Source organism: Citrus sinensis, chromosome 5 (genome assembly GCF_022201045.2).
Source record: "Citrus sinensis cultivar Valencia sweet orange chromosome 5, DVS_A1.0, whole genome shotgun sequence".
Lineage (NCBI taxonomy): Eukaryota > Viridiplantae > Streptophyta > Magnoliopsida > Sapindales > Rutaceae > Citrus > Citrus sinensis.
In genome coordinates this window covers 23,512,861-24,048,820 of record NC_068560.1, presented here as the reverse complement: position 1 = coordinate 24,048,820, position 535,960 = coordinate 23,512,861, and the positions used below count along the sequence as shown (strand labels likewise).

General features: G+C 34.2%; 26 protein-coding genes, 6 long non-coding RNA genes and 7 pseudogenes across 64 annotated transcripts; 31 read left to right on the top strand and 8 right to left on the bottom strand.

The window, feature by feature from the left end:
- The first annotated feature begins 41,124 nt into the window (after nt 1-41,124).
- On the top strand, nt 41,125-42,143 carry LOC127902357 (uncharacterized). The gene is made up of 2 exons (XM_052441264.1): nt 41,125-41,279; nt 41,696-42,143. Exons 1-2 carry the CDS (start codon nt 41,125-41,127, stop codon nt 42,141-42,143), a joined length of 603 nt encoding a protein of 200 aa, XP_052297224.1.
- A 4,452-nt stretch (nt 42,144-46,595) lies between these two features.
- On the top strand, nt 46,596-47,894 carry LOC127902356 (probable disease resistance protein At1g61190). Its single transcript, XM_052441263.1, has one exon. The coding sequence runs from the start codon at nt 46,596-46,598 to the stop codon at nt 47,892-47,894; it is 1,299 nt and encodes a 432-aa protein (XP_052297223.1).
- Nucleotides 47,895-48,330: 436 nt separating this feature from the next.
- Nucleotides 48,331-49,242, top strand: LOC127902355 (uncharacterized). Its single transcript, XM_052441262.1, has one exon. It carries the CDS (start codon nt 48,331-48,333, stop codon nt 49,237-49,239), a length of 909 nt encoding a protein of 302 aa, XP_052297222.1. The 3' UTR covers nt 49,240-49,242.
- A 4,257-nt stretch (nt 49,243-53,499) lies between these two features.
- LOC127902354 (uncharacterized) lies at nt 53,500-55,780 on the top strand. The gene is made up of 4 exons (XM_052441261.1): nt 53,500-54,564; nt 54,680-54,823; nt 55,184-55,624; nt 55,745-55,780. Exons 1-4 carry the CDS (start codon nt 53,500-53,502, stop codon nt 55,778-55,780), a joined length of 1,686 nt encoding a protein of 561 aa, XP_052297221.1.
- A 412-nt stretch (nt 55,781-56,192) lies between these two features.
- LOC127902353 (importin subunit alpha-1a-like) lies at nt 56,193-97,915 on the top strand. The gene is made up of 2 exons (XM_052441260.1): nt 56,193-58,274; nt 97,783-97,915. The coding sequence occupies exon 1, from the start codon at nt 56,193-56,195 to the stop codon at nt 58,263-58,265; it is 2,073 nt and encodes a 690-aa protein (XP_052297220.1). The 3' UTR covers nt 58,266-58,274; nt 97,783-97,915.
- LOC127902352 (disease resistance protein At4g27190-like) lies at nt 84,761-87,145 on the top strand. Its single transcript, XM_052441259.1, has one exon. It carries the CDS (start codon nt 84,761-84,763, stop codon nt 87,143-87,145), a length of 2,385 nt encoding a protein of 794 aa, XP_052297219.1.
- Nucleotides 90,942-91,805, bottom strand: LOC127902351 (uncharacterized). Its single transcript, XM_052441258.1, has one exon. It carries the CDS (start codon nt 91,803-91,805, stop codon nt 90,942-90,944), a length of 864 nt encoding a protein of 287 aa, XP_052297218.1.
- LOC127902350 (uncharacterized) lies at nt 95,594-96,318 on the top strand. The gene is made up of 2 exons (XM_052441257.1): nt 95,594-96,214; nt 96,301-96,318. The coding sequence occupies exons 1-2, from the start codon at nt 95,594-95,596 to the stop codon at nt 96,316-96,318; spliced, it is 639 nt and encodes a 212-aa protein (XP_052297217.1).
- On the top strand, nt 96,199-97,915 carry LOC127902029 (importin subunit alpha-1a-like; annotated as a pseudogene).
- Nucleotides 97,916-111,788: 13,873 nt separating this feature from the next.
- Nucleotides 111,789-115,300, top strand: LOC127902627 (disease resistance protein At4g27190-like). Its single transcript, XM_052442287.1, has one exon. It carries the CDS (start codon nt 112,583-112,585, stop codon nt 114,977-114,979), a length of 2,397 nt encoding a protein of 798 aa, XP_052298247.1. The 5' UTR covers nt 111,789-112,582; the 3' UTR covers nt 114,980-115,300.
- A 1,170-nt stretch (nt 115,301-116,470) lies between these two features.
- LOC127902126 (importin subunit alpha-1a-like) lies at nt 116,471-119,499 on the top strand (annotated as a pseudogene).
- Nucleotides 119,500-126,486: 6,987 nt separating this feature from the next.
- On the top strand, nt 126,487-130,836 carry LOC102577969 (ZDS). Its single transcript, NM_001288864.1, is given in 14 exon segments — nt 126,487-126,739; nt 127,233-127,357; nt 127,698-127,832; nt 128,098-128,170; nt 128,324-128,397; nt 128,565-128,669; nt 128,763-129,007; nt 129,120-129,207; nt 129,395-129,437; nt 129,543-129,699; nt 129,848-129,976; nt 130,099-130,171; nt 130,353-130,517; nt 130,596-130,836. Coding segments are annotated over 14 exon segments (1,713 nt in total). The 5' UTR covers nt 126,487-126,609; the 3' UTR covers nt 130,767-130,836.
- A 3,163-nt stretch (nt 130,837-133,999) lies between these two features.
- On the top strand, nt 134,000-135,736 carry LOC127902665 (protein tesmin/TSO1-like CXC 4). Its single transcript, XM_052442397.1, has 3 exons — nt 134,000-134,176; nt 134,810-134,973; nt 135,091-135,736. Exons 1-3 carry the CDS (start codon nt 134,123-134,125, stop codon nt 135,692-135,694), a joined length of 822 nt encoding a protein of 273 aa, XP_052298357.1. The 5' UTR covers nt 134,000-134,122; the 3' UTR covers nt 135,695-135,736.
- A 5,082-nt stretch (nt 135,737-140,818) lies between these two features.
- Nucleotides 140,819-311,222, top strand: LOC102625791 (importin subunit alpha-1a-like). 8 transcript variants are annotated; one of them, XM_052442387.1, is made up of 11 exons: nt 140,819-141,235; nt 143,537-145,261; nt 185,349-185,800; nt 244,005-244,362; nt 245,090-245,179; nt 246,153-246,587; nt 246,894-247,430; nt 280,083-280,131; nt 309,258-309,448; nt 309,564-310,920; nt 311,013-311,222. In XM_052442387.1, the coding sequence occupies exons 1-10, from the start codon at nt 141,194-141,196 to the stop codon at nt 310,863-310,865; spliced, it is 5,181 nt and encodes a 1,726-aa protein (XP_052298347.1). In that variant the 5' UTR covers nt 140,819-141,193; the 3' UTR covers nt 310,866-310,920; nt 311,013-311,222. The 8 variants fall into 8 exon arrangements, with proteins under 8 accessions (XP_052298347.1, XP_052298346.1, XP_052298344.1 ...); XM_052442386.1 differs by lacking the exons at nt 280,083-280,131; nt 309,258-309,448 and having other exon boundaries at nt 140,840-141,235; nt 246,894-248,879; nt 310,674-310,888; XM_052442384.1 differs by lacking the exons at nt 280,083-280,131; nt 309,258-309,448 and having other exon boundaries at nt 140,841-141,235; nt 246,894-248,879; nt 310,674-310,920.
- LOC102628096 (uncharacterized) lies at nt 154,850-157,586 on the top strand. The gene is made up of 2 exons (XR_008055095.1): nt 154,850-155,688; nt 156,413-157,586. It is a non-coding gene; the product is annotated as an uncharacterized LOC102628096 (long non-coding RNA).
- LOC102628595 (uncharacterized) lies at nt 157,678-160,084 on the bottom strand. Its single transcript, XR_008055097.1, has 5 exons — nt 159,236-160,084; nt 158,711-158,759; nt 158,308-158,389; nt 158,088-158,185; nt 157,678-157,990 (listed from the first exon to the last, which is right to left on the bottom strand). It is a non-coding gene; the product is annotated as an uncharacterized LOC102628595 (long non-coding RNA).
- On the top strand, nt 160,349-165,440 carry LOC102613928 (zeta-carotene desaturase, chloroplastic/chromoplastic-like; annotated as a pseudogene).
- On the top strand, nt 185,807-249,387 carry LOC127902663 (importin subunit alpha-2-like). Of its 4 annotated transcripts, none has more exons than XM_052442395.1 (6): nt 185,807-186,080; nt 186,737-186,826; nt 187,991-188,384; nt 189,261-190,028; nt 190,144-191,500; nt 191,608-191,824. In XM_052442395.1, exons 3-5 carry the CDS (start codon nt 188,181-188,183, stop codon nt 191,443-191,445), a joined length of 2,274 nt encoding a protein of 757 aa, XP_052298355.1. In that variant the 5' UTR covers nt 185,807-186,080; nt 186,737-186,826; nt 187,991-188,180; the 3' UTR covers nt 191,446-191,500; nt 191,608-191,824. The 4 variants fall into 4 exon arrangements, with proteins under 4 accessions (XP_052298355.1, XP_052298353.1, XP_052298354.1 ...); XM_052442393.1 differs by having other exon boundaries at nt 187,991-188,423; XM_052442394.1 differs by lacking the exon at nt 191,608-191,824 and adding an exon at nt 249,220-249,387 and having other exon boundaries at nt 185,865-186,080; nt 187,991-188,423.
- LOC127902668 (zeta-carotene desaturase, chloroplastic/chromoplastic-like) lies at nt 192,805-197,420 on the top strand (annotated as a pseudogene).
- On the top strand, nt 220,952-223,130 carry LOC127902666 (sodium/hydrogen exchanger 6-like). Of its 3 annotated transcripts, XR_008055094.1 has the most exons (4): nt 220,952-221,383; nt 221,492-221,543; nt 221,843-222,572; nt 222,681-223,130. XR_008055094.1 is itself a non-coding variant. In XM_052442405.1 (3 exons), exons 1-3 carry the CDS (start codon nt 221,194-221,196, stop codon nt 222,784-222,786), a joined length of 348 nt encoding a protein of 115 aa, XP_052298365.1. In that variant the 5' UTR covers nt 220,954-221,193; the 3' UTR covers nt 222,787-223,130. The 3 variants fall into 3 exon arrangements, 2 of the variants coding, with proteins under 2 accessions (XP_052298365.1, XP_052298364.1); XM_052442405.1 differs by lacking the exon at nt 221,843-222,572 and having other exon boundaries at nt 220,954-221,383; XM_052442404.1 differs by lacking the exon at nt 221,492-221,543 and having other exon boundaries at nt 220,958-221,383; nt 222,473-222,572.
- Nucleotides 223,415-225,087, bottom strand: LOC102607480 (uncharacterized). The gene is made up of 3 exons (XM_052442406.1): nt 224,825-225,087; nt 224,335-224,465; nt 223,415-223,675 (listed from the first exon to the last, which is right to left on the bottom strand). The coding sequence occupies exons 1-3, from the start codon at nt 224,886-224,888 to the stop codon at nt 223,514-223,516; spliced, it is 357 nt and encodes a 118-aa protein (XP_052298366.1). The 5' UTR covers nt 224,889-225,087; the 3' UTR covers nt 223,415-223,513.
- Nucleotides 249,605-254,305, top strand: LOC127902667 (zeta-carotene desaturase, chloroplastic/chromoplastic-like; annotated as a pseudogene).
- On the bottom strand, nt 253,384-376,359 carry LOC127902670 (uncharacterized). 2 transcript variants are annotated; one of them, XR_008055098.1, is made up of 3 exons: nt 376,210-376,359; nt 337,216-337,463; nt 253,384-253,447 (listed from the first exon to the last, which is right to left on the bottom strand). It is a non-coding gene; the product is annotated as an uncharacterized LOC127902670 (long non-coding RNA). The 2 variants fall into 2 exon arrangements; XR_008055099.1 differs by lacking the exon at nt 376,210-376,359 and adding an exon at nt 366,880-366,937.
- On the top strand, nt 288,516-290,200 carry LOC127902669 (uncharacterized). The gene is made up of 2 exons (XR_008055096.1): nt 288,516-289,580; nt 289,687-290,200. It is a non-coding gene; the product is annotated as an uncharacterized LOC127902669 (long non-coding RNA).
- LOC127902664 (zeta-carotene desaturase, chloroplastic/chromoplastic-like) lies at nt 312,578-337,758 on the top strand (annotated as a pseudogene).
- Nucleotides 327,454-335,972, top strand: LOC102616177 (uncharacterized). 6 transcript variants are annotated; one of them, XM_052442398.1, is made up of 10 exons: nt 327,454-327,504; nt 329,700-329,781; nt 332,120-332,343; nt 332,974-333,137; nt 333,241-333,388; nt 334,142-334,286; nt 334,793-334,876; nt 335,316-335,445; nt 335,552-335,717; nt 335,810-335,852. In XM_052442398.1, the coding sequence occupies exons 3-9, from the start codon at nt 332,290-332,292 to the stop codon at nt 335,595-335,597; spliced, it is 771 nt and encodes a 256-aa protein (XP_052298358.1). In that variant the 5' UTR covers nt 327,454-327,504; nt 329,700-329,781; nt 332,120-332,289; the 3' UTR covers nt 335,598-335,717; nt 335,810-335,852. The 6 variants fall into 6 exon arrangements, with proteins under 6 accessions (XP_052298358.1, XP_052298359.1, XP_052298360.1 ...); XM_052442399.1 differs by lacking the exon at nt 335,810-335,852 and adding an exon at nt 335,942-335,972 and having other exon boundaries at nt 327,459-327,504; XM_052442400.1 differs by having other exon boundaries at nt 327,470-327,504; nt 335,613-335,717; nt 335,810-335,885.
- Nucleotides 346,239-359,688, top strand: LOC102628023 (uncharacterized). Its single transcript, XM_052442380.1, is given in 11 exon segments — nt 346,239-346,660; nt 348,330-350,791; nt 351,540-351,629; nt 352,731-353,165; nt 354,813-354,902; nt 355,892-356,326; nt 356,397-356,831; nt 357,143-357,913; nt 358,026-359,312; nt 359,314-359,385; nt 359,479-359,688. Coding segments are annotated over 9 exon segments (6,021 nt in total). The 5' UTR covers nt 346,239-346,660; nt 348,330-348,367; the 3' UTR covers nt 359,368-359,385; nt 359,479-359,688.
- LOC102626466 (zeta-carotene desaturase, chloroplastic/chromoplastic-like) lies at nt 362,624-376,790 on the top strand (annotated as a pseudogene).
- LOC127902671 (uncharacterized) lies at nt 373,953-374,335 on the bottom strand. Its single transcript, XR_008055100.1, has 2 exons — nt 374,110-374,335; nt 373,953-374,077 (listed from the first exon to the last, which is right to left on the bottom strand). It is a non-coding gene; the product is annotated as an uncharacterized LOC127902671 (long non-coding RNA).
- Nucleotides 376,791-391,002: 14,212 nt separating the features above from the next.
- LOC102616468 (probable disease resistance protein At4g27220) lies at nt 391,003-397,040 on the top strand. 6 transcript variants are annotated; one of them, XR_008055093.1, is made up of 6 exons: nt 391,003-393,684; nt 394,418-394,507; nt 395,129-395,563; nt 395,741-396,517; nt 396,613-396,713; nt 396,823-397,040. XR_008055093.1 is itself a non-coding variant. In XM_052442390.1 (6 exons), coding segments are annotated over exons 1-6 (3,786 nt in total). In that variant the 5' UTR covers nt 391,004-391,299; the 3' UTR covers nt 396,824-397,040. The 6 variants fall into 6 exon arrangements, 4 of the variants coding, with proteins under 4 accessions (XP_052298352.1, XP_052298350.1, XP_052298349.1 ...); XR_008055092.1 differs by having other exon boundaries at nt 396,613-396,732; XM_052442390.1 differs by having other exon boundaries at nt 391,004-393,684; nt 396,616-396,713.
- Nucleotides 397,041-401,389: 4,349 nt separating this feature from the next.
- LOC102616757 (protein tesmin/TSO1-like CXC 2) lies at nt 401,390-405,799 on the top strand. The gene is made up of 10 exons (XM_006471865.4): nt 401,390-401,643; nt 402,274-402,437; nt 402,541-403,315; nt 403,424-403,875; nt 403,961-404,035; nt 404,219-404,399; nt 404,630-404,725; nt 404,795-404,861; nt 405,025-405,196; nt 405,286-405,799. The coding sequence occupies exons 1-10, from the start codon at nt 401,590-401,592 to the stop codon at nt 405,590-405,592; spliced, it is 2,343 nt and encodes a 780-aa protein (XP_006471928.2). The 5' UTR covers nt 401,390-401,589; the 3' UTR covers nt 405,593-405,799.
- Nucleotides 405,800-405,897: 98 nt separating this feature from the next.
- LOC102615581 (uncharacterized) lies at nt 405,898-409,543 on the bottom strand. Its single transcript, XM_006471860.4, has 9 exons — nt 409,137-409,543; nt 408,433-408,497; nt 408,262-408,310; nt 407,719-407,813; nt 407,544-407,629; nt 407,390-407,449; nt 407,224-407,305; nt 406,669-406,782; nt 405,898-406,371 (listed from the first exon to the last, which is right to left on the bottom strand). Exons 1-9 carry the CDS (start codon nt 409,321-409,323, stop codon nt 406,204-406,206), a joined length of 906 nt encoding a protein of 301 aa, XP_006471923.2. The 5' UTR covers nt 409,324-409,543; the 3' UTR covers nt 405,898-406,203.
- A 9,271-nt stretch (nt 409,544-418,814) lies between these two features.
- LOC102614609 (multisubstrate pseudouridine synthase 7) lies at nt 418,815-427,699 on the top strand. 5 transcript variants are annotated; one of them, XM_052441502.1, is made up of 21 exons: nt 418,815-419,080; nt 419,515-419,593; nt 419,771-419,977; nt 420,389-420,606; nt 420,816-420,888; nt 421,118-421,174; nt 421,448-421,542; nt 421,635-421,697; nt 421,800-421,887; nt 422,566-422,669; nt 422,815-422,917; nt 423,204-423,277; nt 423,422-423,486; nt 423,626-423,804; nt 424,365-424,432; nt 424,531-424,591; nt 425,315-425,352; nt 426,112-426,180; nt 426,307-426,658; nt 427,094-427,239; nt 427,481-427,699. In XM_052441502.1, exons 1-20 carry the CDS (start codon nt 418,881-418,883, stop codon nt 427,118-427,120), a joined length of 2,220 nt encoding a protein of 739 aa, XP_052297462.1. In that variant the 5' UTR covers nt 418,815-418,880; the 3' UTR covers nt 427,121-427,239; nt 427,481-427,699. The 5 variants fall into 5 exon arrangements, with proteins under 5 accessions (XP_052297462.1, XP_052297463.1, XP_052297464.1 ...); XM_052441503.1 differs by having other exon boundaries at nt 427,424-427,699; XM_052441504.1 differs by having other exon boundaries at nt 427,094-427,367.
- Nucleotides 427,700-427,734: 35 nt separating this feature from the next.
- LOC102615111 (protein IQ-DOMAIN 19-like) lies at nt 427,735-430,089 on the bottom strand. 3 transcript variants are annotated; one of them, XM_052441507.1, is made up of 4 exons: nt 429,289-430,089; nt 428,831-429,070; nt 428,158-428,760; nt 427,735-428,048 (listed from the first exon to the last, which is right to left on the bottom strand). In XM_052441507.1, exons 1-4 carry the CDS (start codon nt 429,691-429,693, stop codon nt 427,953-427,955), a joined length of 1,344 nt encoding a protein of 447 aa, XP_052297467.1. In that variant the 5' UTR covers nt 429,694-430,089; the 3' UTR covers nt 427,735-427,952. The 3 variants fall into 3 exon arrangements, with proteins under 3 accessions (XP_052297467.1, XP_006471921.3, XP_006471922.3); XM_006471859.4 differs by having other exon boundaries at nt 427,739-428,069; XM_006471858.4 differs by having other exon boundaries at nt 427,736-428,760.
- A 136-nt stretch (nt 430,090-430,225) lies between these two features.
- Nucleotides 430,226-436,289, bottom strand: LOC102613929 (serine/threonine-protein kinase Nek1-like). Of its 2 annotated transcripts, none has more exons than XM_006471854.4 (15): nt 435,954-436,289; nt 434,942-435,048; nt 434,761-434,827; nt 434,316-434,381; nt 433,819-433,865; nt 433,670-433,715; nt 433,410-433,490; nt 433,273-433,315; nt 433,145-433,194; nt 432,972-433,053; nt 432,803-432,852; nt 432,471-432,544; nt 432,150-432,201; nt 431,412-431,852; nt 430,226-431,251 (listed from the first exon to the last, which is right to left on the bottom strand). In XM_006471854.4, the coding sequence occupies exons 2-15, from the start codon at nt 435,025-435,027 to the stop codon at nt 430,571-430,573; spliced, it is 1,866 nt and encodes a 621-aa protein (XP_006471917.2). In that variant the 5' UTR covers nt 435,028-435,048; nt 435,954-436,289; the 3' UTR covers nt 430,226-430,570. The 2 variants fall into 2 exon arrangements, with proteins under 2 accessions (XP_006471917.2, XP_006471918.2); XM_006471855.4 differs by having other exon boundaries at nt 435,988-436,289.
- Nucleotides 436,290-454,255: 17,966 nt separating this feature from the next.
- Nucleotides 454,256-458,175, top strand: LOC127902777 (uncharacterized). 2 transcript variants are annotated; one of them, XR_008055370.1, is made up of 5 exons: nt 454,258-454,495; nt 455,545-456,275; nt 457,242-457,662; nt 457,756-457,873; nt 457,973-458,175. It is a non-coding gene; the product is annotated as an uncharacterized LOC127902777 (long non-coding RNA). The 2 variants fall into 2 exon arrangements; XR_008055369.1 differs by having other exon boundaries at nt 454,256-454,495; nt 455,545-457,662.
- Nucleotides 458,176-473,115: 14,940 nt separating this feature from the next.
- On the top strand, nt 473,116-478,897 carry LOC107177332 (uncharacterized). 2 transcript variants are annotated; one of them, XM_052442131.1, is made up of 2 exons: nt 473,116-475,952; nt 476,280-478,897. In XM_052442131.1, the coding sequence occupies exon 1, from the start codon at nt 473,720-473,722 to the stop codon at nt 474,893-474,895; it is 1,176 nt and encodes a 391-aa protein (XP_052298091.1). In that variant the 5' UTR covers nt 473,116-473,719; the 3' UTR covers nt 474,896-475,952; nt 476,280-478,897. The 2 variants fall into 2 exon arrangements, with proteins under 2 accessions (XP_052298091.1, XP_052298092.1); XM_052442132.1 differs by having other exon boundaries at nt 473,116-477,064; nt 477,270-478,897.
- On the top strand, nt 477,559-478,837 carry LOC127902349 (uncharacterized). The gene is made up of 4 exons (XM_052441256.1): nt 477,559-477,727; nt 477,827-477,960; nt 478,073-478,198; nt 478,244-478,837. The coding sequence occupies exons 1-4, from the start codon at nt 477,559-477,561 to the stop codon at nt 478,835-478,837; spliced, it is 1,023 nt and encodes a 340-aa protein (XP_052297216.1).
- Nucleotides 478,898-490,659: 11,762 nt separating the features above from the next.
- LOC102618487 (receptor-like protein kinase 7) lies at nt 490,660-492,324 on the top strand. The gene has a single exon (XM_006492235.4). The coding sequence runs from the start codon at nt 490,740-490,742 to the stop codon at nt 492,153-492,155; it is 1,416 nt and encodes a 471-aa protein (XP_006492298.2). The 5' UTR covers nt 490,660-490,739; the 3' UTR covers nt 492,156-492,324.
- Nucleotides 492,325-535,960: the final 43,636 nt, after the last annotated feature.

Below are 535,960 nucleotides of genomic sequence, written 5' to 3'. Positions count from 1 at the left end.
ACCACTGTTGGGTTTCAATTGATCATACACACAAATGGAAACCCCAAGACCAAAAACTTGCACTCAAGAATGAGCATAGGTTGTATAAACTCTAATTCAATAATAGAAAGCAATCAAATAGATCAGTGAAGAACAATCACAACATAAGAGTTTTGTTGGTTCACTCACGATGTGACCTACTTTCCATCCAAGAATCAAACTAACTCCATTTCTGATTATCCAATTCAAGGTTAGAAGATGTATATCACTCTATAAAGTACAAAACTTGAGAAGAAATTAAACCAACCACAATTTCTCTCACAAGTTAAGTTGGCCCCCATAAAACAGAATCCAGCTCTTTCTCGCGCCCTCTTTGTATAACGAAATTAACTGACGTTTGACTTGCTCCGTATAAGTGATGCTAACACGTGAGGACCCAAATGACGAATTCCAAGTGCTAAAGAGCCTATCAGCCTATGCATTCATTTTTATAATTAATTTGGTTCAAAATGAAAAATTCGTGTTTGTAATCGTAACCACTTTGTCGTTGTTAAGACTACATGTTGATATTTGCCATTATATTGTAAGTTTATATAATTAACAAAATGTTCTGCAATATTTTGATGGACAATCTTCAGTCAATTGAAAATTAGTCTCTATATCAAATATCTTTAGGAAGAACTTACTAACAATATATTTCACTCAATTTGAATTAATAATTCGAATCATTCCAACTTTGAACAGTCTTCATCTAAGTTTCAAACATTTGATTCTATCTGAATTCCTTTTTGTCAAAACTAAATGAAAAAAAAAGAAAAAAAATTTAATGAGACTAAAATTAACCTGCGGCGTGGTTCATTCATTTTATGTCTTTTGGCGTTTCACATTCAATATTTGTGAATGTCTATCAACTTAAAGAAGCAAAGTGTCTTTGAAATTACAGGATGTATAAATAAAGCAAAGGGTTTTGTTGATTGAGAGTGACTGCAAAGAATTAATGACTGATATTAAATGATTTTCAAAATGGAGGAAAGGCTGGAGAAAATTAATTGTTTGCCAATGTTTTAATTAATAATGACATTCGACAATTACAACAAAGTCAATGAAGGAATAAACTATCCACACTTAATAAGCTTTGTTAAAGTGAAGATACATGACGTACAATTCTTCTTTAACCTTTTTACTGTGGCAGGCAATGAACATCATTCAAGGATGAGAACAAAAGTTAAAAGCGACCCATTTTTTTTTTAAGTGCTCTGCTGAAAAGCCAAAGTTCCTTGGCTAAATTTAGATGTGAAGCAAAGAATAATTAACTAAAAGATAAAAGAATGGAATAAATTGTGTGACTGAAGTTGGTCCAGTCCTCGATGTCTTTTGTCATCTCCACATAATTGCCCAAAGATTATAAATGTTGAAATACAGAACAGAATATTTGTGATGTGAGTTGGTGCCTAAAATCCTGAATACTTGAGTGGTTAAAAAGTAAAATTAAATATTAAAATCTACAGAGGAGAATAATAGTGTTTGGGGGATATGTTTCGACAAGACTAGCCATGATGAGCAGGTATCTGGTAGCAGAATTCCGCAAACAAGTATATTCTGCAGAAGTCAGGTAGTAGGAGAACACGAGCAGGAATATTTTGCTCGTTCACAAATGTACCCTCCACGGGGCCACAGTGGGAGTCGGCCTCCTACTAGGAGGATAAAGCCATTCCTGCTAGAGGTTGAGGTGGGGAGACCCAGTCAATGACGGTTGGCGAGACGTACACTCCTACCCGAGAATCAAGGCACGAAGCCCATCTAGCCAGGACTACGATAATGGAGAATCCACTTCCGAGAGTTGGGGAGGTGATGGACGTGGATTGTGGGAAGGTCCGGATTCAAGGGAAGCCTATAAAAAAGTAACCAACGAAGGTAAAAGGGTTAGACTTTTTAAGATTACAACTGAAAAAAAAGAGCTTTCCATTAAGAAATCGTAAAAGAGTCATACGATTTGTGGCCGTTTTTCCTAGAAAGGCAAAGCCTACATTTCTGACTTGAACGTTGGAGAGTTTACGCCGGGAAAACACTCGGCATGCTTTGATCTATCTCTGTGTACGTAGGAGTTTGCGGAGAAGAAGTCTTACGAGGAGAGGTCTTGGTCGTGGACGAGCAGAAAACTAGAATCTCGCATCAATATTTTGGCACCGTCTGTGGGGAGCTGAGCAAAAAGCTTCTGTTATTAGAGAGAAGAAGAGGAAAAGAAGTGAGGGAACAATGGATGTAGGAGGAGGCAGTGCACAAGGAGGTGACCCGAGGCTTAACGAGTCCATGACGTTTAGAGAGATAGCCAACGAAGCACGGGAAAAAACAATGTATAAGCAGATGGAACAGATGGAGAAACAGATGAAGACCCTGACAACCATCCTACACAAGCTGAAAAGTGAACGAAGGGGAGATCAAGAGGAGGGGGTGAGAAGTGGCGGAGTGACACCAGGGCACAACAATATGATGAGAGATCAGACTACTAGAAGATTTAGTGGTGAGGGGGGTAACTCATTTCTACGGGGTGAAAGCCATAGAGGAGAAGATCAATCCCCGGGAAGACAGATCTTTGATAACGATGACAGGGTGGCAAATGCAGAGGAAAGAGAACTCCGGCAATACCTGCATGATGTTGAACAGGAGCGAGATCAGGTTACAGCATGTAACCCTAGTCGTGTCGTACAGCTGGAAGAAGAAGTGCGCAGATTAGCGCAGGTAATAGATGACATGCAAGGACGAAGTAGAGCACCAGGTTGGAGGATAATGCTGGACGGAGAATCCTCGGTCTCGACAGAAATCATGAGGGCAGTCATTCCGAGGGATTTTTGCCTCCCAGACCTTAGATACTCGGGGCGAACCGATCCGTTGGTGCACATACAGTGCTTTAACGATATAATTGGGGTGCAAGGATTATCCTAAGCTCAAAGATGCAGGGTGTTCCTGCTGTCCCTAAAGGGAAGAGCACGTGAGTGGTACCTGAAGCTTCCTCGAAGGAGTGTTAAATCCTTCGAGCAGATGTGCCAGGAATTTGTAGAGCAATTTTGTGAGGCAAAGGCACCTAAAGATGATATGATGAAGCTGACGAGCATGAAGTATAGAGAGGAGGAAACCTTTCGAGAATTCATCAAAAGGTTCCATCGTGCTGTCCTAGATTTGGGAGCTTTCAACCATCCTCAAGCATTAAGAGGATTGAAAGAAGGGGTGAAGATAGGACGGCTGTGGTACAATTTAAGGAATCCTGCTATTCAAACATATTTAGCTGCTTACGAGTAGGCCAAGAGGGATATAGAGATTAAAGAGGAAAAGGCAACACATATTAAGACAGATCAGCTGGAAGGGTTGAGGAGGAAAGAGAAGAGAGCTCTACCAGGAAGTGGGCCGATTAAGAGGAAGGACCATCATGCCTCAGGCAATGGTGTAGGAGGCCGAGTCACCTCTTACCAGCCTCATCAGAGGCCACCCCAATATTAGCGCAGCAGGGCGCAACCTCCTCGTTCACCAGCCAGAGATTCATGGAGAAGGCATGATCCGACATATGGTCATCCTCATCCACACCCACACGATGGTAAAGGAAGCAGACCAAAAGCACCGCTACCCTCTCCAGTTCAGAACGGCGGCAACAGAGAAAGGGCAGTACACATGATCGACCAGAGCCAAGACTATGGGCAGTATACTTCCTTGAAGATGCCCCTAGACGAGGTGTATGAGGCCATAAAGGAATGGGGATTACTATACCTCCTTACTCTAATAACAAAGCTACCCAGCAGGAGAAATAGGGGACGTTATTGCAAGTTCCATGGCACCACGGCCATACCACAACTGAATGCAGAGATCTCAAGACTCAGGTTGAAGATTTGGTAAGAAATTGATACATGGACGAGTTTGTGGATAGGACCTTCTCAATGGTGGCCTCGCTATGTGAAGGGAAGCAGAATGATAGGAACAGGAGCAACGAGCAGCCTATGGTAAGAGTAATTGCTGGGGGCCCAATATTGGTCGAAGATTCTAATAGATTGAGAAAGAACTACGCTAGGTATTCCATGACTAGCAAGGAAGTATTCTTCAACACCCCAGCAGCCAAGTGAGCGAGAATCAGGCAAATTCTGATCATGTGGACAGATGAGGATGAAGAAGGGATCTTCTATCCACATGAGGATGCCTTAGTCATCAAGGCTACCGCTGCTAGTAAGAAGTTTGACCGGATTCTGATAGATACGGGAAGCTCGGTCGATGTTTTGTTCAAGTCAACTTTGGAGGAGATGGGAATACCAGACCTGAGGTTAGAGCATACTAATACCTCTTTGAAGGGATTTGGAGGAGGAAAGTTGGTTTCTCTAGGCATGGTCGAACTGCCCATCACAATTGGCAGCTCCCCGACAGAAAAGACTTTTATCCTGGATTTTGTGGTTATCGATGAAGAGGGTCCTTACCAGATGATTCTAGCCTGTCCATTTTTTAGGATTAGCAAAGCAGTAATTTTCAACCATTATCTAGCTCTCAAGTACCGGGTGAATAGAGTGGTCGGTGTGGTACGAGGAGACCAGAGAATTGCCCAAAGCTGTTACTCCACAGCAGCAAGGGAAGTAATACAGATTAGTCACTTGATACTCGAATGGGAGCCAAGAATAGTAGACAGAGCCTGTGGAGGAGCTGGAAATAGTAAGCTTGGAACGAGATGATTCAGGAAAAACAATATGAATCGGGTCGAGGCTTAAAAAAGAGCAGAAGTGGAAGCTGGTGCATTACCTGCGACACATGAAGACATGCCGGGAATCGACCCTGAGGTCGTTTGCCATAAGTTGGCAATAAGGAAGGGTGCTCTGACGGTAAGGCAAAAAAGAAGGTGCTTCAACCAAGAGAGATATGAGGCTATAAATGGCAAGGTGGAGAAGCTGTTGAAGGCAGGGTTCATTCGGGAAGTTAACTACCCCGAGTGGATATCGAATGTAGTGCTAATAAAGAAGGCTAACAGTAAATGGAGGATGTGTGTAGATTTCACAGACCTCAATAAGGCATGCTCGAAAAATAGCTTTCCCCTACCTAAGATCGACCAGCTGGTTGACTCAACAGCCAGGCATGGCCTGCTTAGCTTCATGGATGCATTTTCGGGATATAACCAAATCCCGATGTTCGAGTAGGATGAGGAGAGCACAACATTTATCACTAACCAGGGTTTGTTCTGTTACAGGGTAATGTCATTCGGTCTTAAAAATGCGGGTGCCACATACCAAATGTTGGTGAACAAAATCTTTAAGTCGCTGATTGGGAGAACAATGGAGGTGTATGTGGACGACATGATAATTAAATTAAGAAACCCAAAGGAACATGTCGAGCACCTCGAAGAGACGTTTGGACTCTTGAGGAAGTACAAGATGAAGCTCAACCCGAAGAAGTGTGCCGTTGGGGTCGAGTCGGGCAAATTCCTCGAGTTCATGGTGAGTCATCGGGGAATCGAGGCGAATCCCGAGAAGATCCAGGCAATTGTGCAGATGAGATTTCCTCGTAACCTGAAGGAGATACAGAGCCTTACGGGGAGGTTGGCGGCGTTGAGTCGGTTCATATCCAAGGCAACAGATAAGTGCCAAGCATTTTTTCAAGTAATAAGGAAGAGAAAGAAAACAGAATGGACCCTTGAATATGAAGAAGCCTTCCAAAATTTGAAGTAATATTTACAGCAAGCACGTTTGTTGTCTATACCGCGGGAAAGGGACGTGTCGTTCCTATATATGGCGGTATCAGATAATGCCACGAGTTCTGTTCTAGTGAGGGAGGAAGAAGGGGTTCAATATTTGATATATTACACAAGCAAGGCCCTACTCGATGCCGAGACTATATATCCACCGTTACAGAAATGTGCACTTGCTCTTGTGGTTGCTGCTCAGAAGCTGATGCTGTACTTTCAAGCATTCCCCGTGTCGGTAATAACAAACCAACCGTTACGACAGACTCTCTACAAACCGGATGCTTCTGGTCGGCTAGTGAAGTGGGCTATACAGTTGAGCGAGTTCGACATAATTTATAAACCCCGAGCAGCAATAAAGGCCCAGGCAATGGCCGATTTCGTGGCAGAATTCGCAGAGCCTGAAGTAGGTTTCGATCAGCTGGATGCTGCTACAGCCAACAACGAAGATCGAGTATGGCAGGTGTCGGTGGATGGATCCTCAAGGGAGTAGGGGTCTGGAGTATAGATTGTTTTGAAAGGCTTAGAAAGGGAGGAGATCTCTTATGCTGTAAGGTTGAAATTCACAGCCACAAATAACCAGGCAGAATACGAAGCTCTAATAGCGGACTTGGAATTGGCTAAGGCAGTGAAAGCGGATAGGGTGAAAATCTGAACTGATTCCCAACTAGTTGTAAATCATGACAGTGAAAGGTTTCAGCCTAGAGATGGGAAAATAGAACAGTACTTGAAGAAAGTCAAGCAGATGATTAGCAAGTTTGAAGCAGTTAAGGTGATACAAATCCCAAGGGAGGAGAATAGTCGGGCAGATATTCTAGCCAGGATGGGAGCGGTAGCAGATCTGAAAATGCCTAAGTCAGTCCCTTTAGAGGTGAAGTCCAGCCCTATCATCGAGCAGAAGTTGGAGGTGATGCGGATTGAACAGGTATGCTCGTGGATGGACCCGATAATCTCGTACATCAGAGATGGGGTATTACCACTAGATAAGCTACGAGCTCGAAAGATCAGAGCCCAAGCATCGAGGTACACAATGATTGATGGGGTGTTATATCGGCAAGGATATACTTTACCGTTCATTCGGTGCTTGTATGAGGATGACGCAGATTATGTACTAAGAGAAGTACATGAAGGAGTTTGTGGAAACCATTCTGGCGCGAGATCCCTCACCCACAAGGCTCTAAGGCAGGGATATTTCTGGCCAACGATGCACCAAGATGCGCAGGAGAAAACCAGGAGCTGCGTGAGTTGCTAGAGTTTTGCAAATTTCTCTACCCAACCACTCGAGAAGCTCGCTTCTATGGCCTCGCCATGGCCATTTGCTCAATGGGGAATTGATTTAATTAGACTGCTACTAAAGGGATGAGAGGTAGCAACACATACAATAGTAGCGATAGACTACTTCACGAAATAGATAGAGGTAGAAGCCCTCAGCAGGATCATAGAGAAAAAGACGACCGACTTCATATGGAGAAACCTGGTCTGTCGGTACGAGATCCCTTGTGCCTTGATAACAAACAATGGCAGGCAGTTTGACAACCATAACTTTAGGAATTTCTGCTAAAACCTTGGGATAGAGCTGAAGTATTGCTCGCCTGCTCATCCACAGTCTAACGAGCAAGTAGAAGCAGCTAACAAGATAATAAAGAGGCTTCTGAAAACTAGGCTTGGAGCAAAGAATGGTGCATGGGTTGATGAGCTACCAGGAGTATTATGGGCATACAGGACAACCCACAAAACAGCAACCGGTGAAACTCTGTTCGCTTTGGCCTTCGGACATGAAGTTGTTGTACTTGTGGAGATAGGGGTGACCACGCACTAGACAAATCACTTCGATAAGCAGGAAAATAGCGACCAGATATGCTTCAATCTGGATTTACTGTCCGAGAAGAGAGAGCAAGCATCAAAGCGATCAGCCGTTAACCAGCAGAGAGTTGCTCGATATTACAACTAGAAAATGTGTATACGACAGTTCAAGGTCGACGATTGGGTGCTAAGGAGGGTGAACCAGAACATGAAAGACTCAATATAAAGAGTACTTGAACCAAACTAGGAGGGGCCATATAGGGTCAAGCAGGTAGCTGGACCCGGAGCCTACAAGCTTATTCGCGCGGATGGCCATGAGGTGAAACGCCCTTGGAACACAACGCGCCTCAAGAAATATTTCCAGTAAGACCTAATCATGCTTTAATGTTATTTCTATTTGTTCTCGTTGTTATGCATTTTATGATTAAATCAATCTCATGTAAGTTGAGTTCAGCAATTAATAAAATGTTGAGGAATTTCAGTCACTTGTAATGGTGTAAAAATCTCTAAGGCATGCAAAGGCTAAGTCTCAAAGCCTGTTTTATGGCGAGACTACAAGCCAAGCGTGCCAGGATCTGCTCGACCAAGCGAAGGCAAGAAAACTCTCAAATGTTGTAAAAATCTCTAAGGCATGCAAATGCTAAGTCTCAAAGCCTGTTTTATGGTGAGACTAGAAGTCAAGCGTGCTAGGATCTGCTCGACCAAGTGAAGGCGAGCAGACTCTCAAACGTTGTAAAAATTTCTAAGGCATGCAAAGGCTAAGTATCAAAGCCTGTTTTATGGCGAGACCAGAGGCTAAACGTGCCAAGATCTGCTCGATCAACCGAAGGCGAGCAGACTCTCAAACGTTGTAAAAATTTCTAAGGCATGCAAAGGCTAAGTCTCAAAGCATGTTTTATGGTGAGACCAGAAGCCAAGTGTGCCAGGATCTGCTTGACCAAGCGAAGGCGAGTAGACTCTCAAATGTTGTAAAAATTTCTAAGGCATGCAAATGCTAAATCTTAAAGCCTATTTATGGCGAGACCAGAAGCCAAGCATGCCAGGACCGGCTCGACCAAGCGAAGACGAGCAGACTTTCAAATGTAAGGCAGCGGGAAGCTGAACTTTTCGGCACTTACTCGACCACAATATAAACGAACAAAAAATAAAATAATTTGCCAAGAGCTCGAGGCAAAGAAAGTAAATAAGAACATACAATGTTCTTAAAAAGCAACTACAACACAAGATACATTCAAGAGGATGGCAGGTCAGTAAGCTGGGCAGTCTCTGTTGGCTGGTCCACCTCAGGTGCAGGGGGGTCTCACCAATTGCACCCGGGGGGTACTTGCCTCAGCAACATCAGCAGGGACTGCACGAGGATGAGAGTTTCCCTCTTCAATTGCATTTGGCTCCAACTCTTCGACATCCTCTTTTGCTGCCTCCCCGTCCATATATTGAGCAACACCAGCAGTAAGCTCATCCATCTTCAGATCAGGATGTTGCTTCCCTAAGACAGCCATAATGCAGCGATAAGAATGTCGAAGCCCTTGGTCATATTGGTTATCAGCTACCTTCTCTAGGTTTTCAACCTGAACCTGGTGGGAATCTTTAAGAGATTCGAGCTGAGCCTTGTAAGTAGCCTTTTGTCTCTGCAGGTCCTCCTTGACCCTAGTCAGCTCCTCCTCGAGAGTGATTGCCTTTGCCTGCGCAAGAGACTCCTACTCTATCAACTTCAGATTCTTAAGGTTGAGATCTCCAGCTTTCTTCTCAGCGGCATCAGCTTTGTTTTTGGCCGACTGAACCTCTTCTTTCATCTTTCGGTCATAGCGGCCGACCATCACCTTAGAGTAAATGGCCATGTAGCGGACGTGAAAAAGTACTATACTGCATGGCCCCCACCAGCTCGCCCAGAGTGCTGCCGTCAAAGTCTTCTAAGTCCTTTTTGCTAACGAGCCTAGAAAACTCACTAATATATGGGACCAGATGCTTAGGTCGATTGTCGGGCAAACGAAGTTTCGACCCTGCTGGTGGAGGAGGAGAATTGGGATCAATGGATGTCCCATTGCTTTCGCCGGCTTTGGTAGGAGGAGGTGGTAGAGTCCTCAAGGGGGGACTTGCTCCGCGATGTTCACCCGTTTCGCAGAGGGAGTGTCCTTATTCTGGTCGTGCTTAGTAGTATGAGCTCGAAGACGCTTCCGAGTCAAAGCCCCGATCACAACATCCTCCATCTTAAGATCAGTGTGCACCAGACGAGACTCGAAGAAGTTGTAAGTAGTTAGTAACTCTCGGCCCGAGCAGGAATTGGCTAACACAGCCTTGACCTCCTTAAGCGGTTCAGGCTTGAGCCGGTAGTGCATACCCCAATAACCTGCAGTACGAGCAGATATTGGGTTAGAGATAAATCAACAAAATGAGAACAACTAGGAATACAAGACATCTAAAGCGAGCAGGCAACCTGGGACCATGAAACGGGGTGGGATGTGATAGTTCTTCGCGTCTATCTGTGCAACTTGACCCCAAGGACCCTCAGCAAAAAAGAATTTTTCTTCCAATTCCCACAACTACCAGTTGGAAGATCAGTTATGGATTTCCTAGTCTTGGTACTTGACATGAAGTAATACTAGCCGGCATCTTTGGGGCTGCTCTTTAGCTGCTACAAGTGCTTTACCTCATCAATGGTAGGCTCGCTCTGGCAGCATCTATCCCACAAAATGAACAGACCAGAAAGTACCCTATACCCGTTGGAGTTAAGTTGACCAGGAGCTAAGTTCAACCCATTAAGTATTCAGGCAAAGTAGGATTGTAGGGGGCACCTCATCCCGAGCTTAAAGCTTTCCAGAAATAGAGTAACGTACCCCCGAGGAGGTCGGCTGGGAGTGTCTTTTTTTCCTGAGATTCTAAGGAGTATATCATCAGGAATGTCATACCTAGCCCGAAGGTCATCGAGTTCGTCTACTGTGGTTGTGCACGTGATGAAATCAATAGCATAATGCTCCGATAGAGCCCTACCCCCTATTTTGCTCTTCCTATCTAGTCGCGATGTTCCTGGTGAAGACATTTCACCAGAATCTTCTCCCTGGTCCACACTCAAGGTGTCTTCCGAACTAGAAGATCCCCCGTCGCCGCTATTGCCGGTTAAGGACGTTATTTGGGGAGACATCCTCCTGGCACTAGTCCCAACACTAAATCTAATGGGTTCTAAAGGGATCCCGGGGTCAAAGGCAGAATCAACGAGCAAACTAGGCAAGAAGTCTAACTCGTCGTCATCAATCTCAACTACCGTCTCTTTGCCTTTTGACATTTTCTAAACTATGACCAGAGCAATATCACCAAATACTACCCAAGCAAAACAAAGAGAAAAGAAATTTTCTAAAACTATCCAAGATCGAAGAAATAGAAATAGTACCTGCAATTGTGGCCCAGCCGAATAGAGACAAGGACGGTAGTTTTTACGCCGAGGGAGAGGAATGACTCAGTTGCCGGAGAGGTAGAAGAGGGATAAAAGACAAGTTTCCAATTTGGAGTTTTGGGTTCCCAAATAAGGAACAAACTCTTGGGCTGTCAGTATTTAACAGCACGAATTCCAAGGATTTCATAGCCATCGGTTTGAAATTCAAATAGAAGGTTAGATTTTTGCCACATTACCTCGCCCGTAATTAAATGAGACACGACTCCTCAAAGCCTCTTCCTATCCTGCGCGAGCCAGAATTGTTAAATTTCTATTGTCGGTCCACTACGTTACCCAACACCAGAAACTGGGGGACCAGTGTTTGGAGGATATGTTTCGACAAGACCAGCCATGATGAGCAGGTATCTGGTAGCAGGATTCCGCAAATAGGTATATTCTGCAGAAGTCAGGTAGCAGGTGAACACGAGCAGGAATATTCTACTCGTTCACGAATGTACCCTCCACAGGGCCACAGTGGGAGCCGGCCTCCTTCTAGGAGGATAAAGCCATTCCTGCTAGAGGTTGATGTGGGGAGACCCGGTCAATGACGGTTGGCGAGACGTGCACTCTTGCCCGAGAATCAAGCCACGAAACCCATCTAGCCAGGACTACGATAATGGAGCATTCACTTTCGAGAGTTAGGGAGGTGATGGACGTGGATTGTGGGAAGGCCCGGATTTAAGGGAAGCCTATAAAAAGGTAACCAACGAAGGTAAAAGGGTTAGACTTTTTGAGATTACAACTGAGAAAAAAGAGCTTTCCATTAAGAAATCGTAAAAGAGCCATAAGATGAGTGGCCGTTTTTCCCAGAAAGGCAAAGTCTACGTTTTTGACTTGAGCGTCGGAGGATTTACCGGGAAAACACCCGGCGTACTCTGACCTGTCTCTGTGTACGCAGGAGTTTGCGGAGAAGAAGTCTTACGAGAAGAGATCCTAGTTTTGGACAAGTTAGTTGAGGAGAGATCCTGGTCATGGACGAGCAGAAAACCAGAATCTCGCATCAACAAATAGTTTGCTAAAAGTTCAAGGAGAGAAATTCCTTTCCGCTCATTGAAGAAAATCCAGGAAAAATAATGCTGATTCAACCATGTATAATTTAATGTTAATTAAAGTTAAAGCCATCATATTCGTAAATATGCTTCGATTAAAGCTGTTGTGTTGAATGTACATATAATAATCATTGGTAAGGTTTCCGAAATGTGAATCTTTAAATGTTCAATTTCTTCACTCTGAGGAAAAGTTAAACGTGGAAGACGAAGCAATGGTATAACAGTGTTTAATTTCTTGCGAGCATTTCACCAAATACTTGGTACGCATAATCAAAGTTTATTTAACCTGTCTATGGCACGAATTGCTAATTTTCTGCACAATTAATCAAATCCACGACAAAGTACAAAAATAAGTGATTGCATTTGTTTTGTTATATATGTGTTTTGAAAATGGAGATGATCGCTATGCCAATAAAAAAAAAAACAGTAATGATATACTTACTACAATTAATATGGCAGTTAGTAGTTAGTACACCATTACTACTGGGTATAAAAAAAAAAAATTTACTACAAAACAAAAGAAAATTACACGATCAGACAAACTATTTCTGGTCTCTTGTGGATTTTGTACTAATTATTATACTAATTATCAATATTCATAAGAAAATAATGTACAACAATGAAGGGACCATGCAGAGGTAAAAAAAGTTATTTTATTATTTTAATAAAAGTAAAACATTTAGCTAAGATTTATTTTGGTATTTGGAAGGATGTACAAAGGCAAAGAGAATATGATAAAGTGCAAAAAACAAACCACACCCTCCATGACAATATAATGAATTGAACTATTTCTTTTAAATCTAGTTAAAAAATTAGCTTAATTGTAAATAAAGTGAAAAGAATTAGGATGATTGTCAATATTAAAATTTAAAATTTAATCTTGACCATTCATTTGACTAGAAGAGATTGAGAGAGAAAATAAAACTAAGAGAAGATCTTTACCCCATGAACAAACATGGTCAGAATACGAACTTAATTGACCATTGACTTGGTCAGAATACGTGGTGCACGTAATGCAAACACGTGAGGACCCAAATGAGGAATTCCAAAAGCAAACGCAGCTTTTTTTTTTTTTTTTTCTGGTCTTGAATATTGATTCATCAACAACAAATATCATGCCGACTTGGGGGAAAAATACAATGATTAACAATATCAAATTCAAGTGACAATCAATAAAAACTGAAGCCAATATATACACAAAACTAAAACAATGAAATTGTTACAGTTTGACAAAATAAAAAATTATACAAATTAAACAAACTGAAAAAAAAGAAGAAGAAATTGTACATTTCAATCAATATCTCTTAATTAATAGTTAGTCAATTAACGAATATGTACCTTTTGTTTTAAGACTTCTTTTGTATGGCTTATTGAGGTCACACTCCCAAGTCCAATGTCCTTTAGGCTTTTATCAACGCAGTTCAACGTTACTTTGTCCAATTTGGGTTTTTGTTCAATTCTCCTCCACAGAATGACAGAAATCTTCACACTGGGCCAGGGGCAACAATCCATAACTAATCTTTCCAAAGATGGGAATTTGAAGGCATAATTGCCATAGCAGAAGCTTGTCAGACTTTTTAAGTCTAAAACACACTTACATTCATTCAGATTAAAATAGGAGTTATACATCTGAAGGCTAAAAGCACAGAAACAGAACAACTAATAACACAGAAACAGAACCTCAGATACAAGAAGTGGAACACTGAACAATTGACTAGTTAGGAAGCAAACTGACATTGAGAGATTAGACACAAGTGAAGTGACTACAACAATCTAGGGTAGAAAAAAGTTTAAAAAGAAAAAGAAAATTACAAGAATCAGTACAGAACAGAACAAAACAGAGACAACAGCAGGACGATTAGATAGGGAGCAGAGCAATTCTAAATAACAAGCTGGAGATCAAAGGATGCCAAGTGCTGTTGAGATTAAAAGATTGAAAGTTCAAAAGAGTTTATGGCAAAAACTGCAAAACAAACAGCGCAATAGCGAGCACAATAAACAGGAGCGAATTGTAATTGAGGCCAAAGGATGTAAACAAGGGAAGGGCTTTGTTGATTGTAATGAATGAATAATATACTAAACGACGATGGTTTTTGCCAAAAGTTTTAAGAATGACATTCCACAAATTCAAGAAGTCAATAAAGCAACGAAAGTTGAAAGTGACCCATTTTGTTTTTCGATGTGTTGTGCTATAATTGCATATCTCTAGGAGCTGGAGCTGCTGAAAGCTTCTGATCGCAGAAGCTGAAAATATATATTTCAATTTTTGAATCAATCGTGTTAGACTTTGAAAACGAGAAAACATATCTGGAAGTTGATTATCCCAAATCTTTTCAACATTAATTTTGTACAGCTCCGTCTTGGGCAAGAGAAGCAGAAAATAAAGTGGATAAATTGCTTCTCATGAAAGTGCTCTACACAATGTTGCTTTGGGAGTACCAAGTACCTGCTCTGTTTGGCATTTCACATTCAGTATTTGTAAATGTGCAAAGACAATCTATTGAGTCTGAGATTTTATTTTTTAAAAAAACCAAATCTATTAATATTAGTCAACGTCGCTAGAACTCATAACCTCTTATCTCAACTTTAGAACCATAAACTTAAATATCTCTAAGTCTATAACATGATTGATCTACTTCAAGCCCGAAGTTTTTTTTTTAAAATTTTTTTTGGAAAAAATAGATATTTTTTAATAGTTAATAAAGGAATTTTTTTTTTCAGTAACGTTTTAGATTGGACCTCAGTCATAAATTGGTTCATTCAAAATAAAAAAGACTAATATACTTAGAAAATAAAAATAAAAATAATTCTTTTGCAAGTAACATCATATATGAGAAATTATCCAGTTCAAGATTTTGGACTCTCTTAAAAGTCCAAAAAAGTTGTTACAACATATGGTGTATGAGTGTGGCGTAACAGTTTTCTCAAACTTTAAGAAAGTTCAAAATCTTGAACTAGATGAGCACTCCATCATGCATGCTCCAATAAATTCCTATCAACAAATCTTTTTATTTCGAGTATGTATCAGAAGGATTGTATTTAATCAAAAACAAAATAATATAACATCTAATAATTTTTTTTTTAGTTCATACTTATAATAATAATGTTGGCATTTAATAGGTGAAAGAAATATATTAGTTTTTAAGTGTTAATTTTTAACTCTTATATTCTAAATCGTAATTTATAAAAAAAATCGCTGGAAAAAAAATATATATATGTGTAATGGGTATCATTCATGTACGTTGAATTTCCAGAGGAAAGAAGCTAATAATGTTCGAATGCTACTTCAATGAATTTCACTACTAAAGTATTAAATTATCTTCATGAAAAAATTGCATGATTACAATGATTATAAGCTGATTTAATGGCTAGTTTCATCGTTATAACAACCGAAACACTCCAGCATTCCAATGCATTTTAACTCAAGGCACGCACACACAAGCATGATTATTGATTCGCACATGCATCTTTGATTAATTAACTAAAATATGGTACTTGAAAAGTCTTTGGGGGTGCCTACAAATTGAAATTTGGTAACATAATGAATGCTAAGAAAAGAATCTGGCTACCGTATATCCTGCAACGACATGGATAAAGGACTGTTCCACCCTTCAACCTGAAATAAACAAGTGAAAGACCTTACCATTGGTTATCACATTACGGCCCTGTGCATCTTCCTCCTCATTCCCTGCATGCGGTAAACTAAGCTGAGGACCAACTATACGGCCACACAAGTATGTCTCGAGAATCTTTACTGACTTCTCATGGATCTCGTTGTTGTCATGACTGTAGATTTTCTATCTTTTCTAATCCCTCAGCCTCTTCAACCAACTGGGCATACTGATTAACATCTCCAATGTCTATGTCCGTATCCTTTTCCGCTTCCCCAACCTTCAAAATGTTCTCTAATCCTTCTAGGCAGACAGTGACGATCTTTGGATTAGCGCATAGAAGGAGATCACACAATGTTTTTATGCACCCCTCTCTCACGAGGTACTTGATTTGCTCTGACAAAATAAGGAGTAATGACCGACCTTGGCTTGAAATTTTCGAGAAAACGTTTCCGAAGTAGGAGTCGTGGAAAATGAATCAACATAAAGTCCGAGTTATCGCCATGATCATCCTTACACTTCTTGGCCACGTGTTTTCCCTTGGACTTGTCACCACCTGCCATTGTTGGAAGAAAAAGAGCTTAAAAATGCAATTTCGGATTTAACAAAATTTGAGTGAAATGGATTAGTTTGAGGCAAGAAAATCAAACCTAGAGATGAATGAAACTAATTTATGATGTAGATTGAATTAAAAAAGGGCTAAAGGAAGCTTGAAAATGAAGAGAGAGAAACGGGTAGAGTTGATGCAATGTTGTTTGGAGAGTGAAAATTGAAGGAGTAATGGATGAACAATGAGTTGGATATTGATTTTAACAAGAAAATGAGTGAAAGATGAAGAGATTTGAGAAAGAAAATGAAGAATACTATTCACGCGTGAATGAGATGAGAATGAAATGATGAAGAACAAGTGAAGAAATCATGATGGATAAGTGTTTAATGAAGATGAAATGCATGGGTATTAGTTTGAATGGTTGATTTTGGGCATGAAAATGGATGAAAAAGGAAGAAATTGGAAGTGAAAATGGATGGGTTGTTCACGGTTTTGAATGAAAGAGAACAAGTGTAGAAAACTAACAAAGGAAGAAGAAGAAGCAAAAAGAAAAAAAAAAAAAATGAATCCAACCTGTGACCAAGCGGCTAGCCGCTTGCTCTCGGGTTTGGGCAGTGCCCAAGCGGCTAGCCGCTTGGGGCAGGCGGTTAGCCACCTCATGGCTGCCCCTCTGCACAAATTTTGCTCTCCGGCTATTTTTGATCGATTCCAAGACCATTTTGTGATCCCGAAACATCTCATGAGCCAATTTAATGCATGATTCATGATTTTAAACATCCAAAAAATGATTAATTCAAACTAATAATCCATCCAACAAACATATATTCATGAAGCACATAAGCATTCAAAAATTAATAAATCAAACATCTCATATATCTAACATGCTCAAACACTTCATAAACATTAACAATCATCAAGCAAACAATTTTAATAGATTCAATAACATAAATAGAGATGTTAATGCGAAAATTTCATCATCCCAAGTTCATGCCGAATTTTTAAAAATTGTTCCTCGTAAAGGGGTTTTGTAAAAATATTGGCAAGTTGTTTTTCCGTAGAGATAGATTCTAATGCAATATCACCCTTTTGTACATGATCTCTTAAGAAATAATGCCTAATCTCTATATGCTTGGTTCTAAAATACTGAATGAGATTCTTTGAAAGATTTATGGCGCTAGTATTATCACACTTAATAGGAATTTGTTTCAAGATTAATACCATAGTCTCTAAGTGTTTGTTTCATCCAAAGTGCTTGTGAACAACAATTACCTGCGGCAATATACTCCGCCTCAGTAGTTGAGAGTGCCACCGAATTTTGTTTCTTACTAAACCATGAAACAAGTGAATGACCAAGAAAATGGCAAGTTCCACTAGTACTTTTCCTATCGACCTTGTGATCGGCAAAATCGGCATCTGAATAACAAGTTAAATATATATGAGTTCTTCTAGGATACCAAAGGCCAATATCTATGGTTCCACTCAAATAATGAAAAATTCTTTTAACAACAAGCAAATGAGATTCCTTGGGACATGATTGAAATCTTGCACACAAACATACACTAAACATGATATCGGGTCTACTTGAGGTTAAGTAAAGTAAGGATTTGATCATACCTCAATACTTTTTAATATCAACCTCTTTACCTTTTTTATCTTTATCAAGTTTGATTGTTGTACTCATTGGAGTATTCTTGGTATTTGATTCATCAATACCAAATCTCTTGAGCAAGTCTTTGACGTACTTAGCTTGGTTGATGAAGATCCCCTCATTGTTTTGTTTGATTTGAAGTCCAAGAAAATACTTCAATTCTCCCATCATGCTCATCTCAAATTCCTTACTCATACAAGAGGAAAATTCTTTGCACAAAGATTCATTAGTAGAACCAAAAATAATATCATCAACATAAATTTGAACAACAAGTATATCTTGATTTTTATTTTTAATAAAAATGGTAGTATCCGCTTTTCCCACCAAAAAACCGTTATCCAACAAGAAATTTTTAAGCCTATTATATTATGCTCTAGGTCCTTGTTTTAATCCATACAATGCTTTTGATAACTTATAAACAAGATTTGGAAATTCTTCATTTTGGAAACCATGGGGTTGTTTCACATAAACTTCCTCCATAATATAACCATTTAGGAAAGCACTCTTGACATCCATTTGAAATAAAATAAAATCTTTATAACATGCAAATGCTAACAACATCCTAATGGATTCTAATCTAGCTACAGGTGCAAAGGTTTCATCGAAATCGGTTCCTTCTTCTTGGTTGTATCCTTGAGCCACTAATCTAGATTTATTTCTTATAACTACACCAGATTCATCCATTTTATTTTTAAATACCCATTTAATACCTATAATGGATTGATGTTCCAGTTTAGGAACCAATTCCCATACTTTATTTCTCTCAAATTGATTTAACTCTTCTTGCATTGCCATAATCTAAGACTCATCATTTTCTACATTCGCAAAAGATTTTGGTTCAATTTGAGAAATAAATGCAGCATGCTCACATGTGTTTCTAAGTGATGATCTAGTTGTAATACCTTTTGAAGGATCACCTAAAATTAAATCCTTAAGATGAGAGGAAACATACCTCCACTCCTTGGTTAGTGTTTGAGAAATACCTTTTTGTTGCTCCAGCTCCATATTTGTTTATTCTTCTTGTCTATCCTCTTAATTTTCTTGTGGTGCATTCTCTTGATTATCTTTTGATGATTCTTCTTGTAACTCTCCATCTGCATCATCATTAACAACTCCTTTCTCCACAGAGGAGGGGTTAGATTCATCAAACGTAACATGTATGGATTCTTCTACAACTAAAGTTCTTTTATCATAAACTCTATAAGCTTTGCTTGAGTTTGAATACCCGAGAAAGATGCCAACATCAGATTTTGGATCAAATTTACCAAGATTATCTTTTGTGTTTAAAATAAAACATTTGCATCCAAAAATTTTGAAATAACTAATGTTGGGCTTTATATCTTTCCAAAGCTCATAAGGAGTTTTATTGAGATGAGGTCTAATCAACACTCGATTTAAAACATAACAAGCGGTGTTGACGGCTTCGGCTCAAAAATATTTTGGCAATGCATTTTCATTTAACATGGTCCTAGATATTTCTTGAATAGACCTATTCTTTCTCTCAACAATTCAATTTTGTTGTAGAGTCCTAGGTGATGAAAATTGATGCTCAATGCCAAAATCATTACAAAAATTTTCAAATGCATGATTTTCAAACTCTCCACCATGATCACTTCTAATACAAGTAATAGAATAGCCCTTTTCATTTCGAACCTTTTTACAGAAAATTCTAAATGCATCAATGGCATCATCCTTATTAGCTAAGAATAATACCCATGTGTATCTAGAATAATCATCTACAATTACAAATGTATAAAATTTGCCACTTAAACTAGCATATCTAGAGGGTTCAAACAAATCTATGTGAAGTAATTGAAGAGGTTTTGAAGTAGAGATATGATTCTTGTTTTTGAAAGAGGTTTTGATTTGTTTTTCAAATTGACATGCTTCACAAATTCTATCCTTTTGAAAACCAATTTTTGGAAGACCTTTAACTAAATCATTTTTCGAAATTTTTGAAATTAAATCCATGCTTGCATGTCCTAGTCTTCTATGCCATAACCATTCATCATCATGCAATGCCGAAAAATATTTATCATGAGTAGATGCACACTCTATATTAATCGTGTAAACATTGCCACATTTATTTCCCATAAACAAAATTTTCTCATCACATGCATTTTCAATAACACATCTTGATTATCAAAGGCAACTTTATAACCTTTATCACATAATTGACTAATGCTAATCAAATTATGTTTCAAATTTTCAACCAAACACACATTTTCAATTAGAGTTGAAGAAATTTTACCAACATTTCTAATTCCGAGAATTTTTCTTTTTGAGTTATCTCCAAAGGATACATCTCCAACATTTTCGATTTTGGTGAAACTTGAGAACCGTGCATAGTTTCCGGCCATATGTCTAGAACATCCACTATCCAAGTACCATTTATTTTTCTTTTTCTTCAAGCCCTGCAAAGAAAATCTTATGTCTTAGGTACCCAAACCTTTTTGGGTCCTTGAGCATTAGCAATGGTTCTTTTTGGAACCCAAATACATTTGACACCATAATATGCATTCCTTTTCACGGGACATCTATATTTCATGTGACCATTTTGATTACAATAATGACAAACATTCTTATGATCACTTATGGAGGTAGCTTTAAAAAAATAATTCTTGTAATACTTTTGCTTCAAGTTAGGCTTATATCCAAGTCCTCCTTTATCAAAAACACATTTTTTAGAATTAAGCATGTTATCCAACATCTTTTGCCCATTTGTAAATTTTAGAACAACATTACTAAGTTCAATATTCTTTTTCTTGAGCATTTCATTTTCCTTTTTCGAATCATTTACATGTGGCTCTAAATGCTCATGTAAAGTGCTAGATTTTTCATTTGATAATGCAACTCTATTATGCAAGGTTTTATTCTCTAATTCTAATTCTTTAATCTTCTCATTCAATGACTCATTGCATTTTTGCATGGCATCCTTTTCATTTGTCAATTCTAGCAATTTCTTTTTACTAATTTTCATTAACTCATCATGCATTTCTTTAAAGGCATCATACAATTCATCATAGGTTGGATCACTTACCTCATTGAGATCATCATCATCTCCTAGTGCCATAAGTGCTAGGTTTGATACTTCTTGCGACTCATCTTCATCACTTGAATTTTCATCGCTATCATCCCAAGTAGCAACCATAGCTTTCTTCTTGAGTTTGTTGAGAAGCGGGCATTCCGTTCTTATATGGGCGGGCTTCTTGCATTCATAGCATATGATTACCTCTTTCTTCTCCTTTTGGTTTTCGAAGTTTCTAAATTTTCTTCGATCACCGGTTTTCTTGAAAACATTTCTGAACCTCCTTGCTAGCATAGCCAACTCCTCATCATTCGGCTCACTTTCCCCATCACTCTCATATTTTGTGGCTTTGAGAGCAATACTTTTCTTCTTTTCCTCATTTCCTTTTTCAGCTGCTAAATCTTCCTCATAAGAAATAAGAGAACCAATTAAATCATCAATAGATAAGATATTCAAATCTTTAGCTTCCTCAATGGTAGTCCTTTTTTGTCCCTATTCCTTAAGTAATGACCGAATGATTTTCTTAACTTTCTCGCTATTTGAAAAGGCCTTTCCTAGGGCTCCTAGAGTGTTAACTATGTTCGTAAATCTAGTATACATAGAATACACACTCTCATTTTGTTCCATTTGGAAAAATTCATATTGCCAAGTGTACCTACTGATTTTAGACTCTTTCACTTGATTCGTGCCTTTATAAACAACTTCAAGTTTGTGTCAAATTTCATTAGAACTTTCACAACTAGACACTCTATGAAATTCTTTCTTATCGAGTGTACAAAACAAGGCATTCATGGCCTTGGAATTTAGAGAAGCTTTTCTCTTTGCCAATTCATTCCATTCCCATGAAGGTTTTGGAATGTCTTCCCCGACTTCATTTTTAGTCAAAGGCATAAATGGACCATCACATACAACTTCCCAAATTTCATAATCTAGTGCTTGTAAATAAATTCTCATCCTAGTTTTCCAATATGGGTAGTCATTTCCGTCAAAAAACGGGGGCCTAGTTGTGGATTGTCCTTCCCTAAAGGTTGAATCATTTTGGGTTGCCATGAATCTTTTACTCTAGACGGTTAAGTCTTAACAAGAGAACCAAACTCTGATACCAAATGAAATACAAGTAACGCAACCCAAGAGGGGGGGTGAATTGGGTTTTTAAAAATTATGCAATACAATTCGCACAACAAACCAATATAACGCCTTAATGAAATAGAGAACAATAAATTCAAACAAGCGTAAAAATAAAAGAGCAAGGGAAGAGAAAAACAAACACGCGGATTTTTACGTGGTTCGGCAATCCCCGCCTACGCCCATACCTCCAAGCCAACCAAGCTCAAGGATTTCACTATCCAAGCCTCCCAAGGCTTTAAGTTTGTACAATTGACTTCCAAGGTCTCAATGAACCTTTACAATCAAGAGATTATCTCCCCAATCTCTTCACCCCAAGTGTTTCTTATACTTACACACTCACAATTTGATAAGAAATGAAAATTACAACAAAAACTCTCTTTAAGAGTGGATATACAAATAATAGCACAACAATGATTCAATCTATGATTATTTACGTTTTTAAAGCTCAATATATATTGTATGATTTTATATTTGCTTGCATTAGCTCTTAAAATAAAGTTGGAATTGAGTTTTTATAGTTAAAGCCCAAAAACTAATCGTTATAGGCAAATTCCCACGCCCAAGCGTTAGCCGCTTATTCAATTGGCTAGCCGCTCAAGACCAGCCATATTAACATTATTTATGAAGTTTGCTACAGTAACACTTTTCTTTGAAATTATATTTTGACCCAAAACTTTCTATAATTATATTATGGCCCAAAACGTCATAAAACTTTGCAAATAGGTCCAATTTCTGAATTAACTAAAAATAATTTTCTTTCCCAAACTTTCTGAAATTGTGAAATGGTCCCAAAGATATTACCATTTCGCAAAAAGATCCTTTTCAACATAATACTCATATTTTTTCAAAGTTCTCAAATCCTTTCACTTTAGTCCAAAATATTCATAAATTATAATATGGCCCAAAACATTTCAAATGTTTATAAAAACGTCCAACCCCGAAATTTAATAATAATACTTATTAAAATCAAAGATTTCAAAATTTAGCATTTAAGTCCAAATTACTCAAATCCACGAAATACTTTACTTTATAAAAATAAAACCTTTTAGTTTATGAAAAATATTTAATTAAATTAATTTCTTGAACTTCTCAAATGCTAAATCATGCATCAATTAAATCATACCGGCTTTACAAGAATTTATCGCACTAATATGTTCGTTGAGCTCTAAACTATATTCTTGATGTCGCCGTTGTCCGTTGAGTGTCTTCAATCTTGATTTCATATGATTCACTTGCATAAATATTATCCTTAAAAAACTAGTAAAAATATGAAATATAATATTTATTATTTTTACTTAAGACACATGTTTGTTATCATCAAAATTACATTATGTGTAGCCATCTAGGCTAACACAGGGTGGTGCGAACAACTAGCCGAGGAGCATATAAGCTGGCCTACCCAGATAGACGAGGTGAAAAGATCATGGAACGCCGAGCACTTAAAGGAATATTGTTGTGCAAATTTTAATGTACTCGCAAGCGCACGAATCTATTGTAGTATAGACTAATGGTGACGAGTGTCGATCCCATGAGGAGGTGGATTTTAATTATGTGTAGAATTAATTTTGTGAATGAGTGGTTGGATTTATGATGGAAATGATTTAGAATATGCTAAAACTTAAATTAAAATGGCGAGAATAAATTCTAAAATTAGAATTGCAATGGCGAGAATAAATTGAAGCGAAATCTATTGAATTGACGTACTTGGGTATATGGATCCGTATCAACATGCATCATGGGCTAAATAATCCGTATTAATGCCAATTAAATTACGAGGGGGGAATCCACACCTCATGAACCACGCTCTAATCAATATGGTGCTAAGGACTTATCGTGCCAAATAATAATAACCTTGTACTAGGGGGCCGGTGAAATCAGGGCGGTACTAGACAAGACTATTATTATTTGTCGACGAGAAGTCAAAACATCCACAAAAACTATAGGGGAAAATAAAATAAATTTACCAAATAAAGCCCATGACATATGTTGAGACTTCACCTTCAACCCAAGCTTGAAAGAAAATTAGCCACTCATAATTGAACTAGGGGCAAAATGGAAATTTATTAAAATACAAGATAGAGAGAGAATTACAGAAAACAGAGTCCAAAAATGGATTCAGAGGTGTCAAATTAGGGGGGAGAGGTCCCCTTTTTATAGATACATCGAGTAAATCATAGCCATCGGATTAAAAACAGTTTGGACGCTCAGGATTGCGCCACGTCATCAGTCCACAGTACGCGTCAATAGTACGCGTGAACAGTAACAAGGTTTGACCACTTGTTTGAACAGTAACGCGGTTTGAACAGTACACGGTTTGGTTGAAAATAATCCCATGTGTTGCATGTACCGTACGCGCATTTCTTGGTCCACTAATATGCTGCCACGTCACCATAAACAGTGCATAAGAATTTTAGTCCAACAGGATCATGACACCTCATCAGTCAATGCCACGTCATCGATCAATGCCACGTCATCGATCCGTCTATAGTACCGTATATGTGAATAGTACCGTATATGTGAACAGTACCATTTTTCCTTTTGTGCTCCTCTTAAGATTTTCGACCTCCTGAGTTCAAAAATGATGTCCGTTTTGCCGTTTGATCTCTCCTTTATTGTGAAATGACTATAATACCCCTAAAATACACAAAATACTTAATTAAAAACCAAACACATATAATTAAATTATACGAAGCTTAAATACATAAAAGTAAAGGTTGTTAGTAAGACTTGAAATGTAAAATGATGATTTTCTCTTTTATAAATATACATTTTCTAATACTCAACACACCCCCCAACCAGCTTATTGCTAGTCCCTAGCAAATAAAGCGAAAACAAAATTCAAATTTAAAATGATGATTTTTTTTAACACTCGTGTTTATTCAATCAGACTAATGATAACAATCAAATAAAAGTATAAGCATTATCTCCAGTCTAAAGAAACATCACACCTACATCAACCATCTACATGAATCAGCCCAGTAGACTTTGTTATAGCTACTTTCAAGAATGACATGTCAAACCCCAATTTCTCACTGGAAATAGTGACACTCTCACAAAGAAATTAAACCCAATAAAAATAGTCACTCCAATGAATGGTACTTGAGAGAAAAAATAATAAAGAAGTGATATCACATGCTCTCACCAAGATGAAAGAAATATGTCATCAGCTTAGAAATAATACGATCTCAAGTCAAACAAAAATGCTAGTCAACCCACTTTATTCATCTTTTTTTTTAAGCATCACTACATCTTTTTAGCCCACATCACTAGCTTTTACTTCAGACTATAGTTCCCTAAAATTAAGAAGGACTTTTATTATGATGTAACGTAGACTAGGGACATGGCTAACAAAGAAAGGAAATAAGGAAAACAAAGTGTATGTTTGAGAAAAACTACAGAGAATTTTTTTTTTTTGAAGTTGCAAGGTGGATTTCACCTATTATTATTATTATTTTTTGAAACAACAATTTTTGTTTTGTTGTTTTTTCTTTTTTTTCTTTTATTTAGCATAACTTCACTGAACAAAAATACTTATTTATATTTTTCTCAAACATAAATAGGTGATGGAACTTATAAGATATTGGGTAATACTCCAAATCGGAGTGGGTCAAGATGATAAGTTGACAAAGAAAAGGTTTTTTTTTTTTAAAGGCTCAAAAGGGTTAACTATGGATATTTAATAAAAGGAATGGTTAGAAAGGCTCAAACGGGTCAAAGATGGCCTTTCCATCGTCTTTCAGGGCTCTAAATAATCATCCATATCTACTAGTTAGATGGGCCTCCAAATGTAGCAACACAAAATTTTTTTTTGGTTTTTTTTAAATTTATTTTTAAGGGTTAACTCAAAAGAAAACTAGAGATCGTGTATAAAATAATAAACTGCTAAGCTGTATAGAGAATGGGCAAAATGGTTACTCTCCAAGAAAATGATAGGCTCAACAACTCACTTGGCACTTATTTATGACATGTTCATTCCTTCAAGCAACTCATATTTATCTCCGACATCAACATGTAAAGTAGCAAACATAGTGTAACATCACTTAAGACTAAAGATAATACGAATACTAAAATTTGAAATTCATCATGTCATCCAATGTTAAAACAAATCACACAATTTTTTTTTTAAACAAGATTCTACCCCCCAACCTATTCTAAACATAAAAGGAAAATATGCATGCAGAAATGTGAAAATGATGCAAAAAGACTAATTAGAAAAGTTACACTTAAAATAATGGAAAAACAAAATGATTTTTTTTTTAACTTAGAAGATGCGTTTCTAGAGGCACTATACTCTATATTCAGCCATCTTTGACTCAAAAATTTGGAAAATATATATTTATAGAGGAGAAAATAAAAAGAAAAAGAAAAATGAACATCAAAACTTAATAAAGAAAAAGAATTTTTTTTTTATTTTTTTGGTTTTTTTTTCAAATAATGAAGATGCGTTTCTAGAGTAACTACACTCCATATTCAGCCATCTTCAACACAAAAAGTTAGCAACAGTTAGTTTCTACAACAAAAAATTCGTAAAAACTTAACCAAGATTCCACATTTGTCGACTATTCCCTCCCCCCAACCAGAACGAAACATTGTCCTCAGTGTTTGAAAGGAAAGAAGTAGAGTTTAGAAGACATCACCTGGGTGGTGCAACACAGAAGAAAATATTTACAGGCGGAGAGTTAAATCTAATTTGTACTTCTTATTGCTACTACTGTTACCATAATTACTTGGGCGCTCCAACACAAAGGTCCATAGGTTCGGCTCCAGTTTATAAGCTTGTAACAGATCAAGTAGCTCATTAGCAGTGTAAGCACAAATAAAAGTTTTTTCGCATTGGAAGGAATGAAGTAGTTTTTTATTGCATGGTTAAGAAATGCGATAAAGCCATCATAAAAGTTATTGACATTTAACAAACCGATGGGTTTCTGGTGGATGTGCAGATGGGCCCAAGATGCTAGTGTGATAAGTGCCTCTAGTGTTGCAAGATCTCTTGGAAGGAAAATGAAAGCATCAGCATGATTAAGCATTTCAGTTATTCGTTCTTGCATACCTGAGACGACTAACTCTTCTCCAGTCGATGAGTCAGTCAAACTGCCCAAAGATTTTAGGACTCTTGGGATGATGCCTAACACTTGACTTCCTCTGATAAAAGCTGATTCTGAGACCATTTTTGATAACCCTCGGTTACCTCCTCCATACACCAAGTGTAATTTTTTCGCTGCTATACTTCGACCACGATCTATGGCTGCCTCCACGAACTCTTTATGTTTGCCATAGTTAAATCAAGAAAGCACACAAATGTTCTTGAATTGTCTATTGGGAGTAGCTGCCATTGTGATATTTCGCAAAAACAATTTGTGAGTGCTTGACAAAAAAAAATTACATTTAAGAGTCTTGTTGACAGTGGGTCACAACTGTGTATGAGGTAGCATGTCAGTGTCAAATAACGTGTAAAGCAGATGGCTCGTGAGTAAAAAAAAAATAGTAAAAGAGAAAAAGCAAACAGTAATTAAATTATTAAAGACAATAATGCAAACAATAAAATAACATTGAAATGAAATAAAATAACAATAAAGTAAAAGGATATTTACAGGTAGTTGCGACTGTGGCTCATATCTTCCTCTGGTTTTACGTCCAGAAATGGCTTGAACGCCCTCTATGGGTCGAGGATAGGCTTCCCATCCAGTTTTCTTATAAACTGGCAAATAGGGTCGTTTATAGTCAGATTCCCGAGACTATATCGTGCATGCTCTTTCTAGAATAATGGCCATAACTGGAGAATCACTCCTTGCACATATCCACTGGGATGCGTTTCAAGAGACAAAAGGATATCATCCAATGACTCCTTATTCAAGCCATCCCTAATGAATTAAATCTTATCTTCCCTGTTATCAGACATCATTCCTAAAGAACATGGGTTTCTATCGCAACTCATTCTGGCACACTTATGACAAGCAACAGAAATTCTTCGAGCTCATTGTTTTCTTGCATAATTTCCTTTACCACAACCAGGCATGTATGCAATAAATTTTGGAGGTAACTCACCTGCCAATCGTACTTTAGCTTCAATTAACCAACGGATGTCAGCAGGTATGTTATTCCTCATGAGTAATCGCATGCGTTCAGACCGAGCTTTATAGATCGTAAGGAGGGCATTCTGAGGAAGTGAAGGAAATCGCTTGTGAAGCTTCGCTAGAGTCTCGTTTCTATCCATACATTTGCCTCAGAATGTCAGTTATTATGGGAAACTGAAGTAACCGACTTGATTGTCACGGAGTACCGTTATCCGCCATTTCACCGGGGTAACAAACTAAAGCACACAAACAGAAAAACAAATCAAAACACACAAAGAAAATTAAAATTGTCCTCTTATTGAATTTACCTCAAGCTCCAACTGGATGTCAAAAACACTTCTCTCAATGTCTCTGAGTTGGCTTTCTAAACCCTCAACATAGGCTACTAACTCTGGTGGTTGTAGAGCCCAAATACGATGTGTTTTACAAAATTAAATCTGCCTTTTGAGATGAGTTTTGACACGTTGAAGTGGTTTAAGAATGTTCAGGAGGAACGGTCTAAGTATGAGACTCATGATTAACAATGATAAGAGAAAACTTAATAGTTAAACAAACACACTTATGCAAAAATAATTTCAATTAGCAAAAGAATAATATAAAGAAAGAAAAAAATCAAATCACCGAAAAGAAAAAAAATCAATTCAAATATGGTGGGTCACTCAAATTTATTTCGGTGTCTTCTCCATGTGGTTGGTACTCTAAATATGGCTTTAATCTTTGACCATTAACTTTAAACGTGACACCGTTCTTTGGGTCCTTAATTTCAATTGCCCCATGTGGAAAAACAGTATGAACAATAAAGGGACCAGACCAACAAAAGCGTAACTTACCTGGGATTAGGTGTAAACGAGAATTGAACAAAAGTACTTTCTGACCTGGAGTGAAAGATTTTCTCATAATGTGCTTGTCGTTGAAGACTTTCATTCGTTGCTTGTAAATCTTGGCATTTTCATAGGCATCATTGCGAATTTCTTCAAGTTCTGCCAGTTGTAATCTTCTTTCTGAACTGGCTTGTTGCATGTCAAAGTTGAATATCTTGATGGCCCAATATGCACGATGCTCGAGTTCCACAGGTAAGTGGCAAGCTTTTCCATACACTAGCCTGTAGGGTGACATCCCAATCGGGGTCTTGAAAGCCGTTCTATATGCCCATAATGCATCATCAAGTCTTAATGACCAATCTTTTCTGTCCGGCCTCACCGTTTTTTCTAATATGTGCTTTATTTCTTGATTGGAGATCTCAACTTGGCCACTGGTTTGTGGATGATATGGGGTCGCCACTTTGTGAGTGATGGAATACTTTATCAAAAGAGCTTTAAATGCTTTGTTACAAAAGTGGGCACCACCATCACTGATTATCACTCGAGGGAATCCAAAGCGCGAAACAATGTTGCTTTTCAAAAATCCTATCCCCACCTTGTGATCATTGGTTCTGCATGGAATTACTTCTACCCATTTCGATACATAGTCAACAGCAACTAATATGTATTGATAGCCAAAAGAAGGGGGAAAGGGTCTCATGAAGCCGATACCCCATACGTCAAAAATCTCAACCATTAAAATTGAATTTAGTGGCATCATGTTTCTTCGTGTAATGCTCCATATTCGTTGACACCTATCACATGAAGAACAGAAAGTGTAAGCATCTCGAAATATAGTTGGCCAATAAAAACCACATGGTAAAACTTTAGTCGCTGTTTTCTTAACACTGAAATGGCCTCCACAAGCTTGTTCATGGCAGAATGAAAGGATATTCTTAATTTCATTTTCTGGGACACATCGTCTAACAATTTGGTCTACACAATACTTAATTTCATTTTCTGGGACATATTCTTAATTTCATTTTCCGCAAGTTTCCCCACCTTGGCACGAACAGCCGATCTCCCTTGGTGCGGAGGATGCCTTCCTTTTGCCAAAAGCGCCTTGTCTTTCCCTCGAGCACCTTTTCCAGCAAATCCTTTGCTAGCGGATCTTGTTGGAGACCTTCCTTGATGCGTGAGACAAGGTCAGACTTCGGTTGGCTCATGCTAAGAGTTGCCAATTCGGCCTTGCAGCTTAGAGCGTCCGTAACGACATTGGCTTTCCCCGGTTTGTACTCGAGCCGATAGTCAAATTCCGTAAGGAAATCTTGCCACCGTGCTTGCTTCGGACTCAATTTCTTCTGAGTTTGAAAGTAGCTTGTCGCCACGTTATCCGTCATAATCGTGAAGTGCGAGCCAAGCAAGTAATGTCGCCACACCCGCAAGCAATGTATGATTGCGGTCATCTCCTTTTCTTGCACCGTGTAGCGGCGTTCTGTATCATTTAGCTTTCGACTCTCGAACGCTATAGGGTGGCCTTCTTGCATAAGGACTCCTCCTATGGCAAAATTCGAGGCATCCGTTTGAACTTCGAAGGGCTCTGTGTAGTCCGGAAGAGCGAGGACAGGTTCCTCCGAAATTGCTTTCTTCAACTCCTCGAATGCTCGTTGGCACTCTTCGGACCAATGCCACGTTCTATTTTTCTTGAGCATATCCATCAAGGGTGCCGCCTTGGCCGAATAGCCCTTGATGAAGCGGCGGTAGTAATTCACTAACCCAAGGAATGAGTGAAGCTCAGGTACTTTCGAGGGAGGCTCCCAATCGAGGATGGCCTTTACTTTGGCGTTCTCCATCATAATCTTCCCGCCCGCAATCTTATGGCCAAGGAACTCCACTTATTGTTGTGCAAACGAGCACTTCTCTAACTTGAGGAAGAGCTCGTTGTCTCGAAGTACTTGGAGGACTTGTTGCAAGTGTTGGGCATGATCCTCGAGTGTGGTGCTCTACACCACGATGTCGTCCAAGTATACGACCACGAAGCGGTCGAGGAATGGTTGGAGCACCTTGTTCATGAGTGTGCAAAATGTGGCGGGTGCATTAGTAAGGCCAAAAGGCATCACAAGGAATTCGAAAGACCCGTACCTTGTTGTGCACGCTGTCTTCGATTCATCTCCCTTGGCGATGCGCACTTGGTGAGCGAAAGTCAAGTTTGGTGAAGTACCGCGCTTTGCCAAGCTGGTCGAATAAGTCGGCAATCAATGGAATCAGATACTTGTTCTTGATGGTGATCTTGTTGAGCGCTCTATAGTTGATGCACATCCGTAGCGATCCATCCTTTTTCTTTTGGAAGAGCACGGGTGCACCGAATGGGGCCTTTGAGGGGCGGATGTAGCCTGCGTCCAGCAAGTCTTTGAGTTGTCTCCGCAACTCTTCTAATTCGGGTGGCGCCATGCGGTAGGGCGCTAAGGCTGGTGGCTTTGCGCCTTGTTCCAGCTCGATAGCATGATCTACCTCTCATCGAGGTGGGAGCTTCTTCGGAAGTTCTGGAGGCATCACGTCCTTGTACTCATCGAGGACTGCTTGAATTCGCGGAGGGACTTGGCTTGGCGACGTTCCGCTATTTCCTTCGTTTAGTTCCCGAATGGAGACCAAGAAACTTGGGTCCTTTCTGAAAGCCCTCTTGAATTGCATGGCGGAGAGTGTCTTCTCCTCGGACTTGCCTCGTTCCATGGGAACCATGCATGCCTTACTCCCATCGAGGATGCTTAGGGAGTTTATAGCGGGCAGCGGGAAGGCATGGACTTGGTCGAATAATTCCATGCCGAGGACCATCTTGAAGTCATCCATGGGCACGATGGAGAAGTCAAGCTTTCCGCTCCACGTACCGAGTGTTAATTGCACGCCTTGTGCAATTCCCGCAATTGGCTTAGCGGGTGAGTTTACTGCCTTCATTGTGCCTCCTTCCTTAGTAGCCTTGAGGCCTATGCGCTTGGCCTCGTCTACGGACACAAAGTTGTGTGTTGCTCCCGTGTCTAGCAGCGCGCGTACGGACTGACCGTTTACCTTTGCGCTTACATACATGAGCCCTTTCTTGACGAGTGAGGGCTGTTGGCGATTGAGTACGCCGAGGCGTTGGAGAGAACCCATGCTGAGTTGGGATTCCTCCGTGGACATTGTGGGGTTGGTCTTGAGTTGGGCAGCAAGAGCGTTAAGCGACCTCTTCTCCGGACAGTCGCGTACCCAATGAGGACCATTCCATATGAAGCATGGGCTTCGCGGCTTTGGCGCCTCCTTCTTGCCCTCCAATTTTCCTTGCCCACTCTTGTTGCTAGGCGGCTTTTTCTGCCCCCAATCTTTGCGGTTGTTGCTCTTGTCCTTGTGACTCTCTCCCCCACCTTTGCCTTGGTAGATCTTTTTATCCTTGGATTGGGTAGAGTATTCGGTGAGTGACTCCGCAACGGCGATAGCATCGTCAAGTGTTTGAACACCACGCCTATCAAGCTCGGTCTTGGCCCAATCCTTGAGGCCATCTTGGAAGTAGAAGAGTGAATACTTATCGGACATGTCGCTTATCTCCAATATAAGGGTAGTGAACTCGTTGATGTAGTCCTGAATACTACTTGATTGCTTGAGGCGACGTAAGCGTGCTCGCGCTTCCTTCTCCGCATTGCTTGGGGCGAACTGCTTTCGGAGTTCTTGCTTGAAGTCGGTCCAAGTGTCGATGGCGCAAATGCCCTTGCCCATCTCGCCATGCTTGCGACGCCACCATAGTTGTGCAGCACCTCTTAGATAGGTAGGTGCAGTGCCCACTTTCGATGCCTCATCTTGTACACCCATGGCATCGAAGTATTGATCCAGCCCGAATAGGAAGTTGTCCACGATTGTGGCGTTGCATGTGCCATCGTAGGTGTCGGGCTTTGGCACATCAATGCGGCGCGCATCACTCGAGTTTCCGGAAGCTGGACTTGAGGAGAGTGTGCGCTTGTGCCATGCCCAATCCGAGCGGACTTCATCCACTTCCGCACGGACAGCGCGTAGTTCGTCCTGAACAAAACTACGAAGTTTTAGTAACTCATCATGGAAAGAACGAAACTCACCTCGAAGAGTATTCGCTTGCTCTTGGATGAGAGCTTTGGTTGCCACCGTGAATTCGGTGTATTCTCCCTCGAGTCTGTCCACTCGTTCCTCCAATCCCTCGAGGCTTTCTTGAGCGCCGGACAATGCGACTTCGAGAGTACCCATACAAGGCTCCAACGCATCTACGGATGGGACCTTGGACTTGCCACGAGTCTTGCCTTGGGCGCGTTCTCCCTCCCGGCCGCGGCTTGGTTCCGGTGGAACATCCACACCAATAACACCCTCTTGTGCTACGTTCGAAGGGTTGGCCATTGCTTCGTGAGCTAACTTGCGTGCGTGCCAACCTTAGCTCTGATACCACTTGTCACGGGATGAGTATCTTGCGCAGCTAACCCGTGCGGCACTTAGACAACTTTGCCAAATGTTGCTAAGTAAGCCTAGAGCTTCTCGAACTAGATAAGAAATCAATTGAGCCGAAGAAGAAACTTGTATTGCACAAAGAGAGATTACAATGCTTGTTGTTGATTTTGTTGGATACAAATGCCTAATGCCATCCCATATTTATAGAGGAGGCTTGCCAAGCTCTAGAGATTCTAGAGAATTCTACCATTTCCTAGCTATTTACATGTGCTGGAATTCTATGGAGAATTCTGGAGTATTTACATGTTCAAATGTGCTAGAGTTGCCTAGAACTTTCCGGAATTGGGTCAAGCTAGCACTCTTGGCCTTGTATTGGCTCTTTAGCCCGAAATTGTGGGCAATTGGGCTAGCGAATTGGGCAGTCCGCAACATTATTCTCCATATTCTTAATAAGATTTCTAATCATTCTATTTAGGGTTTATATTGGCACGATTCTAGATTGTTATAGATCATAATGCATGATTTAGGATGTATTTAGGCTTTGTTTAGGGTGTTAATCAATCCTTGATGTATTAAGCACACATGATAATTCTGGACAGCATGAGTATCTTGAATTTAAACCTATATTTTTTGAATGAGTTTCCTTATGAAATTTATATTTCTAGAAACTAGACAGGTAGGGATTCTTGAATAAATTTTATTTCATTAAATTCGACTTCGGTTTCAATTTTATATGTATTTTCGAAATAGAAACCACTGCACTAGAAAACTGCGATTCCAGCATTGCGATCGGATTCACAAGATTATTTGTGCCACCAAATGAACTCGGAAAATTCTGAAATTTTATATGTAGGTTAATATATGTGTCTAGGATTAATTAATTTTGATAGCAAAATTAGTTTTATGTAAATGTTTTCAAACCTAAATTCTTTTTAACAAAGTATTTTATAAATGTTTTTAATATGTAAATGATTTTATGACATGAAAACCTTTTATGATTTTATGACATGAGAACCTTTTATGATTTTATCTTTAAAATATTATGCAAGCCTAAATTATTAATATGGACTTTTATGAATCTAATACGAATATTTTGTACCTATGTTTGATTTCAATTATTGATGATTGTATGAGATTCCTAATGTTTTTGCTCATTGTCCATAGTTATTCTGATCGTAATATACAATATATCTGTCTGGACCAGTACTGGGTTTCTGTTCTGAGTGTGCACACGATATTCTAATTCTGTTTCTGGCCGGATCACCGGGACTATAGGTGACACTATGTGACATGAGCTAACCTTTTGTTTTCTGTATACATATTATCTGATTTGCTTCGTAAGTAAATATGCTTTTGGATATTCTGAATTATTAAGAATTTATGTTATGCTATCGTGATATATCGTTTTATGAAATTTATGGATTATGATATATGTTTTAAACAAAAAAAGGCTTGCAATATTTTTAGTATCTACAGACCTAGTGTATTAGGAATGGTTTTACTTACCGAGTTGATGGCTCACCTCTCGTCATTACTTTTTGCAGATTAAGTTTCTTTTGAGAGGTGCGCTTAGCTTTGGAGTTAGTAATTTTTCGTTTCCGTTTGCCACTTGAATAAGAAGAGGAATAGACTCATGTTTCTATTCAGTTTATTTCCGTTATGAACTTGTAATTTAGAGTTTGAGACTTTTGTTATTGATATGTTTCGGGAGAGATTACGTAGTATTAGACGTATGAATTTGTGGATTTATTTGAATAAGAATTTGAGGTATTTCAGTTTGGAATTTATGAGTAAAGATTACGATTTGTAAGTAACCTCCTTCTTCACATGCTCCGCACATGTTAGATTTGGGGTGTTATAGAAATACTCTATCCATCATCACTAGATCATCAATAATTATAATTAAAAAGCTATCACCTTTCCATCTATTATTTTTATGTATTCATTGTTTTTCTTCAATTCTAAATTTCGCCAGAAAAATTTTGCTTTACAGCATAGCACTTCAAAATAAAATGGGTCAACTTCAAATTTTGTTCCTTTCTTGATTTGTTGAATTTGGGAATGTCATTCTTAAAACTTTTGGCAAAAATCATCATCGTTTAGTATCATTTATTTATTGCCATCAACAACATCCTTTCCCTGTTTGCATCCTTTGATCTCAATTACACTTTGCTCCTGTTTATTGTGCTCTCTGCCTATTGTCTTGTTTGTTATTATGTTTTTGCCATAAACTCTTTTAAACTTTCAATCTTTTAATCTCAACAACACTTGGCATCCTTTAATCTCCAGTCTTGTTATTTAGAATTGCTTTGCTCCCTATCTAATTGTCCTGTTGTTGTCTCTGTTTTGTTTTGTTCTGTATCAGCTCTTGTAAACTTTTTCCTTTTTCTACTCTGCCCCAGATTGTTATATTCACTTCACTTCTGTTAAATCTCTCAGTCTCAGTTTGCTTCCTGAAAGAAAACAGAAATTCTACTGATCTATGTTGTTTGGTTACTAAGAAAATTTGCTCTGTTTTACTGAGAAAACTTTAGAGCATTTCTGGATTTTATTCTCTTCTTTTATTAAATCACAAATGAGTACAAAGCACACCTTTTATACATTGTTAACAGAAACGAAAACTAATCAGAATAAACTTTCAGTAAGCCTTAACTAAATTTGCTGAGCTGGCACTGCTTACTTAACTAACTTCAGCTCAGCAAATTCTCCCACGTGCTAACCTTGAGCTGACTGCTTGTACACGTTATAAGCTTCCTTAACAGCCCCCCTTAAACTCAAGGGACATGGCTCCACATTGAGTTTGTTTCGAAAGTAATTAAAATGAATGAATGTGAGAGGTTTTGTTAAGACATCAGCTATTTGTTCTTCACTTGGAATAAAGTGAATTTCCAGCTCTCTTGCTAAAACCTTATCTTTGACAAAATGCATATCCAGTTCAATGTGTTTTGTGCGTGAATGGTAGACTGGATTTTTTGCTAACTTTGTTGCACTCATGTTGTCACACCAGATGATAGGAACTGAGATACATCTTATATTCAGCTCACTGAACAAAGATTGAATCCATGCTATTTCTGAACTTGCAGAAGCCAAAGCTCTATATTCACTTTCGGCACTAGATCTTGTCACCACAGACTACTTCTTGGATGACCATGACACCAGATTATTTCCAAAATAGATACAGTAGACACCTATAGATTTTCTGTCATCAATATCGCATGCCCAATCTGCATCTGTAAAACCTATGATTTCCATTTTCCCACCAGCTGAAAACTTTAGACCATAATCCATGGTTTCCTTTAAGTACCTTAGAACTCGTTTACAGGCCATTATGTGCTGCAATGTTGGAGCTGTCACATATTGACTGAGTTTGTGCACAGCAAAGGCTATTTCTGGTCTAGTTAACACCAAGTATTGCAAGCCTCCAACCAAACTTTTGTAACTAGTTGCATCCTCAACATACTGACCTAAATAACCTTTAACCTCCTTTTGAAGTTTCAGTCCAGTCACTATAGGAGTATCACATCCTTTACAATCCAACATATCAGCCTTAGACAGAAGATCATGAATATATTTTCTCTGAGATAGGTACATACAATCATCAGCATAAGAGACTTTTATCCCAAGAAAGTATGATAGTATTCCTAGATCCTTTAGAGCAAATGTCTTACTGAATTCTAAGATAAATTTCTCTAATTCTCCACTGTCAGGTCCTGTAATAAGTATATCATCCACATATATAAGCACAAGTATTATTGAGCCTTGAATCTCCTTGAAAAAGAGAGAAGTATCAGCTCTGGAATTTTGAAAACCCCACTTACTTATCAGACAATTTTTCAGCTTGTCATACCAAGCTCTAGGAGCTTGTTTTAAGCCATACAAAGCCTTCTTCAACTTGCATACAAAGCTGGATTTTTTATTATCAATGAAACCTGTTGGCTGATGCATATAAACATCTTCTGTCAACTCTCCATTTAAGAAGGCATTATTGACATCCACTTGCCTTATTTTCCACTTATTCATCACAGCCAAACTGAAAATAAGTCTTACTATGCAAGCCTTTACCACAGGACTAAAAGTCTCAAAGTAGTCAATACCCTCAGTTTGTTGGAAACCCTTTGCAACTAACCTGGCTTTGTATTTAGCTACACTTCCATCTGTGTTTTGTTTGATTCTGAACACCCATTTACTGTCAACAACCTTATATGCCTCTGAAAATGGTACCAGTGACCATGTTTCATTCCTAAGCAAGGCTTCATATTCATCTCTCATTGCCTGATGCCAATTCTGATCACTTAGAGCTTCTTGAACAGTACTAGGTTCTTTGTTGGTTAAGGTCGTTATGTAGAATTTTGGCTTGAAGATTCCAGATTTCGATCTGGTTACCATTGAATGTGATGATTGTGAAGGAAGGTTTCTGGTTTGAGTTTGATTTAAGTGCTGGGAAGTAGATAGTTGTGGTTCATTTTGTGGTTGTAATTCAGTTTGTTGTTGTGTTGGTGACAATGGTTTGGTTGATGAGAAATGTTCTGATATTATGGTTTGAGAATGCTCTTGTTGATGCAGATTATTTGTGTGTGCAGAAACAGAAGGTACCTGTTCATTGCTTTCTGAACTTGCTAATTGAAGATCTTCCAAGCTGCTGTTAGTTAAGGATAATGTGGAGAGATGATAAATTTATTGCTGGGAAAAGGTTGACACTGATAATTCAGAATTTGAATTGTTCTCAGATAAATGAAAGACTGTGTTGGTTGAGTAAGGGAATGTATTTTCATCAAAGATAACATACCTTAGGATATGAATTTTTCCTGAGCTTGTTAAACACTTGTAACCCTTGTAAGAAGGATTATAGCCAATGAAGATGCATTTTGTGGTGTGAAAATCAAATTTGTGTTTATTAAAATCTCTCATATATGGATAACATAGGCAACCAAAACACTCAAGAAATGAATAATCTGGTTTGTGCTTAAAAAGCTTTTCATAAGGAGATAAAAGCTTAAGAACAGGTGTTGGTAACCTATTGATACGATATGCTGCTGTGTGAACAGCTTCCCACCAAAACTGAAAAGGAAGATTGGCTTGAGCTAAGAGTGTTAAAGCTAATTCAATTATGTGCCTATGTTTTCTCTCAACAAGACCATTCTGGTGATGAGTATAGGGACATGAATGTCTAAATTTGATCTCATTTTGATTGAGAAAATCACTGAATACTCTAAACTCTCCCCCTAGATCAGATTGTAATTCCTTAATCTTGGTATTAAACTGATTTTCAACTTGTGCCTTAAACAGTTTGAAAACTTCAAATGCTTGTGATTTAAGCTTAAGTGGATAGATCCAGGTGTATCTAGTGTAATCATCCACAAAACAAATGTAATATTTGTATCCATTTCTAGACACAGTGGGTGAAGGTCCCCACAAATCAGTATGAATAAGTTCTAATGCTCCTTTTGTTTTGGTTTCAGTTGCTGGAAAATTTTGCCTGTGAACTTTGCCTAACTGACATGCCTCACACAAAGAATTTGTACAAGATATAATATCTTTTTGAGAGATTTTTAATTGCTTGCAAGACTTAGCTAAATGCATCAGAATCATTGAACTTGGATGACCAAATTTTCTATGTAAGAATGTCATTACATCAGGTTTGGTTTTGCATTTATTGGAAACAGAATGATAACAGGCTTTAGAAAGACTGTCAAAGCTTTGAAAGCTAGACAACATTGAGACAGGTTTATTTAGTTGAGTATAACAAAGATGAGATGTTGAATATGAAGAAGAGGGTTTTGAACTCAGTAGCAGCTTGTATAGACCTTTTTCAGCAAGTCCCTGTAGCAGAACTTGTCCCTTCATGTCCTTCACAAAACAAACATTCCCACAAAATTCAACAGTTATAGGGTTATCAGATGTCAGTTTAGAAATGCTTAGTAGGTTTTTGGTAATTGATGGAACAAGTAATATATCCTTAAGTGCTATTTTGGAATGTGCAGATAAGGAATTTGATGCTCTTTGTGACAGAAATGCAAAACCAACATGAGTGATAGACAAACCTTCACCATTACCAATTATGAGCTGATCAATACCTTTAAATTCCTCATTGATCTGCAAGTTCTCCATGTTGTTGGTCAAATGGTGAGTTGCCCCACTATCCAAGTACCATCCATCATCAGCAACTCCTTCAAAATTAGCCATAAATGCTGCTCCAGGAGCACAAGCATCAAAACCAGAATAATAGCTACTACCAGACATAGGATTATAAGCTGAAGACATATAGTTGAAGTTCTCATAATCTTCAAAGTTTGGATTTGGAACAGAACCATCAAAATTTGACAGATATGCTGCTCTGGGTGCTTTTCCTTTTCCAAAACTCCTTGGCATTGGCACATAATCTTCAACAAATCTATGCCAACAGATATCAGCAGTATGACCAGATTTGAAACAAATCTGACACACTTAGTCCCCTAGATTGTGAACAGATGGTGATCCATTCTTAACAACAGATGGTGAACTCTTTGGTGCTAAAGAATTATTACCATTAAAAGGATTACCAACAGGATATCCTCTACCAAAGCCACCTCTAAAACCTCCATTAAACATTCTTGGAGAAAGATTCACATTTCCTTTACCAGAGAAAGCATTCCTGCCACCATAATAACCTCCTCTCCTAAAATTTCCTCTAGGCTGTGCATAGTAAACCTTAGGATGAAATGCATTAGTATATGCATAGTTAGCATTGAACATACTCTTATCATCCTAATCTTGTTCCAACCTAGTTTCATGAGTAAGCAATAAAGCATAAGCATCATCAAATTTCATACGTGAACCAGTTATGAAAGTAGCAATATCACCATATCCTGATCCTAATCCATTGAGTATGGTTAGCATTAGATCCTTTTCTGTTATCGAGCTACCAGCACTAGCAAGCTTATCAGCTATTCCTTTCATCTTAACACAATAATCTTCAATACTAAGAGATTCCTTTTTAAGAGTGTTTAGTTCATATCTGAGCTGAAGAACTCAAGCTTTAGATTGAACTCCAAACTTCCTTTCTAACGTTTTCCATACACCAAATGAACTTTCACAGTTAATAACAAGACTAAGGATACCTTCACTTAATGTTGACAGCAGCCAACCAAGAAGAATTTGATCATGTGATCTCCAGATCTGATACTCAGGATTCTCAATTTGTTGTGTAGATCCATCAACTCCAGCTAACAAAATATTTTCTTCAGGTGCTGACTTGATTTCAGTTATGAAGTCTTCTAGTCGATTGCCTCTAATCGAAGCCAGAACTTGTGAACGCCAGAGCAGGTAGTTTGATCGATCTAGTTTAATTGGATTCGTGAAAGAGAAGTTGATTTGAGTGTATTGATTTGTATTATTGATTGCTGGATTTCTCATCATTGTTTACTGGTTACTGTTTGGCTCTGATACCATGAAAGAAAACAGAAATTCTACTGATCTATGTTGTTTGGTTACTAAGAAAATTTGCTCTGTTTTACTGAGAAAACTTCAGAGCATTTCTGGATTTTATTCTCTTCTTTTATTAAATCACAAATGAGTACAAAGCACACCTTTTATACATTGTTAACAGAAACGAAAACTAATCAGAATAAACTTTCAGTAAGCCTTAACTAAATTTGCTGAGCTGGCACTGCTTACTTAACTAACTTCAGCTCAGCAAATTCTCCCACGTGCTAACCTTGAGCTGACTGCTTGTACACGTTATGAGCCTTAACACTTCCTAGCTAATCAATTGTTCAGTGCTTCAGTTCTTTCCTCTGTTCTGTTTCCAAATTTTTGAAAAGGGAAAAAAAAAGTGATCGAAAAGATTAAAGATTGTGGAAATAATAGTTTTTGCTGTTATAGAAGTTGCAAAATGCTTGGCTCTTTCCATGGAACGCCAATTTAGTTATGTAAGAAACTACACAGGCAACTTTGACAATCTCAAGACTCAAATTGAGAAGCTGGAAGTTGAGAGCGTGAGTATGCAGCATGCGGTTGAACAGAACATTCAGAATGGGCTTGCAACTGCTAACAGGGTGTTAACGTATGTGAGTACAAATGATCATAGCACTGTTAGCTGTATAAACAACAGAGCAGGTGATTCAAGCTCAGTAGCTGACGTGTCAAGGTCGTTATACATGCTGGCCTCGTTTGTAACAAACTTGGTTTTAGCTGTAAAACATATTCCAGTAGCTTCATCAGATTCCTTTAAGATATTATATAACTATATCTTGTAATCATTTTCAAGTAACGTTGATTGAATATAAAGTTACTGATTCTAGTATCTTCTCTGTTATTTTCTACCTCTTTCTATCATTTTCTTATTTGCCAAACACATCAACAATATTTTAAACACAAGGCCATTATTGAGGTAAAGAAATTTGAAGGCGATGAAGCTACAGCAAATAGCTGTTGTTTTAAGGGTCTGTGTCCTAATTTGAAAACCCGTCATTGACTTAGCAAGGAAGCGGTGAGGCAACTGGATGCTATAGTCAAGCTCCATGAAGCGGGGAGATTTGAAACAATTTCCTACGCTATCATTCCGGAGGATACTTTTCTTATGTCTAACAAAGATTACGAGTCCTTTGAATCAAGACCATCCACTCTGAATAATATACTTGGTGCATTAAAAAATCCTGACGTCAACATGCTTGGGATTTATGGAATGGGCGGTATCGGAAAGATGACGCTGGCAAAAGGAAAGACGACGCTGGAAAAAGAAGTTGCTAGAAAGGCCAAGAGTGACAAGCTCTTGATGAAACAAAAACAAGCTTTTATGCCCTTAATCGTGCATTTCCAAATTAAACACATATTTTCGGATTTTCGAAAACTTACCGTGATCTCCCATGAATCCGACCTTAGAAGCTTGTTATGGAGTCTCACGAGAGTTGCTAGTTGCTTGATCTAGCTTCTGAATTCAGTTTCCCTTCCTTTAGCTCTAGGATGGCTTGCTTCAAAATTTACTGTACACACAAAACATACACACGGGAGAGAAGAGGAAAAGGGAGAGAAAAGAGAGAGGTGCACTGCACTCATGCCACTGATTTTTCAACAGTTAACTTCCAATGGGCTGAAGTTACTTAAATACAGCGGTTGAGCGCAGGGACCCCTCATGTGTTAGTACAATATTGCCCATCCCATTATAGGCTAAAATAACACAATTAAAAGATATACTTGTCCATAATATACTACTGTGTAGGGTATGTCAAAATTAGACTCATTAACACAATATTTGATCACTTAATAAATGAGTCTATCAAAATTGCTCAATAACATTTGACATTAGTCACGTATTAATTCGGTAAAATATAAAAATAATTAGAATGATTTATGCCAGTCCACATAATGTGAGAAATTAATCTAACAACTCTTTGATCAGATTGTTTTTACCGAGGTTTCCCAGGGCCCAGACATGTTTTAGTACTGCTACTCAAGTTGTTGTAGCGATAAATAAGCTCTAGTTTTCTTAGAGTAGAAACTAGCTGTGGTTTTTGCTATCATTGTGCTGTTAAAACTATGGTTGATGAATTTCGATATTGACTATTAAATAGAACCAATTTGGTTATTCAATGTTGGATGTTGAATATTGAATGGAGCCTATTGGCAATTGTCAAAGGGAGTTTATTGGATTTTGATACCAACATTTGTTTTATAATTATTGTTCAAAACTGTTAGTTATTAGATTTTGATTCTAGCCTATTGACAATTATAATAATGGCTATTTTATTATTTTTTAAAATACTTTTAAACTATTGACGCCAATCTAGCATCGGTAAAAATTAATATTCTTGAATCAAAACATAAATGATACTAGAGTATCAAAATTTGCTTTATACTATAGAATCACTATCCACATGATTGTATAGAGTTGCAATTATTTTGATACAATGGAATTAGCATTTTTGTGATACTAAGGTAATGCAGAATTGCTGACACAAAAAAATTGTCAGTAAATTTGTAACACCGTGATCAGTGACACTAAACTTGGTGTTAGTAAAATAAGTTGCTGATACCAAAATAGTATTATAGAAAGCCATTTTTTTACTAGTGAGCACACCCAAGTTACACAAACTGCAACTGAGCGTTTGGCTTGATGAACATTGGATTTGGAAGCACGACCTTAATACAACCATACAACAGATACATAGGTGCATGTTCGTTAATTAACTAATCAATTAAGAGATATTGATTAGAATATGTGCAATTTCTATTTTGAATCTTGTACTGCCGCCTGACTTTATACTTTTTCAAAATTCTCTTTTAACATGATTAGTTTACATCGGTACGTAATTACCAAATCTTTGTTGCTGGTAAAAATCAGGAAAAAGATGGCACTGAGAAGAGTACGATAATGAAGTGAAAAACGAGGAGGAAGATGCACAAGGCAGTGATAACCAACGGTAGGTTATGTTGAAATTTTGGGCTAATTCAATCTGATCAGTGCATCTATTAACCAATCATCTTTGCTTATAGACATATTTGAAGAAGAGTTATCTCCTTTTTCTTAAGCATCAAGTACTGCTTATTATGATAGAAGCTACTTTCTGCAAGAAAATTGCTCAAAATTGCATTTCCTTATTGTTTCTGCTTTCACCTTCACTGCTGTTTTCTTTCTTTTTTCCATGCAGCAACTGGAATGAGGCCCTTTTCTTTGTGTAATTTTTGAGAATTTTCATTGGAATGTGGAGCTTGTTTCTGTGTAATTCGTTCTATCAAGGATCAAATGGCATTGGTGAGAGGGTATTCCCTTTCTTTGTTGCTTGCCTGCCCTGCTTTAGGCATTTATTCTTAATATTGTTGTTGTTATTATTATTTCGAATGGTTGTTGTTATTATTATTTCGAATGATATATGATAGGTGGATTATGATAAGTGAGAATTTATTATTTTATTTCATTTATGATATACGCATGATAGGTAGATAATCAGCCCATTAAATTAAAATGATTAAACAATAAGATTTCTCTTAACACCCTCTTTAATGACATAATAACCTTAATGAAGCTTGTTCATCATTAAACCCCATTTCAACTTTCCTTTTTTAAATTGCTTTAACTTTCTCGTCATTACATTCAAGCATAATAATAATAGAAAAAAAAGATTTTGTTAGCAAATAATAATGAAAAACACTTGAAAATGCTTACTTTTTTTTTTAATATCATCTTGTACGATAATTTTCTCCTCAATTTGAAACTAAGGATAATAGTTGTTAAGTTAGTGTTCATAATATGTCGATGTAAAATATTTTCAATAAAAAAAATACACATATAATAAGTAGGTGTAGAGAATTTTTAGCAAGAGAAATTTTTTTTCTTTAATATATGGATTTTTTTCTAAAAAAACAATTGTGGGTTTAATTAGATTTTTTTGTCCTTTCATGGAAATTAAATGAAGGTTAAAATCATAATTAGTTAAAGGAGTAATATGAAGATTTTGGAGAAGTGCCAATTGTTCAACTCAAAATATTATGATGAAGGTGTGGCTATTTCCACCCTATCATATACTCTTTTACTCTGCACACCCTTCCAAGTGCTAAAATAACCCTTAGCTAAACACCTTACTTTTATTAAAAAGAGGGAAAAAAACAAAAACATTTTTACCTCTGTATAGTCCCTTCATTGTTGTTCGTTATTTTCTTATGAATAATGATATCTGTATAATGATTAGTACAAAATCGGAAAGCGACAAAAAAAGTTGTCTTATAGGTTAATTTTCTTCTATCGTGTAGTGAAATTTTTTTTATCATGTAATGATAGTGTACTAATTGTACTACTAATTGTAATAAATATATCATTACTGTTTTCTTATTGGGATAGCGATAATCTCTAGTTTCGTAACAGATATATGACAAAACAAATGCAATAACATATATTTTGTACTTTGACTGTGTCATTAGTTTGATTAATTGTGCAGAAAATTAGCAGTTAATGCCACAGAAGGTTCGAATGCCTTCGAATTAGATTTGTCTTGAACCTTAAAAAGGAAAAAAATACATGAACTTCTTTTGACTAATTATTATTTCTACAAACAATAATTTGCTTCTCTATAAGTGAATGTTCGTCAATTTTTTTGGCAATTGACCACTTATGCATACCACGTTTCTGGTGAAATGCTAGCAAGAAATTAAACCCTGTTATAGCATTGCTTCATCTTCGCTGTTAACTTTTTCTTAGAAGGAAGGAATGAACAATTAAAAGATTCGCGTTTCTGGAACTTTACCAAAGATTGCTATATGTATATCCAACACAACAACTTTAATCAAAGCATATTTAGAAAAATGAATATGATCATCGCTTTTACTTTAATTAACATTAAATTATACATGTTGGAATCAGCATTATTATCCATGGATTTACTTCAATGAGCGGAAAGGAATATCACTCCTTGAACTTTCAGTAAACCATTATTCTCGTTTGTCGATTTTAATATTTATTTTCGCTTTTAACTACTCAAATTTTCAGGATTTTAGGTACCAGCTGACATCAGAAACATTCTGTTTTGTATTTTAACATTTATACTTGGTCTACCATCACTTGCGTAACAAATAATCATAATTAAAGCTATCACCTTCTCATCCTTTATCTTTAGTTCTTCATTCTTTTTCATCGATTCTAAATTAAATTAGCCAAGGAACTTTGGTTTTGCAGCGTAGCATGCAGTTCAAAAATAAAATGGGTCACTTTCAAATTTTGTTCCTTTCTTGACTTGTTGAATTTGTGGAGCGTCGCTCTTTAAAAATTTTGGCAAACCATTATCGCTCAATATCAGTCATTCATTCATTGCAATCAACAAAATCCTTTCTTTATTTATACTCTTTGATCTCAAATACATTTTGCTCCTGTTTATTGTGCTCACTTTTGTTGTTTTGTTTGTTATTCAGCTTTTTGCCATCAACTCTTTTGAACTTTTAATCTCATTATTCTTCAACCACTCCACTATTGAAATCATTTTTTAATATCTGTCATTCTTTGTAATTGCATTCATTCCCAACATCAAACAAACCCTCTCCTTATTATTTCCATCTTTTAATCACAGACACAATTTGCTTCTGTTTATTGTGTTCATTGTTGTTTTCTTATTCCGCTTTTGCCATCAACTCTTTTGAATTTTCAATCTTCTGATCTCAACAATTCTTGGCCCCTGTTTGTTGTAATCTACAATCCTGTTATTTGATTTTGCTCTGTTCCGTGTTCTCTCTCTATATACCTGTCCTGCTTCTGTCTCTGTTTCTTTCTATATCTACTCACTGCTTCATCATTTTACAGTCACTTGTGTGCAGTCACTCAGTTTGCTTCCTATCGAGTCAATTGATTTTTCAAAATTCTGAAAAAAAAAAAGAGAAAAGAAAAAGTTTCAATAAAATGGCAGAAATCATTGTTACTATTGTTGTAGAAGTTATAAAGTGCTTGGCTCCTCCAGCATATCGCCAAATTAGTTATTTGCGTGAGAGTAAGTACGCTAGCAACTTACAGATTCTCAGGACTGAAGTTGAGAATCTGAAGTCTGAGAGGGTGAGTACACAGCATAAGGTTGATGAGGCTGAAAGAAAAGGGGAAGAGATTGAAGAGAACGTTAAGAATTGGCTTGCAAGGTCCAACAATGTCATCGAAGAGGCAGATAAATTTACAAACGATGAAGCCACTGCGAACAAGCATTGTTTCAAGGGGTTGTGTTCTAATTTGAAGACCCGCCGTCGACTTATCAAGGAAGCAGTGAGGCTGAGAGACGCTATTGTCGAGGTCCGGGAAGCTGGAAGATTTGATAGTATTTCCTACAGCACCATTCCGGAGGATACCTTGCTTATGTCTAACAAAGACTACAAGGCCTTTGAATCAAGAACGTCCATTCTCAATAAAATAATAGATGCATTAAAAAATCCTGATGTCAACATGCTTGGGATTTATGGAATGGGCAAAATCGGAAAGACGACGCTAGCTAAAGAAGTTGCTACGAGAGCAGAGAATGACAAGCTCTTCGATCAGGTGGTTTTTTCGGAGGTGTCTGAGAGTCAAGACATAAGAAAGATTCAAGGAGAAATCGCAGATAAACTAGGTCTAAAGTTTGCTGAGGAGAGTGAATTGGGTAGGGCAAGAAGACTTTATGATCGACTGAAGAAAGAGAAGAGGATCCTTGTAATCTTAGATAACATTTGGGAAAATCTTGATTTGAAGGCGGTGGGAATTCCTCACGGAAATTATCACAAGGGATGTAAAGTGTTGTTGACGGCAAGAAGCATAGATTCATTGTCAAAGAAGATGGATTCTCAACAGAATTTCCTAATTGGTGCCTTAGGAGAAGAAGAAGCTTGGAGTCTGTTCAAGAAGATGGCAGGCGATTATGTTGAAGGTAGTGAATTGAAATGGGTAGCAAGGGATGTGGCGAAGGAATGTGCAGGTTTGCCTGTTTCCATTGTGACAGTAGCAAGGGCATTAAGGGACAATAATAGTTTATTTTATTGGAGAGATGCATTGGAACAGCTAAGAAGGCCTTCGTCAACGAATTTTATGAATATACAACCAGCTGCATATAAAGCCATAAAGTTGAGTTACGACAAATTGGCAGGGGAGGAGCTCAAGAACACCTTTTTGCTAATAGGATATACAGCAATATGTTGCGGACCGCCCAATTCACTAGCCCAATTGCCCACAATTTCGGGCTAGAGAGCCAACACAAGGCCAAGAGTGCTAGCTTGGCCCAATTCCGGAAGGTTCTAGGAAAATCTAGCACATGTGAATATGTAAATATTCTAGAATGCTTTATACAATTCCAGCACATGTAAATAGCTAGGAAATTGTAGAATACTCTAGAGTTTGGCAAAGTTTGGCAAAGTTAGGCCAAGTTTGGCAAGCCTCCCCTATAAATATGGGATGGCATTAGGCATTTGTATCCAACAAGAATTGTAATCTTTCTTTGTGCAATACAAGTTCTTTCTTTGGCTCAATTGCTCTCTTCTCTTGTTCGAGAAGCTCTAGGCTTACTTAGCAACATTCGGCAAAGTTGTCTAAGTGCCGCACGGGTTAGCTGTGCAAAACACTCATCCCGTGACAAGTGGTATCAGAGCTAAGGTTTGCACGCACGCAAGTAGCTCACGAAGCAATGGCCAACCCTTCGAACGTAGCACAAGAGGGTGTTGTTGGTGTGGATGTTCCACCGGAACCAAGCCGCGGCCGAGAGGGAGAACGCGCCCAAGGCAAGAATCGTGGCAAGTCCAAGGCCCCATCCGTGGATGCGTTGGAGCCTCGTGTAGGCACTCTCGAAATAGCCTTGTCCGCCACTCAAGATAACCTTGAGGGATTAGAGAGAAGAGTGGACAATCTCAAGGGAGAATACGCCGAGTTCACGGTGGCCACAAAAGCTCTCATGCATGAGCAAGCGAACATTCTCCGAGATGAGTTTCATTCTTTCCATGATGAGTTGCTAAAACTTCGTAGTTTTGTTCAAGACGAACTACGTGCTGTCCGTGCGGAAGTGGATGAAGTCCGCTCGGATTGGGCATGGCACAAGCGCACACTCTCCGCAAGTCCAGCTTCCGCAAACTCGAGTGATGCGCGCCGCATTGATGTGCCAAAGCCCGACACCTACGATGGCACACGCAACGCCACAATCGTGGACAACTTTCTGTTCGGGCTGGATCAATACTTTGATGCCATGGGTGTACGAGATGAGGCATCGAAGGTGGGCACTGCACCCACTTATCTTAGAGGCGCTGCACAATTATGGTGGCGTCGCAAGTATGGCGAGATGGGCAAGGGAATTTACGCCATCGACACTTGGGCCGACTTCAAGCAAGAACTTCGAAAGCAGTTCACCCCAAGCAATGCGGAGAAGGAAGCGCGAGCGCGCTTACGTCGCCTCAAGCAATCGGGTAGCATTCGGGACTACATCAATGAGTTCACTACCCTTATGTTGGAGATAAGCGACATGTCCGACAAGGATTCACTCTTCTACTTCCAAGATGGCCTCAAGGATTGGGCCAAAACCGCGCTTGATAGGCGTGGTGTTTAAACACTTGACGACGCCATCGCCGTAGCGGAATCGCTCACCGAATACTCTGCCCAATCCAAAGACAAGAAGTCTAGCCAAGGCAAAGGTGGGGGAGAGAGTCGCAAGGACAAGGGCAACAACCGCAAAGATTGGGGGCAGAAAAAGCCGCCTTGCAACAAGAGTTGGCAAGGAAAATCAGAGGGCAAGAAGGAGGCGCCAAAGCCGCGAAGCCCATGCTTCATATGCAATGGTCCGCATTGGGTACGCGACTGTCCGGAGAAGCGGTCTCTTAATGTTCTTGCTACCCAACTCAAGAGCAACCCCACAATGTCCACAGAGGAACCCCAACTCAGCATGGGTTCTCTCCAACGCCTCGGCGCTCTCAACCGCCAACAGCCCGCACTAGTCAAGAAATGGCTCATGTATGTTAGCGCAAAGGTAAACGGCCAGTCCGTCCGCGCGCTGCTAGACACGGGAGCGACACACAACTTTGTGTCCGTAGACGAGGCCAAGTGCTTAGGCCTCAAGGCCACCAAGGAAGGAGGCACAACGAAGGCAGTAAACTCACCCGCTAAGCCAATTGCGGGAATTGCACAAGGCGTGCACTTAACACTCGGTACGTGGAGCGGAAAGCTTGACTTCTCCATCGTGCCCATGGACGACTTCAAGATGGTCCTTGGCATGGAATTCTTCGACCAAGTCCATGCCTTCCCGCTGCCCGCTACAAACTCCCTAAGCATCCTCGACGGGAGCAAAGCATGCATGGTACCTACGGAGCGAGGCAAGTCCGAGGAGAAGACACTCTCCGCCATGCAATTCAAGAGGGCTTTCAAGAAGGACCCAAGCTTCTTGGTCTCCATTCGGGAACTAAATGAGGAAGGAGATAGCGGAACGTCGCCAAGCCAAGTCCCTCCGCGAATTCAAGCCGTCCTCGATGAGTACAAAGACGTGATGCCTCCAGAACTTCCGAAGAAGCTCCCACCTCGACAAGAGGTAGATCATGGGATCGAGCTGGAACAAGGCGCGAAGCCACCAGCCTTGGCGCCCTACCGAATGGCGCCACCCGAATTAGAGGAGTTGCGGAGACAACTCACAGACTTGCTGGACGCAGGCTACATTCGCCCCTCGAAGGCCCCATTCGGTGCATCGGTCCTCTTCCAAAAGAAAAAGGATGGATCGCTGCGGATGTGCATCGACTATAGAGCGCTCAACAAGATCACCATCAAGAACAAGTATCTGATTCCCTTGATTGCGGACTTGTTCGACCAGCTTGGCAAAGCACGGTACTTCACCAAACTTGACTTGCGCTCCGGGTACTATCAAGTGCGCATCGCCAAGGGAGATGAACCGAAGACAGCGTGCACAACAAGGTACGGGTCTTTCGAATTCCTTGTGATGCCTTTTGGCCTTACTAATGCACCCGCCACATTTTGCACACTCATGAACAAGGTACTCCAACCATTCCTCGACCGCTTTGTGGTCGTGTACTTGGATGACATAGTGGTGTATAGCACCACGCTCGAGGATCATGCCCGACATTTGCGACAAGTCCTCCAAGTACTTCGAGACAACGAGCTCTTCCTCAAACTAGAGAAGTGTTCGTTTGCCCAACAAGAGGTGGAGTTCCTTGGCCACAAGATTGCGGGCGGGAAGATCATGATGGAGAATGACAAAGTAAAGGCCATCCTCGAATGGAAACCTCCCTCGAAAGTGTCCGAGCTTCGCTCATTCCTTGGGCTAGTGAATTACTACCGACGCTTCATCCAGGGCTATTCAGCCAAGGTGGCACCCTTGACGGAAATAGAACGTGGCATTGGTCCGAAGAATGCCAACGCGCATTCGAGGAGTTGAAGAAGGCAATTTCGAAAGAACCAGTCCTTGCCCTTCCGGACCACACAAAGCCCTTCGAAGTGCAAACGGATGCCTCAGATTTCGCCATAGGTGGAGTCCTTATGCAAGAAAGCCACCCAATAGCGTTCGAGAGTCGAAAGCTAAATGACACGGAACGCCGCTACACGGTGCAAGAAAAGGAGATGACAGCCATCATACATTGCTTGCGGGTGTGGCGACATTACTTGCTAGGTTCTTACTTCACGATAATGACGGACAATGTGGCGACAAGCTACTTCCAAACTCAGAAGAAGTTGAGTCCGAAGCAAGCACGGTGGCAAGATTTCCTAGCAGAATTCGACTATCGGCTCGAGTACAAACCGGGTAAAGCCAATGTTGTTGCGGACGCTCTAAGCCGCAAGGCCGAATTGGCAACACTTAGCATGAGCCAACCGAAGTCCGACCTTGTCTCACGCATCAAGGAAGGCCTCCAACAAGATCCGCTAGCAAAGGATTTGCTGGAGAAGGTGCTCGAGGGAAAGACAAGGCGGTTTTGGCAAGAAGAAGGCATCCTCCTCACCAAGGGAGATCGGTTGTTCGTGCCAAGGTGGGGAAACTTACGGAAGGAAGTTATCAAGGAGTGCCACGGCTCCAAGTGGGCTGGTCACCCAGGAATTGAGCGCACCACCGCACTAGTACAAGCCTCGTATTTTTTGCCGCACATGAGGGACGACATCGAGGCATATGTGCGAACTTGCCTTGTGTGCCAACAAGACAAAGTAGATCATCAACTCCCAGCGGGGTTATTGGAGCCGCTGCCGTTAGCAACAAGGCCATGGGAAAGTGTCTCCATGGACTTCATCACATCGATGCCCAAGTCTGAAGGTTGCGAAAGCATCATGGTCGTTGTAGACCGATACAGCAAGTATGCTACATTCATTGCCGCACCTGTCGATTGCAAAGCGGACGAGGCAGCCCGCCTATTCGTCAAGCACATTGTGAAGCTTTGGGGAGTTCCGAAGAGCATTGTGAACGACCGAGACCCTCGGTTCACTGGGCGGTTTTGGACGGAGCTCTTTAAGATGTTGGGGACTGATCTCAAGTTCTCGGACAAGCTTCCACCCACAAACGGATGGGCAGACCGAGCGCATCAATGGCCTCCTCGAGATGTACCTGAGGCATTATGTGAGCGCTCACCAGCGGGATTGGGCGAAGCTACTCGACATCGCCCAATTTTCTTATAATTTACAGCGAAGTGAGGCTACGGGCAAGAGTCTGTTCAAGATCATCATGGGATTCCAGCCCATGACCCCCAATGCCATAGCCTCGAATTACGGAGGGAAAAGCCCCGCGGCACACAAGCTCGCCCGCGAATGGCATGAGGAAGCGGACATCACGCGAGCCTACCTTGACAAAGCCGCGAGGAAAATGAAGAAGTGGGCGGATACAAGGAGACGGCATGTTGAGTACAAGGAAGGTGATCAAGTCATGATCAAGCTCCTACCCCAACAATTCAAGACTTTGCGGAAAGTTCACAAGGAGTTAGTGAGACGCTACGAGGGACCCTTCCGAGTTGTTCAACGTGTGGGCAACGTCTCATATCAACTCCAACTTCCGCCAAGACTCAAGATCCATCCGGTCTTCCATGTGAGCCTTCTCAAGCCATATCACGAAGACATGGGAGAACCAAGTCGCGGAGAATCAAAGCGCGCGCCAACTACCGTTGTCACCGCATTCGACAAAGATGTGGACTACATCATTGCGGACCGCACGGTTTCGAGGAGGGGCGTGCCAGCACATAGCGAGTACTTGGTGAAATGGAAGAACCTCCCCGAGAGCGAAGCCACTTGGGAACGTGAAGATAATTTGTGGCAATTCGCTGAACACATCCAGAGGTTCAAGCACGAAAGCGCGACGAGGACGCCGCGAGCTTAAGTGGGGGAGGATGTTGCGGACCGCCCAATTCACTAGCCCAATTGCCCACAATTTCGGGCTAGAGAGCCAACACAAGGCCAAGAGTGCTAGCTTGGCCCAATTCCGGAAGGTTCTAGGAAAATCTAGCACATGTGAACATGTAAATATTCTAGAATGCTTTATACAATTCCAGCACATGTAAATAGCTAGGAAATTGTAGAATACTCTAGAGTTTGGAAAAGTTTGGCAAAGTTAGGCCAAGTTTGGCAAGCCACCCCCATAAATATGGGATGGCATTAGGCATTTGTATCCAACAAGAATTGTAATCTTTCTTTGTGTAATACAAGATCTTGCTTTGGCTCAATTGCTCTCTTCTCTTGTTCGAGAAGCTCTAGGCTTACTTAGCAACATTCGGCAAAGTTGTCTAAGTGCCGCACGGGTTAGCTGCGCAAAACACTCATCCCGTGACAAATAGCATCCATTGATGATTTGTTAATGTGTAGTATGGGATTGGGTTTATTTCAAGGTGTGAGTAAGATGGAAGTAGCACGAGCTCGAGTACACGCATTGGTGCACAAACTCAAAGCTTCTTGTATGCTGCTTAACCATATAAGCCAGAAGAAAGAGTTGTTTTCTATGCATGATGTTGTTCGCGATGTTGCCATATTAATTGCATCTACCGAACAAAATGTTTTTTCGGCGACAAATGAGCAAGTTGAAGGTTACCGGGAATGGTCCGACGAAAGTGCAATAAAGCTTTACACTTCAATCGTCTTACATGATATCAGGACTAATTTGCTTCCTGAAGTAGTGGAATCTCCTCAACTCAAACTTCTTTTTATATGCGCTGATCAGGAATCTTCGTCATTAACAATTCCAAACAAATTTTTCGAGAGGATGATGCAGGTCAGAGTTATAAACTTGACTAACATAAATCTAATGTCACTGCCCTCATCACTTGGTCTTCTGTCAAACCTTCGAACATTGAGTTTGGATAATTGCAAACTGCTTGATATAACTGTTGTACGAGACTTGAAGAAACTAGAGATTCTTTGCCTACGAGGTTCTAATATTAAGATGTTGCCTATAGAAGTAAGTGAATTGGCTCGGCTAAGGTTGCTTGGTTTGCGAGATTGTAGGGAACTAGAAGTTATTCCAGCAAATGTTTTATCAAATTTATCCCATTTAGAAGAACTGTATATAGGTTATAATAGCTTTGGTAAATGGGAGGTGGAGATGGAAGGGGTCAAGAATGCTAGCCTTCACGAGTTGAAGCATTTGACCTCTTTAGAGTTACATATCAAAGATGTCAACACTCTCCCAAGAGGCTTGTTCTTCCCGAAGCTCCAAAGGTACAAAATACATATCGGGGGTTATTATTACGCTGGCGTTTGGCGTAGAGAACTCAAAATCTGTCCGGATTCCAAGATTCGCTTGAAGGATGGACTGATCGTGCAACTACAGGGGATTGAAGACCTGGGATTATCTAAATTGCCAGAGCAAGATGTCGATTATTTTGTTAATGAATTAGCCAAAGTCGGTCCTTCACAACTCAAGCATCTCCATATCTGGAACCACCCCCCAAATCCGGCAGAGTCAAAGGTATGGTCGGTTCTTTTCACTTGGGATCTTGTATGTGTGCGTATATGAAAATAGTTGGTATTATCATTCCTAATGCTAAACTTATTGTACTAAGATTTAAAGATCTTGTATCTAGGCATTAAGATTGTGCTTACAATTAAGATTGTACCTAAAATCGAGACACCTTCAATGTCAACAGAGACGGGAGGAATCAACAGATGTTATGCAGTCACACGAAATCATTTTGGAGGACAATGTCAATGCACTTTTCGTTGAGAAGGTTGGTTATTCTAAATTTTTGTCTGAAGTGTTGTGCAGTGTAAAAAATACATTCTCAGAGAAAAGAAAAGATACTCGACACTATAAGTGAATTAATAATAATAATAAACATCATGTTACGAAATACTAAATATGTTTTGATTACTAAATTAAAAAAAAACCAATAAATTGATTCACATTATGACTTGTCATTTTCTTTAATAAATGTCTTTGGAACACATGTGTCAATTCCGTAAGGAATAATTTGGAAACATGATTAATAGTTGTTTGTATGAAAGACTGAAAAGAACTATAGCAAGAGAAAGAGTAATTTTATTGATTTGTCTATCAACAAAATTGCAAGTTAATTTTTTTGGAGCAGGTTGCGTTACCGAAGTTGGAGAACTTGGAGTTGGATTCAATAAATGTTGAGAGGATTTGGCAAAGCCATGTTGCTGTCATGTCTTGTGGTAGTCAGAATTTAACGCACTTGACCCTATACAACTGTATGAATTTAAGATGTCTATTTTCATCTTCTACAGTTAGTAATAACACCTTTGTTCGACTCCAACGCATTGAGATAGAAAACTGCCGTGTCCTGGAAGAATTAATAGTTGTGGAGAACCAGGAAGAAAGGAAGAATAGTATTGTAATATTTCCTCAGTTACAATATCTAAAGATGGATGATCTTGAAAAGCTCAGAAATTTCTGCACAGGAGATGTAGATATTCTCGAATTTCCATCCTTCAAGGAATTAATTATAATTCGATGTCCTGAATTCTTGATGAGATATAAAAGAACTACTAATATCTTGACAGAAAAGGTAAGTACATAAATTTCATAATCGATATTTCAATTTTTATGTATGTTCCTTCAAAATTTATATTGAAGAGCTTAGAGTTATACTGTCATTGCCTTCATCACTTCGTTTTGTTACAAAAAGTCAAGCTGTCAGCAGCGTAACTCTCTTACAGATTAGTATATAACATTCATTCATAATTATTCTGCATATTATGTGCATTATTATTATTATTTTACAAAAGGTAAAATTTATTGGATAAATATATTGCGTAGGCTAGTGATAGCTTATAATTCTCTTCTATTTTTTAAAATTTCCTCATACGTTCACAGTATTTAATTTTGTGAAATGGTTAGAATGAACATCAACTGATCCATCTTGTTCCTCTTTTTTTTTTTTTTTGTGGTTCTGATCGATTACTCAGGTATTCCCTAATTTGGAAGAATTGATAGTAGATGCAAAGCATATAATAACAAATACATGTTTATTTTCGGAAGACTTGCTTTGCAAACTTAAATGCCTTCATGTGGTGTCTGATGATGAGTCAACTACTATGTTATCACTTGATGATTTTCTCCAGAGATTTCACACCATGAAAGTCGTCCAAATAGGAGGACATCCTAAGAGGTTCTCAAAAGAAAAGGCTGAAAATGGGATGAAAGTATTCATAAGAGATGCAAACAAGTATTGTGATCTGAAGCACATTTTGAAACAAGAGTCCTCCATTACGAACAACTTGGTTATTCTACGCGTGTCATCGTGTCAGCATTTGATCAATCTAGTGCCATCCTGGACAACCTTTCAGAATCTTACAACTCTAGGGGTATCAGGTTGCGGAAGACTGAGAAACGTGTTAACATCCTCAATAGCAAAGACTCTAGTGCGACTCAGAGAAATGACGATACAATCATGCGTTATGATAACAGAAATAATAGTGGCAGATGATAATGTTGCAGCAAAGGATGAGGTCGTTGCTTTCAGCAAATTGAAGGAGTTGAAGCTTTTATACTTAGAAAGTCTGACAAGCTTCTGCTCTAGCAATTGTGCCTTGAAATTCCCATCTTTAGAAATATTACTCGTGCATGAGTGCCCCAACATGAAGATTTTCTCTGAAGGAGAATTAAGCACACCCAAGTTACACAAAGTGCAGCTGTGGTATGAAGCATGTTGGTTTTGGAAGGGCGACCTTAATAAAACCATACAGCAGGTACATACTAATCAACAATCAGCTTTTTCCCTCTCTTGCTTTTTCTCACTCCAAACCCCTAACTTAATTTCTTCCTCCTGCTCCTGCCCCCAATCTCAAACTAAGTTGGGAAGCTTTCCCGCGTTGGTTGCTGGGGTTTGGTCAGATGACAATAGCTTGCAGCTGGAAGCAACTACTCTGTCCCGAAAACTGCTTTCATTTGACAGGAATCCACCAATTGAGAAAGTCATACAATCTGGCGTTGTCCCGCGCTTTGTTGAGTTTCTTATGAGGGAAGACTATCCCCAACTTCAGTATGAGGCTGCTTGGGTTCTTATAAACATTGCTTCTGGAACTTCGGAGAACACTAATGTGGTGATTGACCACGGCGCTGTTCCAATATTTGTGAAGCTACTTTCTTCTCCAAGTGATGATGTCCGCGAGCAGGCTGTTTGGGCATTGGGAAATGTTGCTGGTGACTCACCTAGATGCCGTGATCTTGTGCTTAGTCAAGGCGCTTTGATTCCATTGCTGGCAGAGTTAAATGAGCATGCTAAGCTTTCAATGCTAAGAAATGCCACACGGACATTGTCCAATTTCTGCAGGGGCAAGCCAGAGCCACCTTTTGATCAGGTGAGGCCAGCTCTTCCGGCGCTTGCGCAGCTTGTTCATTCAAACGATGAAGATGTCTTGACTGATGCCTGCTGGTCACTCTCCTATCTTGCTGATGGTACGAATGACAAAATTCAAGCTGTGATCGAGGCAGGTGTCTGTCCACGACTTGTTGAGCTCCTTGGCCATCCATCACCCTCGGTGCTCAGTCCTGCCCTGCGGACTGTTGGAAATATTGTGACGGGAGATGATTTCCAGACTCAATGTATAATTAACCATGGTGCAGTGCCATACCTTTTGGACATGTTGGTCCACAATCATGAAGAGATCATCAAGAAGGAAATCAGCTGGATTATTTCAAATATTACAGCTGGAAACAGGGAACAGATTCAGGCAGTAATTGATGCTGGCTTAATTCGTCCCATTGTCAATCTGCTTCAAAATGCTGAATTTGATACAAAGAAGGAGGCCGCTTGGGCAATTTCAAATGCCACCTCGGGTGGTACTCAGGAGCAAATCAAGCACCTTGTGAGAGAGGGGTGTGTAAAACCATTGTGTGATCTCCTTCTATGCTCGGATCCAGAGATCGTCACTGTTTGCCTAATAGGATTAGAGAACATTTTGAAGGTCGGGGAAGCTGAAAGGAATATGGGTACCACCATTGGAGATGTTAATCAATATGCCCAGTTCGTTGAGGAGGCTGGGGGATTAGAAAAGATAGAAAATCTACAAAGTCATGACAACAACGAGATCCATGAGAAGTCAGTAAAGATTTTCAAGACATACTGGTGTGGCCGTGTGGTTGGCCTCAGCTTGGTTTACCGTATGCAGGGAATGAGGAGGAAGATGCACTGGGCAGTAATGTGATAACCAATGGTAAGGTCTATTAATTATCATTATTATTATTATTACTTCGAGTCAGCTTTCAGATTTTAAAACAACGCTCATGATCTTGTTTCTTTCATTTGATGATTTCAGGTTGAAGGGTGGAACAGTCCTTTATCCATGACGTTGCAGGATATACGGTAGACAGATTCTTTTCTTAGCATTCATTATGTTACCAAATTTCAATTTGTAGGCACCCCAAAGACTTTTCAAGTACCATATTTTAGTTAATAATTAATTAAAGATGCATGTGTGAATCAGGAATCATGCTTGTGCGTGCGTGCCTTGAGTTAAAATGCATTGGAATGCTCGAGTGTTTTGGTTGTTATAATGATGAAACTAGCCATTAAATGCGAACATTATTATTTAACATTTTAGTAGTGATGCAATTTTAAATGCTCGAGTGAGTTGAGTTAATCATTCTAATCATGCAATTTTTTCATGAAGATAATTTAATATTTTAGTAGTGAAATTCATTGGAGTAGCATTCGAACATTATTAGCTTCATTCCTCTGGAAATTCAACGTACATGAATGATACCCATTAATTACACATATATATTTTTGAAAAAAGATTAATTTTTTCCAGCGATTTTTTTATAAATTATGATTTAGAATATAAGAGTTAAAAATTAACAATTAAAAACTAATATATTTCTTTCACCTATAAATGCGAACATTATTATTATAAGTATGAACTAAAAATTATTAGATGTTATATTATTTTGCATTTGATTAAATACAATCCTTATGATACAGACTCAAAATAAAAAGATTTGTTGATAGGAATTTATTGGAGCATGCATGATGGAGTGCTCATCTAGTTCCAAATTCTGAACTTTCTTAAAGTTTGAGAAAACCACACTCATACACCATATGTTGCAACAATTTTTTTGGACTTTTAAGAGTGTCCAAGATCTTTAACTGGATAATTTCTCATATATGATGTTACTTGCAAAAGAATTATTTTTATTTTTATTTTCTAGGTACATTAGTCTTTTTTATTTTAAATGAACCAATTTATGACTAAGGTCCAATTGAAACGACCCGCCCCGCACTCCCCCATGGCGAGTCTATCTAAACTCGTAAAATCAAAAGTATTCAATAAAAATTTCGGCAGAATCTCCTTTAAAAACAAAACATATCCAATCCTGCACGTTACAAAAATAACACTCCCAAAATAATTCAATATCCAACCATCCTCCATAGCCAACTTCTCACATCAACATATCAAATATCACCCAAATCATCCGAATATTAAAACACAACGATTATCCTTAATAACATAAAATAATAATTAAACCCAACTCGCAAAAATTCTAAATATAATAAATAAAATCCACGACTCCTAGCACCATCACGTGACCACAATATCAAACTAACGTTCGCTACTGGGTTGACTGATATACCTGTAAATCTCCTGTGGGGGGAAAAATATATAAAAATAAAAGAGGGGTGAGTATAAAACTCAATGAGCTCAGTGAGTGGATAGTAAGTGCTGACAATTAAATAAATTATTTAAAATCATTTAATCTTTCTCAAATCAATTTCTCAAATCTTTTCTTAAATCAATTTCAATTCCGTAAATCAATTCTCAAATCAATTTCTCAAAATATCATAAACTCATTTAATTCAAATCAAATACTGAATACTAAAAACTGTCATCAAACAAGTACCCAGGGGATAATCTGATCATATCCGGGCTTCAACGGCCAGGCAATGACGCACTATCTGGGTAACGTCACGCCCCGAAGCCACAACAGATAGATGGGGACGATCTCATCTCATATCTCATATCTCATATATCTGTACTGTTCATGCATAAGCCCCCAAAAGGCAAAAGTATCCAAACACACGGCCTAAAGCCTCTATGTGTGCTCAGACGGCCCCAAAGGCCTCTATCTCATCTTATATGTATCTCTTTTCTGTATCTCTTTTCTCATCTCATATTATCTGTTTCTCTGTATTTGGGGGGAAGGATACTGTCTAATGATTTCAAAAACAACATCTACATAAACATATAATCTCATCTGAAATCTCTTTTTCTTTCTATTCAACATATCTCAAATCTGCTCAATTCTAATACCATACTTTTACTCAAAAACGATAATAAAATCATTACTCAAACTCATTCTCCATAATAATAATACTCATAAATAAAAATCAACTTTCTGAAAAATCATTAAATCGAAGCATTAAATACTTATATATCAAAACATACTGCACTGTATTATAAAATCAGCATATACTCTTAAAATAGATTTTGTATATTCCACTCACAGTGATGATATCTAAACTCGGTATCAACGACGTCCACAAGTTGATTCTCGTTCGCGGATGCGGATCCTCCTAAATCACGGAAATTCCATAATCATTCTCCGTAAATTATAAAATATAACCAATTTAATAAATCTCGAAACGAATATCTATTCACGATAAACTATTCCCACATGAGTAAAATTACCAAAATGCCCCTACAGGCCATAATTACCAACATACCCCCAACAACAATATGTTACCGACTTATCCTCAAACATCATTATTTACCAAATTATCCTCATAATTGTCAATTACCAAATTGTCCTCAATTCAGATTACATAAATTAACCACATTGTCTGAAATTACGAAATTACCCTCGGGTCCTAAAATTACCAAAATGTCCTTAACGAGTTAAATTACCGAATTACCCTCGAAATCACAAATTACATCACTGCCCACACTCAAAATTACCAAAATGTCCATTATTTACATAAAATTACACAATCACCCCCAAAAGTCCATGAAGTCCGGTCAACGTTGACCGGACTTCAGTCAACGGCGACGGGGAGCTTAGGTCTGCTAGTTCCGGCCTCGGTGAGTCCAACAGTGGTGGCCGTGAGTTGCCACACGCGCTGCCGGCGGCGGATCGAAGCTCCAAAGTTCTGCACGTTTCCGGTGGTCGTTCGGCGAGTTCCCGGCGTCCCCGGTGGTCGTGGCTGGTCGGGAAATGTTGCTGGGGATGGGAGGAACCAGTTCCAAGTGGTGGCGTTTCAAAAATCCGGCAGAATCAACGGCGGCAAAAACGGGTCTTGGCCGCAACTTTCCGAGCTCGATCGCCGGCGTTCTGGCCAGTTTCCGGCGACGACAACAGCGGGGATGCGACGGTCATCTTCCAAGCTTCGAATCGATACCAAGCACGGCCGGTAAGGTGGCCGGAGTTGGGAGATCCGTCCAGGTCAAACTCGCGGGTTCGGGTCGGTCAAACGGGTCAAACGGGTCAACTCTCTCTTTCTCTCTCTCTCTCTCTCTCTCAAAGTGAAGCAAACCCGTTTCCAATTTATAAAATCCCGCTCTTTTTTTTTTTTTGGGCTTAATACAAATTAAGCAAATTTCGGACCCGTTACGACAATAAATACAACCGTCGGCGCGTGTAATCGAGCTCAATTTATCCCGATTAATATGTCGTGACGAAATTAAAAATTAATAGAGAAGAAGAAAAATAAAATCGGCACTTTATTAAGAAATTTCAAGTGCGTATATTAGACCAATCTAAAAGGTTACTGAAAAAATTAAAAATTTATTCCTTTATTAACTATTAAAAAATATCTATTTTTTTTCAAAAAAGTTTTAAAAAAAACTTTGGGCTTGAAATAGATCAATCATGTTATAGGCTTAGATATCTAAGTTTTTGGTTCTAAAGTCGATGTAAGAGTGACAAGGAGCTACGCAAGTCCAAGCGAGCACCCAAACCCAACAACAAATATGAAGAATATGCATGGGCACATGCAAGCAACCATGCAAGTCATGCATGAGGTGGGCATCACGTGGAAGTATGTCCTGACTCCTTCAAGGACTCTTCAAGGATGCAACGGGAAGGCTTTACTATGTCAAGCCAATTATTGATGGAGAATTTATATTTAAACATGTTTCCTTTAAAATTGTTATTTGCTTCGAATTTATAACTAAGTAGTTTATTTGATATTAACTACTTTATTTCATTAACTTTGTTCCACTTGGCTTCATTCCACTTGGAAGGAGAAGCTAACCTATGGTGGCAGTGGCTTAAGAAATCTTATCAAGAGGAAGGATGAGACGTGACTTGGGAAATCTTCATAGAGGAGCTATGGGCGAGGTTTGGGCCAACAAATTGCAAGGACTTCGACGAGACGCTATCCAGGGTCAAGCAAACCGGCACTCTTCGAGATTACCAGAAAGAATTTAAGAGGCTTGGCAACCGGGTTCAAGGGTGGACTCAAAACGCTCTTGTCGGCACATTCATAGGAGGACTGAAACCCGAGATATCTGAGGAAATCCGGCTGTTCAAACCGAGAACTCTTAAAGAAGCAATCAGTTTGGCAAGAATGAGAGATGAACAATTACAGCGACAGAAGAGGCTGATGAGATCACCGATTTTCAGCCATTCACCTCTACCACAAATCTTCAACAACCGCGCTTTACCAGCAGTACCAATTAAAAAGCTTTCTTGGGATGAGATGCAAAGGCGAAGGGCCCAAGGCTTGTGCTTCAATTGTAATGATAAATTCACTGTAGGTCATTGATAACTCTATGAAATAAGAGTTATCATGGAACTTTTAGACTTAAATCAATAATACTTCGAGAGTAAATAATGTGTTTCTATTGCATTTTTGTTATATTTTACATAAATAATCATTTTAGTCAGTCTTAATAAGGTTTGCTCGATTTAAAGTAATTTGTGCTCAAATTGTGTGCATAATTGTAGGTTTCCAGAAGCTTATAATTCATGGAAGTAATGTTATGCAATAGGCTTGCAAAAATAAGGAAGAACTTAGCTACAAAAGAATTGAAACAAATCTAGAACAGTGCAGTTGCTATAGCCGTTGCTGTAGCAACATTGTTGTAACAATCCTGGAACAACGACAGAAAAAATTTTGTACGGGATAACTGCATAATTGCGATTTGCAGTTTTCTAATCTGACTTATGCGCGACCTAGGCTTTCGTTTACCCTAATTTTCAATTATAAAAGAAGCACATATCATAAAGAATGGAGGAGTCGTCACCCAAGGAAAAAGACACAAAGAAACAAAAGAAAAACAAGATTCAAGAGAGAGATTGAAGGCTACACAAGAGGAAAAATTGCAGAGATCAATTGGCAGCTCAATCCTTCTTATCCTTCTCTTGTTTTCATGTTTTCTATTTATTCCTGGGGATGTGTTTCATGGCTGAAACTTTGTTCTTTATTTTTCTTTTGCAAACCATGAACTAAATTTATTTGTGGTTGACTGATAAACAATCTTGATGGTTTATTGACTGAATATATGTGTTGCTGCATGTTTGCTGTATGTTTGCTGTATGTTTGCTGTAGCAATTTGTTTTGATAGTATTTATTTTTATTCATTATTTCGGTTGATCACTCATTTAATGATACAAGTTAGGAGAGAGCTGTAAAAGGGTCTATCTTAGTGGAACATATCAGAGCAATACTTGGTTTTAGATTTGGTTTCTTGGATTGAGTTTAACTTATCCCAAAAGGGCCATGCTTAATCTAAAATTAGTGATGAACTAGTCATATGGATTCACCTTGTAGGGTAAATAAAACCTAAGCGTGTAATGTTATATTTTATGTTGGCATAACAATTGATCACTGTTATGTTACATATAGATATAAGATATCCAACATGCAACGGCTAAGGATGCATAAAGATTCTGTCCAATACTGTAGCAGATACTGCAGCAACAGAGCCAACTATTAGAAAATAGTCAAGACCATTAGGAGAGTTTATTCACTCAATTACTTTATATTCATATTGACTTTATCTTTGAGATTGACGTGATAATTTACTTTGTTGCGTTTGATTTATTACGTTTTTATTTTAATTAATATATTAGTTTCATTAATTGTTTTATTTTATTTTAGCACAAATTTTGCACTGTTAAGATTGGTGTAGCAAATCTGATAACATCAATCTCTGTGGAGACAATCTTGGATACTCATCACTTTATTACTTGTTGTGTACACTTGCACATTGACACGAATAGCATTAGTATTTATACCCAACAGTCATAAGTGCACAAAAGCACAGTTGTTAATCCTTGAAGCCGAAGATGAAGAGAACATACCTGAAGAATCTACAGCAACGACAGAGCTTGAGAGTGAAACAGGGGAACACGTGAAACCTAAAATCACATTCTATGCCTTGATGGGTTGGGCTGCTCCACAGACCATGAGGGTAAGGGCCAAGATCGATTTGCACAAAATTGTTGTGCTGATAGACAACGGCTCAACACACAATTTCATCAATGCACGTTTGGCCAGTGTGCTTTAGCTTCCCATACAACCAACACCAGCTTTTTCAGTAAGAGTGGCCAACAGAGAAAAAGTAATATGCGAAGGAAAACATGAGAAGGTATACGTCTTGATCCAAGATGTTCCATTTGAACTTACATTATATTCATTGCCAATTACGGGCCTAGACATGGTGCTCGGCATTCAATGGTTGGAAAACTTAGGGTCGATAGTTTGCAATTGGAAGGCATTGACAATGGATTTTGATTGAAATAATAAAAAACGATGGTTACAAGGCTTGGGACCTCAAATGATTCAAGCCTCCTCCCTGACTGAAGTGACGAAAGAAATAAGGCAAAGGCAATCAGTGTTTGCGATATGTCTTCAAATCAATATAGAAGACTCATATGCCACGGCACCGACTAGCATAGAAGGATTATTGGAGGAATATTCTTAGTTGTTTCATAAACCTAAACACCTGCTACCAGCAAGGGAAATTGATCGCCGAATTACACTCAAAGAAGGAGCTGAGCCGATTAATGTAAGACCTTACCGTTATGCTTACTTTCAAAAAGTAGAGATTGAAAAACAAGTGCACGAGATGTTGACTTCAGCGCTCATTCGGTCAAGCGCTAGCCCCTTCTCATCACCGGTTCTTTTAGTCGAGAAAAAAGATGGCAACTAGAGGTTTTGCACCGATTACCGATCGCTTAATGAAGTGACAGTTAAGGACCGATTTCCAATCCCAACTGTAGAAGACATGCTTGATGAACTACATGGCGTAACATACTTCACCAAGCTTGACCTTAGAGCTGGTTACCACCAGGTACGGGTGCACCCATAAGATATACATAAGATGGCCTTTCGCACACACAACGGCCATTATGAATACATGGTAATGCCGCTTGGCCTATACAACGCCCCTTCTACTTTTCCAGCTATTATGAATGCTATTTTTCGGTCTCAACTTCGAAAATTTATATTAGTCTTCTTTGACGATATCCTGATTTATAGCACGACATGGGACTGTCATCTTAACCATGTTCGACAAGCATTAGAAATCCTTAAAACAGCAGCGATTTTTTGTCAAAGCCAACAAATGTAATTTCGGCCAACAAGAACTTGAATACTTGGGGCCTATAGTGACTTGTCACGGCGTGAAAGTAATTGAATGAAAGATTTCAGCAATGGTATCTTGGCCACAGCCGCAGAATGTCTCAGAGTTGAGGGGATTTCTAAGCCTAACCGGATACTACCATAAATTTGTACGTGGATATGGGTTGTTGGCTTAGCCTCTAAAAAATCTACTGAAGAAAGGCCAATTCTGTTGGAGTAAAGAGGCAGAAACAGCGTTAAAAGCACTCAAGCTCGCCATGACGCAAACTCATATTCTTGCTATGCCCAATTTTAATAATGTGTTCATAACTGAAACTGATGCATCAGGTGGCGGCATTGGAACCGTGCTTCAACAAAATGGCAGACCTATAGCATTCATGAGCCGAGCATTAGGATTGGCAAAGAAGGCTTGGTCGACTTATGCAAAAGAGATGTTAGCAGTGGTAGAAGCCGTGAGAACGTGGAAGCCTTATCTATTGGGGCAACGGTTTATGATACAGATGGATCAGCGAAGTCTTAAGTATCTCCTGGAACAAAAGATAGCCACACACGATCAGCAACAATGGATGGTCAAGCTAATGGGATATGATTATGAGATACAGTATAGACCTGGCAAAGAGAACGCGGCCGCCGATGCACTCTCAAGACAAACGAACAGCCCCACACTCACGTATCACTATGGGGAGAAATAAAAAAAGTTGTGCTAGAAGATGAGTATTTGAAACAAGTCACACAACTGTTAAGCAAGCTGACCAAGATTACCAAAAGGAAAGTCATCAACAGTCAAGTCAACAAAGGGTTTATCACTCCACACAGCTTGCTCACGTCAAAGCTATTTGTCAAGGAATATCTCCAGCACGATTTTTACACTTGAATGCCAATATCATGTCGGAATATTTCATTCCTATTTTATAAAGATATTGTGCAATAGTTTAGGAAGTTACTTATTTTTCCTTTAATATTATTAAGCCTTTCAACGGCTACTTTGTCTTTATTTTGTATAAATAACTCTGTAAATTTCATTAAAATTACAGAACAAGAATTATACTCTTCATAGAATTTCTTTCATGGTATCAGAGCCAGCCATGAGTACTAGCAATATAACCTCTTCATCCTTTATCAAAGAGCCAAGTCTAAATATTCAGTCTTTTCATCAATGCTCAAGTCTTGTGTCCATTAAACTAGACAACACGAACTTCTTGTTGTGGCGCTCACAGGTTCTCCCTTTGGTCAGAAGCCTTGGCATTCTGCACCATATTACAGATGCTGAGAGACCCGCAAAAGAAATATTATTGTCTGATGGGGAAAAGGCTGGCAACGAAGATTTCACCATGTGGATCAACAATGATGGGCTGTTAACATCTTGGTTGTTAAGCCTGATGACAGAAGAAGTGATGAGTGGAATCGTTGGAGTAGAAAATGCTCAACAAATTTGGTCATCTTTGGAGGATCAATTACTTCCGATGACTAAGGAAAAAGAGGTACATCTCATGGACAGATTGGCAACATTAAAAAAGGGATCTCTATCAGTTGAAGAGTATGTGCGCAAATACAAGCATATTTGTGATTGTTTGGCTGCAATAAATAAACCAGTGAATGACTTAGATAAAGTCTTTGGTCTTGCAAGAGGTCTTGGCTACAGGTATCAAGACTTCAAACTTGCTCAACTTTCAAAACCACCTTATCCCTCATTTAAGCAGTTTGTCATGGCCCTCGAAAATCATGAACAAACTCTTATTAATTTTGAAGAAGAAAAGAAGAATACAATCAATCTGGCTCAAGCCTTTTTTAGCCAACGAGGCAAGGGAAAAGGTCGTGGAAATGGAGGTTTCTTTAACTCAAAAGGTCGTGGTTTTACAGCAGCAGGAGGACAAAATTTGGCTGATTCAAGTGGTCAAAAAATCAACTACAATGGTGGAAAAAGTTGGAATAATAATGCAAGTCAGTCATGGCAAAAATCAAACAATAATCCAAGTCAACAAGGGCAACAATCATGGCAAGGAAATTCGGGACAACAGTGGCAGCAACCTCGGCAAAATAATTCTGGACAGCCTTGGCAGAAAATTCAGAATCAATCCAAACAACAAGCTGAGGAAGTCAATGAAGAAACTGTCATATGTCAAATTTGTCATTTACCGAAACATACAGCCATTGAATGTCGACGTAGGTATGACTACTCACATCTTACTGAGGAAATTCCACAAGCCTTAGCTGCAATGAACCTGGATGCAAATGATGCCAAATTATATGCTGACTCAGGAGCAACTACCCATATGGTCAATGATCCAGGTAAATTTTCTGAACTTAAACCTTATGAAGGGAATGATGCCATTGTTGTTGGAAATGGCGATTGTCTTAATATTTCACATATAGGAAACACCTCCATAGACACTGGCATTAGTAAACTATATTTAAAAAATGTGCTTGTGGTTCCAGGCTTGAAAAAGAATTTACTTTCGGTAGGGCAGCTCACACATGATAATTCATGCATTATTGAGTTTTCATCTAACAAGTTTGTTGTTAAGGATTATCAGGGAAACATCTTGGCAAAGGGAACTAAGACAAAAGGGCTTTATGCTTTAGATGAAGGACATCATGCAGCCCTATACTTATCTGAAGGCAGGAAAGCACCTTACAACATATGGCATCAAAGAATGGGACACCCCCAAATCAAGTCCATTAAGTTTTTGAATAAAAACAAACTTATTGATGTTTCAAATTGGATTACGAAAGATTATGTATGTTCCAGTTGTCAAATGGGAAAGAACTGCAAACTTCCTTTTAATTTTTCCAATAAAATTTCCAGCGTTCCTTTGCATAAAATTCATTGCGACTTGTGGGGTCCTGCTCCTATTTCTTCTGTTCAAAATTTTAGATATTATGCTGTCTTTGTTGATGACTGCACACGTTATACATGGCTATACCCTTTGAAAAATAAATCAGATTTATTTGATGTTTTTATCAAGTTTCAGAAACAGGTTGAAAATCGATTCGACAAGAGGATAAAAATATTTCAAAGTGATGGAGGAGGTGAATTCATATCAAATGAATTTCAAAGTCATCTCAGTCAATGTGGAATACAGCATCAATTGTCATGTCCTGTAACTCCTGAACAAAACGGTGTTGCCGAAAGGAAACACCGACATATTGTAGAAACAGGTTTGACAATGCTCTTTCATGCAAATATGCCATTACAATATTGGGTTGATGCTTTTTCTACTGCTGTTTATGTTATTAATAAGCTACCTTCGTCCACTTTAAATATGAAGACTCCCTTTTACAAACTTTTTGGTATAAATTTTGATTACAGAGGGCTTAGAAGTTTTGGGTGCCGATGTTTTCCATATCTACGTATTTATAGGAAAAATAAATTCTCACCAAAAACATACCCTTGTGTGTTTATTGGATACAGCCCTTCACATAAGGGGTATCGATGTTTGTATCCACCAACAAACAAGGTGTATATCTCACGTCATGTAATTTTTGATGAGAATTTGTTTCCCTTTAAAACTAATAGTCTGCCAAGTTTACCTATACAGGTCAGCCAAGAAATTGTTACATTTCCTGATGTTGAGAGTTGGACTAAAAAGGAGAAAGCAACAAACAAGCCATATCATACACATCGTTGCCATGATATACTTAGTTTAGATGAAAATAGCTCCCCATTTCAGCAAGCCCAGCATGAGTTTCACGTAAACCAACAACAAGTTGCTCATGCAAATCCAAACTCTATAGGTCTTCAAAACACAATGAACTCAAACATGCATGACTTGGACACAAGCCAACAAGTCCCACGTGAAATTCATGATATAGTCATCCACACCGATTCAGCCTCTACAGATAATCAAGCCAGCTTAAGCCCTAGCTCAGCATCATTTGAAGAATTTGATATCACTTCAACTGAGCAAGATTCAGAGAACAATATAGGAACTGGCAGCACTCATTTGGAGTTAGAAACTAATACTCCTCAGTCAACTAAAGGCATTGATATATTTGTAGATCTTCGTATTCCAAAAGAGCCGGAAACAAGCAACACTCATCAAATGATAACTAGACACAAGTTGCGTCATCACCCTGAGTTGGTTGATAAAATGGCTCTTACTACAACAATAGAGCCAAAACACTTCAAAACCGCCATTCGACAACCTCATTGGCGCACAGCTATGTTAGAAGAGCTTGATGCTCTCCATCAGAATAATACATGGAGTTTGGTACCAAGGCCAGTGAATACAAACATAGTGGGATCAAAATGGGTGTATCGAACTAAGTTTAAGGAAGATGGGTCCATAGACAAATACAAGGCGCGTCTTGTAACACAAGGATACACACAAATTCCAGGTTTGGATTTCGAAGAAACCTTTAGTCCTGTGATTAAACCTACCACAATTCGGTTAATTTTTTCTCTTGCTGTAACATTAAATTGGACCATGAGACAACTTGATGTTAAAAATGCTTTTTTACATGGTTTTTTAAAAGAAACTATTTTTATGGAACAACCTCCTGGTTTCTCTAATTCTTTATATCCTGATTATGTGTGTAAGCTTAACAAGTCCTTGTATGGTCTTAAACAAGCACCCCGTGCTTGGTTTGATAGGCTTTCTCATTATTTACTTCAATTGGGTTTCATATGCAGTAAAGCCGACTCTTCCTTATTTATATTTCATAATAATGACTCATTAATCCTAATGCTAATTTATGTTGATGATATAGTGGTGACAGGCAACAATACTTTTCTAATTGACCAACTTATTCATCAACTAAGCATTGAGTTTGCTTTAAAGGATTTGGGACAGCTCCATTTCTTCTTAGGACTTGAGATTCGGTATTTCTCTGGAGGTATTTATGTTTCTCAAACCAAATACACCAAAGACTTACTGACCAAAGCAAAGATGCTAGAAAGCACTAGTTTGTCAACTCCTATGGCCATCAAAGAACAAGCCAACCCCATTGATCACAAGCCCGTCAATGCAACCGAATATAGACGATTAGTTGGAGGGCTCCAATATCTCACTCTAACAAGGCCGGACATCGTTCACGCAGTCAATAAGGTATGTCAACATTTTCAAACACCCACTGAGGCTAATTTACGTGCTGTTAAACGTATTCTCAGGTACTTAAAAGGGAGCTTGGATTATGGGATCAGATTTCTCCAACAAAGCTCTCTTAATATTACTGCCTTTTGTGATGCTGATTGGGGAGGCTGTCCAGACACTCGGAGAAGTACCACGGGATATTGTGTCTATATGGGTGCAAATTGCATCTCATGGTCTTCAAAACGAAAGCCAACTGTCTCTAGATCCAGTGCTGAAGCTGAGTACCGAGCCCTTGCTTCTACAGCAGCAGAACTCACATGGATCACATACCTGTACCGAGAAATTGGCATTCCTCTTGCTCAACCTCCACAACTTTTAAGTGATAATTTAAGTGCCTTGCATATGACTATTAACCCAGTCTTTCATGCTCGCTCGAAGCATATTGAATTAGATTATCACTTCATTAGAGAAAAGGTTGCTGATGGTGCCTTGGTTACGAGGTTTGTCCCTTCTTCGTTACAAATTGCAGACGTTTTTACTAAGGCTTTGTCAAAAGCCATGTTCCGCGATTTCAGATACAAGCTTGGCGTTCATCAAATGTCACTTGCCAGCTTGAGGGGGGATGTTAAGCAAGCTGACCAAGATTACCAAAAGGAAAGTCATCAACAGTCAAGTCAACAAAGGGTTTATCACTCCACACAGCTTGCTCACGTCAAAGCTATTTGTCAAGGAATATCTCCAGCACGATTTTTACACTTGAATGCCAATATCATGTAGGAATATTTCATTCCTATTTTATAAAGATATTGTGCAATAGTTTAGGAAGTTACTTATTTTTCCTTTAATATTATTAAGCCTTTCAACGGCTACTTTGTCTTTATTTTGTATAAATAACTCTGTAAATTTCATTAAAATTACAGAACAAGAATTATACTCTTCATAGAATTTCTTTCAACAACAAGCTGAAAATCAACCCAACGGCCCTTATACAACAAAGAATTGGTTAATATTTTTTAAAGGCAGAGTTGTTATTCCATGGAAATTGCGTGAGTCACTATTATATGAGGCCCACAACACCAAAATAGGGGGACACTCGGGCGTTCTCCAAACTTACAAACGTTTAGCGTAGCAATTTTACTGGCCTTCGATGTTTCAATCCGTGCAGGATTATATCAGCAAGTGTGCACTTGTCAAAAGACTAAAAGTGAAACACTGCAACCGGCGAGACTTCTTCAGCCACTACCCATCCCTTGCCAAGTATGGGAGGATATTTCACTTGATTTTATCGAAGGGTTGCCAAACTCTCAGGGCCGTGATACAATATTCGTAGTAGTTGACAGACTTAGCAAGTATGCTCACTTCATGTCGCTTTCTCACCCGTTTACTGCAAAATCAGATGCTGAGAGATTCATTGAAGGCATTGTCAAGTTACACGGCATGCCAAAAACAATTTTAAGTGATCGGGACCCCATATTTATTAGCAAATTTTGGCATGAATTTTTCACTTTGTCCGGCACACAATTAAAAATGAGCTTAGCTTATCATCCACAAACGGATGGCCAAACGGAAGTTGTCAATCGATGTTTGGAACAGTATTTACGTAGCTTTATTCATCAATGGCCGCACAAATGGAATCTGTATTCACCATGGGCTGAATTTTGGTACAATACCATCTTTCATGTTTCAACTGGAATGACTCCCTTCCAAGCCTTGTATGGCCGACCACCACATACTATTCCGATATATACACTCGGGTCCTCACCGGTTCATGAAGTTGATCAAGCATTAAGAACACATGATGAGTTATTGGTGCAATTGAAGACAAATCTTGTTGTAGCAGCCAATAAGATGAAACAAATAGCAGATAAGAAAATAAGGGAGGTCGAGTTTTAAGAGGGTGATACGGTGTATTTAAAGCTGCATCCATATAGGCAATCCTCCATCTTTAAGCGTGCACACTAGAAGCTAGCCAGCCGATTCTTTGGGCCGTATTAAGTCATCCAGAAAATTAGCCTTGTCGCCTACAAACTTCAGCTACTAGAAGGGGCTTAGATTCATCCCATTTTCCATGTATCTTTGCTCAAAAAAGCTGTGGGTGACTTGCCCAAGAGTAGCACCGACTTGCCTCCAATTGATGATGAAGGTATGATAGAGTTAGAACCTGATTCGGTTGTAGAAACTCGTTGGCTGAAACGTGGGGGTTCCATCATCTAACAAAGTTTAATATGTTGGAAGAAGCTTCCACTGGAGGAAGCTACCTGGGAATATACAGCAATGATCCATCAACGGTTTCCTACGCTAACCCTTGGGACAAGGGTTCTCTTCGGGGGGGATGATGATAAGGAGCTACACAAGTCCAAGCGAGCACTCAAACCCAACAACAAATATGAAGAATATGCATGGGCACATGCAAGCAACCATGCAAGCCATGCATGAGGTGGGCATCACATGGAAGTATGTCCTGACTCCTTCAAGGACTCTTCAATGATGCAACGGGAAGGCTTTACTACGTCAAGCCAATTATTGATGGAGAATTTATATTTAAACATGTTTCCTTTAAGATTGTTATTTGCTTCGAATTTATAGCTAAGTAGTTTATTTGATATTAACTACTTTATTTCATTAACTTTGTTCTATAAATAAACTCTAATATTTCAATAAAAAGGGGATAAGACTTTTATTCAATGCTATTAGCAATTGTGGTAGTTCTCACCCTAAGAAAAACAAATTATTTACTTCTTGTTTTTCCGCTAATTCTGACTGGAACCTATCAAAGAGGTTTTGAGTTCTAACGACATTGATTAATATTATTACATTTGGTTTTAAAAAAAAAAATCTCAAACTCAATAGATTTTCTTTGCACATTTACAAATACTGAATGTGAAATGCCAAATAGAGCAGGTACTTGGTACTCCCAAAGCAACATTGTGTAGAGCACTTTCATGAGAAGCAATTTATCCACTTCATTTTCTGCTTCTCTTGCCCAACATGGAGCTGTACAAAATTAATGTTGAAAAGATTTGGGATAATCAACTTCCAGATATGTTTTCTCGTTTTCAAAGTCTAACACGATTGATTCAAAAATTGAAATATATATTGTCGGCTTCTGATACTTTCAGTAGCTCCAGCACCTAGACATATGCAATTATAGCACAACACATCAAAAAATAAAATGGTTCACTTTCAACTTTTGTTCCTTTCTTGACTTGTTGAATTTGTGGAATGTCATTCTTAAAACTTTTGGCAAAAATAATATCATTCATTCATTGCAATCAACAAAGCCCTTCCCTTGTTTACATCATTTGATCTCAATTACAATTCACTCCTGTTTATTGTGCTCGTTGTTGTGTTGTTGTTTCCCAGTTTTTGCCATAAATTCTTTTGAACTATCAATCTCGTAATCTCAATCGCACTTGGCATCCTTTGATTGTTGTAGTCACTTCACCTGTGTTTTAATCTCTCAGTGTCTGTTTGCTCCCTAACCAATCAATTGTTCAGTGCTCCACTTCTTGTCTCTGAGGTCCTGTTTCTGTGTTATTAGTTGTTCTGTTTCTGTGCTTTTAAGACTTTAATCTAAATGAATGTACGTGTGTTTTAGACTTTAATCTAAATGAATTTTTCAGTGCTCCACTTCTTATGATATAATGAATGGAAAAGATATAGATTATGGTGTGTTTTTTTTTCCCAAAGTTGGAATGATATTTGTTGTTGATGAATCAATATTCAAAACCAGAACCAAAACGTTGCGTTTCAGAGGGTCCAACTTTTGGAATTCCTCATTTGGGTCCTCACGTGTTTGCATTACGTGCATCACGTATTCTGACCAAGTCAAAGGTCAATTAAGTTCGCTAAAAAGGGGCGGGAAAGAGCAGTTTTGCAGCTTCCCTGACTTCACCCAAAGTATCCGTTTGATACATCTTGTGTTTATTCATGTGACAAAGATCTTCTCTTAATTTTTTTTTTAATACAACCACCACATTTATTTTTTGGTTTGAGAGATGGTCCTGAGTAGCCTCCAACTATAGGAGGCACATTTAGAGACGGGCATGGGTTGGTTTGGGTTGGATTTTAAGTCAATCCAAACCAAACCATAAAAATTTGGATCCAACCCAAACCAACCCAAATATTTTTAACCAAACCATTTGGGTTTGGTTTGAATTTTATTATCAAAATAATTTTATTTTAATAAAATTTAATTATATTAAAATTATAATAATTATTAATTTTTATTAATTATTAAATTGATATTAAAATATAAAAAAATATAGTGGATAAAATTTATAAATTTTACAATAACTTAATCCTTAAATTAAAGAATACTAGAAAATCAAAATAAAGTTTAATCACAAAAATTATTATTTCTCAATAAATAAGAACGTACACTTTAATAATAAACTTTCACACACATGACATTAACAATCTAATAATAAATTTTTCCACTTGTTATTTATTTAATTATGCAATATTTATTTTCATTTATCGTTGTGGTAGTTTTACGTTATGTTGTCTACTTATATGCTTAATTTTATTTACATTCTAATATTATATAGTGTGTATGCTTTATGTTCTAATTTCATTATATGGTAAGCAAAGTTTTGTGCAAGGCCTAATATGAGCATTACATTCAATTATTGACAAAAAATTAGCCGCCATCTAGCATATCGGACCCAGTCCAAGCCGAGTTATTATTGATCACTAGTAGAGTCTCTTACTCTTTCTATGATGATCCTTCCATGTGGGAGGAATTAATTTTGTAAATAAGAAAAAAAATTTATGTTATTTACAACAATATTTATTTAATTTAAATTTATTTTTACATGTTATTTTCATTTTCTAACTGTTGACAATTGATCACGCTGTAAAAAATTTAATGGTGGCCTTTCACTTATTTGTGTTCATTTATTTTATTTTCATTTATTTCATTTGAAAAATTTGAGTGTTAGGGTTTTGTTCATGACTCATGGGTACACCATACTCAACCCATAATGAAATGGTTTTCTATATAAAACCCACATCTAACCCATTTTCATGATTTACCCAACTCAAACCATTTAATTTGGTTTGGGTTTGGGTAAACCCATGGGTTGTGGGTTTGTGCCCATCCCTAGGCACATTTAAGCCCGTACTACAACCCAGATTAATTCTCGCTCACACCGGGTCAGCCCATAAGGAGTAAAGTGCTGGTCAAAATGGTAACTCCATACAAGAGCGGGGTTTGAACCCCTAACCTCTCTTAAGGGGTGAGAGTGCCGAATTATTCACACCAATCAACTTTGGTTACAACCACCACATTTTTTTAATAATTAAAAACCACCAAAAGATGGTGGGTTAGGCAGGACCCTACCTATCATATAAATCAATTAGAAGTAATTACATAAGGAAGATAATATTAAATTTTAAATTTTAATATTGACAATCAATCTAACTCTTTTCACTTTATTTACAATTAAGCTAATTTTTTAAAAATAGTTCAACTCATTATATTATCATGAAGGGTGTGAGTTTTTGCACTCTATCATTTCTCTTTTGCTGTGTACATCCTTCCAAATACCACAATAAATCTTAACTAAATGCTTTACTTTTATTTAAAAAAAAAAACATTTTTACCTCTGTATAGTCTCTTCATCGTTGTACATTGTTTCCTTATGAATATTGATAATTAGTGTAATAATTGGTACAAAATCTATAAGTGACCAAAAACAGTTTGTCTTATCGTGTAATTTTCTTTTCTTTTGTAGTAATTTTTTTTATCCAGTAGTAACTAGTAATGGTGTACTAACTTCTAACTGCAATATTAATTGTAGTAATTATATCATTACTGTTTTCTTATTGGCATAGTGATTATCTCTATTTTCGTAACAGATAGTATATAGCAAAATAAATGCAATAACATATTTTGTGCTTTGTCGTTAATTTGATTAATTGTGCATAAAATTAGCAATTGGTGCCGCAAAAGGTTCGAATGCCTTCGAATTTGTTGAACGTATAAGTAAAAACTGATTTCATCTTTGAAGAATTGTCTTGATACTTAAAAGAAAAAAAAGTACATGAACTTTCTTTGGCTAATTATGATTTTCACAACATTAATTTGCTTCTGTAGAAGTGAATGTCCATCAATTATTTTGGCAAGTATGATTGACCATTTATGCATACCAAGTATTTGGTGAAATGCTCGCAAGAAATTAAATACTGTTATACCATTGCTTCGTCTTCCACGTTTACTTTTCCTCAAGAGTGAAGAAATGGAACATTTTAAGATTCACATTTCGGAAACTTAACCAATGATTATTATATGTATATTCAGCACAACAGCTTTAATCCAAGCATATTTACGAATATGATGGCTTTAACTTTAATTTTTCCTGGACTTTCTTTAACGAGCAGAAAGGAATGATACTCCTTGAACCTTTAGCAAACCATTATTCTCCTTTGTCTATTTTAATATTTAATTTCGCTTTTAACTACTCAAATACTGAGAGTTTTTGGTACCAACTGACGTCACAAATATTCTGTTCCGTATTTTAACCATTATACTTGGCCTGTCATCACCAAGCTAACAAATAATCATAATTAAAGCTATCACCTTCTCATCTTTATCTTCATTTATTCATTCTTTTATTCAATTCTAAATTAAATTAGCCAAGGAACCTTGGCTTTATAGCATAGCATGCATTTAAAAGAGACGTGTTTCTAAGAATTTATTGGTGTATATATGATGGAGTACTCATCTGATCTAGGATTCTAAATTTTTTTAAAGTTTGGGAAAATTGTTACGCCACATAATAATATTATTTGACATAATGTCTTTTTTGGTCTTTAAGAAAGTCCAAGATCATGGACTGATTTCTAATATATGATGTTACTTACAGATCACACTACAAAATAATAGACAATAGATGACTGTAAATAACTGTAATAAAAAAGAGTGTATGACAGATAATTTATCCAGTCATCTATATCACTATTATTAATTTATGATAGAATATCTTCCGTCATAACTTCATGACAGTTTTTCACAATCATATATCTATCACTCAATCTTTTTAATGAGAAAATAAAATTATGTAAATTTTTGGAATTTTTTTTGAATTTTTGGCTGAACATTGATATTATTTCAATATTAAAATTACTTAAAGGCATTCGTCATTGTTGCTGTTGCTGCTATTAGAATTCTCAAATTCTACAAATTTGTTTCTAAAATAAATATTAAATATGATACAAAAAAATTAAAAAAATCCAATTAATTAAACATGGATATCCATTTAACTATAAAATCCATATCATTGAAGTATTCAAACTACAACAATCCAAAATTTCACAAACCTGCAATTGTTGGCCTCAAGAATACTAGTCCCATAACTCTGCATCTTATTCTCGTTCAAGAAAAGAATTAGAGCAATAACCAGTGTAACTATGAACAAACATGCCTACCTTAATAATAGTTTCACTACTAGAATTATGGTCATCTGTGACCAATAAATTCGTCGCGGAAAATATCAAATTCGTCACAAAAAATAATTTGCAACCAAAAAATTATGGTCGCAAGTTGGTCACATTAGGTCTGTCGAGGAAAAGTATCCGCGACCACTTCATAAGTTGGTCACAGAAAATAACTTTTCGCGATGAAAAAAATGGTCGCAAAATATAATTTCACTTTGCCTCCGTTACTTTTTTGCAACCAATTATTTCGTCAGGGATTTAGAATTTTTTGCGACCATACTCAAACTGGTTGCAAAAAATTTAAATATAATATTATGTTTTAATTATAATTTTATAAAATTATAATTTATTTAATTTTTATTTAATAATTAAGACAATTATAACCAACTTCATGAAAGTAGAAAAATTAAATTAAAAGTTATTATTGATAAAAAAAATACACAAAAATTTTTGCAAATCAAATTACGTTATTTAGAACAATTACATAATTGTAACACTTGGAACAATTACATAATGATCTTCAAATAACATTGTAATATTTGGAACAACTATATTTATTCATAAATTTCTTGATTTTCTTCACCTCCTTGCATCTTGATTTTCTTCACCTCTTTGTATATGATCTTCAATATTTAATTTCTACAAAAAAAAAGCACAAAGGTTAGTTAACTTCTACACATGATAATTAAATAAAATTATGTAACCAAAAAAAAAGTTTGTAAGGAAAATAAGCTAGGAAGATAGAGTGAGAATAAGGGAATGAGAATTATAAGAGTGAGAGAACTTAGAGATAAAAATGAAAGAGAGAAGAATAATACAAATATATATAACATGCTTGTCTTTTGCGACCACGTTTAAATTTGGTCGCAAAAACTTGTTCAAATTGAGTTTAATTGTATAAGGCGGTTCAATTTCCGCCAAAATATTTCATTTTTAGCGACCAAATAATGATTTGTCGCAAAAAGTATTATTTTTATCTTTTTATGATTTGGTTGGCGGTAGATTACCCGCCAAAATCTTTCGACTTTTTGCGACAACTTAAAAGGGGTCGCAAAAAGTAGATATTTTGAGACGAAAATTTAGTTTTGTCACAAAAAGGAAGTCGTACATTATTTTTATCACTTTCTTTTTTGCGACGAAACCTTTAAGTGGTCGCTGAAAGTATAGAATTTGTGACGACAATGTTTTTGGTCGCAAATAAATTAAAAGTAAATATAATTGGCAAATTCTTTTGCGACGAAAATTGTGTTTGGTCGCAAAAAGTGAGTTTTTGCGATCAACTTAATTTTGGTTACAGAAAAACAAGACATTTAGCGACGAGATTGCCTGTGGTCGTAAAAAGTGACATTCTGTGACAAAAATTATATCGTCACAGAAAATATGGTCGTGAAAGAATATAATTCTTGTAGTGTTTACAGTCTAATAATTGCACATAGCTATTTTTTTTTATAAACTGAACTATCCAAATGAAAATATCTATCGTACCTCCAAAGAAAAAGAGAACATAGAAGCTAAAAGAAAGCAGAGTCGACAATTCTATTGCTTAAGAAAAGGAGAAAAAAGTTCATCACATGCTACTATAATGCCAATATATGTTATCATTGATTCACATTTTCATAAAAACCCTGTCTCCACTATATTTTAAATTAGCAATTTTACCACAAGCAATCACATACAAATTAGAAAACCATTTTCACAAATTAGTATTTGTAGTAGCAATCAAATTATGTCAGTTGCAATAGGGGTATCCATCTCAAAACTAGTTCTAAAATAGAAGAAAGCAAAGCATTAGAAAGATTATAACTTAATGAAACCCATGAAAACATCAAGAAAATATAAGAAAACATGAAATAAAAATTCACAGGGTTCAAGCAAAAGACATATATCTAGCCATTTATTTAAATACCTAATTATAAATTTCTAAAGTAATCTAATTCAGCTGCCCTGAACAAAATCATTAATGGCACTACCTTCTGTAAAGTGAAACACTTCATAATTGGAGGACCAAATGTGTAGCAAGAGCATTTACCTCACTTTGATAGAACATCATAAAAAACCACACGACACCAAATTCTAAATTCTAAACAATATTTACTAATAATCCGCTCAACATTTCAGTTTCAGAATTATGGAGCTGCCCAGAGGAAAACTAGCACCAACAAAACTCAAACATACACAAAACAATCTAGTTCTTTGCAGTTCAAGCAAATAAAAAAAAAAACTGTGAAAGATATAAGATTCACAATCTTTGTGGATTTAATTCTTTATTCCAACTAGACCAAGACCATTCACATCAAACAAGTTTTCTAAAATAAAAGTTAAAGCAATAAAGAAAATCATTAACTAGCGAACTTGAGGATTAAGAATCCTTGCTAGGAGAAACGAGCTACAGAAGTAGCTTTTAGGGATTTTGATTTCCAAGTGCATGAGTGTTAACCCTTAGAGAAGAAAAAGAAAAGTAGTGTTAGGTACCAAAAACGGAAGCGTCTTGCTAGTGTATGCTTCTTCTTTTTTCAATTATTAAAATGCATCTTTTTTTTTTAAATGAAATAATACATCAAATTTGGGTCAAACATGTCAAGATCATTATTCTATCTCAATTTCTTGATAAATCAAATTTCCATCACAATTCTATCATAAATATGTGATAAACGATAATTTTATTATAAAACCATCATAAATTCGTGATAGAAATTTTTTTTATTACAAAACCATCATTGATGTATGATAGATTGAAATTTCTGTTATGAATCCGTCATAGTATTATGATTTAAGTTATTTTGCCTAGAATCCGTTACAAACTATATGTCATCTATTGTTCATTTTCTTATAGTGGCATTATTTTTACAATTCAATTTAAGCCAAACATATAGATGTACAAAATATGTGAGAAAACACCATTGCGATCTAAAGTTATGTATAACTGGAGCTTTTCACAACCGTCAAAAATCTTGATAAAAACATATATAACGTTTACAATTTTAACTTGAATGAAAAATTAAAATTTTCTGGATCTATGTTTCTGTCCTAATTAAAGTAATCTTGACGGCAAGTAAGAGGTGGAGGTACTGATCCTAGCCCCTGTGAATTTATTAGAAAGAAAAAAAAAGTAGAGGAATATATGGAGGGCAGTTTTGGAATTGTTGTTGTGCTATTAAATTTATAATAATTTTTTAATATTTTTTATGGGGTACTTCAAATATATATATAATCAAAGATTCTAATTATATTAAAGTCAAGAATAAACTAAAAAATGAAAAAAAAAAAACATAGACTCCAATACACTATATTTTGTCATGTAATGTATTGAAATCAATGGTTTTTTTTTTAATTTTATTCTTGACTTTAATAAAGTTAGGGATCCCAATTGGATAAACCCACTCTACACACACACACACGAACACATACACACCCCCCTATACCCACACCCACACGCAAACACGTGTAAGAGTACGCCTTTCTATACTTATCAAAATTCCTCATGAAATCCCTTTTTTATTGAAATTACCTAAATAACCAAAGACAAATTATTTTTTATTTATTTTGAGTTAAAAGTCAATTAAACACTTAAATAAAATATTCTTTTAACAAAATATACATTTCATAATTTATATTTAAATTTAAAATTTTAATTTGAATTTTTAAAAAATTCAAATTGTTTTGAATTTTTAAAAAATTCAAATTGTTTTGAATTATGGAGATATAAGTAAAATAATAAAAAGAAATTAAAGAATTTTAGGATTTATATGTACTTTATAATTAAAACTTCAAAGAGAATTTTTTAAGGATGACATTTTGTCGGAATATGGTTAATCTTTTCATAGAGATTTATACTTTATAAATTGAAACTAAGATATTTTAAGAAATAAAATTCAAAAGAGGTGTTGTAAGGATTTTAATAAGGGTGCCAAAAGCTAAACTCTATATATCTATCAACAGCATACGAAATTATGCATGGATCGTCCAGTCCAGCGGTTGGTGGGAGAGATGGACCTAGGCTTGAAATTTTCAAACCCGGACCGGGCTGAGTCTGGGTCCAGTTATCAATCTTACATTTTTGTTTTCTAAACATATTAATTTTTTATTTTTAAATGAACCATTTTATGATTTTCAAGGCCCAATCTAGAACGTTACTAAAAAGTTTAAAAATGTATTCCTTTATTAACTGATATTTTTTTTTCCAAAAAAAAAACTTTGGGCTCGAAGTAGATCAATCATTTTATAAACTTAGATATCTAAGTGTGTCAATCTAAAGTTGATATAATTTAAAGTTGACATAAGTGGTTCTAAGTTCCAATTACGTCCAATAATATTAATAGATTTGGTGAAAAAAAAAAATTAAGAATCTCATACTCAATAGATTGTTTTTTGCATATTTACAAATATCGAATGTGAAATGCCAAAAGACATGAATGATCACCACAGTTTTTGGTCTCACTTACATTTCTTTTTCTTTTTCATTTATATTTGAAAAAAGGGAATTTAGATTGACTCAATATGAGCGGCATTTACTCGACGTAGTTGTGAGAAGATGTTCATAGTTTTTTGACCAATGCCGTTGTTACTTGAGACTACATATTGATATTTGCCGTTATATTGTGAGTTCCTGGCTTTAACTATGTAAATTAGTAGATTTTGATGTTATCAACTCAAACTAATTACACTTATACTCGTGAAGATCTTGAAGGACTTTGGGATAGTTGGGTAATGTTGTATCTTTTAAAATAATTATTATTAGTTACACTGTAGAAATAATCAATTATGAAAAAAATCAGTTAAATGTTTGGTAAAATTTATTTTAAAGGTATTGTGAGTTTTAAAAAATAATCATATGTGTTCGGTAAATATTGCTCTTAAACTACTATGAGAATATAAATGACTGGATTGTATATAATGTTGAATAAAATTTATTTACACGTTTATAAAAATGTGTATAATTTTTTTAGTGTGTGTATATATAATAATTGATAGTTAAAATCAATATTTTATATTATTAATTTTATTTTTATTTTTATCTCAATATAATTATTAATAATAATTATCTCTTTAAAGTTAATTATTGTATTTCCTATATGAGGATATATATAGAATTATATTGAGTATAAAATTTATTCTCAAAATCAGATGTTGAAAAACTACTCCTTACGTTTTCAAAATCTACTATAAAATAGGGTGATTTTCCTAAAAATAATTTCAGGAAAATAATTTCTAAAAAAATTTATCAAATATTAAAATTAACTTTTATCTTTTCAAATCACTTTTAAACTTCCTAAAAAATATCCCAGACCGCCCTTGTATGTTTATACTTTGGAATGCATACTAGTGGCTAGCATTAAAAATTAAAGTTGGTGGCGTCTTCTTGTGACAGAGTGAATGTAATTAGATAATCTAACATGTGGTAAAATGTGAGGCTGATCCGAGCAACGACAAAGCGGTAAAAAAGTGAGGCTGATTCAGAGCAATGACAGAAGCGGTAAAAAGAGGTGGAATGTTTTAGTAAAGTTTATTGACGTAGCATTCAACATAAATGCCATTATGCACTAGAACTTCAACGTATATGCTACCGAACATCATCACTACTCCCAAATTAATTGCCTTCAATAAAAATGCCATGTCCTCCCCTGCGTATAAGTATTCTAGTTTTGTATGAAACTTTGACTTTGAAATACTCGTAGAAATTGGCCCACTACACAAACACGGTTATAGCATATTCCAAGTGAACTTTTCCTCAGAGTGAAGAAACGGACATTTAAAAGATTTGCATTTCTGAAATTTATCTTTAATTAACATTAAATTCTACATGATGGAATCAGCATTCATGGAGTTTCTTCAATGATCGGAAATGAATGTCATTCCTTGAAGTTTTAGCAAACCATTATTCTCTCTTTGTAGCTTTTCATATTTAGGAAATGAAATAAATACATAAGTTGATAAACTTATTACGTACTTGGTGAAAATGCTCAAACACTGTTATAGCAATATAGCTTCATCTCCCATGTTAACGTTTCCTCAGAGCGAAGAGATGGACATTTAAAGGAGTCACATTTCAGAAACTTTACCAACAATTATTATATGTATATTCACACAACAACTTTAATCAAAGCATATTTACGACTATTAACTTCAATTAATTTAAATTATACATGGTTGAATCAGCATTATTCCTAATTTTCTTTAATTAGAGGGAAGGAATGTACCTCAAACTTTTAGCAAGCCATAATGCTCCCTTGTAGATTTTAATATTTTATTACATGAATTAAATAACTAAATCGATAAACTTGCTGAAGTTGTTTGCTAATATGCCTTATCTTTTCTTAAGTTATGTGCTTTTGTTTGTTCCAGAGTTTTTGCCATAAACTCGTTTGAATTTTCAATCTTATGATCTCAACGACACTTGGCATTCTTTGATCCCCAGTCTTGTTATTTAGGCGCTGCTCCTTATAGTTGTTCTGTTCCGTATCCACTCATGTTTTTTTTTTTTTCCATTTTTACTCTGCCCCATATCACTTGCGCTTAACCTCTCAGTGTCAGTTTGATTCCGAACTAATCAATTGTTCTGTGCTTCAGTTCTTGTCTCTGTTCTGTTTCCCAATTTCTTTTTTTCTTAAAAAAAAAAAAAAAAGAGTGAGCCAAAAGGATTAAAATGGTGGAAATCATAGTTTCTGTTGTTATAGAAGTTGCAAAGTGCTTGGCTCCTTCCATAGAACGCCAATTTAGTTATGTGCGCGACTACACTAGAAACTTTAAGAATCTCAATAATCAAGTTGAGAAGCTGGAGGGTGAGATCGTGAGTATGGAGAACGCGGTTAATGATGCAGAAAGAAAAGGTGAAGAGATTGAACAGAACGTTCAGAATTGGCTTGCAAGAGCAAACAAGGCCACTGTTGAGGGAAAGAAATTTGTAGGTGTTGAAGCTACAGCAAATAAGCATAGTTTCAAGGGTTGTTGTCCTAATTTCAAGATGCGCCGTAGACTTAGCAAGGAAGCAGTGAGGCAGCTGGACGCTATAGTCAAGCTTCGGGAAGATGGGAGATTTGAAAGAATTTCCCACAGTATCATTCCTGAGGATACATTGCTTATGTCTAACAAAGGCTACGAGGACTTTGAATCAAGAATGTCCACTCTGAATGATATTCTTGGTGCATTAAGAAATCCCGATATCAGCATGCTCGGGATTTGTGGAATGGGCGGCATTGGAAAGACGATGCTGGCGAAAGAAGTTGCAAGAAAAGCCAAAAATGACAAGCTCTTTGATCTTGTGGTTTTTTCCGAGGTGTCCCAGAGCCCAGACATAAGAAAGATTCAAGGAGAAATCGCAGATAAATTAGGTCTAACATTTCGTGAGGAGAGCGAATCGGGAAGGGCAAGACGTCTTTTTAGCCGACTGAAGAAAGAGAAGAGGATCCTTGTCATCTTAGATAATATTTGGGAATATCTCGATTTGCAGGTGGTGGGAATTCCCCACGGAGATGGTGACAAGGGATGTAAAGTACTGTTGACGGCAAGAAGTCTAGAGGTGTTGTCAAGGAAGATGGATTCTCAACAAAATTTCGTAGTTCGTGCTTTAGCCGAAGAAGAAGCTTGGAGTCTATTCAAGATGATGGCAGGCGATTATGTTGAAGGTAGTGAATTGAAATGCGTTACAAGGGATGTGGCGAAGGAATGTGCAGGTTTTCCTGTTTCCATTGTGACTGTAGCAAGGGCATTAAGGGACGCGAGTATATTTGAATCGAAGGATGCGTTGAGACAACTAAGAAGGCCATCCTCAACGAACTTCAAAGATATACAGCCAGCAGCATATAAAGCTATAGTGTTGAGCTACAACAAATTAGAAGGGGAGGAGGTCAAGAACCTCTTTTTGCTAATAGGATATGCTTATGTGGAATCCATTGATGAATTGTTAAGATACGGTGTGGGATTGGGTTTATATCAAGGTATCAGTAAGATGGAAGAAGCACGAGATCGAATTAGTACGTTGGTCTACAAACTCAAAGCTTCTTGTATGTTGCTAGACGAAGGCCTTTCTATGCATGATGTTGTTCGTGATGTTGCAATATCAATTGCATCTGCAGAAAAAAATGTGTTTACGGCGACAGGTGAGCTGTTTGACGGTTGCAAGGAATGGTCAGACGAAAGTGCAGTAAAACTTTACACTTCAATCGTCTTACGTGACATCAAGACTAATGTGCTTCCTAATGGAGTACAACAGGAATATCCTCAGCTAAAACTTTTTTCTGTACGTGCTGATCATCAGGAATCGTCATCATTAACAATTCCAAACAACTTTTTCGAGAGGATGATACAGGTCAGAGTTGTAAACTTGACTTACATGAATCTACTGCCACTGCCTTCATCACTTGGTCTCCTCTCAAAGCTTCGAACACTGAGTTTGTGTAACTGCAACTTGCTGGGTTTAAGTGTTGTAGGAGACTTGAAGAAACTAGAAATCCTTTGCTTAAGAGGTTGTGGTTTTAGCCATTTGCCAGTAGAAGTAGGTCAATTGACTTGGCTAAAGTTGCTTGATTTGAGAGGTTGTGACGAACTAGAAGTTATGCCACCAAATATTTTGTCAAATTTATCCCATTTGGAAGAACTGTATATAGGTACTAGCTTTTATAAATGGGAGGTGGAAGTAGGTGGGGTCAAGAATGCTAGCCTTCTGGAGTTGAAGCATTTGCATAATTTGACCTCTTTGGATTTACACATCAAAGATGTCAACAGTCTCCCAAGAGGCTTGTTCTTCGAGAAGCTGGAAAGGTACAGAATACCTATCGGATATTTCTGGAATCGGAAGTACGACATTTACAGTAGAAATTTCAGAATCGAGCTGAATACCAAGGTTTGCTTGAAGGATGTGCTGATCGTGCAGCTACAGGGAATTGAACACCTTGGATTAGAGGGACTGCAAGAGCAAGATGTCCAGAATTTTGTTAATGAATTAGTCAAACTGCTGGGTTCTTCACAACTCAAGCATCTCTATATCTGCGGTTCCCACCTCGCCCTCAATCCGGAAGAATCAGAGGTATGATCAATATGAAAATTTACAAATACAAATAACACATTACAATAAAACAAAAAAATAATACTATTTTTTATTTTCGGTGATCAAAATTGGTTAAAATCAAAAGTCTAGTTTGCTCACTTTTTAGTGTCCTCCAACGACAAAAAATCTTATTGATGTCAGATTTGGATGACATAAATTAAACCTCTAATAAAGAAGCTCGAATTAAAGCTTTTTTGTCATTATTTACTCGCTTAATTAATCTAACCTTCAAGTTTTAAATATTTTTCCGAGCATTAAATCGTATACAAATATCATAAGACCTGCATATTTATAAAAGTTATAAATTAATGTCCATCATTTTTAACTCCACTAATCAAGATTAATCCTTAGCCTTTAATTACTAGCAAACTATTCTCTTATCAAAACTATCTGAAATTGTTAGGTAGAAAATACAGGCATGTACTACCCTGAATCGTAATGTTTATTCTCATCGATCTAATTTTAAGAAAATACAGGCATGTAAGAAGGTTATTTTTTTTTTTTTGAAAAGAAAGTAAACCTTTCATTAATCACAACACCTTGATAATATCATACAATTCAGCTGGAATATTTCCTAGCCACATACATGGAGAGATTTCCCCAAAGCTATCTTAGCTAGGTAATGGGCACAAGCATTACAATATCTTGGAATATGATTGACAATCACTTTCTAGAAGGTCTTTATCTGGTTTTGGATTGCCAGAATTGTCCAAAAAATTTCTGATCTGCTGCCCTTGGTGTTGTTCACTAGCTGGACCACCTCTAAACAATCAGACTCAATAATCAGAGAGGATACAGCCGCATTTCTTGCCAGCTGAAGGCCCCAAAGCACCGCCTCTGCTTCAGCCAAGCTCGCTGACCCCATTAGGAGGTGCTGATTTACCCCAGCCGCAACTATCTTCCCATTAGAGTCTCTAATTACAGCTCCCACTCCTGCACTCCGATTCTCTGAATTAAGAGCAGCATCCACATTAACTTTAAATAAATTATGGGGAGGGGGGAGCCACTCCTGCTGCTTCTCTTTTATGGAGACAGAGATGTGAGCTTGCTGGGGCTTCCTGACTCTCTGAAAATCTGTCAAAACTGACTCCGCTTTAGCAGCTGATACAATAGGATTAATCTCCCTGCCATCAAAGATACATTTGTTCCTAGCATACCAGGCAGACCAGCACAGAGCTACCATTAGTTCCAGATCTGATTTCCTCAACTCCTTTGCCATATGTTGCAAAGTGCTGAAAATGTCCTGAGAATTAGCTTCTAATCTGGGGTCTGAAAAGGGGGATTGGAGCCAAATTTTTCTCGCTGCCTTACACTCCAAGAGGGCATGGCTGATAGTCTCAACACTTAGCTTGCATCGCTTGCAAGTTGGCTCCTCCACTACCTTCCTTTTCCACAGATTTTCCGCCGATGGAAGCAGATTATTAGAGGCCCTCCACATGAAAATTTTTAGCTTCTCAGGCAGCTCCAGTGTCCAAAGGGCACTCCAGTACTTGTGGGAAGCCTCTGTGCAGCTGGTGGAATCTGGAAATTTTGATCTCAATGCTAGCTGATACCCATTTTTAACAGAGTAGTTCCCTCTTTTGTCGTAATGCCAAAGCACTTCATCTTCAGCTTTTTCAGCTAGAAGGGGAATCTTGATGATTTCTGCTGTGTCTACATCCAAGAAGTGCTGTCGAAGCTTTATTTCATCCCATTGATTATTAGCCTTGATTAAATCTGCAACAACTGAGCTTACGGGCAATAATGGAGGGAAGATAAGTCTGAAGGTCTCTGGTCTTGGCAGCCAGTTATCCGAGAGAATTGCTATCTTCTTGCCATTACCTATCCGCCATCTCATACCCTTCTTAATCACCTGTCTACCCCACATGATGCTTCTCCAAATATATGAGGCATTGGCACCTGCCTTTGCACATAAAAAGCTGGAATTCCTGAAATATCTTGCTTCAAGGACTCTGGAGACCAGCGAATTTGGGTACTGCAGTAACCTCCAAGCTTGCTTAGCTACCAGCGCTTGATTGAAACAGGAAAAGTCTCGAAATCCCAGCCCCCCTCTAATCTTTGCTTGGCTGAGCTTCTCCCATTTCCGCCAATGGATTCCGCGCTTGTCCCCTTTCGAGCCCCACCAGAACTTCGCTATAGCTCGCTGAATATCATCACAAAAGCCTCGTGGGAGCTTGAAGACACTCATTGCATACGCCGGAATTGCTTGGGCTACCGCTTTGATCAGAACTTCCTTCCCCCCACTAGACAAAAATTTTTGCTGCCAACCTGCAATCTTGTTCAACACTTTCAGCTTGATATCATTAAAGAACCCCATCTTCTTTCTCCCAATCATTGATGGTAGACCGAGGTATTTTTCGTGCTTTGAGACTACATTTAGATTAAAGATACCCCTGTTAGCAGCCCGTTGATGCTCTGGGATTTTTCCGCTGAAGAACAAGGAAGATTTCTGGAAATTAAAGATCTGCCCTGATGCTGCAGCATATTTATCGAAGATTCCTTTTAGATGCCTGCATTCAGCCACTGATGCTCGCGAGAAAACCAAGCTATCGTCCGCAAACAGCAAGTGAGTAATTGAAACTTCCCTCGCAAATTTGAGCCCTCGAATTAGCTGGTTCTGCTCTGCCACAACCAGCAAATTGGAGAGAGCCTCTGCACAAAGGATAAAAAGGTATGGGGATAGCAGGCAGCCCTGTCGCAAGCCTCTTTCTGGTTGGATAATTCCTTTTGGCACACCATTAATTAGCACCGAGAATGAAGTGGAAGTAACACATCTCATAATCAAAGCTACCCAATGACTAGGAAACCCCATCTTTAGCATAGTTTGTTCCAAAAAAGGCCACTCAACTCTATCATAAGCCTTACTAATGTCCAATTTTAAAGCCACAAGTCCATTCTTTCTCACTTTGCTATGCCTAATTTTATGAAGGCATTCATAACCAATAATAACATTGTCGGTAATGAGCCTATTGGGGATGAATGCACTTTGCATATGGGAGATGATGTGGGAAAGGATTGGCTTCATTCTATTTGCTATGGCCTTAGCTACAACTCTATAAATAACATTACAAAGGCTGATAGGTCTATAATCACTCACTTTCCTAGGATTTGCAATTTTTGGAATCAAAGCTATAAAGGTATGATTGAGGGTAGATGGGTTACCTTGCTCATTGAGGACATTAAGGCATGTTGAGATAACTCCGTTACGGACAGATTTCCAATGCTTCTGGAAGAAGGCAGCTGGAAGACCATCAGGCCCAGGGGCCTTTGTGGGACACATGTTGGCAAGAGCTTCCTCAACATCTTCAGCAGTGAACGGCAACTCCAGCTGAACATTCATCTCCGGAGTTACTTTTTCGGTCATGTCTTGAAGGGTTGCTTGGATTTGGCTTGGAGTCGGGCTGGAAGTAGTGAATAACTCTTGGAAATGGCTATAAATCTCCTCCTCTATTTCATCCCTATCTTTCAACCAAATGCCCTGTTCATTCTCAATCCCCCACACCTTGTTCTTCCTTTTGCGGGCAGATGCTTTGGCGTGAAAATACTTCGTATTCTTATCCCCTTCTCTCAGCCAGTCGGCCCTCGAATGTTGCTTCCAGTAAATCTCCTCATCAACTAGCATAGCGTTAAGCTGACTTTCCAATCTCTGAATTTCCTGGCCATCATCCCGCTTTGAATTCCCACTCATAGCCTCCTGGAGGCTCTGCATCAGCTTTTCTTACTTTCTTTGCCTACCATTAAATTCGGTTTTGCTCCAAATTTTTAACTGGGCCAAGGAAGATTAGGCTACTCGCTGAAATTGCTGAACAGGGGCTTCCCAAGCTCTAGCCCCGTACCGACTCCACTTTTCCTGGACTATACTCCTACAGCCTTCGTGGGAGCTCCACATATCCTCATAATAATCTCGGGGGAGTGATTTGCCCGCATGTCTCGAAATTTTGCTTCGCTCATGGAAATCCAGAAGGATTGGGCAGTGGTCCGAAGACCAGTTCACTAGATTTGTGCTTACGGATTCTTGAAAATTTATCTCCCAATCTTTACTACACAGAAAACGGTCCAATCTCTCCTCAATAAAATGATTTCCGTATCTTTTGTTAGACCATGTATATGGATATCCCTTACACCCCATATCTTGCAGATTGCAACTTTGCACAGCTTCCCTAAACTCTGCGACCCTATTCAGGTTTCTCTCATTGCCCCCGATTTTCTCATGCATATGCATTATCTCGTTGAAATCACCAAAACAGCACCAAGGGTAGGAAAAAAGACTGGCTAACCTTTTCATGAGAGTCCAAGTATTATGCTTCTGGCTGAGCTCAGGATGGCCGTAGATCCCGGTGCATCTCCACCTCAATCCACTTTCACTACTCACTATTGCATCTATGTGGTGTGAGCTATACGAGGTAATGCTAACATTAACTTCGGCCCTCCAAATCAAAGCTAGACCTCCCCCCATGCCCTTTCTATCTACAACAAAACAATTCTCGAAGTTAAAATCTCTACAAACCGATTCAACCTGCCTAGCCAGCATCTTAGTTTCACAGCAGAAGAAAATTTGAGGCCGGTGCAGGTGGAGAATTTTTTTGAGGGCTAGGCGCGTTCGAGGCTTCCCCAGACCTCGAACGTTCCAACTTAAGAGTTTCATGGTTGTCGGCGGGCCTGAAATTCAGCACCCGCCGATACTTCTTCTTCCATTGCTGCCACAAAGTCCCCTTCATCGGATATCTCTTCTGTTATCTGTAGCTTCCGGGCTGTTCTGTTTGAGCTAATGAAGTTGCTGTAGTCTGAGTTAACAACTAAGCTTGTGTGGTTTCCCACGTGTGATTGTTTTGGTGGACTGAGAACTCTCTTTTTTTTGGGTTGTGGGCTGAGCTGATGGTCATCACTGCTAAGTCTTTTTGCTCCTATTAACCCGTGATTCTTCGCTCCTTTAGCTATGGGAACTCTTGCCTTAAGTTTCCATTTTCTCACTTTGGGCTTCGCTTTGGTCTTGCTTGGCCCACTATCCATTTCTTCCACATCAGATCTGGCACTCACGTCTATTTGCTTCCGTTTATCTTTTGGTATTTCCCATCCTATTTTATCCATAGGATTTTCGTTCTCCTTCAAAATCTTTTCTCCCGCCTTTGTACTTTCATAGCTATAGTGGCTATCATTACTTGCCCCCCTATTCTGTACTTCTTCGGTGTCACAGCCCATACTCTGACTCCCCACTTGCTGATTTTTCGGCTCTGAAGATGTCAACATTAAATGCTTTTTGTCAGTGATCAGCAGGTTTCTTGTATCCTCTGGTTCTGCTCCATCTCTTGCATCTCGAACCGAATTATTCGATTTTGACCCATCTTGATCAATCGAGTTGGTTGGGCGTGGACTGGTTGGTGCTCGCACATGTTCGTTGAGATTGGAATGCTCTTGACTGCTTTTCTCCCTACTGCGTTTTTGCTTTATACTGGCAGCTTGTGTAACAGCTCGCATCCAACCACCATAAGGCAAGTCCTCCTTTTGTTGTCCTTTGTAACGCAAACATTCCCTATACTGGTGACCGATATGCGCACAACAAAAGCAAAAATCTGGAAGTTTTTCATACAAAATTGGCATTGGAGTTTTGCCATCCGCTTGTTGTAGAAATACAATCTTTTTTAGAGGTTGTGAAATATCAATGGATATCCGGGCTCTAGCAAACTGCCCAAAACATTCCCCAGCGTCGTCTGTCTCCACTTCTTTGACAGTACCAATTTTTCCTCCCAACTTTTGGATGGCCTCCTTGTTCATACACATAATTGGTATGTTATGAATCTGAACCCAAAATGTGGCATGTGTAAAAGATTGATTTTTGATGTCTCCAATCCCTGTTGGTTCGGTCAGAACTATCAATGCTCTGTCGAAATGCCACGGCCCTCCCATGAGCACCCTTTTCTCTTCTTCTTCGGATGAGAACTTGAACAGGAAAATATTATCCCCCATACTTTCTATTTTAACCCCTTTGACAGTTCTCCAAGCCATTTGCATTGCAGCTTTCAAACCCTCCTTGTTTGTACTTCGTGAGGTTAGCACTTTGCCTACCAAACAATTTGCAGCTATCTCCTCTCCCTTTATCTTCATCCGCCCCATGAATGTTACTATGTCAGTCTCCTCTTCTTTTGAAACACTCGCCTGACACTTGCGTAATAATTCCTCAGCATCCATTTGTTGCTGTGATTCTATGAAGAAATCTACTCACCAAATTTCTAACCACCGAAATTAAATGCGTTGCCGAAATAATATTGTAGAGAACACCCAACTAGTGGGTGATTGTGAAAGCCATAGGGGCTTCAGTCGTCTTTCATTCCTATACTTTTTCAGAGAAAAAGCACTGTGGAAGAGAGAGTGTAAGAAGGTTATTGAAACTTCCTAAATATTGCAAATTTTAGTTATTATGAAAATCATTCTGTTAATTTATACGTTAGACTAAAACCAGAAATTTCTAGAGTATCAAAGTTAACTTTGAAAAGTCGTCAGGTTTCATATTTATATAATCAATTTAGGAGAAATCTTTAATGTTTGCAATTTAATTAATATTTTAATCTTTTAGCTTCGGTGTCACACCACCGTAAAAACTAACATAATAGCTTCTTATTGTATGAGCATTATGCTTCGTAATATTATTCTTCTTCCCTTTACTTTCAATAAAATTCGCAATATTCATATAAAAAATATGAAATTAATCATCCTATATTTTCAGCACTCTTATAATGATCATATTTAGAGAATATTCACTATTTACTTAATTTTTCATATTTTGTTCAAATTAACTCAATTAATTTTTTTTAAAAAAGAATTCTTGATTATCAAATCTAACATTTCAGATTTGGATCTAATGCTAAACTAAATTGTAATAATATTTGAATATCTCATGTCAATATGCATTTCGATCATTCATAATTAAGTTTATACGCTAAACTCAAGATGGCTTCAATGTCAATAGAGACAGGAGAAGTCGTCATATGATATTCGGTCAAACGAAATCATTTTGGAGGACAATATCAGTATTGCTAATACACTTTTTATTGAGAAGGTCGGTTATTATTAACCCAATAGCTTATTAATTCTCTATGATTTTTGTATTTTTGTTCTTTGTTATTCTTGTTTGTTAGAAATATGCACGAGTAATTAATAATTATATAATATTCTAAATTTTTCATGCCACAAGTGTTGTAGCATGTAGCAAATACATTCTCAGAGGAAAGAAAAGGTACTGTAGACACGAATTGAATTAGTGATAATAATAATAAAGCATCTACTAGGAAATACTTAGTATGTTGTAATTACTAAATAAAAAAATAATTTGACAAATAATTATTGATTCACATCTATAGCTTGTTATTTTCTTTAATACGTGTCCTTAGAATATATGTAAATTAGCAACGAATAATTTGAAAACTTGATTAGAACTTGTTTGTATGAAAGACTCAAGAGAACTATAACATGAGAAAGAGATTAATAAGTTTATTGATTTGTCCATCTGCAGAAATGATTATTACTTGTAGTTAACAAGAAGTTATTATTTTGATCGAGTAGGTTGCGTTACCAAAGTTGGAGAAATTGGAGTTGCGTTCAATAAATGTTGAGAGGATTTGGCAAAACCAAGTTTCAGCCCTATCTTGTAGTGTTCAGAATTTAATACACTTGACCCTATGCAAGTGTAGGAATTTAAGATGTCTATTTTCATCTTCTATAGTTAGCAATAACATCTTTGTTCGACTCCAGCACCTTGAGATATGGGGATGCCCTGCCTTGGAAGAGATAATAATCGTGGACCAAGAAAAACGGAATAATAATATTGTAATGTTTCCTCAATTACAATATTTAAAGATGTATGATCTTAAAAAGCTCACAAGCTTCTGCACAGGAGATATACAAATTATTAAATTTCCATCCTTGAGAAAGCTATGGATATCTAGATGTCCTGAATTCATGGTGAGCCATAAAAGAACTACTAGTGGCTTGGCTGAAAAGGTACGTGCAAGAATTTTATAATCAATTTTTCAATTCTTATAGAGCTTAAAGTTATATTTCCATTGCCTTCACGACTTGGATAATTTTTTACGAACAAAAAGTCATTATTTTCTAAAAGGTTAAATTTTTTTTGATAAATATTCTGTATTAGCTAGTGGTAATTAAGTTCAAATTCATTCTCTTCTATTTTATTAAATTTCTTTAAAATAAATACATCAACTAATCCATGCATCTTGCACTTTTTTTTTTGTGGGTTATAATTGATCACCCAGTTATTCCCCAATTTGGAAGAATTGAGAGCTGATGCGAAGCACATAGCAACAAATAATAGTCTGTTTCCAGAAGGTGCTTTGCAAACTTAAATGTCTTGAAGCTGAGTTTGGTGATGAGTCGACTACTATTTTCTCACTCGATGATTTCCTTCGGAGATTTCACACCATGAAAGTTCTCTCTATAGGAGGAGGAGGTTATGCTTGGGAGGCAAAAGAAAAGGTTGAAAATGGGATGGCGGTAATCATAAGAGAAGTAAACAAGTGTTATGATTTGCAGCACTTCTTGAAACAAGAGTCCTCCATTGCGGTCAAATTGGAACAGCTGAAGATATCCGAGTGCAGCCATTTGATTAACCTTGTGCCATCTTCGTCATCCTTTCAAAATTTAACAACTTTGGTGGTATCATATTGCAAAGGATTGAAAAATGTATTAACATCCTCAACAACAAAGACTCTGGTGAGGCTCAGAGAAATGAAAATAAGTGGATGCAATATGATAACAGAAATAGTGGCAGACGATGATGATGCAGCAAAAGATGAGATTATTGTTTTCAACGAAATGAAGAAGTTGACACTTTCTTATTTAAAAAGTCTGACAAGTTTCTGCTCTGGCAGTTGTGCCTTCAGATTCCCATCTTTGGAAATATTAGTGGTGGATGATTGTCACAATATGAAGATTTTCTCAAGAGGAGAATTAAGCACACCCGTGTTACTCAGAGTGCAGCTGAAGACGTGGGATAAAGAACAGTCGGCATGGAAGGACGACCTTAATACAACCATACAACAGGTAAATCTTAAAAAGGAAAGCTTCCTCAAGAAGCCACGAGAAGGTCTCCAATCCCAACTATTTCTTCCTTCTGCTCCTGTCTCCAGTCTCAATCTTCAAACTAAGTTGGAAATTTTTCCCGCGATGGTTGCTGCGGTATGGTCAGATGACAACGGCTTGCAGCTGGAGGCAATTGATCAGTTTAGAAAACTGCTTTCGGCTGAGACGAGTCCACAAATTGAGGAAGTCATACAATCTGGTATTGTCCCGCGCTTTGTTGAGTTTCTTATGAGGGAAGACTACCCACGACTTCAGTATAAGGCTGCTCGGGCTCTTTCCAACGTTGCTTCTGGAAATTCGGAGAACACTAAGGTGGTGATTGACCACGGTGCTGTTCCAATATTAGTGAAGCTACTTGCTTCTTCAAGTGATGATGTCCGTGAGCAGGCTGTTTGGGCATTGGCAAATGTTGCTGGTGACTCGCCTGCATGCCGTGATCTTGTGCTTAGTGAAGAAGCTTTGATTCCATTGCTAGCACAAGTAAATGAGTATCCTAAGCTTTCAATGATGAGAATCACCGCATGGACATTGTCCAATTTCTGCAGGGGCAAGCCAGAGCCACCATTTAAATAGGTGAGCCCAGCTCTTCCGGCGCTTGCACAGCTTGTTCATTCAAATGATAAAGAGGTCATGACTGATGCCTGCTGGGCACTCTCTTATCTCTCTGATGGTACTAATGAGAAAATTCAAGCTGTGATTGAGGCAGGTGTCTGTCCACGACTTGTTGAGCTCCTTGGTCATTCATCATCCTCAGTGATCACTCCTGCCCTGAAAACTGTTGGAAATATTGTGACGGGGGATGATATTCCAGACTCAGTACATACTTAACTGTGGTGCACTGCCATACCTTTTGGACCTGTTGGTCCATAATCATGAAGAGAGCATCAAGAAGGTAGTCAGCTGGATTATTTCAAATATCACGGCTGGAAACAGGGAACAGATTCAGGCGGTAATTGATGCTGGCTTAATTGGTCCCATTGTCAATCTGCTAGAAAATGCTGAATTTGATACAAAGAAGGAGGCCGCTTGGGTAATTTCAAATGCCACCTCAGGTGTTACTCATGAGCAAATCAAGTGCCTCGTGACAGAGGGATGTGTAAAACCATTGTGTGATCTCCTTCAATGTGCTGATCCAAAGATCGTCACTGTTTGCTTAAGAGGATTAGAGAACATTTTGAAGGTCGGGGAAGCTGAAAAGAATATGGACACAGCCATTGGAGATGTTAATCAATATGCCCAATTGGTTGAAGAGGCTGAGGGATTAGAAAAGATAGAAAATCTACAAAGTCATGACAACGACGAGATCCATGAGAAGTCAGTAACGATTCTCGAGACGTACTGGCGTGGCCGTGTGGTTGGTCCTCAGCTCGGTTTACTGTATGTAGGGGATGAGGAGGAAGATGCACTGGGCAGTAATGTGATAACCAATGGTAAGGTCTATTAATTGTTATTATTGTTATTACTTCTAGTCGGCTTTCAGATTTTAAAACAACGCTCATGATCTTGTTTCTTTCACTTGATGATTTCAGGTTGAATGGTGGAACAGTCCTTTATCCATGTCGTTGCAGGATACGCGGTAGCCAGATTCATTTCTTAGCATTAATAGTGTTACCAAATTTCAATTTGTAGGCAGTCCCAAAGACTTTTCAAGTACCATATTTTAGTTAATTAATTAAAGATGCATGTGTGAATCAGTAATCATGCTTGTGCGTGTGTGCCTTGAGTTAAAATGCATTGGAATGCTCGAGCATTTCGGTTGTTAATTTTATTTTTATTTTCTAAGTGCATTAGTCTTTTTTTATTTTAAATGAACCAATTTATGACTAAGGTCCAATCTAAAAGGTTACTGAAAAAATTAAAAATTTATTCCTTTATTAACTATTAAAAAAATATTTTTTCCCAAAAAAAAAAAACTTCGGGCTTGAAGTAGATCAATCATGTTATAGACTTAGATATCCAAGTTTATGGTTCCAAAGTTGATATAAGAGGTTATGAGTTCTAACGACGTTGATTAATATTAAAAGATTTGGTTTAAAAAAAAAAAATCTCATACTCAGTAGATTGTATTTGCACATTTACAAATACTGAATGTGAAATGCCAAACAGAGAAGGTACTTGGTACTCCCAAAGCAACATTGTGTAGAGCACTTTCATGAGAAGCAATTTATCCACTTTATTTTCTGCTTCTCTTGCCCAACACAAAATTAATGTTGAAAAGATTTGGGATAATCAACTTCCAGATATGTTTTCTCGTTTTCAAAGTCTAACACGATTGATTCAAAAATTGAAATATATATTTTCAGCTTCTGCGATCAGAAGCTTTGAGCAGCTCCAGCACCTGGAGATATGCAATAGCACAACACATGAAACATATACTTTCAACTTTCGTTCCTTTCTTGACTTGTTGAATTTGTGGAATGTCATTCTTAAAACTTTTGGCAAAAACCATCATCGTTTAGTATCATTCACTCATTGCAATCAACAAAGTCCTTCCCTTGTTTACAACCTTTGATCTCAATTACAATTTGTTTGGTAACGGAAAAAAGAGGAAAAAAAAGAGAGTGGGGGCATTACTTTTACCTCATCCTTAACTTCCGAAAGTGGGAGAGAACAAGGGGGAAAGAGGGGAGTGGGGAGTTACCTAGGGGGGATTATTTATTTATTTTTTCTCTCTCCTGCAGGGGGGTTTTTTCTCGCTTCCTCTCATGGAAATTCCTTTCTTTTACACTCTATTTCATTTTTCTGCAAATGACTCAAAAAGCTTTTGGTTTTTAAGGCAATGTTTATTAAGCCATATGAGTGGTGGCACAAGTTTTTTGGCAAAGGCCCAAAAACTGACTTGAGCGTCGGAGGGTTCACGCCGAAAAAACTTCCGGCGCCTCTGACTGTTTTCTATGATTTCAGGTATTCACAGGTTAATCGCCAGTGGTTGCAGGACATCTAGACGATTGACCAATCGATTCTCTACCAAATAAATCTAATGCTGGTGTAGAAGTCTGATATTAAGTCACTAATAGACTAGATCAGATTTGGGCATCAACATTTGGCGCCGTCTGTGCGGAATCGGTACAAAAAGCCAACTTCTTGTCTCTACCAATTTTTCATCTGGCCAAGCCAAAGGCAGAATATTATCATGCACAAATTGATAAGCTGGCCCAAACACGGAAGCCAATCAAGGCTGGATGGAATGCTTACCTGTAAAGGTTTGGCTTATTTATCGCTTTAAGTATATTGTCATTAAAATTCAATTTCCAATTGCTATGATGATTGATTTATCAAATGAGAGACGCTTGGAAATTCTTTAATAACATGCATGTTTCAATACCGTGCATGATATATTTGCTGAAATTGAATATTATCCCTTGGAATTCGTTGATAATGTTCCTTTACAAAATTAGCTTGTTAGAATCGGCTTCATTCATAATTCAAGATTACATGCTATTCTACTTGCAAATGAATTAATTTAATATTTTCCAACAACATGCTTGACATAATGTTAACAGTTCAGATTTATTATGGCTAATTATTCAGCTTCGTTATGGCTAATCAGATGTGTAATGCTGCTACTATCATTATTTTGCTGATGTATTTATATTTCTTGATTGATTGTTCTCTTTTCATCGAACTCAAGATATAAAGTCTGCCCAAAAGAGCAATCGATTTGCGGTATTATCAATGTTCAATTTCTTAAAATAAAGATTACACATATAGTTAAATTCATTTGGTGGTAAGCATAAAAAATCCATGGATCTTTGGTTTCTTCAAGATATTTCCTGTTGGTACACCCCATCAATCAATCATGCAGCTAGTTTTCATGTGAAGAATATGCAGGGAAAGTATTTAGACAATTCTGGTATGAAACTCGGTTCATTACAAGTTGAGGCAGAATTGTTAAAATTTAAATCAAGAGCTATTCGTTAAATCGCCTCAAGGGATATGAAAGTTCAAAAAATAATTCTAAGAAGGGAGCAAAGCAGAGTCAAGCTCGGGATTTGTTTGATGAAGTACCAATAAAATAATGCAGAGCACAATCTCAGGTGCACTTGTTCTAAAACCTCAGTTTTATATTTATCCTTTAAATCCACTACATGACTTCAAAAATCCGATGGATGGGGTTTTGACTCATTAGGTCGTTAATAGAAAATAGTTAAGATTACATATTATAGAATATATAGCATAGTCATATATTAGCACACAACATGCTTGACCGAAGGATTGATGGAACTTGGGTTAGCATGAGATCGTATTTCCTTGATACAGTGATATGACTTTGCTTAAACTTTTATGTTACCATTTATTTATTGATTACATATTTTATATAATATGATTTATTTTATATATAAATTTCAATATCTATAGTGTTAGTAAATGGTGCTCTACACCTTTAGCAAAGGTCTTTAATAATATTGCCAACCAAATATTATAGATGGTAATAAAACACCAAGAATGTTTATCCATCAAAGGCCCAAACATATATAAATAGCTAAAGCACAAGTTGTAAATGCTGAGCCATTTTCTAGACAATTTATAAGTTACAGGTCAGAAATTAAATTTTTGATAATTTATTACAGCTGATCAATTTGCAGAGCAAATCCATATTTAAGGATTTAAAGCAAAAACCTCAAATAAGAGCACATTGAAGGCACACATTTGTAGGAATCAGAACAAGTCAGAAGTTATATTTTGATTTACAAGCAGTTTTTTCTATGAAAATTTAATTATTTCTCTAAAACCTGTTATGTGAGATGAGGATACCTTATATTTATTAAATTGATTGTGCTCATATTAGGGCCAACGGTATAACTTAGTTAACGTGATTTCTTGGAAGTTACTCAATATGAGAATAATTTAAGAAATGAGAGCTAGGCTAGCGTTGAGAAGCCAATCAAAGTTTACTAATAAGGCATGCAAAAGCTCCAAAGTCTCAAAGCCTGTTTTATGGCGAGACAGGAAGCCAAGCATGCCAAGATTTGCTTGACCAAGCAAAGGCAAGCAGACCACAAAAGTTCCAAAAATTTTCTAAGGCACGCAAAGGCTCCAAAGTCTCAAAGCCTGTTTTATGGCGAGATAGGAAGCCAAGCATGCCAGGATCTACTCGACCAAGCGATGGCGAGTAGACCATAAAAGTTCCAAAAATCTTCTAAGGCACAAAAAGGCTCCAAAGTCTCAAAGCCTATTTTATGGCGAGATAGGAAGCCAAGCATGTCAGGATCTGCTCGACCAAGCGAAGGCGAGCAAACCACAAAAGTTCCAAAAATCTTCTAAGGCACGAAAATGCTCCAAAGTCTCAAAGCCTATTTTATGACGAGACAGGAAGCCAAGCATGCCAGGATCTGTTCAACCAAGCGAAGGCGAGAAGACCACAAAAGTTCCAAAAATCTTCTAAGGCACGAAAATGCTGAAAAGTCTCAAAGCCTGTTTTATTTCTTGGTCCATACATTACTTTGTTAGCTATAAACCTATGTGTGCTTGATCCCGACAATAATGATTTGCATCCTGCTTGCAAAAAGGAATTTTTGGATATGTCTGTGTTTGAAAGAACAGGTGTGGTCGAATTCAAGGAGGGGAGATTTCAGTTTACTGAACCAGGACCCACTCAACTTCCGAAGAAGCTTTATGCTAGGAGTGGTGCTGCCTCTGATGACGAGTTTGACGACGACAGTGCTGCCCCGCCAACTATTCCTTCTACATCCGCACCACCTTTGAGCAGTCAGTTAGAGAAAATAGAGCACAAGTTGAACAAGATGGAGCAGAATTTGGCCGCATACTTCGAGAGTGTGGGATTTACCCCACCATTTCCACCAAGCCCATAGACGTTATGTGGATCAAAGCTCACAATTCAGGGAAGTTTCTTTTTGCCTTTAATCTTTTATCCTTACGCTTTAATTTTTATGTGAGCTTTGATTATCTTACATTGGGGACAATGTAAGTTCTTGGTGTGGGGGAGGGATTTTTTGCATTATTGATGTCTGGAATTATTATTTTCAACTCTACTCATCTATTTTCACTCTACTCATCCTTAAATGATTTTGGAGTTAGTATGCTTCATATATTATTAATTTTCTTTTCCTTTCTCTCTCACTACTCTTTTCCCATCTATCTCAAATTATTTACATCTATTTTTATTCTATCATACTCTTTCATTACTCACTTTTCATCTTTCTCACTTCTTATCATTTTTACCTTTCCTTTTATATATCATTCATACATTCTTCTCATTCTACACCACTATTGATGGTTGATTCATTTGAAGAGTGTACATGATTTGATGGCAAATTTACCAACTTTGTGAGGATTTGAGCCTATGAGCAACCACTTTGCTCTAATTATTTTTGTTATGTGAATATCAATCCTAGTTTGTTTATTCTAGAACTTGCTTTATTATGCATGTTGAAGCCACATTACGGGATTTTATGCATTAAAATGATAAGGGCAACCCATATTCCATTTTTCTATTCTCGCATTTTTTTTTCTCTACCCGAAGACCTTTATTTGCTACCTTTGTTTGAACCTTAACCATTACCCATCTAATTCTCTCCGTTGACTTAACCATTTTTCTTCTTTTTGAGCCTCAATTTAAGGAGATTTTTGGACTCATTGTGTGGATATATTTTGTTGCTTTTTCTACTTTGTATTAAAGTTTCTCAATTAGATCAACAAGTATTATGCTTGAATTACATTATGCAAGGTTCGTTTCTTTTGTTTGATTCAAAAAACAAAAAAAAAGAAAAAAAAAAGAAAAAAAAGAAAAAAAAAAGTTTACATTCGTGGTGACTTGAGTAGAAATAAGCATTTTGATATCATAAGTTCATTCAATGAGTTCATTATTCTCATTTTGATCTCTTTTTCTTTCATAAACCTTTCTTTTTCGTTTAACCCATTTAACCTCATTACAACCCTTTTAAGACCCTTAGATTTTTGCATTTTATTCATGTTTTGTGGATTGAGATGTGATATATGAGCAAGCTTATGGTAATAGCATTCTTTGATTTGATTTGAGTGGATAAATGACACCCTAAACACTTTGAGTGCATGGAGTGAAGTTATTGAGAGGGCTATTACATCTTGTTGCACTTGAATTTTGAATGGATCTTCTTGGTGGTTGAATGTTCTTATTCTATCTTATAAAATTCTATGCTCTAAAATCCTTGTCTCTCGAACGTTGAACGACTTAATTTCTTGAGGTATGCTTGCTTAAAATTGTTTTTGGATGAGTTGAGATGAGAATTTAGTGGAGATTTGAGATTAGTCTTGAGTTATATGCTTGAGGACAAGCATCATCTTGGTGTGGGGGAATTTGTTAGAGTGCAATTTATGCACTAGTTTTGCATTGTTTACTTCCTTTAATATCGATGTTTTGCACTTAATTATAGTGATTTACTTGTGATTTACTTTTGTAGGTGCAATTCTATTGATTGGCGATAAAATTAAGGTACAAGATGATGTTTAAGGATTATTGTTCCCTTGGAGAAATTATGAGCGGCAGAAGAACTTTGTTGATAAGGCATGGGCGCATGCTGTCAACTGCGGACCTGCAGTTTTTAGTTTAACGTGTTTTGTATTTTTGGCTATTTTTGTAATTACGAATTTAATATTTACGATATTAGTATTTTATTTTAAATAGAACTCTAAAAGAGAAGAGAGAGAAGGTATTTAAGGAGGAATCTATTGTGAAAAGAGGGGGGATTTGGATTGGAGAAAAAGAAAGAAACCCTAGATCTAATTTTTCTCTTCTCTCTATGAGGAACTAAATCCATTTTTCTGGTTGAAGGTTAATGAAGCTTTGATTCATCACTACTGTGAGATCTTTCTTGTGCTTTAATTGTTTTATTGCTTTTTGGGTATTTGTTTATTCTCTGAATTATTTTCACAATTATGTTTGTTAATTAGGTAATTGGCCACTATTTAATTATCAACTTAATCTATTGTCAATTAAAGGATTCATCGTATGAAGAATTTAATGTTGGTGACAAGTAACATAGCAGAGAGTTGTGTTATGAGAATAAACAATCTAATTTAAATGAATCATCATATGTGTTGATTAGGATTTGGGTCTCTCTGGTTTTTCAGGCTGTCAATTGATTAAATCCTATGATCGTATCTAGGGTTGTCTATTGATTAGGGAAATAACCAACGGTCGTACCTTGGTTATCGACTAGTTAATGAGAGATTGGCTATTAGAGGGTCTCAGTAGCTATAACCGGTCTATTCATGAGTAATAATAATCTATATTTGAATCAATGATCAGTAGTCGAATCAAGCTGAGTTAATTCCTTCAACCAGAGCTTTCTCCAATTTGACTTACAACTTTAATTTGCATTCTTGTTATTTTTAATTTGATTTTTCTTATTGTCAACAATTCCCCCATTTTATGTTTTAAGTTTTAAAAGGATTTAAATAATTACCGATCTCTGTGGACACGACCCTGCTCAATCACTATACACAATTTATTTAGAGTAGGATTTTATTTTTGTTGGCTTCGACACCCATCAAAAATGCTGAAAAGTCTCAAAGCCTGTTTTATGGCGAGACAGGAAGACAAGCATGCTAGGATCTGTTCAACCAAGCGAAGGCAAGCTGACCACAAAAGTTCCAAAAATCTTCTAAGGCACGAAAATTCTGAAAAGTCTCAAAGCCTGTTTTATGGCGAGACAGGAAGCCAAGCATGCCAGGATCTGTTCAACCAAGCGAAGGCGAGCAGACCACAAAAGTTCCAAAAATCTTCTAAGGTACGAAAATGCTGAAAAGTCTCAAAGCCTGTTTTATGGCGAGACAGGAAGCCAAGCATGCCAGGATCTGCTCGACCAAGCGAAGGCGAGCAGATCACAAAAAGTTCCAAAAATTTCTAAGGCACGCAAATGCTCCAAAGTCTCAAAACATGTTTTATGGCGAGACAAGAAGCCAAACATGTCAAGATCTGCTCGACCATGTGAAGGCAAGTAGATAATGAGAATTCCAAAAAGTTTCTAAGGCAAGCAAAAGCTCCAAAGTCTCAAAGCCTCCTCGATGGCGAGACAGGAAGCCAAGCTCGCCAGAATCTGCTCGACCATGTGAAGGCGAGCAGACAATGAGAATTTCAAAAAATATTTTTAAGGCAATTAAAGGCTCCACAAGTCTCAAAGCCTCCTCGATGCTGAGACATGAAGCCAAGCTTACCAGAATCTGCTCGACCATGTGAAGGCGAGCAGAGATCAAAAATCCCAAGAAAGTTTCCAAGGCACGCAAAAGGCTTCAAAGTCTCAAATCCTGCTCGATGGCAAGACAAGAAGTCAAGCTTGCCAGAATTTGCTCGACCATGTAAAGGCGAGCAGAAAAAAAAAGGTACTACAAGTAAAAGGCTTACAGTCTCCAAACCTCCTCGCAGTGAGACGAAGTCAAAGTTTGCCTGCTCTTGCCCGACTAAGATTACGCGAGTAAGAGTTATATGAGCAAAAAATGTTCTAAAGCAGATAAATGACTAAATCTTAAAACCTACTTCAGGTGAGATAAATATCTGAACTTATGAAACCTGCTTTACATGATTATGTGAGTAGGAAAATGGTATATTTAAAGGCATGTAAAAGTTTGAAACTTGAAACTTTTTTGTTAATAGCAAGGTTAATTTTAGCAATCCCGAGCCGATTTATGGCAACCGCCTCGAGGTCACTTTAAAATTTATATAGTTTCCAGTCTTGATTCGTTAAAACTCTCAACACTAGAAACTGGGGGATTGGTGTTTGGTAATAGAAAAAAGAGGAAAAAAAAAAGTGGGGGCATTACTTTTACCTCATCCTTAACTTCCGAAAGTGGGAGAGAACAAGGGGGAAAGAGGGGAGTGGGGAGTTACCTAGGGGGGATTATTTATTTATTTTTTCTCTCTCCTGCAGGGGGTTTTTTCTCACTTCCTCTCATGGAAATTCCTTTCTTTTACACTCTATTTCATTTTTCTGCAAATGACTCAAAAAGCTTTTGGTTTTTAAGGCAATGTTTATTAAGCCATATGAGTGGTGGCACAAGTTTTTTTGGCAAAGGCCCAGAAACTGACTTGAGCGTCGGAGGGTTCACGCTGGAAAAACTTCCGGCGCCTCTGATTGTCTTCTATGATTTCAGGTATTCGCAGGTTAATCGCCAGTGGTTGCAGGACATCTAGACGATTGACCAATTGATTCTCTACCAAATAAATCTAATGCTGGTGTAGAAGTCTGATATTAAGTCACTAATAGACTAGATCAGATTTGGGCATCAACACAATTCGTTCCTGTTTATTGTGCTCACTATTGCGCTGTTTGTTTCGCAGTTTTTGCCATAAACTCTTTTGAACTTTCAATCTTTTAATCTCAACAGCACTTGGCATCCTTTGATCTCCAGCTTGTTATTTAGAATTGCTCTGCTCCCTATCTAATCGTCCTGCTATTGTCTCTGTTTTGTTCTATTCTGTTCTTATTCTTGTAATTTTCTTTTTCTTTTTTAACTTTTTTCCACCCTAGATTGTTGTAGTCACTTCACTTGTGTTTAATCTCTCAATGTCAGTTTGCTTCCTAACTAGTCAATTGTTCACTGTTCCACTTCTCATATCTGAGGTTCTGTTTCTGTGTTATTAGTTGCTCTGTTTCTGTGCTTTTAGCCTTCAGATGTATAACTCCTATTTTAATCTGAATGAATGTACGTGTGTTTTAGACTTGAAAATTCTGACAAGCTTCTGTTATGGCAATTATGCCTTCAAATTCCCATCTTTGGAAAGATTAGTGATGGATGGTTGCTCCAGTGTGAAGATTTCTGTGGAGGAGAATTGAACAAAAACCCAAATTGAACAAAGTAACGTTGAACTGCGTTGATAAAAGAAGTCTTAAAACAAAAGGTACATATTAGTTAATTTACTAACTACTAATTAAGAGATATTGATTGAAATGTACAATTTCTTCTTCTTCTTTTTTCAGTTTGTTTAATTTGAATAATTTTTTTATTTTTTCAAACTGTAATAATTTCATTGTTTTATTTTTGTGTATTTATTGGCTTCAGTTTTTATTGATTGTCTCTTGAATTTGATATTGTTAATCATTGTATTCTTATGATATAATGAATGGAAAAGATATAGTTTATAGTGTTTTTTTATTTTTCCCCCCAAGTCGGCATGATATTTGTTGTTGATGAATCAATTTTCAAGACCAGAAAAAAAAAAAAAACGCTGCGTTTACTTTTGGAATTCCTCATTTGGGTCCTCACGTGTTTGCATCACGTGCACCACGTATTCTGACCAAGTCAAAGGTCAATTAAATTTGTTACTAAGGGAAGGGAAGAAGCAGTTTTGCAGATTCCCTGACTTTACCAAAAGTATCCGTTTGATACATCTTGTGTTTATTCATGGGGGTAAAGATCTTCTCTTAGATTTCTTTTCTCTCTCAATCTCTTCTAGTCAAATGAGTGGTCAAGATTAAATTTTAAATTTTAATATTGACATTGACAATCATCCTAACTCTTTTCACTTTATTTACAATTAAGCTAATTTTTTAACTAAATTTTAAAAAATAGTTCAATTATATGGCTAATGTTAAATTATATGAATGTACCTTACAATCATCTTACATAAATAGTGAATGAACCCACACCACTCAGTATTCATGTGGAGAGTGTGACTCTTTTCATTATAACTCTTTTCACCTTTTCATATTCTCTTTTGCTTTGTACATCCTTCCAAATACCAAAATAAATCTTAGCTAAATGTTTTACTTTTATTAAAATAATAAAATAACTTTTTTTACCTCTGCCATGTCCCTTCATTGTTGTACATTATTTTCTTATGAATATTGATAATTATTATAATAATTAGTACAAAATCTATAAGAGACCAAAAATAGTTTGTCTTATCGTGTAATTTTCTTTTTTATTTTTGTAGTAAATAATTTTTTTTTACCCAGTAGTAAAGGTGTACTAGCTAGCAACTGCAATATTAATTGTAGTATGTATATCATTACTGTTTTTTTATTATATTAATTCGTGCCACAGAAGGTTCGAATGCCTTCGAATTTGTTGAACGCATCAATAAAAACTGATTTCATCTTTGAAGAATTGTCTTGAATCTTAAAAGAAAAAAAAAATACATGAACTTTCTTTGGCTAATTATGATTTTTACAAGAAAACTAATTAATTTGCTTCTTTAGAAGTGAATGTTCATCAATTTTTTTGGCAAGTATGATTGACCATTTATGCATGTTAAGGAACATACTCTGGAATATATTCTTTAGATGCTTCAGTTCGTTAAGTTTGTTAGATAACTAAACTGGTGATCTGGCAGTCTGGGCAGCAAGTTTGTTATGAATTTGTTATTCAGTTAACAGTTTGTTAGCACGGTTGCTTGTAATTAACTTTAGCTCAAGCATATGATTTTGATGTTTGTAGAATGTTCCAGAGACTGATATAAAAGGACTTGTAATTGGACTTAATATGTAATGAAAACGATCATGATCATCTGATCTGAAAATTTTCTTTACTCTTTCTCAGTAACCAAACGTTACAAACAGGTTAAATAAACTTTGATTATGCGTACCAAGTATTTGGTGAAATGCTCGCTAGAATTTAAACACTGTTATACCATTGCTTCGTCTTCCACGTTTTAACTTTTCCTCAAAGTGAAGAAATGGAACATTTAAAGATTCACATTTCGGAAACCTAACCAATGATTATTATGTGTACATTCAACACAACAGCTTTAATCGAAACATATTGACTAATATGATGGCTTTAACTTTAATTAACATTAAATTATACATGGTTGAATCAGCATTATTGTTCCTGGATTTTCTTCAATGAGCAGAAAGGAATTTCTCTCCTTGAACTTTTAGCAAACTATTATTCTCCTCTGTAGATTTTAGTATTTAATTTTGCTTTTTAACCACTCAAGTATTCAGGATTTTAGGTACCAACTCACATCACAAATATTCCGTTCTGCATTTCAACATTTATAATCTTTGGGCAATTCTGTGGAGATGACATAAGACATCGAGGACTGGACCAACTTCAGTCAGCAATTTATCCATTCTTTTATCTTTTATTTAATTATTCTTTGCTTCACATCTAAATTTAGCCAAGGGACTTTGGCTTTTCAGCAGAGCACTTAAAAAAATAAAATGGGTCGCTTTTAACTTTTGTTCTCATCCTTGAATGATGTTCATTGCCCGCCACAGTAAAAAGGTTAAAGAAGATGACAATTGTACGTCATGTATCTTCACTTTAACAAAGCTTATTGAGTGTGGATATTTTATTCCTTCATTGACTTTGTTGTAATTGTCGAATGTCATTCGTAATTAAAACATTGGCAAACAATTAATTTTCTCCTGCCTCTCCTCCATTTTGTAAATCATTGAATATCAGTCATTAATTCTTTGCAGTCACTCTCAATCACCAAAACCCTTTGCTTTATTTATACATCCTGTAATCTCAAAGACACTTTGCTTCTTTAAGTTGATATACATTCACAAATATTGAACGTGAAACGCCAAAAGACGTAAAATGAATGACCCACGCCGCAGGTTAATTTTAGTCTCATTTACATTTTTTTTCTTTTTTTCTTTTTCATTTACTTTTGACAAAAAGGAATTCAGATAGAATCAAATGTTTGAAACTTAGATGAAGACTGTTCAAAGTTGGGATGATTCGAATTATTAATTCAAATTGAGTGAAATATATTGTTAGTAAGTTCTTACTAAAGATATTTGATATAGAGACTAATTTTCAATTGACTGAAGATTGTCCATCAAAATATTTTTCATTTGCAGAACATTTTGTTAATTATATAAACTTACAATATTATAATGGAAAATATCAACATGTAGTCTTAACAACGGCAAAGTGGTTAGGATTACAAACACGAATTTTTCATCTTGAACCAAATTAATTATACAAATGAATACATAGGCTGATAGGCTCTTTAGCACTTGGAATTCGTCATTTGGGTCCTCACGTGTTAGCATCACTTATACTGAGCAAGTCAAACGGCAGTTAATTTCGTTATACAAAGAGGGCGCGAGAAAGAGCTGGATTCTGTTTTATGGGGGCCAACTCAACTTGTTAGAGAAATTGTGGTTGGTTTAATTTTTTCTCAAGTTTTGTTCTTTATAGAGTGATATACATCTTCTAACCTTGAATTGGATAATCAGAAATGGAGTTAGTTTAATTCTTGGATGGCAAGTAGGTCACATCGTGAGCGAACCAACAAAACTCTTATGTTGTGATTGTCCTTCACTGATCTGTTTGATTGCTTTCTACTGTTGAATTAGAGTTTATACAACTTGTGCTCATTCTTGAGTGGAAGTTTTTGGTCTTGGGGTTTCCATTCGTGTGTATGATCAATTGAAACCCAACAGTGGTATTTATGTTAGAGCGGTGTATATCATCAAAATTTTTCAAAAACAATATAATATATATATATATATATATATTTCACTCTTATTCATTCGTGAGCACGAAGACTCAATTTATACAAGTATTTAGAATATGGAAAAGGAAATGATACAATTAGCATAATTTGAGAATAATGATTGATTATCAAAGATTGAGTCAATCAATCTTTCTTAATAACTAATTAAGATAGGGACAATTAATCATTTGATTAATTGTTTTGATTTTATCAATATTGCTTGATTCTTATCATATCAAGCATTGGATGAAATGCCCAAAAGACATGAAAGACCATCCTCTTCTACTACCGATTTATATCCTATTATTTTACTGAAGTACTATAACTTTAAAGTTGCAGTTACTGTAACTATAAAATAAAAGTTAATAGTATATGGTAAAATATAATTTCTAAGTAATAATTTTAACAAAAATAATAAATATGTTATACGTTTCTCTGATGAGAAGTGATTGATCAAATCAACTTAACTTCTAAACTACAAAACTAGTGTTTGACAGACAAGTCCATAGTCTTATTCCTATATAGACCTTTTTTTATTTTTTTGATTTGGTTAAAATCAAACATAAATGGTTCATTGATCAGCAATTCATGCAGCTGTGTTGATCAGTTGACCAAACTGAGTTTCCACGTCCTCCCCCGCGTATAAATATTACAGATATATACAAAGCTTTTTGACTAAGAAATGCTTGCAAGAAATCGACCCACAATACAAACACGGTTTTAGCATATTAGCCTGCTTCATCTTCCACGCTTACTTTTCCTCAGAGGGAAGCAATGGACATTTCAAGATTCGCGTTTGGACAAGACAACTTCACCGATGCGTGTTGTATGTATATTCAGCACAACAGCTTTAATCGAAGCATATTTACGAATATGATGGCTTTAACTTTAATTAACATTAAATTATACATGTCTGAATCAGCATTATTGTTCCTGGATTTTCTTCAATGAGCGGAAAGGAATTTCTCTCCTTGAACTTTTAGCAAACTATTATTCTCCTCTGTAGATTTTAATATTTAATTTTGTTTTTAACTACTCAGGTATTCAGGATTTTTGGTACCAACTGACATCACAAATACTCTGTTCTGTCTTTCAACATTTATACTTGGTCTATCATTACTAGCATAACAAATGATCGTAATTAAAGCTATCACCTTCTCATCGCTTATCTTTATTTACTCATTCTTTCTCTTCAATTCCAAATTAAATTAGCCACAGCATGCACTTCAAAAATAAAATGGGTCACTTTCAAATTTTGTTCCTTTCTTGACTTGTTGAATTTGTGGAGTGTCATTCTTAAAACTTTTCGCAAACCATTGTCGCTCAATACCAGTCATTCGTCTATTGCAATAAAAAAAATCCGTTCCTTATTTATGCCCTTTTGATCTCAAATATATTTTGCTCCTGATTATTGTGCTCACTGTCTGTTGTCTTGTTTGTTATTCAGCTTTCTGCCGTCAACTCCTTTGAATTTTTAATCTCATCCGTAATCTCTGTTGCCTGCCACCGTAAAAAGTAGAAGAAGACCACAACCATTATCCAACAAACCCTTTCCTTATTACACCCATTTTTAAATCAGAGACACACATTGCTTCTGTTTATTATGTTCATTGTTGTTTTGTTGTTCCGCTGTTTCCATCAACTCTTTTGAATCTTCAATCTTCTGATCTCAACAACACTTGTCCTCTGTTTGTTGTAATCTTTAACCTTGTTATTTGATTTTGCTCTGTTCTGCGTTCTCCATCTATACACTTGTCCTGCTGCTCTCTCTGTTTTATTCGGTACCTGCTCTTTCTGTTCTGTGTTCTCCATCTATACTCTGCCCCATTATTTCATAGTCACTCGTGTGCGATCACTCAGTTTGCTTCCTATCGAGTCAATTGTTTTTCCAAAGTTCTATACAGAGAGCGAGAGAGAAAGGAAAAGGCTTCAACAGAATGGCAGAAATCATTCTCGATATTGTTGCAGAAGTTGTAAAGTGCTTGGCTCCTCCTGCATATCGCCAAATTGGCAATTTTCGTGACAGTGAGTACACTAGCATCTTACAGAATCTCAAGACTGAAGTTGAGAATCTGAAGTCTGAGAGGGTGAATACAGAGCGTAAGGTTGATGAGGCTGAAAGAAAAGGGGAAGAGATTGAAGAGAACGTTGAGAATTGGCTTGCAAGGGCCAACAATGTCATTGAAGATGCAGATGAATTTACAAACGATGAAGCCACTGCAAATAAGCATTGTTTCAAGGGGTTGTGTCCTAATTTGAAGACCCGCTGTCAACTTAGCAAGGAAGCAGTGAGGCTGATGGAGGCTATTGTCAAAGTCCGGGAAGCTGGAAGATTTGATAATATTTCTTACAGTATCATTCCGGAGGATAACTTGCTTATGCCTAACAAAGACTACGAGGCCTTTGAATCAAGAATGTCCATTCTGAATGAAATAACTGATGCACTAAAAAATGGGGATGTTAACACGCTCGGGATTTATGGAATCGGCGGCATCGGAAAGACGACGCTAGCTAAAGAAGTTGCTAGGAGAGCAGAGAATGACAAGCTCTTCGATCAGGTGGTTTTTTCTGAGGTGTCTGAGAGTCAAGACATAAGAAAGATCCAAAGAGAAATCGCTGATAAATTAGGTCTCAAATTTGATGAGGAGAGTGAATCGGGTCGGGCAAGAAGGCTTCATGATCGACTGAAGAAAGAGAAGAGGATCCTTGTAATATTGGATAATATTTGGGGAAATCTTGATTTGAAGGCGGCGGGAATTCCTCATGGAGATGATCACAGGGGATGTAAAGTGCTGTTGACGGCAAGAACTCTAGATACATTGTCAAGGAAGATGGATTCTCAAAAAAATTTCTCAGTTAGCTTTTTAAAAGAAGAAGAAGCTTGGAGTCTATTCAAGAAGATGGCAGGTGATTATGTTGAAGGTAATGAATTGAAAGAGGTAGCAAGGGATGTGGCAAAGGAATGTGCAGGTTTGCCTGTTGCCATTGTGACTGTAGCAACGGCACTAAGGGACAATAATAGCTTATTTGATTGGAAGGATGCATTGGAACAGCTAAGAAGGCCTTCCTCAACGAATCTTATGAACGTACAGCCAACTGCATATAAAGCCATAAAGTTGAGTTACGACAAATTGGCTGGGGAGGAGCTCAAGAACATCTTTTTGCTAATAGGATATACAGCAATAGCATCCATTGATGATTTGTTAATGTATGGTATGGGAATGGGTTTATTTCAAGGTGTGAATAAGATGCAAGTAGCACGAGCTCGAGCACACGCATTGGTGCACAAACTCAAAGCTTGTTGCATGTTGCTCGACCATATAAGCCAGAAGAAAGGGTTGTTTTCCATGCATGACGTCGTTCGCGATGTTGCCATTTCAATTGCATCTACTGAACAAAATGTTTTTTCGGCGACAGAAGAGCAGGTTAGTGGTTGCAGGGAATGGTCGGACGAAAGTGCAATAAAGCTATACACTTCAATAGTCTTACATGATGTCAAGACTAATTTGCTTCCTGAAGCAGTGGAATGTCCTCAACTCGAACTTCTTTATATACGTGCTGATAAGGAATCTTCATCATTAACAATTCCAAACAAATTTTTCGAGAGGATGATACAGGTCAGAGTTATAAACTTGAGTTACATGAATCTACTGTCACTGCCTTCATCACTTGGTCTCCTGTCAAACCTTCAAACCCTGAGTTTGTATAATTGCAAATTGCTTGATATAACTGTTATTAGAGACTTGAAGAAACTAGAGGTTCTTTGCCTACGAGGTTCTGATATTAAGAGGTTGCCTGTAGAAGTAGGTGAATTGACTTTGCTAAGGTTGCTTGATCTGAGAGATTGTAGGGAACTAGAAATTATCCCACCAAACGTTTTATCAAAGTTATCCCATTTAGAAGAACTATATATGGGTCCTAGAAGCTTTGACAAATGGGAGGTGGAGGTGGAAGGGGTCAAGAATGCTAGCCTACATGAGTTGAAGCATTTGATCTCTTTAGAATTACAAATCCAAGATGTCAACACTCTTCCGAGAGGCTTGTTCTTGGAGAAGCTGGAAAGGTACAAAATACTTATTGGAGGTGTTTGGGGATGGGAGTACGCCGACATCTGGTGTAGAGAATTCAAAATCGATCTGGATTCCAAGATTCGGTTGAAGGATGGGCTGATCCTGAAACTGCAGGGAATTGAAGATCTTTGGTTATCTGATTTGGAAGAGCGAGATGTCAATTATTTCGTTAATGAATTAGACAAAGTGGGTCCTTCACAACTCAAGCATCTCTATATCAGGGGTTCCCACCTCACCCTCAATCCGGCAGAGTCAAAGGTATGATCATTCCTAATTTAAATAATTGATATGAGAGGATTCTTTTGGTGTGTGTGTGTGTGTGTAGATATTTGTGTGAGTGTGTGTGTCTGTGTGTCTGTGTTTGTGTCCGTCTGTCTGTCTGTACGTACGTACGTTAGGCTAAAGCTAGAAATTTCTAGTGCATCACAGTATTTACTAGTAATTAACTTTGAAAAGTCTTCAAATATTACATCATCCTCATTTTCAAAGTAAACAATTTTGCAAAAATCTTTAATGTTCGCAATTTAATTAATATTTTAATTTTTTAGCTTCACAATCATACCATTTTAATCTTTTAGCTTCAGAATCTACCTCCCTAAAAATAAAATTATAGCCCTTGTACTGCATGAGCTTCATGCTTTATAATATCCTTCTTCTCTTTTCTCTCAATAAAAAGATATCTATATCTAAAATTAATATTAAAAAATGTGAAATTAATGGTCTTATATATTCTCAGCACTCTTACAATGTCATATTAAAGAGCATGGCCAAGTAGTTTTCAAATAGTTGTGTTTACGTAACCACCTTAGTCTGAATCTTAAGGAGAGTAATAGAGTAATTAAAAATAAATAAATTTAGGCTTTACCCATTCCCTTACCTTGAAAAAATTATTAAGAGAATATTTATTATTTATCTAATTTAAATCCATAGTTAGAGGTTTAATTTTTCATATTTAATTTTTATTTTAAAATTAACTCTATTAAATTTTTATTAAAAATCTGAATTATGGAATCCAAAACATCAAATTTGAATCTAATGCTAAACTAATTGGACTAAGTTTTAAAGATCTTCTGTCTATCGTTTAAGATTGTGCTCACAATTAAGTTTATGCCTAAAATTGAGACACCTTCAATGTCAACAGAGAGAAGAAGAATCAGCAAATGATATGCGGTCCCATGAAATCATCTTGGAGGACAATGTCAAAAGTTCTAATATACTTTTCATTGAGAAGGTCAGTTATTAATAACCCAATGGATTTAATAATTCTCTATAAACTTTTTTTGTTTGGTATATTCCTGTTTGTCAGCAAATATGACAAGAGTGATTAATAATTATATTTCACAATTATTCAGAAGTTTTCTTCAAAGTGTTGTAGGGTGTAACAAATACATTCTCAAAGAAAAGAAAAGGTACTTGACGCAACAAGTGAATTAATAATAATAACAACAACAACATCATCATGTTACGAAATACTAAAGATGTTGTAATTAAATAAAAAAACTTTGGCCAATAAATTCATTCATACTATGACTTATCATTTTCTTTAATATATATGTCTTTAGAATACATATATCGATTTAGTGTGGAATAATTTGGAAAACTTGATTAACAGTTGTTTGTACGAAAGACTGAAAAGAACTTTGACAAGAGAAAGAGTAATTTTATTGATTTGTCTATCAACAGAAATGATTGTTACTTGTAATTAACAAGTTAATTTTTTTGATCGAGTAGGTTACATTATCAAATTTGGAGAACTTGGAGTTGCATTCAATAAACGTTGAAAGGATTTGGCAAAACCAAGTTGCAGGCATGTCTTGTGGTATTCAGAATTTAATGCACTTGACCCTATACAACTGTGTAATTTTAAGATGTCTATTTTCACCTTCTATAGTTAGCAGCTTTGTTCGACTCCAGCGCATTGAGATAGAAAAATGTCGCGTCTTGGAAGAGTTAATAGTCATGGACAACCAAGAAGAAAGGAAGAACAATACTGTAATATTTCCTCAGTTACAATATCTGAAGATGTATGATCTTGAAAAGCTCACAAGCTTCTGCACAGGAGATTTAGATATTCTTGAATTTCCATCCTTGAAAGAATTACGGATATCTAGATGTCCTGAATTCATGGTGAGATGTACTAATATCTTGACAAAAAAGGTGAAAATTTATAATCAATTTTTCAATTCTTATGCACGTACGGTGAAAATTTATGTTATATAGCTGAAGAGTTAAATTGCCCATTGTCTTCATCACATGGTTTCTTCCTAAAAGTCAATTTCTCAGCAACGTAACTCTCAGATTAGTATACAACATTCATTCATGATTTTAATGATTCTGCATGTTAGGTGTATTATTATTATTAATTTGTAAAAGGTAAAATTTATTGAATAAATATATTGCATAAGCTAGTTGCAACCTATAATTCCCTTCTATTTTGTTAAATTTCCTTCAAAGTGTATTGTATTAATTTTCTGAACTGATCCATCTTCTTCTATTTTTTTTCCTCGGTACGGATTGATTGCCCAGGTTTTCTCCAATTTAGAAGAATTGATAGTTGATGCAAAGCATATAGTAACAAACAAAAGTGTATTTTCAGAAGACTTACTTTGCAAACTTAAATGTCTTGATGTGGAGTTTGTTGATGAGTCAACTACTATTTTATCACTTGATGATTTCCTCCAAAGACTTCACACCATGAGAGTCCTCCAAATAGAAGGATCTGACGCTTGGTTGTCAAAAGAAGAGGTTGAAAATGGGATGGAGGTAATCATAAGAGAAGCAAACAAGTGTTGTGATCTGAAGCACATTTGGAAACAAGAGTCATCCATTTTGAACAACTTGCTTATTCTACGTGTAAAGTCGTGTCACCATTTGATCAATCTAGTGCCATCCTCGACTTCCTTTCAGAATCTTGCAACTTTGGAGATATCGTATTGCAATGGATTGAAAAACCTATTAACATCCTCAATAGCTAAGACTCTGGTGAGACTCAGAGAAATGACAATAGAATCATGCGTTACGATAGCAGAAATTGTACTGGCAGAAGATGTCGCAAAAGATGAGGTTGTTGCTTTCAGTGAATTGAGGGAGTTGAAGCTTTTAAAAATGCAAAATCTGACAAGCTTCAGCACTGGCAATTGTGCCTTCAAATTCCCATCTTTGAAAAGATTACTGTTGGACGATTGCCCCAGTATGAAGATTTTCTCTGGAGGAGAATTGAGCACACCCATGTTACACAAAGTGCACCTGAGCATTTCGGATGGAGAACATTGGATTTGGGTGCACGACCTTAATACAAGTATAAAATACCTATATCTCAAGAAGATAGGTGAATTTCTTCAATCCCAGCAGTTTCCAATTTCTACTCCTGCCGCAACTCTCAATCTCCATACTGAGTCAGAAATTTTGCCCGCGATGGTTGCTGGGGTTTGGTCAGATGACAAGAAGTTGCAGCTGGAAGCAACTACTCTGTTCCGAAAACTGCTTTCATTTGGCAGGAATTCACCAATTGAGAAAGTCATACAATCTGGCGTTGTCCCGCGCTTTGTTGAGTTTCTTATGAGGGAAGACTATCCGCAACTGCAGTTTGAGGCTGCTTGGGCTCTTACAAACATTGCTTCTGGAACTTCGGAGAATACTAAGGTAGTGATCGACCACGGTGCTGTTCCAATATTTGTGAAGCTACTTGCTTCTCCAAGTGATGATGTCCGCGAGCAGGCTGTTTGGGCATTGGGAAATGTTGCTGGTGACTCGCCTAGATGCCGTGATCTTGTGCTTAGTCAAGGGGCTTTGATTCCATTGCTGGCAGAGTTAAATGAGCATGCTAAGCTTTCAATGCTAAGAACTGCCACATGGACATTGTCTAATTTCTGCAGGGGCAAGCCACAGCCACCATTTAATCAAATAAGACCAGCTCTTCCGGTGCTTGCACAGCTTATTCGTTCAAACGATGAAGAGGTCTTGACTGATGCCTGCTGGGCACTCTCGTATCTTGCTGATGGTACGAATGACAAAATTCAAGCTGTGATCGAGGCAGGTGTCTGTCCACAACTTGTTACGCTCCTTGGTCATCCATCACCCTCAGTGCTCACTCCTGCCCTGCGGACGGTTGGAAATATTGCGACGGGGGACGATTTCCAGACTCAGGGTATAATTAACTGTGGTGCACTGCCATACTTTTTGGACATGTTGGTCAATAATCAAAAAGAGAGCATCAAGAAGGAAGTATGCTGGGTTATTTCAAATATCACAGCTGGAAACAGGGAACAGATTCAGGCGGTAATTAATGCTGGCTTAATTGGTCCCCTTGTCAATCTGCTTCAAAACGCTGAATTTGATATAAAGAAGGAGGCTGCTCGGGTAATTTCGAATGCTAGCTCGGGTGGTACTCATGAGCAAATCAAGTACCTTGTGGGAACGGGGTGTATAAAACCATTGTGTGATCTCCTCCTATGCCCTGATCCAGGGATCGTCACTGTTTGCCTAAAAGGATTAGAGAACATTTTGAAGGTTGGGGAAGCTGAAAAGAATATGGGTACTGCCATTGGAAATGTTAATCAACATGCCCAGTTGGTAGAGAAGGCTGAGGGATTAGAAAAGATAGAAAATCTACAAAGTCATGACGGCAACGAGATCCATGAGAAGTCAGTAAAGATTCTTGAGACATACTGGCGTGGTCGTGTGGTTGGAAGAAGACGATGATACAGCTGCCGGTTTCCCGTATGCAGGGAATGAGGATCAAGGATGAGGAGGGAGATTCACAAGACAATGATGCGATGACTAATGGTAAGGTCTATTAATTATTATCATTATTATTATGACTTCGAACCGGCTTTCAGATTGTAAAACAACACTCATGATCTTGTTTCTTTCACTTGATAATTTCAGGTTGAATGGTGGAACAGTCCCCTATCCATGTCGTTGCAGGATATACGGTGGCCAGATTCATTTCTTAGCATTAATTGTGTTACCAAATTTCAATTTGTAGGCACCCCAAAGACTTTTCAAGTACCATTTTTAAGTTGAGATGCATGTGTGGTGTGAATCAATAATCATGCTTGTGTCTGGGTGCCTTGTATTATATATATTGGATTGTTAGAGTGTTTCGGTTGTTATAATGAGGAAACTAGCCATCAAATGAGCTTATAATCATTCTAATCATGCAATCTTTTTTCACAAAGATAATTTAGTATTTTAATAGTAAAATTCATTGAAGTAGTATTCGAACATTATTAGCGTCATTGCACTAGAAATTCAACGTACATGAATGATAACCATTACATTTTTAAAAAAATAAATTAATTTCTTTCCAGCGATTTTTTATATAAAATATGAATTAGAATATAACAAATAAAAATTGATTTTAAAAACTAATATATTTTTTTCATCTATTAATTTAGAACATTATTATAAGCATGAACTAAAAACTAAAAAAAATTATTAGATGTTATATTATTTTGCATTAATTATATACAATCCTTACTATATACACTCGAAATAAAAAGGATGTGGTGATAAGAATTTATTGGAGTATATATGATTGAGTGCTTCTTTGATCCAAGATTCTAGACTTTCTTAAATTTTGTGTAAATTGTTACTCCACATTCTCACACCATATGGCGTAACTGCTCTTTGGGCTCTAAAAAAGTCTTAAGTTCTTGGATTGGATAATTTTGTGAAACTTGTTACTCCACACACGCACACGCACACACACACACAGGAGCGCATGCGCACACACGCGTACGTCCACCTCTTATCTGAGGGTAAGAGGTGGAGGTACAAATCCTAGCCCTCACGAATTTATTAGAAAGAAAAGAATGATTAAAGGAACGGAGGGCAGTTTTTGGAATTATTTTTGTGCCATTCCATTTTTTATAACTTTTTAATATTTTTCGTGAGGTATATTTAAGATAGGGTTTTGATAAGGAAATCTGAGGGGGCCTCCAAAAATATATATATAATCATTCTCAGATACAGATGCGTTCATTTTTTTTATTGTGGATACGCTCTAAGCCGTGGTTTTAATAGACTTATCTTTTAATGAATTATAAAGCCACGTGGTTTAATAACATTAAAAACTAATTCTCTTAAAATACATGACTTAACATGAAAAAAAATAAAAACTTCCGCACTAAAAAAGAACTATATATATATGTGTGTTTGTGTGAAATTATCTAAATAACCAAAGACCAATTAATTCATTATTTATTGAGAGTGAGATTTCAATTAAACGCTTAAATAAAATATTCTTTTAACAAAAATTTTACACCTACCGCCCCGTTTCATTTAATTTTTAAGATTAAATGAACTAATTTATGACAAAATCTTCAAGCCCCAATAATCTAAAAGGCTACTAAAAATTTTAAAAATTTATTCCTTTGTTAAATATTAAAATATATTTATTTAAAAAAAAACTTTGGGCTTGAAGTAGATCGGTCATGTTCTAGATTAAAAGATATTTCATATCGCTTCATCTTCCATTAAAACTCTTCTTCTGAGGGAAGAAATACACTTAAAGATTTGCATTTCTTAAATTTTACCTTCAATTAACATTAAATTCTCCATGATTTATAATTATGAACCGATACGCATTGTCGCACATCTTACAGTGTGCGACGGCATATGTGTCATGATTTTATTTGTAAGGTTGTAATCTGGGCCACGCAGCCCCACCATTACCAATGACATAATGACATGCGTCTCATTGCGCACCACAAGATACGTGATGGCGTGCATCAAAGCATCCCTCTACGAATTAACTAAGTGTCTTTTAACTAAAATGGATTTTTTCAATCATTTAATCATATAAACTAATGGTACAATTATATTTTTATATGGTCAAAGCGTCAAGATTAAATTAATAAAAAACTAACGAGCGAGGATGGACTAATGATTTTCCAAATATTGAGTGGAGTAGCAGCAAATACCAATTTATTTGGCGTGTGGTAAGTAATAATGTATATTAATACAAATTTAAAAATGAGTTATTTAATAGTCAAACTATGCTAATGCACTTCAGTTAAAAATTTTTAAACAATTTAGACTTATGAGTCAAAATATTGAAACATTACCATTTTTAATTCGGATGCAAACAGCAAGGACTGTCAATAACCTAGTAAGTTCATCAAAGCCATTGAATTACTTTTATGTTAAATCTAATGATTACTATTAATTAATAAGAATACGACAACATATGGGGTATGGTGCTAGAGGGGCACCATAGTTGAACCCATTTATTTAATTCATATTGACAAGAAGTTTAATTTTTCATATTTAACTTTTAATTCTAAATTAACTCTGTTATACTTTTGTTAAAAAATCTCAGTTATGGAATCTAAAATATTGAATTTGATTCTAGTGCTAAACTGAATTAAGATTAAGATTGTACTCACAATTTTGAAGACCTTGTGTCACTTTGAATTAAGATTGTACTCACAATTAAGTTTATACTCTAAAATCAAGAAGCCTTTAATGTCAATAGAGACCAGGAAAATCAGCAAATGATATGCAGTCGAACAAAGTCATTTTGGAGGACAACATTGATATTTCCGATACACTTTTCATTGACAAGGTTGGCTATTAATAACCCAATATTGGTCTTTTTAATTTTTTTTTTGTTAGCAAATATGGCAAGAGTAATTGATAATTATATTCCAAAATTAATCTAAGTTTTCCATGCTAAGTGTTGTAGGGCATAACAAATACGTTCTTAAAGAAAAGAAAAAGTAGTCTTCACTCTTCACACACTAAGGTGTCGTTTGTTTTTTAACTTAATGATTTAAAGTGACTTAACTTAATTAATTAAGTTAATTAGATGTATTTATTTTTATAACTTAATGAGACTTTTTAGATAATTTTGACTTAATAAAATAAGCTAATTTTTTTGGCTTTTTACTTAATGGAGAAATCTGAATTAAGTCAATTACTCGCTAATGTCAAAAATATCTTTGTTTTATAATTTATTTTTCATGTCTATCCCAAAACTCACCTATGGATATTTACCCCACATAAAAATATCCATGTTTTTTTCTTTCTTATATTATATATGATAAAATTTGAAATTTATGGTATTTTATATATTAAAATTCTAAAATAATTATGTATTCACTTAAATTTTAACAGCTTTGTTCGACTCCTACGCATTAAGATAGAATACTCCAACGCTTTGTTCGAAACCAAGTTAATAGTTACAAACATCCAAGAAGAAAGGAAGAATATATTGTAATGTTTCCTCAGTTACAATATCTGAAGATGTATGATCTTGAAAAGTTCACAAACTTTCTCATAGGGGATGTAGATATTCTTGAATTTCCATCCTTCAAAGAATTATGGATATATCGACGTCCTGAATTTATAGTGAATATAAAAAAATAACTAATATCTTGATAGAAAAGGTACCTACAAGAATTTTATAATTAATTTTTCAATTCTTATGTATGTGACTGCTTAGAGTTATTTTGCCATTGCCTTCATCACTTGGTTGCTTACTAAAAGTCAAATTGTCAGCAACAAACTCTCTTACATAATGTTCATTCGCGATTATTCTGCATGTTAGGTGTTTCATTATTATTATTTTGCAAAAGATTAAGATTTATCGAATCAAATGTATTTTCCAAGCTAGCGGTAACTTATAATTTTCTATTTAATTTTCAAACTTTCTGCATGTTAGGTGTATTGTTATTATTTTCTAAAAAGTAAATTTTATTGGATACATATATTGTATCAGCTAGTAGTAGCTTGTAATTCATAAATTTTCTCCAAAAAGCACAGTACTAATTTTGTGAAATTATTACAAAGGACATCAACTGATCATTTTACAAATTTTTTTTTTAATTGATCACCCAGATATTCCCCAATTTGGAACAATTGATAGTAGATGGGAAGCATATAGTAACTAATAAATGTCTATTTTCAGAAGACTTGCTTTGCAGACTTTAAGTGTCTTGATGTGGAGTTTGTTGATGAGTCGACCACTATTTTATCACTTGATGATAACTAAACTATTACTAACCCGTTTGGGAGTGTGGTGAGGTAGCTGGGCTGTCAAAGCCCAGCTACTAAAGTGTTTGGTAACACTTGTAGTTGGGCTTTGATAGTTTAGTAAATTTTTTTTCAACTTATACTCTACAGCTGTAGCTTTTACTCAACAGCAGCTGCAGCTTAAAAGCTACAACATCTCACTTCCAAACACACCCTACAACAGTGAAAAGCAATCGGAGTATTTTTCTTACAAACGAAATAATTTTTACTAGTTATTCATGAAAACAAATAGTTTCATTATATTTGGTGATAAATTATAATGAGTGGCGTTGCTCGTCTTAGATAGAGGATACTATCAGAAATTATTAAGATTAATTATACATGTGCCTTAACATAGTGTCTGAGTATTTAATGCTTAATTTGGGTACATATGAAAATTTATGTAAACATAAATGACACCGTATGTAAATATAAATAAATAAAAAAGATTGTTCAAACATACAAAATTACAAATATCCGAGAAAAAGAGAACCACACGTATAATGTTTCAAACATGAACAAAATCTTAAGTTCTTTATAATCATGTATGTTCATTTTGGCATAGAGAAAAAACTTTTGTTTTTTTTTTTATTTATTCTTTTCGTATGTATATAAAGATCTTTATTATGAATTATGAACCATGGATCTCATTCAATGGTTATGTTTGAAATTTTTACTAGGATTCACCAATTTAAAAATGAATATGTACATATATCATTTAAATCAAAACAAAGGAGAAAATAAATTATGAGAAAAACTTATCACATGTTTTCGCTTGTAGCTTCTAATAATATTAGTTTAAGGTTGGCACATTGTTTCATTATTTTTAAAAGGGTTCATTTTTCACGTTTCGGGAAATCTTTACAGAGTTTCTCCTAGCAAAGGAAGTACCTTAATATTCTTGCTCATAAAGTTTATTTCACGAGTAAATTAGTTGGTTGAAAAGACCCCATGGCCATGAGACCCAGGCAGGCACGTGTTCTTTTTATTATTTTTGAGTTTTATTTCAGCCAATCATTTTATGCCATATAATTAAGTTTATGTAAAATATTTTCTTCAAAAAAAAATTGTGGATCTCTCATCTCTTTTGTGCCCCTGAGCTTCTCTGATAGTCCAATGTTGCATGAATGAGCAAGAACATTAATTTGATAGCCAAGTACTCGACTTACTTTTAACTTCTTTCGCTTAATCCATTTTTATCCCTTTTGTTGGCTAATTACCAAAAATTTCATTTCTTTACAAACCCATTATTATGATTCACTTCTAAATTAAGATTGGCTTGTTAAAAAAAAAAGAGAAATATTATAGCATAGATAGTTGGACCTATCAAGTATAAATTGAAAAACTGTGCTAAACATTTAGGAACATTCAAAGAGGAAAATTTTAGATTCTCTATTGTAGACTTGAACCCTAATCTTTGGCCATCCAGCCAATGCCTCCAGTGACACAAGAAAAGAGAGATTAAAATTCGTATAACTGCGTGGCAGGCTACCTTTTTTCCCCCACACAGTTTGGTACTCATATATGTCAGTTGGAGAAGATTTTTATATTTGTTCTTCAAGTGGATACATCATATTTAGGGGGTGACCATTCGGATCAACATCCGTTTATTCGTTTCAATTCAAATTAAATGAGTTTGAGTTTGAAAAAATTGATTCATTGAGTGAATTTGATTCAATTAATTAAATAAACGAATCGAACTCGGGTTTGAGTTCACTGATTTATTTGTATTTTAGAGGATGTTCATTTTATAAGTTTTTATTTTATTTTTGCTTGATTTTTGTTTATCAATTATAATTTTTGTAAATGAATTATAAATGGATCCATATTCGATTGATTGATTATTAATTCTGTATAAATGAATTAAATAAATTATAAACGAATCCAAACTAGATACGATTCGATTCGTTTAGTTTTGTACAATAAATGAATTAAACATATATTTGTTTAATAAATAAATTGAATCCAAATCATAGAATTACGATTTATTTAATAACCATATCGAATTTAAAACCATTAAATTTTGATTAAATTCATTTACGATTGGATTCTTTTATTTGCTTTGCCACTTCTAATTCATATTATGGGTCTAAATATCAAAACTGTGACATTCTAAAGTCGACCTAGGAGGTTCCCAGTTTCAAACGGATTTTTTTCAACATAAAAACAAAAAAACAAAAAATCATGCACAAAAGTCAAAAATCTCTTTACACATTTTCTATTTTTCTTTGATATAATTTAGCCAAAAAAAGGGTAAAAACGGCATAAAATTACAAAAGCCTCATATGAGCCGAAACCAGAAATGGTCGGCCCAAAAAATATGTGATAACGCACCATCGTGGACTTTCCTCAACCCCGTCCAAAGATAAGGGTATCTTTTAAATAAATGCATAACTAATAAATTAATTAATCACCCAATTAAAATCAAATTAAATTAAACATTACTGCTTATGGTTATCATTCCCTCTCGTGGAAAATTTTAGTTGCTTTGTTTAGTCACTGACACTCCATCCATTATCGTCAGTGACAAAGTCACCAACATTTTGTGCTCTCCACAAGCGCAAATGTTGTGTGATAACAAAAAGGAAAAAAATAAATAAATAAATAAAACAAAGAAGTACTTTGCCATTTGCCAACCTCTCTAAAACAGTTCAGTTCCCTGACAAAACTCTCTTCCTTAGCATCTTGTTAGATTCTGATACTCAAAGATACCCTTTTGTATTATTTTAGTTTCTTAATTAAATTTTGTTGATGTCGACGAATCTTTGTTGATATCAAAGAAAAATACTTTGTTATCGAAACAAAAGAGAGCAGAGCTGGGCTGAGCTGAATTGAGTTCCGATTGAATTTCTTGATTTCAGCTCGGGATTTTCAATATGGGTTCTTCAGTTCTGTTTCCTGCAACTTCAGTCACTGGTGTTAGTTGGTCTCGGGTTCAAGAGAAGTGTCGAAGATTCTGTGTACGGGCTTCTTTGGACGCTAATGTTTCTGATATGAGTGTTAATGGTAAATTTATCTTCTTTTTTGTTTTATTTGATTTGATTTGTTTGTTTACCAAGTATTGATCTTTTGGCTTTTCTGGTTTCTGGTGGGATTCTTATGTGTTTATTGCTGGGAGCTCTTTTTGGTTCGTAGTGTTTGCTGATTATAAATTTTTGAGGGAATTCATGGAGAATTTAGCAGTGTACTTGGAACAATTTTGGATTGAATTTTTGGGAGAATTGCTCATGGATTGTAGTTATATATCAAGATAACGTTTGAAAATCTGGCTTTGGAGTGTTATTGAGTGGCTTGCGTGCCCTCTAGTGGAAATTTATTAAAGGAACTGAAGAACAGACCGAGTATTATGTATTCTTGAAATTTATTGGGAATTGAAATGCTTATGCAATTTCTGCTTTGTTTTTCTCTTGGAAGACATTTCATGTTTAGAAATTTAGTACTTTCAAACACATATATTTTTCCATCATCGCTGTGGATAATTGGATGGTATACCTGGCAGCACCCAAGGGTTTGTTTCCACCAGAACCAGAACATTATAGAGGACCAAAGCTGAAAGTGGCTATTATTGGAGCTGGGCTTGCGGGCATGTCAACGGCAGTGGAATTGTTGGATCAAGGCCACGAGGTTTTGCTCATTTAGATTTCAATCTTCTGAATGTTTTCATTGGCCTCTGACGTACTTTCTTTTTCCCTAAAATGTCTCACTTTTACCATTCATCCTCTTGCCTAAACTCAAAATCTCAAGTAAATGTGTTTTTAACCTCAATTTTTTCAAAGTAAATAGCAGAAGCTTTTATCAGCAGTTCAGAAAAAATATCATCAGTCATCATTTTTCTTAAGAGCAGGCATTATTTCAATTTACAAAGTTTATTTCATTTTGAATTTGTATGTGTTTTTCTGATTTTGTTGATGGTAAAAGAAATTAAAAGAATTTTTCTCTTTTTTCCTCTTTTCCTTTCTTCCAGGTGGATATATATGAGTCAAGGTCTTTTATTGGTGGTAAAGTGGGTTCATTTGTCGATAAACGTGGAAACCATATTGAAATGGGCCTGCACGTTTTCTTTGGATGCTACAATAATCTGTTCCGATTGATGAAAAAGGTAAAGCTTGCTTAATTGTGGATATGTGTGTTTGAATGATTATAAAAGCACACAAGCCTGCAAAAGAATTATGATTTGCAATTCTTGAAACAACAACTATCATTCCTCATGACCATATCATTTATAGTGATGATAACTGATTATTGCTTAGGGTTGTAAGAAAATCTGAAAATGTTGTTCAAATAACATGATGGATCAGAATCATAGATCCTCTTTAAATGGAAACTGTGTTTATGATCTGATAGTGTTTCATGGATGTCTACAGGTCGGTGCGGACAAAAATTTACTTGTGAAGGATCATACTCATACATTTGTAAATCAGGGTGGTGAAATTGGTGGTATAGTTAATTTCTTGATCACTTAAAACTACTGATAGTTATGCTTGGTGGTTAGTTATGCTTGATGGTTTGACATCACCTTCTATTGGTTCATGGATTGTCTAATCCAATAATAACTTTGATTTGGTTCATGATTTTGATTTTCAACTCCAGAACTTGATTTCCGGTTCCCAATTGGAGCTCCGTTACATGGGATTCGCGCATTTTTGTCGACAAATCAGCTTAAGGTAGTGCATATGGATTTAAGTTCCATTTTGATTTTGTTGATGTTATCTTTTGCACTGTGATTGCATAGCAGTATGATGAGGGAGTACTCCTTTTTTCATGTTGAAGCTTCTTGCCTCTTTTGGATTCTCTTTTGATGTACTTTGCCTCGTATATTGCTCAAGTGCAGACTTATGATAAAGCAAGAAATGCTCTTGCTCTTGCTCTGAGTCCTGTTGTAAAGGCACTTGTTGATCCTGATGGAGCCTTGAAGGACATACGAGATTTGGATAGTGTAAGAATGACATCATATTTTCTTGTTTGTTTGAATTTCAATCCCTGTTCCTACAAATTGTTATTTTACCTAAAACTTCATTTCTTCTTACAGATAAGCTTCTCTGATTGGTTTTTGTCCAAGGGTGGTACACAGACGAGTATTCAAAGAATGTGGGATCCTGTTGCCTATGCCCTTGGGTTTATTGATTGTGATAACATCAGTGCTCGTTGTATGCTTACTATATTTGCACTGTTTGCGACTAAGACTGAGGCTTCCCTATTGCGGATGCTCAAGGGTTCTCCAGATGTTTATTTGAGTGGGCCCATAAGAAAATATATCACAGATAAAGGGGGCAGGTACGTTTGTATTTACAGGTTCACACCACTGTAGTGATTTGTTAAATCTTGTTTGTTTTCTCCTATGATGAACTGATTTCCCCAACCTTGGGATCTGTTTTTGTGAGAACAGGTTCCATCTTAGGTGGGGATGCAGAGAGATACTTTATGATAAAGCTGCTAATGCGGAAACATATGTCAAAGGACTTGCCATGTCTAAGGTAAATTGTTTCACATATGGCTCTAATTATTTTCTACACATCTATTAATATTCCCTCTGATGGAGGCATGGAGCTAATGCAATGACCTGACATTTGTAAATTTGTTGTTTATATCATCTGTTAGAAGCAGCTTCTTTGAGTTTATTCTTTAATGCTTACTGTCTCACAAGTTGTCATTCTATTTCAGGCCACTGACAAGAAGGTTGTGCAAGCTGATGCATATGTTGCAGGTTTATGGTTAAATCTTCCTTATTTATTTCTACTTCTACCGTTTTTTTCTCCTGAATCATTTAGTTGAATGATTTTTCTTTATTCAACTTCTTATCTAATGGCAGCATGTGATGTCCCTGGAATTAAAAGATTGCTTCCCTCATCATGGAGGGAAATGAAATTTTTCAACAATATTTATGCGCTAGTTGGAGTTCCTGTTGTCACAGTGCAGCTTAGATACAATGGTTGGGTTACTGAGTTGCAAGACCTAGAACGGTCAAGGTGATGCTCTAATCTTTTGTGAGGTTACAGGAATTCAAACACAAGATGCTCTTTAAAGGCCTAAGAAATCAGCTTTCACTTCACTTCCCTTTACTAATGCATTGAAGAAATCCCCATCTTTTAACAGATCCTTGTTTTGAACATGTAGGCAATTGAGGCGAGCTCTGGGGTTAGATAACCTTTTGTATACTCCAGATGCAGATTTCTCTTGCTTTGCAGATCTAGCACTCACTTCACCAGAAGACTACTACAGAGAAGGGCAAGGTTCATTACTCCAGTAAGAAAAATTTCTTATCCTCGTCGTTATTATTTTCATTTTGTGCATGGAATCTGGTTGACTTCCTTTTGCCAAGTGTCTATGTATTCTGTGTTGCTTACTATAACCATATTATCTTTCAGATGTGTTTTGACGCCTGGCGATCCTTACATGCCCTTACCAAATGATGAAATCATAAGGAGAGTGGCAAAGCAGGTTGGTAGCGTTCAGTGACACCTTCAATTCATATAATACATATTAGGTTACGCTTTTTTGCTTTTCTTATCCTAGATGTTTATCTCACGTTTTTTAGTGACCTGAATACCACAAAAGGTCATGCAACTTTCTGGATAACATAAATCAGTACATATTATCCATTCACGGTTCTTTTTATTAGGTTTTAGCTCTATTTCCATCATCCCAAGGTTTAGAAGTTATTTGGTCGTCTGTTGTCAAAATCGGGCAATCTTTGTACCGTGAGGGACCTGGTAAAGACCCCTTCAGACCTGATCAAAAGACACCTGTGAAGAACTTCTTCCTTGCTGGCTCATATACAAAACAGGTAACTGTATATAATTGTTTCATCCCAAATATTGGGAAAAAAAAGAGATATGTCTCCTAAATGGTTTCACTCTCACAGGATTACATAGATAGTATGGAAGGAGCAACTTTGTCTGGTAGACAAGCCTCAGCCTACATATGCAATGCCGGGGAAGAATTAGTAGCACTGAGGAAGCAGCTTGCTGCCTTTGAATCTCAAGAACAAATGGAAGCTCCAACTACTACTAACGATGAACTAAGTCTTGTGTGATCACAATCTGTTTGAGGCGCAGCGGCAGGAGTAAGGTTTTTCCACATCTAAACGCCCTTCACTTTTTCAGGATTACATTGATAGTATGGGATGAGCAATTTGCTGCCTTAATTTGAATCTCAAGAACAAATGGAAAATCCAGCTTTTACTGATGAGATGATGCAGCTGGAGTAAGGGTTTCCAATACCTATGTAATTTCAATGAGATAGCCAATTTTCATAAAATTCATTATTAAGTTAATGGACATGAGGCCTAACCTACTATGTATGACTGTTTCTCTTACGAGACAGCAATTTGTGCCGTTGTTTCCATTTCATGATGTATACATCTGTTCCATGAGAAAGTGGGAAAGAGAAAAGCATGAGCAAAGCCCCAGGAGTTTAAGCTACAAATAGGCAATGCTATCTTCCACAAGCTTCACAGCTTTACAATGACTGTTCCCTTTGTCTATCCGTGTATTTTTCCCAAATTCATGTAAAACAAAATGAAACCCAATACCCTAATTCCCATTCCTTACGTAAATGAGTGGAGCTTTTGACGCCCCTAAAAAATCCTTATAAACACTCTTTTTGAATTCTATTGAATTCTATTCCTTAAGATACCCCCAGTTTAATTTATAAAATACTAATTCGTAAATTAAAATTTAATAATTTTCTCACTAAATCTTATCTTGAAAAGAGTATTTCTTTCAAGTTTTTATTTATAAATACATACAAATCTTAAGAATTTAAATTATTTTCTTCTTATTACATAATTTTAGTTTCCATAATTCTTAATTCTTAAAAGTTTCTCAAAACATATTTTCGATTAAAATTTAAAATACAAATATAAATTATGAAACAAGATGGGCGTAAAAAAAATTGTTAAGAGAGAATAGCTTATTTAAATGCTTAATTGAATTTTCATTGAAATAAAATATAAATTAATTTATCTTCAATTATTTAAATAATTTTAATTAAAAAAGATTTTTTAAGGAATTTACATAGAGATAGCAGTTTTAGGTCTTGTTTGGAATTGAGGTGATGTACCTTAAAAACTACAATTGTTGTAGAAAAACTTATAATTATAAAATAAAAATTAATAATAAATAGTAAATATAAATTTTAAATAATAATTTTGATAAAATTATTAAAGATATAATAATTTTTTTATTATACAAGTAAAAAATCATATCAACATACCTTTTAAGTTACAACAGTTAGTGATTACTAGATACTTTAGTATTATGACTTTTAAGTTACAACTGTCCAATTTTAATCCCAAATGCACCCTTAGAAATTGGGGCTAGTATCATTACTGTAAGGACAATCTCAGAAATATAAGGGGTAACAAACACATTTCACCCTTACCAAAAAGGGTTACAAGTTACTAAGAATATATATGATAAATATTCATATGAAATGGGAAGTAATAAAAAATAATGTATAACATATCAAATTGAGTTACTAAGAATATATATGATAAATATCCATCTTATTTTTTAATTAAATTATTTGTTAAATTAAAATTAAATAAAAATATATATAAGTTAAATGAAAAAAGATAATAGGATTAATTAAAAAATATATAAGTAAAATTAAATTAAGAAATATATAAGAATTCGGATTATTTTATATGGATTTGTGGTGTTTTTATGATTTTATTTGTGGATTTGTGGTCGTGCTAAACTTAGATTTATGTTATTTTTATTTTGATTTATATTGTGATATTTTTATTTATGACTTAATGATGTTGTATGTTGTTTTAGGTATTGAATTGTTGATTATTAAATTATGATTGGATTTTACTTGATATTATTAGGTAAGTTATTGAATTTTAAATTATATTTTAAATAATTAAATTTTAATTTATACAGATCTAGGTATCTAGGATATCTGCTTGCAATCCCTGCAGATATTACCCACATCTAGATTCGCAAAAAAAATGTGTGGATTCGGATGCGGATCCGAATATAGAAATATCAATTTAGATCCGAATCTGGACTTTGCCATCCCTATTCAACATACATCCCGCCAATAATAATACAATTAAAAAATATGCAATAGCTAAAGATGTTTCATAGGAGTTAAATAATTCAGGATCACATTTATTTTTATTTTTCCCGAAATAGCAACTACAGAACCTAGAAAAACAGCAAACAACAGTTGAAAACCTAAAAAAGACAACAAAACAGCAACTATAAACTCAAAAAAATAGCTAAACAACAGTAAAATTGTAGCAATAGAATTATATGCCTAGTAATAGCAATTCACTACTAATTTAGTCCATTGAATTGCAACTGACCGCGAAAACAACAATTATAGAACCTCGAGAAACAGCAAAGAAAAGGAAAATTTTGAAATTAAGATGCACACCTTGTTGCCAATCACTTTTTTCCATTTTTTGCCTTTGTTTTTCAATAATTTGCTAGAAATTGGTGTCAAAATATAAAGAATTGAGAGGAAAAGAATTTGACAAGAGTCACACGTGAGTTTTGATGTTTATTTAGGTAAAAATTAATTAAAACAAAATTTTAGTTATTTAATTTCATTAATGACACATGTCAATAGATCCTTAAAAGTTTAGGAGGACTATGAGAGAAAATACATAGGAGAGAATTTGAATCCAGTAATAATTATTTATAAAAATGCTTTGTTGCATTAAAGGTTAAGATGAAATAATTTTTTTAATTAATTGGAACAATATTTTACTCTTTACACTTTTAAAATAACTTTGTATAATCCCAACACTGCATAAATATATGCATTAATTTTTTAAAATTATGTCTATATCTTTTATCATTGTCCGTACATTATATTTTACATAATTCATTAATTAATTATCGTATATTTTACTTTACATCACTTGTACTAAGGATAAGTAAGTCAAAATAATAATTTTTACAATTATACTTTTATTAAGCTATAACTTTTTTATAGAAGTGAAATTAATTTGGTTCTAACATTATGATTATAGAAAAATTTTACTGTATTATTTGATCAGAAGAGTATGGCATAACGGCGAGTAAATAACCATAAAATTATATGATATTCCAATGTTAAGTAAAAAATTAACAATATATTTTTATTTTTATCGCCATTGGGTAATCATTAGAATTTTGTACCACTTTTCTATCGCCATCGCGTGACACGCGTCATGTAGATAATACAAGTAGTAATAGAACCGCTTGTCAAGCTGGGGCCCGCACGTGTTTGACCAAACCAAGAAAAAACAAAAGCAAATTTCTGCCATTTTCCCGCCTTCCCGCCTCTCAATCAATCAAATGCTTTCGCTTTGCAAGTGTGTGTGAGTTTCAGTTTCAGAGAGAAGAAGCTTTGTGGCGGAGCGACTGAAAATGGACAAAGTAGATTACAGAAATGGACACTCCAGACAAGAAACAGATCACTGTCGCTTCTGTTTCCAAGTTTGAGGTTAATATTCCCATTTTAATTTTTTAATTTTTTTTTATTCAGTGTGTTAATTTAGTTTGAAGAGAACGACTGAGCTTATGGGGTTGTCGTTTGGATTTGAGCATTTTTTTCCTGATTTTTAATCTGGGCATTTGTTATTTTTTATTTTTGTTGCTTTTTTTCAAATTGGGTTCTGAGGTACTAGTGCTTTGTGTGACAAATGGCTTTCGTAAATTGCTCCAATTCTGTCTAGCGTCAGTTTTTGTCGTGTTGATTTGGTAGAATATTTTGGAATATAATGAATTCAGTTCATGGATTTGTTCCCCTGTACATATGTCGTGTACTGCAAACAAAGGCCATAATAATATGATTTGTTTATAGCATGCTATGCATAGTTAATATCTTCAGAAAGATAACAATTTGTTGGACTTGAAAATTTGACAAGTGTATGAAAATTCAATCTCTGATGCATGTGGTGATTTGAGATGGGTTATTTTGCTTTTCTTTCATGTGCTTGGTTACTGGTCTTATTTTCTCTTAGTGATTTGTTGAGCTCTGCTGTTTGTACTTCAGATTTCTTGTCGTGACCATTTGCCACTGACCAGGTTTTTAAGACTCTATGTTAGATTAAAAATGATGGTTGTCAACATGCAGGATTCACCAGTCTTTAATTATATCAGCAGTCTTTCACCCATTGAACAAATCAAGTCCATACGCAATGATCGCTCATTCAACTCAGTGAATTTTACTTCGCCTTCTTCTTTATTTGCTTCACCCAAGATCGGTTACCTTCGGGAGTCTAGATTTTCGCTTAGCAGGTAAAACTAATTACCCATTCTTGCTTTACTGTACTCAGTTGAAAAATGAAAAGTGCATCGTTGTTTAATAACAATTTGTGTCCTCTACCGCATGTTGTCTTTATCATTATTCATTAGTAATCAATCCCCAGATATATTGAAGCCTGAGCTCCCTTTACATGGAAAAGAAAACAAGAAAAGCAAAGGGAATTCAGGAGCTGTTCAACTGTTTGATGATTGCACTGGAAAACTGGATTGTGTTACTCCAGGGAGTTCAGCGAGAGAGTTTATCTCTAAACTGCTTGATGAAGCATTAGAATTAGCTATTGAGTTACCAATAACAGTTAAATGTGATGGTGGTACCCCAGTTAGAAACGAGGTGTCTCGTGATGTGAAAGAGAAAAGCAGAGAGCCAGAAACGGACAGAGCGTCGTCATCATTCGTTCAATGTAATGAGGACAATCCGGGAGCAGCAGACTATTTTGAGAACAAAACAAATTTGCGTAAAATCTGTCGAATTGAGCAAAGTGAAGAAGTAGCTGGATGCGACTGGGTGTCATTGGTTTCTGATGCTGTTCTAAACTCAAATTTGTCCATTGTTGAGAATAACTCTGAAGATCAGGATGAGAAAACAGTAGATACTGGAGCAATATCTTTTATCTCAACTGTCCTACAGCTCCCACAAGACGAGATAACGCCAAGTGAGCATGATAAAAATTTGGGCATTTTGAAAATTAAATGAGGGTAGTTTAGTCAGTCAAAAGAACAAAATTCTGATTCTGAACCCTTTTTTTTTTAATTAGAACCCCAGTTTGATTCCAATTTCCTTTCCGAATTTGCAAGTAATCACCGAATGATTCGATTTCTGAGAATCTTGACAAAGGTTATAAAAGGCCATTTAAAAATTTCAAATGCCCATGAGAAGTCACAACTTACCGAATCAAACATGGGCTTGCTAGGTCCATTTCCAAGCTAAAAGTTCCCACCCATCACAATCATCGGCCCAATCAACTACATGCACACCCTCCCCTTTGGAAGCAGACAGGGGGATTCAGTCCAAAATATCGGCCTTAAAATTCAAACCTTTTGATTGAAACAAAACATGGATTATAGGGGTTCATCAATTTTCTCAGTATCTCCTTCATGTAACGAACCTTTTTTCATGCATTAGCTTCTATCAACTTCAATGGCTGCTTGCTTCCAGCAATGATTGAACGACTTGGTTGGCTAACTTTATCATTAACATTATCTTGTATAGTTTTTAAGGAGAGATTTCATGACCACTTGAGCTTCTTTAAATATCTCAATTATTGACTTATTTCTTTCTTTCTTGCCAGCTTTAAAATGCTATCTTGTATTGCATTACAAACAAATCCATTAATCAACCCAAAATATTTGCTCATTTTGCCAGAATCTCTAACTTTCATATATCGACCATTGGTCCACAAGCATTGGTGGCTTGTGAATTGAATATTCTGTGTTTTTTAATCAAAACTGTCTTTTTCTTTTTTTTCCCTTCCCCTTGTGAATTAGCAAAGAAAACAAAATGGTCCTTTTTCCCCTCCCCTTGTCCTACAGCCAATACCGTTCATTTATACTTTTTCTTTTTTCTTTTTCATTAACTTTGGATTTTGTAATTAGATGCACATGTGGGTGTCCCATCTTTTGGCGTTTTGGCCTCGGATACTTTGCCGAGTGAGTCTAGATATTTTGATGTAAGCAATTGCTACCTAGTACCTACCATTTCAAATGATGCAAGCTCATGGTAGTGTATTTTAAAATAAGGATAATATTATAAGAATTACGATTATGATGTCAAGAGAATTATTAGTTATTATTAAAACAGTAATGACACATTTTCTAATCAATAATCGGAATAAACTGGAATCAGAATAGACTTGTGATTATTATTATTCAAAATAATTATCTAATAATAATAATAATAATTTTAACAATAATAATATTAATGATTATTATTGTTGTTAAAATTATAGTTATTATTTTCATTATTATTATTATTATTTATTGTTGTTGTTGTTCAAATTATTATCATCATTATCATATCATTATTATTATTATCATTATCATTATTATTATCATTAATTTTATTATCATGTATCATCATAATCATCATCATCAACAACAACAACTACAAAAATAAGAATAATAACTGTAATAATATTTTAATTGAGAACAAAAGTGAAATTATGAAATTTTGGTAAGGTACAATTGAGAGTTTAAATAATGAGAACTTGATTCCCAACACTCCTCATGAAAAGTTCTTATTTTTTAATTTAAAAAATATATAGGCTCCATATATTTTATTTTTATTCTCATTTTCATTTTAGTAAATAAACAGTATCAATTATTCTTATTCTGAATTTTGATTTTTTAATATGAGGAGCAATATATTAATTTTAATGAAGAAAAACTAACAATTCTTTATAGTTTTGGTGGGTTATATAATTCAATTTTTTTTAAAAAAAAATTGTGAGAGAAGATGCCGTTAATTAAAACTCTGTTGCCGACTCTAAAGGAGCGGACTCTGTTGCTCTTCGTTACTTGTAACAAGTTTCCAAGCTGATACGATGATAGCCATGCTTGTGAGTTTGATGTGGAGGAGCACTAACCGATTTGACCGGTATCCTATAATGTCCACGTGTGAAGCTATTGAATGTCTGATCACTTTCCTTTGAATCCAACGGTTACTTCGGATAAGAACAAAAAAGAACGTCTAATATGGTGCAACTTTTGTACCGCAAACGTAGCCGTCTTCGGTTGTCATAATGAATTATAGGTATCTTGGAAAGCAAGTTGAAGGGTCTTACAAGTTTGAAAATGCCGACAGCACTTGCAAGTTCAAGCCGCGTAAGTCTATCAAGGAACAGAATTTTGTTTCATTATTTGCAGTTTTCTTTTTCTTTTTTAAAAAAAAAAAGGGTTTGCAGATTTGACGAAGATCACAAGTTTGAAAATTTGATGATCTATAAGTTCGAATGTTCACACTCAATAATAATGTGTCTTTATAGTTGACTGGGACGACAAAGGCTCAAGAGTGTGGAATCCACCTCTTAACGAAAGTAATTTTCAAAGATCTTTCAATAGAATCATTTTGAAAATACACCCTTACCTTTTCCTTATTTTCGTCTTGATCTAGAACTTAACATCACTACTAATTCACATCTGTTTTGTTGTAATCTCCACCATTTAATCAAACTATACATATATAGTTAAAAAATATTTAGTTAAGTTTAAAGATATAATATTTTGAAAAAATAATGTTCGTAGATAAAAAAATTATTGTCATCCCTATTGATCGAGCCTATATTAGTTAGTAAGGATACTCCTTTGATGCAAACTTACTCTGAGATAGATTGGTTTAATCTGTGAGGGAAGAGGGACATTATAGTATATATAGCTTAAGGGTCTACTGTGCTGGTTAAAAAGTTTAAGCCAATTCTTTAGCATTTAGTAGAGAAGAAGTATGAGTCTTCACTATAAAGGAGAAATATGGAAACATAATATAATATAAGGTTTCGTAATTTTGTAGTAATAAAGTATAGGATATAATATTTGTTATACTAAGTTATTATTTCCCAATAATTAAAAAAAAAAAGAAAGAAAGAAAAAAGGTGATTGCTGTGAAATTAACAATCACTTGAGCCCTTCGCGCTCAATATTCGGAGAAGTCTATGTTAGAGCTTTTGTAAGTAACAGTAGCCAATGGGGAACTTCCACGGGTGCTAGAGGAGGTCCCAATGCAAGGTGATGGAAATGGGAAAGTTCGAAGCTGTTACTTGCAGCTTCTGCACCTTAGCCATGCCCTCAATATTCTATATTTTTAGTTGACTGAGATGACAAAGACTCGAGTTTGTGGTCCACCGCATATTGAAATACCTTCTAAAATGTCTTGAAATTAATTATTTTTTCTCCTTATATTTTAAAATAAGAGAATTTTTACTTTTTTCTATTAAAATTATTATATATTACTTACTACCTTACAATTTTCATTATATCTAAAATTCCTCCTAATAACAAAAATTTAAAGAAAAAGTTGAGCATATAAAATATGTATTTATTATAAGAAAAAATTTAAAAATAACAACAAATATAAGAAAAATATTTTTATTTTCAATTTTTTATTCACACCAAAACATAATTTTTTTAATTTTTAGTGCTTCAATTTTAATTTTAATTTTCATTGATATGATTTAATTAATTTATAATAAATATGAATAAAAATATACTTACAAACAAGGATGATACTATAAAATTATGCTGCCAAGAAAGTTATTAGTTGTTATAAAAATAATCAAGAGTTAATGATATATATTAATTTTGAGTAGATGGGAGACTGACATTCTCTATTTATCTCTTTAAAAATTTATTATAAGTTTCTTGAAGTTACAATATTTAACAATATAATACATTTTTTGGAGGGCAAATCAATCTGTTGTGTGGAAAGAAAAAGGAAAAATTGAAAAATTAATGAACTATAGCACTAATTTTGAAATAAAAACTTTGATAATTCAATTTTTTAAAAATATATGAGAGAAAAGAAGTTGTTAATTTCATCAAACAAGTTGCTCACTATTAGGTAGCACTGTTGTAATTATTCGTTATAGTTGTCATAGAAAGCTTGAAGGGTCACAAGTTTGAAAATGCGGATAGGATTTTGTTTGATTATGTGCATTCCCAGAGAACAACGGGATGGGAATGCAGATTCAAATGGGAATCTAGATGAAGTTAAATTAATGTTAATCTTTTATTGTTTTTCAAATGAGAATGCAGATTCAATAAGGATCACGAGTTTGAAAATTTGGTGATCAATTGTGTCCTTTCACGCTCAAAATTAATTTGTCTTTATAGCTGACTGACTGAGACGACGAAGACTCAAGTGTGGGATCCAGCTCTTAACGAAAGTAATCTTCAAAGATCTATCAACAGATTCATTTTGAAAGTATAACCTTACCCTTTTTTTATTTCGTCTTTTGATCTCGAAGACACTTCGCTCTTTCGAATTTTCTTTAGATCAAGAAACCCTTTGTTAACTTCAATCTTCTGAACTCAGCAACTCTACTAATCCACATCTGTTCATTTGTTGTAATCTCCACTATTTAAAATAGGTCAAACAACCTATACATATATGGTTAAAAAATGCTAAGTCAAGTCTTAAAATATTTTGAAAAATAGTGTTTGTGGATACAAAATTTATTTCCATACCTACAGCCGATAATATACTTCGCATGATGAATTCGATCGAGCCTATATTAGTTAGTAATGATGCTCCTTTGATATCAAATGATGTGAAGTAATGGTACTCACTCACTCTGAATTCAAATTGGTTTAATTATCATTAATTTTATTATCTTGTATCATCATCATCATCAACATCAACAACAACTATAAAAATAAGAATAATAACTATAATAATATTTTAATTGAGAACAAAAGTAAAATTATGAAATTTCGGTGAGGTACAATTAAGAGTTTAAATAATGAGAACTTGATTCCTAACACTCCTCGTGGAAAATAAAGTTCTTATTTTTTAATTTCAAAAATATGTAGGCTTCATATATTTTATTTTCATTTTAGTAAATAAATAGTATCAATCATTCTTATTCTGAATTTTGATTTTTCAAGAGGAGTAATATATTAATTTTAATGAAGAAAAACTAACAATTCTTTATAGTTTTGGTGGGTTATATAATTCAATTTTTTAAAAAAATGTGAGAGAAGATGCCGTTAATTTCACGAAACAAGTTGCTCACTAGTCGCTATAGGGAGACTATTGTCATTATTAATTATAGCTATCTTGGAAAGCAAGTTGTAAGGGTATTACAAGTTTGAAAATGCCGACTGGACTTGCAAGTTGAAGCCGCGTAACTCTATCAACTGTTGAAGGAACATAACTTTGTTTCATTATTTGTACTTTTTTAAATTTTATTAAAAGGGAACGCAGATTCAATAAGGATGACAAGTTTGAAAATTTGGTGATCAATAAGTCTGTTCACACTCAATAATGATTTGTTTTTATAGTTGACTGGAACGACAAAGGCTCAAGAGTGTGGGATTCAGCTCTTAACGGAAGTAATCTACGTGGGCGTTTGGATTGAGTTAAATTTTTTTTTTTAAGTTTTAGCTTTTAATATATATATATAAACTCACACACACCCCGTTACCTCCCTGCTCCCTCTTCTCCCTTCTCACACCCTCGGTCGACGGTCTCACTCAGCCCCACATGGTCACGCTTTGCCGACGTTGTAGCTTCCCACCGATCAAGGTTTGACACTTAGTTTATACTTATATTTGGATTTTGGAGTGGGTTTATTGCTGAGTTGCTCTTGGGTGTTGTTATTAATTAAATTGGATATTTTTAATTAATTAATTAACAATTGTTCAATTATTTGGAGTGTGTTTGTTGTTGTTGACTGAAAATTAAACAATTAGAGGCTGTTCGTGATAAATTGGAGAGGATTTGTTGCTGTTGACTGATAATTGAACAATTGGAGATTGTTATAATTATATTGGAGTGGGTTTGTTGCTATTGACTGATAATTGAATAATTGGAGACTGATATTAATTAAATTGGGGAGGATTTTTGCTGTTATTATAAATTAAATTGGAGATTGTTAATTAATTAATTTGTGTTTTTTTTTTAAATTTAGAATATGGCAATATGCTGAATTGCTAATTCATAGTTGTTATTATTATTGTTGTTGTTGTTGTTATTATTGTTATTGTTATTGTTGAAATATTGTTAATGATGGTTTGTAGTTGATATTTGTTATTAAGGATGTTTGGAATTAAGATTTTTGGATTTTAAGTGGTTGTTGGTAGAATTTTTGGATTAAATTGTTTCAATCCATTTTAAACCGAACTAACCTGATTTGCCCACCCCTACTTCAAAGATCTACTAATAGAATTACTTTGAAAATACACCCTTACCCTTTCCTTATTTTTCGTCTTCCAATTTTGAGGACGCTTCACTCTTTTGAAATTTCCCTAGATCAAGAAACCCTTAATTTTCTTAACTTCAATCTTCTGAACTCAACATCACTACTAATTCGCATCCGTTTGTTTGTAATCTCCACTATTTAAAAGAGATCAAACAACCTATATCTACATAGTTAAAAAATATTTAGTTAGTCTTAAGATAAAATATTTTGAAAAATAGTGTTTGTAGATTAAAAAAATTATTATCATGCCTATTGATCGAGCCTATCTTAGTTAGTAATGATGCTCCTTTGATCACAAATGATGCAAAGTCATGGTATCAACTCACTCTGAGATCAGATTGGTTTAATCTGTGAGAGAAGAGGGACATTATAGTATATATAGCTTAAGGGTCTACTGTGCTGGTTAAAAAATTTAAGCCAATACTTTAGCATTTATTAGAGAAGAAGTACGAGTCTTCACTATAAAGGAGAAATATGGAAACATAATATAATATAAGGTTTCGTAATTTTGTAGCAATAAAGTATAGGATATAATATTTGTTATACTAAGGTATTATTTCCCAATAACTTAAAGATTATTTTAATTTAAAGTTTTGACTTAAAATTTTCACACAAATTTATAATCATTGATCTTCAAATTCAATACAAGAGAATGCGGATGAGTTGGCAACTTGAAAAATAAAAGAATAATAATTCTAATTTAAAAGATGATAAGACAAGTAATGGTAAAAGCTTTGTTTTTTTTTTTAATTTAACTTCAAAATATACCATATCTACTTTGTTTACCATCACAAGTAATCGCATACATTAACAAATAATCACAATTTATTTTTGAATTAGTGATATGTATATATGTATATTCAAAGGTCATTAGTAATTAAAAAAATAAATAAATATTTATATAAGATATTTATTGAAAATTAATTACATTCATTTTATGATGAAATAGTCTAAATATCTACCTTAAAACATTTCTTTTTGAGGAGGATATATAAATCTCCTTAAGAAACTGCAGCCCAGCACTCGCTTTGCTCTTGAATTTTATTCTCCAAGGATATATATCCACCGTTGGATTTCTATATGCTTATCCAACGGACACCGGTTACTGGCCTTAAAGTTGTAAGGCATAAGCTAAGATGATTAGTTCCAAAAGACATGACCCACAAATAAAAAGTAAAAGAAGGCCACAAACAATAATTAAGCGAAAGTTCAATTATTCCTTCGCTATTGACGTCAATTTTTAATATCAGTCTTTCCTTGCATTCATTCATTTTCAATCAACAACCGCTTTCCTTACTTCCATCTGTCGATCACAAACACACTTTGCTTCTGTTTATTGCGTTCATTGTTGTCTTGTTATTCAGCTTCTGCCATCAACTCTTTTGAATTTTCCACCTTCTGATCTCAACAATACTTGGCCTCTGTTTGTTGTAATCTTAAGTCTTGTTATTTGGTTTTGCTCTGTTCTCTATCTAGTTGTGTCCAGCTGTGCCGCTGTCTCTGTTTTATTCTCCATCCACTCTTTGTATTTTTTTCTTTTTTATTTTGTTCCATCTTGTCGTGGTCACTTGTGGTCAATCACTCAGTGTGCTTCCTAAATAGTCAATTGTTTTTCAAAAATTCAGAATAAAAGAGACAGAGAGACAAAGGACAAAGGATTGAAGATGGCTGAAATCATTCTTCCTATTGTTGTAGAAGTTGTGAAGTGCTTGGCTCATCCCGCATGTCGCGAAATTAGCTATTTGCGTGAGAGTAAGTACACGACCAACTTACAGAATCTCAAAGCAGAAGTTGACAATCTGAAGTCTGAGAGGGATAGTACAGAGCACCAGGTTGAGGAGGCTAAAAGAAAAGGAGAAGGGATTGAAGAGAACGTTGCGAATTGGCTTGCAACGGCCAACAGTATCATTGAAAAGGCGAACAATGTCATTGAAGAGGCAAATAAATTTACAGCAGATGAAGCCGCTGCAAATAAGCGTTGTTTCAAGGGGTTGTGTCCTAATTTGAGGACCCGCCGTCGACTTAGCAAGGAAGCAGAGAGGCAGAAGGAGGCTGTTGTCAAAGTCCGAGAAGATCGAAAATTTGTTAGAATTTCCTCCCGTACTGCTCCAGAGGATATTCGGCTTATCCCTAACAAAGACTACGAGCCCTTTGAATCAAGAATGTCGACTTTGGGGAGTATACTCAGTGCACTAGAAGATCGCGATGTCAACATGCTTGGGATTTATGGAATGGGCGGAATCGGAAAGACGACGCTGGCCGAAGAAGTTGCTAGGAAAGTCAAGAGTGACAAACTCTTTGATCAGGTGGTTTTTGTTGAGGTGTCTCATAAGCAAGACATACGAAAGATTCAAGGAGTAATCGCAGATAAATTAGGCCTGGAGTTGCATGAGGAAAGCGATGAAGGAAGGGTAGGCAGGTTATGTGAAGGTATAAAAAAAGTGAAGAAGATCCTGATAGTTTTAGACAACATTTGGGAAAATCTTAATTTGGGGAATGTCGGAATTCCTCTTGGAGATGGTTGTAAAGTATTGTTGACGACCAGAAATCTAAATGTATTGTCTGTGATGATGGATTGTCGAACAAATTTCGCAGTTGGCGTTTTAGAAAAAGAAGAAGCTTGGAGTCTATTCAAGAAGATGGCAGGTGATTATGTTGAAGGTAGTGAATTGGAAGAGGTGGCAAGGAATGTGGCAGAGGAATGTGCAGGTCTACCAGTTTCCATTGTGACGGTTGCAAGGGCATTAAGGAACAAGAGAATAAGTGAATGGAAGCATGCAAGGGAACAGCTAAAAAGGCCTTTATCGAATTTTAATGATGTACAGCAAGCCGCATTTAAAGCTATCGAGTTGTGCTACAATAATCTAGGGAGGGATGATCTCAAGAATATCTTTTTGCTAATAGGATATACCGCCATAGCATCTATTGATGACTTGTTAATGTGTGGTATGGGATTGGGTTTATTTCAAGGTGTGAATAAGATTGAAGTAGCACGAAATGGAGTACATACATTGGTGCGCACACTCAAAGATTCTTGTATGTTGCTAGATCATGAAAGCAAGAATGAAGAGCTCTTTTCCATGGCTGCTGTTGTTCGCAATGTTGCCATATCAATTGCACACAAAGAGCAAATTGCGTTGATAGCGACAAATGAGCATGATGATGGTTTCAGGGAGTGGTCAGACGAAAGTGCAGTAAAGCGTTACGCTTCGATCGTCTTACATGATATCAAGACTAATATGCTTCCTGAGGTAGTGGAATGTCCTCAACTCAAACTTCTTTTTATACGTGCTGATCGTGGTGGATCATCATTAACAATGCCAAACAACTTTTTCGAGAGGATGATCGAGGTCAGAGTTTTAAACTTGACTTCCATGACTCTACAGTCACTGCCTTCATCCCTTGGTCTCCTGTCAAACCTTCGAACACTGAGTTTGTGTCGCTGCTTCTTGCTTGATATAAGTTTTGTAGGATACTTGAAGAAACTAGAAATCCTTTGCTTAAGAGGTTCCATGATTGAGAAGTTGCCGGTAGAAGTAGGTGAATTGACTTGGCTAAAGTTGCTTGATTTGAGAGATTGTTGGGAACTAAAAGTTATTCCACCAAATATACTGAAAAAATTATCCCATTTAGAAGAACTATATATAAGTCGTGGAAAATTTGATAAATGGGAGGTGGAGGTGGAAGGGGCTGAGCATGCAAGCCTTGAGGAGTTGAAGCATTTGCCCAACTTGACCTCTTTGGAATTAGACATCCATGACGTCAGCACTCTGCCCAGAGGCCTGTTCTTGGAGAAGCTGGAAAGGTACAGCATACGCATTGGAGATCATGAGAATCGGAAGAGCAACGGCATTTGGTGTCGTGAATTCAGTCTCGAGGTAAATAACAAGATTTGCTTGAAGGATTCGCTGATCGTGCAACTGCAGAGAATTGAAGACCTTGAGTTATCTGGATTGCAAGAGCAAGATGTCGATTATTTTCGTAATGAATTATTCAACGTGGGCTCTTCCTATCTCAAGCGTCTCGAGATGAGGGGTTCAAGCCTCGCCCTCAATCTGGCAGAGTCAAAGGTATGATCATTCCTAATTTAAATAATTGGTGTGAGAGGGTTCTTTTCACCTGGGATTCTAATATCGTTTTGTCAATTTATACATTAGACTAAAGCTAAAAATTTCTAGTGCATCACAGTAATTAATTTTGAAAAGTCTTCAAATATTATATTATTCTCATTTTCAAAGCAACCAATTTTGAAAAAAAAAATCTTTAATGTTTGCAATTTAATTAATATTTTAATCTTTTAGCTTCAGAATCTTACCATTTTAATTATATAAAAAAAACCATAATAGCCCTTTTATTGCATGAGCTTCATGCTTTGTAATATCCTTCTTCTCTTTTCTCTCAAAAAAAAAAAAGTGAAGTTAACTGTCTTAAATATTTTCAGCCCTCCTACAACCACCCAAGTTTGAATCATGGGAGAGTAAGGGACTAAAAAAATGAATTTGGGCTTTGTACGCTCTTTTATCTTTAAAAAAAAATTCATTATTTATCAAAATTAAATCCATAATTGTAAGTTTAATTTTTCATATTTAATTTTTATTTAAAAAATCTTAATCATGGAATCCAAAATATCAAATTTGGATTTAGTGCTAAGTTTATTGTATTAATTTTTAAAGATCTTGTATCTATGCATTACGATTGTTCTCACAATTAAGCTTACACTCTAAAATCAAGACACCTGCAATGTCAACAGAGACAAGAGGAATCAGCTAATGGTTTGCAGTCACATGAAATCATTTTGGAGGATAATGTCCAAATTTCTAATACGCTTTTCCCTGAGAAGGTCAGTTATTAATAAGTCAATCGTCTTATTAATTCTCTATAATTTTTTTCTTTGTTATATTCTTGTTTGGTAGCAAATATGGCAAAGAGTGATTAATAATTATATTTCACAATTATTCTAAATTTTTCATCCGAAGGATAGTAGGGTGTAACAAATACATTCTTAGAGAAAGAAAAGGTACTCTGACACGATAACTGCATTAATAATAATTATTATTGTTTACTTAATGTTACGAAATACTAAATATGTTGTAATTATGAAATATATATTTATATATATACACACCCATAAATTGATTGAAATATGACTAGTCATTTTCTTTAATATACATCATTAGAATACGTTTGTCAATTTGGTAAGGAATAATTTGGAAAACTTGATTAACGGTTGTTTGCATGAGAAACCGAAAAGAACTATAACGGAAGAAATAGTAATTTTATTGATTTGTCCATCAACAGAAATGATTGTTGCTTGTAATTAACAAGGTAAATTTTTGTTCGAGCAGGTTCGGTTACCAGAGTTAGAGAAGTTGATGTTGTATTCAATAAATGTTGAGAGGATTTGGTTGAGCCAAGTTACAGTCATGTCTTGTGGTATTCAGAATTTAATGCACTTGACCCTGCGAAGCTGTATGAACTTAAGATATCTATTTTCATCTTCTATAGTTAGTAGCTTTGTTCGACTCCAAAGGATTGAGATAGTCGAATGTCCTGTCTTGAAAGAGTTAATAGTCATGGACAACCAAGAAGAAAGGAAGAATAATAATGTAATGTTTCCTCAGTTGCAATATCTGAAGATGTTTAATCTTGAAAATTTCACAAGCTTCTGCACCAGCAATCTAGGTATTCTTGAATTTCCATCCTTGAAAGAATTATGGATATCTGGATGTCCTAAATTCATGGAGAGATACAATAGAACTACTAATATCTTGACAGAAAGGGTACGTACAAGAATTTTATAATCAAATTTTCAATTCTTATGTATGTACCGTGAAAGTTTATATCATAGAGCTTAGAGTTATATTGCCTTTGCCTTCATCGCTTGATTTCTGATGGAGTCGTCTTCTGTTACGAACAACTTGGTTATTCTATGTGTACAGGGGTGTGACCATTTGGTCGATTTAGTGCCATCGTCGACATCCTTTCAGAATCTTACAAATCTGGTGGTATCGTGTTGCAAAGGATTGAAAATCGTATTAACATTCTCAATTGCAAAGACTCTGGTGCGACTTGAATATATGGAGATAGAATCATGCGATAGGATAACAGAAATAGTACTGGTGGATGATGTTGCAGCTAAAGATGAGGTTATTACTTTCAGAGAATTGAAGGAGTTGAAGCTTTTAAACTTAGAAAGTCTGACAAGCTTCTGCTCTGGCAATTGTGCTTTCAAGTTCCCATCTTTGGAAAGATTAGTGCTGGATGATTGCCCCAGTATGAAGATTTTCTCTGAAGGAAACTCAAGTACACCCAAATTACACGAAGTGCAGTGGCCGGGTGAAGCACGTTGGGCTTGGAAGGATGACCTAAACACAACCATACAAAAGGTATATATTCCTCAACAATCAGCTCTTTACTCTCACTCCAAATCCCTAACTTAATTTCCTCCTCCTTCTGCTCCTGCTCCTAAAACAAGTAGGTGATTTTTCCCGCGATGGTTGCTGGGGTTTGGTCAGATGACGGGGGCTTGGAAGAGGACGGTGATACAGAGAAGGAAGATGAACACAAGGCAGTGACAACTAGTAGTAACTATTAACAAAGGTCTATTATTATTATTATTTGGAATCGGCTTTCAGACCGTAAAACAACACTCATCTTGTTTCTTTCATTTATGATTGCAGGTTTAATGGTGGAGGATTGATGCATGCTTGTGTGCGCCTCTCGTGTTAAGTGTATTGTGGATTGCTGCTGTGTTTCGACACAGTTTTGATGAAACTCCTCATCAAATGATCTTTAATCATTCTAATCATGCCTTTTTTTTTTTTATAATGAAGATCGTTGAGTATTTAGTATATAGTAATAAAATTCATTGAAGCATTACATTCAATATAATATCATTGTCTGATACTAGAAATTCAATGTCCATGATAACTATACTACTACAACAGCTTTACAATATTTGGTGAAAAATTATGATGAGTGACGTTGCTGGTCTTAGATAAAGGATTGTATTTGTATAAGAAATTATTAAGATTAATTACACATGAGTCTTAACAAAGTGTCTGTGTATTTAATACTTAATTTGGGTACATATGAAAATTTATGTAAACATAAATGATACCGTATATAAATAGAAAACAAAAAAAGTTGTTCAAACATACAAGTATAAAGTTTTTGAAAGCATTGGTTACAGAAAAAAAAAAAAAATATATATATATATATATATAACAAATTTATATTATATTGATGTACGTAATGTAAGACAAGTCAAATTTTGAAAATCTTAATTTACTTATAACGTTTTCTAATTTGGTATGTACATAAAGATTTTTATTATAAAACCAACAGTTAATTTACAATTGTTGATCCATGGATCTCATTCAATTATTACATATAAATTTTTTATTACGATTCACCAATTTTAAAATGAATATGTACGTATCAAATATTATCAGACGAACCACATGGTGCGCCCAACATATGTAAGTTTTTGTTTTGTTACGAACTTTAAAATTTTACGCTTTTTAACTATCTCTCGCGTAAATTAAAACAAAAAAGAATAAATTCCAAGAAAAATTTATCACATGTTTTCTTAAAGCTTTCACGTATAGGTTCTAGTAATATTAGGTTTAAGCCTTTAAGGATGGCACATTATTTCATTATCACAGGCATTTTGTGACACTCTTAATTTTCACATTTCGGTGCAAAGTTTGACCAAATTCTTTTATGATTGAAATTTGTTTATTCCTTTTATTACTCCTAATGATATTATGGACTCAGATATCTAAAACTGTCACATTCTAGAGTCCACATGGGAGGTTCTGAGTTTCAACAGATTTTTTAACAGTAACTATGAAAGTAAAAAAAAAGGAAAAGTCATACTCAAAAAGTGTCTACACATTTTCTTTGGTGTAAATTAGCACAAAATATGAAAATACTCAGAAAAAAAAAACGGCACAAAAATACAAAAGCCTTATTTAAGCCGAAGCTAGCAACGTTCGGCCTAAAAAAAATGTGAACACACCATCGTGGCCTTTTTCTCAGCCTTTTCCAAAGATAAGGGTATCTATTAAATAAGTACATACAATTACTTGATAATAAATTAATTAAGAACCCAATTAAAATATTATGTATCATTCCCTCCTTTTAAAATTTAGTTGGTTGGTTTGGTCGTTCCATCCATTATCGTTAATGACATTTTGTGCTCACTAACATTTTGTGCTATTCACAAGCACTAACGTTTGTGTAATAACCGAAAAAAGAAAGGAGATGATAAAATTTCAATTCAATCCAATCCAATCTACGAATTAGTGAAATACAATTCAAATTCAATTTATATGTATGCGGATCGGATGCAGATTTAACTCAATTAATATCTAATCCATCATTAGTGAATTCATTTGCGAATTAAATCTTTTTAATTTTGTCCAATCTACGAAGTAATTAAATAAAAAAAATCTAATATATAAATAATTTATTAAATTAAAAAATCTAATGTAAAAATAATCTTACTATCAATTAAATTCAAAATTGAGCAAGATTTAAAAAAATTAATTGTTTAAATAAAGTTAGAATAATATATTCAACAATTTAAAATATAACACACCAAAAAGAAAAATTCATTTATTTAGATCAATACATGAAAATTAACTAAAATTATGAATTTAAATATTGAAACTTGAGAGTTTAGATGTAACATGAAGAAATTAAGAAACTTGAAGAACTTGAAAAAAAAAGTAAGGAATTATGTTTAATTACTTCAAGTGGTGAAGTGAAACAGTGATGGCTTGTGCGTGTGATGGGATAAATATTTGGTGTGATATGTCAAAATGTTTTGTTTAGCTCAGGGTTTTTGTTTTGCTTTAGAATTTTTAATGTTTCGGAAGGTATATTTGCTTATTTAAATATCTAATTATTTTTTATTTTATATTGTTATCGAATAAGATATAATATTGTGTTAATTTAGCTATACTTTAATTTAAATAAATATTTTTTATTTTTTACGGATTCAAGGATTTTTACGAATTTATAGAAATAAATCTATATCCCATCCATCGAGTGCGAATTTTTAAATTTTCAGTCCAATTTGATCTACCAATACACGGATCGAATTTTTATAAATCAGACGAATTGAGCGGATCTGATTGAATTTTGAATACCCCTTGTTTGGGATAAATAGAATGTTGAAAATGAAGCGCTACGTGTCGATACAAAGGTTATGTAACTATTAGTTATTCTTTGGGGGTATCCGACCTGCACCATTAGCTCAGTACCCAAGATACCCGACCTACACTATAAACTCGATATCCCAGATACTCAACCCACACCATTAGCTCGGTACCCAAGATACTCGTGCTACACTATAAACTCGACACTCAAGATACACAGCCTACACAATAAACTTGGTACCCAACATTCACTATAAGCTCGATTACCTGATCTACACTATAAACTTGTTACTCGAGATACCTAAGTTACACCATAAATTCAGTACTCGGGATACTCGGTGGAGCCAACCTAATCTACAAAACTTGGTACCCGAGGTACCTGACCTACCCCACAAAACTTAGTACCTGGGGAACACCGAGTAAGGGCAAAAAGGTCAGGAAAAAGGTTCGTAAAAATGTCAAGGGATAGATGGGCTCCGAATCTCAAAAAAAGATAAGTTGAATACGTGTAAAAAAATAAAGAATCGGTGAGGAAATCTCGTGCTACAAAAGAGGAGACAGCCGCCTGTCACGCCAGCGAATCAACCAAAAGTTTGATATTATGACAGTTGGGACCACCAAATTTTCCTACCATGCCTGCAAAATTACAACAGAATTGCAGAGGTATGTGGGACCACTCCACTATGCCTAACACGTGAATATGCCTCAAACTTGCTCTCCACCCATATTTTTGAAACGCCTAAGCCGCCATATGTATGAAAATAATAATATTCCTGACATGACAACAGTGAATGCCATTAAAATAGCGCCAGGTGGCACGACGACCGGAGTACACCATATAAATACTTAGGTTTAATTTTTATCAAGTAAGTGAACACACACAACACAAAAAACTAAGGTTTTTTCAACCTCAAAACCTTCATTACTAAGAGCTTGCAAGCTCTATAATCTGAGATAACCCAACTCTAACTTGAGTATAGGATTGTGGTCGTCGGCCACCCCCGGCTCCACCTCTGACCTCTTTTTTTATTGTTTCGCAGGTTTAAAATGATTTTTGCCAGCCCTCCGCACCTGAAGTCAAACTCCCTCCATATTGACCGCCATCTCAATTCTCCTTAACTCCACAAAAAGCCTAAATAGCTCACATCCACCGAATAAGTGAGGCACCCCGCTCCTCAACAAAAAACCAATCAGCACCGATATTCAGCACACAGTAAGCACCACAGTAAGCCCCGAACGGTGTGTTTTGTGTGCAATATAAAAAGCCACTGTTTGAACAAACAAACACATTACATGCGCATCTCACGCACGTATCACTCTCACTCTCATTCACACCAAACTCATTCCTCATTCAAGCTAGAAATCTGAACAACTAATTCTCCCAAGGCATTTTCTGTTTTACTTGTGGACTGTTCCTCACGATGTGAAATCCGTCGGCTCTCTCACGGTATATCATCCTCTTAGCTGTGTGAGAAATTGAGTTGCATCTTGGTGATTGACTTCACTCATCGTCGATTGTGACCCCAAAATCTAACATGTACGGAGCACGTGAAGAAGAAGATTACTCACAAATCATAATCTTTGCTCATAAGTTCAAACTGAAATACCTCCAATTCTTATTCAAATAAATCCATAAATTCAAACGTCTAATACTAAATAATCTCTCCCGAGGACATAAAAAAAAATAACAAAAGTCTCAAACTCCAAATTACACGTTCATAATAGAAATAACTAAATAGAAACACGAGTCTATTCCTCCTCTTATTCAATGGCAAACAGAAACTGGAAATTACTAATTCCAAAGCTAAGCGTACCTCTCAAAAGAAACTTAATTTGCAAAAAGTAATGACGAGGGGTGAGCCGTCAACTCGGTAAGTAAAACCATTCCTAACACACTAGGCCTATCGATACAAAAAATATTGCAAGCCTTCTTTTAATTAAAACATATATCATAATCCATAATTTTCATAAAAACGATATATCACGATAACATAAGATAAATTCTTAATAATTCAGAATATTCAAAAGCATATTTACTTGCGAAGCAAATCATGTAATACGTATACAAAAAACACAAGGTTAGCTCATGTCACATAGTGTCACCTATAGTCCCGGTGACCCGGTCAGAAACAGAATCAGAATGTCTTGTACACACTCAGAACATAAACCCAGTACTGGTCCAGACAGATATATCATATATTACGATCAGAATCAGAATCAGAATCAGAATAACTATGGACAATGAACCAAAACATTAAGAATCTCATACAATCATCAATAATTGAAATCAAACATAGGTACAAAACATTCGTATCAGTTCATAAAAGTTCATATTAATAATTTAGGCTTGCATAACACTTTATAAATAAAATCATAAAAGTAGGCATGTAACAAAATAACTTACATATTCAAAAGCATTTATAAAATACTTTGTTAAAGAGAATTTATCTTTAAAACATTTACATAAAACTAATTTTGTTATCAAAATCAATTAATCCTTTAAGTAGTATAAAAAAACATTTACACTTATAATAATAATATCAAAATACTTATACATATCTAGTATACTAGGAATGAAGTTACTTACCTCGACAAATGAATTTGAATAAACACACCTCTAAGCTTCTAAGAGCCTCAATCACCTTCAATACCTTAAACAAATACAAGATATGACAATTAATAACTTATTCTAAGAATCTGATTTTCTAGTTCATACCCGTACATGTCTGATTCTCAGAATTTTAACTCTTAATCTAAAACTCAGAATGATATAATATCCTATGAAACTATTCTGGACATCTATGAGTACCTCATGTAAAATTTACAAGAGGATCCGATATCAAAATCATTGTAAAAATTATTTACTTCTCAGCAAACTCGAAACTGTTTTCACATAATCTAAACCAAACAGAACGGGTTCCGTAATTTTTATAAATAAAATACTAATCAGAAATTATAAAATTAAAACTGGGAATCCTAGACACATATATTAACCTACATATAAACTTTCAGAATTTTCCGAGTTCATTTGATGGTACAAATAGTCTTGTGGATCCGATCGCAATGTTGGAATCGCAGTTTTCCAGTGCAGTGGTTTCTATTTCGAAAATACATATAAAATTCAAAACGAAGTCGAATTCAATGAAATAAAATTTAATCAAGAGGCCCTACATGTCTAGTTTCCAGAAATATAAATTTTATAAGAAAATTCGTTCAGAAAATATAGCTTTAAATTTGAGATACTCATGCTGTCCAGAATTATCCTGTGCTTAATACGTTAAGGATTGATTAACTAAACTCATAATAAATCAAAACCCTAAACAAAGCCTAAATATATTCTAAACCATGCATTATGATCTACAACCATTAGAATCGTGCCAATATAAACCCTAGCTAGATAGAGTGATTAGAAATCTGTTGAGAACATGAAGAATAACTTACCCGTCGCTTGATTCTCTCCTAAACAAAGGTTTGAATCATAGGATTTGGGTAAGAGCGTAAAGAGCAGCAGGGAAGAAGAATAAACATTGTGAATTTAGGGTTATGGGAGAGAAAAAATATGAATTGGGAGTCTTAAGAAACCCTATTTAATTAGGAAAAATAATCATTTTCTTAAAATTATCTCATAAATAACCTCTCAATAAGTGTTACGGGCCACACATAATTCTCGATGAAAGCCCAATTTCCATAATTTAATATAGGGTCCGCCTACGTTACAACTGTGGTATTATACCACAGTTTTTGTCTTTATTGAACGAAGCCGTTGGATGCTTTCTCATTCAATCTAACGATGAAATTAATTATTACATAATTGATCAAGCTACTTGCAACCGTTGTGGCCAGTTGCAGTTCTTGTGCTGATCGAATAACTTAAACCCTCAATTCAATTCTCCTAATTCGCAAACCCAGTCTCTGTTTATCGTTTTGATTGCTGCCAAATCTGCTGCTGCAAATACCTCCATCCTTTGAGAATTCATTTGCAACTGATTATGTTGTTATCGATGCCCTTTTTTATTTTCTTGTTTTTCATCTGAGTCATTCATTTTTTTCTCGATTTCTTGTTGGGTTTTGCCTTCTCCGCGGCTTTATTGTTCTCTCTCAATCTCGCTCTTTCTCGCCTGCCTTTTATCCGTTTGTTCTTCGTCTGTTCTTCCTCAATTAAGCTTGCTAATTCTTCCAAAATCTTGAGGCTGCCACTGCCTGTGTTTTGGTCAATTAGGTCAAGGCCCAAGCTAGAAAAGAGGGGAAATTCGGGTTGCTGGGTGCAAGTTTACAGCAAGAGTGACGTTTATAAAGATAGGTATCAAAAAGGGAAATATTCTGGGAGTTATTATCTAAGTGGCAGATATGAGGGTGGTTGGAGTTGATGGCAAATATGGTGGGTATGGAGACGAGACTTGGGCCAGAGGGAGCTGATATAGGGGCTAATATAGGCAAGATCTTAGGCATGGATTTGGGGTTTATAAGTTTTATACCACAGATGTTTATGCAGGCGAGTGGTCTAATGGGCAAAGTCATGGATGTGGAGTTCATACTTGTGAGGATGTGAGTCGATATGTTGGCGAATTTAAGTGGGGGGTCAAGCACGGCCTTGGCCATTGCCATTTAAGGTAATGTTTTTCCCCTTATGGATTTAGTTTTATTAATTAATTGGGGTGTCTCATGTTAATATTTATAAAGTTTTTGTGATTGGATTACGCTATATGTTATCAGAGTTGGGGACCGATGAACTTTGAATTTGCATTGGTTTCCATGGTTATTGATCTACTTTTCTGGTTTTTACTTCGATTTTGAGGACATTGTTAATTGCATTGAATTGAATTAACGAAGTGGTGCTTGCATGGATGAGGAAAGATGAGGCATTTATCTATTAGAATATGGTCAATAAGGATTATAGTGTGAGCCATGTAGTTTTGATTTATGAAGTCTGCTCTTTGTATCATTTGATTTCATCACCATGAGTTTACTAGTGATATTGATAATGTGATTGTGTTTCACTGGTTTCAAATTAGTGTTCTTACATTAGTACTAGATTGTTACCCCTTAGTGGATTCGCTGACATCTATTGGATGATAATGCAAGTGAGCTTAGGTTTGATGGTAATTTTATTAATCAGTGGACAAAGGTTATAGTGATCTTGAAGATGTCATTTATAAGGATAATTTGTGTTCATTTTGTTGGTTTGGATACATTGCTGAATTTTATTAGATAGTGAGTTTAATGGTAGATTGTAGTTGGTAGATTGTAGTAATTGTTTGTTCTGGTTTATTTTTTTTAATGCACAGGCATATGAATCTTTTTCTTCCCATATTGATATCCAAGTTTCTTACTTAGAAATGGGGACACATATGCTAGAGAATATTTTGCGGACAAGATGCATGGATTCAGCGTCTATTCTTTTGCCAAATGGGCATTGGTATGGAGGAGTCTGGCATGAGGGTATAAGACAAGGGCTTGGAATGTACACATTCAAAAATGGGAAAACCAATCTGGGCAAAATGGAATTATTGACATTCCAAGTACACAGAATACGACTCATCCTGTATCACCTATTGCAGTTTACCACTCCAAAGTACTCAATGCAGTGCATGTATTTAAACCTTTTTAACCAAACTTTTATTCAATTACCACTCTACAGCTGCTAATGCCTAAAATTTATTACAACTTTATTGTCTCACTGTAGATGTTTTAATGTTCCTTTTGTAATATACTTAACAAGTCTTTACTTTCAGCATTTTATTGATGTTAGAAAGATTAATGAAATTTAAGATAACAGTCGGAAGTTATTTTTAATTTTTCGTTGTCTGTGAGAAAACCACACTGAGCTACACAAACTTGTTAATGTCATAATAACTTTCTTCAAGTTAATTGTTGTTCGAGTGGGGATTTTTTTTCTTATTGTTGTTATCTTGTAATCAGGAAGCACGACAAGCAGCTGAAAATTCTTATGATGTGGCTAGGATAGATGAGAAAGTTAACAGCAAAATGCATCTAGAGTTGCTGTATTTAAGGCTGTACAAAAGCAAATGCATCACAGCAACAGCAAAGATCGCATCCCTCTTGCCATTGTATGATATATACCTATATGCATCTCATATAGTAATACAATTGACTAGAGTCTATACAGCTTTTAGACGATGATGATTAATGAGTCATCGTCCTCTCGTCATCACCTTTCTTTGTCGAAGGGGCCTCAAATTTTTGAAGTCCCTACATTAATGATGCTTCTTAGAGTAAGATGGTGAAAGAGCACTATATTATGCCTGTCTTTTTAAATGTTTATATGCATTCCTAGACTAATGGGGAATGGAAGGAGAGAACATAGGTGACGACAATAGCTTGTGTGTTTAGTTAATATTTGCCTTTTTCCATCTTCTTAAGAGTTTTGTAAAGCTAAATGTAATGCAAGAGTTTGGAGCGCTGGTAAAAGACCTTCGAGCCCAACCTTTGTTGTACGTGAACTCAATAGTTCTTTCAATGAAATAAATCAATGCCTTAATAGATTAAATCCAAAAGGATAATCAACTTATGCCTTTAAAGGAATTGATTTCATTTCACTAAAATACACAAACAAAATATCTGGTTTCAATTGGAGCTAGTTTCTTATAAATGATTACTAATGGTGGAGATCAATTTTTATTGTGGCCCATTTAAATAATTATAGCCATGATTTTTTACACCAAAATTTTGAAGCAATAGACCATGCGGCTAATACCATAAAACTAAAAGTCCATTAAAATCTATTTAAAACCAAATATCCAAGTATAGAAATCCATTTAGACAATCCTGCCCCAGGAATTACTCCCATCACGAATAAATGAAAAAAAAAAGATAGATTGGCAACAAAATTAACTCTCAATCTGCTCCTTCACCCTCCAAATGATATTTTTCACGGTCACAGCACTAGAAATCCTGAAAAGGAACATAGGACAGAATCTAGAATCATTTAAATTGAATTATAAAAGTAAATATGACAGCCAATGAGAATGTTACTTCAAAGTGTAAGCACCTCCAGCTTTCAACTTTGCCAGAGTCTTTGCAACCCCAGATTCCCACAACCTTCCTCTTCGCAGCGTACTTCTACAGCAAGGAATATGTAAACATTTACTACATCCACAAGCAAAAGCGAACAGTCATTGAACCATGAGCATAAAAAGGAATGAAAAATGATAAAGAGCAGGAAAGAGGGGAATGTATGACCTTCCCATAGAATTCACAGAAGTACTTACTGTGTTGACTGACCTCCACCTTCTTAAGACTGGCACCATAATGAGTACTTGGAAAAGAATAATACTTATAATTCCAAGATCCCTAAGCCACACATGCAAAAAGAAACTAAAGCATCAAAGTAGGGATAACAGAAGCTAGAGAAAGACCACCACAAGGCTTTTCATAATATGCTTCCTATTATAAATCTCTATTTATATAATGCCAGTAGCAAACTTTCTTGAATAAACATGTCAATAACCCACAATTCATGCTCAAAGCTTAATGAGATATAATACTTCTACCTGCTATTGATATAAAAATATCCCAAGGGAAAAAAAAATCTAAGCCTATATTACCATAACATCTATACTTGAGGACACTAAACAAACCGGAAAAATGAATAAAAATAGCCTTAATACATACCATACTTTCCAACAATTCCTGCCTTCTTGGTCCTCTTGGTCTGTAAAACCTGACAGTATGAAACCATGATCAAATACATGGGTTGGAAAATTTTTAAAACAACAAAACAAGACCAAAACCAAAATCTTCAGTATTGGAAAGAGAAAAATAGTGATAAAAAAAAATTGGAAGAATCTAAAGCCTTTGACAATAAAAAATCTAATAGAGAAATATAACAAACCGGGAGTTGTTACATAAAAAAAAAAGAAGCATTGCAGCTGGAGAATATGAGATAAGTATTAACCAAACACATCTAAATTCTAAAAGCTCCAACAACGAATTCAAAATCTTACTGTTTTCTTATTTTCAAGTTCAAATACATTGCAAATCCAGTAACAATAATTAAACAATGAAATTAAACAATGCTTCCTGGAAAGCATTCTCCCCTTCTCTAATTCTTCCATAAAAAACATAACAAAAAATCCTAACTTCATTACCACAATTAAATCTTTCATTCAAAATTTACAATTTCTTATCAGTAGTTACCTGCTGCATCCGATCGAATGGCTAATCAATGGATCAAACAGACTTTTTTCCACCCTTTTCCCATATAATTACATTTGCCTAATTCCTAAAGTTTCGGCTCCACCCAATGTCGGTCATTGTTGGCTGCCACAACGACATAATCGTCTTCAATTCCTCTGCCGCAATTTCAAAATTACTTCAGCCTCATACGACTGCACTTCAATTAGCAATTAATTTCATGATCTGATTTTACTGTGTCAAACAGATTTCAAGAATTAATGGGTTTTCACAATGAATTCGACCATGTCCTCTCAACACTGATTCAATCACCTAATTTTTAACAATTTTGAGTTATTTAATTTTTTATTATATTTATCTACAGTCTCGGTTGGCAACCGACTACTTTACTTATATTCAGAACTCATCTGAACCGTTAGATGAAAGCGCTCCAAATCCTACGGCCATTACGCATATGGACAAAAAGTGTGGTACGTTACAACTGTTGTAAAGTAGCGGACCCTTTAATATATATGAAAATTTATGGGGTTACAATCAATTTCTGCAGGCATGTATGCTATAGATTAGGAGTTATACTTTTTTTTTTAATTTCATTGAAAATGAAAAAAAAAAAAGAACGCAGCCCCTAGGAGCCTAAACCATTTCATCCTCTCCAATGACGCAATTTCTGGCAATTTAGGGGTGTTTCCCTTCCTATCGAGGACCAAAAAAGCTTTTGCAGGAAGGTTGGCCAGAGATTTTTTGTAAAAAACTTGTCTAGTCGATCTCTATAAACAAAAAGGCATGGGCTTTCACTTTAGTTTCAATTTGCATATGCTGTAGACCATAAGCACCTTTCTATCAACTCAAGGTAGGAAATGGCAGCAGCCCATTTCACTTTAGTTTCAATTTGCAACCCATTATTTTAATTTAAATTAAGTTAAATAAATTACTTAATGAAACGGTGAGAGACCCACGGCTGCCTGAGAAAGTTTGAGAATAGAGACGACAGAGAAGAGAGATAGCAGACCCACGGTGAGAGACCCATAACCAGAGATAAACGCCGAGCACCACTGCTTGAGAAAGTTTGATAATGGAGATCAAAGAGAGACACGGTAAGAGAAACATTGAGATTTCTATGAGAGCAAATGAAGAAAAGGTGTGTGTCGCGTGAGATCTATTGCGCGTGTGTTGTGGTGGTTATTTGTGTGTCACGTGAGTTGGCTCGTTTTATACTATACCCAAAACGCACCTTTTGGTGCTTATTGCGGTGCTTAACGTGGGAAAAGTCTTATTTTCCAAAACCAATTTAATGTTCTTAGTTTGGTATTATAGTTTTTTATTCATTGACCAAAAATCAGCCGCAAGCACCCCTACTTTGCAAACTTTTCCAAAACAGTTCAGTTCCCTGACAAAACTCTCTTCCTTAGCATCTTGTTAGATTCTTAAACTCAAAGATACCCTCTTTTACTGTTTTAGTTTCGTACTTAATTTTTGTATATATTGACAAATCTTTGCTGATATAAAATAAAAATACTTTGTTACCGTAACAAAAGAGAGCGGAGCTGGGTCGGGCTGAATTGAGTTCCAATTGAATTTCTTGATTTCAGCTCAGGATTTTCAATATGGTTTCTTCACTTCTGTTTCCTGCAACTCCAGTTACTAGTGTTTGTTGGTCTCGGTTCAAGTGAAGGTTCCAAGATTCTGTGTACGGGCTTCTTTGGACACTAACGTTTCTGATATGAGTGTTAATGATAAATTTCTCTTCTTTTTGTTTTATTTGATTTGTTTTTTTACCAAGTATTGATCTTTTGGCTTTTCTGGTTTCTGGGTATTTTGATTTATGTTGCTTGGTGGGATTTTTATGTGTTTATTGCTGGGAGCTCTTTTTGTTCTGTAGTGTTTTCTAGTTATGAGTTTTTGAGGCTATTGATGGAGAATTTGGCATTTTACTTGAATAATTTTTAATTGAATTTGTGGCAGAATGGTTCATGGATTGTACTTATAGATCAAGATAACGTTTAAAATCTGACTTTGGAGTGTTATTGAGTGGCTTGCGTGCTCTCTAGCGGAAATTTTCTTAAAGGAACTCAAGAACAGACCAAGTATTTTGTATTCTTGAAATTTATTGGGAAATGAAATGCTTATGCAATTGTGCTTTGTATTTTTTTCGGGAGACATGTTTAGTACTTTCAAACATGTATGTTTTTCCAATATCGCTGTGGATAATTGAATGGTATACTTGGCAGCTCCCAAGTGTTTGTTTCCACCAGAACCGGAACATTATACAGGACCAAGGCTGAAAGTGGCTATTATTGGAGCTGGGCTTGCAGGCATGTCAACAGCAGTGGAATTGTTGGATCAAGGCCATGAGGCTTTGCTCATTTAGATTTCAATCTTTTGAATGTTTCATTGGCCTCTCAAGTATTTTCTTTTCCCCTAAAATGTCTCACTTTTACCATTCATCCTCTTGCCTAAACTCAAAATTTGAAGTTACTCAATTTTTTCGAAGTAAATAGCAGAAGCTTTTATCATCAGTTCAGAAAAATCAATACCAGTTATCATTTTCTTTAGAGCAGGCATTATTTCAATTCACAGAGTTTATTTCATTTTGAATTAGTATGTGTTTTACTGATTTTGTTGATGGTGAAAGAAATTAGAAGATTTTTTCTTTTTTCCCTTTTTCTTCCAGGTGGATATAGATGAATCAAGGTCTTTCATTGGTGGTAAAGTGGGTTCATTTATCGATAAACATGGAAACCATACTGAAATCGGCCTGCACATTTTCTTTGGATGCTACAATAATCTGTTCCGATTGATGAAAAAGGTAAAGCTTGCTTAGTTGTGGATGTGTGTTTGAATGATTATAAAAGCAGACTAGCCAATTCGAGATTCTTGAAACAAGAACTATAATTCCTCTTGACCATGCCATCTATAGTGATGATAACTGGTTATAGTTTACTCGTTGTAAGAAAATATGAATATGTTCTTCAAATATAATGATGGATCAGAATCATAGCTCCTCTTTAAATTGACCCTGTGTTAATAATCTGATAGTTTTTCATGGATGTCTACAGGTCAGTGCGGACAAAAATTTACTCATGAAGGATCATACTCGTACATTTGTGAATAAGGGTGGTGAAATTGGTGGTATGGTTATTTCTTGATCACTTAAGACTACTGATAGTTATGTTTGGTGGTTGGACACTGCCAATTATGGATTGTCTAGTCCAATAATATCTCTGATACAGTTTATGATTTTGATTTTTAACTCCAGAACTTGATTTCCGGTTTCCAGTCGGAGCTCCCTTACATGGGATTCATGCATTTTTTTCTACAAATTAGCTTAAGGTGGTGCATATGGATTTATGTTCCATTTTGATTATGTCGATGTAATCTTTTGCACTCTGATTAGTTAGCAGTATGATAAGACAATATTTCTTCTTTCATGTTGAAACTTCTTGCCTCTTTTGGATTCTCTTTTGATGTACTTTGCCTCATGTATTGCTCAAGTGCAGACTTATGATAAAGCAAGAAATGCTCGTGCTCTTGCTCTGAGTCCTGTTGTAAAGGCACTCGTTGATCCTGATGGAGCCTTGAAGGACATACGAGATTTGGATAGTGTAAGAATGACATCTTATATTCTAGTTTGTTTTAATATCAATCCTTGGTCCTACAAATTGTTATCTTACCTAAAACTTCATTTCTTCTTACAGATAAGCTTGTCTGATTGGTTTTTGTCCAAAGGTGGTACACAGACGAGTATTCTGAGAATGTGGGGTCCTGTTGCTTATGCCCTTGGGTTCATTGATCGTAATAACATCAGTGCTCGTTGTATGCTCACTATATTCGCACAGTTTGCAACTAAGACTGAGGCTTCCCTATTGCGGATGCTCAAGGGTTCTCCAGACGTTTATTTGAGTGGGCCCATAAGAAGATTTATCACAGATAAAGGGGGCAGGTAAATTTGTATTTAGAGGTTCACATCATTGCGGTGATTTGTTACTCTTGTTTGTTTTCTCCTACTGATTTTCCTAACCTTGGGGTCTGTTTTTGCTAGAACAGGTTCCATCTTAGGTGGGGATGCAGAGAGATACTTTATGATAAATCTGCTAATGGAGAAACATATGTCAAAGGACTTGCCATGTCTAAGGTAAATTGTTTCTCACATGGCTCTAATTAGGCGGCAAAAGCTAGTTTAGTTATTTATTTTTTTACTCGTCTATTGATATTCTCTCTGATGGAGGTAATGCAATGACCAGACATTTGTAAATCAGTTGTTTATATCATCTGTGAGAAGCAGGTACTTTGCGTTTATTATTTAATGCTTATGGTCTTAGAAGTTCTGGTTCTATTTCAGGCCACTGACAAGAAGGTTCTGCAAGCGGGGGCATAAGTTGCTGGTTTGTGGTTAAATCTTCCTTATTTATTCCTAATTCTGCTTTTTTGTTCTCCTGAATCATTTAGGTGAATGTTTTACCTTTATTCAACTTCCTACAACTTCCTATTTAATGGCAGCATGTGATGTCCCTGGATTTAAACGATTACTTCCATCATTGTGGAGGGAAATGAAATTTTTCAACAATATTTATGAGCTAGTTGGATTGCCTGTTGTGACAGTGCAGCTTAGATACAATGGTTGGGTTACTGAGTTGCAAGACCTAGAACGGTCAAGGTGATGCTCTAATCTTTCGTGAGGTTACAGGAATTCAAACACAAGATGCTCTTTAAAGGCCTAAGAAATCAGCTTTCACTTCACTTCACTTCCCTTTATTAATGCATTGAAGAGATTTCCATTTTTTAACAGGTCCTTGTTTTGAACATGTAGGCAATTGAGGCAAGCTCTGGGGTTAGATAATCTTTTGTATACTCCAGATGCTGATTTCCCTTGCTTTGCAGATCTGGCACTCACTTCACCAGAAGACTACTACAGAGAAGGGCAAGGTTCACTGCTCCAGTAAGAAAAATTTCTTATTTTCGCCATTATTAGTTTCATTTTGTGCCATCGAATCTGATTGACTTCCTTTTGCCAAGTGTCTTTGTATTCTGTGGTGCTTACTATAACCGTATTATCTTTCAGATGTGTTTTAACACCTGGCGATCCTTACATGCCCTTACCAAATGATGAAATCATAAGGAGAGTGGCAAAGGAGGTTGGTAGTGTTCAGTGACACCTTCAATTCATATAATACATATTAGGTTACGCTTTTTCGTTTTTCTTATCCTAGATGTTTATCTTACAATTTTTAGTGACTTTGAGCCCCACAAAAAGCCATGCAACTTTATGGATGATATACATATGTTTATATTATCCATTCACGGTTCCTTTTATCAGGTTTTGGCTCTATTTCCATCGTCCCAGGGTTTAGAAGTTATTTGGTCATCTGTTGTCAAAATCGGGCAGTCTTTGCACCGTGAGGGACCTGGTAAAGACCCCTTCAGACCTGATCAAAAGACACCAGTGAAGAACTTGTTCCTTGCTGGCTCATATACAAAACAGGTAACTGTTTATAATTGTTTCATTCCAAATATGTCACCATCAATAGAAAAAAAGAGATATTTGTCCTAAATTGTTTCACTCTCACAGGATTACATAGATAGCATGGAAGGAGCAACTTTGTCTGGTAGAAAAACCTCAGCATACATATGCAATGCCGGGGAGGAATTAGTAGCACTGAGGAAGCAGCTTGCTGCCTTTGAATCTCAAGAACAAATGGAAGCTCCGACTACTGATGATGAACTAAGTGTTGTCTGATCACAATCTGTTTGAGGCGTGGCAGCAGGAGTAAGGTTTTTCCACATCTAAACGCCCTTCACTTTTACACAATATTACATGGATAGTATGGGATGAGCAATTTGCTGCCTTAATTTGAATCTCAAGAACAAAGGGAAAATCCAGCTTTGACTGATGAACTTAGTAAATGATTGGGATGGTGGGGCTGGAGTAATGTTTTCCAATACCCATGTAATTCCAATGAGATAATCAGTTTTCATAAAATTCATTATTAAGTTAATGGACAGGAGTCCTAACCAACTATGTATGACTATTTCATTATATGTACATCTGCTGCATGAGAAAGTGGGAAAGCGAAAAGACATGAACAATACCTTAGGAGTTTAAGCTACAAATGGGTGTCTCCCACAAGCTTCACAGCTTTGTAATGACTTTTCCCTTTGTCTCTGTATTTTTCCTAATTCATTCAAAACAAAAAGAAACTCAATACCCTAACTCCCATGGCTTATGTAAATGAGTATAGCTTTTAACACCCCTAAATATCCTTATGACACTCTTTTTTAATTATATTCCTTAAAATACCCCCAGTTTAATCTATAAAATATTAATTCATAAATGAATAATTAATCATTATCTCATTAAATCTTTTCTTCGAAAGAGTATTCCTTTCAAGTTTTTATTTATAAATACATCCAAATTTTAAGATTTTAAACTATTTTCTTCTTATTACATATTTTTTATCTCCATGATTCTTAATTCTTAAAAGTTTCTGAAAAAGTATTTTCAATTAAAATTTAAAATATAAATATAAATTACGAAAAGGGATGGGTGTGAAAAGAACTGTTAAAGGAATAGCTTATTTCATTCAAATAAAAAAAAAGAATTAATTTATCTTCAATTGTTTAAATAATTTGAATTAAAAAAGAATTTTATAATGAATTTACACACAGAGATAGCAGTTTTATAATGACAAAAAAAGTGTTGTAACATGCATGGAAGGACTTCTCGTACTGGAATTGATTCATTAAGCTTTATGATTATTAATAGAGTAAGTTTTACAGCCAATAAGTAAGTGCAATGAGTTGATCAAATTTAATGGTTCAAAACAATTGAATCAAGCTCAAACTACTGGCCCTAACAAGGATCTCAACTATTTGAGCATGCAGCCACGAACAATTCCTTACCTTCAAAGAGGATATATGAATTTTAAACAATTATAAAAAAAAATTTAAAAAATTAGTTTCAAATGTAGACATAATTACACTCAAAACATATACATTGGAGAAGTTAGAAATGAAGGAAAATTTAATGAATATATGTATGGTGCATTTGGTACATTGCACTTAATTAAACTAAATTATATTGGATTGAATATGTTGTATTAAGATACTTTAAATTTTAATACAATACTATGTTTGTTGTCATATCAACAACTTCTTATATTTTTATAATATTATGTACGTTAAATTAATGTTATAGTTTGTTATACTCTCAAGTATGTTAAATTATCTGATTTATTAATTAAAAAAAAAAAAATCGCCACCAGCAGCAGCTATCGGTGAAGTTTGGAGTGTTTTGAGAATTTTTGTCGAGAAAATATGGAAGAAAAAAAAAAGTTGGAAAATAGAAGCATTTCTAAATGTGCTTTTGGATAAGCTGATTAGTGCATGCTTTTGTATAAGCTAACTAGTGCATGTCATTACTAATGAACAGTAATGAAATTGATTACTCGGCTTTCACTCTTGTTTATGTGCTTCGGCTATTGTTATATTAAAAATATGTGATTTGTTTACACGCGGGTTTTGGAGAAGCATCTCCAGAGATTAAGGCAGCCAAATATCCCAATTTAACGGCATAATTTATTTTCTTTGTTTTACTTTTATCGATCATCCTTTATTCCTTTTATTCAAATAATTCATTCTCAAGATTTGGCTTATACTGTGAATATAATCTATATAATTAAATAATTGTAACATTACCTAAGAACCCGCCTAAAATTATGTAGATTAACCAACATATTACTCCAGTTTTGTTAAATATAAGTACAAATATTGCTAATATCTTAGATATATTCAATGTTTAATCTTATTGAAAAATCCAACTGGAGTGGTGAACCGAAGAAAAAGGCTAAATGTGTGTCTCTGCCCTTTGGAGGGGCATACTACTTGTGAGAATACTTTTTATATACTAAAAGGAGAATTTATTGCCACGTATCCATAATTACTATACACAAAAATATTAATAAAATTGGAGAAATGTGTATGGGCCATAGCTGGCCCATCAAGGTAAAGCTAGCTAGTAAATTTTTAAGTAAAAAATTTTAGTCTCAATTTAGACTAGGTTAAGAATAAATTCATTATATTAATTTATTTATAGTTCTTGTCTTCAAGGAACTTCCTTCTATAGAGTAAATAATAGATCGGATCCTCTTTTAATCCTCTTAAACTTTGAAAAATTTATTAATATGTGTTATTAATAAAATTAAATAGTTAATATTTTATTTTAATTAATGTTTACTTAAAAAAAACATCTAAACTCACATGTGACTCTTGTCGATTTTTTTTAGGCAAATTCTTTCCCTTGGGACACACATCCCACCTATAATAGTACAGCAGCTAAAGAATTTAATTGTTTCATAGTGGTTAAAGAATTCAAGATCACATTTATTTTTATTTTTCCCAAAACAGCAACTATAAAACCTAGAAAAACAACAAACAGCAGTTGCAAATTCAAAAAGACAATAGAACAGCAACTATAAACTCATAAAAATAGCTAAATAGCAGTAAAATTGTAGCAATAGAATTATATGCCCAGTAATAGCAGTTTATAAGTAGCAACACTAATTTAGTTAATTGAATTGCAACTTAAAGTGAAAACAACAATTATAGAACCCACAAAAACATCAAAGAAATGAAAATTTTGAAATTAAGGTGCAAACTTTGTTGTCAATCACTTTTCTCCAATTTGTGCTCATTTTTTTAAATAATTTGCTGGAAATCGGTGTCAAAATATAAATAATTAAGAGGAAAAGAATTTGTAAGAAAAAATTAACAAGAGTCACACATGAGTTTTGATGTCTATTTAGGTAAAAATTAATTAAAACAAAATCTTAGCCATTTAATTTCATTAATGACACATGTCAATAGATCCTTAAGGTTATGTTTGGGAGGTAGGATTAAGTATAGGATTGGACTTATTATTGGGATAAAATATTAATACCATGTTTGGCATGCTCACTTGTATTGGATTAATGAACTAAATTCAAATTTTAATCCTAAATTCATGGGATTGCTAATCCTAATTTTTATGTGGGTTTAGTTAGAACTAGATAATGTGAAAAAAAATATTTGTGTATTTATAATTTCTTCCATAATTTATTACACCATTTTATTTATAACTTAAAATTTATTTATTTATTGTTTTTAATTAAGCAATTTATTTTTTATTCATGATTTACTTAAATTTTATTAATTTATTTATTATTTGTTGACATGTATCATTAATGAAATTGAATGGCTAAGATTTTATTTTAATTAATTTTTTCTTATACAGACACCCAAACTCATGTGTGACTCTTGTCCAAATTATTTTCCCTCAAATTCTTTCCCTTTCAACACTAGGGATGGCAAAAATATCTTGATCTACAAATATCTGGAAAATCCCGATCTGCATATTAAAAAAAGTGGATCCAGATCCTAAGATTTAGGATTCGTGCGAATCCGAATCCTCATTATTTTTTAATTAAATTATTTATTAAATTAAAATTAAATGAAAAAATATATAAGTTAAATAAAAAAGATATTAGAATTAATTAAAAATATAGAAGTTAAATTACATTTAGAAATATATCAGAATTCGCATTTTCTTGTATAGATTTGTTGTGTTTTTATAATTTTATTCGTGGATTTGTTGTGATGCCAGACTTATATTTATGTTATTCTTGATATTTGATTTATATTGTGGTATTTTTATTTATGACTTAATGATATTGTATGTTATTCTAGGTATTGAATTGTTGATTGTTGAATTATGATTGGATTTTACTTGATATTATTAGGTAAATTATTAAATTATTAAATTTTAATTTATACGAATATTATCCACATTCGAATCCATGAAAAAAATGTGGATCCAGATATAGAAATATTAATAAGGATCTATCTAGATTTTACCATCCCTATTCAACACACATCCTGCCAGTAATAAAACAATAAAAAATGCAACGGTTAAAGAATTTAATTGTTTAATAGGAGTTGAAGAATTCAAGATCACATTTATTTTTATTTTTTCCCAAAACAGCCTAGAAAAACAACAAACGACAGTTGCAAACCCCAATAAGACAACAAAACAACAACTATAAACTCAGAATAGTTCATTGAATTGTAATTGAGAGTGAAAACAACAAATATAGAACCTACAAAAACAGCAAAGAAAGGAAATTTTTGAAATTAAGATGCACACCTTGTTGTCAATCACTTTTCTCCAATTTTTACCAAAATATAAAGAGTTGAGAGGAAAAGAATTTGACAAGAGACACGTGAGTATTGATGCCTATTTAGATAAAAATTAATTAACACAAATCTTATTTATTTAATTTCATCAATGACACATTAGATCCTTAAAAGTTTAGGAGGATTAGGAAATAAAATGACTAACGAATGATCTGGATCCAGTAATAATTGTTTAGAACAATGCTTTGTTGCATTAAAGGTTAAGATGAAATAATTTTTTTTTAAAATTAATTGGAACAATACTTTACTCTTTACACTTTTATAACTTTGTATAATCTCGCATACATATATGTCTTAATTTTTTGCAATTATATCTATCTCTTTTATCATTTTTTGTACATTGTATTTGACATAATTCATTAATTAATTATCTTACATTTTACTTTATATCACTTGCACTAACGATAAGTAAGTCAAAATAATAATTTTTACAATTATACCTTTATTAAGCTATCACTTTTTTTGTAGAAATAAAATTAAATTGGTTCTAACATTATGATTATAGAAAAAATTTAATGTATTAATTGATTAGAAGAATTTGGCATAATGACGAGAAAATAACCATAAAATTATATGATATTTCCATGTTAAGTAAAAAGTTAACAATATAATTTTATTTTTGTTGTTAATTTAGGGATAACAAAATTACCTACAAACCACCCAAACCCACCCGCCCAAACTCGTTCGCTACGGGTAATTTTGCGGATTGTGGACGAGTTTGATATTTCAAACTTAAATCTACTGCGGGTTGCGGGTGAGTTTGGTATTGAGAAAAAATCCGCTTGATACCAGTGCGGGTATCCACCAATCTGCATTCTTTATTTTAAGTATTTATATTGTTTTATTTTAATCACAAAAATTACATTAAAAAAATTTGATCATAATATATTTAAGTTAAAGTTTCTAATTCTTAAGCCTAACTTATCTCATTGCAACCAATATACAACAAGTTTTAAAAAAGTAGAAATTTTATAATTTTTATTACTAATATTTTATTTTACTTTAATTGATTTTGTTTGTTTTGCCTTAACAATAATTGTATAAAATCAACTTGTTGATATTATTGATAATACTTGTATATTGATTAAAAAATAAAGTAAGGTATTGATATTAGTGATGATGATTTGCCTATAATAGAAATATTTTGTATTAAATTAATATATTTTGTGTCTTTTTTTAATGTTAAAAATTTAATTTCTTATTTACATTAATAAAATTGGAATTGAATATTGTTTGCTGATTTTTTAGGCTATTATTATATATTTATAGTTTGAATTAATTGTTTAGGGAATGAAATATGGTGACTAGGATAAAGGTGTTTGCTCATACATTATCGTGCTCCCCTCAAAGTAAAAGTGAGCAAATAGTTGAGCAGATCATCTCGACCAGGATATTATTGGTCACCTTGACCAGAATAATATGTGGTGGCCTTGAGCGCATCACTTCGACCAGGATATTATTGGTCACGTCGACCAGAATAATATGTGGTGACCTCGAGCAGATAACCTCGACCAGGATGTTATTGGTCATCTCGACCAGAATAATATGTGGTGACCTCAAGCAGATCGCCTCGACCAGGATATTATTGGTCACCTCGACCAGAATAATATGTGGTGACCTCGAGCACATCACCTCGACCAGGATGTTATTGGTCACCTCGACCAGGATGTTATTGGTCACCTCGACCAGGATGTTATTGGTCACCTCGACCAGAATAATATGTGGTGACCTCGAGCAGATCACCTCGACCAGGATGTTATTGTCACCTCGACCAGGAAGTTACCAGAAAGCACGATTCAGTCAAAACATTTTCTCCGAAATATTAGGGACCATATTCTTAGTGGATGAAAACCGCTATAGTTTTCTATAAAAACCCTAGAAAAGGAAAGGAAAAGGGGGTTGTCTCTCTCTCTCTCTCTCTCTCTCTCTCTCTCTCGAAGCAACTGAACTCATTAGACATTTTTCTCTCTCTACCACTGAGGAATTTCTCTTTCGCCTGTGATTTCTTTGAGATTGGTTATTTTGAATTCTTTTCCTTTAAATTTACTTAAAAGCTTTTTGTTTAAAGCAATCATAATTAAGCCATATGAATTGTGGTATGAGTTTTTCAAAGTAAGACCCGAATCGCTGACTTGAGCGTCGGAGGGTTCTCGCCGGAAAAACTTCCGGCACCTCCTGACTGTTGGTTGTGTTCACAGGCTCACAGGTTATCTGCTCATGGATCGTCTACTCATGAGTTATCTGCTAATGGATAGTAGGCTCACGGGTTCTCTGCTCGTGGATTATCTGCTCATGGATCGTCTGCTCATGGATCGTCTACTCATGAGTTATCTGCTAATGGATAGTCTGCTCACGGGTTCTCTGCTCGTGGATCGTCTGTTCATGGATCGTCTGCTTATGGGTTGTTTGCTCACAAAACATCTGCTCATTGGTACTAACTAATCAGCAGTTTCCTACCAAACAAATTTAATGATGATGCAGGGATCTGAGATCTGACCAACTCATCCGGATTTCGGCATCAACATTTGGCGCCGTCTGTGGGGACCGGTACGAGAAGCCAATTTTTTGTCTCTACCAATTTTCATCTAGTCGAAGCAAATCAGAATGTTACAGTGCATAAATGGATGAGCTTGCTGAAACAAGAAAGCAAAAACCTTAAATGAGAGCATATTGAAGGCACACGTTTGTAGAAATCAGAACAGGTCAGAAGTTAAATTTTTAGTTACAAGTAATTTTTTCATAAAAATTTGATTATTTCTCTAAATCCTGCTACGTGAGATGAGGATGCCTTATATTCATTAAATTGATTGTACTCATATTAGGGCTGACGGTATAACTTAGTTAACTTGATTTCTCGAAAGTTACTCAATATGAGAATGATTTAAGAAATGAGAGCTAGGCTAACGTTGAGAAGCCAAGCGTGCCAGGATCTACTCGACCAAGCGAAGGCGAGCAGACTCCCAAGCATTGAAAAGTTTCTAAGGCATGCAAAGGCTCACCAAAGTCTCAAAGCCTATTTTATGGCGAGACCAGAAGCCAAGCGTGCCAGGATCTGCTCGACCAAGCGAAGGCGAGCAGACTCCCAAGCATTGAAAAGTTTCTAAGGCATGCAAAGGCTCACCAAAGTCTCAAAGCCTGTTTTATGGCGAGACCAGAAGCCAAGCGTGCCAGGATCTGCTCGACCACGCGAAGGCGAGCAGAATCCCAAGCATTGAAGAATTTACTAAGGCATGCAAAGGCTCACAAAGTCTCAAAGCCTGTTTATGGCGAGACCAGAAGACAAGCGTGCCAGGATCTGCTCGACCACGCGAAGGCGAGCAGAATCCCAAGCATTGAAGAATTTACTAAGGCATGCAAAGGCTCACAAAGTCTCAAAGCCTGTTTATGGCGAGACCGGAAGCCAAGCGTGCCAGGAACTGCTCGACCACACGAAGGCAAGCAGAATCCCAAGTATTGAAGAATTTACTAAGGCATGCAAAGGCTCACAAAGTCTCAAAGCCTGTTTTATGGCGAGACCAGAAGCCAAATGTGCCAGGGTCTGCTCGACCACGCGAAGGCGAGCAGAATCCCAAGCATTGAAGAATTTACTAAGGCATGCAAAGGCTCACAAAGTCTCAAAGCCTGTTTATGGCGAGACCGGAAGCCAAGCGTGCCAGGAACTGCTCGACCACGCGACGGCGAGCAGAATCCCAAGTATTGAAGAATTTACTAAGGCATGCAAAGGCTCACCAAGTCTCAAAGCCTGTTTTATGGCGAGACCAGAAGCCAAGCGTGCCAGGATCTGCTCAACCAAGCGAAGACGTGCAGACTACAAAAGTTCCAAAAATTCTTAAGGCATGCAAAGGCTCACCAAGTCTCAAAGCCTGTTTTATAGCGAGACCAGAAGCCAAGCGTGCCAGGATCTGCTCGACCAAGCGAAGGCGAGCAGACCCTCAAGTGTTATAAAAATTCTTAAGGCGTGCAAAGGTTCCAAAGTCTCAAAGCCTATTTTATGGCGAGACAGGAAGCCAAGCATGTCAGGATCTGCTCAACCAAGCGAAGCGAGCAAACCACCAAAGTTTCCAGTCTTGATTCGTTTCACTCTCAACACTAGAAACTGGAGGACTGGTGTTTAGGGAATGAAATATGGTGACTAGGATAAAGGTGTTTGCTCATACATTATCGTGCTCCCCTCAAAGTAAAAGTGAGCAAATAGTTGAGCAGATCATCTCGACCAGGATATTATTGGTCACCTTGACCAGAATAATATGTGGTGGCCTTGAGCGCATCACTTCGACCAGGATATTATTGGTCACGTCGACCAGAATAATATGTGGTGACCTCGAGCAGATAACCTCGACCAGGATGTTATTGGTCATCTCGACCAGAATAATATGTGGTGACCTCAAGCAGATCGCCTCGACCAGGATATTATTGGTCACTTCGACCAGAATAATATGTGTGACCTCGAGCACATCACCTCGACCAGGATGTTATTGGTCACCTCGACCAGAATAATATGTGGTGACCTCGAGCAGATCACCTCGACCAGGATGTTATTGTCACCTCGACCAGGAAGTTACCAGAAAGCACGATTCAGTCAAAACATTTTCTCCGAAATATTAGGGACCATATTCTTAGTGGATGAAAACCGCTATAGTTTTCTATAAAAACCCTAGAAAAGGAAAGGAAAAGGGGGTTGTCTCTCTCTCTCTCTCTCTCTCTCTCTCTCTCTCGAAGCAACTGAACTCATTAGACATTTTTCTCTCTCTACCACTGAGGAATTTCTCTTTCGCCTGTGATTTCTTTGAGATTGGTTATTTTGAATTCTTTTCCTTTAAATTTACTTAAAAGCTTTTTGTTTAAAGCAATCATAATTAAGCCATATGAATTGTGGTATGAGTTTTTCAAAGTAAGACCCGAATCGCTGACTTGAGCGTCGGAGGGTTCTCGCCGGAAAAACTTCCGGCACCTCCTGACTGTTGGTTGTGTTCACAGGCTCACAGGTTATCTGCTCATGGATCGTCTACTCATGAGTTATCTGCTAATGGATAGTAGGCTCACGGGTTCTCTGCTCGTGGATTATCTGCTCATGGATCGTCTGCTCATGGATCGTCTACTCATGAGTTATCTGCTAATGGATAGTCTGCTCACGGGTTCTCTGCTCGTGGATCGTCTGTTCATGGATCGTCTGCTTATGGGTTGTTTGCTCACAAAACATCTGCTCATTGGTACTAACTAATCAGCAGTTTCCTACCAAACAAATTTAATGATGATGCAGGGATCTGAGATCTGACCAACTCATCCGGATTTCGGCATCAACATTTGGCGCCGTCTGTGGGGACCGGTACGAGAAGCCAATTTTTTGTCTCTACCAATTTTCATCTAGTCGAAGCAAATCAGAATGTTACAGTGCATAAATGGATGAGCTTGCTGAAACAAGAAAGCAAAAACCTTAAATGAGAGCATATTGAAGGCACACGTTTGTAGAAATCAGAACAGGTCAGAAGTTAAATTTTTAGTTACAAGTAATTTTTTCATAAAAATTTGATTATTTCTCTAAATCCTGCTACGTGAGATGAGGATGCCTTATATTCATTAAATTGATTGTACTCATATTAGGGCTGACGGTATAACTTAGTTAACTTGATTTCTCGAAAGTTACTCAATATGAGAATGATTTAAGAAATGAGAGCTAGGCTAACGTTGAGAAGCCAAGCGTGCCAGGATCTACTCGACCAAGCGAAGGCGAGCAGACTCCCAAGCATTGAAAAGTTTCTAAGGCATGCAAAGGCTCACCAAAGTCTCAAAGCCTATTTTATGGCGAGACCAGAAGCCAAGCGTGCCAGGATCTGCTCGACCAAGCGAAGGCGAGCAGACTCCCAAGCATTGAAAAGTTTCTAAGGCATGCAAAGGCTCACCAAAGTCTCAAAGCCTGTTTTATGGCGAGACCAGAAGCCAAGCGTGCCAGGATCTGCTCGACCACGCGAAGGCGAGCAGAATCCCAAGCATTGAAGAATTTACTAAGGCATGCAAAGGCTCACAAAGTCTCAAAGCCTGTTTATGGCGAGACCAGAAGACAAGCGTGCCAGGATCTGCTCGACCACGCGAAGGCGAGCAGAATCCCAAGCATTGAAGAATTTACTAAGGCATGCAAAGGCTCACAAAGTCTCAAAGCCTGTTTATGGCGAGACCGGAAGCCAAGCGTGCCAGGAACTGCTCGACCACACGAAGGCAAGCAGAATCCCAAGTATTGAAGAATTTACTAAGGCATGCAAAGGCTCACAAAGTCTCAAAGCCTGTTTTATGGCGAGACCAGAAGCCAAATGTGCCAGGGTCTGCTCGACCACGCGAAGGCGAGCAGAATCCCAAGCATTGAAGAATTTACTAAGGCATGCAAAGGCTCACAAAGTCTCAAAGCCTGTTTATGGCGAGACCGGAAGCCAAGCGTGCCAGGAACTGCTCGACCACGCGACGGCGAGCAGAATCCCAAGTATTGAAGAATTTACTAAGGCATGCAAAGGCTCACCAAGTCTCAAAGCCTGTTTTATGGCGAGACCAGAAGCCAAGCGTGCCAGGATCTGCTCAACCAAGCGAAGACGTGCAGACTACAAAAGTTCCAAAAATTCTTAAGGCATGCAAAGGCTCACCAAGTCTCAAAGCCTGTTTTATAGCGAGACCAGAAGCCAAGCGTGCCAGGATCTGCTCGACCAAGCGAAGGCGAGCAGACCCTCAAGTGTTATAAAAATTCTTAAGGCGTGCAAAGGTTCCAAAGTCTCAAAGCCTATTTTATGGCGAGACAGGAAGCCAAGCATGTCAGGATCTGCTCAACCAAGCGAAGCGAGCAAACCACCAAAGTTTCCAGTCTTGATTCGTTTCACTCTCAACACTAGAAACTGGAGGACTGGTGTTTAGGGAATGAAATATGGTGACTAGGATAAAGGTGCTTGCTCATACATTATCGTGCTCCCCTCAAAGTAAAAGTGAGCAAATAGTTGAGCAGATCATCTCGACCAGGATATTATTGGTCACCTTGACCAGAATAATATGTGGTGGCCTTGAGCGCATCACTTCGACCAGGATATTATTGGTCACGTCGACCAGAATAATATGTGGTGACCTCGAGCAGATAACCTCGACCAGGATGTTATTGGTCATCTCGACCAGAATAATATGTGGTGACCTCAAGCAGATCGCCTCGACCAGGATATTATTGGTCACTTCGACCAGAATAATATGTGTGACCTCGAGCACATCACCTCGACCAGGATGTTATTGGTCACCTCGACCAGAATAATATGTGGTGACCTCGAGCAGATCACCTCGACCAGGATGTTATTGTCACCTCGACCAGGAAGTTACCAGAAAGCACGATTCAGTCAAAACATTTTCTCCGAAATATTAGGGATCATATTCTTAGTGGATGAAAACCGCTATAGTTTTCTATAAAAACCCTAGAAAAGGAAAGGAAAAGGGGGCTGTCTCTCTCTCTCTCTCGAAGCAACTGAACTCATTAGACATTTTTCTCTCTCTACCACTGAGGAATTTCTCTTTCGCCTGTGATTTCTTTGAGATTGGTTATTTTGAATTCTTTTCCTTTAAATTTACTTAAAAGCTTTTTGTTTAAAGCAATCATAATTAAGCCATATGAATTGTGGTATGAGTTTTTCAAAGTAAGACCCGAATCGCTGACTTGAGCGTCGGAGGGTTCTCGCCGGAAAAACTTCCGGCACCTCCTGACTGTTGGTTGTGTTCACAGGCTCACAGGTTATCTGCTCATGGATCGTCTACTCATGAGTTATCTGCTAATGGATAGTAGGCTCACGGGTTCTCTGCTCGTGGATTATCTGCTCATGGATCGTCTGCTCATGGATCGTCTACTCATGAGTTATCTGTTAATTTTTTGTACATAATTAAAAGTATTTTTTTATATTTTTTATTTTAAATAAGAAAATTTGTAAAAAATTGCTGCTGGTTATGGGTGTGTTTGGTAATTTTTAAAACTTATAGTAGACAGATTTTTCAAAAAAATAAAAACCTACAGGCAAGTTTAATAATTTAAATTTCTTATGAGGGCAGATTAGGCAATAACAAACCGGCGGGGGGTGCATTTACTTTTATATTTTGCATATTCCTTTTGGAATATGATGATTAAAGGCCCATTGATTTCTTTTCTTTTGCATTTACTTTTGATAAAAGGAAATTCACATTGAATTAGATGTTTGAAAGTGAGGTGAATAATTAGGAAAAAAAAAGAAAGAAAAAAGACAATTGCTGTAAAATTAATAGTCAGTTGAGCATTTCACACTCAATATTTTGTCATTTTTAGTTGATTGAGACGATAAAGACTTGAGGGTGTGGTCCACCGCGTATTGAAATATCTTTTAAAATGTCTTGAAATTAATTATTTTTTTTATATTTTAAAATAAGAGATTTTTTTCTCTATTAAAGTTATTATATATATTACTTACTACCTTACAATTTTCATTACATCTAAAAATTCTCCTAGTAATAAAAATTTAAAGAAAAAGTGAATAAATGAGTCATTTACTTAATAATTCATCTTGAGAATATAAAATATACATTTATTATGAGAAAAACATTTAAAAATAAGAAAAATATTTTTATTTTCAATTTTTATTCACACCAATTTTTTTTATTTTTAGTATTTTATTTTTTATTGATATGATTTAATTAATTTATAATAAATATGAATAAAAATGTACTTACAAACAAGAATAAAGTTATTAGTTATTATACAAATAATAAGGAGTTAGTGGTATATTTATTAATTTTGAGTAGATGCGAGACCGACATTCTCTAATTATCTATTATAAGTTTCTTGAAGTTACAATATTAAACAATCTAATACATTTTTTTTGGAAGGCAAATCAATCTATTGTGTTAAAAGAAAAAAGAAAAAAGTGAAAAATTAATGAATTCTAACAGTAATTTTGAAATAAAAACTTTGATAGTTAACAAAATATTTATGGACCTAAATCATTGATCTTTAAATTTAATAATAGATAACGCGGATGAGTTGGCAACTTAAAAATAAAAGAATAATAACTTTAATTTTAAAGATGATAAGGCAAGCAATAGTTAAGGCTCTGCATCTGCTTTTCACTTCACAATATCTCTACAAAAGAAATGCCAAAATATATGAATGACCCACGCTACAGATGTTTGTCTCGTTTAATTTTTTTTCTTTATATTTTCTTTTGAAAAAAGCGAATTCAGATTGAACCGCATGTTTGAAACTTAAATGAATACTGTTCATTTACACTTTTTCTTTTTCTCTTCCTTCTCCGTTAACTTTTAAGAATTTTCCTACATTACTAATTTTTTAATATAAAAATAAGTAATAGAATAATAAAATTTAATGGGTCAATCAAAGAATTTTACCTAATTATAAATTATATTAAATTTAAGTTATGGACACCCACCCTAACTTTAGATTTTGTAAATAAAAGCACATGTGGGTGTCCTAACTTTCGGCGCTTGGGCCTTGGATACTTTGCTGGATGAGTTGGATAATTTTTCAAAACAATTAAAAAAAAAGAAAAGAAAATCCAATTGCCGTGAAATTAGCGATCAGTTGAGCCCTTCACGGTAGCGATGGCAATGGGGAGGGGAAAGGAGGGGAGGAGAGGGACCAATTTTTCCGTATTCATCCTCGATATTTTACGTATGTTTCTATTCATGTCCTCTCCCTGTCTCCGTCATAATTATTTGAGAGAATTTTCATTCTCTCCCCGAATAATAACAAGGAATCTCCGAGTGTTTTCGATTGTCGAATAATTAATACATTTTTTTTATTTTGAGTTAATCTTATTAAAATAAAAAATTTAAATAAAAGTAAAATTTAAAATATATCTTATATTAATATCCATTACAAAAGTCACATACATTAAATTAGTAAGTAACGCAGCATACAAGGGATATAAACTTCTTTTACAAATTACTGTGAACAAATTAATAGTCTAATACAAAATTGTTACAAATAAAATCAAATTTAGATTCAAAATTATTTTTTTTCAATGGTGGCGTTGACATTTTATAAATGTGAACTATTCCCTTTACAACAATAGTTAAGTCGGAGCAAATCAAGAGCAACTATTAGATTAGATATTAAAATTGTGATTCACTGTGGGCAATTATAACATCTAAAAATAAATAAAAAATAGATTTAAGTTTAAAAAATTAAATGAATATTAAAATTAAAACAAAATTTTTGGGCTAATAGAATCTACCCGGTCTTTTTAATGTCCAAAATAAAAATTTAGGACTTTAATTTGTTAATTAGGCCTAAAAGTTTAATAATATAAATATTTTTATATTTGTTATTTTTACCAATATTTATAATTTTATAATTCAAATTTTATTATTTATTTATTAGTAATTTTAAAAAGTTAAAATTAAAATGGGGATTTCATCTCATCCCCGTTCCCTCTTCCCTCCTTGAATAAGAAATTGGGTAAAAAAATTTCTCCGTCCCTTCCTCAAAAAAGAATTGGGTATGAAATTATCTCCACACCCTCTCCGAATAGGGAAAATTCCCGAGAGTACCCGTTTTCGTGGGAATTTTTGTCATCCCTACTTCACGGTCAATATCCAAAAATCTTCTTAATAACAAAAATAAAAAAATGAGTTAATGAATTATTTACTTGATAATTTATTTGAGAATATAAAAAAATATTTATTATAATAAAAATATTAAAAATATATAAGAAAAATATCTTATTATTAATTTTTTATTCACATCGAAACAAATATTTTCTCATTTTTATTGCTTAAATTTTTTATTTAATTTTCATTGATATAATTTAATTAATTTATAATAAATACGAATAAAAATGTATTTTAAAATAAGGATAATACTATAAGAATTATGATTATGATGTGAGGAGAATCATTAGTTATTATTAAAGTAGTAACAATGCATTTTTTAATCGGTAATTGGAATTGGCTGGAATCAGAATCAGCTGAAATTGAAATAGATTAAAATAAAAATGAAAAATAGAAATCAAAATAAATTATTTACTTTAGCTGTAATAATCAAAATCAAAATGACTTGTATTGTTATTAATATGTTTACTTTGTCTTGAAATAAGAAATGAATTGTTAGAAGTTATTAAAATGACTTTAATTGATTATTGTCGTTGTTTGTTATAATAATTGTGATTATTATTATTCAAAATAATTATTTAATAATAATAATAATAATAATATAATAGGATAGTAATAATAATAAGCAGAAAAACAACAACAATAATATTAATGATTATTATTGTTGCTGTTAAAATTATAGTTTTTATTTTCATTATTATTATTATTATTAATTTTATTATCATGTATTATCATCATCATCAACAACTACTACAAAAATAAGAATAATAACCATAATAATAATATAATAATATTTTAATTAAGGACAAAAATAAACTTATAAAATTTTCGTGAGGTAAAATTGGAAGTTTAAGAAATGAGAACTTGATTTCCAACACTGTCCATAAGAAATTAAATTCTTATTTTTTAATTCTAAAAATATATAGGTTTCATATATTTTATTTTTATTAAATAAAAACCATCAATCATTCTCATTATAAATTTAAATTTCTTAATACAAAGAGTAATTTATTAATTTTAATAAGGGAAGACTAACAACCTCTTTATAATTTTGGTGGGTTATATAATACAACTTTTTTTAAAAAATGTGAGAGATGGGAGTAATGTTGTCACGATTAATTATAGCCATCTTGGAAAGCAAGTTGAAGGGTCTTACAAGTCGGAAGGTGCCATTATTTGCACTCTGTGTGTGTTTGGTGCATGTGATTATGGTGTATTATAATACTGTTCACATTAAAATAATAATAAATTCATATTTAGAACAAACTTACAAGGGATTGGGGTGGGAGGCTAATGCGTCAACTGACGCATTAGCTAATCCCGAGTTCCCAACTGTGAGTCGGGAAAAGCTAATGCATCAGTTGACGCATTAGCTTTGTTTTTTTTTTTTCTTTTGCTTTTAACTTTTGCTTTTTGCTTTATTATTATTATAATACTAAAATAATAAATAAATATAGTTTTTAATTTAATATAATATTTTTATTTTATTTGTTTTTACATTATAATTATTAATATAAATTAATAAATAAATAATTTATCATTCAATAATAGTATTTTTTTATTTTTACATTATAATTTATTAATAAATTTATAACTTATTATAATTAATAAAAATATTTAAATATAAATAAATTTAAATAATATTAATTTAAAATTAATAATAATATAAATAATAACATAAAATATTAATACAATTTAAATATATTAATATAATATAATATTTAATTTAAATTAATTAAAAAATAATACAGTACAGTTTAGCACCAAATATTATAAAACATTATTATAATATAGTATTAATACAATACAACATAATACAATACACCAACATTAAAATAATATAATACAACATAATACAATACGCACCCTTTTTTCATTACTTGCTTTTAAGGAACATAATTTTGTTTCATTATTTGCACTTTTTTCCTTTTTTCCTTTTTCAAAGGGCAATGCAGATTCAATGAGGATCACAACTTTGAAAATTTGGTGATCAATTAGTCTGTTCACACTCAATAATAATTTGTCTTTACACTATTGTAGGGTACTTGTGGGACCCAGCTCTTGACGGACGTAATCTTTAAAGATCCCTCAATAATTTACTGTGAAAATACACCCTTACCCTTTCCTTAATTTCTCTAGATCAAGAAACCCTTAATTTTCTTAACTTCAATCTTCTGAACTCAGCATCACTACTAATTCGCATCTGCTTTGTTGTAATCTCCACTATTTAAAAGAGATCAAACAAACTATACAACATATATGGTTAAAAAATATTTAGTTAATTCTTAAGACATAATATATTGAAAAATAGCGTTTGTAGATAAAAAAAAAATTATTATCATGCCTATTGATCGAGCCTATATTAGTTAGTAATGATACTCCTTTGATAACGAATGATGCCAAGCCATGGTATCAACTCACTCGGAGATCAGATTGGTTTAATCTGTGAGGGAAGAGGGACATTTTAGTATACATAGCTTAAGGGTCTACTGTGCTGATTAAGAAGTTTAAGCCAATACTTTAGTATTTACTAGAGAAGAAGTATGAGTCTTCAGTCTTCACTATAAAGAAGAAATATGGAAACATAATAAAATATAGGGTTTCGCAATTTTGTAACAATAAAGTATAGGATATAATATTTGTTATACTAAGTTATTATTTCCCAACAACTTAAAGATTATTTTAATTTAAAACTTTGACTTAAAATTTTCACACAAATTTATAATCATTGATCTTCAAATTCAATAAAAGAAAATGAGTTGGCAACTTAAAAAATAAAAGAATAATTTAAGAGATGATAAGGCAAATAATGGTAAAAGTTCTGTTTTTTTCTTTTTTTTAACTTCGAAATATACCATATCTATCTTGTTTACCATCACAAGTAATCGTATACATTAACAAATAATCGCAATTTATTTTTTGAATTAGTGATGTGTATCGTATATTCAAAGGTCATCAGTAATTTAAAAAATAAATAAATATTTACATCAAATATTTATTGAAATTAATTACATTTATTTTATGATTTCTATTTGTTAATCCAACGGACAAGGGTTACCGGCCTTAAAGCTATAAGGCATGGGCTAAGATGATTAGTTCCAAAAGACATGACCCACAAATAAACAGTAAAAGAAGCCACAAACAATAATTCAGCGAAAGTTCAATTATTCCTTCGCTATTGACATCAATTTTCAATATCAGTCTTTCCTTGCATTCATTCATTTTCAATCAACAACCGCTTTCGTTACTTCCGTCTGTCGATCACAAACACACTTTGCTTCTGTTTATTGCGTTCATTGTTGTTCTGTTATTCAGCATCTGCCATCAACTCTTTTGAATTTTCCATCTTCTGATCTCAACAATACTTGGCCTCTGTTTGTTGTAATCTTAAGTCTTGTTATTTGGTTTTCCTCTGTTCTCTTTCTAGTTGTGTCCAGCTGTGCCGCTGTCTCTGTTTTATTCTCCATCCACTCTTTGTATTTTTTTGCCTTTTTATTTTGTTCCATCTTGTTGTGGTCACTTGTGTTCAATCACTCAGTGTGCTTCCTAAATAGTCAATTGTTTTTCAAAAATTCAGAAAAAGAGAGTTAGAGAGACAAAGGACAAAGGATTGAAGATGGCTGAAATCATTCTTACTATTGTTGTAGAAGTTGTAAAGTGCTTGGCTCCTCCCGCATATCGCCGAATTTGCTATTTGCGCAAGAGTAAGTACACAAGTAACTTGCAGAATCTCAAGACTGTAGTTGACAATCTGAAGTCTGAGAAGGAGTCATTGTTGAGGCAGGTTGATGAGGCTGAACGAAACGGGGAAGAAATTGAAAAGAACGTTAGGAGTTGGCTTGAAGGGGCCAACAAAGTCATTGAAGAGGCAGATAAATTTACAAAAGACGAAGCCACTGCAAATAAGCGTTGTTTCAAGGGGTTATGTCCTAATTTGAAGACCCGCCGTCGACTTAGCAAGGAAGCAGTGAGGCTGAAAGACGCTATTGTCGAGGTCCGAGAAGCTCGAAGATTTGATAGAATTTCCTACAGCACCATTCCGGAGGATACCTTGCTTATGTCCAACAAAGACTACGAGGCCTTTGAATCAAGAGCGTCCATTCTGAATGAAATAATTGATGCATTAAAAAATCCTGATGTCATCAGCCTTGTGATTTATGGAATGGGCGGAATCGGAAAGACGACTCTAGCTAAAGAAGTTGCTAGGAAAGTCAAGGGTGACGAGCTTTTCGATCAGGTGGTTTTTTCTGAGGTGTCTGAGAGTCGAGACGTAAGAAAGATTCAAGGAGAAATCGCGGATAAACTAGGTCTAAAATTTGATAAGGAGAGTGAATCGGGTAGAGCAAGGGAACTCTATGATCGACTGAAGAAAGAGAAGAGGATTCTTGTAATCTTAGATAATATTTGGGAAATTCTTGATTTGTTGGCTGTCGGAATTCCTCACGGAGATGAGCATAAGGGTTGTAAGGTGCTGTTCACGGCAAGGAGTGAAGAAGTATTGTCTGGAGAGATGGATTGTCGAACAAATTTCTCAATTGGTGTTTTAAACAAAGAAGAAGCTTGGAATCTATTCAAGAAGATGGCAGGTGATTATGTTGAAGGTAGTGAATTGGAAGAGGTGGCAAGGAATGTGGCAGAGAAATGTGCAGGTCTACCAGTTTCCATTGTGACGGTTGCAAGGGCATTAAGGAACAAGGGCATACGTGAATTAAAGGATGCATTGGAACAGCTAAGAAGGCCTTCTTCATCGCATTTTAAGCATGTACAGCCAGCCGCATTTAAAGCTATCGAGTTGAGCTACAATAAACTAGGATGGGATGATCTCAAGAACATCTTTTTGCTAATAGGATATACAGCCATAGCATCTATTGACGAACTGTTAATGTGTGGTATGGGATTGGGTTTATTTAAAGGTGTGAATAAGATTGAAGTAGCACGAAATCGAGTACATACATTGGTGCGCAAACTCAAAGCTTCTTGTATGTTGCTTGACCATATAAGCCAGAAGGAAGAGTTGTTTTCTATGCATGATGTAGTTCGCGATGTCGCCGTATCAATTGCATCTACTGAACGAAATGTGTTTACTGCTACAAATGAGCAGGTTGATGGTTGCAGGGAATGGTCAGACGGAAGTGCAATAAAGCATTGCACTTCAATCGTCTTACATGATATCAAGCCTAATTTGCTTCCTGAAGTACTGGAATGTCCTCAACTCGAACTTCTTTTTCTAAGTGCTTTTTCACCATTAACAATTCCAAACAACTTTTTCGAGAGGATGATACAGGTCAGAGTTGTCAACTTGACTGGCATGTTTCTACGGTCACCGCCTTCATCACTTGGTCTCCTGTCAAACCTTCGAACACTGAGTTTGTGTCGCTGCAGCTTGCCTGATATAAGTGTTGTAGGAGGCTTGAACAAACTAGAAATCCTTTGCTTAGGACGTTCTGATATTGAGAAGTTGCCGGTAGAAGTAGGTGAATTGACTTGGCTAAAGTTGCTTGATTTGAGAAATTGTAGGGAACTAAAACTTATTCCACCAAATATACTGTCAAAATTATCCCATTTAGAAGAACTATATATAGGTGAAAGCTTTGATAAATGGGAGTTGGAGGTGGAAGGGGTTAAGAATGCAAGCCTTGAGGAGTTGAAGCATTTGCCCAACTTGACCTCTTTGGAATTACACGTCTATGACGTCAGCACTCTGCCCAGAGGCCTGCTCTTGGAGAAGCTGGAAAGGTACAGCATACGTATTGGAGGTCATGCGTTTTGGGGGGGCTACGACATTTCGTGTCGTGAATTCAAAGTCGAGCTAAATAACAAGATTTGCTTGAAGGATTCGCTGATCGTGCAACTGCAGAGAATTGAACACCTTGAGTTATGTGGATTGCAAGAGCAAGATGTCGATTATTTTCGTAATGAATTAGTCAAAGTGGGCTCTTCCCATCTCAAGCGTCTCTATATGGCGGGTCTCGGGATGTGGAGTTCAGACCTCTCCCTCAGTTCGCCAGAGTCACAGGTATGATCATTCCTAATTTAAATAATTGGTGTGAGAGGGTTCTTTTCACCTGGGATTCTAATATCGTTTTGTCAATTTATACATTAGACTAAAGCTAGAAATTTCTAGTGCATCTATCACAGTAATTAATTTTGAAAAGTCTTCAAATATTATATTATTCTTATTTTCAAAGCAACCATTTGAAAAAAAAAACCATAATTGCCCTTATATTGCACGAGCTTCATGCTTTGTAATATCCTTCTCTTTTCTCTCCACAAAAAAAAAAAGAAAAAAAAACGTGAAGTTAACTGTCTTATATATTTTCAGTCCTCCTACAACCACCCAAGTTTGAATTATGGGAGTGTAAGGGACTAAAAAAATGAATTTGGGCTTTGTACGCTCTTTTACCTTTTAAAAAAAATATTAAGAGAACATTCATTATTTATCAAAATTAAATCCATAATTACAAGTTTAATTTTTCATATTTAATTTTTATTTTTAAATTAACTCAATTAAATTTTTATTTAAAAAATCTTAATCATGAAATCCGAAATATCAAATTTGGATTTAGTGCTAAGTTTATTATACTAATTTTTAAACATCTTGTATCTATGCATTAAGATTGTGTTCACAATTAAGTTTACACTCTAAAATCAAGACACCTGCAATGTCAACAGAGACAAGAGGAATCAGCTAATGATTTGCCGTCACATGAAATCATTTTGGAGGACAATGTCCAAATTTCTAATACGCTTTTACCTGAGAAGGTCAGTTATTAATAAGTCAATCGTCTTATTAATTCTCTATAATTTTTGTTTTTTTTCTTTGTTATATTCCTGTTTGGTAGCAATTATGTCAAAGATTGATTAATAATTATATTTCACAATTATTCTAAATTTTTCATCCATGGTATAGTAGGGTGTAACAAATTCATTCTTAGAGAAAGAAAAGGTTCTTGACACAATAAGTGAATTAATAATTATTATTATTATAAACATCATGTTATGGAATACTAAATATGTTGTAATCACTGAATATATATATACATATATATATAGACTAATAAGTTGATTGAAATTATGGTTAGTCATTTTCTTTAATATACGTCATTAGAATACATATAAATTATATTAGCCGCCGTCTAAATCTATACTAAATATGTTGTTCACTTTATAATATAAATTTTTTAAAAGATCTCAGTGAGGGATGCTCTAAGATAATGTGTCCACTCCTGCATGAGCGGAAATCACGTTGATTCTCTAGCATATGAGGAAATCATGATGATCTGCCAAACGTGATATTTGCTGATTGATTGTTGATGAGACTCTTCTCGCCTAATTTCTTAGAATTAGATGTGAACCCGCAGCAATTAATGATAATTACTATTTGCAAGGGGGAATTATGTGATTTCCTTTGAAAATATTCTAAATCTATCTATATCTATATATATATATAAAGTTGGGACTTGAGGAGGTGATGTGACATCACCATTTCTCATCTTTATATATTCTTTATTATCTAATAAATAGAGAAATTTTCTTTTAGATTTGGCTTTTCATCTTCTCATAATTAATTTGATTGTTATTATACAATAACAATCATGTAAAGATTTTAATGAGACATATTCTTTGAAATGAACATCCAAGGGGGAGTGTTATGAATTTATTAAAATAAATCTAGATATTCATAACATATATCTCTTAGTCTCCCCACTATCTCACAAGGAATTATGATCTATAATTTTTCATTAATTTCATTGAGTGATTATGTAACTATAAAAGGAGAGTTCATCTTTTTGTTTTGTACACACACAATTGGAATGAATAAAATCACTATATAATATAACCAGAGAAAGAGTAATTTTATTGATTTGTCCATCAACAGAAATCATTGTTGCTTGTAATTAACGAGTTAATTTTTTGATCGAGCAGGTTCGGTTACCAGAGTTAGAGAAGTTGACGTTGGATTCAATAAATGTTGAGAGGATTTGGCTGAACCAAGTTACAGTCAAGTCTTGTGGTATTCAGAATTTAACACGCTTGATCCTGTACAGCTGTATGAATTTAATGTCTATTTTCATCTTCTACAGTTAGTAGCTTTGTTCGACTCCAGCACATTGAGATGGAAGAATGTCCTGTCTTGGAAGAGTTAATAGTCGTGGACAACCAAGAAGAAAGGAAGCATAATATTGTAATGTTTCCTCAGTTGCAATATCTGAAGATGTCTGATCTTAAAAAGTTCAAAAGCTTCTGCACTGGAGATCTTGATATTCTTGAATTTCCATCCTTAAAAAAATTACGGATATCTGGATGTCCTGAATTCATGGTGAGATATGAAAAAACTACTAATATCTTGACAGAAAGGGTACGTACAAGAATTTTATAATCAATTTTTCAATTCTTATGTATGTATTGTGAAAGTTTATAGGGAAAATATTCACCGTCCATCCATTTTTTACACATTTTTTAAAAATACACAATTCTTTTATTTTTTGGCTAGAATCCACCTAAAGTTACATTTTATTTCACTTTTCTACTTCCGTTTAAAATCCGTTAATAAAACTAACGGAAACTTAAAAAAATGACCATTTTACCCCCAAAATAAAAATTATAATTTCACCTTAAAAATTACAAAAAATAATCAGATTAAATCTAATTATTTTTCTCATTGGTCAATAAAGAAATTAATTCCACAACCATCAAATGCAGGTTTTTTTTGGCATTTTTAGAGTGAAATTGTAATTTTCATTTTGGGGATAAAATGGTCATTTTTTTAAGTTTCCGTTAGTTTTGTTAACGGATTTTAAACGGAAGTGGAAAAATGAAACAAAATGTAACTTTAGGTGGATTCCAATAAAAAAATGAAAGAATTATGTATTTTTTAAAAAAGTATAAAAAATAAGTGGACGGTGGATATTTTCCCAAGTTTATATCATAAAGCTTAAGATTTATATTGCCTTTGCCTTTATCGCTTGGTTTCTTACTAAAAGTCAAATTGTCAGCAACGTAACTCTCTTACAGATTAGTGTATAGTATTCATTCATAATCATTCTAGATGTTAGGCGTATTATTATTACTATTTTTTAAAAGGTTAAGATTTATTGAATAAAATATATGGTATAAATTAGTGGTAACTTATAATTCTCATCAACTGATTCATCTTGTATTTTTTTTTTTTTTTTGGTTCTGATCGATCTCCCAGGTATTCCCTAATTTGGAACAGTTGAAAGTTGATGCAAATAAATATCTATTTTTTGAAGACTTGCTTTGCAAACTAAAATATCTTTTTGTGAAGTTGGTTGATGAGCCGACTATTTTATCACTTGATGACTTCCTCCAGAGATTTCACACCATGAAAGTCCTCCAAATAGAAGGATATGATTTTGGTGCTTGGTTGCCGAAAAAGAAGGTTGAAAATGGGATGGGGGTTATCGTGAGAGAAGGATATGATTGTTATCATCTGGAGCACATTTTGAAAGAGGAGTCCTCTGTTACGAACAACTTGGTTTTTCTACGTGTACATTGGTGTGACAATTTGGTCAATCTAGTGCCATCGTCGACATCCTTTCAGAATCTTACAAATCTGGTAGTATCATGTTGCGAAAGATTGAAAATCGTATTAACATCCTCAATTGCAAAGACTCTGGTGCGACTTACATATATGAAGATAGAATCATGCGATAGGATAACAGAAATAGTACTGGTGGATGATGTTGTAGCACAAGATGAGGTTATTACTTTCAGAGAATTGAAGGAGTTGACGCTTTTATACTTAAAAAGTCTGACAAGCTTCTGCTCTGGCAATTGTGCTTTCAATTTCCTATCTTTGGAAAGATTAATGTTGGATGATTGCCCCGATATGAAGATTTTCTCTGAAGGAAAATCAAGTACACCCAAATTACACAAAGTGCAGTGGCTGGGTGGAGCATGTTGGGATTGGAAGGACGACCTTAACACAACCATACAAAAGGTATATATTTCTCAACAATTAGCTTTTTCCCTCTCTTGTTTTTTCTCCACTTTCACTCTCACTCCAAATCCCTAACTTAATTTCCTCCTCTTGCTCCTGCTCCTAAAATAAGTAGGCGAGTTTACCCGGGATGGTTGCTGGGGTTTGGTCAGATGACAGCGGCCTACAGCTGGAAGCAACTACTCAGTTCAGCAAACTGCTTTCGATTGCGAGGAGTCCACAAATTGATAAAGTCATACAATCTGGCGTTGTCCAGCGCTTTGTTGAGTTTCTTATGAGGGAAGACTATCCGCAACTTCAGTATGAGGCTGCTTGGGCTCTTTCAAACATTGCTTCTGGAAATTCAGAGAACATTAAGGTGGTGATTGACCACGGTGCCGTTCCAATATTTGTGAAGCTGCTTGCTTCCCCAAGTGATGATGTCCGCGAGCAGGCTGTTTGGGCATTGGGAAATGTTGCTGGTGACTCATCTGGATGCCGTGATCTTGTGCTTAGTGAAGGAGCTTTGATTCCATTGTTGGCAGAGTTAAATAATCATGCTAAGCTTTCAATGCTGAGAATTGCCGCAAGGACATTGTCTAATTTATGCAAGGGCAAGCCAGAACCACCATTTGATCAGGTAAGGCCAGCTCTTCCGGCGCTTGCACAGCTTATTCGTTCAAATAATGAAGAGGTCTTGACTGATGCCTGCTGGGCACTCTCCTGTCTTTCTGATGGTACGAATGACAATGTTCAAGCTGTGATCGAGGCAGGTGTCTGTCCACGACTTGTTGAGCTCCTTGGTCACTCATCATCCTCAGTGCTCACTCCTGCCCTGCGGACTATTGGAAATATTGTGACGGGGGATGATTTCCAGGCTCAGTATATAATTAACTGTGGTGCACTGCCATACCTTTTGGGCCTGTTGATCCATAATCATGGAAAACGCATTAAGAAGGATGCATGCAGGACTATTTCAAATATCGCATGTGGAAACAGGGAACAGATTCAGGCGGTAATTGATTCCGGCTTAATTGGTCCCACTGTCAATCTACTTCAAAATGCTGAATTTGATACAAAGAAGGACGCCGCTTGGGCAATTTCGAATGCCACCAAGTTTGGCACTCATGAGCAAATCAAGTACCTCGTGAAAGAGGGGTGTATAAAACCATTGTGTGATCTGCTTCTATGCGCTGATCCAATGATCGTCACTGTTTGCTTAGAAGGATTAGAGAACATTTTGAAGGTCGGGTTAGCTGAAATGAATACGGGTACCGCCGTTGGAGATTTTAATCAATATGCCCAGTTGGTTGAGGAGGCTGAGGGATTAGAAAAGATTGAAAATCTACGAAGTCATGATGACAACGGGATCTCTGAGAAGGCAGTAGAGATTCTCGAGACATACTGGTCTAGCCGTGTGATTGGAAGAGGACGATGATACAAAGGAGGAAGATGCAAAAGGCAGAGACAACTAGTAGTAATTATTAACAAAGGTCAATTTCTATTACTATTACTATTATTATTATTATTATTTGGAATCGGCTTTCAGACCGTAAAACAACACTCATCTTATTTCTTTTTCTTTTTTTTATGATTTCAGGTTTAATGGTGGAAGATTCATGCATGCTTGTGTGCCCCTCTCGTGTTAAGTGTATTGTGGATTGCTGCTGTGTTTCGACACAGTTAATGATGAAACTCCTCATCAAATGATCTTTAATAATTCTAATCATGCATATTTTTTTTTAATGGAGATCGTTGAGTATTTTAGTATATAGTAATAAAATTCATTGAAGCATTGCATTCAATATAATATCATTGTCTGATACTAGAAATTAATGTGTCTTACCAAAGTGTGTTTATTTAATGCTTAATTTGGGTACATATGAAAATTTATATAAACATAAATGATATCGTATATAAATAGAAAGCGAAAAAAGTTGTTCAAACATATAAGTATAAAGTTTTTGAAAGCATTGGTTACAGAATAATATATATATAATTTATATTATATTGATGTACGTAATATAATACTAGTCAAATTTTGAAAATCTTAATTTACTTATAATCTTTTCTAATTTGGTATGCACAAAACGATTTTTATTATAAAACCAACCTTTAATTTGCAATTGTGAACCATGGATCTCATTCAATTATTATATATAAATTTTTTACTACGATTCGTCACATGTTTTCTGAAAACTTATCAAAACAATCTTTACAACTATCTCTCGCGTAAATCAAAACAAAGGAGAAAACAAATTCCGAGAAAAACTTATCACATGTTTTCTGAAAACTTTCACTTATAGTTTCTAATAATATTAGTTTAAGGATGGCACATTGTTTCATTATCACAGGCATTTTGTGCCGTTGTTAAAAGTGTTCACTTTCACATTTCGGAAAATTTGGCGGAGTTTGTGCTAGCAAATAAATGTACTCATAAAGTTTAATTTTGCGTGTAAATTAGTTGGTTGAAAATATTGCATGACCCAGGCGTGTATTATTTTTATAATTTTTTAATTTTATTAAGGCCAATCATTTTATACCATATAATTAAGTTTATATAAAATATTTTCTTCAAAAGAATTGTGAATCTATCATCATAAAACTTGAGAAAGTATAGTCAATAGTCCAATGTCACGTGAATGTCCTCAGAAAACTTGAGAAAGTATCGTCCTATCCTTACTCAACCTTGAGTAAATTACTTTGATTGTCAAGTACTCGATTTACTCTATATTAACTTCTTTCGCATAATCCATCTTTTTTTATTTTGTCAGTTAATTACCGGAAATTTCATTTCTTTACAAGTGCGTTATTGTGCATGATTTACTTTTAAATTAAAAGAAGAGAAATATTATAGCATATATAGTAGGGGATCTATCAAGAATAACTTGAAAATCTGTGGTAAATACTTATGAACATTTACAAAGGAAAATTTCGATTCTCTATTGTAGACTTGAACTCAGGTGTTTGGCCATCCAGCCAATGCCTTGGGTGACATAAGAAAAGAGAGCTTAAAATTCATATTGCCGCATGGTAAACCACTTTTTGGTTTTTTCCCCACACATTTTCGTACCCATATTGAAGATTTTTATATGTGTATTTTAAGTGGATCCATCATATTTAGATGTGGCACTTTGGGTTTGGATTCTTTTATTTCAATATGGGCTCTTCACTTCTGTTTCCTGCAACTTCAGTTACTGGTGTTTGTTGGTCTCGGGTTCAAGTGAAGGTTCCAAGATTCTGTGTACGGGCTTCTTTGGATACAAACGTTTCTGATATGAGTGTTAATGGTAAATTTCTCTTCTTTTTGTTTTATTTGATTTGTTTGTTTACCAAGTGTTGATCTTTTGGCTTTCCTGGTTTCTGTGTATTTTGATTTATGTTGCTTGGTGGGATTTTTATGTGTTTATTGCTGGGAGCTCTTTTTGTTCTGTAATGTTTGCTAGTTATGAATTTTTTAGGCTATTGATGGAGAATTTGGCATTTTACTTGAATAATTTTTAATTGAATTTGTGGCAGAATGGTTCATGGATTGTCCTTATAGGTCAAGATAACGTTTAAAATCTGACTTTGGAGTGTTATTGAGTGGCTTGCGTGCTCTCTAGTGGAAATTTTCTTAAAGGAACTCAAGAACAGACCAAGTATTTTGTATTCTTGAAATTTATTGGGAAATGAAATGCTTATGCAATTGTGCTTTGTATTTTTTTCGGGAGACATTTGATGTTTAGTACTTTCAAACATGTATGTTTTTCCAATATCCCTGTGGATAATTGAATGGTATACTTGGCAGCTCCCAAGTGTTTGTTTCCACCAGAACCGGAACATTATAGAGGACCAAAGCTGAAAGTGGCTATTATTGGAGCTGGGCTTGCAGGCATGTCAACAGCAGGGGAATTGTTGGATCAAGGCCATGAGGTTTTGCTCATTTAGATTTCAATCTTTCAACGTTTCATTGGCCTCTCAAGTATTTTCTTTTCCCCTAAAATGTCTCACTTTTACCATTCATCCTCTTGCCTAAACTGAAAATTTGAAGTTACTCAATTTTTTCAAAGTAAATAGCAGAAGCTTTTATCAGCAGTTCGGAAAAATGAATAGCAGTTATCATTTTCTTTAGAGCAGGCATTATTTCAATTCACAAAGTTTATTTCATTTTGAATTAGTATGTGTTTTACTGATTTTGTTGATGGTGAAAGAAATTAGAAGATTCCCCCCCCCCCCCCCCCCCCCGCCCTTCCAGGTGGATATATATGAGTCAAGGTCTTTCATTGGTGGTAAAGTGGGTTCATTTATTGATAAACATGGAAACCATATTGAAATGGGCCTGCACATTTTCTTTGGATGCTACAATAATCTGTTCCGATTGATGAAAAAGGTAAAGCTTGCTTTGTTGTGGATAAGTGTGTTTGAATGATTATAAAAGCACACTAGCCATGCAAAGGAATTATGATTTGAGATTCTTGAAACAAGAACTATAATTTCTCTTGACCATGCCATCTATAGTGATGATAACTGGTTATAGTTTACTCGTTGTAGGAAAATATGAAAATGTTCTTCAAATATCATGATGGATCAGAATCATAGCTCCTCTTTAAATTGACCCTGTGTTTATAATCTGATAGTTTTTCATGGATGTCTACAGGTCAGTGCGGATACAAAAAAATTTACTCATGAAGGATCATACTCATACATTTGTGAATAAGGGTGGTGAAATTGGTGGTATGGTTATTTCTTGATCACTTAAGACTACTGATAGTTATGTTTGGTGGTTGGACACTCTGAAATTGGTTTGTGGATTGTCTAGTCCAATAATAACTCTGATTAAGTTCATGATTTTGATTTTTAACTCCAGAACATGATTTCCGGTTTCCAGTCGGAGCTCCCTTACATGGGATTCGCGCATTTTTGTCTACAAATTAGCTTAAGGTAGTGCATATGGATTTATGTTCCATTTTGATTATGTTGATGTAATCTTTTGCACTCTGATTAGTTAGCAGTATGATAAGACAGTATTTCTTCTTTCATGTTGAAGCTTCTTGCCTCTTTTGGATTCTTTTTTGATGTACTTTGCCTCATGTATTGCTCAAGTGCAGACTTACGATAAAGCAAGAAATGCTCTTGCTCTTGCTCTGAGTCCTGTTGTAAGGGCACTCGTTGATCCTGATGGAGCCTTGAAGGACGTAGGAGATTTGGATAGTGTAAGAATGACATCTTATTTTCTAGTTTGTTTTAATATCAATCCTTGTTCCTACAAATTGTTATCTTACCTAAAACTTCATTTCTTCTTACAGATAAGCTTCTCTGATTGGTTTTTGTCCAAAGGTGGGACACGGACGAGTATTCAGAGAATGTGGGATCCTGTTGCTTATGCCCTATTGCGGATGCTCAAGGGTTCTCCAGACGTTTATTTGAGTGCCCCTATGAAAACATATCACAGATAAAGGGGCAGGTAAATTTCTATTTACAGGTTCACATCATTGCAGTGATTTGTTAATCTTGTTTGTTTTCTCCTACTGATTTTCCTAACCTTGGGGCCTGTTTTTGCTAGAACAGGTTCCATCTTAGGTGGGGATGCAGAGAGATACTTTATGATAAATCTGCTAATGGAGAAACATATGTCAAAGGACTTGCCATGTCTAAGGTAATTGTTTCTCACATGGTTCTAATTAGGCGGCAAAAGCTAGTTTAGTTATTTATTTTTTTACTCGTCTATTGATATTCCCTCTGATGGAGGTAATGCAATGACCAGACATTTGTAAATCAGTTGTTTATATCATCTGTTAGAAGCAGCTACTTTGCGTTTATTATTTAATGCTTATGGTCTTAGAGGTTCTGGTTCTGTTTCAGGCCACTGACAAGAAGGTTGTGCAAGCTGAAGCATATGTTACAGGTTTGTGGTTAAATCCTCCTTATTTATTCCTACTTGAGCTTTTTTGTTCTCCTGAATCATTTAGGTGAATGTTTTACCTTTATTCAACTTCCTATTTAATGGCAGCATGTGATGTCCCTGGAATTAAACGATTACTTCCATCATCGTGGAGGGAAATGAAGTTTTTCAACAATATTTATGAGCTAGTTGGAGTGCCTGTTGTGACAGTGCAGCTTAGATACAATGGTTGGGTTACTGAGTTGCAAGACCTAGAACGGTCAAGGTGATGCTCTAATCTTTTGTGAGGTTACAGGAATTCAATCAAAAGAAGCTCTTTAAAGGCCTAAGAAATCAGCTTTCACTTCACTTCCCTTTGCTAATGCATTGAACAAATTTCCATTTTTTAACGGATCCTTGTTTTGAACATGTAGGCAATTGAGGCAAGCTCTGGGATTAGATGATCTTTTGTATACTCCACATGCTGATTTCTCTTGCTTTGCAGATCTGGCACTCACTTCACCAGAAGACTACTACAGAGAAGTTTCGCCATTATTAGTTTCATTTTGTGTCATGGAATCTGGTTGACTTCCTTTTGCCAAGTGTCTTTGTATTCTGTGTTGCTTACTATAACTGAATTATCTTTCAGATGCGTTTTAACACCTGGCGATACTTACATGCCCTTACCAAATGATGAAATCATTAGGAGAGTGGCAAAGCAGGTTGGTAGTGTTCAGTGACACCTTCAATTCATATAATACATATTAGGTTACGCTCTTTCGTTTTTCTTATCCTAGATGTATATCTCACATTTTTTAGTGACTTTGAGCCCTGCAAAAGGTCATGCAACTTTCTGGATGATATACATCTGTTCATATTATCCATTCACGGTTCCTTTTATCAGGTTTTAGCTCTATTTCCATTGTCCCAAGGTTTAGAAGTTATTTGGTCATTTGTTGTCAAAATCGGGCAGTTTTTGTACCATGAGGGACCTGGTAAAGACCCCTTCAGACCTGATCAAAAGACACAAGTGAAGAACTTGTTCCTTGCTGGCTCATATACAAAACAGGTCACTGTTTATAATTGTTTCATTCCAAATATGTCACGATCAATAGAAAAAAAGAGATATGTATCCTAAATGGTTTCACTCTCACAGGATTACATAGATATCATGGAAGGAGCAAGTTTGTCTGGTAGACAAGCCTCAGCGTACATATGCAATGCCAGGGAAGAATTAGTAGCACTGAGGAAGCAGCTTGCTGCCTTTGAATCTCAAGAACAAATGGAAGTTCCAACTACTACTAATGATGACCTAAGTCTTGTCTGATCACAATCTGTTTGAGGCGTTGCGGCAGGAGTAAGGTTTTTCCACATCTAAACGCCCTTCACTTTTACAAGATTACATGGATAGTATGGGATGAGCAATCTGCTGCCTTAATTTGAATCTCAAGAACAAAAAAGATTAAAAAAATCTTTATTAATTATTTTGAGAGATTATTTTAATCAATTAATTTGATTATCCATACTTGACCTTTTGACCTCTACACAAACGTTTGTTCATTTATCATTTCTCATTTTGCTATGAAAAAATTTATAATTTGAAAAATAAAATTCTATTTCAAATAAAAAATGTCTAAATTCAAGTTTTAGATCATGATAATTTTAAATAAAAAAATTAGAAAATTCTAATTCTTTTGAATCACTGTTCTCCATTTTAATTAATTTTAATTATTTACGTTTAAAATAACCTTATAAATTTATTTTCATCTTTCTCTTTACTTTTAAAAGAATTTCCTTAATTTGTTATAACTTAAACAATAATACCATATAAGGATGCAACCAATTGCTATGCTTCTCAAAAAATTTATTTTTAAAAAAGTTAAGGCAAACGTAAGTTATAACTTACAAAATATTTTAAATTAATAAAATTGATGCTAATTTATTTGTATTAAAACATCATTTTTTTTCTATCATTTCAACTTGATTAGATTTCTTTTTCTTGAACTTAATTTTGTTTATACTTACTTTTGATGTTTCGATATGTTACACCAAAGTATACTTTTTTATCTTAAAAATAAATTATATTAAGTCAAGTTTTCAATTACAGAATCAGTTCTTCAATTTTTCTGACTTGACTAAAATCATTTTTAAAATTTTTTTACAGCTTAATTTGGTACTAAGAAAATATAACACTTTAACAACAACATTTATTGGTATAAATTTGGCATGTCTTGATTGGAATGGCAGGTATTCTTGATTTGTTGCCATTCCTTTACAAATAAAATAATAAATGCCCTATTAATTGTTTGCGATGCACTAAAAATTTAAGTATACTAAAATTTTTATTCATTTAAATAGATGTAATAAGACAATTAGAATTTTTCACAAGCTTGTGACCAAATAACTTCATAAAATTAAATCAATTTACAGCACAACTTTCACAAACTAGACTCCAGCTGCTTCTCATTTTAGATTTCAAGTGTCTACACATAAAAAAGAAAAAAAAATGACATTAGAAAACACAATGCAACCATAAAATAAATAACAATATTTAGGATTTCAAATGCTTGATCCAAATTCTTAGCTAGGATCAAATAAATTTGATTTTCAATAGAAAAATTCAGACTTTTAATCTAAAATAAACACAAAAATATATTTTCATTAACATATATTTTTTTAAGGGATTTATTAACAGCAATATTCAAAATATAAAAATTACTCTCTACTTGCATAATTATTCGATGCAACTTTTATGTCTACTTTCATTTAACGACCAAGTGATCTTTGGAATAAAGAGAAAGATAACAATACATCAACAATTAGCAAGATCAAATGGTCTTTTATTCTTAAATTTGTTGGCATTTATTTGCAAATAAAATTATAATGTCCTATTAATTTATCCGATGTACTTAAAAATTAATGAAATAAAAATTCCCAATACATAAATGACAGCATCTATCACTAAAGCAATTTGTGACAATAGTGAACTGACGTGAGGGCCACTAAAACGTTAGAATTGCAGAAGGAAACGAGCCTAAAACCACTTCTGATAAGAATTCTTTTTACAAGTTTGCGAGAAAATAGCTCTTTACGAATTTTAACATCAATAGAACTAATACAAAATTAAATCAATTTATAGCTTCCAAAAGCTAAACTTCAGATGCGACTAATTTGAGATTTAGATTTCATGGATCTCTGCATACAAGGGAAAAAAAACAAATGATATTAGAAAAAAAGGCCCCAAAAAAATATATATATTCAAATTTCAAATGCATGATTTAAATTCTTAGGCAGGATTAGATATATATTTTTTTCAATAGAAAATTTGAAACTTAAGTATAAAATAAACACAAAACTACATTCTAATTATAACATATTTTTTTGATGAATTTTTTAACATCAATATTTAGAATATAAAAAATATTCTCAACTGCCGTACTCATTCTTTATAACTTTTATGTCTACTTTCATTTAACGACAAACTAATCTCAGCGATAAAGATAGAAGAGAATACATCGAAATAAATAAGAATAAAATTTCAGTACAAATTCATGATTGCATGAATAATATACATCATGAAATAGCATCCTAATGAAAAGATCAAAAAACGCAAAAGAAACTAAGCACCTAAAAATAACTGGCAAAAATTTATCAGCAAATAGATTTATTCTTATAAGTAAAATACAGTCTAAATCTAAACCTTGTTTATTTTGGATGTATTTTACTATTTGTTTACTCGTTTATAATAGTTTCCACAACTTTTATAATTTATTTTGGACATAATTTATTACATCCAAACACATTGTTCAGCTAACCAGAGCACTAATAAATCACTAGATTACTAATTACCATTGCATTTGAAAGAGTAGGAATATCTCTATTAATTTTATAGACTAATTTTAAATTTATCAATTAGGTAACAATGTAACTGCAAGTTTCCATATGCACATAGCCCACTCGCGTCTAACCAAATCTATCTCTCCTTGGGTGTAACTCTCTTTGTTCCATAAAATTATAAAGTGAGGAATATATTAATTAGGAAGTTTCAAAATATAAAATAACTATTTCATAATAAATGACACTACATTTTCCAAAACAGAGACAACCAAAAAGCATTTAGCTACATCATTCGTATGACATCCAATACCTATCTATCATACACTCGAAAATGAAAAAACTGAGGCCTAAAGTTTAGATTACTACCTCTTAATAAAAAAAAATAACAGCGTGCTTGGATACTACCTTGCAAAAATTGTACCTGCATATTACCAAAGAAGAAAAAAAGATGACGTATAGACATAAGAAAAAAGAACTAAAGAAGATTCAAAACAGCACCTGAAACTTTTCAGGTGCACTTTTAACAGCAAAATTACAGTAAAACAACATCTAAAATTTTCAAGTGTAGTTTCAATTACAAAAACAGTAGTATAACAGCCCTTGAAAAGTTCAAGGTGTTGTTTTTGCCATATAACAACAGCTAAACAGCACTAGAAAACTTTCAGGTACTGTTTTTCTTTATAAACAGTAGTAAAATGTCACCTACAAACTTTCGGGTGCCGTTTTTCTACATAAACAGTAGCTAAACTGCAGCTGAAAGTTTCCAGGTGCTGTTTTCCTGCATAAACCACAGTAAAACAGCACCCAAAAACTTCCAGGTCAAGTTTTTACTGCATAACAGTAGTTAAACAGCACTTGGAAGTCAAACAACAATTAAGCAACACTAATACTTTCAGGAGCTTTGTTTCTACATAAACAGTAGCAAAAACAATACCCGGAAGTTCCAAATGCTATTTTTACTATATAACAGCTGCTAAGCAGCGCCTGAAAACTTTGAGGTGCTGTGTTTCTGCAAAAAAAGCAGTAAAAACAGCACCTGCATAACAGAAATCAACCCATTGATAAAATTTTTTGCTCCACTTAATTCAGCATAAAAAACTTATATAATTGAATCAATCTTATGCGAACTTCATCAAACATCATATGTGCATGAACACATTATTCCAATTCCAAACATAATCCAACTCTAAATCCATGAGATCAAATCCAAAACACACGACCTCTAATCAATCACACAATTACAATCACAAAAACATATTTTTTCTTAAAATTAATCATATAATAAAAATATTTTATTGATTTAGTGAAAAAAATAAACAGAACATGCTTACCGTAGAGAGCTGCAAGCCTGCTATGCTGACATAAAGCCAGAAGGAAACAAAGACGGTCATTGTGCTTTTCATTTGTCTGCTCTGCAAACTAGCCCCGTTACAAAAGTGCCAAAAAGAGAAGAAAAGAAAGTTTAATTACAATAGAATTGTAATGAAACGTGTTTATAATAATAGAAGTGTCAAGTTTTACAGCATTTGTAGGCCATAACAGCTTTAATAGTTAAAAATAAAAAGTAAGTAGTTCTTAAAACTGATTTTGTTTTATATTTTTTAATATAAACTTTAACTTATAAATATGATTTACTTAAATTGAAAAAATTTAATATGCATAAATAGATTTTGCCAAAAAATTTAATATGCAAAACAAATTTCTTAAAGCATATATATAGACTACAGATTATATACACATTTTAATAATAAATGTCTAATATTGATAACAAGCATCTCAGTTGAGTTCATTTTAATCAATTTAAATATTGGCTAACAAAGTAATAATGGTTACTAACAACATAAAAAAATAAGCTTTATTATAAATCATTAATTTTGATACTACTAAATTCAATCGATAAAAAATTAGCATTACATTTATGGTGCGTTTACTTCATGAAATGGAAATTGGGTGGAATGGGAATAAGTTGGGAATGAAAATGGGTCGAGAATGAGAATAGACTAGAATATGAATGAGAAATGAGAATGAGATTCTAATATTTACTTATCTAAAATAAATGAGAATGTAAATGTGCTGGAATGTCACTGATCTGTTTATTTAGCAAAATAAATGGGAATAAGAAATGAGAATGAGAATCAATTTACCAAAATACCCATAATATTAAATAATGTAATTTTCATTAACTAAATACAGTATAACCTCTATAAATTAATAATGTCGGGACCATAGAAATTTATTAATTTAGAGAGATATTAATTAATCTATAGATTAATAAATTATTAATTTATAAAGTGTGTTCACAGTACAAAGAACTAACATTTAATTAATTGAAAATTCATTGTATTTTACAAATATAATCAATAGAATTTAAATAAATTCATCAAATAAATAATGTATGCTTGATTAAATAAATTCATGAATTTTACTAAATGCATTCAATGAACTAAACTAAATGTTAGTTATTAAATTGTATAAATTGAATTAAAACTAATCTAATGTACCTACCTACTTGATTAACTAAATTCATGTATTTACATAAATTTATCTAAATGTATTCAATGAACTAAACTAAATGTTAGTTATTAAATTGTATTAATTGAATTTGAACTAATTCATCTAATGTACCTATCTACTTGATTAACTAAATTCATGTATTTACAAAAATTTATCTAAGTGTATTCAATGAACTAAAATAAATGTAATTTCATTAAATTGTATCAATTGAATTTGACTACTTATCTACGTAATTAAAGAGTATTCATATATTTACATAATTTAGCTAAGTCATATATCCAATGAACTAAATTAGAAATTAAATGTATTCAATGAATTAAGTTAAAATTATTGTCTATATAAACAAACACAAAGTATTCTTTTATTTCATAGTAACTTGTTAACTTGTTAAAAATTAAAGATGAGATTCAACTAGATTTAAACTTCAAGAAAAAACAAGTTACAATAGACTCATATTTTAATAAATTGACATAGTCAGTTACATTTGTAATTTCACAGTATTTATAATTTCTACAATTATTAATTTATGATATAAATGTGACCATAGAGTTATAGAGGAGTTCTCAGAAAAATTATCTGATTAATTTATCAAAATTATTAATTTAGCTTCAGGGCCTAAGTCGGGACTACAAAAAATTATTATATTATAGAGATTATTAATTTATCGAGTATTAATTTATAGAGGTTATACTGTATTTGTATAAATATTATTATAAAAATGATATTAATTAAAAAAATAAAATTAATAATAATAAATATTAATAATGATAATATTAATAAAAATAATAATAACAATAATTAATAATAAAGTTAATAAAATTTAATAATAATAATAATAATGACATTTAAAATAATAAAATTAATTGTGCTTTGAACGAGAATAATTTGGAAAATATGAAAAATTAGAGAGATAGAAAATTGTGTGGGATCCACATATTTTATTTCTATTCTCAAATTACATTTTACTAAATAAATATGGATTTAATTCACATTCTTTCATTCTCATTTAAGAAATACTCAAGTAAACACACCATTAATGTATAGACATGTCTATTATAAGTATTTAAGAAAATATTATCATTTGAAAATAGTGAATCAATATAACCATCAAAATAATGCAGTATAAAAGAATAAATTAATTTCACATAGGTTTGTATGAATTAATTTGCATAAGAAATTAATTTGCATAAATTAATTTTGATACTACTAAATTCAATCGATAAAAAATTAGCATTACATTTATGGTGCGTTTACTTCATGAAATGGAAATTGGGTGGAATGGGAATAAGTTGGGAATGAAAATGGGTCGAGAATGAGAATAGACTAGAATATGAATGAGAAATGAGAATGAGATTCTAATATTTACTTATCTAAAATAAATGAGAATGTAAATGTGCTGGAATGTCACTGATCTGTTTATTTAGCAAAATAAATGGGAATAAGAAATGAGAATGAGAATCAATTTACCAAAATACCCATAATATTAAATAATGTAATTTTCATTAACTAAATACAGTATAACCTCTATAAATTAATAATGTCGGGACCATAGAAATTTATTAATTTAGAGAGATATTAATTAATCTATAGATTAATAAATTATTAATTTATAAAGTGTGTTCACAGTACAAAGAACTAACATTTAATTAATTGAAAATTCATTGTATTTTACAAATATAATCAATAGAATTTAAATAAATTCATCAAATAAATAATGTATGCTTGATTAAATAAATTCATGAATTTTACTAAATGCATTCAATGAACTAAACTAAATGTTAGTTATTAAATTGTATAAATTGAATTAAAACTAATCTAATGTACCTACCTACTTGATTAACTAAATTCATGTATTTACATAAATTTATCTAAATGTATTCAATGAACTAAACTAAATGTTAGTTATTAAATTGTATTAATTGAATTTGAACTAATTCATCTAATGTACCTATCTACTTGATTAACTAAATTCATGTATTTACAAAAATTTATCTAAGTGTATTCAATGAACTAAAATAAATGTAATTTCATTAAATTGTATCAATTGAATTTGACTACTTATCTACGTAATTAAAGAGTATTCATATATTTACATAATTTAGCTAAGTCATATATCCAATGAACTAAATTAGAAATTAAATGTATTCAATGAATTAAGTTAAAATTATTGTCTATATAAACAAACACAAAGTATTCTTTTATTTCATAGTAACTTGTTAACTTGTTAAAAATTAAAGATGAGATTCAACTAGATTTAAACTTCAAGAAAAAACAAGTTACAATAGACTCATATTTTAATAAATTGACATAGTCAGTTACATTTGTAATTTCACAGTATTTATAATTTCTACAATTATTAATTTATGATATAAATGTGACCATAGAGTTATAGAGGAGTTCTCAGAAAAATTATCTGATTAATTTATCAAAATTATTAATTTAGCTTCAGGGCCTAAGTCGGGACTACAAAAAATTATTATATTATAGAGATTATTAATTTATCGAGTATTAATTTATAGAGGTTATACTGTATTTGTATAAATATTATTATAAAAATGATATTAATTAAAAAAATAAAATTAATAATAATAAATATTAATAATGATAATATTAATAAAAATAATAATAACAATAATTAATAATAAAGTTAATAAAATTTAATAATAATAATAATAATGACATTTAAAATAATAAAATTAATTGTGCTTTGAACGAGAATAATTTGGAAAATATGAAAAATTAGAGAGATAGAAAATTGTGTGGGATCCACATATTTTATTTCTATTCTCAAATTACATTTTACTAAATAAATATGGATTTAATTCACATTCTTTCATTCTCATTTAAGAAATACTCAAGTAAACACACCATTAATGTATAGACATGTCTATTATAAGTATTTAAGAAAATATTATCATTTGAAAATAGTGAATCAATATAACCATCAAAATAATGCAGTATAAAAGAATAAATTAATTTCACATAGGTTTGTATGAATTAATTTGCATAAGAAATTAATTTGCATAAATTAATTTTGATACTACTAAATTCAATCGATAAAAAATTAGCATTACATTTATGGTGCGTTTACTTCATGAAATGGAAATTGGGTGGAATGGGAATAAGTTGGGAATGAAAATGGGTCGAGAATGAGAATAGACTAGAATATGAATGAGAAATGAGAATGAGATTCTAATATTTACTTATCTAAAATAAATGAGAATGTAAATGTGCTGGAATGTCACTGATCTGTTTATTTAGCAAAATAAATGGGAATAAGAAATGAGAATGAGAATCAATTTACCAAAATACCCATAATATTAAATAATGTAATTTTCATTAACTAAATACAGTATAACCTCTATAAATTAATAATGTCGGGACCATAGAAATTTATTAATTTAGAGAGATATTAATTAATCTATAGATTAATAAATTATTAATTTATAAAGTGTGTTCACAGTACAAAGAACTAACATTTAATTAATTGAAAATTCATTGTATTTTACAAATATAATCAATAGAATTTAAATAAATTCATCAAATAAATAATGTATGCTTGATTAAATAAATTCATGAATTTTACTAAATGCATTCAATGAACTAAACTAAATGTTAGTTATTAAATTGTATAAATTGAATTAAAACTAATCTAATGTACCTACCTACTTGATTAACTAAATTCATGTATTTACATAAATTTATCTAAATGTATTCAATGAACTAAACTAAATGTTAGTTATTAAATTGTATTAATTGAATTTGAACTAATTCATCTAATGTACCTATCTACTTGATTAACTAAATTCATGTATTTACAAAAATTTATCTAAGTGTATTCAATGAACTAAAATAAATGTAATTTCATTAAATTGTATCAATTGAATTTGACTACTTATCTACGTAATTAAAGAGTATTCATATATTTACATAATTTAGCTAAGTCATATATCCAATGAACTAAATTAGAAATTAAATGTATTCAATGAATTAAGTTAAAATTATTGTCTATATAAACAAACACAAAGTATTCTTTTATTTCATAGTAACTTGTTAACTTGTTAAAAATTAAAGATGAGATTCAACTAGATTTAAACTTCAAGAAAAAACAAGTTACAATAGACTCATATTTTAATAAATTGACATAGTCAGTTACATTTGTAATTTCACAGTATTTATAATTTCTACAATTATTAATTTATGATATAAATGTGACCATAGAGTTATAGAGGAGTTCTCAGAAAAATTATCTGATTAATTTATCAAAATTATTAATTTAGCTTCAGGGCCTAAGTCGGGACTACAAAAAATTATTATATTATAGAGATTATTAATTTATCGAGTATTAATTTATAGAGGTTATACTGTATTTGTATAAATATTATTATAAAAATGATATTAATTAAAAAAATAAAATTAATAATAATAAATATTAATAATGATAATATTAATAAAAATAATAATAACAATAATTAATAATAAAGTTAATAAAATTTAATAATAATAATAATAATGACATTTAAAATAATAAAATTAATTGTGCTTTGAACGAGAATAATTTGGAAAATATGAAAAATTAGAGAGATAGAAAATTGTGTGGGATCCACATATTTTATTTCTATTCTCAAATTACATTTTACTAAATAAATATGGATTTAATTCACATTCTTTCATTCTCATTTAAGAAATACTCAAGTAAACACACCATTAATGTATAGACATGTCTATTATAAGTATTTAAGAAAATATTATCATTTGAAAATAGTGAATCAATATAACCATCAAAATAATGCAGTATAAAAGAATAAATTAATTTCACATAGGTTTGTATGAATTAATTTGCATAAGAGATTGAGATACATTAAATCTGCCTATATATATCATATAATAATATTGGCCACTAGCAATAAATTAATAATAAAAAACAATAATATTTGATTGATAATTATAATGTTTGGTATAATTAACAAGATAATTAATTAAAAAAAACAAGATACTTGTTTGATAATTATCCAAAAGTTAGACAAAAATTATTCTCATGTTAGTGGGTAGAGGTTTGAATCACTTTATATGTATTATCGGATTGATTTCTTTCAATTATTTGAAAATAAATCTGATTAATTAGTGATCTAAATATTTAGATTGCATTGACCTATAGAAAATTAATAAAATATTATGATAAATTTTTATGCAAAAAATTACTAAATTTATAAATGTATTAAAATATTTAATAATTTACAATTATATTTATTTATTTATATTTCAATAATATTTGCAGTAGTAATGTCACATATTTTGAGGAAAAAAATATAAGTTTCATTTTTTAAATATATTTTCATGTAAAGTTGAGGGAGTATTTGGTAGTTTTATAATTTAAATTGATAACCTTGTTATATGCTTAAAATAACGGTAGCTGAATGATATTTACCTTTAATTTTTTCACACTAATCGATTACAATAAGAGATAACCGGTGGCCGGTTATAAAATTAATTAAAAAAATAATAAAAATTGACTGTACCAGATACAGCGATGTATTGCAGGCCGACCCTCTCTTATGAGACAGCAATTTTTGCTGTTGTTTTCATCTCATCATATGTACATCTGCTGCATGAGAAATTGGGATACAGACAAGACATGAACAAAACCCCAGGAGTCTAAGCTACAAATGGGCAGGGAATCTCCGACAAGCTCCACAGCATTATAATGACTGTTCCCTTTGTCTGTCCGTGAATTTTTCCCAATCCATGCAAAACAAAAGGAAACCCAATGCCCTTTGTTCCCATTCCTTTTGAATTCTATTTCTTAAAATACCTCTGTTTAATTTATAAAATACTGATCCATAAATGAAAATTAATCTTTTTCTGATTAAATCTCACCCTGAAAAGAGTATTTCTTTCAAGTTTTTGTTCATAATACATGCAAATTTTAAATTTTAAATTATTTTGTTCTTATTACATAATTTTTATCCCCATAATTCTTAATTCTTAAAATTTTTCAAAAAAATATTTTCCATTAAAATTTAAATTATAAATATAAATTATGAAACTGGATGGGTGTAAAAAAAAATTAAAAGGATAGATTATTTAAGTGTTTAATTGATTTTTTTTATTTGAATGAAATAAAAAATTAATTTATCTTCAATTATTTAAGTAATTTCAATTAAAAAAGAATTTTATAAGGAATTTACACATAGAGATAGCAGTTTTTGACATTGGGGCCGGCATCCTTATTGTAAGGACAATCTCAGAAATAGAAGGGGTAACAAACACATTTCACCCTTAGCAAAAAGGGTTACAAGTTGCTAAGAATATATGTGATAAATATTAATCTAAAATGGGAAGTAATGAAAAAGTAATGTATAACATCCCAAATTGGGGTTTTTTTTTTTTTTCCTGGGGATCAATGACATAGTTAATGAAATAATATTATTCAAGTGTTTATCAGCTAATTAAATTATCAAACGTAGATTACAAAACATACAAAAAATGGTCTAACATTATGAATCATCTAATAATTAAAACATTTATTACATGTAACCCGACATGTGAGTTTGCGATTCTTTGATGGTTTATTGTTCTTGATTCATTAATCACTGTGTGGTGTGCGATCTTGGGGAATCTAGATCAGCTTAGATCTGGTCTTAGGTTCAACAGATTAATACTAATGACATTGGCACGGTAGAGTAAGCTATTGCCATAGCATCTCCCGGGGATGACGGTATGAATGGTCTTGGGCTAATCCAATTGCATCATTCACATAAAACAATAGTGATGTGCTATTATTAAAATATCTTACCATGCTAAGTTACATAATAATAGAACTTATATCAATTTAAGAGCTGTTCCGAAATTACTTGTAGTTTAAAAACTAATTATTTTTGTGTTTATGTAAGTTACATTACTATGTAATTTAGTCACACCCTAGTTTCATAGATTACATATTAATTACCTCTTGTTCAACTAAATTTACGTTACTTTTTCGTTAAATAGAATTTACAAACTCAGTCAACTTTCATTATTGATAATAGCGTTTCCGTTATATGAATGAGTACATTACGGAACATTTGCAACCTATAATGACAAAAAAGTGTTGTAACATGCGTTGAAGGACTTGTCGTATTGGAATTGATACATTAAGCTTCATGGTTATTAATAGAGTTCATTGAACTGCAGCTGAGAGTGAAAACAACAATTGTAGAACCCACAAAAATAGCAAAGAAAGGAAAATTTTGAAATTAAGATGCAAATCTTGTTGTCAATCACTTTCTCCATTTTACGCTTCTTTTTTTTAATAATTTGCTGGAAATTAATGTCAAAATATGAATAGTTGAGAGGAAAAGAATTTGCAGGAAAAAATTGATAAGAATCACACGTGAGTTTTAATGTCTATTTATGTAAATGTTAATTAAAACAAAGTCTTAGTTATTTAATTTCATTAATGACACATGCCAATAAATCATTAAAAGTTTAAGACGACTAGAAGAAAAAATGCCTAGAACATTATTTGAATCCAATAATAATTATTTGGAACAATGCTTTGTTGCTAAGAAAAAAAAAAAAAGCTATGTTGCATTAAAGATTAAGATAAAATATTTTTTTTAAAAATTAATCAGAATAGTACTTTACTCTTTACACTTTTAAGATAATTTTGTATAATCCCAACACTACATAAATATATGTATTAGTTTCTTAAAATTATGTCTATCTTTTTTATCATTGTCAGCATATTGTATTTGACATAGTTCATTAATTAATTATCATATATTTGTACTTTATATCACTTGCACTAAAGATAACTGAGTCAAAATAATAATTTTTATAATTTTACCTTTATTAAGCTATAGCCTCTTTACAGAAACAAAGTTAATTTGGCTCTAATATTATGATTATAGAAAAGTTTTACTGTATTATTTGATCAAAAGAATGTGGCATAAGGGCGAGAAAATAACCATAAAATTGGAAAAATTATATGATATTTCAATCATTCAATGTTAAGAGAAAAATTAACAATATATATATACCAGAAGGAAATAGGATCGAAGGATGGATGTGTTTCCAAAATAAATTCAAAATTAATTGCTTTTAATAAAAGAAATTGATACGCGGTTGTTTCTTTTTAATAACTAATTTTACCAAATTGAAATTAAGAATGCTTTATAATGGAATTGAATGCTTTTGCTTTGGAACGTGGTTGGCCAATTTTAATTATTTGAAGTACGTGGCTCGTTTACTCTCAGTACAGACCAGACTAACGCCCATTCGGGTTCGCCTCTGGAATTTACGTCGCGAGATTCCCGCCGATATACTCAAATAATTTATTTACCAAAAAATTATTAGTTTCTTTAAACGCGGTTGTCCAGTTTTATAGTCTTTACCGAATAAAGATTAATTTCTTTTAAACGTGGTTAGTTTATTTTAGGTGCATTACCAAATCTTGTTTAGATTCTTTATGGCTGAGATACAAACACAGTACCAAATCCGGATCCCGGAAGTGGTGCTCTGAAGAAGGAGGGAGAAGAGAATTACAACAGAGGGGAGAGATCCGGTCTCTATGCCTCTGAGGAACGTAGAATTTGTATGGGAGATCTGATACAGATCAGTCTCCAATGCATGCGTTAAAGGAAACGTGCATACGGAAAATTAAATTGCTTTAAATTTAAATTACTGAAATTAAATTGCGGAAAATTTAAAATACATAAATTTAAACGTGCATGCTTTGAATTATAAATTGCTTTGAAAATAAATAAATTACAATGCTTTGAAATTTAAACAACTGAATCGAACACTTACATTGATTGTGTTCTTTTGTAAGAAAGGGAAATAATGGGAAAATTAATCTCAAGACAGGAAAGATTTTCCTTTGTCTTTCGATTCCAGATTTCCTATTCCCGGAGAGAGAGAGAGAGAGTGATCTAGAGAGAAGGAGGAGAAGAAGTGAGAGAGAAGAGAATGAAGAATCTGAGGAGTCTTTAGTCTTCCTTCAGATTATATACAAAAATCTTGGCACTGTAGACTGTAGCGAAGCTGTAGCATACAGTAATCTTTGGAAAACAGCACTGTAGACTGTTGCTTTGTACGTAGACTGCTGCTTTGTACATAGACTGTTGCTCTATACAAAATAAAAATACAAAATACAATACGGGTGAAGAGACATGTGCGCTCTCACTTGTGTCCAGTGGACCACCCGGAAGAAATAAGATTAAGGTTTTTTTTTTTTTTTTTTTTAAGTACAAAATTTGTACATATATTGAAAATTGTAAATTGACTTTAATACATCATCAATGCTTTACAGGAGAGAAAATGCCGAAGCAGTCATCTTCATTTTCATCACCAAGGGAGATAAATGGCTCTTCATCTGCCGAGGTGCTTGAGGAGGAACTTGCAACCGACGTCTCTGAACGTGTGGCGAGAAGCTGTTGCATGACTTTGAAATATTCTTCTTCAGTTTTGGCGCTGGCCAAAAGAGATTGGGCTTTGGATTTTTGTGTAAGGAAGGTCTGTTGGGCTCTGGATTGTTGAATAGTGGGTAGAAGAAATCCTTTGGCAGAAAGCCAGTTTCGAATATGGGTGTCAGTCAATTTTGATTGTTCATCAAACTTTGACCACCATTTAACTCTGAAAGATCTTTGGATAATGAGTTGTTTTTCTTGGGTATGAAATTTGAAATTCCACATCCATACCCATGGTAGGAAAAAATTTGTACAGAAACAGAGAAATGGAGAAAATCGTTTCTCTGAGTCAGTTGGGGTATAATGGGCTTTGAATAGGTTTAAACAATGGGTGGCATTTGGAGTGAGGATTTGAGGAGTTGGGCCGAAATAATTCCACCATTGTTGGAACCAATTTGGAAGGCTTTGGACAGTTATTTTTGAATTAAAGAAAAATAACCATGAATGAGACTTCTTTGGGTTTTGTAAGAAAAATGTATTAAACCAGGCCTGCTGGTAGTCCCAATAGGAATAAGCCAAACAGTGTGGTAAACGCATTTAAAAATTTTGAGGGAAATTTCTAAATTTATGGAGTTGATCACCCCACTGATTTGGGCTCAAAACTTTTAAAATTGTGGCCGTAGAATAGGCCGGCTCAGAATGTGTTTCACTGAGAAAGAAGTGTTTAAATTTTACAGACTCAGTGGCTTCTAAAATACTTTGATAATAAGGCTGGGGTTTTGTTAAATCCCATGGTTTGAAAAACCAGCCTTTGGGGAAAAAATTTGAAATTGCTTGGAAAGGATCAGTATGGTAAAATCCATCTTCCATAGTTAAAACATTTTGGAAGTGGGGTTTATCAAACCAATCGGAAGTTTTCTTTGAAGGTGTTGGCTGGGAAAGAACAATATGAGAAGATGAACTCTCGCCAGAAACGGCAACAGTATGGCTTTGGGAAGAGGGTTTTGTAATTTCTTTAGAAATTGGTTTTTCTTCCTCAGGGATCTGAGAAAGGGCTTTAGTTTGTGAAATGCCTTGTAAGGCAAGCATGAGCTCAGGGGACTTTGTAATGGATTCCATCCACTCTTTGACTTGTTGTTCAGAGGAGGTGGATTTGTATTGGATGCCTTGTTCTTCAACCATTTCAATCCAGGATTTGATGGGTATAGCCGAAGATAATAGTTTTTCTTTGGAGGGGGTAGACTGGGTTTCTTTGGAGGCTTTTTGAGAGTCAGAGTCTTTGGCAATGCCTTTACCTTTGTCTCTTCTTTTCGGCGGCATTATCTGTTTTGAAGAAATTCCCGAGTTAGAAAATCAGGAACAGAATTTGTATCACCTTTAATATATTCAATATCAAAATCAAAAACACTTAAAATAGCTTGCCATCGTGCAAAAATTTGTTTCGATGCAATGTTTTGAACATCTTTTTCTAAAACATGTTTTGGAGCTTTGCAATCAATTCTAAGTAAAAATTTTTGATTTAATAAATCACTTTGGAATTTCGAGATGCATAAAACAATGGAAAGAATTTCTTTTTTAATAGTAGAATAATTCTTTTGGCATTCATTCCAATGTGCAGATGCGTACTGAATAATTTGTTCTCTATCATTTTCCTTTTGCTTTAAAATACCTCCATATCCTAAATCAGATGCATCAGTCTCAACTATCTTAGGTAATGCAGGATTTGCAAGATATAGACATGGAATACTTTTTACAGAATTCTTTATTAATCGAACAGTCTTAGTATGCTCATCAGACCATGCAGCAGGTTTCTTTTTCAATCTATCATGCAAAGGTTTGGATAACCTACTGATGTTAGGGCAAAAATCAAGAACATAATTTAAACTACCAAGAAATCTTTGTAATTGGGTTTTATCAAGAATTTTATCAGGAAATTTATCCGCAAAAGCGAGTGACCGTTCTATGGGAGTAATGGTTCCTTTGGAAATATGGTGACCTAGGAACCTGATTTTTGTTTGAAATAAAGACACTTTGGAACTAGAAATTGCCAATCCAGCCTTTCTGGTGGCAAAATAAAAAGTCTTTAAATGTTTGAAATGTTGATCAATCGAATTTGAAAATATCAACACGTCATCAATATAAACTATACAAAAATCAGAATAAGGGTTATAAATATCATTCATTATTCTTTGAAATTCAGAAGGGGCATTCTTTAAACCAAAGGGCATGACAGTCCACTCATATTGTCCAAATGGAACAGTAAAAGCAGTTTTATAACGGTCTTTTGGATGAATTTGAATTTGCCAAAATCCTGATTTCATGTCGAATTTTGAAAATATGAAAGCAGAATGCAATTTTTGAAGCAAATCCTTTTTATTAGGTATTGGGTACCTAATCCATTTTAAAGCTTTATTCAAAGGTTTATAATTTATAACAAGTCTCGGTGTGCCTCTCTCAATTTCAGAATTTTTATTAACATAAAAAGCAGCACACGACCAGGGTGACCTAGATTTTACAATAAGACCTTTTTTCATTAAATCATTTATTTCATCTTTACAATGTTTTTCTAAGTCCATATTCATCTGAATAGGTCTAGCTTTAGTGGGTATCTGTTTTTCATCAAAAGAATTTTCATAGGGCAAATCTACCATATGTTGTTTCCTATTCCAAAAAGCAGAAGGTAGATCAGCACATATTTCTTTTTCAATCAGGGCTTTTAAATCGGAAATCTTTCTTTTGATAAAATCACTTTGTAAATGGTCTTCAATTCTTTGCAGATTTAAATCTTTTTGTAAAAACATTAAATCATTTTGTTTTGATTTAATCAGATTATTAATTTGGTTCTGATGAATAGAACAGGCTTTAACAATATTCAAATTTCTTGTTTTTGGCTTTTCAATAAATGGAAAAATGATTTTATTCTTTTTTATTTTAAAAGATATACTGTCATAATTAACAGTATACGGGGTTATAATGTTTATAAAAGGAGTTCCTAATATTACAGCATGATGAATATCATTTGTAAGAATAAAAGAAGTTTTAAATTCAAAACCATTGTTAAAAATAGAAGCTTCAACTTTGGAATCAACTTTTAACTTTGAATTATTTGCGGCAGAAAGTCTTTCTTTTGTCTTTACATGAAATCTTTTTGGAACAATGTCTTGTCTGATGCAATTTAAATCTGCACCAGTGTCAAAAAGTGCAATAGCATCAATTGCAAAATCATCCGAAAAGATTAAAGTAGCTTTAATTAAATATTTTCGGGTAGTAACTTGCTTTAAAACAAAAAGGAAATCATTTGGAACAGACTCAATATTACCAACATTTTGTTCAATATTCTCATCCTCATGAGTTGACTCATTTTCTGAATCATCCTGTAAATGCTTTTGTAAAAGAAGTTGGATGGTTGCAGAATCACTCTTTTGTTTTTCTTTTAAATACTTGATTTCGGATTTAATATCTTTAAGGTAAAATATCCACCGTCCACCTGTTTTTTACACCTTTTTCAAAAATACACAATTCCTTCATTTTTTGGCTGAAATCCACCTAAAGTTACATTTTTTTTCACTTTTCCACTTCCGTTTGGAATCCGTTAAGAAAACTAACGGAAATTTAAAAACATGACTATTTTACCCCCAAAACGAAAATTACAATTTCACCTTAAAAATTATAAAAAATAATCAGATTAAATCTAATAAGTTTCCCCCATCGGTCAATAAAGAAATTAATTTCACAACCATCAAATGCAAGTTTTTTTTAAAAATATGTTGGTAATTAGAATACTAAATTATAACAGTAGTATTAAAAATAGTCCAATCTCACAAACCATCAATTGAATTTAAGATAAGTAAAGTTTTATTATTTATTGAGTTATAATCTCTAGTAGTTAAGATTTTTTTGTACTTCATTAACGTACCAATAATGATATTCATTATTAAATCTTATTATTTTTGGTATTTTTAGGGTGAAATTATAATTTTCGTTTTGGGGGTAAAATGGTCATTTTTTTAAGTTTCCGTTAGTTTTCTTAACGGATTCCAAACGGAAGTGGAAAAGTGAAAAAAAATATAATTTTAGGTGGATTCCAGCCAAAAAATGAAGGAATTGTGTATTTTTAAAAAAGGTGTAAAAAATAGGTGGACGGTAGATATTTTCCCTATCTTTAATCTCTTTTTGGAGGTCTTGGATATTAGGAATTGATTTTTTGGTTTTCTTTTTATCTAAAATCTCAGTAAGATCATAAGAATTCTTTTTTACAATGGGGACTTTGGAAGTCTCGGCTTTGTTGAAATCCATGGTTTTCAAAAGTTTTTCAAGATATTCCTTTTGAAGATTTGGATCCGAAATATGTTTTACCAATTCAAGAAAAGTTTCTTGATCTTTAGTTAAAACATTGATTTTCTTTAAATAAGACTCGGATTCAGAATCACTACTGTTAGATACAGAGGTATCCGAATCAATTAACTTATCGACCTGAAAGGGGTCACTTTCTCCCGACATGGAAGACTCAGAGTCAGAGGACTCTATCAAAAGAGGGGCTATTTTAGAAATGATATCATCATCAAGGCCAAGTTCATGGAGTTTTTTGTTCATTCTGCAATATTTTGCAGTATGGCCTTTCATACCACATCGATGACAAATAGCTTCTTTGTAATTGAAAGGAGCTTTTGGTGTGGCTTTAAATTCTTTCTTTTTAGGGAACTTGGGCTTCTTATAAGGCCTCGAGGGTTTCTTATAAAAAGATTCCCTTCGTTCAAGAAAGGGTTTCCTATGGCTTTTAGACTTGTAATGTTTTTTGTAAGGTCTCGTAGAGCACTTACCATTACAATCTTTAGAGGTAGAAGCTTTAAAGGGGTCATAGTTGAATTGTTTACAGAAACTACCAAGCTCACGTTTAGACTGTCTAAGCTCTTGTTTTAGTCGTTTCTGTAATTTCAAATCTTGACAAATCTTTAAACCTTCCTTATTGACAAAACTGACAAGTTCACCATAGGTAAGCTCATCATAAGGAATACGGTTGTCATGAAGGGCTTTGATGGAATTCCTAACTTTTTCACCTAAAAGGGTAGGTAAACCTGCTAAGAATTTCTCTTTCCAAGTAGTATGATTTGCATCATCTCTAAGAAAGAGGCGGGTAAAGAAAGTGGTTTTGTAAATTTGAAAATCACTAAGTTTCCTACATCTTAAATTATGTAGTAACTCAGCATTTTTGTCTCTGAGGTGTGAAGGGTCACCTATGAAATGAAGAGAAATTGTAAGAATTAAAGTAGAAACAACATCCTGAATAGGATTATTAAATTGATCAAGAATAGGGGCTCTATTTTCATCAATTTGGATGGCATTTAAAATATCCATCTGTTGCTGCCTGGTGAGAAGATGATCCCACTAACTTTTTAGTTGACCAGTAAATCCTGCAATGAGAATCTCTGCTATAGCCATGTCAGAGGTTCCCGATTGAGTTTTATAGGCATTGGCTGCCATGGTCATTTGTTGTAAGACGCCTAGAATGTTATATTCCGACATACCATCAATGTTCCATTCATAGACAGAGGATGCATTATATCGAGATTGATTTAATGCACTAGGCCTATTATCTATGGTCAAATCAGGAGGAGATTTGACGGTGGGAATGGCTAATTCCCAATGGATTTTGTTGGCTTTAGGAATAGATTCATCTTTAAAGGCTTCTAAGTCAGAAGAGGCTATAGAAGTTTGGTCACCATGTTCTAATACTCCAATCCTGCTGGATTGAGGAGTATCAGGAGCTATTTGAACTTTACTAGATGAGGACGAATCAGCTTCTATCCTATCTAATTGTTCTCTAATGGCTTTGGCAAAATCTGATTTTGACTCTTGGACAAGCTTTTGGCTAGTTTTCGAAACCTGAAAAGGTTTGAAAATAGGTTCCTTAAGCTTTTTGTCAGAATCTGATTTTGATGGAACAGTAGAAGTGGAAGAAATAGAAATGGTTGACTTTTGAAATTGGTTTTCTATCCTAGTCAACTGTTTTCCAATAGTATTTAAGTTAGTATTACAGAAATTATTCTGTTGGATAATACTACTTAAATTTGCATCGGACTCATTTGGTTTTGGAATTTTGTAAGGGGAAGCTCTAATCTCAACAAGAGGTTCACCATGATTTATGGTTATACTCCTAAGAGGTGGGTGTTCAGACTCGATGGATCTATTACCATCAGTAAGATTCCACTCAGGGATTTTCTTCCTAATAGTAATAGGATTTGACTCTTTGAAGGGATAAGAAATGTTGTTCTCAGAAGAATATATTTCGAACCAATCAAAAAACAATATATGAACTTTATGAAGATTCACAAAATCATAATAGATTTGTTGGATTTCTTTTCTTTGATTTAAAAAATGTTTAAAAAACCAAATTCTTTTTTCTTTATTTAAATCAGAATAGAAATCATTATGAAGTAAATTTTTATCTAATTCGAATTCTTTTGAAATGACATTAATGACATTTTCTGTGACTGCAGAAAATGTTGGAGAAGTTGGAGGAGAAGGTTCCTTCTCGTCCTGACTTTGTACATGTTGACTACTAGTATAGATTGGATGTGGGACATCTGTGGCATAGTCAACAGATCTAATCGATGTACTAGGAATATCGGAGGTGGAAAACCTCGGTTGACTCTTAACAGATTGATAAGGAAGATTTATGACAGAAGGGATTTTTGTAAATTTCCTTTCTAATGGAGGAATGCTTGAGCTCGACTCTTTATCAGAAAATCTGGATGAGTTAGACCTTCTGAAAGAAAGTTTGACTTTGCCATCGGAATACTGAGTCACATTTTGTAACTCTGTATTTGGCTCAAGTTGTCTTGGAATTGCCGGTGGGGCAGCTCCTTCAAGGATCCATTCTTCTGGAAGATTTACATCTTTCCATTGGATTGGTTTTGGAATGACAATGTTTGCTTTGGACAAGTCAGTCTGCAAGAGAAGAGTTTCATCTCTTTTTGACTGGAATTTATGTTGCGTACTAAACGCAGAAACCATAGCCTTATAAGAAATTTTAAAAATCAAGGCTACTGGTATAGACCCTTTAATCATTTTGTAATTATGGGTCTTGATTTGTAAAATCATACTTTTTAAAATATTTTTGTCCTTTAGAGAAATTGTTATGTTTGGATAACAATCAAAAGAAATTGGACCTTTACAAAGACTAGACTCTATGCTACTTAGAAGTGAATCGTCAAAAGAGGTGAATCGCCCATCTCTTAAGACTACTAAGATAGAAGTATCTAGACCTTCTTTCGTTAATGGCTTTATACCTACTTGAATTAGACCAATGTGAATATACTTAAAATTCTTTTCTTTTAATTTCTTTAAAGATTTTTATGAAAACAAATGAATTGTTTCAAAAGGCTCAGAAAGAGTTATATCACGCTCTTCAGTTTTAATAATATAATCATTTTTTAAAAGATCAAGCATTTTTGTTTTGTAAATATTTTCTTTGGAAATTTTTGGAAGTTCCCAACAATCAATTGCTTTATCAAAGTTCTCAATAATGAATTCTTCTGAACTCACAACATGCTTTGAATCACTAGTCTTCCCGGAAGAAGAGCTAGAAAAGGACGATGTTCTACAGAGTAGAGGGTCCATGGATAAAACCTTATGGTTTATCTTTGGTTTGGTCAAAATGGCTACAGGTATGGTTTTACAGCCCTATGCGGCAAACACAGCCTAAAGCGGGACTTACTACCAGTAAAAATTCACCACAAAACAAAACGTCAAAATAAAACACAAGACTTTAAAACACGAAAACTCTAAACAATAAAACACTTTTCCTCCCCTTGGCTCTGATACCAGAAGGAAATATAACTGGTATGATTTTACAAAAAGTATTTCCTTCTGGTATGATTTTACAAAAACTGAAGATGACTGCTTCGGCATTTTCTCTCCTGTAAAGCATTGATGATGTATTAAAGTCAATTTACAATTTTTAATATATGTACAAATTTTGTACTTAAAAAAAAAAAAAACCTTAATCTTATTTCTTCCAGGTGGTCCACTGGACACAAGTGAGAGCGCACATGTCTCTTCACCCGTATTGTATTTTGTATTTTTATTTTGTATAGAGCAACAGTCTACGTACAAAGCAGCAGTCTACGTACAAAGCAACAGTCTACAGTGCTGTTTTCCAAAGATTACTGTATGCTACAGCTTCGCTACAGTCTACAGTGCCAAGATTTTTGTATATAATCTGAAGGAAGACTAAAGACTCCTCAGATTCTTCATTCTCTTCTCTCTCACTTCTTCTCCTCCTTCTCTCTAGATCACTCTCTCTCTCTCTCTCCGGGAATAGGAAATCTGGAATCGAAAGACAAAGGAAAATCTTTCCTGTCTTGAGATTAATTTTCCCATTATTTCCCTTTCTTACAAAAGAACACAATCAATGTAAGTGTTCGATTCAGTTGTTTAAATTTCAAAGCATTGTAATTTATTTATTTTCAAAGCAATTTATAATTCAAAGCATGCACGTTTAAATTTATGTATTTTAAATTTTCCGCAATTTAATTTCAGTAATTTAAATTTAAAGCAATTTAATTTTCCGTATGCACGTTTCCTTTAACGCATACATTGGAGACTGATCTGTATCAGATCTCCCATACAAATTCTACGTTCCTCAGAGGTATAGAGACCGGATCTCTCCCCTCTGTTGTAATTCTCTTCTCCCTCCTTCTTCAGAGCACCACTTCCGGGATCCGGATTTGGTACTGTGTTTGTATCTCAGCCATAAAGAATCTAAACAAGATTTGGTAATGCACCTAAAATAAACTAACCACGTTTAAAAGAAATTAATCTTTATTCGGTAAAGACTATAAAACTGGACAACCGCGTTTAAAGAAACTAATAATTTTTTGGTAAATAAATTATTTGAGTATATCGGCGGGAATCTCGCGACGTAAATTCCAGAGGCGAACCCGAATGGGCGTTAGTCTGGTCTGTACTGAGAGTAAACGAGCCACGTACTTCAAATAATTAAAATTGGCCAACCACGTTCCAAAGCAAAAGCATTCAATTCCATTATAAAGCATTCTTAATTTCAATTTGGTAAAATTAGTTATTAAAAAGAAACAACCGCGTATCAATTTCTTTTATTAAAAGCAATTAATTTTGAATTTATTTTGGAAACACATCCATCCTTCGATCCTATTTCCTTCTATATATATATATATATATATAGGATCCCTCTAAGTTACGTTTATTGTAACATACAATCAATGAAAAGACTGATTGGTCAATAAACGCTTGCCAAGTGGATACATAAGTGATAAAATTAAACTGGTTTAAGTGGTTGAAACCGGTCACCAAAAATAGGCAACTTGAGATACTCCCTTCTACAGCCGGTCTTGACTGGCGTAACGGCGTCGTTTTCACCTTCAAATTACCCATCGCTTCCAACTTAATCATCGTCAAAATTCAATCCTCCACCACCGATTTCGTTACGGCTCACAAGACAAGAAACGTGACTGACATTGAATTTTAGGGCTCATTGTGAAGGAGAAAAGAACAACAATTGACATTGAATTTTAGGCCTCGAAAGTTGGGACATTGGGGTATAATGACGGGAGAGGCATTGCAGATATCTCCGGCGAACGATCCTCATGGAAGTCCCGCAAAGGAGCAGCAAGCCGCTGGTGTTGGCATACTCCTCCAGATCATGATGCTTGTACTCTCTTTCATCCTCGGCCACGTCCTTCGTCGTCACAAATTCTATTATCTTCCGGAAGCCAGCGCTTCTCTTCTCATAGGTATTATTTTAATTACTTTTATTCCCTTTCTTTTCTTTTTTTCTTTTTCTCGCTAATTTTATAGTAATTGCTGGCTGAATAATTATCCTTGCATCGTATATTTTTCAGGTTTAATTGTTAGTGCACTGACTAATATCTCTAATACTGAAACAAATATTAGGTATTCATTTTCTTTTAATGAATTAATGTCACTGGATTTTTCATTTTTGCTTTTATGATGTGATCTTAAAACTCTAGTTGCTCAGTTGCAACTTGTCTCCTCATGATTTTGTTTTCCTGGCAGAAACCTTTTTTTTCTAACTTTGGAGCCATTGTGACATTTGCTATTTTTGGAACCTTTTTAGCTTCAATGGTCACAGGTATACTAGTGTAAGTGTTTCTTTACATAGAAATGACCGGATTTTGTATTGTACATTGAAATCCTGGCTTCTGATGTTTTCTTTCCTGCTTTTTGTATAGTTACCTTGGTGGAGTGATGTTCGTCATGTACAGACTTCCATTTGTTGAGTGCTTGATGTTTGGTGCTCTTATTTCAGCAACAGATCCTATAACTGTTTTGTCTATATTTCAGGGGACGTGTGCGCTTTTATTTTGTCTATTGACTGGTTAAGCCAAAATAATTGATCCAGCAAATTATAGCATATACTTATCTTGAAGTCAAATTAAATTCTATATTTTTTTAGAGAGAAAATGTGGATAATATTGAAGAATTGTGAGATAGAATTCATCTTCTAGCTTTGCTGTGGGCTTTAGTTTCTAAGGAGTTTCAAGATTCATCTTTTTGCTTTGTTCATTTAAGTTGGGAGAGTGTTTTGAGATAGGTGTCTAGGCTGGTCTAGTATTGTAGAGGGGTGATTGGTATATTTTGTTTAGCACTGAAAAGTTTTCATTATTTTGTTTTCTCAGTGGATAGATGGTCTACTTCTTGTAATGATTCTTCATCATCAATTTAATTTGTATTTTTTTACCCCCCACCACAAAAAAGGGTATGTGCCATCTTTTTTATACCTGTGTGTTAAAGCATTATAATCTCTACTTGAAGTCGAAAGTTATCCATGCGTTTAAAAGCTTTACTGTGATCTAATGCAGGTGAATGCAGCTGGAGATTTGTGTGCTATATGTCAGGAGAAGATGCATGCTTCAATTCTGCTTGTAAACACATTTTCTGCAAAGACTATGTCTCAGAGTGGTGGGTTTATTATTGCTTGCTCTTTTCATTTTCCTCAATGTCGTGGATTTTTTTTCCCCTCCTATTTTGCTTCTGTTCTGGAGGACTTTAACCTTTATTCCTTTTCAGGTTTGAGAGGGAAAGGGCGTGCCCATTGTGCAGAGCTTTGGTCAAGGCAGCAGATCTCATATCATTTGGTGATGGATCAACTAGTTTGTTTTTCCAGATATTCTGATTGCACTACTGTAGAAACCTGGAGTTTTTTGCTTTGAAGATCTAGATATTTAATTGAAGCTGCCTCTCCAGATTGCCGTCTACACTAGTAAATTTGAGTGTATCCTACTCAACCATGTTAATGAGTTGCCGAGGAAATTAAAGCAAAATGATGGATATAATCAAATTGGCTTTCCGTTAGTATATGTTGTATTGTCAAATTTCTTCAATGATGGCAGAGATGTTGAATGTATGTAATGAGGCCATTAAGTTACAGGAATTTTTTCCCCCTAAGACTAACAATATATGTCGATGTTAATTTTTCATAAATGAAAAGCACCTAAATAGAAAGCATCTTTTTTCCCGTGTTCTTCGCAAGTCATATTCTCCTATTTCGTTGATTACAAATATTGATGGCTCAATTGGCTTTTCTTTTCAAGAATATATAAGGTAACCAGAATTTTGTGCCATGTTACGGAGGATGGTCTCATACAAAATTGTGCAACAATCACTTACGTGTCTGAGCAAACAATTTTGTGCATGATATTTAGTAATTAGTGCACAACTTGAGGGTCTGCAGGTCTGGTTGAGTCTTAAAAACTTCGTAAGGTTTCAATCGTGTGAATGATTTAACTTATGCAATGTGATGCTGAAGAGAACATCGATGGATATTTCTGTCATTGTTATATACAAATATCAACTACGAAAATTGAGTCACAACAATAGTACAAGATTCATCGATTCGATTATCAACTACAAAAATTGAGTTCTGCCATGCATCTAATTTTTGAATCTCGTGCTTTTACTGATTCCTGGGTTGCTGCCAGTGCTTCTCCACCATAGGGGCCGGTGGAATTCTTGATATCCCGAAATAGCCCTTTACGAAGCACAACTGCCTTCCCATGCTTCAACTGCACATTCCAATTAGAGAAGAAACTGAGATACGAATTCAGATTCACGCATCAAGTAAATAATTGAACAAAGAATTTCCATCACAATACTCTTTTAACAGCAATTTATGATTTGGTTTCCCTAAAAAATCCTTTATAAACACCACCAAAACCTCCCTGTCCTAATTTCTGATCATCATTGAAATCATTGTCGCTAGAGCTAATTCCTTATACAGAAACCTCTTCGGTCCTGCTCCTCTTTCAAATTCATCATCAATGTACTCGCTAAATCCTTGATTGTCTTCTTCATCACCCTCTTTTCTCTTCCTCCCAATGCCAGCAAGCCAAATGATCAAAACCACCCCACCAACCAAAAACCCTCCGCCAAGACTCAATCCCACAACCAGAGCTGTTATGTTTTTCCTTCATCTTTTTGGATTAGAGACATGATTAGTAGTCTCATCATCCATTTCTAAACTTGAATTAAACTCCCACGAGTAAATGCTAAATATCACAAAATCTACTCTAGTCTCCATTGAGAAACCAAAAGTGACAAACTCAGGTAAGTGTTGCCTTAAATCAACCTGATAACCAAGGCCTTGCATTACTACTGAATTATTTCTAAAGCCAGTGAAAGCAACACTCGGATTATGAGTACTAGAATTATAACTAATCCATGCCTCGTTTCTTCTCCCACTTTTAACATCACTCCGTAAAAGATACATTTTTCTTTGATTGCACAGAGTTGATATCGACACCAACAATTTTGATATAGTAGGATCCCAGCTGTTGACATAGACATCAGATTCAACTGCAACAAATGGGATCGATGAGTTCAGTGGCTCGTTGTCTTTTGTATCAATAATAATTAAGAAGGCAGTCCCAGCAAATTAAATATAAAATAAAAGGAAAAAAATTGAACAATTTTCGAAAAGAAAAATTCCATGTATAACTACTCAAATGCAAACTTTAAGAACGTAGCTAAGTGAACTTCCATTGACCGACTATCTTCAAGCTAATAATATTTTAAAACTACTTATTAATCAATCTGACAACAAGTAATTGAAAGCGTTAAAGAGCTATTACTTTACTTGTATGAAATAATTTATCGACCAAACAAAATTAATTAAAAAATTAAAAAAATAAAAAGAAACGAGAAGGAGAACTAACAACGTGATCCATGTGGGCGTGGGAGATAAAGAGGAAATTTTGAGAGATAGCTCGAGAATGGCATTGTCCAATATCGAACGATAAATCGAGAGAGGGGAAAATTATGCAAGTCTCGTGGCCTGCTATCGACAATTCTCCCACTTTCCACCCTTGTAATTGCATCCCCCTCTCACTCTTCTCTTCTTTGGATTTCCTGTCCTTCTGTAATTCAATGGCAGCAGAGCAATCAATCACCTGGATTTACAAAAAAATCATTCAAACCGTTTCATCCGGTAGCCCTTCTTTTCAATTAACCAATTCAGCCGGTTTACCATGCGGGGTCAGTATCTCTTTATCCGTTCGATCAAAGTGCAATATATCTGACGGTTTAAAATTAGCTGATTGTATGTTACGTTAACTGTAACTTAGGGATTGCCATATATATATATATATATATTTTATCGTCGTTGTGTGACACGCGTCATGTAAATTATACAAATAGTAATAATACCGCTTGTCAAGCTGGGGCCCGCAGAGGTATGACCAAACCAAGATAAAACAAATGCAAATTTCTCTCATTTTCCCGCCTTCGCGTCTCTCAATCAATAAAAAATGCTTTCGTTTTGCAAGTGTGTGAGCTGCAGCTTCAGAGGGAAGAAGCTCTGTGGCAGAGCGACTGAAAACGGACAAAGTAGATTTTAGAAATGGACACTCCAGACAAGAAACAGATCGCTGTCGCTTCTGTTTCCAAAGTTTGAGGTCAATCTCCCTATTTAATTTTTTTTAATTCAGTTCGAAGAGAACGACACCGCTTATGGGGTTGTAATTTGGATTTGAGCATTTTTTTTTTCCTGATTTTTCATCTGGGCATTTGTTATTTTTCATTTTTGGTGCTTTTTTGCAAATTGGGTTATGAGGTACTAGTGCTTTGCGTGACAAATAGCTTTGATAAATTGCTCCAATTCTGTTTAGCGTTCGCGTTTTGTGGTGTTGATTTAATAGAATATTTTGGAATATGATGATTTTAGCTCAGGGATTTGTTCCTCTGTCCATATGTTGTGTACAGAAAACAAAGGCCCTAGTAATATGAATTGTTTATAGCATGCTATGCATAGATAATAGATAATATTAGCCTCTTTAGAAAGATAACAAATTGTTGGACTTGAAAATTTGACATGTGTATGAAAATACAATCTCTGACAATTCACAGGTGGCACTTGTTAAATCATGTTTAAACCCATGTCACAAACCCCTTAAATTGTGCATGTGGTGATTTTGAGATGGGTTATTTTGCTTTTCTTTTATCTGCTTGGTTATTAGTCTTATTTTCTCTTAGTGATTTGTTGAGCTCTGCTGTTTCTACTTCAGATTTCTTGTCGTGATCATTTGCCACTAACAAGAAAATAAACCTTACTTTGTACACTCTTTAAAAATTTAAAAATATCCTTACTTAAATTTTTTAAGTTATTTAACTTTATTTGTTTAAAAAACTAATAAAATTACTCAACACTCGATTTTTAAGAGATTTAACATATACTAATAATATAATTAAAAATTAAGTTAAAAAATAATTTAACATAATTTTAGTTACTAATTTTTTTATTTAATTTATTTTTAATATTGAATTTTACACCCAAAATAACTTGCAATGAGAACATAACAATAGAAAATGTTCCAATAAATACTACAAAGAGAGAGAGAGAGAGAGAAAGAGAAGAAGAAGAATGGCCAAACCCCCCCCCCCCAAAAAAAATCTTGTGCAATACTTTTGTTTTTTTTTTTAAAGTATTACACATATTTTGTATTTAATTTTTTCTCAAAGTTAATTTCCTTATTATTCATCTACATATTAATTAAGAAGTTGGAAATAAAAATTTTTATATTTAAGTTATGAGAATAATAAATTGAATTAGGATTGGGCTATATAAGTGTTCAAAGTAATTATATAATGTTGACTTATAATATATTGTCCATTAACTTATATGACAAGTAATTTTATAATATATATTCTTATTAAAATTGGAGTGTGTAAAATAATTTTTAAAGCACAAATAGTGCCCAATTAAAGTTTCTTTCTATTTTAAAGACTTGCAGATTGGTCCCCATTTTCCCCAATTGATAACTAGATTTGAACGGCAAAATACTACAACGAGATGGGAAGATGACACGAATAGTCTAATGGCTCAATAAAGACGGTTTAAATGGCGGTTTAATGGACACAGATTTTTTTTATGCTGTATGAGGTTGACGACATTGATGGACTGATTGGGGTTGGTTTATACACTTTCTTCTGGGTTAAGAGTATTGCTCGGTGAGAGTGTAGAAATTGATGCCTTTGATAATTTTTTTGTAGTTTTCGTGAAGGAAATGTTGGAATCCATGGCCTCCATACAAAACAAACCGTTTTGCTTTTTTTTTTTTTTTTTGTCTGTTACATAATTTTTTCATTGATTTTCCAATTAAAACAAGACAATTACAACGCATTTTCTTAAACAAATTAAAAAAAACTTAAATTTTGGTCAAAATAATTCAAAATAAAATTTAAATTTTTTTCACAAATTCATTTTATTCTTATTTAATTAATTAAATAACTTATTTTATTGGAAACTTTTCGTTCTAAATTTGTGACAGCGATCGTACCAGTCATATTATAAAGCCTTTAACATTATTGAGCAACAGATAATATCAGACTAATCAGAGAACTCGTAACATAGAGTACACAACTTGGAACATAAACACACAAACAAAAGATCTTATGAATTCGACCGGAATAACCGGTCACTTTAACAGTCTTTATTGCAAGCATGTCAGAATTTAATTGGCTATATGTCATGTCACAAGGAATCATGCATACACTAGGTGCATAGTAGGAAGACCCGATAGTTAAATATGATGGTGGTACCCCAGTTAGAAACGAGGTGTCTCGTGATGTGAGAGCAAAGCAGAGAGTCAGAAACGGACAGAGTGTCGTCATCTTTCGTTTAATGTAACGAGGACAATCCGGGAGAAAATTTACTTTTGGTAAAAAGAAATTCATGTTGAACTAGATGTTTGAAAATGAGGTGAATACCGTTCATTTATACTTTTTCTTTTTTTCTTTTCATTAACTTTAGACTTTGTAATTAGATGCATGGGTGTCCCTAAAGGTGGCCAATGGGCCAGACGGCATTAGGCACGGCATGGGCACGACACGTGTCTGTACAGCACGGCACGGCACGAGCACGTCTCGATAGATCACGCGGCACGGCACGACACGCACGTGGGTCGTGTCGGGCTTAGATTTTAGGCACGCGGGCCTTAAAAGCACGGCACGATTAAAGATAGGCCAAAGCACGGCACGCGAAAAAGCAGCACGTTTTATTTTTTTATGAAAGTAAACTTAAAATTTTATGATTATATAAATAACTTGAAATTGAATCTTTTAATATCTTTTATTGGCTCAAGTTTTTTAAATTTATTTAATTCTTAGTTTCAAAAAAATTATAATTGATTTATATTTATAATTTATTAAATAAATAATTGATATCATGATTTTAATAAATAAAATTATAAATATAATGATTTTATAAATATGTATTAATATTATTATAAACTATGATATATGACTCTACGTAATTCCAAGTTAACAATTAAGTTAACCCTTACAAAAATTATTATTATTGTTATTGTTAAGTGCTAAAAAAGAATTCTAATACCATAAAGTCAAACTTAGCAACTAATATTACATTCTCTTATTATTATTAATTTATTATTATTGAATATGGACTTGAGTTTTGAATTTTTTATTCTATTAAATTAAAATAAACGCATATGAATCCAAAAAAAATACGTAAGCTTGAAAAAAATAAGACAATAACTTGGCATACGTTCTTAAAAAAAGAAAAAAAAACGCTTAGTGGGCTATTTTTTCTAGGCACGGCACGGCACGACCCATGGCACGGCACGACCCATGGCACGGCACGTGTGAGCACGGCACGAGTGGGCACGAGCACGAGCACGTGTGGGCACGGCACGGCACGGTACGGCACGAAATAAATAGTGAGCACGGCACGGCACGAGCATGAGCACGCATGGGCTTCTTTTAATGGGCCTGGGCCGGCACGGCACAGCCCGTTGGCCATCTCTAGGTGTCCCACGTTTTGACATTTTGGCCTCGGATACTTTGCCGAGTGAGTCTAGATATTTTAATGTAAGCAATTGCTACCTACTATTTCAAAATAATTAGGAAAAACAAAGAAAGAATAAAAAAAGGCAATTGCTGTGAAATTAACAATCAGTTGAACCTTCACGCTCAATATTCTGTCATTTTAGTTAACTGAGACGACAAAGATTCGAGGGTGTGATCCACAGCATATTGAAATATCTTCTAAAATTTTTTAAAATTAATTATTTTTCTCCTTATATTTTAAAATAAGAGATTTTTTATTTTTCTCTATTAAAATTATTAGATATTACTTACTACCTTACAATTTTCATTATATCTAAAAATCCTCCTAGTAACAAAAATTTAAAGAAAAAAAATGAGTAAATGAGTCATTTACTCAAAATTCATCTTAAGAATATAAAATGTACATTTATTATATGAAAAACATTTAAAAATAACAAAAAATATCAGAAAAATATTTTTATTTTCAATCTTTTATTTACTCCAAAACTTATTGTGTTATTTTAATTATTATTGACATGATTTAATTAATTTATAATAAATAAGAATAAAAAATATACTTACAAATAAAGATAATACTATAAAATTATACTATTAAAAAAATTATTAGTTATTATAAAAAATAATAAGAAGTTAGTGGTATATTTATTAATTTTGAGTAGATACGAGACTGACATTCTCTATTTATTTCTTTAAAAATTTATTATAAGTTTCTTGATGTTACAATATTAAACGATCTAATACATTTTTTTTTAGGACAAATCAATTCTGTTGTGTGAATAGAAAAAGGAAAATTTAAAAATTAATGAATTATAACAGTAATTTTGAAATAAAAACTTTGATAGTTAACAAAATATTTATTAACATAAATCATTGATCTTTAAATTCAATAATAGAGAACACGGATGAGTTGGCTACCATCCTTAAAAATAAAAGAATAATAACTCCAATTTTAAAAAATGATAAGGCAAACAACAGTAAAGGCTCTGCTTTTCACTTCAAAATATCTACACTATGTACCTCTACAAAAGAAATGGCAAAAGATATGAATGACCCACGCCACATATTTTTGTCTCGTTTAATTTTTTTTCTTTATATTTTCTTTTGTATTTACTTTTGAAAAAAGCGAATTCAGATTGAGCCACGTGTTTGAAACTTAGGTGAATACAGTTCATTTACACTTTTTTTTTTCTTTTCCTTCTCCGTTAACTTTTAAGAATACTAAGTAGTGAATACAGTTCATAAGAAATTAAGTTCTTATTTTTTTATTTTAAAAATATATAGACTTCATAAAATTTTTTTTCATTTTAATAAATGAACATCATCAATCATTTTTATTTTAAATTTTAATTTTTTAATATAAAGAGTAATTTATTAATTTTAATAAGAAAATACTTTTATACTTTTGGTGGGTTATATACTCCAATTTTTTTTAAAAAAATGTGGGAGTAATGTTGTCAATTGTCATGATTAATAAGATAAAAATTCTAAACTGACTTTCACGTGAACGAGCAAAAGGCAAAAGTGTTCACGTGGGGGAGAGAAAAGAGAAACGCGTAAAAAATGTGAAAAGAGAAAGTCTTCACGTGGAGGGGGCCCGAGAGAAACTGTATGCGCGTAAAAAATGTGAAAAGAGAAAGTCTTCACGTGCAAAGGGGAACGCAGATTCAATCAGGATCACGAGTTTGAAAATTTGGTGATCAATGTTAGATAAAACAAACGGTGAGGTAACAAATTAAACAGTAGCTAAGCAACGAAAAATAGCTACTGAAATTTGAAATGAAATAATAGAAAGTAAAACATAAGAGAGATGAAAACCGAAACAGAATAAATAAAATGGAACCGAGGCCTACACAGAGTAGAATCTTTAAAACTAATTTATCACCGACATTTGCGTACGTGCAGGTGCACACGAGTTCAATCAAATTCGTCTTGAATTTGTACCACTTGCGCACGTATGTGTGGAGAAAATTTCTATCCTTATAATTCTTATTTATGCATGATTAAATGTTTATATATAAATATTAATTTTTAGACTTTTTTTTCTCATGTGAAATAAACCTCATTTCTTTTTAAATTTTTAACTTTAAAAATAAATTTTAATAGATAATTTTTCATTTATCTAAACACTATTTTGAAAAAATAAAATTATACTATTAAAATATCAACAGAGTAAAATTCGAACCTTACAATATTTTCCAGTTAAATAAGACTTACTCAACATGTACGCTCAAAATAATGCTATTTTTTTAACAATCAATAAGCCGGACTATTCAAACTACTTGGGCTTAGCCCAAGTGGCCAGAGTCACTCCCTCACAAATGTGAGGGAAGTGGTTCGAGCCTCCGCAGATGCATTGCAGGGGTTTAATTTAAATTTTCTTCCTTGGAGCCCCAGAGCTTGAGTGAAGGCAGTCTTTCTCCCAAGATGGGAGTTGACGTCCCTCGAATATTTGAGAGGGTTAAAATCTGAGCGGTGCCATATCAAAATTGATGTAAACATGTCTCAGTATATATATATATGATTGTAAAATGTTATCATGAGCAATAGTTCCATTAAAAAAAAATAAGCCGGACTGTTCACACTCAATAATAATTTGTGTTGTTAGTTGATTGAGACGAAAAAGGCTTAAGAGTGTGAGACCCAGCTCTTGACGGGAGTAATTTTCGAAGATCTCTTAATAATTCACTTTGAAAATACATCCTTACCCTTTCCTTAATTTTCTCAACTACAAACTTCTGAGCATTATAGCATATATGGCTTACGTCTACTGTAATTTTTCCGATAACATAATAATTTGTCTTATACAAAAAAGTTTTTCTATATGAGAGAAGGCTACGGATTGGTTTAGTCTGTGAGACATTATAAAATATATAACTTAAAGGTCTACTGTACTAGTTAAAAAGTTGAAGTATGAGTCTTCACTATAAAGGAGAAATATGAAAACATAATATAATATATGGTTTCGTAATTTTGTAGCAATAAAGTATAGAATATAATATTTGTTACAACTAAGTTATTATTTTCTAATAATTTAAAGATTATTTTAATTTAAAACTTTGACTTAAAATTTTCACACAAATTTATCATCATCGATCTTCAAATTCAATAAAAGAGCATGCGGATGAGTTGGCAACTTGAAAAATAAAAAGAATAATAACTCTAATTTAAAAGATGATAAGATAAGAAATAGTAAAAACTCTGTTTTATTTTTCTTTTTTAACTTGAAAATATACCATTTATACTTTGTTTACCATCACAAGTAATTGCATACATTAACAAATAATCACATATCTTTGAATAAAAATGAATCGTTACAAGTTATTAAAATTACCTTAGTTGATTATTGTCGTTTGTTATAATAATTGTGATTATTATTATTCAAAATAATTATTTAATAATAATAATATAATAGGATGATAATATTAATAATAATAAGAAGAAGAAGAAGAAGAAGAAGAATAAGAACAACAACAATAATATTAATGATTATTACTGCTATTGTTAAAATTATAGTTATTATTTTTATTATATTAATTTTATTATCATGTATTATCATCATCAACAACAACAACTATTACAAAAATAAGAATAATAACCATAATAATAACATAATCATATTTTAATTAAGGACAAAAGTAAGTTTATGGAATTTTTGTGAGGTAAATTTGGGAATTTAAGGAATGAAATTAGGTTCTTATTTTTTAATTTAAAAAATATGAACTTCATATATTTTATTTATATTTTAATAAATAAACATCAGATCATTTTCATTTTGAATTTTAATTTTTTAATATAAAGAGTAATTTATTAATTTTAATAAGAAAAGACTCTTTATAGTTTTGGTGGGTTATATAATACAATTTTTTAAAAAAATAGGGAGAAGATGCTGTTAACTTTTGCTCACTGAGAGTAATGTTGTCACGATTAATATAGCTATCTTGGAAAGCGAGTTAAAGGGTGACAAGGGTCTTGTCACAGGGAATGAGATCCGGGTTCAGGAGAGGATCTCATTCCCTCGTTACAAGTCTGAAAATGCCGACACCACTTGCTGTTAAGGAACAAAATTTTGTTCCATTATTTGCACTTTTTTTGTTTCACAGGGAATGAGATCCGGGTTCAGGAAAGGATCTCATTCCCTTTTACAAGTCTGAAAATGCCGACACCACTTGCTGCTAAGGAACATAATTTTGTTTCATTATTTGCACTTTTTTTGTTTCACAGGGAATGAGACCCGGGTTCAGGAGAGGATCTCATTCCCTTTTTACAAGTCTGAAAACGCCGACACCACTTGCTGTTAAGGAACAGATTTTTGTTTCATTATTTGCACTTTTTTTTCTTTTTCAAAGGGGAATCACATTTAATGAGGATCACAAGTTTGGAAATTTAGTGATCAATATGTCTGTTCACACTCAATAAGAATATGTCTTTATAGTGGAGAATAATGCTAAGTTACATATATATATATATATATATATATATATATATATATATATATAAAATTTATAATTTTTTTATATGAACTATTTATGTGAGAAGGTTATAAATTGTATGTGAGATAGTTATAAGTTGTATGGATTCACACTACTTATATGCTTAAGGATCCTATAATTGAATGATTGGGACGACAAAGGCTCAAAAAGTGTGTCATCCAACTCTTAACGGAAGTAAATCTTCAAAGATCTCTCAATAAATTCACTTTTCACTTCACTCTTTTGAAATTTCTGAAATTTCAAGAAACCCTTAGTTTTCTTTACTTCAATCTTCTGAACTCAACATCACTACTAATTCGAATTTGCTTTGTTGTGATCTCCACTATTTAAAAGAGATCAAACAAACTATACATATATGATTAAAAAATATTTAGTTAAGTCTAAAGATATAATATTTTAAAAAATAGTGTTTGTAGACAGAAAATTTATTGTCATACCTATTGATCGAGCCTATATTAGTTAGTAATGATGCTCCTTTGATGACAAATAATGCAAACTCACTCTGAGATCAGATTGGTTTAATCCGTGAGGGAAGAGGGACATTATAACATATATAGCTTAAGGGTCTACTGTGCTGGTTAAAAAGTTTAACCCAATACTTTAGCATTTACTAGAGAAGAAGTATGGGTTTTCACTATAAAGGAGAAATATGGAAACATAATATAATATAAGGTTTCGTAATTTTGTAGCAATAAAGTACAAGATATAATATTTGTTATATTAAGTTATTATTTCTCAATAACTTAAAGATTATTTTAATTTAAAACTTTGATTTAAAATTTTCACACAAATTTATAATCATTGATCGTCAAATTCAATAAAAGAGAATGAGGATGAGTTGCAACTTGAAAAATAAAATAATAATAAGTCTAATTTAAAAGATGATAAGGCAGGAAATGGTAAAACTTTTGTTTTTTTTTCTTTTTTAACTTGAAAATATACCATATCTACCTCGTTTACCATCACAAGTAATCCTATATATTAATAAATAATTACAATTTATTTTTTGAATTAGTGATATGTATGTATGTTCAAAGGTCATCAGTAATAACCCACCCCAATTTTAAAAAATCATTACTACAAGTACACATTATTTTTTTAAAATTCAAATTAAGAAGAAATTTAAAAATTTAACCAATTAAATCCATATTCATTAATTATTTTTTTATGAGACTATGTTTTTTTATTATATTTGATCAATAAGGTTGTTTTAACATAAATTAATATAATTATTCTAACCTTATAAGGTAAAAGTAACAAAAATATCTAAAAGTTTACTTTAACTTAATAATTTTTTTTATTTTAATGATGTATAAGTAATGCTTTTTTAGTATGATTATTAATATTTCACTAAACTAACAAGATGTAATTAGGACATTTGGAGTATTGAAAATTATTAAATTTTATATAAAGCATATTAGATTATAAAACATAAAACTAAATGCCTAAACAATTAGTTACAATAATATATATTTCTTAGGGTAATTTTGTTATTTTATATTATAAGGGTAAATTAGTTAAATTAAACTTATCTTAAAGCAACCTTAAATTATTAAAGATTGTTGAAAGACAAAGAAAGAAAGAAAATTATAAGAATGATTTAATTAATTAATTATTCAAACTTATTATTAATTTGTAATTCTATAAAATAATGTGAACTTATTGTAATTATTTTATGAAGGTGGGTGGATTTATAAAAATAGTGGGAGTTATAAGGGAGCTAAAGGTTGCTAATGGGAGATAGTGGGGAAACTAAGAGATATATATTATGAAAATATATATTTATTTTAATAAATTCATAACACTCTCACTTGGATGTTCATTACAAATAATACTCTCTCTTGAATGTTCATTACAAATAATATGCCTCATTAAAATTTTTACATAATTGTTATTATGTAATAACAATCAAATTAATTATGAAAAAACGAAAAGTCAAGTTTAAAAGAAAAATTCTATATTTATTAGATAATAGAAAATATAAAAAAAATGGTGATGATACATCACTTTCTCAAGTACCAACTTTATATAAATATATAGATTAAGAAAAAAAAGAAAGAAAAAAAAGGTAATTGGTGTGAAATTAACAATCAGTTGAGTCCTTTGTGACTCAATATTTTGTCATTTTAGTTGACTGAGACGATGAAGACTCAACTCAAGGATGTAGTCCACCGCATATTGAAATATCTTTTTAAATGTCTTGAAATTAATTATTTTTCTTTATTAAAATTATTATATTATTACTTACTACCTTACAATTTTCATTATATCTAAAAATCCTCCTACTAACAAAAATTTAAAGAAAAAGTGAGTAAATGAGACATTTACTCAAAATTCATCTTAAGAATATAAAATATACATTTATTATAAGAAAAAATTTAAAAATAACAAAAAATAAAAGAAAAATATTTTTATTTTCAATCTTTTATTCACTCCAAAACATATTGTGTTATTTTAATTTTTATTGATATGATTTAATTAATTTATAATAAATATGAATAAAAAATATACTTACAAATAAGAATAATATTATAAAATTATACTGGTAAGAAAGTTATTAGTTATTATAAAAATAATAATAAGTTAGTGGTATATTTATTAATTTTGAGTAGATGCTGGCATTCTCTATTTATCTCTTTAAAAATTTATTATAAGTTTCTTGATGTTACAATATTAAACAATCTAATACATTTTTTTGGAGGGCAAATCAATCTGTTGTGTGAATAGAAAAAGGAAAAATTGAAAATTTAATGAATTATAGGAGTAATTTTGAAATAAAAACTTTGATAGTTAACAAAATATTTATTAACATAAATCCTTGATCTTTAAATTCAATAATAGAGAACACGGATGAGTTGGCTACCATCCGTTGGCCACTTAAAAATAAAAGAATAATAACTCTAATCTTAAAAGATGATAAGGGAAGCAACAGCAAAGGTTCTGCTTTTCACTTCAAAATATCGACCCTATGCTTTGTACCTCTATAAAAAAAAAAGGAAAAAGATATGAATGACCCACGCCACTAATTTTTGTCTCGTTTAATTTTTTTTCTTTATATTTTCTTTTGTATTTACTTTTAAAAAAAGCGAATTCAGATTGAACCACATGTTTGAAACTTAAATGAATACAGTTCATTTACACTTTTTCTTTTTCTTTTCCTTCTCCATTAACTTTTAAGAATTTTTCTACATTACTAATTTTTTAATATAAAAATAAATAATAAAATAATAAAAGTTAATGGGTCAATCAAAGAATTTTAGCTAATTATAAATTCTATTAAATTTAAGTTATGGACACCCACCCTAACTTTAGATTTTGTAAATAAAAGCACATGTGGGTGTCCTATCTTTCGGCGCTTTGGTCTCAGGTACTTTGCAGAATGAGTCTGGATATTTTTTCAAAACAATTCAAAAAAAGAAAAAGAAAAGGCAATTGCTGCAAAATTAGCGATCAGTTGAGCCCTTCACGGTCGATGCCTAAAAATCTTCTTAATAACAAAAATTTAAAGGAAAAAAAATGAGTTAATGAATTGTTTACTTGATAATTTATTTTGAGAATATAAAATAAATATTTATTATAATAAAAATATTTAAAATATATAAGAAAAATATTTTATTATTAATTTTTTATTCAAATCGAAACATATGTTTTCTCATTTTTATTTAATTTTCATTGGTATAATTTAATTAATTTATAATAAATATGAATAAAAAAGTATTTTAAAATAAGGATAATACTATAAGAATTATGATTATGATGTGAGAATAATAATTAGTTATTATTAAAGTAGTAACAATGCATTTTCTAATCGATAATTGAAATTGGCTGGAATCAGAATTAACTGGAATCAGAATAAACTAAAATTAAAATGAAAAATAAGAATAAAAATAAATTATTTACTTTAACTGTACCAATCAAAATCGAAATAACATTTATTGTTATTAATATGTTTACTTTATCTTGCAATAAAAAATGAATTGTTACAAGTTATGAAAATGATCTTAGTTCATTATTGTCGTTGTTTGTTATAATAATTATGATTGTTATTATTCAAAATAATTATTTAATAATAATAATATAATAGGATAGTAATAATAATAATAATAACAGCAACAATGATAATATTAATGATTATTATTGTAGCTGTTAAAATTATAATTATTATTTTCATTATTATTATTAATTTTATTATCAAGTATTATCATCAACAACAACTACTACTACAAAAATAAGAATAATGACCATAATAATAACATAATAATATTTTAATTAAGGATAAAAGTGAACTTATAAAATTTTTGTGAGGTAAAATTGGGAGTTTAAGGAATAAGAACTTAATTTCCAACACTCTCCATAAAAAATTAAGTTTTTATTCTTTAATTCTAAAAATATATAAACTTTATAAATTTTATTTTTATTTTAATAAATAAATATTATCAATCATTCTCATTTTAAATTTTAATTTCTCAATATAAAGAATAATTTATTAATTTTAATAAGAAAAGACTCTTTATACTTTTGGTGGGTTATATAATATAATTTTTTTTAAAAAATGTGGGAGAAGATGCTGTTAATTTTTGCTCGGTGGGAGTAATGTTGTCAATTGTCATGATTAATTATAGCATGTGATCATTTTTTATAAGGATCAGCCTGCAGTACCACAGTGGCACCATGCCACTTCCTTTTGTCTTTTGTGGCAAATTATCATATAACCCCTTTCACTCTTTTTTATTTAAACTTTACTTTGTAAATATTAAACTAATTTCAACTGCATCCATGTGAACATTACCGAAATACCCATGCCGACCAACGGTGACCGGATTTCAACTGACGGCGACGGGAAACTCGAGTTAGACACTTTTGGCCGAGCTGAGTCCAACGGTGGTGGTGGTGACCTCTCACGTGTGGTGATGGCGCCGGATCGAGCTCCCAAAGCCGTGAATCCTTTAATGATCGATCAACGGCAAATCGGCTCCCCCCGGTGGCTGTGATTGGTCGGAAAATACAGAGGGAATCGTGGGGAGCAAAACTCAAGTGATAGCATCACCGGAAACCGGAGAAATCGCGGCGAATTGAAGCGGCGGTTCCGCGGCTTTTCACGGCTTCAATCGGGAGTTTTCCGAACGCTTTTCGGCGACAAGATTGGCATGGAGATGACCGGCATCGCACGATCTTTCGATCGGTACCAACCTTGGCCGGTGAAGTGGCCGGAAATGGAAATAGCATCCGGGTCGGGTTGTGGGTTCGGCATGGGTATTTCGGTTCACAGAGGGGGTATTGTGATATAAGTGCAATATATAATAAGAATTTGTAAATAATAAATAGTATAAGGTGCTAATTAAAATGTTTATGTGGATGTAATAGATATTAACTTAATATTTATGAATTAAAGTTTAAATAAAAATGAATAAAAGGGGGTTATATGAAAATTTACAATATTGGAGCCATAAAAGACAAAGGATGTGGCACGGTACCACTGTGGTACCGTAGCCTGATCCTTTTTATAATTATTTTTTGAGAATTGTTGGCAATTTTGTTCCTCACTCGCTCGCTACTACAGTGATGAACTACTGCTAAGAAATGCCGTTTCTCTCCTGCTTGTTATAAAAAACATTAGCTTTGTGAAATAAGATAAAAATTCTAAACTGACTTTCACGTGAACGAGCAAAAGGCCAAAGTCTTCACGTGGGGGGAGAGAAAAGAGAAACGCGTAAAAAATGTGAAAAGAGACAGTCTTCACGTGGAGTGGGGCCGAGAGAAACTGTATGCCGTTTCTCTCGGCATTCTCGCTGAGTAGAAGCATTTTCCATCTTGGAAAGCAAGTTGAAGGGTCTTACATGTCTGAAAATGCCGACAATTTTATTTCATTATTTGCACTTTTTTTTTTTTAAACTTTTGCAAAGGGGAGCGCAGATTCAATGAGGATCACAAGTTAGAAAATTTGGTGATCAATAAGTCGGAGTGTTCACACTCAATCATAATTTGTCTTGTTAGTTGACTGAGACTAGATCTGGTAAAACGGGTCATCGGATCATGTTCGTGTCGTGTCAAATTTAGATCGACCTAAACCTGACCCATTTAATAATCGTGTCAAAATATTGATATTCAAACCCGACACGGAAAAATAATCGGATTACCCAAGTTACATCAAATATTTACACAATATCATACATACATATGTATATACATACATACATACATACATAATTTATCGATATTATAAAATATACATATCTACTAATATATTATACATTTACACTATTGAGGTTTTAATTATATATATATATATATATAATATTATATATCAATATTATAAAATATACATGTCTATCAATTTTTACACATTTACATTATTGAAGCTCTAAATGTATTTAAAATTTTATAAATAAAATATTGTGTTTATATTCACCCTTTTAAAGAATAAAAAAAAAAGAAAAACGTCTCTAATATTTGAGTTTTAATGATAAGAATATGTAAATTATTTTTAAATAGAAAATATAATCGGGTCATTGATCGGATAAATGGGTCAAGAATTTTAACCCTAACCCGACACGGAAAAAAATCGTGTTGACCCGGACCCGACCCATTTAATAATCGTGTTAAATTTGACGACCCATACCCATTTATTTATGTCGTGTTCGTGTCGAATAATCGGGTCGTATCAAATTTTACCAGTTCTAACTGAGACGAAAAAGGCTCAAGAATATGGGACCCAACTCTTGACGGAAGTAATCTTCAAAGATCTCTTAATAATTCACTTTGAAAATACATCCTTACCCTTTATTTAATTTTCTTAACTTCAATCTTCTGAACATTATAACATATATAGCTTACGTCTACTGTAATTTTTCCAATAACATAATAATTTGTCTTATACAAAAAAGTTTTTCTATATGAGAGAAGGCTACGGATTGGTTTAGTCTGTGAGCGAAGGGGGACATTATAACATATATAACTTAAGGGTTTATTACACTGGTTAAAAACTTAAGGTAATACTTTAGCATTTACTGGACAAAAAGTATGAGTTTTTACTATAAAAGAGAAATATAGAAACATAGCTGTAACATACGCACCCAATGCATGCACCACACCTGTCCTGCACACGGAGAAAAAAGCATGCAATTGTTTTTGTTTGGTAGCTAGCTAACCAATCAGGAGCTGGCTAAGTGGAATCTGTATGTTACAGAATCTGTAACTTAGCCAGCTCCTAGAAACATAATATAATATAAGGTTTTGTAATCTTGTAGCAATAAAATATAGGATATAATATTTGTTATAGCAAGTTATTATTTTCCAATAACTTAATGATTATTTTAATTTAAAATTTTGGCTTAAAATTTTTACATAAATTTATAATTCTTCAAATTTAATAAAAGAGAATGCGGATGAGTTGGCAACTTGAAAAAAATAAAATAATAATAACTCTAATTTAAAATATGATAAGGCAGGCAATGGTAAAAGTTCTGTTTTTTTTTTTTTTCAACTTTAAAAATTTACCATCACAGGTAATCGTATACATTAACAAATAATCATAATTTAGTTTTTGAATTAGTGATATGTATGGTATATTGAAAGGTTATCAGTAATTCAAAAAATAAATAAATATTTATATCAAATATTTGTTGAAATTAATTACATTTTTTTTATGATGAAATAGTCTAAATATCTACCTAAAAATATTTATTTTTGAGGAGGATATATAAATCTCCTTAAGAAACTGCAGCTCGGCACTCCCTTTGCTCTTGAATTTTATTCTCCAAGTATATATATCCACCGTTGGATTTCTATATGCTAATCCAACGGACACCGGTTACCGGCCTTAAAGCTATAAGGCATAACCTAAAGATGAATATATCCAAAAGACATGACCCACAAATAAAAAGTAAAAGAAGCCACAAACAATAATTCAGCGAAAGTTCAATTATTCCTTCGCTATTGACATCGATTTTCAATATCAGTCTTTCCTTGCATTCATTCATTTTCAATCAACAACCGCTTTCCTTACTTCCGTCTGTCGATCACAAACACACTTTGCTTCTGTTTATTGCGTTCATTGTTGTCTTGTTATTCAGCTTCTGCCATCAACTCTTTCGAATTTTCCGTCTTCTGATCTCAACAATAATACTTGGCCTCTGTTTGCTGTAATCTTAAGTCTTGTTATTTGGTTTTGCTCTGTTCTCTATCTAGTTGTGTCCAGCTGTGCCGCTGTCTCTGTTTTATTCTCCATCCACCCTTTGTATTTTTTTCTTTTCTATTTTGTTCCATCTTGTTGTGGTCACTTGTGTTCAATCACTCAGTGTGCTTCCTAAATAGTCAATTGTTTTTCAAAAATTCAGAATAAGAGAGATAGAGAGACAAAGGACAAAGGATTGAAGATGGCTGAATTCATTCTTACTATTGTTGTAGAAGTTGTGAAGTGCTTGGCTCCTCCCGCATATCGCCAAATTAGCTATTTGCGTGAGAGTAAGTACACGACCAACTTACAGAATCTCAAGACTGAAGTTGTGAAACTAAAGTGTGAGAGGGCTAGTATAGCGCACCAGGTTGATGAGGATAAAAGAAAAGGGAAAGAGATTGAAGAGAACGTTACGAATTGGCTCGCAGCGGCAGATAATGTCATTGAAGAGGCAGATAAATTTACAGAAGATGAAGCCGCTGCAAATAAGATTTGTTTCAAGGGGTTGTGTCCTAATTTGAAGACCCGCCGTCGACTTAGCAAGGAAGCAGAGAGGCAGAAGGAGGCTATTGTCAAAGTCCGAGGAGATCGAAGATTTGATAGAATTTCCTACCGTACTGCTCCAAAGGATATTCGGCTTATCCCTAACAAAGACTACGAGGCCTTTGTATCAAGAACGCCCATTCTGAATGAAATAATGGATGCATTAAAAAATCCCAATGTCAACATGCTTGGGATTTATGGAATGGGCGGAATCGGAAAGACGAAGCTGGCGGAAGAAGTTGCTAGGAAAGTCAAGAGTGAACTCTTTTATCAGGTGGTTCTTGTTGAGGTATCCCGTAATCAAAACATACGAAAGATTCAAGGAGATGAGGTATCCCATAATAAAAACATACGAGAGATTCAAGGAGAAATCGCAGATAAATTAGGCCTGAAGTTTCATGAGGAAAGTGAATCAGGAAGGGCAAACAGCTTATTTAAACGTATAGAAGCAGAGAAGAAGATCCTGATAATTTTAGACAACATTTGGGAAAATCTTGATTTGCGGGTTGTCGGAATTCCTCATGGAGATGGTCATAAAGGTTGTAAAGTATTGCTGACGGCCAGAAGTCTAGATGTATTGTCTAGGAAGATGGATTCTCGACCAAATTTCTCAATTGGTGTTTTAAAAGATGAAGAAGCTTGGAATCTATTCAAGAAGATGGCAGGTGATTATATTGAAGGTAGTGAATTCCAATCGGTAGCAAGGGGTGTGGCAGAGGGATGTGCAGGTCTACCACTTTCCATTGTGACGGTTGCAAGGGCATTAAGGAACAAGAGCATACAGGAATGGAAGGATGCATTGGAAAAACTAGGAAGGCCTTCTTCATCGAATTTTAAGCATGTACAGCCAGATGCATATGAAGCCATAAAGTTGAGCTACGACAAATTGGTAGGGGAGGAGCTGAAGCACATCTTTTTGCTAATAGGATATACAGACATAGCATCTATTGATGACTTGTTAATGTGTGGTATGGGATTGGGTTTATTTCAAGGTGTGAATAAGATTGAAGTAGCACGAAATCGAGTACATACATTGGTGCGCACACTCAAAGCTTCTTGTATGTTGCTTGACCATATAAGCCAGAAGAAAGAGTTGTTTTCTATGCATGATGTAGTTCGCGATGTCGCCATATCAATTGCATCTACTGAACGAAATGTGTTTACTGCTACAAATGAGCAGGTTGATGGTTGCAGGGAATGGTCAGACGGAAGTGCAATAAAGCATTGCACTTCAATCGTCTTACATGATATCAAGACTAATTTGCTTCCTAAAGTACTGGAATGTCCTCAGCTCGAACTTCTTTTTCTAAGTAGTGATGATCCTTGGGAATCTTCACCAGTAACAATTCCAGACAACTTTTTCAAGAGCATGATCGAGGTCAGAGTTGTAAACTTGACTGACATGATACTGCCTTCATCACTTGGTCTCCTGTCAAACCTTCGCACACTGAGTTTGTGTTACTGCAGCTTGCCTGATCTAAGTGTTGTAGGAGACTTGAAGAAACTAGAAATCCTTTGCCTAAGAGGTTCTACAATTAAGAAGTTGCCGGTAGAAGTAGGTGAATTGACTTGGCTAAAGTTGCTTGATTTGAGAGATTGTGAGGAACTAGAAGTTATTCCACCAAATGTTTTATCAAAATTATCCCATTTAGAAGAACTATATATAGGTCAAAGCTTTGCTGATTGGGAGGTGGAGGTGGAAGAAGGGGTTAAGAATGCAAGCCTTGAGGAGTTGAAGCATTTGCCCCACTTGACCTCTTTGGAATTACACGTCTATGACGTCAGCACTCTGCCCAGAGGCCTGCTCTTGGAGAAGCTGGAAAGGTACAGCATACGCATTGGAGATGATGAGGATGAGGATGAGGATGAGGATGAGGATGAGGATGAGGATGAGGATGAGGATGAGGATGAGGATGAGGATTGGGATTGGGATTGGGATTGGGATCGTGAATTCAGACTCGAGCTATATGACAAGATTCGCTTGAAGGATTCGCTGATCGTGCAACTGCAGAGAATTGAAGACCTTGAATTACGTGGATTGCAAGAGCAAGATGTCGATTATTTTCGTAATGAATTAGTCAAAGTGGGCTCTTCCGATCTCAAGCGTTTCCGTATGAGGGGTTCACGCCTCGCCCTCAGTCCGGCAGAGTCAGAGGAGGCCCTCAGTTCGCCAGAGTCAGAGGTATGATCATTCCTAATTTAAATAATTGGTATGAGAGGGTTCTTTTCACCTGGGATTCTAATATCGTTTTGTCAATTTATACATTAGACTAAAGCTAGAAATTTCTAGTGCATCTATCACAGTAATTAATTTTGAAAAGTCTTCAAATATTATATTATTCTCATTTTCAAAGCAACCAATTTTGGAAAAAAAATCTTTAATGTTTGCAATTTAATTAATATTTTAATCTTTTAGCTTCAGAATCTTACCATTTTAATTTAAAGAAAAAACCATAATTGCCCTTATATTGCACGAGCTTCATGCTTTGTAATATCCTTCTTCTCTTTTCTCTCAACAAAAAAAAAAAAAAAAATGAAGTTAACTGTCTTATATATTTTCAGTCCTACAGCCACCCAAGTTTGAATCATGGGAGAGTAAGGGACTAAAAAAATGAATTTGGGCTTTGTACGCTCTTTTACCTTTTAAAAAAAAATATTAAGAGAACATTCATTATTTATCAAAATTAAATCCGTAATTGCAAGTTTATTTTTCATATTTAATTTTTATTTTTAAATTAACTCAATTAAATTTTTATTTAAAAAATCTTAATCATGGAATCCGAAATATCAAATTTGGATTTAGTGCTAAGTTTATTATACTAATTTTTAAACATCTTGTATCTATGCATTAAGATTGTGTTCACAATTAAGTTTACACTCTTAAATCAAGACACCTGCAATGTCAACAGAGACAAGAGGAATCAGCTAATGATTTGCAGTCACATGAAATCATTTTGGAGGACAATGTCCAAATTTCTAATACGCTTTTCCCTGAGAAGGTCAGTTATTAATAAGTCAATCGTCTTATTAATTCTCTATAATTTTTGTTTTTTTTCTTTGTTATATTCCTGTTTGGTAACAAATATGGCAAAGAGTGATTAATAATTATATTTCACAATTATTCTAAATTTTTCATCCGAAGTATAGTAGGTTGTAACAAATACATTCGTAGAGAAAGAAAAGGTACTCTGACACAATAAGTGAATTAATAATAATTATTATTATAAACATCATGATATGGAATACTAAATATGTTGTAATCACTGAATGTATATATATATATATAGACTAATAAGTTGATTGAAATTATGGTTAGTCATTTTCTTTAATATACTTCATTAGAATACATATAAATTATATTAGCTGCCGTCTAAATCTATACTAAATATGTTGTTCACTTTATAATATAAATTTTTTAAAAGATCTCAGTGAGGGATGCTCTAAGATATGTGTCCACTCCTGCATGAGCGGAAATCACGTTGATTCTCTAGCATCTGAGGAAATCATGATGATCTGCCAAACGTGATATCTGCTGATTGATTGTTGATGAGACTATTCTCGCCTAATTTCTTAGAATTATATGTCAACCCGCGGCAATTAATGATAATTACTATTTGCAAGGGGGAGTTATGCGATTTCCTTTGAAAATATTCCAAATTTTTATAGAATCGAGGTGCCAGTAGTTAAATCCCCGAGCACTGCTCCCGCTGGATAGTAGGTCCTATTGCGAATCAACCAAAATTTAATATTACAAAATTCGTTACAATCAAAGAATATTTGCAATATGAATTATATTAGCCGCCGTCTAAATCTATACATTTAGTAAGGAATAATTTGGAAAACTTGATTAACGGTTGTTTGTATGAAAAACTGAAAAGAACTATAACCAGAGAAAGAGTAATTTTATTGATTTGTCCATCAACAGAAATCATTGTTGCTTGTAATTAACGAGTTAATTTTTTGATCGTGCAGGTTCAGTTACCAGAGTTAGAGGCGTTGATGTTGAATTCAATAAATGTTGAGAGGATTTGGCTGAACCAAGTTACAGTCAAGTCTTGTGGTATTCAGAATTTAACACACTTGATCCTGTACAGCTGTATGAATTTAAGATGTCTATTTTCATCTTCTACAGTTAGTAGCTTTGTTCGACTCCAACACATTAAGATAGTTGGATGTCCTGTCTTGGAAGAGTTAATAGTCGTGGACAACCAAGAAGAAAGGAAGAAAAATATTGTAATGTTTCCTCAGTTGCAATATCTGAAGATGTCTGATCTTGAAAAGTTCACAAGCTTCTGCACTGGAGATCTTGATATTCTTGAATTTCCATCCTTGAAAGAATTAATGATATCTCAATGTCCTGAATTCATGGTGAGATTCGAAAGAACTACTAGTATCTTCACGGAAAGGGTACGTACAAGAATTTTGTAATCAATTTTTCAATTCTTATGTAAGTACTTTGAAAGTTTATATCATAGAGTTTAGAGTTATATTGCCTTTGCCTTCATTGCTTGGTTTCTTACTAAAAGTCAAATTGTCAGCAACGTAACTCTCTTACAGATTAGTGTATAGTATTCATTCATAATTATTCTAGATGTTAGGCGTATTATTATTACTATTTTTTTTAAAGGTTAAGATTTATTGAATAAAATATATGGTATAATTAGTGGTAACTTATAATTCTCACCAACTGATTCATCTTGAATAAAATCCCAGGTGTTCCCTAATTTGGAAGAGTTGAATATTGATGCAGAGCACTTAGTAACAAATAAATATCTATTTTCTGAAGGCTTGCTTTGCAAACTAAAATATTTTTTTGTGACGTTGGGTGATGAGCGGACTATTTTATCACTTGGTGACTTCCTCCAGAGACTTCACACAATGAAAGTCCTCAAAATACAAGGATATAGTAGCTGGATGTGGAAAGAGAAGGTTGAAAATGGGATGGAGGTAAAAATAAGCGAAGCATATAATTGTTATCGTCTGGAGAACATTTTGATAGAGGAGTCCTCTGTTATGAACAACTTGGTTATTCTGTGTGTACATTGTTGTGACCATTTGATCAATCTAGTGCCATCGTCGACATCCTTTCAGAATCTTACAAATCTGGTGGTATCGCATTGCAAAAGATTGAAAATTGTATTAACATCCTCAATTGCAAAGACTCTGGTGCGACTTAGATATATGGAGATAGAATCATGCGATAAGATAACAGAAATAGTACTGGTGGATGATGTTGTAGCACAAGATGAGGTTATTACTTTCAGAGAATTGAAGGAGTTGAATCTTTTACAAATGCAAAATCTGATAAGCTTCTGCTCTGGCAATTGTGCCTTCACATTCCCGTCTTTAGAAATACTAGTGGTGAATTATTGCCCCAATATGAAGATTTTCTCTGGAGGAGAATTAAGCACACCCAATTTACACAAAGTGCAACTGAGCCGGTGGGATGGTGAAGAACATTGGATTTGGGTGCACGACCTTAATACAACCATAAAATACCTATATCTCAAGAAGCTAGGTGAATTTCTTCAATCCCAACGGTCTCGAATTTCTACTCCTGTGCTAAGTCTAAATCTCCAATCTAAGTTGGAAATTTTGCCCGCAATGGTTGATGGGGTTTGGTCAGATGACAACAGCTTGCAGCTGGAAGCAACTACTCTGTTCATAAACTTGCTTTCATTTGACAGGAGTCCACCAATTGACGAAGTCATACAATCTGGCGTTGTCCCGCGCTTTGTTGAGTTCCTTATGAGGCAAGACTATCCGCAACTTCAGTTTAAGGCTGCTTGGGCTCTTACAAACATTGCTTCTGGAACTTCGGAGAATACTAAGGTAGTGATTGACCACGGTGCTGTTCCAATATTTGTGAAGCTACTTGCTTCTCCAAGTGTCGATGTCCGTAAGCAGACTGTTTGGGCATTGGGAAATGTTGCTGGTGACTCACCTAGATGCCGTGATCTTGTGCTTAGCCAAGGGGCTTTAATTCCTTTGCTGGCAGAGTTAAATGAGAATGCTAACCTTTCAATGCTAAGAACTGCCACATGGACATTGTTTAATTTTTGCAGGGGCAAACCACAACCACCATTTAATCAGGTGAGGCCAGCTCTTCCGGTGCTTGCACAGCTTATTCGTTCAAACGATGAAGAGGTCTTGACTGATGCCTGCTGGGCACTCTCTTATCTTTCTGATGGTACGAATGACAAAGTTCAAGCTGTAATCGAGGCAGGTGTCTATCCACGACTTGTCGAGCTCCTTGGTCATTCATCATCCTCAGTGCTCACTCCTGCCCTGCGGACCATCAGAAATATTGTGAAGGGAGATGATTTCCAAACTCAGTGTATAATTAACTGTGGTGCACTGCCGTACTTTTTGGACATGTTGGTCCATAACCATGAAGAGAGCATCAAGAAGGAAGTCAGCTGGATTATTTCAAATATCACATGTGGAAACAGGGAACAGATTCAGGCGGTAATTGATTCCGGCTTAATTGGTCCCATTGTCAATCTACTTCAAAATACTGAATTTGATACAAAGAAGGAGGCCGCTTGGGCAATTTCAAATGCCACCAAGTTTGGCACTCATGAGCAAATCAAGCACCTTGTGAGAGAGGGGTGTGTAAAACCATTGTGTGATCTGCTTCTATGCGCTGATCCAAAGATCGTCACTGTTTGCTTAGAAGGATTAGAGAACATTTTGAAGGTCGGGGTAGCTGAAATGAATACGGGTACTGCCGTTGGAGATTTTAATCAATATGCCCAGTTGGTTGAGGAGGCTGAGGGATTAGAAAAGATTGAAAATCTACAAAGTCATGACGACAACGGGATCTCTGAGAAGGCAGTAGAGATTCTCGAGACATACTGGTCCAGCCGTGTGATTGGAAGAGGACGATGATACAAAGGAGGAAGATGCAAAAGGCAGAGACAACTAGTAGTAATTATTAACAAAGGTTTATTACTATTACTATTATTATTATTATTTGGAATCGGCTTTCAGACCGTAAAACAACACTCATCTTGTTTCTTTTATTTTATGATTTCAGGTTTAATGGTGGAAGATTCATGCATGCTTGTGTGCCCCTCTCGTGTTAAGTGTATTGTGGATTGCTGCTGTGTTTCGACACAGTTAATGATGAAACTCCTCATCAAATGATCTTTAATCATTCTAATCATGCTTTTTTTTTTTAATGGAGATCGTTCAGTATTTAGTATATAGTAATAAAATTCATTGAAGTATTACATTCAATATAATATCATTGTCTGATACTAGAAATTAATGTGTCTTACCAAAGTGTGTTTATTTAATGCTTAATTTGGGTACATATGAAAATTTATGTAAACATAAATGAGATCGTATATAAATAGAAAGCGAAAAAAGTTGTTCAAACATACAAGTACAAAGTTTTTGAAAGCATTGGTTACAGAGTAAAATATGTATATAAGAAATTTATATTATATTGATGTACGTAATATAATACTAGTCAAATTTTGAAAATCTTAATTTACTTATAATCTTTTCTAATTTGGTATGCACAAAAAGATTTTTATTATAAAACCAACCTTTAATTTGCAATTGTACCCATATTGAAGATTTTTATTTTCACTTTTTGGTACCACTTTTTGGTTTTTTCCCCACACATTTTCGTACCCATATTGAAGATTTTTATATGTGTATTTTAAGTGGATCCATCATATTTAGATGTGGGACTTTGGGTTTGGATTCTTTTATTTCAATATGGGTTCTTCACTTTTGTTGGTCTCGGGTTCAACTGAAGGTTCCAAGATTCTGTGTACGGGCTTCTTTGGATACTAACGTTTCTGATATGAGTGTTAATGGTAAATTTCTCTTCTTTTTGTTTTATTTGATTTGTTTGTTTACCAAGTATTGATCTTTTGGCTTTTCTGGTTTCTGTGTATTTTGATTTATGTTGCTTGGTGGGATTTTTATGTGATTATTGCTGGGAGCTCTTTTTGTTCTGTAGTGTTTGCTAGTTATGAATTTTTGAGGCTATTGATGGAGAATTTGGCATTTTACTTGAATAATTTTTAATTGAATTTCTGGCAGAATGGTTCATGGATTGTACTTATAGATCAAGATAACGTTTAAAATCTGACTTTGGAGTGTTATTGAGTGGCTTGCGTACTCTCTAGTGGAAATTTTCTTAAAGGAACTCAAGAACAGACCAAGTATTTTGTATTCTTGAAATTTATTGGGAAATGAAATGCTTATGCAATTGTGCTTTGTATTTTTTTCGGGAGACAGTTGATGCTTAGTACTTTCAAACATGTATGTTTTTCCAATATCGCTGTGGATAATTGAATGGTATACTTGGCAGATCCCAAGTGTTTGTTTCCACCAGAACCGGAACATTATGGAGGACCAAAGCTGAAAGTGGCTATTATCGGAGCTGGGCTTGCAGGCATGTCAACAGCAGTGGAATTGTTGGATCAAGGCCATGAGGTTTTGCTCATTTAGATTTCAATCTTTCAATGTTTCATTGGCCTCTCAAGTATTTTCTTTTCCCCTAAAATGTCTCACTTTTACCAATCATCCTCTTGCCTAAACTGAAAATTTGAAGTAACTCAATTTTTTCGAAGTAAATAGCAGAAGCTTTTATCAGCAGTTCAGAAAAATGAATAGCAGTTATCATTTTCTTTAGAGCAGGCATTATTTCAATTCACAAAGTTTATTTCATTTTGAATTAGTTTGTGTTTTACTGATTTTATTGATGGTGAAAGCAATTAGAAGATTTTTTCTTCCCCCTCCCCCCCGATCTGCCAGGTGGATATATATGAGTCAAGGTCTTTCATTGGTGGTAAAGTGGGTTCTTTTATTGATAAACATGGAAACCATATTGAAATGGGCCTGCACATTTTCTTTGGATGCTACAATAATCTGTTCCGATTGATGAAAAAGGTAAAGCTTGCTTAGTTGTGGATTTGTGTGTTTGAATGATTATAAAAAGCACACTAGCCATGCAAAGGAATTATGATTTGAGATTCTTGAAACAAGAACTATAATTCCTCTTGACCATGCCATCTATAGTGATGATAACTGGTTATAGTTTACTCGTTGTAGGAAAATATGAAAATGTTCTTCAAATATCATGATGGATCAGAATCATAGCTCCTCTTTAAATTGACCCTGTGTTTATAATCTGGTAGTTTTTCATGGATGTCTACAGGTCAGTGCGGACACAAAAAAATTTACTCATGAAGGATCATACTCATACATTTGTGAATAAGGGTGGTGAAATTGGTGGTATGGTTATTTCTTGATCACATAAGACTACTGATAGTTATGTTTGGTGGTTGGACACTCTGGAATTGGTTTATGGATTGTCTAGTCCAATAATAACTCTGATTAAGTTCATGATTTTGATTTTTAACTCCAGAACATGATTTCCGGTTTCCAGTCGGAGCTCCCTTACATGGGATTCGCGCATTTTTGTCTACAAATTAGCTTAAGGTAGTGCATATGGATTTATGTTCCATTTTGATTATGTTGATGTAATCTTTTGCACTCTGATTAGTTAGCGGTATTATAAGACAGTATTTCTTCTTTCATGTTGAAGCTTCTTGCCTCTTTTGGATTCTTTTTTGATGTACTTTGCCTCATGTATTGCTCAAGTGCAGACTTATGATAAAGCAAGAAATGCTCTTGCTCTTGCTCTGAGTCCTGTTGTAAGGGCACTCATTGATCCTGATGGAGCCTTGAAGGACGTAGGAGATTTGGATAGTGTAAGAAGGACATCTTATTTTCTAGTTTGTTTTAATATCAATCCTTGTTCCTACAAATTGTTATCTTACCTAAAACTTCATTTCTTCTTACAGATAAGCTTCTCTGATTGGTTTTTGTCCAAAGGTGGTACACGGACGAGTATTCAGAGAATGTGGGATCCTGTTGCTTATGCCCTTGGGTTTATTGACTGTGATAACATCAGTGCTCATTGTATGCTCGCTATATTCGCTCTGTTTGCAACTAAGACCGAGGCATCCCTATTGCGGATGCTCAAGGGTTCTCCAGACGTTTATTTGAGTGGGCCCATAAGAAAATATATCACAGATAAATGGGGCAGGTAAATTTGTATTTACAGGTTCACATCATTGCAGTGATTTGTTAATCTTGTTTGTTTTCTCCTACTGATTTTCCTAACCTTAGTGTCTGTTTTTGCTAGAACAGGTTCCATCTTAGGTGGGGATGCAGAGAGATACTTTATGATAAATCTGCTAATGGAGAAAAATATGTCAAAGGACTTGCCATGTCTAAGGTAAATTGTTTCTCACATGGCTCTAATTAGGCGGCAAAAGCTGGTTTAATTATTTATTTTTTTACTCGTCTATTGATATTCCCTCTGATGGAGGTAATGCAATGACCAGACATTTGTAAATCAGTTGTTTATATCATCTGTTAGAAGCAGCTACTTTGCGTTTATTATTTAATGCTTATGGTCTTAGAAGTTCTGGTTCTATTTCAGGCCACTGACAAGAAGGTTGTGCAAGCTGAAGCATATGTTACAGGTTTGTGGTTAAAGCCTCCTTATTTATTCCTACTTGTGCTTTTTTGTTCTCCTGAGTCATTTAGGTGAATGTTTTACCTTTATTCAACTTCCTATTTAATGGCAGCATGTGATGTCCCTGGAATTAAACGATTACTTCCATCATCGTGGAGGGAAATGAAATTTTTCAACAATATTTATGAGCTAGTTGGGGTGCCTGTTGTGACAGTGCAGCTTAGATACAATGGTTGGGTTACTGAGTTGCAAGACCTAGAACGGTCAAGGTGATTCTCTAATCTTTCGTGAGGTTTCAGGAATTCAATCAAAAGAAGCTCTTTAAAGGCCTAAGAAATCAGCTTTCACTTCACTTCCCTTTGCTAATGCATTGAACAAATTTCCATTTTTTAACGGATCCTTGTTTTGAACATGTAGGCAATTGAGGCAAGCTCTGGGGTTTCTCTTGCGTACTCCAGATGCTGGTTTCTCTTGCTTTGCAGATCTGGCACTCACTTCACCAGAAGACTACTACGGAGAAGGGCAAGGTTCACTGCTCCAGTAAGAAAAATTTCTTATTTTCGCCATTATTAGTTTCATTTTGTGTCATGGAATCTGATTTACTTCCTTTTGCCAAGTGTCTTTGTATTCTGTGCTGCTTACTATAACCGTATTATCTTTCAGATGCGTTTTGACACCTGGGAATCCTTACATGCCCTTACCAAATGATGAAATCATAAGGAGAGTGGCAAGGCAGGTTGGTAGTGTTCAGTGACACCTTCAATTCATATAATACATATTAGGTTATGCTTTTTCGTTTTTCTTATCCTAGATGTTTATCTCACATTTTTTAGTGACTTTGAGCCCCACAAAAAGTCATGCAACTTTCTGGATGATGTGCATCTGTTCATATTATCCATTCATGGTTCCTTTTATCAGGTTTTAGCTCTATTTCCATTGCCCCAAGGTTTAGAAGTTATTTGGTCATCTTTTGTCAAAATCGCGCAGTCTTTGTACCGTGGGGGACCTGGTAAAGTCCCCTTGAGAACTGATCAAAAGACACCAGTTAAGAACTTGTTCCTCGCTGGCTCATATACAAAACAGGTAACTGTTTATAATTGTTTCATTCTAAATATGTCACGGAAAAAAAAGAGATATGTGTCCTAAATGGTTTCACTCTCTCAGGATTACATAGATAGCATGGAAGGACCAACTTTGTCTGATAGACAAGCCTCAGCGTACATATGCAATGCCGGGGAAGAATTAGTAGCACTGAGGAAGCAGCTTGCTGCCTTTGAATCTCAAGAACAAATGGAAGCTCCGACTACTACTAATGATGAACTAAGTCTTGTCTGATCGCAATCTGTTTGGGGCGTTGCGGCAGGAGTAAGGTTTTTCCACATCTAAACGCCCTTCACTTTTACAAGATTACATGGATCGTATGGGATGAGCAATTTGCTGCCTTAATTTGAATCTCAAGAACAAATGGAAAATCCAGCTTTTACTGATGAACTAAGTAAATGGTTGTGATGGTGGGGCTCGAGTAATGTTTTCCAATATCCATGTAATTCCAATGAGATAATCAATTTTCATAAAATTCATTATTAAGTTAATGGACAGGAGGCCTAACCAACTATCTATGACTATTTCCCTTATGAGACAGCAATTTTTGCTGTTGTTTTCATCTCATCATATGTGCATCTGCTGCATGAGAAATTGGGATACAGAAAAGACATGAACAAGACCCCAGAAGTCTAAGCTACAAATGGGCAGGGTATTTCCGACAAGCTTCACAGCATTATAGTGACTTACCTTTGTCTGTCCGTGTATTTTTCCCAATTCATACAAAACAAAAAGAAACCCAATGCTAGGGATGGCAACGTGGGGAGGGGAGGGAAGGGAAGGGGCCCAATCTCCCCGTACCTATCCCCGATATTGTTCCCATCTCTTTCCTGTTCCCGTCAGAATTACTTGAGAGAATTCTCATCTCCTCTCCGAATAATAACAGGGGATACCCAAGGTCCCCGGTTCCCGAATAATTAATAAATTTTTTGTTTTCGATTTTGAGTTAATCATATTAAAATAAAAAATTTAAATAAAAGTAAAGTTTGAAATATATCTTATATTAATATTCATTACAAAAGTTACATACATTAAATTAGTAAATAACGCAGCATGTAAGGGATACAAACTTCTTTTACAAACTATCGTGAATAAATTAATAGTCTAATACAAAATTGTTACAAATAAAATCGAATTTAGATTTAAAATTAATTTTTTCAATGGTGGCCTGGGCACTTTATGAATGTAGACTATTCTCTTTACAGCACAATAGTTAAGTCGTAGCAAATCAAGAGTAAATATTAGATTAAATTAGATTATATTATATTAGATTAAATTAGATATTAAAATTGTGATTTGCTGTGGGCAATTATAACATTTAAAAATAAATAAAAAATAGATTTAAGTTTAAAACATTTAATGAATATTAAAATAAAAACAAAATTTTTGGGCTAATAGAATTTACCCGGTTTTTTTAATGTCCTGAATAAAAATTTAGGACTTTAATTAGCTAATTAGGCATAAAAGTTTAATAATATAAATATTTTGATATTTTTTATTTCTACCAATATTTATAATTTTATAATTCAAATTTTATTATTTATTTACTAGTAATTTTAAAAAATAAAAATTAAATTAAAAATTAAAATGAGGAAATGGGTAGGGGATGGGGATTCCACCTCATCCCCGTCCCCTCCCTAAATAAGGAATTAGGTAAAAAAACTTACATGTCCCTTCCCTGAATAAAAAATTGGGTATGAAATTATCCTCATACCTTCCCCGAATGGAGAAAATCCCCAAGGGTACCCGTCCCCGTGGGGATTTTTGCCATCCCTGCCCAATGCCCTAGTTCCCATGCCTTTTGAGTTCCATTTCTTAAAATACCTCAGTTTAATTTGTAAAATACTGTTCGATAAATTAAAATTAATCTTTTTCTGATTAAAGCTCACCCTAAAAAGAGTATTTCTTTCAAGTTTTTGTTTATTATAGATGCAAATCTTAGAATCTTAAATTATTTTGTTCTTATTACATAATTTTGATCCCATATTCTTAATTCTTAAAAGTTTTTGAAAAAAAAAATATTTTCAATTAAAATTTAAATTAAAAATATGAATTATGAAACTGGATGGGTGTTAAATAATTATTGTTAAAAGGATAGCTTATTTAAGTGTTTAATTGATTTTTTATTATTTTGATTTGAATGAAATAAAAGTTAATTTATCTTCAATTATTTAAGTAATTTTTATTTAAAAAAAATTATAAGGAATTTACACATAGAGAGAGCAGTTTTAGGAATTGGGGCCAGTATCGTTATTGTAAGGACCATCTCATAAATAGAAGGGATAAGAAACATTTCTCCCTTAGCAAAAACGGTTACAGGTTACTAAGAATATATATAATAAATATTCATCTGAAATGGGAAGTAATGAAAAGTAATGTATAACATCTCAAATCGAGTTTTTTTATTTTTTATCAATGACATAGTTAATGAAATAATATTATTCAAATGTTTATCTGTTAATTCAATTATCAAACATAGACCACACTGGAACGCTGAACAAACATGGTACACTACAAAATACCAATTTTTATATAATTCTATAATATTATTAACGATACAAGTTAAGGGAAATATATAAAAAGAATATATATTGTGAAATCACATTAATGTACATACATATATATGTATGTATGTATATTTCAAATGGTAACTCCAAAACATACATATATATGTCTGTATGTATGAATCATCTAATAATTAAAATATTTATTACATGCTACACGACATGTAAGTTTGTGATTCTCTGATTAGTTTATTGTTCTTGATTCACTAATCATTGTGTGGTGTATGATCTTGGGGAATCTAGATCGGCTTAGATCTGGTCTTAGGTTCAATAGATTAATACTAATGGCACTGGCATGGTAGATTAAGCTGTTGTCATAGCATCTCCAGTGATGACTGTATTGGCTATTCCAATTGCATCTTTCACATGAAACAATAGTGATGTGCTGTAATTAAAATGTCGGACCTTGTTAAGTTACATAATAATAAAACTTCTATCAATTTAAGAGTGGTTCCAAGTGAGCTACCTGAAGTTTAAAAACTAAATATTCTTATGTTCATGTAACGTAAGCTACGTTACCATGTAACTTAGCCACACCCTAATTTCATAGATTACATAGTGATTACCTCTTGTTCAACGAAATTTATTTTACTTTTTCTTTAAAAATAATTTACAAACTTAGTCAACTTTCATTATTGATAATAGCGTTTCCGTTTTATGAATGAGTACATTACGGAATATTTGCAACCTATAATGACAAAAAAAGTGTTGTAACATACATAGAAGGACTTCTCGTATTGGAATTGATACAATACATTAAGTTTCATGGTTATTAATAGAGTTAGTTTTATAACCAATAAGTAAGTGCAATGAGTTGATCAAATTTAATGGTTTTCTTCAAAACAATTGAATCAAGCTCATATTACTAACCCTAACAAGGATCTCAACTATTTGAGCATGGAGCCACAAACAATTCCTAATCTTCAAAGAGGCTATATGAATTTTAAACAATTATCAAAAAAAAAATTGATAAAATTAGTTTCAAATGTAGACATAATTGCACTCAAAACATATACATTGGAGAAGTTAGAAGTGAAGGGAAATTTAAAGAATATATGTATGGTGCGTTTGGTACATTGCATTGAATTAAACCGAATTATATTGGATTGAATATATTGTATTAAGATACTTTAAATTTTAATACAATACTATGTTTGTTGTCATATCGACAACTTTTTACATTTTTATAATATTATGTTATACTCTCAATTATGTTAAATTATCCGATTTATTAATTAAAAAAAAAAGAAATCGCCACCAGCAGCAGCCATCAGTCAAGTTTAGAGTGTTTGTGAATTTTTGTCGAGAAAATATGGAGGAAAATAAAAGATAGAAAATAGAACCATTGGTGCATGCTTTTGTATATGCTAACTAGCGCGTGTCATTACTAACGAACTATTGGGAAAATATGCTCTTTAAAAGCATATGTGTTTATTTAATTGTAATAAACATTTTTTCTAATTAATAAAATTAATGAGGTATTTTATTCAAATATCTTAATTGCATTAATATTTGTACTAAAGTCCATTTAATCATATTATATATAGTTATGTGATCACCATGTGGATTCACAGAAGACATAAATACAAGTTATCTTATGATTAAATAAATTTAGTTCGCAGTTGATAAATAAAGTTGGGCACTTTATTTAGGTATAGACTGTAATAAATTCATTGAATGATTTGTCTTAATCATGTATAAATTTATTGATGTAGTACGACTATATTGAACAGGATCACATATGAGATTTAATTAACTTTGTAATAACTGTCAGACTTATTAAATCTCATAGGCGTTGATTTTACTGTAATCTTAATCTTGAGTTAATTATGATTTCATGATTGTAATTGTTATTTCATTTGAGTTACCAATGGGCACGACACATCCTTGTGATCAAGATTACCCGGTATGTTGGTGGGAGCAATTATGAGTATTGGAGTTATGGATTAACAATATAGAATTTGTACAACACATCTCTTGATAGGTTTTCGGTACTTGATCATAGAATTCTCTGGCTAGAGTGTGTCAACATATTTAGTATGTTGAAAATGATCATTAGAGAAAACCAGTAAGGATCAAGGAATAAGATGTTATTAAATTGATTGGACAGTTGAGATATCAATTTAATTAACGATGTGGTACAAAGAATTGTGCAGTAAAGAAATCAATGTGGCTTGGGACGAATTATTATTCGAGCATACAATTATGGAAGTCAGTTCCAATCTTTTAGTGGAGTAGATTTGGAATTAAATAATTGTGCTAGTTTAATTACAAGCCTAATTTTTGTAGCCACTATTGTATGTTCCCAAATGATCCCCGGGTTAGCTCATTTAATTGACTGCACCACTACTGGACTAATAAGTAAGATAACTAGCTATTTGGGTCAAAAGCCTAAATATATCATTTAGTGGGAGGCTCCATTTAATTAGCTTTTGTGTAAGGGGCCTTATGTTATTTTACAAGGTGGGTCCCTTATTGAAAAAGAAAATAACGTGGGTTTTGTTTTTTGATTATTTGGAGCCTAGGGTTTTCACTAAAGGGTGATATAAAAGGCTTATTTTCTCTAAAGAAAATAGAGCAGCCACTTTATACAGATCGGAGAATAAGATTTTTCTCTCTATTGTTGAGAGAAAAATTTTCTCGTGCTAGTTGCTTTGGTAGTGATAAAGGCGACCACACGTCAAGTGCAGATTGAACCTGAGTCATAACCTGGAAGATCATTGGTGACAGTTCGTGATCTAACAAGTGTGGTGGTGACGGATCGTGATCTAACAGGAGTGGTGGTGACGGATCGTGATTTAGGAGCCTAAATCACTTCAGCGGAAAAAGCCAACTCGAATTTTGAAGGTACGATTTCTAGAATACAAATTCCTATATATTATATGAGAACGATCCTTAAAAGGTTTTATAAAATTTTAAAAACCTGATTTTTCCCCAACACGAACAACAATGAAATTGATTACTAGACTTTCACTCTTGTTTATGTGCTTCAGCTATCGTTATATTAAAAATATGTGATTTGTTTACACGCGGGTTTTGGAGAAGCATCTCTAGAGATTAAGGCAGCCAAATATCCCAATTTAACGGCATAATTTATTTTCTTTGTTTTACTTTTATCGATCATCCTTTATTCCTTTTATTCAAGTAATTAATTCTTAAGATTTGGCTTATACTATGAAAATAATCTATGTAATTAAATAATTGTAACATTACCTAAGAACCCGCCTAAAATTATGTAGATTAATCAAATATATTACTCTAGTTTTGTTAAATATAAGTACAAATATTGCTAATATTTTTGATATATTAAATATAAGTACAAATATTGCTAATATTTTTGATATATTCAATGTTTAATCTCATTGAAGAGTCCAACTCGAGTGGTGAACCCAAGAAAGAGGCTAAAAGTCGGTGAGCTGTGCCCGTTCAGAGGAGAAATTCTAGAATACATCTGTTGTATCATGTCATTCATACAACAAGCAAATAATGTCATGACTTGTGTGCATTTATTTTGTAAACTATCATGTAAGTGGTGGTTATATTAAACTCAATTACACATGTCATGCATGCATTAATTGATTGTATACAATAGATGTATTCTAGAATTTTTCCTTTCAGAAAGGCACACTACTTGTAAGTATACTTTTGATATACTAAAAAGAAAAGTTGTTATCACTTATCCCTACTCGCTATGCATAAAAATATTAATAAATTTGGAGAAATGTGTATGTGCCATAGCTGACCCATCAAGGTAAACTTAGCTAGTAAATTTTTAAGTAAAAAATTTTATTCTCAATTTAGACTAGGTTAAGAATAAATTGATTATAATAATTTATCTATAGTTCTTGTCTTCAAGGAACTTCCTTCTATAGAGTAAATAATAGAAAAAACAGAAAATGGCTAATACTTTCTAATCCTCTTAAACTTAGAAAAATTTATTGACATGTGTTATTAATAAAATTAAATGGCTAATATTTTATTTTAATTAATTTTTACTTAAAAAGACATATAAACTCACATGTGACTCTTGTCAATTTTTTTTTTCGGGCAAATTCTTTCCCTTTCGACACACATCCCGCCTAAAATAGTACAACAGAAAATGCAGCAGCTAAATAATTTAATTGTTTCATAGTAGTTAAAGAATTCAAGATCACATTTATTTTTATTTTTCCCAAAACAACAACTATAGAACCTAGAAAAAAACAACAAACAACAGTTGCAAACCCAAAAATTTAGTTCATTGAATTTTTAAGGTTTGAATGACAAAACGACAAGGAAAACCTAGAAAAAAACAACAAACAACAGTTGCAAACCCAAAAATTTATAAACTCAGAAAAATAGCTAAATAGCAGTAAAATTATAGCAATATAATTATATGCCCAGTAATAGCAGTTTATAAGTAGCAACACTAATTTAGTTCATTGAATTACAACTTAGAGTGAAAACAACAATTATAGAACCCACAAAAAACATCAAAGAAAGGAAAATTTTGAAATTAAGATGCAAATCTTGTTGTCAATCACTTTTCTCCAATTTGTTTTTTAAATAATTTGCTGGAAATCGGTGTCAAAATATAAAGAATTAAGAGGAAAAGAATTTGTAAGAAAAAATTGAACAAGAATCACACATGAGTTTTGATGTCTATGTAGGTAAAAATTAATTAAAACAAAAGCTTAGCCATTTAATTTCATTAATGACACATGTCAATAGATCCTTAAGGTTATGTTTGGGAGGTAGGATTAAGTATAGGATTGGACTTATTATTTGGGATAAAATATTAATATCATGTTTGGCATGCTCACTTGAATTGGATTAATGGACTAAATTCAAATTTTAATCCTAAATTCATGGGATTGCTAATCCTAATTTTTATGTGGGTTTAGTTAGAACTAGATAATGTGAAAAAAAATATTTGTGTATTTATAATATCTTCCATAATTTATTACACCATTTTATTTATAACTTAAACATTATTTATTTATTATTTTTAATTAAGTAATTTCTTTTTATTCATGATTTACTTAAATTTTATTAATTAATTTATTATTTGAATAGTTTTATTTATTTTATTCAATGAAATGATATCTCTCATTTGAAATAGAGTAATAATATAGCTATTTGTACAAATTTATTTTGTACAAACTGATGTGGAATAATAAAATGAGTAATGATACAACCACAAACTCTTGTACAAACTTATTTTGTACAAACTGACGTGGCATTAATTCATTGGTTGAATGAAAATATAAATTAATAAAAACAAATCATGTGGGCCAAGTGATATTTAATTCAACCAATCTTATCATGCCACATCAGTTTGTACAAAATAAGTTTGTACAAGAGTTTGTGGCTGTATCATTACTCTAATAAAATTGGTTGAATTAAATATCTCTTGGCCCACATGATTTATTTTTATTATTTTGTATTTTTATTCAACCAATGAATTAATGTCAAATCAGTTTGTACAAGAGTTTGTAACTGTATCATCACTTTTTGAAATAACCTATAATTTAAATAATTTATATTTCTTTATTATAATTATAACTACCCAATAACTAATTTATATATATATATATATAACTTATTAGTGCTATTTTTAATTAATTATAATATTTCTTGTTAAATATCTATAAATAGTTTATATTTAAATTCAAATATTAATGTAAATACTATTAAATTTTATGTAAATTTAATTTAACATAATCTAATCCAATATCATACCAAACATAAGTCAGCACTATATATAATCCAATCCAATCTAATCCATTCTAATTTAGTAAAATCCTAATAGTTAGTCCAATCCAATCCTACTTGCCAAACATACCCTAAAAGTTTAGGAGGATTAGTAGAGAAAATGCCTAGGACAGGATCTAGATCCAATAATAATTATTTGGAACAATGCTTTGTTGCCAGGAAAAAAAAATTACTATGTTGCATTAAAGGTTAATAATAAAATATTTTTTAAAATTAATTAGAACAATACTTTACTCTTTACGCTTTTAAGATAACTTTGTATAATCCCAACACTACAAAAACATATGTATTAATTTTATGAAATTATGTCTATCTTTTTTATCATAGTCCATATATTGTATTTGACATAATTTATTAATTAATTATCATATATTTACTCTTTATATCACTTGCACTAAATATAATTAAGTCAAAATAATATTTTTTACAATTTTACCATTATTAAGGGGTAATTTTTAAAAACCTCCCTTGAGGTTTGAGGCTGTTGCAAGTAGATGGTGAAAATTATTTTATTTGTAAAAGACCCCCTACCGTCAGTTAAAATTTCTATTGACTAACTATTGACTTTAAAAAGACAATATTACCCCCAATAATAATTTATAGACCGACACAACTAAAGTACAAGGGCTGAAACTTATGATGCGTAAACCACTGACTTTATTTTTTTGACATTTTTGCCCTTTACAATTCCAAATATTTACAATTTGATAAGTAATTAAAACAATTATTTTCACCATAATCAAGTTATTGATATTTCCTTAAAATCTTAAAAAAAATAAAATTACAAATCTTAAAATAATTTTTTAAAAGTTTGTAATAAAATTACAAATCTTAATTATTTGATATAAAAATGTAATTTTTTTAAGTTTGTAATAAAATTACAAATCTTAATTATTTGATATAAAAATGTAATTGTTTTTAAGATTTATAATTTTATTTTTTAAGATTTTAAGGAAATATCAATAACTTGATCATGGTGAAAATAATTGTTTTAATTACTTATGAAATTATAAATATTTGGAATTATAAAGGGCGAAAATTTCAAAAAAAAAAAGTCTGTGGTTTACGCATCATAAGTTTAGCCTTTGCACTTTAGTTGTGTCGGTCTATAAACTATTATTGGGGTAATATTGTCTTTTCAAAGTCAACAATTAGTCAATGAAAATTTTAACTGACGGTAGGGGGTCTTTTACAAATAAAATAATTTTCACCATCTACTTGCAACAGCCTCAAACTTCATAGAAGTTTTTAAAAATTACCCCATTATTAAGCTATAACCTCTTTATAGAAATAAAGTTAATTGGGTTCTAATATCATGATTATAGAAAAGTTTTAACGTATTATTTTATCAAAAGAATGCGGCGAAACGGCGAGAAAATGACCATAAAATTATATGATATTCCAATGTTAAGTGAAAAATTAACGATATATTTTTATTTTGTCGTCATTTCGTGACCATTGGAGTTTTGCACCACTTTTTCTATCGTCATTGCATGACACGCGTCCTTCAAATAATGCAAATAGTAATAATAACGCTTGTCAACCTGGGGGGCCCGCACATGTAGGACCAAACGAAGAAAAAACAAAAGCAAATTTCTCTCGTTTTCCCGCCTTCCCGCCTCTTAATCAATCAAATGCTTTCGTTTTGCAAGTGTGTGGTGAGTTTCAGCTTCAGAGTGAAGAGGCTTTGTGGCGGAGCGACTGAAAACGGACAAAGTAGATTATAGAAATGGACACTCCAGACAAGAAACAGATCACTGTCGCTTCTGTTTCCAAGTTTGAGGTCAATCTCCCCATTTTAATTTTTTTAATTTTTTTTAATTCAGTTTGAAGAGAACGACCCAGCTTATGGGGTTGTAGTTTGGATTTTTTGCCTGATTTTTCATCTGGGCATTTGTTATTTTTCATTTTTGTTGCTTTTTTGCAAATTGGGTTCTGAGGTGCTAGTGCTTTGTGTGACAAATAGCTTTCGTAAATTGCTCCAATTGTGTTTAGCGTTGGGGTTTTGTAGTGTTGATTGGGTAGAATATTTTGGAATATGATGATTTCAGCTCATGGATTTGTTCCTCTGTACATATGCTGTGTACGGCAAACAAAGGCCCTAATAATATGATTCGTTTATAGCATGCTATGCATAGTTAATATCTTCAGAAAGATAACAATTTGTTGGATTTGAAAATTTGACATGTGTATGAAAATTCAATCTCTAAGAATTCACTGGTGGCACTTGTTAAGTCATGTTTAAACCCATGTAACAACCCCCTTAAATTGTGCATGTGGTGATTTGAGATGGGTTATTTTGCTTTTCTTTCATCTGCTTGGTTATTGGTCTTATTTTCTCTTAGTGATTTGTTGAGCTCTGCTGTTTCTACTTCAGATTTCTTGTCATGATCATTTGCCACTGACTAGGTTTTTAAGACTCTATGCTGATTAAAAATGATGCTTGTCAACATGCAGGATTCTCCTGTCTTTAATTATATCAGCAGTCTTTCACCCATTGAACAAATCAAGTCCATACGCAATGATCGCTCATTCAACTCAGTGAATTTTACTTCGCCTTCTTCTTTATTTGCTTCACCCAAGATCGGTTACCTTCGGGAGTCTAGATTTTCGCTTAGCAGGTAAAACTAATTACCCATTCTTGCTTTACTGTACTCAATTGAAAAATGAAAAGTGCATCGTTGTTTAATAACAATTTGTGTCCTCTACCGTATGTTGTCTTTATCATTAGTAATCAATCCCCAGATATATTGAAGCCTGAGCTCCTTTACCATGGAAAAGAAAACAAGAAAAGCATAGGGAATTCAGAAGCTGTTCAACTGTTTGATGATTGCACTGGAAAACTGGATTGTGTTACTCCAGGGAATTCAGCGAGAGAGGTTCTCTAAATTGCTTGATGAAACATTGGAATTAGCTATTGAGTTACCAATAACAGTTAAATATGATGGTGGCACCTCAGTTAGAAACGAGGTGTCTCGTGATGTGAAAGAGAAAAGCAGAGAGCCAGGAATGGACTGAGCGTCGTCATCATTCGTTCAATGTAATGAGGACAATCCGGGAGCAGCAGACTATTTTGAGAACAAAATAAATTTGCGTAAAATATGTCGAATTGAGCAAAGTGAGGAAGTAGCTGGATGCGACTGGGTGTCATTGGTTTCTGATGCTGTTCTAAACTCAAAATTGTCCATTGTTGAGAATAACTCTGAAGATCAGGATGAGAAAACAGTAGATTCTGGAGCAATATCTTTTATCTCAACTGTCCTACAGCTCCCACAAGATAACGCCAAGGATTTGGTAAACATGGTAACTGGCAGTTGGAGTTGTTCTTGCAAACAAAGTATAATGACAGAACCACTAACTCAACCAGAAGAAATTGGGGACCTAAAGCGTACAGATCAAACTCCCGACATTCTTTCTAGCACTCTACTAGATAAGCTAATTGTAAGAGATTCAAAGGCCCATTGAGTGTAAGGGCTCTTCTACTCAGGCAAAGGCCCATTGATTTCTTTTCTTTTGAATTTACTTTGGGAAAAAGGAAATTCATATTGAATTAGATGTTTGAAAGTGAGGTGAATACTATTCATTTATACTTTTTCTTTTTCTTTTTCATTAACTTTTGACTTTGTAGTTAGATGCACATGTGAGTGTCCCATCTTTTGGCGTTTTGGCCTCAGATACTTTGCGGGAAATTTATAAAAATAATCTCAAAACTTTTGTAATTTTCACAATTGGTACTCCAAAGTTTTTCTTATTATAATTAGCCAAACACAAGGTTTCTTTCCTTAATTACCCTTGTCTATCAAACCAAACACAACTTTTCTTCTCTCTCTTTATCAAACCAAACACAACCTTGCACTCTTGAATCATCAACGGAAAACGACGACGGTGAACTGTAAAAGTGAACTTTGATCAAATACAGTCAAATCCATCTAGATTCAACACCAATTTGACACGATTATAACAAAGTGAAATAAAGTCAACTCGATTTCTTACGACAAAAGAGTTTTAGTGCGATTGTATGTTGGTGCAATAGGCGCTTGTCGCACCAACTTCACGTTAAAAAAAATTGTAACTTGGTGCGACAGGCAAGTTTGGGCAACATGCTGCATGTCGCCCAAACCTGTTGCACCAACTTCACGTTAAAAAAAAAAATTGTAACTTAGTGCGATAGTTGGTGCGCCAGGCAGCCTGTCGCCCAAACTCCGGCTGCCTGTCGCACCAAATGTGCATGACAGGCGGGCGCTTGTTGCGCAAATGAGGTGCGATAGGCATGTCTGTCGCCCGGATCATGTGTGACAGGCGTGATGCCTCCCGGCACCAAGCCCACGCCAACTTCAATCTTCACCCATGCACCACACCAACAACTTCAACCATGTCATCAACATTACAAATACTTCAATCTTCACTCACCATCACCAACACAACAAGAAAACCACAACATAAAAGAAGAATAGAAAATATAACATACTTCAAAATCTAGGGTTTTTGAACTAATCTTTAATTTCAGATCTTGACCGAAATTTTGGTGATGGTGGTTGTCGAGGATGGGCTCCGGGAAGCCACCGACGATTAGTGACCATCTTGTGAGAGAAATCATTGGTTAGAGAGAGAGAGGGAGAGAGGAAGCTTAGTGAGAATGGGAGGGGTATTTTCGACACTTGAGAGGTTTTTTGGCTAATGTTGATAGGAAAAAGTTTGGAGGGTCAAATGTAAAAATTATAAAACGTTTTGGGCTATTTTTATAAATTTCTCCTTCTTTGCCGAGTGAGTCTAGATATTTTGATGTAAGTAATTGCTACCTACCATTTCGAAATAATTAGGGAAAAAAAAAGAAAGAAAAAAAAATGGTAATTGCTGTGAAATTAACAATCAGTTGAGTCCTCACGCTCAATATTCTGTCCTTTTAGTCGACCGAGACGACAAAAACTCGAGGGTGTGGTCCACCTCATATTGAAATATCTTCGACAATGTCTTGAAATTAATTATTTTTCTCCTTATATTTTAAAATAAGAGATTTTTTTCTCTATTAAAATTATTATATACTACTTACTACCTTACCATTTTCATCATATCTAAAAATCCTCCTAGTAACAAAAATTTGACGGAAAAGTGAGTAAATGAGTTATTTACTTAATAATTTATCTTGAGAATATAAAATATATATTTATTATAAGAAACAAATTTAAAAATAACAAAAAATATAAGAAAAATATTTTTATTTTCAATTTTTTATTCACACCAAAACATTTTTTTTAGTACTTCAATTTTTATTTCAATTTTCATTGATATGATTTAATTAATTTATAATAAATATGAATAAACATATACTTACAAATAAGGATAATACTATAAAATTATTTTATCAAGAAAGTTATTAGTTATTATAAAAATAATAAGGAGTTAGTGATATATATTAATTTTGAGTAGATGGGAGACTGACATTCTTTATTTATCTCTTTAAAAATTTATTATAAGTTTCTTGAAGTTACAATATTAAACAATCTAATACATTTTTTGGAGGGCGAATCAATCTGTTGTGTGGAAAGAAAAAGGAAAATTTGAAAAATTAATGAACTATAGCACTAATTTTGAAATAAAGACTTTGATAATTCAATTTTTTAAAAATACATGAGAGAAAAGAAGCTGTTAATTTCATCAAACAAGTTGCGCACTATTAGGTAGCACTGTTGTAATTATTCATTATAGCTGTCATAGAGGACTTAACTATGATCCAACTGTGGTACCATACCACAACTGCACCTATCTATTAGATCCAGCTACCTAACCATTGGATCTCTCATCATAGCTGCATTCAATGGTTAGGTGTAGTTATGGTATGATACCACAGTTGCACCATAGCTGGATGCTGTCATAGAAAGCTTGAAGGGTCACGAGTTTGAAAATGCGGGCAGGATTTTGTTTGATTATGTGCATTCCCAGAGAACAAGGGAATGGGAATGCAGATTCAATAAGGATCACAAGTTTAAAAATTTGGTGATCAATTATGTCCTTTCACACTCAAAATTAAGTTGTCTTTATAGCTGACTGACTGAGACGACGAAAACTCAATTGTGAGATCCAACTGTTAATGAAAATAATCTTCAAAGATCTCTCAACAAATTCATTTTGAAAGTATAATATTACCATTTTCTTATTTCGTCTTTTGATCTCGAAGACACTTCGGGTGTGTTTGGTAATGTTTTTCACTTAATGTTTTTCGTTTTTCAAGAATAAAAATTAAGAAAATTTGTTTGGTTGACAGTTTTATGTCAGTAAATTAAAAACAAAGAAAACGGAAAGTTTTCGTTCTCTAACATTTATAAAGAAAAGTTGGAGAACGCCAATTTGACGTTTTCCAAACTTTAAGAGAACACTAGGCAAAAACAGGTAGAAATAAGGGATGTGTGTCAGGATTTGTCTTCTTTGGGACCCACATACAAATTTCATTTAATTTTTTTTTTCTTTACTAAAATCCCATCTGTCTCTTAGTCTCTTTGTAAGCTCCCTAAAAATGTTTCCATGGATAAAAATAATTTACATAATATATGTTTGACTTTTAATTATTAAATTATAAAAATAATAGAGTTATAATTATAAATTTATTTTAGTTGATCAAAAGTAAAGACTAAATTAATGTAATTAAAAATTAATTTGGAAGCAATGTGACATGATTTATTTGTGTCAAGTATGATGATATTTTTCCCTCTTTAATGTTTTAACCGGTGGTTATTGTTATAGACATGCAAATAATTAGTTATATGTGGATGCAAAAATAATCTATATTGACATTTTTATAGTATTTTTTGGATTGTAAATTCGAATTGCCCATAAATAAAATAATTCAGAAAAAAAAAGTTGTAGTTAGGTTCATTTCCATTTTATTTTATTAAATTAATAATAATAATAATAGACCAATTAAAAAATATTATTATTGAATAAGCAATAGTTGAAAAATGTGTTTTATAAAATATTATACCAAACAAATTTTTATTGATTTTCTTATTTTTAGACAAACAACCAAATGCATTTTTACTATTTTTCATTTTCATATTGAAAATAAACTACCAAACGTATTTTCAATTTAAAAAATCTGACATCAAAAACATCATTTTCCTTCTCTAAAACAAACATAAAAAACACCAATTAAAAAACAATACCAAACGCACCCTTCGCTCTTTCGAATTTTCTCTAGATCAAGAAACCCTTTGTTAACTTCAATCTTCTGAACTCAACAACTCTACTAATCTGCATCTTTTCATTTGTTGTAATCTCCACTATTTAAAATAGGTCAAACAACCTATACATATATGGTTAAAAAATGCCAAGTTAAATCTTAAGATATTTTGAAAAATATCTTTGTGGATATAAAATTTATTGCCATACCTACAATCGATAATATAAACAATCGATAATATACTTCGTATGATCAATTCAATCGAGCCTATATTAGTTAGTACTGATGCTCGTTTGAAATCAAATGATGCAAACTCATGGTACTAACTCTCACTCTGAATTCAGATTGGCTTAATTTGTAAGGGAAAAGGGATATTATTTATAGCATATATAGTTTAAGGGTTTACTGCGCTGGTTAAAAAATTTAAGCCAGTACTTTAGCATTTACTAGAGAAGAATTAATATTTGTCATGCTAAGGTTATTATTGTACAATAACTTAATGGATAAGATTATTTTGATTTATAGTTTTGACTTAAAATCTTCAGATATATTTATAATCATTTATCTTTAGATTCAATAATAGATAACGCGGATGAGTTGGCTACTTAAAAATAAAAGGATAATAACTCTAATTTAAAAGACGATAAGGCAAGCAAAAGTAAAGGCTCTGCTTTTCACTTCAAAATATCTGCCCTTTATACCTCTGTAAAAGAAATGCCAAAAGACCCAGGCCACATATTTTAGTCTCGTTTAATTTCTTTTTTCTTTTTATTTTCTTTTGTATTTACTTTTGAAAAAAGAGAATTCAGATTGAATCACATGTTTGAAACTAGATGAATACCCTGCATTTACACTTTTTTCTTTTTCTTTTCCGTTTTCAATAACTTTTAAGAATTTTCCTACATTACTAATTTTTTAATATAAAAATAAGTAATAGAATAATAAAATTTAATGGATCAATGAATGAATTTTACCTAATTATAAATTATATTAAATGTGAGTTATGGACACCCTAACTTTAGATTTTGTAATTAGAAGCGCATGTGGGTGTCCCATCTTTTGGCGCTTTGGCCTCGGATACTTTACTGAATGAGTCTGGATATTTTTCAAAACAATTGAGGAAAAAAAAGGCAATTGTTGCGAAATTAGCGATCAATTGAGCCCTTCACACTCAATATCCAAAAATCTTCTTAAAAACAAAAATTTTAAAGAAAAAAATGAGTAAATGAATCATTTGCTTGACAATTTATCTTGAGAATATGAAATATATATTTATTATAAGAAAAATATATTATTATTAATTTTTATTTAAACCGAAACATATATTTTCTCTTTTTTAGTACTTAAATTTTTATTTTAATTTTCATTAATATAATTAAATTAATTTATAATAAATATGAATAAAAGTGTATTTTAAAATAAGGATAATACTATAAGAATTACGATTATGATGTCAAGAGAATTATTAGTTATTATTAAAACAGTAATGGTGCATTTTCTAATCGATAATCGGAATGGGCTGGAAACGGAATAAACTGGAATCGGAATAGACTTGTGATTATTATTATTCAAAATAATTATCTAATAATAATAATTTTAACAATAATAATATAAATGATTATTATTGTTGTTGTTAAAATTATAGTTATTATTTTCATTATTATTATTATTATTATTTATTATTGTTGTTGTTTTTCAAATTATTATCATCATTATCATATCATTATTATTATTATCATTATCATTATTATTATCATTAATTTTATTATCTTGTATCATCATAATCATCATCATTATCATCATCATCAACAACAACGGTGAGATTTCGGTGAGATACAATTGACAGTTTAAATAACGAGAACTTGATTCCCAACACTCCACATGGAAAATAAAGTTCTTGTTTTTTAATTTAAAAAATATGTAGGCTCCATATATTTCATTTTCATTCTCATTTTTATTTTAATAAATAAACAGTATCAATCATTCTTATTTTGAATTTTGATTTTTTAATATGAGGAGTAATATATTAATTTTAATGAAGAAAAACTAACAATTCTTTATAGTTTTGGTGGGTTATATAATTCAATTTTTTAAAAAATGTGAGAGAAGATGCCGTTAATTTCACGAAACAAGTTGCTCACTAGTCGCTATAAGGGAGACTGTTGTCATTATTAATTATATCTATCTTGGAAAGCAAGTTGAAGGGTCTTACAAGTTTGAAAATGCCGACAAAACCTGCAAGTCCAAGCCGCGTAACTCTATCAACTGCTAAAGGAACATAATTTTGTTTCATTATTAGCAGTTTTCCCTCTTTTTTTTTTTTTTTTTTTTCAAAAGGGATTGTAGATTCAACGAAGATCACAAGTTTGAAAATTTGGTGATCTATAACTATAAGTCGGAATGTTCACACTCAAAGGCTCAAGAGTGTGGAATCCACCTCTTAACGAAAGTAATTTTCAAAGATCTTTCAATAGAATCACTTTGAAAATACACCCTTACCTTTTCCTTATTTTCGTCTTGATCTAGAACTTAACATCACTACTAATTCACATCTGTTTTGTTGTAATCTCAACTATTTAATCGAACTATACATATATAGTTAAAAAATATTTAGTTAAGTCTAAAGATATAATATTTTGAAAAAATAATGTTCGTAGATTAAAAAAATTATTGTCATCCCTATTGATAGAGCCTATATTAATTAGTAAGGATACTACTTTGATGCAAATTTACTCTGAGATAGATTGGTTTAATCTGTGAGGGAAGAGGGACATTATAGTATATATAGCTTAAGGGTCTACTGTGTTGGTTAAAAAGTTTAAGCCAATGCTTTAGCATTTACTAGAGAAGAAGTATGAGTCTTCACTATAAAGGAGAAATATGGAAACATAATATAATATAAGGTTTCGTAATTTTGTAGCAATAAAGTATAGGATATAATATTCGTTATACTAAGTTATTATTTCCCAATAACTTAAAGATTATTTTAATTTAAAGTTTGACTTAAAATTTTCACACAAATTTATAATCATTGATCTTCAAATTCAATAAAAGAGAATGCGGATGAGTTGGCAACTTGAAAAATAGAAGAATAACAACTTTAATTTAAAAGATGATAAGGCAAGTAATGGTAAAAGCTCTGTTTTTTCTTTTGTTTTTTTTTTTCTACTTCAAAATATACCATATCTACCTTGTTTACCATCACAAGTAATCATATCCATTAACAAATAATCACAATTTATTTTTTGAATTAGTGATATGTATCGTATATTCAAAGGTCATCAGTAATTCAATAAATAAATAAATATTGATATCAAATATTTATGAAAATTAATTACATTTATTTTATGATGAAATAGTCTAAATATCTACCTTAAAATATTTATTTTTGAGGAGAATATATATATCTCCTTAAGAAACTGCAGCCCAGCACTCCCTTTGCTCTTGAATTTTATTCTCCAAGTATATATATCCACCGTTGGATTTCTATATGCTAATCCAACGGACACCGGTTTGCCGGCCATAAAGCTATAAGGCATAACCTAAGATGATTGGTTCCAAAAGACATGACCCACAAATAAAAAGTAAAAGAAGGCCACAAACAATAATTCAGCGAAAGTTCAATTATTCCTTCGCTATTGACATCAATTTTCAACATCAGTCTTTCTTTGCATTCATTCATTTTCAATCAACAACCGCTTTCCTTACTTCCGTCTGTCGATCACAAACACACTTTACTTCTGTTTATTGCGTTCATTGTTGTTCTGTTATTCAGCATCTGCCATCAACTCTTTTGAATTTTCCATCTTCTGATCTCAACAATACTTGGCCTCTGTTTGTTGAAATCTTAAGTCTTGTTATTTGGTTTTCCTCTGTTCTCTATCTAGTTGTGTCTAGCTGTGCCGCTGTCTCTGTCTTATTCTCCATCCACTCTTTGAATTTTTTTTCCTTTTTATTTTGTTCCATCTTGTTGTGGTCACTTGTTGAATTGTTTTTCCAAAATTCAGAAAAAGAGAGATAGAGAGACAAGGACAAAGGACTGAAGATGGCTGAAATCATTCTTACTATTGTTTTAGAAGTTGTAAAGTGCTTGGCTCCTCCCGCATATCGCCAAATTAGCTATTTGCGTGAGAGTAAGTACACGACCAACTTACAGAATCTCAACACTGAAGTTGTGAAACTAAAGTCTGAGAGGGTTACTCTAGAGCACCGGGTTGATGAGGCTAAAAGAAAAGGAGAAGAGATTGAAGAGAACGTTGAGAATTGGCTTGCAACGGCCGACAGTGTCATTGAAGAGGCAGATAAATTTACAGAAGATGAAGCCACTTCAAATAAGCGTTGTTTCAAGGGGTTATGTCCTAATTTGAAGACCCGCCCTCGACTTAGCAAGGAAGCAGAGAGGCAGAAGGAGGCTGTTGTCAAAGTCCTGGACGCTAGACCAGTTAATAGTATTTCCTACAGCATCATTCCGGAGGATACCTTGCTTATGCCTAACAAAGACTTCGAGGCCTTTGAATCAAGAACGTCCATTCTGAATGAAATAATTGATGCATTAAAAAATCCCAATGCCAACATGCTTTTGATTTATGGAATGGGCGGAATCGGAAAGACGACACTAGCTAAAGAAGTTGCTAGAAAAGCAGAGTGTGACAAGCTTTTCGATCAGGTGGTTTTTTCCGAGGTGTCTGAGAGTCGAGACGTAAGAAAGATTCAAGGAGAAATCGCAGATAAACTAGGTCTAAAATTTGATGAGGAGAGTGAATCGGGTAGGGCAAGAAGACTTTATGATCGACTGAAGAAAGAGAAGAGGATCCTTGTAATCTTGGATAATATTTGGGGAAATCTTGATTTGTTGGATGTCGGAATTCCTCACGGAGATGATCACATGGGATGTAAAGTGCTGTTCACGGCAAGGAGTGAAGAAGTATTGTCTGGAGAGATGGAGTCTCGAAAAAATTTCCCAGTTGGATTTTTAAAAGAAGATGAAGCTTGGAGTCTATTCACGAAGATGGCAGGTGATTATGTTGAAGGTAATGAATTGAAAGAGGTAGCAAGGGATGTGGCAAAGGAATGTGCAGGTCTACCAGTTTCCATTGTGACGGTTGCAAGGGCATTAAGGAGCAAGAGCATACGTGAATGGAAGGATGCATTGGAACAGCTAAGAAGGCCTTCATCGAATTTTAAGGATGTACAGCCAGCCGCATTTAAAGCTATCGAGTTGAGCTACAATAAACTAGGAAGGGATGATCTCAAGAACATCTTTTTGCTAATAGGATATACAGCCATAGCATATATTGATGACTTGTTAATGTGTGGTATGGGATTGGGTTTATTTCAAGGTGTGAGTAAGATTGAAGAAGCACGAAATCGAGTACATACATTGGTGCGCACACTCAAAGCTTCTTGTATGTTGCTTGACCATGAAAGCCAGAATGAAGAGTTGTTTTCTATGCATGATGTAGTTCGCGATGTCGCCATATCAATTGCATCTACTGAACGAAATGTGTTTACTGCTACAAATGAGCAGGTTGATGGTTGCAGGGAATGGTTAGACGGAAGTGCAATAAAGCATTGCACTTCAATCGTCTTACATGATATCGAGACTAATTTGTTTCCTGAAGTACTGGAATGTCCTCAACTCGAACTTCTTTTTATAAGTAGTGATGATTTGTGGGAAATAATTCCAAACAACTTTTTCGAGAGGATGATACAGGTCAGAGTTGTCAACTTGACTGACATGAATCTACGGTCACTGCCTTCATCACTTGGTCTCCAGTCAAACCTTCGAACACTGAGTTTGTGTTGGTGCAGCTTGGTTGATATAAGTGTTGTAGGAGCCTTGAAGAAACTAGAAATCCTTTGCTTAAGAGGTTCTACAATTAAGAAGTTGCCGGTAGAAGTAGGTGAATTGACTTGGCTAAAGCTGCTTGATTTGAGGGATTGTTGGTGTATAATAGTTATTCCACCAAATATACTGTCAAAATTATCCCATTTAGAAGAACTATATATAGATAAACGCTTTGATAAATGGGAGGTGGAGGTAGAAGGGGTTAAGAATGCAAGCCTTGAGGAGTTGAAGCATTTGCCCAACTTGACCTCTTTGGAATTACACGTCTATGACGTCAGCACTCTGCCCAGAGGCCTGCTCTTGGAGAAGCTGGAAAGGTACAGCATACACATTGGAGATGATAACTATTGGGAGAGCACCAGCATTTGGTGTCGTCAATTCAGTCTCGCGCTAAATAACAAGATTTGCTTCAGCATTTGGTGTCGTCAATTCAGTCTCGCGCTAAATAACAAGATTTGCTTGAAGGATTCGCTGATCGTGCAACTGCAGAGAATTGAAGACCTTGTGTTATGTGAATTGCAAGAGCAAGATGTCGATTATTTTCGTAATGAATTAGTCAAAGTGGGCTCTTGCCATCTCAAGCGTCTCCGTCTGGAGGGTTCTTACCTCTCCCTCAGTTCGCCAGAGTCAGAGGTATGATCATTCCTAATTTAAATAATTGGTGTGAGAGGGTTCTTTTCACCTGGGATTCTAATATCGTTTTGTCAATTTATACATTAGACTAAAGCTAGAAATTTATAGTGCATCTATCACAGTAATTAATTTTGAAAAGTCTTCAAATATTATATTATTCTCATTTTCAAAGCAACCATTTGAAAAAAAAAATCTTTAATGTTTGCAATTTAATTAATATTTTAATCTTTTAGCTTCAGAATCTTACCATTTTAATTATATAAAAAAAAATAATAGCCCTTTTATTGCATGAGCTTCATGCTTTGTAATATCCTGCTTCTCTTTTCTCTCAACAAAAAAAAAAAGAAAAAAAAAAGTGAAGTTAACTGTCGTATATATTTTCAGTCCTCTTACAACCACCCAAGTTTGAATCATGGGAGAGTAAGGGACTAAAAAAATGAATTTGGCCTTTGTACGCTCTTTTACCTTTGAAAAAAAATATAAAGAGAACATTCATTATTTATCAAAATTAAATCCATAATTGCAAGTTTATTTTTCATATTTAATTTTTATTTTTAAATTAACTCTATTAAATTTTTATTTAAAAAATCTTAATCATGGAATCCGAAATACCAAATTTGGATTTAGTGCTAAGTTTATTATACTAATTTTTAAAGATATTGTATCTATGCATTAAGATTGTGTTCACAATTAAGTTTACACTCTAAAATCAAGACACCTGCAATGTCAACAGAGACAAGAGGAATCAGCTAATGATTTGCAGTCACATGAAATCATTTTGGAGGACAATGTCCAAATTTCTAATACGCTTTTCCCTGAGAAGGTCAGTTATTAATAAGTCAATCGTCTTATTAATTCTCTATAATTTTTGTTTTTTTTTCTTTGTTATATTCCTGTTTGGTAGCAATTGTGTCAAAGATTGATTAATAATTATATTTCACAATTATTCTAAATTTTTTATCCGTAGTATAGTAGGGTGTAACAAATTCATTCTTAGAGAAAGAAAAGGTTCTTGACACAATAAGTGAATTAATAATAATTATTATTATAAACATCATGTTATGGAATACTAAATATGTTGTAATCACTGAATATTATATATATATATATATATATATATATATATATATATAGACTAATAAGTTGATTGAAATTATGGTTAGTCATTTTCTTTAATATACGTCATTAGAATACATATAAATTATATTAGCCGCCGTCTAAATCTATACTAAATATGTTGTTCACTTTATAATATAATTATTTTAAAACATCTCAGTGAGGGATGCTCTAAGATAATGTGTCCACTCCTGCATGAGCGGAAATCACGTTGATTCTCTAGCATCTGAGGAAATCATGATGATCTGCCAAATGTGATATCTGCTGATTGATTGTTGATGAGACTCTTCTCGCCTAATTTCTTAGAATTATATGTCAACCCGCGGCAATTAATGATAATTACTATTTGCAAGGGGGAATTATTTGATTTCCTTTGAAAATATTCCAAATTTTTATATAATCGAGGTGCCAGTAGTTAAATCCCCCGAGAACTGCTCGCGCTGGATAGTAGGTCCTATTGCGAATCAACCAAAATTTAATATTACAAAATTCGTTACAATCAAAGAATATTTGCAATATGAATTATATTAGCCGCCGTCTAAATCTATACATTTAGTAAGGAATAATTTGGAAAACTTGATTAACGGTTGTTTGTATGGAAAACTGAAAAGAACTATAACCAGAGAAAGAGTAATTTTATTGATTTGTCCATCAACAGAAATCATTGTTGCTTGTAATTAACGAGTTAATTTTTTGGTCGAGCAGGTTCGGTTACCAGAGTTAGAGAAGTTGGAGTTGGAGTTAATAAATGTTGAGAGGATTTGGCAAAACCAAGTTACAGTAATGTCTTGTGGTATTCAGAATTTAACGCACTTGACCCTGGACGGGTGTTGGAATTTAAGATGTCTATTTTCATCTTCTACAGTTAGTAGCTTTGTTCGACTCCAACACATTAAGATAGTCGACTGTCCTGTCTTGAAAGAGTTAATGGTCGTGGACAACCAAGAAGAAAGGAACAAAAATATTGTAATGTTTCCTCAGTTGCAATATCTGAAGATGTCTGATCTTTTCAAGTTCACAAGCTTCTGCACTGGAGATCTTGATATTCTTGAATTTCCATCCTTAAAAAAATTACGGATATCTGGATGTCCTGAATTCATGGCGAGATACGAAAGAACTACTAATATCTTGATGGAAAGGGTACGTACAAGAATTTTATAATCAATTTTTCAATTCTTATGTATGTACTGTGATTCTGTGAAAGTTTATATCATAAAGCTTAAGAGTTATATTGCCTTTGCCTTTATCGCTTGGTTTCTTACTAAAAGTCAAATTGTCAGCAACGTAACTCTCTTACAGATTAGTGTATAGTATTCATTCATAATTATTCTAGATGTTAGGCGTATTATTATTACTATTTTTTTAAAGGTTAAGATTTATTGAATAAAATATATGGTATAAATTAGTGGTAACTTATAATTCTCATCAACTGATTCATCTTGTATTTTTTTTTTTTTGTTCTGATCGATCTCTGTTAGAGTGCAATTTATGCACTAGTTTTGCATTATTTACTTCCCTTAATATCGATGTTTTGCATTTAATAATAGTGATTTACCTGTGATTTACTTTTGTAGGTGCAATTCTATTGATTGGTGATAAAATTGAGCTACAAGATGATGTTTAGGGATGATTGTTCCCTTGGAGAAATTATGAGCGGCAGAAGAACTTTGTTGATAAGGCGTGGGCGCGTGCTGTCAATTGCGGACCTGCAGTTTTTAGTTTAACGTGTTTTATATTTTTGGCTATTTTTGTAATTACGAATTTAATATTTTAGATATTAGTATTTTATTTTAAATAGAACTCTAAAAGAGAAGAGAGAGAGAGTATTTAAGGGAGGAATCAATTGTGAAAAAGGGGGGATTTTGGATTGGAGAAAAAGAAACCCTAGATCTAATTTTTCTCTTCTCTCTATGAGGAACTAAACCCATTTTTCTGGTTGAAGGTTAATGAAGCTTTGATTCATCACTACTGTGAGATCTTTCTTGTGCTTTAATTGTTTTATTACTTTTTGGGTATTTGTTTATTCTCTGAATTATTTTCATGATTATGTTTGTTAATTAGGTAATTGGCCACTATTTAATTATCAACTTAATCTATTGTCAATTAAAGGATTCATCGTATGAAGAATTTAATGTTTGTGACAAATAACATAGCAGAGAGTTGTGTTGTGAGAATAAACAATCTAATTTAAATGAATCATCATATGTGTTGATTAGGATTTGGGTCTCTCTGGTTTTTCAGGCTGTCAATTGATTAAATTCTATGATCGTATCTAGGGTTGTCTATTGATTAGGGAAATAACCAACGGTCGTACCTTGGTTATCGACTAGTTAAGGAGAGATTGGCTATTAGAGGGTCTCAGTAGCTATAACCGGTCTATTCATGAGTAATAATAATCTATATTTGAATCAATGATCAGTAGTCGAATCAAGCTGAGTTAATTCCTTCAACCAGAGCTTTCTCCAATTTGAATTACAACTTTAATTTGCATTCTTGTTATTTTAATTTGATTTTTATTATTGTCAACAATTCCCCTATTTTACGTTTTACGTTTCAAAAGGATTTAATTAATTACCGATCTCTGTGGACACGACCCTGCTCAATCACTATACACAATTTATTTAGAGTAGGAATTTACTTTTGTTGGCTTCGACACCCATCAATCTCCCAGGTATTCCCTAATTTGGAAGAGTTGAAAGTTGATGCAAAGTACATAGGAACAAATAAATATCTATTTTCTGAAGACTTGCTTTGCAAACTAAAATATCTTTACGTGGAGTTGGTTGATGAGCGGACAATTTTATCACTTGGTGACTTCCTCCAGAGACTTCACACAATGAAAGTCCTCCAAATAAGAGGACATGGTGCTTGGTTGCCGAAAGAGCAGGTTGAAAATGGGATGATGGTAGAAATGAGAGAAGCAAAATATCAACTGGAGCACATTTTGATAGAGGAGTCCTCTGTTACGAGCAACTTGGTTATTCTGCATGTAAAGGGGTGTGACCGTTTGGTCAATCTAGTGCCATCGTCGACGTCCTTTCAGAATCTTACAAATCTGGTGGTATCGTGTTGCAAAGGATTGAAAATCGTATTAACATCCTCAATTGCAAAGACTCTGGTGCGACTTAGATATATGGAGATAGAATCATGCGATAAGATAACAGAAATAGTACTGGTGGATGATGTTGTAGCAAAAGATGAGGTTATTACTTTCAGAGAATTGAAGGAGTTGAAGCTTTTACACTTAAAAAGTTTGACAAGCTTCTGCTCTGGCAATTGTGCTTTCAAGTTCCCATCTTTGGAAAGATTAGTGGTGGATGATTGCCCCGATATGAAGATTTTCTCTGAAGGAAATTTAAGTACACCCAAATTACACGAAGTGCAGCGGGGGAGTGAAGCACGTTTTGCTTGCAAGGGCGACCTTAACACAACCATACAAAAGATATATATATTTCTCAACAATCAGCTTTTTCCCTCTCACTCCAAATCCCTAACTTAATTTCCTCCTCCTGCTCCTGCTCCTGCTCCTAAAACAAGTAGGTGATTTTTCCCGCGATGGTTGCTGGGGTTTGGTCAGATGACAGCGGCTTGGAAGGACGATGATACAGAGAAGGAAGATGGACAAGGCAGTGACCACTAGTAGTAACTATTAACAAAGGTCTATTATTATTATTATTTCGAATCGGCTTTCAGACCGTAAAACAACACTCACCTTGTTTCTTTCATTTTATGATTTCAGGTTTAATGGTGGAAGATTCATGCATGCTTGTGTGCGCCTCTCGTGTTGAGTGTATTGTGGATTGCTGTTGTGTTTCGACACAGTCAATGATGAAACTCGTCATTAAATGAACTTTAATCATTCTAATCATGCAATTTTTTTTTTTAATGAAGATCGTTGAGTATTTTAGTATATAGTAATAAAATTCATTGAAGCATTACATTCAATATAATATCATTGTCTGATACTAGAAATGTGTCTTACCAAAGTGTGTGTATTTAATGTTTAATTTGGGTACATATGAAAATTTATGTAAACATAAATGAGATCGTATATAAATAGAAAGCGATAAAAGTTGTTCAAACATACAAGTAAAAAGTTTTTGAAAGCATTGGTTACAGAGTAAAATATATATATATATAACAAATTTATATTATATTGATGTACGTAATATAATACTAGTCAAATTTTGAAAATCTTAATTTACTTATAATCTTTTCTAACTTGGTATGCAAAAAAGGATTTTTATTATAAAACCAACCTTTAATTTGCAATTGTGAACCATGGATCTCATTCAATTATTATATATAAATTTTTTATTACGATTCGTCAATTATTCTAATTTGGTATGCACATGGTGCGCCCAACCCATGTAAGTTTTTGTTTTGTTACGGATTTTAAAATTTTACACTTTACAACTATCTCTCACATAAATCAAAACAAAGGAGAAAACAAATTCCGAGAAAAATTTATCATATGTTTTCTGAAAACTTTCACTTATAGTTTCTAATAATATTAGTTTAAGGATGGCACATTGTTTCATTATCACATGCATTTTGTGCCGTTGTTAAAAGTGTTCACTTTCACATTTCGGAAAATTTGGCAGAGTTTCTGCTAGCAAATAAATGTACTCATAAAGTTCAATTTTGCGTGTAAATTAGTTGGTTGAAAATATTGCATGACCCAGGCGTGTATTATTTTTATTATTTTTTTAATTTTATTAAGGCCAATCATTTTATACCATATAATTAAGTTTATATAAAATATTTTCTTCAAAAGAATTGTGAATCTATCATCATCACTTACATCCTTGGACTTCTCTCTAACTATAATCAATAGTCCAATGTCACATGAATGTCCTCAGAAAACTTGAGAAAGTATCGTACTATCCTTACTCAACCTCGAGTAAATTACTTTGATTGTCAAGTACTCGACTTCCTCTATATTAACATCTTTTGCATAATCCATCTTTTTTTATTGTCAGTTAATTACCGGAAATTTCATTTCTTTACAAGTGCGTTATTATGCATGATTTACTTTTAAATTAAAAGGAGAGAAATATTATAGCGTATGTGGTAGGGGATCTATCAAGAATAACTTAAAAATCTGTGGTAAATACTTATGAACATTTACAAAGGAAAATTTCGATTCTCTATTGTAGACTTGAACTCTGCTGTTTGGCCATCCAGCCAATGCCTTGGGTGACACAAGAAAAGAGAGCTTAAAATTCATATTGCCGCATGGTAAACCACTTTTTGGTTTTTTCCCCAAACATTTTCGTACCCATATTGAAGATTTTTATATGTGTATTTTAAGTGGATCCATCATATTTAGATGTGGGACTTTGGGTTTGGATTCTTTTATTTCAATATGGGTTCTTCACTTCTGTTTCCTGCAACTTTAGTTACTGGTGTTTGTTGGTCTCGGGTTCAACTGAAGGTTCCAAGATTCTGTGTACGGGCTTCTTTGGATACTAACGTTTCTGATATGAGTGTTAATGGTAAATTTCTCTTCTTTTTGTTTTATTTGATTTGATTTGTTTGTTTACCAAGTATTGATCTTTTGGGTTTTCTGGTTTCTGGTGGGATTTTTATGTGTTTATTGCAGGGAGCTCTTTTTGTTCTGTAGTGTTTGCTAGTTATGAATTTTTGAGGCTATTGATGGAGAATTTGGCATTTTACTTGAATAATTTTTAATTGAATTTGTGGCAGAATGGTTCATGGATTGTACTTATAGATCAAGATAACGTTTAAAATCTGACTTTGGAGTGTTATTGAGTGGCTTGCGTGCTCTCTAGTGGAAATTTTCTTAAAGGAACTCAAGAACAGACCAAGTATTTTGTATTCTTGAAATTTATTGGGAAATGAAATGCTTATGCAATTGTGCTTTGTATTTTTTTCGGGAGACATTTGATGTTTAGTACTTTCAAACACGTATGTTTTTCCAATATCGCTGTGGATAATTGAATGGTATACTTGGCAGCTCCCAAGTGTTTGTTTCCACCAGAACCGGAACATTATAGAGGACCAAAGCTGAAAGTGGCTATTATTGGAGCTGGGCTTGCAGGCATGTCAACAGTAGTGGAATTGTTGGATCAAGGCCATGAGGTTTTGCTCATTTAGATTTCAATCTTTTGAATGTTTCATTGGCCTCTCGAGTATTTTCTTTTCCCCTAAAATGTCTCACTTTTACCATTCATCCTCTTGCCTAAACTCAAAATTTGAAGTAACTCAATTTTTTCGAAGTAAATAGCAGAAGCTTTTATCAGCAGTTCAGAAAAATGAATAGCAGTTATCATTTTCTTTAGAGCAGGCATTATTTCAATTCACAAAGTTTATTTTATTTTGAATTAGTATGTGTTTCACTGATTTTGTTGATGGTGAAAGAAATTAGAAGATTTCTTCTCCCCCCCCCCCCCTCTTTCCAGGTGGATATATATGAGTCAAGGCCTTTCATTGGTAGTAAAGTGGGTTCATTTATTGTGGAAACCATATTGAAATGGGTTCATTCTCAAGATTTGCCTTATACCGTGAAAATAATCTATGTTAATTGTAACATTACATAAGAACCCGCCCAAAATTATGTGGATTAATCAATATATTACTCTAGTTTTGTTAAATATAAGTACAAATATTGTTAATATTTTAGATATATTCAATGTTTAATCTTATTGAAGATTTCAACTGGAGTGGTAAACCGAAGAAAGAGGCTAAAAGTCTGTCTGTGCCCTTTGGAGGGGCACACTACTTGTGAGAATACTTTTTATATGTTAAAAGGATAATTTATTGCCACATATCCCTAATTGCTATGCACAAAAATATTAATAAATTTGGAGAAATGTGTTTGGGCCATAGCTGGCCCATCAAGGTAAAGCTAGCTAGGAAATTTTTAAATAAAAAATTTTAGTCTCAATTTAGACTAGGTTAAGAATAAATTCATTATATTAATTTATTTATAGTTCTTGTCTTCAAGGAACTTCCTTCGATAGAGTAAATAATAGATCGGATCCTCTTCTAATCCTCTCAGACTTTGAAAAATTTATTGACATGTGTTATTAATGGTTAATATTTAACTTTAATTAATTTTTACTTAAAAAAGACATCTAAACTCACATGTGACTCTTGTCAAATTTTTTTTTTTTGGGCAAATTCTTTCCCTTTCGACACACATCTCGCCTATAATAATACAGCAGAAAATGCAGCAGCTAAATAATTTAATTGTTTCATAGTAGTTAAAGAATTCAAGATCACATTTATTTTTATTTTTCCCAAAACATCAACTATAGAACCTAAAAAAACAACAAACAGCAGTTGCAAACCCAAAAAGAGAATAGAACAAAAACAATAAACTCAAAAAAATAGCTAAATAGCAGTAAAATTGTAGCAATAGAATTATATGCCCAGTAACAGCAGTTTATAAAGTAGCAACACTAATTTAGTTCATTGAATTGCAACTTAGAGTGAAAACAACAATTATAGAACCCACAAAAACATCAAAGAAAGGAAAATTTTGAAATTAAGATGCAAACCTTGCTGTCAATCACTTTTTTTCCAATTTGTGTTCCTTTTTTTTAATAATTTGCTGGAAATCAGTGTCATAATATAAAGAATTAAGAGGAAAAAAATTTGTAAGAAAAAATTTAACAAGAGTCACACATGAGTTTTGATGTCTATTTAGGTAAAAATTAATTAAAACAAAATCTTAGCCATTTAATTTCATTAATGATACATGTCAATAGATCCTTAAGGTTATATTTGGGTGGTAGGATTAAAGTAGCGATTGTTTTTTTGTCTGAAATCTGAATAGACCTAAATTAGTCTAAATTCTGAATAGATCTGAATATCTGAATCTGAATAATATGTTTGTTTTTTCATCTGAATCTCAGAAATTAAGTATTAAGTTGTTTTTTTTTTCAACTTAAAAAACTGAAAATATGTACTTGTACATTTGTATCCTTATTAAATTTGAATGTCAAAAAAATAATATATTCAATACCACAATATTTTAACATTTATAAGTAAAACTATATTCAAGTGAATACATAATTATTTTGGAAGTTTAATATATAAAATACATAATTATTTTGGAATTTTATCGTATATAATATAAGAAAGAAAAATCATGGATATTTTTATGTAGGATAAATGTCTATGGGTGAGTTTTGGGATAGATATGAAAAATAAATTATAAAATAAGGATATTTTTGACATTAGCAGTAATTAACTTAATTAAGATTTCTCCATTAAGTAAAAAGCCAAAAAATTGCCTTATTTTATTAAGTCAAAATTATCAAAAAAGTCTCATTAAATTATAAAAACAAACACTTCTAATTAAGTTAATCAATTAAGTTAAGTCACTTTAAGTCATTAAGTTAAAAAACAAACGCCACCTAAGTGTAGGATTGGACTTATTATTGGGATAAAATATTAATACCATATTTGGCATGCTCACTTGGATTGGATTAATGGACTAAATTCAAATTTTAATCCTAAATTCATGGGATTGCTAATCCTAATTTTTATGTGTGTTTAGTTAGAACTAGATAATGTGAAAAAAAATATTTTTGTATTTATAGTATCTTCCATAATTTATTACACCATTTTATTTATAAATTAACAATTATTTAATTATTTACTGTTTTTAATTAATTAATTTCTTTTTTATTCATGATTTACTTAAAATTTATTAATTAATTTATTATTTGTTGACATGTATCATTAATGAAATTAAATGGCTAAGATTTTATTTTAATTAATTTTTTCTTGTACAGACATCCAAACTCATGTGTGACTCTTGTCCAAATTATTTTCCTGCAAATTCTTTCCCTTTCAACACTAGGGATGGCAAAAATATCCTGATCTGCAAATATCCGGAAAATCTGGATCCGCATATTAAAAAAAGTGGATCCAAATCCTAAGATTTACGATTCATGCGAATCCGAATCCTCATTATTTTTTAATTAAATTATTTATTAAATTAAAATTAAATGAAAAAATATATAAGTTAAATAAAATATATATTAGGATTAATTAAAAATATAAATATTTCTAATTTCAAATTTTCTTGATTCCCATCTAGATAAGAAGTTTCATAAACAGGGCTATTTTTATCGCATGTCTCTTTAAAGCGCAAGTGGAATTCATACTTTTTTTTTCCTTTCCATTCACTCGGATCTCTTCCGTTTCCTCGATTTTTTCCAAAAAATATATTAGGATTAATTAAAAATATAGAAGTTAAATTAAATTTAGAAATATATCAGAATTCGCATTTTCTTGTATAGATTTATCGTGTTTTTATAATTTTATTCGTGGATTTATTGTGGTGCTAGACTTATATTTATGTTATTCTTAATGTTTGATTTATATTGTGGTATTTTTATTTATGACTTAATGATGTTGTATGTTATTCTAGGTATTGAATTATTGATTGTTGAATTATGATTGGATTTTACTTGATATTATTAGGTAAATTATTAAATTATTAAATTTTAATTTATGCGGATATTATCCACATTCGAATCCGCGAAAAAATTGTGGATCCAGATATAGAAATATCAATTCGGATCTATCTAGATTTTACTATCCCTATTCAACACACATCCCGCCAGTAATAAAACGGTAAAAAATGCAACGGTTAAAGAATTTAATTGTTTAATAAGAGTTGAAGAATTCAAGATCACATTTATTTTTATTTTTTCCCAAAACAGCCTAGAAAAGCAACAAACGATAGTTGCAAACCCCAAAAAGACAACAAAACAGCAACTATAAACTCAGAATAGTTCATTGAATTGCAATTGAGAGTGAAAACAACAAATATAGAACCTAGAAAAACAGCAAAGAAAGGAAATTTTTGAAATTAAGATGCACACCTTGTTGTCAATCACTTTTCTCTAATTTTTACCAAAATATAAAGAGTTGAGAGGAAAAGAATTTGACAAGAGACACGTGAGTATTGATGCCTATTTAGATAAAAATTAATTAACACAAATCTTATTTATTTAATTTCATCAATGACACATGTCATTAGATCCTTAAAAGTTTAGGAGGATTAGGAGAGAAAATGACTAAGGAAGGATCTAGATCCAGTAATAATTGTTTAGAACAATGCTTTGTTGCATTAAAGGTTAAGATTAAATAATTTTTTTTAAATTAATTGGAACAATACTTTACTCCTTACACTTTTATAACTTTGTATAATCTCGCATAAATATATGTCTTAATTTTTTGCAATTATATCTATCTCTTTTATCATTGTTTGTACATTGTATTTGACATAATTCATTAATTAATTATCATACATTTTACTTTATATCACTTGCACTAAGAACAAGTAAGTCAAAATAATAATTTTTACAATTATACCTTTATTAAGCGATCACTTTTTTTTGTAGAAATAAAATTAAATTGGTTCTAACATTATGATTATACAAAAAATTTAATGTATTAATTGATTAGAAGAATCTGGCATAATGGCAAGAAAATAACCATAAAATTATATGATATTTCAATGTTAAGTAAAAAATTAACAATATATTTTTATTTTTGTTGTTAATTTAGGGATGATAAAATTACCCACAAACCCGCCCAAACCCACCGGCAAAAACTCGTTCGGTACGGGTAATTTTGCAGGTTGTGGGCGAGTTTGGTATTTCAAACTTAAATCAACTGCGGGTTGCCGGTAGGTTTGGTATTGAGAAAAAATCCACTGGATACCAGCGCGAGTATCCACCAATCTGCATTCCTTATTTTAATTATTTATATTGTTTTATTTTAATCACAAAAATTACATTAAAAAAATTTGATCATAATATATTTAAGTTAAAGTTTATAATTCCTAAGCCTAGCTTATCCCACTGCAACCAATATACAACAAGTTTTTAATAAGTAGAAATTTTATAATTTTTATTACTAATATTTTATTTTACTTTAATTGATTTTGTTTGTTTCGCCTTAACAATAATTATATAAAATCAACTTGTTGATATTATTGATAATACTTGTATATTGATTAAAAAATAAAATAAGGTATTGATATTAGTGATGATGATTTGCCTATAATAGAAATATTTTGTGTTAGATTAATATATTTTTTGTCTTTTTTAATGTTAAAATTTTAATTTCTTATTTACATTAATAAAATTAGAATTGAATATTGTTTACAGATTTTTTAGGCTATTATTATATATTTATAGTTTGAATTAATAATTTAAGTTTTTGTGCATAATTAAAAGTATTTTTTTTTATATTTATGGTTTTAAATGAGAAAATTCATAAAAAATCACTACTGATTATGGGTGTGTTTGGTAATTTTTAAAACTTACAGTAGATAGATTTTTCTAAAGAAATAAAAACCTACAGGTTGCAGGCAAGTTTAATAATTTAAATTTCTTATGAGGGCAGATTAGGCAATCACAAACCGGCAGGGGGGGTACCCATTCCCATCTCCCTAATTGTCATTCGGTGATCATTAGAGCATCGTATCACTTCCGTCAGAGTTTTGTATCACTTTTCAATCGCCATCGCATGACACGCGTCATGTAAATAATACAAGTAGTAATAGAACCGCTTGTCAAGCTGGGGTCCGCACGTGTTTGACCAAACCAAGAAAAAACAAAAAACAAAAACAAATACCGTTCATTTTGCATATTCCTTTTGGAATACGATGATTAGGATCTCTCTAAGCTACATAACTTATAATCTTCTCATATAAATAGTAAATAGACCTACACCATTCATTATTTATATGAGAAATTTATAAGTTACATGCATGTAATTTAGCATTAACCTGATAATTAAAGGCTCATTGAATTTTTTTCTTTTGCATTTACTTTTGGTAAAAAGAAATTTACATTAAATTAGATGTTTGAAAATGAGGTGAATACCGTTCATTTATACTTTTTCTTTTTCTTTTTCTTTCGGCGGTTTGGCCTCGGATACTTTGCCGAGTGCGTTTGGATGTTTTGATGTAAGCAATTGCTACCTGTCATTTCAAAATAATTAGGAAAAATAAAAAAAGAAAGAAAAAGGCAATTGTTGTGAAATTAACAGTCAGTTGAGTGTAAGGGTGGGCAAAAAAAGCTGATTAATTAAAAATCGAACCGAACCGATCGGTTCGATTCGATTTTTATGTGGTTTTTTTACTTCTAAAAAATCGAAATAGTAATATAAAAAAATAGTAAAACTAATCGGTTCGATTTTCGGTTTAAAAAAAAAACCGAAAACCGAATCGAAATCTCAAATAAACCGATTGTTTTGATTTTTGAAAGCTAAAGCTAAAAGCCAAAATCTAAATCTAAACTTCTGAGTTCTGAGTTCTGTCTTCTTCGATTCCCCCGCTGGCCGGTCGCTGGCTCGCTGCTCGTCGTGACTTCTTCGGTTCCCGCTGGCCGCTACTCGTCGTGACCTTCAGCCAAAAGCAAAAATCGAACTCGTGAGTCGTGACCTTCAGGCTTCAGCCACAGGCTCGAGTCGTGACCTTCAGCCACACTTCTGTCTTCTTCTGTCCCCTCTGCTCGTCGCCGCCGCTGCAAGCTCGTCACCACCGCTGCAAGCTCGTCACCGCCGCTGCAAGCTGGAACTGGAACTGAACTCAAAATAATCGTCCAAACCAAAACGATCTAGTTATTCGCGACCGTTAGATTTGCTTCTTTACGGTCAGATTCAAATCCGTTAGTGAAGTGAATCCAACTGCAGCCACTCTACGGTGAGTCTCTTTTCTGGGTCTCAGTTATCGGGTTTGTGAATTTCTGCCTTTCTGGTAATTTCTGTGCCATTTTATGCTGAACTGTTCTGTGAATTTCTGGTATTAGTTGATGTCGCGAACAACCAATCGAGTCGTGCAGCCATGAGATGAGAAGAGGAATCATTTTGGAGCATTATTGGAAGAGATTTTGTGAATATTGTGTTGCTGTTGTTGAGCTTGACTGCTTGAGTGTCAATCAATGCATCTTTCTTTCTTGCACAAATTGAGGTATGTTTTGGTAAAGGGATCTTGCACAAATTGAGGCATCCTTCTTTCTGTCGAACCTTAGTTGAGGTCCTGCTTGGAAGTTTTGGCTGCACCAGTCATCTAAAGCACTTGCTAAAAATTTATGCAGCTTAGTTCGTAAAAGAATTGGTCATTGGTGTCTTGTTTGGTTAACTAAAATTAGTAGATTGTTCGAATTTAGCCTGGAAACTTCTGGTATTATTTTGCATATGCTGACTTGATAATTTTAGTGGTCTTATTTGGTGTAAACCGTGTAATTGCAACATTGACATGCCAACAAAGCACTATTGGCGTGCAAGTTTTGAGTAGGGCTAGAGGCCTTTCATTTTTCTGAACCGAGAATATATTAAGAAAGATAAAAGGTTTAATAGTTGTTCACCCATTTGCAAATATGTTTTAAAAACAATAAAAAAGAATTAACAATTTAAAAAAGGATTTAAATTTAAAAAAACCCAAAATAGGCCTAATAGGCCCATAATCGAAATAATCGAATCGAATTATCTCAATTAATCGAGCATTTGATTATTTTGGTAATTTGATTAATCGCGATTATGATTTTAAAATAATCGTAATCGAACGATTATGAAAAATTTAGTAAAAAATCAAATCGAACCGAACCGCGCCCACCCCTAGTTGAGCATTTCACACTCAATATTCTGTCATTTTTAGTTGATTGAGACGATAAAGAGTTGAGGGTGTGGTCCACCCGTATTGAAATATCTTCTAAAATGTCTGGAAATTAATTATTTTTCTCTTTATATTTTAAAATAAGAGATTTTTTTTAATTTTTCCTATTAAAGTTATTATATATATTACTTACTACCTTATAATTTTCATTACAATATTAAACAATCTAATACATTTTTTTTAGAGGGCAAATCAATCTATTGTGTGAAAAGAAAAAGGAAAAATTAAAAAATTAATGAATTCTAGCAGTAATTTTGAAATAAAAACTTTGATAGTTAACAAAATATTTATTGACCTAAATCATTGATCTTTAAATTCAATAATAGAGAACGCGGATGAGTTGGCAACTTAAAAATAAAAGAATAATAACTTTAATTTTAAAGATGATAAGGCAAGCAATAGTAAAGGCAATGCTTTTTCACTTCACAATATCTCTACAAAAGAAATGGCAAAAGATATAAATGACCCACGCCACAGATGTTTGTCTCATTTAATTTTTTTTCTTTATATTTTCTTTTGTATTTACCTTTGAAAAAAACGAATTCAGATTGAACCGCATGTTTGAAACTTATATGAATACTGTTCATTTATAATTCAAATTTTATAATTTATTTACTAGTAATTTTAAAAAATTAAAATTAAAATAGGGATTCCACCTCATCCCCGTTCTCTCCTTGAATAAAAAATTGGATAAAAAAATTTCTTCGTCCCTTCTCCGAAAAAGAAATTGGGTATAAAATTATCTCCATACCCTCCCTGAATGGGGAAAATTCCCGGGTACCCGTTTCCGTGGAAATTTTTGTCATCCCTACTTCACGGTCAATATCCAAAAATCTTCTTAATAAAAAAAATAAAAAAATGAGTTAATGAATTATTTACTTGATAATTTATTTGAGAATATAAAAAAATATATTTATTATAATAAAAATATTAAAAATATATAAGAAAAATATCTTATTATTAATTTTTTATTCACATCGAAACAAATATTTTCTCATTTTTATTACTTAAATTTTTTATTTAATTTTCATTGATATAATTTAATTAATTTATAATAAATACGTATAAAAATGTATTTTAAAATAAGGATAATACTATAAGAATTATGATTATGATGTGAGGAGAATCATTAGTTATTATTAAAGTAGTAACAATGCATTTTCTAATCAGTAATTGGAATTTGCTGGAATCAGAATCAACTGAAATTGAAATAGACTAAAAATGAAAAATAAATGACTTGTATTGTTATTAACATGTTTACTTTGTCTTGAAATAAGAAATGAATTGTTAGAAGTTATTAAAATGACCTTAGTTGATTATTGTCGTTGTTTGTTATAATAATTGTGATTATTATTATTCAAAATAATTATTTAATAATAATAATAATAATAATAATAATAATAATAATATAATAGGATAGTAATAATAATAAGCAGAAGAACAACAACAATAATATTAATGATTATTATTGTTGTTGTTAAAATTATAGTTTTTATTTTAATTATTATTATTAATAATTTTATTATCATGTATTATCATCATCATCAACAACTACTACAAAAATAAGAATAATAACCATAATAATAATAATATAATAATATTTTAATTAAGGATAAAAATAAACTTATAAAATTTTCGTGAAGTAAAATTGGAAGTTTAAGAAATGAGAACTTGATTTCCAACACTGTCCATAAGAAATTAAATTCTTATTTTTTAATTCCAAAAATATATAGGTTTCATATATTTTTTATTTTTATTATTAAATAAACACCATCAATCATTCTCATTATAAATTTAAATTTCTTAATACAAAGAGTAATTTATTAATTTTAATAAGGGAAGACTAACAACCTCTTTATAGTTTTGGTGGGTTATATAATACAACTTTTTTTAAAAATGTGAGAGATGGGAGTAACGTTGTCACGATTAATTATAGCCGTCTTGGAAAGCAAGTTGAAGGGTCTTACAAGTCGGAAGGTGCCATTATTTGCACTTTTTTCATTACTTGCTGTTAAGGAACAGAATTTTGTTATATTATTTGCACTTTTTTCCTTTTTTCCTTTTTCAAAGGGCAATGGAGATTCAATGAGGATCACAAGTTTGAAAATTTGGTGATCAATTAGTCTGTTTACACTCAATAATAATTTGTCTTGACACTACTGTAGGGCACTTGTGGGACCCAGCTCTTGACGGAAGTAATCTTCAAAGATCCCTCAATAATTTACTTTGAAAATACACCCTTACCCTTTCCTTAATTTCTCTAGATCAAGAAACCCTTAATTTTCTTAACTTCAATCTTCTGAACTCAACATCACTACTAATTCGCATATACTTTGTTATAATCTCCACTATTTAAAAGAGATCAAACAAACTATACATATATGGTTAAAAAATATTTAGTTAATTCTTAAAACATAATATTTTGAAAAATAGTGTTTGTAGATAAAAAAAAAAATTATTATCATGCCTATTGATCGAGCCTATATTAGTTAGTAATGATGCTCCTTTGATAACGAATGATGCTAAGCCATGGTATCAACTCACTCGGAGATCAGATTGATTTAATCTGTGAGGGAAGAAGGACATTTTAGTATACATAGCTTAAGGGTCTACTGTGTTGATTATGAAGTTTAAGCCAATACTTTAGCATTTGCTAGAGAAAAAGTATGAGTCTTCACTACAAAGAAGAAATATACAAACATAATAAAATATAAGGTTTCGCAATTTTGTAACAATAAAGTATAGGATATAATATTTGTTAAAATAAGTTATTATTTCTCAACAACTTAAAGATTATTTTAATTTAAAACTTTGACTTAAAATTTTCACACAAATTTATAATCATTGATCTTCAAATTCAATAAAAGAAAATGCGGATGAGTTGGCAACTTGAAAAATAAAAGAATAATAACTCTAATTTAAAAGATGATAAGGCAAGCAATGGTAAAAGCTCTGTTTTTTCTTTTGTTTTTTTTTTCTACTTCAAAATATACCATATCTACCTTGTTTACCATCACAAGTAATCATATACATTAACAAATAATCACAATTTATTTTTTGAATTAGTAATATGTATTGTGTATTCAAAGGTCATCAGTAATTAAAAAAAAATATATATTGATATCAAATATTTATGAAAATTAATTACACTTATTTTATGATGAAATAGTCTAAATACCTACCTTAAAATATTTATTTTTGAGGATGATATATAAATCTCCTTAAGAAACTGCAGCCCAGCACTCCGTTTGCTCTTGAATTTTATTCTCCAATTATATATATCCACCGTTGGATTTCTATATGCTAACACTTGAACCTTTGCTCTTGAATTTTATTCTCCCAAGTATATATATCCACAAATAAAAAGTAAAAGAAGGCCACAAACAATAATTTAGCGAAAGTTCAATTATTCCTGCGCTATTGACATCAATTTTCAACATCAGTCTTTCTTTGCATTCATTCATTTTCAATCAACAACCGCTTTCCTTACTTCCGTCTGTCGATCACAAACACACTTTGCTTCTGTTTATATCGCTCATTGTTGTCTTGTTATTCAGCTTCTGCCATCAACTATTTTGAATTTTCCATCTTCTGATCTCAACAATAATACTTGGCCTCTGTTTGTTGTAATCTGAAGTCTTATTCTTTGGTTTTGCTCTGTTCTCTATCTGGTTGTGTCCAGCTGTGCCGCTGTCTCTGTTTTATTCTCCATCCACTCTTTCTATTTTTTTCTTTTTTATTTTGTTCCATCTTGTTGTGGTCACTTGTGTTCAATCACTCAGTGTGCTTCCTAAATAGTCAATTGTTTTTCAAAAATTCAGAAAAAGAGAGATAGAGAGACAAGGACAAAGGACTGAAGATGGCTGAAATCATTCTTACTATTGTTGTAGAAGTTGTGAAGTGCTTGGCTCCTCCAGCATATCGCGAAATTAGCTATTTGCGTGAGAGTAAGTACACGACCAACTTACAGAATCTCAAGGCAGAAGTTGACAATCTGAAGTCTGAGAGGGATTCATTGTTGAGGCAGGTTGATGAGGCTGAACGAAACGGGGAAGAAATTGAAGAGAACGTTAGGAGTTGGCTTGAAGCGGCCAACAAAGTCATTGAAGAGGCAGATAAATTTACAGAAGATGAAGCCGCTGCAAATAAGCGTTGTTTCAAGGAGTTATGTCCTAATTTGAAGACCCACCGTCGACTTAGCAAGGAAGCAGAGAGGCAGAAGGAGGCTGTTGTCAAAGTCCTGGACGCTAGAAGATTTGATCGAATTTCCTACCGTACTGCTCCAGAGGATATTCGGCTTATCCCTAACAAAGACTACGAGGCCTTTGAATCAAGAGCGTCCATTCTGAATGAAATAATGGATGCATTAAAAAATCCCAATGTCAACATGCTTTTGATTTATGGAATGGGCGGAATCGGAAAGACGACGCTAGCTAAAAAAGTTGCTAGAAAAGCAGAGAGTGACAAGCTTTTCGATCAGGTGGTTCTTTCTGAGGTGTCTGAGAGTAGAGACGTAAGAAAGATTCAAGGAGAAATCGCGGATAAACTAGGTCTCAAATTTGATGTGGAGAGTGAATCGGGTAGAGCAAGAATACTCTATGATCGACTGAAGAAAGAGGAGAGGATTCTTGTAATCTTAGATAATATTTGGGAAAATCTTGATTTGTTGGATGTCGGAATTCCTCACGGAGATGATCATAAGGGTTGTAAGGTGCTGTTCACGGCAAGGAGTGAAGAAGTATTGTCTGGAGAGATGGAGTCTCGAAAAAATTTCCCAGTTGGATTTTTAAAAGAAGAAGAAGCATGGAGTCTATTTAAGAAGATGGCAGGTGATTATGTTGAAGGTAGTGAATTGGAAGAGGTGGCAAGGAATGTGGTAGAGGAATGTGCAGGTCTACCAGTTTCCATTGTGACGGTTGCAAGGGCATTAAGGAACAAGGGCATACGTGAATGGAAGGACGCATTGGAACAGCTAAGAAGGCCTTCTTCATCGAATTTTAAGGATGTACAGCCAGCCGCATTTAAAGCTATCGAGTTGAGCTACAATAAACTAGGAAGGGATGATCTCAAGAACATCTTTTTGCTAATAGGATATACAGCCATAGCATCTATTGATGACTTGTTAATGTGTGTTATGGGATTGGGTTTATTTCAAGGTGTGAATAAGATTGAAGTAGCACGAAATCGAGTACATACATTGGTGCGCACACTCAAAGCTTCTTGTATGTTGCTTGACCATATAAGCCAGAAGAAAGAGTTGTTTTCTATGCATGATGTAGTTCGCGATGTCGCCGTATCAATTGCATCTACTGAACGAAATGTGTTTACTGCTACAAATGAGCAGGTTGATGGTTGCAGGGAATGGTCAGACGGAAGTGCAATAAAGCATTGCACTTCAATCGTCTTACATGATATCAAGCCTAATTTGCTTCCTGAAGTACTGGAATGTCCTCAACTCGAACTTCTTTTTCTAAGTGCTTTTTCAGCATTAACAATTCCAAACAACTTTTTCGAGAGGATGATACAGGTCAGAGTTGTCAACTTGACTGGCATGTTTCTACGGTCACCGCCTTCATCACTTGGTCTCCTGTCAAACCTTCGAGCACTGAGTTTGTGTCGCTGCAGCTTGCTTGATATAAGTGTTGTGGGAGACTTGAAGAAACTAGAAGTCCTTTGCTTAAGAGGTTCTGATATTGAGAAGTTACCGGTAGAAGTAGGTGAATTGAGTTGGCTAAAGTTGCTTGATTTGAGAGGTTGTAGGGAACTAAAACTTATTCCACCAAATATACTGTCAAAATTATCCCGTTTAGAAGAACTATATATAGGTCAACGCTTTGCTGCTTGGGAGGTGGAGGTGGAGCTGGAAGAAGGGGTTAAGAATGCAAGCCTTGAGGAGTTGAAGCATTTGCCCAACTTGACCTCTTTGGAATTACACGTCTATGACGTCAGCATTCTGCCCAGAGGCCTGCTCTTGGAGAAGCTGGAAAGGTACAGCATACGCATTGGAGATGATGGCTATTGGGAGAGCACCGGCATTTGGTGTCGTGAATTGGTGCGACAATTGGTGCGCCAGGCAGCCTGTCGCCCAAACTCCGGCTGCCTGTCGCACCAAGTGTGCACGACATGCAGGCGCTTGTTGCGCAAATGAGGTGCGACATGCGTGTCTGTCGCTCGGATCATGTGTGACAGGCGTGATGCCTCCCGACACCAAGCCCACGCCAACTTCAATCTTCACCCATGCACCACACCAACAACTTCAACCATGTCATCAGCATTACAAACACTTCAATCTTCACTCACCATCACCAAAACAACAACAAAACCATAATATAAAAGAAGAATAGAAAATATAACATGCTTCAAAATCTAGGGGTTTTGAACTAATCTTTAATTTCAGATCTTGACCGAAATTTTGGTGATGTCGGTTGTCGAGGATGGGCTCCGGGAAGCCACCGGCGATGAATGACCACCTTGTGAGAGAAATCGTTGGTTAGAGAGAGAGAGAGAGAGGAAGCTTAGTGAGAATGGGAGAGGTATTTTCGACACTTGAGAGGTTTTTTGGCTAATGTTGATAGGAAAAAGTTTGGAGGGTCAAATTTATAAATTATAAAAGGTTTTGGGCTATTTTTATAAATTTCCCCTTCTTTGCCGAGTGAGTCTAGATATTTTGATGTGAGTAATTGCTACCTACTGTTTTGAAATAATTAGCGAAAAAAAAGGTAATTGCTGTGAAATTAACAATCAGTTGAGTCCTCACGCTCAGTATTCTGTCCTTTTAGTCGACCGAGACGACAAAGACTCGAGGGTGTGGTCCACCTCATATTGAAATATCTTCGACAATGTCTTGAAATTAATTATTTTTCTCCTTATATTTTAAAATAAGAGATTTGTTTTTTTTCTCTATTAAAATTATTATATACTACTTACTACCTTACCATTTTCATCATATCTAAAAATCCTCCTAGTAACAAAAGTTTGAAGGAAAAGTGAGTAAATGAGTTATTTACTTAATAAAGTGAGTAAATGAGTTATTTACTTAATAATTTATCTTGAGAATATAAAATATATATTTATTATAAGAAACAAATTTTAAAAATAACAAAAAATATAAGAAAAATATTTTTATTTTCAATTTTTTATTCACACCAAAACTTTTTTTTTAGTACTTCAATTTTTTTTCAATTTTCATTGATATGATTTAATTAATTTATAATAAATATGAATAAACATATACTTACAAATAAGGATAATACTATAAAATTATTATGTCAAGAAAGTTATTAGTTATTATAAAAATAATAAAGAGTTAGTGATACATATTAATTTTGAGTAGGGGTACTAACATTCTTTATTTAGAAATATATTAATTTTGAGTTGATGGGGGACTAACATTCTTTATCTATCTCTTTAAAAATTTATTATAATTTTCTTGAAGTTAGAATATTAAACAATCTAATACATTTTTTGGAGGGCGAATCAATCTGTTGTGTGGAAAGAAAAAGGAAAATTCGAAAAATTAATGAACTATAGCACTAATTTTGAAATAAAAACTTTGATAATTCAATTTTTAAAAAATACATGAGAGAAAAGAAAGCTGTTAATTTCATCAAACCTGTTAATTTCATCAAACAAGTTGCACACTATTAGGTAGCACTGTTGTAATTATTCATTATAGCTGTCATAGAGGACTTAACTATGATGCAACTGTGGTACCATACCACAACTGCACCTAGTCATTAGATCCAACTACCTAACTATTGGATCTCTCATCATAGCTACATTCAATGGTTAGGTGCAGTTATGGTATGATACCACAGTTGCACCATAGCTAGACGCTGTCATAGAAAGCTTGAAGGGTCACGAGTTTGAAAATGCGGGCAGAATTTTGTTTGATTATGTGCATTTCCAGAGAACAAGGGAATGTGGATGCAGATTCAAATGGAAAATCTAGATGAAGTTAAATTAATGTTAATCTTTTTTTTATTTTTCAAATGGGAATGCAGATTCAATAAGGATCACAAGTTTGAAAATTTGATGATCAATTGTGTTCTTTCACACTCAAAATTAAGTTGTCTTTATAGCTGACTGACTGAGACGACGAAGACTCAATTGTGGGATCCAACTGTTAATGAAAATAATCTTCAAATATCTCTCAACAGATTCATTTTGAAAGTATAATCTTACCCTTTTCTTATTTCGTCTTTTGATCTCGAAGACACTTCGGGTGTGTTTGGTAATGTTTTTCACTTAATATTTTTCGTTTTTCAAGAATAAAAATTAAGAAAAATTGTTTGGTTGACAGTTTTATGTCAGTAAATTTTTTTTTGAATACTGATTAGACATCAGATTACTGTATTACACAGATATTTACAACAACTGTAATTATAACAGATATATTACATTGATATTTACAATCAGATATACATGATTGAGACTTATATTATTACATTGAATTCTGTGAAGTACATACCCAGACAAATAACTCCTCACAAAATCAAATATACACAATTGAGACTTACATTATTACATTAAATTTTGTAAGACAAATAACTCCTCACAAAGAAAAAATGTTCATATTTTACTTGTATTTTATAAAAAAAAATTTTAAATATTAAAAATATTTAACCTCTATAATACTTTTATGAGAGTTTGAACCGCTACCCTCACACGGACAGCAGCCCACCACTTCGACCAAGGCCGAAGTGGCTTATGTCAGTAAATTAAAAACAAAGAAAACGGAAAGTTTTCGTTCTCTGACATTTATAAAGAAAAGTTGGAGAACGCCAATTTGACGTTTTCCAAACTTTAAGAGAACACTAGACAAAAACAGGTTGAAATAAGGGAGGTGTGTCAGGATTTGTCTTCTTTGGGACCCACATACAAATTTCATTTAATTTTTTTCTTTCTTTACTAAAATCCCATCTCTCTTTGTAAGCTCCCTAAAAATGTTTCCATGGATAAAAATAATTTATATAATATATGTCTGGCTTTTAACAATTAAATTATATAAATTATATAAAGTGATAACTATAAATTTATTTTATTTGATTAAAAGTAAAGATTAAATTAATATAATTAAAAATTAATTTGGAAGCAGTGTGCCATGATTTATTTGTGTCAAGTATGATGATTTTTTTTCTTCTTTAGTGTTTTAACTGGTGGTTATTGTTATAGACATGCAAATAATTAGTTATATGTGGATGCAAAATATTGACATTTTTATAGTATTTTTTGGATTGTAATTTCGAATTGTCCACAAATAAACTAATTCAGAAAGAAAAAAAAAGTTGTAGTTTAGTTCATTTGCATTTTATTTTATTAAATTAATAATAATAATAATAATAGACCAATTTAAAAAATACTATTATTGAATAAGCAATAGTTAAAAAATGTGTTTTATAAAATATTATACCAAATAAATTTTTATTGATTTTCTTATTTTCTGTTAAACAACCAAACGTATTTTTACTATTTTTCATTTCATATTGAAAATAAACTACCAAACGTATTTTTAATTTAAAAAATCTGACATCAAAAACATCATTTTCCTTCTCTAAAACAAACATAAAAAACACCAATTAAAAAACAATACAAAACGCATCCTTCGCTCTTTCGAATTTTCTCTAGATCAAGGAACCCTTTGTTAACTTCAATCTTCTGAACTCAACAAGTCTACCAATCCGCATCTGTTCATCTGTTGTAATCTCCACTATTTAAAATAGGTCAAACAACCGATACATATATGGTTAAAAAATGCCAAGTTAAATCTTAAGATATTTTGAAAAATATCTTTGTGGATATAAAATTTATTGCCAATACCTACAATCGATAATATACTTCGTATGATCAATTCAATCGAGCCTATATTAGTTAGTACTGATGCTCGTTTGAAATCAAATGATGCAAACTCATGGTACTAACTCTCACTCTGAATTCAGATTGGCTTAATTTGTAAGGGAAAAGGGATATTATTTATAGCATATATAGTTTAAGGGTTTACTGCGCTGGTTAAAAAATTTAAGCCAGTACTTTAGCATTTACTAGAGAAGAATTAATATTTGTCATGCTAAGGTTATTATTGTACAATAACTTAATGGATAAGATTATTTTGATTTATAGTTTTGACTTAAAATCTTCAGATATATTTATAATCATTTATCTTTAGATTCAATAATAGATAACGCGGATGAGTTGGCTACTTAAAAATAAAAGGATAATAACTCTAATTTAAAAGACGATAAGGCAAGCAAAAGTAAAGGCTCTGCTTTTCACTTCAAAATATCTGCCCTTTATACCTCTGTAAAAGAAATGCCAAAAGACCCAGGCCACATATTTTAGTCTCGTTTAATTTCTTTTTTCTTTTTATTTTCTTTTGTATTTACTTTTGAAAAAAGAGAATTCAGATTGAACCACATGTTTGAAACTAGATGAATACCGTGCATTCACGCTTTTTTCTTTTTCTTTTCCTTTTCCTTTTTCATTAACTTTTAAGAATTTTCCTACATTACTAATTTTTTAATATAAAAATAAGTAATAGAATAATAAAATTTAATGGATCAATGAATGAATTTTACCTAATTATAAATTATATTAAATGTGAGTTATGGACACCCTAACTTTAGATTTTGTAATTAGAAGCGCATGTGGGTGTCCCATCTTTTGGCGCTTTGGCCTCGGATACTTTACTGAATGAGTCTGGATATTTTTCAAAACAATTGAGGGAAAAAAAAGAGGCAATTGTTGCGAAATTAGCGATCAATTGAGCCCTTCACACTCAATATCCAAAAATCTTCTGAAAAAAAAAAATTTAAAGAAAAAAATGAGTAAATGAATCATTTGCTTGATAATTTATCTTAAGAATATGAAATATATATTTATTATAAGAAAAATATATTATTATTAATTTTTTATTCAAACCGAAACATATATTTTCTCTTTTTTAGTACTTAAATTTTTATTTTATTTTCATTAATCTAATTAAATTAATTTATAATAAATATGAATAAAAGTATATTTTAAAATAAGGATAATACTATAAGAATTACGATTATGATGTCAAGAGAATTATTAGTTATTATTAAAACAGTAATGGTGCATTTTCTAATTGATAATCGGAATGGGTTGGAAACGGAATAAACTGGAATCGGAATAGACTTGTGATTATTATTATTCAAAATAATTATCTAATAATAATAATTTTAACAATAATAATATAAATGATTATTATTGTTGTTGTTTTTCAAATTATTATCATCATTATCATATCATTATTATTATTATTATTATCATTATCATTATTATTATCATTAATTTTATTATCTTGTATCATCATAATCATCATCATCAACAACAACAACTACAAAAATAAGAATAATAACTATAATAATATTTTAATTGAGGAAAAAATTAAAATTATGAAATTTCGGTGAGATATAATTGAGAGTTTAAATAACGAGAACTTGATTCCCAACACTCCCTATGGAAAATAAAGTTCTTGTTTTTTAATTTAAAAAATATGCAGGCTTCATATATTTCATTTTTATTTTAATAAATAAACAGTATCAATCATTTTTATTTTGAATTTTGATTTTTTAATATGAGGAGCAATATATTAATTTTAATGAAGAAAAACTAACAATTCTTTATAGTTTTGGTGGGTTATATAATTCAATTTTTTAAAAAATGTGAGAGAAGATGCCGTTAATTTCACGAAACAAGTTGCTCACTAGTCGCTGTAAGGGAGACTGTTGTCATTATTAATTATAGCTATCTTGGAAAGCAAGTTGAAGGGTCTTACAAGTTTGAAAATGCCGACAACACTTGCAAGTCCAAGCCGCGTAACTCTATCAACTGTTAAAGGAGCATAATTTTGTTTCATTATTTGCAGTTTTCCTTTTTTTTTTTTTTTTTTTCAAAAAGGATTGCAGATTCAACGAAGATCACAAGTTTGAAAATTTGGTGATCTATAAGTCGGAATGTTCACACTCAATAATAATGTGTCTTTATAGTTGATTGGGACGACAAAGGCTCAAGAGTGTGAAATCCAGCTCTTAACGAAAGCAATATTCAAAGATCTTTCAATAGAATCACTTTGAAAATACACTCTTACCTTTTCCTTATTTTCGTCTTGATCTAGAAGACGCTTCACTCTTTTGAAATTTCTCTAGATCAAGAAACCCTTAATTTTTTTAACTTCAATCTTCTGAACTCAACATCACTACTAATTCGCATCTGTTTTGTTGTAATCTCCACTATTTAATTGAACTATACATATATGGTTAAAAAATATTTAGTTAAGTTTAAAGATATAATATTTTGAAAAAATAATGTTCGTAGATAAAAAAAATTATTGTCATCCCTATTGATCGAGCCTATATTAGTTAGTAAGGATACTACTTTGATGCAAACTTACTTTGAGATAGATTGGTTTAATCTGTGAGGGAAGAGGGACATTATAGTATATATAGCTTAAGGGTCTACTGTGCTCGTTAAAAAGTTTAAGCCAATACTTTAGCATTTACTAGAGAAGAAGTATGAGTCTTCACTATAAAGGAGAAATATGGAAACATAATATAATATAAGGTTTCGTAATTTTGTAGCAATAGAGTATAGGATATAATATTTGTTATACTAAGGTTTCCTTACTTCCGTATAGGACAAATATGGAAACATAATATAATATAAGGTTTCATAAAAAAAATAATGTTCGCTATTGACATCAATTTTCAACATCAGTCTTTCTTTGCATTCATTCATTTTCAATCAACAACCGCTTTCCTTACTTCCGTCTGTCGATCACTAACACACTTTGCTTCTGTTTATTGCGTTCATTATTGTTCTGTTATTCAGCATCTGCCATCAACTCTTTTGAATTTTCCATCTTCTGATCTCAACAATACTTGGCCTCTGTTTGTTGTAATCTTAAGTCTTGTTATTTGGTTTTGCTCTGTTCTCTATCTAGTTGTGTCCAGCTGTGCCGCTGTCTCTGTTATATTCTCCATCCACTCTTTGTATTTTTTTCCTTTTTATTTTGTTCCATCTTGTTGTAGTCACTTGTGTTCAATCACTCAGTGTGCTTCCTAAATAGTCAATTGTTTTTCAAAAATTCAGAAAAAGAGAGATCGAGAGACAGGGACAAAGGACTGAAGATGGCTGATTTCATTCTTACTATTGTTGTAGAAGTTGTGAAGTGCTTGGCTCCTCCCGCATATCGCCAAATTAGCTATTTGCGTGAGAGTAAGTACACGAGCAACTTACAGAATCTCAAGACTGAAGTTGAGAAACTAAAGTCTGAGAGGGTGCGTACAGAGCACCAGGTTGATGAGGCTGAACGAAACGGGGAAGAAATTGAAGAGAACGTTAGGAGTTGGCTTGAAGGGGCCAACAAAGTCATTGAAGAGGCAGATAAATTTACAGAAGATGAAGCCGCTGCAACTAAACGTTGTTTCAAGGGGTTGTGTCCTAATTTGAAGACCCGCCGTCGACTTAGCAAGGAAGCAGAGAGGAAGAAGGAGGCTGTTGTCAAAGTCCGAGAAGATCGAAGATTTGATAGAATTTCCTACCGTACTGCTCCAGAGGATATTCGGCTTATCCCTAGCAAAGACTATGAGCCCTTTGAATCAAGAATGTCCACTTTGATGAGTATACTCAGTGCACTAGAAGATCGCGATGTCAACATGCTTGGGATCTATGGAATGGGCGGAATCGGAAAGACGACGCTGGCCGAAGAAGTTGCTAGGAAAGTCAAGAGTGACAAACTCTTTGATCAGGTGGTTTTTGTTGAGGTGTCTCAGAATCAAGACATACGAAAGATTCAAGGAGTAATTGCAGATAAATTAGGCCTGAAGTTGCATGAGGAAAGTGATGAAGGAAGGGCAGGCAGGTTATGTGAAGGTATAAAAAAAGTGAAGAAGATCCTGATAGTTTTAGACAACATTTGGGAGAATCTTAATTTGGGGAATGTCCGAATTCCTCTTGGAGATGGTTGTAAAGTATTGTTGACGGCCAGAAGTCTAAATGTATTGTCTGAGAAGATGGATTGTCGAACAAATTTCCCAGTTGGTGTTTTAAACGAAGAAGAAGCTTGGAGTCTATTCAAGAAGATGGCAGGTGATTATGTTGAAGGTAGTGAATTGGAAGAGGTGGCAAGGAATGTGGCAGAGGAATGTGCAGGTCTACCAGTTTCCATTGTGACGGTTGCAAGGGCATTAAGGAGCAACAGCATACGTGAATGGAAGGATGCATTGGAACAGCTAAGAAGGCCTTCTTCATCGAATTTTAAGGATGTACAGCCAGCCGCATTTAAAGCTATCGAGTTGAGCTACAATAAACTAGGAAGGGATGATCTCAAGAACATCTTTTTGCTAATAGGATATACAGCCATATCATCTATTGATGACTTGTTAATGTGTGGTATGGGATTGGGTTTATTTCAAGGTGTGAATAAGATTGAAGTAGCACGAAATCGAGTACATACATTGGTGCGCACACTCAAAGCTTCTTGTATGTTGCTTGACCATATAAGCCAGGAGAAAGAGTTGTTTTCTATGCATGATGTAGTTCGCGATGTCGCCGTATCAATTGCATCTACTGAACGAAATGTGTTTACTGCTACAAATGAGCAGGTTGATGGTTGCAGGGAATGGTCAGACGGAAGTGCAATAAAGCATTGCACTTCAATCGTCTTACATGATATCAAGCCTAATTTGCTTCCTGAAGTACTGGAATGTCCTCAACTCGAACTTCTTTTTCTAAGTAATGATCCTTGGGAATCTTCACGAGTAACAATTCCAGACAACTTTTTCAAGAGCATGATCGAGGTCAGAGTTGTAAACTTGACTGACATGGTACTGCCTTCATCACTTGGTCTCCTGTCAAACCTTCGAACACTGAGTTTGTGTCGCTGCAGCTTGCCTGATATAAGTTTTGTAGTAGACTTGAAGAAGAATCTAGAAATCCTTTGCTTAAGAGGCTCCGATATTAAGCAGATGCCAACAGAAGTAGGTGAATTGACTTGGCTAAAGTTGCTTGATTTGAGAGATTGTGAGGAACTAGAAGTTATTCCACCAAATATACTGTCAAAATTATCCCGTTTAGAAGAACTATATATAGGTGAAAGCTTTGATAAATGGGAGGTGGAGGTGGAAGAAGGGGTTAAGAATGCAAGCCTTGAGGAGTTGAAGCATTTGCCCAACTTGACCTCTTTGAAATTACACGTCTATGACGTCAGCACTCTGCCCAGAGGCCTGCTCTTGGAGAAGCTGGAAAGGTACATCATACGCATTGGAGATGTTGGCTATTGGGAGAGCACCGGCATTTGGTATCGTGAATTCAGTCTCCAGCTAAATAACAACATTTGCTTGAAGGATTCGCTGATCGTGCAACTGCAGAGAATTGAAGACCTTGAATTACGTGGATTGCAAGAGCAAGATGTCGATTATTTTCGTAATGTGGGCTCTTCCCATCTCAAGCGTCTCGAGATGTGGGGTTCAGACCTCACCCTCAGTCCGGCAGAGTCAGAGGTATGATCATTCCTAATTTAAGAAAATGGTATGAGAGGGTTCTTTTCACCTGGAATTCTAATATCGTTTTGTCAATTTATACATTAGACTAAAGCTAGAAATTTCTAGTGCATCTATCACAGTAATTAATTTTGAAAAGTCTTCAAATATTATATTATTCTCATTTTCAAAGCAACCATTTGAAAAAAAAAATCTTTAATGGTTGCAATTTAATTAATATTTTAATCTTTTAGCTTCAAAATCTTACCATTTTAATTTAAAGAAAAAACCATAATTGTCCTTATATTGCACGAGCTTCATGCTTTGTAATATCCTTCTTCTCTTTTCTCTCAACAAAAAAAAAAAAAGAAAAAAAAAGTGAAGTTAACGGTCTTATATATTTTCAGTCCTCCCACAACCACCCAAGTTTGAATCATGGGAGAGTAAGGGACTAAAAAAATGAATTTGGGCTTTGCACGCTCTTTTACCTTTTAAAAAAAATATTAAGAGAACATTCATTATTTATCAAAATTAAATCCATAATTGCAAGTCTAATTTTTCATATTTAATTTTTATTTTTAAATTAACCCTATTAAATTTTCATTTAAAAAAAATCTTAATCATGGAATCCAAAATATCAAATTTAGATTTAGTGCTAAGTTTATTGTACTAATTTTTAAAGATCTTGTATCTATGCATTAAGGTTGTGCTCACAATTAAGCTTACACTCTAAAATCAATACACCTGCAATGTTAGCAGAGACAGGAGGAATCAACAAATGATTTGCGGTCACATGAAATCATTTTGGAGGACAATGTCCAAATTTCTAATACACTTTTCGCTGAGAAGGTTAGTTATTGATAAGTCAATGGTCTTATTAATTCTCTATAATTTTTGTTTTTTTTTTCTTTGTTGCATTCTTGTTTGGTAGCAAATATGGCAAAGAGTGATTAATAATCACATTTCACAATGATTCTAAATTTTTCATCCGTAGTATAGTAGGGTGTAACAAATTCATTCTTAGAGAAAGAAAAGGTTCTTGACACAATAAGTGAATTAATAATAATTATTATTATAAACATCATGTTATGGAATACTAAATATGTTGTAATCACTGAATATTTTATATATATATATATATATATATATATATATATAGACTAATAAGTTGATTGAAATTATGGTTAGTCATTTTCTTTAATATACGTCATTAGAATACATATAAATTATACTAGCCGCCGTCTAAATCTATACTAAATATGTTGTTCACTTTATAATATAAATTTTTTAAAAGATCTCAGTGAGGGATGCTCTAAGATAATGTGTCCACTCCTGCATGAGCGGAAATCACGTTGATTCTCTAGCATCTGAGGAAATCATGATGATCTGCCAAACGTGATATCTGCTGATTGATTGTTGATGAGACTCTTCTCGCCTAATTTCTTAGAATTATATGTGAACCCGCGGCAATTAATGATAATTACTATTTGCAAGGGGGAATTATTTGATTTCCTTTGAAAATATTCCAAATTTTTATATAATCGAGGTGCCAGTAGTTAAATCCCCGAGAACTGCTCGCGCTGGATGGTAGGTCCTATTGCGAATCAAACAAAATTTAATATTACAAAATTCGTTACAATCAAAGAATATTTGCAATATGAATTATATTAGCCGCCCTCTAAATCTATACATTTAGTAAGGAATAATTTGGAAAACTTGATTAACGGTTGTTTGTATGAAAAACTGAAAAGAACTATAAACAGAGAAAGAGTAATTTTATTGATTTGTCCATCAACAGAAATCATTGTTGCTTGTAATTAACGAGTTGATTTTTTGATCGAGCAGGTTCGATTACCAGAGTTAGAGAAGTTGACGTTGGGTTCAATAAATGTTGAGAGGATTTGGCTGAACCAAGTTACAGTCAAGTCTTGTGGTATTCAGAATTTAACGCACTTGACCCTGTTCGGCTGTATGAATTTAAGATGTCTATTTTCATCTTCTACCGTTAGTAGCTTTGTTCGACTCCAACGCATTGATATAAGTGTATGTCCTGTCCTGGAAGAGTTAATAGTCGTGGACAACCAAGAAGAAATGAAGAATAATATTGTAACGTTTCCCCAGTTGCAATATCTGAAGATGTATGATCTTAAAAAGTTCACAAGCTTCTGCACTGGAGATCTTGATATTCTTGAATTTCCATCCTTGAAAGAATTAAGGATATTCCATTGTCCTGAATTCATGATGAGATACAAAAGAACTACTAGTATCTTCACGGAAAGGGTACGTACAAGAATTTTATAATCAATTTTTCAATTCTTATGTATGTACTGTGAGAGTTTATATCATAGAGTTTAGAGTTATATTGCCTTTGCCTTCATCGCTTGGTTTCTTACTAAAACTCAAATTGTCAGCAACGTAACTCTCTTACAGATTAGTGCATAGTATTCATTCATAATTATTCTAGATGTTAGGCGTACTATTATTACTAATTTTTTTAACGCTTAAGATTTATTGAATAAAATATATTTTATAAATTAGTGGTAACTTATAATTCTCATCAACTGATTCATCTTGTATTTATTTTTTTTCTTTTTTGGGTTCTGATCGATCTCCCAGGTATTCCCTATGTTGGAAGAGTTGAAAGTTGATGCAAAGTACATAGGAACAAATAAATATCTATTTTCTGAAGACTTGCTTTGCAAACTAAAATATCTTTACATGGAGTTGGTTGATGAGCGGACTATTTTATCACTTGGTGACTTCCTCCAGAGACTTCACACAATGAAAGTCCTGCAAATAGGAGGAGGATCTTATACTTGGTTGCCGAAAGAGAAGGTTGAAAATGGGATGGGGGTTAACGTGAGAGAAGCAAATGATTGTTATCATCTGGAGCACATTTTGATACAGGAGTCCTCTGTTACGAACAACTTGGTTATTCTACATGTAAAGTGGTGTGACCATTTGGTCGATCTAGTGCCACCGTCGACATCCTTTCAGAATCTTACAAATCTGGTGGTATCGTGTTGTAAACGATTGAAAATCGTATTAACATCCTCAATTGCAAAGACTCTGGTGCGACTTAGATATATGGAGATACAATCATGCGATAGGATAACAGAAATAGTACTGGTGGATGATGTTGTAGCAAAAGATGAGGTTATTACTTTCAGAGAATTGAAGAAGTTGAAGCTTTTAGGCTTACAAGGACTAACAAGCTTCTGCTCTGGCAATTGTGCTTTCAAGTTCCCATCTTTGGAAAGATTAGTGGTGGATGATTGCCCCGATATGAAGATTTTCTCTGAAGGAAAATTAAGTACACCCAAATTACACAAAGTGCAGGGGCGGGGTAAAGCATGTTGGGCTTGGAAGGACGACCTTAACACAACCATACGAAAGGTATATATTTCTCAACAATCAGCTTTTTCCCTCTCTTGCTTTTTCTCCACTTTCACTCTCACTCCAAATCCCTAACTTAATTTCCTCCTCTTGCTCCTGCTCCTAAAATAAGTAGGCGAGTTTACCCGGGATGGTTGCTGGGGTTTGGTCAGATGACAGCGGCCTACAGCTGGAAGCAACTACTCAGTTCAGCAAACTGCTTTCGATTGCGAGGAGTCCACAAATTGATAAAGTCATACAATCTGGCGTTGTCCAGCGCTTTGTTGAGTTTCTTATGAGGGAAGACTATCCGCAACTTCAGTATGAGGCTGCTTGGGCTCTTTCAAACATTGCTTCTGGAACTTCAGAGAACATTAAGGTGGTGATTGACCACGGTGCCGTTCCAATATTTGTGAAGCTGCTTGCTTCCCCAAGTGATGATGTCCGCGAGCAGGCTGTTTGGGCATTGGGAAATGTTGCTGGTGACTCATCTGGATGCCGTGATCTTGTGCTTAGTGAAGGAGCTTTGATTCCATTGCTGGCAGAGCTAAATGAGCATGCCAAGCTTTCAATGCTGAGAATTGCCGCAAGGACATTGTATAATTTATGCAAGGGCAAGCCAGGACCACCATTTGATCAGGTAAGGGCAGCTCTTCCGGCACTTGCACAGCTTATTCATTTAGATGATGAAGAGGTGTTGAGTGACGCCTGTTGGACACTCTCCTATCTTTCTGATGGTACGAATGACAAAATTCAAGCTGTGATCGAGGCAGGTGTCTGTCCACGACTTGTTGAGCTCCTTGGCCATCCATCATCCTCAGTGCTTGCCCCTGCCCTGCGGACTGTTGGAAATATTGTGATGGGAGATGATTTCCAGACTCAGTATATAATTAACTGTGATCCACTGCCATACTTTTTGGGCCTGTTGATCCATGATCATGAAGAGAGCCTTAAGAAGGATGCATGCCGGACTATTTCAAATATTACAGCTGGAAACGGGGAGCAGATTCAGGCGGTAATTGATTCCGGCTTAATTGGTCCCATTGTCAATCTACTTCAAAATGCTGAATTTGATGCAAAGAAGGAGGCCGCTTGGGCAATTTCAAATGCCACCAAGTTTGGCACTCATGAGCAAATCAAGCACCTTGTGAGAAAGGGGTGTGTAAAACCATTGTGTGATCTGCTTCTATGCGCTGATCCAAAGATCGTCACTGTTTGCTTAGAAGGATTAGAGGACATTTTGAAGGTCGGGGTAGCTGAAATGAATACGGGTACCGCCGTTGGAGATTTTAATCAATATGCCCAGTTGGTTGAGGAGGCTGAGGGATTAGAAAAGATTGAAAATCTACGAAGTCATGACGACAACGGGATCTCTGAGAAGGCAGTAGAGATTCTCGAGACATACTGGTCTAGCCGTGTGATTGGAAGAGGACGATAATACAAAGGAGGAAGATGCAAAAGGCAGAGACAACTAGTAGTAATTATTAACAAAGGTCTATTACTATTACTATTATTATTATTATTTGGAATCGGCTTTCAGACCGTAAAACAACACTCATCTTGTTTCTTTTATTTGTGATTTCAGGTTTAATGGTGGAAGATTCATGCATGCTTGTGTGCCCCTCTCGTGTTAAGTGTATTGTGGATTGCTGCTGTGTTTCGACACAGTTAATGATGAAACTCCTCATCAAATGATCTTTAATCATTCTAATCATGCATTTTTTTTTTTAATGGAGATCGTTGAGTATTTTAGTATATAGTAATAAAATTCATTGAAGCATTACATTCAATATAATATCATTGTCTGATACTATAAATTAATGTGTCTTACCATTGTGTGTATTTAATGCTTAATTTGGGTACATATGAAAATTTATGTAAACATAAATGATATCGTATATAAATAGAAAGCGAAAAAAGTTGTTCAAACATACAAGTACAAAGTTTTTGAAAGCATTGGTTACAGAGTAAAATATATATATAAGAAATTTATATTATATTGATGTACGTAATATAATACTAGTTAAATTTTGAAAATCTTAATTTACTTATAATCTTTTCTAATTTGGTATGCACAAAAAGATTTTTATTATAAAACCAACCTTTAATTTGCAATTGTGAACCATGGATCTCATTCAATTATTATATATAATTTTTTTACTACGATTCGTCACATGTTTTCTGAAAACTTATCAAAACAATCTTTACAACTATCTCTCGCGTAAATCAAAACAAAGGAGAAAACAAATTCCGAGAAAAACTTATCACATGTTTTCTGAAAACTTTCACTTATAGTTTCTAATAATATTAGTTTAAGGATGGCACATTGTTTCATTATCACAGGCATTTTGTGCCGTTGTTAAAAGTGTTCACTTTCACATTTCGGAAAATTTGGCAGAGTTTCTTCTAGCAAATAAATGTACTCATAAAGTTTAATTTTGCGTGTAAATTAGTTGGTTGAAATTATTGCATGACCCAGGCGTGTATTATTTTTATTATTTTTTTAATTTTATTAAGGCCAATCATTTTATACCATATAATTAAGTTTATATAAAATATTTTTCTTCAAAAGAATTCTGAATCTATCATCATCACTTACATCCTTGGACTTCTCTCAAACTATAGTCAATAGTCCAATGTCACGTGAATGTCCTCAGAAAACGTGAGAAAGTATCGTACTATCCTTACTCAACCTCGAGTAAATTACTTTCATTGTCAAGTGCTCGACTTACTCCATATTAACTTCTTTCGCATAATCCATCTTTTTTTGTTTTGTCAGTTAATTACCGGAAATTTCATTTCTTTACAAGTCCGTTATTATGCATGATTTACTTTTAAATTAAAAGAAGAGAAATATTATAGCATATATAGTAGGGGATCTATCAAGAATAACTTGAAAATCTGTGGTAAATACTTGTGAACATTTACAAAGGAAAATTTTGATTCTCTATTGTAGACTTGAACTCAGGTGTTTGGCCATCCAGCCAATGCCTTGGGTGACATAAGAAAAGAGAGCTTAAAATTCATATTGCCGCATGGTAAACCACTTTTTGGTTTTTTCCCCACACATTTTCGTACCCATATTGAAGATTTTTATATGTGTATTTTAAGTGGATCCATCATTTTTAGATGAGGCACTTTGGGTTTGGATTCTTTTATTTCAACATGGGTTCTTCACTTTTGTTTCCTGCAACTTCAGTTACTGGTGTTTGTTGGTCTCGGGTTCAACTGAAGGTTCCAAGATTCTGTGTACGGGCTTCTTTGGATACTAACGTTTCTGATATGAGTGTCAATGGTAAATTTCTCTTCTTTTCGTTTTATTTGATTTGTTTGTTTACCAAGTATTGATCTTTTGGCTTTTCTGGTTTCTGGGTATTTTGATTTATGTTGCTTGGTGGGATTTTTATGTGTTTATTGCTTGGAGCTCTTTTTGTTCTGTAGTGTTTGCTAGTTATGAATTTTTGAGGCTATTGATGGAGAATTTGCCATTTTACTTGAATAATTTTTAATTGAATTTGTGGCAGAATGGTTCATGGATTGTACTTATAGATCAAGATAACGTTTAAAATCTGACTTTGGAGTGTTATTGAGTGGCTTGCGTGCTCTCTAGTGGAAATTTTCTTAAAGGAACTCAAGAACAGACCAAGTATTTTGTATTCTTGAAATTTATTGGGAAATGAAATGCTTATTGTGCTTTGTATTTTTTTCGGGAGACATTTGATGTTTAGTATTTTCAAACATGTATGTTTTTTCAATATCGCTGTGGATAATTGAATGGTATACGTGGCAGCTCCCAAGTGTTTGTTTCCACCAGAACCGGAACATTATAGAGGACCAAAGCTGAAAGTGGCTATTATTGGAGCTGGGATGTCAACAGCAGTGGAATTGTTGGATCAAGGCCATGAGGTTTTGCTCATTTAGATTTCAATCTTTCAATGTTTCATTGGCCTCTCAAGTATTTTCTTTTCCCCTAAAATGTCTCACTTTTACCATTCATCTTCTTGCCTAAACTCAAAATTTGAAGTTACTCAATTTTTTTGAAGTAAATAGCAGAAGCTTTTATCAGCAGTTCAGAAAAATGAATAGCAGTTATCATTTTCTTTAGAGCAGGCATTATTTCAATTCACAAAGTTTATTTCATTTTGAATTAGTATGTGTTTTACTGATTTTGTTGATGGTGAAAGAAATTAGATGATTTTTTCTTCCCCTCCCCCCCCTTCTTCCAGGTGGATATATATGAGTCAAGGTCTTTCATTGGTGGTAAATGAAATATAAGTGTGCAACCCATGAGGGGGGGTGAATTGGAATTTTAAAATTTATCCTAACAAATCCACACAACAAGCAATCTAATGTCTTAACAATAATTGAAAACAATAAGTTCAATTATAGCACAATAATTAAAGAGTAAGGGAGAAGAGAAACAAACACACGAATTTTTACGTGGTTCGGCAATCCCCGCCTACGTCCACGCCTCCAAGCGATTCAAGCTCGATGATTTCACTATCCAAGCCTTTCCAAGGCTTCAACGATTACAATTGACTTCGAGGTGTCAATGAACCTTTACAACAAGAGATTATATCTCCAATCTCTTCACTCAAGTGTCTCACACACTCAAACTCTTACAAATGAATTGAAGAAATGAAAGTTACAATGAAACTCACTCAATGAGTAGATATTCAAAGATGAAGAACAATGAATGATTCAATGATTTGTGTTTTGCAAGTTGAAGGCTCAAGACATCACGTGTGCTTTTTGTTTTTGCTTGTTGGAGAGCTTCAAAATGAGTTGGATTTGAGTTCTTATAGTTTGAGCTCAAAAACTAGCCGTTACTCACATTCCAGGCGTATCCGGTTTGCCGTTTATGGAATCCGGTAAGCCGGATTTATGTTACCGTTAAGGCAAAATTTTGAATTTTGCCTAACCGGCTTGCCGGATTCGGAATCCGGTAAGCAGTTTTCGTTCTGGACGCTTGCTGCCCGTATCCGGATTTCCGGTTTTCAGAATCCAGATAGCCGCTTGCTACAGTAACCTGTAGTATGGCCCAAAACGTTATAAAACTTTGCAAATAAGTCCAATTTCAGAATTTCTAAATAATTCTTCGTTAATCCCAAACTTTCTGAAATTATGATTTCGCCCAAACTTGTGAAATTATAGAATGACCCAAAAATATTTAAATAGTTTCAAATAGGTCCAAATCTGAAATTTAAAACACTATCAAAGATTTTGAAATTACTTTCATTTTAGTCCAAAATGCTTTAATTCCATAACATCATTTTCTTATTATAAAAGCACAATTCATAAATCTTTACTTAATAAATACATGTGGTTTGTTATCATCAAAATCAATATTTATAGCCATATAGGCTAACAATCTCCCCCTTTTTTATGATGACAAAGCACATTCAAAACTTTAATCTTGTTATGAAAAAGCTCCCCCTTACTCAATGCAAGTTAAAAAATGATTTGAAAATTGCTTAACAAAAACTCCCCCTGCATACATGCTCCCCCTAGATACATGCATATTTTCATAACACATATTAAATCATTCTCCCCCTTCATCATCAAAAAGAATAAAAAGGCTCCCCCTATCAATCATCAAAATTGCAACATAAGCACATTAGTAAAAAAAATATCCATAAGCATAAGAAAATCCATATAATCCATAATAATCACTCAAAAACAAATCCATAACATCCAACATAAATAGTCACAACAAATCCATATCATCCAAAACAAATACATAAACCGAAAAGCACAATAACCATCCATAGAGTCGAAAATAAAAGAACACACAATGCAGTAAATGAAATGTAGGTGTGTCCAAGTACAAGCATAAGATACTACTCAGGTGGTGAGGATGGAGGTGATGGAGGTGGAAATGGATATGGAATGTCGAAGTGCTCGAAGAGGAGGCGCTGTCCATGAATAAGCTGCTGCTGCTGCTGCTGAAACTCAGTCTGCCGCACAGAGAGTGTCCGCACTTCATCCATAATCTGCTGAAGAGTGACCTCTTCAGAGGTAGGAGGCCGTGGAGGTGATGAAACGGATGCATATGCACTAGGAGCCGAAGCAACCGTAGAAGAAACTCGGCGTCTACGCTGCCCTCGAAAAGAGAGTGAGAATACTGGAAGCTGATCAGCTGGAATCACAGCATTAAGTGGCCGATCATCACTTGGGGCTAGAAAAGTAAACTTGTTATCGCTGTATTTGACCCAAGTGCCATCCTTCCACTCAAAGCCTAACCCAACAATAACCTCATCCCCAATACCCTTGGACGGCCTACAAGAAGGTTCTAGAATAGGCACTTCAAAGAATTTAAGAATTCGGGTAATGAAGTGACCATAAGGAAGAGAGCGGGTAATCAAAGCAGGAATGCTCAACATGGTGCGAACGATGGAATAGCCCAACTCAACCGGGCGACCTATAAGAATACAGTCAATCATGGCGACATCCATGTGAGAAACCTCATCCAAATGTCCTGATCTAGGAAGTACAATGGACTGGATGATACGAAGCAAAAAACGAGTTTGAAGACAAAGACACTGAGTACGGAAATGAATGGTACAGTCTTCAACAGAAAGATCACTACGCCGACAAATATTACGAACGGCATCAACATGAACATAGTCATCAATATCAGGAGGTTTCCTAAGAGAAAAAATGTCCAAGCCATCATCGGAAGATCTTAGGATGTTGTTCAAGTCCGAATCATCAAATTCAATCAAAACTCCTCCAACTGTGGTGATTACTCGATTCTCTTTCTCCGCGGAACAATCCATATTCGAGTAAAATACTTTCACCAAGTCGGGATACATATTCTCCTCAATCAACAATGCATCAATCCAACCAACATCTCCCAACAATTGAAATAAAGTTCTATGACTAATCTGGAGAGTATGCAAAACATCCAGTAAAACAAAGAAAGTGTTGAGTACCTCACGAGTCCGAAAGTTTTGTTGAAACCGTTTGATCAAGTGTTGCTTGTTCTGAAAATGAATGGACTCAAAAGTGGATTGATTTGAGGTGCCCCTTGCTTCCCGTGGCCGAGTGGTTTGTTGAACCGGTTCTTTGCCTTTTCTTCGAACCGGCCGAGAACTTGACATTGTGATTTGATTGATTTGGGGTTGAAAAGGATAAAGAGAATGAAGATGATGAAGATGGAAAGTGATTTGGAGAAACAACTTGGATAAAAAATGGCTTGAGAGTGAGAAATCTAGAGAGAGAAGAATTCGGATAAACCCTAGGTTGAAATTGGGATCTAATGTTTTGGATGTTGAAAATGGAGTTTAAAGATAGTTTTGAGTAAATGAAGTGATGGGGAATGATTCTCTTGACTCAATTTGATGTGAAAATGGAAGAAAAAAGATGGATTTTGGAGTGAAATCAAGAGAGGAGAAAACGGCTTCTAGTGAGAGAACAAGAAACGGTGTGCCGAATGAGGAGAAGATGATGAATAGCACAAATACTCACGAATCCGGCTTGCTGGATTTCCTAACCGGCAAGCCGGTTATTGGACAGAAACCAAGCAAACGAAACCGGTCTGCAGGATTTGAAATCCGGTTGGCCGGATTAGAACCCGAGAGCATCATGAGGAAAATTCGGCTTGCCGGTTTCTTTAACCGGTTGGCCGGTTTTGAGAGCTTCCAAAAATAATCGGTTTTCCGGATGTCTTGAACCGGAAATCTGGTTTTGTTCCAGCAAAGCATGCATGCGAATTCGGTTTTTCGGTTTTTGATAACCGGTAGACCGATTATGAGGCAGTAAGTATCCTTCCAAATTCGGTTTTCCGGATTGAAAATCCGGTTGTCCAGAATTTGTCCCGAGAGAGATCAATAAGGAGAAATGTTTTCCCGGAAGAATGAAAAGGGAATATTTGCTAGCTCTTATACTTGTTCTACACATACCATTTTATTTCCGGCCTTAAAAATTGATTAATTTTAAATCATTTTGAGATTTAAAATTTTCAATAAGCCATTTAATGCATGAAACACAAAATCATAAAATCATAAATTTACAAGCATATCATGCTATCTAATCCATGAAGCATAAATCCATATGATAACAAGCATATCAAGTCAAGTAGAAAAACATGAATTAAGATTCAACATTCATCATTCCAAGCTCATGTCTTATTTTTATAAAATGCTCTTTGCTAAGAGGTTTTGTAAAGATATCCGCAAGTTGATTTTCAGTGGAAACAAATTTAATTACGACATCTCATTTTTGAACATGATCTCCAAGGAAATTATGTCTAATTTCTATATGTTTAGTCCTAGAATGTTGAATGGGATTCTTGGAAAGATTAATAGCACTAGTATTGTCACATAAAATAGGTATTTGATCAAGCTTAATACCATAGTCTCTAAGGGTTTGTTTCATCCAAAGAATTTGTGCACAACAACTACCTGCGGCAATATATTCTGCCTCGGTGGTTGAAAGCGCAACCGAGTTTTGTTTCTTACTAAACCAAGAGACAAGAGAATGGCCTAGGAAGTGACATGTTCCACTAGTACTTTTTCTATCAACCTTATACCCAGCAAAATCGACATCCGAATAACAAGTTAAATCAATATGAGTTCCTCTAGGATACCAAAGGCCAAGATAAATAGTGCCAATTAAATATCGAAAAATGCGTTTGACAGCAAGCATGTGAGACTCTTTAGGACAAGATTGAAATCTAGCACACAAGCAAACACTAAACATAATATCAGGCCTACTAGCAGTTAAGTAGAGTAAGGATCCGATCATACCTCGATATGTCTTGATATCAACTTCCTTACCTTTCTCATATTTGTCCAGCTTGATGGTAGTACTCATAGGAGTGCTTTTTGCCGTTCTATTATCATAACCAAATCTTTTGAGTAGATCTTTCACGTACTTGGCTTGATTTATGAAAATTCCTTCATCGTTTTGTTTGATTTGAAGTCCAAGGAAGTACTTCAACTCTCCCATCATACTCATCTCAAATTCTTTGCTCATACACGATGAAAATTATTTACACAACAACTCATTAGTAGAACCAAGAATAATATCATCAACATAAATTTGAACAATAAGTATATCTTGGTTCTTATGCTTAACAAATAGAGTTGTGTCCGCTTTTCCCATCGAAAAATCATTATCCAACAAGAAGTTTTTAAGCCTATCATACCAAGCTCTAGGTGCTTGTTTTAAACCATACAAAGCATTGGATAACTTATACACATGATCTGGAAATTTTTCATTTTCAAAACCAGGAGGTTGTTTCACATAAACTTCCTCCATAATGTATCCATTTAAGAAAGAACTCTTGACATCCATTTGATACAAAATAAAATCCTTATGACATGCATATGCTAACAACATCCTAATGGATTCTAGCCTTGCTACAGGTGCAAATGTCTCATCAAAATCAATTCCTTCTTCTTGGTTGTAACCTTGAGCCACTAATCTAGCTTTATTTCTTACAACCACCCCAGATTCATCCATTTTGTTTCTAAATACCCATTTAGTACCTATAATGGATTGATGTTCCGGATTAGGAACTAACTCCCACACATTATTTCTCTCAAATTGATTCAACTCCTCTTGCATTGCCATAATCCAAGATTCATCATTTTCCGCATCCGCAAAGGATTTTGGTTCAATTTGAGAAATAAATGCAGCATGCTCACATGTGTTCCTAAGAGATGATCTAGTGATAACACCTCGTGAGGGATCTCCTAAAATTACATCCTTAGGGTGAGAAGATACATACCTCCACTCCTTGGGGAGTGTTTGTGAAGTACCTTCATTTTGCTCTGCATTTGTTTCCTCATGATGTTCTTCTTGAATTCCATATGGCGCGTCTTCTTGGTTGTCATTCGATGCTTCTTTTTGTTGTTCTTCTTCTGCATTATCATCAACAACAACTTTCTCCGTAGAGGAGGGGTTAGACTCATCAAATGTAACATGCATAGATTCTTCCACAACTAAAGTTCTTTTGTTATAAACTCTATAAGCTTTGCTTGAATTTGAATAACCAAGAAAGATACCAACATCAGATTTTGGATCAAATTTACCAAGATTATCTTTTGTGTTCAAAACAAAACATTTGCATCCAAAAACTTTAAAATAACTAATGTTGGGTTTTCTATCTTTCCAAAGCTCATATGGAGTTTTATTAAGATTAGGTCTAATCAACACCCGATTTAAAACATAACAAGCGGTGTTGACGGCTTCGGCCCAAAAATACTTAGGCAAAGAGTTTTCATTCAACATGGTCCTAGCCATTTCTTGAATAGACCTATTCTTTCTCTCTACTACTCCATTTTGTTGTGGAGTCCTAGGTGATGAAAATTGATGTTCAATGCCAAAGTCATTACAAAAATTTTCAAATGCATGATTTTCAAATTCTCCACCATGATCACTTCTAATACAAGTAATAGAATAACCTTTTTCATTTTGAACCTTTTTATAGAAAATTCAAAATGCATCAATGCCATCATCCTTATTCGCTAAGAACAATACCCATGTGTATCTAGAATAATCATCCACAATTACATAGGGATGGCAATGGGGAGGGGAGGGGAGGGGACCAATCTCCCCATACCCATCCCCGATGTTTTGCATATGTCCCCGTCCCCTCCCCGTCCCCGTCAAAATTGCTTGAGAGAATCCCCATCCCCTCCCCGAATAATAACAGGGGATCCCCGAGGGTCCCCGGTCCCCGAATAATTAATAGTCTAATACATTTTTTATTTTCGATTTTAAATTAATCATATTAAAATAAACTCATACCGCTATTGTAAGCTCGTAACCAACTTTGACAGCACATTAAGGCCTCCAATGTGCTTGGATGAAGTTTGTTATGGTATGAGCTCACAACTCTACCACTAGTGTTAAAAGCTGATTCAGAAGCAACTGTTGTAATTGGAATTGCCAAAATATCTCTAGCAATTCGAGCTAATGTAGGATACCTATTAGCATTTGTCTTCCACCAACTCAAAATATTAAAATCTTCCATCCGAGATATAACTTTCTCATCCAAATATGAATCTAATTCATCTGCAACAACTGCACAATCTCCATTGTTTACATAATCATTAAAACCTGTCATCCATTTGGTTGCTTTCTTATAAGAATCCCCTGTAGATCTAGTAGAAGAACTACTACCAGTATAATCAAAGCAATAAACAGTTGGTGAAAACTTCAATTAATACTCTTCAACTAATTCCCGGCAAAGGGTGACCACTTTCCCAACATACAACTATTTTGATATTTATTATTTTTAACAATATTTATAATTTTGTTATTTATTTATTAGTAATTTTAAAAATAAAAATAAAATTAAAAATTAAAATGGGGAAATGGGTAGGGGATGGGGATTCCACCTCATCCCCGTCCCCTCCCCGAATAAAAAGTTGGGTAAAAAATTTTCCCCGTCCCCTCCCCGAAAAAAAAATTGGGTATAAAATTATCCCCGTACCCTCCCCGAATGGGGAAAATCCCCGAGGGTACCCATCCCCGTGGGGATTTTTGCCATCCCTAAATTACAAATGCATAATATTTGCCACTTAAACTAGCATATCTAGAAGGTCCAAACAAATCTATATGAAGTAATTGAAGTGGTTTTGAAGTAGAGACATGATTTTTGCTTTTGAAGGAAGTTTTGATTTGTTTTCCAAATTGGCATGCTTCACAAATACCATCTTTTTGAAAATTAATTTTTGGAAGACCTTTTACTAAATCATTTTTCACGATTTTTGAAATCAAATCCATGCTTGCATGACCTAATCTTCTATGCCACAACCAACCATCATCATGCAATGCGGAGAAACATTTCTCATTTGTTGATGCACAATCTATATTAATGGTATAGACATTAACACATCTATTTCCTACAAACAAGACTTTCCCATCACATGCATTCTCAATGACACACTTTGATTCATCAAAGATAACTCTATATCCTTTATCACATAATTGACTAATACTAAGCAAATTGTGTTTCAAGTTTTCAACCAAACACACATTCTCAATGAGGGTAGAGGATACATTACCGACATTTCCAATTCCAATGATTTTTCCTTTTGAATTATCCCCAAACGAAACATCTCCACCATTTTCGATCTTGGTAAAACTTGAAAACCAAGAATAATTCCCTGTCATGTGTCTTGAACAACCGCTGTCCAAGTACCACTTATTCTTCTTCTTCTTTGAGCCCTGTAAAAAAAATCTCAAGTTTTAGGTACCCAAACCTTTTTGGGTCCTTGAGAGTTAGCAATGGTTCCTTTCGGAACCCAAACACATTTCATACCATAATATGCATTTCTCTTCACTGCACATCTATTTTTCATATGGCCATCTTGATTGCAATAATGACATACAATTTTATTGTTAATAGATGTATTCTTCACAAAATAACTCTTGTAAAATTTTTATTTCAAATTCGGTTTATAACCTATGCCACTTTTGTCAAATACACATTTTTGTGAGTTTAGCAAATTGTCCAACATCTTTTGCCCATTTGTGAATTTTAGCACAATTTCATTTAGTTCATTGCTCTTCTTTCTAAGCATTTCATTTTCATTTTTCAAGTCATTCATGTGTGACTCTAAGTGCTCATGTGAAGTGCTAGAATTCTCAAATAATGCAATACTATCATGCAATGTTTTATTTTCTAATTCTAGGCATGTGATCTTTGCACTAAATGAATCATTTTCATTCTTAAGTTCTATCTTCTTTTTAAGACATATATTCTTTTTACCAATCTTCATTAGCTCATCATGCAAATCCTTAAAAGCATCATGCAATTCATCATATGTAGGAAGAACACTTACCTCATCAAGTTCATCACATGATTCTTCCTCAACGGCCATGAGAGCTAAGTTTGTCATTTCTCGTTGCTCATCATCATCACTTGTTTCCTCATCGCTATCATCCTATGTGGCCACTATAGCTTTCTTCTTGAGTTTGTTGAGAAGAGGACATTCCGGTCGTATGTGTTCAGGCTGCTTCTTGCATTCATAACAAGTGATTGGCTCATTCTTCTCCTTCTTATTCTTGTAGCCTCTAAACTTTCTCTGCTCATTATTCTTCTTGTAAAATTTTCTGAATCTTCTAGCCAACATAGCCAACTCCACATCATCCATTTCACTTTCCTCATCACTCTCACGTTTTGAAGCCTTGAGAGCAATGTTTTTCTTCTTTTCCTCATGCCCTTTTTCAGCTGCCAAATCTTCTTCATATGAAATAAGAGAGCCAATTAAATCATCAATAGGTAATACATTTAAATCCTTGGCTTCCTCAATGGCAGTCCTTTTTTGTCTCCATTCCTTAGGTAGAGACCTAATGATTTTCTTGACTTTTTCGCTATTTGAAAAAGTCTTTCCTAGGGCTCCTAGAGTGTTCACTATGTCCGTGAATCTAGTATACATAGAGTACACATTTTCATTTTGTTCCATTTGGAACAATTCATATTGTCGAGTGTACCTACTTATTTTAGATTCTTTCACTTGGTTCGTGCCTTCATAGACAACCTCAAGTTTGTGCCAAATTTCATTAGCACTTTCGCAACTAGACACTCTATGAAACAAGGCATTCATGGCCTTGGAATTTAGAGAAGCTTTTCTCTTTTCGAATTCATTCCAATCCCGTGAAGGTTTTGGAATATCTTCTCCTACTTCATTTTTAGTCAAAGGCATCAATGGACCATCATTAACGATTTCCCAAATCTCATAATCTAAGGCTTGCAAGTAAATTCTCATCCTAGTTTTTCAATATGGGTAATCGTTTCCATCAAAGTAAGGTGGTCTAGTGGTGGACTGCCCTTGCCTAAATGTGGAATCATTTTGAGTTGCCATTGATCTTTAACTCTAGATGGTTAAATCTAAATAAGAGCACCTCGCTCGGATACCAAATGAAATATAAGTGTGCAACCCAAGAGGGGGGTGAATTGGAATTTTAAAATTTATCTTAACAAATCCACACAACAAGCAATCTAATGTCTTAACAATAATTGAAAACAATAAGTTCAATTATAGCACAATAATTAAAGAGTAAGGGAGAAGAGAAACAAACACACGAATTTTTACGTGGTTCGGCAATCCCCGCCTACGTCCACGCCTCCAAGCGATTCAAGCTCGAGGATTTCACTATCCAAGCCTTTCCAAGGTTTCAACGATTACAATTGACTTCGAGGTGTCAATGAACCTTTACAACAAGAGATTATATCTTCAATCTCTTCACTCAAGTGTCTCACACACTCAAACTCTTACAAATGAATTGAAGAAATGAAAGTTACAATGAAACTCACTCAATGAGTAGATATTCAAAGATGAAGAACAATGAATGATTCAATGATTTGTGTTTTGCAAGTTGAAGGCTTAAGATATCACGTGTGCTTTTTGTTTTTGCTTGTTGGAGAGCTTCAAAATGAGTTGGATTTGAGTTCTTATAGTTTGAGTTCAAAAACTAGCCGTTACTCACATTCCAGGCGTATCCGGTTTGCCGTTTATGGAATCCGGTAAGCCGGATTTATGCTACCGTTAAGGCAAAATTTTGAATTTTGCCTAACCGGCTTGTCGGATTCGGAATCCGGTAAGCAGTTTTCGTTCTGGACGCTTGCTGCCAGTATCCGGATTTCCGATTTTCAGAATCCGGATAGCCGCTTGCTACAGTAACCTACTACAGTGAAATTTTTCCCAAATTTTTAGTTTGACCCCAAAACTTTATAAAACTATAGTATGGCCCAAAACGTTATGAAACTTTGCAAATAAGTCCAATTTCAGAATTTCTAAATAATTCTTCGTTAATCCCAAACTTTCTGAAATTATGATTTCGCCCAAACTTGTGAAATTATAGAATGACCTAAAAATATTTAAATAGTTTCAAATAGGTCCAAATCCGAAATTTAAAACACTATCAAAGATTTTGAAATTACTTTCATTTTAGTCCAAAATGCTTTAATTCCATAACATCATTTTCTTATTATAAAAGCACAATTCATAAATCTTTACTTAATAAATACATGTGGTTTGTTATCATCAAAATCAATATTTATAGCCATATAGGCTAACAGTAAAGTGGGTTCATTTATTGATAAACATGGAAACCATATTGAAATGGGCCTACACATTTTCTTTGGATGCTACAATAATCTGTTCCGATTGATGAAAAAGGTAAAGCTTGCTTAGGTGTGGATATGTGTGTTTGAATGATTATAAAAGCACACTAGCCATGCAAAGGAATTATGATTTGAGATTCTTGAAACAAGAACTATAATTTCTCTTGACCATGCCATCTATAGTGATGATAACTGGTTATAGTTTACTCGTTGTAGGAAAATATGAAAATGTTCTTCAAATATCACGATGGATCAGAATCATAGCTCCTCTTTAAATTGACCCTGTGTTTATAATCTGATAGTTTTTCATGGATGTCTACAGGTCAGTGCGGACAAAAATTTACTCATGAAGGATCATACTCGTACATTTGTGAATAAGGGTGGTGAAATTGGTGGTATGGTTATTTCTTGATCACTTAAGACTACTGATAGTTATGTTTGGTGGTTGGACACTCTGAAATTGGTTTATGGATTGTCTGGTCCAATAATATCTCTGATTTAGTTCATGATTTTGATTTTTAACTCCAGAACTTGATTTCCGGTTTCCGGTCGGAGCTCCCGTACATGGGATTCATGCATTTTTGTCTACAAATTAGCTTAAGGTAGTGCATATGGATTTATGTTCCATTTTGATTATGTTGATGTAATCTTTTGCAATCTGATTAGTTAGCAGTATGATGAGACAATATTTCTTCTTTCATGTTGAAACTTCTTGCTTCTTTTGGATTCTCTTTTGATGTACTTTGCCTCATGTATTGCTCAAGTGCAGACTTATGATAAAGCAAGAAATGCTCTTGCTCTTGCTCTGAGTCCTGTTGTAAAGGCACTCGTTGATAGTGTAAGAATGACATCTTATTTTCTAGTTTGTTTTAATATCAATCCTTGTTCCTACACATTGTTATCTTACCTAAAACTTCATTTCTTCTTACAGATAAGCTTCTCTGATTGGTTTTTGTCCAAAGGTGGGACACGGACGAGTATTCAGAGAATGTGGGATCCTGTTGCTTATGCCCTTGGGTTTATTGACTGTGATAACATCAGTGCTTGTTGTATGCTCACTATATTCTCACTGTTTGCGACTAAGATTGAGGCTTCCCTATTGCGGATGCTCAAGGGTTCTCCAGACGTTTATTTGAGTGGGCCCATACGAAAACATATCACAGATAAAGGGGGCAGGTAAATTTCTATTTACAGGTTCACATCATTGCAGTGATTTGTTAATCTTGTTTGTTTTCTCCTACTGATTTTCCTAACCTTGGGGTCTGTTTTTGCTAGAACAGGTTCCATCTTAGGTGGGGATGCAGAGAGATACTTTATGATAAATCTGCTAATGGAGAAACATATGTCAAAGGACTTGCCATGTCTAAGGTAATTGTTTCTCACATGGTTCTAATTAGGCGGCAAAAGCTAGTTTAGTTATTTATTTTTTTACTCGTCTATTGATATTCCCTCTGATGGAGGTAATGCAATGACCAGACATTTGTAAATCAGTTGTTTATATCATCTGTTAGAAGCAGCTACTTTGCGTTTATTATTTAATGCTTATGGTCTTAGAAGTTCTGGTTCTATTTCAGGCCACTGACAAGAAGGTTGTGCAAGCTGAAGCATATGTTACAGGTTTGTGGTTAAAGCCTCCTTATTTATTCCTACTTGTGCTTTTTTGTTCTCCTGAGTCATTTAGGTGAATGTTTTACCTTTATTCAACTTCCTATTTAATGGCAGCATGTGATGTCCCTGGAATTAAACGATTACTTCCATCATCGTGGAGGGAAATGAAATTTTTCAACAATATTTATGAGCTAGTTGGGGTGCCTGTTGTGACAGTGCAGCTTAGATACAATGGTTGGGTTACTGAGTTGCAAGACCTAGAACGGTCAAGGTGATTCTCTAATCTTTCGTGAGGTTTCAGGAATTCAATCAAAAGAAGCTCTTTAAAGGCATAAGAAATCAGCTTTCATTTCACTTCCCTTTGCTAATGCATTGAACAAATTTCCATTTTTTAACGGATCCTTGTTTTGAACATGTAGGCAATTGAGGCAAGCTCTGGGGTTAGATGATCTTTTGTATACTCCACATGCTGATTTCTCTTGCTTTGCAGATCTGGCACTCACTTCACCAGAAGACTACTACAGAGAAGGGCAATGTTCACTGCTCCAGTAAGAAAAATTTCTTATTTTTGCCATTATTAGTTTCATTTTGTGTCATGGAATCTGATTGACTTCCTTTTGCCAAGTGTCTTTGTATTCTGTGTTGCTTACTATAACCGTATTATCTTTCAGATGCGTTTTAACGCCTGGCGATCCTTACATGCCCTTACCAAATGATGAAATCATTAGGAGAGTGGCAAAGCAGGTTGGTAGTGTTCAGTGACGCCTTCAATTCATATAATACATATTAGGTTACGCTTTTTCGTTTTTCTTATCCTAGATGTATATCTCACATTTTTTAGTGACTTTGAGCCCTGCAAAAGGTCATGCAACTTTCTGGATGATATACATCTGTTCATATTATCCATTCACGGTTCCTTTTATCAGGTTTTAGCTCTATTTCCATCGTCCCAAGGTTTAGAAGTTATTTGGTCATCTGTTGTCAAAATCGGGCAGTCTTTGTACCATGAGGGACCTGGTAAAGACCCCTTCAGACCTGATCAAAAGACACAAGTGAAGAACTTGTTCCTTGCTGGCTCATATACAAAACAGGTCACTGTTTATAATTGTTTCATTCCAAATATGTCACGATCAATAGAAAAAAAGAGATATGTGTCCTAAATGGTTTCACTCTCACAGGATTACATAGATATCATGGAAGGAGCAAGTTTGTCTGGTAGACAAGCCTCAGCGTACATATGCAATGCCAGGGAAGAATTAGTAGCACTGAGGAAGCAGCTTGCTGCCTTGGAATCTCAAGAACAAATGGAAGTTCCAACTACTACTAATGATGACCTAAGTCTTGTCTGATCACAATCTGTTTGAGGCGTTGCGGCAGGAGTAAGGTTTTTCCACATCTAAACGCCCTTCACTTTTACAAGATTACATGGATAGTATGGGATGAGCAATCTGCTGCCTTAATTTGAATCTCAAGAACAAATGGAAAATCCAGCTTTTACTGATGAACTTAGTAAATTGTTGGGATGGTGGGGCTGGAGTAATGCTTTCCAATATCCATGTAATTCCAATGAGATAATCAATTTTCATAAAATCCATTATTAAGTTAACGGACAAGAGGCCTAACCAACTATGTATGGCTATTTCATGATATGTACATCTGCTGCATGAGAAAGTGGGAAAGAGAAAGACAGAAACAATACCCTAGGAGTTTAAGCTACAAATGGGTATCTCCCACACGCTTCACAGCTTTGTAATGACTGTTCCCTTTGTCTGTCTCTGTATTTTTCCCAATTCATACAAAACAAAAAGAAACCCAATACCCTAACTCCCATGGCTTATGTATATGAGTATGGCTTCTAACACCCCTAAATATCCTTATGACACTCTTTTTTAATTATATTCCTTAAAATACCCCCATTTTAATTTATAAAATATTAATTCATAAATTAAAAATTAATCATTTTCTGATTAAATCTTTTCTCGAAAAGATTTTTTTTTCATGTTTTTATTTATAAAAACATACAAATCTTAAGATTTTAAACTATTTTCTTCTTATTAAATAATTTTTATCTCCATGATTCTTAATTCTTAAAAGTTTCTCAAAAAGTATTTTCAATTAAATTTTAAAATATAAATATAAATATAAATTACGAAACAGGATGGGTGTGAAAAGAATTGTTAAAGGAATAGCTTATTTAAGTGTTTAATTGAATTTTCATTCAAATAAAAAAATAAATTAATTTATCTTCAATTGTTTAAATATTTTCAATTAAAAGAAAATTTATAAGGAATTTACTCATAGAAATAGTAGTTTTAGAAATTGGGGCCAGCATCATTATTGTAAGGACAATCTCAGAAATCAAAGGGGTAAGAAATATTTTACTCTTACCAGAAAGGGTTACAAGCTACTAAGACTGTATATGATGAATATGTTTGAAATGGGAAGTAATGAAAAGTAATGTATAACATCTCAAATTGAGTGTTTTTTTTTTTTTTATCAATGACATAGTTAATGAAATAATATTATTCAAATGTTTATCTGCTAATTCAATTATCAAACATAGGCCATACTGGAACGCTGAACAAACATGGTACACTGCAAAATGAGTAATGATATAGCCACAAACTCTTGTACAAACTGATGTGGCATGATAAGATTGGTTGAATTAAATATCACTTGGCCCACATGATTTGTTTTTACTATTTTATATTTTCATTCAACCAATGAATTAATGCCACGTTAGTTTGTACAAAATAAGTTTGTATAAGAGTTTGTGGCTGTATCATTACTCCTGCAAAATATCAATTTTTATATAATTCTATAATATTATTAATGATACAAGTTAAGGGAAATATATAAAAAGAATATATATTGTGAAATCACATTAATGTACATACATATATATGTATGTATGTATGTATGTATGTATATTTCAAATGGTAACTCCAAAACATACATAAAATGGTTTAAAAGTATGAATCATCTAATAATTAAAAACATTTATTACATGTGACACGACATGTAAGCTTGTGATTTTTCGATTAGTTTATTATTCTTGATTCATCAATCACTGTGTGGCGTATGATCTTGGGGAATCTAGATCAATTTAGATCTGGTCTTAAGTTCAACATATTAATACTAACGACACTGGCATTGTAGATGAAGCTGTTGTTATAACTAGTGCATGTCATTACTAGTGAACAGTAATGAAATTGATTACTCGGCTTTCACTCTTGTTTATGTGCTTGGGCTATTGTTATGTTAAAAATATGTGTTTTGTTTACACAGCGGGTTTTGGAGAAGCATCTCTAGAGATTAAGGCAGCCAAATATCCCAATTTAACGGCATAATTTATTTTCTTTGTTTTACTTTTATCGATCATCCTTTATTCCTTTTATTCAAGTTATTAATTCTTAAGATTTGGCTTATACTGTGAAAATAATCTATGATAATTGTAACATTACCTAAGAACCCGCCTAAAATTATGTAGATTAATCAATATATTACTCTAGTTTTGTTAAATATAAGCACAAATATTGCTAATATTTTAGATATATTCAATCTTTAATCTCATTGAAGAGTCTAACTGGAGTCGTCAACCGAAGAAAGAGACTAAAAGTCAGTGAGCTATGCCCTTTCGGAGGGGAACACTACACTACTTGTGAGTATACTTTTTATATACTAAAAGGAGAATTTGTTGTCACGTAACCCTAATCGCTATGCACAAAAATATTAATAAATTTGAAGAAATATGTATGGGCGATAGTCAGCCCATCAAGGTAAAGTTAGCTAGTCAATTTTTAAGTAAAAAATTGTAGTCTCAATTTGGAGTAGATTAAGAATCAATTCATTATATTAAGTTATTTACAAGTTTTGTCTTCGAGGATCTTGCTTCTATAGATTAAATAATATTAAGTTATTAAGAATAAATTGATTATATTAAGTTATTAAGAATAAATTGATTATATTAAGTTATTTAATGGGCCAAAGTTTTGTTTTAATTAAATTTTACTTAAAAATACATCTAAACTCACATGTGACTCTTTGTCATTTTTTTTTTTGGGTAGATTCTTTCCCTTTCACATACGTCCCGGCCATAATAGAACAACAAATTTTTTTTTTTAATTGTTTCATAGAAAAACAGCAAACATCAGTTGCAAACCCCAAAGAGACAATAGAACAACAACTAAAAACTCAGAAAAATAGCTAAACAGCAGTAAAATTGTAGCAATAAAATTATATGTCCGGTAATAGCAGTTTATAAGTAGCAATACTAATTTAGTTCATTGAATTGTAAGTGAGAGTGAAAACAACAATTATAGAACCCAAAAAAAAAAAAAAAACAACAACAAAGAAAGGAAAATTTTGAAATTAAGATGCAAATCTTGTTGTCAATCACTTTTCTCCAATTTGTGCTCCTTTTCTTTTTTTTTTAATAATTTGCTAGAAATCGGTGTCAAAATATAAAGAATTAAGAGGAAAAGAAATTGTAAGACAAAAATTAACAAGAGTAGTCACACATGAGTTTTGATGTCTATTTAGGTAAAAATTAATTAAAACAAAATCTTAGCCATTTAATTTCATTAATGACACATGTCAATAGATTCTTAAGGTTATGTTTGGGAGGTAGGATTTAGTGTAGGATTGGACTTATTATTGGGATAAAATATTAATACCATGTTTGGCATGCTCACTTGGATTGGATTAATGGACTAAATTCAAATTTTAATCCTAAATTCATGGGATTGCTAATCCTAATTTTTATGTGGGTTTAGTTGGGACTAGATAATGTGAAAAAAATATTTGTGTATTTATAATATCTTCCATAATTTATTACACAATTTTATTTATAACTTTAAAAATTATTTATTTATTTATTGTTTTTAATTAAATAATTTCTTTTTTATTCATGATTTACTTAAATTTTATTTATTAATTTATTATTTGAATAGTTTTATTTATTTTATTTAATGAAATGATATCTCTCATTACTCTTTGAAATAACCTATAATTTAAATAGTTTATATTTCTTTATTATAATTATGACTACCCAATAACTAAATGAATATATATATATATATTTATATATACACCTTATTAGTGCTATTTTTAATTAATTGTAATATTTATTGTTAAATATCTATAAATAGTTGATATTTAAATCCAATATTAATGTAAATACTATTTAATTTCATGTAAATTTAATTTAACATAATCTAATACAATACCATACCAAACATAAGTCGGCACTATATATAATCCAATCCAATCTAATTCATTCTAATTTAGTACAATCTTAATAGTTAGTCTAATCCAATCTTACGTGCCAAATATACCCTAAAAGTTTAGGAAGATTAATAGAGAAAATGTCCAGGACAGGATCTGAATCCAATAATAATTATTTGGAACAATGCCTTGTTGCCAAGGAAAAAAAAATTGCTATGTTGCATTAAAGGTTAATAATAAAATATTTTTTTAAATTAATTAGAACAATACTTTACTCTTTACGCTTTTAAGATAACTTTGTATAATCCCAACACTACAAAAACATATGTATTAGTTTTCTAAAATTATGTCTATCTTTTTTATCATTATCCATATATTATATTTGACATAATTTATTAATTAATTATCATATATTTACTTTTTCTATCACTTGTATTAAAAATTATTATGTCAAAATAATATTTTTTATAATTTTACTTTTATTAAGCTATAACCTCTTTATAGAAATAAAGTTATTTGGGTTCTAATATCATGATTATAGAAAAGTTTAACCGTATTATTTTATCAAAAGAATGTGGCGTAGCGGCGAGAAAATGACCATAAAATTATATGATATTCCAATGTTAAGTGAAAAATTAACGATATGTTTTTATTTTATCGTCATTTCGTGACCATTGGAGTTTTGCACCACTTTTTCCATCATCGTTGCATGACACGCGTCCTTCAAATAATGCAAGTAGTAGTAATAACGCTCGTCAACCTGGGGCCTGCAGATGTATGACCAAACGAAGAAAAAACAAAAGCAAATTTCTCTCGTTTTCCCGCCTTCCCGCCTCTCAATCAATCAAATGCTTTCGTTTTGCAAGTGTGTGGCGAGTTTCAGCTTCAGAGTGAAGAGGCTTTGTGGCGGAGCGACTGAAAACGGACAAAGTAGATTATAGAAATGGACACTTCAGACAAGAAACAGATCACTGTCGCTTCCGTTTTCAAGTTTGAGGTCAATCTCAGCTTCTGGGGTTGTAGTTTGGATTTGAGCATTTTTCCTGATTTTTCATCTGGGCACTTGTTATTTTTCATTTTTGTTGCTTTTTTGCAAATTGGGTTCTGAGGTACTAGTGCTTTGTGTGACAAATAGCTTTCGTAAATTGCTCCAATTCTGTTTAGCGTTAGGGTTTTGTAGTGTTGATTGGGTAGAATATTTTGGAATATGATGATTTCAGCTCATGGATTTGTTCCTCTGTACATATGTTGTGTACAGCAAAGAAAGGCCCTAATAATATGATTTGTTTATAGCATGCTATGCATCGTTAATATCTTCAGAAAGATAACAATTTGTTGGATTTGAAAATTTGACATGTGTATGAAAATTCAATCTCTGAGAATTCACTGGTGGCACTTGTTAAGTCATGTTTAAACCCATGTCACAACCCCCTTAAATTGTGCATGTGGTGATTTGAGATGGGTTATTTTGCTTTTCTTTCATCTGCTTGGTTATTGGTCTTATTTTCTCTTAGTGATTTGTTGAGCTCTGTTGTTTCTACTTCAGATTTCTTGTCGTGATCATTTGCCACTGACTAGGTTTTTAAGACTCTATGTTATATTAAAAATGATGCTTGTCAACATGCAGGATTCTCCAGTCTTTAATTATATCAGCAGTCTTTCACTCATTGAACAAATCAAGTCCATACGCAATGATCGCTCATTCAACTCAGTGAATTTTACTTCGCCTTCTTCTTTATTTGCTTCACCAAAGATCGGTTACCGTCGGGAGTCTAGATTTTCACGTTGCAGGTAAAACTAATTACCCATTCTTGCTTTACTGTACTCAGTTGAAAAGTGCGTCATTCTTTAATAACAATTTGTGTCCTCTACCGTACGTTGTCTTTATAATTAGTACTCAATTCCCAGATATATTGAAGCCTGAGCTCCCTTTACATGGAAAAGAAAACAAGAAAAGCAAAGGGAATTCAGAAGCTGTTCAACTGTCTGATGATTGCACTGGAAAACTGGATTGCGTTACTCCGGGGAGTTCAGCGAGAGAGGTTATCTCTAAACTGCTTGATGAAACATTAGAATTAGCTATTGAGTTACCAATAACAGTTAAGGCCACAACTACGATGCACCTGCTCTATCCATAGACCGTGTGGAATTAAATGTATGCAAAAAAACAATAACCACAGAATTTTAATAAATGTACAATCAACGGTGGACATTGAATACGAAAATTGAGGGGAACCGGGAGAGGCAAGAGGTGGTGGCCCAGTTGATGTTGCAGTGAATTGTGGAGAAACGTAAAAATATGTGACAACACAACATCGTCGTCTTTCCTCAAACCTTGTACAAAGATAAGGATATCTTTTAAATAAATAAATACAATTGCTTGATAATAAATTAATTAATCACCCCATTAAGATATTACTTATCATTCCCTCTCTTTAAAATTTAGTTGGTTGCTTTGGACAATCCATCCATTATCGTTAGTGACAAAGCCACCAGCATTTTGTGCTCTTCACGTGGACTAATGTTGTGCATTAATGAAAAGGGCAAAACAAGAAAAAAACAAAAATGCACTTGGCCAACCTCTCCGAAACAGTTCCCTGACAAAACTCTCTTCCTTAGCATCTTGTTAGATTCTTAAACTCATAGATACCGCATTATTTTAGTTTCTTAGTTAAATTTTGTTGATGTTGACAAATCTTTGTTGATATGAAAGAAAAACACTTTGTTCTTGAAGCAAAAGAGAGCTCCGCTCGGTTGAGCTGAATTGAGTTCCAATTGAATTTCTTTGATTTCAGCTCAGGATTTGCAATATGGGTTCTTCAGTTCTGTTTCCTGCAACTTCAGTTACTGGCGTTACATGGTCTCGGGTTCAAGTGAAGGATCCAAGATTCCGTGTACGGGCTTCTTTGGACACTAATGTTTCTGATATGAGCGTTAATGGTAAATTTCTCTTCTTTTTGTTTTATTTGATTGGCTTGTTTGCCAAGCATTGATCTTTTGGCTTTTCTGGTTTCTGGGTATTTTGTTTTATGTTGCTTGGTGGATTTTTATGCGTTTATTGCTGGAAGTTCTTTTTGGTTTGTAGTGTTTGCCAATTATGAATTTTTGAGGGAATTGATGGAGAAGTGGCGGTGCACTCGAACAATTTTGGATTGAATTTGTGGCAGAATTGTTTATGGATTGGAGTTAAAGATAAAGATAACTTTTAAAATCTGGCTTTGGAGTGTTATTGAGTGGCTTCCGTAGCCTCTAGTGGAAATTTTATTAAAGGAATTGAGGAACAGACCGAGTATTTTGTATTCTTAAAATTTATTGGGAATTGAAATGCTTGCACAATTCTGCTTTGTGTCTCTCTTTGGATACATTTCATGTTTAGGAATTTAGTACCTTTAAACACATATATATTTCCAGTATCGCTGTGGATAATTGGATGGTATACTTGGCAGCTCCCAAGGGTTTGTTTCTACCAGAACCCGAACATTATAGAGGACCAAAGCTGAAAGTGGCTATTATTGGAGCTGGGCTTGCAGGCATGTCAACAGCAGTGGATTTGTTGGATCAAGGCCACGGGGTTTTGCTTATTTAGATTTCAATCTTCTGAATGCTTTCATTGGCCTCTGAAGTACATTTTTCCCTAAAATGTTTCACTTTTGCCATTCATCCTCTTGCCTAAACTCAAAATTTCAAGTAAATTGGCTTCTAACCTCTTTTTTTTCAAAGTAAATAGCAGAAGCTTTTATCAGCATTTCAGAAAAAATATCAGCAGTCATAATTTTTCTTAGGAATTGGCATTATTTCAATTCACAAACTTTATGTCATTTTGAATTAGTATGTGTTTTACTGATTTTGTTGATGGTGAAAGAATTTAGAAGAATTTTTATTCCTTTTTTTTTACCTTCTATTGGTTTATGGATTGTCTAATTCAATAATAACTCTGATTTGGTTCATGATTTTGATTTTCAACTCCAGAACTTGATTTCGGGTTTCTGATTGGAGCTCCGTTACATGGGATTCACGCATTTTTGGACCCGTTTGGGGCAGCTGCGCTGCAACTGCACAGCTGCCCCGAACAGGTCTTTTGTCTACAAATCAGCTTAAGGTAGTGCATATGGATTTATGCTAGATTTTGATTTTGTTGATGTTATCTTTTGCACTGTGATTGCAAAGCAGTTTGATGAGGCAGTACTCCTTTTTTCATGTTGAAGCTTCTTGCCTCTTTTGGATTCTCTTTTGATGTACTTTGCCTCGTAAATTGCTCAAGTGCAGACTTATGATAAAGCAAGAAATGCTCTTGCTCTTGCTCTGAGTGCTGTTGTAAAGGCACTTGTTGATCCTGATGGAGCCTTGAAGGACATATGAGATTTGGATAGTGTAAGAATGACATCATATTTTCTTGTTTGTTGAATTTCAATCCCTGTTCCTACAGATTGTTATTTTACCTAAAACTTCATTTCTTCTTACAGATAAGCTTCTCTGATTGGTTTTTGTCCAAGGGTTCCAAAGAATGTGGGATCCTGTTGTGTATGCCCTTGGGTTTATTGATTGTGATAACATCAGTGCTCGTTGTATGCTTACTATATTTGCACTGTTTGCAGCTAAGACCGAGGCTTCCCTATTGCTGATGCTCAAGGGTTCTCCGGATGTTTATTTGAGTGGGCCCATAAGAAAATATATCACAGATAAAGGGGGCAGGTACGTTTGTATTTACGGGTTCACACCATTGTAGTGATTTGTTAATCTTCTTTGTTTTCTCCTATGATGAACTGATTTTCCCAACCTTGGGATCTGTTCTTGTGAGAACAGGTTCCATCTTAGGTGGGGATGCAGAGAGATACTTTATGATAAATCTGCTAACAGGGAAAAAATTGTCAAAGCACTTGCTACGTCTAAGGTAAATTGTTTCACATGTGGCTCTAATTATTTTTTTATGCATCTATTAATATTCCCTCTGATGGAGGCATAGAGCTAATGCAATGATCTGACATTTGTAAATTTATTGTTTATATCATCTGTTAGAAGCAGCTTCTTTGAGTTTATTCTTTAATGCTTACTGTCTTTCAATTTCTCATTCTATTTCAGGCCACTGACAAGAAGGTTGTGCAATTGCAGGTTCATGGTTAAATCTTCGTTATTTATTTCTACTTCTACAATTTTTTTTTTAACTCCTGAATCATTTAGTTGAACGATTTTTCTTTATTCAACTTCTTATTTAATGGCCGCATGTGATGTCCCTGGAATTAAAAGATTGCTTCCATCATCGTGGATGGAAATGAAATTTTTCAACAATATTTATGAGCTAGTTGGAGTTCCTGTTGTCACAGTGCAGCTTAGATACAATGGTTGGGTTACTGAGTTGCAAGACCTAGAACGGTCAAGGTGATGCTCTAATCTTTTGTGAGGTTACCGGAATTCAAACACATGATGCTCTGTGAAGGCCTAAGAAATCAGCTTTCACTTCACTTCCCTTTACTAATGCATTGAAGAAAATTCCATTTTTTAACAGATCCTTGTTTTGAACATGTAGACAATTGAGGCAAGCTGTGGGGTTAGATAACCTTTCATATACTCCAGATGCAGATTTATCTTGCTTTGCAGATCTAGCACTCACTTCACCAGAAGACTACTACAGAGAAGGGCAAGGTTCATTGCTCCAGTAAGAAAAATTTCTTATCCTCGTCATTATTAGTTATTTTTTGTGCATGGAATCGGATTGACTTCCTTTTGCTAAGTGTCTTTGTATTCCGTGTTGCTTACTATAGCCATATTATATTTCAGATGCGTTTTGACGCCTGGAGATCCTTATATGCCCTTACCAAATGATGAAATCATAAGGAGAGTGGCAAAGCAGGTTGGTAGCGTTCAGTGACACCTTCAATTCATATAATACGTATTAGGTTATGCTTTTTTGCTTTTCTTATCCTAGATGTTTATCTCACATTTTTTAGTGACCTGAGTACCACAAAAGGTCATGCAACTTTCTGGATAATATACATGAGTCCACACTATCCATTCACGGTTCCTTTTATTAGGTTTTAGCTCTATTTCCATCATCCCAAGGTTTAGAAGTTATTTGGTCATCTTTCGTCAAAATCGGGCAATCTTTGTGCGGTGAGGGACCTGGAAAAGACCCCTTCAGACGCGATCAAAAGACACCAGCGAAGAACTTCTTCCTCGCCGGCTCATATACAAAACAGGTAACTGTATATAATTGTTTCATTCTAAATATTGGAAAGAAAGAGATATGTCTTCTAAATGGTTTCACTCTCACTGGATTACATAGATAGTATGGAAGGAGCAACTTTGTCTGGTAGACAAGCCTCAGGCTACACATGCAATGCCGGGGAAGAATTAGTAGCACTGAGGAAGCAGCTTGCTGCCTTTAAATCTCTAGAACAAATGGAAGCTCCAACTACTACTAATGATGAACTAAGTCTTGTCTGATCACAATCTGTTTGAGGTGTTGCGGCAGGAGTAAGGTTTTTCCACATCTAAACGCCCTTCACTTTTACAGGATTACATAGATAATATAGAATGAGCAACTTGTTGCCTTAATTTGAATCTCAAGAACAAATGGAAAATCCAGCTTTTACTGATGAACTAAGTAAATGGTTGGGATGGTGGGGCTGGAGTAATGTTTTCCAATATCTATGTAATTCCAATGAGATAATCAATTTTCATAAAATTCATTATTAAGTTAATGGACTGGAGGCCTAACCAACTATGTATGACTATTTCTCTTATGAGACAGCAATTTTTGCTGTTGTTTTCATCTCATCATATGTACATCTGCTGCATGAGAAAGTGGGAAAGAGAAAAGACATGAACAAAACCCCAGGAGTATAAGCTACAAATGGGCAGGGTATCTCCGAGAAGCTTCACAGCATTATAATGACTGTTCCCTTTGTCTGTCCTTGTATTTTCCCAAATCATACAAAACAAAAAGAAACCCAATGCCCTTGTTCCCATGCCTCTTGAATTCTATTTCTTAAAATACCTCTGTTTAATTTATAAAATACTGATCCATAAATGAAAATTAATCTTTTTCTGATTAAATCTCACCCTGAAAAGAGTATTTCTTTCAAGTTTTTGTTCATAATACATGCAAATTTTAAATTTTAAATTATTTTGTTCTTATTACATAATTTTTATCCCCATAATTCTTAATTCTTAAAATTTTTCAAAAAAATATTTTCCATTAAAATTTAAATTATAAATATAAATTATGAAACTGGATGGGTGTAAAAAAAAATTAAAAGGATAGATTATTTAAGTGTTTAATTGATTTTTTTTATTTGAATGAAATAAAAAATTAATTTATCTTCAATTATTTAAGTAATTTCAATTAAAAAAGAATTTTATAAGGAATTTACACATAGAGATAGCAGTTTTTGACATTGGGGCCGGCATCCTTATTGTAAGGACAATCTCAGAAATAGAAGGGGTAACAAACACATTTCACCCTTAGCAAAAAGGGTTACAAGTTGCTAAGAATATATGTGATAAATATTAATCTAAAATGGGAAGTAATGAAAAAGTAATGTATAACATCCCAAATTGGGGTTTTTTTTTTTTTTTCCTGGGGATCAATGACATAGTTAATGAAATAATATTATTCAAGTGTTTATCAGCTAATTAAATTATCAAACGTAGATTACAAAACATACAAAAAATGGTCTAACATTATGAATCATCTAATAATTAAAACATTTATTACATGTAACCCGACATGTGAGTTTGCGATTCTTTGATGGTTTATTGTTCTTGATTCATTAATCACTGTGTGGTGTGCGATCTTGGGGAATCTAGATCAGCTTAGATCTGGTCTTAGGTTCAACAGATTAATACTAATGACATTGGCACGGTAGAGTAAGCTATTGCCATAGCATCTCCCGGGGATGACGGTATGAATGGTCTTGGGCTAATCCAATTGCATCATTCACATAAAACAATAGTGATGTGCTATTATTAAAATATCTTACCATGCTAAGTTACATAATAATAGAACTTATATCAATTTAAGAGCTGTTCCGAAATTACTTGTAGTTTAAAAACTAATTATTTTTGTGTTTATGTAAGTTACATTACTATGTAATTTAGTCACACCCTAGTTTCATAGATTACATATTAATTACCTCTTGTTCAACTAAATTTACGTTACTTTTTCGTTAAATAGAATTTACAAACTCAGTCAACTTTCATTATTGATAATAGCGTTTCCGTTATATGAATGAGTACATTACGGAACATTTGCAACCTATAATGACAAAAAAGTGTTGTAACATGCGTTGAAGGACTTGTCGTATTGGAATTGATACATTAAGCTTCATGGTTATTAATAGAGTTCATTGAACTGCAGCTGAGAGTGAAAACAACAATTGTAGAACCCACAAAAATAGCAAAGAAAGGAAAATTTTGAAATTAAGATGCAAATCTTGTTGTCAATCACTTTCTCCATTTTACGCTTCTTTTTTTTAATAATTTGCTGGAAATTAATGTCAAAATATGAATAGTTGAGAGGAAAAGAATTTGCAGGAAAAAATTGATAAGAATCACACGTGAGTTTTAATGTCTATTTATGTAAATGTTAATTAAAACAAAGTCTTAGTTATTTAATTTCATTAATGACACATGCCAATAAATCATTAAAAGTTTAAGACGACTAGAAGAAAAAATGCCTAGAACATTATTTGAATCCAATAATAATTATTTGGAACAATGCTTTGTTGCTAAGAAAAAAAAAAAAAAGCTATGTTGCATTAAAGATTAAGATAAAATATTTTTTTAAAAAATTAATCAGAATAGTACTTTACTCTTTACACTTTTAAGATAATTTTGTATAATCCCAACACTACATAAATATATGTATTAGATTCTTGAAATTATGTCTATCGTTTTTATCATTGTCAGCATATTGTATTTGACATAGTTCATTAATTAATTATCATATATTTGTACTTTATATCAATTGCACTAAAGATAACTGAATCAAAATAATAATTTTTATAATTTTACCTTTATTGAGCTATAGGCTCTTTACAGAAATAAAGTTAATTTGGCTCTAATATTATGATTATAGAAAAGTTTTACTGTATTATTTGATCAAAAGAATGTGGCATAAGGACGAGAAAATAACCATAAAATTGGAAAAATTATATGATATTTCAATCATTCAATGTTAAGTGAAAAATTAACAATATATTTTTTTTTATCGTCATTGCGTGACACGCGTCATGTAAATTATACAAATAGTAATAATACCGCTTGTCGAGCTGGGGCCCGCACAGGTGTGACCAAACCAAGAGAAAACAAATGCAAATTTCTCTCATTTTCCCGCCTTCCCGCCTCTCAATCAATAAAAAATGCTTTCGTTTTGCAAGTGTGTGTGAGCTGCAGCTTCAGAGGGAAGAAGCTCTGTGGCAGAGCGACTGAAAACGGACAAAGTAGATTATAGAAATGGACACTCTAGACAAGAAACAGATCGCTATCGCTTCTGTTTCCAAAGTTTGAGGTCAATCTCCCCATTTTAATTTTTTTAATTTTTTTTAATTCAGTTCGAAGATAACGACTCAGCTTATGGGGTTGTAATTTGGATTTGAGCATTTTTTTTTCCTGATTTTTCATCTGGGCATTTGTTATTTTTCATTTTTGGTGCTTTTTTGCAAATTGGGCTCTGAGGTACTAGTGCTTTGCGTGACAAATAGCTTTGGTAAATTGCTCCAATTCTGTTTAGCGTTCGCGTTTTGTGGTGTTGATTTAATAGAATATTTTGGAATATGATGATTTCAGCTCATGGATTTGTTCCTCTGTACATATGTTGTGTACAGCAAACAAAGGCCCTAATAATATGATTTGTTTATAGCATGCTATGCATAGTTAATACCTTCAGAAAGATAACAATTCGTTGGACTTGAAAATTTGACATGTGTATGAAAATTCAATCTCTGAGAATTCACTGGTGGCACTTGTTAAATCATGTTTAAAACCAAGTCACAACCCCCTTAAATTGTGCATGTGGTGATTTGAGATGGATTATTTTGCTTTTCTTCTATCTGCTTGGTTCTTGGTCTTATTTTCTCTTAGTGATTTGTTGAGCTCTGCTGTTTCTACTTCAGATTTCTTGTCGTGATCATTTGCCACTGACAAGAAAATAAACTTTACTTTGTACATTGTTTAAAAATTCAAAAATATCCTTACTTAAATTTTTTAAGTTATTTAACTTTATTTGTTTAAAAAACTAATAAAATTATTCAACACTCGATTTTTAAGAGATTTAACATATACTAATAATATAATTAAAAATTAAGTTAAAAAATAATTTAACATAATTTTAGTTACTAATTTTTTTATTTAATTTATTTTCAATATTGAATTTTACACCCAAAATAACTTGCAATGAGAACATAACAATAGAAAATGTTCCATAAATACTACAAAAAAAAAGAGAGAGAGAAGGAGAAGAAGAATGGCAAGGCCCCCCCCCCCCCCAAAAAAAAAATTATCTTGTGCAATACTTTTGTTTATTTTTTTTAAAGTATTACACATATTTTGTATTTAATTTTTTCTCAAAGTTAATTTCCTTATTATTCATCTACATATTAATTAAGAAGTTGGAAATAAAAATTTTTATATTTAAGTTATGAGAATAATAAATTGAATTAGAATTGGGCTATATAAGTGTTCAAAGTAATTATATAATGTTGACTTATAATATATTGTCCAGTAACTTATATGATAAGTAATTTTGTAATATATATTCTTATTAAAATTAGAGTGTGAAACATAACTTTTAAAGCACCTGCTGGGTCCACTACGGTGAACATAGTGCGCAATTAAAGTTTCTTTCTATTTTAAAGACTTGCAGATTGGTCCCCATTTTCCCCAATTGATAACTAGATTTGAATGGCAAAATACTACAACGAGATGGGAAGATGACACGAATAGTCTAATGGCTCAATAAAGACGGTTTAAATGGCGGTTTAATGGACACAGATTTTTTTTATGCTGTATGAGGTTGACGCCATTGATGGACTGATAACTGATTGGGGTTGGTTTATACACTTTCTTCTGGGTTAAGAGTATTACTCGGTGAGAGTGTAGAAATTGATGCCTTTGATAATTTTTTTGTAGTTTTCGTGAAGGAAATATTGGAATCTATGGCCCCCATCCAAAACAAAGCGTTTTGCTTTTTTTTTTTTTTTTTTTACATAATTTTTTCATTGATTTTCCAATTAAAACAAGACAATTACAACGCATTTTCTTAAACAAATTAAAAAAACTTAAATTTTGGTCAAAATAATTCAAAATTAAATTTAAAATTTTTTCACAAATTTATTTTATTCTTATTTAATTAATTAAATAACTTATTTTATTAGGAACTTTTCGTTCTAAATTTGTGCCACAAAAGTTTACCACTTGAGACAGCGATCGTACCAGTTACATAGATTATAAAACCTGTAACATTATTGAGCACTAACCGACTCTAGAGGAGCGGACCCTGTTGCTCTTCGTCACTTGTAACAAGTTTCCAAGCTGATACGATGATAGCCATGCTTGTGAGTTTGATGTGGAGGAGCACTAACCGATTTGACCGGTATCCTATAATGTCCACGTGTGAAGCTATTGAATGTCTGATCACTTTCCTTTGAATCCAACGGTTCCTTCGGATAAGAACAAAAAAGAACGTCTAATATATGGTGCAACTTTTGTACCGCAAACGTAGCCGTCTTCGGTTGTCATTATTAATTATAGCTATCTTGGAAAGCAAGTTGAAGGGTCTTACAAGTTTGAAAATGCCGACAGCACTTGCAAGTTGAAGCCGCGTAACTCTATCAAGGAACAGAATTTTGTTTCATTATTTGCAGTTTTCCTTTCTTTTTTTCTTTTTTTTCAAAAGGGATTGCAGATTCAACGAAGATCACAAGTTTGAAAATTTGGTTATCTATAACTCGGAATGTTCACACTCAATAATAATGTATCTTTATAGTTGACTGAGACGACAAAGGCTCAAAAGTGTGGAATCCAGCTCTTAACGAAAGTAATCTTTAAAGATCTTTCAATAGAATCACTTTGAAAATACACCCTTACCCTTTTCTTTTTTTCGTCATGATCTAAAAGACGCTTCACTCTTTTGAAATTTCCCTAGATCAAGAAACCCTTTATTTTTTTAACTTCAATCTTCTGAAATCAACATCACGACTAATTCGCATATGTTTTGTTGTAATCTCCATTATTTAATCAAACTATACATATATGGTTAAAAAATATTTAGTTACGTCTAAAGATATAATATTTTGAAAAAATAATGTTCGTAGATAAAAAAATTATTGTCATCCCTATTGATCGAGCCTATATTAGTTAGTAATAATACTCCTTTGATGCAAACTTACTCTGAGATAGATTGGTTTAATCTGTGAGGGAAGAGGGACATTATAGTATATATAGCTTAAGGGTCTACTGTGCTGGTTAAAAAGTTTAAGCCAATGCTTTAGCGTTTACTAGAGAAGAAGTATGAGTCTTCACTATAAAGGAGAAATATGGAAACATAATATAATATAAGGTTTCATAATTTTTTAGCAATAAAGTATAGGATATAATATTTGTTATACTAAGTTATTATTTCCCAATAATTAGAAAAAAAAAAAAAAAAGGCAATTGCTGTGAAATTAACAATCACTTGAGCCCTTCGCGGTCAATATTCGGAGAAGTCTATGTTACAGCTTCTGTAAGTAACAGTAGCCAATGGGGAACTTCCACGGCTGCTAGAGGAGAGAGAAAGAAGTCCCAAACTCCCAATGCAAGGTGATGGAAATGGGAAAGTTCGAAGCTGTTACTTGTAGCTTCTGCACCTTAGCCATGCCCTCAATATTCTGTCCTTTTAGTTTGACTGAGATGACAAAGACTCGAGTTTGTGGTCCACCGCATATTGAAATATCTTTTAAAATGTCTTGAAATTAATTATTTTTCTCCTTGTATTTTAAAATAAGAGATTTTTTACTTTTCTCTATTAAAATTATTATATATTACTTACTACTTTACAATTTTCATTATATCTAAAAATCCTCCTAATAACAAAAATTTAAAGAAAAAGTTGAGCACATAAAATATACATTTATTATAAGAAAAATTTAAAAATAACAAAAAATATAAGAAAAATATTTTTATTTTTTATTTTTTATTCACACCAAAACATATTTTTTTAATTTTTAGTACTTCAATTTTTATTTCAATTTTCATTGATATGATTTAATTAATTTATAATAAATATGAATAAAAATATACTTACAAACAAGGATGATACTGTAAAATTATGCTGCCAAGAAAGTTATTAGTTATTATAAAAATAATCAAGAGTTAATGATATATATTAATTTTGAGTAGATGGGAGACTGACATTCTCTATTTATCTCTTTAAAAATTTATTATAAGTTTCTTGAAGTTACAATATAAACAATATAATACATTTTTTGGAGGGCAAATTAATCTGTTGTGTGGAAAGAAAAAGGAAAATTTGAAAAATTAATGAACTATAGCACTAATTTTGAAATAAAAACTTTGATAATTTAATTTTTTTTAAAATACATGAGAGAAAAGAAGCTGTTAATTTCATCAAACAAGTTCTCACTATTAGGTAGCATTGTTGTAATTATTCATTATAGTTGTCATAGAAAGCTTGAAGGGTCACGAGTTTGAAAATGCGGATAGGATTTTGTTTGATTATGTGCATTCCGAGAGAACAAGGGAGTGGGAATGCAGATTCAAATGGGAATTTAGATGAAGTTAAATTAATGTTAATCTTTTATTGTTTTTCAAATGGGAATGTAGATTCAATAAGGATCACGAGTTTGAAAATTTGGTGATCAATTGTGTCCTTTCACACTCAAAATTAATTTGTCTTTATAGTTGACTGACTGAGACGACGAAGACTCAAGTGTGGGATCCAGCTCTTAACGGAAGAAATCTTTAAAGTCCTCTCAACAGATTCATTTTGAAAGTATAACCTTACCCTTTCCTTATTTCGTCTTTTGATCTCGAAGACACTTCGCTCTTTCGAATTTTCTCTAGATCAAGAAACCCTTTGTTAACTTCAATCTTCTGAACTCAACAACTCTACTAATCCACATCTGTTCATTTGTTGTAATCTCCACTATTTAAAATAGGTCAAACAACCTATACATATATGGTTAAAAAATGCTAAGTCAAGTCTTAAAATATTTTGAAAAATAGTGTTTGTGGATACAAAATTTATTTCCATACCTACAGCCGATAATATACTTCGCATGATGAATTCGATCGAGCCTATATTAGTTAGTAATGATGCTCCTTTGATATCAAATGATGTGAAGTAATGGTACTCACTCACTCTGAATTCAAATTGGTTTAATTATCATTAATTTTATTATCTTGTATCATCATCATCATCAACATCAACAACAACTATAAAAATAAGAATAATAACTATAATAATATTTTAATTGAGAACAAAAGTAAAATTATGAAATTTCGGTGAGGTACAATTAAGAGTTTAAATAATGAGAACTTGATTCCTAACACTCCTCGTGGAAAATAAAGTTCTTATTTTTTAATTTCAAAAATATGTAGGCTTCATATATTTTATTTTCATTTTAGTAAATAAACAGTATCAATCATTCTTATTCTGAATTTTGATTTTTCAAGAGGAGTAATATATTAATTTTAATGAAGAAAAACTAACAATTCTTTATAGTTTTGGTGGGTTATATAATTCAATTTTTTAAAAAAATGTGAGAGAAGATGCCGTTAATTTCACGAAACAAGTTGCTCACTAGTCGCTATAGGGAGACTATTGTCATTATTAATTATAGCTATCTTGGAAAGCAAGTTGTAAGGGTATTACAAGTTTGAAAATGCCGACTGGACTTGCAAGTTGAAGCCGCGTAACTCTATCAACTGTTGAAGGAACATAACTTTGTTTCATTATTTGTACTTTTTTAAATTTTGTTAAAAGGGAACGCAGATTCAATAAGGATGACAAGTTTGAAAATTTGGTGATCAATAAATCTGTTCACACTCAATAATGATTTGTTTTTATAGTTGACTGGAACGACAAAGGCTCAAGAGTGTGGGATTCAGCTCTTAACGGAAGTAATCTAGGTGGGCGTTTGGATTGAGTTAATTTTTTTTTTTTTAAGTTTTAGCTTTTAATATATATATATAAACTCACACACACCACGTTACCTCCCTGCTCCCTCTTCTCCCTTCACACACCCTCGGTCGACGGTCTCACTCAGCCCCACATGGTCACGCTTTGCCGACGTTGTAGCTTCCCACCGATCAAGGTTTGACACTTAGTTTATACTGATATTTGGATTTTGGAGTGGGTTTATTGCTGACTTGCTCTTGGGTGTTGTTATTAATTAAATTGGATATTTTTAATTAATTAATTAACAATTGTTCAATTATTTGGAGTGAGTTTGTTGTTGTTGACTGAAAATTAAACAATTAGAGGCTGTTCGTGACAAATTGGAGAGGATTTGTTGCTGTTGACTGATAATTGAACAATTGGAGATTGTTATAATTATATTAGAGTGGGTTTGTTGCTATTGACTGATAATTGAATAATTGGAGACTGATATTAATTAAATTGGGGAGGATTTTTGCTGTTATTATAAATTAAATTGGAGATTGTTAATTAATTAATTTGTGTTTTTTTTTTAAATTTAGAATATGGCAATATGCTGAATTGCTAATTCATAGTTGTTATTATTATTGTTGTTGTTGTTGTTATTATTGTTATTGTTATTGTTGAAATATTGTTAATGATGGTTTGTAGTTGATATTTGTTATTAAGGATGTTTGGAATTAAGATTTTTGGATTTTAAGTGGTTGTTGGTAGAATTTTTGGATTAAATTGTTTCAATCCGTTTTAAACCGAACTAACCTGATTTGCCCACCCCTACTTCAAAGATCTACTAATAGAATTACTTTGAAAATACACCCTTACCCTTTCCTTATTTTTCGTCTTCCGATTTTGAGGACGCTTCACTCTTTTGAAATTTCCCTAGATCAAGAAACCCTTAATTTTCTTAACTTCAATCTTCTGAACTCAACATCACTACTAATTCGCATCCGTTTGTTTGTAATCTCCACTATTTAAAAGAGATCAAACAACCTATATCTACATAGTTAAAAAATATTTAGTTAGTCTTAAGATAAAATATTTTGAAAAATAGTGTTTGTAGATAAAAAAAATTGTTATCATGCCTATTGATCGAGCCTATATTAGTTAGTAATGATGCTCCTTTGATCACGAATGATGCAAAGTCATGGTATCAACTCACTCTGAGATCAGATTGGTTTAATCTGTGAGAGAAGAGGGACATTATAGTATATATAGCTTAAGGGTCTACTGTGCTGGTTAAAAAATTTAAGCCAATACTTTAGCATTTATTAGAGAAGAAGTACGAGTCTTCACTATAAAGGAGAAATATGGAAACATAATATAATATAAGGTTTCGTAATTTTGTAGCAATAAAGTATAGGATATAATATTTGTTATACTAAGGTATTATTTCCCAATAACTTAAAGATTATTTTAATTTAAAGTTTTGACTTAAAATTTTCACACAAATTTATAATCATTGATCTTCAAATTCAATAAAAGAGAATGCGGATGAGTTGGCAACTTGAAAAATAGAAGAATAATAACTTTAATTTAAAAGATGATAAGGCAAGTAATGGTAAAAGCTCTATTTTTTCTTTTGAATTTTCCATCTTCTGATCTCAACAATAATACTTGGCCTCTGTTTGTTGTAATCTTAAGTCTTGTTATTTGGTTTTCCTCTGTTCTCTATCTAGTTGTGTCCAGCTGTGCCGCTGTCTCTGTTTTATTCTCCATCCACTCTTTCTATTTTTTTCCTTTTTATTTTGTTCCGTCTTGTTGTGGTCACTTGTGTTCAATCACTCAGTGTGCTTCCTAACTGGATCAATTGTTTTTCACAAATTCAGAAAAAGAGAGATAGAGAGACAAGGACAAAGGATTGAAGATGGCTGAAATCATTCTTACTATTGTTGTAGAAGTTGTGAAGTGCTTGGCTCCTCCCGCATATCGCCAAATTAGCTATTTGCGTGAGAGTAAGTACACGAGCATCTTAGACAATCTCAAGACTGAAGTTGACAATCTGAAGTCTGAGAAGGTTAGTATAGAGCACCGGGTTACTGAGGCTAAAACAAAAGGGGAAGCGATTGAAGAGAACGTTGAGAATTGGCTCGAAGGGGCAAATGATGTCATTGTTAAGGCAGATAAATTTACAGACGATGAAGCCATTGAAAATAAGCGTTGTTTCAAGGGGTTAATACCTAATTTGAAGACCCGCCGTCGACTTAGCAAGGAAGCAGAGAGGCAGAAGGAGGCTGTTGTCAAAGTCCTGGACGCTAGAAGATTTGATAGAATTTCCTACCGTACTGCTCCAGAGGATATTCGGCTTATCCCTAACAAAGACTACGAGCCCTTTGAATCAAGAATGTCCACTTTGAGGAGTATACTCAGTGCACTAGAAGATCGCGATGTCAACATGCTTGGGATTTATGGAATGGGCGGAATCGGAAAGACGACGCTGGCCGAAGAAGTTGCTAGGAAAGTCAAGAGTGACAAACTCTTTGATCAGGTGGTTTTTGTTGAGGTGTCTCAGAATCAAGACATACGAAAGATTCAAGGAGTAATCGCAGATAAATTAGGCCTGAAGTTGCATGAGGAAAGTGATGAAGGAAGGGCAGGCAGGTTATGTGAAGGTATAAAAGCAGAGAAGAAGATCCTGATAGTTTTAGACAACATTTGGGAAAATCTTGATTTGCGGGTTGTCGGAATTCCTCACGGAGATGGTTGTAAAGTATTGTTGACGGCCAGAAGTCTAAATGTATTGTCTGAGAAGATGGATTGTCGAACAAATTTCCCAGTTGGTGTTTTAAACGAAGAAGAAGCTTGGAGTCTATTCAAGAAGATGGCAGGTGATTATGTTGAAGGTAGTGAATTGGAAGAGGCGGCAAGGAATGTGGCAGAGGAATGTGCAGGTCTACCAGTTTCCATTGTGACGGTTGCAAGGGCATTAAGGAACAAGGGCATACGTGAATGGAAGGATGCATTGGAACAGCTAAGAAGGCCTTCTTCATCGAATTTTAAGCATGTACAGCCAGATGCATATAAAGCCATAAAGTTGAGTTACGACAAATTGGTAGGGGAGGAGCTGAAGAACATCTTTTTGCTAATAGGATATACAGCCATAGCATCTATTGACGAACTGTTAATGTGTGGTATGGGATTGAGTTTATTTCAAGGTGTGAATAAGATGGAAGCAGCACGAAATCGAGTACATACATTGGTGCGCACACTCAAAGCTTCTTGTATGTTGCTTGACCATATAAGCCAGAAGAAAGAGTTGTTTTCTATGCATGATGTAGTTCGCGATGTCGCCATATCAATTGCATCTACTGAACGAAATGTGTTTACTGCTACAAATGAGCAGGTTGATGGTTGCAGGGAATGGTCAGACGGAAGTGCAATAAAGCATTGCACTTCAATCGTCATACATGATATCAAGCCTAATTTGCTTCCTAAAGTACTGGAATGTCCTCAGCTCGAACTTCTTTTTATAAGTGATGATCCTCCTTGGGAATATTCACGAGTAACAATTCCAGACAACTTTTTCAAGAGCATGATCGAGGTCAGAGTTGTAAACTTGACTTACATACGGTCACTGCCTCCATCACTTGGTCTCCTGTCAAACCTTCGAACACTGAGTTTGTGTCGCTGCAGTTTGCCTGATATAAGTGTTGTAGGAGACTTGAAGAAACTAGAAATCCTTTGCTTAAGAGGTTCTTATATTAAGAAGTTGCCGGTAGAAGTAGGTGAATTGACTTGGCTAAAGTTGCTTGATTTGAGAGATTGTTTTGCACTAAAAGTTATTCCACCAAATATACTGTCAAAATTATCCCATTTAGAAGAACTATATATAGGTGGTAGAAGTTTTGATAAATGGGAGGTGGAGGTGGAAGGGGTTAAGAATGCAAGCCTTGAGGAGTTGAAGCATTTACCCAACTTGACCTCTTTGGAATTACACGTCTATGACGTCGGCACTCTGCCCAGAGGCCTGCTCTTGGAGAAGCTGGAAAGGTACAGCATACATATCATCCGCATTGGAGATGATGAGGATGAGGATGAGGATGAGGGTTGGGAATATTGGGAGAGCACTGGCATTTGGTGTCGTGAATTCAGACTCGAGCTAAATGACAAGATTCGGTTGAGGGATTCGCTGATCGTGCAACTGCAGAGAATTGAAGACCTTGAATTACGTAGATTGCAAGAGCAAGATGTCGATTATTTTCGTAACGAGTTAGTCAAAGTAGGCTCTTCCCATCTCAAGCGTCTCCGTATGAGGGGTTCACGCCTCGCCCTCAGTCCGGCAGAGTCAGAGGTATGATCATTCCTAATTTAAATAATTGGTATGAGAGGGTTCTTTTCACCTGGGATTCTAATATCGTTTTGTCAATTTATACATTAGACTAAAGCTAGAAATTTCTAGTGCATCACAGTAATTAATTTTGAAAAAGTCTTCAAATATTATATTATTCTCATTTTCAAAGCAACCAATTTTGGAAAAAAAAATCTTTAATGTTTGCAATTTAATTAATATTTTAATCTTTTAGCTTCAGAATCTTACCATTTTAATTTAAAGAAAAAACCATAATTGCCCTTATATTGCACGAGCTTCATGCTTTGTAATATCCTTCTTCTCTTTTCTCTCAACAAAAAAAGAAAAAAAAGAAAAAGAAAAAAAAAGTGAAGTTAACTGTCTTATATATTTTCAGTCCTCCTACAACCACCCAAGTTTGAATCATGGGAGAGTAAGGGACTAAAAAAATGAATTTGGGTTTTTTACGCTCTTTTACCTTTTAAAAAAAAATATAAAGAGAACATTCATTATTTATCAAAATTAAATCCATAATTGCAAGTTTATTTTTCATATTTAATTTTTATTTTTAAATTAACTCTATTAAATTTTTATTTAAAAAATCTTAATCATGGAATCCGAAATATCAAATTTGGATTTAGTGCTAAGTTTATTATACTAATTTTTAAACATCTTGTATCTATGCATTAATTAAGATTGTGTTCACAATTAAGTTTACACTCTTAAATCAAGACACCTGCAATGTCAACAGAGACAAGAGGAATCAGCTAATGATTTGCAGTCACATGAAATCATTTTGGAGGACAATGTCCAAATTTCTAATACGCTTTTCCCTGAGAAGGTCAGTTATTAATTAGTCAATCGTCTTATTAATTCTCTATAATTTTTGTTTTTTTTCTTTGTTATATTCCTGTTTGGTAACAAATATGGCAAAGAGTGATTAATAATTATATTTCACAATTATTCTAAATTTTTCATCCGAAGTATAGTAGGGTGTAACAAATACATTCTTAGAGAAAGAAAAGGTACTCTGACACAATAAGTGAATTAATAATTATTATTATTATAAACATCATGTTATCGAATACTAAATATGTTGTAATCACTTAATATTATATATATATATATATATATAGGAGCCGGCTAAGTTACGTTAAACGTAACTTAGCCGGAGCCATACATACATATATATATATATATATATATATATATATATATATGTATGTATGTATGTATGTATGTATGTATGTATGTAGACTAATAAGTTGAATGAAATTATGGTTAGTCATTTTCTTTAATATACGTCATTAGAATACATATAATTTATATTAGCCGCCGTCTAAATCTATACTAAATATGTTGTTCACTTTATAATATAAGTTTTTTAAAAGATCTCAGTGAGGGATGCTCTAAGATAATGTGTCCACTCCTGCATGAGCGGAAATTCCGCTGATTCTCTAGCATCTGAGGAAATCATGATGATCTGCCAAACGTGATATCTGCTGATTGATTGTTGATGAGACTCTTCTCGCCTAATTTCTTAGAATTATATGTGAACCCGCGGCAATTAATGATAATTACTATTTGCAAGGGGGAATTATGTGATTTCCTTTGAAAATATTCCAAATTTTTATATAATCGAGGTGCCAGTAGTTAAATCCCCGAGAACTGCTCGCGCTGGACAGTAGGTCCTATTGTTAATCAACCAAAATTTAATATTACAAAATTCGTTACAATCAAAACATATTTGCAATATGAATTATATTAGCCGCCGTCTAAATCTATACATTTAGTAAGGAATAATTTGGAAAACTTGATTAACGGTTGTTTGTATGAAAAACTGAAAAGAACTATAACCAGAGAAAGAGTAATTTTATTGATTTGTCCATCAACAGAAATCATTGTTGCTTGTAATTAGCAAGTTAATTTTTTGATCGTGCAGGTTGCATTACCAGAGTTAGAGAAGTTGGAGTTGGTGTCAATAAATGTTGAGAGGATTTGGCCGAGCCAAGTTACAGTCATGTCTTGTGGTAATCAGAATTTAACACGCTTGATCCTGCACGGATGTATGAATTTAAGATGTCTATTTTCATCTTCTACTGTTAGTAGCTTTGTTCGACTCCAAAGCATTGAGATAAGTAAATGTCCTGTCCTGGAAGAGTTAATAGTCGTGGACAACCAAGAAGAAAGGAAGAAAAATATTGTAATGTTTCCTCAGTTGCAATATCTGGAGATGTCTGATCTTGAAAAGATCACAAGCTTCTGCACTGGAGATCTTGATATTCTTGAATTTCCATCCTTGAAAGAATTACGGATATATGCATGTCCTGAATTCATGGCGAGATACAAAAGAACTACTAATATCTTGACGGAAAGGGTACGTACAAGAATTTTATAATCATTTTTTCAATTCTTATGTATGTACTGTGAAAGTTTAAATCATAAAGCTTAAGAGTTATATTGCTATTAAATTTTATTATTTTAATTATTATTATTTATGATTATTATTGTCATTATTATTATTATTAAAATTTATTACTTTTATTATTTTAATTGTTATTATACTGTAATTAATTCATTATTATTAATATTTATCTTGTTATGATTAAAATTAATGTTATTATTAAAATATATTAACTTTTTTACTTTCATTATTATTAATTAATGTTGTTATTATTTTTATTAATAATAATATTATTAAAACTTATTAATAATTTTTATTATTATCATTATTAATATTATTATTTCAGTTAATTTTGTTGTTGTTGTTATTATTATTGTTGTTAAATTTTATTAATTTTTTGTTTTAATTAACATTATTTTCATAATTATTATTTTTAGTTTTATTATTATTATTGTTTTAATTATAATATATACAAATAATATTAGGGACACAATTATCAAAGGGCATTTTAATAACTTATAATAGTTTATTCCAATTATAAAAAAAAAGTAAACACATCAATGGGAATGTTGTTCATTCCGATTCCTTATTATGATTCTAGCTCATTTCGATTCTTATTTAATAAACGCACCATTAGAATGTGTTTAGAACACAGTATTGTATATTGTTATAATATTGTTCACATTAATTTATTACTTACCTATGTTTGGAAGTTTTAAAAGTTAGATTGTGGTAAATTATATAATTCACTACAATGTGTTAAAATTTTTCTTAATTGAAATATTAAAAATATATTTTTATTATATTTTTATTTTTACTATAATAATTAAAATATTAAAAATAAATTATATTATAATATTATTTTATTATATCATATTATATTTATATATTAATAATTAATATAAAATAATAATTAAATATAATTTTTAATAAATTTACATAATGAGAGTAGATCTAGAAAAGATAGTAATAATTAAAAAAATATGAAATATTTATTAATTTGTGGAATAAATAAACGTATTTATCTTTTTGAAGTTAGGATGCAAACATAAACTTTATTTTATATTTAACAAGTTGTGACTCTTATAAACTAGTATTGAATCATGCATTGTAATTACATAATATCAATAATAAAAGTCCTCTTAAATTTCCTACTTCTTATTCATATCATTTAACAACTAAGCCAATAAATAAAAAAATAATAATTATATTTTTTCCTGACATTTCAGAAAACAAGAGGGATTACAATGAAAATAACCTAAATAAATACACTCTGCCGTTAGATTTGCTTTTACCATTCTTGTCTTGGATCCAATGGCTAAATTACAAAATGACAAAAGAAGTGGTATGTTGCAACTGTTGCAACATAGGCGGAACCTCATTATTTATCAAAATTAAATCCATAATTGCAAGTTTATTTTTCACATTTAATTTTTATTTTTAAATTAACTCTATTAAATTTTTATTTAAAAAATCTTAATCATGGAATCCAAAATATCAAATTTGGATTTAGTGCTAAGTTGATTGTACTCATTTTTAAAGATTTTATATCTATGCATTAAGATTGTGCTCACAATTAAGTTTACGCTCTAAAATCAAGACATCTGCAATGTAAAACAGAGACAACAGGAATCAGCTAATGATTTGCAGTCACATGAAATCATTTTGGAGGACAATGTCCAAATTTCTAATACGCTTTTCACTGGGAAGGTCAGTTATTAATAAGTCAATGGTCTCATTCATTCTCTATAATTTTTGTTTCTTTTCTTTGTTATATTCTTCTTTGGTCGCAAATATGGCAAAGAGTGATTAATAATTATATTTCACAATGATTCTAAATTTTTCATCCGTACTATAGTAGGGTGTAACAAATTCATTCTTAGATAAAGAAAAGGTTCTTGACACAATAAGGGAATTAATAATAATTATTATTATAAACATCATGTTATGAAATACTAAATATGTTGTAATCACTGAATATTATATATATATATATATATATATATATATAGACTAATAAGTTGATTGAAATTATGGTTAGTCATTTTCTTTAATATACATCATTAGAATACATATAATTTATATTAGCCGCCGTCTAAATCTATACTAAATATGTTGTTCACTTTATAATATAAATTTTTTAAAAGATCTCAGTGAGGGATGCTCTAAGATAATGTGTCCACTCCTGCATGAGCGGAAATCCCGTTGATTCTCTAGCATCTGAGGAAATCATGATGATCTCCCAAACGTGATATCTGCTGATTGATTGTTGATGAGACTCTTCTCGCCTAATTTCTTAGAATTATATGTGAACCCGCGGCAATTAATGATAATTACTATTTGCAAGGGGGAATTATTTGATTTCCTTTGAAACTATTCCAAATTTTTATATAATCGAGGTGCCAGTAGTTAAATCCCCGAGAACTGCACGCGCTGGATAGTAGGTCCTATTGCGAATCAACCAAAATTTAATATTACAAAATTCGTTACAATCAAAACATATTTGCAATATGAATTATATTAGCCGCCGTCTAAATCTATACATTTAGTAAGGAATAATTTGGAAAACTTGATTAACGGTTGTTTGTATGAAAAACTGAAAAGAACTATAACCAGAGAAAAGAGTAATTTTATTGATTTGTCCATCAACAGAAATCATTGTTGCTTGTAATTAACAAGTTAATTTTTTGATCGTGCAGGTTGCATTACCAGAGTTAGAGAAGTTGGAGTTGGTGTCAATAAATGTTGAGAGGATTTGGCCGAGCCAAGTTACAGTCATGTCTTGTGGTAATCAGAATTTAACACGCTTGATCCTGCACGGATGTATGAATTTAAGATGTCTATTTTCATCTTCTACTGTTAGTAGCTTTGTTCGACTCCAAAGCATTGAGATAAGTAAATGTCCTGTCCTGGAAGAGTTAATAGTCGTGGACAACCAAGAAGAAAGGAAGAAAAATATTGTAATATTTCCTCAGTTGCAATATCTGGGGATGTCTGATCTTGAAAAGTTCACAAGCTTCTGCACTGGAGATCTTGATATTCTTGAATTTCCATCCTTGAAAGAATTATGGATATATGCATGTCCTGAATTCATGGCGAGATACAAAAGAACTACTAGTATCTTCACGGAAAGGGTACGTACAAGAATTTTATAATCAATGATCGTTTACTTGCAATTAACAAGTTAATTTTTTGTTCGAGCAGGTTCGGTTACCAGAGTTAGAGAAGTTGATGTTGTATTCAATAAATGTTGGGAGGATTTGGCTGAGCCCAGTTACAGTCATGTCTTGTGGTATTCAGAATTTAACGCGCTTGACCCTGCACGGATGTATGAATTTAAGATGTATATTTTCATCTTCTACAGTTAGTAGCTTTGTTCGACTCCAACACATTATGATAGTCAAATGTCCTGTCCTGGAAGAGTTAATAGTCGTGGACAACCAAGAAGAAAGGAAGAAAAATATTGTAATGTTTCCTCAGTTGCAATATCTGAAGATGTCTGATCTTGAAAAGATCACAAGCTTCTGCACTGGAGATCTTGATATTCTTGAATTTCCATCCTTGAAAGAATTATGGATATCTGCATGTCCTGAATTCATGGCGAGATACAAAAGAACTACTAGTATCTTCACGGAAAGGGTACGTACAAGAATTTTATAATCAATTTTTCAATTCTTATTCTGTGAGAGTTTATATCATAGAGTTTAGAGTTATATTGCCTTTGCCTTTATCGCTTGGTTTCTTACTAAAAGTCAAATTGTCAGCAACGTAACTCTCTTACAGATTAGTGTATAGTATTCATTCATAATTATTCTAGATTAGTGTATAGTATTCATTCATAATTATTCTAATTTATAAAATATATTTTATAAATTAGTGGTAACTTATAATTCTCATCAATTGATTCATCTTGTATTTTTTTTTTTTTTGGGCTCTGATCAATCTCCCAGGTATTCCCTAATTTGGAAGAGTTGAAAGTTGATGCAAAGCACGTAGTAACAAATAAATATCTATTTTCTGAAGACTTGCTTTGCAAACTAAAATATATTTTTGTGGAGTTGGATGATGAGCGGACTATTTTATGGCTTGGTGACTTCCTCCAGAGACTTCACACAATGAAACTCCTCCAAATAGGAGGACTTGATGCTTGGTTGCCGGAAGAGAAAGTTGAAAATGGGATGAGGGTAGAAATAATAGAAGCAAAATATCAACTGGAGCACATTTTGATAGAGGAGTCCTCTGTTACGAACAACTTGGTTATTCTACGTGTAGAGGGGTGTGACCGTTTGGTCAATCTAGTGCCATCGTCGACATCCTTTCAGAATCTTACAAATCTGGTGGTATCGCGTTGCAACAACTTGAAAATCGTAATAACATCCTCAGTTGCAAAGACTCTGGTGAGACTTAGATATATGGAGATAGCATCATGCGATAAGATAAAAGAAATAGTACTGGGGGATGATGTTGTAGCACAAGATGAGGTTATTACTTTCAGAGAATTGAAGGAGTTGAAGCTTTTACTCTTAGAAAGTCTGACAAGCTTCTGCTCTGGCAATTGTGCTTTCAATTTCCCATCTTTGGAAAGATTAGTGGTGGATGATTGCCCCGATATGAAGATTTTCTCTGAAGGAAAATTAAGTACACCCAAATTACACAAAGTGGAGCGGCGGGGTGAAGCATGTTGGGATTGGAAGGACGACCTTAACACAACCATACGAAAGGTATATATTTCTCAACAATCAACTTTTTCCCTCTCTTGCTTTTTCTCCACCTTCACTCTCACTCCAAATCCCTAACTTAATTTCCTCCTCCTGCTCCTGCTCCTAAAACAAGTACGCGAGTTTTCACAGGATGGTTGCTGGGGTTTGGTCAGATGACAGCGGCTTGCAGCTGGAAGCAACTACTTGGTTCCGAAATCTACTTTCGATTGAGAGGAGTCCACAAATTGATGAAGTCATACAATCTGGCGTTGTCCCGCGCTTTGTTGAGTTTCTTATGAGGATAGACTATCCGCAACTTCATTTTCAGGCTGCTTGGGCTCTTACAAACATTGCTTCTGGAACTTCAGAGAACACTAAGGTGGTGATTGACGACGGTGCTGTTCCAATATTTGTGAAACTACTTGCTTCTCCAAGTGAGGATGTCCGCGAGCAGGCTGTTTGGGCAATGGGAAATATTGCTGGTGACTCACTTGGTTGCCGTAATCTTGTGCTTCGCGAAGAAGCTTTGATTCCAGTGCTGGAGCAATTAAAGGACCACACTAAGCTTTCAATGCTGAGAACTGCCACATGGACATTGTCTAATTTATGCAGGGGCATGCCACAGCCACCATTTGATCAGGTAAGGCCAGCTCTCCCGGCGCTTGCACAGCTTATTCGTTCAAACGATGAAGAGGTCTTGACATATGCCTGTTGGACACTCGCGTATCTTGCTGATGGTACGAATGACAAAATTCAAGCTGTGATCGAGGCAGGTGTCTGTCCACGACTTGTTGAGCTCCTTGGTCACTCATCATCCTCAGTGCTTGCCCCTGCCCTGGGGACTGTTGGAAATATTGTGACGGGAGATGATTTCCAGACTCAGTATATAATTAACTGTGGTGCACTGCCATACTTTTTGGACATTTTAGTCCATAATCATGAAGAGATCATCAAGAAGAAGATTAGCTGGATTATTTCAAATATTACAGCTGGAAACAGGGAGCAGATTCAGGCGGTAATTGATTCCGGCTTAATTGGTCCCATTGTCAATCTACTTCAAAATGCTGAATTTGATACAAAGAAGGAGGCTGCTTGGGCAATTTCGAATGCCAGCTCGCGTGGCACTCATGATCAAATCAAGTACCTCGTGAGAACGGGGTGTATAAAACCATTGTGTGATCTCCTTCAATGTGCTGATCCAAAGATCGTCACTGTTTGCTTAGAAGGATTAGAGAACATTTTGAAGGTCGGGGTAGCTGAAATGAATACGGGTACCGCCGTTGGAGATTTTAATCAATATGCCCAGTTGGTTGAGGAGGCTGAGGGATTAGAAAAGATTGAAAATCTACGAAGTCGTGACGTCAACGGGATCTCTGAGAAGGCAGTAAAGATTCTCGAGACATACTGGTCTAGCCGTGTGATTGGAAGAGGACGATGATACAAAGGAGGAAGATGCAAAAGGCAGAGACAACTAGTAGTAATTATTAACAAAGGTTTATTACTATTACTATTATTATTATTAATTGGAATCGGCTTTCAGACCGTAAAACAACACTCATCTTGTTTCTTTTATTTTATGATTTCAGGTTTAATGGTGGAAGATTCATGCATGCTTGTGTGCCCCTCTCGTGTTAAGTGTATTGTGGATTGCTGCTGTGTTTCGACACAGTTAATGACGAAACTCCTCATCAAATGATCTTTAATCATTCTAATCATGCCTTTTTTTTTTTAATGGAGATCGTTGAGTATTTTAGTATATAGTAATAAAATTCATTGAAGCATTACATTCAATATAATATCATTGTCTGATACTAGAAATGTGTCTTACCAAAGTGTGTGTATTTAATGCTTAATTTGGGTACATATGAAAATTTATGTAAACATAAATGATATCGTATATAAATAGAAAACGAAAAAAGTTGTTCAAACATATAAGTATAAAGTTTTTGAAAGCATTGGTTACAGAATAAAATATATATATAACAAATTTATATTATATTGATGTACGTAATATAATACTAGTCAAATTTTGAAAATCTTAATTTACTTATAATCTTTTCTAATTTGGTATGCACAAAAAGATTTTTATTATAAAACCAACCTTTAATTTGCAATTGTGAACCATGGATCTCATTCAATTATTATATATAAATTTTTTATTACGATTCGTCAATTATTCTAATTTGGTATGCACATGGTGCGCCCCGCCCAACCCCTGTAAGTTTTTGTTTTGTTACGTATTTTAAAATTTTACGCTTTACACCAATGGGCCTTTGGTCCAGTGGGAGAGCCCTTGCACTTAGAATAATGAGTGCAAGCGTTCGAGCCTCCATAAAAGCATTTATGGGGCTTATTTACAATCCTTCCTCAATTATCACATAATTGAGTGAAGCCAGTCTATTCCTCACGAAATGTGAGTAGAATGGACAGCCCTCGAATATTTGAGAGGGTTTGAAGAATTTGGGCAGCGCTTCAGAGGAGTACATGCCACGATGAAGGTCCCAATTGTAGAATCTGTGAATCTGTGTGTAAATATTAATTGTAATACCTACAGTCCTGTATAAACAGTATTCAAAAAAAAAAAAAATTTTACGCTTTACAACTATCTCTCGCGTAAATCAAAACAAAGGAGAAAACAAATTCCGAGAAAAACTTATCACGTGCGTGTTTTCTGAAAACTTTCACTTATAGTTTCTAATAATATTAGTTTAAGGATGGCACATTTTTTTTTTTTTGATTATATGAGACTATTGCTCAGATTACAACTCATATACATGAGACTATGACTGATATTTACAAATCAGAATATTTGAGAGGGTTTGAAAAATTTGGGCAGCGCTTCAGAGGAGTACATGCCACGATGAAGGTCCCAATTGTAGAATCTGTGAATCTGTGTGTAAATATTAATTGTAATACCTACAGTCCTGTATAAACAGTATTCAAAAAAAAAAAAAATTTTACGCTTTACAACTATCTCTCGCGTAAATCAAAACAAAGGAGAAAACAAATTCCGAGAAAAACTTATCACGTGCGTGTTTTCTGAAAACTTTCACTTATAGTTTCTAATAATATTAGTTTAAGGATGGCACATTTTTTTTTTTTTGATTATATGAGACTATTGCTCAGATTACAACTCATATACATGAGACTATGACTGATATTTACAAATCAGACTATTACTGGGACCAACTGACATCAATGCTAATGGAGCTCTGCCCAGATTTTAACCCTCACAAATATTCGAGGGATGTCTACTCCTCACTCATGGGTAAGGGAGAAGACTACCTTCACTCAAATTAATTGAGGAAGGAAATACCCCCACAATACTTTTGTGGGGGTTCGAACTGCTGTCCTCCAAGTTGGAGGGCAGCAGCCCTGGCCACTCGGGCTACTGCCCGAGTGGTTGTTTAAGGATGGCACATTGTTTCATTATCACAGGCATTTTGTGCCGTTGTTAATAGTTTCTAATAATATTATATATATTTATAATAATTTGTTAATTATATATATATATAATTAAAAAATTATAAATGTGACATTACATAGTTACATAAACACTATAACATATCTTAGCCATTACCCAATAATAATATAAAATGAAAAATAATTAAATAATCAAATATACAAATATAACTTGTAGACATTGTAAAACAAAATAAAAGCAAAGTCACACACATTAGCAAAAGCAAAGTAACATAACGCCAAATCACCAACAATTTGCAAAGTCACCCAAAAGCAAAGTAACATGACGCCAAGTCACAAATAATTTGCAAACAAAAAACCCTAAGCTTCCCCGCCGTCACACACACTAGCAACATTCAATACTGGTTGGATACACTCTCGACACGAATTTGAAGGACATCGGCTGCGTGATTACAGCGAGAGCAAGTCATCTTCTTTCCCAAGTCCACCGAGCCACTTCAAATTCACTGGTTCCAGCTGAACAATTTTACTATCACAACCTTCAAGATTGCCACTCGTACGACTTCTCCTAGTTCCCATCGTGGACGGCTCCGTAATCACCACTTTTCGACAGGCGCAACAACCCTGGTAAAGGATTAGACTGTGTTTGGTTTCGAAGCTTCGCCATTTCAATTAAAAAGCGAAAAAAGTTGTTCAAATATACAAGTACAAAGTTTTTAAAAGCATTGGTTACAGAGTAAAATATATATATAACAAATTTATATTATATTGATGTATGTAATATAATATTAGTCAAATTTTGAAAATCTTAATTTACTTATAATCTTTTCTAATTTGGTATGCACAAAACGATTTTTATTATAAAACCAACATTTAATTTGCAATTGTGAACCATGGATCTCAATCAATTATTATATATAAATTTTTTACTACGATTCGTCACATGTTTTCTGAAAACTTATCAAAACAATCTTTACAACTATCTCTCGCGTAAATCAAAACAAAGGAGAAAACAAATTTCGAGAAAAACTTATCACATGTTTTCTGAAAACTTTCACTTATAGTTTCTAATAAATTAGTTTAAGGATGGCACATTGTTTCATTATCACAGGCATTTTGTGCACATTGTTTCATGAAAATATTGCATGACCCAGGCGTGTATTATTTTTATTATTTTTTAATTTTATTAAGGCCAATCATTTTATACCATATAATTAAGTTTATATAAAATATTTTCTTCAAAAGAATTGTGAATCTATCATCATCACTTACATCCTTGGACTTCTCTCTAACTATAGTCATTAGTCCAATGTTACTCAAGTACTCGACTTACTCTATATTAACTTCTTTCGCTTAATCCATCTTTTTTTATTTTGTCAGTTAATTACCGGAAATTTCATTTCTTTACAAGTCCGTTATTATGCATGATTTACTTTTAAATTAAAAGAAGAGAAATATTATAGCATATATAGTAGGGGATCTATCAAGAATAACTTGAAAATCTGTGGTAAATACTTATGACCATTTACAAAGGAAAATTTCAATTCTCTATTGTAGACTTGAACTCAGGTGTTTGGCCATCCAGCCAATGCCTTGGGTGACACAAGAAAAGAGAGTTTAAAATTCATATTGCCGCATGGTAAACCACTTTTTATTGTTTTCCCCACACATTTTCGTACTCATATTGAAGATTTTTATATGTGTATTTTAAGTGGATCCATCATATTTAGATGTGGCACTTTGGATTTGGATTCTTTTATTTCAATATGGGTTCTTCACTTCTGTTTCCTGCAACTTCAGTTACTGGTGTTTGTTGGTCTCGGGTTCAGGTGAAGGTTCCAAGATTCTGTGTACGGGCTTCTTTGGACACTAACGTTTCTGATATGAGTGTTAATGGTAAATTTCTCTTCTTTTTGTTTGATTTGATTTGATTTGTTTGTTTACCAAGTATTGATCTTTTGGGTTTTCTGGTTTCTGGTGGGATTTTGATTTATGTTGCTTGGTGGGATTTTTATGTGTTTATTGCTGGGAGCTCTTTTTGTTCTGTAGTGTTTGCTAGTTATGAATTTTTGAGGCTATTGATGGAGAATTTGGGATTTTACTTGAATAATTTTTAATTGAATTTGTGGCAGAATGGTTCATGGATTGTACTTATAGATCAAGATAACGTTTAAAATCTGACTTTGGAGTGTTATTGAGTGGCTTGCGTGCTCTCTAGTGGAAACTTTCTTAAAGGAATTCAAGAACAGACCAAGTATTTTGTATTGAAATTTATTGGGAAATGAAATGCTTATGCAATTGTGCTTTGTATTTTTTTCGGGAGACATTTGATGTTTAGTACTTTCAAACATGTATGTTTTTCCAATATCGCTGTGGATAATTGAATGGTATACTTGGCAGCTCCCAAGTGTTTGTTTCCACCAGAACCGGAACATTATAGAGGACCAAAGCTGAAAGTGGCTATTATTGGAGCTGGGCTTGCAGGCATGTCAACAGCAGGGGAATTGTTAGATCAAGGCCATGAGGTTTTGCTCATTTAGATTTCAATCTTTTGAATGTTTCATTGGCCTCTCAAGTATTTTCTTTTCCCCTAAAATGTCTCACTTTTACCATTCATCCTCTTGCCTAAACTCAAAATTTGAAGTTACTCAATTTTTTCGAAGTAAATAGCAGAAGCTTTTATCAGCAGTTCAGAAAAATGAATAGCAGTTATCATTTTCTTTAGAGCAGGCATTATTTCAATTCACAAAGTTTATTTTATTTTGAATTAGTATGTGTTTCACTGATTTTGTTGATGGTGAAAGAAATTAGAAGATTTTTTCTTTTTTCCCTTTTTCTTCCAGGTGGATATAGATGAATCAAGGTCTTTCATTGGTGTAAAGTGGGTTCATTTATCGATAAACATGGAAACCATACTGAAATCGGCCTGCACATTTTCTTTGGATGCTACAATAATATGTTCCGATTGATGAAATAGGTAAAGCTTGCTTAGTTGTGGATATGTGTGTTTGAATGATTATAAAAGCAGACTAGCCAATTCGAGATTCTTGAAACAAGAACTATAATTCCTCTTGACCATGCCATCTATAGTGATGATAACTGGTTATAGTTTACTCGTTGTAAGGAAATATGAATATGTTCTTCAAATATAATGATGGATCAGAATCATAGCTCCTCTTTAAATTGACCCTGTGTTTATAATCTGATAGTTTTTCATGGATGTCTACGGGTCGATGCGAACAAAAATTCACTCATGAAGGATCATACTCATACATTTGTGAATAAGCGTGGTGAAATTGGTGGTATGGTTATTTCTTGATCACTTAAGACTACTGATAGTTATGTTTGGTGGTTGGACACTCTGAAATTGGTTTATGGATTGTCTAGTCCAATAATATCTCTGATACAGTTTGTGATTTTGATTTTTAACTCCAGAACTTGATTTCCGGTTTCCAGTCGGAGCTCCCTTACATGGGATTCGCACATTTTTGTCTACAAATTAGCTTAAGGTGGTGCATATGGATTTATGTTCCATTTTGATTATGTCGATGTAATCTTTTGCACTCTGATTAGTTAGCAGTATGATAAGACAGTATTTCTTCTTTCATGTTGAAGCTTCTTGCCTCTTTTGGATTCTTTTTTGATGTACTTTGCCTCATGTATTGCTCAAGTGCAGACTTATGATAAAGCAAGAAATGCTCTTGCTCTTGCTCTAGTCCTGTTGTAAAGGCACTCGTTGATCCTGATGGAGCCTTGAAGGACATACGAGATTTGGATAGTGTAAGAATGACATCTTATTTTCTAGTTTGTTTTAATATCAATCCTTGCTCCTACAAATTGTTATCTTACCTAAAACTTCATTTCTTCTTACAGATAAGCTTCTCTGATTGGTTTTTGTCCAAAGGTGGGACACGGACGAGTATTCAGAGAATGTGGGATCCTGTTGCTTATGCCCTTGGGTTTATTGACTGTGATAACATCAGTGCTTGGTGTATGCTCACTATATTCACACTGTTTGCAACTAAGACTGAGGCTTCCCTATTGCGGATGCTCAAGGGTTCTCCAGACGTTTATTTGAGTGGGCCCATACGAAAACATATCACAGATAAAGGGGGCAGGTAAATTTCTATTTACAGGTTCACATCATTGCAGTGATTTGTTAATCTTGTTTGTTTTCTCCTACTGATTTTCCTAACCTTGGGGTCTGTTTTTGCTAGAACAGGTTCCATCTTAGGTGGGGATGCAGAGAGATACTTTATGATAAATCTGCTAATGGAGAAACATATGTCAAAGGACTTGCCATGTCTAAGGTAATTGTTTCTCACATGGTTCTAATTAGGCGGCAAAAGCTAGTTTAGTTATTTATTTTTTTACTCGTCTATTGATATTCCCTCTGATGGAGGTAATGCAATGACCAGACATTTGTAAATCAGTTGTTTATATCATCTGTTAGAAGCAGCTACTTTGTGTTTATTATTTAATGCTTATGGTCTTAGAAGTTCTGGTTCTATTTCAGGCCACTGACAAGAAGGTTGTGCAAGCTGAAGCATATGTTACAGGTTTGTGGTTAAATCCTCCTTATTTATTCCTACTTGTGCTTTTTTGTTCTCCTGAATCATTTAGGTGAATGTTTTACCTTTATTCAACTTCCTATTTAATGGCAGCATGTGATGTCCCTGGAATTAAACGATTACTTCCATCATCGTGGAGGGAAATGAAATTTTTCAACAATATTTATGAGCTAGTTGGAGTGCCTGCTGTGACAGTGCAGCTTAGATACAATGGTTGGGTTACTGAGTTGCAAGACCTAGAACGGTCAAGGTGATGCTCTAATCTTTCGTGAGGTTACAGGAATTCAATCAAAAGAAGCTCTTTAAAGGCCTAAGAAATCAGCTTTCACTTCACTTCCCTTTGCTAATGCATCGAACAAATTTCCATTTTTTAACGGATCCTTGTTTTGAACATGTAGGCAATTGAGGCAAGCTCTGGGGTTAGATGATCTTTTGTATACTCCACATGCTGATTTCTCTTGCTTTGCAGATCTGGCACTCACTTCACCAGAAGACTACTACAGAGAAGGGCAAGGTTCACTGCTCCAGTAAGAAAAATTTCTTATTTTCGCCATTATTAGTTTCATTTTGTGTCATGGAATCTGATTGACTTCCTTTTGCCAAGTGTCTTTGTATTCTGTGTTGCTTACTATAACTGTATTATCTTTCAGATGCGTTTTAACGCCTGGCGATCCTTACATGCCCTTACCAAATGATGAAATCATTAGGAGAGTGGCAAAGCAGGTTGGTAGTGTTCAGTGACACCTTCAATTCATATAATACATATTAGGTTACGCTTTTTCATTTTTCTTATCCTAGATGTATGTCTCACATTTTTTAGTGACTTTGAGCCCTGCAAAAGGTCATGCAACTTTCTGGATGATATACATCTGTTCATATTATCCATTCACGGTTCCTTTTATCAGGTTTTAGCTCTATTTCCATCGTCCCAAGGTTTAGAAGTTATTTGGTCATCTGTTGTCAAAATCGGGCAGTCTTTGTACCATGAGGGACCTGGTAAAGACCCCTTCAGACCTGATCAAAAGACACCAGTGAAGAACTTGTTCCTTGCTGGCTCATATACAAAACAGGTCACTGTTTATAATTGTTTCATTCCAAATATGTCACGATCAATAGAAAAAAAGAGATATGTGTCCTAAATGGTTTCACTCTCACAGGATTACATAGATATCATGGAAGGAGCAAGTTTGTCTGGTAGACAAGCCTCAGCGTACATATGCAATGCCAGGGAAGAATTAGTAGCACTGAGGAAGCAGCTTGCTGCCTTTGAATCTCAAGAACAAATGGAAGTTCCAACTACTACTAATGATGACCTAAGTCTTGTCTGATCACAATCTGTTTGAGGCGTTGCGGCAGGAGTAAGGTTTTTCCACATCTAAACGCCCTTCACTTTTACAAGATTACATGGATAGTATGGGATGAGCAATCTGCTGCCTTAATTTGAATCTCAAGAACAAATGGAAAATCCAGCTTTTACTGATGAACTTAGTAAATTGTTGGGATGGTGGGGCTGGAGTAATGCTTTCCAATATCCATGTAATTCCAATGAGATAATCAATTTTCATAAAATTCATTATTAAGTTAATGGACTGGAGGCCTAACCAACTATGTATGGCTATTTCATGATATGTACATCTGCTGCATGAGAAAGTGAGAAAGAGAAAGACAGAAACAATACCCTAGGAGTTTAAGCTACAAATGGGTATCTCCCACACGCTTCACAGCTTTGTAATGACTGTTCCCTTTGTCTGTCTCTGTATTTTTCCCAATTCATACAAAACAAAAAGAAACCCAATACCCTAACTCCCATGGCTTATGTAAATGAGTATGGCTTCTAACACCCCTAAATATCCTTATGACACTCTTTTTTAATTATATTCCTTAAAATACCCCTAGTTTAATTTATAAAATATTAATTCATAAATTAAAAATTAATCATTTTCTGATTAAATCTTTTCTCGGAAAGAGTATTTTTTCAAGTTTTTATTTATAAAACATACAAATCTTAAGATTTTAAACTATTTTCTTCATATTAAATAATTTTTTTCTCCATGATTCTTAATTCTTAAAAGTTTCTCAAAAAGTATTTTCAATTAAATTTTAAAATATAAATATAAATATAAATTACGAAACATGATGGGTGTGAAAAGAATTGTTAAAGGAATAGCTTATTTAAGTGTTTAATTGAATTTTCATTCGAATAAAAAAATAAATTAATTTATCTTCAATTGTTTAAATATTTTCAATTAAAAGAAAATTTATAAGGAATTTACTCATAGAGATAGTAGTTTTAGAAATTGGGGCCAGCATCATTATTGTGAGGACAATCTCAGAAATCAAAGGGGTAAGAAATATTTTGCCCTTACCAGAAAGGGTTACAAGCTACTAAGACTATATATGATAAATATGTTTGAAATGGGAAGTAATGAAAAGTAATGAAATAATGAAATTGAAAATACTAGTGAACAGTAATGAAATTGATTCCTCGGCTTTCACTCTTGTTTATGTGCTTGGGCTATTGTTATGTTAAAAATATGTGTTTTGTTTACACAGCGGGTTTTGGAGAAGCATCTCTAGAGATTAAGGCAGCCAAATATCCCAACTTAACGGCATAATTTATTTTCTTTGTTTTACTTTTATCGATCATCCTTTACTCCTTTTATTCAAGTAATTAATTCTTAAGATTTGGCTTATAAGTACTGTGAAAATAATCTATGTAATTGTAACATTACCTAAGAACCCGCCTAAAATTATGTAGATTAATCAATATATTACTCTAGTTTTGTTAAATATAAGCACAAATATTGCTAATATTTTTGATATATTCAATCTTTAATCTCATTGAAGAGTCTAACTGGAGTCGTCAACCGAAGAAAGAGACTAAAAGTCAGTGAGCTATGCCCTTTCGGAGGGGAACACTACACTACTTGTGAGTATACTTTTTATATACTAAAAGGAGAATTTGTTGTCACGTAACCCTAATCGCTATGCACAAAAATATTAATAAATTTGAAGAAATATGTATGGGCGATAGTCAGCCCATCAAGGTAAAGTTAGCTAGTCAATTTTTAAGTAAAAAATTGTAGTCTCAATTTGGAGTAGATTAAGAATCAATTCATTATATTAAGTTATTTACAAGTTTTGTCTTCGAGGATCTTGCTTCTATAGATTAAATAATATTAAGTTATTAAGAATAAATTGATTATATTAAGTTATTAAGAATAAATTGATTATATTAAGTTATTTAATGGGCCAAAGTTTTGTTTTAATTAAATTTTACTTAAAAATACATCTAAACTCACATGTGACTCTTTGTCATTTTTTTTTGGGTAGATTCTTTCCCTTTCACATACGTCCCGGCCATAATAGAACAACAAAAAATGTTGCAGCCCCAAAGAGACAATAGAACAACAACTAAAAACTCAGAAAAATAGCTAAACAGCAGTAAAATTGTAGCAATAAAATTTTATGCCCGGTAATAGCAGTTTATAAGTAGCAATACTAATTTAGTTCATTGAATTGTAAGTGAGAGTGAAAACAACAATTATAGAACCAAAAAAAAAAAAAAAACAAACAACAAAGAAATGAAAATTTTGAAATTAAGATGCAAACCTTGTTGTCAATCACTTTTCTCCAATTTGTGCTCCTTTTCTTTTTTTTAATAATTTGCTAGAAATCGGTGTCAAAATATAAAGAATTAAGAGGAAAATAAATTGTAAGAAAAAAATTAACAAGAGTCACACATGAGTTTTGATGTCTATTTAGGTAAAAATTAATTAAAACAAAATTTTAGCCATTCAATTTCATTAATGACACATGTCAATAGATTCTTAAGGTTATGTTTGGGAGGTAGGATTTATTGTAGGATTGGACTTATTATTGGGATAAAATATTAATACCATGTTTGGCATGCTCACTTGGATTGGATTAATGGACTAAATTCAAATTTTAATCCTAAATTCATGGGATTGCTAATCCTAATTTTTATGTGGGTTTAGTTGGGACTAGATAATGAGAAAAAAAATATTTGTGTATTTATAATATCTTCCATAATTTATTACACAATTTTATTTATAACTTAAAAATTATTTATTTATTTATTGTTTTTAATTAAGTAATTTCTTTTTTATTCATGATTTACTTAAAATTTATTAATTAATTTATTATTTGAATAGTTTTATTTATTTTATTTAATGAAATGATATCTCTCATTACTCTTTGAAATAACCTATAATTTAAATAGTTCATATTTCTTTATTATAATTATGACTACCCAATAACTAAATGAATACACACACACACACACACCCCTTATTAGTGCTGTTTTTAATTAATTATAATATTTATTGTTAAATATCTATAAATAGTTGATATTTAAATTCAAATATTAATGTAAATACTATTTAATTTCATGTAAATTTAATTTAACATAATCTAATACAATATCATACCAAACATAAGTCAGCACTATATATAATCTAATCCAATCTAATACTTTACTCTTTACACTTTTAAGATAACTTTGTATAATACCAGCACTACAAAAACATATATATTAGTTTTTTGAAATTATGTCTATCTTTTTTATCATTGTCCATATATTATATTTGACATAATTTATTAATTAATTATCATGTATTTACTTTTTATATCACTTGCACTAAAGATAATTAAGTCAAAATAATATTTTTTACAATTTAACCTTTATTAAGCTATAACCTCTTTATAAAAATAAAGTTAATTGGTTCTAATATCATGATTATAGAAAAGTTTAACCATATTATTTTATCAAAAGAATGTGGCGTAACAGCGAGAAAATGACCATAAAATTATATGATATTCCAATGTTAAGTGAAAAATTAACGATATATTCTTATTTTATCGTCATTTCGTGACCATTGGAGTTTTGCACCACTTTTTCCATCATCGTTGCATGACACGCGTCCTTCAAATAATGCAAGTAGTAGTAATAACGCTTGTCAACCTGGGGCCTGCAGATGTATGACCAAACGAAGAAAAAACAAAAGCAAATTTCTCTCGTTTTCCCGCCTTCCCGCCTCTCAATCAATCAAATGCTTTCGTTTTGCAAGTGCGTGGTGAGTTTCAGCTTCAGAGTGAAGAGGCTTTGTGGCGGAGCGAGAGAAATGGACACTTCAGACAAGAAACAGATCACTGTCGCTTCCGTTTCCAAGTTTGAGGTCAATCTCAGCTTATGGGGTTGTAGTTTGGATTTGAGCATTTTTTTCCTGATTTTGCATCTGGGCACTTGTTATTTTTCATTTTTGTTGCTTTTTTGAAAATTGGGTTCTGAGGTACCAGTGCTTTGTGTGACAAATAGCTTTCGTAAATTGCTCCAATTCTGTTTAGCGTTAGGGTTTTGTAGTGTTGATTGGGTAGAATATTTTGGAATATGATGATTTCAGCTCATGGATTTGTTCCTCTGTACATATGTTGTGTACAGCAAAGAAAGGCCCTAATAATATGATTTGTTTATAGCATGCTATGCAACGTTAATTTCTTCAGAAAGACAACAATTCGTTGGACTTGGAAATTTGCATGTGTATGAAAATTCAATCTCTGAGAATTCACTGGTGGCACTTGTTAAATCATCCTTAAACCCATGTCACAACCCCCTTAAATTGTGCATGCGGTGATTTGAGATGGGTTATTTTGCGTTTCTTTTATCTGCTTGGTTAATGGTCTTATTTTCTCTTAATGATTTGTTGAGCTCTGCTGTTTGTACTTCAGTTTGCTTGTCGTGATCATTTGCCACTGACTAGGTTTTTAAGACTCTATGTTATATTAAAAATGATGCTTGTCAACGTGCAGGATTCTCCAGTCTTTAATTATATCAGCAGTCTTTCACCCATTGAACAAATCAAGTCCATACGCAATGATCGCTCATTCAACTCAGTGAATTTTACTTCGCCTTCTTCTTTATTTGCTTCACCAAAGATCGGTTACCGTCGGGAGTCTAGATTTTCACGTTGCAGGTAAAACTAATTACCCATTCTTGCTTTACTGTACTCAGTTGAAAAGTGCGTCATTCTTTAATAACAATTTGTGTCCTCTATCGTATGTTGTCTTTATCATTAGTACTCAATCCCCAGATATATTGAAGCCTGAGCTCCCTTTACATGGAAAAGAAAACAAGAAAAGCAAAGGGAATTCAGAAGCTGTTCAACTGTCTGATGATTGCACTGGAAAACTGGATTGCGTTACTCCGGGGAGTTCAGCGAGAGAGGTTATCTCTAAACTGCTTGATGAAACATTAGAATTAGCTATTGAATTACCAATAACAGTTAAGGCCACAACTACGATGCACCTGCTCTATTCATAGACCGTGTGGAATTAAATGTATGCAAAAAAACAATAACCACATAATTTCAATAAATGTACAATCAACAGTGGACATTGAATACGAAAATTGAGGGGAACCAGGAGAGGCAAGAGGTGGTGGCCCAGTTGATGTTGCAGTGAATTATGGAGAAACGTAAAAATATGTGACAACACAACATCGTCGTCTTTCCTCAAACCTTGTACAAAGATAAGGATATCTTTTAAATAAATAAATACAATTGCTTGATAATAAATTAATTAATCACCCCATTAAGATATTACTTATCAATCCCTCTCTTTAAAATTTAGTTGGTTGCTTTGGACACTCCATCCATTATCGTTAGTGACAAAGCCACCAGCATTTTGTGCTCTTCACGTGGAGTAATGTTGTGCATTAATGAAAAGGGCAAAACAAGAAAAAAACAAAAATGCACTTGGCCAACCTCTCCGAAACAGTTCCCTGATGTTGACAAATCTTTGTTAGATTCTTAAACTCAAAGATACCGCATTATTTTTAGTTTCTTAGTTAAATTTTGTTGATGTTGACAAATCTTTGTTGATATGAAAGAAAAACACTTTGTTATTGAAGCAAAAGAGAGCTCTGCTCGGTTGAGCTGAATTGAGTTCCAATTGAATTTCTTTGATTTCAGCTCAGGATTTGCAATATGGGTTCTTCAGTTCTGTTTCCTGCAACTTCAGTTACTGGCGTTACATGGTCTCGGGTTCAAGTGAAGGATCCAAGATTCCGTGTACGGGCTTCTTTGGACACTAATGTTTCTGATATGAGCGTTAATGGTAAATTTCTCTTCTTTTTGTTTTATTTGATTGGCTTGTTTGCCAAGCATTGATCTTTTGGCTTTTCTGGTTTCTGGGTATTTTGTTTTATGTTGCTTGGTGGATTTTTATGCGTTTATTGCTGGAAGCTCTTTTTGGTTTGTAGTGTTTGCCAATTATGAATTTTTGAGGGAATTGATGGAGAAGTGGCGATGCACTTGAACAATTTTGGATTGAATTTGTGGCAGAATTGTTTATGGATTGGAGTTAAAGATAAAGATAACTTTTAAAATCTGGCTTTGGAGTGTTATTGAGTGGCTTCCGTAGCCTCTAGTGGAAATTTTATTAAAGGAATTGAGGAACAGACCGAGTATTTTGTATTCTTAAAATTTATTGGGAATTGAAATGCTTGCACAATTCTGCTTCGTGTCTCTCTTTGGATACATTTCATGTTTAGGAATTTAGTACCTTTAAACACATATATATTTCCATTATCGCTGTGGATAATTGGATGGTATACTTGGCAGCTCCCAAGGGTTTGTTTCTACCAGAACCGGAACATTATAGAGGACCAAAGCTGAAAGTGGCTATTATTGGAGCTGGGCTTGCAAGCATGTCAACAGCAGTGGATTTGTTGGATCAAGGCCACGGGGTTTTGCTTATTTAGATTTCAATCTTCTGAATGCTTTCATTGGCCTCTGAAGTACATTTTTCCCTAAAATGTTTCACTTTTGCCATTCATCCTCTTGCCTAAACTCAAAATTTCAAGTAAATTGGCTTCTAGCCTCTATTTTTTCAAAGTAAATAGCAGAAGCTTTTATCAGCATTTCGGAAAAAATATCAGCAGTCATAATTTTTCTTAGGAATTGGCATTATTTCAATTCACAAACTTTATGTCATTTTGAATTAGTATGTGTTTTACTGATTTTGTTGATGGTGAAAGAATTTAGAAGAATTTTTATTCCTTTTTTTTTTACCTTCTATTGGTTTATGGATTGTCTAATTCAATAATAACTCTGATTTGGTTCATGATTTTGATTTTCAACTCCAGAACTTGATTTCGGGTTTCTGATTGGAGCTACGTTACATGGGATTCACGCATTTTTGGACCCGTTTGGGGCAGCTGCGCTGCAACCGCGCAGCTGCCCCAAATGGGTCGTTTGTCTACAAATCAGCGTAAGGTAGTGCATATGGATTTATGCTAGATTTTGATTTTGTTGATGTTATCTTTTGCACTGTGATTGCAAAGCAGTATGATGAGGCAGTACTCCTTTTTTCATGTTGAAGCTTCTTGCCTCTTTTGGATTCTCTTTTAAGTACTTTGCCTCGTAAATTGCTCAAGTGCAGACTTATGATAAAGCAAGAAATGCTCTTGCTCTTGCTCTGAGTGCTGTTGTAAAGGCACTTGTTGATCCTGATGGAGCCTTGAAGGACATATGAGATTTGGATAGTGTAAGAATGACATCATATTTTCTTGTTTGTTGAATTTCAATCCCTGTTCCTACAGATTGTTATTTTACCTAAAACTTCATTTCTTCTTACAGATAAGCTTCTCTGATTGGTTTTTGTCCAAGGGTTCCAAAGAATGTGGGATCCTGTTGCGTATGCCCTTGGGTTTATTGATTGTGATAACATCAGTGCTCGTTGTATGCTTACTATATTTGCACTGTTTGCGACTAAGACCGAGGCTTCCCTATTGCTGATGCTCAAGGGTTCTCCGGATGTTTATTTGAGTGGGCCCATAAGAAAATATATCACAGATAAAGGGGGCAGATACGTTTGTATTTACGGGTTCACACCATTGTAGTGATTTGTTAATCTTCTTTGTTTTCTCCTATGATGAACTGATTTTCCCAACCTTGGGATCTGTTCTTGTGAGAACAGGTTCCATCTTAGGTGGGGATGCAGAGAGATACTTTATGATAAATCTGCTAACAGGAAAAAATTTGTCAAAGCACTTGCTACGTCTAAGGTAAATTGTTTCACATGTGGCTCTAATTATTTTTTTATGCATCTATTAATATTCCCTCTGATGGAGGCATAGAGCTAATGCAATGATCTGATATTTGTAAATTTATTGTTTATATCATCTGTTAGAAGCAGCTTCTTTGAGTTTATTCTTTAATGCTTACTGTCTTTCAATTTCTCATTCTATTTCAGGCCACTGACAAGAAGGTTGTGCAAGCTGATGCATATGTTGCTGGTTCATGGTTAAATCTTCGTTATTTATTTCTACTTCTACATTTTTTTTTTTAACTCCTCAATCATTTAGTTGAACGATTTTTCTTTATTCAACTTCTTATTTAATGGCCGCATGTGATGTCCCTGGAATTAAAAGATTGCTTCCATCATCGTGGAGGGAAATGAAATTTTTCAACAATATTTATGAGCTAGTTGGAGTTCCTGTTGTCACAGTGCAGCTTAGATACAATGGTTGGGTTACTGAGTTGCAAGACCTAGAACGGTCAAGGTGATGCTCTAATCTTTTGTGAGGTTACCGGAATTCAAACACATGATGCTCTGTGAAGGCCTAAGAAATCAGCTTTCACTTCACTTCCCTTTACTAATGCATTGAAGAAATTTCCATTTTTTAACAGATCCTTGTTTTGAACATGTAGACAATTGAGGCAAGCTGTGGGGTTAGATAACCTTTAATATACTCCAGATGCAGATTTATCTTGCTTTGCAGATCTAGCACTCACTTCACCAGAAGACTACTACAGAGAAGGGCAAGGTTCATTGCTCCAGTAAGAAAAATTTCTTATCCTCGTCATTATTAGTTATTTTTTGTGCATGGAATCTGATTGACTTCCTTTTGCTAAGTGTCTTTGTATTCCGTGTTGCTTACTATAGCCAGATTATATTTCAGATTCGTTTTGACGCCTGGAGATCCTTATATGCCCTTACCAAATGATGAAATCATAAGGAGAGTGGCAAAGCAGGTTGGTAGCGTTCAGTGACAACTTCAATTCATATAATATGTATTAGGTTATGCTTTTTTGCTTTTCTTATCCTAGATGTTTATCTCAAATTTTTTAGTGACCTGAGTACCACAAAAGGTCATGCAACTTTCTGGATAATATACATGAGTCCATACTATCCATTCACTGTTCCCTTTTTAGGTTTTAGCTCTATTTCCATCATCCCAAGGTTTAGAAGTTATTTGGTCATCTTTCGTCAAAATCGGGCAATCTTTGTGCGGCGAGGGACCTGGTAAAGACCCCTTCAGACGCGATCAAAAGACACCGGTGAAGAACTTCTTCCTCGCCGGCTCATATACAAAACAGGTAACTGTATATAATTGTTTCATTCTAAATATTGGAAAGAAAGAGATACATCTTCTAAATGGTTTCACTCTCACTAAATTACATAGATAGTATGGAAGGAGCAACTTTGTCTGGTAGACAAGCCTCAGGCTACATATGCAATGCCGGGGAAGAATTAGTAGCACTGAGGAAGCAGCTTGCTGCCTTTAAATCTCTAGAACAAATGGAAGCTCCAACTACTACTGATGATGAACTAAGTCTTGTCTGATCACAATCTGTTTGATGTGTTGCGGCAGGAGTAAGGTTTTTCCACATCTAAACGCCCTTCACTTTTACATGATTACATAGATAATATAGAATGAGCAACTTGTTGCCTTAATTTGAATCTCAAGAACAAATGGAAAATCCAGCTTTTACTGATGAACTAAGTAAATGGTTGGGATGGTGGGGCTGGAGTAATGTTTTCCAATATCTATGTAATTCCAATGAGATAATCAATTTTCATAAAATTCATTATTAAGTTAATGGACAGGAGGCCTAACCAACTATGTAATGGACAGGAGGCCTAACCAACTATGTATGACTATTTCTCTTATGGGAGTCAACCTACCATGCAGCGCTGTATCTCATACAGCGCATGCATGCAACCGGTACAACCGGTTTTTAACCGGATAATATAATGAAAATTATATTTTTATTTATTTTTAATGTGAAAAAATTATGAAAAAATTTGGAAAAAAAAAATAAAATTGTAATTAAATGAGGAAAATGATTGTAATAATTTTAAATTTAAAAATAGTACAAAAAATATTAAAAAATATAAACATGTCACAAAATGATTACATTCTTACTTATTTTGTCACATTCCAATATTTATAATACATATTTCAAGTTTACTTTTCAAATTCCTATTTTTCGTAGTTATTTATCTAAATTTTGGTACGTTATTGCAACTCGTTTTCCCACTAGTTTTTGGTTCCATACATCCACTCTTTTCATTAACTTCTAACTTTTTAGGTGTATATTTTAAGTTATTTTTATATCTTTGTAATGTATTAAACTTTATCTAGTTTTTGGTAAATTATTCCGATTTATTTTTCTACCACTTTTTTGTTCTATATTCCTACTATTTTTATTGAATTTCAATATTTTGGGTAAATATATCAAGTTTAGTTTTTAGATCCTTACTTCTCATTTGAATTTATTAAATTCTTGGTAAATTATTTCAACTTTTGGGTTAATTTCTTCAACTCTTGTTCCTACCACTTTTTAATTCTATATTCCTACTCTTTTTATTGAATTCCAAAATTTTGTTTGGATATTTCAAGTTCAATTTCTAGATCCCTACTTTCCGTTGGAATTTATCAAATTCTTAGTAAGTTATTTTAACTCATTTTTCCATCAGTTATTAGTTCTATATTTCTAGTTCTTTCATTAAATTTTCAGTTTTCAGGTTGATATTTCAAGTTTATTTTTTAATCTCAATATTCTATTAGACTTTATCTAGTTATTGCTAAGTGATTCCAACTTATTTTTTCACTACTTTTGATTCAATATTCCTACTATTTTTATTGAATTCCAATATTTTGGGTAAATGTATCAAATTTGCTTTTTAAATCCCTACTTTGCGTTTAAATTTATCAAATTATTGTTAAGTTATTTCAATTTTTGGGTTAACTTCTTCCACTCTTATTTTCCCCACTTTTTAGTTTTATATTCCAACTATTTTCATTGAATTTTAACATTTTGCTTGGATATTTTAGGTCATTTTCTAGATCTCGACTACTTGTTAAACATTATCAGATTTTTGTTAAGTTCTTCAAATTTTTAGGTTATGCTCTTCAACTCTTGTTTCCACCATTTTTTGATTCTATATTTCTACTCTTTTTACTGAATTCCAATATTTTTTGTGAATGTTTCGAGTTTATTTTTTGATCCCTACTTGTAGTTGGATTTATTAGATTTTTGGTAATTCTTTCCGAGTTTTAGGTTAAGCTCTTCAACTATTTTTTTCCAGCATTTTTTGGTTTTATATTCCTATTCTTTTCATTGAATTATAATATTTTACATAAATGTTTCAAGTTCATTTTTTAAATCTCTATTTATTGTTGAAGTTTATCAAGTTATTGGTAAGTACTTACAACTTTTGGGTTAAGCTCTTCAATTGTTATTTCCACCATTTTTTGGTATTAAATTTCTATTCTTTTTATTGAATTTCAATATTTTAGGTAAATATATCAAGTTCATTTTTTAGGTCTCTACTTTCCGTTAAAATTTATTAATTTTTTTGTAAGTTCTTCCAACCTTTGGGTTAACCTCTTCAACTTTTATTCCCATCAAATTTTGGTTCGATATTTCTACTCTTTTTATTGAATTCCAACATATGGGTGAATGTTTTAAGTTTATTTTTTAGATCTCTATTTTTTATTGGAATTTATCAAACTCTTGTTAAGTCGTTCCAACTTCTGGGTTATGCTTTTTCACTCCTTTTTCACAATTTATTGGTTTTATGTTCCTGTTCTTTTTATTGAATTCCAACATTTGGGTAAATATATCAAGTTCTATTTTCAAATCCATGCTTTCCATTAAAATTTATCAAATTCTTTGTAAGTTGTTCCAACTTTTGGGTTAACGTTTTCAACTTATTTTCTTACCAAATTTTGGTCCTATATTCCTACTCTTTTTTTTTTATTGAATTCCAATATTTGAGTAAATGTTTCAAGTTTATTTTTTAGTTCTCTACTTTTCATTAGAATTTATTAAATTCTTGTCAAGTTGTTTCAATTTATGTGTTAAGCACTTCCACTCATTTTCCTCAATATATTGGTTTTATATTCCTACTCTTTTAATTGAATTTCAATATTTTATGTGGATGGTTCAAGTTTATTTTTTAGATCCCTATTCACTATTAGAATTTATCAGATTATTGGTAGATACTTACAACTTTTGGGTTAAGTTCTTCAACTATTATTACCACCACGATTTGGTTATATATTCCTACTTTTTTTTATACTAAATTCCAATATTCTGGGTTAATATTTCAAGTTCGTTTTTAATATCTCTACTTCTCATTGGAATTCATCAAATTCTTTGTAAGTTGTTCCAACTATTGTGTTAACCTCTTCAATTCTTTTTTCCACGATACTATATTTCTACTATTTTTATTAAATTCCAATATTTAGGTGAATGTTTCAAGTTCATCTTTCGGATCTCTACTTTTCATTGGAATTTATCAAACTCTGATCAAGTTATTCTAACTTTTAAGTTCTGCTCTTCCACTCCTTTTTCCACCATTTTTTGGTTCTATATTCCCACTCTTTATATTAAATTCCAATATTTTGATTAGATGTTTCAAGTTTATTTTTTGTATTCCTAGTTTCTTTTAATCAATTTTAACTTTATTTTCAGGATTTTTTGGTTACATATTTTTACTCTTTTAAGTGTATTCTAATATTTTGGCTAATGATCCAAGTTTACTTCATAAATTCATGCTTTAGTTATTTTCATCTGGGCATTTGTTATTTTTCATTTTTGGTGTTTTTTTGCAAATTGGGTTCTGAGGTACTAGTGCTTTGCGTGACAAATAGCTTTGGTAAATTGCTCCAATTCTGTTTAGCGTTCGCGTTTTGTGGTGTTGATTTGGGTAGAATATTTTGGAATATGATGATTTTAGCTCAAGGATTTGTTCCTCTGTCCATATGTTGTGTACAGAATATGAATTGTTTAGAGCATGCTATGCATAGATAATAATAATATTAGCCTCTTTAGAAAGATAACAAATTGTTGGACTTGAAAATTTGACATGTGTATGAAAATACAATCTCTGACAATTCACAGGTGGCACTTGTTAAATCATGTTTAAACCCATGTCACAAACCCCTTAAATTGTGCATGTGGTGATTTTGAGATGGGTTATTTTGCTTTTCTTTTATCTGCTTGGTTATTGGTCTTATTTTCTCTTACTGATTTGTTGAGCTCTGCTGTTTCTACTTCAGATTTCTTGTCGTGATCATTTGCCACTGACAAGGTTTTTAAGACTCTATGTTAGATTAAAAATGATGCTTGTCAACGTGCAGGATTCTCCAGTCTTTAATTATATCAGTAGTCTTTCACCCATTGAACAAATCAAGTCCATACGCAATGATCGCTCATTCAACTCAGTGAATTTTACTTCGCCTTCTTCTTTATTTGCTTCACCAAAGATCGGTTACCATCGGGAGTCTAGATTTTCACGTTGCAGGTAAAACTAATTACCCATTCTTGCTTTACTGTACTCAGTTGAAAAGTGCGTCATTCTTTGATAACAATTTGTGTCCTCTACCGTATGCTGTCTTTATCATTAGTAATCAATCCCCAGATATATTGAAGCCTGAGCTCCCTTTACATGGAAAAGAAAACAAGAAAAGCAAAGGGAATTCAGAAGCTGTTCAACTGTCTGATGATTGCATTGGAAAAAACTGGATTGCGTTACTCTAGGGAGTTCAGCGAGAGAGGTTATCTCTAAACTGCTTGATGAAACATTAGAATTAGCTATTGAGTTACCAATAACAGTTAAGGCCACAACTACGATGCACATGCTCTATCGATAGACCGTGTGGAATTAAATATAGGCAAAACCACAGAATTTTAATAAATGTACAATCAACGGTGGACATTAAATACGAAAATTGAGGGGAACCGGGAGAGGCAAGAGGTGGTGGCCCAATTGATGTTGTAGTGAGAAAGAATAAAATGCGCCAGTGATGTTGAAGTGAATTATGGAGAAACGTAAAAAGGCAGCAAAAGTAAACCCAAAAAAAAGGGTAAGGACACGAAAGAGCTCTTTAACTATTCTTCACGTACATTATAGCAAACTTAACGGAGGAAAAAAAAAAAAAAAGGAAAGAGCTTTGCGGTGCGAATAAATTTGGCAAAATATGTGATGGATAAAGATTAACGTTGTGATTACAATTTAAATGGTGATGCAGAAATGAGAATGTAAGGGAACGTAAGGTAAGAGAGGGAACAAAATTATCCAATAAAGAAGTAATTGTAAATTTTTTATGAAAAATAATGTGATGATAAAGATTAAGGTAGGATTATTAGTACTCTAAATATTATTTTGAACATTCTATTATTTTTCACGTTTATAATTTAATTATAAAAAAATTAAACTTTACTTTGTACACTAATTAAAATTAAAAAATATCCTTACTTGAACTTTTTAAGTTACTTAACTTTATTTATTTAAAAAAAACTAATAAAATTATTCAACACTCTATTTTTAAGAGATTTAGCATATACTCACAATAATATAATTAAAAATTAAGTTATAAAAAAATAATTTAACATAATTTTCGTTACTAATTTTTCATTTAATTTATTTTCAATATTGAATTTTACACCCAAAATAACTTGTGATGAGAACATAACAATAGAAAATGTTCCATAAATACTACCCAAAAAAAAAGAGAGAGAGAGAGAAGGAGAAGAAGAAGAATGGCCAAAGCCCCCCCCCCCTCCCCCCAAACAAAATCTTGTGCAATACTTTTGTTTTATTTTATTTTTAAAAGTATTACACATATTTTGTATTTAATTTTTTCTCAGAGTTAATTTCCTTATTATTCATCTACATATTAATTAAGATGTTGGAAATAAAAAATTTTATATTTAAGTCATGAGAATAATAAATTGAATTAGGATTGTGCTATATAATTGTTCAAAGTAATTATATAATGGTGACTTATAATATATTGTCCAATAACTTATATGATAAGTATTTTTGTAATATATATTCTTATTGAAATTAGAATGTTTAAAATACAAATAGCTCCACCCTAAATATTAATGCTGCTGGGTCCACCACCGTGAACATAGTGCCCAATTAAAGTTCCTATCTATTTTAAAGACTTGCAGATTGGTCCCCATTTTCCCCAATTGATAACTAGATTTGAACGGCAAAATACTACAACGAGATGGGAAGATGACACGAATAGTCTAATGGCTCAATAAAGACGGATTAAATGGCGGTTTAATGGACACAGATTTTTTTTTTATGCTGTATGAGGTTGACGACATTGATGGACTGATTGGGGTTGGTTTATACACTTTCTTCTGGGTTAAGAGTATTGCTCGGTGAGAGTGTAGAAATTGATGCCTTTGATAATTTTTTGTAGTTTTCGTGAAGGAAATATTGGAATCTATGGCCTCCATCCAAAACAAAACGTTTTGCTTTTTTTTTTTTTCTGTTACATAAATTTTTTCATTGATTTTCCAATTAAAACGCATTTTCTTAAACAAATTAAAAAAAAAAACTTAAATTTTGGTTAAAATAATTCAAAATTAAATTAATTTTTTTTTCACAAATTCATTTTATTCTTATTTAATTAATTAAATAACTTGTTTTATTAGCAACTTTTCGTTCAAAATGTGTGACAACAATCGTACCAGTGACGTATATTATAAAACCTGTAACATTATTGAGCATCAGTTGCGATAATATCAGACTAATTAGAGAACTCGTAACAAAGAGTACACAACTTGGAACATAAACACACAAACAAGAGTTCTTATGAATTCAACCGGAATAACCAGTCACTTTACAGTCTTTATTGCACGCATGTCAGAATTTAATTGGCTATATGTCATGTCACAAGGATTCATGCATACAACAGTTAAATATGATCGTGGTACCCCAGTCAATGGCCCCCCGACTTTGGGGCACTATTTTTAGGCGCGACTATGCCCGCGACTCCCCGTGGGCACAACGAGGCCTCTCGCAAAGCCTCGCCCCATTCAGAGCCCGGCGAACGAACTTCGCCCGTGCCCCCCACCACCTTAGGGGCACTATTTTTGGGTGCGGCTATGCCCACGACTCCCCGCGGGCACACTGAGGCCCCTTGCGAAGCCTCACCCCACGCGCGCGCACAAGCCTGGCCTGACTTCCTCGCGCGAGCTTGGGCTACTTGCCTTGGTGGCGAGCGCGCACTGCCTTGCCCGACTAGGCGCTGCTTGCCTCGCTAGCGTGGGCAGTTTACCGCGCAACTACCTGCTGTATGCCCCGCGCGAGCGCCCATCCTTGCCCGCGAGCATGTGCTGCTGGCATGCGAGGCTGGGCTGCATCCCCGAGGTCCCTCGCAAAGCCTCGCCCCATTCCGAGTCCGGCAGACGAACTTCGCCCTCACCCCCCACCAAGGCGACACTCACCAATCTGAAACAAAAACAGAAATAAATCAGCAACAAGCACATTAATGATTGATCTACAATCTTTACACTACTCATTAAGCCCAACTACAAGCCAGATTTCAACACTAAAAATACCCAAAATTAAAAAAACATAACCAGATTCTTAAGAAGTGAACGTACAAGGAAGCTGAAGAAGTAAGGATGTAACACTTCACGTGAAATAAACAACTTATCACGTCAAGTTCGCAACTCTCCGGGACACCTCGGACCCACCGGGGAGTGGGGAAAGGGCCGCGGAGGATGAATTGTGCGGCGGCGCCCCCCACCAAGGCTATAGCCCACCTGTCTCGGGGCCTTTTTTCGTTGGGGCCTTTGCTACCCCAACCTTCGGGCGCTTATTTTTGGGCCCCGAAGGGCAGGGTGCCCACGACTCCCCGCAGGCACACTGAGGCCCCTTGCAAAGCCTCGCCCCATTCCGAGTCCGGCGGACGAACTTCGCCCATGCCCCCCACCAAGGCTAAAGCCCACCCGTCTCGGGGCCTTTTTCCGCTAGTGCGTTAGCAGGTTTCAATCGCTAGCGGGGGGTAAGATCGGGGTTGTTTTTACCGGTTTCGACCGTAACTCATGATCGGGGCATCCGATTGTGGTTCCGTTTCGTCCAATGGGACCAGTGGGCCTCGGGAATCGGGATGGAAAGAGGCACGATGAAAGCGGTAAACTTACCCGCCAAGTCAATTGCGGGAATTGCACAAGGCGTGCACTTAACACTCGGTACGTGGAGTGGAAAGCTTGATTTCTCCATCGTCCTCATGGATGACTTCAAGATGGTCCTCGGCCGCTGACTCCCCGCGGGCTCATCGAGGTCCCTCGCAAAACCTCGCCCCATTCCAAGTCCGGCGGATGAACTTCGCCTGCGCCCCCCACCAAGACTATAGCCCACCCAACTCGGGCCCCCTGGGGCCTTTTTGGCACCGTGACTCCTCGCGGGCACACCGAGGCCCCTCGCAAAGTCTCGCCCCATTCCGAGTCCGGCAGACGAGCATCGCCCGCGCATCCGAGGGCTCTCGTTTAGCCTCGCTTCATTCCGAGTCCGACAGACGAACTTCGCCCGCGCCCTCCACCAAGGCTATAGCCCACCCGTTTCGGGGCCCCTGGGGCTTTTTTAGCACCCGACCTTGGGGCAGTATAGCCCACCCGTCTCGGGGCCCCTAGGGGCCTTTTCGGCACCCCAACCTTGGGGCACTATTTTTGGGTGCGACTGTGCCCGCGACTCCCCGCGGGTGCACCGAGGCCCCTCGCAAAGTCTCGTCCGAAATGGGTGGGCTATAGCCTTGGTGGGGGGCGCGTGCGAAGTTCGTCCGCCGGACTCGGTATAGGGGGAGGCTTTGCGAGGGGCCTCAGTGTGCCCGCCGGAAGTTGCGGGCACGGCCGCGCTGGTGGACGAATTTCGCCCGCGCCCCCCACCAAGGCTATAGCACACCCGTCTCGGGGCCCTGGGGCCTTTTTGTCACCCTGACCTTGGGGCATTATTTTTGGGCGCGGCTGTGCCCGCGACTCCCTGCGGGCACACCGAGGCCCCTCGCAAAGACTCGCCCGCCAATATCCCATTTTTGACCTTATGAAATTCCTCCTTGTTTCCACACTCACCATTCTCAAAATTATGTCTTATGGCTACTGCCTCATATGCCTGGAGCTGCTCTATTATAAGCTTGTTTTGTGCGCGAGAGCGGGCAACCACTTGTCGCGCGCGCTGCCCTACTTGCGACTGGGCGTGGGCAGCTCGTGCGTGAGCGTACTCTACGTTGCCGCGCGAGCGGGGGCAGCCTCACACGCGAGCGTACGACCTTCGGACGCTTATTTTTGGGCAGCGCTCAGCCGACGACTCCCTGCGGGCACACCGAGGCCCCTCGCAAAGTCTCACCCAAATTTACTTTTGGTAAAAAGAAATTCATATTGAACTAGATGTTTGAATGAATATCGTTCATTTATACTTTTTCTTTTTCTTTTCATTAACTTTAGACTTTGTAATTAGATGCACATGTGGGTGTCCCACCTTTTGGCATTTTGGCCTCGGATACTTTGCCGAGTGAGTCTAAATATTTTGATGTAAGCAATTGCTACCTACCATTTCAAAATAATTAGGAAAAAAAGAAGAAAAAAAAGGTAATTGCTGTGAAATTAACAATCAGTTGAGCCTTCACGCTCAATATTCTGTCCTTTTAGTTGACTGAGACGACAAAGACTCGAGGGTGTGATCCACCGCATATTGAAATATCTTCTAAAATTTTTTAAAATTAATTATTTTTCTCCTTATATTTTAAAATAAGAGATTTTTTATTTTTCTCTATTAAAATTATTATATATTACTTACTACCTTACAATTTTCATTATATCTAAAAATCCTCCTAGTAAAAAAAATTTAAACAAAAAGTGAGTAAATGAGTCATTTACTCAAAATTCATCTTAAGAATATAAAATGTACATTTATTATAAGAAAAACATTTAAAAATAACAAAAAATATAAGAAAAATATTTTTATTTTCAATCTTTTATTCACTCCAAAACATATTGTGTTATTTTAATTTTTATTGATGTGATTTAATTAATTTATAATAAATATGAATAAAAAATATACTTACAAATAAGAATAATACTATAAAATTATACTGGTAAGAAAGTTATTAGTTATTATAAAAATAATAAGAAGTTAGTGGTATATTTATTAATTTTGAGTAGATGCTGACATTCTCTATTTATCTCTTTAAAAATTTATTATAAGTTTCTTGATGTTACAATATTAAACAATCTAATACATTTTTTTGGAGGGCAAATCAATCTGTTGTGTGAATAGAAAAAGGAAAAATTGAAAATTTAATGTATTATAACAGTAATTTTGAAATAAAAACTTTGATAGTTAACAAAATATTTATTAACATAAATCCTTGATCTTTAAATTCAATAATAGAGAACACGGGTGAGTTGGCTACCATCCGTTGGCCACTTAAAAATAAAAGAATAATAACTCTAATTTTAAAAGATGATAAGGGAAGCAACAGTAAAGGCTCTGCTTTTCACTTCAAAATATCGACCCTATGCTATGTACCTCTACAAAAAAAAAAAAAATGGAAAAAGATATGAATGACCCACGCCACTGATTTTTGTCTCGTTTAATTTTTTTTTCTTTATATTTTCTTTTGTATTTACTTTTAAAAAAAGCGAATTCAGATTGAACCACATGTTTGAAACTTAAATGAATACAGTTCATTTACACTTTTTTCTTTTTCTTTTCCTTCTCCATTAACTTTTAAGAATTTTTCTACATTACTAATTTTTTAATATAAAAATAAGTAATAAAATAATAAAAGTTAATGGGTCAATCAAAGAATTTTACCTAATTATAAATTCTATTAAATTTAAGTTATGGACACCCACCCTAACTTTAGATTTTGTAAATAAAAGCACATGTGGGTGTCCTATCTTTCGGCGCTTTGGCCTCAGGTACTTTGCAGAATGAGTCTGGATATTTTTTCAAAACAATTCAAAAAAAGAAAAAGAAAAGGCAATTGCTGCAAAATTAGTGATCAGTTGAGCCCTTCACGGTCAATGCCCAAAAATCTTCTTAATAACAAAAATTTAAAGGAAAAAAATGAGTTAATGAATTGTTTGCTTGATAATTTATTTTGAGAATATAAAATAAATATTTATTATAATAAAAATATTTAAAATATATAAGAAAAATATTTTATTATTAATTTTTTATTCAAATCGAAACATATGTTTTCTCATTTTTATTTAATTTTCATTGGTATAATTTAATTAATTTATAATAAATATGAATAAAAAAATATTTTAAAATAAGGATAATCCTATAAGAATTATGATTATGATGTGAGAATAAGGATAATACTATAAGAATTATGATTATGATGTGAGAATAATAATTAGTTATTATTAAAGTAGTAACAATGCATTTTCTAATCGATAATTGAAATTGGCTAGAATCAGAATTAACTGGAATCGGAATAAATTAAAATTAAAATGAAAAATATGAATAAGAATAAATTATTTACTTTAACTGTACCAATCAAAATCGAAATGACATTTATTGTTATTAATATGTTTACTTTATCTTGCAATAAAAAATGAATTGTTACAAGTTATGAAAATGACCTTAGTTCATTATTGTCGTTGTTTGTTATAATAATTATGATTATTATTATTCAAAATAATTATTTAATAATAATAATATAATAGGATAGTAATAATAATAATAATAACAACAACAATGATAATATTAATGATTATTATTGTAGCTGTTAAAATTATAATTATTATTTTCATTATTATTATTAATTTTATTATCAAGTATTATCATCAACAACAACTACTACTACAAAAATAAGAATAATGACCATAATAATAACATAATAATATTTTAATTAAGGATAAAAGTGAACTTATAAAATTTTTGTGAGGTAAAATTGGGAGTTTAAGGAATAAGAACTTAATTTCCAACACTCTCCATAAAAAAAATAAGTTTTTATTCTTTAATTTTAAAAATATATAGACTTTATAAATTTTATTTTTATTTTAAAAAATGAACATCATTAATTATTTTTATTTTAAATTTTAATTTCTCATTATAAAAAGTAATTTATTAATTTTAATATGGAAAGACTCTTTATACTTTTGGATTTTGGTGGGTTATATAATACAATTTTTTTAAAAAAAATGTGGGAGAAGATGCTGTTAACTTTTGCTCGGTGGGAGTAATGTTGTCAATTGTCAATGATTAATTATAGCATGTGATCATTTTTTTATAATTATTTTTTGAGAATTGTTGGTTCCTCACTCGCTCGCTACTACAGTGATGAACTACTGCTAAGAAATGCGGTTTCTCTCCTGCTTGTGATAAAAAAATTAGCTTTGTGAAATAAGATCAAAATTCTAAACTGACTTTCACGTGAACGAGCAAAAGGCAAAAGTGTTCACGTGGGGGGTGAGAAAAGAGAAACGCGTAAAAAATATCGAGTACAAGGGGAGTGGGGCCGAGAGGTTTGTTTTAACAAGTAAGCAGAAATTTTTATAATACTTATAAATAAATAGTAAATAATATCGAGTACAAGGGGCTCAACAAACTTTTACAGCAACTGAGTCAGAAAAGACCAAACCTGTTGTACAGTGGTAACATAAGTGGACTCCTATCATAAATTATATTAAATGTAAGTTATGGTCCCCCTAACTTTAGATTTTTTAATTCGGTTATTTTTGGCCACCCCCCACATGTTTTGACAAATTTTACCGTAAACTCACTTATTTCAACAATTATCACCGCGCACCCATTCCGTTAAATTCAGCCGTTTATTTTAACCATTCTGACAATTATTTTGTGAAATGGTGATTTTGTCCCCAATTTGAATTTCAAATCATTAAATTTCAAAAATGCCACCAGTCACTGTTAATATGCATGTTAAAAAATAAAAACGGATGCTGAATCACACAACACCAACTCTATTTCCACATATTCAGTATGCTTGGCGGATTGCTGTTACTGCAGCCTCCTTCGGTGCTGTGGTTTAGAGGGCTTCCAGGTCCACCAGATGATTCACTTAAGTTTCCATGTGATGGTGGGCTTCCAATTGCTGATGCTTCCAGGATGAATTTTGGCATAGAAGAAGACAATGGTTTTGGTTGCATCCATGATATTGACTCCTTCCAGCCTTCTGCCAAAAAACTACCAATGATAACTTGTAATACAATGGTGTCATAAGACGCTACCACGTCAAAACCTCTTACTCTAGATGGGGATATAAGAACATCAACTCCAACACATAATATTTTCCCTCCATATTTGCTTTGATTTATGCTCTTGGATGGTACGATTTGCAGAGATGGAGTTGTTTTTTCAGAAATGATGTTGTCTTGTTCTCTTTCTTCTGTGCAAACAGTTTAACTTGATTTTTTATTCATTTATTGTACAATATCCATTTTACCCTTGATTGGTTAAACTAAGCGGCTGAATTTAACAGAATGGGTGCACACTGATGATTGTTGAAACAAATGGGTACACAATATGATTTGTCAAAACATGTGGGGTAGCGAAAAATAACCCTTTTTAATTAGAAGCACATGTGGGTGTCCCATCTTTTAGCCCTTTGGCCTTGGATACTTCGCTGAATGAGACTAGATATTTTTCAAAACAATTAGGGGAGAAAGAAAAGGGCAATTGCTGCAAAATTAGCGATCAGTGGAGCCCTTCACGCTTAATATCTAAAAATCTTCTTAATAACAAAAATTTAAAAGAAAAAATAATAAATGAATCATTTGTTTGATAATTTATTTTGAGAATATTAAATATAAAAATTTATAATTTATAATATTTCTTAATTTTTTTATAAAATATAAGATAATATAGTGTAATTTAAATAAAAAAAAAGACAAATTCAGTGGTATCTTGCAAGTAGAAGGGTCTTACAAGTCTGAAAATGCCGACAGCACTTGCAGTCAAGGAACAGAATTTTGTTTCGTTATTTGCACTTTTTTTTTAAACTTTTGTAAAGGGGAATGCAGATTCAATAAGGATCACAAGTTTGAAAATTTGGTGGTTAATGTCTGCTCACACTCAATAATAATTTGTCTTATGGTTGACTGGAGGACAAAGGCTTAAGCGTATAGGACCCAGCTCTTGACGGAAGTAATCTTCAAAGATCTCTCAATAATTCACTTTGAAAATACATCCTTACCCTTTCTTTAATTTTCTTAACTTCAATCTTCTAAACTCAGCGTCACTGCTAATTCGCATCTGTTCTGTTGTAATCTCCAATATTTAAAAGAGATCAAACAAACTGTACATATATGGTTAAAAGATATTTTGTTAAGTCTAAAGATATAATATTTTGAAAAATAGTGTTTGATCTGTGAGGGAAGAGGGACATCATAGCATATATAGGCTTAAGGGTCTACTGTGCTGGTTAAAAAGTTTAAGCCAATACTTTAACATCTACTAGAGAAAAAGTATGAGTCTTCACTATAAAGGAGAAATATGGAAACATAATATAATATAAGGTTTTGTAATCTTGTAGCAATAAAGTATATGATATAATATTTGTTATACTAAGTTATTATTTTTTAATAACTTAATGATTATTTTAATTTAAAATTTTGGCTTAAAATTTTCACACAAATTTATAATCATTGATCTTCAAATTCAATAAAAGAAAATGCGTATGAGTTGGCAACTTGAAAAAAAAAAGAATGATAACTTTAATTTAAAAGATGATAAGGCAAGCAATGGTAAAAGCTCTGTTTTTTCTTTTGTTTTTTTTTTTTCTACTTCAAAATATACCATATCTACCTTGTTTACCATCACAAGTAATCATATACATTAACAAATAATCACAATTTATTTTTTGAATTAGTAATATGTATCGTATATTCAAAGGCCATCAGTAATTAAAAAAATAAATAAATATTGATATCACATATTTATGAAAATTAATTACATTTATTTTATGATGAAATAGTCTAAATACCTACCTTAAAATATTTATTTTTGAGGATGATATATAAATCTCCTTAAGAAACTGCAGCCCAGCACTCGCTTTGCTCTTGAATTTTATTCTCCAAGTATATATATCCACCTCGGCCTCTGTTTGTTGTCATCTTAAGTCTTGTTATTTGGTTTTCCTCTGTTCTCTATCTAGTTGTGTCCAGCTGTGACGCTGTCTCTGTTTTATTCTCCATCCACCCTTTGTATTTTGTTCCATCTTGTTGTGGTCACTTGTGTTCCATCTTGTTGCGGTCACTTGTTGAATTGTTTTTCCAAAATTCAGAAAAAGAGAGATAGAGAGACAAGGACAAAGGACTGAAGATGGCTGAAATCATTCTTACGATTGTTTTAGAAGTTGTAAAGTGCTTGGCTCCTCCCGCATATCGCCAAATTAGCTATTTGCGTGAGAGTAAGTACACGAGCAACTTACAGAATCTCAACACTGAAGTTGCGAAACTAAAGTCTGAGAGGGTGAGTACAGAGCACCAGGTTGATGAGGCTAAAAGAAAAGGAGAAGAGATTGAAGAGAACGTTGAGAATTGGCTTGCAACGGCCAACAGTGTCATTGAAGAGGCAGATAAATTTACAGAAGATGAAGCCACTGCAAATAAGCGTTGTTTCAAGGGGTTATGTCCTAATTTGAAGACCCGCCCTCGACTTAGCAAGGAAGCAGAGAGGCAGAAGGAGGCTGTTGTCAAAGTCCGGGACGCTAGACCAGTTAATAGTATTTCCTACAGCATCATTCCGGAGGATACCTTGCTTATGCCTAACAAAGACTTCGAGGCCTTTGAATCAAGAACGTCCATTCTGAATGAAATAATTGATGCATTAAAAAATCCCAATGTCAACATGCTTTTGATTTATGGAATGGGCGGAATCGGAAAGACGACGCTAGCTAAAGAAGTTGCTAGAAAAGCAGAGTGTGACAAGCTTTTCGATCAGGTGGTTTTTTCTGAGGTGTCTGAGAGTCGAGACGTAAGAAAGATTCAAGGAGAAATCGCGGATAAACTAGGTCTAAAATTTGATGAGGAGAGTGAATCGGGTAGGGCAAGAAGACTCTATGATCGACTGAAGAGAGAGAAGAGGATCCTTGTAATCTTGGATAATATTTGGGAAAATCTTGATTTGTTGGATGTCGGAATTCCTCACGGAGATGATCACATGGGATGTAAAGTGCTGTTCACGGCAAGGAGTGAAGAAGTATTGTCTGGAGAGATGGAGTCTCGAAAAAATTTCCCAGTTGGATTTTTAAAAGAAGATGAAGCTTGGAGTCTATTCACGAAGATGGCAGGTGATTATGTTGAAGGTAATGAATTGAAAGAGGTAGCAAGGGATGTGGCAAAGGAATGTGCAGGTCTACCAGTTTCCATTGTGACGGTTGCAAGGGCATTAAGGAGCAAGAGCATACGTGAATGGAAGGATGCATTGGAACAGCTAAGAAGGCCTTCTTCATCGAATTTTAAGGATGTACAGCCAGCCGCATTTAAAGCTATCGAGTTGAGCTACAATAAACTAGGAAGGGAGGAGCTGAAGAACATCTTTTTGCTAATAGGATATACAGCCATAGCATCTATTGATGACTTGTTAATGTGTGGTATGGGATTGGGTTTATTTCAAGGTGTGAATAAGATTGAAGTAGCACGAAATCGAGTACATACATTGGTGCGCACACTCAAAGCTTCTTGTATGTTGCTTGACCATATAAGCCAGAAGAAAGAGTTGTTTTCTATGCATGATGTAGTTCGCGATGTCGCCATATCAATTGCATCTACTGAACGAAATGTGTTTACTGCTACAAATGAGCAGGTTGATGGTTGCAGGGAATGGTCAGACGGAAGTGCAATAAAGCATTGCACTTCAATCGTCTTACATGATATCAACACTAATTTGCTTCCTAAAGTACTGGAATGTCCTCAGCTCGAACTTCTTTTTATAAGTGATGATCCTTGGGAATATTCACGAGTAACAATTCCAGACAACTTTTTCAAGAGCATGATCGAGGTCAGAGTTGTAAACTTGACTAACATGGATCTACGGTCATTGCCTTCATCACTTGGTCTCCTGTCAAACCTTCGAACACTGAGTTTGTGTTGGTGCTACCTGCCTGATCTAAGTGTTGTAGGAGACTTGAAGAAACTAGAAATCCTTTGCCTAAGAGATTCTGATATTAAGAAGTTGCCGGTAGAAGTAGGTGAATTGACTTGGCTAAAGTTGCTTGATTTGAGACATTGTGAGGACCTAGAAGTTATTCCACCAAATATACTGTCAAAATTATCCCGTTTAGAAGAACTATATATACATAAAAGCTTTGCTGCTTGGGAGGTGGAGGTGGAAGAAGGGGTTAAGAATGCAAGCCTTGAGGAGTTGAAGCATTTGCCCAACTTGACCTCTTTGGAATTACGCGCCCGTGACGTCAGCACTCTGCCCAGAGGCCTGCTCTTGGAGAAGCTGGAAAGGTACAGCATACGCATTGGAGATGATGGCTATTGGGAGAGCACCGGCATTGGGTGTCGTGAATTCAGTCTCGAGCTAAATAACAAGATTTGCTTGAAGGATTCGCTGATCGTGCAACTGCAGAGAATTGAAGACCTTGAGTTATGGGGATTGCAAGAGCAAGATGTCGATTATTTTCGTAATGAATTAGTCAAAGTGGGCTCTTCCCATCTCAAGCGTCTCTGGCTCGCCCTCAATCCGGCAGAGTCAAAGGTATGATCATTCCTAATTTAAATAATTGGTATGAGAGGGTTCTTTTCACCTGGGATTCGAATATCGTTTTGTCAATTTATACATTAGACTAAAGCTAGAAATTTCTAGTGCATCACAGTAATTAATTTTGAAAAGTCTTCAAATATTATATTATTCTCATTTTCAAAGCAACCATTTGCAAAAAAAATCTTTAATGTTTGCAATTTAATTAATATTTTAATCTTTTAGCTTCAGAATCTTACCATTTTAATTCAAAGAAAAACCCATAATTGCCCTTATATTGCACGAGCTTCATGCTTTGTAATATCCTTCTTCTCTTTTCTCTCAACAAAAAAGAAAAAAAAGAAAAAAAAAGTGAAGTTAACTGTCTTATATATTTTCAGTCCTCCTACAACCACCCAAGTTTGAATCATGGGAGAGTAAAGGACTTAAAAAAATGAATTTGGGCTTTGTACGCTCTTTTACCTTTTTAAAAAAATATAAAGAGAACATTCATTATTTATTAAAATTAAATCCATAATTGCAAGTTTATTTTTCATATTTAATTTTTATTTTTAAATTAACTCTATTAAATTTTTATTTAAAAAATCTTAATCATGGAATCCAAAATATCAAATTTGGATTTAGTGCTAAGTTTCTTATACTAATTTTTAAAGATCTTGTATCTATGCATTAAGATTGTGCTCACAATTAAGTTTACACTCTAAAATCAAGACACCTGCAATGTCAACAGAGACAACAGGAATCAGCTAATGATTTGCAGTCACATGAAATCATTTTGGAAGACAATGTCCAAATTTATAATACGCTTTTCCCTGAGAAGGTCAGTTATTAATAAGTGAATCGTCTTATTAATTCTCTATAATTTTTGTTTTTTTTTCTTTGTTATATTCCTGTTTGGTAACAAATATGGCAAAGAGTGATTAATAATTATATTTCACAATTATTCTAAATTTTTCATCCGAAGTATAGTAGGGTGTAACAAATACATTCTTAGAGAAAGAAAAGATACTCTGACACAATAAGTGAATTAATAATAATTATTATTATAAACATCATGTTACGGAATACTAAATATGTTGTAATCGCTGAATATATATATATATATATATATATAGACTAATAAGTTGATTGAAATTATGGTTAATCATTTTCTTTAATATACGTCATTAGAATACATATAAATTATATTAGCCGCCGTCTAAATTTTTATATAATCGAGGTGCCAGTAGTTAAATCCCCGAGAACTGCTCGCGCTGGATAGTAGGTCCTATTGCGAATCAACCAAAATTTAGTAAGGAATAATTTGGAAAACTTGATTAACGGTTGTTTGTATGAAAAACTGAAAAGAACTATAAACAGAGAAAGAGTAATTTTATTGATTTGTCCATCAACAGAAATCATTGTTGCTTGTAATTAACAAGTTAATTTTTTGATCGTGCAGGTTGCATTACCAAATTTGGAGGAGTTGATGTTGTATTCAATAAATGTTGAGAGGATTTGGCTGAACCAAGTTGCAGTCATGTCTTGTGGTATTCAGAATTTAACGCGCTTGACCCTGTACAGCTGTATGAATTTAAGATGTCTATTTTCATCTTCTACAGTTAGTAGCTTTGTTCGACTCCAACACATTATGATAGTCAAATGTCCTGTCTTGGAAGAGTTAATAGTCGTGGACAACCAAGAAGAAATGAAGAATAATATTGTAACGTTTCCCCAGTTGCAATCTCTGAGGATGTCTGATCTTGAAAAGTTCACAAGCTTCTGCACTGGAGATCTTGATAATCTTGAATTTCCATCCTTGAAAGAATTAGGGATATCTGGATGTCCTGAATTCATGGTGAGATGCAAAAGAACTACTAATATCTTGACGGAAAGGGTACGTACAAGAATTTTATAATCAATTTTTCAATTCTTATGTATGTACTGTGAAAGTTTATCTTGTATTTATTGATTTATTGAATAAAATATATTGTATAAATTAGTGGTAACTTATAATTCTCATCAACTGATTCATCTTGTATTTTTTTTTTTTGGGTTCTGATCGATCTCCCAGGTATTCCCTAATTTGGAAGAGTTGAAAGTTGATGCAAAGTACATAGGAACAAATAAATATCTATTTTTTGAAGACTTGCTTTGCAAACTAAAATATCTTTTTGTGGAGTTGGTTGATGAGCCGACTATTGTATCACTTGATGACTTCCTCCAGAGACTTCACACAATGAAAGTCCTCCAAATACAAGGATATGGTGGCCGGTCGCCGAAAGAGAAGGTTGAAAATGGTATGGCAGTAGAAATAAGTGAAGCAAATAATTGTTATCATCTGGAGAACATTTTGATAAGGGAGTCCTCTGTTACGAACAACTTGGTTATTCTACGTGTAAAGGGGTGTGACCGTTTGGTCAATCTAGTGCCATCGTCGACATCCTTTCAGAATCTTACAAATCTGGTGGTATTCAGTTGCGAAAGATTGAAAATCGTATTAACATCCTCAATTGCAAAGTCTCTGGTGCGACTTAGATATATGAAGATAAAATCATGCGTTATGATAACAGAAATAGTGCTGGTGGATGATGTTGTGGCAAAAGATGAGGTTATTACTTTCAGAGAATTGAAGGAGTTGAAGCTTTTAGACTTAAAAAGTTTGACAAGCTTCTGCTCTGGCAATTGTGCTTTCAAGTTCCCATCTTTGGAAAGATTAGTGGTGGATGATTGCCCCAATATGAAGATTTTCTCTGAAGGAAATTTAAGTACACCCAAATTACACGAAGTGCAGCGGCGGAGTGAAGCACGTTGGGCTTGGAAGGGCGACCTTAACACAACCATACAAAAGGTATATATATTTCTCAACAATCAGCTTTTTCCCTCTCACTCCAAATCCCTAACTTAATTTCCTCCTCCTGCTCCTGCTCCTGCTCCTAAAACAAGTAGGTGATTTTTCCCATGGTTGCTGGGGTTTGGTCAGATGACAGCGGCTTGGAAGAGGACGATGATACAGAGAAGGAAGATGGTCAAGGCAGTGACCACTAGTAGTAACTATTAACAAAGGTCTATTATTATTATTATTATTATTATTTCGAATCGGCTTTCAGACCGTAAAACAACACTCATCTTGTTTCTTTCATTTTATGATTTCAGGTTTAATGGTGGAAGATTCATGCATGCTTGTGTGCGCCTCTCGTGTTGAGTGTATTGTGGATTGCTGTTGTGTTTCGACACAGTCAATGATGAAACTCGTCATTAAATGGACTTTAATCATTCTAATCATGCAATTTCTTTTTTTTTTTTTTAATGAAGATCGTTGAGTATTTTAGTATATAGTAATAAAATTCATTGAAGCATTACATTCAATATAATATCATTATCTGATACTAGAAATGTGTCTTACCAAAGTGTGTGTATTTAATGCTTAATTTAGGTACATATGAAAATTTATGTAAACATAAATGATATTCCATATAAATAAAAAGCAAAAAAAGTTGTTCAAACATACAAGTACAAAGTTTTTGAAAGCATTGGTTACAGAGTAAAATATATACATATATATAACAAATTTATATTATATTGATGTACGTAATATAATACTAGTCAAATTTTGAAAATCTTAATTTACTTATAATCTTTTCTAATTTGGTATGCACATGGTGCGCTCAACCCATGTAAGTTTTTGTTTTGTTACGGATTTTAAAATTTTACGCTTTACAACTATCTCTCGTGTAAATCAAAACAAAGGAGAAAACAAATTCCGAGAAAAATTTATCATATGTTTTCTGAAAACTTTCACTTATAGTTTCTAATAATATTAGTTTAAAGATGGCACATTGTTTCATTATCGCATGCATTTTGTGCCGTTGTTAATAATATTTTTATTATTTTTTAATTTTATTAAGGCCAATCATTTTATACCATATAATTAAGTTTATATAAAATATTTTCTTCAAAAGAATTGTGAATCTATCACCATCACTTACATCCTTGGACTTCTCTCTAACTATAATCAATAGTCCAATGTCACATGAATGTCCTCAGAAAACTTGAGAAAGTATCGTACTATCCTTACTCAACCTCGAGTAAATTACTTTTGATTGTCAAGTACTCGACTTACTCTATATTAACTTCTTTCCATTTTTCTGTATTACTAATGTATTACTTTCAAGTTTCAAATTACTGTATTATACAAGTGTTTGCTAGTTATGAATTTTTGAGGCTATTGATGGAGAATTTGGCATTTTACTTGAATAATTTTTAATTGAATTTGTGGCAGAATGGTTCATGGATTGTACTTATAGATCAAGATAACGTTTAAAATCTGACTTTGGAGTGTTATTGAGTGGCTTGCGTGCTCTCTAGTGGAAATTTTCTTAAAGGAACTCAAGAACAGACCAAGTATTTTGTATTCTTGAAATTTATTGGGAAATGAAATGCTTATGCAATTGTGCTTTGTATTTTTTTCGGGAGACATTTGATGTTTAGCACTTTCAAACATGTATGTTTTTCCAATATCCCTGTGGATAATTGAATGGTATACTTGGCAGCTCCCAAGTGTTTGTTTCCACCAGAACCAGAACATTATAGAGGACCAAAGCTGAAAGTGGCTATTATTGGAGCTGGGCTTGCAGGCATGTCAACAGCAGTGGAATTGTTGGATCAAGGCCATGAGGTTTTGCTCATTTAGATTTCAATCTTTTGAATGTTTCATTGGCCTCTCAAGTATTTTCTTTTCCCCTAAAATGTCTCACTTTTACCATTCATCCTCTTGCCTAAACTCAAAATTTGAAGTTACTCAATTTTTTCGAAGTAAATAGCAGAAGCTTTTATCAGCAGTTCAGAAAAATGAATAGCAGTTATCATTTTCTTTAGAGCAGGCATTATTTCAATTCACAAAGTTTATTTTATTTTGAATTAGTATGTGTTTCACTGATTTTGTTGATGGTGAAAGAAATTAGAAGATTTCTTCTCCCCCCCCCCCCCTCTTTCCAGGTGGATATATATGAGTCAAGGCCTTTCATTGGTAGTAAAGTGGGTTCATTTATTGTGGAAACCATATTGAAATGGGTTCATTCTCAAGATTTGCCTTATACCGTGAAAAAAATCTATGTTAATTGTAACATTACATAAGAACCCGCCCAAAATTATGTAGATTAATCAATATATTACTCTAGTTTTGTTAAATATAAGTACAAATATTGTTAATATTTTAGATATATTCAATGTTTAATCTTATTGAAGATTTCCACTGGAGTGGTAAACCGAAAAAAGAGGCTAAAAGTCTGTCTGTATCCCTAATTGCTATGCACAAAAATATTAATAAATTTGGAGAAATGTGTTTGGGCCATAGCTGGCCCATCAAGGTCAAGCTAGCTAGTAAATTTTTAAGTAAAAAATTTTAGTCTCAATTTAGACTAGGTTAAGAATAAATTCATTATATTAATTTATTTATTGTTCTTGTCTTCAAGGAACTTCCTTTTATAGAGTAAATAATAGATCGGATCCTCTTAGACTTTGAAAAATTTATTGACATGTGTTATTAATGACTAATATTTAATTTTAATTAATTTTTACTTAAAAAAGACATCTAAACTCACATGTGACTCTTGTCAATTTTTTTTTTTGGGGCAAATTCTTTCCCTTTCGACACACATCTCGCCTATAATAATACAGCAGAAAATGCAGCAGCTAAAGAATTTAATTGTTTCATAGTAGTTAAAGAATTCAAGATCACATTTATTTTTATTTTTCCCAAAACAGCAACTATAGAACCTAAAAAAACAACAAACGGCAGTTACAAACCCAAAAAGACAATAGAACAGCAACTATAAACTCAGAAAAATAGCTAAATAGCAGTAAAATTGTAGCAATAGAATTATATGCCCAGTAATAGCAGTTTATAAGTAGCAACACTAACATAGTTCATTGAATTGCAACTTAGAGTGAAAACAACAATTTTAGAACCCACAAAAACATTAAAGAAAGGAAAATTTTGAAATTAAGGTGCAAACCTTGTTGTCAATCACTTTTTCCCAATTTGTGCTCCTTTTTTTTTAATAATTTGCTGGAAATCAGTGTCAAAATATAAAGAATTAAGAGGAAAAGAATTTGTAAGAAAAAATTTAACAAAAGTCACACATGAGTTTTGACGTCTATTTAGGTAAAAATTAATTAAAACAAAATTTTAGCCATTTAATTTCATTAATGACACATGTCAATAGATCCTTAAGGTTATATTTGGGAGGTAGGATTAAGTGTAGGATTGGACTTATTATTGGGATAAAATATTAATACCATATTTGGCATGCTCACTTGGATTGGATTAATGGACTAAATTCAAATTTTAATCCTAAATTCATGGGATTGCTAATCCTAATTTTTATGTGTGTTTAGTTAGAACTAGATAATGTGAAAAAAATATTTGTGTATTTATAGTATCTTCTATAATTTATTACACCATTTTATTTATAAATTAAAAATTATTTAATTATTTATTATTTTTAATTAATTAATTTCTTTTTTATTCATGATTTACTTAAAATTAATTAATTTATTTATTATTTGAATAGTTTTATTTATTTTATTCAATGAAATTATATCTCTCGTTTGAAATAGAGTAATAATATAGTCACAAATTATTGTACAAATTTATTTTGTACAAACTGATGTGGCATAATAAAATTGGTTGAATTAAATATCTCTTGCCCCACATGATTTATTTTTATTATTTTTTATTTTCATTCAACCAATGAATTAATGCCAAATCAGTTTGTACAAGAATTTGTGGCTGTATCATCACTCTTTGAAATATCATATAATTTAAATAATTTATATTTCTTTATTATAATTATGACTACCCAATTGCTATTTTTAATTAATTATAATATTTCTTGTTAAATATCTATAAATAGTTGATATTTAAATTCAAATATTAATGTAAATACTATTTAATTTTATGTAAATTTAATTTAATATAATCTAATCCAATACCATACCAAACATAAGTCAGCACTATATATAATCCAATCCAATCCAATCTAATCCATTCTAATTTAGTCCAATCATAATAGTTTGTCCAATCTAATCCTACGTGCCAAACATACCCTAAAAGTTTAGGAGGATTAGTAGAGAAAATGCCTAGGACACGATCTAGATCCAATAATAATTATTTGAAACAATGCTTTGTTGCCAGGGAAAAAAATTTATATGTTGCATTAAAGGTTAATAATAAAATATTTTTTTAAATTAATTAGAATAATACTTTACTCTTTACACTTTTAAAATAACTTTGTATAATCGCAGCACTACAAAAACATATATATTAATTTTATGAAATTATGTCTATCTTTTTTATCATAGTCCATATATTGTATTTGACATAATTTATTAATTAATTATCATATATTTACTCTTTAGATAATTAAGTCAAAATAATATTTTTTACAATTTTACTTTATGAAGCTATAACCTCTTTATAGATATAAAGTTAATTGGGTTCTAATATCATGATTATAGAAAAGTTTTAACATATTATTTTATCAAAAGAATGTGGCGTAACGGCGAGAAAATGACCATAAAATTATATGATATTCCAATGTTAAGTGAAAAATTAACGATATATTTTTATTTTATCGTCATTTCGTGACCATTGGAGTTTTGCACCACTTTTTCTATCGTCGTTGCATGACACGCGTCCTTCAAATAATGCAAATAGTAATAATAACGCTTGTCAACCTGGGGCCCGCACATGTAGGACCAAACGAAGAAAAAACAAAAGCAAATTTCTCTCGTTTTCCCGCCTTCCCGCCTCTCGATCAATCAAATGCTTTCGTTTTGCAAGTGTGTGGCGAGTTTCAGCTTCGGAGTGAAGAGGCTTTGTGGCGGAGCGACTGAAAACGGACAAAGTAGATTATAGAAATGGACACTCCAGATAAGAAACAGATCACTGTCGCTTCTGTTTCCAAGTTTGAGGTCAATCTCAGCTTATGGGGTTGTAGTTTGGATTTGAGCATTTTTTCCTGATTTTGCATCTGGGCATTTGTTATTTTTCATTTTTGTTGCTTTTTTGCAAATTGGGTTCTGAGGTACTAGTGCTTTGTGTGACAAATAGCTTTCGCAAATTGCTCCAATTCTGTTTAGCGTTAGGGTTTTGTAGTGTTGATTGGGTAGAATATTTTGGAATATGATGATTTCAGCTCATGGATTTGTTCCTCTGTACATATGTTGTGTACAGCAAACAAAGGCCCTAATAATATGATTTGTTTATAGCATGCTATGCATAGTTAATACCTTCAGAAAGATAACAATTCGTTGGATTTGAAAATTTGACATGTGTATGAAAATTCAATCTCTGAGAATTCACTGGTGGCACTTGTTAAATCATGTTTAAAACCAAGTCACAACCCCCTTAAATTGTGCATGTGGTGATTTGAGATGGGTTATTTTGCTTTTCTTCTATCTGCTTGGTTCTTGGTCTTATTTTCTCTTAGTGATTTGTTGAGCTCTGCTGTTTCTACTTCAGATTTCTTGTCATGATCATTTGCCACTGACTAGGTTTTTAAGACTCTATGCTGATTAAAAATGATGCTTGTCAACATGCAGGATTCTCCTGTCTTTAATTATATCAGCAGTCTTTCACCCATTGAACAAATCAAGTCCATACGCAATGATCGCTCATTCAACTCAGTGAATTTTACTTCGCCTTCTTCTTTATTTGCTTCACCCAAGATCGGTTACCTTCGGGAGTCTAGATTTTCGCTTAGCAGGTAAAACTAATTACCCATTCTTGGTTTCCTGTACTTAGTTGAAAAGTGCATCATTGTTTAATAACAATTTGTGTCCTCTACCGTATGTTGTCTTTATCATTAGTAATCAATCCCCAGATATATTGAAGCCTGAGCTCCCTTTACATGGAAAAGAAAACAAGATAAGCAAAGGGAATTCAGAAGCTGTTCAACTGTTTGATGATTGCACTGGAAAACTGGATTGTGTTACTCCAGGGAGTTCAGCGAGAGAGGTTATCTCTAAACTGCTTGATGAAACATTGGAATTAGCTATTGAGTTACCAATAACAGTTAAATATGATGGTGGCACCCCAGTTAGAAACGAGGTGTCTCGTGATGTGAAAGAGAAAAGCAGAGGGCCAGAAACGGACAGAGCGTCGTCATCATTCGTTCAATGTAATGAGGACAATCCAGGAGCAGCAGACTATTTTGAGAACAAAACAAATTTGCGTAAAATCTGTCGAATTGAGCAAAGTGAAGAAGTAGCCGGATGTGACTGGGTGTCATTGGTTTCTGATGCTGTTCTAAACTCAAATTTGTCCATTGTTGAGAATAACTCTGAAGATCAGGATGAGAAAACAGTAGATACTGGAGCAATATCTTTTATCTCAACTGTCCTACAGCTCCCACAAGATAACGCCAAGGATTTAGTAAACATGGTAACTGGCAGTCGGAGTTGTTCTTGCAAACAAAGTAAAATGACGGAACCATTAACTCAACCAGAAGAAATTGGGGACCTAAAGGATACAGATCAGACTCCTGACATTCTTTCTAGCACTCTACTAGATAAGCTAATTGTAAGTGATTTAAGAGAAAAAATGGATAATGAAGAAGAAAAGTGCGGCCAGTCTAGCTGTAAGGTAAACACAGTGTTTCATTTGTCATAGACACTATTTTGCAGTCAGTTTACTAATCAATATGGATGCGCATATACTTTTTTTCATGTTTTGCCTGGTTCTGTGCATCAGCATAATATACTAAGGCGCTGCCTGGATTTTGAGATGGTAGGAGCTCATAAAAAGAAAGTTGCATGTGAGTCTAATTGTACGTCTTCGAACCTATCACAAGCTGATTGTAAAGATGCCAGTACAAAAAAACATTTTGTTCCAAGCAAGAGCAAAAGTAGTTCATCATCTATGGTAGCTGGTGCTGGTTTGCACTTGAATGCTCTTGCAGCTGCATCAAAGGATGGTAAACTTGTCAAGTGCAAGACTACAGCCTCTGGAAGCAAGGTAATAAGTATGCGAATCTGTGAGTCCTCTTCTCTTTCTTTGACATCTTGTCCAAATCTGCTTAACAAAAGCGAGGAGAGGGATCCTGTTCCATGTAGCACTGAAGTTTATGTGGTAGAAAATGCTATGCAACCATCCGTAAGTGTTGGTTCTGAAGAATTCAACCATAGTAGCCCCAAAAGAAAGAGGCATGTATAGCACTTACTACTGTTGGACATTTCACCAGAAATTCTTTGGACTACAATGTGAAATAAAAGCTTCGCTAATTTTCAGGTGCAAGCCAGAACATAATGTAGAAAGTATGGCCTGCAAGCGCTGCAATTGTAAGAGGTCAAAATGCTTGAAACTGTAAGTGTTTTTCATTTTCTTTGTCTATTAGTTTATGTTTTGCAATATAAGCATTTTTATTACCTAATTATGATATGAATTGTTGCTTGTTGACTCTCTCATGCCATTTTAATCATTTTTACTGGGCACTTGTGGTTATTTATATTATCTATACAGTGTATTAGCTAACATGCGTCTATACAGCTATTGTGAATGCTTTGCTGCTGGCCTCTACTGTATTGAGCCTTGTTTGTGTCTAGATTGCTTTAACAAGCCTATTCATGAAGATAAAGTTTTGGAGACACGCAGACAGATCGAATTGCGAAATCCCCTTGCTTTTGCTCCAAAAGTGATTAGAAGTATCGACTCCACTGTGGAACTGGGGGTGCGATGTTATCACTGAGATTATAGCAATGAGTCTAGCATCAAAGTCATCACAATCCATCCTCTGCATTGCCTCGTTCTCGAGGAAAGATGCACATTGCAATGTCATGTTGCCAAAATATGAGGTTTGGGATGTGGTGGCTTTGTTGCAAATCCTTTTACCAAAAGAGGTTCTTATATCATGTATTTCTAAGTTTCCTTACCATGCATGCTTTGCATTCATTCATGCAGGATGAAGCTAACAAGACTCCTGCTTCAGCAAGACATAAGAAAGGATGCAACTGCAAAAGATCAAGCTGCTTAAAAAAATACTGTGAATGCTTTCAGGTTGTGTTTTACCTCGGTATAATATCTATATTTTGTGTATATGATACTAAATCTTGTTTGTGTATAAAGGGTGGTGTTGGATGCTCTATAAGCTGCAGATGTGAAGGATGTAAAAATTCTTTTGGAAGAAAGGATGGTAAGTGTTTATGAGGAGCTCTTATAGTCCCTTGTTTCAGATTTAGTTGTCTTTGGTAGAACTTTTATAGTCTTTTTGATAACATTTTCTCTGGACTCGAGTTCTACATTTTTGCTTATAAACTCTAGGTTGCTGGTGCATGATATTACATTTGCTGTTGCAGTTCCAAATTTTGCTGTCTTTTCCCCATTAGGAGCTGAAGAAGGTGAGTATGACGGGGAAGAATCAGAAACCTTTGCAAAAAGTGAATCAGATGCAAACATACATGATAACACTGTGAAGGAGGATGAAGAGGAGCATCCACATCATCTGCTACCTTCTTCCGATATTTCCAGGTTTGCTTGTCAGCAATCAAGATTTGTTTTAAACTGTTTAAGGTCATTGTCTTTCACAGGCCCTCAACTCAACTGTTATTTATATTTAGGCATGAGTGCTATGGATCTTCTCCTCTTGCTGTTGAACCTCTGAAGGTTTGCACCAGCCCAAAAACATCAAAGTTTTTCGATCAGCCCAAGATTGAGGAGCCACTTCGGCCAACTGTCGGAGAGAAACCTCCCAAGATTCACAGTTTCTTAGAAACTAGTAGTTTGATTCCAGTCTCTCCGAACTCCAAGAGGGTTTCACCCCCTCATCATGTGATCAGATCATCTACGCCAAGGTATAGAAGTAGGAGGTCGACTCTGAGATCTGCTCTATCATTCCCATCTGTAACTCCTCCAAGAGAGCATTGAATCTACAGTGAGGCTCCATCAAAGTACGCCAAATTTACTTCATAATGCTGGTCTGTTTTCAGGTTGTTCGCGTTTTAAGGCTTTAAGCCAGTAAACTAGTTGCAGATTGCGAGATAACAAAAGATTTGCAAAATCCTTGCCTGTATCTTCAAATTTGCCACTTTTAGCATCCAAATTTTCGTACAAAAGCAGACATTTTCAATGTATGGGAGCCGATCGCACGACTGCAAGCACTTGATCACTCTTGTTCAATGCATAACGTTGTCATCAAGGAAAAGAAGATTAAATCCAGAAATTAGAGATAGTAAGAAGAAAAAGAATATCATCTGACATTATGCAGAGGGGATAAATTATCTCACAACATTCCTAGTTGACTAATGGGGCATCTAAAAAATACATTATGTTTATGTCCTCATGTATTAAGGACCTTAAATATACCGAGAAAGGACAAGCACATGGGGACAAAAAAAAAACCTTGAATTTGTTTTAGTCAATAAAAATCTAAAAGAATTAGCCAACTTCAATTGAATTCTGCCCTAAGTTGCTCATGGCCCCTTCCAATTTTGGGGAGTAGGGTGATAATTAGAATTTTCATCTGCCAACATTATGAATTACGAAGTTTTCAAACTTTTCAGGGCAGAAGTAAGCAGAGGGAGCTTGGCAGGAGCTCTCTGCTTGTAGTCTTTCTCCAAGGCTGCTGCTGCCAAAGATTGTAGCTCTGGGCTCTCCTTATCTTCCTTGTTCCGCCCTTTCGTAAGTTGTGCTATGGCAGACGAACACTGTAATCCAGAATTAAAACTTTGGTTAAGCAAGTTGGAAACTATGATCCAATGACAAAGGGAAAACGGTAACTCTAGAGTATTTATAGATGTAAAACTGAATACATGACTAATATTCAATAATCAAATGGCCGATATTTAGCAGCAGAAGAAAACCTGAAAGAAGAAGATTAATGCCAGCAAGAGAAGCAAATGACAAACAAATGTTTAAATCAGCTAATACACCTACAGGTATAAATTCATGTATTCTTATCTACTTGATAATGCGTCCAATGACAAATGCAAGTGAAAACTCACCAAGCAAATACCAAAGAGTGCTTTGGTATTCTTGCCCCCAGTCAAGTCTATGGTGGAAGCATAATATTTCTTTGCCAGCAGAATGTTGTCTACTCCACCAAGCGTGTATAATACCTGTTCATCGGAAAAATCAAAAGAAGACATATTAAGAGTTACACCTCCATTATTATTTCGTTGCACAAGGATATTAACATTCAAGTCCCAAAATTCAGCACAGGTAAAAATTATCTCTCCATATGTATGTATACATACAACGCACCAGCAGAAGAACGAAGGAAATATTTACAACTGACTCAGTTTGTGGTTGTCTAACCAATCTCATCAAGCAAGCAACGATACTCGAGTTAAAAAGTTAATCAATATACAAACATGAAGCAACTCAACTCATAAAGAGTTAACAGTTAGTCTCCAGTCCCTACAGCAGGAGTAAATGTTAACTAACTGTTAGTTGAGAAACTATTCAGATACAGTATCTCTACCACAAAAACCAGAATAAAGATGGAAATTCCTCATTAAACGTGCAATAGTAATGACACCAATTGAAGAGGCACTCACATCAGCATAGGCCAGGTGATAAAGTGGAACAGTGGGTTGGGATAAAATGAGCTCCTCATAGCAAAAAGCAGCTTGTTTGTACCTAATTTACAAACAAAAACACAAAGAAAACTAAGCTACATCAGGAGTACGACGGAAAAGAGAGAGGCAGGTGAGGAACACTCACATTTGTAAGGACACATATATTTCAGCAAGTTCTCTCCAGGCATCATGATCAGCCATAAATCTGGCAAATGGAGGAAATAGAGCAATTAGCAAATCTGTTCTGTTGTATACTATAAGAAATAGGAGGGAAAAAAGGTTTAAAAAAGCTGTCTTACGTTTCAAGATACTTATTAAGCCATTCTATGGCCGTTGGAAAATTTCCTTGGGCCTTTGCAATAGCCACCCTCCTTTTATGTAATACCTGTTTAAGATAAATCAGCTTGTTTGGAATAAAACAGTTCTTATACTTATCAGGCATCTCATTTATAAAGAATGGGTCACAAAATTTACCGGATCAAGTGGATTATCCTCTAAAAGGCTTGAGTAGGCTTTTTCTGCCTCTGCCCACAATCCCTTAGCTTCAAGCAATATCCCCTCTAACCTTCCTGTGATGCATTTATTAAATATTAGAATTTAAGACAATAACAGGCATACATAAGTAAGATTGATTATGTAAGCTTTCCCAATTGACCTTAACTTAAAGCATTTACAAGCAGATCAACAAGATATCCAATATCCATTAGGAATCTGAGAATTGTGCTCTAAAATTTATGCAGTTTACAGGAGAAAGACCATAGCAATAATAAGTAAACGATGTAGCACACTTCTTTTTGCTATATGACTTTTGAAGTGCAAAATCACACACAATGTTGCTATAGCCCTCCTTCCAGAGATACAAACTAAAAATAAACAGGACATCTGGCCACAAGGGCCATGAAAATGCATAACTCATCACTTTAATAGTAATATACAAAAGCAAATCATGTCTAGAATTGTACCATAGGGACTGGTAGATGCACTCTTTAATATATGGTGAAAGGTTATTCAACTCACCAACTCTTTTGCTCTCAGGAAATTGCTTCTGCAAAACTTTTATGCACTCCTGCAAAATTTTCAAGATAAACTCCATGAAATTCAAGAGAACCCCATGAATAAGAAAATGAAGATAGTAAAGAATCAAGTAGACAATCAAGAAAACAGCCAAAACTATGAAGAGAATTGCACCTTTGCAACATCAAGACATTGAGAGTCCATAGCTGCAATTGATACCTGCTCATATAGAGTCCACACTGCATGAAATACTATTTAGTTAGAAGTACTTTCAAGTATATGACAAACTGCAATACCCAAAAGCAACATGCAGGTAAACAGATGAGGAAAATAAAACAAAACTAGAGCAGAAACTTATAATCTAAATAAATAAAATCTCAAATCAGTGAATTCAAAACTTAGTCAACCAGAACTTAATTAATATATTGCAAAAAACAAAACTAAAGCTATTTACTATTGAGCAGTTTAACTCTCATCCAAACCCAATTACAATAAAGATTGAAACTCGTGACACAAAATACAACCAAAAAACCACAAAACTCATCAATAAGAATTCAAATCAAGTATCAAAGCCTCCATGTCATATGCAACTAATGCATCAAATCATCAAATTCAAAACTCAGCCAAACATTTTCAGTCCGATATACTTCCTTTCCGTAGCCAGTACAAATCAAACTTCCAAGTCTCAAACCCAATTGACCAAATCACATACATCACCTTCACCCAAAATATGAATCAAGCTTCAAACTTTAAAACCCCACCAAGACATAAATTAAAACTACATCCGACCCACTTGAACAAATCAACAAACTTTCAATTCCGCTAAATTATTCACTCAATATTCAAGCTAACAAATCCGAATTTTGAAACAAACTCACCATCTGGGCCAAGAGCGGACCGTTTCTTGGGATCATTCAAGATCGATAAGCCGTGCCTCAAGACCTTGTCGGGGCGCCTGACTTTGAGCTTCTTAACGAGACAGAGATACTCCCAAGCTCCTCCTCCGCCATTATCAACCTGATTCTCTAAGCGGTTCAATTGGGTTTCTTCTGTCTTCGTCACCATCGCTCTTTTCTATTTCTCTCCTGGGTATCGAGTCTCAGCGTGTATATCTATGTACGTGAATGTGAGTGAATTGAGAAAGCGTCGGGCTTTGTTGTGGGTGTCGTTTAGTTTGGGTTCTCTATTCAGCCAGCCGGTGTTTTGGATCTGTTGTTTGTTAGTTTAGTGGAGTTTTGAGCGCCGGGCATTGATTGACTTTGAAGCACGCTTGGCCCCAATTATTGTTGAAGAGCTAGGCTGTGTTTGGTTATTACGGCCACTCACTTCTTTGAAAAGTGCTTTCTTAAAAAAGTAAAAAAATATGTCTACAAATTTACCACTATTTTGAAGGAGAGGTAGCATGATACAATTTGTTTAATCATTCGTCACTAACGGATTGGAGGTTTTATTTCCTCAATTTTATTGAAGATATAAACATAAAATAAATTTTTTAAATATGAATATAGATGATTATTTTAATATTAATGAAAGTAGTCACGCTATTTTATATAAAAGTAAAAATCTCATCTTTAGTTGCAAATTTTTTTTTAGCAATGATCGATCATCCTCTCAACTGCACTATGGTAATAGATTTAATTATAACAAATTGAAAAGCAATAAAACTATAGGCATACTTTCTAAAATGATTAAAGTAAAAATGGTGGATCAATTTTGACACCAATTTTTAGCAATTCTTAATTTACTATTATGTAAATCTAATTTTAATTGGGCAATTTTCAGATTAATCCCCTGAGATTTGGGGTCCCTTCACTTACATAAAATATATAAGGGTATCTCCACTTTGCACCCCTACCATTAGTATAACTTTAGTTGACTGTTAATTGATTGACTAAATGACTAAAATATTCTTGTATCAGTAAAACAATATTTTAGACATGCACTGAGCACTAGATCAAGGACAAATTTAGCGGCAAATTATAATGAAATGTCAGTTCTACCTATGAGAAATATCGATTTCCATTTGTTGAATCACCACTATAAAAAAAAAAAAAAAAAGAATCCATCTCTGCCAATATTATTATTGAATCCAACAGTGGTAAAGCTGATGGCTATAAATTCATCTCACGTTATGGCAATATTTAGAAGCAATTTGGTTTGCAATCAACACAAACAAAAACTGGAACACAACACACTTTGGTAATATTAAGAAGCAATTATGTGTGCATTTTTAGCCAAAAAAACTAAGGAATACAACTTATTTATAGCAATTTGAAGAAGTAATTTTGAGTGCATTTTCAAGGAATAGCTTATTTCCTCAAGCTCATTCACAACTTATTGAAGAAGCAACTTGGTGTTCAATTTCAGTACAAACCTTCTTCAAAATTCAACCACTTAAATTGATCATCTAGATGTACAGAAAATTGCTCCAGGTGATATGGTGTGTTCATTAATCTCCACAGTGTCAGCTTCATTGATGGTAGTGTTCAGTTCAGTTGTAACAATAAAAAATACCGGGTTATTTCCACCCTGCCCCCAAATGTTTTGACAATTTCCGCCGCGCACCCATTTGTTTAAACAATACTCGCCGCGCACCCAAAATCGTCAATTTACCTGTCAAACTTAACAGTGCCAGGGCAAAATAGAAATTTCAGGTAAAAGAAAGGGAAGGAGAAACAAAAGAAGATTTCGTGATGTGAGCTACTGACTACATCATTCCAGTTAACTGATTTTGTGATGGGACTAGCAACATGTAGCACTGACATGTACTCTAGTTTGGAGCCAAAATCGAGCTTTGGGAATCGGTTTTGGCGGGTTTTCTTTCTTCATCACGTGCTACCACATATGAATAGCTTGGCTGTTAGTCATTTTGTTTGTAAGGAGAAAGGAGAAAGGCGAACTGCATCAGTCATTTCCTTTTTGGAGAGGCAAAGGTTAGTTTTCATTTTATCTGATCTTATTTATTTCAAAAAAAGAAATTGTTATTTTCATTTTATTTGATTAGTTTGTTTTGGGTTTATTTCGTTATGGATTTATTTCAATATATTTTTTTTGAATTATTGGTACTGTTGTTTCAGCTTATGCGTGCTTTAATTTAGCTTCTGTGCTAGGGATTCATGGTCTTGTCAGTAAAAATTTTTGCTTCGTAGATGATTATTATGGCTGAATGCGTTATTATTTGTTGAAATTTGGCAGCCTTTAGAAAAAAAAAAAAAGCTTAAGTATATAATCCAGGAAACATGTGTTAAGTTCAAAATTATGATCAAGTTTTAGATATGAAGTGCATTATCTTGCCTTGAGTGCCATATTAGAAAAATTGATAGTAAATATGTTTATAGGTGAGAATGAATTACGAAGATGACACAACCGTGTGTGTCACTTTCAAGGACACTACACATAATCTTGGTGTAATAGATTTAGATAGATTCAGCAAGGTCTCCCTAATCAACAAGGTACTTGTGAGAGTGTATGGGAGAATGATGAAGTTTGATGAATTGTTCCGGCTGACTGTTTGGGTGCCATGGGAATCAAAAGAGGCCGAAATCTTTAATGATGAAGATCTCTTTTTCCAGTTAAAAGAGCACCACAAGATGCAACTCTACAAAATGCATTTTTATCTTTACCAACAACCATCATCAAACGAATCATCAGCAAAAAGAGCCTTATTCCAACCTTCAGACACTTCAAAACAAAACACATTACAACTTACCATCTTAGGCACTCTAAATCTCAATAACCCTATTTCATCACCACCAACTACCATTACAAATGAATCAAACCCTGCTACACATACCCTTTCAGAAATTGATACTTCACCAGATAGTGGTCAATCGCAGTCAAGAGCTGAAGCTTCAATCCATACTGATACCCCCAACAGTAAGAACCACAATGAGGCCAATTGTGATTTATTTGAGGATTTCCTTGACACCTATTTTAGATCCCCAACATGTCACCAAAATGACTTGTCCAACCATAACTCTGCAGCAAACTCACCTGAACAGCAGCCTCGTCCATCTCTAATCCCACTTGAAATGCCATCACAACCAATGACACAGAATCCAGAATCGCAACTATATCAGGCCTCTAACCCTTTGCCTAATTCTTCAGCTACCAACCATAATCCTGACACCAATGCAGCAACAGCCCCAGATTATGACTCTGATGACAGTGTTTTCAGTCTGAATGATTATAATGAAGACGATAATCAATTAAAGGTTGTTACTCTTACATCTAATCCAGGGTATGTGCCTTCCGATGCCAGTGATGGTGATTGTATTCTTTCTGATTGTGAAAGTGATGACAATGAGTTTGGTGTCAATTCTGATAATGAGCATGATGATGTATTGTGTATAATGGATTCTGATATGAGAGCAAATTTATATATTCCTAGTCATGCACCTGTGGTATTCAGAGTTGGGCTGTATTTCAAGAACTTTACAGAATTGGCATGGGCAGTGAGACAACATGCTGTGGAGAATAGGTTTAAAACTTATAGGCACAAGTTTGAAAAGACAAGAATCACTGTTGGGTGTGAGTACTACAAGTGCCCATGGTTTTTACATGCTACGAAAACTAGATTCGGAGCAATGTTCATGGTGAAAAGGCATAATGATTTGCATACTTGTGTTAGATTGCTGAAGAATCCTGAATGCACTGCAGAGTTCATTGCATGGAGATTTCGAAATGCTATCATTGACCATCCAGAGATTAATGTTAATTTCATACAATCTGAGTTGAGGAGAATGTATGGGGTTAAGGTTGGCAAAACTAAACTTTATAGGGCAAAGAAAAAGGCTTTAGAAACAAAATGTGCAGATCATGAATCTAGTTATAGGCTTATTAGATCTTATGCGCAACAAATTCTTAGCAAGATGCCACAATCATTGGCCCTGGTTAGTGTAGTGAGATACAATGATAATGAGGCAGCTACTCATTTTGACAAGTTTGTGCTATCATTTCCAGCAGTTAGAGATGGCTTTAACAGTGGATGTAGACCCTTTATTGGCATAGATGGATGTCATTTAAAGGGTCCTTATAAGGGTATCCTTCTCTCAGCAGTAGCACTTGATGCCAATAACAGTATATTCCCACTCGCTGTTTGTATCTGTGGCATTGAGAATACAATTACTTGGACTTGGTTTCTAGGTCATTTAAAGACATTTATAGGGGATACAAGGCAATTGACCATCATGTGTGATCGCCAAAAAGGGATTCAGAATGCATTGGCACTTGAGTTTCCTAATGCTCATGTGAGATATTGTGGCAGACATATATTATCGAATCTAAAAGCTAAGCACCATTTGTCTGATTTCAAAGTACAATTTTGGGCAGCCGCAAGAGCATCAAGCAAAAGGTCATTTGAAGAGGCTATGGAAGATGTGAAAAAAGTTGATGTTGCTGTTTATGAAACACTAAGAAAACTACCAGCAAAGTATTGGTCGCGACATGCATTCGATAACCAGTGCAAGACAGATCATGTCACCAATAACATGACAGAGTCTTTTAATGCATGGCTTGGAGTACAAAGAAACCTACCTATATTAACTATGCTGGAATGGATGAGAAAAAAGATAATGAAAAGGATGGTTAATAGAAGACAAAAAGCTCAAGCTTGGGAAACAACAATACCTGGAAGAATTTATGCAAAGATGATGAAGAATTTGCAAATAGGAAGTGCAAATCCAGTTTGTCGAGCAAGTGAATGGTTGTACGAAGTGGATGATAGGGGTAAGACTTACATCGTTGACCTTGAACATCATGTTTGTGACTGTGGCTACTGGCAATTGAGTGGCATTCCATGTGTCCATGCCATGCCTTGCATTCTACATGCAAAAAAGGATAATTCACAATTCATACATGGTTGGCTGAAGCAGGATAGTTACTTGGCCACATATTCTGGATTGATTCACCCGATTCCAGATAAGACATCATGGCCAATAACTGATGGTGATGATATATTGCCACCACTACTCAGAAGGCCTCCTGGAAGACCAAAGAAAAATAGGAGGAGAGAAACTGATGAAGTGCCAGTGGAGAAAAGAAGATATAGAATGCAATGCAAGCACTGCAAAGAGTTCGGACACAACAAGAGAGGATGCCCTGTTAATCCTCAAAATGCGAACAAAAGGACTAGACATTATAAGGTAACAGTAAATGCTTCTATGAGAAGCTTCACTGTTGTAGCTTTATATGAAAACCATCACATGTGCTCCATATTATAACTATACTTATATGTTGTTTGTTTTTTGTGCTTTGTTTTATTTGTTTTATCACAGAACAATCTGAAAAGTTATGTTTCCAGAACAGGAGCAGAATTGACAAGTAAGACACTTTACCTCATGCTCCAATGACATTGAATTTGACTTTCACAGTAAAAGCACATGTGCATTCATCATGAATATTGTTATATAATTACTTGAGAGTGTAAAGTTAGATAAATAGTATCTCTTATGTCCAAAATGCAGTGTTGTTGCTGTGATTTTCATAGTGAAAGCACATGTATCTAGCCGTTATTTTAGATTAATTTATATTGTAATATGATACAAATATTTTATTTTAGGTGTACAAGGCAGTGACAGTGCTATAAATGATAGTCATAGCCAGTCACATGAAAATATCCAAGTTTCAAAGAAAAGAAAAATGGTTAGTGAGGCTGGCATTTTTGGTGCTAGAGAAGTAGTGAATATGCATATTACAGAGAGTGGGTCTACTACTGTTTCGTTAGGGATGCAAGGGAAAAAGATAGTAACAGCTACTGGAATGATGCTGAAAAGGAATGATGGTGTAAAATTAGGTATTAGAAGGAAGGACAAAGGGAAGGCACCTGCCTTCCCACCATAGAGGGTAAGAGCTTATATCCATTTTTAACCACATTAACTTAATTTATTTCAGGTATAAGTAACTATAACCATTGTAATGTCCTATTTTGGTATGCAGTAAATGTTGAACACTGGTGGATATATTGGCAGCAATATTTTTGATTAACAACTACTGAAGGTACACATCTAATTTTTAGACACCTTCCACAATGCCACTTTGAACCAGGTCCGGACAGCTTCATTTTGACCAAAGCAAAATTTATTCTACTGATGAGTTGCTGTCATCTTTTGTTTTTTTTGTGCTACAATTACAGCTTCAATCAATTAATTGTTTGCTTCTAAGTTATTTGGCAAGCAATAGGACTGGTTTGTGGTATTTTGTAAGTTGTTGGGCATGGTATACAGGCAATTGATATGATACACCAACAATAGATTTTGTTTTTTGTTTTTTGGTTACTATAACTTAAGACTATGTATATTGCTGCCAATGTGAATGTATGGATCAAAGACAACTGATATATAGAATTTATGTTTTGCTTTATTTAGCTTGCATTACAATATATGATAAACAAAACAATGAACAACATGAGAATCATGATTTGACACTTCTTCAATTGCTTCAGCACTGCTTCGATTTTGTTAAGTCTGTTAACAAGAGCACCCTGGTCATAAATATCAGTTTCATGGACATTGTGATGCACTGGTTGAAGTATGTGTGTTAATGCTCGAATTTCTTCTATCTCTTCCATGGATGGTGTCCACCATTTGAAGAATCCACACTTTGCTGTTCTAGAACAATTGTAGTATAATCGGTTTGGATTTGCTTCAGATTCTGAAATTTTTATTTCAGCTCTCAATCGACAGTAACAAAATTCATTATGAAACCTTATAAGACCACCATTGATGAAATTCTTCTTTGAGGGGGAATTTGATGAACTAGAAGCACTCCTCAATGCTGACATTTTTTTGCAATTTGAACTGTATATGTTGAAGCATGTGATAGAGATGAAGTTTTATAACTGTCTGTGTATGTTTGTATGGTTAATAATGATGAGCCATTGAAGTAGAAAAAGGTGTTGCAGTGTTTTATATATATTCGAAGATGGTAGACTGGTAGTATAGAATGTGAAAATGAAGATGAGATAGTGCAGCTAAATTGCTTTATAGCAAATTGGAGTCAACTTCACCCTTCTCAAAAAATGACCGTTGGAATTTGTAGCCGTTATGCCTGAAATTGGCTAATTCTCTCAATTTGGTTAAATAATGCCACGTGTGCCAACATAATTCTCTTTATTCAAAAGGATAATAAGGTAATTAAACACTTTATAACAAACATGACATTATTGTAATTATGAATGGATGGCTTGGGTTTCCTGACAATTCACTCGTTTAAATTCAAATAATGGGCAATATTGTCCATTTACTTGGTTTTGAACGGCACTGTTAAGTTTGACAGGTAAATTGACGATTTTGGGTGCGCGGCGAGTATTGTTTAAACAAATGGGTGCGCGGCGGAAATTGTCAAAACATTTGGGGGCAGGGTGGAAATAACCCAAAAAATACCCATCTATAGGGCTTTTCCCTCAACTTCTTGAAAACAGTCTGAAGATTTGAGTCCCCTTGCAAAATAACTTCACTTATTTTCCATGACAACATGACTTTAAACTTGATTATCTTTAGCTTGTCTAATTGAGCTATCAAAACATATATTCTTGATATCTTCCCAAAGTTTTTTAAGATTGTACTGTTCTAGAATTATCTCTGAATACTTCTCCATCAACCATTGCCTCTATTTTTATATAAATGAGGAAGTGAAAGTAAATCATAAAACACATATTTGATGTGTAATTAATACTCACAACTACTAATAAGTTAGGTATAAATATTAAAAACTCAGCTCAAATGGTGCATATATCTTCTATAGTTATTATTCTATCAACCTAACAACAACCAACATTATTCATAAATAACAGTTTTTTTTTTGATGACATGAGACTATTGTTCAAATTATAACTCATATTACATGAGAGTATAATTGATATGTACAATCATATATATATATATATACTGAGACCTGTTGACATTAATGCTGATATGACACCGCTCAGATTTTTAACCCTCTCAAATATTCGAGGAACGTCAACTCCCAGCTTGGGAGAAAGACTGCCTTCACTCAAGTTTTGGGGCTCCAAGGAAGGACATTTAAATTAAACCCCTGTAATGCGTCTGCGGAGGTTCGAACCACTTCCCTCACATTTGTGAGGGAGTGGCTCTAGCCACTTGGGCTAACAGTTAACTAAAGTGAAGCATAACACCAACATCAACATTGACATCTCAAAATCATTGTCAAATTAATTTAAAAAGTAATGTAAACATTAAATGTACTTTTTTTAGTAGATAAAAATGAAGGTCAATCTCCAAATTCAGAAAACGGAGTAATATTATCAAGCTCAACGCTGATCAATTACTCATAAAAATAGAATATTAGTTGCACAATTTGTAAGGTGAAATAAATCTATACTTAAACAATGAACATATTCTTTTCAGTCAATGCCTAGTCAACCTAGCAACTGAAGCACCATTCATATACAAATTTTAACTGAAGTCAAGCATTCAATAGCAGCACTGCCATTTTCAAAATCAATGCAAAAATCATTTTCGGAGACAATATCATCATTAATTTTACTTTATTAAGTTTATAAAAACAAAGTTCAAACTCCCAATTTCAGCCATAGATCAATATTATCATGTTAAGTGCTCTACACGTTGAGCAATTACTCACAAAAGTAAAACATCGAGTGCACGCCTTATAAGTTTAAACAAATTCATGCAATTTTCATATTATTGCTCCAACTCTTGCCTCAAGTATCCTTCTTCAACAAGATGTAAACTAACCAAATAGCCGTTTATTTGCTAAATATTCATAATTTAGAGAACAAATTAAGGCAATCAATCTCTACACAGTCATGCCAAAAGTTCGTTTAATTAGCAATCAGCCGCCAAAATCATGATCCAACGAAACAATAGCCATCTAAAAATACAATTATTGACATGCATTTTGATGATTTGAAGAAAAAAAACACATGCATTAGCTCTACAGACCCACATCAGCAGTGTTATACAATCTCAGTTTCCCTCTTAACTCATCTCAACATTTAAAAAAAGAAAAAAAAAACACAAACAAAGGAAGTTTCAATTACCTGGCATGCGGCTCCATTGCGAGTGTGTGGGTTCTTAGTCGTCACCAGTATTCGCTGAAGGCTATCGAATATGTCCAATCTCTTACATCAGTTCTCGTTGTGGTCGATTCCAGTTGCTTCCTCGACATCTTGTTGGTTACAACAATGAATTTCCTTAGTACATTTCTTAAGATTTGTAATGGTGATTTGAATTTGTGTTTTTGATTTGTGAAGTTAAAAATTACTCAAATCATTATTTTTGCTTTGGTGTAAAACTCGTTGTACATCAGCAAGCTTCTATTATCAGCAGGCATTATGGGCATTATAGTGCTTCACACATGTTCTAGTCTTCAAAGTGCAAAATTCAAAATGCTTTTAATATTTAATCAATTTATCATGCAATTACTTACCTGCCCTCACATATTGAATATATATCAAAGTTTATAATAACGGTAGGAGTATAAAGTAAAAATATCTTTATACATTTTATTTAAGAAAAGGGACTAGGGATGAATCTGAAAATTACCCTTTTTTAATTCTACTTTTTTCTTTGAATGAATCACATTTAAAAAAGAAAAAGGAAAAAACTCATGGGCACAAAAAACGATGCGTTTTGGATCAGAAAATGGTCCAAATGATGAGAATCCCTGTGTCATCTTTGTTCTGGCAATCAGCTCTAAAACCCTACCCGCTCTTCTGCTACAACAGTAGATTCTGCAAAACCCTAACAACAACAACAACAATGAAAACTCTAGACGAATCCGACGTGGGCATTCTTTGTTTCATCTCCAACCTCCCTGGCTTTCGTGGCATCCTCAAACAAAGGTCCCCATCATTTCTTATTTCCGCATATTCGTTTAGATGCATGCAATTCTAGCGCACGAATGGAAGGTCAAAGATGAAAATTTTTGAGTAATTCTTTATCTGAGCATCTTAGTTTTATTGCAAATGATGAAGAATAAAAATAAACAATTTCACTATTGGGTAAAAGAGCTTCCCTCCAAAATCCACCCCCCCCGAATGCATTTTAGAACCTTATGGAGTTGCTTGTGTATAACCGAAAAGTTTTTGGAGGTTAGTGTTATTAACCCAATGAAGAAAATTGCAATGTAATGATCTCAAGTGCTTGTGTGTAAAATGACGAGTGTTCATAATGGAGCAAGCACAGAGTTTTATAATGAATTATGATCCAATAATTGTTATAGTTGTTTCGGCATAGTCTTGTAATTTTTATTTTAATTTTTTTGAATTTTATGTAGGTATTGTGATTTTATTGTCAATGAAGTTGATACTGATCGAAAAGTTGTTCATTTGACCAGTTTAGATGTCCCTCCAGAGGTAATCGACTTTGCACTATATTGTTTTCTGGATTCATTTTAAGTTATATATGCAAGCGTGTTTGTTTATCTGTTTTATACAGTTGATCCGATATGGTAAAGGGCAAAACAAAATAAAGATTTGTTATAACGAAAAAAAAAAAGACATTGAGATGATTTACTTTTCTGATCCATTCAGGAGGCGGCGGTGGAACATAATGAAACTAAGGCATCCGATCAACTGAATAGAAGTTATGCTTCTGAAATAGAATCATTCAGATCACTGGCTGGTGATTCTGATGCGCAATGTTTGGAGACTCTAATAAATCAAGTAACTTCTGGGAAAAACGAAGACAGTATTCCGCCCATAGTTCTTTCTGCAAATTCGGATAAATCCCATCGAACAGTTAGTTTACATGCTTGATCTCATTTTATTTGTGGAGTTGTAAAATTGCATTGATTATGTTAGCTGTGAGCTTGGTTTGGCACAGATTGAGAATATAGTTGAACTCATTCAAGGGTTTGTTTGGCTGTGAATTGATAGTTTTGTAGGTCATAAACAATGAACCTTGTAATAAGAAACACAAGTTATACTTGATGTAGATACTGCAGAAATGGTAATTAGGCTGAAGCATTTTGATAATAATTTGGTTCTCTGCCATTTGAAGCTTTGGTTTTGGGTCCTGAGAGATATATCCATCATAAGGTTCTTTGATCTTAGTGTTCAGAGATATACGCATAGTACTGAACCAATCCAGAATTTATTTTCTTTCCCAATTATGTAGTTGATTAATTTTTTTTTTTTGGGATCTTTTAGGCAATACATAATTTCTTTAAGGACAACTTCAAATTCCTTGTCACTGACACCGTTGATGGACCAGATGCTTCATCAAAATGCATACGCGTAAGATTAAATTCAGGAGGGAATAACAACAGCATGGGTAGAAATTCAAAGAAACGGAAAGAGAGAGGTGATAACCCTTTTGATAGCAGAGGTTCAGAAAATTGGCCAGAGCAGCTTGGAAAATTTCTCAGGTAATGGGTATATAGGTACCCAGTCAAAGCTTGTCCATCATGGAAACATTCGTTTATATGTTTGTTGATAGTATTGAAAGCATAGGTGTTATTTAAGAGAAGTAAATTCCTTTGCCCAGTGAAAATTTTCTATTTTCCTACCACCTTTATTCATGGTGTCAAGTGGTCCTTCGAACGCTCTGATAACATCTTACAAAACACTAATTCAGGTTTCATCTGTACAAGGAGAACAAGGATACACAGGAGGCCTTGGGGTTGATCAGCAAGATGCTTGGCATCCTGGTATTTTCTTCTCCTTTGAATCATAAACGGCTTATTTATGGCCTGCTCTGTGGTTTGATTATGAAAGGAAGTCAAAGTGGAAGTCTTTTGCTTTCAATTGCCTTTTCTGTTTGCTGATTGATTGTGTTCTTTATGATTAATTGATATTGATTAAACATCAAGAACATTAAGAACTCATAGATCATACTCATTTAATAATCACTGTTTGACTAACTTTTTGATTTTTCAGCCAAGATCATTTGGTTTTGCAGGTACAAAGGACAAGCGCTCTGTCTCGACACAAAGGGTTAGTAATTCTAGGCTTCTTCCTTTCCCTGCAGCTTTTATCTAGAATTTCTTTGTTTACCTTTTTTGAGAGATTATTTGCACCAGCATGAGGAGAATTGTTCGTTGTACGTAATCCAATTCTCATAATTTTGAGTGCATAAGGATTTCAAATATCATGATCAATCATATAAACATTTCCTTTTATCCATGCTTTAAGATGAAAAGTTTGCACAAAAAAGTGAAATGATAATAGAAATATAATTAATTTGGAGATAGATGTTTATTGGAGCAGTTCTGCTGGTTGCAGGTCACTGTTTTCAAGCAACGTGCGAGTAAGTTAGCTGCTCTTAACAAAAGGTTGATTGGTATCCGGTTGGGTGACTTCTGGTAAGAATAAATGAATAATCGGACCTGTCTTGGATTTCCTGCATATACATGTATATTCTTGGTGTATATGGTTTGACTTTGTTATTGTTCAGTTATGTCAAGGAAGGACTTCTTCTTGGTCAGCTTCTTGGAAATCGTTTCACAATCACATTACGGTAAGAATTCTTCATTGGATATGGGTTCCACTTTTTCTCTTGTGCCCTAAAACAATCATGAGTGCCTTCATTGCCTTATGGATCATGTATGCACTATATCAGAGGAGTTGTTGTAGATTCTGAAGATGTCATCAAAGCATCTGCAAACTCCTTAGGAAGGAATGGGTTCATCAACTACTTTGGTCTGCAGGTACTTCCTTCCTCAACTCTCGCTCCCTCCCTCCCTTTCTTTCTCTGTCCATGTTTATTTTGATTATAACTTAGTTTTTTTTTTTCTATATTCATTAGAGAGAAATTTGTTGCACAGTGCTTGTTGATCTTTTAGCTTATTGTTGGTCAGAACCAAGTGCAGTGTTGGAATGAAAGATTTGAATTATTACATTTTGGACCAGGGGGTGATTTTAGAAAACTATGTCTGAGAGGCTGTAATGTGTTAAGTAATTCTCATATTTGTATCAAACCGATTTTCCTTTATCAGCCCTCATTGTTCATAGTTCCATCTGAGAAAACTTAAGCATGTGGTGTGTGTGAGCCCATTCAGGCATTTTCTGTGAAGAAAGAAGTAAAAATGACAAGGCCACTGAAGACTCTAATTAGATGGTTGAAATAGTTCATTATAGTTGTTTGGCTAAAGTGATCTTGTGCCTTTTAAACCAATTTGAAGGAGAGTGTGCCTTATTATTATGCAGATACGCATGACCTATGACCTTTTGCTATGAAATTAATTTTGAGATGAATTGAAGTTAGATAATAATAGTTAGTGTTTCTGGGGAACCGTTACCTAACCTATTTATGTGTGTGTGAGCTTTTTAATTTGAATTGCTTACGACTTTTTAACTCTTCTTATAAACTATTATAATTTTGTCAGCGTTTTGGAAGTGGTTCTGTGCCAACCCACCTTGTTGGAGCCACATTACTACGAGGAGAGTGGAAAAGTGCTGTAAAGATGATTCTTGATCCAAGGGAAGGAGATATCCTTTTATTGTTCTTGAGTTCTGCAAGGAGACTCTTTTATATGCTTAACTACTAATTCAACTGGTTTATTGCATGCCATTGTTAATACATTATCATCACAGAATTCATAAGTTGTTTTTCTTGACTTGGATCTTGAAATACAAAGAAATGAGATAAGTAAGGCACGGGAATACTATAAAGAAACTGATGACATTGACGGGACCCTAAGGAAATTACCTCGCCATTTGGTTGCTGAAAGGGCTATAGTAAGTTTTCAAATGTAGTGCCTTTCCATAGCTTTCTTTTGTTTTGTGGCTTTTAATGTTTAGTGCTTGCATAAATTTTTGTGAAATCTTCTCCAACTTGTTTTCTAAGCTAAATAGCCTTTTCCTTTTTATTTGCCGTTTTCTTGATAATCTTTCAATTTCTGTTTGTGTCCTCAAGTCAGTGATGATGTTCATGTTTTTTAAGACAACTTCTGAAATGAGATCTAGTCATTTTTCTGTCATTCTTAACATTATTATTATTTTTTTTCATTTTAATCATGTGCAGTTGCAGTGCTTGAAGAAATGTCCTGGGAACTACTTGCAGGCCCTAAAAGCTATACCTAGGACTTTGAGAATGATGTGAGTAAATTATCCGCCTATGAGTATATGATTTCAACACACACACTGATATACAGGCCAGCACGCATTCCCTAAAACAAGAGAAAAATGAAATGTGCATTCAAATTTCGGCACTTTACAATGTTTTGCTGCTGTAACATTTAGGTATGTCCATAGTTACCAAAGCTTTTTGTGGAACCATGCAGCTAGTGCAAGAGTGCAAAAACATGGTATGCTGCTTTATTTTGTTTTGCTGAATTTCACTTCTCTACAGAAATTTATCCATTGTCTTAATGTTTAGTGTCAAAGCTGTACCATCTGTGTTTGAATGTAACCACTGAATCTTGTTCTGCAATTCCTTTGTCGCAGGAACTGAGCATGTTGTCGTGGGAGACTTGGTATTTTGTAAAGGAGATGATACTGAAAAGGAGTTGGGATGCGTCAATCCTGAATTTGAGTATGAGAGTTCTAATGACGCAGATGATTCTAGTCATTTAGATGAGGTGCCAGAAACTGATCATCCTGACGGAAGACATAACCTTGTCAAGGTTAGTTTTAAATAGTATTCCTTGTTTTATGAATCTACTACTGCTGATGACTTGAACCTAGTAAAAGAAAGAAAAATTTAGGGTGACATAGTTCATTTTGACTAAACCCTTCTGTCTGATTTCTCCAAGGGTATTCATCGTCCAGGTGTAAGATATAATGTTAAAAAAAGAAAAAGAAAAAGGAAATCAATGTACATCTGCCTTATCACAGTTTATCTGAGAATTGGAAAATAAAATTATAACATTATTTGCTGAAGCATTGATAGAGATTAATTCTCCTATGCTTAAAATGGGAATGACATAGTCGGTGATTCACTTGTTAGGAAGATTTATTGAGTAGCAGTAAAGAACCTGTAATTAGTTGGTGGGAAGTTGTCTAAGTACAAATAAAAAAACTGTAGTTGTTATCTGTTATTATTTTATACTCCATTCACTGAAGCTAAATGTGAAAGGCATCCTGTTGTTGGTGTTTTTTTGTTCACTTAAGTTGAATGTAAACGTTAGAACTAACTTGTTTAGTATAAGTTGAGAATTTAAGCTGGCTTTCTATCATCTTTCAGACTGTAACTGCAGCAGATATCAATAGTGGAAAATACACTATCGATGATGTCGTTCTTCCTTTGCCTGGGTAAGAGAAGACAGGAATCCTCATACTTTCTTTTATATGTTTCAGCATAGAATGAACATTTCTTTCATGTACACCACAATTATTTTCTTGTTTTGCAGTTCACGGGTTATTTATCCAATGAATGATGTTGCTGAAGTTTATCATCATTTGGCAGAGAAGGTATATTATATTGACTGATACTGCTGAGGTCTTTATGATGAGAGTTGTGCTAAATTTTATATTTCTCCCTTATATAGGGTTTGTTTTCAGCTGTTTATTTAAACTGCTCAGTAGAACATAAATATCTGAAAGATTAACATGCATATAACAGCATAAATAGTAGGTTTAGAAACAAAACAATTGGTAACAGTTGAGACTTCTGTTATGAAATGGTCTTCCTAGAATTAAGGAATTATGAATAACTTCAATTTAATATATTCGGAGAGTTAAATGCTGGAATGGATTTCTGGACACAAATAAGAGTGGATGCATGTATGTATGCACTTAGATTGATGTCGGCCCAGTGATAGATAAATATACCATTTAAAGGTTCCACGATGAAGTGGAAAAACGTTGTCTAGAAGGTACCATCGAATGGTAAATAATTATCTGTATTTTGAATTTTTATTTAGCCAGAAAAGGGTTTGGGCAGGCTGTGTTGGCTGGCTGGTGCATATTCTCGCAATATGTGTTCTGCCATGATCTAGATTAGTTTCTATGATTGATTGGGGTTAAATCAACTGTTTGAAATCAGAGAGATGCAAATCAAAGGGATTTCTTAGGTATTAGTTATTGTTACTTGGAGTGACCAAGATATGTAAAATAGTAGGCACTAATTATGCACAACTGATTTTTCCATGTCTTTCTTTTTTGGTTATTAATTATTTATTTTTTATTGAGCAGGATGGGATTAACTTGACAGAGAGTTTACATAATGTCAAGTATGTTGTCAAAATTTGTCCCTTATTTTCTTACTTAAAATTAACCATCTCAGTATCTTGCACTTTTTCCGCATGTATATGCTTATTTTTTTCTCGGGTAATTTTTAAAAACCTCCCCTGAGGTTTGGGCTTGTTGCAAGTAGATGGCGAGAATTTGTTTATTTGTAAAAAACCCCCCTACCGTCAGTTAACTTTAACATTGACCGTTAGTTGACTGTGTAAAGACAATATTACCCTTAACAACAGTTTGTCGACGGAAATAACTAAAAAAAAATTAAAATTGTTGACGCGAAAAGTACAAATTCTATTTTTTGACAATTTTATCCTTGTCAATTCCAAAGATTTACAATATCATAGGTAAAGATTATAACTATTTCATTTTCAAGTTTTTAATTTTATCTTTTTTGTAGGAACTTTAAAAAAATATCAATAATTTAAAAAAGATTTTTCAAATTTTTAATTTTATCTTTCTTGTAGGAACTTTAAGAAAATATCAATAATTTAAAGAGGGTAAAATAGCCAATAATTTTAATTTTTTTTTAGTTATTTCCGTCTACAAACTGTTGTTAAGGGTAATATTGTCTTTACACAGTCAACTAACGGTCAATGTTAAAGTTAACTGACGGTAGGGGGTTGTTTACAAATAAATAAATTCTCGCCATCTACTTGCAACAAGCCCAAACCTCAGGGGAGGTTTTTAAAAATTACCCTTTTTTTCTCTCCAACTGATTGAACTATTACTTGTGTGTATCTTGTTAGGGAATTTTCAATAACCAGTATGACTGGAAATTATAGACGGGTATTTCAGAAGCCTATGGACTTTGAATGGTATGCTGGTCTTTTCTTCGATTATTATCATTTTCTCATCATTTTTCTTCACTCAGCGGTATTACTGGCATAAATGTTTGGATTATAAACCTAAATGAAATATGTTTGTCATTTTTGTTGTGACAGGGAGTTGCTCACTTACATTGATGGTAATAAACCATTAGCAGAGACGGATTTGGACAAAATTGCCAAAGCTAAACTTGTGAACATAGTCAAAGAAGAAGAAGCAGTCTGTGGAAATAAGGAAAAAGATCCATCTGACTGCATGAAACAATCAGAAAGCTTAAGTAAGGATATAAAGCTTTCAACAGAGAATAATGAAGCAGCTTGTGCCAAAGAAGTAAAACAGCCGCATGTTGAATCTGTGTGTGGCGCTGATTCTCAGGGAAAGCAGATGGCTCTAAAGCTGGGTCTTACCCTTCCATCTTCATGTTATGCCACTATGGCCATAAGAGAGCTGCTAAAAACATCAACATCTGTAAGTGATTTCACTTCCTTTTCTTCGCTTTTATGATCTTTTTAATCTTAAAGTTGATTTTTCTCAACTAGACCATTGTTAAGTTTCATGCTTATCAAATCTGCTGCTGTATGGATGAGTAGCATTGGGCATATACCTGTATACATGATAACTTCATATAACATGATGAGGAAGTGAACAGTATGACCTGCCTCCGAATTGATCCAAACAAGATTAGGATTTTCAGGGAATTGCAAACTGGCTCTGAAAAATTGAAATCCCTTCTCCAGGGTGGTTGGAACTTTTTGACCCAAACAATAGGAGGCCTGTCAATGGCCAAAAGCATAACCTGTTGCTAGTCATATATTATGTAACTCAAACTTGTCAAAGGTTTCTTGATGTAATGTAGTATCCTTGTATTCATGAAGCCTAACTTTCAGTTTACTGCCTTTGCAGGTTGCATTCCACAAGACATTGAACTAGTGAGCAAATCCTCTCTTGTAGAGATTGCATTCTGGACAGGCTTTTGGGTGTAATCTGGACACAGTTGTAATTTGCGAATCAGGAATGAGGAACAAAAAAGTTCAGCCCTCAACACATAAGTAATTTATCAGTAACACAAACAATATATAAAAGCTATTTATTCTCGACTTAGTTGCTGAAGCCATATATGATATCTGACTAAACCAACCTGCTATGCTTTGCTATGTTGTATTACAAAGTTAACTTAGTGAGTTTTTTGTTTCAATGCTTGTTCTCTATTTCATTGATTCTATGAACCTGCAGGGTATATGAAGAAGGTGTTAATTACTGAATTTGTTGCTTCCTGTTTGTATGTGGCAGTATACATGGTACCCCAGAAAGACCAATGGCTTCTTAACCAGTGGCTCATAAACGGAGAGGGGAGGTCGAAGAAGAAGATTTCTTCCCCTCTTGGACATTTTTTGATTTGTACTTGAGTTGCAACATTATATCTCAAGTTATCAAGGATTATGAGTTATTATTTTTCTTGTTAAAGATAGCACATTCTACTTTCCGTTTAACGAGGCAGTATTGGAGATAGTACATTACACTTTAATTTAACGAGCGGAGTTAAATGCTTGGAAGTTGTTATTGGGCAGTCCCCCGAGTTGTTAGTCCTTTTTTAACATTATGTATCCATCGGTTCACTCACTCTTGAACTAGTGATAAAAAATCGTCTGCCAATTAAAAATAAAATGTGTCAAATATATCTATTTATGTATATGTGCAGTAGTAAAACTGAAAAAAGTTCATTCATGTTCACTTGTGATAAATGAGTGAGCAATAAGTGATCTCATCTGTGCTTATTTTTCTCCTGAAGCTTCAAGTCTTTGTTCGTCATGTGTTCTTCATTACATCCTTGGTGCCAAAGAGCCAAAAGGATGAATTGCTAGTACATGTTCACATAAGGCTGCGGTCAGATGAATTTGGATATCAGACGACCAAACATTCCAGGTAATATGCAAAAATGAACCCAACTGCCAATCTTCATAACTTACCTCGGATGCTAGAAGAGAGTTGCAGTAGCTGGAACGACTGGTTATTGTACTGTAGGCATCAGAGTCTTCATCCTTGACAACGCTTCTCTTTTGGTAGAGCCTGATGAACGCGGGGTCCTGGTTTTCATTCGTAATGTGTTTCGAGTGTGGAGAAGAGCATTGTGATTGAGCATTTGCCAGGACGCTGGTGGTTCCGTCCAAAGAAGCCTTTCGCTTGCTTTCCGCTCTCACGTTCCGTTCAGGCCGCTGTTTCGGTTCACTCTGTGACCTGGCTTTGGCCCTGGAAGATTCTGTTTTGGCCATATAATTTGGTTGGAAAGAAAAGTCATGAGACCCAGGACGTGTATAGCCAGGTTGCCAGTTAGAGAAAGAGGCTCTTCCTGGAATTGTGTTGCACGTTACACGATGATGTCGAGGAGTGTTCTGTGCTGTGGAGAATGAAAACTCCTCGTATTGATGATGTTCTTGCCTCGAGATTGAAAGCTGTCTTGAAAAATATCTTGTGGCCCCATGTTCTATTCTGTCAATTTGTGAATGATTTAGATATCCATATTTGCTCTTTGAAACTTCACGTGTTTCATAAATATTTGTGTCAATTGCTTCCTGCAAATCAAAAGAAAACACATTATTATTATTTGTTATAACATTCCAAGAACTTCGAAAAGATACTTACCCGATGAGCTCTTCTGAATTCATTTTCCGGAGTGAATTTTCCGTATCTTGATGACTGGGTTTTGCCAACAAGCTGTGATTCCTCAGCCATCTGAATTCTCTGAAACCGAGCTCTAACTTGAATTGCCATTAGTGCGTGCATTTGCCGAAGAGTAGCAGCTATTTTTTTCCTCACCTGGTGACCCCTTACAAGGGCTTGTAATTTGACTAGTCCCCTTAAAGCACCCAATGCTTTCCTTGCCTATTCAAGATATCAATCAATTCACTTAGACAAGTAATACTGGTTTGTACGATTTTCCAAATTTCATTTTATTTTTTTGAAAGGCAAAAATGATAGGAACATATAGTCAGAATCTGCAAACACCAATCCTAAAGTCTCATCCTCAGTTTTTAGGAAATAAATTCAAAAACACCATTTAAATAACAATACTAGAGGCTGTAAAAGTTGAGAAAAAGTACCAGGAAAGAACGAAAAACGGCCTGAATTTTGGTGGCAGCAGCATCAGCAACTTCTCTGCTTATTCTATAGGTAGCTGGTTTTGACTTCCTAACTGTTCTAGCAGTTGCAGTATTTGCCGCCAAAGCCATGCTGTCAATGTGATTCTGCTGATTTTGCAGGTGCAAAATTGCCTGTTTTACCGCTGGGTTTGTCTTGATCAAGTCAAAAGATTTGGTTCTCGTATGAGCTTTCCGCTTGCTTGATGATCTACCAAAGCTCCACCTCCTCTTAATAATAGGTGTTGATGGCCAAAACCCAGATGAGGTTTCCTGGATTTCTTCAAAAGAAGCATTTTCTTTCTTCCTCTCTTTCTCCTCTTTTCTTCCTAGCAAGAAGTTTATTATCCATTTGCTTGCCTTTCCCATTTCTCGCTAACTCAAAGACTTCTGCATGGGGGTGTCTATTTCCTTTTGTGTGTGTATATATATTATCTTGATGTTGTTGACTCATGCATTAATGCTATTTCTTCTTTTTATTAACCTGTCAATTATTTGACTTTTTTGTCAAGTGGGTTTGTAAGTTTGTGTAAATAAATATTAGCTAAGGCCTGCAAAACTTCTTCCAATTTAGCCACTTGCCACTTTCTGAAGATTTCTGTCAATTTATTCCTCTACCTTGTTGGAGCTTTCCCAACTGCTCAATTCGTTCCTTTCTGTTTTTTTGTCTTTGAGAGTAGAAAAACAAACACTCCCTCTTTATTTATTAGCATAGCATAGCCGGTATTTTCTTGAGATAAAAATATTAACTTGATTAGCTTACTGTCCAAAAGCTAAGCAAATGTGGACAAAGTGTGGGCACTGAAACAAAAATGATAAACTTAGTGTGGCACTGAAGCAAAAATGATAAACTTACTGTCGAGTTCAATACAGCAGAAGGCCAAGGAAAAGAAGTTTTGGAAATTCACAGAATGAAGTGTTCATACAGATTGAACTTACAAGATTACAATACATAACTACAATTTGTCCATTGTTTGTGCAATAACTATCTGCCAAGATACAAATGTGGTCCTCAACTTTAGAAGCTAAGAATTTGTATCGATAACCTATCATACAACACCATCCAGGTTAAACCAAAATCAACAAATCACAGACATGGGAAATATGGAATTAAAATCCACTACAACCTACAAATTAGTGTTTGCGTAAGTGCCTAGTTCCTCAATCACTGACCCAAAAAGGAAAAAAATACTCAGCTCTAAAGGTTGTCGAAGCTGCAGATATGGTACACACATGTGCTGGTAGTTCATGGGTGTTGATCATCTTGCTTGGCAGTGTTTTCCTTGATGCTCTTGGTTAACCAGATTGCTGTCTCCCTGGGTGAAACTTTCCCGGGTCCGAATGGCTTTAGTAGCACCCCAAGCTCATCATACCTTTCCTGTTGCAGCAATTTTGCACTAAATTCGAGCAAGCCTTCCAAAGCTTCGGCACGTTGCTGGTATGATGAAGTGTCAAACCGATGGCGGCGTGCGTCTGATGAGTTGCGGCTGGATGCCCCTGCCGTTGCATTTTGATCTGATGAGTTGCTTCCTTCCTCCTCATTCACCTGAAACATGCTGTGCTGAATACCCTGCCAGGCCTCTGTGAATTTGTGATTTGCAGAGGCTCTGTCACATTTCTGAACAGTACATTTGTCTTTGGTGATCGAACGGTCAACACAAAGTGGTGAGCTGGAGGAGCCTTGTGCAGAGGTTGGTGAAGTTTTAGGAATGGGAAAGAAGGTATCCTCATATGAGGCCAATGGGAATTCAGCTATTCTATCAATTCGAGGCTCGTTAACAGAAACATCTGGTGATTTTACACAATGAAGAATACCAGTATTAGGCCTGTAAGGCGATTCTCGAATTGCAGCAACCGGCGGCAACGGCAACGATGCTCTGCGACTTGAAGGGATAGATTTTTTTGATGGAAGGCGTGAAACAGGATGCTGCAAGAATAAAGAAAATAACATATAAGATCCCAATTCATGAAACAACAAATTACACTTGGAGCTTGGAATGATTCGCGACTTCATGAATACACTTGGAGCTTGGAATGATTCGCGACTTCATGAATAATGAAGGAGCGAGAAAGTCATATGATCTTACAGATTCATGTTTCTTAACAGCATATGACCCTCTCCGATTTGTAGAAGCTTTTGATGAAGCAAGCCTGGGAGTCTTGGCAACAAATGAAGTTTTTGAAGCAATAGGCTTACAGATGACTGTCCCTTCATGGCTGCTTTCAACAGATACTTCTGATAACCTTCGATTCAAATAAGCAGGAGTATTGTGTATTCCCTTAGTAGAACACAGAGAATCTTGCTCAGTGTCAGATATACTCGGATTCAAATTCCTATTATTGCTGAAAGAATATTGCTTCTCTCTATAAGAGGAAATGGGAACATTGTCTGGCTCTGAAAATCTTGTTCTCCTTGCGTAGTTAGATTCAGGCCAGTGAGATAGAGAGTTGCGTCTAGGGCTATTGAGCTTCAGATGAACCTTGAGAACATAAGGCTGAAGGTGTACGTGTCTGAGCAGTTCTGCAGCCTGCCATAATACAACTTCAAATGAGAGAGAAATTTGCATCACCTTTCCTAATGATTAAGCAGAATATCATTTTTCTTCCATCTCTGGAATCATCCAGGGATTTCACTATAAGGTCAGATAAGTAGCAGGTGGACCATTGGAATAAACATATTAGGGCTAGTATTAAACTTTATAGAAACAACTTAGAAAGATTTAATGTAAAGAACTTGTAGATCATCTTGATATGGTCCCATCATACTCCACTAGAATAAATGCTTTCATATGGCATAGAAGGAGGATGAGTGTGAATGTACATACACTTGGCCTCAGTTCAGGATTTTTCCGCAGCATGCTTTTAACAAGACCCCGACTGAGAACAAAATTGAGCATATGATTAGACCGACAACATTCACTGCATAAAACTCAATCTTTAACAGAAATATAGTGTATTCAAAATCTGGCTAACTACCCAAAAATATTATTTGCAACATCCATTTATCCACAGCCTATGTCGGATAGTGTATGGAATTAGATTGCTTAATGATTCATTTTAAACAAGGATCATTAGCCAACTTTTCTATTAATAAGAAGTAATTTGAAGCTAGCCATAACTATAAGGATAGAAGGAAAAGAACTTACAAGGCACCGGAGTATTTTGTTGGAAGTGGAGCAACTATTGATTTATTTATTTTGTTGATTAGTGCTTGCATATCCTGACAAGGACAGAAAATGATTAATAAAAACAAGAAATTCAGAACATAATTGCAGAAAATGCAGGAAAGCAGATTACTTTATCTTCTTTTAAGTAAACATTCACAGAACTTGGAAGAATAAGATTTTGTAACAGTCACATATGCATACAGAATTGCTATATACTTCAGTCATGATCTCAACTGTAAACACACATGAAAGTGGCAGTTTAACAAGCTGTAAAAGTTTATGACGCAAGAAGGCAGGGTCTAAAAACTTACAAATGCCTTAAATGCAGGCTTAAGTGAAGTCATTTCATATATACAGCATCCTGTATAACAGATATTCAAGACAAATAAATAAATACACAGAAACTGAACTCCATAATACACATAAGTTTAAAAATCTTCGGCTGTCATATTACACAGACAGATATAACTGCAGACTTACCTAAAGACCAAATATCAGACTTGGAACCATAAGGTATATCAGCAAGAAGCTCGGGACACATATAGCTGGGAGTCCCCACAACCTGAATTACAGTACAACAGCACTCATTAATGAAGTCAAAAAAAGCAAGCAGAGGCTCGGAATTAGAAACATAACCAGCTTATTTCACTTACAGAGGAAGCAAGATCATCCGAAGTCAAAATTTTGGCAAGTCCAAAATCACCTGCATTTGAATCAGTCACATGTTTAGAAGAATTATTATACCCTTTAAAAAAAGTCTGACAAACACAAAACAACTCACCAAGACGAATATCTTGATCTTTAGTCAAGAAGATATTAGAACACTGGGAGATTCAGAAACATCATCAGTAGGAAAAGCTTCAGAGGTAGTGGGCTGATAGTAACGATCTTTTAAGTATATAAATACATGCCACTAACCTTGACATCACGATGAAGAATATGATTTGCATGCAAGTAGTCCAGTGCCATTAAGAGCTGAACAAGCCACTTACAAAGCTTCTGTGGAAAGTCCAATACATAATAATCAGATGCAAAGGTTTTTCAAAATTTTAGAAGTTTAATGAGCAAAGCAAATATTGGGCATACAACTAACAGTATCCAAGTTTCCACAAGAGTGCTGAAGAAAAGGGAGCAGGGGGAAAAAGAAAAAAAAAAGGGAAATTAAAAGGAAAAAAAACCTCTTCAGAAAAAAGTTTGCTGTTTGCTTTCTTTATGGCTTCTGCCCTGTATCACATGAAGTGCATAGCATAAATATTCGCAAGGCTGGAATCACAGTAGATTCAAATACTATTCCATAATCTCAACATCATCAAGAAAGAAAACTTACATATCTCCTCCTTCACAAAATCCTATAATAATGCATACATAGCAACCCTGAGAAAATAAACATGAGCAACTAACAAAATTAGTGCATACGTTATCAGTCCGGTGCAATATTACCATAGGAAAACGAGACGGTTATAAAAGAGACCATAGAGACAACCCATCTAGAAAGATGGTAGAGTGTTATATAATGCTCAGCAGCTCAGGGCAATCCAAATGCGTCCATTGCTAATGAAGATGACGGCTTTTAGCGTAAACTTTTTTGGATTATGGTGTAATAAAATTATGATCGGAGTGATTGTGTAACAAATTGGTTATGAACAACATCTTAGGTTGATCAATCCTCCAGAGAAGAAAGAACACTTGTATGCGAGGTTAAATTCACGTTGTTTGAGCTTTTAAATTTTGAAAAATACTGAGCAGCGAAATGCAATCATGGAGGAAAATTGACCGAATATAGATGAGAATATCAAACTATAAAAGAATACAGGCATAACATACCCTTTCCACCCAAGAATCTTTGTACTCCACAATAAATGGATTTCTAATTTTAGAAATGAGCTCCATCTAGATGAACCAGGAAAAGGATCAGTATGAAGATTGGAAGTTCAAATAAAAGATGCAAGCTATAGCACATCCAACTGAAAATGCAATAACTTTAATTAGAGCTCAATTTCAATACATTTGGTAACCATGACTCATCAAAGCGAGGTCTGAATTTCTGATTCCTTATATGAGAATAAAATTGGCATACGAAACATGTCTGAGCTATTTCAGGTTGTAGTTATTTTATTACTAGCCTACATTCTTTTTTTGGTTCTACAAGAAGGGGAAAAAAAAAACATGGAATACTAATGGAACATTTGAAGAATACAATTGAAAGACTGGAGATGCCAACATAAGACATCAAAAATAAATGAGGTCAACGAGGAGAAAGGATACCAACCTCCTGATGAGCAGATCTGCGCGACCTATCAGTCTGCCGAGCAAGACGGATCTTTTTCAAAACATATCTTAGAATACCAAAAAAAAGTAGAACAAAGGGATTAGTCCATCACGAAAACATGAATCACATTATTCCATTTAAACAATAAGAAGTAATTAAACAAACTGGGATTCATTCTCACTTCTTCTTTTCATGCTTATGCCTCACTAGAAGCGCTGAACCGAAAGCTCCCTTCCCAATTTGCTCTAATACCTCATACTGCTCCATGTGTGAGGTCCGTTTCAAAACCTTTACAGAATCACATATGCAAGAGAGTTTCAGTGCCATGAGATATCACAAAAATGCAAAAAGAAATCCTCTACATTTCCCAAATTGTACACCATAAATGCAGAAGCAAATAAAATTTCAAGAAGTAAGCAACAAAAGGAAGGTAAGTTACACTATCTGTAAAGTCACTCAAGAAGTGCATATCCTTTATAAGCAAACAAAATCCTCTTCACAAACAAAGAAAGTAACTTGATCAAATATCACTTCTCAAATGATAAAAAAAAAAAATACTAAAAAGAGCCTTAAAAGCCAAGGAAATAACAGCTAAAACAAAATAATGTTTGTGATCTTTCAATTTAATTCACAGATCATTTTCTGATTGCAAAAAATAGAAAGAAAACAAAAATAACTTTACAGTATTTAAGAAACTTATAGTCTCTGCAAATCCTTTTATTATTATTATTATTACTACTTTTTTTAAACTGCATTCGACAATACTGTGGAACTCGTCATTCTACCTCTCACATTTCATCTGATCAACTAAAGCATTAAGCCGGCATTCAAGTTAATTAAAACTTTCTAATTAATGGAAATCAAGGAAAAAAATAATAAAAAAAAGAAAATTAAAAAAAATGCGAACAAATACTAACAAAAAGAGAGGAGAAAATATCTAACTTAAAAAGCAGCTTCAGGCCACAAATTATTGAGCTTCAAAATCAAACACCTAAATAAAAAATAAAAAATGCAGCATAAATAAATACTACATTATGAAATAAAATTAAAAATATACCGAGAACCGAAAAGTAAAAAATAAATCAACAAATGCAGCTTCGGAAAGTTAATCATAAGTAAAATGTTAAGATTCGGAACTTAAAATTTTATTAAAAATAAAAAAGAGAGAGAACGCAAATTAATAATTAATGTACCTGATGGAAAAAAAAAAACAAAGAAACGACGCACCGTCTTGATCCGAAGAGATCAAATCAAGAAGAGAGAAGAGAGGGAGGAATGCGAGCTTCGAGTTCGACTGGCATTATTATTATTATTATTGTTATTATTATCTTAAAGAACGACGAAACGACACAACGTTTAAGCCGAAACTGAACAGTTACAACAAGAAGACGCTGCTTCGCAGCAGTAGCTGCTGCTCTTGCTATTCTCTTTTGCCATTGGAGTGTGTGTGTGTGTGAGAGAGAGAGAGAGAGAGTTTAGTTTTTTTTTTTTTTGAGAGAGAGAGTGAGAAAATGACAAACACAGTAAGAGATTGGACCACAAATATTATATTTGTAAAAGAAATGGGAGCACAGCTTGTGATTTATATAAACAAGAGAGTAAGAGTCTCCTTCTTCGGTGAAAGAGACAGTAATTAAGCTACCTACATTTTGGGGGATTAATTAAAGATTAATTAATAAACTACTTATTTTAAGATCCTAGTAGAGACAGCTTTAAATGAGATTTTTAAGCTAAAGTTATACAAATCATGGAGAGAGAAATAAGATTTCGAAAAAACAAAAAACAAAAAATCATAATATTGGTATTAGGGGTCATGCCAAACTGTTGATCTAGCAATGTTATTAATTTGTACTTGATTCAACTAGACAACCTCTTAACCATTAGGCCTTTAATCTAATGAGAGAATTTTTGTACTTATAATATGTGAGAGGAAGAATTTAAACCTCCATAAAAATATCGCGGGGTTAGTTTAGAAGCAGTAATATTTTGATATACATAATACAAAATAATGGATAAACTCAAAGATAATATGTTTGTATATATAATACAAAATAATGGACAAATTCAGAGAAAATACAATCACTTTGAAATTTTTTCATTTCAAGAAAAAAAAAAAAGAAACTGTTGTAAACTTAAAATGTAGGTCAAAATGAGAATCATCTTAGACTAAAGTAAAGCTGCAACTCTCTTATATTCACTCACTCTCTCTTTTTTTTTTTTTTATCTTTAAACTGAAAAAAAACACGTAAAATAAGTGTTGTGAAAAGGAGAGAAATTGAACAAAATCATCAAACTGCAAGAATTGAAAGTCGGACTCGGGGAAGGTCAAGTGGTCTTCATCAGAAAATTTGTCAGCTTTTGCTGGCTTTTCCTCAGTATTATTCTCTTTTTTCTATTTTCATAATTCCTTTATCTTCGATTTTTTTTCTTTTTTTTTCCTTCTTTTTAATACATATATAGAAACGCAAAATAATACGATCGAGTCGTGTGAGTGGAAGAAGGCCGACCAAAAGGAAACAAAGGTAGGGGCCCACATCTATTTCCTCTCGATCTACAAACACTGTTTCCTCTTTCATCCTCAATCGCTATCCGGCGCGTTTTGCTCTGTTCAAATGACCCAAATGCCCTTATCTTAGTTATAGAATTACAGCATGTCTCGCGTTTACTGGACGTGGTGTGTCGTTTCGTTGAAAAACGTGGGGTCCGCGAAAGATGGTCCGGTTGGCAAGTGGGTTCGCTTGTCCCCCAATCATGCCAAAGATTTTGCCTCTCCCTCGGGCCTCGTCTAGAATATCCCTTGCCCTCTTAATCAGAGAATTATCCATATATAATATATGGTCTTAATAATATTTAGATAAATAAATGCAAGTCAGATGAATTGTGTTAAAGATTTTGCTTTGTGTATCTTGAAATTCAAAATTTGGTCAAAATAAATCACTCGCTATTGTGTAATTCAACATTGCATATAATTCTACTGATTTATATTTCAAAATTTATCAATAACAATCTTGATCAGTACAACAATAATGAGCACAACTTTTTAATATGGACTCTAAAATTAATAAATACAACCCAAGTTAAATATATTTTCATAATTAGGCACTTTAGAATAACCCAAGTCAAATATATTCGAAAATATATTTTCATAGTTAGCCACTTTAGAAAAATGTTATCAAATACAAGTAATTTCTTTTTTTTTCCTTTTTTAATCTTTTCTCTTTTGTTACTATCATACCGCATTGTTGAAGTGATAAAATAATGAGATAGAAGACAACCATTTTTTTATTTTTTTTTTTTATATTGGAAGTGCCCATAACTTGATTATTATTATTTTCGTCCACCAACTTCAAAATCTAGCCAACTTTGTGGCAATCTTTATCAATGAATTGCGTTAAATGCCTAAGCATAACTTAGATTTTGACTTACGTGCTATGGGTTAAAAAAAAAAAAAAGAATTGACATATTCTTTGAAAAGTGACCTTTTAGCTACCCAAAGCAAAATCATGAACACCACCACCGCACGACATAACACAACAACAAATAATTCATAAAAATTTGCCTTCAACTGGCAATTAAGCCACTAATTAAGTAAGCTTAATTGGGTGGAGTTGTTAGCTTTGTACGACTATATTGAAAAAGAAAATTCCATTTACGCCCATCTAATCATATGCTTCTCCTTATCAAAAAAAAAATCTTATGCTTCTCTAAACCAATATTTTTTACGTAAAATTTTTAATTAAAGTACGGAGATTGAAATGCTATGAAATGAAAACACTTTTTGAGAACTCATTCACTAATGAATCAATTATTAGAGGTACTTTAATTAGAAACGTTTTTAATATGCTTTTCAAACATCTTGAGTATCTTATTTCACATCAAAGTCTTTCAAAATGAAATATTCCAACTCAATGAGAAATTTTAAAATATATAAGATGTAAGGTAATTAATTAATGCATGTATAACATATTTGTAGTTGAACTTTTTATAATTATCACTTGTTATTTTTTTAAAATAAATGCACACATATTATAATATCATTTGTTTATTGTATAGTTGACATGATACCTCAGAGATGTTCTAAAATTTCTCTTGACTCGACATCGGTCTTTTAAAAAATTAAATAGAATTAAGTGTTAAAAAGACATTTATTAACCTTTTTTTTCTTTTTTACTTTTTGAAGATAGATGATTCAATTACTAGAGATACTTTAATTAAGAAGCATTTTTTAATACTTTACTTGATTGATAAACTTTAATTAACAAAAATAAACTAAAGAACCTAAAATGTTCTCTCATTGATACAGCTTTAATTTCGACTACAGTGTAGCCAAAATTTTGAGAAACTTTCAACTTGGATAAAGATAACAAATAGATATTTACCAATGAGCCTTTGGTCTAATGGGAGAAGCCTTGTACTTACAATGTTGAGTGCAAGGTTTCGAGCCTCCATAAGAACATTATGGAGGTTAGTTTCAGTTCTTCCTCAATTATCAACTAATTGAGTGGAGACAGTCTCTCCCTTACGAAATATGAGTGGAGTAGGCACCACTCGAATATTAAAGAGGATTTAAAGTATTTGGACAAATGCTTCAGTGGGTTAATGTATGGCGGTGGTCCCAGTTGTTTAGTACGATTGTAAATATTGTAATTGTAATATCTGATGTAATATCAGTAACAATCTGTGTATAACATAATTAAAAAAAAAAACAAATAGATATTTGCTGCCAAAACCAACAAAATTGAGTCCCAGATTTTATTTCTAGCACATGCACGGCCACAATTTATGGATGAAGAATACTGACACTGGCAATAAATTCTAAGAGCAAAAATACAAATTTCCACTTACGATTATATATGAAGTTTTAACCACAAAGGGATCAAAATTTGATAAAGATTATAAAAAGGAGAAAATTAGGTACATTTAAACACATGGATCACGATAAGTATTTGAGTCATTGATTAGTTCATTTTTTTGGGTAATAGATGAATTGATTGCACAACACCCACTTTACAGCAATATCGACTATGGAGCAGCAAGATGTGAAGCAGTTGAGTAAAAGGGCCGGTCTATTTAAGAATCTAGGTAAAAGAAAAGTTGGAAATCTTGCTTCTAAAGTATTGATTTAGTGCATGCAAGAGACCATATAAGATCTCCAATTTGTCTTGTCAAAAAGGATTTAAAGAACCAATCATTAAGGTAAATGTTGCATAATTGATAGTCTGTTACACTATCATAATGGTACTAAGTTAATGGGATTTGATAACTTGAAACCTCACACTTATCAACAGAAATATGAATTATAAAAAAAATTGTATGCTGGAAACCTTTCACTATTAGAGTAATATAATCTCAGGGAAAAAAAATATATGTAAATGAAAATTTTGAAGGATGAATATGAGATTGATGAGTTATATAAGCTCAAATATTTTGGATTTGGGTATATCTCGTGTATAATTTATAAGTGATTGTACAAAGTTTGGAATTATAAAATTTTGAATCTACCATGTGTAAAATGATTTTTTTTTTAATGAATGTAATGTAATTAAAGGTGTGGGGCTTAATTTTCACCTTCATTGGTGAGAGCATGCTTACTTTCTGAAGCAATTACTACCTCCAATATAAGTTAGGTTTTTTTTCTTTTTTTTTTAAGAACCAAAGACATTGGCCATAATATCATTCATGCAAAAAGTTGTGCAAAAAGATTAATAAGTGGAACTACCATGAAAAGAGATGTGTCACCCGTGAAGTGTAATGAATAAACCCACTTTAATAATATATATTTATGTGAGCAGACTCACTAAATTAATTGAGACTTGCATTTTCAACAACTTTGGGAGATGGATATTATTTTGGTTCTTTAAAGCAAGTTAAAGAGGCTTACAATACATTAAAATGGATGAAAAATTTCATAAAATAATATATAATTGAAGTGGAGAGCTTACTAGATGGTTGACTGATGATAAGTGTTCATAATGAATTTGTTGAAAATTTAATATATGCTTAATTTGTTGAGCCCTGAAGCACTTGGTAACGACGGTTGCTACCTTTTAAAAAGATGAAAGTACCTAACAATTAGCAGGCTTGTATGTCATTAGATTTTAGTTGGATTCAGTTGCTGTGCAATGAAATGGTGTGTTCTTGGAAATATTTATTTTTGTAATTTATTCCAATCCAAACAAAATGATCTAGTAACAAAGCTCAAATCAATTAGAAATTAAAGTGCGATCCTAGCGGAGGGGCTCATGCCCTCAAACTGGTCAATTGTAAAGTAGATAAATCGGAAAACTCGTATGATTATGAAGCCCAATACCATTTGGGCTACGCTCAACCTTTTATGAAATGTAATGAAATCCCAGTAGCATTCGGCAATATAGGTCAAATTAAAGCATTAGATTGAAAAAAAAAATGTTTTCTTTTTATTGTTTCACAAGAATTAATAATTCAAATTTAGTATTAACTTCCTTAATTCTGATATGACGGGACTTTGGGTGACTGCTACTGGTGCTCATATTATAAGAGCATTAATTAGCACTAGATTATTGTCGTTGGCATGCGTAATAAGTAAGCTTGGCGGATGAGGATATGATGCTCAGTGAAGCTCAATAATTAGTTGGACAATTATTAAAAATTTTGTTAATTAAACAATTAACACTATCTATAAATCTTTTAAAATTTCTAGGCATCTTTCTTATAATTACCATGGCTGTTAAGAAGATCAAATTATTTCCACAAACAATCCTTCGTGATCAACTTAGCCAGCATATTCAGATTGTTCTTAGCCAAATACCCAGAGGCGGACCCAAAACTTAATATTACCTGAGTTAAATTTTAAAATTTATATTTTAAAGCAAATATTAAAATTTATATGTAGAAATAAGTACATTAAATAAGGAGGAACATCAAGAACTTTATCCCTCTAAATATCTAATTTAGACAAAAATAATTATAAAAAAGAGTAGAAAACAAAAGACAACTCAAATATGAAAGTACTATTTTTTAATTATAGAATCTAACATTGCAACCTATAATAATATGTAATTATATAAGGATTAAAAAATCAATTAAGAATTTCAAATTAAAATAGATCAATACATGTCATTACAATCAATTAAAATTGCAAGTAGAACTTTTATGTTTGAAGTGAAGTACTAAATTAACAGACTTAATAAATTAAATAATTAAAATTTATTCATCATTTCAAATTATAAAAGTATTATTGGTAAAAAATTTTAATAATAAACTAAACTCAATTCAATAAAAAGGTATTTGGGTACAGTTATTTCTCTGTCAGGTGCTCTAGCTCTTTTTAAAGAACTAGATGTTGATGATTCTTCTATCAAAAGCTCTATAAAATACTCAAATTTTATGTTCTAACTGGTCCTCTTTGTTAATATAATTAATAAATAAAATCTGAAAATTCACATAAAAATTTTATGCAAACATAGATAATTGTTACTATATGTTGTTTCTATAAGTACGTTTAATACTAGTGACGATGTTATATTATATTGACACATTTTTTTTTCAATTAGAAGTTTTTTAAAATAAATTAAAGCAGTAATAAAATTTTAACTCCCTAATATTTTCAATCTATTCAATAAATATATAATTTAATCATTTTATAAAATATGTCACTAATTTCAATTGAAAATAATATAATTGAATTAGGGACATATTTGTAAATAAAATAAAAACTCTATTGTTATATAAAATTGATGAAAATATAAGGGTAATTGAGTTAGGGATATATTTGAATATAAAATAAAAACTCTATTGTTATACTAAATTGATGAAAACATAAGGGTAATTGAGTTAGGGACGTATTTGAATATGAAATAAAAATTCTATTGTTATACTAAATTGATGAAAACATAAGGGTAATTGAGTTAGGAACATATATGAAAATAAAATAAAAACTTTATTATTTTACTAAATTAATGAAAAAGTAAGGGGTATAAATGATTTTTTTTGGACTAAGCCGCGCTACAGCCTGGTCTAGCCCACGTGTAGGTCCGCCACTGCAAATACCAAAGCCTTTCACGAGCTCTGGCTCTCAATTCTTGCTGCAGTAACGTCTTTTCCTTATTATCGGCCTTGGGCTTCGCTATAGCCAAAACTCGCGAGTAAAAGAACCAAATAACAAGCTACTTATTATTAGTATTACTTTTGAGGTAAAGGAAATTTAAGGTCTTTTTTAATATTGAGGTACTGTAGTTTTTTAAATTACAGCTGTTGTGAAAAAATTATAATTATAAAATAAAAGTTAATAGTATGTAGTAAATATAGTTTTTAAATAATAATTTTGACAAAATTAGTAAAGATATAATGATTTTTCATCATACAAGTATAAAATCAAATTAACTTATCTTTCAAGTTACATCAGTTAGTGTTTACGAAATATTTTTTTAAGTTACAACTGTTCAATCTCAATCCCAAATAAGGCCTAAGTTTTGAACTTAATTACAAACATATATGTTAACAAAAAATTTATAGGTTCTTCTGGCATAAGTTCTAAGTCTATATATAAATATATAGAGGCACAAAATTTGTAAGATTTTAACACTCATATAAATTTCACTTACTAGTATCCCTAAAAATGAATGAAAAAAAAATATTTCCTTCAAATAATTTCTTTTGCTCATGAAATATTGGAGAAAATCAATACAAATATTTGTCAACTAGCTTGTTGTGATTGATTGTCGGTGCAATTATAAAAACTAAATTTAGAACAAACTATTTAAAATGAGAAGTTTTTCACGTGTGTTTGTAATTAAAATTTGGTGTGCAGTGGAGTCAATTGAATCACATAGAGAAGAAATATGACTTCCAAGATATTGACAAGGTCACTCAAATTAAAATGAAGACGATAGAGAGGAGACATCACACTACTGTGTTTTAAAGAAAGCATACACTATAAATTTATTGGCAAAAATGATTGAAAAATGTTATTAATCAATAAAGTAAAGTAAATAGAAAAGTTGTTGGACTGAATTATGATGATTCTCATTCAAGTTGTTGGACTAAACAAATATATAATACAACTTTTACAACAAGAATAACAAAAAGTATCTGAAAAGAAGGATGACTCAAAAGAGTCATATCCTAAAGGAAGATTAAAGTCCTATTATAAAGGAAGAGTCAACCGACTTAAAGCAGCAATTGAAACTGAAAATGACACATATGTTCTTTATGCCCCCTCAAGATAGGCCACGAGTAGAGAGGCCAATCTTGTCTCTTAGTAGTAGGAACTGAGAACGTGGCAAAGGTTTGGTGAGGAGATCAGCAAGTTGGTCGGCAGAAGAAACATGAGCCACACGAAGTAAACCATATTGAACCTGTTCACGGATAAAATGGTAATCTACTGCTACATGTTTCATTCGAGAGTGAAACACAGGATTGGAGCTTAACTGAGTAGCACCAATGTTTTCACAATCGACAACTGGAGAAGATTGCAAAGTCACACCAAGTTCAGCAAGCAGTGAACATACCCACTGAAGTTCAACAACAGTAGCAGCAATTGAACAATATTCCGCTTCTGTAGAAGAACGAGCAACAATCTGTTGCTTCTTAGAACTCCAAGAAATAAGATTCCGCCCAAGATAGACAAGGTAGGCACTAGTGGAAGAGTAATCATCTTTATTGCCGGCTCAATCAGCATCCGAGAACGCATGAAGAGCATCAGAGAACACATGAAGAGATAAAGGAGACTTACGATGTAGAAGAAGACCTTTATCCAATGTGCCACATAAATACCGTAGAATTCGTTTAACAAGTACCCAATGCTCGTCAGTAGGTTGATGCATAAATTGAGCCATCTTATTGACAGCAAAAGAGATATCAGGACGAGTGAGAGAGAGGTATTGCAGGCTCCCAACTACAGCACGAAATTAAGAAGGATCTGAAAGAGGAGTGCCCGATGTGATGGTGACTGAGGAAGAATTTGTTGGCAATGAGGTAAGTACAGGTGTAGCATCTGCCATATGAATTCTTTTAAGCAAGTCTTGGATATATCTTTTCTGAGAGAGCAATATGCCTCGCCGATGTGGAACAACCTCAACGCCAAGAAAATAAGAAAGAGAGCCAAGATCTTTCAAGGAGAAGCGTTGAGCAAGGCAGCCAATAAATTGAGAAACAAGGTCATCACTATTACCAGTAACAATGATATCATCAACGTACACCAGTAAAAATAAAACATGTCTACCAGTGTTGAGAACAAAGAGAGAAGTATCAGAGTGAGAATTCGTGAAACATGAATGCACAAGAAATTGGCGTAGTTCATGATACTAAGCCCGTGGAGCCTGTTTGAGACTATAGATAGCCTTATGAGGTTTACAGACATATGTTGGATGATCAGAATCAACAAATCCTGATGGTTGAGCCATATATACATGTTCAGAGAGCTGGCCTTGAAGAAAGGCATTGTTGATGTCAAGTTGGCGAAGAGACCAACCATTGCTTACTGCAATACTAATTACAAGACTCACTGTGGTGGGTTTAAAAACCGGGCTAAAAGTCTCATTATAATCCACACCGGGTCGTTGATGAAACCCTTTGGCCACAATGCGAGCTTTAAACCGGTCAAGAGAGCCATCAGAGTGTCTTTTAATGCGAAAGAGTCATTTACAACTAACAAGATTAGTGATACTATCAGGAAGAACTAGTTCCCATGTCCCATTACGAACAAGAGCATCATATTCTTCAGACATAGCTCGACGCTAGTTATGATCTTTGAGGGCATGAGTCATGGAAGTAGGTTCAAGATCCGGTGGGGATGATAAGTGGGTGTGAAGGTTGAGTTTTTGAATTGGTTTACGAATATTATTCTTGGCCCGAGTAGTCATGTGATGTTGGGTGGTATTTTGTGTTTCGGTGGGTTGATGGGTAGGATTTGGTGATTGTTGGATGGGTGGTGGGTATTGCTCTGTTTCAATTTGATGTGTTGGTATCTCAAAGGAATGTGAAATGTCTTCAACAGCAGGCAGTTCTTGTGGGCGCTCTTCAGGTGGAGTAGTAGAAGGCGGCTGAATTGGAGAAGGTAATGAAACAATGAGCACTGAGGGAAACCAAGTATCTATGGTGGTGGAGGTGGGGCGAGGTAGATGATCACGAAGAGAAGTGTATGGGAAAACTGACTCTACAAACTTAACATGACGAGAAACGAATATTTTTTAAATAGATGGGTCAAAACACAAGTAGGCACTTTGAGATAACGAGAATTCAATAAAAACACAAGGTTTAGTTTAGTATAATTGGGCATTTTGTGGAAAATTAATTCATTGGGAGATGGTAGATTGAGCGTTGTGGTTGGCATCCTATTAATTAAATAAACAGCAGTAGCAAAGGCATGGGACCAAAAGGTAACTGGAAGGGAAGCATGAGAAAGTAAAGCCCCATTTAACTACCTCATCTCCTATAAAAAAAACATCACCATGAAAATTTATACTCTTGACAGCTGCTGCTATAGTCTTTTTGGATGAGTTTTTAATAACAATACCAAGACTTGTAATTTGCTGATCTCTATGGATAACAACATCCACATTGATCTTGTACCAACCTTGAGGTAGTGTTGTTGTTTTTTAGATTCTTTTTGCTTCAGTTGCTGCAGACCAGGCTCCTTAACCTTTTGATAAGCTTCAATTACTTCAGTGGCCTTAGTTATTAACACAGAAGGGTCTGGCTTATTTCCCATAAAAATATATTTTTTTCTTGCATTCCACACCACCCACCACACACAAGATACCAGCTCACTCTCCTTGGTGGTTAGCTTCTTCATTAGACTTTGCAGCATGCTTAATATATCCTGTCTAACTTCATTTTGAATTTCTGCAACAAGATAAGTATGTCTCTACAATTTCTTAGTAAATTTACAATCCAAAAGGGTATAGGGAATAGTTTCCAAATCACTCTTGCAAATATGACAAATAGGTTCTTGCACAACCTTTCTTTTCCATAAATTTTCAACAATTGGCAATAAATTTTTGGATGCTCTTCACAAGAAAATTTTGATCTTTGCAAGAATTTTCATCTTCCAAATTATTTGTCAGCCTTGAGGGTCACATGTTGAACTACTAGGATTGCTAGAAAACTTGAGCTTGCAGAGCTCATTAATACCCACTTTTAACAGAATACACTGCCTTTTTGTCAAAATGCTAAAGCATCTCATCCTCTTTGGGCTCACTTGGTAAGGGAATTTTCTTAATGATTTCAGCATCTTATATAGCAAAGTTCAAGTGAATACAACCTTCATCCCACCTGTGATTAGAATCAATTACATCAAAGACTCTAGTATCATCAGGCAGATTTGATTTGACAATTGGCTTAAAAGTTATTGGCCTAGGTAGCTAATTGCTGAAGTGAACTTTAATTTTATCTCCATTCTTAACTCTCCATTTGATGCCTTGTTGAAGAACCTGTTTGCCCCATAATATGCTTCTCTATAAAAGAATGGCTAGATCCAAGTTTAGCTTCAAGGAAATGAGAAAACTTGAAATATTTAGCTTTCAGCACTTCTGCCACCCAAGAGTCAAGATATAGGATCAGCCTCCATACTTGCTGTGCGACCAAAGCTTGATTAAAGTTAGAAATATCTCTAAATCACATGCCTTCTTTATGCTTAGCATTGTTCAACAACTCCCATTTCCTGTGCATTCCCCTTCTAGCTTCCTTGGAGCCCTACCAAAATCTAGCCAATTCTCTCTGAATATCATTACATAGTCTTAGAGGAATTTTAATGACATTCATGGCATATGCAGGGATAGCCTAAGCTACAACTTTTATCAATATTTCTTTACCCCCACTGGAGAAGAATTTGTACTGCCAGTTAGATATCTTATTTAAAATTTTGAGCTTGATATCATTAAATAAATTTGTCATTTTCCATCATATCATAGAAGGTAGTCTAAAGAATATTTCATGCTTAGGCACCACATTAAGTGGAAAAATATTCTTCATTACTGTAATAGTCCCTCCTGAATTTGACCACTAAAGAACATCAATGACTTTTTATAATTAAACACCTGGCCAGATGCAAAGGCATAACAGTCAAATATTGACTTCAAATGCTTGCACTCTTCAATAGATGCCCTTGTGAAAATAAGGTTGTCATTAGCAAAAAGAAAATGGGAAATAGAGATATCTATAGAAAATCTCACCTTATAAATTCGGCCTTCCCTTTCTCCTTGCATCAAAAGATTTGAAAAAACCTCTACACATATAATGAAGATGGTATGAGATAAAAGGCATCCCTATTGAAGGCCTCTTTGAGGCTGAATTAAGCCTTTAACAGTTCCATTTATAATGACAGAGAAGGTGAGAGTGGTGACATAAGTGATGATAAAAGCCATCCATTTTTTTAAAAGCCTAACTTCTTTATAGCTTGCTTCAAAAAAGACCATTCTATTCTGTCACAAGCCTACCAAGCCATTCATTTTTCCTTTGCTAAGTCTAATTTCGTGTAAACATTCATACCCAATAATGATGTTGTCAGTGATTACCCTATTAGGTATAAGTGCACTTTGAGTTGGAAAAATGATTTGGTGGAGGATCTGTTTCAACTTATTAGCTATAGATTTAGCAATAATTCTATAAATAATATTACAGAGGTTAATAGGACTGAATTCAGTAACCTTTCTAGGCTTAGCAGTTTTAGGAATTAGTGCAATATATGTATGGTTTAGAGGAGCTATAGTACCTTACTTATTGAAAACATGCGAGTAGGTCTTAAGGACACTATTTCGAACCATATCTCAATGCTTTCGAAAGAATACAACTAGTAGGCCATCTGGTCGAGGAGCTTTGTTTGGACATATTTGAAAAGAGCTATTGTGATCTCCTCAACTGTAAATGGCTTATCTAACTGATCGTTCACTTCTGGAGTTAGTTTTGAAGACATTCCTTGAAAGGCTGCAGAAATCAGTTCTTGTGTTAGACTAGAAGTACTAAAGAGTTCTTGAAAATATTCACAAAATCTCGTTTCCACTTCGTCATTAGCTTTTGTCCATTGCCCAAAGTTGTCTTTAACATCTTTAGTTTTGTTCTTTCTTTTTCTAGCTATAACTTTAAAGTGAAAGAACTTCATATTCCTATCTCCCTCTTTTAATCAGCCATTCATCGACCTTTATTTCTAGTACATCTCCTTATTAATCGACATATCTTGAATTTGCTGCTTAATGCTTCTGATTTCAACCCCACCACATATTGAACATTGCATTGATTAGCTCCTTTAAGTTTTTGCATTAATTCCTTAAGCTTTTTCTTTATGCCACCAAAATTTTTCTTACTCCATATTTGCAGATGTGTTATAGAGCTTTTTGTAATCTTCTTAAACATATGGATATGGCTATCTTCGATTTTATCTCCTAAAATAAGCCATTCCTCTTGCACAATATTTTTGTAGCTCTTGTACAAACTTCAAATATCCTCATAATGGATTCTAGTAAAGGTTCTCCTTTCATAATTGAGACTTCTCTGTGTATATTGAACTACGATCATAATAGGGCAATGATATGATTCCTAATAAACTAGATTTGTAGTCGGCTAATCACAAAATTCAAATCTATATTCGTAATTAGTAATTACACATGAATCTACCAGTCTCTCCTTTATATAATAAAAGAGTTACATCCAACATCCATAAGATTACAATCTTTGACAGATTCTATAAAATCAACAATCATCTTAACATCTCTATCTAAGCCACCAGTTTTCTCATTTAAATTCAAGGTTTCATTAAAATCTCCAAAACAGAGCCAAGGGCTTGAAGACAAACCTCTCAATCTTCTCCACAAGGTCCAATTATGCTTTTTTTTTTAACTAGTTTCAGAGTGGCCATATATGCTTGTGTATCTCCAGTTTCTCCCATTTGCATTCTGAATCTTAGTGTCTATGTGGTGGCTATTGTATGAATTTATTTGAATAGTAATCTTTAAGCTCCATAGCATAGCTAATCCTCCGCTTTTCTTTCTACAATCCACAACTAAACAATTCTCAATACCTAGATTTCTACACACTTCATTAATCTACCTAGACCTCAATTTAGTCTCAGATAGGAAAAATAATTAAGGTATGTGTAGGTGGAAAATTTTCTTCATAGCTAGGTACGTCCAGGATTCCCTAAACCCTGGATGTTCTAACTTATGATTTTCATGGTTGTCGGCGAGGCTGGTATCTAGCCTTTGTCGATAACTTATCCAAATCAGCCATTTGAACCTCTATAACATCCTGTGTTGTTTCCTCTCTCCCCAACTTAAGTTTTGTAAATGAATATGAACTTTGAAACTAATTTGCCCACATGACATTTTGGCTTCCTATCTTTGCTTTCTTACTTCCTAGGCATGGGTTTATTGCTTCTTCAATGGGCCTTTTTTGAGAGGTTGGCCTAGTTTCTACTTCACTCTTTTTTGTTCTTTTCTTGCCTGCAATTTTCATTTTTTACCCTTAGCTTTTGTGATTTTTCCTAGTCTAATTGCTTCATCTCTTTTGCTCAAAATTTGCTGGCCTATTTCTTCTGTTACATTACTTGGCCCATTTGATCCCAAATTACTTTTTCCACTTGCTGAATTAGTTTCCCACCTTTCAAGCTTTCCTGCTTCTTTGCTCATTTCCCCAGATATCAACTCTTTGCTAGCTTTATTGTTAAGCTTTTGGTCGTTTAGAAGTTGTTGCATAACCTCTAACTTTTCTTTCAATAATGAACCCTCATCTACCGCTTCCACGTTCTCATTCCTCATTGGTGTTTTGGCCTTATCCAGATTGTTTTGGTTTAAACCGGATCCACTTTCTACCCTTGTATTGCTTATACCCTGTTGATGTTGGAGCTGATTCTAGTGGTTATGGTTTGATTGGTCTCGATTTGGGTGACCTGCTGCTCTATTCCATCAATCTTATTTCTTATTTTGTCTAGTTCTCTCAACTCTTGTTAACACCTTCATCCAAGCTCTAAAGACTAATTGTTCTTTTGCCAGCCCATTGTAATTTAGGCAAACTCGATATTGGTGCCGAATGAGTCCACAACAAAAGCAAAACTCAGGCAACTTCTCATATAGTATCGGTATTGGAATTTTTTCACCATCTTCCAATTCTAACATCAATACCTTTTTGAGAGGTTGTTTAATACCTATTAATATTCGAACATGAGCAAATGATCTAATGCACTCCCCTAACTCATCAATTTCTACTTCTTGCACCTTTCCAATCTTTGTACCCATGTCCTGAATTACCACTTTCTTTATCCACATTAATGGGACATTATGTAATTGGATCCAATAATAGGTGTACTAGAAAGATTTTTTTTTTAATATCCCTCGCTCCACTTGACTCTGTAAGCACAATAAAGGCTTTATCAAAATGTCAAGGTCTCCCTATAGGATCCTTTTCTTTTCAGCTTCAGAGAGAAACTTAAAAACAAAAAGGTTGTCTCCCAAATCTCAATCTTAGTTTCTTGAACTGACTTCCACACTTGCTACATTGCTAACCTCAACATTTCAATGGTCACTTCCCTCGTAAGCAAGATTTTCCCAATAAGACAACGAGTTGTAAGTTTTTCCCATTTTTTCTTCATTTTGCCAACAAACCTGATCTTATCTGCTTCTTCCTCTTTTAGAGTTATAGCCTTACACTTGCATATTAATTCTTTAGCATCCATCATCAATCCTTTAGCCTCTCTTTATCTTGAAATTAATTTGCACACTATCCACCCACCACGGGTCCAACCTCTTAAGATTGAATAAATCCCAACTAATTGAGACCTCTTAACATAGATCTCACTACGTTTTACTAACATAGAGAATCAACAGAGTAATGTAATAGCACCCTAATACACTTAACCTGTGAGCGACAAGATGGACTATAAAGATCCCCTTTCTGCATCCATTCCAATGTTCTCTTTTTTAAGAGAGAAAAAAGACTCATAGGAAGGAGAAAAAACCGTACTGAATGGAGGGGGTAAGAGTTATATATATATGTAATGTGCCTTAAAAAGAATTAATTCTTTATTCTTGTTGTACGAATGGGATGTTTCTTGAAGAATTTGTATCTCTCTATTCATCTTTAACAATAATGGTGCTTTTTGAGATGGGATGAATATATGATGCTCACTTAAGACAATTTGGAAAATGGATATGTTTACTTAATAATGCAAAAGGCAGGGAATGGTCATAGGTTGAAGCCTTAATATGATGACTTTTAGACACTTAATGTAAAAGAGGTTTCATTCTATGAACTTGCATACGTTGATGAGTGAAACATGAGAACCATATCAAGCTAAGGACAATAAACCAATCGCTTATTGGGAGGCAACCCAGTAGTTGGAGAATAGAGATTGAGAGCACGCCATGACGAATTTGATATTTTTCCCTCTCATTCTCATTTACTTTATCCATCCTATTTTTGATTTAGTTTGTTTTTGTTTATGTGTCTTATCTTATTTCCCGATTTTTAATTTTTTCTTTTGTTAGCTTAGGCTTACATTAAGACAATGTAAGAATTAAGTATGGGGGAGGATTTCAAACTTCTCGCTTTGGCTTTTTCCTTTTCTGAAAAAAAAAATTGTTTGTCTTGAATATAAGCCAATGATAAGAACTTTATTGACAATGAATATGATTATTACAAATGGTTGAATATTATCTTATAGTGCGTTTACTTCCAGGGAATGAGAATGGGGTGGAATGAGAATGAGCTGGAATGAGAATGAAGAATGAGAATGAGATTTCAATGTTTACTTGGCAAAAATAAATGGGAATGGGAATGTGCTGAAATGTCATTGATGTGTTTACTTGGTAAAATAAATGGGAATAAGGAATGTGAATGAGAATCAATTTACCAAAATACCCATAGTATTAATAATTAATAAAAATAATTAATTTATCATTATTAACAATATTATCATTATTGTTATTGTTGTTGTTATTATTATTATTATTAAAAATAATATTAACAATAATTAATAATAACTAAAATAATAAAGTTAATAAAATTAAGCACTAATATCAATTGTTTCATAATTTTAACTTAAAATTTGAGATTGATGCAACTTGAGTTGAGAAATTTAGATTGAGTAGATGACTCTTTGTCTTGACTCTTATCTCCACAATACAATGAAGTATACACATGCACCATAGTCAGAAATAACTACCTATAACCCTTGAGTGAAGCTATCCTTAAGTAATTTGGGCTGAGGTACTATCAGTATGTAGAGGATATTCTACCATGAGAAGAAGTCTATCTTAAGGGTAGAGTGAAAGCTCCTAACTATGGATATTTATTAAAAATAAATAAAATCAATCAAATGCATGTGGTAAAAAGAAAAATAAAAAGAAAATGCACATAAATGCTTGAGAGAGAGAAAAAAAAATAGAGATCAAGATGATAAGAATAGCTTGACCTACTCTTTTCTTTGTTCAAGGCAAATGCTGTTGATATTGAAAATTTTGGGAATTGATTTTGATTAAATTGATTCACACACACACTATAGGAATCAAAAGAGAGATGAGATTGACTACTGAATTAAAGTTAGAATTTCAATAATACTTGAAATTTTCTTTGAACTATATGACTTATGCAATCTTTAAGGCTAGTTTTATGTTTCAGTTTTCTACTTTTAAAAAAAAAAAAATCATGTTTGTGGGTATCATCGCTGAAGCCCTCACGAGACTATAACTCGTCTACTATGGCCGCCTATGGATTTAAAGGCTTGTTGCTTAAGCTAAATGCAATCACGATTTCCTATGAAAGTTGACTAGTTTAATTTTTCTTTTTGTTTTATTGTTGTTTTAGGTTTGCTTGAGGACGAGCAATGGTTAAGTGTGGGGGAATTTGACTTCTCTATATTTTACAATTAATTTCTTCACCTCTTTCTTGTTTTGGTCTTAGAAATTCTAATTATTTTAATTAATTTTTAATTTAGTTATTTTGTTAAAATTATATTCTATTACGTTATTTTTATCTTAATTTTTATATTTTGTTAATTTAGGTATATTTTAGAATCAAAAAGGAATTAAATCGAAAAACTTAAGAAGAAATTTGCTTGGAAAAATCAAAATAAGGAAAGAATTAAAGAACTATTATTAATTTCCTTACGCATGCACACAAGAAAGCATTATTTTTACAAGGAAATCTACACATAAGGAAATCATAACGAAGGGCCAAGCAAAATTACCTAATTGCGGAATTAATATTGCTCATGAAAAAAAAAATAGACAAAGGAAATTAAAAAGGAAAAGTAATTAAGACCAAAAGTGGCCAGCACGTGATCAATTAATGGCTTTATTTGGCTTGTGCATGTGGGTGGATAGTTACTTATAATTGGGGATGGCAAATTGGTTTATCCAAATTGGATATTTATATATTTAATTTAATTAAATTGAATAATATCTATTTAAAATTTTTTTAGTTATGAATATAATTATTTTTAAAAATATTTAATTAAAAATTAGATAAATATGAATATTTAATGAATATCCAAAATTTAATTATTATCCTATTTGAAGTTAAAAAAATTAATATTGTAAAACTAAAATGAAAAAAAAAACAAATGTCGTAGATTATCGATTTAGCATACCGTAAGATTATCACTAGCCGCTCGTCGCTCGCTGGCGCTCATCGCTTGCCGGTCGGTCGTCGCTCACCGGCGCTCATCACTTGCCGCTCATCTCTACCCTGAAGCTGCCGAGCTGCAGTTCTTATTGAAGAAATCCCAGCCCTCTTTGCAGCACTGGAGCTTTTGTTGAATAAACCCCAGGTATCTATTCATATTGTTATTTCTTCTCTCTTATTTAATAATTTGAAGTGAGTGATTTAACTTGATCAAAATAAAGATTATCTCTGTTCTCATTCACGCTAAGATAATCTTGATAACTCTGAATTCAGAAAATCGGCTGAAATTGAAACAGGGAAGCTTTTATTCTTCCAGTGTCCCACTGGATTTGAATAGAAATATAGAATAATGACAGTTCTAGTTCCTCTTTGCTGCTGCTAGATTTCCATGTACTCTTTGTAGCATTTTCGACTTTATTACTTTCTGCATTTCTAGTTGCAAACAGGAACTTTTGTTACCCAATATGCAGCAGCTCTTTTTTTTTTTTTTTTTTTCTGTGGGCTTCTGGAATTTGAAGATGCTAAATATAATTGATGCAATTTAGTTCAATTTATTTTGGCTTTTTGGGAAGCACAACAACAAATTGAAGAATCTGTGTATATATTTTTAATTAATTTAATGTTATTATTGTTATTAATCATCAAGTAAAATATTTTGGCCATTTTGAGAATTATCCGAGAGTGAAGAGAGGAGTGTTCAGTTCAGTAGAAGGACAAGAGAATTTGCCAACTTTTGTTCAGTTCAGCAGGCAAGACATCAAATCATGGGATTGGATTATTCCCTTTTTTCTAATTTCATTTTTATGTTTTTTATTATATTATTATTATATATAGAATAGTATCCAACCGGCTGAATGCTGCTAGCCTGCTGCTGATCTTATCGTTACTAGTGTAAAGTTTATATTATTATCATCTATGTAAGCACTTGTCATATATTTCTGATTGTTAATGCAATGTGTATTTTTAATCCGCCCAACTCTTACTTTGTAATATCATTGAAAATACTTGAATGGGTTTATTTTAATTAATCTTTGTCACTTAGTGTTTCTTGCGAGCATAATACGTACACACACACACTTGAATCAGTATCTAGTGGAAGGTGATATTTGATTATAATAGGCCTGTGGAAACTGTCTTTGCAACTCACAGATTAATGGATGTTTGGTTATGATAATATTGCATTCCTTTTTTCAGGTTAATTATGTTTGATCTTGATCCCAATCCTGCTGTTCAATTAAACCCTCAAACCTCAAGTAATGTTAATGCTGAAAATCCACAAACTCATTCAATTAGTGGAGGTACAAAACGAGACTCCAAAGGACAACCTAGAAGCTCATTGAGACAAACATCTAGAGCTTGGGACTATTTCACAAGGAGAACAATTAATGGAGAAATGAAGACAATGTGTAATCATTGTGGCAAAGGTTTTGCTGGACAACAATCAAGTGGAACTTCGCATTTGTTAAACCATATTGATAAGTGTCCCAAATGGATACAAGAATCAGCTCCAACTCTAGCTTCTAGCCCTAGTCAAACATCTAAGGTCTACAAGAAAGATGCTGAAACTTCAACAATTTCAGCATTTGATCCCACTGCATTTGATAAAGCACTTGCTAGGCAGAAAATAACAAGAATGATAATCATGCATGAGCTTCCTTTGAGGTTTGTTGGGTATGAAGGGTTTAGGGATTTGATGAGTTTTATTCAGCCTTTGCTTGGTAAAATTTGTAGGAACACTGTGAAAGAGAAGCTTTTAAGCTGTTTGATTTTGAAAAGGCTAAGACAATGGCTTTGTTGGAGGATATTTCTAGTAAAGTTTCCATTACTACGGATATGTGGACATCTAGTAATAAAAAAAAGGGATATATGGTCATGACGGCACATTTTATTGACAATTCGTGGACTCTACGGAATCGGATCTTAAGGTACTAGTTTAAAAGTTTAATAAATTTTATTTATATTTTATTATATGTACTTTATTTTATTTATTCTTATTTGTAATTTTGTTTTATTTTTTATGAATTGTCTAAATTTATATATGTGACTTCTCCACATATTGCTGAAGCATTTTCTAATGAGTTGGCTAAGTGTCTGTTGGATTGGAACGTAGATCGAAGGTTATCTACAATAATCATTAATAATTGTTCCATTAATGATGCTATGATTTCGCTTTTGTTGGCCAAGTTTCCTCCTGGTTCATTCTTATTAAATGGAAAATTGTTGCATGTGAGATGTTGTACTCACATTTTAAATTTAATTATTAAGGATGGGTTAGATGCGATCAGAGATGGGATTGAAAAAGTTAGAAACAATGTTAATTACTAGACATCATCACCTAAAAGGATAGAGTTGTTTGAAGATAAGGTTAATCACCAATTGAAATTGAATTGTTCTAAGAGTTTAGTGCTTGATTGTAAAACTAGGTGGAATTTGACATATTTAATGCTTGAAGTTGCTTTGATTTATAAAGATGTTTTTACTCATTTGAAGCATCGTGGTAACTAATATAAGCACTTGGCTACTGAAGTAAAGTGGGAGTTGGCGAGAGTAGTATGTGAGCATTTAAAATCCTTTTATACCATGACTGAGATGTTTTCTGGCACTAAATACCCAACAACTAACTTATTTTTTCCAATAATTTGTGAAATTAGATTATCATTGAATGCTTGGCTTAATTTTTCATGTGATGTGATAAAAAAATATGGCGAAAAGTATGTTAGAAAAGTTTGGAAAATATTGGGATGAAATCCATGGTGTGATGGTTGTTGCTGTTGTATTGGATCCTATATACAAAATGGTTCTAGTGGATTATTTCTTTCCTCAAATTTATGGTAGTGATGCATCAACTCATATTGATAGAATCTGTACTCTCTGTTCTGACTTATATTCAGAATATTAAAAAAAAGAGTATGGTTGGATTGAATTTGGCTGAAGGATTTCGTGAGTCTAGTGTTGTTTGAAATTCTAGTTCTAGTTCGGTGGTGATAGACATGTAGGATGTGCAAAAATTTAATGCATTCAAAAGCCAACATATTCGTAAACGAGTTAAGTCGGAGTTAGATACTTACTTGGAAGAAGAGGATAAGACTACAGACTTCAATATTTTAATGTGGTGGAAGGTGAATAGAAGTAGATATTCGAGATTGTCTGAGATTGCTAGAGATTTGCTGGCTGTTCCGGTCTCTACAGTTGCTTCCGAATCTGCTTTTAGTGCGGGAGGTCGATCTTTAAGCCCACATTGTAGTATACTTCATCCGAGTACAGTAGAGACCTTAATGTGTACTCAGAATTTGATATGGGCTCAATTAAAAGGTATCAAATTCAGCTCACTTATGCACTTATTTGATTTTGATAGTATTTGTTTTTATATTTTACAAGTTTTTTTTTTTTTTATAAAAAAATTAGATGAGATTCCTAAAGATAAGGTGATGAATGGGGAAGAAATAAATGGAGAAGTGACTGATAATGATGACGAAGAGGAGACACAACTATGTTATGAATAGTGTTTATTTTTCTTTTTTTGGTATGTGCTTGATCCTTATTGTGATGCTCAATTATGAATGATCATGGTCCTAAATAATACAAACTATTTAGTTGTTTAATGCTTTGCTTTAATTTGCAGATTAATGATAATGATCGGGTTGAAGATTAATGATGCGTTAGAAGATTGGATATTAATGATGCGTTAGAATCTTTTTGTAATTAATTTGAAATTAATTTGTAATTTCATATTATAATTTCTTTTTGTTAATTCATAGTTTTGATATTTGTTATGTTTATGATTTTTTATTTGATAGTGGAATCTAATATTGGTTTTAACTATTATATATTATTGTTATTATTTTTTATTTTTTATATAATAAAAATCAAATATCCATGGATATCCATATCTATATGGATAAAATCCATATCTATGTCCAATATTAAATACTAGATATGAATATATCCATCATGAATAATTATGAATTTGTATTTGGATGGATATTATCCATCTATAATTGGATATTTGACATCCCTAGTTATAATTGGTGGCCAAGCAACCTAATTCTTAAGGATTCGGCTGAGCATTATACAAAGCCAACCTTTGACTTTTAAATAGGGGGCCGCTAAAAGGAGAAATACGGAAGACATAGAAAGGAGCGGCCACCAAGAAGCCATATAGTTTTGAGGAGAGAAAAAGAGAGAGAAGTAGGCGGTGATTCCAGAAGGGTTGTCTATGCCCAAATTGTTTTATCATTGTGGTTTATCTTTGGAACTTTGAATGTCATTAGTTTTTATTTTCACTTTCTTTTTTTATCATGTTAGGTTAAATTTTTTATTTGGTTGAGTGTAAATTCAAAACCCTAAACATATGATCAATATTCAATTTCTATCATTCAATTTGTTTAGTTGAGATTGTTTATGTTATTTTATAATTAATGTTTATGATTTTATTCTTATCTTATTTGAGTGGCCAATTAGACAAGACTTGAATAAATTATATTACTAGATTAAAATTCTTGATCCGTAATTATCTTGATACTTTAATCATTAGTATCAAATTAGAATCAGTGATTCCAATTAGAAAACATAACCTACATTAAATAATTCGAGGTTGTGTGCTTATTGCCTAAATTAACCTAACGTCTTTCTCTACTTAATGCTTCCATTATCTTAAATTTAAAAAGGTTCTTTTAAATTATTTAATGGTTAGAGATTAAGTGAAGATCTTGTTTTGTCTAATAACCCATTAAGGAAAGATAGAGATTAACAAAGCTTTTTTTTTTTTTTGTACGGTTGATAACTTCAATAGAAATTGATGATAGAATTGACATATTGATTATGTGCATATTTGGTGGTGTCGAATGATTTTTTGACCAAAGTTTTCATTATTATTATTATTATTTCTTTCTTCTTTATTTAAAGTTTCTATCAAATTATTATTTTCATAATTTTAGTTTCTTTATATCTTGTGAGTTAGTTAAAAATTCATAAAACCCCGCTTTTATACTACTATAAAAGCGGGGTAGTTACATCACTCGTCTTTCTCTCTCTGGTTGGTGTGCTCTTGCTTATTTGATACTGGATTATTCACTTAAATGTGAAAGCAGGGGCCCTATTATGTTTTATTAGCAATTATTGTATCAAAAGGATGCTTTATTGGCTTCGATGCTCCTTTTTATCATAATCTCTCTCGTCTTTCTCTCTCTGGTTGGTGTGCTCTTGCTTATTTGATACTGGATTATTCACTTAAATGTGAAAGCAGGGGCCCTATTATGTTTTATTAGCAATTATTGTATCAAAAGGATGCTTTATTGGCTTCGATGCTCCTTTTTATCATAATCAATTCTAAATTATAATTAGTAATCAAAACTTATCTTCTGTTAGATTAATTTCAGTTTCTAGGTTTGGTTTGAATATTGCTTGCTGGTTAATTTGCTTTAAAAGTTTGTTGTGATGATTGAGCTAGTAGTTAAGTAGCATCAATGTTTCATCTTAGATTGTAATTGTAATTGCTTTTGCATTTTGCAGGTGTTGCTGATAATTTGTATTTCTAGATTCATTGACTTGCTGGACATAACTCCATGGTATTCATGTTGTGGATTGATAGCAATTTGTAGACTTGTTGAACATTATTTGTAGACAGAATTTGTTTTTTAAATTTTTAGTTATTATTTTATCAATGATCGATAATATTGTATGAGATGAATGTTTAGAGGTCATATCATTAGATCTTAATGCTTATTGTCAATTATGGATTCTCAATTATTGATGACTTTTGCTCAATTTTATTTTTTTAGCAACTTATATCTATATAAATTTAATTGTGTGTGTGTGAAAATAAAATTCAATAATAATAATAATAACGATTGGCACAAAAATATAAATTTGGCTTCCAAAAAAATAAAAATAATTTCAATTCCTACTAAAATAATTAAAAATATGTCCGCCAAATTAATTTTTTAATTTATGTTTTTTTTATTAATTCAATTATTTATTTTAATAAAATATCTACTTTTGTACTACAAATATTAGTCATACATGAAAAAAATAATGACAGACAATAGACATATGTCAATGACATTTTCATGAGGATAATACATTATAAAATTCATGACTTAAGAAAGCATCATCCAAAATTTCTTGACATAGGCTTCAATGACCGTTGGGTAACCGTCATCTAATAGGGTGCATGACGATAAAAAATCGTCATTTTTAAGCTTCTTTTTAGTAGTGTATAATTAAATTAAAAATCTATTTTATGAGAATGAGTGATTTAACTATAAAAAGGAAAATGCGAAATTGATGAATTATAACTTCAAATATTTTAAAGAACAAACGTGAGATCGATATGAATTAGTCGAAGTGTTTTGAAGAGTGAATGTGAGATCGATAAGTAATAAATTCAAATATTTTAGATCTGATATCTCTCATGTATAATTTGTAAAACCTTAAGTTCTCATAACATTCAGATTAAATTACTGAGAAATACGAAAGCGAAAGCATACCTGAATCTATGGTGATTCGTAGCGGTTCTTGAGTGTAGGAGATAAACTTCCAATCTTCTCTTTTCTCTTGAGTTTAGAATTCTCTCTGAGAGGATTAGAGAAATTGCAGAGGATGAAGAGAGATTGGGGACCATAACCCCTTTTTAATTAAATAACGTGACTGGCGGTTTTCTAATGAAAACCGTTCAGCAGTTATTTATGATAATTATCACTTCAGCCCCTCATTAAAGTGATAATTAAATTCTGGTATCTATGAATTTAATCCATAACAATTATACCCTTAGTCATTTAATTAACTTCAAATAGATCACTTAATTCTTGGTTTATTAAATAATAGCACACACATTTTATTTATTTTATGTGTAGCCCCAAATATTAGATTAATAGAAAATTAATCTAACAATCTCCAACGGGGCCACAAATGAAAACTGAAATGTGTTTAACTTAATGAGCTCATAAAATTGCTATTATGTCCTTAGAGTATATTTGAACAATCTAGTTCAATAACCACGTCGGTATAGGATCATAATGGCCTTTGTTACATTAATCGTAACTCAACCATCCATGGTCACATATATCAATATAATTACATGACATAGATCAATTGTGAACGCATAGCATGGAAATTACATGCAATGTGATCTAAACATGTCTATTCCCAACTGGTCCTAATTTACTTTATTGAGATCTAAACTTAAGTTAGTCTAACAGAGTGTAAGGAATTGAAATACTTTGTTTCTGCAGAAAATAATCCGAATAATATAATTAAAATCTAAAAGTCACACTTAGTAATTATACAATACAAACTCCCACTATATCTGAATATCCTCAAGTAAAATCACACTCATACGAGCAGTGTGCTCATGAAAGACTTTAGGTGGTAATCCTTTAGTGAGCGGATCCACTATCATGGAGTTTGTCCCTATGTGTTTTATAGATATCTGTCCACTCTGCACTCTTTCCTTAACAATAAGAAACTTGATGTCAATATGCTTTGACTTTGTAGAGCTCTTGTTGTTATTGGAATATAAAACCGCTGACTTATTGTCATAAAATATTTTGAGTGGCCTTTCAACACCCTCTAGAATTCGCAACCCAGTGACAAAATTTCGCAGCCATATTCCTTGATAGGATACCTCATAACATGCTCCAAACTCTGCTGTAATTGTTGATGAAAGTATGAGAGTCTGCTTAGTAGATCTCTAAGAAATTGCTCCATCAGCCAACAAATATATATAGCCTGATGTGGATCTTCTGCTGTCTTGGCATCCAGCAAAATCAAAGTCAGAATATCCAATGATCTCTAACTGATCCGACCTCCTATATCTGAGCATGTACTCATTTGTTCTCTGTAAGTACCTTATAACTCGTTTGACTACTTTCCAATGATCCATGCCGGGATTGCTCAAATATCTACCCAACATGCCAACTATGAACGCAATATCTGGACACGTACATACTTGAGCATACATAAGACTCCCTATAACTGAAGAATAAGGAATCTTCTCCATTTCCTGGATTTCCAGATTAGTCTTAGGGCATTGGCTTAGGCTGAATTTATCTCCTTTTGCGACATGGGTGTCACTTGGTTTACTATTTTGCATGCCAAACCTCTTTAAGACTTTATCGATATAGTTCCTTTGTGATAATCCCAGAATACCCCGAGAACGATATCGATGTATCTTAATTCCTAAAAGGCATCACCAATATCTTTCATCTCAAAATGTTTTGAAAGACAACTCTTGGTCTGGTGCAGTAAGCCTATATCATTTGGGGCAAGTAATATGTCTTCGACATATAAAACCAGGAATATATGTTTACACTCCCACTGAACTTGTGATACACGCATTCATCAATAACATTTGCCTCAAAACCATATGAGATAATTATTTGATGGAACTTAAAGTACCACTGGCGAGAAGCTTGTTTGAGCCCATAGATGGATTTAGTTAGCTTACAAACCATTTTCTTTAGGTCTCCCAACACAAAATCTTCTAGTTGTACCATATAAATTTTTTCCTCAATGTCACCATTAAGGAAAGCATTCTTAACATCCATCTGATATAACTCAAGATCAAAATGTACAACAAGTGTCATAATTATCCTAAAAGAGTCTTTCGTAGAAACCGGAGAGAAAGTCTCTTTATAGTCAATTCTTTCCTTTTGAGTAAAGCCTTTAGCTACAAGACGTGCTTTATACCTTTCCACATTACCATTTGAATCCCTTTTGGTTTTAAATATCCATTTACAACCAATGGGCTTCGCACCGGAAGGTAATGAGATAAGTTCTCAAACTTTATTATCTTGCATTGACTTGTACTCTTCATTCATGGCTTCGATCCATTTATGAGAATTGGAACTTTTCATGGCTTGATGAAAGTTGATTGGGTCATCTTCCATCACTCTAGTTTCATCCTCATGTTCCTGAAAAAATGCTATATAATTATCTAGAATAGCATTTCTCCTTTCTCTTGTGGATCGTCTTAATTGCACAGGCTCTTGAAGTTGTTGAGTTTGTTCCTCAGGAACAATCATCTCATGTTGATTCTGGGGTTGAACAACATTGTCAGATGGTTGAGGATCCGAATTTACTTCATGATCAATGACAAGTATTAAAACTTGTATATTGTCAAAAGCAACAATGGATCTCTGTTTCTCTTCAAAGACAATGTTTCATCCTCATGTTCATGAAGAAATACTATATAATTATCCGGAATAACATTTCTCCTTTCTTTTGTGGATCGTCTTAATTGCATAAGCTCTTGAGGTTGTTGAGTTTGTTCCTCAGGAACAATAATCTCATGTTGATTCTGGGTTGAACAACATTATTAGATGGTTGAGGATCCAAATTTACTTCATGATTAATGACAGGTATTAAAACTTGTACATTGTCAAAAGCAACAGTGGATCCCTCTTTCTCTTCAAAGACAATGTTTCTTACTGGATTTCTCCCCCCAAACTCAACATCCTTAAAGAATGTAGCAGTTCTCGTCTCAAAAATTGACCTTGTACTGGGATTATAAAACTTAAAGCCCCTTGATCGCTCTGCATAGCCAACAAAGTAGTTGCTTACAGTTTTGAAATTCAATTTCCTTTCATGAGGTCTATAAGGCATTGCCTCAGCTGGACATCCCCAAATATATAAATGCTTTAGACTAGGTTTTCGACCTGTCTAAAGCTCATAAGGTGTTTTAGCAGCCGCTTTAGTTGGCACTCGATTTAGGATATAAGCTGTTGTTTTTAGTGCTTCACCCCAGAGTGATTCTGGTAAAGTAGAATGACTGATCATACTCCTTACCATATCCTTAAGAGTGTAGTTTCGTCTCTCAGATACACTATTCATGCTAGGCGATCTTGGCATAGTATATTGATGGACAATTCCACATTCCTCTAGGTATTTAGCAAACGGTCCTGGACGTTGTTCACTTGAACCATCATATCTACTGTAGTATTCACCACCACAGTCAAACCTAACACTTTTGATCTTTTTGTTGAGTTGTAACTCAACTTCAGCTTTAAAAGTTTTGAACACGTCCAAAGATTGTGATGTTTCATGAATCAGGAATATATAACCATATTTTGAATAGTCGTCTATGAATGTAATGAAATATTGTTGACCGTTCCAAATAGCCGTAGGGAATGGTCCGCAGATATCTGTATCTATTAATTCTAAAACGTTTGAAGTTCTGTAGGCACCTAATTTCTTAGTTTTGGTTTGTTTTCCCTTGATACACTCAATACAGACATCAAAATCTGAAAAATCAAGAGATTCTAAAATCCTATCGGACACTAATCGCTCAATTTTGGCTTTAGATATATGACCTAAGCATTTGTGCCACAATGAAGCTAAATTTTCTTTCTCTAACTTACGCTTTGTACCTTTGGTACTAACATGCAGGTTTTCATTATAACTTGAAACAGTTTCGAGCAAATATAGATTGTCATAAGCATTAAGCAAACTGGTTCCAACAATATTAGAATTGATAGATAAACTGAATTATCTGTTTACGAATGAACAATAATAACCAGATTTGTCCAAAACAGAAATTGAAATTAAATTCCGCCTAAAAGACGGAACAACAAAAGTATCTAACAAATCTAAATAACAACCAGTTTTCATAAGTAATCTAAAATGCCCAATTGCTTCAACTTCTACCGTCTTGGCATCCCCTACATGAATGCTTCTTTCAGCATCACTTGGCAGCCGGTAGCTCAGGCAACCCTACATTGTAACACAAATGTGAGTAGTAGCATATGAATCTATCCACCATGTGTTTCTAGGTACTGAAGCTAAATTAGTTTAAGAACAAACCAAAGTAAGAAATATACCTTTCTTTACACGCCATGCGTGATATTTCTTACATTTTTTCTTCACATGTCCAGGCTTATTATAAAAGAAATAGTTGGTCCTTGGTTTCTTTTGCTCTGGACCCTTAGAAGCAGCAACTTTATCCTTTTTCTTTCTTTTGCCCTTATCCTTAGAAGTGCTTACCACATGTGCATATTCAGTTTTCTCTTGCGTCAATCTCTCTTCTTCTTGTACACAATAGGAAATCAATTCATTGAGATTCCATTTCTCTTTTTGATAGTTGTAACTGAATTTGAACTGATTAAATTGTGCAGGAAGAGAGATAAGGACTAAATGCACGACCAAATCATCAGATAGGTCGAGGCCTAATGCCTTAAGTTTCGAAGCAAGATGAGACATCTCTATAATGTACTCCCGAACATTTCCATTGCCTTTATACTTCTTTGAAATCAAGCTCGCTAAATGCGTACTTGTTTCTGCCTTATCGTTTTTGGTAAAACATTTCTAAATTTTGGCAAGAAACTCACTAGCACTTGTAACCTCATTGATTATAGCACTCATAAATACTTCTGGAACGTCGCGCTTCATGATCAAGAGACTCATCCTATTGGATCGATCCCACTTCTCATAGTACAATACATCCTCAGCTGTACTATCAGTGGTGAGTTCGTCCGGCTTAGGGTGTCTGAATGACAAGTCTAGATCCATGCAGGCTAAGAGAATCATTATATTCTCTTTCCAATCCTTAAAGTCAGTCCCATTCAGAACCGGGATAGAATTCATATTTGCATATATCGAAGCAGCAAATAGAAAAGCTGATTAGAGAAAAAAAATAAATAATAAATAATACATAAATAAGTAAATAATGCTCACATGAAACAACTTAATTTATAATCTCTAAAAAATTTAAAACAAAAATTATAACATTTCAAGATACCTAACACAACATTAGCAACAAGTCTTTGGACTATGATACTAACTGTAAGTGGTACTTTTGTTGTAATGATCAAATTTTGATGATAAGTTATGTCAAGTAATAAACCTATCTTTGGATCGGCACATTACTCACATTAAGTTATCTTGATAATCGTCACAAATTTACCATTACAAGTGTGTGCGCAATTAAGCCAAATATTAACCTTCCTTTGGGCCGATTAACATCCGCAGCAAGTACACAGACACAAACATCTAACACCCAAATAAACTAATCTACACGAGAGATATCATTTTGGTGACTTCCCGCTTTAATTAGTATATCATCAATGTTAGACTAATAATTAACTTATGTTATAAATCATTTTAATTTAAAGATTATAAAATCATAACCGAAATAATTAATAAAACCGAAACCGTGGCTAATACAAACTTCAAATTAAATCATTTGAATTAAATATTGAAATTTAAAGCCGAAAATATGGCCACTGCAGATTTGATCTATTTGATTTAATCCATAAAGGATTAAATCAAATACAAAATATGCCACAAAATGGCCACTTGACAATTTTAATACAATTGAATTTGAATTCAACAATATTAAATTTGAAACCGAAACAAGGAGACATGGCCAAAACAACCGACATATTATCATTAATTAAGCCGAAACAATCAAACATGGCTAGTTGGCTACTGTAATTAAATTGTTAAATAGGTCAAATATAATATCTTATTGAACCGAAACCGAAACGTGGTCTAACCATAACAATTACAAAATTTCAAGCAAAATGATATTAATTAAATAATATCATTAAAATTGAAACCATGGAAGTAAAGCCACTACATACTTAAAGCGAATTATTGAAAACATAACCAATCCAGATCATAAAGCATGGCCATTCCAACTAAAATCAAATTTCAATTCAACTAAAAAAATGAAATCGAAACATTAAAAATAATGGCCACCATAACTTCATTCAATTGATTCGGAACAGAGACATGCGAATGAAATCATGAATTCATATGATTTAAGCAAAAAAAATAATCGCAATTAAACCAGAAACTGAAAATGGCCGATTCCAAATTAATTTTAGAACACTATTAAACCGAAACAACAACATACATAGCCACCGAAATGAGAATCAAAGCATGATTTTGAGACTGAATCCATGATTTCACGTGTTCAATCTACCAGTTTCGTTTCGTCATGAGTCCATCAAAACCAATTTTAATTATTCCCCATAACTGAATCATGCATTAACAGTTTGATTCGACTATAACCATTAATCATAAATTAATAACTCAATAGTCTAATCATGGATGGGGCTCTGATACCAAATTGTAAAACCTTAAGTCCTCATAACATCCAAATTAAATTACTGAAAAATATGAAAGCGGAAGCATATCTAAATCCATGGTGATTCGTAGTGGTTCTTGAGTGTAGGAGATGAACTTCCAATCTTCTCTTTTCTCTTGAGTTTAGAATTCTCTCTGAGAGGATTAGAGAAATTGCAGAGGATGAAGAGAGATTAGGGACCATAATCCCTTTTTTAATTAAATAACGTGACTGACGGTTTTCTAATGAAAACCGTTCAACAGTTATTTATGATAATTATTACTTCAGCCCCTCATTAAAGTGATAATTAAATTCTGGTATCTATGCATTTAATCAACGACAATTATACCCTTAGCCATTTAATTAACTTCAAATAGATCACTTGATTCTTGACTTACTAAATAATAGCACGCACATTTTATTTATTTCATACGTGGCCCCAAATATTAGATTAATATAAAATTAATCTAACATAATTTACAATTGATTGCACAAAGTTTATGAATTATAATTTTTTCAATTTACCATGTCTTCATATAAATGTAGTTCTCGTAATTCTCCATGACCTAACATGATGGTACGATCCCACTTGACAGGTGAATCAGAATGGGATTCTCCAAAGTTCACAATTCTAAAAGTTCAAATAGAAGTCACATGAGTTATGTAATAAAGCACGAAGAACTAACTAACGGCTGTAGAGAATATACATAACTTCGAAGTATTAGCGAAGAACCTAAAATGAATGTACCACGTGCCTTTAAAAAAAACAAGACCATAGTGTAGCCATTAGGACACTAAATCTATCTCGTACCTCGTACCTATAAATAGGGATCTCACTTCTCTATTTTGGACAAAAATATAAATTTCTACCTACAATTATATATAGGTCTCAATAAATTACATTCACCGTAATTTACAGCCCAGTAAAAACCTTCCATTTTGTTGGACGGTAAGCTACATAGAATGTATCTTATAGACTGCCTTAAGTATAAAGTTTTAACCACAAGTGAATCAAAATTTGATAAAGATTATCAAAAGGCGAAAATGAGGTATATTCAAAATATATGGATCTTGAAAAATATTTGCATCATGATTAGTTCCTTTTTGGGTAATTGATGAATTGATTGCACAACACCCACTTTGCAGCAATATGAACAATGGAATAGCAAGATGTGAAGTACTTGAGTAAAGGGCGTGCCTATTTAAGAATCTTGCCAAAAAAAAGTTGGAAATCTTGGTATTGATTTTGTGCATGCAAGAGACAGCATTCCAATTTATCATATAAAAAAGGATTTAAAGAATCAATAATTAGGATTCAGCTATGTTGCCGTCGGGAGCACCATACTCATTTTGTTTGTATGTGGTGCAGTAGTTAGATTGCAATAAATTTTAATCTAACGACTGAAGTATCATCTGCCCAGCCATCAATTGTATTTTGTGACCTTTTGGGGATGTACTCAGTCGATGCAGCTGGCAATATATTATATGTCACTCTTCAATGACATTATAGAAGGGTTATTTTTGCACTTCTAAACTTTGATTATTATTCTTTGCAACTTCATTTGGAAGATTCATGATGCACTAATCAATTTATTATCCATTATATACCAAGTTGAATCAATATTTAGGTGTAACCATTTCAAGTTTCTTGTATATTTAACTGTGACTTATAATTTCCCCTTCTTTGCTTATGACTCCAACCATCCGGATTCATAGATTCAAGGGATTATTGTGAACATTAGCCCGTTGGCACAATTTATGCACTCTGAAAGCTTTGAATGCATGGGCTCCAGTTCCAATAATTTCTGGGATTGATTAGCATAAAATTTTTTCTCCATTAATATGGATGAAGCAGATATCATATGATATTTGATGGTCCCAATAAATTTCTAATTGTAAATATCTGTAAAATTCTGATAGTAATATATTAATGTATAAAAAAAATGAAATCTTACATCTCTTCCCTCGTTACCGCTAATTTCTCACTTTTGTTCATTCTTCTCTAGATTACATGATCCTTAATTCCTAGTATCTAGATTATGGGATCACAATCTCATTATCGACAAACTTGGAGCAACTGAGACGCAGCCCAATGATTAATTAGATCAATGTTGGATAATTAATAGTCTGTTACACTATCATGATATATAAGTTAACGGGAGTTGGAGCATCACATTTGTAACAAAATATGAATTATAAAAAATGAATGATTAGAAACCATTAGCTATTAGTATAGTATAATCTCTTAGAATTTTTTTTCTTTCTTATTTTAACGTGAATGAAATAATTAGAGGACGAATATAAGATTGATGAGTTATAACTTCAAATGTATTTGGTATATCTCGTGTATAATTTACAAGTGATTGCACAAAGTTGCGAAATAAAATTTTTTTAAATTTACCCTATGTTGTATGGATTTAGATGAATATAATACAATTAAAGGGGGCCTTAATTTTCACTTGCGGAAAGGACCTATTGCTGGTGGTTGAAATTGTGGGGAATGGCAAATGTAGAGAAATACAACAATAATGGTGGAACTTTATTACGTAAAATAATGTATTTACAACTAACTCTGTATGTAGGAAGAAAAATAATAGTAATAAGTAAACTGCAGAAAATTTGTATACTTCAAGGCACGTTACAAATGTCGCTTTCCTTAAGACGTTATTTGCCCCCACCAATTGAGTGATACACATGGGTTAAGCAAATACGCCTACATGATACAATGAAGCACTTGTTTGTTTGCTTGCGTTGTGCATTGACGAAAGCAAACCAGAATACTCTTAAATGTTGCAAGCCTTCCAAGAAACAATATATTGTTCCTGCAGAAAACAATATATTGGATTTTTAATGCACAAAAGAAATGGGTTTGTGTTGAAATTCGTACTATAAAGGAATGCTAAGAAAAGAGTGGTGTAGGATCATTAATTTCATGTCTAAATGGCTTAAACATGACCTCTATTTATAGGTATACTTGTGCCCCTTCATTTGGGTTGTCATCTTTCATGATACCCCTTCATTCATGGCCATTGGATCTATATTTAATTTTAATCAATAGTCCAAATTGAACCATCACCATTTCAAATAAAATGTCACCATGAAATGATGCATCTCTAAGTGAAATGTTACCATGAAAATTTATGTCATTTAGTAAAAACATACATTTTCTATAAGACATGTAACATATGTGAATTCAAAATGAATAAGTATGAGGCGGTTAAGAAGTTAGTAAAAGCAAAAGAATAAGCTGGAAATAGAGGAAACATATGCACGTGTAACAGAGAGTGAGAGAGAAACTGCCAAACCGACCCAACTACAGACCCAGAACCCGCGACCTTGACCCGACCATATCTCCCATTTCCGACCACCGGCCGTCGTTCCTCTGCCATCCTGGCCGCCGAAAACCAACCGGAATGCCGACGATCGAAGCTTGAAAACCCGCGACCGTTTCGCTTTGCTCTGCCAGGATTTTTGCCGATTTTGGGTGACACCACTGGCTAGATTTTGTTCCCCATGACTCCCTCTTCCATTTCTGACCATCCATAGCCACCGGGAGTCACTGTTTTGCCGTCGGTCAATTGTTGGAGTTCACGGCTGTCGAGCTAGATTCCGGTGCCATTGCCGCGCGTCGGAGCTCACCGCCGGTACCATTGAACTCAGCGTGATTGGAACCTTCAGATTTGAGCTTCCCGGCCAGCGTTGACCAAATTCCGGTGACCGTTGACCGGCAAGGGCATTTCGGTAATTTCACACTATAAGGGCAATTTTGTAATTTCCAAGCCTGTGGATATTTTAGTAATTCCTAGAATTGAGGATGGGTGTAATTACTATTCTGAGGGTAATTCGTTGATTTATGATTTCGGAGTATTTTAATGATTTACGGACTCGAGGGCATTTTAGTAATTTTATCAACACGGGAGTTGTAAATTATGGATAGATGTTCGTTTCGAGTTTATTGCATAAATTTAGTCGTAATTCTAATTTACGAAAAATAATTATGTCGTTTCCTTGATTTAGGAGGATCTGCGAGTGAGAACCGGTCCGCGGACGATAACCGAGCGTGAACACCGTCACTGTGAGTGGAATATACAAAACCTATTTTCCTAGTTAATTATGATAGTAAAGCATGTTTGTGAAATAAGTATTTTAAATGTTCTGATTTAATAATTTCTTCGAAATGAATTTTATACACGCATTGATATTATATTAAAATGTTTGATTAATGATTTTGCGTATCGACTTTGAATAAAGCATGATAGTATTTTAAAGACAAGAAAAGTGGATTCAAATGTGGTATGATTTAAAGTATGGTTAAAAGGTATGTGGATATGAGTGAAATGATTGTTTTTGAAATCATTAGAAAATACCCTTTCCTTCCATATACAATAATACAAATGAAATGAGATAGAGGCCTTTGGGGCCCGTCTGAACACACATAGAAGCTTTGGGCCGTGTGTTTGGGCGTTTCTGCCTTTTGGAGGCATATGCATATGGTATGATGATTATAGAGATACAGATATGAGACAAAGACAAATATTGAGATACAGATGGTACATATGAGATATAGGCCTTTAGGGCTCGTCTAAGTACACACAGAGGCTTTGGGCCGTGTGCTTGGGCGTTTTTGTCCTTTGGGGACTAGATTATGCATGCACATATATGATGAGATATGAGATGATATTTCCCTGTCTATTCGTGTATATGTTTGCCCGTCCGTTGAAGTCCGGATATGACGAGATTATTTCCCCTGGGTACTTGTTTGGTGATGATTTTCAGATTTGTGTATCATATATGATATTGTGATATGATTTCCATGGTTAGTAATCTGATTTAAATGTTAAATGATTTATTACTAGTTTCTCGCATATGATTTGATAAAACCGTGTTTAGAAATGATATAATTATCTTTTTTAAAGTAAGAATTAATTTTCAAAAAACTACTATCTACTCATTGATCTCATTGAGTTTTAAACTCATTCCGTTTTTATTATATTTTTCCCCCCTCACCAAGAGGTTGCAGGTACACCAGGCCGACCCAGCGACTGTAAATATATTTTGAGTCTTGGCCACGTGATGATGTTAGAAGATATAGATGTTTTTGTTAGGACATCTTGGTTATCTTGTTCTTTTGGGATTGTATAATTTTGTTATATTATTTTTTTGGGATTAAGAATAAACTGAGATAATAGTAGTTATAATATTATCTTTTGAGATTCTGGAGATATAAAACTCAGTATTTTGGGTTGAGGATATTGATCACTGGAGTTTGTTGTATATTGGATTATATTGGGAGTGTTATATTCATATTTGTAGATTGGGAGTGTTATATATAAATAAAGGAGACTCTGCCGAATTTTCGACAGAATCCTTACTAATTAGATTATTATCAAGTTCGTTTTGATGAGACTAGATTGACTCGCCCGGGGGATTCGGGGCGGGTCGTTTCAAGACACAATTAAATAGACTTGTCTTTATAATAAGACATTATTCAATTGGACATGTGTTTAGTGAAAGATACATTTTCTATAAAGTACAATTAATAGGACATGTCTTTACCATAAGACACCATTTATTTTGAAAATTTTCCAACACCTATATGTCTTAATTTTCATATGATGTTGTTCCCTGATTAGAGAGAGCATGCTTACTTTATTAAGCAATTACTACCTCCAATATAAATCAGAATTTTTTTTTTTTAAAGACCAACCTGGGTGGCACTATGTAACTCAATCCATTATAGGCTATTGGTGGATTCTTTTTTATTTTAGAATAGACTCTGAGATAGAGGAGACTTTAAGGAGATTTTGTCGAGATAAGGACTTGCAGCAAAAGTCGAGTAGTCGAAGAAGTAAGGTCTCAGACTCGCGAAGACAAGTGAAAAGTATCTCGAGGTTTCGCCGCTTTGAAACAATAAGTTTCAAAATCTCGAAAAAATTTAGCGTGGTTTTTCTCTAAAAATTCGGAGGGAAAAGAGTTTGGGGAATTAAATCGTTGGTCTTTGGAAGTTCCCTGATTGGTTTGAGAACATGATTGAAGAAGACCAGAATTTTGGAATACACGTAGATCTGCAGATCCAGTGTTTGAAGTTATTCTAGTGTGTTTACTTTGGCCATAATATCATTTTTGCAAAAAGTTGTGCAAAAGATCAATAAATAGAACTATCATGAAAATTTTCTAAGAGATTAGTCTTGTCTTATGACAAGTTCGATCTGTCTTGTGCATCTTTAAGGGTTCTGTTTCAGTTGATTATTTCAGTCACCTTTTACCTTCACAACTCTGTTTTGTCTTTTCAACATCACGAAAATGGCACTGAAAGCGGAAGATAGCAGCCTCACCATGAATAAGATCAATACTGATTTAAGATTGCGGGAGGAAGAGGAGGAAGGCTTGACTATAGGAGATATTGATGAGGCTAATCAATTCCAAGGGACTGCTGATCTGAAGTACTGTCTGGTGGGACGATTCCTCTCTGATAGAGCTATAAACTTCCAGGCAATGAAGAACACCATGGCATCCCTCTGGAGACCAGGTAAAGGAGTGCATATTAGAGAGTTATCAACATCTCTTTATCTATTTCAGTTTTTTCATGAAATCAACATAAAAAGAGTGATTGATGGAGGTCCTTGGACTTTCAATAACCATTTGCTATTAATTAAGAGACTTAGTCTGGAGGAACAACCGCACACTGTCACTCTACACCAGGCTTCTTTTTGGGTCCAAATTCTCAACTTACCAGTGGGATTCATGTCAGAAAAGGTGCTGCAAAGTATTGGAAATTATATTGGAACTTTTGAAGAGTCTGACATAAACAACCTAACTGGTTTATGGCATAACTACTTGAGGATTAGGGTCTCTTTGGATGTGAGGCAACCATTAAAAGATAAGATGAAGTTAAGAAAGACGGGAGGCGACTGGGTATGGATTGACTTCAGATACGAGCGCCTACCGACATTCTGTTTTCTTTGTGGCATTATTGGACATTCGGATAGGAACTGTCCCAGTTTATATGAAAAAGATGCGGGGGATATCAATAAGCAATTCGGTCCATGGTTGAGGGCGCAACAAAGACGACCGAATCAGGATTCCGGTGAACGTTGGCTGCGAGAATCTCTGCTAACCTTGCACAGAGGAGAGGACGGAAGTTCAGAAGTCGTGAGACAACAAGCGTTAGTTACGAGAAATGACGCGGTGCCAATTATGTGTGAGAAGCCTAAGGGGCATGATTCTAAAAGGAGTGCCCTGCAAATCACCTTGGAAACTGTTGTCACTACACCCAATGATAACATCAACGATGCAATAATGAAGGAGGTGAAAGGTCCCCCCAATACTAATCTAAATGAATTTGAATCTGGGCTGGAGGTGGCCGAAAGCAAGAGGAGAAGAGCTGGAAGTGGGCCAAGCATTATTGAAGATCCAGTGGAAGGAAGTGCCGTGGGCTGGGTCACCCACGTGCAACTCAAGTTCTTCTGGACCTTGTAAACCAAAAAAAGCCACATTTCCTTTTTCTGATAGAAACTCTAAGTTATAGGGATAGGCTAGAATATCTTAAAAGGCCATTTGGGCTTTGACTATGTGTTTGTAGTAGATAGAGCTGGGAGAAGTGGTGGGCTGACTTGGTTTTGGAGAAAATCGGATCAGGTAGAGTTGCTTCAGTTCAATCACAAGCTAATAGATGTAGTGGTGGAGGTACCAGATTTGGGGAAATGGAGGATCACCGGGTTTTATGGTCTTCCGAGTTCTTTACATAGGAAATACTCATGGAATCTTCTTCGTTCGATTGCAAGTACTTCAAATTTGCCTTGGGTATTTGTGGGGGACTTTAACAACATCCTATCCAGCGAAGGAAAGCGTGGCGGCCGTATGAGACCAAACTGGATGATTCAGGGGTTTAGAGGAGCAGTTAGAGATGCAGGACTTCAAGATATTGGGCTAGAAGGGTATCCATTCACCTGGGAACGATCGAGAGGAAAGGAAAGGTGGGTAGAGGAAAAGCTCGACTGAGCTCTTGCTAATTATGGCTGGAGACATTGTTTTCCGAAAGCTGTGGTAACTGCAGTTGAAGTTTGTATTTCAGATCATCTTCCTATCTTTCTAGTCCCATAACCTTTGAATGATGTAAGAAGAAAAAGAAGATTCAGATTTGAGAACATTTGGCTGTGAGAACCAGACTGTAAAAATGTCATTCAACAGAGTTGGAACGAAGCAGAGGGAGTCTCACTCCAAGGAAAGTTAGCGAGATGTGGTGAGAAGCTGTTTGATTGGGGCAGCAGTAAATATCAAAATTTTAAGATCCAGATTGCGGACTGTAAGAAGAAAATGACTGAATTTCGTGGCAAGAGGGATGCAAATAGCATGAAGATTTTTGACCAAGAGAAAAAGAGATACAACAGTTTACTTCATAATCATGAGATCTACTGGACGCAAAGGGCCTAAGTGATGTGGCTTAAAGAGGGTGATAACAATACTTGATTTTTCCACAACCAAGCCTCGGCTAGAAGAAGGAAAAATACGATTTCTAGACTGCGAAATAGTCAAGGTAATTGGTGCACTACTTCAGAGGAGGTTGATAATACTATTTTTCCTATTATAGTGAGTTATTCAAGTTTGGTGGCTGTGTGTTTGGGTCTATCATTGATGCTGTCCAACCTCAAATAACCGAAGAGCATAATCGTTTTCTTCTTTCCCCATTCACTGTGGAGGAAGTGAAAAATGCATTGTTTTCTATGCATCCTGATAAGTCTCTGGGTCCTGATGATATGAACCCGGCATTTTATCAAAAGTTTTGGGATGTGGTGGGTAATGATGTCGCAAAATTTTGTTTAAGTGCTATTGCTGATAGAAAATTCCCTGTTGGTTTAAACAGCACCTCAATCGATTTGGTCCCAAAAATTCAGAATCCAGAGAAGCTTGAGGACATGAGACCGATAGCTCTTTGCAATGTCCTCTACAAGATTATTACAAAGATGCTAACTAATAGACTGCAGTAGGTTTTGGATTGTATTATATCTGAGTCTCAAAGTGCCTTTGTCCCTAGTCGCCTTATTACTGACAATGTGCTGATCTCCTCGGAGATTATGCACTACATGAAGAGGAAAAAACAGGGGAAGCACAGTGTGGCTGCATTCAAGCTGGATATGTCCAAAGCATATGAAATTGTTGAATGGACGTATTTAGAAGCAATGATGAGGAAAATGGGTTTTGATGAAGACTGGATAAAATTAATGATGCATTGTGTTTCTTCCGTGAGTTACTCAGTGGCTCGGGATAGCACTACAGTTGGTCCTATTGTCCCTTCGAGAGGCCTACGTCAAGGAGACCCTTTATCTCCTTATCTTTTTCTACTATGTGCTAAAGGTTTAAGTGTTTTGATCAGAAATATGAAAAGGTCTGGTTTCCTCCATGGAGCTAGAGTTGTGAATGGAGCACCTGTCGTCTCTCATCTGTTCTTTGTTGATGACTGCTTTCTTTTCTTCCAAGCAAATACGGAGGAGGCTAGAATTATCAAGAGCATTTTGGCGATCTATGGGGCTGCCTCTGGTCAGAGAGTGAATTTCAATAAGTCATCAATCTCTTTCAGCGGAAATACAAGAGCAGATTCAATTGCTAGTGTCTGTAATATTCTGGAAGTCAATGCCACGACTGATTATGGTATGTATCTTGGACTTCCCTCTGCTGTTGGTCGTAACAAATTTGAGGCTTTTAGATTTATTAACGACAGAGTTTGGCACAGACTTGAGAACTAGAGTGGAAGGCTTTTATCTAGAGCCGGGAAAGAAATTCTGTTAAAAACGGTAGCTTAAGCCCTCCCTAACTATACTATGAATTTATTCCTTCTCCCTTTGGATTTATGTAGACAAATAGAGGTGCTGTTAAACTCTTGCTGGGGGGGAAGGAAGAACAACAGTCACAGAGGCATAAATTGGATGTGTTGGGATAGACTTTGTAGACCAATGGCTGCTGGTGGCTTAGGATTTAAGAAATTGTAATTTTTTAACTTGGCAATGCTTGGAAGACAGTGCTGGAGGCTTCTTACGAGACCTGACTCATTGGTGGCCAGAATCTTGAAGGCAAACTATCACCCAAATACTAATTTTTCTCAAGCATCAATTGGGAAAAACCCCAACTACTCTTGGCGTTCCATTATGGCTGCACATGATTTAGTCCTCAAAGGAAGTCGGATAAGAATTGGGAACGGGACCTGCACCCTAATAAAAAACAATCCTTGGCTTCCTAACTTGTCGAATGGTTTGGTGAGCTCTGAATTGGATGACGATCTCTCAGTGGCAATTGTTAAAACTCTTTTTGTTGATGGTAGAAGGGAATGGGATATTGACTTGATTTCCTCAAAGTTTAATGAAAGAGATAGGAATTTAATTCTTAATATTCCGCTAAGTCAGTGAAATGTGGAAGATACATGGTATTGGCTGGCAAATACTAATGGAGTTTACTCGGTCAAAAGTGCATATAGATTGTTGATTGGTGAAGTTTCTGATGTTGACAGTAATATGTGGAGACAAATCTGGAAGCTTGAGGTTCCTGCTAAAGTGAGAAATTTTGTTTAGAGAGCAGCTAACAATGTTCTACCCACAACTGTCAATCTTCGCTCCAAACATGTAAGTCTAAATGATCGTTGCCTGGTGTGTAATTCTGATACAGAAATTGTTCTTCATCTGCTGGTTTATATCAAAAGTGGGCTTCTTTGGCATCTATTCATCATTCAAGGATTGGCTTCAAGCTTTGTTTAGGAACTGCACTAATGAGCAGTGCTGGATTGCTGTTATGGTCTGCTGGAAGCTGTGGTGTAACATGAATAATTTGGTTTGGCAGGGGAAATGTGACACAGCAAATCAGATTGTTAATGCAGCTGGTAATTTGTTGTTTCAATGGCAGTCAGCTAAATCCTATGTACTGTTTACTCAAGTCTCAAGTGATCCAGGGGCTGGTGCTATTGCTTGGTCTCCTCCTCGAGGGGCTGGCTTAATTGTAACACTGATGCTGCAGTGTTTGTTAATTTTGGGAAGAGTTGGGCTGGGCAGTGTTATCCGTGATGAATCTGGAAGATTTGTTGCTGCTCTCTGTTGTAATATCAGGGGAAACATTTCTCCTTGTGATGCTGAGGTCCTTAGCATTTGTGAAGCTCTCTCTTGGCTGAAGTCTATGAAGTTGTCAAAGATTATCATTGAAACTGATTGCCTTCAAGCGTATAATGCTCTAGTAGATCGAAAGTGTCCCATTCGTAGCTTTGGTTCATTAGTTTTGCATTGCAAATGTATTGCTGATTCTATAGGCGACATTGTCTTCTCTTTCGTCAGAAGATCTGCGAATTCTGCTGCTCACTTTGTTGCTAGAGCTGGGAATTCTTTGCCAGGTCGTGAAGTGTGGCATTCTGTGCCACCTTCTTGGTTAATCTCAGTGTTGTAATTTTGGTTTTATTATTAATGAAATTGCACCTTCAAAAAAAAAAAAGAACTATCATGAAAAGAGATTTGTCACCCGTGAAGTGTAATGAAAACACCCACTTTAATCTTATATATTTATGTTGGCATACTCACTAAATTAATCGAGACTTGTATTTTCAACAACTTTGGGAGATGTATATTATTTTGCTTCTTTAAAGCAAGTTAAAGAAGCAAACAATGCATTTAAATGGGTGAAAATTTTCATAAAATAATATATAATTGAAGTGAAGAGCTTGCTAGATGTTTGATTGATAAGTGTTCATAATGAATTTGTTGGGGATTTTAGTACATACTTAATTTGTTGACATCTCAAGCACTTGGTAATGATAGTTGCTACATTTGAAAAAGATGAAAGTACTTAACAATTAGCAAGCTCGTATGTCATTAGATTTTAGTTAGATTCAGTTGCAGTGGATTGTGATGGCGTGTTCTTGGAAATATTTGTTTTTATAATTTAATCCAATCCGAACAAAATATCTCGTAACAAGCTCAAATCAACTAGAAATTAAAGTGTGAACCCAGCAGAGCGGCTTATGCCCGCCGGCTAGCCAATTGTGAAGTAGATCAATCGCAAAATCATATGATTTTAAGCCCAAAATTCATTGGGCTACGCTTACACTGGGCTTTTCATGAAATGTAATGGTCCTAGATTGAAAAGAAAATGTGTTTTCTTTTTATTATCTCACCAGAATTAATGATTCTAATTTAGTATTAATTTCCTTAATTATGACATGATGGGACTTGGATACTACTCATGCTCATATAATCAGAGCATTGATTGGCTCTGGATTGCTGTAATTGGCGTGTGTCATGGGTCAGCTAGCCGGCTAAAAATTCAGTGCTTAGCTAAGCTCAGTAATTAGATGTGCAATTATTAAAATTTTATTAATTAAACAATAAGCACTATCTTTAAAGCTTTTAAAGTTTCTAAGCATATAGTAAATTAATCTTCTTATAATTGATTTCTCTATCTTATGATTATCAGGGCTGTTGAAAAAATCAAATTATTTCCACAAACAATCCTTCGTGATCAACTTAGCCAGCATATTGAGATTGTTCTTAGCCAAATACCAAAACATTCCACAAGCTCTGGCTCTAACTTCTCTCTGCAGTGATGTCTTTTGCTAATAATTATCGGCCTTGGGCCTCTCCATAGCCAAAACTCGCAGGTAAAAGAAACAAATAACAAGCTCTACTTATTATTAGTATCATTTTTTAGGTAAAGCAAAATTCAAGTTTCGAACTTAAATTACAAAATATTATTTTGATATATTAGTTTTTTGTTCTTAATATTAACAAAAATGTTATAGTTCTTTTCGCATGAAGTCTAAGTTTAGTCTCCAATCTAGGGTCCTGAATTTTATTAAAATTTAGAAAATCTATTAAGTCATGCGGTTTAATAGTATAATGGTATAATGCTACTAAACCACACACACACATATATATAGTCACAAAATTTGCAAGATTTTATCACTCATGCAAATTTCACATACTAAATCTCTAAAAGATGAAATGAACAAAAAACAACTCAATTTATTCATGATATATTGGAGAAAACAAATATAAACATTTATTGATTGTCAGCGCAACGATAAAAACTAAATTTAGAACAAACTATTTAAAATGAGTTGTTTTTCAAGTGTTAGTAATTAAAATTGGGTTTGAATTGGAGTAAGTTGAATTGACTCGAGTGTGTGCCTGCAAAAAACACTCCGACACTCAAGTCAGGGTCGTTTAGTATTTGCTTTTGTAAGGTTCAAAAGTGATTTTAAAAAGTTAAAATTTAATTTTGGTGTTTGATAAATTTTTTTTAGAAATCACTTTTGAAGAGTAGCTTTTCAAAATTTGATTTTGAGAATCACTTTTATACTTAATACAATTCTATAAATATCCTCATATATATTATAAAAAACTAAAATTATTCTTGTTAATTAAGAAATAAAATCATTAACTTTAAAGATATTATTTTTATTATCAATTATACTGAGATAACAGAATAAGAAATAAAATTATTAATATAAAATATTTGTTTTAGTTATCAATTATTATAAGTAAACAATTAAAAAAATTACGTACATATTTATAAATATTTAAATAAATTTTATCCAACATTGTATTCAATTTAGTTATTTATATTCTTATAACAGCTTAACAATAAAATTACCAAACACACAAGACTGTTTTTAAAATTCATAACACTTTTAAAAAAAGTTTTATCAAACCTTTAATTTATTTTTTTCATAACTGATTATTTATACAGCACAAGTTACAATATTACCAAACTGGTCTTTAGTGTTGGAAAATTTTGAAAGCTAATCTGAATCTGGAAATTCTCTTGACAAATTTTGGAAAATCGGTTAAAAGATATCCTGCAGCTCAGTGAAGGAATGAAATCAATCCAATCGAAGCGGATCAATCCATCAATAGCTATTGCGCTGGCCTCCGTTCTCGACTCGGTCCGAACACTTTGTCGCATCTCTTCGATACGGATAGAGTAACGATCATGGCGATTTCCTCTGGTACCTACTAGTACGTGCTTCCTGGTATGGGCTTTGCTTCCTAGTCAAATAGGCCCCCTCCGTCTCAGTCGAGGCAAAAAAGGCAAGACTAAGCCTATTCCCTCACATGTAAACAATCTGGCACCTAGCTCTTAGGGGTGGGCAAAATATCCGACCCGACCCGATCCGATCCGAAAAATTTCGGGTTCGGATCGGATCGGGTGGTGAACAAAACCCGATCGGGTGAAATTGTCTCAACCCGATCGGATCCGGAAACCCGATCGGGTTGAGAAAAAAAAAATTTTGCAAATATAAATCACAGAATACAAAATACAAATACACACTCACACGAGTACACGACACAATCACTGAATCAGACAACCAGTATTCAGTAACTCACAGAATACAGAATCTACAGATCACACATCACAGACTTCACAGTGTCACACAGATTCACGGATTTACATTTTACAGTAATTCACAAAGTATTCACCTCACCGCAACAAAACAATTCAGTATTAGTAATTCACAGAGAAAAGAACACAAGCAAAGCAAAGTCTCATTTTGGCTCACAAACCCTCACTCACTCAGACACTCACCAGTCACTGCCTCACGGTATCACAAACCCTCACTGTCACACACAAATCACTGAAACCAGCACTCAAGCTGTCAAGCACAAGCAGCCAACCCACACCCATTCACGCCTCACGGCCTCCGTCGCTCACCACACGCAGCAAACACACACGCACAGTTCACAGAGCTACCTTCAACCGGCCACCACACGCAGCAACCGCTGCCGAGAACGACCCCAACCGAAGCCGAAGCTGATTTGCGAAGATCGTGACCCGATCTACAGATCTGCTGCAACCAAGCGCCGGATCCAAGCCTTGAATCCTCCACTCCACCATCACTCAGTCCGATTGAAGATCCACCCGGCAAGCTGCCTCCGATCCACTCGAGTCTCCACCATTGGCATTCATGGGTCACGGCTGTTGAGTGTTGACATCCGGCCATCACACCCTCACGGTCACGCCTCACGGGTCACGGCTCCAGTCTCAAAACTCAAAAGGTCTCTTCACTCTCTGTTTTGGAAGTTGGAAGTTTGGATTTGGAGCTTGAACTCTTGAAGCCCGAACCGAATCAGCAAATCCGGCTTTTGAACTTGTTTAAGTGATGGTATATATATAATATGTAATTATATATGCATTAATGATTAATTATAATTGTTATTTTTTATATGTTATATGAGAAATGTTAATTGTAACTTTGTATGTTAATTATATATAATTATATATTGTTAAATTTTATCAATAAAATGAAAATAATCCGGCATTAATTTTTTGTTACTTATTAATAATTGATTTTTTGTATGAATAGTAATGTTAGATTAAAAATTAAAATTAAATATTATGTTACAATATAAATTATAATTATATATGTCATATGATATGTGTATTTGTACAATAGTTTCAACTTCAACCAAAAATTAACCAATTTAATTGCAGTAGTTTCAAGTTTCAACTTCAACAAATAATTAATCAATTTAAATATTAAGTGGTTAAGTACAAAATTGCAAATCCCAGATCAAATATAGGCAAGAGATGATTCCTAATAACTGTAGGCTGTAGCAACCCATAGCAATGAAACCGAGGAGGCTAATTAAGGGCTTTCTAGAGCTTGACAATTTCAGGAATATGAACTGGGTAACGATCAATGCAAACCAAGGGTCCGAATAACCCAATTGCGCCAAATTAATCATAACCCGAATTGATCCGAATAACCCGAATTTAATCTGAACCCGATTTAACCCCAATCCGATCTGATTACATCCGACCCGAATTAACCCGAATTCATCCGAATAACCCGAATTTAATCCGAACCCGAATTAACCCGAATCCGATCCGATTATAAGTTCGGGTGGAGTTCGGATCGATTTTTATCCAACCCGACCAACCCGAAACCCGATCGGGTTGATCCGAACTCGATTTTGCCCACCCCTACTAGCTCTTATTTACAGACTGAGGAAAGAAAAATTAGTGGGAAAATATTTTTGAGATCCGAATGCCACTGCCTATTCCCTTAATTTGTTTTGGACCGTTAGATTTAATAACCATTTTTTTTTTCATATTTAAGCTTTCAGCACGTGGTTCTGTTAGTGACCACGTGCTGTTAGTTATCAACTCTTCTGGTTGATTGTTATTTGCTTTCTGGGGGCCTTGCAAGTGAATCATCCGATGATCAATAATTTCAAATCCGGGTTTAATTACAAATTTCATCCGATAATAGACTTTTAATCCGAAATTAATGCGAATTGAGTTTCTTTGATATTCAATCCAGGATAATTCAAGTTTTAAGGAGCTGTATTTTGCAGTACTCACTACTCACCGTGAGAATCTTACAATTTTGAAGATAGATGATTATGGGCACACGTGTTTGACTCACAATACTGACCCCTACGGAGAATTTCCATTGTCCACGCGGTTGGTCTTCGGATCCGAAATTTTGAAGACAGGTGATTATGGGCACACGTGTTTGACTCACAATAGTGACCCCTACGGAGAATTTCCGTTTTCCACGCGGTTGGTCTTCGGATCAGAAATTAAAAATGATATGGACAAATGTTAATAAATATTTTGCCAGTTTTCAATTATCTATTGGGCTGAACCTCACTACGAACCGAAAAGGTCTCTTGATCGTTTTTGTCTTGCGTGATGGAGATACTTCCACGCGCGTTGTTGGAGCGTCCTGGATGCATCGCTTTCCAGTGGCATTCTCCACGTCCATTGTTTTTAAGCAGCTGCCACGTTAAAGATGTTCAACGTAAAAAAAAAAAAAAACTTCTAAAATTATTGGATGAATGCAGCTAAATTTAAAATAATTGGTGCAACATATGATAAATGCAATGGTTCTAGTAACTGCTCTATCCAACGTAGCCGAACCCTTATTAAGGTGGTGTGCGAGTGAGACAATCATTTCAGTCAATGTCGGCGGCTCGGAGCAATTCCGTGTTTCACGTTTTATGCCACTGGGATCCCGGACGCGCTTCTTAAACCAAGATTTGGCTTTACTTTATTTGCGCTTTTTAACACCCTCGGCTACATTCAAATCATTTTTCTTAAATTTCGAGAAACAATGATTGGGAATGGTCGATTCATTTATCTTCTGTTTTATAAATGTAATTAAGTTGTTTACACTGTATTACAAAATTTTGAGCTGGTCTCTGTGATCTTTAGACTGTACTATAAGGTTGTGTTTACTTGTTGGAATGGGAGTGAGGAGTGTGAATTTCTCCCACTCCAGCGTTTACTTGCTTAAAATGGTCATGGATTGAGAATCCCACTCCGTGGGCCCCATTCATTTTTGGAGTGAGGAGTGGGAGTGGGACTCCCATTGGAGGAGGTGGGAGTGGGAATCCACTCCCACCTCTCCCCTTTTTACCTTTTCATTTTTAATTTAATTTAATTTAATATTTTATAATTAATAAAATAAAATAAATAATATTTATTTGAATAATAATATTATATTTAACTAAATAATAATTTACATTAATTTTAAATTAAAATTATTTTAAAATAATATTATTATATTAATAGAGAATTAATAAATATAATATTATTATATTTATTTTAAAAATAATAGTACTATATTTATTTAATATTAATAATAATAAATAGTTTATTCTAAAAAAATATTAATTTTGTACTAAATAATATTATATTATTATTTTATATAATAATAAATTTAATATAATTATATTAAATAAAATAAAATAAGGTTTCATTTTATATTAAAATTAAAATTAATAACTTATTGTTCATAATTAAGAATATTAATAATTATAATAAATTTACAAATATAATAAAATAAATATTATTCATTAAATATATTTTTTATTAGTTTTGTAATTAAAAACTATAATTCTTTAAATAAGGATAAAATTGTAATTTGAAACTATTTACTCCCAATCCAAGACAAAGTAAACACATAAATTGGATTCTGATCTCTATTCCATGCTTCCATTCCAGTGTAAGTAAACAACTTACTCCCACTCCCACTCCACACTCCACACTCCTAATCCAAGGATTCTCACTCTTCAGAATTTCCACTCCAATCCAAAAAGTAAACGCAGCATAAATGTATTTAAGCTGTCTATAATTCAAATAAACTGATTTGATTCAATTTTAATAAGTTTTACCTTGTAATTAGACAAATTGGAATCATAATTTGTATAATTCAACTATGGTGTGTTGTGTTGGATTATGGATTTAACTTTTTAAACCCAATACAAACTAATCTAACCACTAATTAATCAATTTTCTTTTTTAAATGGGTTAATTAAACAACAAAAGTGCAATGACGCTCTCATATTTCTAAAAGTAAACACTTAAGTCAAGGGGCCAAGTACTACTGATAATTGTTAATTTAACTTTCTTTAATTCTTTCTTTGTTTTTTGAATTATCTAACTTTCTTCAGTAAATAAACAATTATTATTTAACTTTCTTCGTTAAAGGAGCAATTATGAAGGGAAAAAATCAGGTGCTCCTTATCGTCTTTACCGCATAAGTGGCTGAGTAATTTAGATCATCATATCATTTGCTATTTGTCACTGACGTAATAATAAATATATTTTGATGTTAACGTGTACTAGCTTATTACATATTTGTAGGGGTGGGCATATTTTAACCAAACCGATCCAAATCGATCCAAACCGACCATTTGGATCGGTTTCGTTAGTAAAAAAACTGGTTTCGATTTATTGGATTGAAAATCGACATCACTCGATTTGGAATGATTCCAAACCGATTCAAACCGATCCAATCTAGAAATATTATATAATTACATTATATTCTAAGTTAAGCAATCTAACTAATTATATTTATCATTTTATGCAGATTTTGACAAATCAAAAGCAATTGGACCATAAGTTTTAACGGACAAGATGCACAATATTTTAATTGTCAAATGTTATTCAAGTTTATTTTAATTTTGTGAGTTTGTTTTGAATGAACAGGTTAAGAACTTCTTTATTATGATGTATTATGCTGTAAACTTGTATGGATGTATCTTTGAATTGTTATGTAAATATCAAAGTAGATATGAATAATATAAAAAAGGTATCAATTTAGATTACGGACACAAAAAAAAAAAAATTTAGGTAAAATAATATAAAAGAAGTGGGCTTTTAGTTAGGGTAATTTTTAGGGACCTCCCCTAAGGTTTACCGTATTGACACATAGAGAGAATGTATCTACGTAATTACAACCACCTCCCCTCCCGTTAGTATCCGGTTAGTTTGACTGTTAGTTGGCTATTGAAATTACTAAATTGCCCTTCCCGCTATTATTTCCCCTCTTAAAGCAGCAGATCCTCACTAGTTAATAAATACTCACAGACCTTGTTTGTGGGTCCACTAATTTTGACCAAAAGTCAAATCTGAGGCCTCCTAGTACAAATATACCATTTTCTTTAAATTCTTTTGGGGTTATTTTTACATACCTCCCCTGAGGTTTCACGTAATAACAGTTTAATAGAAAGTATAGTGGTATTATTACATCCCTCCCCTGCTGTTAGTATTTCTGTCAGTTGACTGTTTATGAGCCGATAAAATGACAAAAATACCCCTTTAATCCCAGCTGTTTGATAAAGAGTTTGAAATTCAAAGTTCTAAAATACTCATATCAAACATAAATTTCACATTGCTCAGGAGTTCGAGATTTAGGGTAAAAAAAATTAAAAAAATGCTTCCCCAACCAATTCAACACCTTCATCCCATCCTCAAACGCAGCGGGGAATCGATTCTCCGGCGCCAACCTTTACCCAACCGCCACAACAATCACATCACAAAGCCTTGCGATTCTCCCGCTCACCCACCCGCCGCCGTGGAACTGCAACATCACTGGCAATTTCCTCCTATTCATATCCACCGGCGCGTACCCCCTGTACACATTCGATTTCCCATTCAAACTCATTGCTTCCATGTCGGCACTGCCATGGCCGTTGTAGCTGCTTCTCTGATACTCCTCTTTCCTCGCAGCCACCGCCGCATTCGGGGAGCCGTAGCTGTTCCTCCGCAGATGAAGCGGGTCGCGTGGTAGGTCCGCCTCCGCATTCTTCGAGTTTGCGCACGGTTTAGGTTTGGATTACGGACTGGAGTCGGGCTCGGGAGGGTTTAGTGCAGACTCGGGGAGAAAAATGGGATTGAGAGCGACATACAAGGATCGATGTGGATATCCTTAGTGGCAGCACCTTCGATGAAAGAAGGATTGGGAGCGGAAACAGATTCCTTGGGTCCGGTTGTGACTCTGAAATGATCGGATTCGTCGAGCGGAGATTGGATCTGGTTCTGTAATCAGTGCTTCAACAGAAACTTGAAGAACACACTATATTGCCAAGGACTTGACTAACTTATAGAATCTGTAAGCTACAGACTGCAGCATCAGCCGTTGGATGTGGTTGGATTTGGTTGGATGTGGTTGGATTTGGTTGGATGTGGTTGGATGTGGAGTGAGAAACTAAACAATAGACAATCGGATGGTGGTACGAGGGGAGATGTTTGTTACAGAATCTGTAGCATAGACAAGTCCCATTGCCAAATACTAGCTGGGAAATGGTACTTCTCAGCCTTGAAGGGATATTTTTGTCATTTTATCGGCTCATAAACAGTCAACTGACAGAAATACTAACAGCAGGGGAGGGATGTAATAATACCACCATACTTTCTATTAAACTGTTATTACATGAAACCTCAGGGGAGGTATGTAAAAATAACCCAATTCTTTTGTCATTTTTCATGGAAGTAATTTCAGTTTGCGAACCTGCAGAATGAAGGCTATGAAGGCTATAGAAGAAACGCAAAAGCCACACCCGCGAGTATTTAAATATCACACTCGCTTTTCACAATTTGTATGCTTTTACATCTTTCGCATCAAACATCCCCACATGAGGTGTCTTCGTCAGGGGCCGCGAGTTGAATTCACACGCGCAGGTACGAACAAAAGAATCTTATCTACACCGTGGCATCATCGTAATTTTCAATAAAATGAGTGTCGTTTTTCAGAGAGTCCATTACCGATCTCTTTGGTAAGACCTTTATCAGAGAGAGAGAGGGAAAGGGGGAGTGAGAGAGAATGAGAGAGACTTCAAAACGAGAGATAAGGACACATGCATGATGCCCCCCTGCTGAACGGTCAAGATTCTCTCAATCTTTTCATCAAAGCAATGTTGACCGTCAGATCTGTAACCCAGTTAATACTCTTAACCACGGTTGAAAACTAACCCTGGTTAATTACCTAAACTCATAAAAGAGTTTCTTTTTTCGCCTCAAGTCAGAGAGAGAGCTTCACTGAGTTACAAACAAAAGCTCTTGCATTGTGTTCTTGTAGGCGCCATCTCTCTTGATCCTTTGGCCTCTCTAGATATGTTGTCTGTTCTTAAATTGTCTTCCAATTTATTAACTCTCAATTCAACTTCTTTGCTTTAACTTCCATTTGGTTTGAAACAGCTTGAGTTATCTTCAGCTGGTCTTTAAATTGTAATAAATGAGGATTACCTCTTTTTCGCACCAATTCCAGTCACGATTGAAGGCGTTCGTCGCCGGTACTCACTTCATTGCACACTTGGGCCACCACCAGAACTCATCTCATTACCTCTTTTTCGCACCAAATCCTTCAGGCAAATGAAGCTCTCCTTCACAGCTACATAAAGATGAAGAAGTTGTTGGGTGTTGTTTACGTGAAAGAGAAGGCTAAGTGTAATATTCATTTCGTGAAAATTTTTATTTGCTTTTGTCCACTGGTTAGTGCAGAGCACTGGTTAATGGAGTAAACTCTTACAATTTTCTCAGACGTCAATCCTCACAAATCTGCACTTTTGATTTCTTTTGAATTTTAAAGGGTAATTTTACATATTTACCCTCACATACTGATGGCATAAGTAACCGGATACTAACGGGAGGGGAGGTGGTTGTAATTACGTGGATACATTCTCTCTATGTGTCAATACTGTAAACCTCAGGGGAGGTCACTAAAAATTACCCCTTTTAGTTAATAAGCTCAAACCGAGGATCCAAATCGATTCAGTCGGTTTGGGTCGGTTCGGTTTGAAAAAATATTAGGTTGATATCGGTTTAAAAATATTTCAAACCGATAAGTTTGGATCGGTTTGAGAATATGTCTCAAACCGATCCAAACCGAATTTGCCCACCCCTACATATTTGTAGGTTGTGTAGTAGTTGGTCTAATTGGATGAGGTTGGATTAGGTTGTAATTTTATATTGATTGGATTGAATTAGATTTTGAACTAAGATTCAATTGTATCCATTCAAAAGTTACCATATCCCATCTATAAAAATCTTTGGATTTGAATCAATGAAATCCCACTTAGATTTTCAGTAGTCATATTTATATTGCAATTAATGTTTTCAAAGAAAAGAAAAAACGACCGATAGAATTACGTAAATTTTTAAACTTATGTGGGGGACCGATAGATAATTATACTCCTCATTAGAGCTGGTAAAATTTGACACGACTCGATTACCCGACATGAACACGACATAAATAAATGGATATGGGTTGTCAAATTTAACACGATTATTAAATGGGTCGGGTCCGGATTAACACGATTTTTTTCTGTGTCGGGTTTGGGTTAAAATTCTTGACCCATTTACCCGATCAATGACCCGATCATATTTTCAATTTTAAAATAATTTACATATTCTTATCATTAAAACTCAAATATTAGAGATGATTTTCTTTTTTTTTTATTCTTTAAAAGGGTGAATATAAACACAGTATTTTATTTATAAAATTTTAAATACATTTAGAGCTTCAATAGTGTAAATGTGTAAAAATTGATAGACATCTATATTTTATAATATTGATAGATAATATTATATATATATATATATATATATATATATATATATATATAAAATTAAAACCTCAATAGTGTAAATGTGTAATATATTAGTAGATATGTATATTTTATAACATCGATAAATTATTTATGTATGTATGTACATACGTATGTATGATAGTATGTAAATATTTGATGTAACTTTTGTTCAATATATAGATACTAAATGGGTTATTGGGTAACCTGATTATTTTTCCGTGTCGAGTTTGGGTCTCAATATTTTGACACAATTATTAAATGGGTCAGGTTTGAATCGACCTAAATTTAACACGATACAAAACTGACACGATACGAACACAACCCGATAACTCGTTTTGCCAGCTCTACTCCTCATGTAAAGCTTCTTGTAGAGTTCGTTTCCTTGCTGTTAGTATAAGTCACTTTATCCCTTCACCCGTTTCGGGATGGCTCTTCTCTAAATTTAGTATCATCTTTTTCTTTGGCCAGCAGAAATGTCAACCTCTAAGATTTCTCTGTGTCTCCTCCTTTGTCTCCCCTTCTTCACCTGTATCAATTCAGATGAGCTTCAGATTCTTCTAAATCTCAAAACCTCCCTCAAAGATTCGAAATCCAGTATATTCTCTTCCTGGGTATCAAATAATCACTTTTGTAATTTCACCGGAATCACTTGTAACTCGGACAGTTCTTTTGTTCAAGAAATCGAGCTTTCCAATCGAAACCTGAAAGGAACCCTTCCTTTTGACTCAATTTGTCAGCTTCAGGCATTGCACAAGCTCTCACTTGGCTTCAATTCCTTGTACGGTGAAATCTCAAAAGACTTGAACAACTGTGTCAAACTACAGTACTTGGATCTTGGCAACAACGTTTTTAGTGGATCGTTTCCGGAAATATCTTCTCTCAACGAATTACAGCACCTGTATCTCAACCTCAGCGGATTCTCCGGCGTGTTTCCATGGATGTCGCTTGGAAACATGACCAATCTTGTTTCACTCAGCGTTGGCGATAACCCTTTTGATCCCACCCCGTTTCCCGACCAAGTCGTGAAGCTGAACAAGCTGAATTGGCTCTATTTAACAAACTGCTCCATTGATGGTCAAATTCCTGTTGAAATTGGAAACTTAACGGAGCTTATCAACCTGGAGCTCTCTGATAACAATATCTCTGGGGAAATACCATCAGAAATTGGTAACCTTGTAAAGTTGTGGCGGCTGGAGCTCTACAATAATCAGTTGTCAGGAAAGCTTCCTGTTGGATTGAGAAACTTAACCAATCTTGCAAATTTTGATGCCTCGACCAACTTTCTTGAAGGTGATTTATCTGAAGTGAGGTTTTTGACGAATTTGGTGACTCTGCAGCTGTTTAAGAATCAGTTTTCTGGAGAAGTACCGGCTGAGTTGGGGAAATTTAAAAAGTTGGTGAATCTTTCTTTGTACACCAACAAGTTGACAGGTGCTCTGCCTCAGGAACTTGGTTCGTGGGCTGAATTTGATTTCATTGATGTTTCGGAGAATTTGTTAACTGGGCCAATTCCACCGGATATGTGCAAGAGAGGTACCATGAGGGATCTGCTCATGTTACAGAACAAATTCACAGGTGAAATTCCGGCGACTTATGCGAATTGCTTGACTTTACAGCGATTCAGAGTTAGTAACAACTCGCTAAAGGGAACTGTTCCGGCTGGAATATGGGGGTTGCCCGAGGTGAATATAATAGACATCGCGTTGAATCAGATTGAAGGGCCTATTACTAAGGATATTGAAAACGCCAAGGCTCTTAATCTGTTGTTTGCTGAATACAATCGGTTATCGGGTGAATTACCCGAGGAGATTTCCAAGGCTACATCATTAGTTGTTATTAAGCTGAATAACAATCAGCTCACTGGCAAAATTCCAGCATCAATTTATTAGGAAAGCAATCATAATGATCCTGTACTCTTGTAATGATCATAGGATTTACTTTTTCATTTCACACTGTCTATTTATGTGTATTTAAGAATCTTCCTACTTTACACATTTTACATTCTTTATAATCCATAAATTATTAATACGAATCTTCAAATTGCTGACTACCATTCAATATTTATCTGTCTCAATTTTCTTTCCCCAGATTTTACATGGTAATATGGTATCTTAGAGCCACCAATCTTGAGAAACTGTAAGCTTCCATGCTTGATTGGTTAGAATCTTCACATACAAAAGATTCTAATATATATGGCTGATTTTCTAGAATCTTCACTCATAAAAGATTTGGATGATCTATTCATTGTACATGATTCAAATATCCCTGCGGCTATACTTGTTTCACCTCTTCTCTCAGGGGACAATTACAATACATGGGTTCTTGTAATGATTACGGCTTACGTGCTAAAAACAAACTAGGATTTGTTGATGGAATCGTCGAAAGACTTGCAGGTTCCTCTCCAGATTTTCAAAAGAGGCAACTATGCAATTAGGGTGGGTAAATTAGGTTTCGATTCAGGTTTTCCGAGTTCGATTTGTAGAATTTAATCCAATCAAACGATAAATCTGAACCAAACCGATTGTAAAAATTAATTAATTGACTAATTATCAAATAAATTTCTCATAATCTCATTAAAAAATTAACTAATTAACACAAAGAATTCTTTATTTAACAATTAACTAAGAAAATTAAAAAATTAACTAACAATTAATGGATATCTTTATAAAAATAATAATAATAATAATGGGAGATCAGAAAAAGAAGAAGAAGAAGAAAAAGAAATATTTGGCAGCGGTGGAAGAAAAGAAGAAGAAGAAAAAGAAAAGAAGCAGAGAAAAGAAAAGGAGGATATTTGGCAATGGCGTAGGACAAGGGGAAAGAAGAAGAAGTGGAGGAGGAGGCGGTTGAGTGAGGAGTGTGTTTAAGAATTATGATTTTTTGTGTTAGGGTTAGATGGATATTAGTTTTTAAATTATTTTTTTCAATTTCTTAAGTAACCCGATTGGGTTGACTATGCAATTCGAATCTGATCGACTTTGACTCTAAAAGAATTTCGAACTCAAATTGATTCAAAACTTCAACCGAATCTGAACCAAACCCGAAATAAATTTTGATTTTGGTTAGTGTCAACCTGATCTAAATGCCCACCCTTGATGCAGTGATTTGGCTTGTTCTTGGATCTTCACTCCATCACTAAAGAACTCGCCAATAGCATTTCATAGGAGATTTGGACAGATTTACTAGTTGAAACAAGCGATCTTGGCACTGCAGCAAGGGGACGCTCCTGTTTCAGTCTATTACACTAGATTGAAAACCCTCTGAGATGAATTGAACTCTCTTACGTATATAGAGCCATGCTCTTGCCGCCATGTCACCATGCCAAAGCCAAAACAAATATTTTGCTCGAGCTATGGAATATCTTCAAGGGTTATATGATAGGTGTTTGGGGGAAAAACAAAAAAGATAGCAGAACGCCACGTGTCGATAAACGGAATAACTCGAGGTATTCGGCATGATTAGAGGTATCCGGAACGATCAGAGGTACCCCGCATAACTCCAGAGTAACTCGAGGTACCTCGCATAGTTTGGGGTACCCCGTATAATTCGAGGTACCCGAAATAACTCCATCATAATTCAATGTACTCAGAATAACTCCAACATAATTCAAGGTACCCATAATAACTCCAGCATAATTGAAGGTATCCGGAATAACTCCAGGTACCCGGAATAACTCCAGCATAATTGAAGGTATCCGGAATAACTCGAGGTACCCGGCATAATTCAAGGTACCCCGCATAACTCCAGAGTAACTCGAGATACCCCGCATAAATTGGGGTACCCCATATAACTTGAGGTACCCGACAGATCCGACTTAGGAGAATCCTCTGAAAAGGTTCGCCATAGGAAATATCTCCATATCGTGAAGGATAATATTTGATTTTGTCAGAATTAGGAATAAAAGGGGGGGGGGGACAGCCGCCTACTACCTCTACCAAAAGTGAAGGCACTGTCCTGAGAACAGTGGTCCTCAGCCGCCTACCCGACAGTCTCTGTAGAGGTACCCTGGACCACTCTCCAGCGCGCGCCACGTTTCTAAAGGATGAGATACGCTGCGAACATGCACATAACGACCCAAAAATCATAAAAAGGTAAAAAGACGTTAGCCAAAAAGGATACGCCAAGTGGCAGTTGAGGTACTCCATATATAAAGGTGTCTAGGTTTTATTCTCCATGATGTTCTCATTCACCATTAACACCCACACTCCAAAAAAAATAAGTTTTCTTTTACATTAAGCCTTAATTTACAAAGGACTAGCCATCTCTCTTTGCCATAAAAGCTTGAGTTTGCTAACTTGAGAGTCGGAGTGTGAACGCTGGGGTACCCCGGCTTCACCTCTAACTTTTATTTCACTGATTTACACGTGTGAATACTCATTTTAAATGACACCTCTCTTGGTTCCGACCTTTTACCATGGTTACCATTCCTTCTCCCCTTCTCACCTGCCCCGAATTTCAGATACACCGCACCGCACAAAACAAATCAGTGAGGTACCCCGTCTCCCCCAAAAATACAATCTCATTATTCTAGATAGGTTTGGCTTTTCCTACCCCAAAATCTATCGAAAACAATTGGCGCCGTCTGTGGGGAGACACACAAAAAGCCTCCACTGCGATTATCAAACTAGTTGTTGTGTGTGCTCCAATACATAACACCCGACGTACCTTCCGAAGGTTTAATGGCGAATCCTACAAGGATGGGAGATGACAACAGTGGTGAAGGTAGTGATCCTGCAAGGAGAGTAGCCCGTCTTGCCAAGGGCAAGGCTATCAAACAATCGACGGGTATTCGCCAAGATGAGGAACCCATCTCTCACAAGTGTTTTGAGGATCTTACCCATGCAATACTTAGGGCGGTTGGATCTCGGGTACTCGAAAGTTCACTTCCACCAGTGACGCTAAATGCTCCACCACCTCAAACGGACCAACAAGTTATGGTCAGAAAAGAGGTACCCGAGGCCAGCAAGCCAAAACATGGGCCATCGGGTACCTGTTTTAAGTTTCAAACCGTTGGCTCCCGAGACGAGCATTCCACCGCCTCTTGCAATTCCCACAGCAACCAGGGTACGAGGCATGCAAAACGTGCACACGAGGATCTCCGTGAAAAGTTAAACGTCAAAAGAGCTTCTCAAATGGCGGCGACATCATCAGGTACCCCTAAGGTACCCTTTGAACTTGTAGAAAAAATGGAGAACCTGGAAGCCTAAGTAAAGCTCCTCTCTGAAAAGCAAAACATCACAAGTGCTCCAACACCAATGACCTACCACTCGCCATTCACTATGGAGATTCAGACGGCAGCTCTTCCCGAAGCGTTCACTATACCTCAGATACCCTAGTACTTGGGTACCACTGATCCCCCGGAGCATGCTGAGCTATACCGTGACCAAATGCTTATCAAGGGTGTAGATGAGAACGCCATGTGTAGGATGTTTACACACACACTCACGGGCCCCGAGAAGTCATGGTTTCAGTCCTTGAAGGTGGGTAGCGTATCTTCCCTAAAGAGTTTTTCTATGCTTCCACTTAAGATAGGGTAGCCTCCAAATTTGCCTTTATCAAGCAAGGAGAAGCCGAACCTTTGACGGAGTATGTGAGCCGTTTCCACCAAGAGGTGTTGCGAACTAGAGCATTTGGAAACCAATACACACTGACCCATTTCGAGAAAAAATTACGGTTGGGCAAGTTATGGCGTTCCTTTCAAAAGAAGCGCCCACTTTCATATGGGGAAGCTCGTTCCTGGGCGTTGCAGCAAATGGAGATGGATGAGAAATGCCATTTGAAGCGCCAAGAAGATAAGGCTGAGGTCACAAAGAACAAGGAGAAGCCCAAGAGGACGGAAGCCCTAATACCAAGGGTACCCCGAATGCAGAGCCCTCCACGAGTTGACCCGGGAGGACGAGGGTTTAACACTCAGTGTATTTCACGGGTACCCCAACCTCCAAGATTGCCATTATCAGAGCAGCAAAAGCCACCATCGAGGCCTCGGTGGTGGGGTACCCCATAACTAATTACTCTAGAGTTATGCGAGGGTACCTCATGGGGACCGAATTGAGCCAAAATGTGAAATGGAGGCACCTTTGGATCCTCGAATACCCAAAGATGAAAAACGAGATACCCCGATTGAAGAACCGATTTCAGTCTCGATTTGGGTCACCGATCCAACAAAGACCATCAAAATAGGCTCCAACCTTTCAGAAGAACAACAAAGAAAAGTTATATTGCTAGTAAAGTGATAACACTCTACCTCCTTCTGCTTATTTTGTTTGTTTTCTTTAATGCTTGTGTGTTTGAAATATATGCTTGGTCATGTGGCGTACCTAGAGAGTACCCCAAATAGTTAGTTTCTTAAGCCTTTAATGACAATAACAATTGATCCCGGGATCCCCCATATTCTCCTTAGGATAATAAAATAGTGTCATATAATGATCCACCACTCTCTGTGAATGCATTTTTTTTACAAATTTTGATAATGTGTGCTCTTTTATTTGCCTCTCGATTTTTTGATATTGATGAGTAGCATGAAATGCTATAAGAATATATTCACCATTAAACTAACTCTATGTATGTCGTTAAGTATTGTTTATTATGGCGCAAGATGGTATCCAGATCACCTTACTCTAGGGTACCCAAGGTACCTGACCTATCTCCAATCATGATAATCTACTTAACATCAGAGACGCATTTATCATTATTTGTTCGCAGTATTTGATTATGAGCGAGTGGTAGATTATGAGGTTTCGACCATCCCGCATAAGGGTAGACGAGCAGCCACCTTCATCTTTATCTATGTTGTCTATTTTATTCAAACGAATGGTGGATCATGAGGTTTTCGACCATCTCGCATAAGGGTAGGCGAGTAGCCACCTTCATCTTTATCTACGTTGTCTATTAATTCTACGCAAATGGCAAATCATGAGATTTTCGACCATTTTGCATAAGGGTAGGCGAGCAGCCACCTTTATTACTATTTGTCTTACATATTTGATTTAGAGTGAATGGTGGATTATGGGGTTTTCCATCATCTCTCAAAAGGAATCGCCACAAGTTTTGTGAAGATTTGCGGCAAGCATTTCTATGAAAATCGCCATACACTGATTAAGGGTACCCTATGCCAGAAAGTCACTCCTCAAATACACCAGGAGGAACCATAAGAAAGCTTGAGATAAGCGACAAGCATATCTGGAGGAATCACCATATGTTTGATGAAATTGGGTTGTTCCGCCATGAATTAACAGTAACAAGCATGTCTAAGTAAATCGCAATACACTGATGAGACCAGATTAAGGGTACCCATAGTACTCGGGGTACCCTACGACAGAAAGCCATTCCTCGTGTACACCAAGAGGAACTCTAAGAAAACCTGAGATAAGCAACAACCATATTTGAAAGAATCGCAATATGTTTGATAAAACTGGGTTATTCCGCCATGAAGTAATAGATAGCTCAGGAGATATCCAAGCTTAAGGATACCCAATGTACCCCATACACCTTGTCAGTAATGCCGAAAAATGTTACACAGCAGGATGGTTATCTTCAATTTCGTCCCTTAGGATAGGAGGGTCAACAAAAGTGTTAGAAATAGCAGAAACACAAGCGTCGATATCAGGGTTACCTTATGGCGACTTCATCTGAGGTACCCCAGCTGATCTCCATGGGCTTTCAGACCAAGATGTGTAGGGAGCTCTGCTATTCTCAATTGCCTTCAAGATAGCCGGCTTATCTACCTAGTTCTCCACTCTTGGCACCACCAGCCCAGATCAGCACTCAATTCCTCGGCCATGATGCGCTCAAAAGCATTGTCAACTATGTTCTTCTGTCGAGGTACCAAATCCTCAAGCTTAACTTAAAGCTCCTCAGGGTCTTCCACCTTATAGGTCTTCTCCTCTGAAACTTCATCAAAGTGTCCCCTCAAAGTCTTGCTCACTCCAGAGAGCTTCCCTTCATGAGGTTGGAGCCCATATTTCTTTTTTTGTGTACAAGGGGTACCCTTAAGCTCTTAGAAAAGGAGCCTTGTGATTTTCTTTTTGTCCCCGGAGCATGTAGAGTAAATGTACCATTAAATAAGGTGGATCTTGGGGTAACCGATGAACCGCTTCTTAAATGGCCAAAGAAGGCATCGAAGCCTTCACTACAACGAATTATAAATGGCTATTACTAAAAAACAAACTATGGGCAATGGTGGGGTACCCTAACGATACCCTCTACTCATATTTGGTGTTCTTCCCCAAAAATAGATGAAAACTTTTGATCAATCAGCTCCGTCCTTTCCAACATGTCCAAATTAGTAGCCATTTATGAAGAAAAGGGGCCTATCTTCCATTTTTGGGTTCTTAGGGTACCCTTAGAGGCACCCTCTATTCAGCTGCCCATCGAGCTAAACATCATATCGCCACATGTCGCTCCTATTTTTTATATAAATTTCTTTTGCCTCTAATATTTCTCGCCAAAAGAAACTAGGGGGATGTTGTTTAGGGGAAAAACAGGAAAGATAGCAGAACACCACGTGTCGACGAACGGAATAACTCGAGGTACCCGGCATGATTAGAGGTACCCAGCACGATCAGAGGTACCCCGCATAATTCCAAAGTAACTCAAGGTACCCCGTATAATTCAAGGTACCCGGAATAACTCCAGCATAATTCAAGGAACTCGGAATAACTTGAGGTACCCGACATGATTAGAGATACCCGACATGATTAGAGGTACCCGACATGATTAGAGGTACCCAGCACGATCAGAGGTACCCCGCATAACTCCAGAGTAACTCGAGGTACCCCGCATCGTTTGGGGTACCCTATATAATTTGAGGTACTCGGAATAACTACAACATAATTCAAGGTACCCAGAATAACTCCGGCATGATTCAAGGTACCCATAATAACTTTAGCATAATTCAAGGTACCCGGAATAACTCCAAGTACCCGGAATAACTCCAGCATAATTGAAGGTACCCAGAATAACTCGAGGTACTCGACATAATTCAAGGTACCCCGCATAACTCCAGAGTAACTCGAGGTACCCCGCATAGATTGGGGTAACCCATATAACTTGAGGTACGCGACAGGTTAGACTCAGGAGAATCCTCTGAAAAAGTCCGCCATAGGAAATATCTCCATATCTTGAATGATAATATTTGATTTTGTCAAAATTGGGAATAAAAAACGTCGTACTAAAAGGGGGGGATAGCCGCCTGCTACCTCTACCAAAGTGAAGGACACTGTCCTGAGGACAGTGGTCCTTAGCCGCCTACCCAACAGCCACTGCAGAGGTACCCTGGACCACTCTCCAGTGTGCGCCATGTTTCCAAAGGATGAGATACGCCGCGAACATGCACATGACAACCCAAAAATCATAAAAAGGTAAAAAGACGTTAGCCAAAAAGGATACGCCACGTGGCAGCTGAGATACTCCATATTAAAAGTGTCTAGGTTTTATTCTCCATGATATTCTCATTCACCATTAACACTCACAATCCAAAAAATAAGTTTTCTTCAACCTTAAACCCTAATTTACAGAGGGCTTACCAGCTCTGTTTGCCATAAAACTTGAGTTTGCTAACTTGAGCGTCGGAGTGTGAACGCCGGGGTACCCCGGCTTCACCTCTAACCTCTATTTCACTGTTTTACAAGCGTGAAGCTCATTTTAAAGGACATCTCTCTTGGTTCTGACCTTTTACCATTGTTACCATTCCTTCTGCCCTTCTCACCTCACCCGAATTTTAGATACACCGCACCGCACACAACAAATCAGTGAGGTACCCCGTCTCCCCCAAAAATACAAATTCATTGTTCTAGATAGGTTTGGCTTTTTCTACCCCAAAATCTATCGAAAACAATAGGTACAATCCCCTTAGAAGTTATATTTGTTTATGGATCTATTCCTTTCCGTTCGGGTTGGATTTTTCTGATCGTGTTTAGAAATATAGTCAACCTCAATCTACTCAGAATTTATTGTTGTCGGGCTAACCTCATAAGTGCAACCTAGAGCCTATGCAGTCTGGTTTACAAGTACGACCTGAGGTTTATGTGAATGACCTAATTTAAGAATACAACATTAAGCCTCCATGAGCGACCGGGAAACTCGCTAGTCTGATTTAGAAGTGAAGTAATCTGACCTTGAAATTCATTTGTCCGACCCGAGAATTAGCTCGACATGGAAGATTATTGGTTAAAATAACATGGCCTAATCTCTAGGAAAGTTGTGTGCCACGACTTATTTAAACCGCCTCCAACTGACAACTACTTGCAACTGCTAAAGAAGTGTGATTGAAATAAGGAGCAACCGCCTACAACTAGAAGCCTATTTAAGCTGAAGAGGGCAACAAAATCAACCAAAACTCTACAAGTCACTTATCTAAAAGCCTCAACATTCCTTACAAGATTTTTATCTCCTCAACCAGAAAAATTCCTTGATTTTCACTTTTCACGATTCTTCCTTCTCGTTTTTCTTTCTCTTATACACAATTTTTTACTTAAGCATCGGAGGGTCTATGTCGGAACCCCATCAGCGTATCCTAACTGTGTTTTCTAGTTGGCAGGTATATAAAGTTGCGTTCAGACTGACGTTTGAGCTTGGATTCGTGTTGTTATCCCATAAAGAAAACAAATTCAGTTGTTGAGGTCGTTTTTCGGCATTAACACCTTCTTTCAATGAGATATACTCTTTGGTAAGTTAAAAAGAAAAACAACAAGAAATTCATGTGTCTCACTATTTACTTGAAGGTGCTATACATGCACTCAAAACAAGACCCATAGTAAAGGTCATCAATTTGATGGTTGCTATGATGATTGAAAGAAAAGTAAGAATAAGCCGATTTGTGATTTTTTTTTTATACAAAAAAGACTTAGTTAAAAACTAGTCAACAACCATACGCGCGTACGCAGACCAGATACATCATGCAACAGCTACCCTTCAGTTCCGGTTGAAAGAGTTGGAAAAACATGGATCCCAAAAGGCAAAAAGAAAACTTGGTTGGCAAGGTAATCAACTGTAAAATTAATTTTTCGATAGCTATGCGATAGAGATACTTGCCAATCCCTGTTAAGGAGTCTTTTAATTCCCTAATTAAGAGAGAAGTAAGAATTGAGATGACTATTATTTGTGGCCAGGATCTCAGTGGTGCACTGACTGTCAACTTCAACTTATAGTTGTCGAGTCCCAATATTTCAAGCAAGTTGCAAACCGTGAAATAGACCTCAAAGCTCCGTCCCAGTAATAGTGCAATGGCCAATATTCATACCAAAACCATCAAATAATTTTAACTATTTGATGATCCTTTCATGGCCTGGTCTAATGATATCTCCATGGAAGAATTAATTTCAGCCACACGGTGCATGATGTCAAGCACAATATTTGTAACATTGATGTTAGTAATATGGTGAATGAATTGATTTCTCCAATACCAAATCCTCCACAAAGCAACACTAAAAATACATGTCCATTTTCATCTCTCTTAATCAATCCAATGTTCTTAAGATTGTAGTATATCCAACTCTTCAAGTCCAAATCAAAAAAATTAATCCATAAATTATTAGGAACCAATTAAAGGCACACCTACCGAGCATTAACACAATCCCTCAACACATGAATGGTATCTTCAAGGTGGTGGCCGCAACTACCACAAGTAGCATTCGCAGTAATGTGCCTTCGATGAAGCTCAGACTTTGTTTTCAGCCTATTGCTTATGGTGAGCCAAATAAAGGTTCTGATACTTTGAGGTCCATTCCATTCCCATGCCAAATTCCACAAAGAGTTATCGACTATATTATTGGACTAGTGCAAGGAAAGGTATGCAGATTTTTTGTCGTGAAATGCCCTATATTAGAGTAAGCCCAGTAACATTGATCCTCACTACTATTAGCACAAAGAGCTTTAACTACAGCAATCTTTAGAATTATGTGATTAGGCAGCAAATGAGCAAATAATTGCCAATTCCAATTGCCATTGTTATCTGAAAAATCAGCCACATACAAATTAATCAATTGATCAGGGATCAGGTTCAGGGCATATGATTGTAAGTTATCAACCTCATTGAGCCATAAATCCCACCAGAATTTAACTCTTTTTCCATCCCCAAGGGCCCATCGAGTTCCTTCAAAACATGATCCCAAACCTTTCCCCCAGCATGCCACAAGTAGGACCCGTTCCTTATTTGTAAGATATCAGAAAGACAAGTACTATCAATCTTGTACTTAGAAGCCAGAACTTGAACCCAAAAATTATTAAGAGAGTTAACCATGCCCTATCATATTTTCATCAGCAAAGCCATATTCATATGAGATAAAGTTTTAAGACCAAGGCCCCTACACAATATGGGTTGGCATAGAGTGTCCTATCGGATGAGATTCAATTTTCTTTTTTCTTCATTTCCACTCTAAATAAAATGCTTGCAGCTTTGATCAGTTTTGGTAAGAACCAAAGCTGGAATTTTTGTTGATTGCATGGCTAAATGGGGAGAGCTTGAATGACAGATTGTGCCAAAGTGATTCTGCCTGCTAGAGTGAGATGCTTGGCATTCAGCCTGACAAACGCTGATACACTTTATCCATAATCTATTGATAAATTGCCTTGGTAACTCTAGAGTGAATGATGGGCATACTAAGGTATTTACCAAGGTTCTTTGTTATTGAAAAACCGAGTATATTTTTTATCTTTCGGATTGTGTCCGTCTGAACATTTTGAGAGAAGAAAATTTAAGTTTTTGCTTTGTTCACTTTTTCTCTAGAGCTCAGACAAAATGTATCAAAGACCTCATGAATCGCATGAGCTTGATCAACATAAGCCTCTACAAGAAGAAGAAGATTATCAGCGAAAAGTAAAATGAGTAATAGGAATACCTCTACGAGTAAGCCTGATTAGTTTCCAACGCCCATTCTGAACTGCCTAATAGATTCTGTGACTGAGCCTCTCGATGCACATGACAAAAATATAAGGGGATAAAAGGTCCCCTTGTCTGATTCCTCTAGATGGGATAAAACTTTCAGTGAGCTCATCATTCCACAAAAGTTGCATTGAAACTGTGGTAATACACTTTATTATGATATGTCCCTCGGTAACCCAATCACACCCAAGGTCTCGTGAATAAAATCCCAGCTTAAACGGTCATACGCCTTTTCCAGATAAACCTTGATAGCCATCTGACTAGTTTTACCGCCTTTGTTTTTCATGGAGTTGATGATTTCCTGGGCAACAATAACGTTTTCAATTATATGCCTCCCAGGAACAAAACTCGTCTGAGCAGGGCCAATGAGTTGCGGCAGAATGGTTTTGAGACGATTAGCCACCAGTTTAGTTATAATTTTGTAAATCACTGTGCAAAGACTAATAAGTCTAAATAACTTGAGAGAATTCAGATTATGATCTTGGGTATCAGCACAAGAAGAGTTTGATTTAACTCCTTGGGCAATTGCTTTCCCAAGAAAAAATCTTTAATAAGCTAACAAATTGAGGACCCAACCACATGCCATTGAGTCTGGAAGAAGATGGCGTGAAAACCATCTACTATCGGGGCTTTCATTGGGCTCATGCTGAAGACCGTATCTTTGATCTCTGCATCATCAATAATTCTGCTCAGACTGTTAAGAACATAATTATCAATTAAAGAGAAATCAAGAGTAAAAAGATATTAGACATGAAACTAAGAAACTGCATGGGCTTTAATATTAACTTCATCATGGATCCACTGCCCTACGTTGTTGTTGATCATACCAACTCTATTTTTTCGACGTCTCTCAATAGCTTTTTGATGGAAAAAAATCGTGTTCCTACCCCTACAGACAATCCATTCTCTCTGAGATTTTTGGAACCATAACACTTCGTCTTGGGTTAAAACTTTCTCAAGTTAGCTTTTTAACTTAGTTTTTAACTTAATTAAACTCTTAGAAGGATGCTTCTTAAGAAATCGTTGGATTCCACATATTCTAGCCAGCAACTCTTTTTTTTTTAAAAAAATATTGCCAAAAATGTCTTTATTCCAATTTCCCATTTTGTTGATAAAATGGATATTAGACATGAAACTAAGAAACTGCATGGGCTTTAATATTAACTTCATCATGGATCCACTGCCCTACGTCGTTGTTGATCATACCAACTCTATTTGTTCGACGTCTCTCAATAGCTTTTTGATGGAAAAAAATCGTGTTCCTACCCCCACAGACAATCCATTCTCTCTGAGATTTTTGGAACCATAACACTTCGTCTTGGGTTAAAACTTTCTCAAGTTAGCTTTTTAACTTAGTTTTTAACTTATTAAACTCTTAGAAGGACGCTTCTTAAGAAATCGTTGGATTCCACATATTCTAGCCAGCAGCTCCTTTTTTTAAAAAACAATATTGCCAAAAATGTCTTTATTCCAATTTCCCATTTTGTTGATAAAATCAGCAGCAGGATTAATATAGTTCAAGTTGTTCCTCCAGTTATTTTCCACAAAGGGTTTGAATCTCTCATCGGTTAGCCAGAAAGCTAAAAAGCAAAAAGGTTTCATGCCCTTAGGAGCCAAGTTATTTTTTCTACAGCGAACTATCACCGGTCCATGATCGGAATTTAATTTGGGGAGGTGGAAAACTTTCACCGCATCATTCATCATCATCCACTCTTCATTCCAAACCAAGCGATCCAATCTTTACGATAAGTTGTCTCTCGACCATGTGTATTTGGGACCCTTAAAGAATGGTTCCATGAGATGGTTTCGATGGAGCCACCCATTAAAAAGGTCACACACACCAATGATCTTTACTGACCCCTCTCTCTTTTCATATACTTTTCTAATTGCATTAAAGTCCCCACCAATCATCCATGAACTATCGACAGACTTTGCAACTTCATCTAACTCAGACAATCAAATTTTCCTTACCATGGGAATCAGACTAGCATATACTGTCGTGACCCAATAACTAAAACCTCTCGAATAAACCCCTGGCTTCCACTCGATAAGATCTTTGGAAACCGCTTTTTTTAATGAAACCATCAGCCCTGGATCCACTAATGCGAGGCTCGAATAAAATAACCAGATTCAGTCTGTTATTACTGACAAAAGTCTTAAAAGTCTTGCAAAATCCAGGCTAGAGGACTACCTGGAAATTCCAAAACATTATGTTGTACATCATTAAAAAGAAAATTAAAAAAAAACCTTACAAATCTTGCCGAGGAGCAAGTTGTTTAAGATCCATATTGTCTTCATCCTCCAACTCAACCTCATCTGACGAGTCTGAATCATCTTCGCTATCTTCTATATATTCATTATCAATTTGTGAACATTTTACTAAAAAGGGTCATACTAAAACAGTTTGCTACAAATTGCATGATTATCCACCTAAAGGATAAGTCATCTCAGTTAAATTAACATGAGTTCAATAAAGCAAAAATAGCTAAATAAATATGGGCCTTATAAATAAAAGCTCAATAAATTGCATAACACACATGTAAAGTCGTATAACGACACAAAGTGTTGCAGGTGTCAATAACATGTCATATTCCACAAGCTATACAAGGGGCTGGTTGACTGGATACTTCATAAGGTGGCTATTAAAAAAAAATAAGAAGAAGAAAAACGTGAAAACGACAACAGAACAACGCAGAAGTGAGCTCAAAGAAGGAAAAAGAACAGCAAGAAAAGAATAAGAGCGTAAAGGCAAGAAGAAATAACTAAAGAAAGCTTAAGATCAAGATCATAAAGATTAATCAAGACAAGTAGAAGCAGTAGATCATTATTCAAGAAACATCAAAGGACGTAAATTGTAAAGTGAGCAGATTAAATTCAAGACTTTAAATTGCAAAGCAAGCTTCACAATTTTAAGTGAACACAATTGGTGATTTCATTAAGAGATTAAAGATAAGCAACTATTGAGAAAGAAAACAGCTTATAACTCATTTCATCATCAATTATTGACAAAGAAAACAACTTATAACTCATCTAACTCCTCAAAATCAAAATCAAGAAAATAGAGCGTAAAGAAATTTTTCACAAAACGCTGGAAGACAACACGAGCAATTACAAAGGAATAAAGACCAAGTGCATATGCAACATCAAAATAAGGAAAAGCGTGGCAACTCATCTACATCATTTCCAAGTTCCAGCACACAAAATGAACTTCTATCGCAGAAGACACTTGTTGAATTTGAGAACAAATTACCAAAGAGAGATCCAAGAACGAATCAAGAATAGAAGAGCAAAAACACTGAAAGCAGAGGCATTCAGAAACTAACAAATTGAGCAAAATGACATTATTTGAAAGAAAAACTCACAAGCTTTTATTGCTCAAACTGATTACACCCCGATCACACACTATAGAGGAGATTACAAGCTTTTAATCAAAGCAAGAATTACAGAATTTGGTTAAGAAACGAAAGAGAAAACACACACACACCAGAGGCTTTGCAACAGCCCCTTTTATGTTGAGGTTTCTGGAAAATTTCCATAAATGCTACTAACAACCATAATAGAATTTGCCACATCCGTAAATTATTTGTATATCAATCTCTAAACTGAATGCAAAATGCACTATGGCCTAATAACTCTCTTTTGATTGCATTTAAGTCCCCAAATCCACAACTCAATTCTTTACACTCTCCACCTTGCATATTTGATTCAGTTTGAATTATTACCAAAGCAACATTTAAAAAACCTTCAACAATCTGTAATTCACTCCTGAATTCAATTTGAGTTGGGCAAAACACCCATTAAGTTCACACATAACTCAAATTTTGCAATGGGAAGTACTTTGGTAAGTGCATCAGCTGGATTCATATATATATATGAATTTTAGACATTGCTACAATCTCCTTTGTAACTTCCTCTCTGATAAACTGCAATTTCACATCTATATGTTTGGTCTTTTCATGGTAGATTGGATTTTTGATCAGTTGTATGGCACTTTGATTGTCACAGAAAACTTGAATTGTTTTCTAATTCAACCAAAGTTCATTGAATATTCCCTTAAGCCACATAGCCTCTTTAACTGCCTCTGTAGTTGCAACAAACTCAGCCTCAGTTGAAGATAAGGCTACTACTGGTTACAAGGATACTTTTCAACTTATCATGCACATGTCCAACATAAACATGTACCCTGATATGGACTTCTTTTTTCTAAATCACCAGTAAAGTCAGAGTCTACATACCCCACAATCTCACTTACACCACTTTTTGACTTCCCATATAACAGATCACATGCAGAAGAGCTATGAGATATCTCATTATTCATTTAACAGTACCTCAATGAGTTCTATTTGGACAACTCAGAAACCTATCGACCACACTTACGTCAAAGGCTATATCTGGCCTGGTGCATACCATTTCATACATCAGGCTCCCCACAGCTTGTTGGTGTGTGATTTTCTAATTTTATAAGTGTCAATGTGCAAGTATACACAATAAGTAATATACTGATGAGTATTCAAATCGTCTCTATAGGGATTGATGCTATCAGACCTGCTACAACAATCTTAACAGTGCAGTTTTATTCTAAATTAAAATAAGACAATTAATGAAACTAACAAACTAATTAAAATACAAATGTTATAAAGAAATTTTGGCATTAAACACAAGGATATAACCAATGAGAATTGAGTGGTTGAGTGAATAACTCACTTAATGACATTGATTGTTTTTTCAATTACAATGCCGTTGCTACAACATCTACTGCAGCACCGGGTAGAATCCCTCATGCATCCTCAGTTGTCACCTGTTGGATTTATATCTAATGCAACCTAATAGTGACCAATAGTTATGCCAACATTAAATGTAGCATTAAACATTCTAGATTTTCTTTACCTTACAAGGTGAATCCCTATGTCTAATTCATCACTAATTTTAGATCAAGCATGACCCTATTCAAATTGAGATTCACTCAACTCGGGAAACGTAATCTAAAACCATAAATTTTCTTAATTGGATATATTAAGTCAAACCTTGTTTAAGCTCTTCTTTAGTTAATATCTCTAAATAGGTGGTCAGTCGAAATAAGGAATTGAAATAAATATAATTAAGACAAAATATTATAGCAAACACAGAACAACACATATATTTCAGTCAAATATCAATTAAGATCATTTATCACTCAACCACAATCAAATTTAGTTCATGCTTCGCGATAAAACAGTAAACAAAATTGGTTCAATCGTCAAATACATCCCTATAAATAAATAGAAAACAAGAAGATAATAAGAAGAACTGATTTTCGATTACTCTTTGCAATTTCTCCTCTGTTCAGCCTTCAATCTATCTCTTGATTTCTGTTTTCTTGTTGTTTATTTGCGGTTTTTCCTTGAGTGATGACTTTCTCTTTTTCTTTTCGTACGTGCTCTTTTTATAGTTTAGAATTAAAGCAACTGGAAGTGTATGGTACGTATCTTCCATTTTTGGAAACTTTAGATCACAATTTTTTAGTTGATGCGTGTGAAATCCAGTTTGTCATTGCTCCATAATTGTTATAGCAACAATGCTAAAGCAACTATGCTACAACAATGTTTACATCATCTTCACTATTCCAGACTTGTCTCCATTCTTCTGTAACCAAATTCTTTAATTATCTTTGCAAGTTTGTTTTAGTAACATTCTTTCTTTAAAACTTGAGCTTTCGGTCACCTACAATTATATATATAATCTAAGCACAAATTATTCTAAAACAACTCAATTTATTAAAAATAAACTAAAATGAATGTTCATGCAAAATATAACTAAAATGCACTAAAAACTCATCATTCACTCTCTACTTAATCTTGATTTCAGCTTAAAAGTGCCATGATAACTCTTATTTCATATAGTTATCACATGTGCATATGGTATCCCATCCATTTGAGCCTTTTCAGCCCCTGAGTATTGAGTTACTGACAACTTGAACTGAGAACCAAGAGGTGTTAGAACAAGCTTGCTATTATGCATATCAAACCTTTCTAAAACCTTCTTGATATATTTTTCTTGGCTTAGAAACAATGTACCAGCAGCCCTGTTCCTAAAGATCTCCATGCCAAGGATCCTTTTTGCATTGCTTAGATCCTTAATTTCAAACACGCCTTTCAGCAGATTATTCAATTTATCTACCTCAGTTTTATGTTTGCTTGCAATTAGCATATCATCCATATAAAGAAGTAAGTATACAACTCCACCTTGATCTGAGCCATCAAAGTAAACACAACTATCATACTTGCTCCTGTGATAACTATTCGTCATTATAAACTCATCAAGTCCATGTAATGACTTATACAGCAAACAAACACAATCTTTTTTTCCTTTGTGCTCAAAACCTTCAAGTTGCATCATCAATATCTGTTCTTCAAGATTTCAATGAAGGAAGGTTGTTTTAACATCCATTTGCTCCAATTCTATATCAAGCAAAGGCACCATAGCTAAAATGATTATTATAGAACTGTGTTTGACAACAAGAGAAAAAATTTTAATGAAATCTATGACTTCTCTTTGTGTATACCCGCTACCTAAAAGTCTTGCATTGTACTTAGAGGGCTTAACATTTGAAATACTCTTCTTCTTCTTAAAGATCCACTCAAAGCTGATTAACTTCCTATTATCTAAATTTGGCATAAGTGTCCAGGTTTTATTTCTTTGTAAGGAATCTATCTCTTTTTACATGGCTACAAGCCACTTATCACAATCCTCACTTTCAATGGCTTCTGAATAATTTCCAAGTTCCTCAATTGCTATTCATCAATTGATAATCTTATAGATTAGATTGCTGTAAGATTGGTGACTTAGTGTCTTGAACTTCAGTATGTATCTTATCCTTATTATCAGACGCTTATACTTCACGGCCAGAAAACTCCACCTTAAGTGTTAGTGTATCAGCAAGTTGTTCAACATCATTAACAGTATTACCTACTGCATTTCCTTTCAACAATGAAGCCTCATGAAACACTACAACTCTACTAACAATGCCTTTTTATTGTTCTCTACACCAGACCCTGTACCCTTTAACTCCATTAGGGTATCCAACAAAGATTCCCTTCAAAGCTCTAGCTTACCCTGATTGATGTGTGCATAAGCAGGGCACCTAAAAATCTTAAGATTTTTATACTTTGCAGGCTTTCTAAACCATATTTCTTTTGGTGTCTTAAAACCAATAACTGCTAATGGGCTTCTATTAACTAAGTAACAGGCTGCATATACTACTTCTGCCCAGAAACTTCTTAGAAGCTTTGAGTTAATAAACATGCATCTAGTTTTGTCTACTAGAGTCCTATTCATCCTCTCAGCTAAGCCATTTTACTGAGGGGTGAATCTGATTGTTTTATGTCTCAAAACACCATGCTTTTGACAGAAAGTCTCAAACTAACAATTCAAAACTCTAGGCCATTATTTGTTTTTAAGGCCTTTAGCTTCCTCCCACTTTGGTTTTCTACTAGTGCTTTCCAAGCTTTGAACTTCTCAACAACCTGATCTTTAGTTTTTAGAATATAAAGCCATACATTTCTTGAGTAATCATCAATTAAAGTCATGAAATATCTGCCCCCTGATAATGATGGCACTTGAGCTGGTCCCCATAAATTAGAATGAACATATTATAAAGATAAACTTAGACCTATACACCATTTTAAGAAACTTAGCTCTATAAGACTTACCAAAAACACAATTCTCACAAAATTCCAGACTACCTATCTTGTCACCATATAACAACACTTGTTTTTCAAGTTCTTGTAATTCTTTTATACTCATATAACCAAGCCTAAAATGCCATAGTTTTGTCTTATCAATATCAGATTCTGTTGTCATTACAACATTTGTAGGTATAGAAGAACCAATTAACACATATAACCCAATTTTCTTTTCACATTTCATCACTACAGAACCTCTTTTAATCACTTTTATCTCTCTATTATCTTAATTAAATGAGTACTTAGAGCGGTTTAACATGTCTACAGAGATCAAATTTCTCTTTAACTCAGGAGTACGTCTAACCCCATGTAGAGTTCTAATGACCCCATCATACATCATTATCTTGACAGATCCTATACGAACAATTTTACACCCATTGTTATTTCCCATGAGAACTTTACCACCATCAAAATACTCATATTCATGATAAAGTGACCTATTAGGATATATGTGAAAAGAACAGCCAGAATCTAACACCCACTGACCTCTAAGTCACCTTTTCGAGCTATCAACATATCAACAATGTGATAGCCTTTATCTGTGGAGTCATCTGAGGTCTGACCTCTCTTGATTGTCCTTCTTCTTCTTTTCTGTACATTCTCTGATGTAGTGCCCTTTTTTTCAACAATATAACCATTTCCCTTTCTTTTTCTTATCTGCAATATCTTGATTCTTTCCTTGCCCCTTCCCTTGATCCTTGTTTTTCTAATCATTCTTCTTCTAATTTCTATTAATCATCTCTTCACTATTGTTTCCTCACGCCCATTCTTCTGAATTTCTTTTAAACTCCTTCAAGAAGAGTCTGTGGCCCAAGGACTTTTTCATGCACAAGTAGGGATGGCAATGGGCACCACCCGCAGTGGGTTTGCCATTACCAAACCCAAACCCGCACAAAATTTAAATTACCAAACTCACCTGCAACCCGCAGTGGGTTTTAATTTTTTTAAGCAAACCCACCCGCAGCGGGTTTTGACAATTACCAAACCCGCAATGGTACCCGGCGGCTTTTTTGCGGGTTTCTATATTTAAAATCAAAAATATTTAATATATAAATTTATAATAATAACCTCAAATTCTACATAACATACTCAATTTTACATTTAACCAATGTAAATAAAAAATTAAATTTTCAACATCAATTCAATACAAATTCTCAAATTTAAGTATAAATTACACAAATCCATTTAAAAAACACAAATTAGTATCTAAAAATAACAATTATATTTCATATCATCATTTAAAACAAGCTCCAAGAGAAGATACTTCATTTCATTCACCGCCACAAGCACCAATCTAACATGATGCCTACAATAATAATTAAGATTAATATTTTCAAATACTAATTCGGAGAAAAAAAATTATAATAATGAAATAATTCATGTATTAAGTTAAAGAAAAATAGTACATACAAAATTATAATAGGCATATAATAATCCATGATTAAGTTAAAGAAACTTAATTCTTTACCTCATCAACAATATCTTCATCTTCGGAGAATTTGCTATTTCCTACTTTATTAGAAGAATCTGCATCTACAAGTAACAAGTATATCAAGAAAAAAAGATAGATGATTATAAATTTTTAAATTGTAATGTATAATAGATATTATATTCTATTGAAGTAAAAATACATTTTCATGCCATTAAATTCAGCACACAACCAATTTTGAGCACACATTAAAGCTTCCAATGTCTTTGGATGAAGTCTACTACGATGTGGAGAGACAAATCTACCACCAGTACTAAATGCCGACTCGGATGCAATGGTGGATACCGGAATGGCTAAAACATCTCTTGTAATTGCTTGCAAAGTTGGATATTTTTATCCATTTGTTTTTCACCAACAAAGTATGTCAAAATTTTCAGATCTTGGAATAACATATTCTTCCAAATAATAGTCCAATTCTGATTTAACATGGGTTGTACCACCACTTTGATCTACAAAAGCATCAAAATTAGCCAATGTTTCCCAAGTTTTGAATGAGCTACCAGAGCTCGAGATGATGAAGCAACTGAAGCTTGAACTGGAACTTGTGAATTTTCTTTTGACTTACACCTAGCTTGGTAATCTTTCAACATCTCATAACAAAAGCTTCAAACATTCTCAATCTCTTTTTTAGCACCATCTCCATACAGCAAGTCAAAATAATTCTCAATTAATTTCATCTTAAATCAAGGGTCTAAAATAGCTGCCATAGCCATGAATCCATGAACAACACTCCAATATTTTTCAAACTTTCCAATCATTGTGTCAATCATTGCTCGGATTTTTTCACAATTAGAATACGTCCACTCATAAATTGACAATTTAATCTCACAAATACTTGAAAAGTAAATATTAGTTGTTGGATATCTAGTCCTAGAAAACAATGTAGTCACTTCATAAAATGATTCAACTCTATTTGAAATTTCTTTAGTAAAAACCCAATCTTCTTCAGTGGGTAAAGATTTGTATAACAATTCTCGTTGTTTCAAACGAGGAAATACTTCTTTGAAAACCAAAGCTCTATCAAGCATTAAGTATGTAGAGTTCCATCTAGTCTTACAGTCTTGAACTAGATTTCTATTACAAGAAATATTACATTTACGAGCAGTCTCATACAATGTTTATTGTCTTTTAGGTGTGGCGGACCAAAATAGAACACTATTATGAATCCTCTCAATACTATTACTAATCACACTCATCTCCTCATTCACAATTAAATTCAATATATGAGCAGCACAACGGATGTGAAATAAATCCCCATTCAAAGAAAGTGAACTATTAGAAATCTTTTCCAACAAGATATCAATCATGGCATCATTTGTGGTGCAGTTATCGACAGTCAAAGTAGACAACTTACTGTCAATGTTCCACTCAAGAAAACATGACACCAAAGCTTTAGAGAGTACCTCAGCAGTATGTGGCCATGGCACGTATAAGAACCTAAATTTAAAAAAATTATTAATATCATGCAATAAGTATAAACTTTAAAAATAAAATAGACTTAGTAATTTAGTGTAGAAACTACCTAATGATACAACTTTGCAGCTCCCAATTATCATCAATAAAATGTGATGTTATAGCCATAAATCCTTTTTACTGGTTACCAGAAGTCCACGTATCGGCAGTAATCGCAATTCTACTATGATTTGAGTCCAACAAGCTCATTGTTTTGGCCCTTTTGTAGTCATAAATTTTCAATATGTCACTCTTTACTGTGTTACGAGAGACCAACCTAAACATTGGCTGGAGAGAACCAACAAATCTTTTAAAAGCCCAATGTTCAACCATATTCAACGGATACTCATGAATAATTATCATATTTGCAAGCTCTTTCCTTGAAGTTTCTTGATTAAAAGAAAATGTGGATACTTTACATTTTCCACTCTTTCTTAGCTTGCAGTTGCTTTTGAGTTGACTTAATTGTGTGGTTCGACCGCATAAAACACAACCCCATATGAGTGCGTAAATGGCTAGTGCCATTTTTACGCTTTGCGTTTAATCTCTTATGACAGTAATTGCAAACAGCTACGTATTGAAGCTATCTGAACTTATGTTCTTGTTGTAGGCGAATTATTGTCGCTGAGATCAAAGGCTTGCTCTATCTTTTACCTTAAAAATTTCAACAGATTTTAAATCAATATACAGGAATACTGATTTTCAAGTTAACAAGTTAAGCTAATTGAAAGTACAAAATTATGGATGCTGATTTTAAACAAGCTAAATTAAATTATACCAATTAACATGTTATTTTAAGTGATTTTAAATCGTATCAGATATTGGATTAGCTGGCATGTTTATTAAGCAAAGATAAGATGAAAAATTAGCAAGTGAATTCAGCAATTTACACTAGCCTGACTATTTACAGAATCAACTCAAAAGCAACAAAATTAATAGATTGTTGACGAAATGTAAGCTATTTTTCACTTTGCAACCTAACTATTCATATTATTTACAAATCGTTAGAAAAAGCATAAGAATTTCGTACCTTCCACGACTGCAAAATTGGCTGCAATAGCAATGGTACCTAGGCAGCTGCAACAACACAATGCGTCCTTGTTGGCAGTGAAGAAAGTTGGGTGCAAGGTGCTGGCTCACTGTCACAACTCACAAGCTCGGGCTGAAGAATAAAAGAATATTGAATGAAGATAAAGATTAGAGACGATCAGATGGTGTGCGGCTAAGTCAAAGAGACAAAGACTTAAAGGGGAAATGCCTTTAGTTGCTTTAGGTTATCACTTTAGATTGGGAGATGGGCCACGTACACTGTACACACACACACAACTTTGGCTTTAAGCCTTTGGCTATTTGCAAATTTGATTTTAATTGCAATTTTCTTTATACATTTTTTAAATTAAAAATATTTAGAAAAAATATTGCGGGTTTGGTGGATATCTATGCGGGTATCCGCTAGATATAAGGTCAATACCAAACCCACCCGCATCCATGTGCATGTTTTAATTTATAATACTAAACCCACCCGCAAAGGGTAAAATTACCTGCAGCGTACGAGTTTTAGCGAGTGGGTTTGGGCGGGTTTGTAGATATAATTGCCATCTCCATGCACAAGGAGAGCCCTAATTTTTTGTTTCCAAAGTGAGAAATCACCACCAATGGTAAATTTCTCAATTTCATCCCTTGGAAGAGACATGGCTAACATTCACCAAGCTCTGATACCACTTGTTGAATTTGAAAACAAATTACCAAAGAAAAATCCAAGAATGAATCAAGAATAGAGAAGCAAAAACACTTAAAACAAAGGCATTCAGAAACTAACAAATTGAGCAAAATGACACTGTTTGAAGGAAAAACTCACAAGCTTTTATTGCTCAATCTAATTATACCCTGATCACACACTACATAGGAGATTACAAGCTTTTAATCAAAGCAAGAATTACAAAATTTGGTTAAGAAATGAAAGAGAAAACAAAAACACACCAGAGGCTTTGCAACAGCCCCTTTTATGCTGAGCTTTTTGGAAAATTTCCAGAAACGCTGCTAACGACCATAGCAAAATTTGTCACGTCAGTAAATTATTTGTATATCGACCTCTAAACTGAATACAATCTACACTATAGCCCAATAACTCTCTTTCAATTGCACTTAAGTCTCCAAATCCACAACTCAATTCTTTACAACACTGTAAAAAAAAATACAAAACATCAACCCATAATGCAATATGCCTATAAGCTTGTGGATAAAAGATTTCAAAATTTAAAGAGAAATATTGGGCATACAAAGATAACAATGAACTGGCTCAAGATATCTTACATGCGGCAGATTCTCCACTTGGCCCAAAAATTTTGGAGTCTCCACCACTAAAAAGAATTTGTTGTTCTAAGATTCAGATTCTTCAATGGCGCTAGAGATCCTATTAATCACAGACATTACGGACGAATAATGGTGTTATACAAATATGATGATTCACTGATGAATAGAATTTTCCCTTCAAGTCTAAAAGGAACATCACTAAAATGATATAATAATTTATTCCCACCCTCAATTAATACCTTTTCAGAGCTTTGTACAACATTTATCACTCAATACTCAACATGCAGATAAATCAAGAAAGGGGACAGATTATTTGTTTACTATACAAATGAGATCACAAGAGTCCCTGAGACAAATGTGATGAATATCTAGCAGTAAATGCTTCTAAAAGAAGGTTGGTGCCTGACCACCCATTTTTTTATTCACTAGTTAAGAACAAACTTGAAATTATATGGGATCTGTTGGTAAGAGCACAAAAAATATTAAAAAAAAAAGAAGTATTACTCCAGGAACTCATGGAATGACGAGGACTAGCAGCAGAAATGCTCCAACGCAGGATACATCAAAAGAAAAGAAGAAATGAAATGATGAATTCGCCAACTAAAACACATACTCCACTCAAAATTCCAATAAGCCAGATTCTTTATCAGATAAGAAATTAACCATGGCTCTAAATAACGCCACCAATGAGGAGACCTGATAATTCTATGAAATGAGAGTTATTATTATACTTCTAGACTTAAATCAAGATTGCTTAGAAAGTAATTGATGTGTTTTAGTGCATTTTAATGATAGTTTGCATTAACACCCATTTTGGTTTAAGTGTAAGAAGTTTTGTTTGATTTCGAATAATTGTGTGTTTAAAACATATGCATAATTCTAGGTAACCGAAAGCTCAAATTTCATGGAAAGAATGATGCTGCAATAGACTTGCAAAAGATGGAAAAAAAACTTTGGCTATAGAAGAATTGAAATAAGTCTGAAACAATGCAAATGCTGGAGCATCCATTGCTGTAGCAATCCTGGAACAATGACAGAAAAGATTTTGCGCGAGACACTTATCAGATTGCGATCTGTAGTTTCCTAATCTGGAAGATGCGTGTCCTAGACTTCTGTTTACCCTAGTTTTCAGTTATAAAAAAAAAGCATACACGTAAAGAAAAAAGGGGGTGGCCAACCAAGATCAAAAAGCGAGAAGAAACAAAAGGGAAAACAGAATTCAAGAGCAAAAATCAAGGCTGCACCAATGGGAAATTTGCAGGAATCAATTGAACCCAGTCTCTCTATTTCTTCTCTTGTTTTCTTGTTTATTCTCTAAATATAAAGATGTATTTGATGGCTGAAACTTTGTTGTTTGTTTTTCTTTTACGAATCATGAACTAATTTAATTATGGTTGAGTGATAAACAATCTCAATAATTCATTGACTGAATGTATATGTTGCTACATGTTTGCTATAACATTTTGTTTTGGTAAAGCTTATTTCTATTTATTATTTCGGCTGACCACCCATTTAATGATATAAGCTAAGAAAGAGCAACAAAAGGGCATGTCTTAGTAGAACATATCATAGCAATACTTGGTTTTAGATTGGATTTCCTAAGTTGAGTTTAACTTGATTCCAAAAGGGTCATGCTTAATCTAAAATTAGTGATGAACTAGATATAAGAATTCACCTTGTAGGGTAATTAAAACTTAAACGTATAATACTATATCTTATGTTGGCATAACAATTGGTCACTGTTAGATTGCATAAAGATATAAGACATCCAACATGTGACAGCTGATGATACATGAGTATTCTGTCCAGTTCTGTAGTAGATATTGTAGTAACCATGCCTAAATTTAAAAGAGATAGTCAAAACCATTAAGAGTTTAATCACTCAACTGCTTCATTCCTATTGATTTTATCCTTATGTGTGACGTGAAAGTTTACATTCTGCATATTCATTTATCGCATTTTATTACATAGTTTGTTAGTTTAAGTGTTTACTCTATTTTCAATCAAGGCAAAGTGCACTATTAGATTGTTGTAGCAATTCTAATAACATCAATTTATGTGGAGACGATCTTGAATACTTATCATTATATTATTTGTTGTGTACAATTGCATATTGACACAAATAACATTTGAATTTATAGCAACAAGACCCCAGCAACAACGAGATCAAGTAAAATATTATTCCTTTCATCAAGACACTGGACATCTTACAAGGGAATTTCAAGCTTTGAAAGATTACATTGAATAACTAATTTCAAAGGGTTACTTCAAGGAGTTCATTAATTAAGAAGATAAATGTTGAAAGCTAGAAAATCAAAATGGTGTTGATGATTCCAAGAAATTGAAGTAGAGCATAATCAAGTGGTTAGTACCATAGTAGCAGCAACACCTTTTGAATAAACAACAGAAGACGATAAAAAAAGGCTTTAATGAAGAAAAGAGCTAAAGGCTTTAAAACTCATTGAGCTCAAGATTTTAGCAGCTTTTCCAATACAGGTCTGAAAATAGTTCAAGCTCCACATGACGACACACTAATAATTTCCATTTCAATAGCTAATTGCTTGGTCCGTAGGGTACTCATCGATAATGGAAGCTCCATAAACATTTTATTCTCTCCCAAATTAGGGAAGATGAGGATAAATTTAAAAGATATAGCACCAGGGAGCAAACCTCAGGCTCCAAAAATATTTTATTCTATCCCACATTTGAGAAGATGGGGATAAATTTAAAAGATATAGCACCATGGAGTGAACCTCATGCTTCAAAAACATTTTATTCTATCCTGCATTAGAGAAGACATGGATAAATTTAAAAGATATATCACCAGGGAGCGAACCTCATGCTCCAAAAACATTTTATTCTATCTCACATTAGAGAAAATGGGGATGACATTTATTCTATCCCACATTGGAGATGATGGAGATGACTTTTATTCTATCCCACATTAGAGAAGATAGGAAAACATTTTATTCTATCTCACATTAGAGAAGATGGGGATGACTTTTATTCTATCTCACATTGAAGAAGATGAGGATGGCTCGTATGTTGGGATCTCTAACATTACTAAAATTTAAAAGATGTAGCATCAGGGAGCAAACCCCTTTCAAATGGGAACCATTATGTTGCATGTAAATGCTCCACCATATAATTTCTTAACCGAATTTTTGGTGGTTAATTCATTGTCTCCCTTCAATACAATATTAGAATGATGTTGGTTGTACAAAATGAAAGTGGTTCCCTCAATTTACCATTAAGTACTTTGATATCCAACTCTAGAAAGAACCAACGAAATAAGAGAAGATCAAGCAATGTCACGAAATTGTGTCAAGCAATGTCACGTAGCTGTGTCATTCATACTTTAAAAATAGTCCGGAAAGAAAATCCACACATGATATATCAAACAAAGATGTTTCTTCAAAATAGTAATTATAGAACAAAAGCCCGACATTTTTGAAAAAGCGTTGGAACCCGAGCCTACAAAGAAATGAATTGCGAGAAACCACTCATTTGATAAAAAATATATATATATATACTTCATTGGGTATGTCAGATCCTACCAAGACAGTGAAGAACTGAAGATAGGCACTTTTCTTAAGCCGATATTAAAACTAGACTCAGTACAATGGTTAAAGAAAAATGCTAATATGTTTGCATAGAGTATCGAAGATATGCCAGGAATTGATGAAGAAGTCGATAAGCTACTGCATGTGGGATTTAGTCGAGACCGTGCAGTCATTCGATTCTAATAACTTTTGATCTAATGATTGGAGTATCATGTACCTAGCTATCAATTGTATTTTGTAGCCTTTTGGGGATGTACTCAATCGATGCAGCTGGTTCATTAAATTGTATGTCACTCTTTAATGACATTATACAAAGGTTATTTTTCTACTATCTGTGTATCTACACAACGCACCTCTAAACTTCTATTATTATTCTTTGCAACTTTCGAAGATTCATAAAATATACTTCTGTACTAGTCAATTTATTTTCCAATATATACTAAGTTGAATCAATTTTTTGGTGTAACCATTTCAAGTTTCTTATATATGTTTAACCGTGACATATAATTTCCCATTCTTTGTTTATGACTCCAATCAGCCAGACTCAGATATTCAGGAAATTGTTGTGAACATTAGCCCATTGACACAATCTATGTACTCAAGAAAGCTTTGAGTGCATGGGTTCGAGTCCCAGCAATAATTGAGATTGGGTAGGGGTAAAATTTCTGATATGGTTTAATTTAGAATAAGAGTTAAGAAGAAGAATGAAGCATAGAGATAAAAGAGAGGAATGATGTTTCTATAGTTCTCCCATTTTATTCAACTCAGAACTGACTATTTATAATAGTCTTATAGCTGGAAACTAAACAAATAATGCAACAAAATAGGAAAAGAATCAAGACCAGATCACCTGGTATTATAACAGAAAACTCAAAACAGAATGCTAAAGACTAGCTCCACTAGTTTATTAACAGAACTGATGACCAAGTCTTACAAAGCACACGTATCATTCCTCCCCCCTTAAAGGATCCTTGTCCGCAAGGATAAAATTTGGGTAAGACTTGGTAAAGCGCCACTCATTCTCCCAAGTCGTGTCCTCGTTGGGAGCCCCACTCCATTTAACCAAAATTTCAAGGCGATACTTGCCCTTTTGAATGACTCGGCGGTCAAGTATTGCTTGAGGCTAAGGAAGAATAATAGAGTTGTCTGATACAGGAGGAAGTTGAGTTGAAGCCGAGGTGTGAATAGGTCCCAAATGCTTCCGAAGCATGCTAACATGAAACACGTTAAGAATTTGTGAGCTTGGGGGTAGAGCCAACCGATATGCTACTGCCCTCACCTTCTCAATAATCTGATATGGCCCAAAAAATCGAGGAGCAAGCTTCATAGAAGCACGAAAGGCTACCGACGTCTGTCGATATGGTTGGAGCTTGAGATACACATAGTCACCAACCTCAAAGGAAACCTCCCGTCATTTTAAATCTGCCTGGCTTTTCATTCGTTGTCTTGCCAAAGAGAGGTTGTGGCGGAGCTCTAGTAAAATTGTGTCGCGATCCCAAAGGTACTCATCCACTGCTTGGACACGGGTAGTGCTAGGAACATAAGTAATCAATTGAGGTGGAGGAATACCATAGACAGCTTCAAATGGGGTTATTTTGGTGGTGGAATAGATGGACGTATTATAGCTGAATTTAGCCCATGGAATCCATTCAACCAATTTTCGTGGCTGATCTCCGGCAAAACATCGTAAGTATTGCTCTAAAGTACGATTCACTACCTCAGTTTGGTCGTCCGTTTGAGGATGGTAACTAGAACTCATACTAAGTTTAGTTCCTTGTAATTGAAATAATGCTTGCCAAAATGAACTTACAAATACTTTATCCCGATCACTTACAATGGTTGTTGGAATGCCATGGAGGCGAACCACATTAGATACAAACGCTTTAGCAATCGTGACTGCCGTGTATGGATGTTTGAGAGCCACAAAATGTGCATACTTGGATAAGCGATCAACAATTACCATAATGACAGTATAACCATTTGACGACGGAAGTCCCTCGATAAAATCTATTGATACTTCAGTCCATATCTGAAGAGGAATTGGTAGTGGTTGCAGCAAACCGGTCGGACGCATAGAATCAGATTTGTACCTTTGGCAGATGGTACAGTGCTATATAAATTCCTTCATGATTTTATGCAAGTTTGGCCACCAGAAGCTAAGTTTAATTCGAGATAGTGTCTTATGGAACCTAAAATGCCCACCAACAGGAGACGAGTGACAATCAGCCATAACTTGTTGTATTAAAGTAAAAGTGGATTCAAACAAATTCTGCCCCTTTTAAACCATACTTTATCTCGTTGTGTCAACTATTGTGATGAATGAGAATGACTGAGCTTCTTATAAAAAGAGTCATGTTGTACCTCTCCTTGCAATTGTTGCCACCAATCAGCCTGTGTTCCCGAAATAGACATGAACTGAAATTCAACAGCACGAGAGAGCGAGTCAGCAACTTGATTTTCAGGTCCATGTTTATACTCAATTTTGTAGTCATAACCAAGGATCTTTGGAAGCCATCGAGCCTGTGCAGGAGTGGTAATTCATTAATCAAGTAAATACTTAAGGCTTTTTTTATCGGTGCGGACAGTAAATGTTTTCCCAAGGAGATATAGGCACCACTTCCGAATTGATTTGACAACAACCAACATTTCTTTCTCATAGGTAGACAGTAATAATGTCGTCCCCTTCAAAGCTTCATTGTAGTATGCTATTGGCTGGTTATTCTGTGTGAGTACTGCTCCAATTCCAATCCCGCTAGCATCACATTCTATTACAAATTGTTAAGAAAAATCTGGAAGGCCTAGGACTGGTGGAGACGTTAGTGCTTCTTTTAGCTCGGTAAAAGCTAACTCGGCTGCCTCGTTCCACTTGAATCATTCCTTTGATAACAACTTATATAAAGGGGCTGCTATACATCTAAAGTGGCGGATAAATTTTCGGTAATAACCTACTAGACCGAGGAACCCCCGTACTCCTCTGACAATGGTTGGCGTTGGCCATTCAAGAACAGCTTGTATTTTGGAGGGGACTTACTGCTACTCCTTAGTCTGAAATGATGTAACCCAAATAATCCACCTGAGAAACACCAAACCTCCATTTTGTTTCCTTAACAAATAGTTTGTTAGTTTGCAAAATAGTGAGGATAATCCAGAGATGTGTAAGGTGATCATTCCATGTCTTTGAGTACACGAGGATGTCATCAAAGAAGACCAAGATAAACTTCCTTAGATAAGGGCGGAAAAGATCATTCATGAGGCATTGGAAGGTGGATGGGGCATTGGTCAAGCTAAACGGTATTACGAGAAATTCGTAGTGCCCTACGTGTGTTTTAAAGGTTGTTTTTGGTATATCTGCATCATGTACTCGGATTTGGTGATACCCAGCCCTTAAATCTAACTTGGAGAAGAATTTAACTCCATGGAGCTCATCCAGAAGTTCATCAATTACAAGAATCGGGTATTTATCTTTGATCGTGATACTGTTCAATGCACGGTAATCCACACAAAATCGCCAATCACCATCTGCCTTTTTGACTAAGAGGACTGGTGATGAAAATGGGCTTTTACTCGGTCTTACCAGCCCTAATTGCAAAAGTTCTCTCACCATCTTCTCTATTTGTGTTTTCTGGTAATAAGGGTAACGGTAGAGTCTTACGTTGACAGGGTGTGTATTTGGTTGTAGTGGGATGCAGTGATCATGTGGTCTCTTTGGTGGTAGGCTAGTAGGTGGTTTAAAAACGTTGGAAAATTCGGTTAAAATCTGAATTATGTCACCTGGGTAAGGATTCGGTTGGAAATTATTAGGAGAAAAAGAGATTTGGAATAAGAATCCACCACCTTGAATAGAGTTGAATTCTTTATCAGATAAGGCCGCTAAAGGGGTGTGTTTAAGACCTTGGAATGTGTAGGTCTCTTCTCCAACTTTGTAGGTCATTGTCAATTGCTTGTAATCCATCTCTATTGGTCCAATAGTCTCTAGCCATTGTACGCCTGAAATCAATTGACAGGCTGCCATAGGAAGCACAAAAAAATCAACAGTAATTGATTTACCTTGAATGGAGATCGTGAGTGCTTGGCACAGGCCTTTGCATTCAATTTGTTCTTGGTTGGCGACCGTCACTTGGAACCTTTTATTCTGAAGAACAGGTAGAGCCCATATTTAGTGACTACAGCTTGACCAATGAAATTGTGCATGCTGCCGCCATCTATGAGCACCGTTACCGGTTTGTTCTTCAGTTTACCCATCACACAGAATGTTTACGGATGACTGGCTCCTGAAATGGCATAGGCAGAAACTTCAGGCATGACTTCATGGTCTTCAGATTCGGGTTCGGCAGGTTCCTTAGCAAGGTTTAGCTGATTTGAATCCTCTATCATGAATAATTGCGGCCTTTGGCAGCGGTGACCGGGAATGAATTTTTCGTCACAATAATAACAAAGTCCATTTGCCCGTCGTTCTCGTGCCTCTTGATTTGTGATGTGTCGAAATGGAATTGTTGAATTGCTGGCATTTTGGTTCACTTTGGAAGTTGGCGGAGGGCCTAATACGCCACTGGAATGGGATGGTATGATTCTTTGTGCTCCTGTTATTGTGGATGGACGAAAGGAAGTGCTCATTTTCTTTTGCAGGTTATTTCGTTCCTCAAATAGCCGAGCAACACCAATAGCATCAGTTAACGTTCGCGGCTGTTTGATCTTGACATCCAAGCGAATTTCATCTTTGAGACATGCAATAAAACAACCCACCAAAACAGGTAATCCGTCAACACAGTGGGATAATTTTTCGAAAGCCTCCGTGTAGGCCTCTAAAGTGGTCTTTTTTAATCGTGTGAGAGCTTCAGAGGGATCTTCATAGTCCGTTGGGCTAAACCTTTTAAGCATGGCTTTTGTGAATTCTTGCCAAGATAATGGTCCCTTAAATTTTGTTAACCACTGATGCCACTGTAAGGCAATACCTTCAAGATGGAAAGAGGCAAGTTGAACTTGTAGGCCTGGTGCAATGTTTTTAAATTCAAAGTATTATTCTGCCTTGTAAATCCAACCGCTTAGGTCTTCTCCGTTAAATCGTGGGAAGTGAAGCTTGAGGTGGTCATATTGGTCATTTGGTGGGTGGGGTGTGTTAGTGTTTGTGGGATGTGAGGCGTCTCCGGGGTAAAAAGGGTTGATTTCAGGCTGGATGATTGGTTGAGGTCGAGAGACTCGCAAAGCTTGTAACTCAGTTAACACCTTATGCAAGGAATCATTGATCTTATCAAAATTTGATTCATGTCGAGCTAAGGCTTCATTGACATCATTGCGGAATTCGACATTAGATTTACCGCGAGTGTCCATTGACAAACCTGCTCTGATACCAAATGATATGGTTTAATTTAGAATAAGAGTTAAAAAGAAGAAGAAAGCAGAGAGATAAAAGAGAGGAATGATGTTTCTGTAGTTCTCCCCTTTTATTCAACTCAGAACTGACTATTTATAATAGTCTTATAGTTGGAAACTAAACAAATAATGCAACAAAATAGGAAAAGAATCAAGACCAGATCACTTGGTATTATAACAGAAAACTCAAAACAGAATGCTAAAGACTAGCTCCATTAGTTTATTAACATAACTCATGACCAAGTCTTACAAAGCACACGCATCAATTTCTACTTCATTAATATGGGTGAATATCTCTTCGGTATTTGATAGTCCTAATAGATTTCTGATTGTAAATAGAAGTAAAATTTTGATTTTAATATATCAGTTTATTAAAAAACAATTTACATCTCTTTGCTCATTACGACTAATTTTTTACTTCTTTTCTCTCATTCTTCTTTGAATTTCATTATCGTTAATTTCCTATAATTAGAGATGGCCAATGGGGCGAGTTGGTATCAAAGCAAGGCCCATGTGTGCTCGTACTCGTGCCATGTCGTGCCCACTATGCATTTCGTATCATGTCATGCCCACTATGCATTTCATGTCGTGCCATGCTCAATTTTTTTTGCTTAGGCCCAGCCAGGCACATGTGTCGTGCCCACTCGTGTTGTGCCTACAAATGTCGTGTCGTGGGCCGTGCCTAAGAAAAAAAACTCAATAAGTCTTTTTTCTTTTTTTTTCTTTTTTTAAGAGCGCATGCAAAGCTATTAGTGTACTTTTTTCAAGTCCATGTAATGTTTTTAAGTCTATGCATTTATTCAAATTTAATAGAATCGAAATTTCAAAACTCAAGTCCATATTCAATAATAATAAACTAATAATAGTAAGAGAATGTAATATTAATTACTAAGTTTGACCTTATAGTATTAGAATTTCTTTTAATACTTAACAATAATAACAATAATAAATTTTTTTAAGGGTTAACTTAATTACTAACTTAAACATACATAAAGATATAGATCATAATTCACAATAATATTAATGCATATTTATCAAATCATGATATCAATTATTTATTTAATAAATTATAAATATAAATCAATTATAATATTTTTTTAAACTAAGAATTACATGAATTTAAAAAATTCAATTTCAAGTTATTTGTAAAATTATAAAATTTTAAGTTTACTTTCATTAAAAAATAAAGTGTGATTATTGCAAGCTTTTTCATCCTGCTGTGCTTAGCCCATCTCTAATAGTGCCGTGCTTTTAAGGTCCGCACGCCTAAAATTCTAAGCCCTGTCGAGCCCATGTGCATGTCGTGCTATGCTGCGTGCCTCACCGAAACGTGCTCGTGTCGTGCCGTGCTCGTGTCGTGCCACGTGCCGTCTGCCCCATTGGCCATCTCTACCTAGGATCCTGGTTATGGGATCGCAATGCTCATTATCAAAAAATTCAGTGGTCGATTTTTTTTTTTAGTCGCCAACTTGTTCCATCTAATTTACCTATTTACCCTTTGAAATTTCTATTTATGTACTTTAACTTGCTTCTAGCATTCTTAGTTTTTCATCTGGCATAACTATTATTACAATATATGTATGAAATTATTATTACTGAGAACATCAATATTCTTTTTAATGTTTTCACCCTCTATTAACCGACACTACTAGTAACACTCTTATACTCTGTGTAATCATTTGAAACGTTAGATTACATGTTTTATATGCAACGGTTGCTATGGATAAGGAAAAAATGAAGAGTATGGTGCTCTGGGAGCAACAGAGACACAGCCCAATGATTTTTTTTTAATACAATTATATAGGACCGCTATTGATATACATTAGATATTACAACTTATATTTACAATCAAATTATACAACTAGAACCTCCTCATAGCGTGTACATTAATCTTTTGAAACCCTGCCCAAATTATTTAGACCTTCTCTAATATTTGAGAGGTGTCTGCTCTCGATATTATAACTGATATTTACAATTAAATTATACAATTGGGACCTCCTCATAGCATATACATTCATCTTCTGAAGCACTGCCTACATTATTTAGACCGTCTTTAATATTTGAGGGGTGTTCACAAAAGCCCAGATTCTTTAGACCTTCTCTAATATTAGAGGAGTGTTCGCTCCACTCAAGTTTCGTGAGAGTGAGACTGTCTCTCTAATATTTTAGGGGTGTTCACGAAAGTCTAGATTCTTTAGACCCTCTGTAATAGTAGAGGGGTGTCCGCTCCACTCACGTTTCATGAGATAGAGACTGTCTCCAATCAATTATTTGATAATTGAGAGAGGATTGAAACTAACCCCCATAATACTTTTATGGAGTCTCAAACTCTTATTCTCACCATTGTAAATGTAAAGACTCTACCACTAGACCAAGGGCCCATTGATTAATATATAAATTAATGGGAGTTGATACCTTGAAACGTCACACTCATAACGAAATATGAATTATAAAGAATGCATGATTGGAAACGATTAGCTATTAGAATAGTACAATCTCTTATATATGTATTTTTTTTAACGTGAATGAAATAATTGAAGGACGAATATAAGATTGATGAGTTATAACTTCAAATGTATTTAGTATATCTCATGTATAATCTACAAGTGGTTGTACAAAGTTGGGAAATAAAAAATTTTTAAATTTACCATATCTTGTATGAATTTAGATGAATCTAATACTATTAAAGGGTGGCTTCATTTTCACTTGTGGGGATGACCAACTGCTATTGCTCCCTCATTGAACAGAGCAACCTTACTTTTTAAAGCAATTACTACCTCCAATATAAGTTAGGAATTTTATTTTTTTTTAAAAAGAACCAAAAACTTTGGCCATAATATCATTCATACAAAAAGTTGAGGAAAAAGATTAATAAGTGGAACTACCATGAAAAGAGATGTGTTACCCGTGAAATGTAATGAACGAACCTACTTTAATATATTTGTTTATGTGAGCAAACTCTCTAAATTAATTGAGATTTGTATTTTCAACAACTTTGAGAGATAGATATTATTTTTCTTCTTTAAAGCAAGTTAAAGAAGCAAACAATACGTCTAACTGGGTGAAAAATATGATAAAAAAATATAATTGAAGTGGAGAGCTTGCTAGATGTTTGATTGATAAGTGTTCATAATGAATTTGTTGAAGATTTTAATATATATTTAATTTGTTGACGTCTCAAGCACTTGGTAATGGTAGTTGCTAACTTTAAAAAGACCATAATACTTGGACAATAATAAAAGAAGATGAAAATACTTAACACTTAGATTCAGTTGCAGTGGATTGTAACGGTGTTCATTGGAAATATATATTTTTATGGTGACAAATTTTGGAATTGTTCCTTATAATAATTTGATGTTTCAAATAATTAGATTTTAGAAAAGCTACATCATGATTGCTTTTAGGAGAAAAATAAATACCTTTTTATAATTTAATCCAGTCCCAAACATTAGGGGTGTTCAGAATCCAATCCGATCCGCTCAATCCGTCCGATCCGCTGAATCCGATCCGTATAAATCTGATCCGTGGATTGGTGGATTGGATATGGATTGAAAATTTAAAAATCCGCAGTCGATGGATTGGATATGGATTTACTTCTGTAAATCCGCAAAAATCTGTGAATCCGCAAAATATATATATATATAATTAAAAAATTATTATAAATTTAATTAAAAAAATTATAAACGTGACATTGCATAGTTACTAAGCACTATAACATATCTTAGCCATTACCCAATAATAATATAAAATGAAAAATAATTAAATAATCAAATATACAAATATACAAATATAACTTGTAAAAATTGTAAAACAAAATAAAAGCAGAGTCACACTCACTAGCAAAAGCAAAGTAACATAACGCCAAGTCACCAACAATTTGCAAACAAAAAACCCTAAGTTTCCCCGCCATCACACACACTAGCAACACTCAATACTGGTTGGATACACTCTCGACACGGATTTAAAGGACATCGGCCACGCGATTCTGGTGAGAGCAAGCCATCTTCTTTCCTAAGTCCATCGAGCCACTTCACATTCACTGGTTCCAGCTGAACAATTTCACTATCACAACCTTCAAGATCGCCACCCGTACGGCTTCTCCTGGTTCCCATCATGGATGGCTCCGTAATCACTACTTTTCGACAGGCGCAACAGCCCTGGTGAAGGATCAAACTGTGTTTGGTTTCTGAAACTTCATCATTTCAATTAATTGTGGCTTTATTTGAACAATTAATTTTGGTACTATATTAACGTATTATTGTAACTTTATTTGAACAATTAAGCTTGATGTGTTATATTTTGAAACTTTGAACGTATTATTGTAGCTTTATTTGAATAATTAGTCTCGATGTGTTATATTTTGAAACTTTAAATGTATTATTTTAGCTTTATTTAAACAATTAATTTATTTAAATTTTATTCAATTTTAAATTTAATTGGTAGCAAAATTATTTTTATATTAGATTTTTTTTATTTCATTAGTTGGAGAGAACTAAAAATTTTTAATTCAAAAACTAATGCGCAAAATGGTGGATTGCATATGGATTGAGTCAAATCCGTATCCGATCCGTAGACGTATGGATTGGATATGGATTGAGTCAAATTCGCATCCGATCCGCAGATGTATGGATTGGATTTGGATTGAATTTTATCAATTCGTGGATTTGATTATATTGAAAAATTATAATCCGTAAAATCATGAATCGGATATAAATTGATGTCCAATCCATAAAATCCGATCCGTGAACACCCCTACCAAACATGATGGTCTGGTTGCAACTTGCAAGCTCAAAATCAATTAGAAATTAAAGTGTGATTAGCCCAGTGTTATCCCAGCAGAGGGGCTTTTGCCCTCGGACTAGCCAATTGTAAAGTAGATCAATCGCAAAATCATATGCTTTTAAAGCCCAAAAATCATTGGGCTACACTTGGCCTTTCATGAAATGTAATGCAGTCCAAATAGCAGACGGAAATTAAATTCTAAATAGAAAAGTATAGGTAAAATTAAAGCCTTAGATTTAAAAGAAAGGACAAAATTACGTTACAGACTCTGTATGTAACAGCTCAATGGAAATTAGTCTTGTATCAGCTAAGTTCCAACAACTTTTCCTCTCTCCTGCAACGCGTGGATGCTCCTCATTTGCTGCGTTACATACAGAATCTGTAACGTAGCAAGGTCCAGCTAAAAGAAAATATATTTTCTTTTTATTGTTTCAAAAGAATGATTCTAAGTGTTAATTTCCTTAATTCTGATGTGATGGGACTTGGTCACTACTGGGGCTCACATTATCAGAACATTGATTGCCTTTGTATTGTTGTAATTGGCATGTGTCATAGGTCTGCTTGGCGGATAAAGATTTAGTGCTCCTCCGAGCGTAATAATTACCTGTATAATTATTAAAAAAATTATTAATTAAAAAAATTATCCCTATCTTTAAAGTTTCTAAGCATATAGTAAATTGTTCTTCTTATGATTGATTTCTTTTTTTTTCTTTTTTTTTAGTACTCTTATGATTGATTTCTCTATCTTATAATTATTAGGGCTATTGAAAAATGAAGTTATTTCCACAAGAAAACCTCTATGATCATCTTCCCCTGCATATTCAGATTGTTCTTAGCCGAATACCAAAACTTTTCATAAGCTTTAAGCTCTGGTTCTCAATTCTCGCGCCCGCCGTAATGTTTTATATATACTTATTATTGGCCTCGGCCTCTCCATAGCCGAAGTCGCAAGTAAAAGAAACAATAACGAGCTCTGCTTAATATTGGGGTAAAGGAAATTTAAGTTTTGAACTTAATTATGAAGATATTATTTTGATTTATTAGATTTTATATCATTTTTAGTATTAACAAAATCAGTATTTTTTTTTTCCGCATAAGGTCTAAGTTTAGTCATATAAATCTTATGAATTTTCATTTTGTTAGGCACAAAATTTGCAAGATTTTATAATTCATGTAAATTTCACTTACCAATATCCACATAACATGGAATGAACGAAAAATAAATAAATAATTCTATGAACAAGTATTTTTAATTTCTTTTATTTGGAGAAAACCAATACAAATATTTGTAAACTAGTTTGCTGAGATTAGTTGTCAGTGCAATGATATAAACTAAAGGGTTCAGCTACGTTGCCACAGGTGTATGGTACCCCCGTTTTTTGTTTTTTTGTGACCCAACCGTTAGATCCATAAAGAGTTGCAAAAGTAAAGGCAACGGCAGGATGTACTTTCTTAGGTAATTAACATTGCAGTCCCTCTATTTTTCTAAACTGTCAGCAACAATATAATTATTATTATTTTACTCTCCCACCCCCATCAATAGTCATCCTCCTCTCTCCTTCTCATGCAACCCGTGAGTAATCTTTGGATTTTATTTTTTTTCTTTCTGTCTTAGTTGTTTATTTTATTTCTTTTAGTATATATTTTTATTTATTGGCTAAGTTATTAAATAATATGAACAAGGAAGATGTAGGAAATTTTAAGAGAATTTTTATTATTAATATTGGATAATTATAATGCATGATTCAGTTGCACATCCAAGAGAGTCAGAACCTCTTAAAAACAATAAATCCTATGATTACTTCCTAACTTTAGGAAGACAAATCCCTTAATTTATTCCACAAATATGTCAATATTTTTGTAATTCTCCAATTATTGCTATTATTTCCATATCTGCTTCTATAATTAATTATCCATAATATTGAGAAAGTACATAACATTAAAATTGAATAGAAAAATAAAGAGGAGTTACTATTTCCTTTGTTTTTATTTCTCTAGTTTTTTTTATGGGAACATAATGGAGCTAAGTATTGGTAGAGTAGTATTTTCATTATCGTTTTATGTATATTTGGTAAATTTTGTAGAGACTTATAATGAGTTTAATAATAATAAAATTCATGTAAAGATTTCTAATAGCTTTGTCATTTGATTTTTATGAACCAAAAATGAAAATTGAATTTTTTTTTTTTTTGGGTAAAAGGGAGAGAAACAAATGAAGTGAAGTTTGTTTGATTAGTCAAAATTTAAAAGAGTTACTCAGTGTTTAGTTAAACTTCTTTTATATTAGGCCAAAAATTTATGGTTTATGCTATTAATAATAATAATAATAATACATGTTAAGATGGGTAAGTTATTTTAGTGTTTGCACATATTCAATCAAATTCAAATAAAGGTAGTTAAATCCTAATAAATTTTTAACAAGATTTTCTTTTTAACGTTAATAATTGAAACTTTGTGATTTAAGGTAGTTAAATCAGGATTCTCTTATGATCTAATATTTTCCCCAAAAAGAAAATCACTAAGTAATTGATAGTTAATGAATTAAAAAATAAAGATAATTATATCCTAATCATATATTAACACTAAAGGACAAGTGTCACAAGATCTTTAAAATCCTAGGATAACTTAGATTCAGTTGGCAAAATTTGATTATTAAATCAATTGATTGCATAAAAAATTGGGCAAATAAGCTTGATTAGTATTAAAAATTGTTTAATTATCAAGCGATAATATGTTATTTTATGCTTATGTTATAATTTATATTTGTGTTTATGTAATATATTATGAATTATTAATTATGTTTTAAATATATTTAATTTTATGTATTTTTATGTGTTTATTAGGAAAATTATTAATTTCACGTACTTCGAGGCTCCAAACAGATAAACGGAGGTCAAATTTGGATTCCGGAGGTCCGAAAACCTTAAGATCAGTCAAGATCGGCTTAAAATTGGGCTTGTGTAAAAAAAGTTGACTTTTCCTGTTGACCGAGCACTGATTGGATGATGAAATGAGCTTACAATAAATATAAGTGCATGGGATAACTGGCAATCTTGACTAAATCTCAACCGTTCATGATTCAATGGCCATGATTGTGCCACGTGGCAATGGTTGGTGAAGCAAGTTGGAGGATCCGAATCTTTGTATTCGGGTCGACCCGATCCACCCATTAACCCGCCAAATCTCAACCGTTCTTTGGGCAAATCGGACGAGTCAAATGATGCCATGTGTGATGTTGACTTTTGAAGTTTGACCAGCCATTGGATCTTGATCAAAGGGTTGTGAGGAGCACATGCATGAAGCCTATGATGGACCGCAAAGCACTGGATTATGAATTTATTTTTCTATAAATAGGGCTTCATTTTTATGTTTTAATCATCTCTCTACAACTCTCTTCTTCTCAAATTCTCTCCATCTCCTTGTAATCTTGATTTCCAGGTGTGTTTTTAATATTTTGTATAATTATTTTCATTAATAAAATTAATTTTATTTCCAATTTTAGTTGTTTTTATTTCTTTTAATTATAAGTAATTCAATTTTACTACTTCTTTTTATTTTAATTATGCTTAACTAAATAATATTAGTTAGGGGAAGGTGAAACTCTTAAGAAATAAATATGATTTAATCAAATTCTATGTTTAATTTTATAAATTAAATTATTTTCTATTTAATTTTATACATGTTTTATATTTTGAAAATTTGATTTATTGTACACAAACAAATGAATTTGGCACAATAAATTCTTAAGATCTTAATATAAGGCATGGTGAAATGGTATTTTGACTTATTGTAGACAAATTAAATTTTGGCACAATAAATACTTAATCCATCATAAAATTAAAGGGAAAATAATAATAATTTGTATAATTAATCTTTTGAGTAATAAATCTAAAACAAATTGGCAAAAAGAATTTATTAAGTTTTATTTATTTCTAAGAGTGGATCCATAACCCTAACTAGTTCAATTCCATAGTTTCATTTAAATTAAGTTGTTTATATTCAAGTTTTAATTTCAATTTTTAGATAAAATAAAATAAACTAATTAAATCTTTTCTCTGTGGATCGACCTCGGACTCACCGAGTTATAATACAACAAGACACTCTTATACTTGGGAGTTAAAATTTACTTTTAAGTTGTGTCAAAGCTTATTATCTTTGAGAAACCACCACCTAATAAGTACAATAAAATCAACTTAAAAATAAGAGACTAAACACAGCCAATATTAGATCAAATCTAATTGATTGATTTGCTAAAAACTCCTCTTATTTTCTTTCTTTTTTAATAAATCCTCTCATTGTCTTTGAAAATTCAAAAATATAAAAATTATCTACAAAATTCTAAATAAAAAAAAAAAGGAAAGAGAAGAAGAAACCAGATTAAAAAAGAAAGAAGCATGGAGGAGAAAAAAAAAACTAGGATTAATATTAAACCATGGAAATCAAGAGAGAGAAAATAATAAATAATTTCCCAATTGGAGTTTATATGTTAAATTTTCAAAACCTGCAATGTTTATTATTTTTTAAAAATAAGAACGACTTTTGTGTAATTGAGCATTATTCTGGTACCGCGGATGCAAGATAGTTTTGTCCTAAACTAAATATAGAAGAGTCTATTTGAAATGAGATCTTTCTCTACTCTCTAGTGTGCTAATAAGTGAAATTGGACTTAGGAGTTCTACTGAAAAAATGAATGCGAGATCAATGAGTAATGGTTTCAAATATTTTGAATCCGGAATAATTTAAAATTGATAGTTGGGAATGTATGATTGTAGGTGTCATAATTCTCCACGACCTGACATGATGACATGTGTCCATATGTCATGCACAATTTGGTTGAACACGGTTAGACTAAGGTTTTATTTGGTATGACTTTTTAAATAAAGATTAAAGTAGAGATTTTATTACTAGAGCATTTGTAAATGGAGCTTACGAAAAAAAATTAATTATTTGATTGTCAATGAGAGTTTTTATTAAAAATTATAAAATTATTTTAATATAAACGTTTTATAAATTTATGTTATGAAAGGAACAAAATAAAATTGTGAAACAAGTAAAGGATTTTTTAGATACTTTAAATATTTTAAAAAGCTCTTTAACCTCTACTCCCAAAAACTCAAAATTTGAATTTTTGTTAATAGAAGCAAAATAACTTATTTAATTTCCAAAGATTCTACTCAAAATACAAAAAAAAAAACTAAAAATTTTGAAAAGAGTTTTTGTTATTAGATAAATATTTATAATTATTAAATAAGTCATACTAAATATGCACTAAGAATCTAAGATCAGATATATGCAGCCAAGACTTGCTCGATATTATTATATTAGTCTCCTAAGAGGTAGGTAAGTCAGACCCCCAAGATTCCTATGTTGTTTTAGTGCGGGCCAATGATTCCTATGTTTTTTTGTTCTAAGTTGCGAGTGTATAGGAGCAGCAAGAGCAGCAACTAGCAATACTTGGCTGAGTGTTCTCAATCCTAAGCCTTTTCGTCAGAAGTGGGCCAATTGTGCTCTCTCCTTTGCCCGTTAGTTTCCTGGCTTGTAACTTCCATTTTTTTCCCTTGGGCTTTAGATTAGCATTCTTCAGCCCGCTTATCACTTCCCCTTTGTCGTTTTGCTCTCGAAGTTGCATTTTCTTTTTGTGAGTCACTTCCTTATAGCTCTCCCTAGTCCCTCCCACTTTCAATTGCAATCTCCTTCCCTCCATTATTTCCCTCCTTTTTGCACACGGCTCCAGTAGTGTCTATAGTATCTGTCATGCTGGCTTGCATTTTGCAGTCTGTCAGCTGTTGCGTCGATCCTTCAGTACTTTGCATTGATAGCTCTTCAATTACTCCTGCCACATGGTTCACTCCTATTTGTTCTGCATTTTTGCTTTTCTCAACATGTGTTGCCCCTGAACCGCTTCCTAGAACCGGGTTCAGGTGCCATTGTTGCTGTCGTTGTTGCCTCGAAGTTGCAGGTGGGGAGTTTGGTTTATGGTGCTCATTATTCCATCTCTCCTTATCTCTGTTAAGCTTTGCTCTCTCAGCTGCAGTTTTGGCTTTCAACCAGCTATACCATATGGTAGTTTTTCCTTTGGCTGCCCTCGATACTTAAGACACTCTCTATACTGGTGTCCTAAAAT

Bases quoted from the DNA above. Each gene is read 5' to 3' on its own strand.
- LOC127902357 (XM_052441264.1), top strand. From the start codon at position 41,125: ATGGAACGCCAATTTAGTTATGTAAGAAACTACACAGGCAACTTTGAC. The intron at 41,280-41,695 runs GTATGTGAGTAC...TCATTGACTTAG, and splicing joins ACTGCTAACAGGGTGTTAAC to CAAGGAAGCGGTGAGGCAAC.
- LOC127902356 (XM_052441263.1), top strand. From the start codon at position 46,596: ATGGCAGAAATCATTGTTACTATTGTTGTAGAAGTTATAAAGTGCTTG.
- LOC127902355 (XM_052441262.1), top strand. From the start codon at position 48,331: ATGGCCAACCCTTCGAACGTAGCACAAGAGGGTGTTGTTGGTGTGGAT.
- LOC127902354 (XM_052441261.1), top strand. From the start codon at position 53,500: ATGGAAGTAGCACGAGCTCGAGTACACGCATTGGTGCACAAACTCAAA. The intron at 54,565-54,679 runs GTATGGTCGGTT...TCTTGTATCTAG, and splicing joins CAAATCCGGCAGAGTCAAAG to GCATTAAGATTGTGCTTACA. The intron at 54,824-55,183 runs GTTGGTTATTCT...TTTTTGGAGCAG, and splicing joins ATGCACTTTTCGTTGAGAAG to GTTGCGTTACCGAAGTTGGA.
- LOC127902353 (XM_052441260.1), top strand. From the start codon at position 56,193: ATGAAAGTCGTCCAAATAGGAGGACATCCTAAGAGGTTCTCAAAAGAA.
- LOC127902352 (XM_052441259.1), top strand. From the start codon at position 84,761: ATGGTGGAAATCATAGTTTCTGTTGTTATAGAAGTTGCAAAGTGCTTG.
- LOC127902351 (XM_052441258.1), bottom strand. From the start codon at position 91,805: ATGAAACTCTTAAGTTGGAACGTTCGAGGTCTGGGGAAGCCTCGAACG.
- LOC127902350 (XM_052441257.1), top strand. From the start codon at position 95,594: ATGAAAGTTCTCTCTATAGGAGGAGGAGGTTATGCTTGGGAGGCAAAA.
- LOC127902627 (XM_052442287.1), top strand. From the start codon at position 112,583: ATGGCAGAAATCATTCTCGATATTGTTGCAGAAGTTGTAAAGTGCTTG.
- LOC127902665 (XM_052442397.1), top strand. From the start codon at position 134,123: ATGGACACTCCAGACAAGAAACAGATCACTGTCGCTTCTGTTTCCAAG. The intron at 134,177-134,809 runs GTTAATATTCCC...GTCAACATGCAG, and splicing joins CTTCTGTTTCCAAGTTTGAG to GATTCACCAGTCTTTAATTA. The intron at 134,974-135,090 runs GTAAAACTAATT...ATTATTCATTAG, and splicing joins TCTAGATTTTCGCTTAGCAG to TAATCAATCCCCAGATATAT.
- LOC102625791 (XM_052442386.1), top strand. From the start codon at position 141,194: ATGGTCACGCTTTGCCGACGTTGTAGCTTCCCACCGATCAAG. The intron at 141,236-143,536 runs GTTTGACACTTA...TCAAAAATTCAG, and splicing joins GTAGCTTCCCACCGATCAAG to AATAAAAGAGACAGAGAGAC. The intron at 246,588-246,893 runs GTACGTACAAGA...ATAAAATCCCAG, and splicing joins CTAGTATCTTCACGGAAAGG to GTGTTCCCTAATTTGGAAGA.
- LOC127902663 (XM_052442394.1), top strand. From the start codon at position 188,181: ATGGAAGAATGTCCTGTCTTGGAAGAGTTAATAGTCGTGGACAACCAA. The intron at 188,424-189,260 runs GTACGTACAAGA...TCGATCTCCCAG, and splicing joins CTAATATCTTGACAGAAAGG to GTATTCCCTAATTTGGAACA. The intron at 190,029-190,143 runs GTATATATTTCT...TAAAATAAGTAG, and splicing joins TTAACACAACCATACAAAAG to GCGAGTTTACCCGGGATGGT.
- LOC127902666 (XM_052442404.1), top strand. From the start codon at position 221,194: ATGACGGGAGAGGCATTGCAGATATCTCCGGCGAACGATCCTCATGGA. The intron at 221,384-222,472 runs GTATTATTTTAA...GATCTAATGCAG, and splicing joins CAGCGCTTCTCTTCTCATAG to GTGAATGCAGCTGGAGATTT. The intron at 222,573-222,680 runs GTGGGTTTATTA...ATTCCTTTTCAG, and splicing joins AAAGACTATGTCTCAGAGTG to GTTTGAGAGGGAAAGGGCGT.
- LOC102607480 (XM_052442406.1), bottom strand. From the start codon at position 224,888: ATGCCATTCTCGAGCTATCTCTCAAAATTTCCTCTTTATCTCCCACGC. The intron at 224,466-224,824 runs GTTAGTTCTCCT...CATTTGTTGCAG, and splicing joins ACGCCCACATGGATCACGTT to TTGAATCTGATGTCTATGTC. The intron at 223,676-224,334 runs GCATGGATTAGT...TGGAATGTGCAG, and splicing joins AAAGTGGGAGAAGAAACGAG to TTGAAGCATGGGAAGGCAGT.
- LOC102616177 (XM_052442399.1), top strand. From the start codon at position 332,290: ATGGACACTTCAGACAAGAAACAGATCACTGTCGCTTCCGTTTTCAAG. The intron at 334,287-334,792 runs GTAAATTTCTCT...TATACTTGGCAG, and splicing joins TTCTGATATGAGCGTTAATG to CTCCCAAGGGTTTGTTTCTA. The intron at 334,877-335,315 runs GCATGTCAACAG...TTTCAACTCCAG, and splicing joins TATTGGAGCTGGGCTTGCAG to AACTTGATTTCGGGTTTCTG.
- LOC102616468 (XM_052442390.1), top strand. From the start codon at position 391,300: ATGGCTGAAATCATTCTTACGATTGTTTTAGAAGTTGTAAAGTGCTTG. The intron at 394,508-395,128 runs GTCAGTTATTAA...TTGATCGTGCAG, and splicing joins ATACGCTTTTCCCTGAGAAG to GTTGCATTACCAAATTTGGA. The intron at 396,518-396,615 runs GTATATATATTT...TAAAACAAGTAG, and splicing joins TTAACACAACCATACAAAAG to GTGATTTTTCCCATGGTTGC.
- LOC102616757 (XM_006471865.4), top strand. From the start codon at position 401,590: ATGGACACTCCAGATAAGAAACAGATCACTGTCGCTTCTGTTTCCAAG. The intron at 404,036-404,218 runs GTAAGTGTTTTT...GCGTCTATACAG, and splicing joins AGGTCAAAATGCTTGAAACT to CTATTGTGAATGCTTTGCTG. The intron at 404,726-404,794 runs GTTGTGTTTTAC...TTGTGTATAAAG, and splicing joins AATACTGTGAATGCTTTCAG to GGTGGTGTTGGATGCTCTAT.
- LOC102615581 (XM_006471860.4), bottom strand. From the start codon at position 409,323: ATGGTGACGAAGACAGAAGAAACCCAATTGAACCGCTTAGAGAATCAG. The intron at 407,450-407,543 runs GTAAGACAGCTT...TCCATTTGCCAG, and splicing joins CTTAATAAGTATCTTGAAAC to ATTTATGGCTGATCATGATG. The intron at 406,372-406,668 runs GTGAGTTTTCAC...TCTGGATTACAG, and splicing joins CACTCTTTGGTATTTGCTTG to TGTTCGTCTGCCATAGCACA.
- LOC102614609 (XM_052441502.1), top strand. From the start codon at position 418,881: ATGGTCCAAATGATGAGAATCCCTGTGTCATCTTTGTTCTGGCAATCA. The intron at 422,918-423,203 runs GTAAGTTTTCAA...AATCATGTGCAG, and splicing joins TGGTTGCTGAAAGGGCTATA to TTGCAGTGCTTGAAGAAATG. The intron at 426,659-427,093 runs GTAAGTGATTTC...CTGCCTTTGCAG, and splicing joins TGCTAAAAACATCAACATCT to GTTGCATTCCACAAGACATT.
- LOC102615111 (XM_006471858.4), bottom strand. From the start codon at position 429,693: ATGGGAAAGGCAAGCAAATGGATAATAAACTTCTTGCTAGGAAGAAAA. The intron at 429,071-429,288 runs GTACTTTTTCTC...TATCTTGAATAG, and splicing joins CCGTTTTTCGTTCTTTCCTG to GCAAGGAAAGCATTGGGTGC. The intron at 428,761-428,830 runs GTAAGTATCTTT...TTTGATTTGCAG, and splicing joins AATTCAGAAGAGCTCATCGG to GAAGCAATTGACACAAATAT.
- LOC102613929 (XM_006471854.4), bottom strand. From the start codon at position 435,027: ATGGAGCAGTATGAGGTATTAGAGCAAATTGGGAAGGGAGCTTTCGGT. The intron at 433,491-433,669 runs GTTTTTTTTCCT...GACTTTCCACAG, and splicing joins GCAAACTTTTTTCTGAAGAG to AAGCTTTGTAAGTGGCTTGT. The intron at 433,316-433,409 runs GTTAGTGGCATG...TGAATCTCCCAG, and splicing joins TTCTTCATCGTGATGTCAAG to TGTTCTAATATCTTCTTGAC.
- LOC107177332 (XM_052442131.1), top strand. From the start codon at position 473,720: ATGGCACTGAAAGCGGAAGATAGCAGCCTCACCATGAATAAGATCAAT.
- LOC127902349 (XM_052441256.1), top strand. From the start codon at position 477,559: ATGGCTGCACATGATTTAGTCCTCAAAGGAAGTCGGATAAGAATTGGG. The intron at 477,961-478,072 runs GTGAGAAATTTT...ATTCTGATACAG, and splicing joins AGCTTGAGGTTCCTGCTAAA to AAATTGTTCTTCATCTGCTG. The intron at 478,199-478,243 runs GTCTGCTGGAAG...TTGGTTTGGCAG, and splicing joins AGTGCTGGATTGCTGTTATG to GGGAAATGTGACACAGCAAA.
- LOC102618487 (XM_006492235.4), top strand. From the start codon at position 490,740: ATGTCAACCTCTAAGATTTCTCTGTGTCTCCTCCTTTGTCTCCCCTTC.